Source organism: Triturus cristatus, chromosome 6 (genome assembly GCF_964204655.1).
Source record: "Triturus cristatus chromosome 6, aTriCri1.1, whole genome shotgun sequence".
In the NCBI taxonomy this organism is placed as follows: Eukaryota; Metazoa; Chordata; class Amphibia; order Caudata; family Salamandridae; genus Triturus; species Triturus cristatus.
Window position 1 is genome coordinate 775,932,381 of NC_140589.1, and position 487,587 is coordinate 776,419,967.

Below are 487,587 nucleotides of genomic sequence, written 5' to 3' on the forward strand. Positions count from 1 at the left end.
GGTGCTGTTTGCATTTGTATTAATTTGAATGTCATTTTTCATCCCTTACCTAGTCAAGGGTGGAGTGGAACAAGTGAATGCTGATGACGTTATTTGCCTATGACTCTTGGTGGAGAAAAACCAAAATTGTTGGCACAAGGTGCATGGCTATGTGAGGGATGTAAATAGAAGATGCTTTGCTGTCTGCTTTGTGGCCATTGTTAGGAACATGCAAATGGGGGAGTGGATCCTCAATATTAAACTGTTTACCACTGCTGTGTCATGAATGTATTTTGATCTTACATAGTTTCAAGTGCCACTCGCTGTACAATCTGTGTAAAGCATTTACTTGCTTTCATATCACTGATGTATGTAACTGCCTTACATATCTTGACTCCATTTTTAAGAGAATAAATAGCAATGTTGTGGTAGAACATACACCTGAGTGTCTGACTCCTCTTTCTTGTTATGGTATGGGAGAGAAGGGAAGGGTAAACTCCATGGTATTCCTGACTGCAGTGTGGAAATAGCGATTGCCACTGCACTATAGAAATGCATTTTATAGAATTGTGAAGATACTTTATTATATTTTATGTGTGGTTTATAGCATGATTTACATGGCAAGATCACTTTGTGTCAAAAATATCAATTTCCTATCATTATAATGTTAAGTACAAAAATATTGAAAATAAAATATTATTTCACACTAATATTATTAAAAAACAAAACTCATTTGGAGCGCCATACCAACTTACAACAGGTTCCCATATCACAATAAATTCTTAAACAATGCTAGACTGTGTTGCAATGAACATTCTTGGATACATTATCCATTAGAACAACCCCTTATAGCATACATTTGAAATAGACTTATGATATGATTTAGTATGTCCTACCAACAACAACCCTTGCTATAGACAGGTGCACAGATCTTTACTGGTGTTGAGGCCCCCTGGACCTTTGGTATCTAATTCTAATACATTGCAGGTTTCCAACTTCCTGAGTTTGGCTTCTCTATTGCCTGCTCTCCTGAGGTGTGGGACAGCTTCTAATAAAAAGTATTTTAAATGATTTAGGTTGTTTTCATGAAGCTCCTTAAAATGGCGTGCAACTGGAAAGGTGGGGTCTCAGTTGATGATGGCTCTAAGATGTTGTAGTATTCGTTTGTGGGCTTGTAATTTGGTACTCCCAATATATTGGAGTCCACCCATGCATTCTAATACTTAAATTGAATATTCTGTTTTGCACGGTAAATATTGACTTATTGATTTTTCTCTATTGCAAAATGGGGTTAAGTGGGACTCTTTGTTCTGTTCAAATTTGCATGTCCTGCACGTTGTACATTAAAAACAAAAACCTTTCTTGATGACAGCCACGTGCTTGCTTCGCCTATTTCTAGACTGCTTTTTCGTAAGTCATTGCTCATGGACCTCATCTTCCTGTAGGTCATACAGGGTGTTTTAGGAAAAGTGTGTCCTATAATGGGATCATCCAAAACAATAGGCCAAGTAGGCCTAATGATGTTTCTCAGTTGTTTTTCCTACTTACTGTATGTGAGGATCAATCTTGTTTGGTCAGTCCCCTGAGTGATTGTTGGTGGTAACTTTTTTATCTGGCCCGCCCTGTTACCAAACAATAAATCAGAGCTATTTCGCAGTTTTGATTTAACTATTGCTGCATCTCCTGTTTCTGGAGAGTACCACCTTGCTAGAAATCGTGTTCTACTCTCATTTTTGCCTCATTAGTAAATCTCCCTTGTCCCTACAGATATGCCTCAATCTCAACATTTGCCCATAGGGTATGCTTTGGATCAGGTGGGTGAGGTGATAGCTAGTGGCATGCTGTACGGAATTCCTTGCAGTTTCTTTGAGATGTAAGGAGGTCACTAGTTCGTTTTCTATGAAACTGGTATGTACATCTAGAAAGTTGCCTGAATATGGGCTAACTGTGGCTGAAAATCTCAAACTAAAATCATTCTCATTGATCATGGTAACAAAATCCAAAGCACTTTTCTTTGTGCTTGGCCACACTAAAAATAAATCATCTATAAATCTTCATCATGTTACTACATGTTCCTTTAGTATGTCACCATGGGTGGCACTGAGGACCAGCTCCTCTCACCAACCCATGTGTAAACATGCATAGCTGAGAGAAAAGCTGGCCCCCATGGTACACCCCTTAGTTGTTGGTAGATCTTGTTTTGAAACATAAATAAATTGCTTTCCAGCCAAAACAAAGTCATGCTACACAACATCCTGCTATGTCGTACAAGACAAGCTGGTCTACTGTTTAAATAGTGTTCCATTGCCCGAATCCCATCCTTGTGTCTAATGCTCATATAGAGCGATGTGACATCAGAACATATTCTTCCTTCCATTCTATGTCCTGTATTCTCCTCAGGAAGTCACTAGTGTCCTAAACATAGGATGGGGGACCTTTTACATGTTCCTTCAGAAAAAATCCACATAGCGGGATGTGTTCTCCAATAGACCATCACATGCAGATATTATTGATCTGCCTGGAGGCCGTTTTAAATTCTTGTGTACCTGCGAATAAAATATATTACCGGCATCACTGGATGCTCGTTTTTGAGATATTTGCATTCATCCAGACTGAGCAGGCAGGCACTTTTCCAGGCCAGTAGTTTTGTATAAAATTCATTATATGTCAATCTTGCTGCTTGTCCTTCCATTTATCTCTTTTTATCTCTTTATTTTTTTTTAAATATTTTTTTTTTTTCCCTCCACCTTCTATCCTCCGCTTATTTCTCCTAACTTTTCCATTCTAATGCTAGGTTATATTGTATTACGAATTACTTATTTACATTCACCACCTTACTTGTGGTTCCCTTTTACTCATATACTCGTGTACCTAGCCTATCCATATGCAAAGATATATATAAATAAAAATTACCAAATGGTGGAGAGTAATTTGAGAAGGAGATCAACTATAGGTAAGTGCTCAGGGAGGGCCACCCGTTGCGCCCCTGTCACTTTGGAGGGTAGATAACAAATCATCAGCAGCCTGCACAGTACGGATATTGTACATTTTGTTATTCAGCATGATCGTCAGTAATGCAGGAAAACTTAACTGGACGGTGGCACCAATTTTCCGAAATGCATCCATCCTTTTACCCAGCTCCCACTGCTTTTCAAGTGTTACTCTAGATAAGTCAGACCGTACCTGAAATGTGAAGCCTTTATAGACCAGGGACTTCAGCTTTAAAGCTGCATTAAGAATCTTCTCCTTTATGGTGTAAGTGTGAAAATTCACAAGGATCCTCCTCGGTTTTGATCTTTGGGAATTTCATCTAAAAGGGTCCCTGTGTACCCGTTGAATTTCGTTAGCTATTTCTTCTTCAGATAGCCCCAACGATAAAGAAGAAGCTAGCAAGGGAACGATGAATCCTTTGACGTCAGAACCCTCAATTCCCTCAGGAATATTCAAAACCCGGATGTTGTTACGCCTGGCATGGTTTTCCAAAGTCTCCATCCTCTCAGCGATTGAAACGTCTTCCTTCTTGAGATTCACTATCTCATCCCCCGCATTATCTAGATGCAAAGATAATCCGCCAACCGCTTCTTCTAACGCATTGGTTCTCGTGGCGAGCCCATCAACTTTACTAGCCAATGCCTCTCTGAATTACAGCTGATTCTTCAAAGCCACGTTTAATGTCGGCTGAGAGAGACCGAAACATTTGCTCCAGAGAGGGAGCAGGTGGAAGAGGTAGAGATGCTGCAAGGACAACTGGGGTCTCTTGCAGTAGCCCGGCTCCCAAAACATGCGAGGTCTGTTGGTGGCTGCCATTCAGTATCACTTCTAGCCCCCCCCCCCGAGACGGGCTCTGCACCTGAGCCTGTTGGACTGTATGTACTTGACGCAGGGGCTGACCATCGCCCACTTCCCCAGGAGGTACTTGAAGCTCGCCGTCTGGTCCTCCGTACTCTGACAGTGAGGGGGGGACGGGAACTAAGACGGATCCAATATTACCAGATGAGGTGACAGACAGTGATGAGGGAACTCACAAGCTCATTGAATCAACAGACGGAGTCTGCAATTCAGAGGCAAAGGTCCTCATAAGCTCAGGGTAAAGCGCAGGGGCGAGAACAGGGACAGAAGGCAAAGGACCAGGGCAAGAAGTATAGACCAAATCGCCCATTATAGCCTGGGGGGAGGAAGATTGCAAGAGATTTGAAGGAGAGACAGGAGTAGAATTTGTCTGGTGATTGGAGGGCGGAGGAGAGAGGTCGGAGACAGAAACGGAAATGGGCTCTGGTGACGGTGCTGAAGAGGGATCTTGGCTACCCTCATGGATGTCCTCACCATCAGATAGGAGGGTAGTGGCTAATAGTGCATTAGGGCTTTTCCCAATGTTAAGCAGTTGGGGGACAGCTTTGAAGTACGAGCACAAAGAGGGTGTTATCTTAGAATTCGAGTCTAAAACAGACTTTCCTGACCTTACAGCCCTATCAGCCTTGTAAGCTCTCTTACCCTTCACCTCGTTAGCTAAAAAAGATGAAGCTTTTATTGTGGATTGTGACCTTAGTGGCAAACTTTTTGTAGACTGATAAGACTTTGGGGTCTTTTGTATCTTCGCACCCCTATTAACCGCTTTACTATCATGGAGCGGGTGGCCCTTTACACACTTGTCCTCCCTGCCTTCCTTTTCTCGATACTTGAAGGTGCACGCTCTAAGATGAGACTGCAGGGCACTATTCCCAGCTATGCGACTACTCTCCGAAAACGAAACCTCCGAGGCTCCAGGCTGACTCCCCGGCACTCCACCCAGCTCCTCTCGCTCAGGCAAATTGCCCCCTTCACCTGGGATCTCTGCTTCTCTAACGCGGATTTTGATCTCGTTGCAACTCCTGAAGCTGCCGTTGAGCTGACTTCACCGTCAGCCGCCACCCCCACTGATGCTGTAAGGGCTACGGGAGCCGCCACCTCCGCGCCGGAGAGGATCGATCCAACACTGGAGCCAGCTGGAAAGGCTGGCGGCCACTGACTTCGCCTTCCCCGCCACTGACTTCGCTTTCCACGCCGCAGCTCCAGAGCCGCTTCACTCCAGCGCCGCACTCCAGGCACGATGCTCCGCTTCTGCCAACTTGAGAATGCCGGCTCAGATTCCTCGGCGCCCACAAGCAGAACACACATGGAGGGAGAAGAAAGAGCGCGACTAGGAAAGAAAGATCAGGTAAGACTATACTTTCCACGAAATATAGTCTCTACACTATTACCACGGAGGAACCATAAGGAAACGCCGCTGCTGCACTCCTTACTCCGGAGGTTAGGGGCGGAGTACCGCGGCAGCTAGCCTGCTGCCGCCATGTTCCTCTCTGAACCCGAGGTGAGGGACAAAAAGGGGAGCAAAAAAAAAAAACGGAAGGGAGGTGAGAGAAAAAAGGAAAAAAGGAAGGAAAAAAGAAAAAGCGGGAAAATAAAGGGTTTAAATTAAAATAAAAAAAGTTTCTTCTTTATAAAAGTTATATTACAAATCACACGTACGGAACCACGATTGTGCACTCACTCCGGGGGTGGGGTTGGGTAAGGGGTACCACAAACCGCTTACCGGTTAGTCTTTACAAGGGTTCCTCAGGGGGTGGGGGGGGGGTGAGGTTAGGTCACAGGGGTGTAGGGGCAAGGTTAGGGGCGCGGGTTGGTGTTATTGGAAAAATGTCCTCATTTTCAGTCTGGTCTCAGATTCAGTGGTGTAAATTTACATGTAGTCACGTTTTTTCTTTTTATGTCTGGCAGCATGGTTACTTTAGGAGCATGTTTAGGTTCCTTGTTTTTGAATTTAAATTTTACTTTACTCTCTCTAGTGTGTATTTGACCTATGAGTAATCTTAGGATTCTCTCTTGGAATGTCAATGGTCTGCGCACCAAACCAAGGGCTAATAGAATTTTACAGTATCTTCGTGATATTGATGCGCGGATCATTGTACTCCAGGAGACACATCTCATCGAGGAGGAGATGCTCGATTTGGTGAAAAGGAATAGGTGGATCGATCTCTCGGTATCCACCTCCCAGCCACTCAACACGAGGGGTGTTTCTATCTTGTTTAAAAAATCCATCAATACAAGAATTATAACTCAGCAGGTCGACCAGGGAGGTAGGTGGGCGATCACCTTGGTGGTTATTGGTGGGGTAAAACTAACATTGGCAGATTTTTATGGTCCTAACCTGGACGACTCATCTCCCTTAGAGTCTCTCTTCTCAAGTCTGTTGCACTTTCCAGACCCTATAATTCTTACAGGGGACTTTAATATAGTGCTGGATCCAATATTAGATAAGACCCCCCGCAGTAGACAGTTGACCCCGTCTAAAGCTAGAGCCTTTTTATTGAGTTCCATGAAGCAATATGGGTTCACTGACATTTGGCGGGCAAGAGCAGGTACAAAACCAGGTTTTTCATTTTACAATCATAAGTATCACCATCAATCCAGAATTGATTATTTCCTGATAAGTCACGCTTTGGTCGATTCTGTTAAAGATATTTCTTACTATCCTCCACACCTTTCAGACCACTCTGCTGTTCTTCTCGAGATAGTCGGGGTTACTAATCCTCTTACTACCCCCTGGTCATTTGATAGATCTTTACTCTCTTGTCCCCAAGATGTCCTGTCTATCAGAGCTGACACTCTTGAGTTTATGCATATCAATATTGGATCCTCAGACCCTCGGGTCGTTTGGGACGCATTCAAGTGTTGTCTTCGTGGATTAATTAAAAATAAGGTAGTATATCGAAGGAGGCAATACGCGCAGGAGATATCATCCATTGAAGTTGCGCTTCTTCAAGTGCAAGCGGAAATTAATCTTAGTAGTCAAGACCCTACGGATAGATATCTTGCTCTCCAAGAGAAACTTGCTTCCCTCAAAGCGGACCTGGCCTCCGTATTAAATCAACGAATTTTGCAAAAATGGGAAGCGAGTAAATTATCGCACTTTGAATATGGAGAAGGGGCAGGCAAGCTGTTGGCCTGGAAGGCTAAATCTGATAGGGCGCGTAATATAATTACTGCTGTATCATCTCCCCAGGGTACTGTCTTCTCGGATTTGGAGATTAGAACCACTTTTAAAAACTTCTTCCAGAACATCTATCAGGAGGACAACAACATTGACTCATCAGCTATTGAGAGTTGGTTAACGGGTATTTCTCTTCCAAGATTGTCGGATCTGCAATCTGAAATTTTGGAAAGGGAGGTAACTAGGGAAGAGGTAGAGGGGGCTGTGCGAGCCTCCAAGGCAGGGAAAGCTGCTGGTCCGGATGGTTTACCGGCAGAGCTATACAAGATCCTAGTTGAAGAAATTTCTCCTTTTCTTACATCGTTGTTTAATCAAATCTTAGTAGGAGGGGTCATACCACCAGCAACTTGGAATGACGCTTCCATTACTCTTATATTAAAACCTGGCAAACCCCCTACCGATTGTGGCTCCTACCGCCCTATATCTATATTAAATGCAGATTACAAAATCTTTGCCTCTCTGCTGGCAAGAAGTCTGGGTCGAGTCATCTCAACATTAGTACATCCTAACCAAAAGGGTTTTATTGGAGGCCGCCAGCTCTTCGAGCTAACATACGATCTAATAGGGGCCATCGATATGGCTACTTTGAACGCAGCTCCGTTGGCCATTTTAACACTCGATGCCACCAAGGCCTTCGACAGGGTCAATTGGTTGTTCCTGTCGGGGGCCTTGACCAAGTTTGGTGTGGGAGGAAATTTTCGAGGGGCTGTACGGCTGCTATATAATCGCCCCACAGCTCTGATACTTGTTAACGGTGGTCTTTCTGATGCATTTGTTATCTCCAGAGGGACCCGTCAGGGTTGTCCTCTTTCCCCCCTCCTATTTGATCTCTACATTGAGCCTTTGGCTCAAAAAATACGCGAAGAACACTCCATCATACCCTTCGTATGTAGGGGATGGGAGAAGAAGGTTGCGTTATATGCGGATGATCTCATGGTTATGACCTCTGACATCGACTCTGCCTTCCCGGCTGTCATTGGGCTGGCTGTGGAATTTGGAAATGTTTCTGGATATGAGGTAAACGCAGCTAAAACAGAAACATTGGTGTGGAACGATGTCGGCAGCAGCTTTAGTAATGGCTCAAATAAGAGTCTTCGTTATTTGGGCTTAAACATTACTAAAGATATCTCTCTGATCGCCCCTACTAATTTTGCTAGAATTGCAAATGAATGCCGCAAATTGATGAGAGCTTGGCTACACCTTCCCCTTACTGTAATTGGTAGAGTTAACCTGGTGAAAATGTCTATTCTCCCTAGGGTTTCTTTCTTGTTTAATACAATTCCTCTTTACTTTGAACCCGTTTTATTGGCTAAACTCCAGAGCGAGATAAGCTCTTTTATTTGGTGTAACAAAAACCCAAGGATAGCCTGGAAAAAGATAAGGTGTCGGAGAGAGAAGGGGGGCTTGGCAGGGCCCGCCCTACAGGCTTATCTCTGGGCATTCCAGCTTTCCCACTCACGTATGCTCTTAAAAACACCCTCTGGCGTCGGGATTGGCAATTTGTTTGCCACTCTGTTGAAGTGCGAAGGAGCTGGGCAGTCTGGTTTTCTGTTTAAATTCGGAGACCCCAAATTCTTCAAAAAGGTCAAGTTGAAGATCCTACAGGGCCTGGCAAGAACTTGGGCAAAAATAAAATCCTGCACTAAATTAGGGTATTACTCTAGCAGAGCTCCTTTATGGGACCTTCCAGAGGCGCCAACCTGGCTAAATGACGCACTGGCTTCACCACTCAGGGAATCTGGGTTGGCTGTTTGGGGGGATCTTTTTGTGGAAGGGACTTTGCTCCCCTGGGAGGACTTAGTTCGTAAAGTAGGGCCCAATCTATCAAGATTTAAATATGTACAAATAGTAAGTTGGGCCCAAGCAGTAACAATGCGACCCACACGATCTAATAAGTTCATTCTAGGGGGAGGAAGTCACTTGGAAACCCTCTTAGTTGATCAGCCTGTTGTAAAAAAGGAGGTCTCGCTATGGTATTCCCTAATAATGGATGAAATGGATGGCGATTTTCTTCTCCCGGAACAGCTGTGGAGTTCCTTGGTACCGACCCCCAATCTCGTAGATCTTTGGTTGTTTTCCTGTAAACTGCTGTGGGAATTAGTGAAACCAGCTAGGTTACGCAGGAATCACTTGTTTACACTACATAGGGCTTACTATTCCCCACAAAGACTTTCGAAATTTGCGGCTGGTGGTCCGGTGGCTTGTCCGAGATGTGGACTTATGGTGGCTACTGATGCACACATGTTTTTCGAATGTCCTCACTTAACTCCATTTTGGGACGCAATTAGTAGCAAACTCTCGGCCTGGCTGGGGCGTCTGATATTAATAGATCTGAAGCTAGTAATTTTTGGAACAGCAGACTGCACACGATCAATGGCTGGTAATCTTCTATTCTACGCAATGCTGGTGGCTCGTAGAGAAATCTGCAAACGCTGGAAAGAACCCACTGTACCATCTTTCTATGAGTGGCGTAGATCCCTGCTCCAGTTCTCTATATTAGACATAGCCAGGGCTGGTAATCGTGACAGGAGAAACTTTTGGAAGTTGCTGGATGGCCTGGTTTGAACTTGTTGAGCTAGCTGGGGTTTTTTTTCTTTTTTTTTTTTTTCCCAACTCCGATGATTATTCTGCCATAGTACTATCTTGCTGTTTTTTACTTTTCCGATGGTTCATTTTTCTATCGTCCAGGTTCGCAGGTTTTAACGGCAACGGCATATATAACCTTAAAGTTGGTTAACTTCTGTCGGTTGACTAGTAAGGGTTGAGCTGCTGAGGTGGCCGCGGCAGCTGTAGGGCTCCTGTATTTGACTTGTCATCTACTGCCCTTCCAGCATCGGCTGTGACAGCGCAACAGTACACTCGCAACTCTCACCACCCATACAGTTGGCTCTCAGTAGTCTGGAACCATGGCAGTAAATGAGGAACAAAAAAAAAACAAAAAAAAAAACAAATCTTGCTGCTTGTGTGGAACTTCGTTTGTAACACTCATTATTATTTAGTTGGGATAATGCCTCCGCCATATAGTCTTTTTTTATGCCAAAAGACAATGTTGCCCCCCTTGTCCGAATTCCTAATCACAATTTGCTTGTTCATTTGAAATTTTTAAATCAATTGGCGATATTGCCACTCTTGACTAAAGGAGTCGCAGGGCATAATCAGATTGAAGGTGTATTTGCACTTAAAAGGTTTAGATGGTCTTAAGAAAGTGTCTGCGGAGGATAATGCAGTTGCATTTGTCGACTCTATGCTTTCCTCATTGAGGTGGCCTTGACTTGAGTTCTCCTCCTGCAAGTCAGTCAGATCTCTAAATAACAGCATTATCAAATCCATTATTTTGGATGATGTATCTCCAACCTGCCTAATATTTATATTGCTACTAGCTTTCTTTGGCATGTGATATTTGTTCAGCTTTAGCAGCGTAAAAATTTAAAGATGTCCTTTCTCATCTGCGCATACTTAAAACTGAATTCCGGGCAAAATGACAAACCCAATGAGAGTAATTGTGCCTCAGCCTCTTTCAAGTCGACTTTTGCTAGATTGATTATTGTTTTAGTATCTGAATGGTTTACATTTATTTACGTTCCAACCTTCCCATTGTTGATTTCTTGCCTTTTGCATTTTCTGCTTGCTTTACCTCTTTCTCGTCGTCTTTTATTACACCTCTGCCGATTTTGCTGTTTCTGGGGCGTAGAGTTTGTCTCCTGTCCTGGCGCAAAAAAATCAAGTTCCTCTGCTAAGGATAATTTCTGTTTATATTGACTCGCTCCATCTCGATTGGTCTCTGGCTCCTATTCGCTCCCCAAGGCGGAGCTTAGATCCGAAGCTGATGTTGCAACCAAGGATCCTTAATGCTGGTTGATCCAGTAGGTTGCCACTTCTGCCGCTAGCTTTAGGGTTTCTTAGGGAGTCGTATTTTTTTGAAAAGGTAAAATGTGTCCATTTTCATAGTCGGCTTTATATCAATATCAATTTCCTATCATTATAATGTTTAGTACAAAAACATTGAAAATAAAATATTTTTTCACACTAATATTGTTCAAAAACATCCAAAAATAATATTTCTTTATATGTCTAGTTTAAAGTAGTAAATATTTTAATATACCATTAATATAATGCAAATTTAAAACATCTAGCTAATATTTAATAATATAAATAAATATATCCTCATTCAAACACACATATGTGTGAATGTTTATATATTTATATCTATCCACCAAAAATCCCTCCAGCCGGAAAGAAAACGGGATGCACTCTTTACAACCTTTTATGCGCTTTTATTTCTTTATAAATTCACTGCATGGGGTACAGGCAATGGCTGATCTACGCGTTTCGGTATTCCTGATACCTTGCTCACGATCAACTGTTTGTTTGATCCCGCCCTCTTTAAGTTCAATTTGAAATTACATCATTTCCTGGCGGTTTTCAAACACCCCTTTGCATTCTGGAGAATGTAGTTTTGAAAACCATTGTATTCTTTGTGTTGTGTCCGTCTTTCTTATTTATTTACACTCTAATGTTTTGTTATTAGTAAGAAAAGTTCAATCGACATTATCCTTCATGAACGCTTGTCTTTTCTCTTTATCTCCTCTGGTGGAGTTTCATCTTATGCACGATGGGTCTTTTTGAATCATTAGTTTCCATTTTTTCAATTTTCTCTTCGATGTTATCATCCCTTGACTGTATTTTCTTACATTTTACAGTTTTCATGTTTATTCCTTCTTTTTTATAGATGTATGTAGAGCTCTTCTGACTGATTAAGGCCGTGCGGATGTAATGTGCGTAATTTTAAAATATACCGTGACTCCTTCTGTCGCAATTGCCTTTCTCGATCTCCCCCACGTTCTTTCTTTGGAATGGTCTCAATTCCATAGTATTTCAATTTTTTCCAGTCTCCTTGATGGTCTTGTTCCATGTGTTTTGCCACCGCATTTGATTTGTCCTTATGTATTGTGGCTCTTATGTGTTCCAGTATTCTTTTTTTCAATTCAAAGATGGTACTCCCCACATACTTCAATGGGCATGGACATTCCAACACATAAATCACATATTGTGTTTTGCACGTTATTAATTGGCGAATCTCCCAGATCTTATTGTTTGCCATCTTAATATTTTTTGTCTGTTGGGCAATCTGACAGGATTTACACATGTGACATTTTATGAAACCCTTTGTCTTCAGCCATGTGGATTCCTTTTCTTTTCCTTTGAAATGGCTATGAATTAGATGGTCCTTCAAATTCTTCGCTCTCCTGTATGTTACCGTCGGATGCTTTCCCACTATTTCCTTAACAGTAGGATCCAAATGTAGTATCTTCCAGTTTTTTCTCAAGATACTCACTATTTGTTTACTTTCCAATGAGTAATCCATTATTAACCGGATGGTCTCAGATTCTGTATTCTTTGATTTCCTGGATAGACAATCCTCTCTCGTTTTGCTGTTTGCTGTTTCCCAACATTTTTTTACTGTATTGGTGTTATATTTTCTTTTTTTGAATCTTTCCATTGTATTTTGACCGTGTATCCGCCATTCCTCTTCTTCACTGCATATCCGCCGAATTCGCAAGAACTCCCCATAAGGGATACTTGAGATTAGGGTTTTTTGGTGGAAGCTTGTCGCCTCCAGGGTGGCATTGGTTGCTGTACTTTTTCTGTGTAAAGTTGTTTGTATATGGCCATTTTTGATGTATATTTCCGTATCAAGGAATACCACTCTTTCATTACTGATCTCATATGTGAATTTTATGTTTGTTTTGCTGTTGTTTAATAACTCGAAGTATTCCTTGAATTCCATTTCCGTGCCATCCCAGATGATGAATAGGTCATCAATGAACCGTTTCCAACTTACGACCTTATTCACCATTCTGTCATTACTTTCACACCATGCAACCTCTTTCTCCCAATATCCCATCGCTAAACAGGCATAACTGGGACTAAAAGAAAATCCCATTGCAGTCCCATTGCTCTGGCGATACACCTCATCTCCGAAAACAAAGATATTTTTGTTCAAGCATATTGATAACATCTCAAGGAGCATTTTGTTATGTTCACTGTATTTGATGTTCCGTTCCTTCAAAAAATAGTCACATGCCTCAAGGCCCATTTCATTTTCAATGTTTGTATATAAGGATATGACATCCATTGTGACTAGCTGGTATGTGTCCTGCCAGGGAGTGTTTTGCAGTAGTCTTAACAAGTCTGTTGTGTCCTGTATATAGGAGCTGAGTTGGGTTACGTAGGGGTTTAAGAAGAAGTCAATGTAGTTTGCCATTGGTTCTAACAATGAACCTTTCGCTGACAGGATAGGTCTGCCCGGTGGTTTTTTATGATCCTTATGGAGTTTTGGCAAGAAATAAATTGTGGCTGTGATTGGATGGGGTACTGTTAGATATTTGCATTCTTCTTCATTTATTAATTCTCGTCCCGCCCATTCTTGAAGCTTTTTATCAACTTTTTCTTTTATTTCTAAGGTAGGATTCTTTTTCAATTTTTCATAGTAATTTGTGTTTCTTAGTTGGCGGTGTGCTTCCGCTACATATGCTGTTTTGTCAGGACACATACCAGCTAGTCACAATGGATGTCATATCCTTATATACAAACATTGAAAATGAAATGGGCCTTGAGGCATGTGACTATTTTTTGAAGGAACGGAACATCAAATACAGTGAACATAACAAAATGCTCCTTGAGATGTTATCAATATGCTTGAACAAAAATATCTTTGTTTTCGGAGATGAGGTGTATCGCCAGAGCAATGGGACTGCAATGGGATTTTCTTTTAGTCCCAGTTATGCCTGTTTAGCGATGGGATATTGGGAGAAAGAGGTTGCATGGTGTGAAAGTAATGACAGAATGGTGAATAAGGTCGTAAGTTGGAAACGGTTCATTGATGACCTATTCATCATCTGGGATGGCACGGAAATGGAATTCAAGGAATACTTCGAGTTATTAAACAACAGCAAAACAAACATAAAATTCACATATGAGATCAGTAATGAAAGAGTGGTATTCCTTGATACGGAAATATACATCAAAAATGGCCATATACAAACAACTTTACACAGAAAAAGTACAGCAACCAATGCCACCCTGGAGGCGACAAGCTTCCACCAAAAAACCCTAATCTCAAGTATCCCTTATGGGGAGTTCTTGCGAATTCGGCGGATATGCAGTGAAGAAGAGGAATGGCGGATACACGGTCAAAATACAATGGAAAGATTCAAAAAAAGAAAATATAACACCAATACAGTAAAAAAATGTTGGGAAACAGCAAACAGCAAAACGAGAGAGGATTGTCTATCCAGGAAATCAAAGAATACAGAATCTGAGACCATCCGGTTAATAATGGATTACTCATTGGAAAGTAAACAAATAGTGAGTATCTTGAGAAAAAACTGGAAGATACTACAGTTGGATCCTACTGTTAAGGAAATAGTGGGAAAGCATCCGACGGTAACATACAGGAGAGCGAAGAATTTGAAGGACCATCTAATTCATAGCCATTTCAAAGGAAAAGAAAAGGAATCCACATGGCTGAAGACAAAGGGTTTCATAAAATGTCACATGTGTAAAGCCTGTCAGATTGCCCAACAGACAAAAAATATTAAGATGGCAAACAATAAGATCTGGGAGATTCGCCAATTAATAACGTGCAAAACACAATGGGCCTCATGTAGGTAGCATACCAGTTACCACTTCTAAAATACCGAACGATACCGAATCGGTATTTTAGAAGTGGTAACTCGTATGTAGGTAATGAGTCGGTATTTTTTACCGATTCGTTACAATTCGGTAATTACCGAATCGGTATTTACCGATTCGGTAATGAGGCATACCTTCCCATTGATGGGAAGGTATGCCTCATTACCGAATCGGTAAATACCGATTCGGTAATGGGGGGAACACATGAAAGGGTGGCAGGGTGTCACATTGACACCCTGTTGCACCCCTGATTCGGCCATGTGTACACATGTGGCACACATACATGCCCTAAGGGCATGTATGTATGCCACATTGCACACTGCTACGCGCGTAAAAATGCTTAAACACATACATTAATTATTTACCACCAACTATAAGTTGGTGGTAAATACCGACTCTTAAACACACACACACACTCCCCCTACATCTCGATTTTGGTTTCGGAATTTACCGAATCGGTAAAATTACCGATTCGGAAAAGTTACCGATTCGGTAACATTACCGATTCGGTATTATTACCGAATCGGTAATTTTACCGATTCGGTAAATTCCGAAGCCAAAACTTGTCCCCCTACATACCAATAGCCAAAATACCGGTCGGTAACGGTATAATTACCGAAAATCGGCCGTTACCGACCGGTATTTGGCTACCTACATGAGGCCCAATATGTGATTTATGTGTTGGAATGTCCATGCCCATTGAAGTATGTGGGGAGTACCATCTTTGAATTGAAAAAAAGAATACTGGAACACATAAGAGCCACAATACATAAGGACAAATCAAATGCGGTGGCAAAACACATGGAACAAGCCCATCAAGGAGACTGGAAAAAATTGAAATACTATGGAATTGAGACCATTCCAAAGAAAGAACGTGGGGGAGATCGAGAAAGGCAATTGCGACAGAAGGAGTCACGGTATATTTTAAAATTACGCACATTACATCCGCGCGGCCTTAATCAGTCAGAAGAGCTCTACATCCATCTATAAAAAAGAAGGAATAAACATGAAAACTGCAAAATGTAAGAAAATACAGTCAAGGGATGATAACATCGAAGAGAAAATTGAAAAAATGGAAACTAATGATTCAAAAAGACTCATCGTGCATAAGATGAAACTCCACCAGAGGAGATAAAGAGAAAAGACAAGCGTTCATGAAGGATAATGTCGATTGAACTTTTCTTACTAATAACAAAACATTAGAGTGTAAATAAATAAGAAAGACGGACACAACACAAAGAATACAATGGTTTTCAAAACTACATTCTCCAGAATGCAAAGGGGTGTTTGAAAACCGCCAGGAAATGATGTAATTTCAAATTGAACTTAAAGAGGGCGGGATCAAACAAACAGTTGATCGTGAGCAAGGTATCAGGAATACCGAAACGCGTAGATCAGCCATTGCCTGTACCCCATGCAGTGAATTTATAAAGAAATAAAAGCGCATAAAAGGTTGTAAAGAGTGCATCCCGTTTTCTTTCCGGCTGGAGGGATTTTTGGTGGATTTAAAGCGGTGTGGTTCAACCGCAGGGATTTGCACCCACGAGGAGCGCTGCAATTACCCGGTAACTGGGAACCAGTGGAGTGTATTTATGACACCGGGAGCAGTGACCGCTGAAAGAAGAAGCAGCAAGTGGAAAAAGGACACACCGCTCGGGAAGAAAGAACCGAGGTAAGAGAGTGTGTTGAAGAGAAAAGTTGCCACATTGTTTCACACCGGTGATACTTCAGCTTAGTGTCGGAACTGTAACTGCGCTATAAATCCGCATCACAGGTTTCAACAGGAAAACACGCGGTTAAGTGAGCGTTTTAACAGTTACAGCAAACTCCGATTTACAACTGCGCGAAGCCATTATTGCGAGCAATTGGGGAAAACAGACGGGCAGGCAGAAATGGAGAAACGTGAAGCCAAAAGGAATGAGATGTTGGGCTCGATGTTTGAAAAGGGCAGTGCAGACCAAGACCCGGGAACATCGGGCATGTCAGGAAAAACGGACATTAAAAGTAAAATACATGCATGGGAAAAATTAAGCCGCAAAGAGATAAATAAATCCTGGGAGTTAATCACTTTGAAAAAGTATTTGGAAGTACAACGAATCCCTAGAGGGCTGAGAATAATGTTGATGCCAAATCATCAAGACGCATCAAATGAATTATTGCAGGAATGGGGGGATTTCGTCTTGAAATCATCGTTAGGCCTAATTGAAATATTGGTAAAGCACATAGAAATTGGCCTTATCAAAATAAAGGAACAACTGTGTGAAACAGAGAAGGAATTATCTTTACTAAAGATGACCACTGAAATGGTAAAGTTTAAGGAAGAGTTGGAAGTGCAAATCGATCAACATGAGGACTCGGTAAGAGAACGAAAACATTCCAAATTCATCAGGGATGCAAATGATTACGCTGAGGGGCGTATCTTTACTTTTTCTCGAAAGTTTGATGCAATGAAGGAACAAGCAACCTGGAACATCGCAACAAGCTTCTCAAGTAGTGCCTCCTCCCTAATCTCCAATGAGCCCAGTGATGGGGAACAACAATCTGAATCAAACAGGAGCAAGTTATCTTTTTTAGGGGACATGCGCCTAATATTGCAACAGAGACAATGGGAACAAAATCGACCCACATTCCAGCAACAAAGGGGAAGAGGAAGAGGAAGAGGACGGAAATGGTCACAAAGAAACCCAAAAGAAGGGGCAACAGAAGCAAGTGTTACCGTGGAAAAAATGGGAACAGAAACGAGGAGCATGTGCAGGAAGAACAAGTAAAGAATGAATTACAAGTAGTGAACTTATCCAAAAGACCCATTTCAGATACAGAGACTCTGTTACTAAAAAGGGGGATAAATTTCTGCCCTACAAGTAAAATGGACTTAGCACAAGTAAGAATCGATTTGTACCTATACATTCGTAAGATCAAACTGGCCAAATTTTTTGGAGAAAAAAAACATTATGGAAAAATTAAAACATCGGAAGAAAAAACAACTAGTGTACAAGTAAAGGATACAGAAGGTTTCTTGACACTATTAAATTTGGATGTAATGGAGGGAGAAGAAATCCCATTAAGCATGGCAGTTACACAAGGAGGAGCAGGTCTAAGTGGGATGAAATCAAAGTCCAAATTTTATCCTCAATTAACACCAGGAAACAAAATAGATGTATTTCAAGAAGCGGTTATTCAAGACCTATACAAAATAAAGAGACCAGCATTTACCGATAATTTAACCAAGATGGAACGGGAAGCCCAACGGAATTTGACAATGGATGATCAGATTGAAATCAAAATGGCAGACAAGGGGGGAAACATAGTAATAATGGACAAAACAGCATATGTAGCGGAAGCACACCGCCAACTAAGAAACACAAATTACTATGAAAAATTGAAAAAGAATCCTACCTTAGAAATAAAAGAAAAAGTTGATAAAAAGCTTCAAGAATGGGCGGGACGAGAATTAATAAATGAAGAAGAATGCAAATATCTAACAGTACCCCATCCAATCACAGCCACAATTTATTTCTTGCCAAAACTCCATAAGGATCATAAAAAACCACCGGGCAGACCTATCCTGTCAGCGAAAGGTTCATTGTTAGAACCAATGGCAAACTACATTGACTTCTTCTTAAACCCCTACGTAACCCAACTCAGCTCCTATATACAGGACACAACAGACTTGTTAAGACTACTGCAAAACACTCCCTGGCAGGACACATACCAGCTAGTCACAATGGATGTCATATCCTTATATACAAACATTGAAAATGAAATGGGCCTTGAGGCATGTGACTATTTTTTGAAGGAACGGAACATCAAATACAGTGAACATAACAAAATGCTCCTTGAGATGTTATCAATATGCTTGAACAAAAATATCTTTGTTTTCGGAGATGAGGTGTATCGCCAGAGCAATGGGACTGCAATGGGATTTTCTTTTAGTCCCAGTTATGCCTATTTAGCGATGGGATATTGGGAGAAAGAGGTTGCAGGGTGTGAAAGTAATGACAGAATGGTGAATAAGGTCGTAAGTTGGAAACGGTTCATTGATGACCTATTCATCATCTGGGATGGCACGGAAATGGAATTCAAGGAATACTTCGAGTTATTAAACAACAGCAAAACAAACATAAAATTCACATATGAGATCAGTAATGAAAGAGTGGTATTCCTTGATACGGAAATATACATCAAAAATGGCCATATACAAACAACTTTACACAGAAAAAGTACAGCAACCAATGCCACCCTGGAGGCGACAAGCTTCCACCAAAAAACCCTAATCTCAAGTATCCCTTATGGGGAGTTCTTGCGAATTCGGCGGATATGCAGTGAAGAAGAGGAATGGCGGATACACGGTCAAAATACAATGGAAAGATTCAAAAAAAGAAAATATAACACCAATACAGTAAAAAAATGTTGGGAAACAGCAAACAGCAAAACGAGAGAGGATTGTCTATCCAGGAAATCAAAGAATACAGAATCTGAGACCATCTGGTTAATAATGGATTACTCATTGGAAAGTAAACAAATAGTGAGTATCTTGAGAAAAAACTGGAAGATACTACAGTTGGATCCTACTGTTAAGGAAATAGTGGGAAAGCATCCGACGGTAACATACAGGAGAGCGAAGAATTTGAAGGACCATCTAATTCATAGCCATTTCAAAGGAAAAGAAAAGGAATCCACATGGCTGAAGACAAAGGGTTTCATAAAATGTCACATGTGTAAAGCCTGTCAGATTGCCCAACAGACAAAAAATATTAAGATGGCAAACAATAAGATCTGGGAGATTCGCCAATTAATAACGTGCAAAACACAATATGTGATTTATGTGTTGGAATGTCCATGCCCATTGAAGTATGTGGGGAGTACCATCTTTGAATTGAAAAAAAGAATACTGGAACACATAAGAGCCACAATACATAAGGACAAATTAAATGCGGTGGCAAAACACATGGAACAAGCCCATCAAGGAGACTGGAAAAAATTGAAATACTATGGAATTGAGACCATTCCAAAGAAAGAACGTGGGGGAGATCGAGAAAGGCAATTGCGACAGAAGGAGTCACGGTATATTTTAAAATTACGCACATTACATCCGCACGGCCTTAATCAGTCAGAAGAGCTCTACATACATCTATAAAAAAAAAGGAATAAACATGAAAACTGTAAAATGTAAGAAAATACAGTCAAGGGATGATAACATCGAAGAGAAAATTGAAAAAATGGAAACTAATGATTCAAAAAGACTCATTGTGCATAAGATGAAACTCCACCAGAGGAGATAAAGAGAAAAGACAAGCGTTCATGAAGGATAATGTCGATTGAACTTTTCTTACTAATAACAAAACATTAGAGTGTAAATAAATAAGAAAGACGGACACAACACAAAGAATACAATGGTTTTCAAAACTACATTCTCCAGAATGCAAAGGGGTGTTTGAAAACCGCCCGGAAATGATGTAATTTCAAATTGAACTTAAAGAGGGCGGGATCAAACAAACAGTTGATCGTGAGCAAGGTATCAGGAATACCGAAACGCGTAGATCAGCCATTGCCTGTACCCCATGCAGTGAATTTATAAAGAAATAAAAGCGCATAAAAGGTTGTAAAGAGTGCATCCCGTTTTCTTTCCGGCTGGAGGGATTTTTGGTGGATTTAAAGCGGTGTGGTTCAACCGCAGGGATTTGCACCCACGAGGAGCGCTGCAATTACCCGGTAACTGGGAACCAGTGGAGTATATTTATATCTATATATATATAGGAACTGATCACCATTAAGTTGACTAATATACGTAACACAATAGTGACCCAGGCTGTCCTACGGCATTTAAGTCGGTAGTTGGGTACATTCAAGATGCATATTAGGCATTCTTTGTAAAGTCACGTTTGATTATGTGCACGTATTGAGCATCAAATAATGGATCATGTTATACTCAACAAGTATGTCGGACATGCAGTATTGTGTTGGAATTTAAACATATAACTGGCCCTTTTGTTCGCATGTTTTGCAAGCATTATGCTTATGTCATGATTTTGGTGGCAACATCATCGCATAGTCTGTCTTCATGCTCTATGGTTCACTAACACTGTATAAAAAAAGAAAAAAAGCCACAGGCATGTCATGTGATCAAGGGCTTACGGGCCCGAAACGCGTCATGGCGGCATCTACTGCGGGTAATAAAAGTAATTAAGCACAAGTTGGTGTCCGTTTCCTGCTTTCGGAAGGTCCAGCAGCACGATTCTTCCGAATTAGTTGGATTTCGAGGATCTATATATATATGTGTATATATTTACATCTATGTATAAATATATAATTTAGCCCAGGCATAAAACTCTGCTCCGTTCACGGAGTTTGCAGAATGCAGAATGTACGTATATGTAATGTAACACAATTATTAAAAATATATGTTTTTCATTATTTTCTTTTTTTGTTTAATTCTTTACATTTACTAATATAAAGAGCGAATTTTATATATACAGAAACAGAAAAAAATATTAACTATTCAATTCTAAAATACTGAAGGCCCAGTGACAATCTTGGGCGCAAAGCCTCCGACCAGCATTAAGAGGCTTTCTGCCCGACATTGTGGGCTTAAAGTCTGACCCCGTATGAGCATGACGGCAGTCGGAGTTTAGACTTTAAGGGGAATCCGGCGTGGTTCCGATGAGTGAGCCCATCAGTCAGTTAGAATGGCAGCATGATCCCTTAAGGACGGTGTTTCGGCCTTTAGGATTATGATGTCGGTTTGCGACAGCCATTCCTTGTCGGCATTTTTGACATGGAAAGGCTGTCGGAAAGCCACATTGTAGGCCCCTAGCAGGGCCGCCTTGCCCCCGGGCCTATGCATACTGCCTTGGGCGGCACAGTTGGTGCCCCCTCAACATCCCTGCTCTGTGTGTCAGGCACCGTAAAGCACACCCAGTGTGCAGTGATGTTTACAAACTTCCATTTTCCTAATTGGGACTGCGGAACCGCTGACCCATTGTTTGGGTGGATCCTTTCCCGCATTGGTGTCAGGCATCCACCCAGCATCATAATCAGGGCCAAAATAATTTACCAAACAAATAAAATAAAATCATTTACAATAATATAACTTTTAAAACATAGAAAAATATAAAGAAATACTGTAAAATGAAAATTATAAACCGATATGAAAAAAATCATATTTTACCAATACTAGGAAATGTGTTGGAGTCTGGGAGTAATAGATATGCTATTCCCCCTTCAGTTTATGCAGTAGTACAGAAATCGTATGACTTCAGAGGGGTTAAATGTATTATTACCACTCCAAACAGTGCAACACTAGGGAAAATGCTGGACTTCAGAGGGATTCAATTTACTATTCCCACACAAGGCTGTGCAACAGAAGGGAAAGTGTTGGACTTTGGAGGGGTTAAATATACTATTCTGACTCCTGTCTCTGCAACAGTAGGGAAAGCGTTGGACTTCAGAGGAGTAAAATTTACTATTTTGACACCACCTAGCCTAACTGTAGGGAAGGCTTTGGAGTTTGAAGGAAAAAGATGTACTATTCCCTCTCCAAGTCTGCGCAACAGTAGGGAGAACGTTGGACATCGGAGGGGTAACATTTACTATTTCCACTCCAGTTTGTGCAGTAATACGGAAAGATTTGGACTTCAGAGGGTGACATTTTATATTCCATCTCCAGGCTGTGCAACAGTAGGGAAAGCATTGGACTTTGGAGGAGCAATATTTACTTTTCCCACTCCAGTCTAAGCAACAGTGGGTAAATTGTTTCGCTTCAAAAGCATTACACACTTGAATAACCATATTAATTAAAACATACATATAAACTCTAAATATTAATATTATTGTTTACAATAAAATATATAAAAAATAAACAACAATTATCCAGTTCACAAAATTCATACACAATGTAATAATTAATTTTAATGAAAGAAGGATGCTTATTTATTAATTACTTAACTTCGTACCCTATACTCCTACAAACCTAGCAACCCACACCTAAAACCACATCTTAAATAAAAAATAATGAAAATAAATAAGCATAGCACAATTAAAATAACTAATAAATAATTACATAATTAATTTGATTAATTAGCAAGTAATCATTAATTAATTATTACTTGAATATCCTTTCCACCCTACAACCCTATAAACCCAGGAGAGCAAACCAAAAATATAACTAAAATATATAATTATTACACAATGTACATAATCATTAATCAATTAAATATTTAATTATACATTAATGATGATAATGTTTTATTTATTTTTTAATTAACTTTTTTTTAATTAACTTCCCACCTTATATTCTTATATTCAATATTACATAATGTATATAATTAATAATATAATACATAATTTGTATTAGATTAATAATTAATTGTACATTATTACTTAATTAACTTTCCACCCTATAGCTCTACAAACCTATTAGCCCGCACCTAAAATATAACAAAAATATATGATATTTACATTATTTACATAATTAATAACCAGTTAAATAATAAATGATACATTATAAATTAATTCTTAATTAATTATTACCTACATAACTTCCCACCCTATACCCCAACAAATGGCGGAAGCTTCTCTTAAAATATAAGTATATTAAATCAATATTACATAGCATACATAATGAATCTCAATCACATACTTAATTAAAATATATTAATTAGTCATTTGTTACAAAATTAACATCCTACCCTATCCCCTACAAACCCAACAACCTGCTATTATTATTACCAATTAAATTAAAACAATTAAAACCAAATAAAATTACAAGCTATGGGGCAGATTTATGTTGGACTTGTGCCACTTTTACGCCTCCGTTGCGTCACTTTTGCGACACAGCGGCGGTGTAAACCCTGCACCACGTTGCGCCCTATTTACATCGTGACGCATCTATGGAGATGTGTCACAGTGTAAAGCCCTGCGCCACATAAAACCTGCATCAGGTTTCATGTGGGCGTTTCTACGCGGGGGGGGGGGGGGCGTTCCGTCGCAGGAACGCCCCTGAAAAGTGACTCGGTGAAATCTACAAGATTTCACTGAGTCACTTTTCCAACGCTGATGCGTCAAAACCCTGCACCTGCTTGAAGCAGGCGTAAGGCTTCACGCACCACGTTACAGATAGGGCAAGTTGGAAGAGTGCTGGAGTTCCGTGTCGCACGCAACACTACTTCAGCACTGCGCCAACTTTACGCCCCAGATGCGACACACATCTGTTTATTCCTACGCCATGATGCGCCGCATTGTAAATGCAGCGCATCACGGGTGGCGCAAGGGTAATCTTGCATGCTCCATCTTTCCTGCTGATTTGCAGAGATGCGCCAGGCAACATAAATCTGCCCCTTAATTTAAAAAAATAATAACAATTACTATACAAACAATACTAACACATAAATACATATATAAACTAAAACACATTAAATTAGGTAAAAAAAAAGATGCTTTACAATTTTATCACAGGATATTTTTGCAGCACGATATTTATTTTCCGTTATTTCGTTCTCCTGATATTTACAACTAGATATTTTGTTCATACACCACATGGACATTTTCCAGGGCTCGGTTGTGCAGGGGCTCTTCGAGACAAGACACACACATCACTCTGCTCTATCTCGGCTCTCCTTGTTAATTTGTTGGCTAGCCCCACCTCTACCTGTTACCATTGCACATGGCCTGGTACGCTATCGACAACTACGCTGCGGCCGAAGGTGACTCACAGATGAGGGAATATTACACATAATGATATCGCAAGGGAGGCCTGGCCAAAGGTAGTTCAAAGATAGCAGTAGAAAGTCACGTGCGCACTTCTGGCTAACCTTTTCGTGAGGACAGTTTCTGTGATAAGAGAAGAGCGGCTCGCTTGCATACAAACCTTGTTGCTCAAGTAGCGCTGTGAATCGACATTCTGTGCTTTGGTCTCTGTTCGGTACGAAGTCACCAGCGCCTGCATGGGGAATCTGTACCTGCTGGACCAGGGTAAGGCAATATTATCTTTAAAACGACTGACTTAACAGTACACACGCGGCGCGAGGTCACAGGGTGATCTCACTGGAGGGAGCGAGGTGGAGCTAATTGGAAAGGCCCTATGGGCCGCTTTGTGAGGAAAACGCTTGTGGGGAGAAAGAACAGTGCTCAAGCCGAAAGGAGGTAACATAGCTGTCAGAGATTTATTACGGTTTATTAAGGGTAGGTTGCTCTGTCCGCTACCTTGAGGATGCCTTTGTGATCCTAACAATATCGAAAAATACAAAGTAAAGTTCGGTTGGTAAACAGATTGAATGACTTTTCGCAGAAGTTAAGATTATACTATAGTTAATCGTAATTTAAGGCGGGAAACAAACAAAATCGCGTGTCTGGGCAGGAGCGGCGCGCAGGATGCAGAGGAGGAACTGGGCGAGAGGGACGCCTAAGTAGGGGGGGGCTAGCCTCGCCCCCCTATGGGCCCGCCTCCTACCTGCACACTCATTGGGAGATCTCCTCCCTGGGCGCGGCCTCGCTCGCGAGGCAGAACAAGGGGGAGGGGGAAGGCTGCGACGGGCGGCCACTAGAAAGCTGCCCTGCTGATGTCCCACTGCGTGGAACGCGGGCAGCGGCAGTATTGTAAGCAAACACAACCGCAATTAGCCCGCGCTGAGGAAGAAAATTGCCCATTTGCTATAGCCATTGATATTTGTTTCTTGCAGACAAACGCCGTTTCGGGAGTGTGTCTCTCATGAATAAAAATAATAACGAACAGCAGGGGCATATCTACAAGGCGGCGATAAAAAATTATCGCCGCTTTTGCGGCTGTTTTCGGTCAAAAAGCGGTGATAATTTTATCTCTATTTTCAGGAAGGTCACGCTATCGCGTGAATCCTTGCTTTAGCGCCTGTTTTCTGAACGCCCAGCTTTGCATCTTTAATGAGATGCAAAGTGGGCGTTACTTCCTGAAATAACTGGAGAAATGTCGCTAACCGACATTTCTCCAATTATCAAGGGAATCGCTAACAAGCATAGCGATAAGAAAAGTAGCGCTAACCATGGTTATCGCTACTTTCCTTACGCCTGCTTTGAAACTGACTTAGCCATGATATCCTATGGAAGGTGGATATCATGGCTAAGTCTGCCTTGCCCTATCAGCAAGCTATCGCCAAACGTTGGGACATATTAACAAGGGCCGGCGATAAATATCGCAAAGCGTGCTTAGCGCTTGCATATTTATCGCCGGCTATCTCTGGAATTTATCACCTGGTTAGCACGTTATCAACAACGCGCATTGCCGAGGCGCTAAGAATTCCAGAGATATTGTGGATATCGCCGTTTTCCATGGTGGAAAACAGCGATATCCTAGATGATAGGGACTGTGGTTTTAGCCACATAATCCACCCCCCATGTTAAGTATGCCTTAGTCAGGAATTTAACAGACGTTAAATTCCTGCGTTAAGGTTCCCTGTTATTATCGCGAAGCTGCCTTCGCGATATTTTCCATGGTTGGTTTCACAGCCACGCCTACTTTGCATCTCATTAGCGATGCAAAGTTAGGCATGTTGGAAACTGGCGCTAAGTCAGCAAAACACGCAATAGCTTGTCTTTGCTGATATGGCGATAAATTTATTGCCGCTTTTCGGCCGAAAACAGCTGCAAAAGCGGCCTTCTTAATATACCCCGTTGTGAGATTATCGCTGGATTTCCAGCGATAATCGCACAGTTGGCAGCTTGCGCGTTGAATTTTATTGCTTTGGAGATAAACGTTGCTGATAGCAATCTATCTCCGCGATAAAATTCAGCGTTGGCCGACGATAATTATCCTCGCGCTAAGAGCACTGAGCGATAATTATCGCCTGGCCTTGTAGATATGCCCCAGCAGTGACATGGTGGCCCACCCAGCATTGCAGTTCTGCGGAAAGCACCCCCGCCACAACTTTTGCCAGAACAAACCCCTGGCAGCCAGAAGGGATCCCTAGATTTGGCAGGCAGTCAACTGCAGCTAGGGGGCAGCAAGGCCCTCTGTTTGGATGATGGGCAGTCCACCCTACCCCCAAAGTCCGTTATTACTTCAACACAAAATTGTAGTGGCAATACTTGCTCTAGTGCTGACCTTCATAGGTCCACCTTTGAGAAGTGGATACATTGTGTTCACCAACACCTATTATATAGACACAGCATAAATAACATTGCTTGCTGTGTGCCATGTTTGCCCAGGTGCAAGCATTGTATGCTTTACTCTCTATCACATGTACAGAAGTAAATATTGCAAATACAGTTGTCCGAATCTTAAGCCTGGCTTCACAGGTTAGTTGTCTGCCAGAGCTTGTGACCTTACTCCTCTATAAAATAGACACTCAGGGGGCTTCAGAAAAGTATTCATTTACACCACCATAGGTCCAGCTTAACAGCCCAGATGGCAGTCACGGCTTTGACACTACTCTTTCAATAATTATACAAATAGGTGGTTTCAGAGGAGTGTTAGACCTGGCACCTTGGCGTGAGTTTCCCTTCCACTTTTTGATGGTGTGCCTCGATTGTTTTGCTGGTGTTGTCCGCTCAGGGCACTGCGCCACGGCTAATCCGTGCCGCAGTGCAAGTGCTCCCTAGGTAAAGTGTACCTGTAATTGATGTTCCTGATTGGTTTATTGGATTCACTGTCAGTCCCCAGTAAAGTGCACCAGGGGTGCCAGGGCTTGTGAATGCCAATGCTGCTGGTGGGCTTGCAGTGCTGGTTGCGCCACCCACAGAAAGCGGCCGTGTAAAATGTGCCTAGGGTCTGCCACCGCAGACCCTGTGCGCGGTCTGGGACCGTCGCGCTGACTGCGCAAGTGCCCCCACTTGCCAGTCCCTAAACCTTCCCTTACCTACATATTAGCCACCCCTCTGGTAGGCCCAAGGGCAGGGTGCATTGTAGGCATAAGGTAGGACATGCCCGGATGTGTGTGGCATGTCTTAGTAGTGAATTACAGCCATTTTCGTTTTTCACTATTGAAGGCTACCTGCTCTCCATAGGCCAGAATGGGCTGCTGGAGTCACTACACGCTGTGACCCCAGTGGACTCAGAGAGCATGGTAGAATGTCAAGTTTAGTATGCCTGAACTCAGAATAATAAAATACTTCTTGTAGTCAAGTTTATTTTAATATCCTGGGTTTGTAAATACTACTTTTAGAAAGTTAGTATTTACTGACCTGGCCATTTCAGTCCGCCTCTGCTGCGTGTGTGTGTTCTGCCTAGCAACAGTAAGGAGCAGGGTTGGGGAATCCCCAGAGACAGGTTGGCTGCCAGGTGGTGGGTAGGGAGATGACACCAGGATGGGTGGGAGGAGTACACCTTGACTCTTGAATAGACCTGTGCTCTGCCACCACAAAGCCGGCGCCGCCCCCTGTGGAGCGGCTGATGTCTCTGCCCTGCTGCTGAAAGGAAAGAGCAGAGTCACCATAACAAAGTGCTCCAGAACTGGACTGAGCCAGGCCCAGGCCCCCTGGCGCTAAAGAACAAAAGAATCACGGTATAAAAGAAGGAGCCTGGCTCCTAAGAAATCAGAATCCTGTTTTACCACAAAGAACCTCTGCCCGACTAGAAGGAGAAGAAGACGCTGGAGGAGCTGGCCTGCTGCTTGCCTTGCTGAGAAAGGAGAGGAAGAGACTACTGAAAAGACTTTGCTACTTTGTGCTTGAACATTCTCCAAGGGCTTGATCTGAGCTTGCCCCCTGAACTGAACCCCAGGACCAGTGGGTTCTCTGTGCTTTTGCTCGTCCTCCGATTCGAGCCGTGTGTGCATCCCGCTGGAAAAAGACTGCGCCCCTCATCGCCCCTCCTAGGGCCGTGACACTCAGGAGCTTGCCTGCCTCAACCCCGTGAGAGCCTCGCTCCGTCCGGATCCGCTCTCTGTTCCCGGGCTAGGTTGCCTGCACCCCTGTCACCGCCTGCCACTGGAGCGCGCTGAACGCGCTATCACCCCTCCGGCCGGAAACCGTCCGACGACTGTGATCTACGCCGGGTCATCCAGCTGCACCGACCGTGCCCTGTGACCCCGCTTCGCTATCCCCGGACATCTCAGGCCGCGCCGCCCCCGTTGTGGAGACCCCCCCTGCACCGCCGTGCTGAGGGTCGCTGGCCGCGCCTGCCTACCTGCCCACACCCGCTGATCGAGGACCCAAGACCACTTCCCAAGCTGAGAGTCGCACCGACCTGTGCCGACTCTCCACATCACTAAAGAAGTTCCAGTATTGGGCTCGGGGCCCGCAACGCCTTATTTCCCCGTTCGCAGGAGCCGATCTCTGTGAGTACTGGAACCAAAAGTAACATTTGCAAGAGACTACAAAGTATCCATTTGAAGCTACGAACAGAGAACATTTGCCTGCTTTACAACCTGGTGGCATAGCGAAAACGTTATTGGTCTTGTGATAAGTCTGCTGAGATATATATACCTATTTTTACATAAAGAAGCGTATTTTTCTACATATCCAAGTCTGGTGTCCGTTTCTGGGGGGATTGATGTATTTACTGTGTGTATGATTGTAAGTGCTTAACCAACAACGCCTGAGGAATCGCCTTGGCTGCTCACGCCACGCACCTAGAGGGTGAGCAAGGGTCATTCACAAGGGGTTATCTTGCGCCCTGACGTAGAGGAGAGGGTTCCTGCTTGACCCAAGGGCAACCTTGCGCCAACCAGAGACCCCCAAGTCTAACATTGTTGGCAGCGGCTGGGATTTCGGATTTGCATTTATAATTTGCATACAGTGAATTATTAATCACCAGATAGTGAGAGCAGACCAAGTAACGCAGCCACAGGTTTTCATTTTTGAACTTTGTTGAGACATCTGCCATTTTTGCAACCATGCCTGGCTCACTCTCTGCTGGAAGAGCACACTCTGTGATTTCTGGAATGGATGAGGTGGATTGGGAGGGACTGGAAGGCTACACGGTAGAGCAATTGAGAGGCTACAGTGTAAAATTCAGAGTTCCCCATGCTGGATTCAAGAGGAGGGTCCAGTACACCAAGGCGTTGAGAGCCTGGAAGGAGTCAAAAGACCCACAGAATGCGGGGGACATCGTTCCACCCGACAACCTGGAGGCGCCCAGCAGAGTCCGGTCGCCAGAGGAGCTGGCAGACAGGGCAGCAGACAGGGCGCATGCAATGGAGATGGCAAAGTTGGCAGGACAAATGGAAATGGAAAAGCAGAAGTTGGCCCTGGAGGCACAACAACGCCAAATGGATCATGATATAAGATTGAAGGAGTTGGAGCTGAAGGCGAAAAGTTTGGACACCGCTCCTTCTGGTGGCAGCACTCCACCGGTGCAGGTAGAGTCCAAGGTGTACATCCCCAAAGATGTAGTAAAGGAGTATTTTAGAAAGGATGACATAGGGCAGTGGTTTAGAGCCTACGAGGTGGCCATGTCTTCACACCGGGTCCCTGAGAAAGACTGGGGAGCGGGGTTGTGGGGAAGGTTCCTTGCGGAAGGGCGTGACACACTGTTAGATTTACCCTTAGATCTCCAAGCCTCATACCCCCATATGAAGGAAGCTTTAATGACCAGGTATGGGTTAACTCCTGAGCAATATAGACAGAGGTTCAGGGAGACTAAGAAGATCCCTGAGAGTACGTATGTGGAGTATGTAACTTTTTTCTGCAGAGCACTGGATGGTTGGGTGAAGGGTAGCAAAGTGAATGATTATCAAGGGCTGCTTGATTTAATTGCATGGGAGCACTTGTCCAGTCAATGTTTTCCTGAGCTACGCCAGCACCTGATTGATAGCAAGCTGTCCAACCCGAGGAAGCTTGCTGAGGAGGCGGACCGCTGGCTCAGCACCAGGGTCCACAAGGGTCAAGTGGGAGACTCCGCCAAAGATGGGCAGGGTCCCCAGCAGAAGAGTGGGGGGGACAGGGGTAAACAGAAGGGGTTCCAAAAAGGCCCCCAAAGTAATCCCCAAGGGAACCAGCAGAAGGGTTCTCAGCCTCCCCCACCCCCGCAGCAGAACGGGGCCCCGACAGGTAGACCTGTTCCAAAGGGGCCCTTCAATTGTTACAGGTGTGGTGACCCGGGTCACATTGCCTCTGATCCTAAGTGTCACCTGTTTGGTAAGACCGCACCCACTGGTGCTCCACCCCGGCAAGTAGCTAATATTAACTTTGGGGAGGAGGTAGCAGTCCAGGGGGGTGGGGGTCCCGGGCAGATGACCCTAGTCTCGCTAGGAGACAGTGAGATGGTCCCTGAAACCTACTTACCCTCTAACACTAAGAAATATGGGCAAGTAGTGACCATCAATGGAAAGAAGGTTGAGGCTCTTAGAGATACAGGAGCCAGCGTGACCTCGGTGAGGCAACACCTGGTGTCTCAAGAGCAGATTGTACCCAATGCCTACTGTAGGGTTGTCAATGCTGACAACATAGAGAGTCGTTGTCCAATGGCTCAAGTTCCCTTTGAGTGGGGGGAGGTCTCTGGTACTCTACAAGTCGCTGTGAGAACTGACATGCCTGTAGACTGTCTGCTAGGGAACGACCTGGAGAGCTCCCCTTGGGAAAAGGTGGAGAAGACCACGCATCTGAGGATGGTGGGTCTGCCCGACTGGGCGTGCGTGACCACCCGGTCCATGGCAGCCAGTAGGGGTGTTGAGAGGGTCCTGGAGCCTGAGGGAGAGGTCCAGGAACCGGCCTTAGGGAGAAGGCGCAGGAGGCGCGGGAAACCGGCCCCCGAAGTTCCCACGGCCCAGGAGGAAGTAGACCCTGAGGGGGATGCTCTGGAGCCTACCGGGGAACAGATTGCCGAACTGGGAGACCTGCCTGAGCTGACCCATTGGCAGCAAGAAGGAGGTCTCTCCAGGGAGGAATTCTGCAGGGAGCAGAAAGAATGCCCTTCTCTCGTGGGTATGCGGCAGCAGGCTGCAGACCAGGCCAATGGTGTTCAGGCCAAAACACACTACGTGTACTGGGAGAGTGACCTCCTGTATTCCGAGCCTAAGGCTGTTGAACCTGGGTCAGCCCGTGTGCTGGTGGTACCCCAGAAGTTCAGAACCTTCCTACTGGGGCTGGCTCATGATGTGCCTTTAGCAGGACATTTGGGGATGGACAAGACCTATGACAGGCTTGTCACCCACTTTTACTGGCCCCAAATGCACAAGAATTCAGATTCCTACTGCAGAACCTGTCAGACTTGCCAGGCAAGTGGTAAGAGCGGAGGGAAGCACAAGGCTCCTCTGCAGCCCTTCCCCGTGGTCGGTACGCCATTCCAGCGAGTGGGTATTGATATTGTGGGGCCCCTGGACCCCAAGACAGCCCTGAGCAACAGGTTCATCCTGGTCTTGGTGGACCATGCCACCCGGTACCCTGAAGCCATCCCTCTGAGGACAGTGACGGCCCCCGTGGTGGGACGAGCACTGATGGGAATTTTCTCCCGAGTGGGATTCCCTCTAGAGGTGGTGAGCGACAGGGGGACCAATTTCATATCCACATATATGAAATCACTGTGGAAGGAGTGTGGGGTAACTTACAAGTTCACCACTCCTTACCACCCCCAAGGAAATGGGTTGGTTGAGAAATTCAACCGAACCCTCAAAGGCATGATCATGGGCCTGGGCGGTCCAATGAGGCGTAAGTGGGACGTCCTCTTGCCATGCCTGCTCTTCGCTTACCGAGAGGTGCCACAGAAGTCTCTAGGGTTCAGCCCCTTTGAGCTTCTGTATGGTCACCCGGTAAGAGGACCTCTGAGTTTGGTAAAGGAAGGCTGGGAGCAATCTCCCAGGAAACCTCCCCAGAATGTATACAGTTACATGCTGGCCTTCCGAAACCAGACACGGCGTTTCAGGCAACTTGCTGAGGCAAATCTGGAAGCCAGCCAGAGGAGATGAAGCGGTGGTACGACCAGAATGCCACTCTGGTAGAGCTTCAACCTGGACAAAAGGTGTGGGTCTTGGCCCCAGTGGAGCCTTGTGCACTTCAGGATAAGTGGACAGGTCCATTTGAGGTTGTGGAGCGCAAGAGTCCTATCACCTACTTGGTGGACATGCAGTCTCCCAGGAACCCTTTGAGGGTCCTACATGTTAACCGCCTTAAGCCCCACTTAGAGAGGACCGAAGTGGTCATGCTGCTGGCCACTGATGATGGAATGGAAGAGGAGACCGAGCCTCTTCCTGACCTCTTAGTAGCCGCTGAGAAAGATGGGTCAGTGGATGGAGTTAACCTCTCACCCACCCTGACGCCCGAACAACAGGAAGATTGCTGCCACTTGCTGGGGCAGTTTCCAGATAGGTTCTCCCTGGTTCCTGGTGTCACAGATTGGTGCGTCCATGATGTGGACACAGGAGACAGCTTACCTGTGAAGCACAAGGCTTACAGGGTAACTGACAGGGTCAGAGCTTGCATCAAGGAGGAGGTCTCCAAGATGCTTGCGCTAGGGGTGGTTGAGTCCTCCAGCAGTCCTTGGTCCAGCCCCGTGGTCTTGGTCCCCAAAGCTGCTGCGCCGGGAGCCACACCTGAACTCCGGTTCTGTGTGGACTACAGAGGACTCAATTCAGTAACGAAGACTGACGCGCACCCCATCCCCAGAGCTGATGAGCTCATTGATCGGCTGGGGGCTGCCCGGTTCCTCAGCACGTTTGATTTAACGTCTGGGTACTGGCAGATCGCCTTGACCGATGGGGCCAAAGAGAGGTCAGCATTCTCTACACCAGATGGGCACTTCCAGTTCCGAGTCATGCCATTTGGAATGAAGAATGCCCCTGCCACCTTTCAGAGGTTGGTCAACCAGGTACTGGTTGGGCTGGATGCGTTCAGTGCCGCCTACCTGGATGACATCGCAGTGTTCAGTGCCACCTGGCCCGAACACCTGCGCCACCTCTGGGAAGTGTTGATGGCTCTGCGCCGAGCAGGCCTCACGATCAAGGCAAGCAAGTGCCAGATCGGGCAGGGTTCCGTGGTGTACTTGGGACACTAAGTGGGGAGTGGCAAGGTGGCACCCTTGCAACCCAAAATTGAGACCATCCTGGCTTGGGAACCCCCCAAGACGCAGACCGCAGTGAGGGCCTTCCTGGGGCTCACTGGGTACTATAGCAGGTTTGTCAAGGGCTATGGAACGATTGTTGCCCCCTTGACAGAGCTGACTTCCAAGAAGCAGCCCAGGAACGTGATCTGGACTGACACCTGTCAGAAAGCTTTCGACACCCTGAAGACTGCCATGTGCACGGCGCCCGTGCTCTTGGCCCCTGACTTCTCCAAGGAATTCCTAGTGCAGACAGACGCTTCAGAGCATGGTGTAGGGGCTGTTCTCTCACAGATGACTGAGGAGGGCTGGGACCAACCCGTAGCCTTCATCAGTAGGAGGTTACTTCCACGGGAAAGTAGGTGGAGTGCAATTGAGCGAGAAGCATTTGCTGTGGTCTGGGCGCTGAAGAAGCTAAGACCCTACTTGTTTGGGTCTCACTTCCGGGTTCAGACGGACCACAGGCCCCTCAGATGGTTGATGCAAATGAGGGGTGAGAACCCGAAGCTGTTGAGGTGGTCCATCTCCCTACAGGGTATGGACTTTACGGTGGAACACCGTCCTGGTACAGATCACGCCAACGCTGACGGTCTGTCCAGGTATTTCCGCCTTAGTGACGAGGAACCCCCTGGGCAAGGGTAGTTCTCCCCACATTTCAGCTGGAGGGGACACGTGTTAGACCTGGCACCTTGGCGTGAGTTTCCCTTCCACTTTTTGATGGTGTGACTCGATTGTTTTGCTGGTGTTGTCCGCTCAGGGCACTGCGCCACGGCTAATCCGTGCCGCAGTGCAAGTGCTCCCTAGGTAAAGTGTACCTGTAATTGATGTTCCTGATTGGTTTATTGGATTCACTGTCAGTCCCCAGTAAAGTGCACCAGGGGTGCCAGGGCTTGTGAATGCCAATGCTGCTGGTGGGCTTGCAGTGCTGGTTGCGCCACCCACAGAAAGCGGCCGTGTAAAATGTGCCTAGGGTCTGCCACCGCAGACCCTGTGCGCGGTCTGGGACCGTCGCGCTGACTGCGCAAGTGCCCCCACTTGCCAGTCCCTAAACCTTCCCTTACCTACATATTAGCCACCCCTCTGGTAGGCCCAAGGGCAGGGTGCATTGTAGGCATAAGGTAGGACATGCCCGGATGTGTGTGGCATGTCTTAGTAGTGAATTACAGCCATTTTCGTTTTTCACTATTGAAGGCTACCTGCTCTCCATAGGCCAGAATGGGCTGCTGGAGTCACTACACGCTGTGACCCCAGTGGACTCAGAGAGCATGGTAGAATGTCAAGTTTAGTATGCCTGAACTCAGAATAATAAAATACTTCTTGTAGTCAAGTTTATTTTAATATCCTGGGTTTGTAAATACTACTTTTAGAAAGTTAGTATTTACTGACCTGGCCATTTCATTCCGCCTCTGCTGCGTGTGTGTGTTCTGCCTAGCAACAGTAAGGAGCAGGGTTGGGGAATCCCCAGAGACAGGTTGGCTGCCAGGTGGTGGGTAGGGAGAGGACACCAGGATGGGTGGGAGGAGTACACCTTGACTCTTGAATAGACCTGTGCTCTGCCACCACAAAGCCGGCGCCGCCCCCTGTGGAGCGGCTGATGTCTCTGCCCTGCTGCTGAAAGGAAAGAGCAGAGTCACCATAACAAAGTGCTCCAGAACTGGACTGAGCCAGGCCCAGGCCCCCTGGCGCTAAAGAACAAAAGAATCACGGTATAAAAGAAGGAGCCTGGCTCCTAAGAAATCAGAATCCTGTTTTACCACAAAGAACCTCTGCCCGACTAGAAGGAGAAGAAGACGCTGGAGGAGCTGGCCTGCTGCTTGCCTTGCTGAGAAAGGAGAGGAAGAGACTACTGAAAAGACTTTGCTACTTTGTGCTTGAACATTCTCGAAGGGCTTGATCTGAGCTTGCCCCCTGAACTGAACCCCAGGACCAGTGGGTTCTCTGTGCTTTTGCTCGTCCTCCGATTCGAGCCGTGTGTGCATCCCGCTGGAAAGAGACTGCGCCCCTCATCGCCCCTCCTAGGGCCGTGACACTCAGGAGCTTGCCTGCCTCAACTCCGTGAGAGCCTCGCTCCGTCCGGAGCCGCTCTCTGTTCCCGGGCTAGGTTGCCTGCACCCCTGTCACCGCCTGCCACTGGAGCGCGCTGAACGCGCTATCACCCCTCCGGCCGGAAACCGTCCGACGACTGTGATCTACGCCGGGTCATCCAGCTGCACCGACCGTGCCCTGTGACCCCGCTTCGCTATCCCCGGACATCTCAGGCCGCGCCGCCCCCGTTGTGGAGACCCCCCCTGCACCGCCGTGCTGAGGGTCGCTGGCCGCGCCTGCCTACCTGCCCACACCCGCTGATCGAGGACCCAAGACCACTTCCCAAGCTGAGAGTCGCACCGACCTGTGCCGACTCTCCACATCACTAAAGAAGTTCCAGTATCGGGCTCGGGCCCGCAACGCCTTATTTCCCCGTTCGCAGGAGCCGATCTCTGTGAGTACTGGAACCAAAAGTAACATTTGCAAGAGACTACAAAGTATCCATTTGAAGCTACGAACAGAGAACATTTGCCTGCTTTACAACCTGGTGGCATAGCGAAAACGTTATTGGTCTTGTGATAAGTCTGCTGAGATATATATACCTATTTTTACATAAAGAAGCGTATTTTTCTACATATCCAAGTCTGGTGTCCGTTTCTGGGGGGATTGATGTATTTACTGTGTGTATGATTGTAAGTGCTTAACCAACAACGCCTGAGGAATCGCCTTGGCTGCTCACGCCACGCACCTAGAGGGTGAGCAAGGGTCATTCACAAGGGGTTATCTTGCGCCCTGACGTAGAGGAGAGGGTTCCTGCTTGACCCAAGGGCAACCTTGCGCCAACCAGAGACCCCCAAGTCTAACAAGGAGTAAACATCTATCACTACATGCAATTGATTGTTTGATTTATCAATCTGTCCGCTAGTGAGTATTTTCGTTGAAATGTGTTATCTTCGGCTTATGATAGGATCTATTTGGGGAATTCAGAAGCCATCCTGGAAAGAAGCTTTGCCCACCACAAGCAAAATGTTAGTCATTAAAAACTGTTAAGCTACCGCTCAGTTTCCATGAACAGACTATTTAAAGTATTTTGTAAACAAGTGAAACAAAGAACATTAATAATGATGTTTAAAAAATGACATAATAGTGTTAAACAGTGGTGGCTGAACAACTTTGAAATTGGTCTGGTGCAAATACATTCCTTGAACCGGAGCAAACCCGCCTACCTTTAGCATCTTGCAGTTGGGCTTTCCTAAGAAAAGTTTGAAAAAATAGACCAAAACTGTATTTCCACAAATTTAGGTATAATTCATAGAGTCGCAAAGAATGGTCACGAACGAAATATTCCTGATACGTTTGTGGTCTGTTACACAGACCTTGCATTCCACAGGGGTACCGGTGCTCACTCCCCCACCCCTTCCCAAGTATACTTTGAAAAATGAATGTAGATTTTTTCTAACATACTCTCCTTAAATAATTACTACTCTCAGAGCTGTTTACAAAATCCGTTTATGCAAACTAACATGGGACATCAAAGGTTATAAAAAACACAGGTCGCAGACACGAGAGCTTGACAAATCTATAGGTTCAGACAGAAGTGCTACTACTAAATTATATAGAGATCAGGGGGTCAGATAGCAGATAGACTGCACCTGGACAGGACTCAGAGAGCAGCAGTATAAATAGCATGAAAACATGACCATTAGAGGTGACAGAGTACCTCCACATATGTTACGACATATAGCAGTTGTAGTGCCCTTTGGCACCAATGACCGAAATCAGATCCCTTAATTTGCCAAGGAGCTCACCCTTCTGGCTTAGTGGAGAAGGTGGGATAGCATCTATCTAACCAGGATCTACAATCATCAAACTCAAACACTACCATACATCCTAGAACTCAGGTATTTTGCTTAGGTGTGTTTGTGCAAGAGTTTAGGAAGGTCTGTATATACAATTCTGATATCTGTGTGCAGTAAGCATGGCACAAGTTTTACTCCAAGCTGAATTTTGCAGACTTTCAACGTCCCATGGGGGTGTTGCTCTTGTAGAGAAGTTAGGGATGAGAGGCTCTGCAGTTTCTATTAGGCCTTCTATGCCAGAAGCACACAGGGATGTCCTTTAACCTGTTCACAGACCAGTCAACAGTAGTTTGCCTCTTTACTGTCCACAAGCTTTAACACTGAAGGGAAGGACTGTACGGGAAAGAACAGAGGCCGGCGAACAAGTCCTAAGAATTCTTGAGTGCAGAGGGAGTACTAAACCATTACGTAAGGTGCTGATTGAATCTCAGTAGAGAGGCATGTAAAATAATCTCTAAAAACCTAATTTACATTACTGTGTCCTGTGGCGGACGGATAACTCAGTGGGTTGAAAACCTGATCTACATCTTTTAGTGACCATCAGATTATGTGTTCTAATTCTGGCATGACGGGCTCATCCTTTTGTTAATCCATAAAGTTGCTGCCATTGTGGGGAGACATTAAATGACAAGGGACAAATCACTTTGGGCCTCATTAAGTTGTCAGGTGGACTCAGGTCTGCCCGACACCATCGCTGTCATAAACCCACCATAGCACAGGCTCTCATGGAGAAACTGGAGATTCAGTTAATCGCTGCCTCGCGAGGCAGGCACCTCACGGTGCCTACCGTGTTGCCTGCCACATGGTGCAGGGATTATGGTACACCATAGGTACCCCCTAGGCCCCCTAACCAGAGGCCATGGAGGAATGGCCCCAAAGTCGCTTTCCGACAGGAATTCCATGTCAGAAAGGTCAACATGTAAAACCTGTTGGAAACCAACATCGTAATCCAGACGGTGGATAAAATGTCCTAAGGGATTAAGTTGGGGCCTCCGATAAGCCAGGGGGTTCAAGGAGCCTGTTGAAATCCACCTAGAATGACCGGCCGGTTTCATTTCCAAATGCCTACATTGTTATAAAGTGGTCAGAAATTAAACCAGAGTTGTCGGACAGAAAGCCTCCATCCGCAGGTCCCTTTGTTTATACTGCATAATCCAATGCAGAAAATCAGTGTGTTAGAGCTTAGTCTATGGCACATGATTTAAACATTCCATATTATCAATGTGAGCACTAAATTCAGACTTCCGGTCCAGGGAAGACCTGGCTTGGTAGTTCGGTCCTGACTGTTCCCATGAGGCACAGGGTCAAGACTGGTTTGCATATGGCTGGGTCTGAACTGGGGTGCGAAGTGAGCTAAAGAATGATGATGGATTCCACCCAGATCTGTGACTGGGGGTGAGAGTGAGTGTCTGAAAAGTTTCAATGCTCCATCCATCATCTCCTTGTGTTTGCTTTGTTCGCCCTAAGTTGGCAGGGTAGGCCCAGATGTGTGCCCTTTGCTCACTTTGCCACTGGATTCAAGCTAGCCTGGCTGATGAGCGGTGTTACGCTGAAACCGGTCCCAGTATGCTTGTTTCCAGTCAAGGGAAGACCTGTCTTGGCAGTTTGGTCTGGACTATTCCCATGAGGCACAGGGTCAAGACTGATTTGCATATGGCTGGGTCTGAACTGGGGTGGCAAAGTGAGCTAAAGAACGATGATCTGTGACTGAGGGTGAGTGTCTGAAAAGTTTCAGTACTCCATCCATCATCTCCTTGTGTTTGCTTTACCATCGGAATCCACCTGGAATAAATTGCCGGTTTCAATTCTGACCGCTTACATTATTATTAGGTGGTCAGAAATGAAACCGGAGATGCAGGTCAGAAAGCCTCCGACCGCAGGTTCCTTTGTGTATACTGCATAATCCATCGCAGAAAGTTAGTGTGTTAGAGCTTACTCTATGGCACATGATTTAAGCCTTCCATACTATCAATGTGAGCACTAAATTCAGATTTGAAGTAAAACTGTAAACAAGTGCAAGAGACACCAATATGTCATAGGGAATGTTGGGAAAATATGATTATATGAAACAATGGATCACCAAATCATGCTCTACATGCTGGTAGCATTACTATTTGCTATCAGTGCAGAGTATTTCAATATTTCCAACAACAATGTAATTACTGCAACAGCTAATGGAATAAAAAAAAATCATCTCTCCTTCATGACTTTAGTATTGTATTTAATCATTTCTAGAATTTATGATCATCATCCAAAAGAGCAAATGTGCTCCGTGTAATGAGATCAGACATAAAACAGATAACAACAATGATATTGCAAGGGCGTATGTGCGAAGATCAACAAACGACAAAGGTCCAATAAGGTCAGCTGGATTTGAGATTTATTATTCTCAGAATAGTCCTATTCTGTTAGTTGCAATGCTGATGATGTTCAAACCTTAATACTCACTTTCTGAGGTCATCATCTGGACATAAATCACTTTAATTATCTTTCTCTGGCTACAAAGCGAGAGGAGTCTGCAAACACCAATCCTCATGTTAAAAAAAGAAGCAGCAATTTGTCAGACGACATAGCTTGGTATTTGACCTCTGTCCTTGAACATCAGGAAGTGTGACAATATAAATACAGAATTTAAAGACATCTTTGTTAGTTGCTTGGACTTTCACATCTTATCAAAAATCGGATCACAGCCCACCAGTTTGGGACATCGGACTAAGGTCAACACTGACTCCACTGGGTAATCTAGATATGACCCTAAGCCTAATTCTAAACCTAAAACTATCCATAGCCACCTGACACTATGGCTAAGTAACCTCCAACCCTTAAACATAAGTCCACTTGTAGCCCTTGTGTTATATTTTGGATAAACCTGTTTGCTACACATTAAACAATAAACATTTTCAACTTTATATACTTTGTTCGGTATTCGTGCTATGGGTCCCTTTGTTTTATCTAGCTTGTCTGTGTAGTATGACAGGCAAAACCTTGCTAGCCTGCATCATGTGCTGCAAGAGCACACTCATACATGATTGGGAGATACCTGCTTGTTGGCCTGTTGTATTTTTGGAAGGAGCTCAGAGTTAATATATAAAGTAAAGCAGATTTCCATAAGAGTGGTGTGGTCTCTCGTGCTCTGCTCGCTTGATGTACTCTCATCTTTTATGGGATCCATAATTTCTATGGTGACTTCTATATGATGTAAGAAAGGGTGTAAATTTTTCTATCTACACATTGCAAACAAATTCCCCCCACTGCAAAATGGGTGATCTATTTTTTTAGACACTGTTTTATGACCATAACCAGGCCCAGCGTCAGGAAATATTCACTAGCAATCTTGGAGTATTTTGGGCTGGTAACATGATAATTGTTACACGTGGAAGAAGACAGGTATGTGATGGGCCCTTTTGAGAATAGTCTACAGCTGGTGTTAATTTCTGTTGTAGTTAGGATCAGTTTCATATGGTGCAGTTCTTCTATGGCACTCATGAATGTTAATATGTTTGCTCCAATGATGGTGCGTTTCAAACACCAGCCCTTATATAAGTATGTTTAAACCATCCCCACACTCCAGGATGCTACAAACTAGAAGGGGCTTCTAGGGACTCCCTTGGTTGAGACATGCCAACAATTCTGCTTTTGAAAGTAGTCAGCTATGCCACCGCACAGTGGGGAAAAGGAAGAACAGACAGAATGGCCTGTCCAGTCTTAAATAGGTGGTATTTTCTGCTTGCTGCCCAGAGTATCAATTTTGCCATTTCCATTTGGACCTATATGATTACGCATTATTGTGAACCAGATCTCATAGGCCCTCATCACAAGTATCCTAAAATGGTAAATGGGATGTGTGCAGTAATCCGGCTACAACACAGTCCTGCTATCGCAATTATGAGTTTTGTGATAAATATCAGGATGTCAAACCTGCTGCTATTTATTTGGGGAGAAATGGGCAGTATTTGCCGTAACAGGGAGATTTTGTTGCAGTAAATATCAACATCCACATTATTCCTCAAAAACATGTGAAAGGCAATAACTATTGCACTGTTTAAATAGTGTCAGTTCTATTTAAATGTGACAGTCATTACATCCAATAGGGAGCACCTCGTAATGAAGGTCTTAAAGTTTATAGAAGGGCAGTGGAAAAGGTGTCATACACAGAAAATATATTGGCCTGGGCAGAGTTTGCGGCGTTCTGCAGAACAACTCCTCCACGTCCACGGCGTTCCGCGAGTGGCAGAGTCTAGTAAGTATTGAGGGCCCATGGGGTTCCAGAGAAGTACTGGGGAGGGGGATTGTACAAGTACATGCCTCCAGCTGGTAGGGATGCTTTATTGGCCCTCGAGGAGGATGAGCAGACCCACTACCCCACCATGAAACTGGCGCTCATCAGAAAGTTTGGACTAACACCTGAAAAGTACAGACAGAAGTTCAGGGGTAGTCACAAACTGGGCACGCAGAATTGGGTGGACTTCCTGGACTATGCGAAGAAGGCAATGGAAGGTTGGATTCAGGGCAGTGAAGTGAGGAACTACGAGGGGTTGTTTGACCTGGTACTGAAGGAACACCTGCTCGAGAAATGTTTCCCTGAACTGCGGCAACACCTGGTGGATAGCAAGCTAACCAGTCCCCGGAAGCTTGCTGAGGAGGCGGACATTTGGGCTAGTACCCGGGTGTCCACAAGGGGGACTGGAGGGGATACTCAAAAGGCCGGACAGGGCGCCCCCCAGAAGAAAGAGGGAGGGGAAAAGAAAAAGGAGTTCTCCAAAGGCCCCCAAAATAACTTCCAAGGGAAGGGAACAGGATTCACCCCTAAGGCTAACCCGCCCAGAAACCCTAATCCTGGCCAGAGTCAGCAGCCAAGGGTTGTCCATTGCTATGAGTGCGGTGGCGTTGGACACTATAAAGGAGATCCGAAGTGCTTGAAACGACCACCCCCTCCCATTGGAGGAAAGACCCCCGGAGTAGCTAGTGTAGTGCTCGGGGAGGAGATGCCCTTAACTAAGGGAAGGGAGTGGGCGGGTGTCACTTTAGTGTCCCTGGGAGAACGGGAGATGGTTCCTAAGATCCAGGTGCCCGCAAATACCGCAAAGTATGGGCAGTGGGTCACCATCAACGGCCAAAGAGGGGAGGCTCTGAGAGACACAGGAGCCAGTATGACTATGGTGCGTAGCCAACTGGTGTCTCCAGAGCAGGTAATTCCCGATGTACTCCACCCAGCTGCGATGGCTGACGGCAGAACAGGCCACTATCCAGTGGCCGAGGTTCCCTTTGAATGGGGGGGGGTTGCAGGTTCACTTCGAGTTGCCGTAAGCCCTGCCGTGCCAGTCGATTGTCTGCTGGGGAATGACATGGAGCACAACGCTTGGAAGGAGGTGGAATACCGGACTCACACCGAGATGCTGGGTACACCTGACTGGGCCTGTGTTAGCACAAGGTCCACGACTACCCGAAGAGGGAGTTCATTTCGGCTGGAGCCTGGAACAAAGGCCCAGCCAGCTGCCAGTCAAGGGAAGAACCGAGGACAGGAGGAGCCTGCCTCGGCGTCCCCACCCCGTAGGACGGATAGGCCACCGGAGGTGGTGGACCAGGAGTCTGCGGTGGGGGACGTTACCAACCTGGAGGACCTACCCATCCCGGCCGAGTGGCACGTGGAGGGAGGCCCGTCCAGGGAGGAATTCTGCCAGGGCCAGAGGGAGTGCCCTACCCTTGAGGGGCTGAGGCGACAGGCCGAAGCCCAGGCAGCAGGGAACGTTGAAGGGAACTACAGTGTTTACTGGGAGGATGGCCTCCTCTACAGTGAACCCAAGGCACCCCTACACGGATCGTCACAAGCCTTGGTAGTTCCTCAACGTTATCGAGCCTTCCTTCTGGAGTTGGCTCACGAGATACCATTGGCAGGACACTTGGGGCAGGACAAGACCTTCGCCCGTCTTGTCCCACACTTTTATTGGCCTCAGATGAAAGTGTCGTCCGATACCTACTGCCGGACATGTGTGTCTTGCCAAGCCAGTGGGAAAACAGGGGTGAAGCTGAAAGCTCCCCTGGAACCACTTCCTGTCGTTAGCACCCCCTTTGAAAGGGTGGGCATCGACATTGTGGGTCCATTAGATCCGCCAACTACAGCTGGTCACAGGTTTATCCTGGTTCTGGTGGATCATGCCACACGGTACCCAGAGGCAATACCTCTGAGGACCATAACAGCACCTGTTGTGGTAAGGGCCCTGATGGGAATCTTTACCCGAGTGGGTTTTCCCAAGGAAGTTGTGTCCGACAGGGGGACCAACTTCATGTCAGCGTATATGCGGGCAATGTGGAAGGAGTGTGGAGTGACATACCGGTTCACCACTCCTTACCACCCCCAGACAAATGGTCTGGTGGAAAGGTTTAACAAAACCTTGAAGGGCATGATCAGAAGTCTGCCTGAAAGCCTGCGGAGGAAATGGGACGTCCTCCTACCCTGTTTACTTTTTTCCTACAGGGAAGTGCCACAGAAGGGAGTGGGCTTCAGCCCCTTCGAGCTTCTGTATGGGCACCCTGTACGTGGACCTCTCAACCTGGTGAGAGACGGATGGGAAAGAACTCCCAGAAAGCTTCCCCAGGATGTGGTGAGCTACATGCTGGCCTTCCGGAGCCAAATGGCTAAGTTGTGGAAGCAAGCTTCTGACAACTTGGAAGCCAGCCAAGCAGTGATGAAGGCGTGGTACGACCACAATGCTCACCCGGTGGAGTTGGAGCCTGGCCAGAAGGTGTGGGTGATCAAACCAGGAGAGCTTAGTGCCCTCCAGGATCGCTGGTCAGGACCCTTTGAGGTGTTGGAGAAGAAGGGTAAGGCTACCTACTTGGTGGACCTGAAGACCCCTCGTCAGCCCCTGCGGGTGCTGCATGCCAACCGCCTCAAACCCCACCACGAGAGGCCCGAAGTCATCTTGATGATGGTGACTGACGGAGGAGAGGACGTGGAAAGCGAGCCTCTCCCTGATCTGTTTGCGTCTCAAGAGAAGGATGGGTCGGTGGAGGGAGTGATTCTCTCCCCATCTCTAACTCCTGAACAGCAGGAGGACTGTCGCCAGGTCCTGGGGCAGTACTCTTCGTTGTTCTCCCTTGTCCCGGGTAGGACTCACCTGTGCGTCCATGACGTGGACACAGGAGACAGCCCACCTGTGAAGTCCAAGATCTACCGGATGTCAGACAAGGTGAAGGCCAGCATTCATAGTGAAGTCACTAAGATGCTGGAGCTAGGAGTGATCGAACCTTCTAGCAGCCCCTGGTCCAGTCCGGTGGTGTTAGTACCAAAAGCTGCACCACCGGGTGCCCAACCAGAACTGAGGTTCTGTGTGGACTATCGGGGACTGAATTCAGTGACCAAAACTGATGCTCATCCGATCCCTAGGGCGGATGAATTGATTGACCGGCTGGGAGCTGCCCAATATCTAAGTACCTTTGACCTTACTTCAGGGTACTGGCAGATCTCTTTGACTGATGGAGCAAGGGAAAGGTCAGCCTTCTCCACGCCCAATGGCCACTACCAGTTCTGTGTGATGCCCTTTGGGCTCAAGAACGCACCTGCCACGTTTCAGCGCCTGGTAAACCAGATCCTCACCGGAATGGAGAGTTTCTCTGCTGCTTATCTGGATGACATAGCCGTCTTCAGTAACAGCTGGGAGGATCACTTGCGTCACCTGCAAGCTGTTCTCCAGGCCCTGAGACAAGCTGGATTGACGATCAAGGCCAGCAAGTGCCAGATCGGGCAGGGGTCGGTAGTGTACCTTGGACACTTGGTGGGTAGGGGAGCGGTGCAACCCCTCCAGGCGAAGATCGAGGCCATCATGGCCTGGGAACCCCCCAAGACACAGACTGAGGTCCGAGCATTTTTGGGCCTCACGGGATACTACCGCCGCTTCGTGAAGGGGTACGGTACCATCGTAGCCCCCCTCACGGAGCTCACGTCCAAGAAACAACCTCGACGGGTAGTCTGGACGGGGGCTTGTCAGCAAGCCTTTGAGAGATTGAAGAAAGCCATGTGCGAGGCCCCGGTCTTAAGGGCCCCAGACTTTTCCAAGGAGTTCATTGTCCAGACAGATGCATCAGAACATGGCATTGGGGCAGTGTTATCGCAACTCAACGAAGAGGGTCTGGATCAACCCGTGGTCTTCCTATCCCGGAGACTACTTCCCAGGGAACAGAAGTGGAGTGCAATAGAGCGTGAAGCCTTTGCAGTGGTATGGGCTCTGAAGAAGTTGCGGCCATACCTGTTTGGCTCGCACTTCCTGGTTCAGACCGACCACAGACCCCTTCGTTGGCTGATGCAAATGAAGGGGGAGAATCCCAAGTTGTTGAGGTGGTCTATTTCCCTACAGGGAATGGACTTTCAGGTGGAACATCGGCCTGGAGTGGACCACGCCAATGCGGACGGTCTCTCAAGGTATTTCCGCCTTAGTGATGAGAACTCCCAAGGGGTTGGGTAGCTCTCCCCACTTTCAGCTGGGGGGGACGCGTGTTAGACCTGTCAGCCCTTTGGGTGGTCCCTCCTCATCATTATTTATTTTGTCCCACTTTTGCCTCAAACCCTGTTTGAATTTTTCCTTTTTGGGAACCACCAGACTTTTTCGTGTTGCTGCAGATTCAGGGAGCCATTTTAGCTACCCCTGAAACTTCTGTCTGAGGGCCTGGAGCACAAAATGGTGGCCACCTGTGACATCACCAGCATCCACTGGAACCTACCAGCACCTTCCAGAACATTCCAGAACCCTGTGACAGTTGGAGGCGGTTTAGAATGTTGGGAAGCTAAGAGAGAGAGTTGGCAGTTGGAGCTGGCAGTTGGCACCTGACTGGTGAGGAGTGAGCAGCAAAAACGTGAAGGAGGAAGGAGTGAAGCAGCAGGGGTGGAAACTTGTGCCTGGAGTGGGGTCCATAAACCCACCCTTGATACTAGTCCCTACTGACGGAGCCCAGCCTAGAGCCCTGTGTGGGAAGAAGTCAGAAAAACCATCCTGAGGACCTGGACAGCAGGAACAGGCCTTAGAGACAAGAGAACAGCAAGATCCTGACCTGGAAGCTGGTTTCCCTGAAGTCCGACGTCGAGTAGCCTAAGACCTGGAGCCCGAGGTGGAGAAGCGGCGCTGACTGGAAAAGCAGACGTCGTACCCGGAGCCGCCAGAGGTCGAGAGAGGGCGCCGTCAGAGGTCGTGAGGAATACCAGAGGTCGAGGAGGAAGTCACCCGAGGTCGAGTGAGCGGCGTCATCGGAGGAGTGAAGTCCGCCCTCCGGAGTCGTCGGAGACCGAGGTGAAGGGTAACGGAGGTCGGGAGTGAGGATCGCACTCCGGAGTCGCTGGAACCTGTGAGAATCGTGCCGGAGGTCGGGAGTGGAGGTCGCACTCCGGAGTCGCCGGAAACCTGTGAGGAGCACCGGAGGTCGGGAGTGAGGATCGCACTCCGGAGCCGCCGGAAGTCGACATCGAGGCAAGGCCGGCCGACGTCATCGAATCCGAGGTCGCCATCGGACCGGAGCCGCCCGAAGTCGACACCGAGTAAAGACTGCCCGACGCCATCGAATCGGAGGTCGAGATCGAGCCGAGGCCGCCGACATCGAGACCGGAGCCGCCTGCCGGCGTCGTCAAAGAACTGACATTGTGCCGAGGCCGCCGACATCGAGCTGGAACCGCCTCACGGCATCGACACCACTCCAGCGGCGTCGGAGCATCAGAAAAAGGGCAGTAAGTGGAGTAGAGGGCGCCTAAGGCCCTGTGGAGACCTGAGAGACTGCTCTAAGGGGCTAGGGAGGTGCTGGAACCAACCTGACTGTGCCAGGGGTGAACTGGGACTAATCTAGAGAAGTTGTGTGGAGAGAGAGAGCCAGGTCTCTGGTATTTTCCCCTTTTATCTACCTCAGTTTAGGCCTCAGCCTTGACCAAGCCAGGGAGTAGACACCCCCAAGCCTTCCACATCCCCACAAGCTGTGCCTGGGCCAAATCAGCCCTTAGGAATTCAAAAGTGATCTGATTCCATGAGTGTCACTGTCAGCTTTTAAGTATTTATTAGGGGCACTGTATTTATTGTATTTAACCTATTTATTGTTCCACTGTATTTATTGGTCCACAGTATTTATTGATGCACAATATTTATTGGTTACAGTATTTATTGCCTCAGAATATTTAATTGCCTGTCTGTATTGCACTTTTATTTATGCCTTCAGTATTTATGATCACCCCTATTTATTGAATCATTAAGCCAGTATTTATTAGTCCTGCACTTTCTAAAAAGTTTGTATATTGTGATTGTTATTTATTTTCTCCAATCAGCAACTAAGAGAAAAAGCATAATTTTTACGGTGTAGAGTCGTTTTTGGAACGGATGCACGCATGGTTATTGTTTGGGTATGTTGTATGCTTAGCACGGAGCCTGATTCCTGACCACTCGAGCCAAGCTACCACAGTGTGTTCGGAAGACCACCACCACCCCTTCTAGTGTGGGAGTGGGTTTTTCTAACATAATTGGTGTTCAGTGGTGGGATAGAGCTGTGCCTACGCATACTCAACAATAACTGTGGGTAGTCCATAGGCCTACACCGGGAGTTTTCTCAAGAGCGGCCTTCCTAATTGTGGGTTTTGTTTTTTCCAAATTTACTCTGGTGGTGGGAGGAGGTATTATTAAAGGTACCCCCCTGCATAGTTACTGCACAAAACCTGTCCTCTAACCTGAGTGGGCGAGATGGAGTTTGTACTAGAAAATCTAGAAACGTACACTGTGGCCCAACTCAGGGAGTTTTGCCAGCGGGAGGGGGTGTACTGTCCCCCAGGAGCAAAGAAGGGTGCACTCCAAACCAGCTTAAGGGCTTGGGGGGAGGCACGACGGGAAAGCAAGGCTGAGGAGGAAGACAGGGATGGAGAGCCTGACCCCGAGGGGGCTGAGATATACCAACCTGAGGTGGGGAACCTGTCAGCAGGGCCCAGAACCATTTCTAGGAAGGGCAGCAGTGCCTCTAGCGGTGGCTTGTCTGAAGTGGAGCTAACAGACCGGAGGGAGAAAAGACAGCTCACATGGGACTTAGCAAGGCTGGAAAAGGAGAAGGAGGAGCAGAGGATGGCCCATGAATTACGACTGAAAGAAATAGATCTTCAGATCTTGAGAATCGGGGCACAACCTGTTCCTAATGGTGGCAGCCAAACCCAAGAGATCACCAGGGAACCTAAACCATACCTGCCAAAGGACATAGTAGCTAGCTATGGAGTGGGCGACGATATCGCCAAGTGGCTAGCGGCCTATGAGGTCTCGTTGAGGGCCCATGGGGTTCCAGAGAAGTACTGGGGAGGGGGATTGTACAAGTACATGCCTCCAGCTGGTAGGGATGCTTTATTGGCCCTCGAGGAGGATGAGCAGACCCACTACCCCACCATGAAACTGGCGCTCATCAGAAAGTTTGGACTAACACCTGAAAAGTACAGACAGAAGTTCAGGGGTAGTCACAAACTGGGCACGCAGAATTGGGTGGACTTCCTGGACTATGCGAAGAAGGCAATGGAAGGTTGGATTCAGGGCAGTGAAGTGAGGAACTACGAGGGGTTGTTTGACCTGGTACTGAAGGAACACCTGCTCGAGAAATGTTTCCCTGAACTGCGGCAACACCTGGTGGATAGCAAGCTAACCAGTCCCCGGAAGCTTGCTGAGGAGGCGGACATTTGGGCTAGTACCCGGGTGTCCACAAGGGGGACTGGAGGGGATACTCAAAAGGCCGGACAGGGCGCCCCCCAGAAGAAAGAGGGAGGGGAAAAGAAAAAGGAGTTCTCCAAAGGCCCCCAAAATAACTTCCAAGGGAAGGGAACAGGATTCACCCCTAAGGCTAACCCGCCCAGAAACCCTAATCCTGGCCAGAGTCAGCAGCCAAGGGTTGTCCATTGCTATGAGTGCGGTGGCGTTGGACACTATAAAGGAGATCCGAAGTGCTTGAAACGACCACCCCCTCCCATTGGAGGAAAGACCCCCGGAGTAGCTAGTGTAGTGCTCGGGGAGGAGATGCCCTTAACTAAGGGAAGGGAGTGGGCGGGTGTCACTTTAGTGTCCCTGGGAGAACGGGAGATGGTTCCTAAGATCCAGGTGCCCGCAAATACCGCAAAGTATGGGCAGTGGGTCACCATCAACGGCCAAAGAGGGGAGGCTCTGAGAGACACAGGAGCCAGTATGACTATGGTGCGTAGCCAACTGGTGTCTCCAGAGCAGGTAATTCCCGATGTACTCCACCCAGCCGCGATGGCTGACGGCAGAACAGGCCACTATCCAGTGGCCGAGGTTCCCTTTGAATGGGGGGGGTTGCAGGTTCACTTCGAGTTGCCGTAAGCCCTGCCGTGCCAGTCGATTGTCTGCTGGGGAATGACATGGAGCACAACGCTTGGAAGGAGGTGGAATACCGGACTCACACCGAGATGATGGGTACACCTGACTGGGCCTGTGTTAGCACAAGGTCCACGACTACCCGAAGAGGGAGTTCATTTCGGCTGGAGCCTGGAACAAAGGCCCAGCCAGCTGCCAGTCAAGGGAAGAACCGAGGACAGGAGGAGCCTGCCTCGGCGTCCCCACCCCGTAGGACGGATAGGCCACCGGAGGTGGTGGACCGGGAGTCTGCGGTGGGGGACGTTACCAACCTGGAGGACCTACCCATCCCGGCCGAGTGGCACGTGGAGGGAGGCCCGTCCAGGGAGGAATTCTGCCAGGGCCAGAGGGAGTGCCCTACCCTTGAGGGGCTGAGGCGACAGGCCGAAGCCCAGGCAGCAGGGAACGTTGAAGGGAACTACAGTGTTTACTGGGAGGATGGCCTCCTCTACAGTGAACCCAAGGCACCCCTACACGGATCGTCACGAGCCTTGGTAGTTCCTCAACGTTATCGAGCCTTCCTTCTGGAGTTGGCTCACGAGATACCATTGGCAGGACACTTGGGGCAGGACAAGACCTTCGCCCGTCTTGTCCCACACTTTTATTGGCCTCAGATGAAAGTGTCGTCCGATACCTACTGCCGGACATGTGTGTCTTGCCAAGCCAGTGGGAAAACATGGGTGAAGCTGAAAGCTCCCCTGGAACCACTTCCTGTCGTTAGCACCCCCTTTGAAAGGGTGGGCATCGACATTGTGGGTCCATTAGATCCGCCAACTACAGCTGGTCACAGGTTTATCCTGGTTCTGGTGGATCATGCCACACGGTACCCAGAGGCAATACCTCTGAGGACCATAACAGCACCTGTTGTGGCAAGGGCCCTGATGGGAATCTTTACCCGAGTGGGTTTTCCCAAGGAAGTTGTGTCCGACAGGGGGACCAACTTCATGTCAGCGTATATGCGGGCAATGTGGAAGGAGTGTGGAGTGACATACCGGTTCACCACTCCTTACCACCCCCAGACAAATGGTCTGGTGGAAAGGTTTAACAAAACCTTGAAGGGCATGATCAGAAGTCTGCCTGAAAGCCTGCGGAGGAAATGGGACGTCCTCCTACCCTGTTTACTTTTTTCCTACAGGGAAGTGCCACAGAAGGGAGTGGGCTTCAGCCCCTTCGAGCTTCTGTATGGGCACCCTGTACGTGGACCTCTCAACCTGGTGAGAGACGGATGGGAAAGAACTCCCAGAAAGCTTCCCCAGGATGTGGTGAGCTACATGCTGGCCTTCCGGAGCCAAATGGCTAAGTTGTGGAAGCAAGCTTCTGACAACTTGGAAGCCAGCCAAGCAGTGATGAAGGCGTGGTACGACCACAATGCTCACCCGGTGGAGTTGGAGCCTGGCCAGAAGGTGTGGGTGATCGAACCAGGAGAGCTTAGTGCCCTCCAGGATCGCTGGTCAGGACCCTTTGAGGTGTTGGAGAAGAAGGGTAAGGCTACCTACTTGGTGGACCTGAAGACCCCTCGTCAGCCCCTGCGGGTGCTGCATGCCAACCGCCTCAAACCCCACCACGAGAGGCCCGAAGTCATCTTGATGATGGTGACTGACGGAGGAGAGGACGTGGAAAGCGAGCCTCTCCCTGATCTGTTTGCGTCTCAAGAGAAGGATGGGTCGGTGGAGGGAGTGATTCTCTCCCCATCTCTAACTCCTGAACAGCAGGAGGACTGTCGCCAGGTCCTGGGGCAGTACTCCTCGTTGTTCTCCCTTGTCCCGGGTAGGACTCACCTGTGCGTCCATGACGTGGACACAGGAGACAGCCCACCTGTGAAGTCCAAGATCTACCGGATGTCAGACAAGGTGAAGGCCAGCATTCATAGTGAAGTCACTAAGATGCTGGAGCTAGGAGTGATCAAACCTTCTAGCAGCCCCTGGTCCAGTCCGGTGGTGTTAGTACCAAAAGCTGCACCACCGGGTGCCCAACCAGAACTGAGGTTCTGTGTGGACTATCGGGGACTGAATTCAGTGACCAAAACTGATGCTCATCCGATCCCTAGGGCGGATGAATTGATTGACCGGCTGGGAGCTGCCCAATATCTAAGTACCTTTGACCTTACTTCAGGGTACTGGCAGTTCTCTTTGACTGATGGAGCAAGGGAAAGGTCAGCCTTCTCCACGCCTAATGGCCACTACCAGTTCTGTGTGATGCCCTTTGGGCTCAAGAACGCACCTGCCACGTTTCAGCGCCTGGTAAACCAGATCCTCACCGGAATGGAGAGTTTCTCTGCTGCTTATCTGGATGACATAGCCGTCTTCAGTAACAGCTGGGAGGATCACTTGCGTCACCTGCAAGCTGTTCTCCAGGCCCTGAGACAAGCTGGATTGACGATCAAGGCCAGCAAGTGCCAGATCGGGCAGGGGACGGTAGTGTACCTTGGACACTTGGTGGGTAGGGGAGCGGTGCAACCCCTCCAGGCGAAGATCGAGGCCATCATGGCCTGGGAACCCCCCAAGACACAGACTGAGGTCCGAGCATTTTTGGGCCTCACGGGATACTACCGCCGCTTCGTGAAGGGGTACGGTACCATCGTAGCCCCCCTCACGGAGCTCATGTCCAAGAAACAACCTCGACGGGTAGTCTGGACGGAGGCTTGTCAGCAAGCCTTTGAGAGATTGAAGAAAGCCATGTGCGAGGCCCCGGTCTTAAGGGCCCCAGACTTTTCCAAGGAGTTCATTGTCCAGACAGATGCATCAGAACATGGCATTGGGGCAGTGTTATCGCAACTCAACGAAGAGGGTCTGGATCAACCCGTGGTCTTCCTATCCCGGAGACTACTTCCCAGGGAACAGAAGTGGAGTGCAATAGAGCGTGAAGCCTTTGCAGTGGTATGGGCTCTGAAGAAGTTGCGGCCATACCTGTTTGGCTCGCACTTCCTAGTTCAGACCGACCACAGACCCCTTCGTTGGCTGATGCAAATGAAGGGGGAGAATCCCAAGTTGTTGAGGTGGTCTATTTCCCTACAGGGGATGGACTTTCAGGTGGAACATCGGCCTGGAGTGGACCACGCCAATGCGGACGGTCTCTCAAGGTATTTCCGCCTTAGTGATGAGAACTCCCAAGGGGTTGGGTAGCTCTCCCCACTTTCAGCTGGGGGGGACGCGTGTTAGACCTGTCAGCCCTTTGGGTGGTCCCTCCTCATCATTATTTATTTTGTCCCACTTTTGCCTCAAACCCTGTTTGAATTTTTCCTTTTTGGGAACCACCAGACTTTTTCGTGTTGCTGCAGATTCAGGGAGCCATTTTAGCTACCCCTGAAACTTCTGTCTGAGGGCCTGGAGCACAAAATGGTGGCCACCTGTGACATCACCAGCATCCACTGGAACCTACCAGCACCTTCCAGAACATTCCAGAACCCTGTGACAGTTGGAGGCGGTTTAGAATGTTGGGAAGCTAAGAGAGAGAGTTGGCAGTTGGAGCTGGCAGTTGGCACCTGACTGGTGAGGAGTGAGCAGCAAAAACGTGAAGGAGGAAGGAGTGAAGCAGCAGGGGTGGAAACTTGTGCCTGGAGTGGGGTCCATAAACCCACCCTTGATACTAGTCCCTACTGACGGAGCCCAGCCTAGAGCCCTGTGTGGGAAGAAGTCAGAAAAACCATCCTGAGGACCTGGACAGCAGGAACAGGCCTTAGAGACAAGAGAACAGCAAGATCCTGACCTGGAAGCTGGTTTCCCTGAAGTCCGACGTCGAGTAGCCTAAGACCTGGAGCCCGAGGTGGAGAAGCGGCGCTGACTGGAAAAGCAGACGTCGTACCCGGAGCCGCCAGAGGTCGAGAGAGGGCGCCGTCAGAGGTCGTGAGGAATACCAGAGGTCGAGGAGGAAGTCACCCGAGGTCGAGTGAGCGGCGTCATCGGAGGAGTGGAGTCCGCCCTCCGGAGTCGTCGGAGACCGAGGTGAAGGGTAACGGAGGTCGGGAGTGAGGATCGCACTCCGGAGTCGCCGGAACCTGTGAGAATCGTGCCGGAGGTCGGGAGTGGAGGTCGCACTCCGGAGTCGCCGGAAACCTGTGAGGAGCACCGGAGGTCGGGAGTGAGGATCGCACTCCGGAGCCGCCGGAAGTCGATATCGAGGCAAGGCCGGCCGACGTCATCGAAGCCGAGGTCGCCATCGGACCGGAGCCGCCCGAAGTCGACATCGAGTAAGACTGCCCGACGCCATCGAATCGGAGGTCGAGATCGAACCGAGGCCGCTGACATCGAGACCGGATCCGCCTGCCGGCGTCGTCAAAGAACTGGCATTGTGCCGAGGCCGCCGACATCGAACCGGAACCGCCTCACGGCATCGATACGACTCCAGCGGCGTCGAAGCATCAGAAAAAGGGCAGTAAGTGGAGTAGAGGGCGCCTAAGGCCCTGTGGAGACCTGAGAGACTGCTCTAAGGGGCTAGGGAGGTGCTGGAACCAACCTGACTGTGCCAGGGGTGAACTGGGACTAATCTAGAGAAGTTGTGTGGAGAGAGAGAGCCAGGTCTCTGGTATTTTCCCCTTTTATCTACCTCAGTTTAGGCCTCAGCCTTGACCAAGCCAGGGAGTAGACACCCCCAAGCCTTCCACATCCCCACAAGCTGTGCCTGGGCCAAATCAGCCCTTAGGAATTCAAAAGTGATCTGATTCCATGAGTGTCACTGTCAGCTTTTAAGTATTTATTAGGGGCACTGTATTTATTGTATTTAACCTATTTATTGTTCCACTGTATTTATTGGTCCACAGTATTTATTGATGCACAATATTTATTGGTTACAGTATTTATTGCCTCAGAATATTTAATTGCCTGTCTGTATTGCACTTTTATTTATGCCTTCAGTATTTATGATCACCCCTATTTATTGAATCATTAAGCCAGTATTTATTAGTCCTGCACTTTCTAAAAAGTTTCTATATTGTGATTGTTATTTATTTTCTCCAATCAGCAACTAAGAGAAAAAGCAGATAAAGAAAGTTATTTTCATAATTTTTACGGTGTAGAGTCGTTTTTGGAACGGATGCACGCATGGTTATTGTTTGGGTATGTTGTATGCTTAGCACGGAGCCTGATTCCTGACCACTCGAGCCAAGCTACCACAGTGTGTTCGGAAGACCACCACCACCCCTTCTAGTGTGGGAGTGGGTTTTTCTAACACTATTGCACTGTTTAAATAGTGTCAGTTCTATTTAAATGTGACAGTCATTACATCCAATAGGGAGCACCTCGTAATGAAGGTCTTAAAGTTTATAGAAGGGCAGTGGAAAAGGTGTCATACACAGAAAATATATTGGCCTGGGCAGAGTTTGCGGCGTTCTGCAGAACAACTCCTCCACGTCCACGGCGTTCCGCGAGTGGCAGAGTCTAGTAAGTATTGCTGCTCGCATTGATTTTTAGTGCCGGGAGTTTGTCCCATGCTGTAAAATCACTGCGAACAACACTAAGTGTCTGTCACTCAAGTAGATATTCTGCTCAAGTGGCAGCTTCATCAATGCAAATGGCAGATTTCCCAATGTGAGTGGTCGCAACTTGTCGCAACCACCCGCATTGAGAAATCTCACCGGGAGGAGGTCTAGTTCACAATTTTTCTCACTCATGCTTGCCAACTTAACATTTGCGAGCCACGTGAGAGAAAGAACTCTGCTCCAAGTCACTTTGTGAAGTTTTGCAGACCTCCACCGGGAGTGGGCAAAACTCTGCGACCTCCACCACAGAGTAGAATTCTTCGCACACCCCTATAATTTTACCATAATTTTATTGGCTTTGGCTGTTTTCAGGATGTACCAATTATTAAATAAAAATTTGATCTGGAAAATTAAATGCTTTTTGTGTGTCATATGGTAAACAGAAGTGCTTGTGCTTATCTATGCACAAAACTTAGCAGGTATTTTGCCAGCTCTCTATTGAAAATTATCCTCTTTAAGTGATACCCTCTTTGAATTTATCACAATAAAGTCTTCAGTATGTTAAAACTCAGTTAGATTTACTTTCTGTTTCTATTTCAGCTCCTTGAATTATGGATGAGGGCACAGCTAGGCCATCTTTGACCAAACTACTTCTACACAGAGGAATCTATTTTATGGAAGAGGCGATTACGCCAGAAGAAATAGATTCTCTAGAGCACTTTCCAATCAGGGACACTGATGTATTTCTAATCACATATCCAAAATCTGGTAAGATCAAATTCCCTCTGTTGTTGATTAATGCACTCATTTACAGTTGTCTCTAAAACTCTAAATTATCTTTCTTTTATTTTTAGGGAGATATACACTTGTCCTAGACTGCAACACAAGTTATTTGTTAAACAATCTAAAACTCACATGTTTTTAATGCAGTCACACAACCAAAATGTAATAAAAAATACTATTAGAAAAACATAAATCATAACATTTCCTAGCTATTGTCTAATAGTTTCTCCTCTCAGGCCCGCTTTATAAGAATCCCAGACGATTGTTCTAGAGGCACTATACCTATTGATATCAAAGTATTCACATGCCCAATTTCTTATATGCTTGATGTATCTAATATTGACTAAAAGCTTCTTATCAAATGACCAATTGCCACTTTCTTTTCGAAAGCCTGGAATGTCTACCCCTAAAATTAATGGGTTATGGTCAGAGATAACCTTAGGTAGAATTTTAATACTAACCTGACTTAGTAAGTCTGTTGTTTCAAAAAAATAGTCAATTCTAATGTATTTTTTATGTGGACACGAATAATACGCATAACCTACATTAATATTTTTTTTTTTAGGCTGTCCATAGATCAACCAAACCATAGCTCCTATTGAGTGACATTAATGTCCTATATACTCGAGATTTCCGCCCCTGAAATGTCCCTTGGTTCGCTTGGCCCTGTTGCGGATCCAAGGCAATATTAAAATCTCCGCATACAATTAATGGAAAAGGCCAAGTCGCAAGTTCTAGCTCCAGATCTTCAAAGATCTGGGGGTCGTCATAGTTCGATCCATAAACAGAGCAAATAGTAAGCCCCAACCCTGGCTCAGCTATTGTCCACCTCCCTAGGGCATCGGCTGCCTTTTGTTTAATTCTGATTAAGTCTGATCCGGAGAAGCGCACTCCCCCGCCATATCCGTGTCTGCTCCTGCCTCTGCGGCCCCAGCAGAGTTTTTCGACATAAGGCGCGCCCTCGCTCTGACCACAGCCGCCGCCGACTTCGGACCCATCCTTGCGTTCTCCACGGACAACGCAGTAACTGCCGCTGATGTCGACCGCAATGTCGCTCCACCGCCAATGCAGCTGACAGGTACGGTCGCAATAGTGTTTTTAAGGTATTTAAAATACCTTAGCACTGCTAGACCAATAAATGCTCCAACCAACTGTACATAGCGTCCTTGTAAATTTAGGGCGGTCTGTAGTGACTCTGCCTGAGCCTCCGGAACCATCGCTGGCCGTTATCGCTGGCTGTTCTCCTCCCTCTAACTCACAGCATAGTTTGAAAAAAGCCGGGCTCTCTGTTCCTGTGCGCAGCTACGGTCTCAGACGACCGCCATCTTGTCTCCCACAGACCAGAATCTCCTAGCTATTGTGAAGAAAAGTTTACATTTTATTAATGACAGGGAGGCAAGGGTTTGCCTAAATTACTTTGTTATTTCAGATCCAGCAGCCAAACAAAATACAAGGATATATATATGGACTACATATCACACGAGCCCCTAAGAAAAATACATCCAGCAGTATTGTCTCAATCCACATACAATAGACATCAAGGAAGTCACACTTTTTTTTCTTTGTGCAAGAGTAGCTAATAAGTTTTCCCATTTCTGCATTCAAAATCCTGTTTCTGGCCTGACCTGAGTTTGACCCAAGTGACTAAACAAATGCTTTAATAGTATTTTTAAACAATACAAAATTGCTATACAATACATAAAAATTGTAATAAATCCATAACTGTCATGGTAACCAGAGTATGAACATTTATATAAATAAACTATGGGCCCGATTCACAGATCTAACTTAAGACAAAATCCTAAACTTACTACCATTTACTCATTTTGGTATTCACAGAAGGCACTTACTCAGTTTGGTATTCACAAGAGGTACTTACTCATTGATGAGTAAGTGCCTTCTGTAAATACCAAAATGAGTAAGTGCACTTACTCATTTTGGTATTCACAGAAGGCACTTACTCATCAATGAGTAAGTGCCTTTTGTGAATACAAAAATGAGTAAGTGCCTTCTGTGAATACAAAAATGGCAGGAAGTTTAGGATTTTGTCTTAAGTTAGTTCTGTGAATTGGGCCCTATATACTTAGATTTAATGATAAATGTCCCTCCTCTTCTGGCCGGGGGCCTTCAACATAAGTAGATGTGTGTGATGATCCTAAAAGATTCAAACTGATAGTTTAAATGCTAGTTTAAAGCTTGCCGACTACCAGTGATGCCACTCCCACCACTGGTTTAAAATAAAACCATTTAAAACTTGAGTGCGAAGACCAATCCGATTCCTGTAAAATTTCTCCCAGGCAACAGCCGAGGGAGAAGGCCTTGGACACCATATCCTCTCAGTTAGAGGGAGCCCAAAATTGAGAAGTGTCAATGCTTGCCTCCACCATGAGCCATCTGATCCATCAAGCAATGGTGAAAGAGAATATAAGGCCAAACAGTTTCTAAAAGCATACTAGGAGCTATTTGGTGATGTATATTTCCCTTCCATTGCCTCATATAAACATTGTTTGTGGTTGTCAGGAAAACATATGTAGGATATCACTTTGATTTTTTTAGCTCTTTTAGAAACTGTAAAAGACACTCCTTCAGGAGTCAGAAACTATTTTACAAGAAATAAAACATAATCGCTTAGCTAATTTATCTGAACTTTCCTTCCTAGAAAGTTGCTTACTGTCTTGCTAGAACTCCAAAAGCTTTAAAACGATGTAAATGTCCCACAACTCAGAGTATCTTTGTTCTGGGGGACAAGTTGACCTGATACCCTAGAGTAATTTGCAAACCAAAGGTTGCTCCCCCAAAGGTACCCAATAAGAGCAGTGTAACCAGCCGAAATTGCAGACCAAATGCATTGATGATGGGATGGCCTATCAGTCACAAGTAATCTCTGGGAAGAAATGCAGGATATGGAAAACAACTGCCCCCACAGGATCAAAGCAGTGTCCCAGACACCAATGTTTCCATTGTCACCAAGCGAAGCTGTACTGTTGTACTGTTTGACAGTTGACTGTGATCATGATATCTACATGAATTATGGAGTTTGTTGAGAAAGATCTGAGAGTTCCTAGTGTGTCCTGTAATCCTCATTGCTACAAGCCTTTTATCTTAAATTGATGGAATCTGACATGAGAATCCTTCAGAATGTTCAGATGAAGAGAGAGAAGGATCAAAGAATTGCAAGAAAGGTACAGAAGAATTGGAAGCCAAACTTGCAGCCGCGGTCTATGCAAGTAACGGCGCTGGGGAAGTGGGACCGGGAAAGGAGGGATTTCGAGGGATGAAGCGGAGGGAAAAATCAATAAATTATTAATTTTCCCTCGGCATCATCCCTCGAAATCCCCCCTTACCAGGCCCCACCGCAGTTACCTGCACAGAACGCGGCTGCAAACTTGAACCCTCCAAAAAGGTGTCACAGTATGACATCTGATACCTGCCTCCTTACCAGAGCAGACACCTTTGTGATCATTGATATTGGTTGAAAGCCATAATGCTGAGTTAGGGACCAGTCCTGAGTAAAGGCAACCATGGCTTCCACCAGGGAGTTCGAATGCCAACGGTAGAATCTAGTGCGCTGGTTATCCAGCCACGATACAAATAGATCTATGTTGGAAGGTCCCCATCTCTACATCAACTGTTGGGAAATATGTGTATCTAGCTTCCATGGACTGAAGGCTTTGAAAAAGCTGAAGTTTCATTTTGCCACAAGATTTTGCTAGCTGGGCAGATATTCTGCTGCCACCGATATGTTCCTATTAAGACAGAAGTGCCAGAAGTCCATGGCCAACTCACCAACAGCTATGGACGTTTTACCTCTGAACCTGATGATATATCCGACTGCCGATACATTGTCAGTATTCAAAAGTACAGAGCAGGACACCTTGTTCTTTGTCAGACATTTGACTGTGAAGGATCCTGCCAGAAGTTCCAAACAGTTTATGTGCCTGGCCAATTCATTCTCAACCAGTGTCTACTGATAGTATCCTGCCCACAGTGCGCTCCCCATTCTGAACGGTTTACATCTGATTTCATTACAAAGTATGGAAAAATCTCGTAGATGGTTTTTCTGTTTCACGCCTCCATGTGGTTTAATCACCACTCTCTCTCCAAATCATCAGAAAGTTTTACTTCCTCTATGTGGTACAGTCCTAGATGAGAGATATTCAGGCATTTTAGAGCCCTGTGGTGCAAGGGGCATGGGAAAAGTGCCTGGATTGATGATGCCAGCAGGAATTTCGACCGGAAGACCCAACTGGATCCTAGGTGGAAGTCACCGAAGTTGGTTCTACTCACCACAAGGACAGCTGTGAAAATCGAGGGAAGGAAAGGGTGGTTGCACTCGAGTCATATCAAGAAATTTTATGGACTACCATCTAGCGTAGATACTCCACCCTGTATTCCCTCACAGACAGACTCAAAGCTTCCCTTGGCTGAATTAACACAACCAGAACTGTATAAACTAAAATTGAGGTCTAGTAAGTCAGACAATTTGATTGTTTAAGTCCTCTCCAAGGTGAATCGGTTGAATTTGTCTCTGACATGTATCCTCTAGACCGAAATAGAGAAAGAAATTATCAAATGCTGCTCAAAAAGCATGCGTATTGTAAATCATTTCGTAGTCACTGCACAGTAACATTATTAATTTAGTTTTTTCTAAGTCTTCTGATCATCAATGTCAGCATCCTATTGCACATGTATTACCCTATTCCTAAGCGTGCTTATAATATAACTGCAGAACATTCCTTTAGTGAATTACCTCCACATGAATTGTCTTATAGATTTGCGCTGCGCAATAACACTTTCATTAGTATGCTACATCATTCCCATCAAACCAGCAATGCCACAAATTGTTGGATATGTGGCCGACTCCCTCCCTATCAGAACTATAAGGGAGTTTTGCCCCTCTTTCCCTATCCGTTCACACACAATGGCTCCTGTGGAGCATGGTTTAGTTTGATTAATTCCCTAGATTCAAATTCCGCAGTTTATCAAGACAACTGGGTATGGGGAAACCTGAACTTAGTTTTGCTTAAAGTCTGCTACCCTAACAAGGAGGGACTTCCCAAAAGAACAGGAACTGATCTAGAAAATGAAGTATATGGATTAGGTAATTTTACACTTAACCTCATGATTTTGAATGTTGAATCTGAAGCTACACCAATCTTGCCCGCCATGTCAGTATTCCCAGTAAAAGGGGAATTATGTATAAGAAAGAATGGTTCCATACACATGGTCCATAGTAAATGCACCACTGTAATAATATTCAGTGATCAAGGCAAGTCTACATTTAGAGCTTCCCGTCATTCCTACTTTATATGTGGCCAGACCGCATATATACGTCTACCCTTAGATTGGGATGGTACCTGTTACATAGCATTCCTTCTACCACCTGTTTTCCTAGCCCCTCCTGATTATCACAGAAATACCCATTTAGTACACAATAGACAGCAGAGAGATCTCCCAATTGTCGATTACACTGAAACAGCATGGGAAAAATACACAGATTTCAATAAAGGTTTCTTTCCCTATATAGGTACAGTCACTAATAGTAAGCTGATACGTAGATTAACTAGAACCCTTGAAGCAGAAGTGAACGAAACTATTTCCGCCTTAGGCAATTTAACAGAAGAGCAGTCTGCTATGCGGATTGTTGTGCTTCAAAATCGTCTTGTCCTTGACGTCATCCTGGCCGATAGGGGCGGAGCTTGTAGGGTCATCGGATCAAGTTGTTGCATTTTCATACCAGAAAATTCGCCGTCAGTATATAAAGCCATAACTCGCCTTCATAAGATTGTAAGCCAGATACACCAGAATCCAGGCACCTGGACTTGGTCTGGTTGGTTCTGGGGGGTGTTGTCAGCCTGGGGATGGAGAATGCTCTCCTTCCTAGGTATTGGCTTTCTCATACTATTCAGTTGCTGCTTATGTCTACAATGTGGGCCAGCGATTTGTGGTCTGTGTGCCACCTCGTGTATCCCACATCCAAGTTTTCGTTCGAGATCCCGGAAGAAGAAAGAAGAACAAATGATGTTATATGAACAGATCGATGGATTGATGAAGATCGATATCTCCTAAGGGTCCGAAGGGGACAAGGAGGGAATGAGGAAATATGAATTTTGTGATCAGTTATGTCCCCTATCGTAGACCCCAACGGCTCCATGTACATGCTATAAGTACATGTATGTTCCCTCCTGCTCCAGTTTTGAAGACGCAAATATATGTGCGTCCACCGTCAATATGTCCTCTTTCAGATCCACCATGAATGGGTCAGATATTCCTTTTCTAAGTATGAAAGGCCACCGACTTTATGTGGTTTACTTTCCACATTTTACAGATTCAGGCGAGTAGGCCCGAATTCTGTCATCAAGCCTTTTCCTGCCTTCTGCCTCTGAAAGCTCCAGTCTGAGCCTGCATCTGTGACCATGAACTTTGTCTTACTCCCTGCGCGGCTAACGGTGCCTGATCCAGCCCGTCGCCTGCCAAAAACTGTATTTCACCTTCAAGATTATCTTCTCCGCCCCTCATCCGATGCATTCCTGTCTAGCAGTTTAGGTAAACATTCCTCCAGCTACCGTGCAAAGGGGCCAGGCCTCGCTGTCCTCATACAAGTAATTCATAGCCCTGTTACCATGGAATATTCCTACCCCCTCGCATCTAGGGTAGACACTTAGACGCTTGTACACGCACTAACAGTCAGTATAGTCAGTATAGAATAAGATTCTATCCTAAGAGACCTCTCTTTTTGGATAACACAGTTCTTCAAACATAGGATATTAGATATGATTTGGGATTAGGTTGACATAACCCCAGACTTCTGTCTCCACATGTAGAGCTAAATGTCAAGTCCCCTTCACCCTCTCGTTGCACGTCAATCACACGTCATGCGGCTGCGCGCGCATCTCTGCCAAATATTTCTGCTGACATTGCAGGATTCTCTTATGGATCCACCCATTTGTGACATCATGTATAATGACGTTTTCTAGTTACGCCTATTCTAGTTACGCATGCATATTTTATTTTGTCTTATCAGTTGTTACGCCTACTACATCTGTTTCACTGTAATGCCTTTTCTATAAAAATGATTGCCTGTCAATAATATATGCCCTTCCTTCCTGAACTTTCGTGGTGATGGAATAGAACGCCTACAATTCGAATTGTATTCCTTTGTATAGGAATAAAGCCTTTTTAAACCTCTAATACCACGGATTCTGCCTCTCATTTTACTGAGTTGTTCTTAATAGACTTTACCGCATAAAAAATAGTACCGGTACCGAAATATTTACCACATAAATTGGCGCCCGAACAGGGACACTTTCTCATCTCACTCGCCGGCGGTGCGTTGCAGGCCCGGTCTCCTGCCACAGCTGAACGGACAAAAACGCGTATCTGCAGGATTTCCTGTATCTCCCTCCGGCCAAGCGGGGACGACTGAGGCTGCGATCAACACCCAGACGAGGCGGTGAGAAGTGCGAAGTATCCCGACCAGAGCCTATCCGAGAGAGCAAGATCCGAGGTATACAGAGACCCGCCAGGTTCCGAAGTTCCGAGTCCAGTCGAGTCGAGTCCAGTCCAGTCCAGTTTCAGTCCCGTTCCGAGGCCTTCCGTTCCGAGCTACCCGGTGAGTACCATTACCGGGGAGGCATTTAACGTGCACATAGTCTGTGCCGGTCAAGACGGGTTTGGGTACACAAATCCGGTCTGCACTGTTTTAGCAGTGTATCTGTACTGTTTAGCAGTATATATAGTATGTTTTGCATATAAATAAATATAAATAAGTATTATCTAGTGTCAGTATTATGTCAGTAACTAGTTTTCTATTAGTTATCATTGTTCGTAAAACTGTTAAGTGTTAAATGTTTTTGAAATACGTTCTATATACTGTGGTGTGAATGACTGTTCATTATTGTGTTTTTATAAAGTGTGTTCTAGTAATAAGGTCTAAAAATGCCGCTCTTCTCGAAACTAAGACAGATCAAAACTAGAAAAGGGGTACTCGAAGAAGCTGTTCCCATCCCACCAAGGGACACTCCAGGGTACTTTATGTATCATAAGCATGGCCTAGATGCCGTATTATTTCTTGATTTATGGGTGGACTACACCAATGAATTACCAGAGAGTCAGAGGTGGCCCGCAGCGGGGACCTGGGATGCAGATTGCATCATGAGAGTAGAAGAAGAATTATGGAAAAAGAAAGCCAGACAGTCACAGAAAGATGCCATTGAATTATGGCGTAAAGAATCATATAGACGCACGGAAAAAGCACTCAGACAGGAAGAGAAAGGTAGAGAGAATTCCAATAAAAACCGAGAAAATCTATTACTTGAGGAAGGTACCCGAGTAAAATCAGAACAAGTAGACAGACAAAGAAACGCCCTTATGAATGGTATGTATCCACTTCTGGCCGAAGGGTTACCTAAGGCTACTCCGGAAATACCAAAAGACTTGCCACCTCCATTGTTTCCGATAAAAGCACATCCCAAGGGGCATCCCAGAACCGCAGAAGATGTTTTCCTTTCCTCTTATTTAGATGACGCAGCTCCCGAGTATGCAAATACCGCATCACATAGACCGCTTGCCGATGATGCTCATCGCCAAGACTCTCCGTCTGTACCTCCACAACAACAAGTTCCGACACACATTCCGACAAACACATCTGTTTCTACAGCTTTTCCCGCAACGACGGTTGCTGTCTCCCCTTCAACAAATCCTTTCACGTCCAGCACCCCAGATGGTGCTACAGGAGGTACGACAGACATTTTTTCTACGCCACCGAGAGGAAATAAATTTTCCCTTAGAGAATTAGCACACCAACGTACGCCCAAACTAGCAACTCCCGACATGCTCAAGGAACTTCTAGTAGATTGTAGATATGATCCTGTACCCGGTAAACGGGACGAAATGCTGCTGTCATCATTACGTATTCGACGAGCCGCAATATATTTAACGAAGCTACCAGGAATGGCTACACATTTAGAAAATATATATCATTTTGTCCAGTCAGGACGAGGTCCTGAAAGTATTAGCAGAGCCATGGAGTACCAGAAAGCGGAGGTACAGGGACAACTGTTACGTTTCCTCATAAACTGTGTAATCAGAAATCAAGACCGGCCTGGGGTAAATCCGGAAGAAATGCAAAAACTTGTCACCTGGGGCCAGAATATATCAGAAGGGAGACATGATAAACAGTTATGTATAGTAGCTATGTACCGAAAGATCCGCAAAGAAGTAGAACGAATACACGAAGAAAGATTAGAGGTAGACGCCGCTGACTTAAACAGAGAGGAGGAGGAGCAAGAATCAGAGCAATTAGATACAATAGCTTATGTAGGTAAAGGAAGACCCCATAATAATATCAGAGGTTTTAACGACCAAATACGTCCAATACGTCCAGAATATAATAGACATCTTCCAAACCCTATGCTAAATACAAAATCCCCTGAACACTTATTCCAAGCCGCTGACAAATTACTCCGAGATCGAAGGGGATACCACGTGCTTGATTCCATGGACGAACAAGAATTAGCCAGGTCAGCAGTACAATGGGCTGACAGTCCCGGCGAATACAATGACGATGTACTTGCACACACGTTTCTGAATCTAGACCCATATGAACAGCGTTTAGCTAGTATATACATGATTCAACACCTCCTTATATTATATAAAGGCCAACACTCCGATCCAGGACCCTTACCTGACATATTGACAGAACTGCTCACGAATATATGGAGAGGGTCAGGCACTGATTTGATTAAGGAAATTCTAGAATCCCGAAACCAATATTTAAATTTCGTATGCCCAGAACACGTTCCAGTTCCCATCATGGGAAGAAAAATGTATCACATAGATAGACAGAACCCGTTACGCGAAGTACACCCAATTAGAGGTGCCGGTGATAATTTCACACGCGTGTTTGTGTACACGCCTATAACTAAACTGGAATTATTAGAAATGAAGAAAGTAGTACCCAGCCATGACAAGGACCCAGCAGGTTTCCACCGTGAGATAAAAGACATGTTACTCATGGGAGAGTATACCTACCCCGACATTATGAAAATATTAAAAGTCCTATTACCCGCCGGTGTTTATGAGAAACTCAAAGAAAAAGAATGGGAGGTGGGAGACCAAAAGATAGATTGGACAGCGTTGGAAAACGAAGAAAAGGCCCGAGCTGCAGGAGCAGGGCTTGGGGAAAAGACTACAGCACTAGCAGGATTACTAATACAGGTACTGCCACGTTTATTAACTACGAAAAAGGAAGACTGGGGTGCAATCTCAGCCTGTAAACAAAAATCAGATGAAGACACTAGTGATTTCTATTCCCGATTTGAAAAATGTTTTAGTATAAATAGTGGCATAAAAGCCAGTAGTGAGTCATATCCACATCTGTTTGTGACAAAATTAGTTGAAAATTCTCTGCTACAAGTCAAGAATAGAGTATTGAAATTCGAAAGTACCTGGCAAGGTAATACCCCATCACAGATGCTACAGATGTTACAATATCACCACAATAGAATTAGAGAAGAACAAGAACACGAACAAAGACGTATGAAAGATACGAAAATGAAAATGCTTGTTGCACAATCAGTTCCAGCCGATAGTCATCAAAAGGGTGATTCCGCAAGTCCTGCGAAAGGGACATGCAACTATTGTAAACAACTAGGTCATTATATACACGATTGTCCAGTCCTGAAACATAATATTGCCACAGGTAGAACGCATGAGAGACCACGTCCACCTAGACAGGATCAGAATCAACAACAAATCCCTCAGAATACGCAACCTAGGTTAGCTCCGCAACAGTTAGCTCCGCAACAGGCAGCTCCACAACAGATCGTAGCACCACCACAAGCGCAGCCTATTGCTGCAACTCAAGCAACAACACAACAAATGTATCAGTATGCACAAACAGATTATCCCGATTATCAGCGATACTCATGAGATAGCCTAGAGAGGGAAGTTGGCTTACCCCTTATAGAGGTTCCTGTAGATCAAGAGGGACCTTATGTACATAGTGAACTATTAGGGGAAGACAGAAAGTTTTTACTTGATACAGGGGCAAGCAGAACAACTATAAGACGCAGTGAAGTTCCAGGGGCACCCCTCTCAGGCTCACAAAATATTTCCCTTGGATTCTCAGGAAAACCTATAATAAATGACGTAACACAACCTCTTCCACTTACAGTCGGTCCATTAACACGTACTACAGATTTATTGCTTACTAAATCATGTCCAGAAAACTTGTTAGGTATAAAAACATTGAAAGCTCTAGGAGCCATAATATGTTGCTCTCCGGAAGGAGTACGACTATTTTTACGTGACTTTAAAGGTCACTACGTATCCAGAGACATGGATCACCGACTGCAGAATTTACCTACACAGTTATGGGCACAAGGCCCCACTGATGTTGGTTGCATGAACATTACACCATATCGAGTCACACTAAAGACAGGAGTGGTACTACCACGAATGCGACAATACAAGTTACCTCCAGATGCTGTAGTGGCTTTACTGCAAATCATTGACGAGCTTATTGCCCAAGGAGTGGTTGTGGAAACTGACTCCAATGTATGTAATTCCCCGATAATTCCGATCCTTAAAAGAACGGATCCAAAAGCACCACCAGTATATCGATTGGTTATTGATCTGCGCGAATTAAATAAGTGTATTGTACCACAATACCCTGTGGTCCCAGATATCTCTTCATTACTCACAGCTATTGACTCAGAAGCAACGTTTTTCACTGTAATTGATCTCAAGAATGCTTTCTTTAGTGTCCCAATTGATCCGGAAAGTCAATATCTTTTCGGTTTTAGTTTAAATGGACGAAGTTTTAAATTCACACGCGCACCTCAAGGATTTACAGAAAGCCCCAGCATCTATAGCCAAGCACTGAAACGAGAACTTGACAGTATCCACATGCCAGTTAACACTGCCTTGCTTCAATATGTCGATGATCTGCTGATCACCGCCCGAAGCGAACCTGAATGTGAAAAAGCGTCACTGACGGTTTTAAAATTTCTGGCCGACAAGGGGCACAAGGTGTCCCCTTCTAAGCTGCAATTCTGTGTCCCGCGAGTTGTTTACCTTGGGCACTCGCTGTCCAAGGAGGGAAGGCAGCTTACACCCGATCGCATCCAGTTAATTGCTAACATGCCACCACCCAAGACACAAAAGGAGGTGCGGGCTTTTATAGGCCTCACTTCATACTGTAGGCAGTGGATCCCTCAATATGCATTTATAGCAAAACCACTCATCCAGTTGACAACACAGGAGGCAGCCACATCGACTGTCCTCCCTTGGACTCAAGAACATACACACGCCTTTGAAAGCTTAAAGAAAGCTTTATGCCAAGCACCTGTCCTAGCAACACCATGTTACAGTAAACAGTTTACACTCTTTGTTACAGAACGCGAAGGTACTGCTTTGTCAGTACTCACTCAGGAACAAGCAGGATCACACAAACCATGTGCTTATTTCTCTAGTACATTAGATCCAGTAGCTCAGGCTCTTCCAGCGTGCCTGAAATCAGTGGCAGCAACAGCTTTAGCAATCAGACAAAGCGATGCAATAGTGTTAGGACATCAATTGACAGTACAAGTACCACACGCAGTAGAGGTTCTCTTGAACCGCACACAAACACAACACTTGACTATAGCAAGACTCACCGGTTACGAATTAACATTGTTTCAGCCACACATAGAAATCAGACGTTGTAATACGTTAAATCCTGCCACACTGTTACCAGTAGGCGGAACAGATCCATTGGCACATGATTGTGTCGAAGTCATTACTATCACGACGAAACCCAGACAAGACTTGACAGACATCCCTTTGTCAGATCCAGACTTGACATTGTATGTAGATGGGTCATGTATGAGAACAAGTACAGGAGAGTTAGTGGCCGCTTACGCAGTCACAACAGACACTGAAGTCATTGAAACAAATTGTATTAACACTTTGTCAGCTCAAGCAGCAGAGCTCATCGCTCTGACACAAGCCTGTATTCAAGCCACAAATAAAAAAGTCAACATATACACAGATTCACGTTATGCATTCGGAGTCGTCCATGACTTCGGCGTACTGTGGCGAGAGAGAGGTTATTTAACGTCTCACGGTGCCCACATCCAACACGGACCCCTCATTCAAGCCCTATTAGACGCAATTCATCTACCTACTGCAATATCGATTATGAAATGCAAAGCCCACACAAAGGTTACCGATATCATTTCTCAGGGTAATGACCTAGCTGACAGAACAGCTAAACAGACTGTTCAGAATCAGACTCACACAACTGACATGACAAAGACAATAGTCCTGACACCAACACATTGCATGACAGTTAAGGATCCCGCCCTTGATGTAATTGACATACAGACACATGCTACACCAGAAGAAATAAAGAAATGGACTGAATTAGGAGGGATCCAAACAGATCAAGGATGGATGACGAAGGAAAAATCTATATGGTTTCTTCCCGACTCAATGGTCCAAGTCATCATTAACACTATACATAGTCCAGCGCACCTAGGAGAAAAAGCTATGCTAGACAGCATTCAACACATTTGGTTCAACAAACACTTGCGAGCCGCAGCGAAACAAAAAGTTCGTACCTGTATGATATGTTGTCAGTTTAACCCAGGTAAAAGCATCCCCGTAGAACAGGGTGGATTCCAAACTCCCGATCATGCTTTTGAAGTCCTCCAGATGGATTATATCCAGATGGAACGATGTCGAGGATTCAAATATGTTCTCGTAGTTGTCTGTGCTCTTTCCCGTTGGACAGAAGCATACCCGGTTTCAGATTACACTGCCCCGACTACTGCCAAACAGTTAGTTCGAGAATTCTTCCCACGGTACGGTTTACCACGTGTTGTCTACTCAGATAACGGCCAGCCGTTCTCATCCGAACTAATGAAACACGTTTCCCTTCTATTAGGCTACCAGTGGAAATTCCATTGTGTCCGACATCCCGAGGCGGCAGGTCTCGTGGAACGCCATAATCAAACTCTGAAAATTAGATTGTCCAAAATATGTAGAGAGAAAGGAGTCGATTGGATAGTAGCCTTACCAGTTGCGCTCTTTTACATGAGAATGGTAGCACATTCTCGAACAGGGCTATCCCCGTATGAGGTGATCTTCGGTAGACCACCAAATATGTGGGGGACGCCTATACCTCGTAAAATAACTGACGTTGACTGTAATATGCTGACAGATTACCTGGCTTCCTTGATGTCTGCACTACAATCTTGTCGTTCACAGGTATCCGCAGCTTTTCCCGACAATACTGAGGTGAAGCCCCATGACGTGGTTCCTGGTGACCTGGTTTTGGTCAGGAATTTCGACCGGAAGACCCAACTGGATCCTAGGTGGAAGTCACCGAAGTTGGTTCTACTCACCACAAGGACAGCTGTGAAAATCGAGGGAAGGAAAGGGTGGTTGCACTCGAGTCATATCAAGAAATTTTATGGACTACCATCTAGCGTAGATACTCCACCCTGTATTCCCTCACAGACAGACTCAAAGCTTCCCTTGGCTGAATTAACACAACCAGAACTGTATAAACTAAAATTGAGGTCTAGTAAGTCAGACAATTTGATTGTTTAAGTCCTCTCCAAGGTGAATCGGTTGAATTTGTCTCTGACATGTATCCTCTAGACCGAAATAGAGAAAGAAATTATCAAATGCTGCTCAAAAAGCATGCGTATTGTAAATCATTTCGTAGTCACTGCACAGTAACATTATTAATTTAGTTTTTTCTAAGTCTTCTGATCATCATTGTCAGCATCCTATTGCACATGTATTACCCTATTCCTAAGCGTGCTTATAATATAACTGCAGAACATTCCTTTAGTGAATTACCTCCACATGAATTGTCTTATAGATTTGCGCTGCGCAATAACACTTTCATTAGTATGCTACATCATTCCCATCAAACCAGCAATGCCACAAATTGTTGGATATGTGGCCGACTCCCTCCCTATCAGAACTATAAGGGAGTTTTGCCCCTCTTTCCCTATCCGTTCACACACAATGGCTCCTGTGGAGCATGGTTTAGTTTGATTAATTCCCTAGATTCAAATTCCGCAGTTTATCAAGACAACTGGGTATGGGGAAACCTGAACTTAGTTTTGCTTAAAGTCTGCTACCCTAACAAGGAGGGACTTCCCAAAAGAACAGGAACTGATCTAGAAAATGAAGTATATGGATTTGGTAATTTTACACTTAACCTCATGATTTTGAATGTTGAATCTGAAGCTACACCAATCTTGCCCGCCATGTCAGTATTCCCAGTAAAAGGGGAATTATGTATAAGAAAGAATGGTTCCATACACATGGGCCATAGTAAATGCACCACTGTAATAATATTCAGTGATCAAGGCAAGTCTACATTTAGAGCTTCCCGTCATTCCTACTTTATATGTGGCCAGACCGCATATATACGTCTACCCTTAGATTGGGATGGTACCTGTTACATAGCATTCCTTCTACCACCTGTTTTCCTAGCCCCTCCTGATTATCACAGAAATACCCATTTAGTACACAATAGACAGCAGAGAGATCTCCCAATTGTCGATTACACTGAAACAGCATGGGAAAAATACACAGATTTCAATAAAGGTTTCTTTCCCTATATAGGTACAGTCACTAATAGTAAGCTGATACGTAGATTAACTAGAACCCTTGAAGCAGTAGTGAACGAAACTATTTCCGCCTTAGGCAATTTAACAGAAGAGCAGTCTGCTATGCGGATTGTTGTGCTTCAAAATCGTCTTGTCCTTGACGTCATCCTGGCCGATAGGGGCGGAGCTTGTAGGGTCATCGGATCAAGTTGTTGCATTTTCATACCAGAAAATTCGCCGTCAGTATATAAAGCCATAACTCGCCTTCATAAGATTGTAAGCCAGATACACCAGAATCCAGGCACCTGGACTTGGTCCGGTTGGTTCTGGGGCGTGTTGTCAGCCTGGGGATGGAGAATGCTCTCCTTCCTAGGTATTGGCTTTCTCATACTATTCAGTTGCTGCTTATGTCTACAATGTGGGCCAGCGATTTGTGGTCTGTGTGCCACCTCGTGTATCCCACATCCAAGTTTTCGTTCGAGATCCCGGAAGAAGAAAGAAGAACAAATGATGTTATATGAACAGATCGATGGATTGATGAAGATCGATATCTCCTAAGGGTCCGAAGGGGACAAGGAGGGAATGAGGAAATATGAATTTTGTGATCAGTTATGTCCCCTATCGTAGACCCCAACGGCTCCATGTACATGCTATAAGTACATGTATGTTCCCTCCTGCTCCAGTTTTGAAGACGCAAATATATGTGCGTCCACCGTCAATATGTCCTCTTTCAGATCCACCATGAATGGGTCAGATATTCCTTTTCTAAGTATGAAAGGCCACCGACTTTATGTGGTTTACTTTCCACATTTTACAGATTCAGGCGAGTAGGCCCGAATTCTGTCATCAAGCCTTTTCCTGCCTTCTGCCTCTGAAAGCTCCAGTCTGAGCCTGCATCTGTGACCATGAACTTTGTCTTACTCCCTGCGCGGCTAACGGTGCCTGATCCAGCCCGTCGCCTGCCAAAAACTGTATTTCACCTTCAAGATTATCTTCTCCGCCCCTCATCCGATGCATTCCTGTCTAGCAGTTTAGGTAAACATTCCTCCAGCTACCGTGCAAAGGGGCCAGGCCTCGCTGTCCTCATACAAGTAATTCATAGCCCTGTTACCATGGAATATTCCTACCCCCTCGCATCTAGTGTAGACACTTAGACGCTTGTACACGCACTAACAGTCAGTATAGTCAGTATAGAATAAGATTCTATCCTAAGAGACCTCTCTTTTTGGATAACACAGTTCTTCAAACATAGGATATTAGATATGATTTGGGATTAGGTTGACATAACCCCAGACTTCTGTCTCCACATGTAGAGCTAAATGTCAAGTCCCCTTCACCCTCTCGTTGCACGTCAATCACACGTCATGCGGCTGCGCGCGCATCTCTGCTAAATATTTCTGCTGACATTGCAGGATTCTCTTATGGATCCACCCATTTGTGACATCATGTATAATGACGTTTTCTAGTTACGCCTATTCTAGTTACGCATGCATATTTTATTTTGTCTTATCAGTTGTTACGCCTACTACATCTGTTTCACTGTAATGCCTTTTCTATAAAAATGATTGCCTGTCAATAATATATGCCCTTCCTTCCTGAACTTTCGTGGTGATGGAATAGAACGCCTACAATTCGAATTGTATTCCTTTGTATAGGAATAACGCCTTTTTAAACCTCTAATACCACGGATTCTGCCTCTCATTTTACTGAGTTGTTCTTAATAGACTTTACCGCATAAAAAATAGTACCGGTAACGAAATATTTACCACAGTGATCATGATTTCTACATGAATTATGGAGTTTGTTGAGAAAGATCTGAGAGTTCCTAGTGTGTCCTGTAATCCTCATTGCTACAAGCCTTTTATCTTAAATTGATGGAATCTGACATGAGAATCCTTCAGAATGTTCAGATGAAGAGAGAGAAGGATCAAAGAATTGCAAGAAAGGTACAGAAGAATTGGAAGCCAAACTTGCAGCCGCGGTCTATGCAAGTAACGGCGCTGGGGAAGTGGGACCGGGAAAGGAGGGATTTCGAGGGATGAAGCGGAGGGAAAAATCAATAAATTATTAATTTTCCCTCGGCATCATCCCTCGAAATCCCCCCTTACCAGGCCCCACCGCAGTTACCTGCACAGAACGCGGCTGCAAACTTGAACCCTCCAAAAAGGTGTCACAGTATGACATCTGATACCTGCCTCCTTACCAGAGCAGACACCTTTGTGATCATTGATATTGGTTGAAAGCCATAATGCTGAGTTAGGGACCAGTCCTGAGTAAAGGCAACCATGGCTTCCACCAGGGAGTTCGAATGCCAACGGTAGAATCTAGTGCGCTGGTTATCCAGCCACGATACAAATAGATCTATGTTGGAAGGTCCCCATCTCTACATCAACTGTTGGGAAATATGTGTATCTAGCTTCCATGGACTGAAGGCTTTGAAAAAGCTGAAGTTTCATTTTGCCACAAGATTTTGCTAGCTGGGCAGATATTCTGCTGCCACCGATATGTTCCTATTAAGACAGAAGTGCCAGAAGTCCATGGCCAACTCACCAACAGCTATGGACGTTTTACCTCTGAACCTGATGATATATCCGACTGCCGATACATTGTCAGTATTCAAAAGTACAGAGCAGGACACCTTGTTCTTTGTCAGACATTTGACTGTGAAGGATCCTGCCAGAAGTTCCAAACAGTTTATGTGCCTGGCCAATTCATTCTCAACCAGTGTCTACTGATGGTATCCTGCCCACAGTGCGCTCCCCATTCTGAACGGTTTACATCTGATTTCATTACAAAGTATGGAAAAATCTCGTAGATGGTTTTTCTGTTTCACGCCTCCATGTGGTTTAATCACCACTCTCTCTCCAAATCATCAGAAAGTTTTACTTCCTCTATGTGGTACAGTCCTAGATGAGAGATCTTCAGGCATTTTAGAGCCCTGTGGTGCAAGGGGCATGGGAAAAGTGCCTGGATTGATGATGCCAGCGGTTCCACCATTCTGGTTGCAATCTCAGAGAGATTGTGTCCCTCTTCAGTGCAACTCTTCGGTGCCACCCTCTGTACCTTCTTGATGGATTTCATTTTCTTCTGGGGAAGCTTCAAAGGAAGCTTCAAAGTCTGTAGTGCTGAATCCACCACAAAGCCTAGAAATGAGATGTTCTAAGCTAGCACTGTCTCTGTTTTTTCTTCGTTGATGATGAATCCTTAAATCAACAGGAGTGAAGTTGCTACCTGTAGCTCTTTTAAGAGGTAATTTGCACTCTGATTAATAAGAAAGATATCATCCAAATATGCTATTAGGCAAACCTCTCTGTCTCTTACCCATCCAATGACTGTTCTCTGAACCTTTGTGAAGCACCAGACCGAAGTGTGGTGAACTCATACATCGAATTAAAAGCACCTCAACTACAGAAATCTCCTGTGTGGAGGGAAAATGGGTATCAAAAAATATGCATCCTTTAGGTCAAACCTCATCCAGTCATAGGATACCAAGCTATTCCTGAGAAGATGGATTCTTGCCATCTTGAAGTCGTGGTTGGTCAGCCACCACTGAATTCAGTGAGAAGACTGGGCAGTGGCACTAGGTGCGCCTAGCACTAACCAGGAAAATGAGCCACATTATGGCGCAAACTCGTGCTGCCACAGGGGCAGCTCATTCCTGGGAGAAAATAAGCAGCTGCTTTGAAGCCAGTCCATGTTTTCACAGTGCAAGCGGCAACCTGCCTGCACTGTCAAAGGGGATTAGAGACCCCCTTGCAGGTGGGTGCAGTGAATAACTGCATCAGCCTGCAAGGGGATGTCTGGATGGCATTGGGACCCCTTTTCCACCCTCCAGAGGGCTGCTTTCAAGGGGCGCACTGACAGTACACCACCTATTAGGTGGCGCACTGTCAGTGCACCTCCTGACAGCTTCTTTGGCTCTGCGCTCATGTCTGTAATACGGTGCAGGCGCTGAGGCAAATGGATTCCCTCATTTGCACGGGGCCATGCCACCATGCAAATGAAGAAACACCCTCTGAAGATAGCGCTGGCGCTTGATGTGTGCCAGCACTATCGGTATTACAGAAGAAGACACACAAGCATATGTGGTCCCCTTCTGTAATACCAAAGTGCCCCGAGGGTGCACAAAGCGGGTGCAAACACCTGTTGTGGCCCCAGGGCACTTCTATAACACAGCCCCTGAAAGAGATTGCTTTAAAAACTCCATTGTATAGGGAGGATAGAATGATCAACCCTTTGAAAAGGCGAGACTGGACCTCTTGCTCTATGAACGCACTTTCTGTCTGAGACAAAGACAGGGCAGTGAGCTTCCTCATCTGATTTGGGGAATCCTAAAACTCTATATGGAAACCTTGGACAGTTTGCAGAATCCAAGCATCTAAGAACCGTGTGATCTCCCATCACTTTAGGAGTACTGGGAGATCATCATTTAGGAATGATAACCTGACTCCCACCTTTGGTTGGGAAGAAAGGGTAACTTTTACCTGTTACACCTCCAGGAGCTTTGATGATATAGCTGAAGCCTCCCCTGTGTCCACTGTCCTGAAAGGAAAATAATCCACCAAATGTCTTTTGGTCCATCTACTCAAGGTTTCTTCTGCAGGGTTGGTCTTGTTGGGAGGCTGGAAAATATACATTGTCAGATGAGTGGCTCCTCCCTCTACTAGGCCCTCCAAAATTATTTTATCCACAGAGTTTCTTAATAGATTGTTGGGTGCTATCTAGTCAGAAGAAGATTGTTACATATTTACAGAGTTCCTTATTAGGAGGATCTCCAAAGGATAGCCAAGTTCCCAAGTGTAGGGATAATCTTAAGTAGGAGAGATCAACGTCTTTCTGTAGAAAGATCACAATTGGTGTTTCTGAGGATACAAATTGCCAGTTTCTTTGGCCTCCTCAGCCATATTCAGGATTTGTGGAAGAAGGCACGTGATATCCAACAGTTTGTCCTGTCATGATCTCCAAGATCTTGCAATCATTATCTTAGGATCCTTAACAAATTAAGTGATGAATATTAACATCTTCCTGTCGATCTCTGGTGTCACTGGCACCTTAACCTCTACAGAAGGTCTGGAACACTCCAGTTTGAGGGGACCCTGAGCCTCTTTCACAATAGGTTTCCACAACCTTTTACCTACATAGTGGGCAGCCTTGTCAGCCAGGGTCTAGCGAGCATAGCGGGGATAGTACATATCTTTCAAGTTTGTCCATCCAGGGGCTATTGTCATCCAGTCTGAACCATTAAGTAATAGCCTCCAGGCACCAGGGTCTGCTAAGATCTGATTTGTCTTCTGAATCTTCTTTATGGTCCTGATCTGGTGTAATTGTTTGTTAACCTGGCAACAGGACTGGGGAGATGTCAATCAATTGAACTAAGGCACACTAGCGTCCCTTCTTTTTAAAGTTAGTGAAAAAAGACACCTAGACTGCAGTCAAAACAGAAATCACCCTGAGATAAACAGGGCTAAGAGAGATGCAACACAGTCAGAAAATTCCAAACTTAGAACATAGACTATTTGTACTTAGGAAATACTAGCCAAATCGTGCCTGTGCGTTTGAAATACCTGCCTGATGCCTATATTTTCTCTTGGATACAGGAGCATAGAGAGGAGTCATCGGGCAGACTGAGACGTGAGATGGCATTGAAGGTTCCCTTTCTGGGGCCAAGATTGGTGCACCACACAATAAGTGCAAGTTGAGCTTTGTGCACTGATGAAAGGTTGTGACATGCAGGAGTCTATGTGTGGATTGTGCAAACTCAGTAATAGGCCAAAGCCCCTCCTCTGCAGCAACCTGACACCAAAGCAGGTGTTGGTTTATGTTGGAGAGGGGGACAGAAGAATCAGCAGCAAGATCATCACTGAAATAAAATAAAAGTAAATATCAAAACTCACATTATACTCCACAAAAACAACATCAAGGAAATAACACTTAACTGGCTGCTGAACAGTAGAGAAAGAGAAAGTGATATTTCCTTTATGTCCATTATATGTGGAGTTAGAGACTGCTATTGAATATTTTTTCCTCAGGGACCCATGGGATACAAAGATGCTATATATCCTATTAAGTTTGTTGCTGAGTCCGAAGTAAATATGAAGGTTAAGCTAATGCACAACCATCTGAAATGTTAAAGAACTGAGTCTTCTCATACTGGATGCTCTTGTGAATGGCATAGATGTGAAGCTTTCTCCATACGTATGTGTTTCACATCAATGATATATTTGTGACGCTTTGAGTGCCATCTTTTCATGTTGACCAAAGGAGTTTCATCAGGTGATTAAATGAAGTATAGTCATGTGGACTTGAGAAGGTAACTCTTATGGTAAATTAATGGTCTAGAGACAGTGTTAAAACAACTTCAACAGTCATGAAGTGCATATGCATGCTGTACGGAAAGGCCTCTTTTTGCATGATCATCCCAATTGTTTTTGAACTGATACTATTCCTTTTTGGACTCTGTATACTGAGAACCTGGTCACGAGGCTCCAAGTGCATGTGTGCTGACCCCCTAAAAACGCGATATATTGGCCTGCGACATGATTTTAAGTGCTACTTCAGTGGGTGGCATGGGGAGTGCTGCTACTCACCAGTAGAATTTAATTTAAAAGTCCCTCGATACATGCAGTACCATGAATGGTTTATATTCCAGATTGGCACATCTAGCTTACCAAATATTCCCTCTTATACCGTATCCCATGTGCCCAGGGCTGTAAATTAAACGCACTAGTGAACTGCAGCACTTATTTTTCACAAATAAAGTGACCATGTAAAACATGACTCTAGGCCTACCACAGCAGCTTAGTAGGCCACTTTTAAAACTGACATTTCAACCTGTGGAAATCATCCTTTTTCTAAACCTAAACCTTCCTTTTGAATAAGATTAAGTCACCCCTAAAGAGGGTCTTACCAGCCCTAAGACAGTGTGCATAGCAACTAAAAGTAGAACATATGTATTTCATGTTTTTACAGGCCCTCAGATTAGGGAAAGACTCCACACTGGTCTTTTTTACTGTAGCAATGAGGGCTGTACCACAGAAAACATTGTGTTACTTTATCACACTTAATAAAGCTAACTGAAAATTAACACTAGCCTGGAAAATACTTCAAAAACTCATTTTCATAGTTAAATAAAATCCAATTCAATGCTAAAGTTGGCGTTTGTCTGTTTCAGAAATAGTAACTTTAGAAAGACACTTTTTTCTGCCTAGCATTTTCAGAGCTAATCCTCAACAGGCCTGACAGCCCCCAGCAAGGAGGGGTGAATGGATCCAAGGAAAGGGAACAAAACGGCCATCTGTGGAAGTATGTGTGTCATCATACTGACAGGATAAGCTGGGGGACACCGATTGCATAAGCATCAAAGGGGGCATCTATACCCACAGGTACTGGTTTGCAGTAGGGGTGGGCGGAATTTGCGAAATTAACTTTCGCAAATTATCGCGAAAATGTTTAAAATTATCGCAAACAAGCGGAAATATCGCGAAGATGCGGAAGTTTTTTCCCGGCATGTTCGCGAGATTTTCTGCATGGTTGCGGGTCGCCAACTTACCCATGTGGTTGCTTGCGGGCGTGGCCATCTTGTTTCGAGTTGTCTCGCGGTGCATGATCGTGAGAAGAAAGACGTGATCGCGCGACGCATGACGTCACTGCGGGCGCGAACTGTCGCGAGACAGTGCAAATGGCTAAAAACAATACAACATCTCATGGAGAACGCGACCGGATCAAGAAAACTTGTCGGCGAACGCAGGGATTCAGGTAAGGCGATCGCGTGCGCGCGAGAATGTATTATTTTACAGCGCGAGCAAGAAACAAATTATCGCCAAGCTGCGGAAACCGGAATTTTTGACATTTTCGCGCTCTCCGCGGAACGTGAAAATGTCAAATTATCGCAATTTCCGCGAACGGAACAAAATTTTCGGCCAGGCCTAGTTTGCAGCAGAAGTTTATAATTTTCCTAGACACATCTCAGGGGTGTGCCTAGAGCTCTGCCCCTGGGAAGAAAGGTTCTGCCTTGTTGGATTTTGGCAGAACAGAGCATTCTGGGATTGTTTAGGGCCAAACCTGTAGGAAGTGATGTCAAAGTGGATGAGGTGGCCCCTGTGAAAGCTTTCCCTACTGATCAGGGAGTTTTTCCCCACCCACAATCTGATTGTAAGCCATATATTTGGCATTCTTGGATACCTTCTTCAGAATACATCTGGACCTGTACAACAAGCATTTTCAGTGCAATAGGTCTCGCATTTGCGAGCATATAAGCTATTCGTATTGTAAATGACAATGCCTTTTATTTATGTGTTTTAAAAACAACACATATATAAAAGGCATTGTTATTTTTAATGCCAATAGCTCAAACTCTCAAAAGTGAGAGCACTTTAATGGTGTCCACAGCCCTTTCTACAGTGAGCAGAGTCTAAAGAAAGGGGCGCCGCCAACATTAAAGTGAAAGCGTGTATGAAGCGCTTTCAGACAAAGTGAAAAAAATTAATTAATTTAGAAAGGTTGTGTAGCGCGGGGGCTAATGTGAAAGGGGCCTGTGCTGAAAAATAAATAATTAAATAAGTGTGGCCTCTAAAGTAAAAGCGGACCGCGCTGTAAATTAAATAATTAGATAAGCGCAGCTGCTATAGCTTAAGCAGACCGCACTGTAATTTAACTAAATACAGTACTAAAAGCGTGCAGCGTGCTGCAATGTCGTGGGTGGAATAGGGGAAGATCATTAAACAAAATAGTGTTCTCCGAATTATAAAGCGGACATGTAACAACAAAAGTAAAAAGGCCAGTCGTTATGGGAGATTACAAATGCAGACAAGGCGGTACCAAGAAGGGACTATTAAGCCTATTCACAAATGAAAAGCAACAATTTTGCAAGGACAGTAACATGAGCCAACTGAAAAGATGGGTGGGAAATGGGCGAAGCTTATGCCATACCTCAAAACAGCATGCCTCGCAGAGCAGCGCATGCGCTGCCCAGGCTCGATATAAAGGGCTGTACCTGCTGTTGAACCTCTGGAGAAAAACCCAAAAGGTGGGACCTGCTCCCACGTATTCCCAGGACAGGAAAGTGGACCCTAAGGGTCACTTGGATGATTTCCAGTTAATCTGCAGGCCACAAAAACTGCAAGAAAACTCGTTTTCCAAGAACACAGCTGTCCAGTTGCTACTGGATTTGCCCTGGACCCTGATGGTGGCTTCTGGGAGAGTGAGTTTTAACCGTCGAGTGGTGTCCACAAAATCCTGGATCTTTGGCTGTTGTTAGAGTTTACTCCTTTGACCCTAAAATCTGCAAAATGGGACACTTAGAAACGTTTTCAGAACTTTTTCTCCAGAGAACCAGTGGAGACCGAAGTCGAAGCTCTAGCTGCAAAATGTCAAATCACAGGTCAGATTCAACTTGCAATTTTGACTTCCAGAAAGATTTCTGAAATTCAAGTTTGGATGTGTAGACAACTATTAGATATTATTTATTATTTAGAAGGGTGGAGGCCACACTCAAATATTAAACACAATACTTGTCAGGGTGAACCACAAAAGTCACTTAATAAACGTTTGCTTAAAACTCTGGTACATTGGCACAAAAGCAGTAAGGTTTAAATTTGGAACAATGTGTAAAGTATTTATGCAGCACTCAAACAGCATTAATGTGAAAACACATCACAAGAAAAATCTAAGGGTGGGCGGACAACTCCGTTCCGCCCACAGAATGTGCAGAGATTTGCCCTTCCACCTTCCGCGATAATAGGCAGAGAAACAGGGCAGATCTCCCCACAGTCGGGGCATAACGGAAGTTGTCCGCCCGCCTCCCGCCTGTCTTAAACACATTAGAAAAACAATTGTTAAGTAACCTTACCTTATCGGTGGCGTCCCCGGGCTTCGATGCTTCTCCAGCGCATCTTCTTCTGGGAACTGCGCATGCGAGGGGAGACCGCGCATGCGCATTCCTCGGCAGGAATCTGCATGCGCGGGCTCCTGCGCATGTGCAGTTCCCAGAAGAAGACGCGCTGGAGAAGGATCGAAGCCCCTGGACGCCGCCGATAAGGTAAGGTTACTTAATAATTGTTTTTCTTTTTTTTTTTTTTTATTAATTAATTTTTATTGTTTGCAGTTTGAATACATCAATAGAAAAGGCATCAGCATATATACGTGAAAAAAATACATGAAGAAATCAGCACAGAGTACAAAAGGATAAAATACCAACCAGTAAGACTTATAAAAACAGATTTTTTTTTTTTTTTTTTTATGAGTCTAATTCGAAGAGCTACCCGTCACCTCCCTCCATGTTGTAATCGGGGCCCACAATTTCCTACCAAAATCTCTCTTTCTCTTGCCTTTCTGCTCATATAAACGACTCTCTATATTATGGATACTCAGCAGTCTAGCGAGCCACATTTGGAAGGAGGGGGCCAGAGTATCTTTCCAGCCTGACGAAATTAAAATCCGTAAGACCGCCACCGACATAAAAACCAGCGCTTCCTCACTTTGAACCAATTTCTGCTTGTGATCACAGCCCAATAACATCAAGGTAGGAGATAGATCGATCTTATGACCTAGCAGCCCCTCCCAAAACTTACAGATTTCTCTCTGTATTAGAGACAGTGAGCTGCAATAGAAAAACATATGCAGAAGGTCAGCTTGCCCAGCATTACATCTGGGGCATCTGTCGTCCCCCCTAACCCCCCATGCGAATAGTTTTGCAGGGGAATAATAAAGATTGAATACTGTTTTATAATGTTGGGCCCTCAAATTGGTGGATCTAAAAACTTCTTTATTCAGGGATAAGGCTAAGTCTAGATCAACATCCGGATCTCCCAATTTCCGAGCTAAGCTTACCTCCATTTTTTCTAGATCGTCTTGTAGTTCCAATACGAATTGCTTATAAACCCCTTTAATTTTTTTACACCCGACCAATAGCAGTTCTAATAATGGGGCCTCCTCCATTAACAAAGGCTTTGGTCTCAATGCCTTTAAGCACCGAGCAACTTGGCCATACAAAAACCAATGCGTGACCGGGATGCCAAACCTTTGTCGGATTTCTTCAAAACTCAATGGTTCTTGAACACCCCATATATCCCCGAGGGTCCTAATGCCATAATTCTTCCAGAGCAATAAATTCCTATCGGCTCCGACATACGGGAGTAAACTTGAGTTATACAGGTGGAGATAACGGTTGACTTTTGGAATTTTGCAAAATTTCGAGGCAGCCTTCCAGACCTCCCAGACCCCTTCCAGAATCTTCAAGCGGGGCCTTTTATAATACCTACGGTCCACTTCCCGCCACATCAACCCCCTTGCCTTTTCCCCAATTAACACCTCAAAAATGGACGGTAAATCCTGAGCTGGTGAAGTGATGACGCCAGAATCACTCTCTTGTTGAAACAAAATAGACATTTGTGTCATGAGACATGACCAATGATATAATCTCAAATTAGGGAGAGCCAAACCTCCCCTTTCCCTAGGCAGTGACATAAGGTTAGTAGATCGTCTAATCCTACCATATTGCCAGATAAATTTTATAAAGATAGATTCCAATCCTTTAATTGTAGATTCATCCAAGAATAATGGTATAGCTCTAAACAGGTAAAGGACTCGAGGAAAAAAAGACATTTTTAAAACGTTTACCCTCCCAATCAAGGAGAGGTGCAGGACATCTATCCTTTTTAACTCTTTCACTATAGATTTCATAAGGGGAGGGTAATTTTCGACTATTATTTCCTTAACTGATGCATTGATCTTGATCCCCAGATAAATTGCGGAATCAACGTATCTCGAGTCACTTTTAACTATATTCCTAGTACAAATTATTTGAGTTTTGGACTCATTTAAAAGATAGCCCGACCGCTTACCAAATTCTTCTGCTATTTCGATCAGGACCATGAGTGCTTGCTGGGGATTAACTGTAATAATTGCCAGATCATCGGCATAGGCCAAAATTTTACTGGTATGGCCATTACAAACCACTGGACTGATCCTGGAAGACCCCAAAATTTTTTGGATTAGAGGGTCGATGTATAAGGCAAAGAGAATCGGGGAGCAGGGGCAGCCTTGCCGAGTACCTCTCCTGATATCTATCCTCTCCGAGCTCTCACCCATAACTACCACCCTTGCAACCGGATTCACATACATTGCTTTGAGAGCTCTAATAACTATCTCCCCAAATCCTCTACCTTCCAAAAGACCCCAAAGGAAGTTCCATACAACCCTATCAAAGGCTTTTTCCGCATCTAGCAGGATCATGGCCATCTCCCCTCCCCCTGCAACCTGAGCGTCAAATAACGCTATAGCTCTTCTAATATGATCGGTAGTACTACGACCCGGAATAAATCCATGTTGCCAGGGGGAGACGAGACCGCCAATGATCCTGCCGAGCCTCTTAGCCCAAACCTTCGAATAGAGCTTGGCGTCCGCGTTGATAAGCGATATTGGGCGATAGGAGCCAAGTTTCTCCAGGGGTTTCCCCTTCTTATGAAAAACCACAATATTGGTTTCCTGCCATGAGGCTGGGACCACTCCAGTAAGCATTATTCCATTGAACAAATCGACTAATAATGGTATAACCACTGATTCCAGACATTTATAAGCCTCCAGGGGGATCCCATCAGGGCCAGCGGCTTTACCGGAGGCTAGCTCATGCAAAGCCTCTATAATCTCTCCCCCACTGATATCTCTGTCCAGTTCCTCCTTTTCTAGGGAATTAAGACGAGGGCCAATATCAACAACCTCACCCCTCTGATTACCATCCCGTGTTTCCTCATCATACAGGTGTTGGTAAAAATTTTTAAAAGCCTGTAGGATCTCCTCCGTCTGCGTGAGTTCCTGACCATTTACTTCAATCCTAGAGATGATATTCCTAGCCCTCCCCTGCCTTATTTGTAAGGCCAGAACTCTGCCAGCTAGCTCACCTGTCTCATAGCGCTTGGCCTTGGTAGTCAAGTACTCTCCTGAGGCTTTCTGGGAGATCAGCTTGTGTATTTCTGCTCTATTTTTTAACAGTTCACACTGGCTCTTCCTACTGTCCCCTCCCCCAGCTATCTCTCTCATATGCTGTTCTTCTGTGTCAAACAAAATACCCACTAATCTTTCTTCTTCCTTCTTATCCTCCTTCCTTATCCTTGCTCCAAAACTTATAGTTTCCCCCCTTAGGGCCGCTTTAAATGACTCCCAGACAATATTCCTGGATGCGCTAAATCTATTGGCAGCGAAAAACCCATCTGCCCAATTCAAAATGTGCTCTGTATATCTCAAGTCACCCAGTAATTGTCTCTCAAAGGTCCACCTGGTCCTGACCCGTTCAAAGCCGGGCATTTCATATGACAGTATCAGCGGGTTATGATCTGACAATATTTTCGGTAATTTTATTATTCCAACCCTACTAATTTCACTAGCTGAGATGAAGAAATAATCTAACTTGGTGTACTTCTGATAAGGATTTGAAAAGTAGGTGTAGCCCGGGTTTAGAGGTTCCTTTGTATCCCAGACATCTATCAAGCCATGGGAATTAATAAGGGCTTTTATTGACCTATAAACTTTTGGTTTTCGACCCTGGTACAACCCCGAATCACTCCAATCAGCTGATATATTAAAATCACCACACATGATTATGGGGGTAGGCCAGGAGGCTAGTTCTAATTCCATTGAGTCAAAGAGATCCGGATCATCTTCATTTGGCCCATAAACTACACAGAAGGTTGGACCACATACTAATTCGACCAAAACCCATCTACCACAGCCATCCGACTTGGCCCTTCTAACCCCTCCCAAATGTCTTTTGGTTAAGATCGCGACCCCCCTATTATTTGATGTTTGAGAAGAGCAGGCTGCTAACTCGAATCCACTGAGAAACAGCAAGTTCCTCTTTGACCATGGAAGGTGGGTCTCCTGGAGACAGAGGATATCAATTCTATTACTCTTTACAAAATGAGCCAGCCTTGTACGCTTCCTCCAGTCATTCAGCCCACCTATATTTAGAGAGCAAACTCTAACGCAAACCATCTTGACCCAATATTAGAACAACATAATTATCCTGCCTTTCATACTGCTTGTGCTTCCAAATCGTTGATGCCAGAATCTGTCCACAAAAATAAACATGATGAAACAAACTGCATTTTAAACCCTTATTCTCCCCCTCATTACCCACCGTACCCCCAACACCCTTCAACCCTCCCAAATCTCCCTCCCTTCCAAAGAAGATCCCACCCCTTCTGCCGACCCTCCCCAGAACCCTCCTAAGTGAAGCGCTCAGAATAAGTCTGAGCATGTGATGGTGCTGCAGTATGGGTATGTGAGGACGTTCACTTAAGAAACAAAATCAATAAGCCCCTTTTATGTCCCACCACTGACTCGCCTGACAGCTACCGTAGGATCTCTCCGGCCAAAAGCTGCACGCCGGCGTGATCCTGCTGCGTGCGTCCCGCCACTGACAGCTGCCGTGGAATCTCTCTGACCAGAAGCTGCGCGCTGTCTCTCCTCGGAGCCCCAGCAGCCTCGGCAGCCGACTCCGCCCCCTCACAACACCGCGGAGCCGGTGGATCCCGCAGGCGGAGGAGAAAGCAGCGAGCGCGGCCAGAGCAAAGCGAAGGACTCGCCCAGAGAGCCGACAACCGGTGAGTGCAGTCGGCATTTACAAAAATCGGTGAATACTGCACTGATGAAACCGGGCCGCCGCCACCACCACCGCAGGTTTAAACTCCTCGGGGCCAGAACATAGCCCTCACTACCCTGCTGCGTCGGCCTCCGTTACGGGGCCGCCATCTTGCTCCCACTGCGAGGGGAGACCGCGCATGCGCATTCCTCGGCAGGAATCTGCATGCGCGGGCTCCTGCGCATGTGCAGTTCCCAGAAGAAGACGCGCTGGAGAAGGATCGAAGCCCCTGGACGCCGCCGATAAGGTAAGGTTACTTAATAATTGTTTTTCTAATGTATTTAAGACTGCGGGCAGGAGGCGTGCGGGTGGCAGGCGGGAGGCGGGATGTGCGTAAGGGAACTATGCGGAGAGTGCGGAGATTGGTTTCATCTCTGTGCCTCTCCACGTAGGTCGCTTACGCACATTACGCCCCCCCTTAGAAAAATCCCAGACTAATTTAGAATACTATAGTAAAACATAATTAATAAAATGACACCAAAATGACAAAAATCTAATCAATAAAACTAGAGATATAAGCTTTTAAAATTTTGAATGCAAATAGCACCAAAAAGCACAAAGCGCCACTCGTAGTTATGTGGTCGCACCGGCCTGAGAGAATATCACAAGTTCAGGGTGATTGCGATCAAATACGTATCACATATAGAGACCTGCCTTCTCCCACTGAAGTGTTACCTTCTCAAATCTGTAGGAGAGTAGGATCTGCTTCACATGGGTACCCCCACTTTTTGCTGGTGTTTCACTGTTTTTCGACCTTAGTCTGGCTGTCACCCTGCTAATCAGGACCACAGCCTAGCTGCTTCCTCTCTAAAATGGTTTGCATGTACATTAGGTACATATCTAATTGGATTCTGGAGTGCCTTTTAAGCCCTTAGTATATGGTATACTATGTAACTAGGGCATAGGTACCTCAGAGGCCTACCAGGGGCTGCAGCATATATTATGCCACCCCTGGGAAGCACTCCAAAATGGCACCACAGGTCTGCTACTGCAGCCTGGGTAAGGGTGTGCTTGCACCCCTTACAGTGGTATAGGCTACCTATATCACTACCCATATACAGACACATATAAACCTATAAGTCACTCCTATGGCAGGTCTTGACAATCCTGAAGGCAGAGTGCTTGGTTTTATGTGAGAGGGTGCCCAAGCATGAGCTGAGACCCTCTGCAGCTTTCAGAAATCCTTCCTTATAGCTGTTCTGTGATACCAGATACTCTTAAGTGCATTATAACCTTGCGATAAATGCTAACTTTGGGATGGCTGCATCAAAACATGTTGTGTTTGTTGTCAAATGCTTTGGAATGCTACCCCCACCGCCAGTTCTGGTGGCGGGGGTAGCATTCCACCCTTCTTTAGGGAGAGACATGTTCACACTGGCTAAACTCGGTAGGACTTTCCTGAGCCCTGGCATCACAAAATGGATGCCTCTGCCACAAACACAGGTCTGGCCTCCTGCTGCTGACCGAAACTCTGGCAGGGGAGGCCTGGACAATAGGTTTCCTGTCGAAGGGAGGTGTGACCACCTCCCCAGATAGGCAGATGTGCATTGGGGCGGGGCGGGAGCACTCTCTGGTGCTTTGAAGTACTGCACTGGGGGCACGTTTGCTGTCCCTGTGCATAGCCCAGGTCAAACCGGTTGCAGGGGCTACCTGCCCCTACTCTGGCACGAAACTGGACAAAGGAAATGGGTGTAACCACCCCTCTTTCCGAGCCCACCCATAGGTGGGGCCTTAGAGTTAGTCCATCCCCTAAACTTACTATAAGTATAGGACTCAAGTTCCTAGGACTTTAGATTACCCTGGATGAAACTCTGCAACATTTATCCTGAACCTTCGATGTTCTATCCTGACTAGAAGACTGAAGAAATCTCCCTTGGGGTCAAGGAGTGACTTCCCTGCTTGGCAGGCACCAAAGAAGCAACTGACTGGTCTGCATCGCTGAAGCTCCCGCCGGACGCCGAAGTCTTTGTATCACCAGAGGTGGATTTCCAGACTTCTCCGAGGCTACCCTGAGTCCACAGCAAAGCTGAGGCCTGTGGCTATGGTGGGTGATGTGGAACCATGACCCCTGGACACTGTGAACTTTTGCAGCAACACTATCTTCCTGGTCCTCCTTGAAGTTGTGCTTTGGGCTCCAAGTAGCCCCAGCCTTGAGCACCTCCTGCACCAAGGATTGTTGGCCTCCACTCCACGAGTGACCCGTGGGCCAGCTTCAAGTGTGACCGCTTGAGGCTCCTTTGCGATCATTAGCCTGTTGGCTAGCAGGTCCCCACGAAGGCAACTCCTTTTCTGATTTGGCGTTCCTGGTTGCTCCAGACGTGCCCTGACTTACCCTCACTGGGTGAGTCCCTCAGACCTTGCTGGTCTGCACCGCAGTCCTTTCTCTGAATTCCAGTGACTTGCCGTTGTCAAGGCTTGGTGGCTCCATTCTGGTCGCCAACACTGCAGCTCTCGACAGACTTTGTGGGACAGCTTGAATCCGGCTCGTGGACTTCGTCGACGCCTCCTGGACCTCGTGGCTGAAGAGTCAAGACACCCATCAACTCACCTGAAGCACCCAACAAAGATGGGCATTGGTCTATCCTGCCCTTGGTCACTGGCTAGTGACCCAGACTCTGTCCCCTCTGCTTTCAGGTTCCATCCATCCTAGATCCAGGCTTGGATCTCTTCAGACACTTCTTCTCTTCACGGCAGCAGCAGTTCTTTGCAGGCTTCCATTGAAATCGACGACGCGACCCGACACCAAAAGACACCTATGCACCCGGCTTCCATGGGTGAGGTAACTCGAGTACTCCGGTGCCCCCGTGGGTGCTAGCCCTAGAACTTCTTAGGTCCGAAAGGGTTTGGTCCTGACTCGATTAGAAGTGTCCCTAATCTTTACATTGCCCATTGAAGATAACTGGAACCCGCGGTTGTGTTTACACACTGCATACAGTCCCCGTGGGTCCCCTGTGTCACTACCTTGGGTGGTTCCTTGGGGTCCCAGCGATTCTACAGGCTCTAGGCCTTGTGTCTATCCCAGTCGTGGCTCTTATACCACTTTTTTGGCATATGGTTTGGTATGCCCCTAGGGCCCAAATGTGTATTTGTGCTATACTGATAATTGCTAACTTGTAAACAAAGTACTTCGAACTCCAGTCTCATAAAGAGACTAGAGGAGTGTGTTTTATCCTAAATACATATATTGTGAATATATACCTGGTGTGGTTGTCTTTTCATTTGATCATTCAAGAGATTATAGACTGGTAAAACAAGCTGATTTACATTCCGTCAAGACTTAGCCTGAAGGCGGCTCTCCATAGCTACCACTAGGATAGCTTTCAATAAAGGTTGTCTTTAACCATTCACCATAAGGGGTTGTTTGGACTGATACAAGGTGCCCACTAGAACTAGTGGACAGCAGATATCAGGCCACCTTCTCACAAAGGCCACATGAGGAGCAAGGAGGCCGTTGTTGGTGCGAGGAGCAGGTTCGCTGTCGTAGATGGTCGTTGCTGTAGCAGAAAGAGCTGGTCGCTGCTGGAGCTTGATAACACACAAAAAGAGAAAAGGGGGGTCCAAGGGAATGAGTTTAGAGACCTGCAAGAAGTTTTTCCCCAATTAATAGTCACAAAACACACAAATAACCTCTCGGGTCTGAGCAACCTTGAACCATAGGCATGGACAGGAAAAATATTGTGATTAAACTGTGTCTTAAATGATAGTGCCCTAATAAGGAAAGGAATCCCTTTTAAGGATGAATGCCCTCACTCACCAAAAGGTGACATGCTTCATCATTTGGGCTTTCTCCTCTCAGAGGGAAAACCTAGTCCCACTGAGGGCTACAACCACCGCACTGAGAGGTGGGAGCTCAGGGATGTTTTACAATTGTATGGAGAATAAGGATACTAAAATCCCAAAGAAAAGCACTTTAGTGATGTGAGGGCGCAGCGCAAAAGAATTTAGAAGATAGGTGAAAGTGATCTAAAACTGGCTAGTGCTAGTGAAAAACTATTTTTATTAGCTCATTAGCCCTGCCAGAATTAAAAAACAGTGCAAAGCAGTAACTATTGAAAACTGCTTGATGACAAAAGGTCAACATGTTTCAGCCAATAATCATCTCAAAAGTATGTGTGGCTTTCGTCAGGACCAAAAACAAAGCTGCTGCTAAGTGTAAAAAACGTGCACAAAAGTTGGAAAAAAGGAACCAAACCAGTTTATGCTCTTGCGGATACAATCTCGCTGGAACTTGTCTAGAAACAAAACAGAAAGACACAGAGGGAAACAGGATAAGCTGCTGGAGCTTCTCATTGGCAGTCGTTGTGGACTGAAACTATCTACGGGAAGTGCAGCTCTTGATGGAGCCATGCATTGGCAGCTGTTGTGGACAGGTTCTGTTGGTGCGAAGACCAGGTCCAGCAAGAGCTTCACATTGGTGTTCATTTCAAACAGTGGATGTTCTCAGCACAAAGAGGTCACTTTGAAGTTGCAAGGTGCCCAAAACCTTTATATCTTCGCATCTCCTTTAGGAGAAGTACACTCTGATTCCAGCCAAGGGTCCAGGACCTGAGAGGCAACTCTTAGGAGTCAGGGCTTGCTCCAGGAGAGGCCAGCACCAGGGCTCAGGCAGGTATAGTTGGTGCTGGTCGATTGGGAAGTTGTAAGGAGGCGTCTGAAAGCTTGTTGTATCCCTGTAGTTCAAACAGGAGGTCAGTCAACTGACCCTTGGAGTCACTTCTAGGGAGCCTGGTTTCAAGGCAAGTAGGTCCAGTTCCTTCTTCAAACAGCAGGACAGTCCTTCTTCGGAATCTTCCACAGGTCCAGGAGTGTTCTGATGAGAGGTTCTGAAGTTGAAGTTTTTCTGCCCAGTGCCAGCCTGTGAGTGGGAGATGCCCCCTTTGTCTCATCTTCCTCCTTTCCTGGGTGTGTGTCCAAACTGTCTAGGGTAATAAAAGGCAGGCAGACCTAGGTGTGAGTTGCCTTTTTCAGTGGCATACTAGGCAGCCCTTAGAAGTCAGGAAGGGGTGGGTAAGCCCTAAGGCCACTATTTGAAGCTCAGGAAGGGCTACATAGATTCCCCCAGAACATTCTGCTCATGAAAGCAACACTCTGCCCAAAACTCAATGCCATTTTGTCCCAATGTCTTCAAAGAATACATAAAACACCATAGGAAAGTCATTAACAGTCGTGTGATCATGGATACTGGCAGAAAGGCACATTTGGTTTATGCAGAAAAATGCCAACTTTCAACAAAGTGGCATTTTCTGAATAGTAACTTAAAATCTGAATTTTACAAGTAAATGGGATTTTACGTTACAATTAATTTGATTGGAAGCATAATTTCTTTATCAGGCCCCAAACTGATGTTATCACATATTAAGTGTAATGAGGTAACCCAGTGTTAATCTATGGGACAGAGAGCCTTAGAGCAGTAAAAAAGGTTTTTCACTGCCAGGATATGGAAAACTGAAATACACAACTCCTACCTATTAAATACCATGCACCATACCCTACGAGGGATTAGGACCTACATTAGGATTAGTTTCCAAGAATGAAAAAAGGAATGTTCACGCCTGGCAAGAGGTTTAATTTGCCAGATTGAAATTGCAATTTAAAACGGCACTACAGGCTTCCGTGGCAGGCCTGATGTTTCTAAAGGCTACTTCACTGGGTGGCACAGGGAGTGCTGCTGCTCAGCAGTAGCATTTAATTTACATGCCCTGGATTCATGTAGTACCATATACTTGGGACCTACAATTAAATAAAATGTACCAATCACTGTGTTTAACTAATGCTACCATGTTTAAAAGGAAAGCACAAGCACTTCACCACTGATAAGCAGGAAACAATTGCGCAGAGTGCTAAAAGGCAAATAAAATAGGCCAAAAAAAGGAAAGCGAGAATCTGGGGTGACCCTGCAGAAAGGGCCAGGTCCAACAAGAATGAGGACTCCAGATTGCTTGTTCCTTAGTTGAGGTTTCTTTACTTAATTTAATTAGAACAATGCCTCAGCCACCTACAGCATTCATTGTAATCAGCATGTGCCACAGATCAGACACTACACATTCTATCACAATGCTCTGGCCAAGGGACAAGAGGTATAGAGCAACATGGCGGCAGTGCGCTAGACGGCTAAGGGCTCCCTGAGAGGGGAAGTTAGAATTTGCTCTGGGGGGGTCCCCTCCTGCCACCACACTATCACCATATGCTTTTGCACTCACCCTTATCGGCTTTGAGGGGTCAGCACAGGCAGGGGAGAGTAAAGCCTGCCTTGGTTGCAGTGTGTCCATGGCACTCTGCTGCCTCGTGATTTGACGGGGTGGAAACTTTTTGCCCTATGGTTTATTCAGGCTTTTACCTTTTCTCCCTGATGTTGGGGGTTTCTTTATCACCCCCGTGACTGTGATTCATGGTACAATATCCTGCTTGGAGCTTACTGCTTGGGGGCTCCAGCAAGGCAGAATGGCTCTTTCCCGGGTCCCCAGGGGAAGAGTCAGTACCAGTCCAAGGCTGGCCAGGAAGAGCACCACCACCAGCATAAACACCAGCAACTTCCTCCTGTTTCTATGGATAAGAGTACTAATTGACCAGGTGGAAAATCATGGATGCGCTGCATGCACATTCTGTCCATTTTGTCAATACTGAAGAGATAAGCCCTAGACCAGATCCTTTGTTAGTGACTCCCAATGTTACTCTTAAATCACAGCAGAATATTGTTGGGGTGCTTTGGGGGGCCAGAACCAAGGCCCCCCAAAGCACCCCAAGCAGCCTAATAAGTCGGCTTGAGAAAAAGGGAGGAAAATCTCCACAGCACAAAGAAAAGTAACTCTGTTCCTTAACTCCTTTTTCAGAATAATGGCTGCAACAGTAACAAAGTAAGGCACCCAAGGGGAATGTTTTAATAACCCAGATTCACTCAGTGTAGCAATTAGAGTCAGCACTAGCTTAAGCGTGAATAGTGATACCCAGCTTTTTGCACAGACCTCTACTCAAATTAGGTTTGAGGTGCTAGCCCCTCCAGAGGCTTCAGAGCAGGGGGGCAAGATGCCCATCGGGCCTTAGATCAATATTGCCATGCTCCGAGGAGCTACATGGTGAGATCGGTGGAGCAGCTGGTGCTGAGGCAATAGAAGTTCAGGAGGAAGCACATGAGGATAATTAAATAGTGGTCATATTACTGAGTCTCAGTATTGAGATTAAAAACAGATCTGAGGTTTCTAAGGACAAGCAATCAGGGATTCAATCTTCTTGTCTAGGTCTGAATAAGAAACTTGAAGAAGTGGCCACAGGGGCTAAAGTGTTGGAGGAGGAAGTTGTACTGGTCAAACCAGATGTACGAAAGAATGCTAGTGAAATTTCTCTGTTGATCAAACACAATAAAGGCCTGAGGGAGGATCTAGAGAGGATGGAGAACCATTCTAGGAGGAATAACCTCTGGATCCTGAATGATCCAGAGACGGAAGAAGGGACTGACATTGAGTCATTCATTGATGTTCTGCTCCGGGATACAGCACTCAAAGACAGACCCGACATCAATTTAGAGCTTAAGATTTAGAGGGTGCAAAGGGAGTTATTTAAAAGGATTCGGAACCATCAAAAACCTAGGAAAATCCTGGTAAATTTTCTTACCTACACAGTAAAGGAGGATATTTTGGGCACCGCTTTCAAAAGTGGGTCATGCACAGCTAGAAGTTATTCTTTCATTATTAGGTTGGACATTTGAAAGGCCACTGACCAGCGGCAGTGGGACCATGGCAGGAGGATGGAAGAGCTTCTTAAATTGGGAGCTGAAGCACAGTTAAAGTTTCCGGCCACCATGTGTATAATGTGGAATAATGAAATGTACAACTACTGTAACCTCCAAGATGTAGATGGTCTGATTGGTATCAATTAAGAAGCACTCAAATACATGAACCCCTGAGGCTCCTGTCAGGGAGGGGGTCACTTGAGGAATCAGAGCACTGGGTTTTTGTGAGTTGTATCCCCTCTCTGGAGAAAGTCCATTGGCATTCAAAATTCCATATAGTAGAGGGAGAGTTCCTCATGGGTGGGTCTGGGTAAGGGCACTGGGTGAGGAGCAGCGGTAGAAAAACAAAAACATAAGTCCTCAAGTTCACCAGGCAGCTGTTATAATTGTTCACGTATTTCATATTCACTGCATATTTTTAAAAAAAGGGGTCCAGTCTCAAAAACGAAAAAACAAAAATGGGGGAAGGTAGAGAGATTTGTGTCCTAGCTTGGAATGTAAATGGCCTCAGATGTAGAGGGAGGCAGAGATCGATATTTTGGTACCTTGAAAAGAGAAGGGCCTATGCAATGATTTTGCAGGAGACTCATCCCACAGTAATAGAGAAGAGATTAGAGCACTTTTTTCCAAATGCAGGTGTATCGAGAGCTTTGCGGTCACTGATCAGACAGAGCTTTGTAAGGGAGTAGCTATCCTTCTGAGGAATGGAGTGGGAATGATATGTTGTCATCGAAATTGGATAGTACAGGTAGATGGGTCTTGGCGGGTGTGTGACGTTCCAACTATGGGGCTTATTTATGAGCCCTTGCGTCACTTTTGCGCTGCCAGTGCGTCACTTTTTGTGATGCACCAGCAGGGCAAAAAATGCGGCATGTTGCGTCATATTTTCATAGTGATGCATCTAGGTAGATGTGTCACTTTGTAAACCCCTGCGCCAGGTATAATGTATGCAGGGTGGGCGTTCCGACACAAGTAAGCCTAGTAGAAGTGACGCAGTGAAATCTATAAGATTTCACTGGGTCACTTCTAGGACACAAATGCGTCAATATCTTATGCCTGCCTCACAGCAGGCATAAGACTGACGCAGGCACATTTGAAATGGTACTTGCCCATGTGAAAAGACCCATTGCTGGAGTAGCGTCACTTTTGTGACACACTCCAGCAATGCGTCATTTTTGCGCCTACAGATACGTTAGAAATACTGACGTATCTGTAACTCCTTGCGACATGATGCATCATACAGTAAATATAACGCATCGTTGGTGTCGCAAGGAGGGCGCAATGGAAAGTGACGCATCACTGTTTTCATGCAGCGATGTGTCACTTTTCATAAATGAGGCCCTATGAATTTACTTGTGGAGGCTTTTACGGCCTGAATGCTGATGCTCCCATCTCTCCACTTTGGAATGTAATTTGATGGGGGCTGTATCACTCAATGTCTTGAGGGGAGGGACTTTAATACTCTCCTGGATTCTATTCTCAATACATCCACTAGGAGGGATTGTAACTCTACATCTAAAACCAGACAGCCATTGAGGAGTATGCTTCAAGACCTGGGATTGGCAGATATGTGACGTCATCAGATGGGCCAGACAAAGAGATTCACATTGTATAGTAAGAAATAAAGCCATTTTTCTAGGCTTGATAATTTTTTTGTTGACAATACAATATTAGATAAGGTTAAAAGAATTAACCATCTGCCAGGACATATCTTTGACCATTCAGTGGTTGATATGGCATTGAAATGCCCCTCTCGTTGGCAGATCGCTAGGTGGGCGGGGAACCATGCTCTCCTCTCTGACGAAGATACGATCTTGGTCCTGGAAAAATCTAGTACTGATTTTTCTTTCTGGTAATATAAGGGTCTGCCCCCCTCTCACAATAGTGTGGGACACATTTGAAGATTATATTCGAAGGGTCTTACGAAACCTGGCGTATGTTAAAAGTAGAGCAGAGAAAGCGGAGTGCAATGTCCTAGAACAGGAAATAGGGGTACTGGAGGCCACCATTCAAGTGCAAAACTCATCTCAAGGTAAGGAACAAATGCAGAAGAAATTACAAGAAGCTCAGTTAAATTTCAAGCTTAACCGCATCGCTGCTCATGACGGAACCACTCCGTCATGAGCCACGGGCGCCGTGTGCTCATGACGGAGTGGTTCCGTCATGCTGCGGCCGTTGGCGGCCGCTCCGCCCACGCGGCGCTGATTCCCCTCCTGAGCGGGCGAGTAGCGCGAGTGGGCGGAGTTGTGACGGAACCACTCCGTCATGAGCACAGCTCGCCCGTGCCTCATGACGGCATGGTTCCGTCATGAGCATGGCGGCGCCGCTCTGCCCCCAAACCCCCCCAGCAGAATTCGAAGGGGTTAACCTCATTGCTGCTAGGCCTTTTCCACCCCCCTGTGCTAAGCCTTTTTAGGCTATTTCAGGGAGTTCGCGCTTAGGCCCCTGTAACTTTTTGACCACAAAAGGTATCCACGCCAAATTTGCGTCCTTTTCTTCCAACATCATGGGGATTCTAAAGGTATCCAGGGTTTGTGGATTCCCCTGGAGGCGACCCAGAAATTAGACAAATCCAGCAAAATGTTGTTTTTTGGGGGAAAATTGAAAAAAACTGCTGCAAATAAAAGCGTCTGTTTTTTTCCCTGCAAATGGTATCAAAAAAGGGTTTGTGGAGCTGAAATCACCATTTTCCCAGCTTTTAGGGAATTTAAAACTTTTGTCTGAAAACCAACATTTTGTACACAGTTTTGGCATTTTTCTGGTACATGGCCTATTTTTGCTAGTTTTTGTGCTTTAAACCTCCTTCCAGTTAATGGTAGAAATGGGTATGAAAGCAATAATGGATCCTGGAAAGCTATACATTTTTAAAAAGTAGACAACATTATGAATTCACCAAAGGGACATTTGTGTAGATCCTTCAAGTTTACTTTATAGAAACTAACAGTTGAATATAGGAAAAATTGAAAATTCGTTGAAAAAAACAGCGTTTTGTGTCAACGTTTTCACCTGTAACTCCTTATAATTATGACAGCTCTTTAAAAGCAATATCCCCTTACATCCACTGAACATTACTTGTTGTGGAGATATCTAGGACTTGTAGGTTCACCAAGAACCCGACGAACCGAGAGCCAAAAACTGAGCAGCGACTTGCAATGGTTTTTTATTATGGACCGGGTATATAGCAATTATTCTGGAAAAATGTATACATGGAAAAATCGGTATGAAAGACACCTTTGTATTTCTGAAATGGGAACAAAATATAGAGTTTCGAAACAGTAGATATTTGCACATTTCCGAAATTGGGAATACTCATACTAGCATGAGAATTATCGGTCATTTTTCAAAAGGACTTCTTTTTTACACATTGTCTTTTATTTGGAAGGCAGAAATGCATCAAAAGTCAAAGTCAAAGTCAAAGTTTGCTTTACAAATCTGAATTATCCTAAGTCTCCAGATAAAAATGGTACCTCACTTGTGTGGGTAGGCATAGTGCCCACGACAGGAAACGGCTCAAAACGCAACGTGAACACACCACAATTTCACAATGAAAATTTACCCTATTTTTGCAAAGTGCCTAGCTGTGGTTTTTGAACCCTAGCTCTGCCGGCACCTAAGGAAACCTAACAAACCTATACATTTTTTAATACTAGACACCCAGGGGAATCAAGGATGGGGTGAATTGACTGGCTCTCACCAGGTTCTGTTACCCAAAATCCCTTACAAACCGAAAAATTTGTCAAAAAAACACATTTTCCTCACATTTCTGTGGTGATAAGTTCTGGAATCTGCGTGGATCCACAAATGTGCTCCCACCCCGCGTTCCCCACAGTCTTCCTAGAAAAATGGTACCTCACTTGTGTGGGTAAGCCGAGTGCCAGCGACAGTAAACGGCGCAAAATGCAGCGTGGACACACCATAATTTCACAGTGAAAAATTACCCTTTTTTGGCAAAGTGCCTAGCTGTAGTTTTTGAACCCTAGCACTGCCGGCACCCAGGGAAACCTAGCAAATCTATACATTTTGTAAAACTAGACACCCAGGGGAATCCAGGATGGGGTGACTTGACTGCCTCTCGCCAGGTTCTGTTACCCAAAATCTCTTGCAAACATAAAAAATGGTAACAAAAAAACACATTTTCCTCATATTTCTATGGTGTAAAGTTCTGGAATATGCGTGGATCCACAAATTTCCACCCAACCCCGCGTTCCCCACAGTCTTCCAAGAAAAACGGTACCTCACTTGTGTGGTTAGGCCTAATGCCTGCGACAGGAAATGGCGCTAAATGCAATGTGGACACGCCACAATTTCACAGTGACAAATGACCCTTTTTTGGAAAAGTGCCTAGCTGTAGTTTTTTAACCCTAGGTCTGCCGGCACCTATAGAAACCTAGCAAACCTATACATTTTTAAAAACTAGTGGGCATATTATCAAGGACGGCATTAAAATTATCTCCAGTTTAGCGGCAGAAAACTGGTGGCAACTTCTGGAATCTGGGTGGATCCTCAAAATTCCACCCACCCCACGTTCCCCAAAGCTTTCTGAGAAAAATGGTACCTCACTTGTGTGGGTAGGCTTAGTGCCCGCAACAGGCAAGGGCCCAAAACCTATTGAGGCGACATCAAAATTACCTATCAAAAAACAACCTGGTTTTGCAAGGGGGGTCGCATGAGTTTTTGGCCCCGGGATCGGTGGCCATCTAGGGAAACCTACCAAACCCACACATTTCTTCAAACTAGACACCCAGGGGAGTCCAGTGAGGTATGGCTTGCGTGGGTCCCCCAATGTTTTCCTACCCAGGATCTCCTGCAAACCTCACATTTAGCTAAAAAAATCACTTTTTCCATACATTTTTGCACAGGATCTCCGTGCCGGCACAAATGTCCTACCGCCCAGCGTTCCCCTTGTTCTCCCGAGTAAAATGGCACCTCACTTGTGTGGGTGGGCCAAAGACCAGTGACTAGGAAGAGCCCAAAACATAGGGATTTAGAGTATAGCACTGAGAATACTAAGCTCTACATTTTTTCAAAAATATGTTTTTAGGCAATTCTGCTTTGGACACCCACACAAATGAGGTGTCATTTTACTCGGGAGAACAAGGAGAATGCTGGGTGGTAGGACACTTGTGCCAGTATGGTGATTCTATGCAAAAATATGTGGAAAATATGTTTTTTTCAGCTAAATTTGAGGTTTGCAGGTGATTCTGGGTAGGCAAACGTTGGGGGATCCATGCAAGCCATACCTCATTGGACTCCCCAGGGTGTCTAGTTTTCAGAAACGTGTGGATTTGGTAGGTTTCCCTAGATGGCGGTGAACCCGGGGCCAAAAAAACAGGTGCCAAAAACTCATGGGACCCCCCTTGCAAAACCAGGTTGTTTCATGATAGGTAATTTTGATGTCACCTCAATAGGTTTTAAGCCCTTGCCTGTTGCGGGTACTTGACCCACCCACGCGAGTAGGTATAATTGTTATCGGGAGACCTGGGGAAACGCTGGGTGAGTGGAAATTTGTGGATCTTGCTTTTGAGCCAATTTGCTTTGGTTTGTGGGCACAGGGAGCTGCCCCTTTGCCTTTCGTTCCGAGTGTGCCCCACCTTCCCCATTGGGCCACCGATGGGCTACTAAGTCACTAACTGACAGCAGAGGGTTCATGCAGATAGCTTAAAAAAGGAGATTAGATGGGTAAGAAAACGCCAGGCTTCTGTGCACCTGCACTACATGGCAGCGTTTGCTTTACCCTGCCCTCTGTATGTAAGGGGTGCCCACCGCACAAGCCTGTGTGTGCGCCACCCTTGGAGTGCAGGCTCAGCCCTTCATGTACATGCAACCTCAGCAATGCACCCATTTATTCCTGAGAGCTCATAGTGATTCTGATGCTTGAAGTTTTGATATTTTCTAGTATAGGTGGGGGGACTACAAGTCCCAGCATGCAGCGTGGTTAATTAAAGAATTACGATAGGCAGGCAGTGAAGCTTATCACATGCGGCCACTATACTGCTGTGCGCCTTACCTGTGTCCTCCGGGTCTCAAAGCCAGCGGCCGTGTGAAGCAGCGCGAGCAGAGTCCCTATGGCAGGAAGAAGGTGAGCTCTCCCAGCAGGTGAGTGACATCCTGCGGGCCGCGACCTCCTACACCCGGAGCGGGCAGCTCGTGCTTCCATTCCTTTCCCAGGAGGGGACAAAGTGCGCCGGTCCAGCTCCTTGAAGCGCATCCCCGACAGTCCTCGGCAGCTCCTGCAGACGAGCCTCTCAGCACACGCTGCTGTGTGTACTGGAGGGGCCCAGTATGAAGATGTCAGGGGTTTTTTATCGTGGCGGTGGCTTTGAACACTGCCAAGGGTCGCTCCCGATCTCTGACAGGTGGGTTTCATGTTACTTGGCTGGGAGCTTCGTGGGTTACAGCGCCTCAACCAAAGACAGCAACAACGCGCAGAGAGAGGGAGGGAATAGGAATACATCACCCGCGAGGTGTCTCAAGTCTGGAAGGTGTTATAACAGATACGTGGTGGGCACTCCCTCCCTCTGCAGGACCTACATGCAGGCTCAGGGTGGCTTGCTGGCCCCAGAGGGGTCTAGATGTCAGGTGTGGGTAAGTGACTCAGGGGTCCCTTTGCATTCTGGTACTTGTAGTTTTGTTTTTCCCATTATAGTTTCTGTAGTGGATAAACATACATCTCCTCCACTGGAAGCCTGCTCCGCACCATCTGATTAGAGCGTTCAGTGAGGTGCTATCACAGAGTGCTCGAATGTCTCACGCCTGCATCACCCCCAGTTTATTGTTTACCGACCCATTCACCAGTCCTCAACACACAGACGCGCATATATTTCTTGTCTTCATCAGAGAAGCCGTGGCACTCTGTGCAGTAAGGGCCAGATGTACCAAAAGCCGGGCAGCACAGATATGCGTCAAAATCTGCAGCCGTGTGTAGCATAAACGGCAAAAAATGGTGACGCACCATATTTACAAAGACTGGAGAGCCAATGATGTCATCGGCCACACTTGCCTGTTGTAGAATGATGCTAAACGTTGCGCAGAGCTGTTAAGGTGGACTAGTGGGGTCTTGCATGATAGACTTGTTTGGCCATCAATCCATGAGAAATATTCCACTTACCCATCATTTATCAAGACTTCGTTTGGCGCAAGGATTTCACGAAAAACCAAGTTGTGTCACTTTAGTAGCTCTGGCTTTGCATGAAATGCTAGAGTTGTTTATGTTATTTTAGCTACCTTTGCTTACATTAGTCTGTCTGGATTTTTTGTGCAAATTTTAATTAGGGTGGGGCCTGCCCAAAATGGGCATGCCAATGCCCCCATCCTCATTAAAATTTGCCCTAAAAATCCCTGGCGTCTAATGGGCTTTTTGCCCCATCGGGGGAAGATGTGGGCTAATGCCCCCATCTGCCCCCAAGGGGGGGCAGGAAGGCTGTAATTTTTGCGGGGGAGGGGTGGGGGCATGGGCATGCCTGTTTTAGGCAGCCCCCACCCTAATTCAAATTTGCCCAAAGAAAATCCCTGATGACTAGTGGGCTCCTTGACCCCCCGGGGGTGCATATTGGGGGCTAGTGCCCCCATCTGGCCCCAGGGGGGGGCAGAAAGCCTACTTGACACCAGGGATTTTTTTTAGCAAATTTTAATTAGGGTGGGGGTATTGGCATGCACGATTTTGGCAACCCCCACCCTAATAAAAACTTGCCCAAAAAAATCCCTGGCTTTTTGCCCCCCCGGGGGCAGATTGGAGGCTAATGCATCCATCTGCACCCCAGGGGGGGCAGGAAGGCTGTAATTTGTGTGGGGTAGGGGGTGCGGGCATGAGCATGCCTATTTTGGGTAGCCCCACCCTAATAAAACTTTGCCCCAAAAAATCCCTGGCGCCTTGTGGGCTTTTTGCACGCCCCGGGGGGCAGATTGGGGGCTACTGCCCCATCTGCCCCCGGGGGGGCAGAAAAGCTGTAATTTTTGTGGGGGAGGGGTGGGGCATCCACTGGGAAGGGGTACAATTGGAAAGGGGAGATTATCCCCTTTCCAATGATACCTCTCCCGTCTTTCTACGTGCCCAGGGGGCTGAGATAGCCCCCTGAACACATAGAAAGTGAAACTGAAATGAGCCTAAAGGCCCATTTCAGTTTCGGTTTCTGTGCAATGAGGACAGCGCGATGTGCGCGCTGATCCTCATGGCACAAAATCCAGGGACGGGGCCTCGGGAGCTAGGGAAGCTAGGGAACCATTCCATCATGAGCAACGAAGGGGTTAAGCTAGAAAAGAAGTGTCATGATAGGTGGCAGGCCAAAAGCATGAATCCTTTTGAGTACGGGGAGAGAAAAGGAGCATACTTGGCTTGGAAAGGAAGATCAGAGAGGTCAAGGAACAATATTAAGGAGTTAATAATTAACTCGCAGGGAGATACCTTTACTAATGCAGGGGAGATTCAGGGGCATTTGGTCTCCCTTTTTGCTGCACTATATACGGAGGAGATAACTCCAGACCTTGATGGTCTCAGGAGGTGGTTGAGGGACAGGGACCTTACAAGGCTTTCAGAAACAGGAAGAGTCCCTTGAAGCACAAATCATGGAGACTGAAGTCTGGAAGCATTTGAGTCAGGCCAAGAATGGGAAGGCTGTGGGCCCAATATTTCCACAGGGTTATATAAAATGCTAAAAAAGGTGATAGTACTATTTTGGGGAAAATTGTTTCATTCCATCTATCTTGAGAGCGCACATATCCTGCCGGCATGGTTGGAAGCTGCAATAGTGCTGATTTTGAAACTGGCTAAGAATCCTAATAGGGCAGATTTTGCTCTTAAATGCTGACTATAAGATTTTCGCCAGCATTTTGACAGAAGACTTGCTAAGCTGGCTCCCCAGGTAATTTACCATGATCAGAAACGATTTCTTCCTAAATGCCAGATACATGATCTCACCCAGCAATTAATTGGATGTATCAATTTGGCTATAACCCATAAGATCCTATTGGCTGTTGCCACAATAGACTCTACCAAGGCCTTCGACAGGGTCTGTTGGGCATATTTCTGAGAGGTCTTGGCAGTAATAGGGTTTAGTTCATATTTCATCTTGACTCTTCAGAGAATACATGCAAATGAATCCGCCCATATCTTGCTCAATGGAATCTTGATGAAGAGTTTTGGGAAGGACTGCCTGCTTTCTCCTCTTAGGTTTGATATTTATTACTGAACCATTTGCTCAGCTACTCAGAGGAGACCCCCTGCTGGTACCTTTCACTTTGCGACAATTCAGGAACAAGATAGCGCTATATACAGATGATATTATTATACATACTTTATATCCCTTTGAAACTATTCCGAAGGTAGAAAAGCTAGCAGAAGTGTTTGGGGCATTATCACCAGGTTACTCTGTGATAACATCCAAGTGGGAAATTATGTGTTGGAATATTACTAACTGGTGTCGGGTGGTGGCCAGGTTTACGTACCTGGTTATCTCAATAGTGCATTCGTTGAAGCTGGTTCCATTGCTTAATTTAAGGCAGGTGTACGGAGATAGATTTGCTCCTCATTAGATTGGAGACACCTGCCATTGTCAATTTATGGTCAAGTGAATTTGACTACGATTTCACCTAAGCTGACTTATCTTTTTAATTCTATTCCCCTTACGTTTCCTAAAAAGGAGCTGGGAAAGTTACAGGGGAAAAGCACTAGTTTCATCTGAGCTTCTAGAAGAGACTGGCTTTCATGGAAAGAATTGAGGAAGAGGTTAATGAAAGGGGGACTGGCATTACCCGATTTAAATCTTTAATGTATGGCTTTCCAGTTTAAGAACTGCAGGATTTGCTTGGGGCACCTGATGGCTCAACCTAGGGTCGTAATTGATCAGAAATGGCGGTAGGACTGGGACCCATGGTCTTCCTTTACAAATTCAGGGCCCCCAAGCTTTTGAAAAAGGTCCACCTGAAGGTTTTGAAAGCTGCACTCAGCCTTTGGTACAGAGTCAGGAAGACGTTGGGTATCCGGTATTATTCAGATTTTTCTCCAGTGGTGGATTCTCCAGGAATTCCAGAGTGTTTGATGGATGGGTTGAGTCACCCTCTGAGGGAGGCTGGGATCACATACTGTGGGGATCTTTTTGCAGTGCAAGGGCTTTTATCTGAAGAGGTACTTTAGGCAAAGACTAGGGGTTCCCTCTCTAGATTCAAATATGTACAGCTTTTATCCTGATATGGGAGTGCTAATTTGGAGGTTGATGGAGTTAGATTCTACTCACGTTTCTGCAGGAACGCCATGCAAAGGATGAAAAGGTCCCCAACTTCCCAGGATCACCAGTAGCACCTTACAGAGTCAAAGTACCAGCAGTAACCGAGGGAAGAAGGAAAAAAACAAAGGAAGGAAAAGGATCCTATGATGCACCCCACTCAAGGATTGAACCAGTCAGCCAGGAGAAAGACCTGTCAATAAAAGAACAGAACACGATAAGTACACAAGGAGCTGCTAGTCCCACGGTCTACAATATTTTTAGTACTTCAGTATAGGCTATCTGAATGATTCCCTTCTTCCGTTAACTCTGGAGTCTGGTGTGTGAGAAGGGGTGTTCAGGGCTGTGACAGGATAAAGGTATGGGGTAAATACAAGAGGTCAGAGGAATATTCAAGTGAAGGAACATATAGGATTAACTACAACTTAACTCACCTAAGAATAAATGGTGAACTGAATTAATATAAATGTTGTCCTCAGAAACATCTGGGAAAGTGCTATATGTAAAATATACAACTGTAGAAAATCTACCTTTCTTCAGGCAGACCTACTGGGAAACTCCTTACTCTCAGGAATTCCCAGAGCAAAACAAAACTAGAAAAAACGAGATCTCCACAGATGCAGAGTTTCCATAAGGTACGTTTTGACAGTAGGAAATCAAACCAGCGCAGAAGCGCTGGTACCATATGTCTTGTCACAGTAAGATGAACACAGGGAGACTTCCCGGAGTGCAGAGAAGGGAAACCAGAGACCAGGAGACGACGGCTCATCTAAGAAGGAAGCCAGACGAAGGACGACCAACTCTGGATAGACGGAGCTTGAACATGGAAGCTGTCAGGCAGGGACCCGGAAGAGGAATACCTAGCCCAGGGCTGGAATGCAAAACGTCTTCCCCTTCATGATCAGCAGGCTTATAAACCAGCTTGCTGCCACCCATGCATGCGTGTGCAGCAGAAACGTCGATTTTGTAGTACGCTGATCGCGCATATCCAGCAAGCGTGACAGATGGTGCTTGGGAGGTTGAAGCACTTCTGCAAGGTATGCAGCCCATAAGGAAGGAGGTCTTGTTATGGTATTGGAAGCTGAGGATGAAAGCTTGGAGGAACCCTATGAGGAATCGAATGACCCTGGATGCTGTGCTCCCTCAGGTTTGGCAACGCTCTTTTAATTTTTTCATATTCTTCAGTTAAGCCAGCCAATCTACCTTACTATTAATAGACTATACTGGACTCCTCAGAAAATAGCAAGATTTGTGCGAGCCCTGATACCAAGATGTAAAAGATGTGGTCTCCCATATGCAAATGATGAGCATTTTACACCTTTCTACAGGGATCCAATTGACAGGATACCTCACTGGACCTCACTCACTTCAGTACTCTCCTCTTCCACACAAGGCACACAGGTCTTGGAAAGCATGCAGGCACTGATGCTCCAGGGGCATGTAGTCTTGAAGTCCCTGCGTGATGTCTTCTCACCCAGTTAGAAGTATGGCAGGCTTTGACCCCCAGTTCTGGACAGAGGCAGATGTCGTGCAGAGCTTCTGCTCCTTGCACTGCCCGCCTCACTGCTTGACAGTTTGCATTTTTGGAGGCCTCAAGCTCTCCTTCTTATTGTTCATTTCCATCCACAAAATGTGATTGAGAGTATGTGTCATAAAAGTTTATGTTGAGAGTCTATTTATTTTTAAATGCCCTCTTCTCTGCCCTTCTCTTCCAGAAAATGGCTTGTCACAACAGGAGTAACTCCAGAACTGATAGCCCCACAAAACAAGCCATGGGAGTGACTGGAGGTTAACACCTGGATGTCAGCCACAGTTATATGTTTATCAAACAATTACCCCAGGACCTTTGCCCTATTCTTTATTATTCTATTGGTAGCACCATCTCCTTCCTCAGGCCCCTTCCCAGTGACCTTACTCTGAATCAAAGAGCATCCTTTGTGATATACTGAAGAGTCTGGCTCTCCTTTCCTCCAGTGTGTTCCACCCATCTCACAGGAATGCAGCAATCCTCAAATCTGCCTGTAGGATTCTTCTACCTCCTCATGTTCCTCCAGATAGTCCAGGGTCTCCAAAAATGAAACCTAGAATCTTTCACGTATTGTGCCACACACAGGAACATATACACCCAGCACATGCATATAACATGCATGCACTGCACAGCACTGCAATCTTCATGTACTGTACCATTCACAGGCACATCTACACCTAGCAAATACATATAACATATACTCATTGCACAGCAATACACTATCTCTGTATTGTACCATTCACAGGCACACATACAACCAGAACATGTATAGCACACATGCACTGTACAGTACTCCACACCAAACTGATGTAGGCAAACAATGAATTCATCACACTGCAGCAGAATTTTAAATGAGTGAGCCTGTAGACCTCACACCAGTGACGCAGGTAAAATGGCTTGTTTATTTCTACTGATCCCTAAATGGTATGCTGCCACCATGTACTCTTGCTGCTTAGCTGCTCGCAAAAGGAGTCACCCCAAGCCATAATGACTGCAATCCATGAGACAGGCCAGTGTCATGGCGCACATCCATGATCTGTGTTGGCCTACAACATCAAAAATCAGCATCAGGGATCAGACATCATTACATTTGGGGCACTCAGGGCAGGGGTGCATGTCTATCACCATACAAGGGTTTTTTCCATTCCAAAGATCCATAATATATATCAACCAAGTAAGTAGCCTATTATAAAACTGATTGTCAACATGGAATTGAGAACTCTTTACTTCAAGTCTTACCAAGGAGTTAGCTGTTCACTGGACAGCCCTCTGTTTGCTGATGGAAGTTGCAACAGGGATTAATAGAGGATGGGTAGCACAGGAAGTGTAAGAGTATACCATGGATAACACATAGATCCATTTTACTAAATATTGTTTGCAAAAGTCTGGCTGCAAATTTGTGACTAGTATTTTTGTGATCAACATAGAATTTTTAGAACCAAAGTATGTAATAAATGTTTGGTTCATAAAATTCCAGTTTTGAGGCGGTCGTAATCCAAGCTGCATCATGAATATTTATGTAGATTTCAAATAGTGATTCACTCTATTAGGTACAATAGAAACAAGCATTAGTAAATGCTTTAGGTTTCACCTATGTGATTAATAATAAGCTGTTTTTTATTGTACCATTTTCACTGTAGTATATAGAACAGTAGAATGATAATACACATTCTTCTACTTGTGTACACCATGGGTATTTACAAAGCACTGCAATCCTGTGGAAAGATGCCAACACTTGACCCAGAGAGGGTCACATATCAGGCATCACACTCACTGACCGAGTTGGACAGACATGTCTCTGCTCAGAGAAAATCTAAAGAAATGTGTATGTTATTCTACACTAAAAACAGCAGAAAATGACTGATATTTTTTTTGTTGTTGCTGATATTCAAAAATAAATTAGTGCAGTCTTCCCCATGTCTGGCTCCCTCTCTGTCTCACCCGCACTAGCAGTACGCCATCCAGCATTGCTTCTGCATAAGCAAAAACAAACACTACTAAACAGTACCTTCTCATACCTTAATGTTTTCTGAAAGTCCTCAGCAATGCCCATAATACAATGTGTCAAACAGGTCAATAAGTCCTACCGTAGTGCTTTAGGAAGTTTGGTACTTTATAATGGCTGCGCTAATCAGAAAGGAAAGCACTGTAAGCAATTAAGTTAAGTAGCGACAATGTGTCCCTTTTCAAAGCTACAGAACTTCACACACTCAAGGACAGTTCTTAAGACAGCACAGGGACAATAGGAGTCCTTTTGTTTTTTAGCCTCTCCCCATGAATACCCAGAAGGAAGGGAAACAAGCATTAGATATCATGTAGCTACACAAGCAGACTGCAATCTCAAAGCATTTAAGAATCTGGACAACTAAAGCAAACATTGCCGAAGGCAATTGGAATGGCCACAGTTGCCAACATTTTGCCTTTGCTTACTTTGTTTGTGAATGTTTTTTACACAAGGGGATCAGTAGAAGTATTGTGGGGGAGCTGTCACCCACTGCCTAAGTAAAGCAAGCATTGGGACAGACAGACAGACAGATGGATGCATGGGGCTAATTATTATGTGGATGTGCATGTTGTGCAAGAGCCGGATGCTGTCACTTACAGTCAGGTAAGCCAATGGCTGAAGTGAGATGCCAGCTGTGACCTATGCTGTGTGCTGTGGTGGGCAGAAGCAAAATATGAGTAACAATACTACATACCAGTGGATGAAGAGAGCTGACCCAAAGCCCTATAAATAAACCTGCCTAGTATATATTTTGTCTTAAAAATTAAAGGTCTTCTCAAAGGCCACATCTAAAAATCACCTTACTTGCAATTTCTGCTAATCACTGTGCAAAAGGAGTGCAAAAAGAACATATGATGGGCAAGTGCACGCCACGCCATTCAACTTTAGACTCAGCCATATGCAAATCAGGAGCGCAACTCCCACCTCGTGAGCGGGAAAAGGGGATTCCATCTGCCACCTTCCCCAGCTGTCTGCAGTGCAGACAATGCAGCGAATTGGTGCAACATGTGCATGTGTTATTGTTGTCTTGATGGCTAGCCGTACTGACCTGCAAGTGTGCCGCCATGTTGGTGTCAGGGTGAGAGCCTGAGTTGCAGTGAGGAGGAGGTCAGAGGTGAAACCTGTGAGGCAGGCACAAGGTGGCTGTCAGAACCTGCATCCCAAGAGCTCTCTCCACTTGTTTGGAGGTAAGATTACTAAAACAAGTAACACTGTAGCAGTGAGGTCAGCAAACTAGCGCAACATGTGCATGTGCTATTGTTGTCCTGATTGCTGGACGTACTAACCTGCAAGTGTGCTGCCATGTTTGTGTAAGGTGGTAACTGGATTCAAAGTGAGGAGGACGTCCAAAGTGAGGGAATGGAGCCTGCGAGGTGGTCACAAGGTGTATGTCAGGACCTGCGTTCTGATAACTCTTTCCACTTGTTTGAAGGTAGAATTACTAAAACAAGTAGCATGGCGGGAGGGATGAGGGACATGGGTAACAAGTAACCGGGGCAACAAGCAACGGAGCAGTAGATGCGGCCGCAAAACAGAGCCAACACGCATGCTTGAAATGCATGTAGCAAGGGGGAGAAGGATCTGGTAGACAAGCACAGTTCAAGTGCATTGGAGGGGAGATTGTGGAAACAAGCAGAGCGCGAGCGCTGTTCAGGTAAAACATTTTTAAAAGTGCCTCAAAAGCGGATGGAAACAGTACTTTGGTGATCGTATTTTGATAAACACTTGCAAGCATGGGTATAAACTATGTTGAAAGGTAACAAGCTGACAAGGGATTCAGTTGTGCAGAGACAATAATCTATGTATTCAAGTTCAGTTATCTGTCCCAACAGGTGATAGTATTGAATCAAACTTTAGTTAGTTTAATTCGTAATTCATAACAAAATAATGTTGTTAAAAAAAAATAGAGACAAGAAAATAAGTGCCTATTGGATTTGGGGAAAAAAAGGATTGTATTCAATAAAGAAAGTTTGTCAAGGGTACAAGTCTTAACCCCTTGAGTGCCCGCCCCTTTCCCCGCCCTGTGCCGGCCGTTGCATTAGCGGGCGGGGTTCATGACGAGCTGGTCTCGTCATGGGCACAGCGCAACCGCGGCCCATGACGAGACCAGCTCGTCATGGGCACTCAAGAGGTTAAGGCTCCAAACTGACAGTGAATAAATCAATGAATAAATCTCCATTCGATTATACAACATAATCAAAAAAAAAAAGGGTAAAAAACATATAAAATCACAATACATAAATTTAAAATACAAAAATCATCATATTGACAATATTACAATACTAAGGGGTCTATTAGGAGTCGGGCGGTGACACCACACCACCACCACCACACCACCACACGCGAGCAGCGGTCCTCACGTCTGCCTTATTAGTATGGCCAAACATAGCCCAGAGGGGGAAACGATCAGTGACAGAGTGTTATGCACCAACAAAACACAACACTGACCTGCCAGTCACACACTCTGCATACTCAAAAGTGACAAAAACAACAAGTAGGAGTCAGACAGAACTGCAAGGACACACCAACACACTGCACAGTGCACAACATACAACTCAAACATGTGCATACAACCACAATCACAGGGCTGAACAATCAAAACAACTGGCATACAACTCCTGGGTGACACATGTGTGTAGTTGACAAGGGGCATGCACACATCAACACTCCCGACAAACTCACCCCTTCACACTGCACACTCCCTGATCATCCAAGAGCACACATGGAAAGCAAGCCATGGGACTAGGATGACTGGCCATCACAAGACGACCACACACATACACCACTGGGCATACATAAAGGAAGAATACACATACATGATGACCCTGGCCAGCCTGCCTGCAATACTGTGGATAGAATCCCATTATGTGCAGCAGTGCCCCCCAACCTGACATGTGTACAATATAGCCAACATGAACAAATTAAGAAAATTACAACTGCTTTCCATTCAAAATTGACATCATTGCCCCCACAAGTATCTGGGTCATGAAGCACTGAAGTCCCTGTCACCCCTGTAAAAAATAGAGTAAGTGAGCTAAAACATTGACTATGTTGAAGTGGCACACAGACCATGTGGCACAGTAAACCATATACACACAGCAAAATAACTTTATTCAGTAAGGACACCGACAAAATAGACAACAGGGGCAACTGTCTTTATTTACATATTGCACAGATAGGCACCATGAGAATAGAAGAGCAAGGCACAAAATGCAGAGCATGTCCATGAAAAGCTGCACAGGCAAGGGCAAAACAGCAGTGAACAACAAGGCCAGTGGCCAGGGCTAAGTGCAGAGTAGGTCCATGAGAAGCTGCACAGGCAAGGGCAAAACAGAAGTGAATAACAAGGCTAGTGGGCAGGGCTAAGTGCAGAGTATGGCCATGAGAAGCTGCACAGGGGATACTTGACCACAGCAAAGAGCAACAAGGCCAGTGGCAACAACGAAGTGCAGGGTATGTCCATGAGAAGCTGCACAGGCAAGACCAAAACAGCAGTGAACAACGAGGCCAGTGGCCAGGGCTAAGTGAAGAGTAGGTCCATGAGAAGCTGCACAGGCAAGGGCAAAACAGAAGTGAACAACAAGGCCAGTGGGCAGGGCTAAGTGCAGAGTATGGCCATGAGAAGCTGCGCAGGGGATACTTGAACACAGCAAAGAGCAACAAGGCCAGTGGCAAAAACGAAGTGCAGAGTAGGTCCATAAGAAGCTGCACAGGCAAGGGCAAAACAGCAGTGAACAACAAGGCCAGTGGCCAGGGCTAAGTGCAGAGTATGTCCATGAGAAGCTGCACAGGGAATACTTGAACACAGCAAAGAACAACAAGGCCAGTGGCAAAAACGAAGTGCAGGGAATGTCCATGAGAAGCTGCACAGGGAATATGTGCAACTGTACATTTCCATGGTCAGCAACACAGTCAGGGGTAACAATGTTTAGTACAGGCCCACCTGTGTGAGACACAGGTGTGTGAGGGTGACTACCACTCAGACTTGGCTGTCAGGTGGACTGGGAGCTGGCCGTGTCTCGGGGACTGTCGGGGCAATTGACCGGGGAGAGAGTGGATCAGCTAAGGTAGAGCTATCAGTGTCTTGGCAAGTCAGAGGGCTCCTTGGACAAGGTAGTAGTGACACGTGGAGGCAGAGTCATGCAGACGGGAGACACGGTGTGGCTGGGAGATTGTGGAGGGGTGCCTTTACACTTCTTGGGGATCCTAAATGGCTTGCCTGACTTTGGATCAATGGGAAGTGGTGTGGACACAGCAGGAACACTCGCCACCAAAGCTGCATCAGGTGCAGACGCTGGCACCCCCTCTGGTGATGTGCTGGACCCAGCGGAATGCTTTGCCTGGCTTCGCCTCTAGCCCCCTTCCCCTGTTTACTAGGTGTCACCCCTACAGTGCCCTCCTTCCCCTGCTTCACTGGGCTTGGAATGGGAGTTGAGGTGGTGGGTGAATCTGCCTTGGAGCCTTTCCTAGGTGTACCCTTGGCATGCACCACCTCCTCGGTGGGCACAGAAATTGTATGCTTCTCTTTGCGAGATGCTGTAGGGACAGGAGAGTCCTTGGATGGGGATGCCTCTGAGGCATGTGTGTCTGAGGTCTGCTGCTTTGCTTTTTGTCCCCTGGTATCGCCTGACGGGCTTTTTTCTTTGCGCTCTGGGGTGGCTTTGGTCTTCTGTGGGGATGGTGTCAGCGCCCGGGACTGCTTGGGTTGCTGCTGCTGTGTGCTTCTTGTGCCGTATCGTGACTTTGATGTATGTGGACCGTGGTCACTATCGGCAGACACGGGCAGCACCAGAGGTAGTGGCTGGGAGGGTGGGCACTGGCCACTGTGTGGTTGAAGATGATGCAGAGTCCCTGTTTCCTGTGCCCGCCAACATGGATGCATCCCCACTGGCATCAGATGATGTGGTACTTTGCGTCTCAGGCTGGTATTCCCCCAGCAGACTCCTGTCCCCCTCGGAGGTGCTGGTGATATCTGTGTCACTGGGCTTCTGTGAAGCTGTTGTGCTAGTTTCACCCCCACTGGTGTCCGTCTCCTGTCCCTCCGTGACCCCAGGAGATGCTGCATGAGAGAGAGAGAGATGTAGGGTCAGGTCAGTGGCAGCAACAGAACAAACATATCAAAGCAATGCATAACAAAAGATGACCAAATCTACGTGTTGCACACCACCCTGTGCAAACACATCGTGCCAACACACTATATAGACTCAAACAGTGCGTGGAAACTGGAAAACCAGGCATGAGTGAGCCATATGATGACCACACAGCACACCACCCTGCTTGTGGCTCCGTTCAACCAGACACCCAACTAGCTCTGAGCACACCTAGGGACATGATGGGGGCACACTACTTGTTGCCACTGACAGATCTGGATGGAACAGAAGGGGACAACACAGACACAGACTACAACATGACATTCCACAATGGCCATGAGCCCATGCCACCCACCATGTTGTACTTAGGAGCCCAAAGACTGGTGCCCATTGTTGTCAGATGTCTAGGCCTCCCAAATCTGAGTGCATGCAATGGACGCATTGATGAAGGCACACTCAGATCGGGCACACTGCCGTTCCCTCCCATGGGATTCCCTAGACTGCCCCAATGTAGAAGAAACCTGAAGAGCACAACTCAGAATGCAATGGGAATGCACAGCATTCAAATTACCTTTGTAAGTACAGGTACGGCAAATGTGTAACACTGGCACCCAGCCCAGCAGACACTTACATGCCACAGCATCACACTACCAACATCACATAGGCCAGAGCTGGCACAGGCTCTGTACACATGCAGCCACTCCCAGCCAAAGTCACCCTCCCCAAATGCCCACCCCTGGCTTGCTGCTGATGCTACTTCAAACGTGCATCCAGCTCAGGCTGTGTCACTGCCAAGATGTGGCCCATTAGTGGTGTCATGCTGCGCCGTGCCAAACGCCCAGTGCGAGGAAGCAGCCCCAAGCTCATCTCCGCCACGTTCTTTGACCGGCCGTCTGATGTTGTCCCACCTCTTGTGGCAGTGGGTGCGCTGTCAGTTTGAGACCCCCAGAGCTCGCATCTTGGCCGCAATGGCCCTCCACACGGCCTTACGCTGGTGTACCTTGAGCTGGAGGCATGGGAGATAAGAGGGGGAAACGATCAGTGACACAGTGTTATGCATCAGCATCTATCCGTATGGCAGCAAGATACAAACTCATCACAAATCCAACGATATGTCTAACAGAGACTAGAGTACATCTCACATGGTACATCTGCATGGGAAAAGCTGATGTGAATGCATGCAGGTGTGAGGGGGAACACAGTCCCTGCACATCTCACACACATGCAGGATGCAAGCACTGAAACCCCTGTGTAGCCTGCCCACATCTGCAGTCCATTGTTGGGTTGAGCAACATATACATCACATATCAACCTGTGTCTAGTGGTGGACTCACTGTGTTCAAGACTGCGCAGGCCTCAATATCCCTGCCCTGTGAATAGATAACTGTGTCATGTATGTCACATTGAGGGACATGATCTCACAAATCCAAAATCCTCATCACGAGGCCGGTCGTGTGCAATCTACAGTTCTGAGATGGCCCATAGCTGGAGTAAAATGAGAAAAGACTGAAGTAATAATCTGTAAGTGAAGTGATGTGCCCATGTCTTTGTGGGTGGGGACTGTGCAGGCCAGCTGGGCTCACACTGAGATGGACAACAGGGGCTCGCGCAGCCATTCAGCCAAGCAATCACTGTCCTAACTCCTGCGTGAACAACCTTCTGCATCACTGTATGGCTGACAACACAACACAGGTCACTCAAACATACATGTGCAGGCAGGGAAACCTGTAGCATTGGGTACACACACCTTCCCCCTGGAGACAGCATGTTATGCAGTATCATTACACAACCCCACACTCTCAGGCACATACTGCATCAGTCCAATGACATGTTTGCCCCCCCCTGCCCTACCACCCCACTGTTGAGGACCTACCACTACATTTGGGGCACCATATAGCCTTGGGTACTGTGTGAGCAACTCGTCCACCGGGACCTCCAGCTCCTCGCTCGTGAAGGGACTGGCACGGATCTTCTCTGTCCTTGCCATCACTGTGGACATGAGACAACAGTGGCGGAATTCGGTGGTGAGGGGTCTCTGGCAGCAGTCCCTGGAGGCAGCAGCAGGCGAGGGGTCTCTGGCAGCAGTCCCTGGAGGCAGCAGCAAGTGGGGGGTCTCTGGCAGAAGTCCCTGGAGGCAGCAGCAGGCGAAGGGTCTCTGGCAGCAGTCCCTGGAGTCAACAGCAGGTGACGGGTCTCTGGCAGCAGTCCCTGGAGGCAGAAGCAGGTGGGTGGTCTCTGGCAGCAGTCCCTGGAGGCAGCAGCAGGTGAGGGGTCTCTGGCAGCAGTCCCTGGAGGCAGCAGCAGGTGAGGGGTCTCTGGCAGCAGGCTCTGGGAGCAGTGGAAATGTGAGGCTCCCTCCCACACATATATAGCCCCCTGGGGTCGTTTCGAAGGTGCCAAACTGCAGCAATTGGTGGTCCAGGTCTGCCTCTTTCAAATGCATCCAATGACCTCCTCCGCGGTGGCAGAGCACGCCTACTGCAATTTTAAAAATTGCATCATGCCACTGCAATCAAGGTTCCCAATGGCTGTAAGGGCATGCTCCATGGCACTGACACACCGCTGGAGCCCGGTGTGTGCTACCGCGATGGTGCATTTTTCAAAGGCATCCAATGACCGCCTCCACAGTGGCGGAGCACACATACCACGCTTTTCAAAATTGCATCATGCCACCGCAATCAAGGTTCCAATTGTCTGTAAGGGCATGCTCCATGGCGGTGACACACCGCAGGGGCCTGGTGTGCGCTACCACGATTTGACGGCAGAGAATGCCAACCGCCACTTGGGCATGTCTCCATGCCTATCACTACCACACTTGTGTGAAGGGGTTCTGGTGACACACCTCTGTGGCCAGGCGGTAGCTACCACAATATGGGTGCCATACATTGACACAAGGCACCGCGATTTTGGCGGCAGAGCATGCCCACCACCGTTTGGTCATGTGTCCATGTCTATCACTACCGCACTTGTGTGAAGGGAGGGTGCTGTGACAAACCACTGGGGCCAGGCGGTAACTACCGCAATTTAGGTGGCAGAGCATGCCCACCGCTATTTGGACATTTCTCCATGCCTATCACTACCGCACTTGTGTGAAGGGGGGTGCTGGTGACACACTGCTGGGGCCAGGCGGTAGCTACCGCGATTTGGGTGGCGGAGCATGCCCACCACCATTAGGGCATGTCTCCATGCCTATCACTACCGCACTTGGGTGAAGGGGGTGCTGGTGACACACCACTGGGGCCAGGCGGTAGCTACCACGATATGGGTGTCATACATTGACATGAGGCACTGAGATTTTGGCTGCAGAGCATGCCAACCAACATTTGGGCATGTCTCCATGCCTATCACTACCGCACTTGTGTGAAGGGGGGTGCTGGTGACACACCACTGGGACCAGGCGGTAGCTACCGCGATATGAGTGCCATACAAATGGCAATGGCCATCTGGCAAACATCAGAAGTGCACAGTGTCCACATGGTCAATGGCACATCATTGTGCACACGATGCCGATGTTCCATTTACTCCACTGGTGACTACACATGCCATGTTTGTGTATGTGATTTTGTTGATTGGCCTGTACTCCCTCACATGTCACTTATGAATTTGATGGTCACTGGATCATTCCAGCAGGCAGTGGCCAGCGCTGGTGGGATGTCACAACCGATGTTCAGCATGGTGCACGCTCATACCACCGACCAGCCAGGCAACACAGAGCCATGCCTGGGACTTCAGCGCGTGAGCCTCCTCCACATATCTTCGGTTCCCATTGCCGGTGATACATCAATAAAGTTTTTCTATGTTTTTTCAATTGGCCCCCATCGTTTTGACTTGGGCAGTCAGTACTCTCAACATGGCCGACCTCCAATGCGGTCTAGTCTCCCATCGTGCCTCTGACAAACACTTCCGTTAATTTAATCGCAAGGCAGCTCTGCTTCCACACGGGAGCCAGAGCAAGGGTAGGAGCACTGCTAGTTGCACGCCCCCCTTATGTGAGTTTACCTTTCGAGCGACCATCAAACCACCGGTAAGATTGCTCAGTACAAAGTACGCTGGTCTGGGGAGATGAAAAACAACCCCTCTCTCCTGTTCCTTCCCATTTTTACAGGGTGAGCAACAAACTGCTCATTCGGCAAACCCGTACAGCCACGACCCCACAACTGGGGGTGAGTTGACAACACGCACGTTGCTCCGTGCGTTCTGTTTCTCGTTTTCGTCTCTTACACATTGGTGTTTGTGTCCACAGTCTAAGCACGGCACCCTTTCACTTCGGTAATCAAATTTAACCACGGAAGCTTACCGCCACCCTATAACTGGGGGTGCCAGCTACCACACTGTTGGTACATGATCAGTTTAGCCATCTCGAAGGTCCTAGCACTGCACTCGCGATTTTTTAATAGTTTTACATCCACAGCGAGTTACATGTGCACCACTTGGGTCTCGCTATCCAGCTAGTCTCCCAGCCTTAGGACACCTTGTGTTGTTTGTATGTTGTTATGAACTTTTCACCTGCACGCTAAATAGAAGCGCCCGCCTACCGCGGAGCTCCTGATATCGATCCCTATGCATGCACACCATGGCACCTTCCTGGAATTGCTGTCTTGCATTATTATCGTGAATTATATTATAACGATACATTTGTGTGTGTTGTTGTCTTCTTTTTTTCTTTTTTCCCTTTTCAGGTCTTGCACTCGCAGGTTCCTTTACCCTCCTGGGACCGCATAGACCCTTGCTAGTGACGTACTAATTTTACTTTCACTGGCATTTGTAGTAGAGATATTTCTGAGCACTTTCTCACCACCACGGTCCTGAAGAATTGCCAAGCGACCCGTTAGGGGCAGAAGGCAAGAAACATGTCGACCAAACCTAAACATTTGTCCCTGTGGATCATTATTTTCCAGACAGGGCTCACATATTTTAATTAGGTTGGTACCCCACCTGAATAAATGCAATCCCTAGTGGTGGCACCAGACCTATTTTAGACCACAATCACACCCACTCACTACACTGTTCACTTACCCCCACGCACCCATACGGCTGTCTCTTTAAAGATCTCCGATAAAGAGCCCCTGTGTGGGAGCCCTTCGGGCATTGCAGTGCCGGCCCGACGAGGAGCACAGCCCAATGATGAAGCATGACACCTTGCTAGGTGTGTGAGGGCATTCAATGAGAGACTTGTTCCCTCCCTGTCCCTTCCTCCCCCTTGAGGAACTGCATACCCACTGCCTTTACATACCTTTGGAGCATTGTGCAGGACCTCGTAAAAATGCTCTTGGTTCCTCTTCTTTCATAAGAGATATGATCATCTCCCACATGTGTGCCAAATTCCAAGGCTCAGCCCATGACTCCTACATCCTGAAGAACAGCATTGTGCCCCAGCTGATGGCTAATCTGCTTCCCGAGCATGCATGGATTGTGGGTGAGTATGCCTAGTCGTATGGCGTGCTGTGTGTGTGACCTGCTGCCCTCTGCCTCAGCGACATTGCAATGTCTATTTGTGTTTGTCATACCTAGGTGACTCTGCATACTTTTGGTCTGCTCAAGTCACGTTTCCGCTGCCTGGACAAGACCGGAGGTGCACTGGCATACTCACCCGGGAAGGTGTGTCAGATTGCAGTGGCATGCTACATGCTCCACAGCCGAGCCATTCCCTCCTGGATGATGATGATGAGGACCCAAGGCCCCTGCCTGCAAACCAACCCTTGTCCAGTGATGAGGACAGTGGAGGGGAGGAAGTTGTTGACCTGCGTCAACAGCTCATCACCCGCTACTTCACTTGAAGGTGGGTGACAATGTACAACATACCCATTGTCTGATGATGTTGCTGTTGTCGTGAAGGGGTATGTGAGAATTGTAAAATCAGCCAGTTGTAGACTCAGTGGTGGTTGGCAATGTTTCTGAGACAGGTCATTTAGGAACATCTACAGGATGTGTATGTTGACACTTGTTGCCCATTGTGACGTGTGCATGTTGGGTTATCTTGATGGTAGGTGTTGTGTGATGTATGTGATGCCACACCCAGACCAGTGAATGTTGTTCTGTTGTGTTTCCCTAGGTGCATTCAACTTCTCCTTGCCGACATACAGTCCATACTCCTGGTACATTGTGATCATGTTGAAGACAGTACATCCTGCAATAAAGACGGAGCGCCAAAGGCAAGCCTGTCTGCACCCGTCCGCGCCGTTTCAGGACCAGGGGCCATGCCCCCTGGTCATTTTTCTTCTAAGAAGCCTGATCTTTTGGGGTATTCATTTGAACAATTATTAAAATACCGCCCTCTCTCAGACCTGAGCTCCAACGTTTGTCTTGATTTTAATAAGGACTTTTGTTGCCCTGGCTGTAGCTTTTCGTTCGACAAGCCACTCTTGGTTGGCATCTGTGATGGAAATCCATCCAATTCTTACTGTTTAGGTTCTAAAAGGTCTATGTTGTCATTGGGTAATGACACTGGCATAAAGGCTTTTACATTTTGTAATATGAATTGCCGGTCATTGCCTAACCACATACTGGACATCTTTGACTTTCTTACAAATGAGCGTCCTGACGCGATCTTCCTCACTGAAACCTGGTTGCACTCCAGCTCAGGCCCTGACGTAGCGGTGGCGCTACCAGCTAACTATGCTATAGCCAGAAGAGACAGGGTTAACGGAAGGGGAGGTGGAATCGCTATAATTTATGATAAGTCCTACCAATGTAAATTGGAGGACTTAGCTATTTCTAATTCGGAAGCAGCATCATTTAAAATGTTGCTGTCTCCCAAAATTACCTTTTCCGGTATTCTTGTTTATCGTCCACCAGGCCCCCCCAACTCCTGGGCTCAGCTTCTCCCTGAACTAATTGCACCTCATCTTCTCAAAGCATCGAATTTTACTATACTGGGTGATTTTAATTTACACCTTGAAAACCTGAATTGTATGACTAGTGGTACTCTAATTACGGATTTAGCCGCCTTAAATCTTTTACTTAGTAATAGTGGCCCCACGCATGTTGCAGGACATCTACTGGACCCCATTTTTTCTAATCTACCTAATATTCATTGTGACCCTGTCCTCCCCCTGTGCTGGTCTGATCATTTTGCTCTTAAATTTCAGTGTACTTTCTCAAAGTCCTCTTTTGCAGCCCCTATGAGTGAGCCTTATGGAACTCGGAACTGGAGTAAACTGGACCTTGAACTTTTTAATAGGACTCTTAACGAGAATGCTCCTGCCATTTCACATGTCTCAATTCAGTCTTCTAATCTGATACATGAATGGATTTCAGATACAGTCGAACATTGTCTTCCGCTAACTACAAAAAAGACATTTAATCACCGTTCTCCTGCCCCTTGGTTTACAGAGCAATTGAGAATAGAGAAAACTAAATGTAAGGCTCTGGAAAGGAATTGGAGGAGGAATTATTCGCAGGATTCCAAGTTAAACTATAAATTAGCCTTAAAACAATATCATGCCCATTGTAACTTGGCTAGAAAGGTCTATGTATCTCAGACCATTTCTAATACTGGAAATTGCTCTCGCACATTGTTTAGCACAGTAAAAAAACTTGCGGGCTCTGATACGCAGTCACTGCCACCTATCCTCAACGAACAACAGTGCGATAATCTTGCCAGCTATTTTGTGGACAAAGTCGAACAAATCTACTCTTCTCTACAAAATACCCTGACAGTAGCACCTAGTTCAATTCCTCACCGGATTGAACCTGATCATAAAGCTTGCAGTCCTATGAATTTGGAAGCCTGGTCACTTCTTGATACTACCTCTTTTAAAAAAATCTTAAATGGTATCAAATCAGGTTCTCCCCGTGATTTGATGCCGGTATCTGTGTTGCAGCATCTGGATTCCTCTTCTTTGTTTCTCATCATGCAACTGCTGAATGCTTCAATTCAGGAGGCTGTTGTGCCTTCTGATTGGAAGCATGCAATGGTGCTTCCTCTTTTGAAAAAGGCCGGTGCTGATCCTTCTCAGTTGTCTAATTTTAGGCCTATCTCCCTGCTTCCCATTTATTCCAAAGTCTTGGAAAAACACATTAATCAACAACTTACACACTTTGTAGACTCATTTAATCTTCACTCTTCTAAATCGGGCTTTCGAACAGGTTTCTCTACGGAATCTACTCTACTCGGAGTCTCAGAGTTGTTGTGGCAGCATTTGGATGTTGGGGACACCATAGCTCTCATCTTGCTCGATCTGAGCGCTGCATTTTGATACGGTGTCCCACACTGTGCTCCTAAAAATATTACAGGCCTATGGTATCACCGGCACAGCCCTTGATTGGCTCGCATCTTTTCTTACTAAGCGGACCTTTCAAGTTTTTTCTTCCAAAGCTATTTCAAAAACCTATCCTTCTCCTTATGGAGTGCCCCAGGGCTCTATTTTGAGTCCCATTCTTTTCAATCTTTATATCAAACCTTTGGCAATTATAGCAGAAGAAGCAGGACTTTGCCTGTTTTCCTACGCTGATGATACTCAGATCATCTTCTCCCTGTCCTCCGGACAGCGTTGTAGATCATCTGCGCTTCAGACAGGCTTGAGGAATATTGCATCGTGGATGCAGAGTAATCTCCTTAAGCTCAATGGCGATAAGACCGAGCTCCTCATCTTAGGGAACAACAAAGATCTTTGGGGCCCTCAACATTGGCCATGTGAGATGGGAGCCCCGCCTCAGCCCTCTGACTGTGTCCGTAATTTGGGAGTTTTGATCGATGTTGATTTATCTATGAAACAACAGGTGGTAAAAGTAGCCGCCACTTGTTTTACCATCCTAAAATGGTTAAAAAAAATCATTTGGATGCTCCCTGTGTCCACCCAAAAAACCGTAGTCCAGGCTCTCGTGACTTCGAGACTGGATTATTGTAATGTTCTGTATCTAGGTGTTTATAAGGAGGTCACCCGGAAATTACAAGTGGTGCAAAATTCAGCTGCCAGGCTGCTTTTCCTGCTTTCTAAACATTCCTCTACTTCAAGCGCTTTGCATAATCTGCACTGGTTTACGATTGGAAACAGAGTGAAGTTTAGAGCCTTGTGCTATATGCACAAAATTAAATCGGGTTCTACCCCTAAGTATCTTCAAACTTTGGTGTACCCCTATTTACCCTCTCGTATGCTTCGCTCAGCTACCCAAGGTAAATATATGGTGCCCATCATCAAACTTAGAACAATGGGCGGCCGCTCTTTTGCCTATCTTGGACCAGTGCTTTGGAATTCCCTCCCAATAGCACTCCGCATTGAGCCGTCTTTTCTAGTCTTCCGAAAATTCCTCAAGACCTGGTTATTTGACCAATAATCAGTTTCCGTAATTCCATTTATTGTCTGACTGCTCTAGTTCTCTGTTAGTCTCAGCACTGGGAAGCCCTTGTTGGGTAGCTGTGCGCTTTATAAAATTATTATAACATAACATAACATAACACAACAACATGTGTGTAAGGATTTTTTATTTACAATGGTGACATGTGAGGGGGGTGTACATTTACATTGAAGTGGTGGTGGAGCAGTGAGTTGTCAGTTATGGGAAATGAGATAATGGAGTAGTCACCACATTGATGTGGTGACCCATCCAACAGACAGATGCCATTCGCAAGGCAGTGTGGATAAGGACAGTCCAAAAAGTCAATGCAGTGGTGAAGATGGTTGCCATCAGGGCTGGCTCCGTGACTGGCGTTTGGCAGGTGCTTTGCCTCCAGATACTCCCAGGGTTTTCTTACGACGGCCCCTTTTTCGCTTGGCAGGGGGCGCCCTGCTGCAGGGCCAGTGGGGTCTGAGAACTCACCCCTCTCTGTGGCCGCAGGGGAGGATGGTGAGCTATCATCCTGCGGCCCACCAGAGGGAGGTGGAGGTGCTGTTTGTGGCGCAGGCCTGTCCCTCAGTACCGCCACTTTCGGGCACAAGAGGTCCACATTTTGTCCCATGAGTGTGTCAATGGACCTCATCAGCAGGATGAGCTCGCGTAACAGTTCGTCCGACTGGCCCGTTCGTCCCTGGGCCTGTTCACATGCCCCAAGGACTCTACTGATGTGTTCCAGGGATTGGGTCACAGCCTCTTGGTGTCTGTGGGTGACCCTGCCCCTCCCACCTACCCTGCTGCCACGAACCTGTTGCGTCACCACTGTGGGCACATGCATCCTCTCCCTGCCCCCCTCAGTCGGTGGTGTGGGGTGGTCATCCTCTGGGACAGGGAGGATGTTGCAGGCAGCACTGGTGGTGGTGGATGCACAGGCCGTAACAGCAGGGGTCTGCAGTGACGTTATTGCAGCAGATGTGGTGGGGGGACGATGGGGTCCTGCGACCTGTTGCTCCCTGGCACACCAGATGAGCCGGCTTTGAGCTCATCGTCCAGAGAATCCCAGGAGTCAACATCCGAGAGTCCATGTACCGGGGGGGGGGGAGACTGGCTCTGCAGGTTGCTGGTGTTGTCCTCTGCAGTGAGTGCTTGGTCACCTGTTAGTTAGATGGGAAATGGTCATTGTAATGCACCCCGCAAGCTTTGTGTTAGCTGTGTGTCATTCACTGTTTGTACACTACACAATTGACTGATCATCACATTGTTTCCTCTGAGCACTACTGTGCCTCCTGACATGATGCCGTGGTACATGCATTACTTGTCCATGCTATGAGGTGACAGTACATACCATGCGCCACGTGCAATTTTTATGATTACAGGGACCTGTTGACATCTAGGGACTGGCGCAAAATGTTATTTCATTGAGTACTCTTTGTTGATTTGTCTGAACTGGCAGACGTCACATCTTGCCATGGACTGGCCATTGTCATCTGCTGCATACCTTTGTCCTGTCATATGCATATCTTGATTGATACCACCACACATGCTTTCTTATTTTTCATATGGTCCTTGTTGCTCTGGCCCCATGGCACTGCACATGTCAATAGGTGCTGTGCATGATTGTGCCCAGACTTTCTTCTACATGTGCATTGGTGTGTCACCCTTTTGTAGCTGTGACAGTTTCCATTGCTTACCTGTGTGCACACTATACGTGGCAATGGGGTCGGTGTTCATATTTGTGCAATGAGACGGCTGGTGTTGTCATATGACACCATTTCTTTTGTGACGAATGGGTGGGTGCACGTACTGGCTACTTACCTGTTATGTGCTCACATTTGGCTTTGTTATGTGACACATCTGTGTGTGCATGGTGGAGGCTTACATCCTGCTCAGTGGGGTCACAAGACAGAATAATATGTCTACCTACCTGTTAGTTTGTTTGAGGAGGGCCATTAGATGCCACATGCATCTTGGTGTTATGGAGAGCTCCATCTTGCTGTAATGGGGGACAAGGGTGCATGGTGGGAGCAGTGGTACGTACAGGCCTCCCACCCCCACACACCCTCCCAGGGAAGATGACTATCTACCTGTAAGTTTGTTTGGTGTACTGCAATAGCTTCCAACTGCTTCTAGGTGGGGGAGTGCTCCATCCTGCTGAGGTGTGGGACAAGGGGCATGGTGGGAGTTGTAGTGCTGGCTTTCCACCCCCAAACACCCTCCCAGGGAAGATTGCTACCTACCTGTAAATTTGATGTGGGTTATGTAATGGCTGACACATGCTTCTGGGTGGGGTGGGGGGAGGGCTCCATCCAGTGCAGGTGTGGGCCAGGGGGCATGGTGGGAGTAGAGGTACAGGCCTACCACCCCCAAACACCCACCCAGGGAAAATGGCTACCTACCTGTAAGTTTGTTTGGTGTACTGCAATGGTGTCTAACTGTTTCTGGGTGGGGGAGTGCTTCATCCTGCTCAGGTGTGGTACAGAGGGCATGGTGGGAGTAGTGGTGCAGGCCTCCTATCCACAAAACCCCTCACATGGAAGATGGCTACCTACCTGTAAGTTTGTTTGGTGTACTGCAATGGCTTCCAACTGCTTCTGGGTGAGGGTGTGCTCCATCCTGCTCAGGTGTGGGACAGGGGGCATGGTGGGGGTAGTGGTAGAGGCCTCCCACCCACACACAACCTCCCAGGGAAGATGGCCACCTATCTGTAAGTTTGTTTGGTGTACTGCAATGACTTCCAACTGCTTCTGGGTGTGGGTGTGCTCCATCCTGCTCAGGTGTGGGACAGGGAGCATGGTGGGGGTGGTGGTTCAGGCCTCCCACCAACACACCCTCCCGGGATGATGGCTACCTACCTGTAAGTTTGTTTGGTATACTGCAATGGCTTCCAACTGCTTCTGGGTGGGGCAGTGCCCCATCCTGCTGAGGTGAGGGACAAGGGGCATGGTGGGGGAGGTGTATAGGTCTCCCACACACACACACAGGGCTCCGTCTTGCTGATGCAGTGGGACAAGGGGTCCTGGTGGGAGTTGTTGTGCTGGCTGCCTGTGCACATGCCCCCATTTTAATGGTGCTACCTATGTTTGGGGTGAATGGGAGTGAGTGAATGTTGGATCTGTGAGACATGCTTTTGTGGGTGTGCGGTGCAGATGAATGGAATTTGTCCTAGGTGGTGTAGCTTTGTAGTTGTGCAAGACAGTGTGTTGGTAGTCATTTGTTTGTACTTACCAGCCTCCACTCCCCCGGGTACTCTTGTGAGACTCTCTGGATGCAGTATGGCAAGCACCTTCTCCTCCCATGGTGTGAATGGTTTTGGTGGAATGAGAGGGCCACCGCCAGTCCTCTGAGCCAGCTCACGGTTCTTGCCTCTCCTCTCTTTGACAACCCTCTTCAGATCATGCCACAGCTTCATGGTCTCCTTTTTGAATCGCGGGGCAGTCCCTCCTGCATTGATCCTTTCAACTATCCTTGCCCACAATTGTGTCCTTGTGGCTAATGGTGTCTGTTGGACAAGGCTACCAAACAGTTGTGGTTCCACTCTGACTATCTTATTTACCATGACTGTCAACTCACTCTGGTTGTGAGTGCCGGGTGTTAGTGGTGTAGGTGTGGTAGTGAAGGTGATGGTGGTGGTGGTGGTGATATGTGTGTGCTGTATTCTTTTGCCTCTCCTCTCTTATCTGGTGAATGCCCTTCTCTTCTGGAGTGTTGCAAAGGATTGTGGTTATGGAAGGGGCTGGTTTTATACTCAGTTATGTGGGTGTGTCCAAATGGGATATTGCTGTCAGGTGTATTGTGTGTGTTGTCCTGGGAATTGTATTTTTGTATTTGCCATGTTGTTGTGTCAATGGGGTGTGTTTTGTGTTTTTGGGGGGCATGGCTAGTTTGCTGTGTGCACTTTTTGGCCTTATTGTGGATTTTTTGCTTCGTCCGCCATATATTTCATGGATTGTCCACAGCGGTGGCTATGCTGCAGCTCTTCCACTGGCTCTCCCATTCATCCCAGTGTGTGACCGCGGCAGTCGGAAACAGGGGAACGTACCGTGGGACCACCGGGGATATCCTAATTTCCTGTGCGGTGTCTCCGCTATACTTGCGGCGGGTTGGTGTTTTTCCGCTGCAGATCCGACCCCCGCGGATGGATTTTGGCCATCTCCACCCGCTACGGGTGGTTTTTCTTGGCCCCATTCCACCGCGGTCGGTATTTTTTGGCGGATGATCCTAATTTGGCTGCCGATTTTTCCACGGCACCGGCGGGCGTTTGTTTTCCGCTTCCATGGCGGTCGGGGTGGTTTTTTCCGTCCGCCATCCTAAGCAGCCCCTTAAACATTCTAAAACACTATAGCATTTTGCACTCCAGGGAGCAACCCACAAGTTTTCAGTAAAATATTATAAATTCATAATCTTGTTCCAGTGTTGTGAATCCTTAAGAAAAGAGGAAATAGCCATCATTAATGAATGATCAGATAGTAACTGTAAATATAAAAAAGCGGCCGAAAACTCACAAAAAATCCTAAACTTTAAAAATAATATTAAATAGTTTTGTCGTAAAAATTCATACATTTTGTAAACCAGTACCTGGTGTTTCAGTGTTCCAGACATCACAAGGGCATACCTCAATCCTTTCATGGTCGAACTGATCAGGTGGAAAGCAAATAAGTGAGCTTTAGACCCCAATTGGAATTTCGTCAAGAGAGATCCCAAGGCTCAGGACCTGCAACAGTTTGCTAAAATAAAAGCAATTTAGTGGTTCACCTCAGGAGCACCTCAGATTCCCTAGCTTCCTTTAGGTGCTTTAGAAATCACCTCCTTAACTGTTCTCCTATCCCCCTTGCTAGGAACATGCGGTTATGAAACAAGTCGAGGCAGTCTAAAGGCTGGGCAGCGGACTTGATGTTTCTTAGCACAACCAAGGCAGTCCTCGATCACATCCCTGTTGAATCCTGTATGTTTGCCACTGCACGCTGGGGCTGATTTTGCACAGTCCTCCACACAGTCAAGGCCCAGCGCCTCATGACTAAATAATGATGAGGTATTAGGGGCAAAGCCCAACTGTTGCCTACAAAAATGATCCTCCTCTTGCTGAATTACCTTAAGATTCTAATAACCCCAAATGGATGCACCATACAGAAGTACTGGAAGACATTTCATTGTGTATATCTGCAATAGAGGTAAGAAAGGTCTATTGCTTATTAATTATGAGAAACTAAAAAGGAACCTACAAGCTAGGGAAAAGTGGGGGCACCACTTTGATATACATGAGAACCAATTGTTCTGGATTTCCTCCCACACACCATATAATGTGTTTTGCTACTATTCACATACAGCTCCAGCTCATCCATGAAGTTGACAAAAAGGTCAACAACTATTTTGAGCCCATTGGCCATTCAGGCCATCAACATAACACCATCCGCATAGAGTAGGGAGGGCACAAGAACTGTCTTTACCGTGGGTAGATCTTTCCCATGTGCAGCCAAGAAAGTGTTCAACCATTTAATGTACAATAAAAAATATTGGTGCTAGCACACATCCCTATCTGACCCCTCGTGGGAAGCCAACAGAATATCGAGTACCAGAATATCGAGGTACACAAATATCGGGACATAAATATTGTTGTCAAAAATATCGACCTCCTAACTTTATAATGGTAACTACAAAAATATCGGAAAAAAATATCATTGTTAAAAATATTGAAGTACAAAATATCAGGTTTTTTATACGTATAAAAAATTATGAAAAATAAATTAAATAATACATTTAACTTAAAAACATATTTAGATTTATGTGTAAATTTTAACAAGTAATACATTTAATTTACAAATATCATATATATATATTTACTTAAAAATAATTAATAAATAATAATCTTAATTAATTATAAAATGTTAGAAATATATAAAAAATAATTTAAAAACTATATATATATATATATATATATATATATATATACAAACATACACTTGTAACATAAAAATTCAAATAAAAAAATATATGATAAAAATTAAAATATTAAAATATTTCTGGGTGTTGTGTGGGAGCACCTACAGCAACACTCATGGAACACCCCTTTCACGCAAAGTGCTGCGTGTAAAGGGGCCATATTTACAAGGACAGGAAAACCCACGCAGGGTGGCTTTTCCTGTCCTTGTAAATATGGAGCAGTTACATGCGCCACAAAAAGTGACGTACTGGTGGTGCAGAGGCTTATAAATCTGCCCCAAAATGTTTTCCAGAGTTCTTTCACTGGTTCACTGTGGCTAATTATTCATCTAACATATTGTTGTTCTTGTGTGTAGTTTTGTTCTAGCATCTCCATATAACAATAGCATAGAGGGAGCTGAATAATTATTAATTTAGAGGAAAAGAGCATGGGGTCTATTAGGATGGCGGGCGGATGGCGGCCACCGGTCCGGCGGTGCAACCGTGGGACCGCCGGCGGCCGTCCGTCCGCCATCGAAACCCAGAAAACCGCCTGTCCGGTTCGCTGCAGTGTGATTTTCCGCCCGCCAATTTTCCGCCGGTTGCAGTACACCTGCTTGCATGGTGGGCGGGGCTGGACCGCTACAATTGATGCAGATCAGGGCCAAGCACCACCGGCATGATTATGATGCCGGCGATAGCCAGCCTTTCCGCCGCGGTGGAAGTGCCATGGAAAGGCATGCAGAGACATGTTCCGGGAGCGCATTGCTTGCCCCCAATGTGTTGGGGGGTGTGGGTACACTGGGGGTACCACCACCTACATGTACCTGTACCAGGTGGCAGGAGGGCAGGGATATGCAGAACATGCTCTTTTTGACATTGCGGTGGTGCTGCTGTCAGCAGCAACCGCCGCAATGTTTATCACCAGAATCCGACCACGGCGGTCCTATTTTGACTGCGGAGCATCCTAATTGGACCAGCGGTTATGCCGCGGTCCTTGCGGGTGGTCTTTTCCCGCTACCATGGCGGTTTGGGAGGTTTTCTGACCGACATCCTAATGGGCCCCATAGGTACTAATATAATATGATTTTATTTTTATATGCTCTGATTTGTTGATGAAAAGTTACATATGCTCATCCAACAGTGGGTCTGCAGAATCTCTAATTTTTAATGTGAAAAAAATTATGTAAAAAAATCCTTGATTTTGGGGTGAGCCCCAGAAGACGTTCCTGTTCTACTACTGGGATCTGTTACACTCTCAATTTTTCTGCCCACTTTGGAGAAATGATCATTTCAGATTGTTTGCATTTTCTCTATAAATTTCCTTGAGAGCCTTCATGACATTGACTCTGTAACGCTTTATTTTTTTAATTCTGTAATAAAATCCTTAAACTTATTTTTTGCTCTATAATTCAGTGTTTGAGTGAGCCCATTTCACTGAAAATAGCATTTTCTAGTTTTTTATGCTTCTGGAGGTGCCTTAATGCGGGGTAACATTGCCTCATCAAATTGAGGCTTAACACTGTATCTAAAATGTGTGAACTCTGACTGTGGTATATTTGGTATTGTCAAAAATGTTGGGATAGCCATTGCTCCTGCAGACTCAATGCCAGAAAAATGGGAGAATTGTTTCTGTGTTGCAGTGAAATGTTTAAGACATTTAGAGGCTTTTGAGATAGTGCGAAACTTTGGCTGAAAGGAGTGTGCCAAATACCCAAAAAAACAGCCTCTAGTGGGTATTACTGACTTCTCTTTGAAAGAAACTCTAGTCCAAGGGAAGTTGCTACATTAACTCACAATACTGGCATCTTGTGGGATATATTGCAATTTACTTTTACATGTTGATTTGTGAATTATATTGATTCCAGAAAATGGGGTCTTGGTACAAATGTATGTGTCCGGCAGAGAGGAGGAGTGGTGATCTGTTCTTTCTTTATAGAGAGTACTCAGTCATATGCAAAATGTGCCATCCCCATCAATTTCCTTTTACTTCACTCCACCAGGGGAACCAAACATAAAGGGGCCGATTCCGATTCCGGCCGCAAAACGAACCAACCGACACGGACCCGGACCGAACACTGACCGACACAGACCAGCGCCGTACCACCTGTGCAGTACGATGCAACACGTGTGAAATACAAACGACACGTACGTAATACAAGCCATACGACCGAGCCATAGGGAAAATAGTGATCCGGCCAGAAAATATATCACCGACCGACACGAACCCGGAATGAAGCCGACCGACCCGTACTCGCGATGTTCGATTTGCGCAGTACGATGCAATGCGTGTAAAACCAGACCGACTCGCACGGCGAACAAGCCGCACGACCGACACGCACAGACAACCCGGCACACAAGCAATAGAGACCGCCGTGAACGACGCGTACCAAACACAGAAGATAGGCAGCGTGAACGAGGCGGAGAAGCCCGCACTAGACAACAGCAGCGTCTGTTTCCGTCACATGAACGTCTCCTTCATGCCTACAAAACCCAAAGGAAAAAAGACAAAAAAGGACCAAACAAGCAATGACAAAGTCAATAAATCCCCCCCAAAAAAACATGGGACAAAGACACACCCACCACTCCAACTATATAAAGGATTACAATCACTACCATCATCCCTTGCAAACAGGAAACACAGCCAGCAGCAAACCCCAGTACACAGCAACCACAGACACACTCACAGCTCACCCATCACTCAACTCACACACAATCAACACCTCATACAAAAGCACATACACCCAGCAAAACCAACACCAACCCACCTTCACTGGAACCCTCACACACACATCCCTCAACACCACCACCCATCGTCATGCCTCCAAAGAAGAATCCAAAGTTCACACAGATAGTGAATTAGAAGTGCTGGTAGACGAGATCATCAGAGTAGAGCCACATTTGTTTGGTACATTGGTCCAAAGGACCCCCATCTCAAAGAAAACCAAGATGTGGGCGAGGATTATGGAGAAGGTGAACGCCCAAGCACCAGCAAGGCGCACAAAGGACAATATCCAGAACAGGTGGTATGACGTGCGCAGGAGGGTCAAGAAACTCATTGAAAAAGATCACGCCCTGAGTCAGTGCACAGGCGGTGGCCCTCCTGCCAAACCACTCTACTTCAGGACCTGGGAGGAGAAGGTGCGGGACATCCTACCACCAGAGAGCGTCCATGGCCTAACAGACACCCCAGAGCCTGGTGAGTACACAAACAACATACCCAAGATTCTGTGGCAAGGGGACAGTGAAACCATGCACCGCAAGCAAAGCTACACTAACCAATAGATAATCAGCCCAAGATGTGTATGCCAGTCAGACAATCACAATACCTGCCATCTCAGAGTGACTGGGAACTGTGTCATGACATGCACCAACCTACAAACAAATAGAGCAAGCCAGTGGCAAAAAGCCAAATAGACCCTGACAGACACTTTGACACCACAAACACAGCACCTCACAGTGCAGCTGACTGTCAGGAAGGAATAGTGGGGATGCAGGTGAAGTGAGTGTAGCCAAATGCATTATGGGACATGTAGTCACAGGTAATGCTCCCCCTCCTGATTGGCCCATCAAGACCTCTCAGAAACATGCCCACACCACAGGGAGTGCAAAATGACTGACAAGATGGCTGACACTGGCTCCTGCTGTGGGGAGCACAAGGCCCTGCTAGGGCTTATGTGCAAACCAGAAGCAGGACACCACTGACTGACATCCTGAAAGACAACTTGCACGCCCTACAATGGAAGAACGTTTCATGATGGGAAGGAGGACTGACAGCCCTGACCATACTAAACAGCATAAGGAGACCCCCCCTCAACACAAACTCCACACAACTCACTGGGTACAATGCATTGACACACACCTCATTGAAATATCAGCAAAAGATACCTCGCACTGGGTGCTGCTGTGTGAAGCACAGGTGCTCACTTTGGACTTGTGGCCAAACAAACAACAGGATGTCACAGTCAGCCATCTTGCCATTGCTGTCACACCCCCTCACAGGGAAGCAGAGTCAAGAGGGAGGAAGTATGGGCATGCTGGGAAGGGGGGTGTAGCCAAGAGTATGATGGGACTCGCAGTCACAGACAACCTACACCCATCCACATGGCCCAGCAAGATCAAACTGAACCATACTCGCCTCACAGGGAGTGGGAAGGGACTGACAAGATGTCTGACAGTGGGCTCTGCTGTGGGGAGCACAAGGCCATGCTGGGAAATGGCCAACAACAAACATCAGGACTTCACAGTCAGCCATCTTGCCATTGCTGTCACACCCCCTCACAGGGAAGCAGAGTCAAGAGGGAGGAAGTATGGGCATACTGGGAAGGGGGGTGTAGCCAAGAGTATGATGGGACTCGCAGTCACAGACAACCTACACCCACCCACATGGCCCAGCAAGATCAAACTAAACCATACTCGCCTCACAGGGAGTGGGAAGGGACTGACAAGATGTCTGACACTGGGCTCTGCTGTGGGGAGCACAAGTCCATGCTGGGAAATGGCCAACAACAAACATCAGGACTTCACAGTCAGCCATCTTGCCATTGCTGTCACACCCCCTCACAGGGAAGCAGAGTCAGGAGGGAGGAAGTATGGGCATGCTGGGAATGGGTTGTAGCCAAGAGTATGATGGGACTCGCAGTCACAGACAACCTACACACACCCACATGGCCCAGCAAGATCAAACTGAACCATACTTGCCTCACAGGGAGTGGGAAAGGACCGACAAGATGTCTGACACTGGGCTCTGTTGTGGGGAGCACAAGGCCATGTTGGGAAGTGGCCAACAACAATATCAAACGCTGTCCGTGACAAGCTGAGAAAAAGCAGTGCACAGGAAGGCATCTGTTCGAAAAGTAGAAAATGTCATGTTTGTGAACCAACAATGCATGTAGAAACATAAATCACATTGTGTGTCTATTCCAAACACAGGTGGTGCTGGGCACCCAGCACCAAATGATGAGGATACCCAGTCCCAGACTCTGGTGGAAACTGAGCTCTCTGGTCTGACTCTCTCACTGCCCTCTTCGAATGACGATGATCAACCTGGCTCCTCCGGTGTGAGCCATCATGCAGCACCAGCAGCATCAACATCTGCCCCCCCTGTACCCACGCCTCCAGCATCTGGACACCAACAGGGCACTACCGCCAACACGGACAGACCAAGGCCAATCAACACCCACAGCACAGGGACACAGGACTCCCCGGAGGCTACAGCAAACACCACCAGCAACACCACCCAAGGGGTCTCAGTGTCCCGCTGCTGGTCCTGCCCGTGTGAAGAGGGGTGCTGGGAGGGGTGGGAGGCACAGGGCATGCCTTGCAGAGGGTCTGTACTGCATGATGACCCCCACCTGGCACGCATCTTAGATGCATACCAGGATAGCACCGGAGGATTTGGCTAGGTAGTGGGGATCCTCAAGGACATGCAACACGAGCAGGTCGCCCACCATGCCCGCATGGAGGCCAAGTGGGATGACATTACTGCGGTGCATCGTGACATACTACAGTACCTCTGCCAGATCAACACCAACCTCTCCACACCCCCCTGTGTGCCCACAACATCTGTCGCAACACCATCTGCCAGCGCCACAGGGAGGGAGGAGGACGCTGGCGGAGAGTCCCCTGCACCTCAGAGGCCTGCACAAGAGTATCCCCCCCCCCGGAAGAAGAGGGGTCGTCCGAAGAACGACATGTGAGAGGCAGATGTTCCAGCACATCCCACAGGGCCTCTAAACCTGTTCTGGACAATGTTCTTTGTGCGCAAAACGTTCACCTTGTCCAATCGCACACAAGTCGCCCACATGACATGGAGGGTTTATGTTGGGCCAATGTATCAGATGACTGTGAACTTTACTCTGGACATTACATCTACCAGCACTTCCAACTCCAATGTGAACTTTGGATTCCCAAACCACTGTACAGCACCCACCATCCTGTGCACTTCCCTCACACATGTTTGTAAACAAACTCACCAGTACACCATACTTGCCTCTGTTGTGATTCCAGCTGGTCATGTTCAGGGAGATGTCGATCTGCTACACAACACAGTGCATGCCAAATACTGCAACAATGTGACCAACGTAAGGTGAGTCATAGGGATGTGACACATATGAGGGAGATACACCACTATGGCAACACAAAACATACTCACCATGGCCATGTTACTCATCACACACAATGATGTTGACCTGAAATGCATTGGCATGCACAGACACAACACCAACCCCAGTCAGTGGTAACAAGTCCACAGGTGAGGTAAGCAGATGTCACTCAGATGTGGGAAGACAGACAACGCACAAAACAAAGCATATCACAGGTTCATTACACATCAGCAACACGTTTATTCCACACCAGTTGCACAGTAATTCTACGTAACAGTGGACACACGCTCTCGATGTGTTGTAGAATGGAAGTCCAGGGATGTGTGGTACATCAGTTGATGGGAATTGTCAACTTCCACACTGGTGTTGGCTTCTGGGTGTTGGGGGACAGGGACAGAAAAAATACAGTCAAAAGCACAGAAGAACAGGAGAGAAATGCAATACACATGCACAAAACATGTTGCAAGACACCCACACAAACACTAGTCAGCAGTACTACCCTATTGTGGAGTACACACCACCTGAATGGACACATCACAGCACGCATCCAGTCAAGTGGCACACAGCCACACTCAGACAGCAACAGAGCTGGCACAACACATTCCAGGCTACCTCCATACATTCACATAAAAACCATGGAAACTCACATTCAGGTGAAGAAGTTGTTGATGAGATGTGAGCGGACGTTACCATCATCTTCATCATCACTGGCATCTTGGCCCAGGCCGAGATCCTCCACAGGTGCCGGACGTTGGTCATCATCATCGTCATCCTGGATGAGAGGCACCTCCTTCTGCACCGCCATGTTGTGTAGCATGCAGCAGACAAGGAATATTTTGCACACCTTTGCAGGCTCATATGGGAGGGTCCCTCCGGTCTTGTCCAGGCATCGAAAGCGGCTTTTCAGGAGGCCAAATGTCCGCTCAATCACCCTCCTACTCCGACCATATGCCTCATTGTAGCGCAGCTAGCTGGTGTCACAGGGTTGGGGTATCCAGAGTCACCTACACACACAAAAATGAACAAGTAGCTGAGTTTTGTAGGAGTGCGGAATACAACATTGACAAACACACACAATGAGTAACAGTCAGTACACACCGACAAGCCAAGCATGCTGAGCTGGCATCTGTGACATCAGCGCTGCAATGCGACTACTCCTCATAATGTAGGCATCGTGCGCAGAACCAGGGAACCGTGCACACACATTTGTGTTTGACATGTTAGCAAGACAGACCACTAGAGCATTAATCGAATGGTAGTGCTTCCTGTTACGGTATGCCTGCTCATCTGCCTGTGGTGGTATCAGGGCAACATGTGTCCCATCAATAGATCCGATGAAGTTCGGCATCCTCCCCAGAGTATAAAAGGCATCCTTTATTTCAGGAAGTTCAGCTGGGCTCGGGAACTTGATACACAGGTCGAGGAATTGCAACATCCCCTCCAAGACATCACGTAGCACCCGACTAAACATCGTTTGCGACATCCCACCAGCCGTAGCCACAGTGTACTGGAAGGTACGAGTAGCAAAGAAGTACAGGGCTGCCATCACCTTCACCTCTGGGGTCAGTGCTGTAGGGTATGTCCGGCCAGGTAGCAGATGTGGCGCCAACTGCTTCGCCAACTCCGCAATCAGTGGCCTGGTGAATCGGTACCGTCTGATGCAGTCACGTTCCTGCATGGTTGCAAGGTCTGGGAACGGCCGATGGACAGCTGGTGCCCTGCAGTACAGAGATGCACAAAGGAAGATTGTCAGTTCATCCACCCATGTGGCCATGACCACGATCAATATCACATGCTAGTTCATGACATTGACATTACACAATGTACTGAGGTGTGTGCTGTTGTTCATGGACACATATGTCACCTACTAGACCACCACCTCACATCTCAATTCCACATGTCGACATGAGTCACATGTAGTGCAATGGCCAATCATCTGGCTGTGTCACCCAACCTATGTGCTGCTGCAACCTTCCAGACACACACCACAGTGACAATTGAGGCCTCATGTCTCCCAGGCATCACAGATCTTTGCCATGCAGAAACTCAGTCTCCCTGTATTGCCACATCAACACAGCAATGGACATGGCATAGCACGTATACACCACAAGGCAAGCGTAAGTCCCACAGGTAGAGGCCACTGTTGTTCCTGCCGACCCTACATGTACGTCTCTTAGACACACACCCCATCAAGGTTGATGCATATACCACATGGATGTGGAGACTCTCACCCATTGGGAACATGTGATCAGACAAATCTGAGACACAACATGCACACAGACTGTGGGTGTACATCAGTATTGTGGCTACAGGTATTACTGTGACGTACATGCCATCACCCCCAGGACTCAGGGTGTATGTGACCTGTCCTAAACATATCCAACCTGACACTGTGTCCGTGACTCATGCCCATTACTATCCAATTGGACATCACAGTGGTAATGTGTACAACACACAGAGGATTCTGCCCCCATGTACACGTGCACAGCCTGGGAGTGGCTGCTTAAAGTGCCAGCCAAAAAAACAGATGTGGCCCCCCCAACACCCAGGGAATGCAGCATTACATGCCATGGGACACTGTGTGGCCAATGCTGTAGTGTGGTAGGTGTGCACAGGTGTCCCTGGCCAGTATATGTGTGTTGCATCCGCATAATAGTCACACTAATGAGGTCCGACTCGGGTGACAATGCGTACGCATTGCACGGGCCATGTCTGAGCCGTGCGTACGCTTTGTCATTGAATGCAATGAGGTCCGACGCGGGTGACAATGCGTACGCATTGCACGGGTCATGTCCGAGCTGAGCGTACGCTTTGTCATTGAATGCAATGAGGTCCGACACGGGTGACAATGCGTACGCATTGCACGGGTCATGTCTGAGCCGTGCGTGCGCTTTGTCATTGAATGCAATGAGGTCCAACGCGGGTGACAATGCGTACGCATTGCACAGGTCATGTCCGAGCCGTGCATACTCTTTGTCATTGAGTGCAATGAGGTCTGACGCGGGTGACAATGCGAACGTTTTGCAAGGGTCATGTCCGAGCCGTGAGTACGCTTTGTCAGTGAATGCAATGAGGTCCGACGCGGGTGACTATCATGCATACGCATCGGACAGGCATGGTCTGAGACAGGCGTACGCCTTGGCCATTGAATCGTATGGAGACAGGTGCATGTGTATATTCAAAATACGCGTTGTACAGTCAGTTGAACGAGCCGGGAGCACCCATTGGCTCCGGACTGTCATGGAGACGGATGCGGATTCAAAACGTGTACGAGTTGTGCACTGGAAATTCAGTTGGATGCCTACAACAATGTTGCAATTTCAAGTGTTCCATGAAGGTTAAGATTTGAACGATGCGGAAGGTGTGTACGAGTCGTACTTTTAAATGGATTGGCCAGATTCATAGAATGCAACCGTGTTGGACCTATCACTTGGGACATATGACACAGATTCTGCCTCTGCAACCCAGATATAAGGCTGGCTGGTCCCCAGGGAGCTCACTTGCCTGCACTACATTCTACTGGACCACATCCCTGCTACCACTGCTGCTGTCTCTGCATCCCCTGGCTCCTGCTATGGCACGTAATCTGGAGAGGGCCCCAGCCTTCACTGAGGAGGAGAACCAGGCCCTGCTGGACGGGCTCCCTCCAGAGTACAGCAAGCTCTATGGGAAACCAGGGGAGCAGGTGAGTGTGCAGTCCCCTGCCTTCCTAATTATGCATGTTGTCTAACTAGCAGTACTAGCGGTGTGTACACCAGTGGCAAGCATTCTCACTGAGTACTTTCATCCCCCAAAGTGTGTAGGTACATGTAATGAACAGGTGTTCTGCTGCTAAAGTGCATTATTGCAAGCTTAAACTATCCAGGCATTGTTGACATGTCAGACATGCAGGTGATTTTTCCTTCCCCATGGTTGCACTACCTGTGTAATTCATTTCCCTTTGTGATGATGACATATATATCCAAATGTGTGCTGCACAAATCTGGGGCATTTGTGTTAATGTACTTTTCACTTTGTCATCCTCACAGGTTGATGCTCACCAGAAGCAGGAGATCTGGCTGACCATCGCCCGGGCTGTTCGTTCTGTGGGGGTCTACAAGCGCCGGATCCGCAACTGCCATAAGAGGTGGCAGGACCTTCGGGGCTGGACCTGGAGGATAGCTAGAGTCCAGCTGAAGCTGTCACCTCCACGCAGGAGGGGCGGACACCGGACCCTGACTCCCCACATGCTACATATCCTGGCGGTGGTCTTCCCGGACCTGAATAGGCAGCTGAAGGCCAGCCAGCAGCAGGAAGGGGGTAAGTCCATGCCTGATCTGTGTACTATGTCTGACATGCTAATAGCAGTCTTTTGGCCTTGTCACACTTCCACATTACGTAGGTCTTGTAGTCCAATACTCCGGTCCCTCAATTGTGTGATGCACCCTCCTCATCTGTTCCACAGGTGTGGCCCCTACAGTCTGTTGCTTGTGTCACTAGGGCACTGTGTCCCTGCAGTCAGCTATGCTTCAGCTACAGGTCAGCATCTGTTCCCGTGACTCTGTTGTGTGTTTCATGGGTGGGTCAATTGTTTGCACAATGCCTGAGATCTGATATGTGATCTGTGTGTGCCCTTGAGATGTGTACCAATAGCTGGTCTGACTCGCAACATGTGGCTGGGGTATTCCAAACAAACCCATGGAGCAGGGGACTCCACTTTTTGGGCCTCAGGAGTATGTATATCAAGTATGTTACACTTGCTTAGCCACCTGACAACTGTCCAGGGCCAAACACTGTTTCACGTAGACCTGGGCAGTCATGCATCCTCAAGGGCATTTAGAAACACTCTGTAATCCCACTCATGCGTGTGAAATTGGAGGTTGTGCTTAGGGACATGTGCCCTCAGGTGTCTGCCTCTGTGTTATTAGGGTGTGGCTTGTTGTCACGTACAACTGGGGTGTCCATGATTCAGAGGGTAGGCATGACATCTGCAATGCGACTGTGAGAGACAAGACCTGTGTGACATATAGGTGTGTGATCATCTGACAGCGCACAATGGTGTATGCAACTGTGTCCTTCATGCAACTGGGTTACATGCATGGCTGACTGTGATGTGTTAATGTACAGGGATTTGTGTTTGCACAGACTCATATGTATGATTTGCATGATGTGGGGTCTTCTGGGTCCTGGATATGTTGTTTGCATGGGATGGGCAAGTGCGCCGTTCATCTGCAGAGTTAGCTTTACACCTGAGCTAGGATTGTGAGTCAGTGCATATTGTTGTTGCCAGGATGCCCTGCCCCTGTGACAGGAGACAGTGTTGACTGACTTTCAGGGCATCCCAGTGCCATGGCATTTAACTTGCTATGGGTGATCCTGCATTGTGTTCAAGTGTGCACCATGCACCCCATTGTGGCATTGCCCACCAGGACATGAGTACATTATAGTGTGTGTTGCTGGCATGCATCCCAAGCATTTGAAATTAGTCTCTGCCCATCCCTTCATCCGGACACCTGTACTGACATACTCCTACATGTTCACTTGCATGTACAACTAATGTGTGGGTGGTGCATGTTGGCACATTGGAGTGTTAGCATCCAACATGCAACGGACATATGTGTGAAAGTCAAGGAGGGATATGTATGCCATGGTTGATGTTGAGAATGACAATTGTCTTATCCTAAACAGTGTTGGCACTTTGAGCTGTATTCAACTGATGATGCCAGTGCTTGCCCTGTGATGTGATGTACTCACTGTGGTGTGTGCAGTCGGTGCAGGGGACTGATGTTGTTCTCTTACTTCCTATTCCTATCCAGATACATCCACAGCCACAGGAGGGGACAGCTCCACGGACCAGGAGGAGCCACAGAGCCTTACAGGGACAGAAGGAGAGGAGTCGGGTGGACCCAGTGGCACGGAGTGCGAGTGGAGCCACACAGAGGAGTCATCAGCACCATCACCTCAGATGAGGGCCAGTGCAGCTCTGAGGATGACTCCCTTGTGGAGGCGAGTATCAGCAGCCACCAAACCCCAGCTAGTGAGGCTGTCCCCGCCACCGCCACCACCAGCACTGCACCCACTGCCCCTGTGTCCCCTGCTGCCCTGAGTGAGGAGTCTGTGGACTTACTTCGACAGATCCATGTAGGGCAGACGTCAATGCTGAAGGTCCTCCATGCACACACGGGTCTGTTGACACAACTGGTGTCATTCATGGAGGGCATTTCCTCTGGCATGTCTGCCCTACAGAGGACCAATCAGTCCGTGGCCTCCTCCCTAACGGCAGCAGTGTCCCTCCTCCAACAGTCCCGCACCCCTCCTACCCCTGCACCATCCACGATTCCTAGCACCCTACCTGTCCCAAGCACAGAAACCCTCAAACCAAGGTCTAGACATGCACACAAGCAAGCGCAGGGGACTGATTCCACACTCACAGGGGCTGGTTTGCAGACACACACAGTCATCTACAACCACTCTTCCGTGACCTCTCCCTCCCAGCCCCCTTCCCTTGCCTCACCTGCAACCCCATCCCCCCAGAAGCTCTTCCTCTGTGACCTTGGCCTCTTCCCCACCAACCATGCAGATCCTGATTACAAGGGGAAGAGGAAGTCCCCACACACAGAGGGGAGTGCCCCTCACACCCGGACACCCTCCCCCAGGCGCATTCAGACAGAGACCCCCACCTGCAAGTCCCCCCGGCGCCAGAAGAGCAAGACCCCCGCCACCACGCAGCTCCAAGGCGAAGTCTCCATCCTCCATCCCCCATGCCACCACTCCAGAGGTTCCCTCGCCACTCCCTGCCCTGGGTTCCCCTACCCACAGATACACCATCGCCAAAATCCTAAGGCTATCCCCCCTAGCACTTGCTCCTCCACACCTGGTCAGACAGTTAGTGCCACTGATGTGGGGACCGTGTCCCCCCCTGCCCTGCCGGCCTCACCTGTCCCCCATTCCTCTCCCATGGATGTAGGCACTGCTTTGGAGTCCACGACCACCCCGTCTGACTTAGGCACTGCAGCGGTGAGCCAATCCACTCCATCTGACCTGCCCACTGGAGTTGTGCCGGCACCCACCCCATCTGACTTGTGCCCCACAGTTGTGACAGCACCCACCAATTCAGTCAGCTCCACTGCAGTTGCAAGTGTCTCGCCTGCATCCCCCACCTCTTCACTGCCTCCTTCTGCTGCGCCCTGATCCTGTCCCTGCGGTGCCTGGCCTGCCCCCATGTATGCCCCTCCAAGGGCATGACCCCGGTACTTAGCAGTGCAGGCAAGCAAGGTGTGACAGTTGTCACTCTAATTCACTTTTTTTTCTTTCTCCCTGTGAACTAGATTTAGCTGTACATTATGTTGATGATGTTTAACATGCCCTTGCACCTGTGATGCTTTGTTTACAATGTTGAATACTGATGTGTTGCTGTGAGGTACTCCCTGTGGTCCATGAGATATGTATCCTATTCTGGTGGGTATCCTTGTCATCCTTTGCAGTTACCTGGGTGTGTCAGGATCAACTATTTGTGGACATCTCTCTGTGAGCTTTTCATTTGCATGGTCACATCTCTGGCTTGCACCCATGCACAAATCATGTGCTTCCCATTGTCCAATTTGTCACTTCCACATACTTTGTGCTCATCAACACTGGACTTACAGGTGTGGGCATCATTGAAATAGGAGCAACTGGGTCCTCTGTGCAACTTGCTAGACATATGTTTTGGGTATGTGCAGATGACATAGGGAAGACTCACGTACCCAGGCTGTTGTGACCAGAGCCTTCATTGTATGGTAACTGATGGCTGACTGACCAAGTGTTCTGCAGACATTAGTGAGACTTGCGGTGAATATGTTTGGCACATCTGGGCTTCCACAGGAGTTGGGTCCCCTCAAGTAAGTGTGTTGTCCAGTGACATGGTCTGGGCCCATGGTGTGTGTTGTATGAGCATGTGTGTGTGTCCACATCCATGTTCATACACAGACAGTGTTCCCTTGATATGTTCCTGTTGTTGATGCTTGCTGAGTGGTACTGGGTTCATCCCACTACTTTTCCAATGGGCTACCAGATGTGTGGGTGCATGACACACTACTGTTAATTGGTGTATCATCATTGGGATTTGTCAGTTCTGAGTGGTGATGATGTTGTCAGACACAGATGGGACACAGTCAGGGTTCCTCAAGGCACCTGTTTATTTGCTAAATCATGTAGTTGTCCCTAGGTGGTAGTTTTCAGTGATTGAGACATTTGTAAGTGTGTGTGACTGCTCTCACTTGTCGGGTTCATGGCTGCGATGCTGGCAGGTGTCAGCATGTGTGCCTTGTGGGTCTCCTCGGCTTCTGCATTGTCCTGGGACTGTGGCAGGGATTCTGGAGGTTACGTGAGCTTTGAGGCCATGGCCATGTACCACATACTGTGCAGTATGTCTGTCATTCCCCAGGGTTGTAAACTGTCCATGTGTGATGTGTCTGTGCACCTTAGTTCCTCACAACATTTCTGTGTTTGTCATGGGTGCATGTGCAATGTCACCTGTGCATGTGGGCTTCACAGATGCACATTGTTGCAGTTCAGGGTGTGTGGTGTTGGGGTGGACTGATGTGAATGTATGCATGGATGGTCCCCTAGCTCCTGTTTGTCCATGGATGAGGTGCCATGCTGAGTAATTTGTGTTTGTGTATGTGTCATGTACGTTTGTGGAACAGGACACATGTCTGGGTTTCCCAGTTTGTACGACATCTGCCGTTGTCATCACAGTGGAGGTGTCATGCATGCTTGTGTCACCCCAACGTCTGGTCCCTGGGGGTAGTGCTGTTGTGTATCAGTCTCTTGCTGTGTTAGTTGGTGTTCATTCCAGCTTGTGACACATGTGTCTGTTGTGCTCCCTCTCATCTCCCAATGCCTGATTGCCCACTGAGGGTGTCCCAATGATGGTTTACTTTTGTATGGCACTGTGTCCACATCTGCGTCACTGTGGTTCTGCCCCCCTCATGTGTTGTGTAGTTACCTGTGGATACTGTGACACACACACACACATGCTGTGTCAGATGTGCAGTGTGAGTTTGCCTGTTTGTGTTTGTGCATCTGCACCAGTGCATTGGTATTGCTGTTGTGGGCCTTTGTCTGGATGCTGTTTCTGTGATTTTGCCTGCTGTCCCTGTGAGTCATATCACATCATTGTGCACATTCATCCTGGTTGTTAGGTGCCATTGCATGTGAGTTTGTGAGCTGACACCTACAGTCTACACATGTTTTTTTGATTGGTGTGTCTATTTTCGAGATGTGTGCATGCTTGTTGATGGTCTCTTCTGCTCTTGTGTCATTGTACACTGTATGCATTGTCAGCCCGCATGTTTGTTGCTTGTCTGCACATGGCCGGGAGTGTGTTATGTTTTCACAGCACTGTTAGCCTCACCACATCTCTGTGTGTATGGGACACAACCACTAGTTTGCCCCAGAAGTGTTTAATGTGTGGGGAGCAGGGATCATACATGCTGTTTGTTATTTGCAGCTTTGACCATGATGACACCTTTTGGTCACTGTGATGAGGGGGGGTTTAGTCCCCATCACCACAATGCTCAACATCTGCTGCATTGTGGAAGCCCACACTTAACTTTTGTTCTACACAGTCAGGGGGTGTTCTTTTGACATTGCCACAGTGCTTTGGTGATGTTTGCCTTGTGTATGTCACTCTCATGTGTTGGTCACACATGTGCTGTTACTTACATTGTATGTTCGTAGCCATAATCGCTGTTGTGGGCATTTGTCACAGACTAGACACTGTTGACATGATGTTAGGGGGGATGTATTTTGCGAACATACCTGATGTTGGAGTATGCTGGATGTGTTGCACATCACCCATCCTATGGCTGGGGGTGGCAGGGGTGATGGGCAACAGGTCCCCTATGGGTGGGGGTGGCAGTAGTGATGGGCAACTGGTCCCCTATGGGCGGGGGTGGCAGTAGTGATGGGCAACATAGTCCCTATGGCTGGGGGTGGCAGTAGTGATGGGCAACAGGTCCCCTGTGAGTGGAGGTGGCAGGGGTGAGGCACAACATAGTCCCTATGGGTGGATGTGGCAGGGGTGATAGGCAACAGGTCCCCTGTGAGTGGGGGTGGCAGGGGTGATGGGCAACAGGTCCCCTGTGAGTGGGGGTGGCAGTAGTGATGGGCAACATAGTCCCTATGGCTGGGGGTGGCAGTAGTGATGGGCAACAGGTCCCCTGTGAGTGGAGGTGGCAGGGGTGAGGCACAACATAGTCCCTATGGGTGGATGTGGCAGGGGTGATAGGCAACAGGTCCCCTGTGAGTGGGGGTGGCAGGGGTGATGGGCAACAGGTCCCCTGTGAGTGGGGGTGGCAGTAGTGCAGGGCAACATGAGCCCTATGGCTGGGGGTGGCAGTAGTGATGGGCAACAAGTCCCCTGTGAGTGGGGGTGGCAGGGGAGAGGCGCAGCATAGTCCCTATGGGTGGGGGTGGCTGGGGTGATGGGTAACAGGTCCCCTATGGGTGGGGGTGGCAGGGGTGATGGGCAACATAAGCCCTATGGCTGGGGGTGGCAGTAGTGATGGGCAACATGAGCCCTATGGGTGGGGGTGGCAGTATTAATGGGAAACATAAGCCCTATGGCTGGGGGTGGCAGGGGTGATGGGCAACATAAGCCATATGGGTGGGGGTGGCAGGGGTGATGGGCAACAGGTTCCCTGTGAGTGGGGGTGGCAGTAGTGATGGGCAACATAAGCCCTATGGGTGGGGGTGGCAGGGGTGATGGGCAACAGGTCCCCTGTGAGTGTGGGTGGCAGGGGTGATGGGCAACATAGGTCCTATGGGTGGGGGTGGCAGGGGTGATGGGAAACAGATCCCCTGTGGGTGGGGGTGGCAGTAGTGCTGGGCAACATAAGCCCTATGGCTGGGGGTGGCAGTAGTGACGGGTAACATAAGCCCAATGGGTGGGGGTGGCAGTAGTAATGGGCAACATACGCCCTATGGCTTGGGGTGGCAGTAGTGATGGGTAACATAAGCCCTATGGGTGGGGGTGGCAGGGGTGATGGGCAACAGGTCCCCTATGGGTGGGGGTGGCAGTAGTGATGGGCAACATAAGCCCTATGGGTGGGGTGGCAGGGGTGATGGGCAATAGGTCCCCTATGGGTGGGGGTGGCAGGGGTGATGGGCAACATAAGCCCTATGGGTGGGGGTGGCAGTAGTAATGGGCAACATAAGCCCTATGGGTGGGGGTGTTAGTGGTGCTGGCCATGCAACCCCTATGGTGGGCTGTTGTTAGTGACCAGGATGTGGTTCCCCTGTGTGGGTGTGCTATTTTGCAGGTACGTGTCGTTTGTTTATGTGGTAGGTGTCTGAATTACCGCCTGCGCCGTCGGCGTCAGTTCCTGAGCAGGTCATAGATGTAGAGTACTGGTATGACCTGATGAGATGTGATGGGATTCATGATGTGTTTGTGTTGTACACGCTGCTTATTGCTGCGTCTCGTACCCGCTGCAAGCTGGTCCGTCTCGTAGCCGTGTATTGATTTGTGGCGCGAATCGTAGCTGATCTGCTTGTTTTCCAGATGCTGTGACATCCTGTACGTGGCGGCCCGTCCGGCGCGTAGGAAGTATGCATCGTACTTGTCATGCTGGAAACTGCTATGGATACTGCTTCCGGGCGACTCGGTTCAGCGTTTGGGGTTACGGCTCGGACGGAGAATGGAGCTTGAATCACAGCCTACGTGTCGGTCGTGTTTTTGGCAGTTATGCGCATCGTACTTACTCTACAGGACGGACCGGTTCCAGGTATGTGTCGGTCGCATGGTACGGCTATGGACAGCTGTCCGACCGGCTATCGGAATCGCCCCCAAAGTGGCAGAAATGGGAAAAGAAATTTGGGCACTAGACCAGAGTATGTTATTTTCATTGAGCGCTGAAAAAAGACTTGTTTATTTATTTATTATCTTGGCTCTGAAGATCAGAAAGTATTCAATCAGTTACTTGATCTAAGGGGCCGATTACAATTGCGGAAGGCCCATCACTGCCAGCCATTCGGCGGCGGTCCTTCCGCAATCGTACCACAATTTCCTCCATGATATTACGATGGCGGAGGGAAACACGCTTGGACCGTGGCGGACGCAAAGATCGTCCGCCACGGGTCCTCCAAAAGCAATTTTACAAATTGCATGGTGGACGGGTCCGATGGCCCGAAATGGTGGTGGTTCCTAGCAGGCACTGTCCACCAAATCATGATGCCTGGTATTGCAGGCCTTTCCATGGTGGCTATGCCCCCATTGAAAGGCTGGTGGGGATCAGTGATGATTTTAATGACAATAATAAAGACATGAGAAAGTTCTGAAGAAAGATGTGAAGGTCATATGAACTCTAGAATGTTATAAAGACTTTTCAGACACAAAAAACAAAAAATTTGCTACATGCTCCTGGTCTTCGTGGATCTGACCCTAAGACTTATCAATGATAATACTCGATGAAAGTATGAAAAGATTGGGTGCAAGTTCTGTTGAAAATTAAAAAGCTGTTGTGCTTATTTTGTGTTGCTTAAAGGAATCATATTGAAGGTACTCTGTCATAGAAAAAAATGAAAACATTCATTAGGCAAATAGCAAACCATGGCAGCTAGAGACATTATACTTCATATCAAGCTTCTTCACACAAAGAATATATCATAACCCCATAGAGCATTAATCATCAACTGTTGCCCCCCCCACTACAGTATTTAAACTGTGGCCCTCTGCCCCCACATTTCATTTAACTCTGTAAGGAATTCCTGTGCCTACTGTGGCCCTCTGCCCCCATATTTCATTTAACTCCATAAGGAATTCCTTGATATGAAGTATAATTTCTCTAGCCACCATGGTTTGCTATTTGCTGAAATCTCTGGGGTCGGGGTCCACTGGGTTTGATTAATATCAAGGATCAGTCTACTGAGGCTATTTATTAATTGGTATGGGGGGATCTCCGTGGGGGGGGGTGGTTGGCGCTGCCTGAGATGGAAGTTCAGCTGCCATACTTAGGTCATGACTGACCTAGTTGCCTATAAGGGGGGTAGGGGGGGTGAGGGGGTGGGTGTTGGCTCTATGGTGGGGTTTGGTTCATAGCACACTATGAACTAGCGCGATTTGTGAGGGTTAAGAAGGAGTTGAGACAAGACGATGGTCGAATGAGGGTGACGAGTATCATTGAGAGATTTAATGAGGGCAGGAGGATGTAGGTTCATTACAAGGAAAGGGGTAATTTCAAACCATGACTTTACGGATTGCGACAGTTAATATCTGTGGATTAAACGATTAAAATAAGTGGCATAAGGTGGCAATTTGGCTCAAATCTTTACGCGTAGACTTTCTTTGTGTTCAAGAGACACATATGGAAGGTAGCAGAGCTCGCATTTTGGAACAATTGGGATATAAACTCATGGTGCATACGACACAGGGCTCACCTACAAGGGGGGTGGCAATTCTTACCTGGAGGAACGATGTAAAGGTTGTAAGAAAGTCCGCTGACCAATGGGGTCGCTGGGTGTTGGTTGAATGCTCGTTAAATGGCAATATATTTACACTATGTACTCTTTGTGGATCAACATGTGATGACCCGGAAATGCTAGAATCTCTAGATTCTAATTTAGCAATGTGGCCCACCCCAATGATTATATGTGAGGACTTCAATATTAATGGTTTAGGGGTTCAGTGGGGCACTCTAGGAAGCAAATATTCTGGTAGGAAAAAAAGGGTTGGTGCTGCTTTATCTAACTTAGCCATTAACAATGGCTTAACAGACGTATGGGCATACATGAAACCTACAGATTTAGGTAGTACCTTTTTTTCTGCACCGCATAAGGCTATTTCCCGATTATACTATTTTTTTGTTTCTCACCAGTTTATCTCCAACTCTCGTATTGAGAGGCACCCTCGGATACTTTCGGACCACAATCCATTAGTTCTTACAGTTGGCTTTTCTGGGGGGGACAAGCTATTCCGGGGATGGACTTTCTAACGGAGGTTGTTGTATGATCCAGATTATGTTTTACACATGAAGGGGTGGATTAAAGAATTTGGGATGTTAATCGTGGGAGTACAAATGCGGGAATAGTCTGGGATGCTTTTAATGTGGGGGTCAGAGGAGAAACCACTAGTTATAGTATGCATCGCCAGAAGAAGGAGCTACAGTGGGAGGAGGCGATTAAAGATAAGTTAACTAAATTGGAAGAGGCATTGACTATTGCTATTAGTATGGGAGGGCCGACTGAAGAAATAATACTTCAGCTAGCTATAAACAAGGCTGAGGTTAGTGGATATATCGCTGAGAAAGCAGCAGAAATTTATTTGGCAAAAAGAGAGCATTGTTATGAATATAATGAGCGGGTGGGCATACTCTGGCCGTAAGAGTAACGCAAAAAACGCCGGCTGGCGAGATCTCTGAAATTTATGATGTTAATAAGAAGGTTATAACAGACTCTCTAGGGATCCGAGAGACGTTTAGGCTTTTTTATCAACACTTATACAGTAAAGAATCATTAGCAGCGTCGTTGGATATACGAAAGTATTTAGATAGAATATTTGTACATAAGGTTGATCCCGTGGATAGGGAAAAACTCGAGAGGGTGTTGACTCATGAAGAAATAATGGGGGCTCTGCAAGATTTGTCATCTGGCAAGGCGGCTGGCCCTGACCAGATTCCGTTCAGATATTATTGGACCGGACTTGACTGAGGTTATCCTGATGGCTCAAAGGGGGGGCCCGCACCTGAGTCCTGGGCCGGTGTGGATGTTATAGTTTTCTTTAAAAAAGATAACCCACCGAGGGAGCCAGGTTCATACCACCCCATAACATTATTGAATAGCGATATTAAAATCTTTTCGAAAGCCATGGCCACCAGGCTAAACAACATTTTAAGGAAAACTATTCACCCCTGTCAACATGGGTTTATAATGGGCCGTGGGACCACGCAGCATGAACGGCGAGTGACAACAGAGATCTCAGGAGACCCTATGGCGGCTTTGTTATTAGATGCTGAGAAAGCATTGAATAGGGTCTCCTGGTATTTTCTATGGGAATCTTTTTTTCAGCACCCACAGCTCGCCTAAGGCTAAACGGTGGCCATACTTTGCCTTTTATTATTCAGCGGGGGACCCGGCAGGAGTGTCTATCTTCACTCCTGCTATTTGCTATATATATATGGACCCTTTATTATGTCTATTTGAGGCTAACAATGGAATTCCCCCAATTGTTTGTCAGGGAATTGAATCTAAAGTTTTAGCTTATGCTGACGATGTGGCCAATCGTTACCGCCGATCCGTTTTCGGCGTTGATGGTGGTGGAGTCACTAGCACAAGATTTTGGCACATATTCAGGGTATGCTCTAAATAGAACAAACACTCAAGTTATAAAGAATCAGTTTGATAATATTGAAGATCCTCATGTTACAGATTTACCAGTATACTTGGGAATTATGATCATACCTGATTTAGAGAACTTGGTAGTCAAGAACATCGAGCCAGTAATCAGGAAGGCGAGAGCTGATTTTGATAGACTAAATAATCTTCATTTATCACTTGTTGGACGATGTAATGTGGTGAAGATGATGTTTTTGCCAAAGATTCTTTATTTGTTTAGGGCAATTCTGTTGGAATTTCAAAAACATTGGTTTGTTATTTTAGAAGGTATAATTAATCGATTTATTTGGGCACATGGGAACACCAGGACGGCTCTCTGGTTTATGTCCTTACCACGGGAGAAAGGGGAGTTCTCAGTTCCCGATTTTCGAAGTTATTTTTGGGCTGCTGCTCTCCAATACATGGGTATATTGTTGGGTTCATCTTCCGGGGATCCGGAAGGGGAAACAGAGCTCCCTGATGTTTATAAGCTGTTACTAGGGGAGCATGAGGAGAATTGTTTTTGGAAATTTACTGAGCAAAGTTACTATAAAAGGACGAAATTTAAGCCTCTTGTAGCCGCCTTTAAGATCTGGGGGGCATTAAAAAGAAAGATTGGTTTGGGGAGACTAAATCATTACACCTTGCTTTACAAAAATCCCACCCTCCCGCCCTCCCAGAAATCTTTTCAGATGATGTTATGGCAGTCTGGGCAATGAAGGGAGTTCGGATGGCTGGGGACCTAATATTGAATGAAGAGTTTCGTCAGTTTGACGATATTCAGCTGAAGTTCGGGCTGGAAAGTGGCAACTTTTTTTAAATACTTGCAGTTGCGTAGTTTTTTTGGTAAAAAGCTGGGGGGTGTAGTGGGTTTAGTAGAAATAAAATGATAGATATTATATGGGGTGGTACTAAGGGCACCATTAGGTTATTACATGTCTGCGGTGTGGTGTGTTGGCAGCAGAGCTCGTGCATATGCTTGCATCCTTCCCTCGCCTTCAGTGTTTGTTAGAATCCATTATGAGATTTTTAGATCTGTCACTGGGGCTAAAAATTACATTTACCCCCGCTTTGGTTTTGCTGGGAGTAAGCAGTAGGGAGCGGAACGATATGGCTTATCAATTTCTTTTTATGGCTATGGCTGTTTTACGGATGAGTATCGCTTCTGCCTGGCTCGACTCTTCACCTCCCACCTTTTATCAATGGCTGTCGTGCTTACTCTCAATATATACAATGGAAAGAGCTATCTATGAGAGGAAGGGGAAAAAATCAAAATTGTTAGGGCGGGGAATATGGGTCCCTTAGCAAGATGGAAAGATCCATGGAAATTGTAATAATCTAGGTTTATAAACTGAGTTGGTGGGTGGATCTATTTACGGTGGTCTTAGTTCAAATGGTCTCATTATGAACCCAGACTAATGTTTTTTGTTAGATATATTGTTTCTTTCCGCTTAAAATGTTTCTTTTTGATGCTTTGCAATCATTTTATGTAATATTTTGTATCCTTCTTCCTAAAACTTCATATTGGTGTATTGTGAATTAGGCTGTGATTTCGTGCTGATCTCTGGGGGTAAAAAACTGAATAAAAATGTATTAAAAAAATAAACATAAAACATTTATTAGGGGATTACAAATTTATATTGAAGACAGACCAAAAGATGCTCAAAGAGGTGTTCACAAAGGAAGGAATTGACTGTGTAAGAACTAGATATGTAAGTGGGTTGGCAATGCCTTGGAATTAGATTTTGACGTCATGTACGTTTCTGGGTCAAAGAATAGTGTGGCTGAGTGTCTCTCAACTCTGGTTATGTCACGTGGTGAGAAGAGCATTCATGATGATACAAGACGTCCAATGTATGTGTGATAATGGAAGCAACAATTAAAGAAAAAGAATGAAAGGGCTATGTATGTAAGAATTGTTAAGAAATATAAGGTGTGGATGGGGGAAAATGGACAGCATAAGTACTGAGTGCAAGAAACTTTGGGAGCCAAAGATCAATTATCTGAAGCTGATGGGCTACTTTTTTTGAGGACTAATACCACAGAGTGTTTTGAAGTAAACTATCTCCAAAGCCAAAGAGAGACTGGGGTACAGCTACTGGTAGCCAGGCATTGATATGCAGTTAGAAAGAGCTGCCATGGAGTGCAAGAATGTACAAGTAGCAATAAGATACACAAGCTCAGGGAAAAATCAGTGATGGCAAAGAGGCTACCAAGTCAACTGTGGGAGGATGTGGCATTAGACATTGTGGGGCCATTTTATGGAACAAACAGTTAACAGTAAATATTTGTTTGGTTGATATATGCTCCATATTCACGGTAGTATGCCTAACTGGCTATGAGCGTGAACACAAAGCCCATGATTGGATTTCTATGTGAGATGTTCAGCAGAGAAAGCACCCCTGGCACAATGTTAACTTAGCAAAACCAAAGGAAATGATGGACGGAGTGTTGAACATTGCAAGCACTCACCCCCAGTCAACTGATCTGGGTTTAATCCACCACCGTTCTTTAGCCACCCCAGTTCAGACATGGCCATATGCAAATCAGTCTGACCCGGTGCCTCATGGGAACAGTCCAGCCCGAACTGCCAAGCCATGTCTTGCTTGGACCGGAAACAAGCTTCCTAGGACCGGTTTCTGGCATTTCAGCCGTCTTCAACCAGGCTTGCTTGAATCCAGTGGCAAAGTGAGCAAGGGACTCACGTCTGAGCATACCCTGCCAACTTATGGCGAACAAAGCAAAACCAAAGGAAATGATGGACGGAGTGTTGAACATTGCAAGCACTCACCCCCAGTCAACAATGTTAACTTATCCAGAAGCGAAAAGTATGATTGAGCGACTTAATGGTGCCTCTGTACTAGCTATAATAATAGGGTGCTGAAACCATAGAATGTACCAATTCTAATGGGAAAGATTGGAGAGAAGAAGTAAAGTTTGGAGTGGAAATGTATAGGTTTACTCCACACTCTACCACATGAATATTTTCATTGGCATTTTCAGGCAAAGGAGGCCTAACATACAATTAAGCCCAGCATAGATAAACAAAAGGAGTGGTGATGTAAATACAGAACATTGTATATGGAGAGAAATGGAGGCGAACAAAGTAAGAGAAAGGAAAAGTTGTGTGCAACCAGGTATACGCATGTAAAGGTTGGTGATACAGTAAAGATTAGGAACACTTTGCACAAAGATGGTTGTTTGTAATATTCCAGACCAATGAGAGTAGTGATTTCCAGGATGTGAAATAAGAGCAAGGTGGTTGTGGTGATGAGAAGTGAGACTAGACTTTCCAAGGGGGACATGTTTAAAGGAAGGAACAGAGAGAGTAGTTGGACATATCCTCTTGGAAGAGAATAATATGTGAGAATCAAGGGACAAGGAACAATGAGAGAGATGTATTTTAACTTTCATTAGCCATTAAAATGAGATAGACTAAACCCAGGCTTTGCTTTAGTGGGGATAAGTGTTGTTAATGTATTAGAGAGGCTGTGTGCAGTATCTTAATATTGTGGAATTTGTTATATATTGGTGTTTTGTAACTCATGTGGTGCACTCAGTGTTTACCAACCTTGGAATATACAGTTATAAATCTTTCAAAGAATTTGGAGAGGTGAAGTGCTGAGGTAATGGTAGAAGAGGCATTTGCTGATGAAATAAACATATATTTGAATCTCCGGACCGCTGCAGATGGGTCTCTGTTTCATATGTCCTTTCTACACACACATGTATGGCCATTGCGTGCTAGAAGAAAAATAAACAAGCATTGGTAAATTCAATAGGTTTTACCTATTTTATTAATAATACGTTATTTTTGGTTGTCTTAGCTTGGTGAGCAGTTGTGCAATATAGGTTACTGAAACTTCATAAAAGTTTTATGATTTTTTTATTGAGAAAGGCAATATATTGTGCAGTAACTGGTGGTAATATAAAGCAGGGCTATTAGGCGAAGGGCAGAGGATTTCACTAAAATGAAATGCAGTTCACAGCATTCTCCAAATAAAAATGTGGGAAACATATTTTACTACAGTTGTGATGTAGAAGGTGGAAAGGGGCATCATAAAAACTATGAGAAGATGAGTTAAAAGGCGTTGGAGAAACAAAACATTCATACAGCTCACAAGCATGTGTAAAATGCATGCTGACACAAGGAGATTAAATTAAAAGCATCAGACAAACAAAAAAATGCAGCCGAAAAGCACGCAAATCATAGGCAGTCCTAATGAACCATCTACACCGTCTGTGAACGTCTTACCTAATATAGAGTGAAGGCATGCAAACAGAGGGAGATTAGGTGAAGTGCAGAGAACAAGTTAACAATTGTGTGCACGTATAATATAAGAAGCATTTTATATGTTTGTCTGAATGTGACTGCCCTGCAGATTCGCGTCAGGAGACCACAACAGTAGTGTGAGATGCTTTATCGGGTATCTCTCAATAAGTGTCTCCTGTCCATGCAATTTAGGTAGCACTGAGGCTAATCATATAAAGCAATGCAACACCTCCTTGCACTGGGGTGCTCACCAGTGCCCCAGCAACACCCACCACTGCTTCACCCTCAAGGAAACCTGAAACCTTGAAAGCTGCATTAACTGCAGCTCTTCTGTCATGGCCCAGTGAAGTCATTAGATGCAGTGTGCCTCAGGTATACCATTCTTCTGGAGCTGTGCTACTGAAGGAGTAACTTTGCCACACCTCCCACATTTGAGGATGAACCCACCAGGGCCCTAAAGCAGGGTAGAGCATTAAAGACTGTCAAGCCACAAGTGAGGCCCCTCTTTTGATGAAGCTGAGGTCCTCATCCCTGCAATCCCTTGCTGGCAGAACTCATGGCCACATCCCTGTCCTTCAAATAGAAGAAATGTTCTCCAGTTTCTCCACAAAGTGATCTGCAATTTAGGAGCGTAATTACAAAAGCATCTGAGGTTCTCTGCAGACTACTGCAAGTCTGTCTTAACATGGGATCATAATGCTGAGGAGTGGCCTGAATACTCCAAAGGCTGCCTGTTGGACCTGTCAGTCTTTGGATGGTCTTCCCAAGGGTACCCAGCAAGGTAATGGATGCACATTAATTTAAAAGCAAGCACCAATCTAAAGAAGAAGTGAACAATTATAGTGTCTTTAGGTTGGGGTAGACAACAGAGTCAGCAATTATCCCAGAAGACACACCTTAGAATTGTGGTTCCTGGTCAGTGAAAAATAAATTTCACTGTGTGCTGCAAGACAGTCTGCTGAGTGGAAATTCCTTAAAGTGTGTAGCAGAAGTCTGTATGGGGTTGAGCTCTGCACCTATGTTTTTGTAATTAAAACCAGGGGTGGAGCTCAGGGCTGAAAGCATGGCTTGGAGAACGATGTGTTCCAAGCCTCATGGAAGAAATGAAAGTTACAGACACACCTAATACCAGGACCTCTCAGGTCTGTGGTTCCTGGTTAGTAAAAATAAATTTCACTGTGAGCTAGAGACAGTCTACTGAGTAGAAACTCTTTAACATGGGTAGTAGAAGTCTGTTTGATGTAGAGCACTGCGGTTACGTTTTTGTAGTGAAAACTGGGGGTGGGGATACAGCGCTGAAAGAAAGACTTAGAAATTATGAATTCCAAGCCACATGGAAGAAATGAAAGTTACAGGAAGACATGCGGCCTATGGCGCTGAGTGAAACAGAAACAAGAGAACAAAGTCAAACAAATGAAAGACACCTGGTTGGATGGCAAACAAAAACTTCCACAAAGGTGTATTGTATTGTATATGAACTTATATAGCGCAATCTGTCACCCTACGGGTATCCTAGCGCTGCGACTTAACAGATGGCATCAGCAAGCATCAATCCTAATTGCAGGTGGAAAGCTCATTATACTCATTCCTTGGGAACAGCCAGGTTTTCAAGCTTTTTCTGAAGCATGTCAGGGAATTAGATTGTCTGATACTCTGGGGCAGATCATTCCAAAGGCGTGATGCTGCAATACCGAATGCTCTGCCTCCCATCCTAGATTTCTTAAATCTGGTGGTCGTTAGCAGGTTTGCACTGGTCAAGCGAAGATTTCTCCCAGGCTTGTACCAGGTGAATTTCTCCTGCAAGGTTTCTGGACCAGACCATGTACTGCTCTGAATACAATGCAGAGAGACTTAAAATAGATTCTTTCCTTGATGGGTAACCAATGGAGATCCTTTAAGGTCAACGTGACGAGGATCTGCGCTGCCTATTTAGCATCAGCTTTGCTGCTATAGACTGGACTCTCTGCAACCCCCGTAGGATGAATTGTGGTGCTCCCAAATACAGAGAGTTGTAGTAGTCCAGTCTACTCAGAATTGTACTCCTCACCACAAGGGGTCTAGTGTCACTAGACAGTAACGGGAGAATCTGTTGAAGCGCTCAGCAAGGAGAAACAGACGCTGACTGTTTTATTAGCCTGTGACTCCATTTGGAGGCTGTCACCTACCAGTATGAAACAGTACTTGGGCAATGGGACACTGATAAGAGAAACACACAAGAGAAACAACAGGAAATAGTATGGTACAGCAAATAGAAATGGAGGAAAAGTAAGTGGCAAGCACAACAACTAATGAAAAGTAAGGGCATGATGTAAGACCCTTTTAAAATTACATTAAATACAATAGATTTCAAAAGCCCAGTGCTTGCGCTGTGCAGGCGTAACCTAAAAAGTAGCTCCCTGAAAGCAAACAGTGGAAAGTCACAAACCATCCAATCAGAAAACAGTTGGGAAGATATACTCTAGAGTCAAGACAAAAACAAATTGGGAGGAACGTTATCAGATAAGGAGCAGAGATATGTGTTAAGCAAGACATTCATCCAATCAAGAACAAGGGACTTATCCCAATCCCACTATATTTAGATATGTTTATGTATTATTGGCAATAGAACAGCTAAAGATGTCTAGAAGTGATACCCAAAAAATAAATAAAGAACATAATGACATATTGAGGAAACCATTTTATTTTACTTTTGCAGGTACCGCATGGACACAACAGATTTTATGTTCGATTTATTATGAAGGGCATCTCAACAAAACCGAAAACATTGCAACAGTTGATCGAATGCCCTGGATTGAATATAATATCAGAAAAGTGGATATTGAGCAGATTCCGTCGCCTCGCTTTTTGACAACACACCTGCCACATTATTTGGTTCCGAATGGCCTCAAAAACAAAAAAGCAAAGGTATGAAATATTGCATTATTTACTGCGTGTTTCTTGTTACTGCCTTATAAAAATCATCATGCTTCCTTGAGCATCCACTACAACGTGTTTTCTTTCTAAGGTGGGCTTCTTTTTGCGGTTTCACTGTAACAGCATTGTATAGCTGCACAGTAACTGATAATAGTGGCACATGAACACAAAACATTATGTGTTATTCCCGAAAATGGACTGACTGTGACTTTCACGTAGAATCAAAATACCTGTTACTATGCAGAGGGAAGAAAAACATTCCAATAGCATTGTGTAGGAGAAACAAAGAGTCTAAGTCTGTAACTGACAAGAGAAAAAAAAGAAGCTCCTTGCCAGTGGCTACAATTAGCCAACCTGCCATCCAGGAGCTCACACAGATGGTAGATGGGAGTAATTCCCATCTGCCCCTATCCCTGAGGAACTTCTGCTTATCCCCTTTATCAGTGTATCCCCACTTGCTCAGCCCTCACTCGAAAGGTCTTCATGTCTACTCCTCACTTCTCCAGTAGGGTTTATCATCAGGAAGCAGCCACACAGTTGTATTAACAACTCAAACAAAAATTGGAAATACAATAGGCCTCGCATTTGTTGGAGTTGGATCTATTGGCATTGTAAACGACAATATTTTTTACCTATGGAACAGGTCTTGTATTTGGTGGAGCTATTGGCACTGTAAATGACAATGTTTTTTACCTCTGTGTTATGGAGTTCATGTGTGTGATGTCTTGTGGAATTAATTGGGTTGGTTTGGATTAGTTGGTTGAGTATTTGTGTGGCGTGGAAGTGTGTGATGTGGAGTGGATTTGTGCATTTGAATTTTGTGGCATGGTGTGCTGTGGAAATATGTGGACAGTAATTATGGTTGTGAGTGTACTGGAATTTTATGGAGTGGAATTGTGTGTTTGAGAGTGGAATTGTGTGTAACTGTATTTTGTGTTGTGGACTAGTCTGTAGTGGAGTTTAATGAGGTGGTGTGCTGTTAAGGGCTGCACAAAAGCACCTATAAATAATACTTTTAAAATGACATTATACATGATGTAAACGGCCAAAAATTAATGTACTTGGTAAGGATATGCCCTCTCTACCTTAATAAAAGAAAAAACTCCATCTTGTGTCGTTTTCTGTATAACTTTGTACAGCATGCTAATTACTTAGCGAGTCACGAAGCACCGCTGGAAAGGAAGCTCACTGTATCAGCTGCCACTGACAGGAAACTTGAAATAATGATTAAATGCTATAAGTGGCGCAGGCTGCCCCTTAGCACAGAAATATCCTATACATTGCAAAAGCTGGACCTTTGCATGATGATGTAACTGGGCCTGAGGAACAAGACCTGCTATTGCACGCACAGGGTGATTCTGACCATGATGATTTATTCATGTACAAGTTGTATAAAGCTCTTTGTGTCATCATTCGGGGATTGCAAAGTGGGGTGTTATATTAACCACAAGGGGGCAGCTTGGATAAACTGTGGGGAGCCTTGCACAGAATAGGGATTTACAAAGGCAAGCTTCTTTTTCGAGTGTTTTGTTGTCCTCAAAATAAAAATGTTTGACGTTTTTTGATCTTGCTATTTTTTGCAACTTTGGTGGCAAAATGCCATTTGTAAACATTTTAACTTGAACCTCCCTCCACAGGCTTTGTGGAATAGGCTGTGTTTCAAATTGATTACAACAGCACTCATAATAAAAGCAGTCCTGCGAACTACTGAGGGGCCGATTCCGATCTCGGTCGTACGGCCCTCCCAAAGCCATTCGTAGCCTCACCTTCCGACCAACTCTTTCCCGGAGCCATTCTGTCCAAACGAGAAAGTACGATGCGCAAAGGTGTGCATTTCCAGAGCGACATGCATGCTCCAAATCGAGCCACATTTCCTGTACGAACCGGCTCCATAAACTCTAAATGGACTCATCCGGAACCATTACCATCACTGTTTACGGCCAGGCAAGTACGATGCGTACTTCCTCTGCGCCGAACAGGTCGCCACCTCCAGCATGTCACAGCATCCGGAGGAGCAGTACATCAGGTTCGATTCGTGCCACAAAACAGACACCACATACGAGACGAAGCTGCCATGTATCCGATCGCGCATGTCATCCCTGTACTGTACGCCTCTGGCCGAATCAACAACCGGAACCGACGCTCACGTCGCAGATGGTAAGTCAGACACCCACCACCCACTAATACGTGTCGATCCTTCTAAAGCAAAAACACACATAGTGGGTGGATGCCAACCCCACCAGCACAGTCAACCCCAGAAGAGGTGGATGCCCACCCCACCAGCACAGTCCACCCCAGAAGGGGTAGATGTCCACCTCACCAGCATAGTCCACCCCAGAAGTTGTGGATGCCCACCCCACCGACACAGTCCACCCCAGAAAGGGTGGATGCCCACCCCACTAGCACAGTCCACCCCTGAAGGGGTTGAAGACCATCCCCCAGCACAGTCTACCCCAGAAGGGCTGGATTCCCAACCCACTAGCACAGTCCACCCCAGAAGGGGTTGATGCCCGCCCCCCAGCACAGTCCACCCCAGAAGGGGTGGAAGACCATCCCCCAGCACAGTCCACCCCAGAAGGGGTGGATACCCACTCCACCAGCACAGTTCAGCCTAGAAGGGGTGGATACCCACCCCACCAGCACAGTCCACCCCAGAAGGGATGGATGCCCACCTCACCAGTACAGTCCACCCCAGAAGGGGCAGATGCCCACCCCCCTGCACAGTCCACCCCAGAAGGGGCAGATTCCCACCCCACCAGCACAGTCCACCCCAGAAAGGGTGGAAACCGACCCCACCCCACCAGCACAGTCCACCCCAGAAGGGGCAGATGCCCACCCCACATCACAGTCCACCCCAGAAGGGGTGGATGCCCACCCCACCAGCACAGTCCACCCCAGAAGGGGGGTATGAGCATCCCACCAGCAGAGTCCACCCCAGAAGGGGCAAATGCCCACCCCACCAGCACAGTCCACCCCAGAAGGGGCAAATACCCACCCCAACAGCACAGTCCACCCCAGAAGGGGTGGATGCCCACCCCACCAGCACAGTCTACCCCAGAAGGGGTGGATGCCCACTCCACCAGCACAGTCCACCCCAGAAGGGGTGTATGAGTACCCCCCAAGAGCAGTCCACCCCAGAGGAGGTGGTGGGCAAACACTCCCCCCTACTCCCCTGCCAAGTCTCTGTATTGTGCCCAAACATATAGATTCAGTGACACATTCTGCAAAGAAATGCAGTTACATCCATCACTCTAGTGAACAAAGGAAGATTGTGGGGTACAACCACCCAGCATTGTAAAGGACATAGGGAAGATGAGGTATATCCCCCATCAGTCTGGTGCCCAAAAGATGAGCATGGGGTTCAAACCTGAGCTTTGACATGCACATAGGGGACATGGAGTATTGTCCCCCCCCTCAGTGTTGTCACCATAAGGTGATGGGGGATCAAAAACCCAGCATTGTGAATCACATAGGGAAGATGGGGTACATCCCCCATCAGTCTGGTGCCCAAAAGATGAGCATGGGGTTCAAATCCCAGCTTTGACAAACACATAGGGTATATGGGGTATTACCCCCCCCCCCCAGTGTTGTCACCATAAGGTGATAGGGGGATCAAACACCCAGAATTGTGAATCACATAGGGAAGATGGTGTATACCCCCCCCCCCCCCCCAGTGTGGTGCACAAAAGATCGGTGTGAGGTCTAAACCATCAGCAGAGGCAAGCACATAGGGTACAAGGGGTGCAACACACCCATCAGTGTAGTGACAAAAGGGTGAGTGTGGGTTTCAGACTCCCAGCATGTGCAGACAATCATGTATGACTCTCTGATGCCTAAAACCACCAGCAATGTAGTGACAAAGTTGTGGGTGGGTGCCAAACAAACACATATCAGTTGAGGCAGACATAGTTGGGCCTTACAAGGAAAAACCTGCCATGGGGAGAGAAGCATTGCCATTGTTGGCTAACACTGCCACCAATGTTCACTTTGACAATGGAAGAAGTGACCATCTAAATACATAAACACGCACTTGATCACATACAGACACGCATACAAAGGAAATCAGAAAGAAACTAAAGTGTAGACAAGATCCTGTTCCACACTGTGGCCGCAAAGGCAAATCAAGAGTATGATGAATGGCCAGAATGAAGATGTTGGAGTCCCAGAGACAGTAGATAAACCCAAAAAAACCAGACAGCGAAACACTGCTCACAAAGCCAGTAGAAATACGTGGATCAAGATGTGCTAATACAACCAGCCAACCACACACTGCAGAACAAACACGTGTGTGTGTGTGTAAGTGTCCCTAGGCTACCCCCCGGTGGTCTAAACTTCACTGACACACATGCGTCCTGAGTATAACCGAGATGCATCTCCATCATTGTGTCACAGACTGTTGGCAATTTGGCATTGTTTGATGTGCAGGTCAACAACAGTCACCTGTGGAACAATCTTGGTGGAACTCCAAACAACACTGTAGGAGACTGACCGACCATCCCTGGTAACCTCAATGCCACTACACTGTTGTGACAGTATCCTGTATGATGACCCATTGTGATGCCAAATCATGAAATGGACCATACTCAGGAGCACACTCACTCTTGTACACTGTGTCACGTGTCTTGCCAGAAAACCTTCCCCTGCACATACCCAAAGATTACTCACAGGGCATGGTCTGTAATGTGAGGCCACAATGGAGCTAGACACCATGCCAAAAGGCGAGTCACATTTGGCCAGTCAAAACACCATACACCTTGATCACACCCAATGCGCTGCAGCTAAGCCTCCATTGAATGGTGACATTGCACATGCTCAGATGTGAGTCCCGTGCTCTCCATGCCACTGGAATCAAGCTATCCTGGCTGAAGAGGGGTGAAACCCCGAAACCGGTCCTAGGATGCTTGTTTCCAGTCCAGGGAGGACCTGGCCTGGCAGTTTGGGCTGGACTGTTCCCACTGGGCACAGGGTCAAGACTGATTTGCATATGGCTGGGTCCAAACTGGAATGGCATGGTGAGGAAAAAAACAATGGATTTAGGCCCAGATGTCTGTACTGGGGTGAAAGTATGACATTGTTCTGCATTCTGTCCATCAATAGTTATTTTTGCATTTGTCAACCCGAGTGGGACGGGTATGCTCAGACGTGAGTCCTGTGCTCTCCATGCCACTGGAATCAAGCTATCCTGGCTGAAGAGGGGTGAAACCCCAAAACAGGTCCTAGGATGCTTGTTTCCAGTCCAGGGAGGACCTGGCCTGGCAGTTCAGGCTGGACTGTTCCCACTGGGCACAGGGTCAAGACTGATTTTCATATGGCTGGGTCCAAACTGGAATGGAATGGTGAGCAAAAAAACAATGGATTTAGGCCCAGATCTCTGTATTGGGGTGAATGTATGACATTGTTTTGCATTCTGTCCATCAATAGTTATTTTGGATTACACATGCACCCATGACAATCCCAGGGGTGGTGTTTGGAACAGTGTTAAACAAACACACACAGCTAGGCATAACACATGATGGAATTTGTCACGCCACTTAGGACAGATTACATGTGCATAATGTGCAATGTAACAGACACATAGGGAAATTCAACACTGTCCTTGAGCTATGATACGCTCAAGGAGACCTACGAATAAGACATGTAGACATCAGGTGACAGGGAAAGGAAGAATCTGCTGAGTGTGTGCAGTCATACACACTTACAAGTATCAAAGCAATGAAAACAGAAGAAAGATAATAAACACGCTAATGTGGCTAGCAAAGATGTGACTTGTGGAATCCTATTCATGTCTAATGTGAGTTTACACACAGAGCAGACACTTATAGCACCCAATCCAGGGCGGTCACCAGATTGACTTAATTTGTCCCATGCACCCACATTACGGACACCCACAGTCAAATAGGCAGACAAATCAGTGGACTATTTTGCAATACTCGCAGACAGGAGCATCTGCAGGGATTACTGTCTTGGTAGAAAAAGGGCTGTTGGCAGAAATTCATGATCACAGAACACATACCATGGGCTCAGGAAAGATCACAGAGTAACACATTGCCAAGAGGTGATTACACAATTATTGAAGTTCTGCTGTGTCAAGCTTGGTCTTGGCATGTGTCTGCCTGGTCAGAATGAGACTAGAACATTGACTAGACTATTACAACACACAGAATACTTTGGTGCCATCAGCCTGTGTACAGGTGTGTCTCACAAGTCGGCAGCAGAAAGTCAGAATCCATGTTTCCCAAGTGGCAGCAATGACACAGATGACTTGTTTATCATCAATGCGCTAATATCCATGTGCATTGGAGGGGTGCATACCATTAGGAACAGAAGAAAAGGAGTACAAAGGTCAAGAACGACCTATGTGCTAAAGTGTACGCCAAAGATGGGAGGTTGTGAAAAGAATGTCACACTCCTTGTCAAAAACAACGTTGCTCGTGACAACAAGCCATTTCAGCCTACAACGAGTCCACAACATACTGTAATAGGACACATATCCCATCGCCCTCAGGCAGTCATACCTCTACCATGATTTGGCCTAAAACAATGTTACAAAAGCATTTGCAGTACAATAATCAGCAAAATTATGTACACCCAAACAAATTAGCCAAGAAAACAGAACATTGCTTTATTCAGCATTGAAATGTGAAATGCCGATTCTCACAAACAATGGCCAGTCCATGTCAATGGGTCCTTCAGGGGCTATGTAGGATGACTTTCAATCCCATGCTTGCCTGCACTGACATCACTAGGGGACAGCTCCCCAAGGAGGGACATCTTCTGGAGCAGGCCAGGCACCGCAGGGACAGAATCAGGGTGTATCAGGATGGGTAGTGGGAGGAGTGGGGGCAACAGGAGTGTCTGTAGCAACTGCAGTGGACAAATCGGATTGAGGGGGATCTGGAGCTACTGCAGTGGATATGTTGGACTGAGGGGGTGGGGTCTCCACTGCAGTGCCCATGTCAGATTGTGGGGGTGGGGACTCCACTGCAGTGCCCATGTCATATTGTGGGGGTGGGGGCTCCACTGCAGTGTACAGGTCAGATGGGGGCCCGGGTCTCCACTGCAGTGTCTGGAAGTGACTGAGTGTGTGGTGTTGTGGGAGTGAACATGCCTGTGGTTGGGGGTGATGGCCTTAACATCTTGGGGATGGTGTAATGGTGTGTGAAAGAACCAGGGATGGCTTTGGTGTGTGAACTTTGGGAGGGGTGGTCTTGGCTTGGGTGGATGTAGCTTTTGGGGGTGAAGTATGAGATTGTGGTGGGGTTTTCCCTTTCTTCGTCCTGGGGGATGTACGGGTGGGGGCCTCTGTTCCTACTCTTAGGGGAGGGCTTGCGTATGGTGGGGGATCTCCTCTCTGTGCATGGTGACTTCCTCTTCCCCTTGTGATTCGGAACTGATGTATCAGTGGGGAAGAGGCCTAGGTCACAGAGGAAGACCCTCTGGGAAGGGGGGATTTCCGGAGAGTCAAGGGTAGGGCATTTGGAGGGAGAGGTAGCTGACATATGCGTACTGATTGTGGATGGGTGTGTGTGTTTTTTTGCCCTATCGCCTGTGTTTTTGATGTCAGTCCCCTGAGTGGGCATGCGTGTTTGTTTGGCCTTTGTTTTAGCTTGCTGTGGGCTGCTTTTGTCTGTTGGTTTGTGTGCATGGGCCTGTGTGACTGTGCTTTGGGCAGATAGGTCAGTGTGGGCTGTGGATGGGGCAGAGGTAGGAGGGTTGAGGGACTGTTATAGGAGGGACACTGCTGCCCTCAGTGAGGAGGCCATGGCCTGATTTTTCCGCTGTAGGGCAGACATGCTTGATGAAATGCCCTCCATGTATTACACCAATTGGGTCAATAGACTGGTGTGTGCATCGAGGACACTCAGCACGGATGTCTGCCCCACATGTAACTGTTTCAGCAAGTCCACAGACTCCACACTCAGGGCAGCAGGGGTGACAGATGCAGGGGGTGCAGTGCCTGGACCAAAGGAGACATGTACCCTCACACGGGAGTATCCACAGACCATTGGAGTGGGAGCAGCTGGGAGGGTGGAGGTGGTGGTAGTGGTAGGGACAGATTCTGTGTGTGTGGCCTCCGCTCTGGTAACACCCACCACCATATGGGAGTCATCACTGGAGCTGGATGGTTCGTCAGCTGATGTTGATGTGTTTGAGCGGGCATCAGTGTGGCTCCCCTCACCCTCTGTGCCACTGGGTCCCTCATCTTCTTCCACGGTGGACCCCGTCTGGCTAGCTGCTTTCTCCTGGTCCATGGAACTCTCTCCTCCAGTTGGTGTTGATGATGTTGTCAACAAGGAGGGGAAACTGATTAACATCAGTCATCTGCATGTACGTGACACTAGCTATCTATTCACAACACATCGCAGAGCAAGGCCTTGCATAATGTCAAAGCCACTATTCCTTTACATAACACATATGTAAATAGGTCACCTTTCAGTCTGCCAGTGAATCATGGTGACCAAACACATGATGGCAATGGAAATATCTGTTAGATGCATCTCAGAATCAACTATGTACATGGCCAACCAGGCACCGTCTTGCCTTTTGTCTGATCTGTAATGGTCATGAATGTCAGGGCTCATCACAAACATGTCCCATCTCATGCAAGGGAGTCTGGAAGTGGGCACGCAAATGGGATGGCCAAAAGCCTAAGTTTACATGTGGAACATGCTCCCATCCACAGTACCCAATATGGGCTCAAGTCGTGAACTCAAATGCAAAAATGGCCTGCATACAGGACAACTGACAAGGAAAAAACTGCATCCTAAACGTTTTCAACAGCAACCCTATGCCACAGTCCTGTCTGCCTAAACAGTCTGTACTGACTCTTGTTACCGGGGCAGTGAATCAAGATCCATCAGTCAGCACCAGGTCACACTCATGTATACACTGTGCAAGTAACATCTGTAGTGCACAAGTATACATGGCCCCTAAGTGTGACATAGAATTCAAACACATTGACAAGCTCACATTGTTCAACTGAGACATTGGAGTATATGATGTTCCAAAATCTCAATACAGGAACATTTTGCAAAAACCCCAAAAAAGAGGAAATGCAGCATGCACATATACGTTTAAGTTCCAAACATGCACAGTCAAGGGATGTCACACACAGGATTAGTCCTGTGTATCTGAGCCAATTGACATGCATGAGATTTCTGTCCACATCGATACATTGGCCACATGTGCCATCAAAGTAGCCAGGCCTGTACACACTGACACAGAGTCAGACACTGGAATCTTCATTAGCAATGGTTACAGTGCTGCCTGACACACAATAATGGTGTATGCCAGTGTCCCTGATGGCCTGAGTTGGCATACCTGTCCTTGGACTATAGGAAACATGAGATTAGTGGAAGTACGAGGCTGGTTACCATGCATTATTGCAGCAAATACAGTTTATTTGTCTGAGACACCAACATTGGTCTTACCTGCTGCACATGTGTGCAGTGTGCATGTCACAAACCTGTGTTTACCCAGATCATCTCAGCGTCAATTTAGGAATGTACCGCACAGAGTGCAGGTCATATTTCTGTCAAGTTGCTGACACATATCAGACAAACACATCACTCATGACGGTCAACTCAATGCGCCTGTCGTACATGGTGCTGGACATAGTGACCTTGGACTATAGCAAATACACACGAGTGTAGTGACACATGTCACAGACGGAAAGGGTTAGACCTGGGCATCCAATGACAATGGGGCATCTTTATATTTTGGCACACTAGTGTTGTCTCAGCAGACACACGACTTGTGAGAGTATTACCAGGCAGAGGTAGTGCAACATGCATGTCAGACATATTATAGCTAACGGGCTCAAACTCACCCCCTCCTTGCTACTGTCTGGCTGTCAACTGCCCATCCAGGTCAGGGAAGACCACCATGAGGATCCGGATCATGTGGAGGTCAGGGTCCGTCGTCCACCCCTTTTGTGAGGAGGTGACAGCTTCAGCTGGACTCAAGAAATCCTCTGGGTCAAGCCATAGAGGTCCTGCCACCTCTTCTGGCAGTGGCAGATGCGGAGTTTGAAGACCCCCACAGATCTCACAGCCCGGACGATGGTCAACCAAATTTCCTGCTTCTGATGGGTGTCGACCTGTACGGATGACATAGTGACACACCATTACTACACATGCGACATGTTTGTTCATCACACACGTGGACATATACGTCATTGGTAGTAGGGCAGGAGATGTATGAGGAAAGTTCAAGTATCAGCAGGGGTAGTTTTCCGGTGCGCTTGGCTGCCTTAACAACATGAGTACAGTGCATGAGATTAAATTGCACAGGATACACTTTAAATTCACTGGCCCTGTCCAGTACATGATTCTACACACAGTGAGAATTACAATGACTATGTCGTGACCGCAGCGGTGTGATTTCCCGCCCGCCACTTTTCCGCCGGTTGCAGTCCGCCTGCTTGCCTGGCGTGCAGAGCTGGATTGCTACAATTGTGGCGGATCAGGGCCAAGCACCTCCGGCACAATTATGATGCCGGCGGTAGCCAGCTTTCCGCGACGGTGGAACCGCCATGGAAAGGCATGCGGAGAATGTCTCTGGGGGTCCATTGCAGACTCCCAAAGTGTTGGGGGTGTGTGTGGGTGCACTGGGGGTACCCTACATGTCCTTGTACCAGGTGACAGGCACTGTGCAGTGCCTGCAACACAGTGCAGGGACATGCAGGACATGCTTGTTTGGACATCACAGCACTGCCCGCTACAATGTTAACCGCCACTATCCGACTGCCGCGGTCGGATTTCCACTGTGGAGCATAATAATTGGACCGGCGTTTTTCCCGTGGTCCTGGCGGGCAGTGTTTTCGCGCTACCATGGCGGTCGGGTGCTTTTCCAACCGTTATCCTAATGGACTTCTTTGTGTTTTAGGGGGCAATGACCCCTGTTCAAACCAGTTCTGGGTACCTCTCTGCCAGTGATACCTCTCTTCCTTTAATTAGTGGGGGTCTGGATTTTCAATCACTTAACAGGAGATGAGCCAATTGTGTTATAGCAGCAACCCAGGCCTCTTCACCTCTAGGGGCTTCTCCTCCCCTTACACTCCAGATGCTGGTCAGCCTGTTGTTGTCTCACCTCCTCCCCTGGGTCAAGACATTCCCCAGATCCTATTGCTTTCAAATTCAGACAGTCAACCCACAGCCGGGCAGAGACACACAGAAATGTTAGAGCACAAAAACTGGACTTTCAACAGTGAAAACGAAATGGAAATTATTTCACTGTCAGGACATGGCACACACCTCAGTACATGTCCTACCTTTCACATGTACTGCACCCTGTCCAGGGGGTACCTAGACCTACCATAGGGGTGTCTGATGTGTATAGAAAGGGAAGGGTAAGGTCTGGCAAGTAAGTGCACTTGACAGAACAACATTGCAGTTTTACAAACTGCGCACAGGCCCTGCCATGGCAGGCCTGAATTCCCTTTTTAAAGCTAGTTGTGTGGGTGGCACAAATAGTGCTGCAGGCCCACTTGTAGCATTTGCATTACCAACCCTGGCACACATAGTGCACTTTAATAGGAACTTTACTAGTAAGGCAAACATACCAATCATGGACAACCAATTACCATTATAATTTATACAGGGAGCACTTGCACGTCCACACAGATCAGCAATGGCAAAGTGTCCAAAGCATCTAAGCTGGCAACACCATGTCAGAAAAAAGGTCTAGGGGGAAAGCAAAAAGTTTAGGGACTTTAGCCAAAAAGGGCCAAGTCCTACAGGGACGGCTGTGACACTGTTTGTTGGTGGCCCCAATGACCACCTCCACCATGGATTCTTTCACTATCACCCTTTAACAGTGCCCCTCAAGTATCCACAACCACTCTCTCTCTTATGCATTTCTTTTGTGTTATAGCGCTACTCATACCAGTCTAGTGTGTCAGAGCACTTTACATCACACATATTACACAGAGACAAACAATCAAACGTCAGTAAATCAGTGTATAGGAAATGTTACATAAGCCAGAGGACTACCAGGTGTAGTAGTCACATGTCACTCATACTGCTAGGCAGTATAGTCTAAGAGTGCTTGGTCTGGAGAAGCACAAACTCAGAGTTTAAAAGGTAAATGGGTTTGTCTTTACTAATAATTGATTTCTACCCAAATGAACCCTTTAGGCCTTTAGGTAAAACTGGGGAAAACATGATAATGCTCTAATCTAACCTTGTAGTTTTCATGCAGCTCTCTGATGAAAGTTAATAGTTCACTGTTCTATATTTGTATTTTAACTTATAAACTGCAAGTAACAAAAGGATCTCTCTGACAAAGGCAGTAACCCACTGACCTATTTATGTTATATGCACTCTGTGATCTGAATGGTACACCTTCTTTGCAGCAGGCATATTAACCCTTTGAGCTACCTTACTTCCACTAGACAAATCTCCGATCCCTCCAGGAAGAACATTATTCACCGGAATTGTTTTGACATTTTTATTGTTCCCTGAAAATTGTTGGGAGGCCCGGAACGCGGCAGGATGTGCTTTTAAAATCATAATATGCTTGCAAAAATGGCGCCTCTACCCCAAGTCAGTGCCTGGTGCAGTGGCCCACTGCCCAGCAGCCCTGGCCCAGGTTGTTTCTTTGGAGCACCGTGACCCTGGCGCAATCCTCTTAGATGCCTAAGAGATGCTCTTCCTGGAATCAGATGGGCCTGGCCCTGGTAGAGCATAGAAGCTTTAGGAGCATCGCACATTAACTTCCAACTGCTGTTCGTTAGAATATTAAATCTTGTTCTTCACCATATGCAAAATAAGAAAAATAATTAAACAGCTTCTTCATTCGGAAGAATCAGGATATGTGATTCAGTGGGTAAGTCAATGGCAATTTGTTTATAAGACATACATTCGAATCCTAGCTTGCACACTTTATCAGTTTGTGTGATCCTAAAGATATCACGTTATTTCTGATCACTGACATAATATCGACCACAAAAATATCCCCATACACAAATATCGACATCCACAATATCGACATCCTATCTTCAAAATGTAAAATACAAAAATATCGAAACAAATATAGATGGAAAAAATATTGATGTACAAAATATTGATTTTTGTAATATATAAAAAATAATGTTTAATACATTAAATAATAAAATTAACTTAAAAAAACATTTAGATGTAATGTACATTTAAACAAATATAATAAATAAATGTAATGTAAAAAATGTAAATGTACATATATAAAAAGTAATATATAAATGTATATTTACTTTAAAACAATTAATAAACTAATAAATAATTTATTTTAAAATGTTATAAATATATATAAATTAACACATAAATATACATAAATATAAATATGCCTATAACACGAAGGGGCCGATTCTGATCCGGGTCGGAAGGGCACCGAACGCGATCCGGCCGGAAAAACTACGAGCCGTACACGTATTTTCCGCCCGACTCATGCAGCTGTACGAGTGAGCCATTGATGCGATTCACGACCGAGCCAGTACGATGCACGCATCGGACAGCCTGTGCGAGCTGGAGTGTCCGGCTCGCAAAAGCTCCCGGAGTCGGACTTCGGGGGTCCACGTCGGACCCCCAACACACGCAGCTGTACGAGTCGCACACAGGGTGAGACCCATGGGTCTCCCCCACACAGGCATGTAGAGCGTGGATGACACCGACGTGTACTCACTGTAGGGGGCGCACTTGTTCGAAACGTACCCATTCAGTCAATGGGAGCGCATGTACGCCTCGTACAACTGGCTCCCATTGACTTTCATGGGAGTCCGACTGAACCGAGTCCGACAGCATACGTGCGCATTGTACTCGCTCGGTCCGACTGTAGGGGTCCGGCTCGGTCGGAAAACACTCCGGATCCAACTCGGTCGGAGTACTTTCTGACCCGGATCGGAATCGGCCCCAAAGGGGCCGATTCCGATCCAGGTCGGAAGGGCACCGAACGCGATCCGGCCGAAAAAACTACAAGCCGTACGCATGTTTTCCGGCCGACTCGTACAGCTGTATGAGCGAGCAAGTACGATGTGAGCTACATGAGATTCACCAACCGAGTCGTTCCCGGGTCCGAACCGCTCTGTACGTCTCGGTCGGAAGCTAACCGTGGCGTGCAATGGATGCGATTTACAACCGAGCCAATACGATGCAGGCGTCGGACAGCCTGTGCGAGCCGGAGTGTCCGGCTCGCAAAAGCTCCTGGAGTTGGACTTCGGGGGTCCGCGTTGGACCCCCTGACACCCACAGCCCTATGACTCGGACACAGGGAGAGACCTATGGGTCTCCCCAACACAGGCATGTACGGTACGGCACTGACGCATACCCACTGTAGGGGGCGCACTTGTTCGAGACGTACCCATTCAGTCAATGGGAGCGCATGTATGTGTTGTACAACTGGCTCCCATTGACTTCTATGGGAGTCCGAGCGAACCAAGTACTCGCTCGGTCGGACTGTAGGGTTCCGGCTCGGTCGAAAAACACTCCAGATCCGACTCGGTCGGAGTGCTTTCCGACCCGGATCGGAATCGGCCCCAAAATCTTAAAATAATTAACAAATTTTAAACTTACATTTTGCACTCCTTAAGTGCAACAGTAAGAAAAGTGTTGGATAGCGTAGGGGTAAAAATTACTATTCCTACTTCAGTGAGTGCAACAGTAGGGAAAGTGTTGGATAGGGGAGGTGAAAGAATTACTATTCCCACTCCAGAGAATGCATCAGTAGGGAAAACGTTGGATAGCGAATCAGCAACAATTACTAATCCCACTCCAGTGAGTGCAACAGCAGGGAAAGTGTTGCATAGTGGAGGGGTAAAAATTACAATTCCCACTCCAGTGAGTACAACCATAGGGAAAGTGTTGGATAGCGTAGGGGTAAAAAATACTATACCCACTCCAGTGAGTGCAACAGTAGGGAAAGTGTTGGATAGCGCAGGTGAACAAATTACTATTCCCACTCCAGTGAGTGCAACAGTAGAGAAAGTGTTGAATAGCATAGGGGTAAAAATTACTATTCCCACTCCAGTGAGTGCAACAGTAGGGCAAGTGTTGGATAGCATAAGGGTAAAAATTACTATTCCCACTCCAGTGAGTGCAACAGTAGGGAAAGTGTTGGATAGCGGAGGGGTACAAATTACATTCTTACTTCAGTGAGTGCAACAGTAGGGAAAGTGTTGGATAGCAGAGGGTTAAAATTAATATTCACAATAAAGTCAATAAAAAATACAAATAAACAAAATATCAACTAAATACAAAAATTGTTAAGAACACAAAAATAATAAATATTTAAAATATGAAAAATAACAAAATATAGAAATGTTATAATGTTAAAAAAATCAAACAAACATTGTCTTTTATAAAAATAAAAAAATTAAAAAATAACTATATTTATTATAAATGTATTATAATCAAAAACATGAATTGTTACATAAAATAAATATTCTTTATTTCCTATCCTATAACACCACAAATTTCAAAACAAACATCTAAATTAAAAAATGTGTACCTCCAGAATTACCATACTTAATTATCAAATAAACATATATTATTAATTAAAAATCAAATTAAAACATATACAAATTAATTTGCTGATCAAACAGTACCCCTACAAAACCAAAATCCACACACAAAATAAAAGTAAACAATAACCTTGGAAATGTATCAATTAAAGAATGAATAATAATTAGAAAATATTTATTAATTAATAAAACATACAATACTTTCCACCCTCTACTTCAATAAACACCACAAGACACACATACAAGTCATTACACAATTTCCATAACTAATTTTAGATTTTTTAATTTTTCAATTAACAACAACTTATTATTCGAAAATAATTTACTTCACACCCTTTCCCACTATAAACCCCACAACTCTCATCTCAAATTATTTAAACTATTTCCATGACTTATGTTTTATTAATTAATTACCATTTATTATCAATTAATTATAAAAAAAATATATATATTATTTCACACCCAATTCCCCTATAAAACCCACCACCCATTCCTAAAAAATAACACAATTAACATAATGAATTACAAAATATTTAATAAATTAATATTAATTAACAAACAATTGATAAATAATTATCAATAAATGAATCCCCACAATTGACACTATACATTGAAAAATTAAATAAATATTAATATATACAAATATTATTACATTTATTAAAATGAAATTACTTCCCACCCTATTGCCCTATAAACCCACAACCCACTCCTACAAAAATAACACAATTAACATATTTACAGATTAATTAATAATAAACAACTAATTTATTAATAATAAATGAATCCTCACAATTAACACTATAAAAATTAAATCACAGGGAAGCAGAGTCAAGCGGGAGGAAGTATGGGCATGCTGAGAAGGGGGGTGTAGCCAAGAGTATGATGGGAGTTGCAGTCACAGACAATCCATACCCACCCACATGGCCCAGCAAGCTCACACTGAACCATGCTCGCCTCACAGGGAGTGGGAAGGGACTGACAAGATGTCTGACACTGGGCTCTGTTGTGGGGAGCACAAGGCCCTGCTGGGAACTGGGCAACAACCAATACCAGGACTTCACAGTCAGCCATCTTGTCATTGCTGTCACACCCCCTCACAGGGAAGCAGAGTCAAGAGGGAGGAAGTATGGGCATGCTGGGAAGGGGGTGTAGCCAAGAGCATAATGGGAGTTGCAGTCACAGACAATCCACACCCACCCACATGGCCCAGCAAGCTCACACTGAACCATGCTTGCCTCACAGGGAGTGGGAAGGGACTGACAAGATGTCTGACACTGGGCTTTGTTGTGGGGAGCACAAGGCCCTGCTGGGAACTGGGCAACAACAAACACCAGGACTTCACAGTCAGCCATCTTGCCATTGCTGTCACACCCCCTCACAGGGAAGCAGAGTCAAGAGGGAGGAAGTATGGGCATGCTGGGAAGGGGGTGTAGCCAAGAGTATGATGGGAGTTGCAGTCACAGACAATCCACACCCACCCACATGGCCCAGCAAGCTCACACTGAACCATGCTCGCCTCAGAGGGAGTGGGAAGGGACTATCAAGATGTCTGACACTGGGCCTGAGAAATGATGTGGCTGACAATCGCACATATGCACTCACCAAACAAAACCCGGTCGCACACACAGCCATTGCAACATTATGTTCAAAATCATTGTCTGGGGATGCAGTGTCCAGGGGTGCCCCCTGGCCGGGCAGGGGAGGTGTGTCTTGCGGATGACCAATGTGGAGAACCATATATATGGTACATTGTACAAAACACACAGGAATTCACATATACATCATGGGACATCTGACAGTGAATGGAATGGACACACCAATATAGCCGACACAATAGCATGGTCACATTCACACTTGGTGCTGTTGTGAGCTACATTCCACCCCTACATCGTGCTGAAACATAGGCATCCTTCACACAACACACCACTCACTGACATAGACACTGTAGACACAAGGTCAAACATGGACAGCATTGTAGGAGACATGCTACTCACAGCAGCCAAACTGCAACACACACACCAACGGTCCTCACTGTCATGAACATTGAAAAGCCAGAGTGCTACCTTGCCCAATCCATGTCAACATGTGAAACATTGACAAGTCAAATCACATATGCATGTACAAAACTCAGCACCAGAATCATTAACGATGGTGACATCATCACTTGTATGAAATGAGATGGGAACTAGGAATACTGGAAGAAAACACTTCCTCCAAAGAGATCACAGGCATACCGGACTGTGACCATGTCGTACCAATACACCAATGTGGCACACAAAGACTAGCAAACTGCTACCACACATGCCCCAATAGTACAACATGTCCCCAGTGGAATAGCACGTATGTCCTTGTTGAAGCTCACATGTGTACAGGGATGACACACCTGTGTCAGAAACGTGATGGCCCCAGAGTAGCAATGGTCACGTACAGACAAATCTATCCATGAGCTGGGCATGCACACACTTCGACATGCACATTGAAATGTTTCTTCATGGCTGGGCAATGTGCAACAACAATATCAAACTCTGTCTGTGACAAGCTGGAAAAAAGCAGTGTACAGGCAGGCATCCGTTCGTACAGTAGAAAATGTCATGTTTGTGAACCATTGATGCTTGTAGAAACATAACTTACATTGAGTGTCTCTTCCAAACACAGGTGGTGCTGGGGACCCAGCACCAAAAGAAGAGGATTCCCAGTCCCAGACTCTGGTGGACACTGAGCTCTCTGGTTTGACTCTGTCTCTGTCCTCTTCAGATGACGACGACCAACCTGGCCCCTACGGTGTGAGTCATCATGCAGCATCAGCAGCATCAACATCTGCACCCCCTGTACCCATGCCTCCAGCATCTGGAAACCGACAGGGCACCCCCGCCAATACGGACAGACCAAGGCCACTGAACACCCACAACACAGGGACACAGGACCCCCCGGACGCTACAGCAAACATCACCAGCAACACTACCCAAGGGGTCCCAGTGTCACCTGTGCATCCCGCCGCTGGTCCTGCCCGTGTGGATAGGGGTGCTGGAGGGGTGGGAGTCAGAGGGCACGCCTTTTAGAGGGGTCTGGACTGCATGATGACCCCCAACTGGCATGCATCATAGATGCGTACCAGGATAGCACCGGAGGATTTGGCCAGGTAGTGGGGATCCTCAAGGACATACAACAGAAGCAGGCTGCCCACCATGCCCGCATGGAGGCAAAGTGGGATGCCCTTACTGCGGTGCATCGGGACATACTCCAATGCCTCCGCCAGATCAACACAAACCTGTCCACACCTCCCTGTGTGACCACAACATCTGTTGCAACACCCTCTGCCAGCGCCACTGGGAGGGAGGAGGACTCTGGTGGAGAGTCCCCTGCACCGCAGAGGCCTGCACCTGAGGATCCCCCCCCCCAAGAAGAAGAAGGGTCATCCGAAGAAGGACATGTAAGAGGCAGTTGTCCCAGCACATCCCCCAGGGCCTCTAAACCTGTTCTGGACCATGTTCTTTGTGCGCAACCCGTTCACCTTGTTCAATCGCACACAACTCGCCCACATGACATGGAGGGTTCATGTTGGTCCAATGTAGCACATGACTGTGGACTTTACTCTGGACATTTCATCTACCAGCACTTCAAACTCTAATGTGAAATTTGGATTCCAAACCCAATGTACAGCACCTACCATCCTGTGCACTTTCCTCACACATGTTCGAAAATAAACTCACCAGTACACCATACTTTCCTCTGTTGTGATTCCAACTTGTCATGTGTTATGGAGATGTCGGTCTGCTACACAACACAGTGCATGCCAAATACTGCAACAATGTGACCAACGTTAGGTGAGTCATGGTGATGTGACACATGTGAGGGAGACACACCACTATGGCAACACAACACATAGTCACCATGGCCATGTTACTCAGCCCACACAATATTGTTGACCTGAAACACATAGGTATGCACAAACACAACACCTATCCACAGTCATTAGTAACAAGTCCACAGGTGAGGTAAGCAAATGTCACTCAAATGTGGGCAGACAGACAAGGCACCTAGCAAAGCATAGCTCAGGTTCATTACACATCAGCAACATGTTTATTCAAAAATAGTTGCAAGGCAATTGTACGTTACGGTGGACACACAGTCACAAAGTGTCTGAGAATTGTAGTCCAGGGGTGTGTGGCACATCACTTGATGTCAATTGACTAACTACTTCCACACTGTTGTCGGATTCTGGGTGTTGGGGGTCAGTGTTGACCAAACAGCAGGCAAATTACCCTGTGAAGGACAGACACAAGACACAGTCAAAAGCACAGCAGAACAGGAGAGAAATGCAATACACATGCACAAAACATGTCACAAGAAACCTACACAGAAACAAGTTAGCAGTACTACCCTATTGTGGAGTACACACCACCTGAATGGACCCATCACTGCACGCATCCAGTCAAGTGGCACACATACACACTCTGACAGCAACAGAGCAGCCACAACACATTCAAGGTTAACTCCATACATTGACATAACAACCCTGGAAACTCACATTCAGGTGAAGAAGTTGTTGATGAGCTGTGAGCGGATGTCACCCTCATCCTCATCATCACTGGCATCGTGGCCCAAGCCGGGATCCTCCACAGGTGGCGGAGGTTGGTCATCGTCATCCTGGATGAGAGGCACCTTCTTCCGCACTGCGATGTTGTGTAGCATGCAGCATACAAGGATAATTTTGCACACCTTAGCAGGCTCATATGAGAGGGCCCCTCCGGTCTTGTCCAGGCAGCGAAAGTGACCTATCAGGAGGCCGAATGTCCGCTCAATCACCCTCCTGCTCCGACCATGTGCCTCATTGTAGTGCATCTCGGCTGGTGTCACAGGGTTCCTGAGGGGTGTCAGCAACCATGGCATGTTGGGGTATCCGGAGTCACCTACACACAAAAAAATGAACAAGTAGCTGAGTTTTGTTGGAGTGCGGAATACAACATTGCCAAACACACACAATGATAAACAGTCACTACACACCCACAAGCCAGGCACGCTGATCTGGCATCTGTGACATCAGCGTTGCGTTGCGACTACTCCTCATTATGTAGGCATCGTGCGCAGAACCAGGGAACCGTGCACACACATGTGTGATACACATGTCTGCAACCTGAGCATTGATCGAGTGGAAATGTTTCCTGTTCCGGTATGCCTGCTCATGTGCCTGTGATGGTATCAGGGCAATATGTGTCCCATCAATAGTTCAGCTGGGCAAGGGATCTTGATGTACAGGTCAAGGAAATGCAACATCCCCTCCAAGACATCGCGTAGCACACGACTAAACATAGTTTGCAACATGCCACCTGCTGTAGCCACAGTGTACTGGAAGGTACCAGTAGCAAAGAAGTGCAGGGCTGCCATCACCTTCACCTCTGGGGTCAGTGCTGTAGGGTATGTCCGGCCAGGTAGCAGATGTGGCGCCAACTGCTCCACCAACTCCTCGATCAGTGGCCTGGTGAAACGGTACCATCGGATGCAGTTGGATGGTTTGAAGGTCTGGGAACGGTCGATGGACAGCTGGTGCCCTGCAGAACAGAGATGAACAAAGGAAGATTGTCGGTTCATCCACCCATGTGGCCATGACCAGGCTCAATATCACATGATACATCATGACATTACACAATGTACTGAGGTGTGTGCTGTTGGGCATGGACTCATATGTCACCTACATGACCATCACCTCACATCTCAATTCCACATGTCCACATAAGTCCCATGTAGTGCAATGGCCAATCATTGGGCTGTGTCACCCGACCTATCTACTGCTGTGACGTTACAAACACACACCACAGTGCAAAGTGAGGCCTGATGTCTCCCAGGCATCACAGATCTTTGCCATGCAGATACCCAGCGTCCCTGTATTGCCACATCGACACTGGCATATATATGGCGTATCACGTACACACCACAAGGCAAGCGTGAGTCCCACAGGTAGTGGCCACTGTTGTCCATGCAGGCCCTACATGGACATCTCTTAGACACATATACTATTTGCGAATAAACCTATAGGAAACTATACTAAACGTGGTAGACTAATAAAAGTGCATTTCATAGTCACAATGACCAACCAAGACCCAAAAAGGTGCAATTCTGTATTTTCATTTATTAATGCAAATCTATATTCTTATGCATCTATAAACAATTTATCTGTAATCTTTTCTCATCGCCCTATATGTGGATACATCTCCTTTTACTTTTTCCTTTTCATTAAATTATTTGTTGTCTTTGTCACATCAGTTGTGCATATATTTACACATTTGTGATTCTTTACATATCATGTATCTATACATTCATAATCGACATAGGGAGGAAAACAAGAAAACCAAAAATCAGTGACACATTATCTGTCCAATTTGGTCAATTAATCGCAGTATATTTGATCTCATTTTTAGAAAATGGCTAAACTTAATCCTACTACGCGCGTTTCGGCGTTTCTTAGACACACACACACACTATCAAGGTTGCTGCATATACCACATGGATGTGGAGACTGTCTCCCATTGGGAACATTTGATCATCCACATCTGAGACACAACATGCACACAGACTGTGGGTTCACATCTGAATTGTGGCTACAGGTCTCACTGTGATGTACATGCCATCACCCCCAGGACTCAGGGCGTATGTGACATGTCCTAAACATATCCAACCTGCAACTGTGTCCGTGACTCATGCCCATTACTGTACATTTGCACAACACAGTGGTAATGTGCACAACACACAAAGGATTCTGCCCCCATGAACACGTGCACAGCCTGGGAGTGGCTGAACAAAAGTGACACACAACAAACCAAATGTTGCCCCCCCAACACACAGGGAATGCAGCCTTACATGCCATGGGACACTGTGTGGCAAATGCTGTAGTGTGGTAGGTGTGCACATGTGTCCCTGGCAAGTAATTGTGTGTTGAATACGTGAAATAGTCACACCAATGAGGTCCGACGCAGATGACAATGCGTACGCATTGCACGGGTCATGACCGAGCCGTGCGTACAATTTGCCATTGACTGCAATGAGGTCCGACGCGGGTGACAATGCGTACGCATTGCTCGGTTCATGACCGAGCCGTGCGTACGCTTTGTCATTGACTGCAATGAGGTCCGACGCGGTGACAATGCATACGCATTGCACGGTTCATGACCGAGCCATGCGTATGCTTTGCCATTGACTGCAATGAGGTCCGACACGGGTGACTATCATGCATGCGCGTCGGGCAGGCATGGTCCGAGACAGGTATACGCCTTGGCCATTGAATCGTATGGAGACGGGTGCATGTGTATTTTCAAAATACTCATTGTACAGTCAGTTGACCGAGCCGGGCACACCCATAGGCTCTGGACTGTCATGGAGACAGATGCAGATTCAAAACTTGTAGGAGTTGTGTGCTGGAAATTCAGTTGGATGCCTACAGCAATGTTGCAATTCCTAGGGTTTCATGAAGGTGAAAATTTGAACGAGGCGGAAGACGTGTACGAGTCTTACATTTCCATGGATTAGCCAGATTCATAGAATGCAACTGTGTTGGACCTATCACTGGGGACACATGGCACAGAGTCTGCCTCTGCAGCACAGATATAAGGCTGGCTGGCCCCCAGGGAGCTCACTTGCCTGAACTACATGCTACTGGACCAGATCACTGCTACCACTGCTGCTGTCTCTGCATCCTCTGGCTCCTGCTATGGCACGTACTCTGGAGAGGCCCCCAGCCTTCACTGAGGAGGAGAACCAGGCCCTGCTGGACGGGCTCCTTCAAAAGTACAGCAAGCTGTATGGGAAACCAGGGGAGCAGGTGAGTGTGCAGTCCACCGCCTTCCCTATTGTGCATGTTGTCTGACTAGCAGTACTAGCAGTGTGTACACCAGTGGCAAGCATACTCACTGAGTACTTTCATCCCCCAAAGTGTGTAGGTACATGTAATGAACAGGTGTTCTGCTGCTAAAGTGCATTAGAGCAAGCTTAAACTTCCCAGGCATTGTTAACATGTCAGACATGCAGGTTATTTGTCCTTTCCCATGGTTGCACTACCTGTGTAACTCATTTTCCTTTGTGATGATGACATTTATATTCAAATGGGTGCAGCACAAATATGGGGCATGTGTGTTAATGGACTTTTAACTTTGTCATCCTCACAGGTTGATGCCCACCAGAAGCAGGAGATATGGCTGACAATAGCCCGGGCAGTTCGTTCGGTGGGGGTCTACACGTGCTGGATCCGCAACTGCCAGAAGAGGTGGCAGGACCTATGGGGCTGGACCCGGATGATCGCAAGAGTCCAGCTGAAGCTGTCAGCTCCTCGCAGGAGGGGCGGGCACCGGACCCTGACCCCCCATATGCTCCGGATCCTGGCGGTGGTCTTCCCGGACCTGGATAGGCAGCTGAAGGCCAGACAGCAGCAAGGAGGGGGTAAGTCCATGCCTAATCTGTGTACTATATCTGACATGCTAATTGCAGTCTTTTGGCCTGGTCACACTTCCACATTACGTAGGTCTTGTAGTCCAATACTCAGGTCCCTCAATTGTGTGATGCACCCTCCTCATCTGTTCCACAGGTGTGGCCCCTACAGTCTGTTGCTTGTGTCACTAGGGCACTGTGTCCCTGCAGTCAACTATGCTTCCGCTTCCGGACAGCATCTGTTCCCGTGACTCTGTTGTGTGTTTCATGTGTGGTTCAATTGTTTACCCAATGCCTGGGATCTGAGATGTGATCTGCGTGTGCCCTTGATATGTGTACCAATTGCTGGTCTGACTCACGACATGTGACTGGGGTATTTCAAACAAAAGCCATGCAGCAGGGGACTCCAATTTGTGGGCCTCAGGAGTATGTATATAAAGTATGTCACACTTGCTTAGCCACATGACTACTGTCCAGGGACAAACACTGTTTCACGTAGACCTGGGCAGTCATGCCTCCTCACAGGGCCGGCTTTAGGGCGGTGCGACCGGTGCCACCGCACCGGGGCTGGCTTCCTGGGGGCGCCGTGTTTGAAAGTTAATTATGCTTTTAAAGCACCTGCTGCAGCGTTTCTTTCCCCCGTAATTACCAGGCCTCACATAAATGTCAAGATAACTTGTGTGATTAATTATCTTCCTGGAGAGAGATCAGCATTTTGTATAGTTGAGGTTTTGACTTAGGTGAAGTTAGTGCAGAGGGTTAATATGCCTGCTGCAAAGAACGTGTACCAAGTAGATTACAGAGTGCGTATGAGGTAAACAGATCAGCAGGTTACTGCTTTCAAAAGAGGCATCCTTTTGTTACTTGCAATTTATAACTTAAAGTCCTAATATAGAATAGTGAGCTATTAACTTTCATCCTAGAACTGCATACACACTGCAAAGTATACATTATTAGAACATTGATTAATGTTGCAAAAATGGTTAATTTGGCTAGAAATCGATTATTATTAAAGAAAACTCCCAACTATGCTGTTTCTTTTTCGACTCTGAGTTTGTGCTTCTCCGCACCAAGCACTCTTAAACTATACTGCCTACCAGTATGGATGACATGTGACTCCTACACTTTTAGTCCTTTGGCTTATGTAACATTTCCTATACAGTGATTTACACACGTATGATTTATTGTCTCTGTGTAATGTGCGTGTGATGCAAAGTGCTCGGACACCCTACACTGGTATGAGTGGCGCTATATGACTAATTAAATGCATTGAGTGTGTGTGGTTATGGAGACTTGGTCACTGTTAAAGGGTGCTAGTGAGAGAATCCGTGGTGGAGGAGGTCATTGGGGGGGCACCAACAAACATTGTCGCACAGGGCGCCACCAGCACTAAAGCCGGCCCTGCCTCCTCAAGGGCATTTAGAAACACTCTGTAATCCCACTCCTGTGTACCAATTTACAGGTTGTGCTTATTGACATGTACCTTCAGGTGTCTGCCTCTGTGTCATTATGGTGTGGCTTCCTGTTACGTACAACTGGTGTGTCCATAATTTTGAGGGTCAGCAGGACATCTGAGATGTGACTGTGAGAGACAAGACCTGTGTGACATATAGGTGTGTGATCATCTGACAGCACACAATGGTGTATGCAACTGTGTACTTCAGGCAGCTGGGTTACATGCACAGCAGACTGTTATGTGCTAATGTACAGGGAGTTGTGTTTGCAGAGACTCATATGTCTGATTTGCATGATGTGGGGTCTTCTGGGTCCTGGATATGTTGTTTGCAGGGGATGGGCAAGTGCACTTGTCATCTGCAGAGTTAGCTTTACCCCTTAGCTATGATTGTGACACAGTGCATACTGTTGTTGTCTGGATGCCCTGCCCCTGTGACAGGAGACAGTGACTGACTTTCTAGGAATGCCAGTGCCATATCATTTAACTTGCTATGAGAGATCCTGCATTGTGTTCAAGTGTGCACCATGCACCCCATTGTGGCATTGACTATCAGGACATGATAACATCATAGTGTGTGTTGCTGACATGCATCACAAGCATGTGAAATGAGTCTCTGCCCATCCCTTCATCCGGACACTTGTACTGAGTCAGTGGCAAGAGATGTGCTGTGTGTATAGTGAGATACTCCTATATGTTCACTTGCATGTCCAACTAATGTGTGGGTGGTGCACGTCGGGACATTGGGGTATTAGCATCCAACATGCAACAGACATATGGGTGCAAGTCAAGGAGGGATATGTGTGCCATGGTTGAGGGTGAGAATGACAATTGGCTTATTCGAAACAGTGTTGGCACTTTGAGCAGTGTTCAGCTGATGATGCCAGGGCTTGCCCTGTGATGTGATGTACTCACTGTGGTGTGTGCAGTCAGTGCAGATGACTGATGTTGTTCTCTTTCTTCCTATTCCTATCCAGATACATCCACGGCCACTGGAGGGGACAGCTCCACGGACCAGGAGGAGCCACAGAGCCTGACAGGGACAGAAGGAGAGGAGTCGGGGGACCCAGTGGCACGGAGGGCGAGTGGAGCCACACCGAGGAGTCGTCAGCACCATCCACCCCAGCTGAGGGCCACAGCAGCTCTGAGGTTGACTCCCTTGTGGAGGCAGATGTCAGCAGCCACCAAACCCCAGCTAGTGAGGCTGTCCCTGCCACCGCCCCCACCACCACCATCACCACCCTCCCATCGGCTCCCATCCCAGAGCTCCGTGGAGGCTCCCGTGTTCGTGAGCATGTCTCCTTTGTGCCAGGCACCGCACCCCCTGCCCCTGTGTCCCCTGCTGCCCTGAGTGAGGAGTCTGTGGACTTACTTAGACAGATCCATGTAGGGCAGACATCGATGCTGAGTGTCCTCCATGCACACACCAGTCTGTTGATGCAACTGGTGTCGTTCATGGAGGGCATTTCATCGGGCATGTCTGCCCTACAGAGGACCAATCAGTCCGTGGCCTCCTCCCTGACGGCGGCAGTGTCCCTCTTCCAACAGTCCCGCACCCTTCCTACCCCTGCACCACCCACGATTCCTAGCAGCCTACCTGTCCCAAGCACACACACACCTGCACATTCTCACAAAGCCACAGACATAAGCAGCACACAAACACCCAAACCAAGGGCTAGACATGCACACAAGCAAGCGCAGGGGACTGATACCACACTCACAGGGGATGGTTTGCAGACACACACACAGTCATCCACAACCACTCCGCAGTCCTCCGAAACCTCTCCCTCCCAGCCCCCTTCCCTTACCTCACCTGCAACCCCATCTCCACAGAAACTCTTCCTCTGTGACCTTGGCCTCTTCCCCACCGACCCAGCAGATCCATATTACAAGGGGAAGAGGAAGTCCCCACACACAGAGGGGATAGCCCCTCACACCCAGACACCCTCCCCCAGGCGCAGTCAGACGGAGGCCCCCACCCGCAAGTTCCCCGGAGCTGGAAGAGCAAGACCCCACCGCCGCCATGCAGCTCCAAGGCGAAGTCTCCATACTCCATCCCCTAGGCCACCACTCCAGAGGTTCCCCCGCCACACCCTGCCCCGGGTTCCCCCACCCACAGATACACCATCACCAAAATGCTGAGGCCCTCCCCCCTACCACTTGCTCCTCCACACCCGGTCAGACGGTTAGTGCCACTGATGTGGGGACAGTGTCCCCCCCTCTGTCCTGCTGATTTCACCTGCACCCCATTCCGCTCACATGGATTTAGGCACTGCAGTGGAGTCCACGACCACCCCGTCTGACTTGGGCACTGCAGTGGGGACCCAATCCACTCCATCTGATCTGCCCACTGAAGTTGTGCCGGGACCCACCCCATCTGACTTGTGCCTCACAGTTGTGACTGCACCCACCACTTCAGTCAGGTCCACTGCAGTTGGTCAGGTCCACCACCCCTTCACTGCCTCCTTCTGCTGCGCCCTGATCCTGTCCCTGCGGTGCCTGGCCTGCCCCCATGTATGCCCCTCTGAGGGGATGTCCCCTGTCCTTACCAGTGCAGGCAAGCAACGTGTGACAGTTGTCACTCAAGTTCACTTCTTGTCATTTGATAATGGACTGGCCATTGGCTTTTTGTTTGAAAGGACGTTTACATTTTCAAATGCTGAATAAAGCTTTTTTTTTTATCCTTGTGAACTTGATTTAGCTGTACATTAGGATGATGATGTTTAGCATGCCCTTGCACCTGTAATGCTTGGTTTCCAATATTGAATACTGAGGTGTTGATGTGAGGTACTCCATGTGGTCCATGAGATATGTATCCTATTCTGGTCGGTATCCATGTCATCCTTTGCAGCTAACTGGGTGTGTCGTGATCAACAATTTGTGGACATCTCTGTGAACATTTCATTTGCATGGTCACATCTGTGGCTTTCACCCATGCACATATGATGTGCTTCCCATTGTCCAATTTGTCTATTTCCCTGACTTTGGGCGCATCACCACTGGACCTACAGGTGTGGGCATCATTGGTATAGGAGCAACTGGGTCCTTTGTGCAACTTGCTGTACATATGTGTTGAGTATGTGCAGATGACTTAGGGGAGACTCACGTACCCAAGCTGTTGTGACCAGAGCCTTCATTGTGTGGTAACTGATGGCTGACTGACCAAGTGTTCTGCTGACATGACTGAGACGTGCTGTGACTATGTTTGGCCCAGCTGGGCTTCCACAGGAGTTGGCTTCCCACAAGTAAGCGTGTTGTTCCGTGACATAGCCTGGGCCCATGGTGTGTGTTGTGTGAGCATGTGTGTCCACATCCCTTTTCATACACAGGCAGTGTTCCCTTGATATGTTCCTGTTGTTTATGCTAGCCAAGTGCTACTGTGTTCATCCCACAACTTTGCCATGGGCCTCCAGATGTGTAGCATGACACATTACTGTTAATTGGTGCTTCATTATTGGGATTTTTCAGTTCTGAGTTGTGGTGATGTTGTCAGACGCAGATGAGACACATTCAGGGGTCCCCAAGGCACTTGTTAGTTTGCAATATCATTTAGTTGTCCATAGGTGATACCTTTCAATGATTGAGACATGTGTATGTGTGTGTGACTGCTCCCACTTGTCCGGTTCAGGGCTGCAATGTTTGCAGTGTCAGCAGGTGTCAGCATGTGTGCCTTGTGGTTCTCCTTGGCTTCTGCATTGTCCTGGGACTGTGGGAGGTATTCTGAAGGTTACGTGAGCTTTGACATCATGGCCAGGTACCGCATACTGTGAAGTATGTCTGTCATTTACCAGGGTTGTAAACTGTCCTTGTGTGATGAGTCTGTGCACCTTAGTTCCTCCCAACATTCCTGTGTTTGTCATGGGTGCATGTGCAATGTCACCTGTCCATGTGGGCTTCACAGATGCACATTGTTTCAGTTTAGGGTGTGTGGTGTTGAGGGTGGACTGATGTAAATATTTGCATGGATGGGCCCCTAGCTCCCATTTGTCCATGGATGAAGGGCCATGCTGAGTGATTTGTATTTGTGTAGATGTGATGTACGTTTGTGGCACAGGACACATGTCTGATTTTCACAGTTTGTAAGACATCTACCTTTGTCATCACAGTGGAGGTGTCATGCATGCTTCTGTCACCCCTATGTCGGGTCCCTGGGGGTAGTGCTGTTGTGTGTCAGTCTCTTGCTGTGTTAGTTTGTGTTTATTCCAGCTTGTGTCACATGTGTCTTTTGTGCTCCCTCTCATCTCACAATGCCTGATTGCCCACTAAGGGGGTCCCAATGATGGTTTACTTTTGTATGGTACTGTGTCCACATCTGTGTCACTGTGGTTCAGCCCCCCTCATGTGTTGTGTAGTTGCCTGGGGATACTCAGACACACACACATGTTGTGTCAGATGTGCAGTGTGAGGTTGCCTGTTTGTGCATCTGCATCAGTGCATTGGTATTGCTGTTACTGTGATTTTCCCTGCTGTCCCTGTGAGTCATATCACATCATTCTGCACATTCACCCTGGTTGTTAGTTGCCATTGCTGGCATGGAATGGGAGTTTGTGACCTGACACCTACAGTCTACACAGGTTGTTTTGATTAGTGTGTCTATTTTCGAGATGTGTGTATGCTTTGTGATGGTCACTTCTGCTCTTGTGTCATTGTAAACTGTATGCATTGTCAGCCCCCATGTGTGGTGCTTGTCTGCACATGGCCGAGAGTATGTTTTGTTTTCACAGCACTGTTACCCTCACCACATCTCTGTGGGGATGGGACACAACCACTAGTTTGCCCCAAAAGTGTTTAATATGTTGGGACCGGGAATCATACATGCTGTTTGGCATTTGCAGCTTTGACCATGATGACACTTACCTTTTGGTCACTGTGATGAGGGGGGGTTTAGACCCCATCACCACAATGCTCTACATTTGCTGCAGTTTGGAACCCCACACTTAACTTTTGTTCTACACAGTGAGGGGGTGTTATTTTTACATTGACACAGTGCTATAGTGATGCTTGCCTTGTGTAGGCCACACTCATTTTTTGGTCACACATGTGCTGGTAGTTACATTGCATTTGTCACCGACTCCACACTGTTTTCATGATGTTAGGGGGGATGTATTTTGCTGACATACCTAATGTTGGAGTATGATGGATGTGTGGCGCATCACCCATCCTATGGGTGGGGGTGGAAGGGGTGATGGCCAACAGGTCCCCTATGAGTGGGGGTGGCAGGGGTGATGGTCAACATAAGCCCTATGAGTGGGGGTGGCAGTAGTGCTGGGCAACATGAGCCCTATGAGTGGGGATGGCAGGGGTGATGGGCAACAGGTCCCCTAAGAGTGGGGGTGGCAGGGGTGATGGGCAACAGGTCCCCTATGAGTGGGGGTGGAAGGGGTGATGGGCAACATAACCCCTATGAGTGGGGGTGGCAGTAGTGCTGGGCAACATGAGCTCTATGAGTGGGGGTGGCAGGGGTGATGGGCAATAGGTCCACTATGAGTGGGGCTGGCAGGGTTGATGGGCAACAGGTCCCCTATGAGTGGGAATGGCAGGGGTGATGGGCAACATAAGCCCTATGAGCGGGGGTGGCAGTAGTGCTGGGCAACATGAGCCCTATGAGGGGGGTGGCAGGGGTGATGGGCAACAGGTCCCCTATGAGTGGGGGTGGCAGGGGTGATGGGCAACAGGTCCCCTATGAGTGGGGGTGGCAGGGGTGATGGGCAACATAAGCCCTGTGAGTGGGGGTGGCAGTAGTGCTGGGCAACATGAGCCCTATGAGTGGGGGTGGCAGAGGTGATGGGCAACAGGTCCCCTATGAGTGGGGGTGGCAGGGGTGATGTGCAACATAAGCCCTATGAGTGGGGTGGCAGGGGTGATGGGCAACAGGTCCCCTATGAGTAGGGGTGGTAGGGGTGATGGGCAACATAAGCCGTATGAGTGGGGGTTGCAGTAGTGCTGGGAAACATGAGCCCTATGAGTGGGGGCGGTAGGGGTGATGGGCAACAGGTCCCCTATGAGTGGGGGTGGCAGGGGTGAGGGGCAACATAAGCCCTATGAGTGGGGGTTGCAGTAGTGCTGGGCAACATGAGCCCTATGAGTGGGGGTGGCAGGGGTGATGGGAAACAGGTCCCCTAAGAGTGGGGGTGGCAGGGGTGATGGGCAACAGGTCCCCTATGAGTGGGAGTGGAAGGGGTGATGGGCAACATAACCCCTATGAGTGGGGGTGGCAGTAGTGCTGGGCAACATGTCCACTATGAGTGGGGGTGGCAGGGGTGATGGGCAACAGGTCCCCTATGAGTAGGGGTGGTAGGGGTGATGGGCAACATAAGCCGTATGAGTGGGGGTTGCAGTAGTGCTGGGAAACATGAGCCCTATGAGTGGGGGTGGTAGGGGTGATGGGCAACAGGTCCCCTATGAGTGGGGGTGGCAGGGGTGATAGGCAACATAAGCCCTATGAGTGGGGGTGGCAGTAGTGCTCAGCAACATGAGCCCTATGAGTGGTGGTGGCAGGGGTGATGGGCAACAGGTCCCCTAAGAGTGGGGGTGGCAGGGGTGATGGGCAACAGGTCCCCTATGAGTGGGGGTGGAAGGGGTGATGGGCAACATAACCCCTCTGAGTGGGGGTGGCAGGGGTGATAGGCAACAGGTCCCCAATGAGTGGGGGTGGCAGGGGTGATGGGAAACATAAGCCCTATGAGTGGGGGTGGCAGGGGTGATGGGCAACAGGTCCCCTTATGAGTGGGGGTGGCAGGGGTGATGGGCAACATAAGCCCTATGATTGGGGGTGGCACGGGTGATGGGCAACAGGTCCCCTATGAGTGGGGGTGGCAGGGGTGATGGGCAACATAAGCCCTGTGAGTGGGGGTTGCAGTAGTGCTGGGCAACATGAGCCCTATGAGTGGGGGTGGCAGAGGTGATGGGCAACAGGTCCCCCATGAGTGGGGGTGGCAGGGGTGATAGACAACATAAGCCCTATGAGTGGGGGTGGCAGTAGTGCTGTCCAACATGACCCCTATGAGTGGGGGTGGCAGGGGTGATGGGCAACAGGTCCCCTATGAGTGGGGGTGGCAGGGGTGATGTGCAACATAAGTCCTATGAGTGGGGGTGGCAGGGGTGATGGGCAACAGGTCCCCTATGAGTGGGGGTGGCAGGGGTGATGGGTAACAGGTCCCCTATGAGTGGGGGTGGCAGGGGTGATGGGGGTGGCAGGGGTGATGGGCAGCAGATCCTCTATGAGTGGGGGTGGCAGGGGTGATGGGCAACATGTCCCCTATGAGTGGGGGTGGCAGGGGTGATGGGCAACAGGTCCCCAATGAGTGGGGGTGGCAGGGGTGATGGGCAACAGGTCCGCTATGAGTGGGGGTGGCAGGGGTGATGTGCAACATAAGCCCTATGAGTGGGGGTGGCAGGGGTGATGGGGGTGGCAGGGGTGATGGGCAGCAGGTCCCCTATGAGTGGGGGTGGCAGGGGTGATGGGCAACAGGTCCCCTATGAGTGGGGGTGGCAGGGGTGATGGGCAACAGTTCCCCTATGAGTGGGGGTTGCAGGGGTGATGGGCAACATAAGCCCTATGAGTGGGGGTGGCAGTAGTGCTGGGCAACATGAGCCCTATGAGTGGGGGTGGCAGGGGTGATGGGCAACAGGTCCCCTATGAGTGGGGGTGGCAGGGGTGATGGGTAACATAAGCCCTATGAGTGGGGGTGGCACGGGTGATGACCAACAGGTCCCCTATGAGTGGGGGTGGCAGGGGTGATGGGCAACAGGTCCCCTATGAGTGGGGGTGGCAGGGGTGATGGGCAACATAAGCCCTGTGAGTGGGGGTGGCAGTAGTGCTGGGCAACATGAGCCCTATGAGTGGGGGTGGCAGAGGTGATGGGCAACAGGTCCCCTATGAGTGGGGGTGGCAGGGGTGATGTGCAACATAAGCCCTATGAGTGGGGTGGCAGGGGTGATGGGCAACAGGTCCCCTATGAGTGGGGGTGGCAGGGGTGAGGGGCAACATAAGCCCTATGAGTGGGGGTTGCAGTAGTGCTGGGCAACATGAGCCCTATGAGTGGGGGTGGCAGGGGTGATGGGAAACAGGTCCCCTAAGAGTGGGGGTGGCAGGGGTGATGGGCAACAGGTCCCCTATGAGTGGGAGTGGAAGGGGTGATGGGCAACATAACCCCTATGAGTGGGGGTGGCAGTAGTGCTGGGCAACATGTCCACTATGAGTGGGGGTGGCAGGGGTGATGGGCAACAGGTCCCCTATGAGTAGGGGTGGTAGGGGTGATGGGCAACATAAGCCGTATGAGTGGGGGTTGCAGTAGTGCTGGGAAACATGAGCCCTATGAGTGGGGGTGGTAGGGGTGATGGGCAACAGGTCCCCTATGAGTGGGGGTGGCAGGGGTGATAGGCAACATAAGCCCTATGAGTGGGGGTGGCAGTAGTGCTCAGCAACATGAGCCCTATGAGTGGTGGTGGCAGGGGTGATGGGCAACAGGTCCCCTAAGAGTGGGGGTGGCAGGGGTGATGGGCAACAGGTCCCCTATGAGTGGGGGTGGAAGGGGTGATGGGCAACATAACCCCTCTGAGTGGGGGTGGCAGGGGTGATAGGCAACAGGTCCCCAATGAGTGGGGGTGGCAGGGGTGATGGGAAACATAAGCCCTATGAGTGGGGGTGGCAGGGGTGATGGGCAACAGGTCCCCTTATGAGTGGGGGTGGCAGGGGTGATGGGCAACATAAGCCCTATGATTGGGGGTGGCACGGGTGATGGGCAACAGGTCCCCTATGAGTGGGGGTGGCAGGGGTGATGGGCAACATAAGCCCTGTGAGTGGGGGTTGCAGTAGTGCTGGGCAACATGAGCCCTATGAGTGGGGGTGGCAGAGGTGATGGGCAACAGGTCCCCCATGAGTGGGGGTGGCAGGGGTGATAGACAACATAAGCCCTATGAGTGGGGGTGGCAGTAGTGCTGGCCAACATGACCCCTATGAGTGGGGGTGGCAGGGGTGATGGGCAACAGGTCCCCTATGAGTGGGGGTGGCAGGGGTGATGTGCAACATAAGTCCTATGAGTGGGGGTGGCAGGGGTGATGGGCAACAGGTCCCCTATGAGTGGGGGTGGCAGGGGTGATGGGTAACAGGTCCCCTATGAGTGGGGGTGGCAGGGGTGATGGGGGTGGCAGGGGTGATGGGCAGCAGATCCTCTATGAGTGGGGGTGGCAGGGGTGATGGGCAACATGTCCCCTATGAGTGGGGGTGGCAGGGGTGATGGGCAACAGGTCCCCAATGAGTGTGGGTGGCAGGGGTGATGGGCAACAGGTCCGCTATGAGTGGGGGTGGCAGGGGTGATGTGCAACATAAGCCCTATGAGTGGGGGTGGCAGGGGTGATGGGGGTGGCAGGGGTGATGGGCAGCAGGTCCCCTATGAGTGGGGGTGGCAGGGGTGATGGGCAACAGGTCCCCTATGAGTGGGGGTGGCAGGGGTGATGGGCAACAGTTCCCCTATGAGTGGGGGTTGCAGGGGTGATGGGCAACATAAGCCCTATGAGTGGGGGTGGCAGTAGTGCTGGGCAACATGAGCCCTATGAGTGGGGGTGGCAGGGGTGATGGGCAACAGGTCCCCTATGAGTGGGGGTGGCAGGGGTGATGGGTAACATAAGCCCTATGAGTGGGGGTGGCACGGGTGATGACCAACAGGTCCCCTATGAGTGGGGGTGGCAGGGGTGATGGGCAACAGGTCCCCTATGAGTGGGGGTGGCAGGGGTGATGGGCAACATAAGCCCTGTGAGTGGGGGTGGCAGTAGTGCTGGGCAACATGAGCCCTATGAGTGGGGGTGGCAGAGGTGATGGGCAACAGGTCCCCTATGAGTGGGGGTGGCAGGGGTGATGTGCAACATAAGCCCTATGAGTGGGGTGGCAGGGGTGATGGGCAACAGGTCCCCTATGAGTGGGGGTGGCAGGGGTGAGGGGCAACATAAGCCCTATGAGTGGGGGTTGCAGTAGTGCTGGGCAACATGAGCCCTATGAGTGGGGGTGGCAGGGGTGATGGGCAACAGGTCCCCTAAGAGTGGGGGTGGCAGGGGTGATGGGCAACAGGTCCCCTATGAGTGGGAGTGGAAGGGGTGATGGGCAACATAACCCCTATGAGTGGGGGTGGCAGTAGTGCTGGGCAACATGTCCACTATGAGTGGGGGTGGCAGGGGTGATGGGCAACAGGTCCCCTATGAGTAGGGGTGGTAGGGGTGATGGGCAACATAAGCCGTATGAGTGGGGGTTGCAGTAGTGCTGGGAAACATGAGCCCTATGAGTGGGGGTGGTAGGGGTGATGGGCAACAGGTCCCCTATGAGTGGGGGTGGCAGGGGTGATAGGCAACATGACCCCTATGAGTGGGGGTGGCAGGGGTGATGGGCAACAGGTCCCCTATGAGTGGGGGTGGCAGGGGTGATGTGCAACATAAGTCCTATGAGTGGGGGTGGCAGGGGTGATGGGCAACAGGTCCCCTATGAGTGGGGGTGGCAGGGGTGATGGGTAACAGGTCCCCTATGAGTGGGGGTGGCAGGAGTGATGGGGGTGGCAGGGGTGATGGGCAGCAGGTCCTCTATGAGTGGGGGTGGCAGGGGTGATGGGCAACATGTCCCCTATGAGTGGGGGTGGCAGGGGTGATGGGCAACAGGTCCCCAATGAGTGGGGGTGGCAGGGGTGATGGGCAACAGGTCCGCTATGAGTGGGGGTGGCAGGGGTGATGTGCAACATAAGCCCTATGAGTGGGGGTGGCAGGGGTGATGGGGGTGGCAGGGGTGATGGGCAGCAGGTCCCCTATGAGTGGGGGTGGCAGGGGTGATGGGCAAAAGGTCCCCTATGAGTGGGGGTGGCAGGGGTGATGGGCAACAGTTCCCCTATGAGTGGGGGTTGCAGGGGTGATGGGCAACATAAGCCCTATGAGTGGGGGTGGCAGTAGTGCTGGGCAACATGAGCCCTATGAGTGGGGGTGGCAGGGGTGATGGGCAACAGGTCCCCTATGAGTGGGGGTGGCAGGGGTGATGGGTAACATAAGCCCTATGAGTGGGGGTGGCACGGGTGATGACCAACAGGTCCCCTATGAGTGGGGGTGGCAGGGGTGATGGGCAACAGGTCCCCTATGAGTGGGGGTGGCAGGGGTGATGGGCAACATAAGCCCTGTGAGTGGGGGTGGCAGTAGTGCTGGGCAACATGAGCCCTATGAGTGGGGGTGGCAGAGGTGATGGGCAACATAACCCCTATGAGTGGGGGTGGCAGTAGTGCTGGGCAACATGTCCACTATGAGTGGGGGTGGCAGGGGTGATGGGCAACAGGTCCCCTATGAGTAGGGGTGGTAGGGGTGATGGGCAACATAAGCCGTATGAGTGGGGGTTGCAGTAGTGCTGGGAAACATGAGCCCTATGAGTGGGGGCGGTAGGGGTGATGGGCAACAGGTCCCCTATGAGTGGGGGTGGCAGGGGTGATAGGCAACATAAGCCCTATGAGTGGGGGTGGCAGTAGTGCTCAGCAACATGAGCCCTATGAGTGGGGGTGGCAGGGGTGATGGGCAACAGGTCCCCTAAGAGTGGGGGTGGCAGGGGTGATGGGCAACAGGTCCCCTATGAGTGGGGGTGGAAGGGGTGATGGGCAACATAACCCCTCTGAGTGGGGGTGGCAGGGGTGATAGGCAACAGGTCCCCAATGAGTGGGGGTGGCAGGGGTGATGGGAAACATAAGCCCTATGAGTGGGGGTGGCAGGGGTGATGGGCAACAGGTCCCCTTATGAGTGGGGGTGGCAGGGGTGATGGGCAACATAAGCCCTATGATTGGGGGTGGCACGGGTGATGGGCAGCAGGTCCCCTATGAGTGGGGGTGGCAGGGGTGATGGGCAACATAAGCCCTGTGAGTGGGGGTTGCAGTAGTGCTGGGCAACATGAGCCCTATGAGTGGGGGTGGCAGAGGTGATGGGCAACAGGTCCCCCATGAGTGGGGGTGGCAGGGGTGATAGGCAACATAAGCCCTATGAGTGGGGGTGGCAGTAGTGCTGGGCAACATGACCCCTATGAGTGGGGGTGGCAGGGGTGATGGGCAACAGGTCCCCTATGAGTGGGGGTGGCAGGGGTGATGTGCAACATAAGTCCTATGAGTGGGGGTGGCAGGGGTGATGGGCAACAGGTCCCCTATGAGTGGGGGTGGCAGGGGTGATGGGTAACAGGTCCCCTATGAGTGGGGGTGGCAGGGGTGATGGGGGTGGCAGGGGTGATGGGCAGCAGGTCCTCTATGAGTGGGGGTGGCAGGGGTGAAGGGCAACATGTCCCCTATGAGTGGGGGTGGCAGGGGTGATGGGCAACAGGTCCCCAATGAGTGGGGGTGGCAGGGGTGATGGGCAACAGGTCCGCTATGAGTGGGGGTGGCAGGGGTGATGTGCAACATAAGCCCTATGAGTGGGGGTGGCAGGGGTGATGGGCAACAGGTCCCCTATGAGTGGGGGTGGCAGGGGTGATGTGCAACATAAGTCCTATGAGTGGGGGTGGCAGGGGTGATGGGCAACAGGTCCCCTATGAGTGGGGGTGGCAGGGGTGATGGGTAACAGGTCCCCTATGAGTGGGGGTGGCAGGGGTGATGGGGGTGGCAGGGGTGATGGGCAGCAGATCCTCTATGAGTGGGGGTGGCAGGGGTGATGGGCAACATGTCCCCTATGAGTGGGGGTGGCAGGGGTGATGGGCAACAGGTCCCCAATGAGTGGGGGTGGCAGGGGTGATGGGCAACAGGTCCGCTATGAGTGGGGGTGGCAGGGGTGATGTGCAACATAAGCCCTATGAGTGGGGGTGGCAGGGGTGATGGGGGTGGCAGGGGTGATGGGCAGCAGGTCCCCTATGAGTGGGGGTGGCAGGGGTGATGGGCAACAGGTCCCCTATGAGTGGGGGTGGCAGGGGTGATGGGCAACAGTTCCCCTATGAGTGGGGGTTGCAGGGGTGATGGGCAACATAAGCCCTATGAGTGGGGGTGGCAGTAGTGCTGGGCAACATGAGCCCTATGAGTGGGGGTGGCAGGGGTGATGGGCAACAGGTCCCCTATGAGTGGGGGTGGCAGGGGTGATGGGTAACATAAGCCCTATGAGTGGGGGTGGCACGGGTGATGACCAACAGGTCCCCTATGAGTGGGGGTGGCAGGGGTGATAGGCAACATTAGCACTGTGAGTGGGGGTTGCAGTAGTGCTGGGCAACATGAGCCCTATGAGTGGGGGTGGCAGAGGTGATGGGCAACAGGTCCCCTATGAGTGGGGGTTGCAGGGGTGATGTGCAACATACGTCCTATGAGTGGGGGTGGAAGGGGTGATGGGCAACAGGTCCCCTATGAGTGGGGGTGGCAGGGGTGAAGGCAACATAAGCCCTATGAGTGGGGGTGGCAGGGGTGATGTGCAACATAAGCCCTATGAGTGGGGGTGGCAGGGGTGACGGGGGTGGCAGGGGTGATGGGCAGCAGGTCCCCTATGAGTGGGGGTGGCAGGGGTGATGGGCAACAGGTCCCCTATGAGTGGGGGGGGCAGGGGTGATGGGCAACAGGTCCCCTATGAGTGGGGGTGGCAGGGGTGATGGGCAACATAAGCCCTATGAGTGGGGGTGCCAGGGGTGATGGGCAACAGCTCCCCTATGAGTGAGGGTGATAGTGGTGCTGGCCATAAAACCCCTATGGTGGCCTGTTGTTAGTGGCCAGGATATGGATCCCCTGTGTGTGTGCCGTCTGCGTCTGTTCCTGATCCAGTCATAGATGTAGAGTGCTGGTATGACCTGCGCGATGGGATTCATGATGTGTTCGTCTCGTACATGCTGCTTGTTGCTCCGTCTCGTACCCATTGCAAGCTGGTCCATCTCGTAGCCGTGGATTGAGTTCTGGTGCGAATCATAGCTGATATGCTTCTTTTCCGGATGCTGTGACGTGCCGTACGTGGCGACCCGTCCGGCGCGCAGTAAGTACGCATCGTACTTATCAGGGCGGAAACTGCTATGGATACTGCTTCCGGGCGACTCGGTTCGGCGTTAGAAGTTACGGCTTGGACGGAGAATGGAGCTTGATTCACAGCCCACGAGTCGGTCGGGTTTTTGGCAGTTAGGCGCATCGTACTTCATCAACAGGACGGACCGGCTACGGGTATGTGTCGGTCGCAAGGTAAGGCTACGGACAGCTCTCGAAGAGCTGTCCGACCCGGATCGGAATCGACCCCTCAGTCTGGGCACCGCTATTTCACTGTCTGCAAACACTTGGAATGCACAGAAACAAGTGATCCACCAGGTCAGCCCTATACAAATACATGTACTTAGTAACACAGCTCCTTGTTGCTGTGGATCTTGTTCCTGACTAAAAGCTGTTTTACATTTTGGATAGCCCCCACAAGAAATCGGGAATAAAATGCCTCGATCACCAATACTATTCCAAAGTGAAACAATTTTCAGACCAATATTGACATACATGCAAAATCTTGAATTAGCTCGAAGATAAAAACAATTCTTAATAACAGTGGTGTACGTACGGTCTGTCTGCCAGCGTGTTTTTGTACCCTTGTGGTCCGATAATGGCATAAACAAAGGCTTGCAGTCACCAAGAGCTCTGCACTAGAGGATCGTTGCAATGAACACATTAGATCATCACATCTGCTGGTGCAGTGTTTGCAGGCCTGAGGCGGACTAGAAAGAGATATTCATTGAAATGCGAAAGTTTTTAAATAAGACTTGGCGCTGGATAAATTGAAATGCAAATAGACTTGAATTGCAATTAGCATCGATTCCTCCTAGTTTGCCCTGTGCAGGGAGTGCATCCTGCCATCAACTTGGGCAGATTTCCCTGGAAATCAAACTCGTTTGATTTCATTCTACTAGAGTAGACTTTAAATAACTTGTGTTCAGACACAAGGGTTGTTCCTGCAACTGTTTTCTCTGGCCTATATTTAGGTCTCGCGACCTGCGCTGCACTGCGTAGCAGTGCTCACGCAGGCGAGAGTCCTTTTGTCCGGGGTTCAGAAATGGACCCTGGAATCCCTCACGCTTGTGCGTGTTTTTTTTGTCTGCTCTTCTGTGATTGGGTTTGAATGCGTGTATTTTGTTAACAGAGCACGCAATAGGCCAAAGGCGGGCGCATTACTCCGCCCACTGCCTATTGGTGTCTGTTACGCGCACCAAAGCCCATAAGTTTTCAATTATCGTGCCCAGACACTTGCGCGATAATTGAAAACATATGCCTCGCAGTGGCGCGCACGCACCACTCGCAGGCGTTTTTTTAAAATGCATTCGGCCGCTGCTTTTACTGATTAAAATATACAGCACATTGTGTTTTTTGTCATTTAACAACACGACTAAACAAACCAGAGATCAAAAACATAAAAACCACAAGGACTGGACGAGCTGGTCAAATTCGTCATGGGAGAACTCGAGAGCTTTGGAGACGCTGTGAATATCTTTGTGTGTCTGGACATTTCACACGAGGGGCCGAAGGAAGTAACGTAGTAGAAGTGGGCAGTGTGTGGACTTAGAGCGAGTACCTTGGCTTGGAGCGCGCAATGCGACCAGAGCACGCCACTGGCTGTGTGTCGGCTCGGCGTACAGACAGCCCCGGTAATCCTTAAGGCTAATGAGTCCCTTGGCAAGTGCTTGAACGGAAATCTAGAAACGTAGTTATAACCGGTACCTTTCTCTGCTGAGCTCCGGGAGGCTTGCGAGATCTCGGAGATGGAGACAGGAACTGCAGAGTTGAGCAAACCCGGCGTTTTATATCACAGCGTCCGTTGTGGCACCAGCCCCCACAGTACTTAAGGCTTCCAGTTCCCTACACCTGAACCAAACCGCTCCCACACGCACAGCATCGGACCCTGCTCAGCTCAAATACTGCATTATGGCGCCTCTTCTAACTTTGAGGTTGTAGTAGATGTATTTGTTTGTAAGGCCTGCTCTAAGGCGGTGCGGCCAGTGTAGCCGCACCTGGTTTTGTATTTGCCAATGCCTGTTTTTTTTTCTGGCGCATAGGACTGATTCATGCCGCACAAAGGGCCACTCTCAGATGTGAAATTTATCAATACTCAAATGCTGAAAAATGGTGCCCTTCCACTGTCCATTAGCACTAAATGTGTCCGCGCCCTCTTTATTGTGCGAGGAAATGTCACGCCATAATAAAGCGGCAACCTCCCGGTCCAGGGCAGCGCTATATATCCCTGCTCCGGAAAGCCGACTCGGAGGGAGAGAAATAGGGGTCCAGTCTGAGGTGACAGGCAAACTGCACGAAGTAACAGGTCGAGGTCAAGTCAGTTTATTTGTTGAGATGAACAGCGGAGAGAAAGAAAAAAAAAACTTATGCTCTTGCCATAATAGGGTCTGGGATAAAACGGCTGACTGTGCTAAGTGTTTATTCCAGCTGACAGACCCTTTTTAGTGTTCATTACGTGATTTCACAGTTGAGACAGTTTTAAGAGGCACAGGTCTTGTTCTTTTAAATATAGCTGTAGCTCTTTCTTCAGCATGACATATACCCACCTTTTACACTTGCACACATGGATATGTTGAAAGCATGTATCCATTTTAGACTTCCAGTAAGACACGTTAACTATTTACCCTCCACCAGTGCCTAATTTGAGCCGGTGTTTTACGGTGCTGAGCACAACAATTTTTTAATTTGTTTTGTGGTATTTGACGTTCATATTTGTTAAAAATGTTGTATAACTGAGACCCAAGTTAGTATATTTAATGGTATGTACGAGCATTATATCCATTTGGTGCACACAGTTCAAGCCATCTGTGGCTGCATTTTACAGATTCTTAAAATGTATCAGTTCATGCATAGTGTGTCCTATTATTTAGTCCAAAAATGTGAAATTGCCACACCAGGGGCACTGGTGTGGCAGTTCAAAAGGGCTGTTCCTTTGGAAGCAGGATCAAGACTGCTTCGCTTCTGGCTGGTCTCTGTCTAGAGTAAATACGAGTTTCTTCAGAAAAATATTTAACTAAGAGCGCCACAGATACGGTCTTGAAAAAGATGGTGTAGTAATCTTTTCCGTCTAAATGCGTCGACGCTTCACGACACAATCGAAACAAGCATGAGTGAGTTTGAGCTATTGACATTGTAAATGACAATGCCTTTTATTTTTGTTTCCATTTTTAAAACATAAATAAAAGGCATTGTTATTTACAATGCCAATAGCTTAAACTCACGTAAATGCAAGACCTATTGCATTGCAAATGCTTGTTAACTTTGGAATCTCCATCCACGTGCTGCATCGGGCCACGCAGATCTTCGAAAGAAATACACAGATATTGTTTATTCGGCCATGTTGTTAGCCTAACTTCAGCAATGGAAGCAATGCACTAAGAAGTGGCAAGAAATATGCATGCCCGTTTATGACAATGTTTGACTTGCTGTAAAAAAAGAATGTCATGTCTAAATATTGCTATGTCCGTTACTTGCATTTTCCTGTCCTAAACCACTCTGTTAAAATCCACACTACATAGGCTTTCAATGCACTTCCTGCAACATGCACATCTATGGTGCGATTTAACCACCGTCTTACATCCTGGCGAGAAAGGTTGTGTTTGTAGAACAGGATGTGCTCGAGGCTTACTTCCCCTCCTTGGGCCAAAGCAAAACATGTGATGAGCAGCGGCAGGTTAGCAATGTGAGCTAGGGATTCAGACACTTACCAGGGTTATGAGCATTCTTTGCAGCTCTTTTAAATCACTCCCAGGCCTTGCTCGAGAAGAACCATGCCTCTCTGGAAAATTCCTGGATGCATGTGAGATTGGGACCCAAGGTGAAATGATAACCATTTTAGGACACAGATTTAAATTGGCGTAATACACTGAAATAAAAAATGAAACAGAAAGTTCGTATGGCGTGCTGAAAATAAAAACAACACAAGCAATGATAATGCGGGAAAATATGCTACAGCCAATAGAACTGTAGGAAAAGTAAGTCGCCCACGTAGGAACCAATGAAAAGCCAGGAAAGAGTGGGGGTGGGATGTAAACCCCATGCAGGCAATCCCTAAAAAAACAAGTCCAATCCCCCTTAAAAGAAAGCCCAAACCAGAAAAAGTCCAACTGACAGTGAACATCAAAAAGAGCAAAAAGCCTAAAAAAATACAAGCAACAGAGCAGGAGGGGGAGGCAGCAGTAAGACAACAGTGGCATTAAGAGGAGGTGGGAGGAATTGATAAGCGACAGTGGTCGATAGGCGTCGCATTTGTCTGCCTCTTTACCAGGCTTGAGAAGTGATATTATCTTAGCCTGGCGCATCGATGAAGGGAGGATGCCCTTCTCCAAAGCCTCCTCAAAACCTGCTTAGGAATTGGAACCAGCAGGTCGATGTAGATTTTGTAAAAATCAACAGGCAGTCCATCCGGTCCGGGCGACCTGCCTGACCGTAACCCCATTATGGCCTCACTGATTTCGTCTTCCTCGATGTCTGCTGACAGGAATTTTCACCGAGAGTCATTTATCTAGCCTAGCGCTGTGTCCTCAAAGTAAGAGGCCACATCTAATGTGTCATTTTAACAAGAGCGGTAGAGCGACGAATAGTGATTGGAGAATAATTCCCAAATCTTTGGTGTCGGTATGTCTGATACCTTCTTTGTAACTATCTCCATCACTTCTGCTAGTGCCTTTCTCGGCTGCTCTCCGACCCCGAACACGCTCGCCACATTGTACTTCGATCGGAATTTGAATTCGCGCTTCGCCTCTTCATTGTACTCTAGGAGAAGTTCCTTCAGTTTTGCAGTGAGGTGCGAATCAGTAATGTGTGCAATAGTCTCTTCCATCTGTTTGATATCTTTTTCCAGCTTGTTGAGGGTGCTTCTGATACATTTCAGAGTCCCCCAGATTTTTGCAATGCAAATTCCCTTTCAGCGTAACTTTGAAGCTTTCCCATACCATTGCCATCTCTGCTACACTATTGATGTTGCTTGGGAAATATTCCTCAATCTCTTGGCGTATTTCTTCGCAGAATGCTGTATCTAACAGTGTCATGGGTAGTAATCTCCATGACAAATATGGGGTTGGGTTGCCTGGTGGGGCTAGCTGCATCCGTACCGGGGAGTGGTCGGATAACATCCGAGCCAGGTGTGATACCCCTTTAAGCCATGTGTTAAGCCCAGATGAGAGAAGCCAAAAGTCTAGTCTCTACCAGCTATCATGTACGCTAGAGACAAACGGGCCCTCCCCTTTTTTCCTGGATTATGGAATCTCCAATCATCGAATAATTGATGCTCCGTCATTATATCTGAGAGTATCTTGGATGCTTGGGGGTGTGAGTGAATGTGTATGGGATGCCCATCTAATGTTGGTTCAAGCGGCAAGTTAAAATCACCTCCCCATATTATGAACCCAGAGCCTATTTCAAGAATGCGAGCCCATAGGGTGGCAAAGAACTCGTTATCGTCTGTGTTAGGGGCATAGCAGCATACCAAAGTGACCATATGACCTGCGAGTCTTCCCCACATCATGCTATATCTGCCGCCCATATCTCGGTGTTGCCCTATTGGACGGTTGTCCACTCATGTCTTTATCATTATGCTCTTGCCTTGAGAGTAGGTAGAATAAGATGAAAAGCAGCTATGTGCCGCCCATCTCCTCCCCAATGTAGTGAGTGTCCGCGGGTTGAGGTGCGTTTCCTGTATCATGGCCACTTGGACCTTGTGCTGATCTAGATATCCCAAGACTGACCTTCTCTTGTGTAGGTCACCAAGCCCCCATACATTCCATGGCATAGATTGAATAGTAGGGCTCGTAGCTTGATCTCTAGTACCCATCATCCCGCATGTGCTGTGCATGTCCTATATAGGTGCCTAGCGTTTGCATAGTATTTGTAGTCATGCATGTGAATTGGGAATTTGCTACATTGTACATTCAAAGCTATGCTGTGCAATTCCTTCCCATGAAACCTTACCCAACTAGTCCCTACTCCCACACCTGTAACCTTACCCCACAGGCGAATAAACTCCCACCCTTCCCACTACAAACCAGCCTAATTCAAGTCCTCATTTTGAAACAGTGTTTAGCAATAACAGTAGATCTATAAGTGTCATAGAGAAAAAAAAATCTTTTGGGGGTTTCCCGCTGGAGATGTGCGCAAGAGGAGCCGTCAGCGCACCTTGCGGTAGCGAGGGAGTCTGGGAGATAGTTATTAGATTGCAGAAGTTAGCAATTGGTTGGGGGATTGGGTAAGTAATAACAATTTAAGATGTAAATGAGTCAGTAGGTTTTGATCACCAGTTCACACCATCTTGTAGTTCCGCAGTAGTCACTGCCTTACCAGCCCCTGGATCTCTTATTGCGTTGTGACCTGTCAGCTTCATTCCTCAGCAGGGTCTGGCCCGCTCCGATCCCTGCCCCTCATCTCGGGCGTGGGTGAGTGTCGCGTAGTGGTTTTAAGGAAGTCTTGGACCTGCTGCGGATTAGTGAAGACATGAGCTTTGCCTCGATGTTGGACTCGCAGCCTGGTGGGATACATCACAGAGTATTGAAATCCTGCCTATTGCAGCTTCTTTTTGATGGGGAGGAACATTTTCCTTGCCTCCTGCACCAGTAGGGTAGGGGAAAGTCTGGATAGATTGAGATTCTGATGACGTCAAAGCTTAAATCTGTTTTTTTCCTGGCGAGTCTCAGTGCCGTGTCCCGGTCTTTGTAATTCAATAGCTGCGCCAGGATGGGACGAGGTGGTGCCCCCGGAGGTGGTCTCAGGGCTAGAGTTTGGTGAGCCCTCTGCACAATCAGGACTCAGGAGAATGCTTCAGCACCAAAGAGGCTAAGTAACATTTTCCCCACATAGCCCTCCATGTATCCTGTGGAGGTGGACTCTGCAATTCACACGATTCGCAAATTATTCCTCCGTGACCTCGCCTCTAGGTCTTCATTTTTGGCCGCTATGAGCTTCAACAGTTTCTCAATTCCTAGAATCTTTTCGCTGCTGTCTGCAGAGGAGTCCTCAATGGCAGAAATTTGTTGTTCCACTTCTACAATACAGCCATCAGGCTTGTCAAGTTTTTGGGTGATAAAGTCCATAGCATAGGTTCATAGCATCCATCTTAGTTTCAATTGACGGAAGGCTTTGACGCATAGTCAGCAGTAGTTCCTTGATGTCTGTGTCTTGGGAGGAGGTTGCGGCGGGTGCATCCGGTTCCTCTTAGGGTGTCATCTCATCTTGCTCCTCCGCAGCGTTTTTCTGGACAGAGAAGGGTAGCTTGGACTGCCTGCCCTCCGTGCGGTCCATGGTGTGCTCCGATGTCTAGGGCAGGTGTGCTGCGCTGTCTCATCATGGATTCAGGGGATATGGACCTTTACCTCTGTGCTTCTATGTAGTGCCCACCTTGATCCACTTAGGTCGCTCGTCACTCGGTAGCTAGCTCCTAGCCGGTCTGCGCAATTTGGTTAGGCCTCTTCTATCTTGATTGGCCCAGGCAGTTGTACTGGCTGTATGTTCAGAGGTCCAGCGTGTCAGCTCTTTCGCCTATTATCGCCGCAGATTCCTCAGGACAGAATCAGTCTTTGCTAGGCCTCAAGTCTTAGATGTCAGCTGTGATGTGGCACGCTGCTTTGTTCTTCACCTGTATTAAAAGGTGGGGACTCGGGATGGGCACATGTGTCACAGTTTAGTGCTGGTCTGCAGCTAAATCAGTGTTCCACCTCCAATTCCTCTTGTAAGGATGCTTCCTCTCTTCTGCAGCTTCCCTTCGCAGCTAGTGGCAGGCATAGGCCAATGAAAATATTCTGGTAAGGCAGGGGCCTATGGCACGCTACGGCACAGGCTTGTGGTAGAAATGGCGTTCCACTCCCAGACCCTAATAATGGCTGTCTGCTCACCTCCTAAGCATTTGCCTTCAGTATTTGCACTTTCTTAGAGAATAGTGTGTGTATGCCAGTGGGTGCAGCACAGTAACCGGTGCCGCTCACTGCGCCGGACAGGCTCAGGCCATCCGCCCTTGGAAGACTGTGGGGGCGGGATGCCAAAAGTCAGTCTGGGCCGCAGTCGGGCCTCACGCAGTGCCTCAGCAGCGTAGGGATGTGGGAGCCGGACTTTCGTTCCAGTCGCAGCTTCAGAAGTCTTAGCGCCTCTACAAAGAGGGGATCGGTGAGCTCACACAATACTCACCGCAGCCTCAGGCCTCTTGGAGTAGTGCAGTTCTGCTCACGCCTCCATGCCAGCTCCAGCACCCGGCCGTCAGGTGATTGCAGTGACGGGATAGTGGTAGCTGACCCGGGCCGCGGCCAGGCCCCGCTCAGTGCTTCTTTCGATGCAGAAGGCGAGAGCCATATCCCAGGGCCAGCCGCGCCCCCGGCACACGGCTATGCCTCACCTTGGTTTCGGAGACCACGGTTCACTCATTGGTAGGGGCCAGTGAGCTTGTTTGTTCCTCTCAGCAGTCGCAGGATCACTTGAGCGAGGAGGGGCCGCTCAAGCCGTCATGTTAGCCAGGCCACATCCTTGCAGCCTGGGCGCCGCATCCTTTGTGATGGCCACCGCTGATAATCATGAAAGGGGATTGTCGTCTGTCCACACATACTCTGTAGTTTTAGGATGGATTACTGCCTGTTAGCAGCGGATGCTTACGGATGTTGCTCCCATGCTAACGGAGCCTCCCTAGGGTGCGTCCATCTTGTTCGTCGACCCTCTAGCACCCCCCTAAAAAAGATATAATTTTAATAATTTGTAAAGTTTTTGTAGTGAGATGTGTTTATAGTGAATTAGGGTGGAGAGTAATTTGAAAATATTATTTGAAATTTTAAAAAAGTTTTAGAATTATTTCAGAGAATTTAGTAGTGTGATGTTGATTTTGTAGGGGATAAGGGTATGGGGTACTTTATTATTATTTTTTGAAAATATTTTTTTGTTAAAAGTATAATTTTTAAATTAAAAAAACAAAAAATAAATTACAATTTCTATTTCAATAATTTTTTTAAAAACTATTGAGGTTATATTTATGTTTGAGTACAGTATTCTATATTTTTTGTAATCTATTTACAAAAATATATTTTGTTGAAAAATATGATTACATTTTTAAATTAAAAGATTATTATAAAGATAAATTGGAAAAAATCATTTATTTTATTGATTATAAATTTGGAGTTGTAATAGTTATTTCTTATATTTTATCCTCCAGCGCTTTCCCTGACTTTAGTTAGTTTTGGAGTTGGAATAGTAATTTATTATGTTTTATTATCCAGCACATTCCCTGAGTTCAGTTGGTTTTGAAGTTGGAATAGTAAATCAGGGGCTGATTACGATGGCGGTCGTAGGCACCTCCGCAGTGCCAACGGTGGCGGAAAACATCCTTTTCCTCACTCTAGCGGCAGGCATTGCATCCGCCATATTACGATGGGCAAACATAGCCCATTTTCCGTCCGCCGACGAATTTCTGGAACCGCCAGTATTTTCGTTCCGCGATAATGAAGGAGGGAGCCAATAGTCAAAGACCGCCGTGCGGAATGATGTGAAGATCGCCGTACGAACGACGATGCCTCAAATAGCCCATCGTACCGCAGCGGAGAATCCACCTACTCGTAGATGACGGAAGCAATAGTGCGGAGAGTGAAACACAAATCCTGTACACCTCCACGCGTTCCTGACCGCTATGGATCCAGCTATTTAAGCCCTACCGCTGCTGTACCTGATCTGCTACCAGCAAAGAAGATGCCACCGCGCTCAACACCGCAGGTACGTAAATGACACACCTCCGCATACAACCACAACACACAACTCCTCAGCAGAAATCTGGTTCCTTTCCACATCAGACACTCTGGTGGAGACAGGAATATGTCCCGCAGTGTACTCACACATGTCCTGCTAGGTAGTGATCCATACCTCCACATCGGGGTCACCCATCAACAACGATATCCAGGCAATGTCCCAGTCACGTCACTGCAGCAGTGAAGGCGCTGGAAAACCTGCGTACAATGTAGTAAGCAGGGCCAGCGCCAGGCATGGGCAGTCTGGGCAGCTTCTCAGGGCTCCATTTACACCCTACCCACATGGTGTGCCGCATCAGTTGGCCACAGCCCACAGCACACTTCCTACATCCATTCATGCACATGATGTGTGGCTCTCGTGTGCCCACCCAATGTACTATTGAGCAGCCAGGTGTGGCTAGACCTCACACCTCACACATCACAGGGCAAGGTAGATTGACTGGGAAGGTGGGGGTGAAGATGAACACCCTGCACAGAAGGTCAGGGGCTGGACAACCCTCCTCCTCACACCTGTATTCCACTCATGTGAGGCACACTGAGTAAATTAAGAAGAAAAGACTCACTTTGCATATCAACAACCACTAAACTGTTGACACTGAATGTCAAGTACCACAGACAGGTCCCACACTGACACTCTGCCACATATACATACCATAGGTGAGCAGCAATGGATAACAATAAATGGACTAGCCCAAAGTGGAGTGCAAAGTGCTGGAAAACCATAGAGCAAGCATACCCCTCATCTAACCATCTCACACCTGCACTACTCAACACATGTGAGAAACACACCTAAAGGTGTAAATAAGGACCTGTGACTTTCCTGACTACCATTCACACACCCTGGTGTGTATCTACAAATGTCAGAATCACACTCAGGGATGTCTGAAACAATGCTGATCAAAAAACAACAGCCAAACACAAATCTCAAAAACAACATCCAAAGAAGTCCAACAAGCTCAGCCATGTGCAGGCATACAGTGGATAGGCAATGTGACCCTAAACAGAACAGGCAAACACAACATTTTCACTCTGGACAAATGCACAGACACCATACCCCAACCAAATCAAAAATTGCATCATCAAATTACAATCATGCACAATAACTGGGTTCAATGGGACAAATCAGCTTACACAGACACAGACACCACACCAGTTATCAAGTGAGCATGGGCACAATGTTTAACATAAGCCTGGAGATGCACAATCCTAACAAGTGACAGCTCAAACATGGGAGGACATAGCACTATTGTGCCCTCAAAACAAGGTCATGAACTCTACTCCACATTGCTACATGTGACATTCACACAAGAAATGCACACTACACACTCAACACACATCTGAATGTATAAGAATACACACACTACTCTCACACAATGGCATGCAAAGAGAACTTCACACACACAAGCACCTGTCAGTAGAAAGAGCCAACCCAACACAGGCCAAACACTGCATCCATCATCAACAAAAACACAACATGTGCAAAAACAAGTCATCACATTGTCAACTCAGCTGGACATCAGGGGGATGCACACGAAGCATGTACAAGGAAACTTACACTGACTGCACTGCATGTACAGTAAGCAGTGTGTCAACAACAACAAAACCGGTATCACACATATCTGAGGGCTCCACCATGAACTTACACACCACAAGTCACCAGTATCACACATATCTGAGTGCTCCACCATGAACTTGCACACCACAAGTCATCACAGCACACAGATCACACTGCACTCAGGAAGGGTAGCAGTACCTCAGCAAACACACATACAGCTCAGCCATCACATACAGCTGCACAACTCAGGAAAACGCAGATGCAAACAACATGACTAGAGGACTGGGCTGCTCAAACACATGCACTACACATGAGCAACCATGTCTGCAAACAAGTAGAAGAAAATAACACACAAATATTTGTGAAACGGTCCTTAGTGGCACATTGGTCCTCTACACAGATCAGCCTCCCACAGTATAATGTCACACTATGAAGTGGTGGGGAGGGTTACATACTGACAAGGCATGGGGTGGAAAACATGAGACTGAAGTGGTGTGTACATCAGTATTGGACAGGTGAGGAGTGTACAGTGCCCAAACACATAGGGGAGTAACTCACAATGTGTAGCCATCAGGAGCACCCATAGGGGATGGTTTGACTCCTCCTACCACATACTATACTTCTCCCCAAAATGTGCCAAGTGACAGCAATGCATGAGAAAACTCACAAATAATGTCAGTGTGGCTGAGCAGGTCATCACAGTGAGCACAAAATCAAACAAGACCTATCAACAAAACACAACACAGACTTTGCAGTCACACACTCTGCATACTCACAACTGACAGCAACAACAAGTAGGTGTCCCCCAGGAGTGCAAGGGCACACTGACACACTGCACACTGCTTAACCTCCAACTCCTCCATGTGCCCACAATCTGAAGCACATGTCTGACAATATAACAAACAGGTACTCATTACCTGGATCATACATATGTGTAGTTTACATGTGCAGGGGTACATACACCTCAACACCACTGACAAGGACAGGGCAATCACACTGTATGACAACTCAAGTGCACACATTCCAATATACCATGTGACTATGATGACAGGCCTACACAAGATGACTACATATCAACACTGCTGTTCACACATCAAGATACATCAGACAGATATGACTAGCCTGCCCACCCCGCAAGTTAACCTGTGAATAGAATTCACCTTGGTTGTGGTATTTCATCTTAACATGACATGTGTACAATTTAGAAAACCTCACCATAGAATGATTAGACTAAGAGTAGATCATCACAAACAACCATCATTGCACCCTCAAGCCTCAGAGTCAAGAAGAACAAAAGTGCCTGTTACTTCTGGCAACCTATGAAAAAGTTGATCAAGTAAATGCCGATGGGAAAGTGGGATACAGAGCATGTGTCACATGAACCTATACCAGACATAAAAATGTTTAATTTAACAAGGGCAGCGACAAAGCAGACAACAGGAGTAACAGTCTGTATTACATAATATACAGATAGGCATCAAAAGGGCAAAACAGCAAGGACATTGGCCAGTCCATATTCTAGTCCGCACCTGTGTGCATGAGAAACTGCATGGGAAATGCCATGGGAATCACCCAAGCTCAGGGCCACATATGGGCATTCCAGGCACCGCTGTTGGAGAAATGGTGTGGGGAGGAGGACTTGCCCCGAAGATTTGGTTTTAACTTGAACTAGGAAGGGGCTGATTGTCGGGTACAGTTGGAGGACTGGACCTGGGAGAGAGAGAACCGGCTGAGGTTGTGGCATCTGTGGCAGTGGGAGCCTGAGGGCTGCTTGGACTGGGTGAAGTGGTGGAACTGGGAGGTGGAGACATGCTGCGTGGAGTCACAGTGGCTGAGGGTGAATGTGCAGTGCAGGGCCTCAACTGTTTTGGTATTCGATAGCCCACAAGTGCCTTGGCCGGAGTGGGAAGTGAGGTGGGCACAACAGCCTCACTCTCCACCAAAGGAGTAGCAGGTGCAGGTGGCACTCCCCGTGGGGTTTTGCTGGACCTGGCGGTACGCTGGGGTGGCCTTGCCTTTTCCCATGCATCCGCTGTTTATGAGGTAAACCCCCCACTTTCCTCTCATGTCCCTGCTTCCCAGGGGTGTGGGTGGGAGTTGAACTCTTGTGTGAATCTGCTTTCCGAAGGTCTTTGGACTTAGTTGTGGCAGGCACCAGGTTCACAGCAAACAGGGCAAATGTTTGTGGGTCCTTGGGAGCAGGTGTGGGCATGGAAGTGCCCTTGGATGCAGGTGATGTTGAAGACTGGGATGTTGATGCCTGCTTCTTAGGCTGATGCCCCTGAGTGTCATGGGATGGGCTTTTGGTTCTGCACTCATATGTACCTGCTTTGTGTGGTGGTGAAGGTGTCTGTTTCTGAGACACTTTGAGTGCTGCTTGGTTGTGCTGCTTGTGGAGCACTTGGTGACTGAGGGCTCTGGTGTGTGGGCACTCTCGTCCGGTGGTGGCACTGGCAGCGTGGTTGCTGAAGGGCCAGGAGCTGAACTGGGAGCCTGTGGCAGCTGAATGGCTGCGTCACTGTGGGGGACAAAGACTGGATAGTTTGGTGTATGCTAACCACGTCTGAATGAATGCCCTCCATGAATGCAATAACCTGTGCCAACTTTTTGTCATGATCCTGGAAGGCATTCAGGAGACCAGTCTGACCCACATCCAGCTGGTGCAATAGGTCTACTGCCTCCATGCTGAGGGCAGCAGGGGAGGCAGGGGCAGAAGTGTCTGAGGTGAAGGTGACTCTACCCTTTCTAGGGCTGCGTGCACAGACAGCACTTGTGGGAGCATCCGGGAGGGTGGACACTGGACGAGATGTGGCGGAAGAAGAGGCAGATCTGGAACGTCCTGTGCCAGACAACATCGAGGAGTACCTGCTGGAGTCAGAATATGTTGAGGTTGGTGTTTCTGGGCGTGAGTCATCCAGGGCACTCCTATCCCCCTCTGAGGTGCTGGTCCCATCAGTGTCACTGGAGTCACGTGAAGCAGTTGTGCCAGAAGCTTCACCACTGGTGTCCGTCCCCTGTCCTTCCCTGCCCTTGGTAGATGTTGCAAGAGACAGAGACATCGGTTCAGTCTAGTGCTACACTCACAAACATCATATGCAAGCAAAGCACAAAACTTTTAAATGATACTCCCATGTTGGACTCCCCCATGTACATTCAGCATGTGCTACCTCTATGCAATCATCAGAAGAAGCATGGAAACATGCATAGTTAATAGTAATGCTCCATGTGGCATTAACACACAAATAGCTGGCCCTGTGCCTCCCTGTGACCACACATACCATTCTCTGTAAGCATACCTACGTGCCTGTAGTTGAGATAGCTATACATCCAAACATGTTGTCCCTGTCACATATGGAGTCACTTAAAGGGAACAACACAGATACAAACTGAAAAGTGTCCTTTAACAATGGCTACAAGCTCCTTATATCCACCATGTGCTTCGAAGCACAACTACAGCTCTACATATCAGCTGTGTAGATGTCAAAAATTATCTGTTGTGCACAGCACACATCTATGAATGAACACTAACATGATGCTCACTGCTGTTCAGTGCCAGGTGATGTCTATGACATTCATAATGAAGCATATGTCACAAGGCCACATCTCATCTGTCAATGACAAGGGTCGGGGTTTTAAACACATGAGAAACCACTTCTTGTACAAATGCAGAACAGCTGCACTTAACACTGGGGTCACTTAGAAGCCACTGCATCACACTAGAGACCTCACAGAGCTTCCCACTGGTTCACGGTTGGGATTCATGCAGTCACTCGCACCCAAATGCACACTTAGCTGAATACTCACGCCAACTTGCTGCTGATGGGCCCTCAAACGTCCATCCTGCTCTGGCTGTGTCACTGCCAAGATGCGGGCCATGAGTGGTGGCATGCTCCGGCGCGCCTACCTGCCACTCCGAGGGAGCACCCCAAGCGTCATCTCTACCATGTTTTTGCTCAGCCAGCAGATGTCATCCCACCTCTTGTGACAGTGTGTGTGCCATCAGTTGGAGACACCCAGAGCCCGAACCTTGCATGCAATGGCCCTCCATATGGCCAAACGCTGGTGGACCTTCACCTGCAGGCATGGGAGACAAAAAGAGGAAGTATCAGATACCCTGAGTTATATACCACTGTGTATCAGTACAGGAGCATGAACAGACATAGCACACTAATACATACATCTTGAGCAGAGGCCAGACAGCATGTACACTTGCTTCACATAATCTCATAGAAATGTATACATGTATGATGATTGACACAATACATGGCCATCTCATACACATGCAGAGTGCCAGCACAGCAACAACCAATGTGAAAATACTCCCATCTGTGATGCAGTATGTGAGTGAGCATGACATACAATACATTTGAAATGAGGTTTTGGGGCAGAGTCACTGTGTCCAACACTACACACCCCTCAATGTCATTGACCAGTGAATGGCCACATGTGTCATGGTGGTCATATTTAGGGCCATGATCTTATATTCTCACAGTCTTCTCACAAGGTGTAGTCCTGTATTGTGCAATCCTCAGGCCTAAGAGAGCTCATTGAGAAATAGGGTGGTGGACAACACATATGTTTGACTCCGCCCATTCAGTGATGGCTCCTTAAAACATTGGGCAGTGTCTGTGCAGGCCAGAGGGACTCATGCGGAGGATAAACGTGGGCCTTCAGAGAAATTACATGCATGCACAATATGAGAGAGCAAAAAGTGCCTACACATGCGAGACTGAACACATAATGTAATCAATAGTAGGATGACATCTCCAACTTACATTTATCTGATGTGTCATCGGTGCATTACCACCAAGTGTTACACTCAGGCATTGAACTTCTGTGCATAATGCACACATCACCATAGGGGCAAATTAAGAAATGTAGACACATCAATCTGTACCTACTAAACAAAATACATTTGTGAAGTCACAAATGGGCATGTGAAGACTGAATGGACTATGACTTCACAGCATAACCAATGTTTGTTCTGACTTAGACTGTCTCAAACCAGCAGTGTAACTGTGTGGCTGCAAAAACACTGCATGTCATGCCCATCCTTCAATGCAGTCATGGATCTGTGGAAATAAGGCTACACACCCCATTGGCATGGAGTCAGCATGCTAGGCAGTGTATCACACATTTACATTACCTCGTCTCAGAGCAACGTTTGTTTATTTTTGCGCAAGAAGGGCTGTAGAAGTGTCCATGTTGCCATCCTCCACATACTCAAATGCAATTCTTAACAGGCCATGTATGGAGCATGCAATAGGAACAATATGGATGCATGCACATTGATTTGCACTCCCAGGCACATACTACTCCAGAGCAACATCATGTGAGCATTCTGAGTGTAGGAAGGTGGAATCTGACTATATGGTTGCCCCAACTTTTTGCCTGGTGTTTTGCTGGTTTATGACTTAGTTGGACTGGGATTCTGCTATTCAGGGCCCCAGTCTATCTGCTTTCTCTGTTAAATGGTTTCCATGTACATTAGGTACATTTCTAATTGGATTCTGGAGTGCCTTATAAGCCCCTAGTATATGGTATACTACGTACCTAGGGCATAGGTACTTCAGAGGCCTACCAGGGGCTGAAGCATGTATTATGCCCCCCCTGGGAAGCACTCCAAAATGACACCACAGGTCTGCTACTGCAGCCTGGGTAAGGTGGTGCTTGCACCCCTTACAGTGGTATAGGCTACCTATATCACTACCATTGCACACACATATAAAACCTATAAGTCACTCCTATGGCAGGCCTTGACAATCCTGAAGGCAGAGTGCTTGGTTTTTATGTGAGAGGGTGCCCCTTCATGAGCAGAGCCTCTCTGCAGCGTTTGGAGTACCTTCTCTGATGCTGTTTGTGGTGCAGCCTGACCATATACTCTTTAGTGCATTATAACCTCGCGGTAAATGCCAACTTTGGAATGGCTGCACGGAAACATGTCGTGTTTGGTGTCAAACGCTTTGGAATACCACCCCCGCCAGTTCTGGAGGTGGGGGTAGCATTTCACCCTTCTAGAGGGATAGACATGTTCACACTGGTCTAACCCGGTAGGACTTTCTACAGCCCTGGCAACACAAAATGAATGCCTCTGCCACAGACACAGGTCTGGCCTCCTGCTGCTGACTGAAACTCCAGCAGGGGAGGCCTGGACAATAGGTTTCCTGTCCCAGGGAGGTGTAACCACCTCCCCAGACAGGCAGATGTGTATTGAGGCTGGGCGGGAGCACTCTCTGGTGCTTTGAAGTCCTGCACGAGGGGCACACTTGGTGTCCCTGTGCATAGTCCAGTTCAAACCGGTTGCAGGGGATACCTGCCCGTGCTCTGGCGTAAAACTGGACAAAAGAAATGGGTGTAACCACCCCTCTTTCCAAACCATCTCATAGGTGGGTCCCTAGAGTGTATAAGTATGGGAACCCAGTCCTTGCAACTTTAGATTACCCTGGATGAAACTCTGCAACATATATCCTGGACCTTCAATGTTCTACTTTAACTAGAAGACTGAAGAAATCTCCCTTGAGGTCAAGGAGTGACTCCCCTGTTTGGCAGGCACCAAAGAAGCAACTGACCAGTCTGCATCGCTGAAGCTCCCACCGGACACTGAAGTCTTTGCATCACCAGAGGTGGATTTCCAGACTTCCCCCAGGCTACACTGAGTCCACAGCAAAGCTAAGTCCCGTGGCTATCGTGGGTGATGTGGAGCTGTGACCCCTGGACACCATGATCTTTTGCAGCACCATCATCTTCCTGGTCTTCCTTGAAGTTGTGCTTTGGGTGCCGAGTAGTCCCGTCCGTGAGCATCTCCTATACCGAAGATTTCTGACCTCCACTCCACGAGTGAACTTTGGGCCAGTTTCCAGTGCGACCGCATGAGGCTCCTTCACGATCGCTAGCCCATTGACTAGTGGGTCCCCACAAAGGCAACTCCTCTTCAGATTGGGCTTTCCTGGTTGCTCCAGACATGCCCCAACTTACCCTCACTGGGTGAGTCCCCTAGACCTTGCTGGTCTGCACCACCATCCTTTCTCTGATTCCAAGAGATTTGCCGTTGCCAAGGCTTGTTGGGTCCAATCTGGTTGCCGACATGGCAGCACTCGACAAACTTTGTGGCACAGCTCGAATCCAGCTCCTGGTTATCGTCGGCATCTCCTGGACCTCGTGGCTGAAGAGTAAAGACACCCATCAACTCACCTGAAGCACCCAACATCGGTGGACATTGGTCAATTGTGCCCTTGGTCACTGGCAAGTGACTCAGACTCTGTCCCCTCTGCTTTCAGGTTCCTGCCATCCTAGATCCAGGCTTGGATCGCTTCTGACACTTCTCCTCTTCACGGCAGCAGCACTTCTTCACCAGCTTCCATTGAAATCGACTACGCGACCCGACACCAAAAGACACCTATGCACCTGGCTTCCCTGGGTAAGGTAACACGAGTACTCCAGTGCTCCCGTGGGTGCTAACCCTAGAACTTCCTAAGTCCAAAAGGGTTTGGTCCTGACTCGATTCTAAGTGTCCCTAACCTTTAAATTTCCATCCGCGACATTGCCCATAGAAGCTATTGGGAACCCGTGGTTGTGTTTACACACTGCACACAGCCCCCTTGGGTCCCCTGTGTCACTGCCTTGGGTGGTTCCTTGGGGTCCCATCAATTCTACAGGCTCTAGGCCTTGTGTCTAGTTCAGTCAAGGTTCTTATACCACTTTTTTGGTATATGGTTTGGTACGCCCCTAGGGCCCAAACGTGTATTTGTGCTAATACTGTTGATAACTAACTTATAAATTAAGTACTTCGAACTCCAGTCTGATAAAGAGACTAGAGGGGTGTGTTTTATCTTAAATACATATATTTTATATATATACCTGGTGTGGTTGTCCTTTCATTTGGTCATTCAAGAGATTATAGACTGGTAAAACAAGCTGCTTTACATTCCTTCAAGAATTGGCCTGAAGGCTGCACTCCATAGCTACCACTAGGATAGCTTTCAATAAAGGTTGTCTTTAAGCTATTCACCATAAGGGGTTGTTTAGACTGATAAAAGGTGCCCACTATAATTACTGGACAGCATATATCAGGCCAACTTCTCACACTGAGCACTCTCAAACTTTTACTCTGAAACACTTATCAGTACATCTGGTGCACCAAACAGCCTCCCATACTGCGCAAGGACCTCGTCCACCAGGACCTCCAGCTCCTCTGTTGTGAAGGGATGGGCCCTGATGTTCTCATTTCTCGCCATCACTGGGTCCAGAGTAGAGGTACAGCAGCAGTTGGTGGTGATGAATGGCAGGCAGCAGTGTCTGAATGCAAGTGAAATGTGTGGCTCTCCCACAGAGATTTATAGGGCCCTGGGGTTGTTTCAGTGGTACTCAGTTGCTGCAATTGGTCTCCCTGGTTAGCATCTTTCAATTGTGTCCAATGACCTTGACCGCAGTAGCGGTGCACGCCTACCGCGGGTTTCAAAATTGTATTGCACTACTGTGATCGTGGTTCCCTTTGGCTGCAATGGCATTGGCAGTGTCAAACAGCTGGGGCCAGGCGGTCGCTACCACTATGCTGCATCTTTCAATTGTGTCCAATACCCGGGATCGCGGTAGCGATGCACGGCTACCTTGGGTTTGAAAATTGTATTGCACTACCACGAACGTGGTTTCCATTGGCTGCAATGGCATTGGCAATGGCGGTGTCACACTGTGGGGGCCAGGCGGTCACTACCGTTATGCTGAATCTTTCAATTGTGTCCAATACCCGTGATCGCGGTAGTGGTGCACGCCTTCCTCGGGTTTCAAAATTGTATTGCACTACCGCGATCGCGGTTCCTATTGGCTGCAATCGCATTGGCATTGGCGGTGTCACACCACGGGGTCCAGGCGGTCGCTACCGCTATGCTGCATCTTTCAATTGTGTCCAATACCTGCGTTAGCAGTAGCGGTGCACGCCTACCGTGGGTTTCAAAATTGTATTGCTCTACCGCAATCGTGGTTCCCATTGGCTCCAATGGCATTGGCATTGGCGGTGTCACACCGCGGGGGCCAGGTGGTTGCTACTGCTATGCTGCATATTTCAATTGTGTCCAATACCTGTGATTGCGGTAGCGGTGCATGCCTACCGCAGGTTTCAAAATTGCATTGCACTACCGTAATGTGGTTCCCATTGGCTGCAATGGCATTGGCGGCATCACACCGTGGGGGCCAGGCAGTCGCCACCGCTATGCTGCATCTTTCAATTGTGTCCAATACCTGTGATCGCGGTAGCTGTGCACGCATACTGCACCTATGGACACAATATGCTCTAGCTATGGCAAAAGCCAATTTTAATCATTGAACTCTCTACCTTCACAATTTGTTACAGCACCTGTTTACTAAATTGAATGCTAAAGTAACATACAACTCACTGATGCCTACACATGCCATGTCACTGCACATGATGACATGCATTGGCATGTACCTTATCACATGTCACCTATGATATTTGTGTGCATGTACACAGATTTGGTGTGTAATGGAGATCTCATATTTGTGAACATCTCAACGTGTGAGATGGCTAACCAACCCACAGTAATGATGGACATACCACATAATGTGCCTATTTCACTGTGCCCATTGCTGTACTGATTTTGATGGTTGATCAGCTTTCACAAACTGTGCTCATTATGTAGTAAAGTTGTGCACTGTGCAACTTAAGCAAGAAGGGGTGGAAGGTACAGCAGCTTCACAGCAGTCAGCAGTGTTACTGTTTCCTACATGTGCTGTGTCAACTACTCCCAGGGCTGGGGACACAAGATGTAGGAGTGCACCATTTACCATTCACATAGTCAGATTCTGTTTTGGGGTAGTCAGTCAGTATGTACATACTGACCACATGTATGACTACATGAGATCAAGATGTCTCTGCATGCGACTTGTGCATTAAGCTGTTGTTAAAGTCAAGTCATTGTTGGTGCTGCATCAGTCAAGATGGTTGACACATCTCATTGGGGAATTGAAGTAACATGTGTCCTCTTTCATTTCATGTAGGCGACAACCAAATGTGCATCGTCCTTTCCCAGTGCTGGCGAACATGGAGGATGAGGAAATCATATGGAAATTCCGTCTTGATTGCGCTACCCTTCAGGAACTTAGGGACAGATCTACAAGAAACTGACGCAGCGCGGTGCCGCAAGTCATTTTGCTGTGCCACAATGCGTTAGTTTAGAAGCACAGGGATACGACATATTTACAAAAATATGTCGCATCTCTGGGCTTCCCCGTGCACTGACGCACAAAAATTGTTGTCATGCGCCGGTGCAGGCACCCTTGCACCATGGTGCAAGGATGCCTGCGTCGTGGGGAGATTGTGTTTGTGCAAGAAGGAGCACCTTCCTGCACAAAAGCAATCAATTGAGGTGATTTCCTCTTCCAATGTGTGCTGTAGAATGCAGCACGCATTAAAAGAGGAAATAAACGAGGAGAACTGAAAACATTCTGGCGCATTTCCAGATTTACGATTTCTTGTAAATCTGAAATGCATCAGTGGGCATGAGTGTTGCATGGGAACACCCACAGCAACACCCATGTCACACCGCTAACACGCAAAGTGTTGTGTGAGCAGGGGCGATATTTACAAGCACAGGTTAAGTCACGCAGGGTGACTTTACCTGTTCTTGTAAATATCACTTAGCAGGCTGCACCACCGGTGCATCACGCAACGTGATGCAGCGGTGGCACAAGGGGCATGTAAACCTGCCCCTATGTGCTCAGTTGGAGCCCCATCTGAGGCCTCACAGACCCTAACCAACTGCCCTGATGCCGACAGTTAAGGTGATGGCGGCCCTGCATTTCTTTGTAAATGGCTCTGTTGGACAGGCCTCACAAACGGCTGGCTCCCTCCCCGCTCGACGGGGCCCGAACCCCGGCCCACCTGGCATATCCCCGCAACAAGCACCTGTACTCCGTCTCCCGACGGACCCTCTGCCCTCGGACCCCTACTCATCACGGGGTCCAGCCCCACCGGCTTTCCCGGCCGGGTCAAGCCGCCATCTTGGGCCCTGCACCACGCGGCCGCATGGCCTCCCCTCGACCCTAACCCCGGGCCTGGCCGGCCCCGACATCCCGGCACCACCATCCACCCAGGAGGTGAGCGGACCACTTGGCAGGTCAATGGGAGAACAAAGTGTCAAGGGCTCTCCCCCGCCAGGTGCCGATCGCCCCCAGCTCCCCCAGGCACTGGCTTCACCCCCTGCTGGGTGTCTGGACACCTTCATCCCGGACCCTCCGACCTCCAAGTGCGAGGGTCCGGACATCAAAGGGCACCAGCCCTATAACTGGGGCAGCTCCGGAGCAGGAAGGCAGTTGTATCCTGGAGTCGAGAGACACCGAGTGAACTCAACCCTGACGGTCTACTGGCGCTGCCGTAGCCCGCTCTTGTGAACCATCGTCCTGCCTGCTGGCGCTGCCGCGGCTTTCTGCAACCTTCACCTTCCTGGGACCTGCTGGCGCTGCCGCGGCCCGTCGTAACGACCATCCTCACCGGGACCTGCTGGCGCTGCCGCGGCCTTCTGCAACAGTCATCTTCCTGGGACCTGCTGGCGCTGCCGCGGCCCGTTGTAACGACCATCCTCACCGGGACCTGCTGGCGCTGCCGCGGACCGTATATCTTCCGGGGACCTGCTGGCGCTGCCGCGGCCCGTTGTATCGCCCATCCACACCGGGACCTGCTGGCGCTGCCGCGGCCCATACCACCTAATCACCAAGCTCGAGGATTGTGAGCTCATCATCATCTCATCCGAACTACCTGATTGGTAAATAGACTGTCCCGCTACCCCCTTCCCTACCTTGCGAGACTCTAATCGAGGGGACCCCTGAGTCCAGACCTCCTTGTACCATTTAACCGTACCTTAAATAAGTGCTTATAAAGAACACTGAACCTTATCCGTGTGTGATATCTGTCTGTGGGGGGGAAGTTACTTGTCTGTACGATCGCTGGAGACGGCTCTCCCCGGAGACCTCTCCTCCTGACCCCGGCCGACCCTCCCGGTCCATCTACCTTTTCTAACATTGGTGGCCAGCGGCGCGATCCGAATCAACGCGTAATCGTACAGAGAGTAGCTCACCCCACGACAAAGCACGATGTCGACCAAAGATAGCAGCTCCACCGAGAAGTTCCAAATGGAGAAATTAGAAGAATACAACCACCGCGAACTGAGACAATTTTGCATAGAACTTGGCATTGCTACCACCGGCCTGAGTACCAAGGATGATCTAAAGCGCGCTCTTGAGTCATGGACAGAAACTGGGGTCACAGGACCCTCCGACCAAAACAGCGTCACACCAGACCAAACCAGCATCACACCAGAGGGGAACGCCACGGCTCCCGAGGAGCGGGGAACGGGCCTCTCACAGGAGGAGATACGAGAAAGAGACAGAGTCAGATTACACGAATTAGAGATGGCACGACTCAAGATGGATGGGGAACTTAAGTTGGCTGAACAGAAAATCAACCTCGAGCATATGCGGCTTCGAGAGGAACGAGAAGAAAAGCAGAGACAAAGAGAGCTGGAAGAGAAAAAAATAACGCTCGAGCACGAGCGCCGACTGGCGGAAATAGAACTGCGCAAACAGAATAAGGAACTGGGGGTGCCTGAGCGACCACACACCCCGGGGCCTATTGAGAAAAAAGTTCACATCCCCAAGGATGTGGTCCGCGAGTATGTCCGAGAAGACGACATACAACAGTGGTTTAAAGCCTATGAGATCGCAATGACCTCCCACCGGATCGACCGGAGTGATTGGGGAGCCGGACTTTGGGGGAGATTCATCAACGAGGGTCGCGATGCCCTGCTGCAGCTCCCCGATCACCAAATGTCGTCCTACGACCACATGAAGGCTGCCCTCCTCACCCGCTACGGCCTCACGCCCGAGATGTACCGCCAGAGGTTCAGAGATTGCACCCGGATCCCAGGTACAACTTGGGTGGAATACGTGAACTATTTCAGCCGGGCCTTCGAGGGTTGGATCAAGGGAAATCAGGTCACCACCTACGAACAACTCTTCAACCTTATGGTATGGGAGCACCTATCAAACAACTGTTTCGTCGAGCTCAGGCAGCACCTACTCGACAGTAAGCTGACTGACCCACGGCAGCTCGCCGCCGAAGCTGACCGGTGGGAAAGCACCCGAGTGGGCCGGAAAGGACCACACGACCAGAACAGAAGCAACCAAGGCCAGCACCGTCCTCGGGGAGGAGGAGGGGGCCAGGGGCGAGGGAGAGACGCCTTACCAGCAACCCCCGTGGCCAGCACCCCACCTCCGGCCGGCCGGGGCAACCCCCCATTGCGGCCTGGGTACCGAGCCCACGTCACGTGCCACCGGTGCCAGCGACTAGGCCACTACGCCAACGATCCGAACTGCCCGCTAAACCAACCACCCAAGCCCCGCCAGGTAGCTGCCGCTGCCCTGGGGGAAGAGCAATCATCGGAGGGACCCGAGGAGTATGAGCCGGACCAGCAAGGGTGGGAACCGGCCGCCATGGTCCTGGCATGCTTAGGGGGAAGGGACATGGTTCCGCGGGCTCCCCTACCCGCCAACACCAGAAAATATGGTCAGTGGGTGACCATTAATGGACAGAGAGCCGAGGCCTTGCGTGACACCGGCGCCAGCGTGACGGCCGTCCGCTGTCACCTGGTGAAGCCCGAGCAGATCCTGCCGAACATTCTCTGCCCCGTCCGCTCGGCAGATAACTCTGAGAGCATGTGTAAGATGGCCTGCGTCCCGTTTGAATGGGGAGGGGTCTCCGGCCTACTGAAGGTGACGGTCCGGGACGATGCCCCCGTGGACTGCCTCCTGGGGAATGACCTCGAGAGTTCCCCGTGGGCCACCGTCGAGAGAAGAGAGCACTTGGGGATGCTGGGCCTCCCGGACTGGGCCTGCATAACCACCCGATCCATGGCCGCCCGTGCCGCCCCCCGATCAGAAGAAACCGAATGGCCAGCACCTCCGCCCCCGGTTGCCCCCGTAGAGGACAACGGCGAGTCCGACCTCCCGGACCCGACCACCGAGGAAGACGCGCAACACCAGGACCTCCCGGATCTGGCTCAGTGGCGGCAAGAAGGGGGGCCCACCCAAGAACAGTTCCGCCAGGAACAAAAGACCTGTCCCTCCCTCGAGGGACTCCGCCAACAAGCCAGCACCCAAACCGCCGGGGACACCACAGGAACCCACTGGGTCTACTGGGATAACGACCTGCTCTACAGCGAGCAAAGAATCGCCGAACTGGGGGCCGGTCGAGTTCTGGTGGTACCGCTCCGCTTCCGAGACTTTCTGCTCAACCTAGCCCACGATGTCCCCCTGGCTGGACACCTGGGCCAGGACAAAACGTACAGTCGCCTGATGACCCACTTTTTTTGGCCGAAAATGAGGAATGACGTCCTGAACCACTGCCGATCGTGCCCCACATGCCAAGCCAGCGGGAAGAGTGGCCGGAAGCTGAAGGCCCCTCTACAACCCTTCCCGGTGGTCACCACCCCGTTCGAGAGGGTGGGGATAGACATTGTGGGACCTCTGGACCCCCGCACGGCACAAGGACACAGGTTCATCTTGGTGCTAGTGGACCATGCCACCCGCTACCCCGAGGCGGTGCCTCTACGGACAGTGACCGCTCCAGTGGTTGGCCGGGCCCTGATGGGGATCTTCTCCCGGGTAGGCTTCCCCCGAGAAGTCGTCAGCGACCGAGGCACGAATTTCATATCAAAGTACATGAAGTCCCTCTGGCAACAATGCGGGGTCACCTACAGATTCACGACCCCCTATCACCCCCAAGGGAACGGACTAGTGGAGCGTTTTAACCGCACTCTCAAAGGGATGATTGGGGGATTGGAAGAACCTCTCCGTCGCCAGTGGGATGTACTGCTCCCGTGCCTCCTCTTCGCCTACCGGGAAGTGCCCCAGAAGTCCCTCGGTTTTAGCCCCTTTGAACTCCTATACGGACACCCTGTGCGAGGGCCCCTCAGCCTAGTCAAGGAAGGTTGGGAGATGGCCCCCCTAACGACCCCTCCAGACGTCTTCAAATACATCCTGGCCTTACGAAACCAGACCCGGCGCTTCAGGGAGATGGCCAAGGCGAACCTCGAGGCCAGCCAGGAGGACATGAAGAGGTGGTATGATCACAATGCCTCCTCCGTTGAATTCGAGCCTGGGCAGCAAGTATGGGTGATGTCCCCCACCGAACCATGTGCCCTGCAAGATAAGTGGACGGGGCCCTTCAAAGTGGTCGAGCGCAAAAGCCCCGTCACTTACCTCATCGACATGGGGTCCTCCCGGAACCCCCTTCGGGTCCTCCACACCAACCGGCTCAAACCGCACTTTGTGCGCTCCGAACTAAGCCTCTTGATGGCTACAGACAGTGGCACAGAAGAAGACTCCGAGCCCCTCCCGGACCTCCTGAAGACTCAGGAGAAGGACGGCTCCGTGGACGGGGTCCGGCTCTCGGACGCCCTCACTTCAGAGCAACGCCAGGACTGCCGGAACCTCCTGCTGCAGTTCGCTGCCCTGTTCTCCCTCACCCCCGGGGTCACCCCCTGGTGTTTGCACGACGTAGACACCGGGGACAGTCCCCCTGTCCGGCACCGGGCCTACCGCGTACCAGATCGGGTACGGGCCTGCATCCAGGAGGAAGTGGCCAAGATGCTCACGATCGGGGTCATCGAGCCCTCGGACAGTCCCTGGGCCAGTCCGGTCGTATTAGTTCCCAAGGCCGCTGCCCCCGGCTCCGCCCCTGAACTGAGATTCTGCGTCGACTACCGGGGCTTGAACGCTGTCACCCGGACCGACGCTCATCCCATCCCCCGAGCAGACGAGCTGATCGACCGGCTGGGGGCCGCCCGCTACCTTAGTATCTTCGACCTAACGGCGGGCTACTGGCAGATCGGCCTCACACCCAGGGCTCAAGAACGGTCGGCCTTCTCTACCCCCGATGGCCACTATCAATTTAAGGTCATGCCCTTTGGCATGAAGAATGCCCCCGCCACGTTCCAACGCCTTGTGAACCAGGTCTTGGCAGGGCTTGAAGAATTCAGCGCTGCCTACCTGGACGATATCGCTGTATACAGCCGCCACTGGTCCGACCACCTCCGCCACCTCCAAGAGGTCCTGCAAGCCCTCCAGCGGGCCGGCCTCACCATTAAGGCCGGCAAGTGCCAGATTGGCCAAGGGTCTGTGACCTACCTTGGGCACCAAGTGGGGAGCGGGCTGGTGGCCCCACTACAACTTAAGATTGCTGCCATCCAGTCCTGGCAGCCCCCCGTCACCCAGACCGAGGTCCGAGCCTTCTTGGGGCTCACCGGCTACTACCGGCGGTTCGTGAAGGACTACGGCAGCATCGTGGGGCCCCTCACGGGTCTCACATCCAAGAACCAGCCGAAGCGGGTCAACTGGACTCCTGATTGTCAAGCGGCCTTCGAGGAGCTGAAGGCCGCCCTGTGCACCGCCCCGGTGCTCCAGGCCCCCGATTACAGTCGGGAATTTGTGGTGCAGACCGACGCCTCCGACCACGGCATCGGGGCCGTCCTCTCTCAGCTGAACACCGAAGGTCATGACCAGCCGGTGGCCTTCATCAGCCGACGTCTCCTGGCCCGAGAACAGCGTTGGAGCACCATCGAGAGGGAGGCCTTTGCAGTAGTGTGGGCCCTCAAAAAGCTCCGACCCTATCTCTTCGGTACCCACTTCCGGGTACAAACCGACCATCGACCCCTGCAATGGCTGATGCAGATGCGGGGGGAGAACCCAAAACTCTTGCGCTGGTCCATTTCCCTGCAGGGAATGGACTTCACCGTGGAGCACCGACCAGGCCAAGATCACGCCAACGCAGATGGCCTGTCCCGCTTTTTCCGCCTCGACGAAGAGAGTCCCCAAGGAGATGGGTGACTCTCCCCGCCTTCAGCTGGGGGGGACGCATGTTGGACAGGCCTCACAAACGGCTGGCTCCCTCCCCGCTCGACGGGGCCCGAACCCCGGCCCACCTGGCATATCCCCGCAACAAGCACCTGTACTCCGTCTCCCGACGGACCCTCTGCCCTCGGACCCCTACTCATCACGGGGTCCAGCCCCACCGGCTTTCCCGGCCGGGTCAAGCCGCCATCTTGGGCCCTGCACCACGCGGCCGCATGGCCTCCCCTCGACCCTAACCCCGGGCCTGGCCGGCCCCGACATCCCGGCACCACCATCCACCCAGGAGGTGAGCGGACCACTTGGCAGGTCAATGGGAGAACAAAGTGTCAAGGGCTCTCCCCCGCCAGGTGCCGATCGCCCCCAGCTCCCCCAGGCACTGGCTCCACCCCCTGCTGGGTGTCTGGACACCTTCATCCCGGACCCTCCGACCTCCAAGTGCGAGGGTCCGGACATCAAAGGGCACCAGCCCTATAACTGGGGCAGCTCCGGAGCAGGAAGGCAGTTGTATCCTGGAGTCGAGAGACACCGAGTGAACTCAACCCTGACGGTCTACTGGCGCTGCCGTAGCCCGCTCTTGTGAACCATCGTCCTGCCTGCTGGCGCTGCCGCGGCTTTCTGCAACCTTCACCTTCCTGGGACCTGCTGGCGCTGCCGCGGCCCGTCGTAACGACCATCCTCACCGGGACCTGCTGGCGCTGCCGCGGCCTTCTGCAACAGTCATCTTCCTGGGACCTGCTGGCGCTGCCGCGGCCCGTTGTAACGACCATCCTCACCGGGACCTGCTGGCGCTGCCGCGGACCGTATATCTTCCGGGGACCTGCTGGCGCTGCCGCGGCCCGTTGTATCGCCCATCCACACCGGGACCTGCTGGCGCTGCCGCGGCCCATACCACCTAATCACCAAGCTCGAGGATTGTGAGCTCATCATCATCTCATCCGAACTACCTGATTGGTAAATAGACTGTCCCGCTACCCCCTTCCCTACCTTGCGAGACTCTAATCGAGGGGACCCCTGAGTCCAGACCTCCTTGTACCATTTAACCGTACCTTAAATAAGTGCTTATAAAGAACACTGAACCTTATCCGTGTGTGATATCTGTCTGTGGGGGGGAAGTTACTTGTCTGTACGATCGCTGGAGACGGCTCTCCCCGGAGACCTCTCCTCCTGACCCCGGCCGACCCTCCCGGTCCATCTACCTTTTCTAACAGGCTCATTTCAATACACGGTGGCCAGCGCCGGTGGGATGTCTCAAGAGATGTTCAGCATGGTGCTATGGGATGTCCTGTCTGCAATGATGGCATACAAGGACCGCTACATCCATTTGCCAAAGAGACCTGAATTGGCACCTGTGTAGGCTGGTTTCTATGCCCTTGGCCACACACCTAATGGGGTAGATGCCATTGACTGCAAACACTTTGGCCTGGTTCCACCACAGGCACGTGAGCACATCTACAAGAACAGGAAGTATTTTCATTCCATGAATGTGCAGGTGGTATGCCAAGTGGATACGATCATCTCCCATGTCTGTGCCAGATTTCCCGGGTCAGCTCATGACTCCTACACCCTGTGTAACAGCATCGTACCACAAATGATGGCAAATCTGCATCCGCAGCGTGTGTGGCCTGTAGGTGAGTAAGCTGAGTCAAGTATTGTGCTGAATGTGTGACATGCTGTTCTCAGCTACTGTTTTTATTAGTAAATTTCTCTCTGTATCTCACACCTAGGTGACTCTGCGTATCCCAACCGGCCTTGGTTGTTGAGCCCACTGCGGAATCCAAGGACCCCGGGTGAAGTCAGCTACAATGAGGCACATGGGAAACACGCCGTGTGGTGGAGCGTACTTTTGGGCTTCTGATGTCTCGATTTCGATGCCTAGAAAGGACCGGAGGTGCACTGATGTACACTTCCCTAAAGGTGTGCTAGATAATTGTTGCATGCTGCATGCTACACAACCTGGCCTTGCACAAAGCTGCCCCCTGCTTCTGAATGACGATGATCAGCAGATGCCCCCCCTGCAAACCCACACGTGCCCAGTTAGGACAATAGTGGAGAAGAGGAAGGTGGTGACCTGTTTCAACAGTTCATTGACAACTACTTCCATTGAATGTAAGTGACATTGTACAACAGGGACATTGTCAGTTGGGTGTGATAGTAGTGGCAAAGCATAGATGATCTTTTTGACTGCTGGCTGTTGTTGGCTCTGGGCTAATGGCTGATGTGTGTGGCACAGGGTATTTTTATCCAGGTACCTCATGTCTATGTTGATGTTGTTGCTCATTGTTATGTGTGCTGCTTTTTGAACCTTGATGACAAGTGGTGTGTTTTAGCTGTAATGGCATCAGCTGGCAAGTAAATGTCATTCTCTTGTGTCTTTCTAGGTTCCTTCACCCTCTGGATGCCTTGTCACAATCAGAGCTTGTGGTGCATTTGAATCTGAGTTGCCTTTGTACATATTGTAATAAACATGGAGCTGACACAAAGACAGAGGTGTGTAAAGAGTGTTTTTTTGCAAGAAGTATTTTGATTATTTACAGATTTGTGCCTAGTGAATTTATGTGTTGCCAGTGATGGTAGATGAGACAAATGGAGTAGTCACCACATTTTTGTAGCCACACAGTCCAACAGACTCCTGCCATCAACATGGCAATGTGGGTAAGGACAGTCAACAAAGACAATGGAAAGGGGAACACCGGTGCCATCAAGGCTGGCTCTGCGACTGGCATTTGTATGGTGCCCTGCCACGTGATCCTCCTCTGTTGGCTATCAGATGCCCGACCCGCATTTGGCAGGGGGGGGGCCTCTAATGTGGGTTCAAGCGGTGTCTGAGAAGTAACTTTGTTGCAGCCCACCCCTCTCTGTGGCCGTACCTGAGGTTGTAGACTGATCCACATGCGGGCCACTGGATGGGGGTTGAGCTGTACTTGGGGCTGAATGTCTGTCCCTCTGAACACCCACTAGCTGGCCCAAGAGGTTCACAATTTGGCCCATCCGTGTATCCATGGACCTCTGCAGCAGGCGGAGCTCATGCGCTACTTCCACGAGCTGGCCCATCTGTCCCTGGGTCTGTTCGTATGCCCCAAGGACTCTTGCGATAGTGGCCAGGGCTTCAGTCTCAGTCTCCTCCTGTATCTGTCTCCCAGTTGCCCTCCCACCTGCCCTGCTGATACGGACCTGTGGCATTGGCACTCGACACACCCGCACACAGTCCGTGGCATCCTCTGGGTTTCGTGTGGTGTTGGTAACCACTGAGGCATGGAGAGCGTTGCCGGCAGCAGTGGTGATGGTGGTGGTTGAGGCTTCACAGGTCGTTGTGGCAGTAGTCAGTGCTGTTGTTGTTGCTGTTGTGATGGTGGTGGTGGAGACCACACAGGTTGATGTAGCAGGTGTCAGCCCTGTTGTTGTTGCTGTGGTGGTGACAATGAGGGCCTGAGAAGTGGTGCGCCCTGGCAGTCCGGAGGGGCCGGGGTGTTGCTCCTCATCCGAGAACCATAAGGAGTCTGTATCCAGGAGTTCATGTTCCGGGGGGGGGGAGACTGGCTCTGTGTTAGAAGGGGATCTCCGGGGGGTCAGATGGTGTCGGACTGACCACCCCGAGAGCCACCGTTCTGTAGGGAAGTAGCCGAGCTCCGCTGAGAAGACTCCTGGGCGAGGTCCTCCTCCTATGATCGTACCAGCCAAGCAATCCCACCACCACAAAGGGACACAACAAGGGTATCAATTCTCGCAAGTCTTTATCGGTATTAAAGGCAGATTTCCGTGGCAATATTTACAGGCGGATCGAGGGATCCAAAAGAGTCTCAGGGTCTTTTAGGGACGGGGTAGCGGGACAGTCTCAGTACCAGCCGGGTACGGGAACACCCTGCGCCCAGCTCTCAATCCTCGAGCTGGGGGAGGTTCCGGGAGCCGGGACATCGTCCTGCAGGGCTCAGGGGGGTTGCTTCGATGAGGCCGAGCCGCGACGAGGTCAGCAGGGCTCCGGGGGTTACTTCAGCGAGGTCGAGCCGCGACGAGGTCAGTAGGGCTCCGATGGTTACTTCAGCGAGGTCGAGCCGCGACGAGGTCAGCAGGGCTCCGATGGTTAGTTCAGCGAGGTCGGGCCGCGACGATATCAGCAGGGCTCCGATGTTCCGTGAGGGTCTTCTTCTCAGCAAGGGGGAGCCGCGTCGTAGTCAGCAGGCCTCGCGTTCCAAGTTCCAGGCAATGAGTCTCTCTCCGTAGGATCAGCCGCGATCCGATCAGCAGGGCTCTCGACTCCAGGATACAACTGCTGTCCTGGTTTTGGGCTGCCCCAGATATATGGCTGGAGCCCTTTGATGTCCGGACCCTCGCGCCTGGGGGGTCGGAGGGGCCGGGATGATAGAGTCCAGACACCCAGCGGGAGGGGGAGCCAGCACCCAGGGAGGCCGGAGGGCGATCGGAGCCAGGCGTCGGGGGACGGCTGGAGGCCCCATCGAAACTCTCCTCCTCCGGGATCTGTGGAGTGGCCACTCAACCCCCCCTTGGTCGGATCTTGGCGCATCGATGTCGGGCTTCACTGGGACCGAGGCCGGTGCGGGCCGCGTCGTGAAGGCTGGTGCGGGTAGCGGGGTACAATCCAGGGGGGCCCCGAAGGGTTGTGGCTGCCCCCGTTTGGTCAGGTATGAGGGTTCGGGACCACGCCACGAGGCCGGGTCCAACACTCTGCATGTGGCTGGTGTCATCTGCTGCAGTTGCTTAGGGATCTCCTGTTGAACAGAGGTTAAATGGTCATTGAAGTGCACTCCACAAGCTTGTTGTTAGACTTTTGGATGTTACATTTGATACACCAAACACTTTACATTGTAATCACTTGTTATGGGTGCAAGATACTGTGCATCATGACATGATGTTGATGTACATACATTACTTGTCCATGTTGTGACATGTAAATTGAGACCATGTCCCACGTACAGATTGTGTGATTACAAGGACATGTCTTCATCTACATCAAATTAATGTAATTCTTCTTTTTTGTTTGCTCTTCATGGAATCTAACTCAGCTTAACAAGAACCAGCCAATGGAATGTTGTACATAGCTTTTCCATAACATGTGCTTGACTTTGTTTATCTTTTTGACCATGCATGTTCTGTGTTCATATGGCCCTTCATGCTCTGAAACCATGGCACTTACACATTGCATTCAATGCTGTGCATGACTGTGCCATGAATTAGTTTCACATGTGACTTGGTGAGTCAAAGTTTAATTTCTGTGAAAGTTACGTGCGCTTATCTGTCTGCACACTGGATGTGGCATTTGGATCAATGCAAAATTGGCTGATATGTGAGTGCTGGTGTGATCATATGGCTCAATACATTTAGAGAAGGATGGCAGAGGGCATGCACTGACCAGCTCTGTGTTAGGTGACACAGTAGAGGGAAATGTCTGCCCCATAGTTGTGTGTGTGGGGAGTGCTCCATCCTGCTGAGCTGTGGGACAAGGAGGCCTGTCAGGAGTTGTAGTGCAGGCTTCCTACCCACAAACACCCCTCCCAGTTAAGATGGCTACCTACCTGTAAGTTTGATGAGATCAATGCAATGGCTGCCACATGGTTGTGGGTATGGGGTGTGCTCCATCATGCTGAGCTGTGGAACACGGGGGGCTGGTGGGAGTTGTAGTAAAGGCTTCCTACCCACAAACACCCCTCCTTGTTGAGATGGCTACCTACCTGGAAGTGTGGCTAAGGCAATGAAATGTCTGCCCCGTGGTTGTGGGTGAGGGGAGTGCTCCATCCTGCTGAGTTTTGGGACAAGGGGCCTGGTGGGAGTTGTACTGCAGGCTTACCACACACATACACCCCTCCCTGTTAAGAAGGCTACCTACCTGTAAGTTTGATGAGAGCAATGCAATGGATGCCACATGGTTGTGGGTGAGGAGTGTGTTCCATCGTGCTGAGCTCTGGGACAAGGGGGCATGGTGGGAGTTCTTGTGCAGGCTTCCCACCCACAAACACCCCTCCCTGTTAAAATGGCTTCCTACCTGTAAGTTTGGGTAAGGCAATGAAATGTCTGCCCCATGGATGTGGGTAGGGGGAGTGCTGGATCCTGCTGAGCTGTGGGACAAAGGGGCCTGGTGGGAGTTGTAGTGCAGGATTCGTCCCCCCTAAAAAACCCTCCCTGTTAAGATGGCTGTGAGTTTGATGAGAGCAATGCAATGGCTGCCACATAGTTATGGGTGGTGAGTATGCTCCATCCTGCTGAGCTGTGGGACAAGGTGGGCTGGTAGAGTTGTAGCGCAGGCTTCACACCCCAAAACACCCCTCCCTGTTAAGATGGCTACCTACCTGTAAGTGTGGCTAAGTCAATAAAATGTCTGCCCCGTGGTTGTGGGTATGGGGAGTGCCCCATCCTGCTGAGTTTGGGACAAGGGGGACTGGTGGAAGTTGTAGGGCAGGCTTCCCACCTTTTTTATTATTATTTTTATTTTTATTTTTCATTTTTTCAAATCTTACCTATTTGCAGGCCCCCTGTGATTATAGAAAACGCCCTGAAGAAGGTGGCACCCTGATGATTGGGTGAATGCACCGAAACGCGCGTCGGCGTGTCCTTTTGTTCGATCTGGCGTATCCCTCTATTCGATTTAGTGGTGTCTAACACTTTAGACACTTCAATACTGTGAGGAGATTGTTCCTCTGTATATCTACAAACATTTTAATGTAGAGCAAATGTATGTTTTATGTTTTGGCTGACTGTGTATGACTGTATGGGTTGTTTGATGAGAATGACTGTTATTTAATTGTATATATACTCCTCCAATCCCCCCATGGGGGCCCATCTTGATTTTTTGTATATATCCTTCCAAAAAACTGTCTTTATGCTTATTCTGAGCACATGTGCTTTTTGTAGATTTATTAACAAAATTATTGTACAAAAAGAATAAAGAGAAAAACATTATCTTTAATCACAAATTCAATTTGTTTGTGTGCTCTCTTCCCAATGGTGTGGCTGTTGACAACCAATTATGGGTGAATTACTAGTGAGATTTATTTGATCCACCTATATATGAAAAGGTAGAGCTTTATTATTGTTTTAGTTATTGACTTTTTTCCCCTACTGCTCTCCCTACATTTAAATTGGGGTACCCCTTCTCTTAGAGGATACAGGCTTCCCACCTACAAACACCCCTCCCTGACAAGATGGCTACCTACCTGTGAATTTGATGAGAGCAATTCAATGGCTGCCACATGGTTGAGGGTGGAGGGTGTGCTCCATCCTGCTGATATGTGGGACAAAGGGGCCAGGTGGGAGTTGTAGTGCAGGCTTCCCACTCAAAAACACCCCTCCCTGTTAAGATGGCTACTTACCTGTGAGAATGATAAGAGCAATGCAATGGCTGCCACATGGTTGTGGTTGGGGGGTGCTCCATCCTGCTGAGCGGTGGGACAAGGGGGGCTGGTGGGAGTTGTTGTAAAGGCTTCTCACCCACAGACACTCCTCCCTGGTAAGATGGCTACCTACCTGTACGTGTGGCTAAGGCAATGAAATGTCAGCCCCATAGTTGTGGGTGGGAGGAGTGCTCCATCCTGCTGAGCTGTGGGACAAGGGGGCCTGATGGGAGTTGTAGTGCTGGATTCCCACCCATATATAACCCTCCCTGTTAAGAAGGATACCTACCTGTAAGTGTGGGTAAGGTGATGAAATGTCTGCCCCACGGTTGTGGGTGTTGGGAGTGCTCCATCCTGCTGAGCTGTGCGACACAGGGGCATGGTAGGAGTTATAGTGCAAGCTTCCCACCCACAAACACCCCTTCCTGTTAAGATGGCTACTTACCTGTAAGTGTGATAAGAGCAATACAATGGCTGCCACATGGTTGTGGGTGTGGGGTGTGCTCCATCCTGCTGAGCTGTGGGAAAGGGTGCCTGGTGGGAGTTGTAGTGCAGGCTTCCCACCCAAATACACCCCTCCCTGTTAAGATGAATACCTACCTGTGAGTTTGATGAGAGTAATGCAATGGCTGCCACATGGTTGTGGGGGGGGGGCGTGCTCCATCCTGCTGAGCTGTGGGAAAAGGGGGCCTGGTGGGGAATGTAGTGCAGGCTTCCCACCCACAGACACCCCTCCCTGTTAAGAAGGCTACCTACCTGTAAGTGCGGCTAAGGCAATGAAATGTCAGCCCCAATGTTGTGGGTGGGAGGAGTGCTCTATCCTGCTGAGCTGTGGGACAAGGGGGGCTGGTGGGAGTTGTAGTGCTGGCCTCCCACTCACATATACCCCTCTCTGTTAAGAAGGATACCTACCTGTAAGTGTGATAAGAGCAATACAATGGCTGCCACATGGTTGTGGGTGTGGGGTGTACTGTATCCTTCTGAGCTGTGGGACAAGGGTGCCTGGTGGGAGTTGTAGTGCAGGTTTCCTACCGACATACACCCCTCCCTGTTAAGATGGCTACCTACCTGTGAGTTTTATGAGAGTAATGCAATGGCTGCCACATGGTTGTGGGGTGCGTGCTGCATCCTGCTGAGCTGTAGGACAAGGGGGCCTGTTGGAGGTTGTAGTGTGGGCTTCCCACCCACATACACACCTCCCTGTTAAGAAGGCTACCTACCTGTAAGTGTGGCTAAGGCAATGAAATGTCAGCCCCATTGTTGTGGGTGGGAGGAGTGCTCCATCCTGCTGAGCTGTGGGACAAGGTGGGCTGGTAGAGTTGTAGTGCAGGCTTCCCACCCACATACACACCTCCCTGTTAAGAAGGCTACCTACCTGTAAGTGTGGGTAAGGCAATGAAATGTCTACCCCATGGGTGTGGGTGTGGGGAGTGCTCCATCCTGCTGAGCTGGGGGACACGGGGGCCTGGTAGGAGTTATAGTGCAGGCTTCCCACCCACAAACACCCCTCCCTGTTAAGATGGCTACTTACCTGTAAGTGTGATAAGATCAATACAATGGCTGCCACATGGTTGTGGGTGTGGGGTGTGCTGTATCCTTCTGAGCTGTGGGACAAGGGTGCCTGGTGGGAGTTGTAGTGCAGGCTTCCTACCGACATACACCCCTTCCTGTTAAGATGGCTACCTACCTGTGAGTTTGATGAGAGTAATGCAATGGCTGCCACATGGTTGTGGGGGGCGTGCTTCATCCTGCTGAGTTGTGGGACAAGGGGGCCTGTTGGTAGGGTTGTAGTGCAGGCTTCCCACCCACATACACACCTCCCTGTTAAGAAGGCTACCTACCTATACGTGTGGATAAGGCAATGAATTGTCTGCCCCATGGTTGTAGGTGTGGGGAGTGCTCCATCCTCCTGAGCTGTGGGACAAGGGGGTCTGGTGGGAGTTATAGTGCAGGCTTCCCACCCACAAACACCCCTCCCTTTTAAGATGGCTACTCACCTGTGAGTATGATAAGAGCACTTCAATGGCTGCTACACGGATGTGGGTGGGGGTGTGTGCTCCATCCTGTTGTGCTGTGGGACAACGGGGCCTGGTGGGAGTTGTTGTGCAGGCTTCCCACCCACAAACACCCCTCTTTGTTAAGATGGCTACCTACCTGTACATGAGGGTAAGGCAATGAAATGTCTTCCCCATGGTTGTGGGTTGGGGGAATGCTCCATCCTGCTGAGCTGTAGGACACGGGGCCCTGGTGGGAGCTGTAGTACAGGCTTCCCACCCAACAGACACCCCTCCCTGTTAAGATGGCTACCTACCTGTGAGTTTGATGAGAGCAATGCAATGGCTGCCACATGGTTGTGGGTGTGGGGTGTGCTCATTCCTGCTGAGATGTGGGACAAGGGGGCCTGGTGGGAGTTGTAGTGCAGGCTTCCCACCCAAAAACACCCCTCCCTGTTAAGATGGCTCCTTACCTGTGAGAATGATAAGAGCAATGCAATGGCTGCCACATGGTTGTGATTAGGGGGGTGCTCCATCCTGCTGAGCGGTGGGACAAGGGGGGCTTGTGGGAGTTGCAGTAAAGGCTTCCCACCCACAGACACTCCTCCCTGGTAAGATGGCTACCTACCTGCAAGTGTGGCTAAGGCAATGAAATGTCAGCCCCATAGCTGTGGGTGGGAGGAGTGCTCCATCCTGCTGAGCTGTAGGACAAGGGGCCCTGGTGGGAGCTGTAGTACAGGCTTCCCACCCACAATCACCCCTCCCTGTTAAGATGGCTACTTACCTGTAAGTGTGATAAGAGCAATACAATGGCGGCCACATGGTTGTGGGTGTGGGGTGTGCTCCATCCTGCTGAGCTGTGGGACAAGGGGGCCTGGTGGGGGTTGTAGTGCAGGCTTCCCACCCACAGACACCCCTCCCTGTTAAGAAGGCTACCTACCTGTAGGTGCGGGTAAGGCAATGAAATGTCAGTCCCATTGTTGTGGGTGGGAGGAGTGCTCCATCCTGCTGAGCTGTGTTTGGCAAGGGGGCTTGGTGGGAGTTGTAATGCTGGCTTCCCACTCACATATACCCCTCCCTGTAAAGAAGTATACCTACCTGTAAGTGTGGGTAAGGCGATTAAATGTCTGCCCCATGGTTGTGGATGTGGGGAGTGCTCCATCCTGCTGAGCTGTGGGACACGGGGGCCTGGTAGGAGTTATAGTGCAGGCTTCCCACCCACAAACACCCCTCCCTGTTAAGATGGCTACGTACCTGTAAGTGTGATAAGAGCAATACAATGGCTGCCACATGGTTGTGGGTGTGGGGTGTGAGGTATCCTTCTGAGCTGTGGGACAACGGGAACTAATGGGTGATGTTAGGCAGGCTACCCACCCTCAAACACCCCTCCCTGTTAAGATGGCTACCTACCTGTGAGTTTGATGAGAGTAATGCAATGGCTGCCACATGGTTGTGGGGGGGCGTGCTCCATCCTGCTGAGCTGTGTGACAAGGGGGCCTGGTGGGGGTTGTAGTGCAGGCTTCCCACCCACAGACACCACTCCCTGTTAAGAAGGCTACCTACCTGTAAGTGTGGCTAAGGCAATGAAATGTCAGCCCCATTGTTGTGGGTGGGAGGAGTGCTCCATCCTGCTGAGCTGTGGGACAAGGGGGCCTGGTGGGAGTTGTAGTGCTGGCTTCCCACCCACATACACACCTCCCTGTTAAGAAGGCTACCTACCTATACGTGTGGATAAGGCAATGAATTGTCTGCCCCATGGTTGTAGCTGTGGGGAGTGCTCCATCCTCCTGAGCAGTGGGACAAGGGGGGCTGGTGGGAGTTATAGTGCAGGCTTCCCACCCACAAACACCCCTCTCTTTTAAGATGGCTACCTACCTGTACGTGAGGGTAAGGCAATGAAATGTCTTCCCCATGGTTGTGGGTATGGGGAGTGCTCCATCCTGCTGAGCTGTGGGACAAGGGGGTCTGGTGGGAGTTGTAGTGCAGGATTCCCATCCCAAAACACCCCTCCCTGTTAAGATGGCTACCTACCTGTGAGTTTGATGAGAGCAATGCAATGGCTGCCACGTGGTTGTGGGTGGGGGTGTGTGCTCCATCCTGTTGTGCTGTGGGACAACAGGGCCTGGTGGGAGTTGTTGTGCAGGCTACCCACCCACAAACACCCCTCTTTGTTAAGATGGCTACCTACCTGTAGGTGAGGGTAAGGCAATGATATGTCTTCCCCATGGTTTTGGGTTGAGGAATGCTCCATCTTGCTGAGCTGTAGGACAAGGGGCTCTGATGGGAGCTGTAGTACAGGCTTCCCATCCACAAACACCCCTCCCTGTTAAGATGGCTACCTACCTGTGAGTTTGATGAGAGCAATGCAATGGCTGCTACATGGTTGTGGGTGTGGGGTGTGCTCCATCCTGCTGAGCTGTGGGACAAGGGTGCCTGGTGGGAGTTGTAGTACAGTTTTCCCACCCACACACACCCCTCCCTGTTAAGATGGCTATCTACCTGTGAGTTTGATGAGAGTAATGCAATGGCTGCCACATGGTTGTGGGTGTGGGGTGTGATCCATCCTGCTGAGCTGCAGGACAAGGGGCCCTGGTGGGAGCTGTAGTACAGGCTTCCCACCCACAAACACCACTCCCTGCTACGATGGCTACCTACCCGTAAGTGTGGCTAAGGCAATGAAATGTCTGCCCCAAGGTTGTGGGTGGCGGATTGCTCCATCCTGCTGAGCTGTGGGACAAGGGGGCCTCATGGGAGTTGTAGTGCAGGCTTCCTACCGACATACACCCCTCTCAGTTAAGATGGCTACCTACCTGTGAGTTTGATGAGACCAATGCAATGGCTGCCACATGGTTGTGGGTGTGGGGTGTGCTCCATCCTGCTGAGCTGTGGGACGAGGGAGGCTGGTGGGAGTTGTAGTGAAGGCTTCCCACCCACAAACACCCCTCCCTGTTCAGATGTGTACCAATCTACCTGTAAGTGTGGCTAAGGCAATGAAAAGTCTGCCCCATGTTTGTGGGTGTGGGGAGTGCTCCATCCTGCTGAGCTGTGGGACAAGGGGGCCTGGTGGGAGTTGCAGTGCAGGCTTCCCACCCACATACACTCCTCCCTGTTGAGATGGCTACCTACCTGTAAGTGTGGGTAAGGTAATGAAATGTCTGCCCCATGGTTGTGGGTATGGGGAGTGCTGCATCCTGCTGAGCTGTGGGACAAGGGGTCTGGTGGGAGTTGTAGTGCAGGATTCCCACCCACAAACACCCCTCCCTATTAAGATGGGTACCTACCTGTAAGTGTGGCTAACACAATTAAATGTCTGCCCCAAGGTTGTGGGTGTGGGCAGTGCTTAATCCTGCTGAGCTTCGGGACAAGGGGGCCTGGTGGGGGTTGTAGTGCAGGCTTCCCACCAACAAACACCCCTCCCTGTTAAGATGGCTACCTACCTGTTAGAGTGGGTAAGGTAATGACTTATCTGCCCCATGGTTGTGGGTGGGGGGAGTGCTCCATCCTGCTGAGCTGTTGAACAAGTGGGCATGGTGGGAGTTGTAGTACAGGCCTCCCACCAACAAACACCCCTCCCTGTTAAGATGGCTACCTACCTGTGAGTTTGATGAGACCAATGCAATGGCTGCCACATGGTTGTGGGTGTGGGGTATGCTCCATCCTGCTGAGCTGTGGGACGAGGGGGGCTGGTGGGAGTTGTAGTGAATGCTTCCCACCCACAAACACCCCTCCCTATTAAGATGGGTACCTACCTGTAAGTGTGGCTAACGCAATGAAATGTCTGCCCCAAGGTTGTGGGTGTGGGCAGTGGTTAATCCTGCTGAGCTTCGGGACAAGGGGGCCTGGTGGGGGTTGTAGTGCAGGCTTCCCACCCACAGACACTCCTCCCTGTTGAGATGGCTATGTATCTGTAAGTGTGGGTAAGGTAATGAAATGTCTGCCCCATGGTTGTGGGTGGGGGAGTACTCCATCCTGCTGAGCTGTGGGACAAGGGGGCTTGATGGGAGTTGTAGTGCTGGCTTCCCACCCACATAAACCCCTCCCTGTTAACAAGGCTACCTACCTGTGAGTTTGATGAAAGCAATGCAATGGCTGCTACATGGTTGTGGGTGGGGAGTGTGCTCCATCCTGCTGAGCTGTGGGACAAGGGGGCTGGGTGCATGTTGTAGTGCAGGCTTCCCACCCACAAACACCCATCCATGTTAAGCTGGCTACCTACCTTTAAATATGGGTAATGATGAGTACAGGCCCCAGCTAGGCCCACAAGTACAAAGGGTTCGCCCTTCTGTGTACGAAGTACTAGAAGGAAATTGGCACGGAAACTGCAAATACAAAGACAAAGTTTATTAACCTTCAAAGGTGGTTCTACAACCTGCGCAACACTCTACAGTATTGCACAGAGTAGCACACAGAACTTGTGCACATGGTCCCCTTTTATACAGAATAGGGGGGCTCATAAGTAGGCGGATACAACATGAAGCAAGATTTATGGTCTTATATGGACATGTTCAGTGCATAATCAATACATGGGTGGAGTTAACGTTTCCTGAGACCCGCGAAAACACATTCGAGTAAAGCCTAATTAGTGACAGATGTGGTCAGTTCTGAACATGCACTGAACGCACAAAGGAGTTATTTATAGACTGTTGCTAGGCAAATCTCGGGAGTGGCTAATGAAGAGGTAAGACTCTTCTCATGCAGAGCACATGGTTTCGTGGCCATACAAGATGGCGGATGGCTAAGTAAAAATGGAGTCTGAACATTAGTCAATATAAAGCAGAAAACGTAATTCAGAAGATGAAGAGCACATGTCTTCAGTGAATGCTTAATCATATCGCTGTTTCATTTACAACAGTAAGGCAATGAAATGTCTGCCCATGTTGTGGGTAGGGGGGTGCTCCATCCTGCTGAGCTGTGGGACAAAGGGGCCTGGTGGGAGTTGTAGTGCAGGCATCGCCCCCCCTAAAAAAACCTCCCTGTTAAGATGGCTACATACCTGCGAGTTTGATGAGAGCAATGCAATGGCTGCCACATTGGTGTGGGTGGGGGGTATGCACCATCCTGCTGAGCTGTGGGACAAGGGGGACTGGTAGGAGTTGTAGTGCAGCCTTCCCATCCAAAAGCACCCCTCCCTGTTAAGATGGCTACCGACCTGTAAGTGTGGGCAAGTCAATGAAATGTCTGCCCCATGGTTGTGGGTGTGGGGAGTGCTCCATCCTGCTGAGCTGTGGGACAAGGGGGTCTGGTGGGAGTTGTAGTGCAGGATTCCCATCCAAAAACACCCCTCCCTGTTAAGATGGTTACCTACCTGTAAGTGTGGGTAAGGCAATGAAATGTCTGCCCCATGGTTGTGGGTGTATGGAGTGCTCCATCCTGCTGAGCTGTGGGACAAGGGGGCCTGGTGGGAGTTGTAGTGCAGGCTTCCCACCCAAAAACACCCCTCCTTGTTAAGATGGCTTCCTACCTGTAAGTGTGGCTAACGCAATGAAATGTCTGCCCCAAGGTTGTGGGTGTGGGCAGTGCTTAATCCTGCTGAGCTACGGGACAAGGGGGCCTGGTGGGGGTTGTAGTGCAGGCTTCCCACCCACAGACACTCATCCCTGTTGAGATGGCTGCCTATCTGTAAGTGTGGGTAAGGTAATGAAATGTCTGTCCCATGGTTGTGGGTGGGGGAGTACTCCATCCTGCTGAGCTGTGGGATAAGGGGGCTTGGTGGGAGTTGTAGTGCTGGCTTCCCACCCACATAAGCCCCTCCCTGTTAAGAAGGCTACCTACCTGTGAGTTTGATGAGAGCAATGCAATGGCTGCTACATGGTTGTGGGTGTGGGCAGTGCTCCATCCTGCAGAGCTGTGGGACAAGGGGGCCTGGTGGGAGTTGTAGTGCAGGCTTCCCACCCACAAACAGCCCTCCCTGTTAAGATGGCTACCTGCCTGTGAGTTTGATGAGAGTAATTCAATGGCTGCCACATGGTTATGCGTGGGGGAGTTCTGCATCCTGCTGAGCTGTGGGACAAGGGGGCCTGGTGGGAGTTGTAGTGCAGGCTTCCCACCCAAAACCACCCCTCCCTGTTAAGATGGCTACCTATCTGTAAGTGTGGGTAATGCAATGAAATGTCTGCCTCATGGTTTTGGGTGTGGGGAGTACTCCATCCTGCTGAGCTGTGGGAGAAGGGGTGCCTGGTGAGATTTGTAGTGCAGGCTTTCCACCTACAAATACCCCTCCCTGTTAAGATGACTACCTACCTGTGAGTTTGATGAGAGCTATGCAATGGCTGTCACATGGTTGTGGGAGGGGTGTGTGCTCCATCCTGCTGAGCTGTGGGACATGGGGGCCTGGTGGGAGTTGTAGTACTGGCTTCCCAACCACAAACACCCATCCCTGTTAAAATGGCTACCTACCTGTAAGTTTGGGTAAGGCAATGAAATGTCTGCCCCATGGTTGTGGGTAGGGGGAGTGCTGGATCCTGCTGAGCTGTGGGACAAAGGGGCCTGGTGGGAGTTGTTGTGCAGGTGACGTCCCCCCTAAAAAACCCTGCCTATTAAGATGGCTACTTACCTGTGAGTTGGATGAGAGGAATGCAATGGTTGTCACATAGTGGTGGGTGGTGGGTATGCTCCATCCTGCTGAGCTGTGGGACAAGGGGGGCAGGTAGAGTTGTAGTGCAGGCTTCACACCCAAAAACAACCCTCCCTGTTAAGATGGCTACCTACCTGTAAGTGTGGCTAAGGCAATGAAATGTCTGCCCCATGGTTGTGGGTGTGGGGAGTGCCCTATCCTGCTGAGTTTGGGACAAGGGGGCCTGGTGGGAGTTGTAGTGCAGGCTTCCTACCCACAAACACCCCTCCCTGTTAAGATGGCTACCTACCTGTTAGAGTGGGTAAGGTAATGACATATCTGCCACATGGTTGTGGGTGGGGGCAGTGCTCCATCCTGCTGAGCTGTTGAACAAGTGGGCATGGTGGGAGTTGTAGTACAGGCCTCCCACCAACAAACACCCCTCCCTGTTAAGATGGCTACCTACCTGTGAGTTTGATGAGAGCAATGCAATGGCTGCCACATGGTTGAGGGAGGAGGGTGTGCTCCATCCTGCTGAGATGTGGGACAAGGGGGCCTGGTGGGAGTTGTAGTGCAGGCTTCCCACCCACAAGCACCCCTCCTTGTTAAGATGGCTACCTACCTGAAAGTGTGGGTAAGGCGATGAAATGTCTGCCCCATGGTTGTGAGTGTGGGGAGTGCTCCATCCTGCTGAGCTGTGGGACAAGGGGGTCTGGCTGAAGCTATCATGCAGGCTTCCCACCCAGATCACCCCTCCCTGTTAAGATGGCTACTTACTTGTGAGAATGATGATAGCAATGCAATGGCTGCCACATGGTTGTGGGTGGGGGGTGCTCCATCCTGCTGAGCTGGGGGACAAGGGGGGCTGGTGGGATTTGTAGTGAAGGCTTCCCACTCACAAACACCCCTCCCTGGTAAGATGGCTACCCACCTGTAAGTGTGGCTAAGTGAAGTGACCACAAACCAGTTATGTAGAGGAAGAGGTCAAGTTTATTACCGCTCATCACAACAGCTTCCAGGGAATAACCCTCATATTCAAGTATAGACATTCCATCACCCAGGAGATGACAGAAGACACAGAGAGTGATTACATCACACCTTTAGATATTACAATATCTCCCTTCTTTACAATAACACAAAAAATAGAAAATGGAAGAAAGACAAAAAGTAGATTTTCCTTAAAAAGAAATAAAAACTAGATACAGTAAATAACATAAAAATAAAGAAAATAAACCTTCATTATGAATAGAAATAAGATAACAAATACATACTATAAGTCCATACGTTTGGGAACATATCTCATCCAGGTGCCCCTCCTCAACAATGAGGTAGACTTATCTTGTGAAGCATTATCACAAGGTGAACTTCTTCCACTCAATCCGTTCTTCCAAACCTCACATGAAAATTTATTAGAAGAAGCAACAGCATTATCATTCAGGCCCATTTGATGCACAACTTTGTCAGGAATTTTATAAATCCTGGCTACATTCCACCAATTCTTACCATCAACTCTCACAGCATAACGCGAAACCAGGTCAACACACATTGGTTTACTAAATTTAGATAAACCCTTGGGTACATTCTGAGGAATCTTTATCTTGACCCAATCACCCACCTTGATATTGTGAGACCACTCTTCTTTATGATAGCTCTGTCTTGAAAGACTGGTAGAGTTATCATTGGCATTGATTTTGTTGAGTAGTTGAGAATGCACCTTTCCCTCAGCTTTCTCTGGAGAAGAAAGAGAAACTGATCTTGACAATAGACCCCACTCCTTCATCCAGGCTGGACACATGTTAAACGTTGCAGCTCTCCCTCTCAGTAACTCAAAAGGACTCTTCCCAAATTCAATACCAGGAGTAGTGCGATGAGCCCACAACATACTTTGCACAGCTCCTCTAATATCTATGTTACCAGCAACAGCCCATTACACACAATCAACCAAAATGCGATTCATGCGCTCAATAAAACCATTTCCTTGTGGGTGATAAAGAGCTACACGCCGATGGAAGATGCCAGATTGGTTCAAAAATGAAGACATTTCTTTGGAAACGAACTGTACCCCATTGTCCGACACTAATTCCTTAGGGAAACCTTCCCTCGCAAACAAGCTCTCCAAAAATTTGATAACCTCATTTGTGTTAGGTTCCGTCAAAAAACAAACCTCCCACCATTTGCTGTAATAATCCGCAATTACCAAAGCAAATCTATATTTGTTTGGTAAAGCATTGAATGGTCCAATGAAATCTAAGGCTAGTTTCATCCAAGGACCCGAAGGTAGCTCAACCTTCACCTTGGGAGGAGTGACAGTCTTGATTACTTTATCACTGGAACAGCACGTAAAACAATTTTCAACCTTGTTCTCTATATGACGATCCATTGAAGGCCACCAATAAATAGCACGAATTCTGCGCTTGGTACATGTTTGCCCCAAATGACCTTCATGCCCTGCTGTAATTATACGATCTCTCAAACTAGCTGGGGGAACAAATGTATCACCCCGTAAGATCATCTCACCCTCTTCTAGAGAGAGTTCATCGGCCACTTTTGAAAAAGGTTGCAGTTCACTATCCAGGTGTTTTTGCTTTGGCCATCCCTGAATAATGCATTTTTTTACCTCCCTGAGGACAGTATCAGACTTTAACGCATCAAACCATTCTTCCTCCCTGAAACACCCCTCTTTGCATACATCAATGCTCGCAATTAAGCATTCTTCATCCTCCTCTGGTAAACACTCACCCTGCACCACCGGCAAAGGCAACCTGGAGAGAAAATCAGGTCTGATGTTTTTACCTCCAGGAATATGTTCCACTACAAAATTGTGTTGAAGAAGTTTAGAGCTCAATCTCGCAATCCTAGGAGTATGATCTTTCACTAAAACCCCATTGAGAATAGGAATCAGAGGTTTGTGATCAGTCAATAATTTAAAAGATCTTCCCCAAAGAAAACTCTTAAACCTCTCAACAGCCCAACAACAAGCTAAGAGTTCCCTTTCTATAACAGAATATTTTTTCTCACTAGGACGTAATGATCTAGAGATGAATCCAACAGTGAGTTCCTTTCCAGCTTTGATTTGGGTCAACATCCCACCTAGACCATCAAGACTAGCGTCGACAGATACAACTGAATCTAAAGAAGGGTCATAAGGAGTCAAAATATTACACTGCCCAAGATCATCCTTGATTTGATCAAAATCTGTTTGACATCTGTGGTCCCACATAAAAACAGTGCCTCTCTTCAACAGTTCACGTAAATGAACAGTCTTAGCCGCAAAATTGGATATAAATTTAGAATAAAAGTCACACATGCCATGAAAAGAAGAAACCTGCTCCTTGGTTTTGGGAGAGGGAACTTTAACTATCGCCTCAATCAACCCAACTCTGGGAAGAATGCCCTCACCGGATATGCGGTGTCCTAGATAATCGATAGACTTAACACCAAAAACACATTTGCTCAAATTGGCCACTATACCTTTCTCTTGTAGCCTATTTAACACTTCCATCAAACTCTTGTCATGTGACGACCTGCAAACTCCAGCAATTAAAATGTCATCTTGGAAAACAACTGTATTATGCACTCCCATCAGAGCTTGTTCCATCACACGTTGAAAGACTGAAGCCGCCGAAGCTAGACCAAACGGCATACGTTTAAATTGAAAAGTTCCAGACGGTGGCACAAAGGCTGTCAAATGTTTTGAGGAGATGTCTAATTCAACTTGATGATAAGCAGAAGACAAATCTATCTTAGAAAACCATTCAAAACCCTGAAACTACGAAACTATATCGTCGATGCGGGGTAACGGGTGAGAATCCACCCATATGTTCTTATTGAGACTGCGTAAGTCAATGCAGACTCTAAGATTTCCATTTTTTTTCCGTGCGACGACCAAAGGACTTAACCAGAGAGATGATTCGATAGGCTCAATCACACCAGATTCACGCATCTTTTCTAGCTCTTTTGTTAAATCATCCCTAACACTCAAAGGAACATTTCTCAGTTTGTGTTTGCTAGGGATTGCTCCTTCTTTCACCTTGATAAGATGTTTAAAACCTTTGATCAGACCTAAAGAGTCGCAGAAAACATTTGGAAATTTACTTCCCCAGATTGAAGGATTGTCACAAGATGTTGATTCATTGACAATAGACACTGGATCTTTTGTACCAGGTCTAAGGGTCATTCCGAATAGACCTTGGTGGTACCACCCCAGGATGTTTAACCCTTCAATAGCGACATCAATTTTCCCAGTGATAGTTTTCTCTTCAAACTCTAATGTGCTTTCGAAAAAACCCTTCAGCTGAATCTTCCTTCCCTCATAGGATACAGGACTCCTATCAGGAGGTTGAAGAAATTTGTCAACCCACACAGATTCAAACAATTCTTCAGTAATCATTGTCATGCGTGCTCCTGAATCAACTAGTAATTTCAAACTTTTCCCGTCCACTATGATGTCCACAATCGGGTATGGACATTCCTCACAGTCATCCTTAACTACTAACATTAAGTCGGTCATGGAACTTATGACTTATGTGTCATTCTCCAATGTATTACTCTCCTCCCACACAGCACTGATGTTCCTCCTGGCCATACACACTTTTGAAAAATGACCCTGTTTACCACAATTCCTACAGGAGGCATTACGAGCTGGACAAACTCGTGAATTGGGAAAATGGGAAGGATAACCACACTTTGAACAGACATTCCTCTTTTGAGAATACATTTGTTTTTTATCTTGTCTCGCTGCAGGCACTTTTCCTTTGTTATCAGTACTATTTTTCTCAGGGACACTACTCTTTTCTCCCACAACTTTCCCTTCATTAACGACTCCAATCGTAGATTTGTCTGACCTCAGTTCATTTGAAGAGGTTTGAGATAGCTCAATACTCTTAACAATGGACACAGTTTCTTCAAGTGAGGGATTTTTCAAAGTCAGTAATTTCTGTTGCACTTTTTTGTCTCTACATCGTACTACGATTTGATCTCTGATGAGTTGGGACGTAAAATTCTCAAACTCACATTCAGATGCCAAAATACGTAGAGAAGCAACATATGACACAATACTCTCCGATGTTTGTTGCTCTCTTGTAAAAAACTTGTGCCTGGCTACTACTAAACTCTTTTCTACATCAAATTGTTTTTCTAACATTTGAATGGCCTGATCAAAATCATTTAATGGTTCAACTCCCTCAACTTGTTCAGGTAAAGGTAAATGTTCCAAAACCGCCTGACCTTCAAAACCCAAGTTGTGTTCAAGAATAAATCTCTTACGTTCGGCACTAAATCTAAGGCCCCCTATGGCTCCTAGATACTTCGTAAATGCCCTGTACCATACTTTCCACTCTACTGGTGGGTCTCCCGGAAGCTGTAGGAAAGGGGAAGGTGCCTGTACATTCTGCATATTGAAGACAAAATACTGTAAATGACCACTATACAGAAAAACACTTGAATTACTCCCTTGCGCAGTGAGTATTCTTCTTTTGCTAGGAGAACAAAACTAATATAACACTGTACTGACTTTCAAAAAAAACTAGCACAGCGTTCTGTATATTGAAACCAAAATCTATGGGGGACACTATGCAGACAAACACCTAATGTACTCCCTCACACAGTGAATATTCTTCTTTCCTTAGAGAATATTACTGATAACTAGTGCAATGCTAAAAAAAACATTTTTTTTTTTTAAAACAGACTCTACATTTGGCATATATATCATAATTTTCACCCTCTTTTAAAATAATAATAAATAAGCACAGTGAAAAAAACGATATAAAGTTCCAACAATTGAAATAGATTTTCACTTTTCCGTTTCAAAAAAACCACAAGATGGCAGTGGTGCGCTGTCAGTGTAAAGTCATCCGTAGCAATGTAGAATAAACTGTAGCTCCAACGCTTGAATATTAGACAATAAACTCCGTGAAGAACGTGCAGTACCTTGTCCCCTGTGAAGCTGTCTTTCCGCGGGGAAAATGTTCGTCAAACAACTGCTCAAATATCCTCAAGTAGTCTTGTGAGGTAGTGCTCCGATGTAACTACTGCGTTCGAATGCGCGCCGATCTCGCAGGCAACGAACGTAGTAACGTGCCGATCTCGCAGGCAACGAACGTAGTAACGTGAGGAGCAAGCTATTTCTATGACGCTTGTAGAATTCAGCCAACAGGAGAATGCACGATGAACGTGGGCGCGTCACAGCAAACACGCACACCACGTCATCATTTCTTGGCTCGGCGCGAACAGGTGAAGATCAACGGTCTCCTCCAGAGCTGCGCACATCCAACGGTGAAACCAATGACCCAACAGTGAGCCGATCACATCCACGGCAGAGACAAAGGTAGGAATAAATCAATTTCCTTACGTCTTGCTCGCTTCCACAATCGTGTGACATCTGAGGGTTTGAACTTTGGTATTTCTTGCAGCTTTCCTCCTTTTATCTGTTCGGCAAAAGACTTTTAAAACTTCGTTTTTCCTTGTGAATTGGATGTTGATAAAATAGTAAACTGTCTTTACACCAGATAGCTGCTAACCGAGACCGACTGTCCCATCGGCAACACGGAGAAGTCTTTGATCGATAGAAAAAAAACAATCACAACGTTGGAAAAAAAAACAGCTGTCAGTTTAAACTCTGCACACGTGGGAATAAAGATGAGCATTGCGTCCCAATCTCGTCGCCAATTGAAGTGACCACAAACCAGTTATGTAGAGGAAGAGGTCAAGTTTATTACCGCTCATCACAACAGCTTCCAGGGAATAACCCTCATATTCAAGTATAGACATTCCATCACCCAGGAGATGACAGAACACACAGAGAGTGATTACATCACACCTTTAGATATTACACTAAGGTAATGAAATGTCAGCCCCATAGTTGTGGGTGGGAGGAGTGCTCCATCCTGCTGAGCTGTAGGACAAGGGGGCCTGGTGGGAGTTGTAGTGTTGGCTTCCCACCCAAATATACCCCTCCCTGTTAAGAAGGCTACCTACCTGTGAGTTTGATGAGAGCAATGCAATGGCTGCTACATGGTTGTGGGTGGGGTGTGTGCTCCATTCTGCTGAGCTGTGGGACAAGGGGGCTGAGTGCATGTTGTAGCGCAGGCTTTCCACCCACAAACACCCATCCCTGTTAAGATGGCTAACTACCTGTAAGTATGGGTAAGGCAATGAAATATCTGCCCCAAGTTGTGGGTAGGGGGAGTGCTCCATCCTGCTGAGCTGTGGGACAAAGGGGCCTGGTGGGAGTTGTAGTGCAGGCATTGCCCCCCTAAAAAAACCCCTCCCTGTTAAGATGGCTACCTACCTGTGAGTTTGATGAGAGCAATGCAATGGCTGCCACATGGTTGTGGGTGGGGGTGCACTCCATCCTGCTGAGCTGAGGGACAAGGGGCCCTGGTGGGAGTTGTAGTGCAGGCTTCCTATCCAAAAACACCCCTCCCTGTTAAGATGGCTACCTACCTGTAAGTGTGGGTAAGGCAATGAAATGTCTGCCCCATGGTTGTGGGTGTGGGGAGTGGTCCATCCTGCTGAGCTGTGGGAGAAGGGGGCCTGGTGGGAGTTGTAGTGCAGGCTTCCCACCTACAAACACCCATCCCTGTTAAGATGGCTTCCTACCTGTGAGTTTGATGAGAGCAATGCAATGGCTGCCACGTGGTTGTGTGTGGGGGGAGTGCTCCATCCTGCTGAGCTGTGGGACAAGGGGGCCTGGTGGGAGTTGTAATGCAGGCTTCCCGCCCACAAACATCTCTCTCTGTTAAGATGGTTACCTACCTGTAAGTTTGGGTAAGAAAATGAAATGTCTGCCCCATGGTTGTGAGTGGGGGGAGTGCTCCATCCTGCTGAGCTGTGGGACAAGGAGGCCTGGTGGGAATTGTAGTGCAGGCTTCTCACCCACAAACACCTCTCCCTGTTAAGATGGCTACCTACCTGTGATTTTGATGAGAGCAATGCAATGGCTGCCACATGGTTGTGGGTGGGGGGTGGTACTCCATCCTGCTGAGCTGAGGGACGAGGGGGCCTGGTGTGAGTTGTAGTGCAGGCTTCCCACCTACAAACTCCCCTCCCTTTTAAGATAGCTACCTACCTGTCAGTTTGGGTAAGGCAATACAATGTCTACCCCATGGTTGTGGGTGGGGGAGTGCTTCATCCTGCTGAGCTGTGGAACAAAGGGGCCTGGTGGGAGTTGTTGTGCAGGCTGCCTGTGCACATGACCCTTGGAAGTATTGCTACCTTGGGGGGGGATTCGGAGGTAGGAAATGTTAAATCTCTGCGACATGTGTTGGGAAGAGTGTGTTTTAGGTAACTGCATTTGTGTTTAGGAAGTGTAGCTTTGTAGTTGTGCAAGACAGTGCATAGCAGTGTAATGCGAGACATTTGTTTGTTCTTACCAGCCTCCACTCCTACGGGTATTCCTGTGAGAATCACTGGATGCAGTATGGCAAGCACCTTCTCCTCCTATTCGATTGATGTTCATGGTGGAATGGGAGGGCCACCGCCAGTCCTCTGAGCCAGCTCATGGTTCTTGTTGGGTCACTGTTTCACCTTGGTCTTGAGGTCATTCCACCTCTTCATGATTTCCTTCAGGGTGCGCCCCTCCTGCATTGACTCTGTTGACTATCCTTGCCCAAATTTATTTTTTCCTGGCTACTGGTGTCTGATGGACCATGCTTCCAAATAAATGTGGTTCTACTCTGAGTATCTCATCTACCATGACTGACAACTCATTGTCAGTGAATCTGGGCATCTTCTTCTGTGCCATGGTGTGTGATGTGCAAATGGGTGAAGAGTGCAGGTGGGAAGGTGGTAGTGATGTGTGTGGTGTGTGTGTGGTTCTGCTGGTGTGATGTCTGCGGATTTGCCTCTCCTTTGTGTTGTGGGGTTGGGCCCTTCAGTTCTGGAGTTGTGCAGAGGATTGTGGGCAGGAAAGGGGCTGGTTTTATGCTCAGTTATGTGGTTGGGTCAAAATGGAGTATTCTTGTCAGGTGTGTTGTCTGGGGTGACCTGGGATTTGTAGTTTAAAGATTTCATGGGAATGTGTCATTGGGGTGTGTTAGGTATTTTTAGTGGCTGAGCCAGATACACAGCCACACTTGGTAGCCTTGTTGTGTGGTTGCTTTCGTCCGCCATAACTGTTTCCACGCGACCACGGCCCATTTATCATTTAAGACGATCGCGGCGTTCGTACTGCAATGGTCCTTCCCCGGGCTCTCCCATTCACCATTTATGACAATTGCGGCAGTTGGACTGCAATGGTCCTTCCACCGGCTCTCCCATTCATCATTTGTGCTGATCGCGGCGGTCGTAAGCAAGTGATTGTTCCGCTGGCACTGCCGTTGCATCCTAATTTCACTCGCGGTCATTCCGTTGGTCTAGTGGCTGTTTGTGATTTTTCCACAGCAAATCCGACCGCCGCGGACGGATTTTCTGCTTTTCCGTACGTGCCCGGCGGAGTTTCGTGGGATCCGTCCACTGCGGTCAGATTTTTCTGGCAGTGCCTCCTGATCTGACCGGCGGTTTAACCATGGTACATGCGGGCCTTTTTTTCCGCTACCACGGAGTCGGAGTGCTTTTCCGACCGCCATCATGATCGGCAACTTAATTAGGTTTATTATCCAACACGTTTCCTGAGTTTTGTTGGTTTTGGAGGGGGAATAGTAATTTATTATGTTCTATTATCTAGCACTTGCCCAGAGTTTATTTTGTTTTGGAGATGGAATACTTATTTAATTAGGTTTATTATGAAGCACTTTCCTTGAGTTTTGTTAGTTTTGGAGTTGGAATAGTAATTTAATTAGGTTTATTATCCAGCACTTTCCCTGAGTTTAGTTTGTTTTGGAGTTGGAATAGTAATTTAATTAGGTGTATTATCTAACACTTTCCCTGAGTTTTGTTGGTTTTGAAGTGGGAATGGTAATTTATTATGTTTAATTACCCAGCACTTTCCAGAGTTTTTTTTCTTTTAAAGTTGGAATAGTAATTTGATTAGGTTTATTATCCAGCACTTTCCTTGAGTTTTGTTAGTTTTGGAGTTGGAATAGTTATTTAATTAGGTTTATTGTAAAGCACTTTCCCTGAGTTTAGTTAGTTTTGGAGTTGGAATAGTAATTTATTATGTTTTATTATCCAGCACGTTCTCTGAGTTTAGTTTGTTTTGGAGTTGGTATAGTAATTTAATTTGCTTTATTATCCTCACTTTCCCTGAGTTTTGTTGGTTTTGGAGTTAGGCATAGTACATTTTTATTGTTTCTTAGGGGTCTATTAGTATGGAGGGCGGAGGCACCACCGTGGTGCTGGCGGTGGTGGAAAATGCTTTTTTCCGCACGCCAGCAGGGGTCCTCATGCCCGCCATATTAGTATGGCCAAACATAGCCCATTTCCCGTCCGCCAAGGTGCGACGCGAACTGCCATCAAAGTGCGCTTGCCACCGTGGCTGTGGGAGCCAATGGAGACTCACCGCCGTGTGGAATGACTGCCCGTCCGCTGTACAAATCAGGATGCCCCAAACATCCAGTCGCACCACAGGGGAGAAAGCGCCCAACCAGAGACGACGGAAGCACCACAGCGGAGCATGAAACCAGAGTCCTGGTCCCTTCCACCTGGTCCAGACCGCAATGGATCCAGCTCTACACGTCTTCCCAGTGCTGTACCTGATACATTACCAGCAAATCATGGACCACCGTGGATGATGCCGCAGGTATGCAAACACACAATCCCGCACACAACCACAACACACAACTCATGGGCTGATATACGGTTCCTGTCCACACCAGACACGCTGATGGGGACAGGAACACATCCAGAAGTGTATCCACACATGTCCTACCTGTCACAAAATCACCCCTCTGCATCCAGGTCACCCATCTACAGCGATCATGAATTAATGTCCCGGTCACATCACCGCAGCGGTGAATACACGTGAAAACATGCGCACAATGCATAAGGTAGGGCCTGCATCAGGCATGGGCAGTGCACAAAGACCATAGGGTCACACCTCCTCCCTCCACACACTAGGCCCACCAACATAAAGGGACATGCCATGTGCCCCTCCTGTGCTCCCCCATGCACAATAACCAGCCAGGTGAACCCACACCCTGCACCACACACAAAACAACTAGGGAGACAGCCACAGCAGGTGTGGCTGCAGAGGAACACACAGTACAGAAGCACAGGACCAGTGCAACCCACAAACCACAACAACATCACACTCATGGCAAGAAAACTTAGTCCAAGCACAAAATGAACACACACAGATAATGAACAATCACTCTCCTGGACACACAACCTGCCAGGTCACACAGACATACCCCACACTGACACACAGTCACATACACAGACCACATGCCAGCAGCAATAGAACACAACATATAGGAAATGTAAAGTGAGGTGCACACAAATGGAAGGGCAAGAAGCTAACCACCAAGCATGTGTACATTAAGCCTGGGCAAAGCACTACGCTACGCTCGTGTAGTTTGCAAAGTTCGCGCTACTTCACACTAAGCGAACTGCACATAGCACAGTGCGAACATGTGTAGCGTAGTGTTGCGTAGTGCTGCGGTCATTTTTTGCTTGCTCGCGGTCCTCAACGCCAAGTTGGCTACCGCGAGCAAGCAAAATGACATCCCTGCGAGACTTTTTCCTTGTTCGCGATCAGCAACATCAAGTTGGCGATCGCGAGCATGTAAAATAAACCTCCCGGCGAGATTCCCAACGCGAGGAGGTCAGGTTTCTCATTGTGAGTGGTCGCGTATGCTCGCGACCGCTTGTGATGAGAAACTACCAGTTCGCGTTGAGAAAGCTGCCGCTCGAGTAAAAATCTACTCGAGCAGCAGAAAACTACAGCTCGCACTGTGCAAGATGCCATTTTCAATGATTGCACAGTGCCGGTTGCTTGTCCGCACTGTGCAATCATTGAAAACGACATCTGGCACAGTGCGAACAAGGTACTACGCAGTTCGCGAAGTGCTACGCGTAGCTCGCGTAGTGCGAACTGCACTTTGCGTAGCTTCGCGAAGTGCTACTTCGCGAACTACGCCCAGGGTTAGTGTACATCACATGCAAGACAAGGAACATGTAACAACACCATCAGCCCATCAAATAACACATGGCTGGCACAGTGAGTAAAGTCCAACCACAGTCACCTCAGTGCAACAACTCAGTGAGACAGCATGGCAACCCATGTAAAGGCACTGGGATGAAAGGAAGGGTATGAAGTCAAACAGTGAACAGCCACATATCTGCATCCAACTACTTGATAGGAGTATGTCAGCAGCACAACACACAGGGTCCATTGCAACACTCCATGACTGTCAAACACAAGTAGGAATCATCACACATACCCCCATCACACCTGCAGCACACAACACCAGTGTCAAACACACAAAAGGCTGCCAACAATGTCCAGTCAATACACTGACAAACAATGACACTCCCTGGGGGGTATTCACAAACATCACACACACACACAGGGATGCCTGAACCAATGATTGCACAAAAACAACAGCCAAACACATAACTCAACAAAAACACACACAGAACCACAATAAGACCAGACATGACCTGTGCAGCAAAACTGTTGAAAGGCAATGGGAGCACAGACAGAACAGGAGTGCACAACCTCATCAGTCAGGAACAATGCACAGACAATATACCACAACACAGACATGAAGTGCACCATCACAAAACAATCATGGACACAAACTCTGAGAAATGTGACTACAGGTGGGGAAGGAAGATGACAGTCTGATATCGCCACTGAGAGCTTGCTACCTCGGCTGCTCCCACTGATGCTACAAAGGAACTCTTGATTTCACTGGGTGCGAGAAATCTGGGGAGAGAAATAGATGCTAATAACTGCTTGCCGTCCTTTTTAATTGTGCAGGGCGGTGTAGTGGGTCTCGAGCACAGCATGCCGGAATCAGCACAGTGGATGCCCTCTAGCATGGAGACCAGAAGGATTACAACACCTGTGGACGAGTATGGCTCCACCACGGGGCCAAAACCAGTGCACTCCTGCAGCCTCGTCGGCACCCGCTTCCTCGGCTCAATCTGAAAATAAAGGAAACCAACCCGCTGAGATGACTGGCCGTCGCGCTGCCACTGACAAGAAAGGAACTTCTCAACTGGGAAAACCTGTTCTGAAGCTTTTCCAAACTGTTAAGGCGGCAGGCATTATTCAGACGTGTGCCGCTCCTCCATTGGAATAGACTATGGTGGCAGCTTTGTTGAAGGTGTGCAGCTGGATCAAGATCGAGACCGAGACAATGTTGCACCTTCCTCTCTCTCCAAAGATCATAACAGCGGTATGGCAGATTCCGCAACGATACAAGGTAACACTTCCATCTTGGAATTGAGCTTGGTTGATGAAGCCATACAAGATACTGACTTGTTTGATTTTCCTGCAGAATTAGATATAGCCGTGCCTCAATCAGAAAAAATAATTACGGCTTTTAGTACTGGCAGTGATACTTGTAATGGTCCAGGAACGATTACTAGTCAACAAGTTGATGAGGGATCTGCTAAAAAGACGATGGATGTTAATCAAACAGTGGCTATATCACTGCATGGGAGAAATGGTGCCAATGGTGCTGATAGTGTTAAAGGAGCTGAAGGAGCTGAAGGAGGCAATGATTTAAGGGAAGAGGATTTTGTGAGTATAGCGTATTGGGAAGATCATTGTACAGCAATGTTGATATCAGATTATCAGGCTTCTGATCAGGATACTGACTTGGCAGAATGTGATATTGCTAACAAGGTTTTGTCAACTGCTTCCCCCTCTGTCTCTGTCCCTGCTACAGCAGATACTATGGACACTATGAGCAGCAATTCGACTAGCAGTATTAGAATAGATGACGCCCAGAAGCATAAGCTAGCAGATGCAGATAAGGGGCTTAACAAGGGGGCGAAACCAAAAAAGAAACAGAAGGCAAATGAGCAGTCTACAACACATTCTAATACGCTGAAATTGCTAGAAATTGGTGAACATACCAGTAAAGGCAGCCCTCTTCGAAAATGGGTTTCTGCTAAAGGGGTAGTCAAAGCTATTATATCAAGACTTTCTGGTTCATCATTTAGCAGCGATACGCAAACCCCTGCTATTGTAAGCCCTGGCTCCGCTGGTCCAATTAATGAAGCTCCTGATGATTCTTACTTGGGCAGTAGCAAAGAAGGTATTGGGGCAGAATTACCTTTTCTTGGTTCACTTACCTCTATAAGGAATAGAGAGCATAGGACTGCTACTGCTAAAGAACCTTCATTATCCACTATCCTTCAAGCACTCCACGAACAAAGAACTGAGATGCAAAGTGGTTTTAATCAAGCCAGAGCAGATAGTGGTCTGATACAACAGGGTTTGTTAGAGGTCTCGGCTAAAGTAGTTGGTCTCAAACAAGAAATAGCAGAGCTACAGCAGCGTCTGTTGAATACGGAAGATATTGGCGCAGCAACAGCAAAATCAACTGAGATGCATGAAGGTCAGCTTCTATCTCTTAAAGACAAAATTGAAGATCTTGAAAATAGAGAATGTAGGAATAATCTAAGACTTTTTGGTATTCCGGAGGAATAGGAGGGTGCTGACCCTTGGGCCTATATAGTTCAATTATTCCAGAAATAATTTCCAGATCTCTCTGACTGGGACTGGGATTCCCAGATATAACAGGCCCACAGACTTCCTTTGTTTTTAAATTAAAATGCACGAGCTAACAGACAACATCCTGGACCAATAATTATCTATTTCGGCAACTTTCTGCTCAGACAAGCAGTTTTCTTCCGCGCTTGCCCAGGTATGGCCAATTCATATTAATTTTCTGGGAGGTCAGATCTCTGTAAGGAGAGAATGGAATGACGTTGGAATTTACGTCAACTGATTGACCCTATGAAGGTTGCTGGTGTGCAAGCATTTCTTCAAGAGCCTGCAAGACTTAAAGTTAAACGACATGGACATACTTGGATTTTTCATACAGCTAATGAGGCCCAGCATATTCTTAACTCTTGGAAGCCTTTGCAGAAGATGGCTCCTTAAGAGCTGCATATATATCTAGATAGACTTCTGTGCATTTGATTCCATATTGACTCTACCTGAATATGCCCCTTTTTTCTCCTGTTTTTTGTGTGGGATGCATGCAGATAAGGAATAAGCAGATAAAGGTACAACATTACCTATGATTATGTTTATGATAACCCTTATGAATATATGATGATGCACTTTGTATATGGCTTTTTCCTACATCTATGACTTAGGTTCTGATGGAGTTAGAGATTAGCGGGTAGCAACCGGGGGTGCATAAACTCTCTAATGACTGTGAGGTCCATCGAACAGCCTGTTTGGGGTGATTCCTTCTCTAGGAAATGGGGTGAGAGGGACCCTCTCAGGGAGGGGTGAGGAGGGTTTGGGTGTAGCTTTGGGTTGGTTTGGTGGAGGGGGTTAAGTTCAAAATATCGAAAAGTGTAAACAGAGGAATTATTTTTGATATGAGCTATGTTATCTATAATAGCACATGTAGATTAGGCTCTCATAGATTTTTTGATGTAATACTATTTTGCCTGATCATAACTGTTGAAAAGCGAAATAGACGGAGATATGGTCTGTGGTACCCAGGCCTTCATATGACCTGTACACAAAACAAATGGGGCTAATAAAGTGTTTATGCTGAAATGATGCTGGGCTAAACTCTGCGAGCAAACGTCAGATGGTACAGACAGAGCTCCAAAACTGTAAACCTCATGTTGTTGCTCTTGTTGAGACACATCTGGCATATAAAGAAAAACAGCTATTAAAACAATTGGATTATAAGATAATTGAAGGTACTTCCGAGACTGTCTCTAATAGAGGTGTTGCTATATTAATCGACAAGCGTCTTGACTACACATTGCTTAGAGCTTCTCATGATGAGCAAGGCAGATGGATAATTGTACAGCTACTTATTGCTGGACATAAATTCGTATCATGTACTCTTTATGGTCCAAACTTGGATGAGCCACTTATTTTTTAGACATTATCTTTAGATCTCTTTGACTGGCAGAGAGATTTGATTATTATGGGAGATTTCAACTGTACTATGAATTTACACTTAGACTCCACTAATCGAGGCGCTTCAGCTAGAATGAGGAAAGTCAGGACTGCTATTATATAAATGGCTCGACTACATGGTTTGAAAGATGTCTGGCAGTCACTGCACCCCCTCCAACCTGGTCATACTTATTATAGTGCACCACATCAGCAATACTCAAGAATTGATATGTTCTTAGTCAACAATGCTATTCTTAACATAGCTAAGTGTGAAGTGTGCCCCAAGATAGTATCAGGTCATTATCCCTTATTGTTGGTGTTTGCACCTAGATCTAATAAACTAGCAAGTCAATTTTCCTTCCCTCGTTATCTGCTGATGGATATAGAGTTTCAAGCTTTTGTGACAAATAGTGTTAGAAATTTTATTTCTGATAATGAAGGGTCTGCCTCCCTTTTTTTGATTTGGGACTCACTTAAAGCCTACATAAGAGGAACCACTCAGCAATATGTCCTCAGACAAAACCAGGCTAAGAATTTGGCAAGTAAGGCTATTAGGGATGCAATTCAACAATTAGAAATAGCACATGGTTATGAAATCAGACGAGGTGCTACGCAACAGATGGCAGCCTTAATAAATTTACAAATATATTTACTTCTAATCGAAAAACGCGCTGCAGCAGGACGGTCCCTAAAAGAAAAGATGGCAGCTAGTTATAATAAAAATCGATCTCTACAACGAGTATGGTGAACAAGTAGGTAAAGTGCTTGCTCATCAACTATCTCATAAAAGGGCGGAACGTGAAATAAAAGGCAAACGAGGTACTGGGGGCTTACTTTATAAGCAGCCTGAAGAGATAGTAGAACAATTCTTAGGTTTTTATCAGACATTCTACAGTAACCCTAATGTTTTTGATAAAAGAAAATTATTTGAATATATAGAAAAGTGTAACTTCTGTGAAACTATTCACATACTTGAAACAGAACAGGCACATTTCCTTAATTCAGATCTTATGGCTGATGAAATATCTGATGCTATTGACGCCCTCCCCTCTGGAAAAGCAGCAGGTGAGGATACAATACCGGTGGAATTTTATAAGATATTTAAGGCTAGTCTGATTTCTATAATGTCTAGAACTATGAATTATATCAGTGTGAGAGGAATGGTACTCAGTTCTTGAGATATGACAAATGTTGTCTTTTAAAAAAAACAAAAAAAAATGAAAGAAGAGTGTGGGTCATACCGCCCGATCTCATTAATAAATGCTGATGTAAAAATCTTTGCAAAGATACTGGCAACGCGCCTTGCGCCTTTTATGACACAATTAGTCTCTGATCAACAACATGGGTTCATACCCCGCAGGAATACTACTGCACATGTAAATTGTGCTTTAGTTGCTTTTTATGCTGCCTCTAAACTAGATTTGGACATACGGATAGTCATGCTTGACGCGGAAAAAGCTTATGACAGCGTAACGTGGGATTGTCTTTGGGCCATACTTATGAACTATAACATCCATGGTCGCTTCTATGATTGGATTAGGGCTCCATATAAATGCCCAAGAGCTGAGTAAATCTACCTAAATTATCAGTCTGTTCCTTTTGTGATACCGAGGGGTACTCGGCAAGGGTGTCCTCTATCACCAATACTTTTTACTTTATACATAGAGCCGTTTATTAGATCATTGCTTGTTAATCTATCTATTCCGCCAGTTGTAATAGGTTCTGAATAATTGAAAATAATCGCTAATGCTGATGATATAGCTGTTTTCTCTGTGGACCCAGTTAGAGCTATAGAGGCTCAACATTGAATGCAAAACATTGAATCAAGATGCAGTTCCACTAGTCGTTACTAGATGTCCCTCACAAGTCAAATGCAAAAGCATTGAAATTATTACATCAAGCTGCAGTTCCACTAGTCGTTACTAGATGTCCCTCACGAGTCAAATGCAAAAGCATTGAAACCCTGAGCTGAGAGCTAATACTATAAATTCTACAAAGAGCTAAACTGCAGCTTCATGAAAGGGTTTCAATGCTTTTGCATTTGACTCGTGAGGGACACCTAGTAATGAGGAGTTGAACTGCAGCTCTTTGTAGAATTATTTTGATATTGGATACTATAATATTCACTGCCCTCTGCTAATCTCATCTCATAATGCTTTGCAGGGCCTTTGGTTGGGATTGTATTTTTGCCCACAATAACTGTGCTTTGGGTGGTCCTAAGAGGATGGGACCACCACTGAATTGTTCAGCATGATATGCTCTTTGTGTTCAAGGCATCTGCTTGGTCCTCCCCTAGGTTAGGAGGGACCCCAAAATCATCACCTCTCTCATTGCCTGATATTTTTCAAAGTTCACTTTTGTGAATTGGTTATATGCTTTTTAACCTGTAAAATTGCTTCATCAATGCATTTGTGAGTGCAGTTTAGATGCCGACTCTGCTACAGTTATCCGGGAGAGAAGTTCCTTACCCAGGGTTAGAGCTGACTAGAACCTAGAGGGACTCTTGGCATACCAGACTATAGCATACCATACTGTAGCCTACCATACTATAGAATACATCACCTACTTCTTACCTTGTACTACACTTAGGTTAGGTACACTAGGGTAGAACTAGTTAGAGAAGCATCTTATGAGTACTCAAATTTTTAGCTTATGTTATTTATGTGAGCGCTAATTGTGATGTCGACATTGCCCTGTGCTGCACAAACTACTGGTTGTCTTCCCTGCCCGCGAGCTTGATTGCTTTGTCCCGTGCCTGAGCGCTGCCGGCCGCCTCGGCCCCTCGCGCCTTCCCGGCTCGGGGCTTCCTGTATGGTCACATAATTAGCAGGTCTGGCCGGCTGCTTGGGATGTGGAAACTCCTGCTGACACTTAACTAGCCCCCACTGCACGATGCTGGGTGCGCAGCAAGGGGTGCGGCCTGCGGTGCCAGTCCTGCCCTGCGCTGCTCGTCTCTACGTCCTTTCTTCCTCCTACCCCTTTACCCTATCCCCTTACCCTTCCTTGCTCCATCAACCTTGTCATCTATGTTCTTTAAATGCTTTTCTTGATACTTATGTAACTTGTCACTGTTGTAAAATTGTAACATTAGTGTTCCTCAAGTAAAACGCTCGCTCCTATCCCCTCTCCCCCGAATCTCTCCCCTTACCTGCTACACCGCCTAGCCCCCTGTCCTTTGTGCCCTTTGACTAAGCACTCCTTCTCCCCTTGTTGGGGAAAGATCCAATATTTATACTCTGGAGTCTCAGCGAACCCGCTGAGAGAGTCCACAGCGCCAAGGGAGCCACTCACAACTGAGGTATGGTATGGCCCCCCTTGCCAAAGCACTCCTTTTTGGGGAAGGATCCAGTATGTAGGCCTTGGAGTCTCAGAGACCCCTCTGAGAGAGTCCACTGCGTAAAGGGAGCCTCTCGCAACAGAGATGGGGAAATGATACCACTTCCCCTATGATCACAGCTTACTGGACTTTGGACGCAGCTTTGACTCGTCTACCGGTTTGTGTCCCCATTGCCCCCCCCTCTTTCCACGCTGTGTCTCTCCCCCTCCCCTCCTCTTTCCCTCCTTCATTCTCTGTCTACTTCCCCTGCTCCTTACCCCCTCCCCTGAATCTCTCCCCTTGCCTGCTTTTTCCCTTGCGTATATGTGCTTATTGTTTATCTCGACCTTACAAGTAACTATGTTGCCATGCTCTAATAACTGTGTAACCTTTGTAACGATGTAACCTGCAACTATGATCTTATACTCATGTAAAGCACTCTGATACCTCCGGGTCTAGCCAGCGCTATATAAAACCTTTAAAATAAAATATGTATATGAATATACGTGTCATAGCTAAAAGATAATGCTAGCGCAGTATTATTTCTTTCTACTGCTTACGCTGTACATAATATATCTCTCATACTTTTTTACGATTGTAACAGCTCATATCTCTTTCACGAGAAACAAGACAGTTCAATAAATCCTTTTATTGAAACGCCCGTCTATTCTTTCTGTGTAACTCTGAAGAAACTAAGCATGCACGTTTAGCGGAGTGAAACTGTTATCTGATGTTTCCACGATTCTGAGAGGGTTCTGATTGTAAAGGGAAAAAAAGTTGTCATGCCTTTGCGGTTGCCAGAAACTACTCCCTTCTTGTTTACAAGGAGTTTCTAGTGACCTCTGAGTTAGCTGGCACAAAGTAATTAAGTTTAATATACTCGATAGGAGCATACAGACCTCAGTCCTATGCCAAATCTATAGGGTATATTATTCCCATGCGCAGAGCCTATTAGGGAAATAGGAACTACACTACATGGCGCACAACGTTTGGTAAGGCACTAATTTAACGCTAGATACTGAGTAACTCAGTCGTGCTTTCCTCAGAGACCCCTACTCACATACTGCATAAGACGTCTGGAGTGGGTAGGGTTAAGTATCCGCCAAAGCTGAATAGGACAAAAATCCTATATATTAGCTGTTTGGTTGGTTAAACGTTGAAGGTTACAGTGTTCCGAGATATTGTGCACCTTATCTTTGTTTCCTTGAAACTTGTTCTACATTTTTCAAAAACAATGTCCCTTAACAGGGATACTAATACCGAGAACGGTGTAGCTGCGGCTGAGCCAGTTGTAACAGCTTTTAATTTTACAGGTTTAAATGAAACCGATGATGGTGTTATAAACATCCCTCCAAACTTAAGGAGAGCCATCACTCTAAAACATATAAAACATGGCCTAACACCAAGAAGTGGTAGACCAGGTTTCATTAAAGAGGCACACGAATCCTTTCAGACAGAGGTATTCTATTCATGGATTGTATTCCCAGAATCAAATCCAGTCACAAAAGTATTTCACTTCTTTAAAGAAGATGAATCACCTGAGGAATATATTCCTTTCGAGGATATTTAAATTCCACTCACATACCAGGAGCATAGTCTCTGGTTTAAAGGCACCCTTAACAAAGAACAAAGTGCTTTCTCTACCTATATATTTCTGAAGATGTACACCGTATCATCTATTTGAATACTTACACTTTAGCTGAATCAACAAACAGAACATTTAACACATTAGGCATGGCATATTCATTGCTGTATTTTATTTTTCATTTTTATCAAAATCTAACAGATGAATTCTATGTAGTAGATATTTAACAATTTATGAGCAATGCATCAGACATGACAGCAGAAATTAATTTTTAAACATAAATATATATATATACAAACACAAGTGTTGGTCAGACTTAACACAAGGCCCCAGACATAGTCATTCACAACATACTCTCAGACTAACACAAATATCATGCAGCACCATAAATACATACGTCACACATATACAGACAAAAGACAAAATCAAACTGAACTGAAGGCCCTACAAACCAAGGGATGAATATTTGAAAATCAAAATATAAATATTCAATACTGTGCATGAATGTACAAATTCAAGTTATTATTCTAGATTAAGTAACACGATTTGAGGTATTAGAGGTTAGAAGGGCCTCATTGAATGCGCCGACACGTGTTTTGGTGATCGCACCCCGATGTGGTTGCCACCTTCAAAGAGGCCAGAATCCTCTTTGCCGTTGCCTTCATATAATTGAATTTACACTGCCTCAGTTTGATTAGAACGCCATATATATATTTGCTATACAGATGAGCGTGATATTCATTTTTCGTGTGTTTTTCTACTGTTGCGAGGTCGCTCTCCTTTTTGTCACGGATTATACACGTGGCATCCTCTTCTGTCTTTCCATTGCTTGTTTATCTAGTGCAGTGAAATTCTTTTTAGAACGTGGACCGATTGTTTGAATTTGGGATCCTTCTTTCCTGCGCTCCCTCGCAACCGAATTTAGCCAGCCTCAGCTTGACCAGCACGCTATATTTTTCGTACAGGTGAGCGCGATATCAAGTTTCGTATGTAACTTTTTTGTCGAAATGTCACCCATTTTGGCAACCAATCATACATGAATCCTATTCTCCTTCTTTCCTTTTCTTTTCTTTTCTCTTTATCTTTTTCTTTCTTCTTTTTTCTTCTTCCTACCCTACATATTACACTTCTATGGTTTCATGCTGTCGTATATCTATCGGCATCAGCTAATATCAACACATCCTTTGATTCTTCTCCTTCAAGTTTTCTTTCCTTTTTTACATCCATTTTTATGTTTATGTTTATTTGTATTTCCATGTTTATTCTTGTCTATTTTTTCACTTACTAATCATTCTTTCTTTCTATCTTTGTTAATTTCTTATTTACAAACTATTCATCTGCATTTCCTTTTTTTCAGTTTTCTCTTTCATCAATCATTCCACTTTAATGGTGCCGTTTTTGTTAAGGTTTCTAGTATTTGCGTTTTTTAACATTGTCCCTATTTTGATAAAATGTGCCTTCTTTCTGACACTTGTGACTGATGACTATTGTACGATGCGCACTAATTAATTACATTATAGAGCTATTTATTCTTAATTGGACAAATTTATGTCTATAATCCATCTTGCTCTATCTTATATTTGTTAGGTCCCAGAACATCTCTAAACCTATGTCATATGGTTTTTGTACGCCCTGAAGACGGTGGCTCCCACATCGGGGTGCGATCACCGAAACGCCCGTCGGCGCAATCAATGAGGCCTTTCTAACCTCTAATACCTCAAATCTTGTTACTTAACATAGAATAATAACTTGAATTTGTACATTCATGCACAGTATTGAATATTTATATTTTGATTTTCAAATATTCATCCCTTGGTTTGTAGGGCCTTCAGTTCAGTTTGATTTTGTCTTTTGTCTGTATATGTGTGACGTATGTATTTATGGTGCTGCTTGATATTTGTGTTAGTCTGAGAGTATGTTGTGAATGACTATGTCTGGGGCCTTGTGTTAAGTCTGACCAACACTTGTGTTTGTATATATATATTTATGTTTAAAAATTAATCTCTGCTGTCATGTCTGATGCATTGCTCATAAATTGTTAAATATCTACTACATAGAATTCATCTGTTAGATTTTGATAAAAATGAAAAATAAAATACAGCAATGAATATGCCATGCCTAATGTGTTAAATGTTCTGTTTGTTGATTTAGCTAAAGTGTCAGTATTTAAATAGATGATACGGTGTACATCTTCAGAAATATATAGGTAGAGAAAGCACTTTGTTCTTTGTTAATTTCTAATTTTTCCCCTGGCTTCCTATCTACATTTACCTCGCAGGGGTCCCCCTTGTTATAATAAAGGCACCCTTAAACATCACAAAAATATTACCAGGCTCGGTTCACTAGGCAGACCAGGAGCAACATGGCTGATTCGAGCCGGCAACACACCTCATCCTGACATCGAAGAGATATCAGACGAGGAATTACTCAACTGCAAGAGTTAATAAAAATTTACAGACAATTAGTCCAATATGTCATGCGGACTTTCACAGTCCAACCACCAATGACCATTCCAAATCAAACAACTCAACAGGGGTATACACTAAAAATTACTCCGCAGACTTTACACGCAGTCATGCGTAAAATGCCCACAAAAGGTGAACAAATTCTATTCTGGATAGCTCAAAAAATCACTTAAATCGAAGCTGTATTTCCAAATACTAGCCCTTATGAGAAACACAGAATCCTAACAATCTGTTTGCCAATGGGGATCACACCACAACTGGAAGACTGCACCACTTGGGGCACAGTCTTTGCTGCCATCTTTACTAAAACACATGGGTGCCGATTACGATCCGGTAAAAAAATTCCCCGTGCGACTCGTATCCGGTCTTTTTACCGTACGAATCGTACAAGTGCCGTACGAACTGGCAATCATGATTCGCATGGTAAAAAGTCTATACGAACCGCATCGGGAATGATTTCCCACACGTCCTCGGGTCTAAAATGTGTCCGACACATCCTCGGACGATTTACCGTACAAATGTGAAAGGTGAAGTCCGACCGAGGAATCACGATCCATCCCGTGCGTCCGATGTCACAACCGTATGGAAAAAACACCGTCCGCACCGAACTCCCATAGCAACCATGGAGACATGTGCCCGCATACGCGCCCAACACTCCCCCCCGCCCCCGTACGTCCGAGACGTACCCCCGTGTATGTACACCCCCACCCGTGTATGTACACCCCAGTACGTTCGAGTCGAACCCCCACCCTTGTACGTGTCGTACCACCGTCTATGTACACCCCAGTACGTTCCAGTCGAACCCCCACCCCTGTACGTGTCGTACCACCGTCTATGTACACCCCAGTATGTTCGAGTCGAACCCCCACCCCTGTACGTGTCCGACCCCCATGTATGTACACCCCAGTACGTTCGAGTCGAACCCCCACCCCTGTACGTGTCGTACCACCGTCAATGTACACCCCAGTACGTTCGAGTCGAACCCCCACCCCTGTACGTGTCGTACCACCGTCTATGTACACCCCAGTACGTTCGACTCGTACCCCCACCCCTGTACGTGTCGTACCACCGTCAATGTACACCCCAGTATGTTCGAGTCGTACCCCCACCCCTGTACGTGTCGTACCACCGTCTATGTACACCCCAGTACGTTCGAGTCGAACCCCCACCCCTGTACGTGTCGTACCACCGTCTATGTACACCCCAGTACGTTCGAGTCGTACCCCCACCCCTGTACGTGTCCGACCCCCATGTATGTACACCCCAGTACGTTCGAGTCGAACCCCCACCCCTGTACGTGTCGTACCACCGTCTATGTACACCCCAGTACGTTCGAGTCGTACCCCCACCCCTGTACGTGTCGTACCACCGTCAATGTACACCCCAGTACGTTCGAGTCGTACCCCCACCCCTATACGTGTCGTACCACCGTCTATGTACACCCCAGTACGTTCGAGTCGTACCCCCACCCCTGTACGTGTCGTACCACCGTCTATGTACACCCCAGTACGTTCGAGTCGAACCCCCACCCCTGTACGTGTCGTACCACCGTCTATGTACACCCCAGTACGTTCGAGTCGTACCCCCACCCCTGTACGTGTCGTACCACCGTCAATGTACACCCCAGTACGTTCGAGTCGTACCCCCACCCCTGTACGTGTCGTACCACCGTCAATGTACACCCCAGTACGTTCGATTCGTACCCCCACCCCTGTATGTGTCGTACCACCGTCTATGTACACCCCAGTACATTCCCGTCGCATCCCCAACACAACCTCCTAAGTACGGAGCGCACCCCAGGCCCCAACATCACAACCGCATGTACGAGTCGTACCAAGCCACACACAAGGACAGCACCGTACAACCAAATGGCCCATGTACACACCGTACACACGCTCAAAACGCACGTACACAACCAGGACAAAACAAAACAACACAAGAATACACTATTCGAATGGCACAAAGCCACTAAACATGGCCAACAAACACTAAAAAAACACATTCACTGACCTGCAACTGCCAAAAACAAACAGAGGCCCAAAACACCACCACTCCTTATAACACACCCACCCAAACTTCAAACACAGCCACACCCACCCATGGACCAATAAAAAGGGCCCACACACACAAACCATGAGCCTTTGCAACAGACTCACTGCTGCCAGATACCACAGAACCATACTACAAGCCTCACCACACCTTACACTTGCACACCTTCACACAACCACCTCCACAAACACCCCCTCATCACATTCACACACACACACCTGCACAACCACACCCACACACCCACAACCATCCACACACACCCCCCACCATCCACACCCACACCCCTCACCATGCCCACTAACAAGAATCCAAAGTTCAGTAACCGAGAGTTGGAGGTCCTTGTTGATGAAATCCTCAGAGTCGAGCCACAGCTCTTTGGAACATTGGTCAGACAGACCAGCATTGCAGCAAAAACAGCTATGTGGCAGACCATCGTCGATGCTGTGAATGCTGTTGCGGACACCAGAAGGACCAGGCAGGAATGCCAAGCCAGGTGGTACGATCTGCGGAGGAGGGTCCGAGCCAAGATGCTGGAGGAACACAACCAGGCCAACGCCACTGGAGGAGGGCCCTCCCGCAGACCCGTACACTACCAGCCCTGGGAGGAGAGGGTGATGGCCATACAGCCGGTGGAGGCAGTCGAAGGATTAGGAGGACTCCGAGACCCGGGTGAGTACACGAACAACGCACCTCACATGGGGGGGACCTCATCCACAACCAAAATCACTAACAGGCACGCAACCACCCCAACCTATCGCATGACTCAACCACACTCCATGAACACGCACATGCCACTGCCGCCACCATGCCCCATGCACCCAGCTGGACAATGTTAAGTCACAGGCCACAGAAGACACCAACACATGACACGGTAACCCGGATGGCGGGAGGGTGGGCCCCAAAAATCACATAGTGCAACTCAGAAGCAGACAACAATGCCCTCTGCCCATATGGCCCAGGTCACAGCCAGACAAACAGTGTGTCCCCACACAGGAAAGACTCTCCAGCAAATGGCGGACGCCTTGCATCAACACATGGGGGTGAAGGCACTGTTTTGCACATGACAGAAGCTAATGAACAGCCAACACTGTGAAAGAGTGGCAGCACACACAACCACAGCAGCAGCGCACACACAGACTCTACACCCAATGGGTGCCTGGAGATCAGAAACAAACTCACAGCAACAAGCCAAGGGCCATTCAAAGGACTGGAAAAAGTGTGTGTCTAGGAAGCTGGGCTGAGGTGACAGAGGGTGACACACAGAGGGAGGGAGAGGGGGACAGAGAGGGAGGGGAGAGGGGGACAGAGAGGGAGGGAGAGGGGGACAGAGAGGGAGGGAGACACAGGGCACGGACAGAGGGAGGAGGCTGACACACGGAGGGAGGGAGAGGGGGACAGAGAGGGAAGGAGACACAGGGACACGGACAGAGGGAGGAGGCTGACACACAGAGGGAGGGAGAGGGGGACAGAGAGGGAGGGAGAGGAGGACAGAGAGGGAGGGAGAGGGGGACAGAGAGGGAGGGAGACACAGGGACACGGACAGAGGGAGGAGGCTGACACACGGAGGGAGGGAGAGGGGGACAGAGAGGGTGGGAGACACAGGAAGACGGACAGAGGGAGGAGGCTGACACACAGAGGGAGGGAGAGGGGGACAGAGAGGGAGGGAGAGGGGGACAGAGAGGGAGGGAGACACAGGGACACGGACAGAGGGAGGAGGCTGACACACGGAGGGAGGGAGAGGGGGACAGAGAGGGAGGGAGACACAGGAAGACGGACAGAGGGAGGAGGCTGACACACAGAGGGAGAGAGAGGGGGACAGAGAGGGAGGGAGAGGGGGACAGAGAGGGAGGGAGAGGGGGACAGAGAGGGAGGGAGACACAGGGAGAGCAAATCAGCCGTGTGGTGTGTGGGAATGTCTGCTCGTCAGCAGGTAGACTGCGTGCTTGTAGCCAAGGGTGGCCAGTGCCAGAACCCCCCCTCTTCACCATGGCAAAACACAGGGCCATGTCACAACCTGTTCACGAGCACAACGACAGCTACCTGCATTATATAAGTGTGTGGATCCACTCCATGTGCACATGTACAGTGCTACACGGAAGGCGCCAATGCATGGCTCGCCACACCTGCCCACTCCACTGCTGACTGCAGTCACACTTGACGCAGCAAGTAAGACTGTGCCACACATAGTTAAAGGGGCCAAAGTGGTGCCCAAGGGACACACCCATGCACAAGTGCACTGTGAGTGGAATGCAAGACAGATCCTAATTCCAAGAGGAAAAGTGCCAACTTTGAAACTGATGAAACATGGATGTTGCATGGACCAAAATTAACATTGTCTCTCTCACACACAGGTCAACATCGTGGTTCACCCCCCAACACTGGGGGGGAAGACTTACAGGACCCGGATCTGCGGGAGCCCGATCCCACCGGCAGCGACGACTCTCACCACTCTGTGGACGACCCCGACCGACCTGGCCCCTCTGGTGTCCAACCACCTGCAGCACCTGCGTCAGGTACAACTGTGCCAACCACCACCCCCACTCCTGCCACATCCCAGGAGACACCCAGGATCCCTGCCCCACCACCACAATGCAGCCAGGCTGGCCAGGAGGGACACGGTGTCCCGGGCACCCAGGAGGAGGCAGGCGACAACGCCAATGCCACCCCTCAGGGGTCCCGGAGACCCGATGTACCCACAAGGGCAGGCCAGGTGCAAGTGGGCAGGGGTGGTGGGAGTGGAGGACGGCGGAGGCGCGAGCCTGACCAGTTGGCTGGGGAACCGGTATATTCCCATGTCCGTAACATCCTGGACACATACCGGCAGGACACCACGGGCATGGCCCAGGTTGTGTCCACCCTCAATGAGATCAAGGGGAGCCTCGATGAGATAAAGACCCAGCAGGCCCAGCAACATGCCTGTCTACTGCAACACCAACGGAGGATGGAGGACAGATAGGCTGAGCAAGTGACGGTGTTCCAGGGGATTCACGATACACTCCGTCGGATGGCCGACAACATGGGCAACCCTCCCTGTGCCAGACGGCGTAGAACATCACCACCCACAGGGAGGGATCAGGAGGAGGAGGAGACATCCGACGGAGCATCCCAAACATCGTCACGGCCTGCTGCTGAGGGTCCCCGCAGGAGGCCGGGTCGTCCACGGAAAGGACCGTGAGGGTCGGCGCTACATCACCATCTCCCAGGACACCTGGCCTGGCACCTGGCCCACTGGAGCAACAGCATCACAGCATCAAGAGACATTCTCTGCCACATGGCCCTGCTGGTCACTGTCTGACCAATGTTGACAAAGACTGTGGCATGGACTATGAGGATTTCCAATGGCAAGGACACCAACTCCCCTACTGAACTTTGGATTCCAAACTCCCGGAAAGCCCCTCACTTTATCCCCCCCCCTCCCAAAATAAAAATTCACACCATGAAGAGAAGATGCCTGCTGGTTGCATTATTGCCTTACATGTGTGTAGTAAAGTCTAAACATGCCTGAGCTCTCTTTTGACTCCAACCATCCACACCCTGGGGCCTGAGTCTGGCACAGGACACACAGGTCACAGTGTATTAGGCAAGACAGACATGGAGCACCATACACACCCGTGATGGGCACAACCAGCTGAGGGGGTGGCCGCACAACCGTGCTGACAGACACATTGAGTACAGCAACAGTCATGCGCAGAGGTCAGGGATCATGTCCAGTGTCCTGGGGGGCACCCAGGTATGTGTAGACAGGTGGCAGAACCATGTCCTGCAAGCTTGAGTCCGGTGGATGCAGAGAATGGGGGCCTGGCCAACGTTGGATGCATGGGGATGGCACATGTCACAATACCCACACAGTCATGGACATCATGCCCAATACACAGTCTGAGCCCACACACACAGCTTGCATCTTGCTACTCGACACATCGACACATAGCCACTATCAGGGAAAACCATGCCAGACATGCTGGATGCACCGTGGCAACACACCAGCATTGACTGAGAAGAGGCACCTTGGAGGCATAGGGACACCTTTATTAGTCATGTTTTCGGGATTGCAGAGGCAACTTGAAGTACACATGAACACATCTTGTGGAGTAACATGTGGGTCCAACACTGGCACCCCCCTTCTGCAGCACAAATGCGTGTTAGCCATGGAACTGGCACACAATTGTCGGCTAACAGCTAAACACCCACAGCTGCTCACGGAGAGACTGCCATACACCATTGATCCGCTGATGTGGAAGTCCCACACCATGTCAAGCCAATGCTAACCGTATGTGTCCGAGGGCAGTGTCACACACATTGATGCCATCATCACAATCCACTATCCCATCACTGATGACTGTCAACCAGGCAGACCATCTATTCAGGTGTACACAGCTGCATGTCGTGTCCCATGGTGATGCTACATGGCTGCAGAGGAACCAAACATCGACAGGGGCAGTGTGCATACATCGTGAACAACTGCCACACCCAATACACCCCTGATGCATCCCTTACCCTATGGAGACTTCCAAACGTGTCCGTGCCTGTAACGCTGAGTCAGCCCACGATGACGTGTCCATGAGGAATAGCAGTGCCACAACAATGCAACCAGCAGACGGCATGCGCAAGTACCTGGGGAAGAGAGACACACAAGAAGTCAGCCACAAAAAGCACAGCCACTTGCATGTGCATTTACTCGACACATGTATGGATGACAACATGCTAGGTCACAATTATGACTGGGGAAATACAACCATCACTGCCACCATCACTCCAGTGACACACCCACACACACCTCTGACTCACGTGCCATACATGCAGGTGGAGACACACATCACAACACATGCCACACGGGGACCAATGCGTGCACACTCAGACACTGGTACTCACCACTAAGCAAAGAAGTCGCGTATGAGCCGAGTCCGGATGTCCTCTTGCAGCTCCACATCCTCCACATCACTAGCCCCATTGCCAAGCCCTTCGTCCTCCACGGGTGGATGGTCCTCGTCAGGATGAGTGGCACAGCTTTCTCAACTGCCATGTTGTGCAGCATGCAGCAGACCATGAAGATTTTGCAGACCTTCGCAGGGGCATATGGGAGCGCGCCGCCAGTCTTGTGGAGGCACCGAAATCGGCTCTTCAGCAGGCCAAACGTCCTCTCTATCACTCGCCTTGTCCGGCCATGGGCGGTGTTGTAGCGGAGCTGGGCCGGTGTGATGGGGTTGCGGAGAGGTGTGAGCAGCCATGGCATGTTGGGATAGCCAGCGTCCCCTACATGGGAAGCACATGGACATCGTTAGAAGTGGTGAAGCGGTCGTGCTGGTAGGCTATGCAAAATACAGGACAGACAGACTGTACCCACCAACAACACATGCTCTTTCGTTGCGCAGCTGCATCATCATTTCAGGCATACTGCTACGCCTCATGATGTAGACATCGTGTGCTGATCCTGGAAAACGAGCACAGACATGTGAAATCACCATGTTGGACTGACACACCACAAGGGCATTGATGGAGTGGTAGTGCTTCCGATTGAGGTACGCCACCTCCCGTGCGTGTGGTGGTACCAAAGCTACATGTGTCCCATCTATGGACCCAATGACATGGGGCATCCCTCCCAGGGCATAGAATCCACGCTTGACCGCAGTCAACTGTTCAGGGGTTGGGAACTTGATGAAGTCATCCAGGTGAATCAACATGGCCTCTAAGAAATCATGCAGCACACGGCAGAACATGCTCTGGGACATGCCACCAACATGAGCTATGGTATATTGAAAGGTACCCGTGGCAAGAAAATGTAGGGCAGCCATTACCTTCAGCTGGGGTGTCAGTGCCGTAGGATACCTGTGCTGCGGTTGCAGGTGTGGTGCCAGTCTCGCCGTCAACTTCAGAATCAATGGTTGGGGGAAGCGGTAGCACCGGATGCTGTCATTCTCCCGCATGGCAGCCAAGTCCGGAATTGGTCGGGCAAGAGGCGGCGCTCTGCAGTAATTTGGAAGTGACAAGGAAGAGTGAGTGCACTACGACAACAATTCATATGTACTGAGCACATGTTAATCTGTCAATACACATATGCTACATAGGGAGTCAGGTATGTGCTACATGCCCAGGACACGTATGGATGCAAGGTGACACTCCTACCAAGACCCAGCTACACACGGAGATTGAGAACCTCCCCATGCCATGCCATGGGAATAGCTGTGTCCCAGTGCAAGTGAACAGCCAGACGCAAGACAGGAGTGACATACGCCCACACATCAGCAGAAGTAGGATGCCGATTGCAGAGACTGGTAGCGGAACACTAGAGCCACAGGTCACATGACATTACACTAGGACAGCCCACACACCTTGCCATGAAGGTGCACATGTCATGACTCACCACACATTCATTGTGAGGATGCAGACATGTCCTTGTCACGCTACTCCGTGTCCCATGCATACATGTGCACCTCACATCCGATACCACATGTGGCATGGTGTGCGGAACAGTGTGCAATGTCAATCTACACACAGACACATGTTGGTTGCTGCAACAGCTGCAGCTTTTGAGGGTGCTCCAACATCAATCTGATGGGAAGCCCCCACACATACATGACATAGTCACATTGTGCACCGTGGGTAGTGACAAGTCAGGTGTGGTAACCCCTGTACCGGGCATCAGGGGACACTTCCGTGTGTTGGTGTCCGTGCCATGCCAGTGACGCTCACCCCAAGTGTGCAGTACGACATGCACACATGTCAAAGGAGTCAAGGGCATGCGTGGCACACATTGCACCGTCACACAGTACATCTGTACACATCTCATCATACATCTGGTGCCTTCTCGACTCAGGAGTAATGTTCCACATCACAGCCCGTCACACCTGTGCCCCACACATGTAGTAATGCACAGACGATGCCTTGATGTCCATTCATGGACAAGTATGTCCATCCATGGACAAGTATGTCCATCCATGGACAAGTATGTCCATCCATGGACAAGTTTGTCCGCCCTATCCCTACCTGTGTGCCGCCTGTCACCACTGTGATGTGTGAAAACCGCCATACTGCTGCTAAGAGGGCCTGTGTACGTTCCCATATCACTATGGGAGTGCTGCCATATGTGTACCCATCGTGATGGCGAGCGTACAGGCATGTGTACGGCCCGTACCACTACGAGTACACATACGCGAGGACACCCATAGTGATAGGGAGCGTACAGGCATGTGTACGGCCCGTACCACTACGAGTACGCATACGCAAGAACACCCATAGTGGTAGGGCCGTACGCACGCCTGTACGCTCCCTATCACTATGGGTGTCCTCGCGTATGCGTACTCGTAGTGGTACGGGCCGTACACACGCCTGTACGCTCCCTATCACTATGGGTGTCCTCGCGTATGCGTACTCGTAGTGGTAGGGGCCGTATACACGCCTGTACGCTCCCTATCACTATGGGTGTCCTCGCGTATGCGTACTCGTAGTGGTATGGGCCGTACACACGCCTGTACGCTCCCTATCACTATGGGTGTCCTCGCGTATGCGTACTCGTAGTGGTACGGGCCGTACACACGCCTGTACGCTCACTATCACTACGTGTACGCATACGCGAGGACACCCATAGTGATAGTGAACGTAGGCACGCGTGTACGGGCCGTTGCAATGCATTTGGGGAGCCCTAGGGCCCCGGAACGCACCGTACCTGTGTGTGAAGCTCCAAATTACATAGGGGACACATGAGGGACAAGTATTAAGGCCTACATGCATGCTGGTTGTCATGGAGACCAAGTTCAAATTTTGAATTTGTTCTGGAAGGTGCACAGCAGAAGTCAGTTGGAATTAATCTACTTTGTTGCAATGTGTTTGTGGGGCTGACATCATGCAGGAGAATAAAACCGATAGAGAACCCACAGACTGCTAGGTTTGAAGGGATTGGAGGAAACATAGGATGCAAATGTGAGTGACCAATCACTCTGTACTCCTGTACATTAACCCCGGGCGTAGCACTACGCTTCGCCCACGTAGTGTACGTAGCGCTGCCTGCTTCGCACTTTCCGAAGTAGGCGAAGCAGGGCAGCGCTACGCACACGCCGAGGGCGAAGCGTAGCTGCTTGCCACCCGCCACCCACCTCCCGCCTGCCCTCCTTTTAATAATATAAGCAATGAAAAATAAATTAAAGTAAGTCGACTTACCGTAAGCGCGGCGTCTCCGGGGCTCCCTCTTTCTGTTTCTAATTTCTTCTGGCAAATGCGCATGCGCGGACACCCGCACATGCGCATTTCTCGCGAGAAATGCGCATGCGCGGGCGTCCGCGCATGCGCATTTGTCAGAAGAAATTAGAAACGAAGAAGAGGGAGCCCCGGAGACGCCGCGCTTACGGTAAGTCGCTTTACTTTAATTTATTTTATATTGCTGATATTATTTAAAAGAAGGGTGGGCGGGAGGTGGGTGGCACGTAGTGGGGCTACGCGAAGCGCGTAGTGTGCGTAGATTTGGGCACACTACGTGCTGCTTCACGTAGCCCCACTACGCCCACTACGCCCACCCTTACTGTACATGAGATGGGCCAGCAAGGCAGATATAAGGCAGCCAGGTCCCATGAGGGAGCACTTGCCTGCACATCTTTGTATTCCACGACCCAGCTGCTGCTACTGATTCCCTGGAACCATGTCAAGGGCTGTGGAGAGGTCACAGCCATTCACCCTGGAGGAGAACATGGCTTTGGTGGATGTGATCCTCCCACGGTACCCCATGCTGTATGGGCGACCAGGTTATCAGGTGAGTGCAGTGTCCACTGGCACAGACTGTGTCCCTTTTTAGTGACTGTGACTTCTGCCATTGTGTCCAGGTGTGACACACATGCTATGTACTGTAGGGGGGGTCACAGGGGGGGAATGCCTGATGTCTCCCAGCAGTGCCCTGAGACAGGAGGGGTGGGGGCCTATCACTCTCAGCAGTGCCCTGAGACAGGAGGGGTGGGGGCCTATCACTCCCAGCAGTGCCCAGAGACAGGAGGGGTGTGTGCAGAGTCCCCTCAGCAGTGCCCTGAGACAGGAGGGGTGGGTGCCTATCACACCCAGCAGTGCCCTGAGACAGTAGGGGTGGGGGCCTATCACTCCCAGCAGTGCCCTGAGACAGGAGGGGTGGGGGCCTATCACTCCCAGCAGTGCCCTGAGACAGGAGGGGTGGGTGCAGAGTCCTCCCAGCAGTGCCCTGAGACAGGAGGGGTGGGTGTGATGCACAGTGTGAGCCTGGCTCATTGATTGTGTAGTTGCCCTCATTCCACCTGTGTCCTTTCAATGGCACGTACTGCTTTTGGCCTTCCCCCACAGGATCATGTCCCTATTACAAAGTTGCAGTGCGTTGGATGCACACTATGCCTTGTTGTAAACAGCAAATGTGTTCTAATCTGTGTCCCCGTGACATGTGCAAGGTGTGTTGATGTAGTGTCACTTGTTCATCCTGACAGGTAGACGCCTCTGCCAAGGAGCAGATATGGCTGGACGCCGTCAGCGCCGTGAGGAGTGCGGATGGTCGGAGGTGGCACCTGTCCCAGGTGAGGAAACGCTGGCAGGATATCCGGTGCTGGACGCGGAGGATCGCACGGGTCCTGCTGGGGGACTCACCTGAGAGCCACAAGAACCGCGGGCGCCGCCGTCTCTCCCACATCCATAAACGTGTGCTGGCGGTGGTCTTTCCTGACTTGGACAGGCGTCTACAGGACATGCAGCAGCCGGAAGGGGGTAGGTACATGTGTGTGTTTGTTGTGTTTCACTAGCATTTGTAAGTTCACTGTTCCATGGATACACTTCCAGGGTTTATGGTGCTGTGCAGATCCTGTTCCCCACAGTATTGCAGTGCTCTCCTGCCTCCCTTCCCCTCCTTGCAATGTGTTCCCTGGTCTGTGTGTAGTCACTCCATCACAAGGTTATGTAGCCTGACACCTTCTCCAAGTGTACAATGCCTGCAGCATCATGTGTGGGGGTGGTGTGTAACAGGTTTTGTGACCTTGCCTGTGCACTGTCCAGTTCTGGACTTGTGGGTTCCATGTCAGTTGGCACTAATGCTGAGTCCAGACATGGGAGTTAATCTCTCGAGTGCCAGGCCTTCCAGCAGGCATGTCCCATGTGGTGGCCTGTGACATGATGTGCATGAGTGTGCGTTAGGCATAGTGCAGGGATGTTAGCGTGTGTTGCAGTCATTCCCATTCAGGAGCATGGAGTTGTGTGGCCACTACTGTCCCCAGGGGCATCTTTTCCTAGGTATCATGTGTGTAATCCGAGAATGTCGACAATCTCTGTGTCTACAGCATAGGTTGTGCTCTGTGCCATTGTCCCCTGGCACCATGTTTCTTGACGTGAGATGTATTACAAGTGTCCACTGTCCAGCCTGACCTGATTTTCAAAGTACATACTCACGGTGGCCATTGCCTGTGTGTCTTGTTGCAATCATCTGATGATGCCCATTTGTAGATTATTATTAGGACAGGCGCACCTTGGGTATTTGGTGTGCAATCTTGAATTGTTGCATCCCATGTGTATTTCACCCAGACTAAGAGATGTAAGTGCTTCCTGTGTCTCCACAGATTTGTCTCATGTAGGGGGTGGGTGGGGCGGGCATGGCCTACATGTCAAGAACTGTCATCTCCTTGCTCGGACTGGCCAGTGTGTGATGTTTGTCTGGACATACACTCAAGGTGCAGCGTGCCAGGCAGGGTGGGCATGTTCTCAGTATTACCTATGCTGCATGTGCCTCTAGTTCCTGGCTTTGGTCCCTGCTCATCCCAATTTCCTGCCACGCTGTGTGGTGCAGATGCAGTGCTGTATTGTCCCCAGGGCCTTGCTCCTCAGTAAGAATACCATGTCATCTCATTTGCTATTGTGTCATGCTCTCCATAGTTTTTCCATGGCATGGTGGGTCACACAACTGTGTCTTGCAGGGCCTACGTATGTACCTTGTTTTGTAGTTGTAACTCATCCTTTGTTTCAGGCTATGCACTGTAACCTACGTAGATTTGACTCATGTGACATATGTATACAGGTGTATGATTAATTTCTGTCTCTTCACCCTGCCCACAGCATCGTCGTGGGACACGGAGGGAGACATGGAAACAGACGGCGCGGAGGGACCGAGCACCAGTGCCAGCGGTGACATCGGGGCTGGCACTTCGAGTGGGACTGAGGCGGAGGAGAGTGAACCCGGGGACCTGTCGACTGGCACAACAGAGTATGAATATGACGGGTCCGAGGATGATCTCTCCGAGTGGGCGGTGGCTGCACCACCATCTGACAGCAGCCCTACATCTGGCACCGCCCCCTCCATTGGCATCAGCCGCCTCCCACGTGCTCGTGTCCCTTCCCAACGTGCCCGGTCACCACATGTCTCCTTCCTGCCAGGCACCGCACCCCCTGCCCCTGTATCCACTGCTGCCGCCAATGCTGAGTCTGTGGACATCCAGCGGCAGTTGCAGATTGGTCAGACTGCGATCCTTAATGTCCTCCATGCCCACAGCCAGGTCCTCAACAACATGGAGGCATACTTGGAGGGCATTCATTCATCGCAGGCTGACCAACGCAACTTGCTGAGGTCCATAGACTCCACACTGACTGCAGCAGTGGGTCTCCTGCAGCGCTACGTCCCACCCCCTACCCCTGCTCCTTCCACAATTCCCACTCCCATGCCTGTCCCACATACACCCAGACGTAAGCATGCACCCACCACAACAGACACAGGCACCACACCAGCAGGGAAGGTCCGCCGCACACCTCCTGACACGCACACACAGGGTGCAGTAGGCACACCCACTGGGTCGGGGGGCAAACGTGTGACATGCAGCCAGAGTGGGAGTCCGCATTCCACCCAATCCACTCCCTCCAAATCCCCTCCCCTCAGCTCTCCTGGCCACATCTCCCCCAAAGACTCCTTCATGGCCGCTCTGTCCCTGAGCCCCACAGTGACGCCACCACGCAAGCGGTCAAGGAAGTCCTCGGTCAGGGTGGTTGAGTCCCCCCCCTGTCCACACCCTCCCCCAGTGGCGCTGCGACCCATCCCTCTGACCCCCCCCTCCTTGGGGCCTGTGGTTCCTTCGGGTGCAGGGGAGTCCCTGGAGGACCTTGCTAAGGTGTGCAGCGAGATCCTGGCCTCCGCCTTTGGCCCTGCCCCACCCCCTGTGGTGGAGTCCTCCATCCCTGCACCCACAACGCCTACCCTTCACCCTCCTGTCCCTGCGGTGCCTGTTTCTTCCCCCCCACATGATGCCCTCACCCCTGTGGAAGACAACGGATTGTAACTGTGCAGGCAAGCTAGGGGACACGCATCCCACTGTGTCCCCCATCCAGCTGGGACTCCTGGACTGCCCTATGGCCTTTGTTAATCTTGGACTTACGTCATACTAGTTTTTTGGTCATGCTGAATAAAGCTATTTATTTTTTTCCCTTGGAACACTCCTGCATTGCTGGCATTGCTGTTGGTGGGGCTGCTACATGGTTGTGGGTGTTGGTCATGTGTTGGGTGTGTGGGAAATGTAGTAGTGTGCTGCTCATAGGGGGGACCCTGGGATCTGTGTGCCATCACACGGTGTTAGCTAGCTTTCTCCATTCATGTAAGCAGTTGCTGCATGTTGCAATTGTCCCAAGGTGTATTCCTTCCTCTGTGTACCCTGACTTCTTCCCTGCAGGGTGTCCCCTGACTTTGGCACAGAGCTGTGTGTCCATTAGCTGGGTGTGTGACGTAGTCCTTCACCTTTGCACATGCATGCTGAGCGATGTCTCCACCTGCATCATTCGTGGCATCCTTGGTAGTCATTGTACTTGTGTATGTGGCCTATTGACATGACTTCATGTGTACATGTTTTCTTTTCTGCGCTATGCATGCGTATACTCCCAGCCTCGCACACATGTGGTACATGTACTGCAGGGTCTTTGTGCACCTGACTGACATTTGTGGGCATGGTATCTGTGACTAATCCACCCTTTGCGTTCCATGGGCACTGCTGGGAGTGATGGGCACCCACCCCTCCTGTGTCAGGGCACTGATGGGAGGACTCTGCACCCACCCCTCCTGTGTCAGGGCACTGCTGGGAGGACTCTGCACCCACCCCTCCTGTCTCAGGGCACTGCTGGGAGGACTCTGCACCCACCCCTCCTGTCTCAGGGCACTGCTGGGAGGACTCTGCACACACCCCTCCTGCCTCTGGGCACTGCTGGAGGACTCTGCACACACCCCTCCTGCCTCTGGGCACTGCTGGGAGGACTCTGCACACACCCCTCCTGTCTCTGGGCACTGCTGGGAGTGATAGGCCCCCACCCTTACTGTCTCAGGGCACTGCTGGGAGGACTCTGCACCCACCCCTCCTGTCTCTGGGCACTGCTGGGAGGACTCTGCACACACCCCTCCTGTGTCTGGGCACTGCTGGGAGTGATAGGCCCCCACCCCTACTGTCTCAGGGCACTGCTGGGAGTGATAGGCACCCACCCCTCCTGTCTCAGGGCACTGCTGGGAGTGATAGGCCCCCACCCCTACTGTCTCAGGGCACTGCTGGGAGTGATAGGCACCCACCCCTCCTGTCTCAGGGCACTGCTGGGAGTGATAGGCCCCCACCCCTCCTGTCTCAGGGCACTGCTGGGAGGACTCTGCACCCACCCCTCCTGCCTCTGGGCACTGCTGGGAGGACTCTGCACACATCCCTCCTGCCTCTGGGCACTGCTGGGAGGACTCTGCACACACCCCTCCTGTCTCTGGGCACTGCTGGGAGTGATAGGCCCCCACCCCTACTGTCTCAGGGCACTGCTGGGAGGACTCTGCACCCACCCCTCCTGTCTCTGGGCACTGCTTGGAGGACTCTGCACACACCCCTCCTGTGTCTGGGCACTGCTGGGAGGACTCTGCACACACCCCTCCTGCCTCTGGGCACTGCTGGGAGGACACTGCACACACCCCTCCTGTCTCTGGGCACTGCTGGGAGTGATAGGCCCCCACCCCTACTGTCTCAGGGCACTGCTGGGAGGACTCTGCACCCACCCCTCCTGTCTCTGGGCACTGCTGGGAGGACTCTGCACACACCCCTCCTGTGTCTGGGCACTGCTGGGAGGACTCTGCACACACCCCTCCTGTCTCTGGGCACTGCTGGGTGTGATAGGCACCCACCCCTCCTGTCTCAGGGCACTGCTGGGAGGACTCTGCACACACCCCTCCTGTCTCTGGGCACTGCTGGGAGTGATAGGCCCCCACCCCTCCTGTCTCTGGGCACTGCTGGGAGTGATAGGCCCCCACCCCTCCTGTCTCTGGGCACTGCTGGGAGTGATAGGCCCCCACCCCTACTGTCTCAGGGCACTGCTGGGAGGGCTCTGCACCCACCCCTCCTGTCTCTGGGCACTGCAGGGAGGACTCTGCACACACCCTCCTGTGTCTGGGCACTGCTGGGAGGACTCTGCACACACCCCTCCTGCCTCTGGGCACTGCTGGGAGGACTCTGCACACACCCCTCCTGCCTCTGGGCACTGCTGGGAGGACTCTGCACACACCTCTCCTGTCTCTGGGCACTGCTGGGAGTGATAGGCCCCCACCCCTACTGTCTCAGGGCACTGCTGGGAGGACTCTGCACCCACCCTTCCTGTCTCTGGGCACTGCTGGGAGGACTCTGCACACACCCCTCCTGTGTCTGGGCACTGCTGGGAGTGATAGGCCCCCACCCCTACTGTCTCAGGGCACTGCTGGGAGTGATAGGCACCCACCCCTCCTGTCTCAGGGCACTGCTGGGAGTGATAGGCCCCCACCCCTACTGTCTCAGGGCACTGCTGGGAGTGATAGGCACCCACCCCTCCTGTCTCAGGGCACTGCTGGGAGTGATAGGCCCCCACCCCTCCTGTCTCAGGGCACTGCTGGGAGGACTCTGCACCCACCCCTCCTGCCTCTGGGCACTGCTGGGAGAACTCTGCACACACCCCTCCTGCCTCTGGGCACTGCTGGGAGGACTCTGCACACACCCCTCCTGTCTCTGGGCACTGCTGGGAGTGATAGGCCCCCACCCCTACTGTCTCAGGGCACTGCTGGGAGGACTCTGCACCCACCCCTCCTGTCTCTGGGCACTGCTGGGAGGACTCTGCACACACCCCTCCTGTGTCCGGGCACTGCTGGGAGGACTCTGCACACACCCCTCCTGCCTCTGGGCACTGCTGGGAGGACTCTGCACACACCCCTCCTGTCTCTGGGCACTGCTGGGAGTGATAGGCCCCCACCCCTACTGTCTCAGGGCACTGCTGGGAGTGATTGGCACCCACCCCTCCTGTCTCTGGGCACTGCTGGGAGTGATAGGCCCCCACCCCTACTGTCTCAGGGCACTGCTGGGAGTGATAGGCACCCACCCCTCCTTTCTCAGGGCACTGCTGGGAGTGATAGGCCCCCACCCCTACTGTCTCAGGGCACTGCTGGGAGTGATAGGCACCCTCCCCTCCTGTCTCAGGGCACTGCTGGGAGTGATAGGCCCCCACCCCTCCTGTCTCAGGGCACTGCTGGGAGGACTCTGCACCCACCCCTCCTGCCTCTGGGCACTGCTGGGAGGACTCTGCACACATCCCTCCTGCCTCTGGGCACTGCTGGGAGGACTCTGCACACACCCCTCCTGTCTCTGGGCACTGCTGGGAGTGATAGGCCCCCACCCCTACTGTCTCAGGGCACTGCTGGGAGGACTTTGCACCCACCCCTCCTGTCTCTGGGCACTGCTGGGAGGACTCTGCACACACCCCTCCTGTGTCTGGGCACTGCTGGGAGGACTCTGCACACACCCCTCCTGCCTCTGGGCACTGCTGGGAGGACTCTGCACACACCCCTCCTGTCTCTGGGCACTGCTGGGAGTGATAAGCCCCCACCCCTACTGTCTCAGGGCACTGCTGGGAGTGATAGGCACCCACCCCTCCTGTCTCAGGGCACTGCTGTTAGTGATAGGCCCCCACCCCTCCTGTCTCAGGGCACTGCTGGGAGGACTCTGCACCCACCCCTCCTGCCTCTGGGCACTGCTGGGAGGACTCTGCACACACCCCTCCTGTCTCAGGGCACTGCTGGGAGGACTCTGCACCCACCTCTCCAATTTCACAATATGTACGCTCATGACATACACGGATGTGGGTACGCTCCATGCATTCGAGGTAGGGGTACGTGTCGTACTTACACTGTTGGGGTGGGGGTACGCTCCATACGTACGCGGGTGTGGGTACGGGTCGTACTTACACTGTTGGGGTGGGGGTACGCTCCATACGTACGCGGGTGTGGGTACGGGTCGTACTTACACTGTTGGGGTGGGGGTACGCTCCATACGTACACGGGTGGGGGTACGGGTCGTACTTACACTGTTGGGGTGGGGGTACGCTCCATACGTACGTGGGTGGGGGTACGGGTCGTACTTACACTGTTGGGGTGGGGGTACGCTCCATACGTACGCGGGTGGGGGTACGTGTCGTACTTACACTGTTGGGGTGGGGGTATGCTCCATACGTACGCGGGTGTGGGTACGGGTCGTACTTACACTGTTGGGGTGGGGGTACGCTCCATACGTACGCGGGTGTGGGTACGGGTCGTACTTACACTGTTGGGGTGGGGGTACGCTCCATACGTACGTGGGTGTGGGTACGGGTCGTACTTACACTGTTGGGGTGGGGGTACGCTCCATACGTACGCAGGTGGGGGTACGTGTCGTACTTACACTGTTGGGGTGGGGGTATGCTCCATGCATACGGGGTGGGGGTAGGGTCCGTACATATCCGTCCCCACGCTATGTGATGCTTGTGCGGGCTGTACCCAGGCCTTTGCCACGTGGGTACGAGCCGTCCCGCCATTGTTGGGGTGACGTGGGTGTGGGCGTGGTACGACTCATACCCACGCTCTTCAGGCGTGGGTTCGGGACGTACCTGTCTGGTTGTGTTGCCGGTTCGCGTCGTGACGGACTTCCGTTGTGGCGGTCGCTGGCTTAGCTGGACACGCCCCCACCCCCTCGTAGTGACCAGGGCATGGGAGTCAGGCATGTCCAGGGCATGTGTGCTGTGTGACTTTGGTGTGGGGTTTGTGGCCTGCCCTGGTCCTGCCACCCCCACCCCACCCCACTTTCCCCCCTCCCTTAGTTGTTCTGACCATCTGCGGCGTCTGCGTCCGAACCTGTAGAGGAGGTCGACTGCTATGAGGGCCGGGATGACACGTAGGTTCGGGTCCATGTCTGTCCATCGCGTACGGGTCCTCCTTGTTCGCGTCGTCCTGTCTGTCCGTCGCGTACTGGTCCTCCTTGTTCGCGTCGTCCTGTCTGTCCGTCGCGTACAGGTCCTCCTTGTTTGCGTCGTCCTGTCTGTCCGTCGCGTACTGGTAGTCCTTGTTCGCGTCGTCCTGCTTTCCCGGCAGTTTTTGGCAGCCGGAAAATATTCACCGTGCGGGATGAAGTCGGTGCGAATCGTAATTCCTGGTTCGTGAATGGCAGGCTGCGAGCGTCCCGACGTCAGGTCGGCGCTTTCCCGGATCGCATTTGTAGGTTTATTTTGTTCGGTCGGGGTTTTTTACGATTCGTACGGAAATGGTGTTCCCGTGCGAATCGTAATTCCATGTTTGTAAATTTTGACGACCGGGTACGCGTCGGACGGAGAATATGCTCCGTCCGACGGTTCGTACCCGGTTTTTACAGGATCGTAATTGGCACCATGGTGTTCCGTCAATTGTAGTAATACCAGATGTCCTGAAACAAATTCAAAACAAATATGGGGAAGAGCCTGCTCTGAATTTAGGTATGAAATTACTGAAAAACTTCGACCAGGTCTCATCAATAATATTATATAATAAATCAAAACCTCAATTCACCAAAAAAAAGGTAGCAGGCATGAAGGTCAGACATGCTGAGAATACTGAGAACTCAGCTCAAGAACCGAGAATGGGCTCAGACAATGCTGGATAGTGCAGCAGAAGTAACAATAGCTCGCCAGAACCTGGAGGAACGTCTGGAGATAGTGGACTTGAATGTGTACATCACAGTAGAGACTGTAGACACCAGGGTTAGTACTCCACAACAGTTATATGAAATAGCACTCCGGATGGAGGGGGACATACCAAGAAAAGTGAAAGCACTCTTTCGGGAAAAACTTTCAAGGGGTTATGATATACTTCTAGCAGAACAGGACTGCCCACCAAAATGTGTCAGGGAGTGCCTACGTGGCGAGGACATCATTATGCCAGCTTTCCCCAACCATATTCCAATTCACCTAAAATATACTTAAGCCAGGAAATGGGCAGTTGCCCAGGCCCCAGCATTATACAAAAATCATGTAGAATGGGATGAGGACTCACCTCACCACAAAATACAGCTTAAAAATCAACCTACTGCACAAAGGTAGTACCCAATAAAGCAAAAAGCTAAACAACAGATCAGGGAGATCATAGATCAACTTGAATACCAAGGGGTGATTGAAACATGCACCATTCAATGAACAATCCTTTGTTTCCTGTATCCAAACCAGACAATACATATCGTCTAGTTTTGGATTACAGACATTTGAACACTTGTTCCAAAACATTTGCTGTGCAAAATGCACATAGTACAGCATTAATGAATAACATTGTGCGTAAAAAATATAAAACCACATTGGACATTTCAAATGGTTTCCTTTGTCAAAATATAGCACCTGAAAGCAGGTACTTAACAGCTTTCTCAGTAATGGGGACCTAGCGTCAATTTTGTATACTCCCACAAGGGTTCAAAAACAGCCCAGGGTTATTCTCAACAAGGGTAACAGAGTTGCTACAAATTTATGATGACGAGGCATTGTCATATGTCGATGACATCTATCTGAAAGACGATGACCTAGATAGGCACTCAATGTCCTTTTCCTAGGATATGAGCTTTCAAGTGAAGGCAAAAGACTGGCAGCTGACCTTTTAGAAAAGTGTGCGCTGCTCCAGCCTCCAAAAATGCTGAAAAATGTACAATCCATCTTGGGTTTCCTAAATTTTGGAAGAACTTACATTCTAAAATACTCAGAAAGAGTTAAACCTCTCTACGAATTAATCAAACCTGATTTTTCAACAAAACATTGGACACAGGAACACGCAGACATGCTGCGTTCACTCCAAGCTAACATGATAGCAACAAATCACTTACAAACACGCGTAAATAAACACAATTTAGTGATCCGAATAATTTCGGGTCAATACGAATTCACCTATTTAACATATAATGAGGGTGAAAAAGTACCAATAGCATACAAATCACATTTGTATACACAAGCAGAAATGCGCTTCACTTCAACTGAAAAAATACTGACAGCAATTCAAACCACTGTAGCAAAAGAAAGAGCACTAGCTCAGGGGAAACGCATTATTGTCGTGATTCCAGTACCAGCCTTAGAGGTGGCTACAAAAGCGAGCATTCCAAATGCAAAAGCTTTACATACTAGATGGATACAATGGGTTAATTCTCTTGCTGCAACAGATGTTGAATATGTTTTTGATCCTGATTTGAAAAACACAAGCGTTCCTGCAATAGGAACATGAATGTCCTCTGCTCACTAAAATTCTGCCTCTCGATCAGTACGAGTTTATAATTTATACTGACGGATCAGCACAACCCGCTACAGGGAGTAAGCAAGCTTACAGTGCAGCGTGCGCAATTGTTAAAGGTTGCATGCGCCATGGTAACTTCCGACCAATGGTCACTAGAACTCAATCTCTAGGAGATTGTACAGCTCAGCGAACTGAACTACAAGCATTCAAACTGGCACTTCAAAGTACAGATCACAAATTCCCCACACTCATAGTGTGCGATTCCTTTTACTGTGTTCAGTCATATAATGAATATTTACAGAATTGGCTTCAAAACGGATTCAAAGATGCAAAAGGTGGCACAATAAAATATACAACGCTTTGGCAACAAGTAGTTCAATTGAGAAACGAACTACCAAATGCTCATGTGATACACAAGCTGAGTTATCAACGTGATGGCATTCACGTTGCACGGAATTAATTGGCTGATAAAGCCGCAAAGGGGGCTGTTCAGATGGCTTCCATAGCTGTGATCACTCGTTCAAAAACGAGAATAGACAGTGAGATATTGGTCGAAACTAAATAGTAAGCCTCGTGGACTCCGACCTAGTAGCAGATGCCCTCCTCTCGCTACTATCCAAGAGGTTCAGACTGGAAGACTCATAACCATCAATAATTCAGCAGTAAGAGATGAAGGACTAAGCAACAATGTTATAGAACTCATCCCTCTTGAAACTCAAGTAACAGTTCGTCCAGGTACACCTGTCTACAACAACGTAACATGTTATCAACTGGTTCCAGCGATTTTGATGAATCCTGATGCAATTCCAACAATTGACAGAACTGCTTCTGGCTACTTCATTAACTTTGATATGTTTTCTGAGGATCCAAGTGAGCCTAAAACAACGCCAGCCCTAAAAACTTTCAAACAACAAGTACAAGATTTTTTTCATTTTCTGAAAGACACTTATCTGGTTTGACCATGAATTGAACTATGGATTATTTCTGGAATATTTTTCTTTCTGCTTTGGCTAGCTGTGGAAATGACTCTTAGTGTGCTTATGCATGGCAGATACATTCGTTTGGACACTGAAAGTAAAAATGTGAACTTACTTTTAAAGCCACACAAATCTTCCCATCATGAAGCAAGATACTTGTCAACAGTGAACATCACAGCCGTTCCAATACAGGATGGTATAGTTTGGGACAAAACCGATTTCGACATATTTGGCCCGACTGAACTTTTGAAGATTCCAAATTTATTTAAAATTTCATTAAGTGACTTTATTACCTCCAGTACCTATTCTGATGATTGGAACTTTGAGACTGTTAATAACATGATGTCAGATCAAGAAAGGCCTGCTGTGTTCTCTAACAATGAAAACTTGAAAGGTTCATCAGACTACGAACAGCTTTATTGTTACCACCACTATGGTCATCATTTCTTGCATAAATCTGCAACACCTAGAAACGTGTTTATGTTTAACCAATGGGATCATTGTCCTACACCACCACTTCAAAAACATCTGCAAGAAAGTTTCCATATTTTTCAGGGTACAATATATCTGGTCCAGAAACATTTTTCTATAGAAATATAAACAAAACAGGACAGAAAAATATGTGAACTAATACAAAACAGATTTATTCTGCAGCCTTTATTGCCCAATTGTCTAGACAAGGGTTTGACTTTTGGAAAGACACAATCGACACAAAATCTGTCTGGGGTTCTAAAGATTGGCAAGTGCAGGGGATGGAAGCTTTGTTTTGAGCCTGTATCATCCCACAGCAAATAATGTTTTTGAATGACACTGTGCAACAAACGTCTTGCCTTGGATTAGCCAAGATCAAAGACATGAGCACACATTCTGTACCAACACCTGCAAGCAATAGCACTACACAGGGAGCGGTCACAGTAGACACAATACTACAAAACAACAGATCAGATCCTGATTGGAAAAAATGGTTGCTCTGGCCCACAGACACAAACCTGAATAGAATACAGAGCTTTACTATCCATAGGCCAGACCCACGTTATGTTCAACTACAGCACCCGGGGGTAGTAACAAAATACAGTGTAGGAAAATTGTGCCTCGACTGGTTACAAAAATCTACACTCGAGGATGTGAAATAACACTTATCTTTTCTTAAAGAAGACGCAGACCTTGGAAAACCAAGAAAACCGCTTAAAAAATGTTTCATATATGCCGGCATTTATGCTGCTTACAATGAAATATGGAAGGTTTCACAGGCAGAGGCCGCAGAAAGAATACGTGAGCTTGATCGTATTAACTTAGAGAAATCACTCACTGTGGTCTACAATGGGTTAACAACTTTGTCATCCGGAATAAATTCACTGGACAACATTGTATCCTCTGCTATTGACATACTGGAACAAGATTTAGCCATGTTACAACAAGGCCAATATCAGTTACGTTCTATTGTGTTATTAGGTTGGACGCTGCAATCCTTGCGTGCAGGCTATGTGCCTTGGCGTTTTATCAACACGTCGTCTCTGTTTTCAGAATACAATGTCACGGATAAACAGATTGAGTTGGCACAAAGGGGAGCAAAGTATACAGTGCTGAATATTGAAAACTGGAAAAATTACCATTTACGGTAGCAGAAAAACCAGCTAAAGAATAACTTTTCCATGGCACAATAACTCTGCCTGTCGCTACTTTTCATTTTCAGTATTGCCTCAAACAAAAGCAAGCAGACAAATATGAAAGGTTGGGTAACGAATACATTAAGACATCCTGGGATTTACCTTATGAATACAGATGTTGTAGTGGGGGTCGTGAAGTGTTTCTGAGCGGTACACACTGTGAAAATGCATTGAGAGGATCACTCATATGTCAGGACATATCTTTACACGGGGCTTGTAATGGTTCTGTGGCAAACTTGTCCTACCACCTGCAGGGTACACCAGCTGCTGTGATTAATCCAACATTTGGCCAACTTTCTAACGGGAGTTACCTCATGTTGAATGATCGAAGTTGCTGTGGCATGTTGCCAGGAATCCCATATCTGGTAATGGTTAGCTCCAGGGTTACTTGTTGAATGCAAGTATTGTTTCCCCAAGTAGACAGTCAGGGAGTCGCCTCTATGGCCTTCATTGAATGTTTATTTTATACGTTTTGATACTTTAAGCAGAATGAAAGCCATGCTTTTGCAACAGACCGTGCCTTTGACCTCGGCCAAAGAAACCTATGTTCTACGAATTGCAAGGATTTCGGCTGAGATACAGGCTCTAATATGTACAAACTGCCCTATACTTTTCGTAGAACTGATGGGACATATCTTGAACATGTCTGATACGAGCGGGATTGTACATGTATTTAAGACCATATGTACAGAACTGTTAACACCTTTTCAGGCAGTCCTCGGAATCATTCCAAACTTTGTGCATTCAGTGTTTGGTGGTCTGCCATTAATTCTAGCACTCATTGCAGGAATCCTGTTTGTATTCCTACTACTATGCTATGGCAAGCCTATCCACCGGCGTCACTCCCAGCAACTTGGAGAAAGCTCTCCTAGAATGGAAGTGCCGTGAGCGCATAGTGCAACTTTTGGGCATACCTCATATACGAGAACTTAATAGTATAATACAACATGGTTTCTGTCATTTAGGCCAATCTAGCATGATTGCATCTTACCTGTTCTTCGCTGCCTGCTTTGTGGTGAAGAATGCGTGCTAGACATCTGTCTAACACTCCCATCAGTCATGCCAACAGATATCGATACTCTGCTGGACCCGATAACGGCCCATGCTCTGAGTTGTCCCCAGAGGCTACCAATCCTGATGACGGCATTCGTTGAGATCTCACAGATGCTTCCTGCTGCTGCTGAGGTACGAGATGGATCAACAGGCACACAGGTAACAACGGACACGAACATTGCTGCGGCATCCCATACTGAAGGCGATGCTTCACATGTCTGTGCAGTTAACCTTCTAAACGAGGTGTTCCAACTGTCACCGACATCGGTAGACGATCTTTTGTCTGATTTCATGTTTACACCAGACCCATACACTGACTTTGATTCGGCTCACAGTGTACCGGGGGAAGCTATGGATTTGGCCTCCACATTTTCAAAACAGAGCAAAACTTGGAACTCTTCCTAAAATTGATTTTTTTTTTTTAAATTTGAAAATACATGGCAATTCAATCTTCTTACAGTAGAACTATTCATATAGAATGGAATTCTTTGAATACTTCCAGGGACACATTGTCACCTTATTTACCACTATTTCATTTAGTACCGTGTTATGAAATGGCTTTGGTTTTTGCATAAGTGTCAACCATTTCATCATATGTATATCTTTCTATTCAATCATATTGCATTTCTTTCCGATATATTCTTAGAACGAAAAACTGCTTTAAAATGTACAGTACCCTTTCATTACATGTTTAGCAAATGTTTTTTTAAAACACTTCTTTTAGTATGCTCTTACAAATGTTTTTTGCAACATGTTTAGCATTTAATGTTTCAAAAAGAACTATTGATGGACAGTTTCCAAACTGGAAAGGCATGGTGAGCAAAAAAACGATGGATTTAGGCCTAGATCTCTGTACTGGGGTGAATGTACGACATTTTTCTGCATTCTGTCCTTCAATAGTTCTTTTTGCATTTGTCGCCCCGAGTGGGACGGGTATGCTCAGACATGAGTCCCGTGCTCTCCATGCCACTGGAATCAAGCTATCCTGGCTGAAGAGGGGTGAAACCCCGAAACCGGTCTTAGGATGCTTGCTTCTGGTCCAGGAAGGACCTGGCTTGGCAGTTCGGGCTGGACTGTTCCCATGAGGCACAGGGTCAAGACTGATTTGCATATGGCCAGGTCTAAACTGGGGTGGCATGGTGAGCAAATGAATGATGGATTTACCCCAGATCTCTTGACTGGGAGTGAATGTTTTGATTTGTTCTGCATTCCATCCATCAATTGTGTGTCTTTTGCTTTCTCGCCCTAAGTGCGCCAGGTATGCCCAGACGTGGGTCCTGGGCTCCCTGTGCCACTGGAATCAAGCTATCCTGGCTGAAGAGGGGTGAAACCCTGAAACCGGTCCTAGGATGCTTGCTTCTGGTCCAGGGAGGACCTGGCCTGGCAGTTCAGGCTGGACTGTTCCCATGAGGCACAGAGTCAAGACTGATTTGCATATAGCCAGGTCTAAACCAGGGAGGCATGGTGAGCAAAAGAGTGATGGATTTACCCCAGATCTCTTGACTGGGGGTGAATGTTTTGATTTGTTCTGCATTCCGTCCATCAATTGTGTGTCTTTTTCTTTCTCGCCCTAAGTGCGCCAGGTATGCCCAGACGTGGGTACTGGGCTCACTGTGTCACTGGAATCAAGTTATCCTGGCTGAAGAGGGGTGAAATCCCAAAACCGGTCCTAGGATGCTTGCTTCCGGTCCAGGAAGGACCTGGCTTGGCAGTTCGGGCTGGACTTTTCCCATGAGGCACAGGGTCAAGACTGATTTGCATATGGCCAGGTCTAAACTGGGGTGGCATGGTGAGCAAAAGAATGATGGATTTACCCCAGATCTCTTGACTGGGGGTGAATGTTTTGATTTGTTCTGCATTCCATCCATCAATGATGTGTTTATTGCTAGCATTTAATGTATAGCATTTAGTATTATCATTCATTCGAAAGTGGAGTGGGTGTTGGATTCCCCTTTAGGTGTCAGTATATAGGTTTTCCTGAAACATATTATTAATTCTTATTGCCCTTATATAGGCATAAGATCCCAGTCCTTATTTAGGCATTAGCCATGCTATCCATATACAGGAATGGTCACCTACATTCGTCCACCCCAACGTCACAACGAGTTCTTAGAATCCAGACCCTTAAGCTCTTGGGAGTTCCTCTAGCACAGGATTATTGATTTCTCCAAGAACTCTTTTATTATGCATGAACTGCTATTCCTTAAGGGTTCATTCCTGACGTCTTCTTCTGCCCGACTTTACGTCAATGCTAACATTCCAAGGCACCTACCAGGTATAAATATACCTTCCCTTGCCCAAGCAAGTAGGAGGAGATCTCAACTTTAGAGGAGCCTGTGTCCCGGCCTGAAGCACTGACAAGAGATGCTGTCATGCATGCTCGCAGAGAATCCAGCTTCTAGTGTTCTAACTCCCTTCACAGGGTGTTAGAGTTCGAGACCCAGAAAGAGATTCCCACCTCTCTCATTCTCAAGGTATGGAGCTGACTAGAACATAGAGGGACTCTTGGCATACCACACTTGGCATACCAGACTTGGCATACCAGACTATAGCATACCATACTATAGCCTATCATACTATAGACTACATCACCTACTTCTTACCTTGCACTACACTTAGGTTAGGTACACTGGGGTAGAACTAATTAGAGAAGCATCTTATGAGTGCTCGCATTTTTAGCTTATGTTATTTATGTATATGAATATATGTGTCATAGCTAAAATATAATGCTAGCGCAGTATTATTTCTTTCTACTTCTTAAGCTGTGCATAATATATCTTGCATACTGTCTTACGATTGTAACAGCTCATATCTCTTACAAGAGAAACAAGACTGTTCAATAAATCCTTTTATTGATACGCCCATCTATTCTTTCTGTGTAACTCAGAAGAAACTAAGCATGCACGATTAGCTGAGTGAAACTGTTATCTGTTGTTTTCACGATTCTGAGAGTGTTCCGATTCTAAAGGGAAACAAAGTTGTCATGTTTATGCAGTTGCCAGAAACTACTCCCTTCTTGTTTACAAGGAGTGGCCTCTGAGTTAGCGGCACAAAGTAATTAAGTTTAATATACTCGGTAGGGGCATGCCGACCTCAGTCCTATGCCAAATCTATAGGGTATAATATTCCAATGCGCAGAGCCTATTAGGGAAATAGGAACTACACTACAAGTCCCCGCCATCACTGTGGCCAGGAGACAGCATCAGCAGCAGTTGGTGTTGGTGTTGAGGGGTGGCAGGCAGCAGTCCCTGGATACAGCAGCAGCAGCAGTTGGTGTTGAGGGGTGGCAGGCAGCAGTCCCTGGATACAGCAGCAGCAGCAGTGCTGGTGAGGGGTGGCAGGCAGCAGTCCCTGGATACAGCAGCAGCAGCAGTTGGTGGTGAGGGGTGGCAGGCAGCAGGCTCTGTGATCTGTGGAAATGTGAGGCTCTTCCCCACACATATATAGCCCTCTGGGTTACTTTCAGTGGTTCTAAGCTGCTGCAATTGGTGTTCCAGGTCAGCCTTTTTCAAATGCATCCAATGACCGGCTCCGCGGTGGCAGAGCACGCCTACCGCGAGTTTTAAAATTGTATTAGGCTACCGCAATTGCGGTTCCCATTGGCTGTAAGAGCATGATCCATGGCGGTGACACACCACAGGGGCCAGGCGTGCGCTACCGCAGTGGTGCATCTTTCAATTGCATCCAATGACCGGCCCCGCAGTGGCGGTGCACGCCTACCGTGATTTTCAAAATTGCATTAGGCTACTCCGATTGCCGTTCCCATTGGTTGTAAGGGCATGGTCCATGGCGGTGACACACCGCAGGGGCCAAGCGGTAGCTACCGCAATGTGGGTGCCATACATTGACATGAGTGACCGTGATTTAAGTGGCAGAGCATGCCAACCGCCCTTTGGTAATACTCCTATGCCTATCAGAACCGCGAGTGTGGCTTTGGCATTGGCTGTGACACACCGCTAGTGCCAGGCGGTAGCTACCGCGATTTGGGTGCCATACATTGACATGAGTGACTGTGATTTGGGTGGCGGAGCATGCCAACCACCATTTGAGCATGTGTATATGCCTATCCCTACCGCACTTGCGTTTTGAGGATTGGTGGTGACACACCGCTGGTGCCAGGCGGTAGCTACAGTGATTTGGGTGCCATACATTGACATGAGTGACTGTGATTTGGGTGGCGGAGCATGCCAACCGCCATTTGAGCATGTGTATATGCCTATCACTACCACACTTGTATTTTGGGGATTGGTGGTGACACACCGCTGGTGCCAGGTGGTAGCTACTGCGATTTGGGTGCCATACATTGACATGAGTGACCGTGATTTGGGTGGTGGAGCATGCCAGCCGCCATTTGGCAATACTCATATGCCTATCAGTACAGCGAGTGTGGCTTTGGCATTGACGGTGACACACCGCTGGTGCCAGGCGGTAGCTGACACAATTTCTATCACTATCACCTATTACTACCGCACTTGCGTTTTGGAGATTGGTGGTGAAACTCTGCTGGTGCCAGGCGGTAGCTACCGCGATTTGGGTGCCATACATTACTATGAATGACCATGAATTGGCTGGCAGAGCACTTTGACAGCACCTATGGGCACATCATGCTGTGTCAATGGCCCATTGGCAGTCATCAACAGTACAGTGGAGAAGTGTGGCTCAATGGTTAGAGCGGCAGACCCTGATGCAGAGGTCTGGCCCGGGACCAGGGTTCAATTCCCGCCTCGGCGGGTCATGGGCTCAATTTCCTCGGGCCTGTAAATTCTCGCCTCGGTTCCTATTCTAATCATGGGTCCCACTCTGCAACTCTGGGCAATAGCTTGCTTAATCTCCACAACGGCCCCAACAGCGCTGGGATGCCTGGCTTCACCTTGGGGGTGCCCAGGAGTGGACATTTCACAGGGAAAAAGCCAGGAAGGGTTCCACAGCGGTATGAGTTACAGCACCAGGAGACCCAAATTGGGTAGCAGTGCGCTATACAAGTACAAACACATGTACATTTACATTTACACATGATTAATGGCACATCATTGTGCACACAATGCCAATGTAACATTGAGCCCACTGCTGACTACACATGCCATGTTTGTGTATGTGATTTTGAACATTGGCATGTACTCCCTCACATGTCTCTTGTGATATTGATGGGCATGGACACAGAACAGTGTTTGGATGGACTCTCCAATGGGTACACTTGTCAATGTGTGGAAGGGCTGAGAAAATCACTGTGATGTATGTCCTAATGAACAATGACCATCTACTTTTCTTGGCTCAGGCACACACTTGTCGTTTACACACAGACTGTGCTCATTGTGTTGTTGATGTGTGCCCTGTTCAAATTACGCCTGAAGGTGTGGCAGGTACAGCAGCTAGGTATGAGACAGTAGTGTTGCAGTTTCACACATATGCAGTATGAAATACTCTCAGGGCTGCTCATGCTAGATGTGGCCATATCCTGTTGTGAATTCTCATAGTCAGATGTTGTTTTGGAGGTACTTGCTGTGTGAAAGGGGACAAGTGTACGAGTAGTGTAGCTGAGGGTGTCCCTATATGTAAGCTGCTCTGTCTCTCAAATGTGATGACAGTCATTGTTGGCGTTGTGTCAGTCAAAACGTAAGATGTTGTACACATCTCATGGTGTATTGCATTGATATGTGTCCTCTTTCATTTCAACCAGGAGGAGACCAAATCTGCATCGTCCCTTCACAGTGCTGGCAGACATGGAGAATGAGGAGGTCATCCAGAAATTACATCTGGATAGAGCCACCCTACAAAACCTATGTGCTATGTTGGAGTACCACCTGCAGCCTCGCAGAACATATCCAACAACTTTCATTCCAACGTCTAAGGTGAGGCCGGCCCTGCATTTTTTTGCCACTAGATCATTCCAGCACACAGAGTCCAGCACAGGTGGGATGTCGCAACCTATGTTCAGCATGGTGCGGCGTGATGTCCTGTCTGCTATGATGATCTACAAGGGCAGATATATCCATTTCCACAGGGGGCGTGAATTGGCGGCTGTGAAGGGAGATTTTTATGCCCTTTGACACATCCCCCATGTTGTTGGTGCCATTCATTGCACCCATGTTGGGCTTGCTCCACCACAGGCACGAGAGCAAATCTACAGGAATCGTAAACATTTCCATTCCATAAATGTGCAAGTGGTGTGCCAGGCAGATATGAACATGTTGCATGTATGTGCCATATTTCCAGGCTCAGCCCATGACTCATACATCATGCGTAACATCATTGTACCACAGCTGATGGCTAATCTGCTTCCTGAGCGTGCATGGATTGTGGGTGAGTATGCATTGTCAATTAGCGTGCTGTGTGTGTGACATGCTGTCCTCTGCCACAGCAACATTACAAGGTATCTCTGTATTTATCACACCTAGGTGACTCTGCATATCCCAACCATTCTTGGTTGCTGAGCCCACTGCGTAATCCCAGGACACCAGCTGATGTCCACTACAATGATGCCCATGGGAGGACACATTGTGTGGTGGAGCGTACTTTTGGTCTCCTGAAATCACGATTTCGCTGCCTGGACAAGAACGGAGGTGCATTGATGTACTCGCCCAGGAAGGTGTGTCAGATGGTAGTGGTATGCTGCATGCTCCACAACCTGGCCATTCGCAAAGAGATCCCCCTGATCCTGGATGATGATGAGCAGCCAAGGCCCCCACCTGCAAACCAATCCATGTCCAGTGCCGAGGATAATGGAGAGGAGGAAGGTGTTGACCTGCGTGAACAGCTCATCAACCGCTAATTCACTTGAAGGTAAGTGCCGATGTACAACGGACCCATTGTCGGATGATGCTGCTGTTGTTGTGAAGGTGTATGTGAGCTTTGTGACTGCAGCCGATTGTTGACTCAGTGGTGGCTGACAATATTTCTGGGGCAGGGTAGTTTGGAGCATCCACCGGATGTGTATGTTGGCACTGTTGCTCATTGTGATGTGTGCATAATGGATTTGCTTGATGGTAAGTGTTGTGTGATGTCTGTGATGCCACCCAGACTAGTGAATATTGTTCTGTTGTGTTTTCCTAGGTCCCTTCAGCCTTTTCTTGCCTACATACATTCCATACTCCTGGGACATTGTGATCATCCTGGATTAAACACAGAGCAGAAACAACGACATGTGTGTAAGGTGTATTTATTTACAATGGTGACATGTGAGGGGGTGAACATTTACATTGTGGTGAATAGTGAAGCAGTGAGTTGACAGTTATTGTAAATGAGAGAAACGAGTTGTCACCACATTGATGTGGTGACCCAGTCTAACAGACAGATGCCATTCACAAGGTAGTGTGGGGAAGGATAGTCCAAAACGTCAATGCAGTAGTGAAGTGGGTTACCATCATGGCTGGCTCTGTGACTGACGTTTGGCAGGTGCTTTGCCACACAATACTTCCAGAGATTTCTTGGGACGCCCCTTTGTCGCTTGGCAGGGGGGCCTCTGCTGTAGGGCCAGTGTGGTCTGAGGACTCATCCCTCTCTGTGGCCGCAGGGAAGGATGATGTACTGTCATCCTGCAGCCCACCAGGGGAGGTGGAGGTGTTGTTTGTGGCGCATGCCTGTCCCTCAGTACCGCCTCTAGCTGGCCCATTAGGTTCACAATTTGGCCCATGCGGGTGTCCATGGACCTCATCAGTAGGAGGAGCTCGCGGGAATCTTCTTCTGACCAGCCCGTTCATCCCTGGGCACGTTCATGGGCCCCTAGGAGTCTGTTATATTGTCCAGGGCTTCGGTCCCAGGCTCTGGTTGTCTGTGACTAACCCTGCCCCTCCCACCTGCCCTGCTGCCACAGACCTGTTGCCTCACCACAGTGGGCCCCCACATTCTCTCCCTGCCCTCCTCAGTTGGTGGTGTGGTGGGTCATCCTCTGGGACAGGGAGAGTGTTGCAGGCAGCAATGGTGGTGGTGGAGGAGGACGTGCAGGCCGTAACAGCAGGGGTCTGCAGAGAGGTTGGTGTTGCTGCAGATGTGGTGGGGGGACGATGTGGTCCTGGGACCTGTTGTGCCCTGGTGCACCAGATGGGCCGGCTCCGAGCTCCTGGTCCTCTGAATACCAGGAGTCAACATCCGAGAGTCCATGTTCCGGGAGGGAGACTGGCTCTGCAGGTTGCTGGTGTTGTCCTCTGCAGTCAGTTCTTGGTCACCTATGGGTCAGATGGGAAATGGTCATTGTAGTGCACCCCACAAGCTTTGTGTTATCTGTGTATTATTCACTGTTTGTACTCCACAAAGTTGACTAATCATCACATTGTTTGTATGCGCACTACTGTGCCTCCTGAGATGATGTTGAGGTACATGCATTACTTGTCCATGGTGTGAGGTGTCAAAACATACCATGCGCCACGTGCATATTTTGTGATTACAGGGACATGTTGCCATCTAGGAACTAGCGCAACAAACATTTTCCGTGGAGCCTCTTTGTTGATTACTCTGACCTGGCAGACGTTACAACTGAGCATGAACTGACCATTGTCATCTCATGCATACCTTTGTCATGTCATGTGCATATCTGAATTTGTACCGCAACCATGCTTTCTTTGTTTTCATATGGTCCTTGCTGCTGTGGGCCCATGGCACGTACACATGGCATTCAGTGCTGTGCATGATTGTGCACAGTCTTTCTTCGACATGTGAATTGGTGTGTCACACTTTGGTTGCTGTGACAGTTTCATTTGCTTAGCTGTCTGCACACTGTGAGTGGCAATAGGATCGGTGTGTATATTTGTGCAATGAGAGGGCTGGTGTTGTCATATGGCACCATGCTTTTTGAGAGAAATGGCTGGGTGCATGTACTGGCTACTTACCTGTTATGTTTTCAAATTTGGCTTGGATTTGTGACACATCTGTGTGTGTGTGTGTGGTGGAGGCTTCCATCCTGCTCAGGGGTGGGATGATATGTCTACCTACCTGTTAGTTTGAAGTGGACAGTGCAATGACTGACACATGCATCTGGGTGGGAGGGAGTTCTCCGTCTTGATGAGCTGGGGAACAAGGGGGCATGGTGGGAGAAGTAGTTCAGTCTTCCCACCCCCAAACCCCCCTCCCTCTGAAGATGGCTACCTACCTGTTAGTTTTTTTGTAATGATACAATGGCTTCCAACTGCTTCTGGGTGGGCTAGTGCTCTATCATGCTCAGGTGTGAGAGAGGGGGCCTGGTGAGAGTTGTTGTGCAGACCTCCTATCCCCAAACAGCCCTCCCTGTGGAGATGGCTACCTACCTGTAAGTTTGTTTGTGGTGATACAATGGCTTCCAACTGCTTCTGGGTGGGGGAGTGCTCCATCCTGCTCAGGGGTGGGACAGGGGGCCTGGTGGGAGTTGGAGTGCAGTCTTACCACCCCAAACACCTCAACCTGTGAAGATGGCTACCTACCTGTTATTTGTAAGTGTACAATGCAATGGCTGAAACATGTATCTGGGTGGGAGGGAGTGCTCCATCTTGATGAGCTGGGGAACAAGGGGGCATGGTGGGAGTTTTTGTGCCGGCCTCCCACCCACAGACAGAACAGCCTTGGTAAATGGCTGCCTACCTGTTAGTTTGTTTGTAGTGTTACAATGGCTTCCAACTGTTTCTGGGTGGGAGAGTGCTCCATCCTGCTCAGGGGCAGGACAGGGGTGCCTGGTGGGAGTTGTGGTGCAGGCCTCCCACCCCCAAACAACCCTCCCTGGGAAGATGGCTACCTACCTGGGAGTTTGGTTGATGAGATACAATGGCTGCCACATGCTTCTGGTTGGGGCGGGAGTGCTTCATCCTGCTCAGGGGTGGGACAGGGGTGCATGGTGGGAGTTGCATTGCGGGCCTTTCTGTTGTCTCCGGTTGCCCCCTTTGGCCTCCGTGTCCCTCTGCTCTGCCCCCTCTGCCTGAGTTGTGTTCACTCAATGCCCGTTGATTGCTGTTGTCTCCTGTTGCCCCCTTTGGCCTCTGTGTCCCGCTGCTCTGCCCCCTCTGCCTGAGTTGTGTTTCACTGTTTCTCCGTTGATTGCTGTTGTCTCCTGTTGCCCCCTTTTGGCCTCTATGTCCCTCTTGCCTTCTGTGCCCGCCACCTTGCCACCACTGGTGCCCTTGCTCTCTTGCCCTCGTTATTCTCGCCCGTTTCTCCTGGCGCTGCGTCCCCCTGCTTGCTAATTCGTCCTCCCACCTCCCAGCTGCTCCTCCCTCCCACCTCCCACCGAGAAAGGACACAACCACCTCAGATGCATCCTACTCAACACCCGTTCTGCCCATAAACACTCCATCGAACTCTGGGACCTATACGATTCCACCTCCCCAGACGTTGCCTTCCTGACGAAGACCTGGATGAACCCCTTATCGGCACCTGACATCGCCATAGCCATCCCTGACAGCTACAAGATCACCCGCAGGGACCCCACCAACGGAACAGAAGGAGGAATCTCCATCGTCCACAGAAACACCCTCAGAGTCTCGACCAGCACCAACGACACCCTCAGCACCGCCGAAAACCTACATTTCCAGATCCACACTGATCCCAACACCACCCTCAGAGGAACCCTCGTCTACAGACCCCCCGGCCCTGGCCACAGTTCAGCGACTCCATCGCCAACTTCATCAGCACGCACGCCCTTGCCTCCACAGACTACATCCGCCTCGGGGACCTCAAATTCCAACTCGAGAACAACAATGACACCAACTCCACCACCCTGATTGACAACCTCGCCAACCTCAAACTCAGACAGCTCATCACAACACCCACTCACTCTGCCGGCCACAAGCTTGACCCCATCTTCTCTGCAAGCTCCCACGTCACCTTCAGCCACACCACCAAACTCCACTGGACCGACCATCACTGCTTCCACTTCACCTTCTGGAAACCCACCACACACCACCGCACTCAACAGATCCCCCGCCGCAGCTGGAGCAAAGTCACCGAAGACCAACTAAACACCACCCTTGCCCGAAGCCCACCCATCGACCCCACCGACACCAACACTGCCGCCCGCAACCTTAGACAGTGGATCGACGACTGCACCAACACTCTTGCCCTGATCAAGAAACCCTCCAACAGTCGCACCAACAAGAAAGCCAGCTGGTTCACCGTGAACCTCCAGGCCTCCAAGCAAACCTGTCGAAAACTAGAGAAGAAATGGCACCGTGAACAGACGCCGAACAGCTACGCAGCCCGCAAGAATGCCATCCGCAGACACCATCACCTCATCAGATCCACCAAAAGACCCTCCTTCAAGGACCGACTAGACGACAATGCCCACAACAGCAAAGAGCTCTTCAACATCGTCAAGGAACTCTCCAACCCCAGCTCCAACACCAGCGACATCTCACCATCAAAAGACCTGTGCGACTCCCTTGCCACCTTCTTCCATCGCAAGATCGCAGACATCCACGACAGCTTCAACAACCTGACCGTACCAACAGCCACCGAGACCTCTGACCCCACGGCCACCACCCACATCAATCCCCTGCTCACCTGAACCAACATAAACGACAACAACACCATCAAAATCATGAACACCATCCACTCCGACTCTCCGTCAAACCTATGCCCACACCAAATCTTCAACAAACCCAGCGCCACCATTGCACCCAATCTCTGCAAGGCCATCAACATCTCCTCCACGACCGTGACCTTCCCGGAGAGCTGGAAGCGCACCAAGATCAACGCCTTACTCAAAAAACCCAAGGCGGATCCGAGGGACCTCAAGAACTTCCGGCCCATCTCCCTGCTTCCATTCCTGGAGAAGGTCATCGAGAAGGCCGTCAACAGACAACTGACCCGATAGCCTTCTCATGATCACTTGCATCACCCCTGAACAGGATGGAACACTCCCCCACCCAGAACCATATGGCAGCCATCTCCCTCCACTGTGCCACCTAACAGATAGGTAGTTAGCACATGTACCCTGTCATCCTTCTCAAAAGGCATGGAGCCATATGACCACCACATCCCTCACTTGTTAGCCAATTCTGAACAGATCCAAATGTCACATCCAGTGCGCACACAGCTAAACACATGTAAATGTCACATATATTACACTTTGATTCACAAAGTCACATGCTAAATAAATTCAGGGCCCAATCCTGCAAAGCACACAATACAATCTGTAAGTGTCATTGTTTCAAAGCATGAAGACTCATATGAACACAACACATGCATGGTCAATCTGTCAAACAAACAAAACCACAAGATTTAAAATAAATTTCATCTAATGAAATTAGGGGTACGCAGACATAATATTGATGTTTAAATATCGATATACCATTATATCGATATTTAAATATCGATATTACAGAATATCGACCATCAAGAATATCAACGACCAGAATATCGACATGCAGGTAAGAAATATCGTTTTAATTAATATTGATGTTAGTAATATTATTTTTTTTATTTCAAAGTATTTTATAAATTTTTCATAGACAAGACATTAGCATTTCTGTTACAATTTTAGCCAATCGCAGTTTGTACAACAGTGTTAAACAGTGTTTAACACTGTTGTACAAATAATTAATTTTATGTTAATTAATTTTTGCGTATTTTAGTTCCGTAGCGGGTGGTGGGTATATAGGGGAATAGGGTGGGAAGTAATTTAATTATAATTGTGTCAAAATGTTATCAACTAGTTATTAATTGAATATTCATTATTAATAAATAATTTGTAAATACGTTTATTGTGTAAATTGTTTATGAGTTTGGTGTGGGTTTATAGGGGAATAGGGTGGGAAGTAATTGAATTATAATTAATAATTATTACTTGTATCAATTAAGATTTATGTAATTTATATTTTATATTGTTAATTGTGTTACAAATGTTATTAATTAGTTCTTAATTGTATGTTAATTTTTAATAAATAATTGGTGAATATGTTAAATGTGTACATTATCTATGGGGTGGTTGTGAGTTGATAGGGAAGTAAGGTGGGAAGTAGTTTAATTTTAATAAATGTTTTATTATTTTTTAAAGACAATATTTACTTAAAGTTATATTATAGTGTTAATTGTGTGAAATAATTTTTTTTGATTGTTTTAAATTTGCTGGTTAATTGTTATTAGTTATTTAATCATTTGTTAAATAATTATGTTAATTGTGTAATATTTTACTATATTGGTGGTGACGTTTATAGGGAAAATAGTGGGAGGTAAATTATTTTTGAAAAATTAATTATTTGTTAATTAATGTTAATTATTTTAAAGGAGTGAGAATACTAAATTATTCCCCTCTGCTATCCAACACTTCCCTACTGTTGCACTTGCTGGAGTGGGAATAGTAATTTTCACCCACCCGCTATCCAACACTTTCCCTACTGTTGCACTCGCTGGAGTGGGAATAGTAAATTTTACCTACCCGCTATCCAACATTTTCCCTACTGTTGCACTCACTGGAATGGGAATAGTAATTTTTACCCACCCACTATCCAATACTTTTCCTACTGTTGCACTCACTGGAGTGGGAATAGTAATTTTTACATACCCGTTATCCAACACTTTCCCTACTGTTACACTCGTTGGAGTGGGAATAGTAATTTTTACCCACCCGCTGTCCAACACTTTCCCTACTGTTGCATTTGCTGTAGTGGGAATAGTAAATTATTCCCCTCCGCTATCCAATACTTTCCCTACTGTCGCACTTTCTGTAGTGGGAATAGTAATTATATCCCTACGCTCTCTAACATTTCCATACTTTTATAGTTAATGTAGTGTAAAATGTTTTTTTAAATAAATATTCATTTTAATATTTGTATTTAATATATATATATATATATATATATATATATATATATATATATATATATATATATATATATATATATATATATATATACATATATATATATTTATAACTTTTCTTATGTTTCTAAAATTTTATAATTATATAAAATATGTATTTAGTAATATTAAGTTACTGTATATAAAAATATGTATGTTTAATTTTTTTATATTATATTTATCATTTATCAGATTTAACATTTTTCAATAATACTAACTATGTTTTTATTAAATATATTTATTATATAATTATTTTTATATTATTTTTAATCCATTTAAAAAAAAAAACAATATTTTAAACAACGATATTTTAAACACCGATATTTTGGTTTTGATATTTTTGTACTTACCATTGTAGAGATAGGCTGTTGATATTCTGTCCATCGATATTGAAGACGCGATATTCCTGTAGCTTGATATTCTGTCTGTCGATATTCTGTCAGTGATCCAAAATTATGAGGTTTTGGCATAGCTGAAACCGATTCTCAGAAAAGTCAACAAAGGCAAGCATAAACAATAGTGGATGTGCACAAAGTTGGTAGATGATAACATGTCCTTGTAAACACACTATCTGTACATGTCATGATGCTGATAATCTTTTACCGATTACACGTGATTGCAATGTAAAATGTTTGACATATCAACTGAAACATCCAAAACTGGGTCACCAAGTTTGTGGAGTGTACTTAACTGACAATCTAACCTCTGTTCAACAGGAGATTCACAAGCAACAGTTGGCGAAAACACCACCAACCAGCAGAGCCAGTCTCCCCCTGGAACGTGAACTCTCTGATGCTGATTCTCTATGTTTCTCGGATGAGGAGCAACAACCTAGCCCCTCAGGACTGCCAGGGCACACTCTGTCTCAGGGCCTCGTTGCCCTCACCACCACCACCACCACAACTATCAACACAGCAGCGACAACAACTACGCTGATGCCTGCTACAACAACCAATGGTGCAGCCACCTTCACCATCACCACTGCTGCCTGCAACACTCTTCCTGGCTCAGTCGTTGCCATCACCACCACACAAGCCGAGGATGCCGGTGACAGTGTGTTGGTGCATAGACAGCCAACGCCACAGGTCCATGTCAGCAGGGCAGGTGGGAGGGCAACTGGGGGTCAATTACTTGAGGACACTGAGACAGAAGCCCTGGCCACCGTCGCAAGAGTCCTTGGTGAATAACAACAGAACCAGGGACAGATGGGCCAGGTTGTAGAAGAACTGCTTGAGCTCCACCTGCTGCAGAGGTCCATGGACACACGAATGGGACAACTTGTGGATCTCATGGGCCAGCTTGTGGGTGTTCTGAGGGACAAACATGCGGCTCAAATGACAGCTCCCCTCCGCCAGTGACTAGCCAGCTGATACTCCACCACCTCAGCTGCGGCCACAGAGAGGGGTGAGCTGCAAGACAATGACTCTTCAGACACCTCTGAGCCTGCAGCAGAGGCCCCCTGCCAAATGCACAAGGGGACATCTGAGAAAGACCACGGGAGGATCACCTGGCAAAGCACAAACCAAAGCCAAGTCACTGAGCCAGCCATGATGGTTTGTTGATAATCCAATCCCGCATTGCCATGTTGATGGCAGGAGTTTGTTGGACTGTGCAATTCCATTATTGTGGTGACTACTCTATTTGTCTCTGTTACCATCACAGACAACTCATACACTCACTATGCACAAATAACTTTTCAGTCACTTTAAATTTAACACAATCTAATAGAAAATAAACACTATTTACACATCTATGCCTGATGGGAAATTGATGGGGTGGAGGAACCTAGAAAGACACAAGAGGATGACATTGAGTTGTCATATGATGGCATTACAGCAACAACGCACTACTAGTCAACACCGTACTAGATTTATCCCACATAACGCTGACCAACACCATCAGCATAGACATGAGGAAACCAAAACACGGTGCCTCACACATTAGCCCTTAGCAGTATGCCAACAAGAGCCAGCATGCAAACACATCATTTATGCTTCATCACTAACAGCAAAGTCAACAGACACTGTCATAGTTGCTCAATGGTAACTTACACTCAAGGGAAGTAATTGCCGATGAGCAGTTGATGCAGGTCAAGCCCTTCCTCTTCTCCACTATCATCATCACTGGGCATGTGTGGATTTGCAGTGGGGGCATCTGCTTCTCTTAATCGTCCAGAATCAGGGGGATCTCTTTGTGCAACGCCAGGTTGTGGAGCATGCAGCATGTGACTATGATCTGACACCCCTTTTGGGGAGAGTAGAGTAGTGCACCACTCTTGTCCAGACACTGAAATCTAGCCTTCAGAAGTCCAAAAGCACACTCCACTACATGACGTATCCTAGCATGGCATCACTGAAGCGCACTTTCCCGATGTCCTTGGATTTCTCAGTGGGCTCAGCAACCAAGGCCGGTTGGGATACGCAGAGTCACCGAGTTGTGAGAAACACAGACCAAGTTTGTAATAGAAATAGTTGAGAAGAACAGCATGTCACACACACAGCACACTACTTGACACAGCTCATTCACCAACAAGTCACGCTCACTCCAGATACATATTTTCCATCAATTGAGGGATGATGCTGTTACGCAGTATTCAGGAGTCTTGTGCAGAACCAGGATATTTGGCACATACATGAGAGATAATCATATCCGCTTGGCATACCACTTGCACATTAATTGAATGATAATGCTTCACGTTACGGTAGATGTGCTCACATGCCTGTGGTGGAACTTGGCCAACATGTGTGCAGTCAATGGCTCCAACAACATCAGGTATGTGACCAATGTCATAAAATTCCCCCTTCACATCTGTCAATTCATTTCTACTTGGAAAGTGAATGTAGCTGTCCTTGTAGGTCAACAATGTGGACAGGGCATCACGCAACATCATGCTGAACATAGGTTGAGACAGCCCACCTGCGATGGCCACTGTGTACTGAAACAAACCAGTGGCAAAGAAATGCAAGGCGGCCATCACCTTTACTGTTGGTGTCAAAGCTGTTGGCTATGTTCTGTGAGTCCTCAAATGGGGCTCCAACTGAGCATGTAGCTCCTGAAGGGTAAGGCGGTTCAGGTGGAATTTCTTACTGATGTCGGTATCCTCCATTGTCTCAAGCTCTGGGAAAGGCTGATACACAGGTGGTCTTCTCCTACGTATTGTGTCAGGGGACAGATGTAAAAATGAGTCAGAGAGGAGACGTGGGTAAGATCTTACATGAAATACTTACTTAACCACAACATTGACAGGACTGTAAAAACAACTTAATGCACAAGTGACATGTATAGACACCTTTATCTCCTGAAGTCATTCATGTAGCCAGGATGTACATACTAACTACTGTCAAATCTAAATCAGACTATGTGTATGGTATATGGTACTCTGCTACATCATGTGTCTCCAGACCTGTGTGTAGCTGACACAGCACATGTGGATAACAGCATCAAGGCTGAATTGGATGTAGCTGCTGTCACTGCACAACCTCAAGCTTTAGTCACACTAAGCACAATATCATTACAAAGTGAGCCCAGTGAGTGTAAGCTGGACAACTATCAATAGAAATACAGCACTGTCTACAGAGATATATGCACATTACGTGGTCAGTTCATCATGACTGTGGGATGAGTTTGCATTTCACACATTTGCATGTTCACAAAAATGATAAGCAATTCTACAAGAAATCTGTATACATGCCCAAATGGATGAAATTTGACATGTGAGTGAGGACATACCAATGCATTTAATCATGTGTACTCACATGACATGTGTTGGCATAGCTAAGTCAAATGTCACACTCTCAACTAATTTTACAACGAGCTGAAATTAATTTAGGTAAATGTATTGTTATCAGTGATGCAATTCGCAAAGCGAGAATGCTAATGCACAATGTGTTTACAGGTGCGGTAGGTGTGCTCTGTCCCTGCGGTGACAGGCATTGGCCACAATTGAATGATGCAGGATTGCGGTAGAGGCCACATGGCCCCCACAGTGTGACACCGCATATGCAAATGTCGTTGCAGCCAATGGGAACCGCCATCCCGGTAGTGCCTTTCAGTTTTGAACATCGCGGTAGGCATGCTCCGCCACTGCAGTCACAGACATTGGCCACAATTAAATGATGCAGGATTGAGGTAGAGACCACCTGGCCCCCGCAGTGTGACACCGCATCTGCGAATGTCATTGCAGGAAATGGGAACCGCCATCGCGGTAGTGCCTTTCAGTTTTGAACATGGCGGTAGGCGTTCTCCACCACTGCAGTCACAGGCATTGGCCACAATTGAAGGATGCAAACCAGGTGGACCAACTGCATCAGCAGAGTAACACTGTAACAACCCTAGGGGCCCTAAATGTCTGTGAGAGAGCCACACCTGTCACTTATATTCAGACACTGCTGTCTGCCATTCATCACCACCAACTGTTGCTGTACCTCTACTCTGGATCCAGTCATGGCTCATACAGAGAACATCAGGGCTCGTCCCTTCACCGACGAGGAGCTGGAGTTCCTGGTGGACAAGGTCCTTGGCCAGTACGGGCAGCTATAGTTTGGTTCAAAGGCACTGGTAAGTGTATGAGTAAAAGTTTTAGAGTGCGCAGAATGCTCACATTATGTTACTGTACACTAGTATGTGCCTGTGAGTTCAAGCCAATGTTAATGCATTCAGATTTTGCAAACAGCATGAGCCATACATGACCTAGAACATTTTGCACTTGAGAATGTAGGGAGGATGGCAACATAGACACTGGTGCATCTCTATTGAAGCCAAACATCACACATGTTGTTCTGAAAATAGGTCATGTATATGTGTGAGACACTGCCTAGCCTAATAACTTCACCTCAATGTGGTTTATAGCCTTAATCCCCCAGATCCCTGACTGCATGCAAGGATGATATGGACATAACATGGTTTAGCATTTGTACAGTTACAATACTTATTTGAGGAATTCTCACTCCGAACACAAATTCCCTATGCCATGTCATGTCATAGTTCAATAAGAGTGCATATGATCATTAGTGAGATTTAAAATGTAGAATGGCCAGAGGGTACTGAATAATTTGTGTACTGCTTTGATATTGACCTTATTGAGATGTGGTCATTCTGCACAGGAGCACAAGGTCTGTATCTATCACTATTGGTGGCAAATCACCTCTCGCACATCTATTATAGTCTGAGGAGTACACAAGACAGGCCTACACCTTGTGACAAGAGTGTGAGAGTGTAAAATCAGGTACCTAATTGTGACCTCCATTGCATGTGTAGCTATGCAATAGTCAAGCACATTAAGGGGGGAGTAATGTAAAACACAGTAAATCTGGCCACTATACAGCATTTACAGCATTACAGCAGTATGTCATGCTCACTCACAGAGTGCATCACAGATGAAGCACAGTTTCACCTTGATTTTGGTGCTGGCATTCTGCATGTGTATGAGATGGGCAGGTAGTGTGTCCATCATCATATATGTTTACATTGCAATGAGACGGTTTGCTCCAAGTGTACTATGTGACATGGTCTATGGCCTCTACTGTCCATTGATGCATCTGTGTGCTATGTGTTTATATGCTCCTGGACTGGCACACAGTGGTACAAATATTCCTCTTGTCTCCCATGCCTACAGCTCAAGGTCCATCAGTGTAAGGCCATGTGGATGGTCAATGCCCGCAAGGTGCGGTCCCTGGGGGTCTCAAACCAACGCCATACACACTGCAACAAGAGGTGGGATGACATCTGCCACCTCAGCAAAAATGACGCAGAAATGATGCTGGGGTTGGTCCCTCGAAGTGGCCCGTCGGCATGCCGGACCATGACCCCACTTTTGGCATGCATCCTGGCAGTGACATGGCCAGAGCTGGTTGGACGCTTGAGGGCACAACAGCAGCAAGTTGGGGGTGAGCATTGTGCAAAGTGTGACTTTGGGTATGAGTGACTAAATGAATCCCGGGCCAGAGCAAGGCAGGACCTCTGAGATGTCTCTTGTGTGATGCCATTGATTCTAAGTTCTCTCAGCGGCGAGTGCAGAGGTTCAGCATGTGTACAATGTTTAAATTCTAAGGTGGCAAAATCATGAATGGTATCATAGCAAGTCATCTTGACATGTTTTCATCTACAATTTTGTGAATGTTGTCTGAACTGAGACCTTCCTCCACAGAAAAATATGTTGTGTGAACTGTGTACCAGTACACTTGTCAGACTTGTGTGTGCTGTGTGGCTACCACAATAGTGTGCACATGTGATGATGTGTAAGTGGCTAGAGACATGCACAAATGTGGACTCAGAGTGCAGTGAAAATTGGAAGAGGTTACACCTGTTCCATGGGTTGTGTTTTTCCAAATGATACAGATGACAGCATCACTGCAAAACATTTAGCCTAATATCACAGCATGGCATCACATGATGTAATGTCCTGCCACAGTGACAGCAAGTGCACACAGGTGCTGATGGGGTAGATGTTGATGACTGCAGTGATGCATTAGCTCATGTGCATTTGACAATTGTTCACATGCCAACATGACTGGGATGGTTAGACTATGGAATTTTAATGCCATGTAGCTAGATTTGGCTAATGTTAGATTGGTTTGGCACTAGGGCTTAACATGGTTGGATGTGATCAGTGGGAAAGGCAAATTGTGATGTGACTGAGGTGTTGGACTGTAATTTTATATTGTGTCACTCTTCAGTATGTTTGCATTGTGGGGGGGTGCCAATATGCATCAGCGCATGGTGACGTTGTGGCTACTGCTTACAATCAGTGATTGAATTATTAGCACAGTAATGTGTAATGGATGTCATCAGTCAGCAGAACATAGGGATGTCATATGTCAGACCTTAGGTATTGTCACACATTAGCTGTCCTAATGGAGGCCACTCACAACTTCATCTACAGGAGGCACTCTCATGCCTTGGATCAATGATAGCCTATCAGGCAATTGGAAAGATGTTGGTACAACACAATAAGGCCTTGCATTACATTGCCCTTATCATGCTATTGTGCATTGTCTATGTGACTACATTGGTACATCGGGCTTATTTGGACTTCATCACCAAAAAATATGTGTCCATGTGACATAGGCAGCAGTGTGAGTCTCAGAGACATCAACAGCAGTGGGCATCAGGTTAGTGTGCATTTAGAGATGTGTGCTGTGCACTGCCATATAATTGATACATCTACAAAGTTGACACCAATATACAACTGTATTTGTGCTTCAGTGCCCAGTGCCCAAAATAGTTGATTTAAGGAGGTAATATCACTTGACAAAGGATAGGTTTTACTTTGTATCTGTGGGGTTCAGTTAACTCATACTTCAAGTGTGAGAAACACAACATATTTGGATGTGTAGCACTCTTACTTGCAGGCATGTAGGTGTGCCTACAGATGATTGTATGTGATGTTGAAATGTAGATACATGCGCAGCAGTTTCGCTGTGTCAACGCAACATGGAGCATGACTATCAACCTAGCATGTTTCCATGCATCAGCTGATGATTGCGTGAATTTAGAATATGCAGACAGTACATGGAGTAGTTAAATGTGGGAGTTTGAGTCCAACTATTTCTGTTTGTATTGCTTATAATGTTTGTGAAAATGCCATTTTACTGAACCTATGTCTCTGTCTTTTGCAGCATCCACCGAGGGCAGGGAAGGAGGGGGGCCTGACACAGTTGGGGAAGATACTGGCACAACTGTCCATGAGAGTACAGCAACACTGAGGGAACTAGCGCCTCGGAGAGGGACAGGAGTGCCCTGGAGGATTCCTGTCAGGAAACACCAACCTCCACATCTTCCAACTCCAGCGGTGACTTCTCAGTGTTGGTGGGCACAGGAAGTTGAAGATCTGCATCTTTGTCCGCCACACCCCGTCCTGTTTCCACTCTCCCTGATACTCCCCAAAGTGCTATCCGTGCCCACAGCCATAAGAAGGGTAGAGTCTACTTCCCCACAGGCACTGCTGCCCCCTGTCTTCACTGCTGCCCACAGTGTGGAGGCCATAGACATTTTGCGGCAGCTGTGTGTGGGTCAGACAGCGCTCCAGAATGCCCTCCAGGATCATAGCAACAAGTTGTCCCAGGTTGTTGTGTTCATGGAGGGCATTCTTTAGCACATGGTTTGCCTACACAGAACTGTCCAGTCTTTGTCCTCCACAGTGACACAGCCATTCACACTATCCTAACAGAATCATGGCTCTCTGATTCATCCTCCCCATGCCTAGATATATTTGTCCCCCCGAACTATTGTATTGTAAGACTAGACAGACCAAACAAAAAGGGCGGAGGCATGGCCTGTATACAGAGATCTGACATAGCCATTACAAAAGTACAATCAGACCCTTTAGAGTCTTGTGAATATCTTTGTCTGTCATTAAGATCCTTAGATAATCAAACTTGCAAACGTTATGCATTTTACCACCCTCCCGGTAAAAACACCATGTTCATAGACCAGCTGATAGAAATCATCACAGCAAACACTACTCCTCATTCTAATGATATTTTCCTAGGAGACTTCAATCTTCATTGGGAGGATCATACTGACAATCAGATCAATCTACTCAAAACCTTCCTTGTAGATCAATGGCTGGTTCAAGAATGCCATCTACCAACCCATTCAAAAGGCTCTACCTTAGATTGGATCATCTCTAAAGAAAAAGCTGTAGATAAAAAGGCAGCGGATTGTCCTTCGATCAAAAAGACCACCCTAGCCAAGCCTCAATCTCAACCAGTGCTGGAATGGCCTATAAATAATGCTTTATGGTCAGAATTCAAGCCTGTCTCTGACACAGATAACGCAAAGATTATCTCGACCATAAAACCAAACAATCACTTTAACAATCCTCTGCCTGCAAATTGTAGGTCTACAAATAACCACCTGCTCATCCCTACATGGACAAAGATTATTAATGCATCGCTATTGCAAGGCTCACTACCGGACTGCCTAAAAACAGGGCAAGTCACTCCAATGTTAAAAAAGCCAAGAGAACCCAGCAGACCTGAACAACTTCTGACCAGTAACAAACATTCCCATGCTAGCCAAAGTCCTGGCAAAATGTGTACGACAACAACTGAGCCAACACATCTCTGAATTCAAACTGCTGAATGACTTCCAATCAGGATTTAGACCGAACCATAGCACTGAAACAGCAATTCTGCACTTCGTGGATGATGCTCTCCTTGCCCTTGACAGCAACAAAACCTGTCTCTTAATTCGGCTTGACCTTTCAGCGGCATTTGACACTGTAAACCACACAACAATACTAGATCTCCTGAAAGAAAGGATAGGCCTATAGGGTACAGTCCGAAAGTGATTTAGTTTGTTCTTAGAAAACAGATCACAAAAATTCATAGTGAACCAAACTTTATCTGCTTCATCCAGAAATTTTATTGGAGTACCACAGGGCTCAACACTATACCCTGCTCTATTCAATGTGTACGTAGAGCCACTCACAGAAATCTTACAGCAAGCAAACATCTCCTTCCACATGTACGCTGACGATATACAGCTTTAAATCAAGATCACATCGATAGAAGAGATCGGTATCATGAACCAGGCATTAAAGTAAACCGTCCATTGGCTAACTAGTAATCACTTCAAGCTGAACCCACAGAGAACTGAATTCATTTTGATTACCTCCCAGAAAAGCACTACGAATATCGTGGAGTGGACCAAACTGATTGTGGATTCAACTGAATCCCTGGGCATTATGCTAGATAAAAACCTGAACATGTGTGCACAGATCAACACGATGGCAAAAAAACACCCGCTTCCATTTAAGCTACCTCAGAAAACTGAAACCTTTCATAAATAAGTCAGACCTTAAAACTGCAGTCCAGGCACTAGTCATATCAAGGATCGAGTATGGTTGCACAACATTCGCCAGTCTTCCTAAGATTTCAACAGCACCACTAAAAGCCTGTCTTAAAGCGGCTACAAGACTTATAACTGGATCCAGAAACTTCGACTCTATCACCCCTCATCTGAAAGCGCTCAGCTGGCTGCCCTACGAAACAAGAATTCAACTAAAAATGGCATGTATCACTCACAAAGCGATACATTACAATACACCTATGTACCCAGCTCACTCTATCCGGAGGAAGCCAGGTTTCACGGAGTCATGGAGATCTATTACTGAAACCGACCCTCTTCCGAAACAAAAGAACTTATGACTGAGCTTTCTCTGGCACAGGACCAAGAATTTGGAACGCTCTCCCTATAACATTAAAAAAATCTTGTCCATTGCGGCTTTTAAAAAAACAGCCAAAACCTTTTTTATGAGCAAATTCCTGCCATAACTCCTGCAGTCTTGACGTTATCAGAGGTCCTTCTTGTTTAATACACACACTACCACTCATCGACCACTAATGTCATTTTGGTTTTGTAAATTTGAATGTCATGCACAAGTGTTTCTCTCACAATTCAATATACAACTAATTTATGACTTTGTAGCATAACCGTTGCTAGTAACTTACTGTATACTGATTAGGTTTACTGAAACTGCAAGGTGTTCGTGTTGCTATAAGTCGTAAGTTATGTACATGCTCTGATATCCTATTAGGGTCAAGTTCGGGCTATATAAAATACCAAATAAAATAAATAAAAATAAATTCAGCAGTCCCAAGCTCTCAGTCCAGCTCCTGTGCCTTTCGTAACCACCATCCCAGTGCCCCCTCCTGACCAGAGCACACACACACAAGAGCACTCAGGCACCTCTTCATCCACACACATCACACAACAGCACTCCAAGCGAACCAGACACCATCCACAATCACGACAGCACACAAAGAGCACACATGACAGCACCACAAGAAGCCCATCACAGGACACCCAGAGACATAAGGGCATAAAACATGGATCCACATTGCATTCCTCAGATTCCTTGCCCTCCAAGAGCCCTCCCATCCGCGCACCTGAGCCCAAAGCCACATAAACACTTAGCCTGTCTGCCGTGGACTTGGTGCCAGACACAACTGCCCCTAAACCCATTCAGAAGGCTTTTTCACCCAAAGCTTCCACTCCCACCCACATCTCTGTGAAGCATGGACAAGAGAGCAAAGTGGAGAGTGTACCTCCTTAACAGGGAAGGCAGGGAAAAAGGCAACCCCCACCCCAGCGTACCACCATGTCTGGCAAATTCCACCAGGAAGATACACCACCAGCACCTGCTACACTTTCAGGGCAGAGGGAGGCTGTTGAGGCCACCTCACTGCTCACTTGTGGCAAGACACTTGGGGGATATCGGATCCTCAAATAATTGAGACCCAGCCCTCCTCATTCACCATCAGCCACTGAGCCTCCACACAGCATGTCTCTGCCTCCCTGTGTCATTACTAAACCGGCTCCAACCAGCCCTCAAGCTCTCACATGCATGGGTCCCTGTACGTCAGCCAGTTCTCACCCTCCTAGGTCCAGTCCTCCTACGAGCCCAGGCAGTCAGCCCCCTCCCAGTTCAACTTCCACACAATTTTGAAGCCAAGTCCCCCTTCACACCCCATTCCTCCCTGAGCGGTGCCTGGACTGCCCATTTCACACCCCTAACCTGGGACTATTCCCATGGCAGTGGACTGTGTTACTTGTTTGTTGAGCAAGTTTTCATGCACACATGTGCGGACTTGAGATTTGGACTGGCCGTCAGGCTTAATGTTTTGCACTTTTAATACCGAAATAGAGTCCATGTAATAAAAATGTTATTTATGTTCTGAATTTTGTCACTGTCCTTGCTATTGATGCAGTGCAATAATTGTGTATATGTTCATCTGTTACATGCTCTGTATGCCACATTCACATTTGCATCAACTTGATTTACTTTTGCAGAGGTTGCCAGAGGTTACAGCAACTTTTGTGCTTATTGACTCAGAGGCATAAGGGTGAAATGATGCTTGTCTGTGATGGTCTACTCTTGTCCTAATCATTCTATTGTGTGGTCTCTAGTTTTGTACACATGTTATATTTGGATGCTGTACCACAACTGCAGAAACTTCTATAAACATGAGGACTTGAGGTGTGGACAGGGTTCGTCATATCTGTGGAATTTATCTTGATGTGTACACACCAGTGTAGATGCGTAGTCATCTTGTGTAGGTATGGCTTCATAGTCACATGGGTATATTTGAATGTGCACTTGAGTTCTCATACAGTGTGATTGTCCTGTCATTAGCTGAAGTATTGATGGTTATGTGCCCTTGAGCATGACCCTTACACACATGTATGATCCAGTTGATGAGTGCCTGTTTGTTTACATGATCAGACACATGTATGAATTGTTTCTGGAGCAATTTGCAGTGTGTTGGTGTGACCTTGCAGTCCTAGGGTACACCTACTTTTTGTCCACATCATTTTTGAGTATGCAGAGTGTGTCACTGCAATGTCTGTGTTGTGAGTTTTGGGATCAGCCATGGCTCATGCTTACCTTTGTTCTCACTGTGCTGAATGGCTCAGGCAAATAAACATTATAAGTGACTTTTCACTTACATTGATGTCAATTTACACTTTATTTACTCCACTATGTGGTATTCAGAGTCATACCAGCCCCAAAAAGACCATGTGTATTTGCTCTGTACACTGCTCACCTGTACAATACTAATGTATACACTACTTTAGTCTAATATGCTCCGCTCCACTCCATGCCTTGCTAGTGTTTGACCCTACCCACCACTCCATAGTGTGACACTATACTGTGGGAGGATGATCTGTGCCCCTCAGCACTGTTTCAAAATGTGTTATGTGCTATTTTATTCAACTTGATTTCATGGTTGCTCATGTACAGTACAGATGAGTTCCCAGCACAGTCCTCTAGTCAGGTTCCATGCATATGTGTTAGCCTGAGTTGTGCAGCATTAGGTGATAGCAGTGTGTATCTGTTTCCTGAGGTACTCCTACCCATCCTGAGTGTGAAGTGATGATGTGATGTGATGATTTGTGATGTTAAAGTTCATGGTGGCAAAATCAGATATGTGTGATACTGGTTGAGTGATGTTCACACACTGCTTACTGTGCATGCACTGCTGTCAGTGGATGTTGCATTGTCCTTACCAGGTGTGAGTCACCCTGATGTCCAGCTGAGATTGCTATTCGATGTGTTTGGATGTGCATATGTTATGAACTTGTTGTTGAGGGATGCAGTATTTTTCCTGTGTTGGCTCTTTCTACTGGCAGGTCCATGTGTGTAATGTCTTTTTTAGCATGACATTGTGTGTGAGGAGTTTGTGTATTTGAATGCATTGAGATGTGTGTTGCATTTGTACTGTGCATTTACTGTGCGCATGTCACTTGCAGCAATGCAGAGTCTTGTTTATTAGCTTGTTTTGTGTGCACAATTGTGCTATGACCTCCTATATTTTAACAGGCACTTGTCAGGATTGTGCATGTGAATGCTTGTGCAACACATTGACACCATGCTCACTTTGTAACCAGTGGAGTGTCTATATCTGTCTTGGCAGATTTGTCTGGTTGTACACAGTTTGTGGTTATATTTGACATATGTTCATGTATTTTTGGATTAGTTTTGATGATGCTGTCTGTGAAGTTGGCCAGAGGAGAAATGTTATCTATTCCAGGGTGGTCTAGGATCACACAGCCAATCCACTTTTTTGCTGCACATGGCTATGCTTGTTGGACTTCTTTTGGTTTGGTTTGTGATACATATATTTGGCATGGTATGAGTTCAGCATTGGATCAGACATCCCTGAGTGGAACTCAGACATTTGTAGATATACACTAGGGCAGTGATTCCCAAACTTTTGACTCCTGAGGACTCCTGAGGACCCCTATTGACTCACCACATCAATTTGTATGATTTAAATTTCAGACATTAAAAAAGTTATTCGAAAAAAATAAACACGCATGCGCACACAAAACAAATACTTAAATTACTAAGGATTTTAGTATTTTATATTGAAAGAGTTTGCAAAAAACTGAAACATTTATTGGGAAGGTTGATGCTGCATCTCCGTGATTAACTTATGAAAGGTTAGTTTTATTTTGCAGTACAAGGCTCCTGCTCCTGCCAGGGCCAGAGTGGAAACCCAAAGCAGCCCTGGCAAATGGTTTCAGACCAGTCCCCAAACAGTGTAAACCAAGTGCAGTGAGTGAGCTTGATCACCACAAAGGGGGCTTTGGGAGGCTCTCCCCTCAAGAAAATTTAGGATACAATGGTGCATTCCACAACACATTTATCATTATATATTGAATTGCATTAGCTTTTAAAGAATAGTAAATGATGATCTTACTATGCACCAGGATACAACAATCTTTGTTGGGGTTCTTCAATGATTCCCTTATTATCACCCTTCAACAGTGCCTCTCATTTCTCCATGGCACATCTGTCACATGCTTTCCATTTGTTTTATAGCATCTCTCATACCATTGTAGGATGTCAGAGCACTTTACATCACACACATATATATATAGACAATGAATAATATGTGTAAATCAGTGTAGAGAAAATGTTACATAAGGCAAAGGGGACTACAAGGTGTAGGATTCACATGTCATTCATACTGGTAGGCATTTTTAAAGAGGGCTTGGTCTGGAAAAGCACAAACTCATGATTCGGAACATAACACAGTGGTTAGCATTGACTTGCACAATAAAAATCTATTTCCACCCAAATAAACCCCTTTAGCAGCATCGGGATACGGAAAGACTGGGAAAAAACATAAGTTACTAACTTGTACCATGCAGTGTGTAAGCAGCTATTTGATGACAGTTTATAGCTCACTGTGCTAGATTATGATTGTCTGTTATGAGCTGCAGAGTAACACAAGAATATATGTGACAAAAGCAGTACCCAACTGACCTATGCACATAAAATAAAAAAAAATTAAATGCATGGTACGCTTCCTTTGCGGCAAGTATATTAACCCTCTGTGCTACATTAGATTAGTCAAACCTGCCACTGGACAAAACTCCCATCTCTCTCCAGCAGGTACATTGATCACTGGTGTTATCTTGACACTTTTATTGTTGCTCGAAAACTGCTAATTCTATAAGGAACTTTGCAGTGCTTTTAAAACTGCTGCCTGCGGACCCCCTGGGAATGTGTCACGGACCCCTGGGGGTCCACGGACCCCAGTTTGGGAAACACTGCACTGGGGTGTAGCATTGGGTATCAGGGAACTCATAGGACCTTATTTTCACCTTTATCAGAGCTTCTCCCAGGTGTAGAGCAGTGAAGATGGAAGATGGGTAGATATGGGGTATGTGTGAAAGTCATAGTTGAGTTTGACAGTCAGGGAATGTCACCGTGAGCCATGAGTGTTGTGCTGGGGGCATACACATGTCAAGATAGTTGATACAGATGAGGGGCTGGTCACTGTATGGCTTATAGCAGTTCATCTCATTCTGGTCCAATGCATTACTTGAATTGCTGTATCATACAATTTTAATCTCTGTGCCACCAATGTATTATTTGATGTCCTAAGTGTAGCGTCCTATGTGATACCTACATATGGTACCAGTCATTTCTCCATGCTTTTCCTGCACTGTGCACTCAACTTCAGGATAGTGTACTTGTGATCATACAGTACTGCTGACTTATGGTTTGTGTATGAGGCAGAGTTAAAGTGTGTGAGCTGTGTCAAGGACATAACATGCAGACTGAACATTTCCAAGGTTGTTAATCTGCACAGTGACGCTTCATTTCTTTAATTTCTCACTTTTATTCACACGAGTGGAAGGCAGGTGTGAGGAAGAGGAGGGTTATCATGAGTCTCAGGTCAGAGTTTACTGCTGTCAAGATGGACTCTTTCAATCCTTTTTTGAGGTAGAGTAATGGTGTGGAGGTGTTCTGTGAAGTGGCGGTGTAGTCAGTGTTGTTGATGTACAGGACATACTCACATGGTAGTATTTGGTGCAGCAGTACACAAGTGAGTCAAATGCACACTGGTGCTTACTTTGAGTTTGCTGTTTGATTCAGAAATGTTGTACCGTGTTGCATGGTATGGGCTATCATTATGTGGTATGGTCTGCCATTGTATGCGATGAGCCTGCCAATGTCTGCTTGGGGTGTGTGCTGATCTGTGATTATGTGGCAGTGGTGTTTCAAATCATATGTCATCTACCTTGGGTCACTGACTCATCCAACACCTTGTTGGACTACTGTGAAATTCACATACACACCCTGGTTGCTCTGCCCTCCTCTGTTTCACATTGTATGTGGACTTACCCTTATTTGGAGGCAATGATGACTATTGTCCTTTTGAAAGACTCTAGCCTCATCCCTCACTTATGTTACTATGCAATTGCTGATGATCCTTATGAGACGTCACTATAGACAGTGTCCCTGCACATGACTTCTTGCTGCAGATATAATGTGCAGAGTGGTGCCTGTCTTATTAATATGTGGTGTGGAGCTTGTAATGATACTATTGCTTGCCTGGGAAATGTGCTGGACTCCTGCAACATTGTGGGCAAGTTTTACCGCGGCTTCAATGCTGCGGCGACATGACTGCCACCACTGGGCTAGATGCAATAATTTCTGTGGAGTTGGGTGCCCCCGATGCTGAGGTGACAATTTTCCTATGTGCAAGACATGTGTACTCAGACTATGGTATATGTTCTTGTCTCCACCAGGGTGTCTGATGTAGACAGGATACGTATTTCAGCGTGACAGTTGCGTGTTCTTATTGTACAGGGGATGTATGCAGGGATATGTTTTTGACTTACCTGCGGTGTTGACTGTGACAGCGTCCTATCTGCTGGTAGTGGATAAGGTACAGCAGCGAAAGTGTTTGTAGAGCAGGATCCAGGAACATGAGGAGGTGTCTCGGACTCAAGTTTCTATCTCCGCAGATGTTCTTCCGCCATCTCAGAAGAGCTGTTTTCTCCGCCGCGTTCAGTTGGGCTGGTTGATGCATTGTAATCTGTCCGGGGGACAAAACGTCATTCTGCATGGCGGGCTTTCTTTATTAACTCCATTCGGCACCATTTGGAACGGCACTTCTGAGGGATCCGGAAACACTGCAGACAGAAAAAGGGCTATCTTCGCACATTGTAAATTGCCGATCGCGAGGATCGCCGCAGGAGTAACTAAAAGGATGTTTTCAACCACTGCCAGCACCGCGGAGGTGCCTACGACCGACATCGTAATCAGCCCCATGTTGTATTTTAGTTAATTTGATTATTTATATTATTAAGTGTTTCTTTTTTTTATTTGTAATTAAATAAATATACTATACTTTTTAGTTCATGGAGTGTACTTGGTAGATGTTGTGGTGTTGTTGATTTTTGTAGAAGCTGTAAAAAAAAAAGAACATTTGGGGGCCGATTCCGATCCGGATCGGAAAGCTCTCTGACCGAGTCAGATCCGGAGTGTTTTATGACCAAGCTGGACCCCTACAGTCCGACCGAGCGAGTACAATGTGCACGTATGCTGTCGGACTCGGTTCGGTCGGACTCCCATAGAAGTCAATGGGAGCCAGTTGTACGACACGTACATGTGCTCCCATTACATAAATGGGTACGTCTCGAACAAGTGCGCCCCCTACAGTGGCTACGCGTTGGTGCCATCCGTGCCATACATGCCTGTGTGGGGGAGACCCATGGGTCTCCCCCTGTGTGAGAGCCATATGGCGGCGGGTGTCGGGGGGTCTGACGTGGACCCCCGAAGTGCGACTTTGGGGGCTTTTGCGAGCCAGACACTCCGGCTCGCACAGGCTGTCCGACGCGTGCATCGTGCTGGCTCGGTCGTGAATCGCATCCATTGCACGCCACGGTTAGCTTATGACTGAGACGTACAGAGCGGTTCGGACCCGGAAACGACTCGGTCGTTGAATTTCATGTAGCTCGCATCATACTCGCTCGCTCGTACAGCTGTACGAGTCAGGCGAAAAACACGCATACGGCTCGTAGTTTTTACAGCCGGATCGCGTTCGGTGCCCTTCCGACCCGGATCGGAATCGGCCCCTTGGTAGTTAAGTTTTGCTATTTATTCAGTTTAGTCCTTTTGAATAATTTATGTTAGTTGTTGGTGAAGTCATATACTTACTTTGTGTTATATTTTATTGTTGCTGTTTATGTAATTCTTTGTGTTGAATTTTCTAGATGCAATTTTAGTCATGTTGAATCTGTTATATATAAAGGAAATTATGTTATAATAATTTACAAGTTATTTTAATTTATTTATTTACACAGTTTTGTGCTTACCTTTATTGCAGGATGTTTGGAATAGTATTGGTGTAGTTGCTCTTCCTCCTCGGTTCTCGGTTATACGGTATATTTTATGTTAATTATTTGATTGTTTTTATAGTGTTTGTTTAATTAATTAGAGTTTTCTATTGGTTTGTGTTTGTGTGTTTTAAATGTATTGGTTGAGATAGCTTTTTTAATTTTTTAGCTGTTACCTTGCAATTTATTTAATGTTTATTATGTTTATTTATTGTTTGTTTTTATTTTGTTCATTGTTGTTATTTAATTTTATAAGTAGATAAATGTGCTATATTTTATATATTATATATATTTATGTTTATTTTCGTTACTCTTGATATATTTTTCATATTATATTTTGTGTTTATTAATTTGCTTTTGTATATTTAATTTAGTTGTTTAAATTAATGTGGTTAATTTTTAATTCATGTTATTGTTTATTTAAAATATTTGGTGTATTTTATTTTGTTGTATTATTTTATTGTATTATCTCAAATTGTATTTTGTATGTTTAAATGTTATTTTTGATATAGTTTATATGTATTTTATCGATGTTTTTGTTGTCCATATTGTTTGTTTAGATATTTTGGAAGTGTTTAATTTTATTTAAATTTTATCGAAATTTTTGTGTTCTATATTTTTGTCATCAATATTTTTGTCATCGAGATTTATTTAAAGAATAGTTTTTTTATCAATATTATTGGTATTTCTATTTTGTGTCTTGTGTGTCTATATTTTTGTTTCCAATATTGTTGACTCGATAATTCTGTAATTCGATGTTATGAGAGTAGATGGTGTATCAGTGATCCCGCTCAGACAATGAAACTTTTTCAAAGCCTATATGGTATTTACTGCAAGATTTAGGCATGGTATGTTCTCTTCACAGGGTCAAGAGAGCACACAGCAACATAATTCCAGGCTAGTTCTTGGTGTCTCTCCTCGTGTTTTCTGAATGTAGTGTTGTAGTGCATTTCAAAGTAAAAGCGCTCAGCCTAAGGTACATTTGCAAACAACAAACAGCATGTCTCAGAGATGGCATGTCTCTGTGTTTTACTAGTTTTGAGTAATATTCGTATTTGTTTTGCAAATAAACATGTGTTTGTCATGGCATGTCTCCGTGCTTTAGTATTTTTGGGTATCTCCATGAGAGTACGACTAAACTTGAAGCCAGGTCTTCAGTTGACAACAATAGATGGAACTCGTTTTCGGTTTCCAACATGTCTACTATAAACAGAACTTGTATCCAGGTATCCAGTTGACAACACTGATTTTGAAGGGGAATGTTTTGCTCATGAATGTTGTGTTTGTGTGTATTTCAAAATATATGTGTTTGATGTCATTTGCGTTAATATTTGTAAACTATGAATGGCCTTTACTTTTTTTTAAACTTCATGTTTTAGTCACTGCATGTCTCAAATTTTATTTTGCTTTGGTGATTATGGGAAGAGCATGCTGAAATGCCAAAACGTCTATCATAGATGGTATGCGATATGTACTGATGTTTTGCTAACATGCGACTAATTTCCAATACTTAATGTAAATCCACCACTACCATCCCTTAAAAGGAGAAGCAGAATTGATAGTTTGGATTTCAGCACGCTATGTAAATTTAGTTTGTTTGGCTTGGCCCATGGAGATTCCCCATACATTTGAAACCTATTCCTCGGTTCTAAATGTTGTGCCTTTTCAAACAAAGGTGCTCTGTTGACATTATATACTGTAGGAAACGCACGCAGCTGACGGTACATTTGCAAATCACATACAGTATTTAAATTTTCATCAAACAGCATGTCTCAGTCTCAGCATGTATTTGTGTTTTCGTATTTTTAAGTCGAGCCTGGGCAGCGCATGCGCTGCTGCGAGGCATGCAGTATTGGAGTATGGCTTTGAAGCCCCACCTCCTCTCTGCCCATATTTTTAATTGGCTTGTGTCATTGACCTCCAAAAACACTGGCTTCCGAGTCATTATTAGGCTTGTTAGTCCCTCATTGGTATCGTCTTGTCCTCATTTGTTACCTCCCATAACAACTGGACCTTTTACTTGTCTTGTTACACGGTCTGCTTTATCTTGGATGTGAGCACTGCCTTGCACTGGTGTGCCTAAGGCTTTCATAATTGGTGGGCATTCTGTTTAATTTTGGTTTGAGTGTTGAGAACAAGCCCATCCTAGCTCTGTTGGCAATATATAGATGTAAAACATAGCTGTCAAGGTTTCAAATTGCTTATGTGTGACATTTTCTTAATTTCGGTGTAGTTATGAGTGACATTCAATGACTATGAGTGACACTTTCTCATGAGCAAAATCAAGCATTGAAGACGAGGGAAACATATACATTTCAGAAATTACACCCATTTGAGCAACGAGAAACTCTAAGAAGATCTTAAAACTGCTGCAAAGTACCACAAATAGAAGGGCACTGTGGGACCAATCAATCAATCATAGCATTTGTAAAGTGCACTACATACCCGTGAGGGTCTCAAGGCGCTAGGGGGGGTTGCTGCTACTGTTTACTGTTCGAAGAGCCAGGTCTTGAGGAGTCTCCTGAAGGCTAGGAGGTCTTCGGTCTGCCGTAGGCGGATGGGGAGGGTGTTCCACGTCTTGGTGGCGAGGTGGGAGAATGATCTGCCGCCAGCGGTCACTCTTCGGATGTGGGGGATGGTGGCGAGGGCATGGTCTGCGGAGCAGAGCTGGCGGGCGGGGGTGTAGAGGCTGAGTCGTCTGTTGAGGTACGCTGGTCCGGTGTCATGGAGTGCCTTGTGTGCATGGGTGAGGAGCTTGAAGGTTATCCTCTTGTTGATGGGGAGCCAGTGCAGGTCTTTCAGGTGGGGTGTGAAGTGGCTGCGGCAGGGGATGTCCAGTATTAGGCGAGCGGAAGCTTTCTGGATGCGTTGGAGTCGTTTCAAGAGTTTGGCCGGGGCTCCTCCTGTAGAGTGCATTGCCGTAGTCCAGTCTGCTGCTGACGAGGGCCTGGGTGACCGTCCTCCTAGTTTCGGTGGGGATCCACTTGAAGATCCTGCGAAGCATGCGGAGGGTGTTGAAGCAGGAGGAGGAGATGGCGTTGACCTGCTTTGTCATGGAGCGTGTGGAGTCGAGGATGACCCCTAGGTTCTGTGGGTGTAGGGGGTGCTCCTAGTGCCGTTGGCCACCAGGAGTCGTCCCAGGCTGAGGGGGTGGAGCCGAGGATGAGGACCTCCGTCTTGTCTGAGTTCAGCTTCAGTCGACTGTTCCTCATCCAGTCGGCGACAGCCTTCATTCCTTTGTGGAGTTTGGTTTTGGCAGTGTGGGGGTCCTTGGTGAGCGAGAGGATCAGCTGGGTGTCTTCGGCGTAGGAGATGGTGTTTAGGTCATGCTGTCGGGCGACGTGGGCGAGTGGTGCCATGTAGACGTTGAACAACGTTGGGCTGAGATATTAGCCTTGGGGTACGCCGCAGATGATCTCAGTGTCTTTTTTTAGCGGAAGGGGAGGAGGTGGACGCTCTGGGTTCTCCCAGAGCGGAAGGAGGTGGTCCAGTCCAGGGCCTTCTCTTAGGTTCCGGCATCGTGAAGGTGTGCTCTTAGTGTGCGGTGGCAGACTGTGTCGAAAGCAGCTGACAGGTCCAGGAGGATCAGGGCTGAGGTTTCTCTGTTGTCGAGGTCTTTTGGGGATCTGGAGTGGACGGTGTTCATGATCTTGATGGTGTCGTCGTCGTTGGTGTTGGTCCAGGCGAGCAGGCAGTTGGTGCGGGTGGTGGTCGTGGGAGTGGGGGTGTCGGCTGTTGCTGGGGTGGTGACGGTGTTGAAGCTGTCGTGGATGTCTGCGATCTTGTGATGGAAGAAAGTGGCCAGAGAGTCGCACAGGTCTTGTGATGGTGGGATGTCGTTGGTGTTGGAGCTGGGGTTGGAGAGTTCCTTCATGATGCTGAAGAGCTCTTTGCTGTTGTGTGCGTGGTTGTTTAGGCGGTCTCTGAAGGTGGTCCTTTTGGTGGATCTGATGAGTTGGTGGTGTCGGCGGGTGGCGTTCCTGTGGGCTGTGTAGCTTTCCGGTGTTCTTTCGTGGGTCCAGTTGTTTTCTAGTTTTTGGCAGGTTCGTTTGGAGGACTGGAGGTCTTCGGTGAACCAGCTGGCTCTCTTGCTGGTGTGGGTGTTGGGGGGTTTCTTGAGCGGGGCGAGGGTGTTGGCGCAGTCGTTGATCAATTGTTTGAAGTTGTGGGCTGCAGCGTTGGTGTCGGTTGGGTCTGCAGGTGGGCTCTGGGCGAGGGCAGCGGTTAGCTGGTCCTCGGTGATCTTGCCCCAGCTGCGGCGAGGAGGAGTTGTTGATGGTTTTCCGAAGGTGGGGTGGATGGTCCTACTGGCTTTGTTGAAAATGTGGTGTGGTCAGGGGTCTTTTGGGGATCTGGAGTGGACGGTGTTCATGATCTTGATGGTGTCGTCGTCGTTGGTGTTGGTCCAGGCGAGCAGGCAGTTGGTGCGGGTGGTGGTCGTGGGAGTGGGGGTGGTGGCTGTTGCTGGGGTGGTGACGGTGTCGAAGCTGTCGTGGATGTCTGCGATCTTGCAATGGAAGAAAGTGGCCAGAGAGTCGCACAGGTCTTGTGACGGTGGGATGTCGTTGGTGTTGGAGCTGGGGTTGGAGAGTTCCTTCATGATGCTGAAGAGCTATTTGCTGTTGTGTGCGTGGTTGTTTAGTCGGTCTCTGAAGGTGGTCCTTTTGGCGGATCTGATGAGTTGGTGGTGTCGGTGGGTGGCGTTCCTGTGGGCTGTGTAGCTTTCCGGTGTTCTTTCGTGGGTCCAGTTGTTTTCTAGTTTTTGGCAGGTTCGTTTGGAGGCCTGGAGGTCTTCGGTGAACCAGCTGGCTCTCTTGCTGGTGTGGGTGTTGGGGGGTTTCTTGAGCGGGGCGAGGGTTTTGGCGCAGTCGTTGATCAATTGTTTGAAGTTGTGGGCTGCAGCGTTGGTGTCGGTTGGGTCTGCAGGTGGGCTCTGGGCGAGGGCAGCGGTTAGCTGGTCCTCGGTGATCTTGCCCCAGCTGCGGCGAGGAGGAGTTGTCGATGGTTTTCCGAAGGTGGGGTGGATGGTCCTACTGGCTTTGTTGAAAATGTGGTGTGGTCAGGGGTCTTTTGGGGATCTGGAGTGGACGGTGTTCATGATCTTGATGGTGTCGTCGTCGTTGGTGTTGGTCCAGGCGAGCAGGCAGTTGGTGCGGGTGGTGGTCGTGGGAGTGGGGGTGTCGGCTGTTGCTGGGGTGGTGACGGTGTTGAAGCTGTCGTGGATGTCTGCGATCTTGTGATGGAAGAAAGTGGCCAGAGAGTCGCACAGGTCTTGTGACGGTGGGATGTCGTTGGTGTTGGAGCTGGGGTTGGAGAGTTCCTTCATGATGCTGAAGAGCTCTTTGCTGTTGTGTGCGTGGTTGTTTAGGCGGTCTCTGAAGGTGGTCCTTTTGGCGGATCTGATGAGTTGGTGGTGTCGGCGGGTGGCGTTCCTGTGGGCTGTGTAGCTTTCCGGTGTTCTTTCGTGGGTCCAGTTGTTTTCTAGTTTTTGGCAGGTTCGTTTGGAGGACTGGAGGTCTTCGGTGAACCAGCTGGCTCTCTTGCTGGTGTGGGTGTTGGGGGGTTTCTTGAGCGGGGCGAGGGTGTTGGCGCAGTCGTTGATCAATTGTTTGAAGTTGTGGGCTGCAGCGTTGGTGTCGGTTGGGTCTGCGGGTGGGCTCTGGGCGAGGGCAGCGGTTAGCTGGTCCTCGGTGATCTTGCCCCAGCTGCGGCGAGGCATCTGCTGAGTGCGGTGGTGTGTGGTGGGTTTCCGGAAGGTGAAGTGGATGCAGCGGTGGTCAGTCCAGTGGAGTTCAGTGGTGCGGTTGAAGAAGACGTGGGTGCTCGCTGAGAAGATGGGGTCAAGCGTGTGGCCGACAGAGTGTGTGGGTGCTGTGACGAGTTGTCTGAGTCCGAGGTTGTCGATCAGGGTGGAGGAGTTGGGGTCGTTGTTGTTATCGAGGTGGAAGTTTAGGTCCCCGAGGAGGATGTAGTCCGTGGAGGCGAGGGCGTGTGTTCTGACAAGGTCAGTGATGGAGTCGCTGAACTGCGGTCGGGGTCCGGGGGGTCTGTAGATGAGGGTGCCTCTGAGGGTGGTGTTGGGGTCGGTGTGGATCTGTAAGTGCAGGCGTTCGGTGGTGCTGAGGGTGTCGTCGGCGTGTGTCGAGATTTTGAGAATGTTTCTGTGGGACGATGGCAATTCCGTTGGTGCGGTCCTTGCGGGTGATCTTGTAGCCTTCCGGGATGGCTATGGCGATGTCAGGTGCCGAGGAGGGGGTTAGCCAGGTCTCCATCAGGAAGGCGACGTCTGGGGCGTTGGTGTCGAGTAGGTCCCAGAATTCAACGGCGTATTTGCGGGCGGAGCAGGTGTTGAGCAGGATACATCTGAGGAAGTTGGTTTCCATGTTGGGCGGGTTGGCGGGCTGGATGCTGGTGAAGCTGCAGTTCCGGCAGAAGGAGTGTCCTTGGGTGCGTTTTGTAGCGGCCAGGCAGCAGGAGCGAGAACGTCTGATGTTGAGTGCGTGGAGAGTGCTCGGGTCGTAGTGGAGGCGGGCGTCGTGGTGTGTGCAGGGCCAGGGTTCCTGATGCTGGGAGCGGTCCAGTCGCAGACGGGCTTGCCTTAGGTGCACCTTCGGTGCACCAGCGGCTCACCCGCCACGCAGCTTCTGGCATATATGTGGAGGTGGGAGGGAGGAGCATCTGGAGGCGGGAGGCGGGAGGTGGGAGCAGCGAATGGGCAGTGGGCAGACAGAGGGGAGGGCCATAGGGTGCACAGCGGCGGGGGAAACGAGTGGCACAGAATGCAAAATGGGGCACAAAAGAGGAGGAAAACAGTGGCACAGAAGGCAAAAAAACGGGGCACAAAAGAGGGGAAAATAGTGGCACAGAGGCAAAAACGGGGTACAAAAGAGGGGGAAACAGTGGGGCAAAAAACGGGGCACAAAAGAGAGGGACACAGTGGCACAGAGGCAAAAAAGGGGCACAAAAACGGACGATGAGCACACTTACGAGCGAGTCCTTAGCAGCGGCAGCTGGGGCAGGGGCACACAGGCGGAGCTGTGCAGAGGGGGAGCGACCTACCTGGAGGGTCAGGGGTCGCTCTCCTCACTGTGCAGCATCTGGCATATATGGGGAGGTGGGAGGGAGGAGCAGCTGGGAGGCGGGAGGTGGGAGCAGCAAATGGGCAGTGGGTCTGACAGGGGGGCGGGGCCGCAGGGTGCACAGCGGCGGGGGAAACGAGGGGCACAGAAAGCAAAATGGGGCACAAAAGAGGAGGAAAAAAGTGGCACAAAGGCAAAAAATGGGGCACAAAAGAGGGGGAAAACAGTGGCAGAGAGGCAAAAAATGGGGCACAAAAGAGGGGGAAACAGTGGCACAGAAGGCAAAAAACGGGCCACAAAAGAGGGGGAAACAGTGGCACAGAGGCAAAAAATGGGGCACAAAAGAGGGGGAAACAGTGGCACAGAAGGCAAAAAACGGGCCACAAAAGAGGGGGAAAACAGTGGCACAGAGGCAAAAAACGGGGCACAAAAGAGGGGGAAACAGTGGCACAGAAGCAAAAAACGGGGCACAAAAGAGGGGGAAACAGTGGCACAGAGGCAAAAAAACAGGGCACAAAAATGGAGGATGAGCACACTTATGAGTGAGTCCTCAGCAGCGGCAGCTGGGGCAGGGGCACACAGGCGGAGCCGTGCGGAGGGGGAGCGACCTACCTGGAGGGTCAGGGGTCGCAATGAAGTGCATAGAAAGAGATAAATCTCAGAAACCACCACCACCAACAACCTACTGCTTACTCCAGCACTATCCTAACACATTACTGCAGTTTTGCATGCATCTTGAAACAGCAATAAGCCCTTTAGGATTCCGGTGTCACCCATATTTACAGCACTTTTTCTATCAGTACTTGTTGGGTAGAATCTCTGTATTAGGTCCCCAAGATTAGATCTGAAATTCTCTTTCATGATCTATCAGGTTGCAATATGACTTCTGGGCATTAGGAGGAGCACCAATGATGCAGCCTTCTTTTTTTCTGGTTGTCCAAAATAAGATGCCGCTTTGGGCTGCTGATACCTGGCTTCAACTCCACAATAGACACCATATTGGGAATGGTTCCTGGAAACTCAGCCTAGGGCACCTAATCGCAACAGATGCCGGCATCAAGCAGATCAGAGAAGGGGACCATGAAATACTGGCTCGGACATGAGAACAACTGGAAGTAGCTGTAGCAAGTGCCAGACAATAGCAATGGTGTTGGTCCCCAATGGTGAAGCTTGATTGTAATATCCAGTGCTTTGCTAAACCAATAGAGTTTAACCACCTCTACAACTCTCACTCATCATTCCAAAATATAACTGTAGGGCAGCAAAAATGATCACCTCAGGCAACTGTATCAGTAGGCCACAAGTCTTTCCCATACTAATAGTGTTGTTAACCATTCCAAAACTTGGCATTCATTAGCAGACTGTATTGTTCTGAAATACTTTTGGGAGAGTACACTTCCCTTTGTCCTGCAGTCACAGTGCCTAGGTTTGGTTAAGCCTGCAGTGATTGGTTAAGGCTTACTTGCGTTGCATTACTTGCTTTTCCTTCAGGTTTCAGGGGTAAGAGTGAATATATTAGTTCTTTGAATAGGGTGTTAATAATATTTTATATAATTGTAAAATATATGCGTTTTGTGGCCCTTTATTAAATGCTGGAGATAATTTCTGAATGCTTCAAAATATCAAAAGTAACTTTTTTTGCATGGCACCTGATACCACGGTTTGTTCTACTGCATAACACTGTCATTTAATTCTTCTTTGATATTTGTTTTCAATTTGGGTTTTTTCACACAGATTATTTATGTAACCAGAAACCCCAAAGACAATATGGTTTCTTACTATCACTTTGGAAATATGATCCGAGAGTCTATTGAAGAACCTACTGTAATGTTGGAAGAGCACTTTGAGAAGTATTGCACAGGAAAAGGTACTGTTCTGCATGCTAATTTTCTGAGTGATTATAAAACAACAGCTGTTTTGTTAGATCTGACAGTCTTAGGGTGGTCTTCCCCCAACTGTTTTGCCTGTGTGAGGATCTGGGTCTATTATATGATATGACTCTGGGGCCTTATCGTGGAGGACACTAACAGATAACACCCTGGGTGTAATCAGTATTATTTATTTAATCTTAGCTCAACCCTGGGTAGCTGTGGCTGCGAGCAATAAGGCTTGGCAAAGGAGCTTAGTGTAAAAGATTTACAAGCACCAAACAACAGAATAAGAAAATCATACACCACTAAGAAGACACAACTAAAATTTATAAAAATAGGCCATTATTTTATGAATTTTTAAAGACCATAAATATTAAAATCCACCACAGGGTTCCGGGGATACAGATTTTAGAACTTTTTACACTTTTAAAGACAACCAAAAACAAGCATTGGTAAACATAAAGTTTGAAAACTTTTGAAAGTTTGAAAGAGTTAGTGTGCGTACTCTGGCTAGAAAGAATACTTTGGACAGTTACCTGGCCACCAGAGTGAAATAACAACTGCCAAAGAAGTCAATTGAGTAGTATTGATGCTGAAGGATGCAGGCAAAGATGTTTGAAAGGATGCTCCGGTTGTGGTGCGGTTGAAGGGGGTGTCTCAGTGGTGGTTCCTTGGACGATGGATGATGTTGGGCAACTTTGGCAACAGAGTTCGGGGGTCCCTTGAAGTCCTCTATGTTGCAATAGTTGGACAGCCAATTCTGCAATTCTGGCTGTTGGATGCAAACTCTTTCATGGGGCTTGAGTAAGATGAATCTGACTTTGGACAGCACACCTGGGTCCCCCAGACTCGGGTGCTGGTTTCGGCTATCTAAGATTTTGTCTTTCTCGTGCCCAGTGACTGGTAGCTGCAAAATTGCTGCGGGGCTATCAACCTGTCAGTATGGACTCTTTTGACTCTGATGGTCCTGGAGCAGGCACCAGGAGATCAGCTGACAGATCCTTGGAGTCATTGGTCTTGGTGAAGCTGGACAATCAACTTTTCCATGGGTGAGGAGCCGCAGGCACAGATCCAAACTCACTAGCCCAAAAGTACAACAAATGCAGGCCACTCGACGATGCAGCCTTTTTTTGCGTAGTTCAAGAGCAGCAGGGCAGTCCTTCTTTGGTCCTCAGTTCTTCTCCAACATGAACTAAAGGGTAGGGTGCCAGGGGTGCCATATTTATCCCATAAATGAGCCCAGAGGGAACCACGTGGTCACTAGTGTCAGAATGTGTCAGACTGTAAAAACGCCACTGACCTTTCGGAACTAACCAGCGGTGACGATGGCTTGATGATTGATCCCCCACTCCCCTCTGCGTAAACCCCCAAAGAGCGAAACTACCACTGCTTTGTTAGAAAACACATAGGGGAAAAGGGGAATGGGAAAAATAAGAAAAGGTGCAACTAGGACTGGGTGTCTTCTTCTAACTGTGTCTCTGCACAAGTAGAAAGGCACCACTTCGGGAAAAACACCACCCAGAAGGAATGCTCTGTATACAAGAAATGAGAGAAAGAAGCGAAGAAGTCAATTTCCTATTCATGCACAACAGGTAAGAGAAAACAACTTTTCACAGCATGCATACTCACAATCATGTAAGCAGCAGTAAGCATTAATCCTGAAGACATCAAAAATAGGACCGCCCAAAGATAGGTAGAATAAGGTAATTACAGAGCAATCCTTATGCGATACCAATGTCTGAAATCATCAAGTCAACAAACCTGCAAAATAAACAAAAAGAAAATAGATTGTCTCAGCACCAAGAGACTAGCAGAATGTTGAACACTCCAACACTCTGGTACCTGCCCTCTGTAGAATAATCACAGCAAAACAAATTTCCTCTCATACGTTACACAGGAGACGCACTCCTTTGCTCCCCCGTCTTCCATTAAAGCAAGATCCCTCTGCCACCAGGTGCTCATGGGGAGAATAGGAAAGCGTGCCAGGACCTGCATAAATGATCCCGCATCCTCCAGAAGATTAGCGGAAGCACCCATAAGATTAACGGAAGCGCCGTTCTCCATAATTGAGCAAACAAACACAATTCCGGGTCCTTCCAGTAGCAGGAACAAAATGATCCGTGAAAAGGCACAAAGCTACGGTGGCCAAATATACAGGAAGTAGATTGTCAAGCCCGGACCTCTTCAAGTGGAGGGGCTTATATACGTGGCAATAAAACATGTAATTGCAGGTTTTCTTGTACTCCATGCGTTCCAATGGCTTCTTGGACTTGTAGTTTCATTTTCTAGACCTGGTGATTTGGTTTTCAGGCATCAGTCTCTCCCCAGTCACACAATGATAGAAAAAGGGTAAAAACCCAGTGCATCAGTGCTTTTGCACTATCCACCTCTAGTCTACGCTGGATGACCATGACAACTAGTCAATGGGCTACCTGGGTACCCTCCTCTCTAGTGACATAGTTCCTGTGATATGTGGCACCTGGCTATCCCAGTGTACCCCATCTTCCAAGATGGCACAAATCTTTCTTGGTCGTGAGGAGCAGGGTAGTCCACCCTAGGGATGTGGCTGGCAGAGGGCTACATGCCCACTAGAAAACCAATTAGGGCACAGGTTTCCCTCCCTTGGCCATGTCTCCTAATTGTCTGAAGGAACAAAAGACATCATGCTCAGGAATATTGTTACCAGCAGCCCTTCCAAGGTGCTTTACCTCTGAAGCCTGCCTTATGGGCTAACACTCTGAGTGGCCATCCTGGGACAAGAGGTAGCACCTCGGTCTGTGGCAACAACCTTTGTTCTCGGTCCTGGGAGCCATTCACATGTCTCCTCAGGTGGTCAGAAATCTGTCTAAGTCTCATGGCCTTTGTTAGGCCACTGTATTAGCTGGAGTGCAGGGAAGCAACTTTCTAAAAGTTGCTTAATTTTTACTAGTGACTTTAAATCTGGCCTGGGCATCAGGTCGGATTTAATGTCCTCATTAATTTGCTACCTTCCTCGAGCCTGTTAGGTGGTCCCATTCAAGAGTTGGAAGAGTTGGGCTGCAAACCGTTTAACCCTCTTTTGGCCAATGGTATTCCTAACCTTTCCACAGCAAAACAAAAAATTAGAAGTGTTTCTGCTAAGAGATATACAAAATTATATGTCTTACGTAAACGTATACAAGTCTCTGCCTTAGGGCTCCATAGGCATTCCTTAGGGGACTCTAACATATTTGCTTAGGAAATTGGTGGACTTGCCATTAGATGTATTGGCAAATTCGAAACTTGCATTGTGAAACACTACCCTGTCAGTCTGCAGTGGCAGGCTGATGTCCATTTTCTCTCTGTCACATGCAGGATGGCACAAACATTGCTGCAGCCCTGGGTGACCACTCTGCATTACATGCCCTAGGTACCTGGGTTACCATATACTAGGGACTTATAAGTAAGTCAGTACTCACCAATTGGGTGTATCCAATTTGACATAATCTTGATATTGGTTTATAACACTGGCACTGAGGTCTGGTTAGCAAGCCTCAGTGCAATCAGTTAAAAAACCATCAGCATCAGTCCAAATATGCGGGTTGAACATGCAAAAAGAGGCGTTTCCTTACATGACCCCTTCCTCCAGGCGAAAGGTGATGGGCAACCTAACCCTTATCCTGGTGATTCTCATCATCTAAGTGAAAAAGCCTGGAAATACCTTCTGCATTGGCATGGTAATTCCCAGGTCTGTTTCCCACTGTAATGCCCTTACCCTGAATGGAAATAGGACCACCTTTTGGGTTCTTTCCTTTCATCTGCAACAACCATCTGAGAGGTCTATGGTAAGTTTGAACTGTGAAGTGAGTCCCAAACAAGTAGGGTCTTATCATCTTCAGGGACCAACCAGCAGCAAAGGCTTCCCACTCAAGGGCTTTTCAATGCTGCTCTGTGGGAAGGAGTCACCTGCTAATAAAAGCACCTGGTTTCTCTTGGCCCTAGTCATTCAGCTGTGCCAGTACTGCCCCAATCACATGTTGTGAAACATCAGTGTGGACAACAAACTATATACTAAAGGCAGGTGCTTTAAGGACAGGTGCTGAGTACATAGGTTCCTTAAGCGTGTCAAAGGCCGTTTGACATAAGTCAGTCCATATGACTATACTTGGATGTTTCTTGTAGTTTAGCTCAGTTAAAGGTGCCACTATAGTACCCCAACCTTTTACAAATCTCCTATAGTACCAAGTCATGCCTAAAAATTATCTGACTTGGATCGGAGTCTTTGGATCTTTCCAGGCCAGAACGAACTGAATTGTGGGTTGAAGAGGTTGCACTTGGCCTCCCCTTATTGGTGGCACAAGTACACTGCAGACCCTTTGCTCTATATGCCACTTGCTTACCTTAATAGTCAGCCATGTCTGTTGAAGTGCTTAAAGCTTTCCTTGAGGTGGACCAGGTGATTCCCCCAGGTGTAAATAAAGACACCTATATCATCAAGATATGCTGCACTATACTTTTCCCGGCCTGAAAGTACTTTATTCAGCAACCTCGGGTAGGTGGAGGTGCATTTTTCAATCCAAAGGTTATCCCTTTAAACTGATAGAGGTCCTTCTGATGATGAAAAAGCAGACCTCTCCTTTGCTGAAGGTGTGAGGGTTATCTGCCAGTAACCTGATGTCAGGTCAAAGATGCTCAGATACTTGGCAGCCCCCAACCTATCAATGAGCTCATCAGCTCGGGGGATGGGGTGAGCATCAGTCTTTGTGACTGTATTTAGGCATCTGTAGGCCACACAGAATCTTAACTTAGGTTTTCCTCCTTTTGGATTAGGTTTGGGCGCCAGTACTACAGGGCTGGCCCATACACTACTAAAGGGCTTAATCACCCCCAACTCTAGCATTTTTGCAACCTCTCCTTTAATGCTAGCCCTGACCTGGTATGACGATTAGTACATTTTACTTTTGACAGGTAAACTGTCACTTGTGTCCAAATTATGTGTGCATCATGTTGTCAGACCTGAGGTCAAGGAGAACAAGTCAGCAAACTGTCTCTCTGTTGCTGATCTACTCAAACAGGTATAGACAACTACTCCCTGCACTGAACCATCTTTTACATTGGTTAACATCAGGTCTGGGAGAGGATCATTTTCTTCCTCTTTTCCACCATCTGTCACCATGAGCATACTTATGTCAGCTCTGTCATAATGTAACTCGAGCCTATTCACATGGATCACCCAGTGGGGGTGGCTTGGAGTACCTAAGTCCACCAAGTATGTGACTTCTCCCTTCTTTTCCAAGACAGGGTAAGGCCCAGTCCATTTATCTTCGAGTGCTCTGGGAGCTACAGGCTCCAACACCCAAACTAATGACCCAGCGTGGTATTCCACCAGGTAAGTCATTTGGTTATACCAGTGCTTTACAAGCTCCTGGCTGGCCTCCAAGTTTTTTTGCCCTTTTCATATACTCTGCCGTTCTGTAGCGAAGGCCTAGTACACAATTTATGATGCCATGTTTGGGCTCCTTGAGTTGTCTCTCCCAACCTTCTCTGACCAAACTTAAAAGACCCCTGACAGGGTGTCCCAAAACCAGTTCAAAAGGACTGAATCCTACTCCCTTCTGTGAAACCAGGCATGGAAGCAGAATATTCCATATTCTCCTGAGTTTATCAGTGTTACCCCTGGCATCCATAGGGTGGTTTTAACCCCAGACGTTTTGCCTGCTTTTCTTCTCTTTTTGCTGATTCTTTTTGTTGTCCTGTCTACTAAACGCTTCGCCAGGAAGGTGGAGCTGCAAAAGGCACTGACAGACCCTGGTCAAAAGTTCATAATGCAGGGTCTCTGACCCCAGAGGAGGATGGGTGAGGAGCTGATCCTGCATTCAGAGGATAATCTGGGACTATCTGTGGAGAAGGGGGGCAACATCCATGCCAAGAGCAGTGGCTCTCCCCGGGGCAGGGAGCAGTGTATTATCCAGGCACCTGTCTCCAGAGGAGGTGAAGGACAGCGAGGAGGAGAGAAATTTAAAACTAGAGCTTGCAAAACTGGAGCATGAGCAAAACTTGCCAAATCGGAAAAAGATCAAGATCTAGCACAGAGGAGGTTAGCCATAGAGAAAGGAAGTTGGCCCATGAGCTAAGCCTCCGAGAGCTGAACATAAGAGTGCTACAAGTGGAATATATGTCTTTACTACGCATGCTTTACATCGCATGCCATTACAACGTGATCGTTACAACTACCGTGTTGTTACATCGCGAACCATTACATCACAAGTCGTTACAACGACTTGCTGTAGGGGGAACCCTGGACTTACGAATAGCATAATTTACTATTCCTACTCCAGTTTGTGCAACAGCAGGGAAGGTTTTTGATTGTAAATCCAACACCTTCTGCCCCCTTCAGCAAGTTGTTATAATGACTAGCGATGTAATGGTTCGCGATGTAACAACGCGGTCCTTGTAACAACTGCGTTGTAATGGCATGCGTAGTAGATGCTGTTTCCCCAACAGGTGGAGTCCAACTGTTATGGTGGCAGTGTACCCACAGTGTCCATTGATGGAGCAAGGATCCACATATGTTATGTGATGGAGGATGACATAGACAAATAGTTTGCAGCCCATGTAGTGGCTCTAAGAGTGCACAAGGTCCCTGAGGATTCCTGGAGGGTAGTCTATGGAGGTACCTGCCTACACTAGGGATGGACAATCTCTTAACACTGGAGGTAGAGGAACAAACATGCTGCACTGCTATGAAAGCCATTCTGGTAAATAAGTTTTGTCTGACCCCTAAGAGGTAAAGGCTCAGATTCAGGGTGCAGCCACAAGTTCTCATCACAGAGATGGATGGATCTTCTTTATTATGACAGTAAGGCTCTGAAGGGCTGTGTGAGGGGCAGTAAGGTTGATGATGATTCAGGGCTGTACAACTTGATTTTGAAGGAGCACATGCTTGATATTTTATTTTCCAGAGCCGTGCCAACTCCTGGTTGATAGCAAGTTGACTGACCCCAGGAAACTTGATGAGGTGACTGACATCTGGGTTAGCACCATAGTGTCCAAGAAGGTATCTGGGGGGGCTCCCAAAATGGTGGTCAGGGTCCCAAAAGAAGAAGGAGGGGGGGAGAAAAAGAAGGAGTTATCTTCAGGCCCCCAAAATGTTTCCCATGGGAAAGGGTCTCATTCCCAATCTGTCCACCAGAAAAACTTCCCTGACAAACGTCAGACAAAATCTCTCACCTGCTATGAGTGTTTTGAGTATATGCACTACAAGGGAGATCCCAATTGCCCAAAAACAGCACCACCTTCCACTAAAGAAAAACACCATGTGTGGCAAGTTTAGTGCTTGGGGGGGAGTTGGTTCCAGTAAGTATACCCTAGTGTCCCTGGGTGACGTGGAGATGGTTCCTAAAATCCTTGAGCAATCAAACACTGCAAAGTATAAGCAATTGGTTACCCTCAATGGGCAAGGTGTTGAGGTTCTGAGAGACACAGTACCCAATATGACTATGGTAAGGAGTCAGCTGCTAGTCCGAGTGCAAATTTTACCCCATGCATGTCACTAGGTTGTAGTGGCTGACAACAGGGAGGGTCACTATCAGGTGGCCCTTTTTCCATTTGAGTAGGGGGTTAGCAGGTCTTGTGAAAGTTGCTGTGAGCCCTGCCATGCATGTGGACTGTCTGTTAGGGAATGGCCTTGAGCAAACTACCTGGAAGGAATTGGAGGTTAAGGCACACGTGGAGATGTTAAAGTTGCATCAGTGGATATGTGGTACCACCAGTCTTGAATTTCTGGAGCCTGGATAAATGGCCTAGACTGCTGCCAAAAGAGGGAGGGGCAGAGTGTGTGGGAAACCAGCCCCCAAATATCTACCACATAGTGTGGACCAGGCATCTGAGGAGGATGCCCTGAAGCCCTCTGTGGAGGACATTGTCTCCCTTGAAGACCTGCCTGAACGTGCTGGATGGTAAGTAGAAGGAACACCCACCAGGGAGTAGTTCTGTAAGGCACAGAGAGAGTGCCCAGCCCTGGAGGGAATGAAGCAACCGGCCAAAGACAGGCAGCTGTGATGCCTCTGGCAATCACAACGTTTACTGGGAAAACAACCTAGTTTACAGTGAGCCTAAGACAGCCAGCTATGCTTGGGGCAACAAGGGTCTTGGTGGGTGGTCCCCCAGTACCACAGGGCTTTCCTACTGTAGTTGGCTCACAAAATACCCCTGGCAGGGCATCTGGGCCAAGACAAGACATTTGCAAGGCTCGTCCCCCCTGTTTATTTGCCTAGGATGAAGACTGTCCTTTCCACCTTCCAAAGGTTGGTGAACCATGTGTTATCTGTGATGGAGGCCTTCGATGCTGCTTATCTGAATGACATAGCTGTCTTCAGTAGCAGCTGGAAGAACCACCCCTTTCACCTTCAGGACATGCTTCAGGCTCTGCAAAAAGTAGGGCTGACTATCAAGGCCATTAAGTGCCAGATAAGGCAGGGGTCTTTGGTGCACTTGGGATGCCTGGTGGTAGGGGTAAGGTGCAGCCCCTCCAGGCCAAGAGAGAGACTTTCATGGCCTAGGTACCCCCCCAAACCGAGAGGTAAAAGCATCCTTAGGCCTCACTGGGTACTAAAGGAGGTTTGTTAAGGGACATGGCACCATTGTTACCCGCTCAACAGAGCTGACTTCAAAGAAGCAGCCCAGAAATGTGATTTGGACAGTGGCATACCAAAAACCATTTGACTAACATATCCTGGCCAGTGTATAGCCCCTGAGCTCAAGGCCACTGATTTCTTCAAGGAATTCATTGTTCAAACAGATGACTCAGAACAGGGCAAAGGGGCACTTTTATCACAGCTGAATGAAGAAGGCCTAGACCAACCTGTAGATCTCATCTCTAGGAGGTTACTTCCCAGGGAAAAAAGGTGGAGTGCTATTGAAAGGGAAGTCTTTCTGTGGTCTGGGCTCTAAAAAAGTTGCGACCATACTTGTTTGGGACTCTCATCCTGGTTCAGACAAACCACAGGCTCTCAGGTGGCTTATGCAAATGAGGGGTGAGAATCCAAAATTGTTGAGGTGGTCTAACCCCCTACAGGAAATGGACTTTACCTGGGGTTTACCACACCAATGCTAATTGACTTTCCAGGTTCTTCCGCCTTAGTGATAAGAATTCCGAACACGTTGGGTAGCTCTCCCCACTTTCAGCTGGGGACACACACTTGTTAGAATAGGCATTCTTAGGGTAGTCTTTCCCCAGACATTTTGGGCCTCATGTAGGTAAATAAATTTTACCGGTTCTTAAATACCGAGCCGTACCGAATCGGTAAATTAGAATCGGTAAGTTATATGTAGGTAAAAATTCGGTAACAGTTACCGATTTGGTAACATTCGGTAAATACGAATCGGAATTCACCGATTCGGTAAATACCGAGGTGATAATTACCGATTCGGAAAATACCGAGGTGGTATCTACCGAATCGGAAAATACCGAGGTGGTATCTACCGATTCGGAAAATACCGAATCGGTACGTACGGATTCGGTAAATAACATCACATGACTTGACGAAACAGCTAATCCTGTGCAACGACAGCCCACCCAACCAGGAACTGCCCACACCCAGGCAGGTGTACACAATTAGCCGAAGTGGCCACACCCAGGCAGGTGTACATAATTAGCCGACCCTGGAGAGGCCTGGAGTGCAGAGGAGAGGCAGGGAGCAGTTGCATGTGCGAGCGGGAAACGAACAGCATGTCCAGCCAGAGAACACAGAAAGACTGAGGGGAAAGGAGGAGGAAGCTCAAATTCAGCCCCAAGGAACTCCAGGTGCTGGTGGAGGAGGTGGTGAAGCAGCACCAGAAGCTGTTTGGGAGGCAATCCCTGCAAGTGCCTGAGGCCGAAAAGCGCAACATATGGCTGGCCATCCAGGCGCAGGTCAATGCTGTGGGAGTGACCCACAGGGACATTGAGGTCCTCAAAAAGCGCTGGTATGACCTGAGGATTGTGACCAAGAGGAAGATGGGCGACATCCAGAAGGAGGCAAGCCAGACCGGAGGTGGAACCAACAGGGCACCTGCCCTCACCGAACTGGAGGAGCTGGTGGCGGCCACACTCGAGCAAGAGAGCGTCGTGGGTCTTGGGGACGCCGACAGCTCTGCCAGAGCCGCAACACACCAAGGTAAGACGAAAGCACAGCAATGTAGCCTCCCCTACCCCTATCCCACATCCCCCATTGTGAAACGAGAATCACACTGCAGTCCACACGTGTCAGTGCAGACAGGCAATGCATTCCGGGAGATGTAGTCAGGGCAACACTAACCATGACGTAAATGTCACAGGGCAACAAGGCATGTCACGCACTCGAGGCACAAGGAGACAGAGGACAGATTGGAATGTGAAATGATTTATTGTGACGCTTGCAATGCAGCCCTTCGGGGACACTGAGCCAATGTTGTTTTTCTGTCCACAGATGTGACATCATGCAGTACAGGGCATGCTGCAGGGGAGACGGCACACCGCCCACAAAAATCACCTCTAGCCAGCACAAGTTCAGACCAGGGAGCAGGCCCACTTGCAGCCGCACCACCTACGCAGCCAGCCTCGCCGCACACAGAGCCAGCATCACCTCACCGAGAGCCAGCATCACCACCACCAGAGCCAGCATCGCCACTCATGTTCGATTCACCGGCCACATCTCCGCTTGCAGGTGTGAGAATGAGGAGGCGTCCAGCAGCCAGGCTACGAGCCTTAGACACCTCGTCAGACGACAGCATGGGCCCAGAAGACCGCACCGGGCCCCAGGAAGGGAGCCATCCCACTGTGCCCCACACCTCACAGGCAGCACAGACGGGAGCAAGAGGGCGCCGCAGGTCGCGTGTCCAGAGTCCACCAGCACCCACTGACGGCCATGGTGTCTTCTTGGGGCTCGAGGGCCAAATGTTGAAGCAACAGCGCCTGCAATCAAAGGCAGTTATGTCAGTCCAGAGGCACATGCGGGTGATGAAGACAAGCTTAGTCAACATGGACACAAACATTGGCGGCATGGCTGCGGGCATTCGGGACATGTCCCAGTCAATCCAGCAGTTGTGCAGCAAATTAGATGCTGACATCGAAGCACGGCGCCGGGAACGCCAGCGAAGGGACACTACCAGCAGGGCACTCAACCGTCTGGCAACTGCGACTTCCCTACTTTGCCGGCGCTCTGTGACGATGCAGGAGGGCCTAACACAGTGCTGCAGCGACCTGTCTCGGGGGATGGTGCAGGTGACAAGTGCACTAGGGGTGCTATTGAGTAGTCAGGCGTCGACAACTGCTGCAGGGGATGCTGCGGAGAGCATCGACACCAGCAGCAGCGTCACACCCCCCGTCCCCGAAGCACGCAGGAGCAGCAGGCGGCTTGGGGTTGGCTCTAGTGAGGATGCACAGGCCGTGCAATCCACCACTGCAGCGCGTATGCGCAAACATTGATGTGGCCCTGCTTATCCACTTGCCATTGGGTGACGTAACCCTGGACATACTCATTGTATAGATGGCATATTGCCAGATTGGCCTGTTCATGTGTTCATGGCGTGGTGCCACATTAAACTACGTCATGACTTCTCACAACTCGCTGTGTCCCCTCACTTACTCAGAAATAGTTGCATGTGATCTCTGCCCGTCTCTCTCTCCCATCGACTGCAGTTGGCACTCTAGCTGCGCTGCCCTCTGGCTGGCCTGACTCATCCTCGTTGTCCTCAAAATATGTTAGTTCCACATCTGTACCTTTTTTCGTGGCAAGGTTGTGCAGCATTGCACAAGTGGCAATTATCTTGCAGCAGGTGATGGGTTTGTACTGGCGTGCGCCTCCGCTCTTGTGGAGGCAGCGGAACCTGCTCTTCAGTAGTCCAAACGTGCGCTCCACCACATTGCGTGTAGATTTGTGGGCCACGTTGTATCGTCTCTCACTCTGGGTTGCTGGGTGTAGGTAGGGAGTGAGGATGAATGACCGGCATGCATATGCACTGTCGCCTGGATGAGTAAAAGGGAACCATCAGTTACATGCCTCTATACACTCTGATTTGCAGGTTTCAAGGGGCGTCACTGTTACTTACCTAGCAGGTATCCCTCTCCGAATTCTCCGGCACTCAGTCGTGTGTAGATCCCACTGTTCTGGAAGATGTAAGAGTCGTGGGTGCTCCCAGGAAACTTTGCAACAATATCTGTGATGATGTTCCCTGCATCACAGATCACCTGCACATTGATGGAGTGGGTGGACTTCCTGTTCCTGTAGATGTGCTCTGTAGCAGCTGGTGGACAGATTGGGATGTGTGTACCATCAATACAGCCGATGACATGGGGGAACTGTGCCATGTGATAAAAGTCTGTTTTTGTTTTCTGCAGTGCAGCCTGTGTGTTTGGGAAGCTTATGTAGTGGTGCATTCTCTGCATCATGGCATCCAGGAACTTCCTAAAGAAACGGGACAGGCAACTCTGGGATACACCACCCACCGCAGCTGTCACCACCTGATAACTGCCGGATGCCTGTAGATGTAGGCTGCAGAGCACCTGCACATGTGGTGGTATGGCGTGCGCCCTTCTTGTTGGCTGGTCCAGGAGTGGGTGCAGGTCCCTTATCAGGTCCATGATGGTTTCGGGGTGTAGCCTGTACCTCTCATGTATCTCTGCATCAGTCAGCTGGAATAGTGTGATGCGCTGTCTGTAGATTTGTTCCTCCCGTCGCCACACCCTCAGTCCTGCTGCCTGTAGACGTAGGCGCCTTGCAATGACGTACATGGCGGCCATGTTGTCCACGCTGTTGCATTTTGGGATTGCTTATGTGCATTGTTGATGGTTACCACCTGCTTTCCATCCGTGTTAATTACCGACTCTTATTTACCGATTTTCCTGGATTTCTTAATTACCGACTGCTCCTACATGTCATTTTAAATTTTTACCACTTCATATTTACCACTTCATATTTACCGATTCGTTAATTATGTATTCGGTAAATATGAATCGGTATTTTAGAATTCGGTAACTATGAATCGGTATTTACCGCCTCATATTTACCGAAAAGTGGTTTTTGGACTCCTACATCTCACTTGTCTGAATACCGGTCGGTAACGGCATATTTACCGAAAATCGGCCGTTACCGACCGGTATTTCGCTACCTACATGAGGCCCTTTGTCTTCTTACCTTCTCTTTTTGCTAATTCTTTTTGTTGGCCTTAGAACTGTGAGCACTTTACCACTGCCAATCAGTGGTAACGTGCATGTGCTTCTCCCCTAAAACAAGGTGTTATTGATGTATCCACAATTGGCTCATTTAATTCACATGTAAGTCCCTAGTAGAGTGAACTACATGTGCCCAGGGCCTGTAAATTAAATGCTACTAGTAGGTCTGTAGCACTGATTGTGCCACCCACACAAGTAGCACTTTCTACATGTCTCTGGCCTGCCACTGCAGAGCCTGTGTGTGCAGTTCACACTGCCACTTCGACCTGGTATTTAAAAACCCCTGCCAGGCCTTAAACGCCCATTTCATTACATATAAGTCACCCCTAAGGTAGGACCTGAGTAGCCCTAAGGACAGAGTACTATGTAACTAAAAGGAAGGACATGTACTTTTACGTTTTGCATATTCTAGTAATGAAAAACTGACAAACTCATTTTCCACTGCTGAGAGGCCAACCCCCTCATAGGTTAACACTTAATAAGCTGTAATTCCTAATTGAGAGAAGGTAGAAAAGTCATGTTTATTTTCTCTGGAAATGCAATGACAAATACTCTTTAACTGTAAAAGTAGATTTGTGGTTACCCTTCTGAAAATGCCACTTATAGAAAGCTAGACATTTTCCTGCTCTTATCTCTTTGGTGTCTCCTGCCGGTCTATGATCACTGGCTGGGCTGAGTGACAGTTCACTTTGTGCATTCACTCTAGGCAGCCACACATAAAGGGATTTTAGGTGTGACTTGATGGGGCGTCCTGGGAGGATGGGAGGGAGGGGCTGAGCACAGTCTCCCACTTACACCTGAATAGGCTGTGTCCTGTCCACACACAAAGGACTGAATACCCCCTTGTAGTGAATATGGAGCCCAGGCAGGAAAGGAAAGTTTTCTGTGATGTCTCCCCCACTCCAAAGACCCAACTGGGTATAAATATAGGACCCCTGAAACCACCAATGCAGTACTCTTCTGGACCTGTAACAACTCTGCCAGTTGGAAGAACGGCTGTGCTAAAGGACAGAAGGTGCCCTGGGCTCTTCTAACTAGACCCAGGGCCAGTGCTCTGTCCTTAAAGGTAATAGGTCATTGGTGTAATTATAATTGGCTAAGACAACCTACCTGTAAGTCCCTAGTATAAGGTAGTGCATGCACATTTAGAGACCGCAGTAGCCGTGATGCACTGTGGTGTCTGGTGTCATTTTAAAGCCATCCCTGTCTTGTAGGCTGGTTTTAAAACAAAAGTGTATCCAAATTCAACTTTGAAATAAAAATAACTTCCAAAGTCACAAACTACCTTTTTATTACATATAAGGCACCCATAAAGTCTGCCATAGGTACCTCAAAGTTAGGGTATATTTTTTTTAAAAAGCAGGGAGGTTATAAAATATGTTGTATATGCCCTGGTGGGGAAAAACAGCACAATCTGTTTTTCCCCTTTGTAGTGCTTCTAGCTCCATAGGCGACCATAAAAAGGCTTTATTAAACCTTACTGAAGTCTAACATTTGATTGGAGTAATCTCACAACATGATTCAAAGTATCAAAATGATAGTTACAATAAATCCAACAGCTTGCCAAAGTTAGATTTATTATAACTGCTTCAGGAAAGTAGTTTTAGAACGTACTATCCTGAAGTTACCTGAAACAGCCCCGGAGCAGCCTCTTCTGATTGGCCTTTGACAGTCTGAGCCACGCTGCTCACTAATTAGGTGTGAAGAGACCTGCAATGAAAAAAATAAAGCCATTTGGTGGGAGGAGATTTGCTTCCTAGAGAAGCCAGGGACAGAAAGGGGGTAGGAGAGATAAACTGGTCTTCAAATGTAAAAGCACAGATGTCACAGGAGCCAGGCCAGTCCCCCTATTTAGATTAGGAGAGGGACTGGAAGGGGAGTGTAGGGAAAAGTGGGTTGGGTTAGTCAGACCTGCACTCCATGGAGAGAATTTCTCCATTTTGTTTTTTGAGAAAATGTGCATTCTGGGACAAAAATATGCCACACTTCTCAGGAATTGGACATGGCAGAGGGTGGCAACATGAACCCCATTGAATGTGGTGCCCCTCCTCTTCCCAGCCCACAATTGGAAATAAATATTGGAGACCTGCAGGAGCCCCTCAGGTCTCTGCGTGAAATATCAGTTGAAGAAGGACTGTACTGCCGGGCCCTTGGACTGCATAACAAAGGACTGTACTCAGAAGGACTGCACTTGGTGCACTCTAAAAGCTCCACACAAGAAGGACGTTGCCTGTCTGTAATGATAAGGACTCTACTCCCTGAGCAGCCAGGTACAAAAGTGATGGAAGAAGCCACCTGCAACATCCACTATAAGGACAACTTCAGCTGACTTGCTTCATCTGGATTTTCCTGGACTGATCTGGTTGATTGTTACAGTTGGAGTCCCAGACTCTAAGAGGCAAACCAGAACTCCTGAACACTTGTCTGGTCCTGTGGAACCCTTTCCTGCTGCAAGGAGCTCCCAGAGAAGAACTTCTGAAAGTTTGGGATCTTTTTACCAAGTTTTGTTAAAAAGCTGCAGAGGTAGACTGGCATCAATGACAAGAGTCCAGCCGGTGACATCAAACCGCGACTTGGCCTGACCACAGAGGTTTGTCCCATTGAGAGCTTCGGAGATCCTCGCAAAGACCTCCAGGGCTCACTGAGGCATCGGGCAGTGTCAAGCCGTTGTCGCTGATTCGAAATCTGGATCCGAAGACCCTATCACTCTGCATTGAGAGAAAAAGCTAAAAAAAAGTGACTATGTCAGAAAATAAAAACTTGGCAGGGCCCACCCGCTCATCATATCCGACCCGTGCTCCATCACGTTTAACCTGAAACTTTGACTTTGTCCCGGTCCAGCACAACCAGATAGCCGCAGTTGGTCCTTTAGGTTTTTTGGCACTAGAAAGCACATTCTGTCTATTTACAATCTCAAAATTAATATCTCCGGTTCCCCACGTTGGATTTTGGTCATTTTGGTGACATTTTAAAGATAAACATATTCCCTATTTTTATAAATTGGTGCTGGATTTTTATTGTGCTGTGTATTTTACTTATTTACTGTTTTGGTGATATTAAAGGCTTTACACATACCTGTCTCTTAAGTTAAGACTGACTGTTCGTTGCCAAGCTACCAGGGATTGAGGAACGATTAATTTTTTGAGACTTGACTGGACCTTATTAGTGATTGTGGTAGTATTACTAGCTGTAGGTACCCACCTGCACCTACTAATAACCCACCTTTCTACTCACCCTTAGCCACTTATTGCAATATGTGTTTTCTAAAAATATTGGCAACTGTTTAGTTGTGCCATAGGGGAATAATGCTGTTCATGTGCATGTGGCATCATAGCCAGAGATGCCTATGTTGGAATTAGGTTTCCCAGCGTCTAATCAAAATCTTGTGATTTGGGGCAAATTACTTATTCTCCCTGTAGGCCAAAGAAATCAATCTGACCTAGTTTAATGTAATTTGGTGCTCATATCAAGCACTCTATACGTTTGGGCCAGGTTTGCTCTAGTTAAAACTCAAAAAACTATATGGAGACAGCCTAAATAGGTGAGATGATATACTGTTTGCCGTTAACTTAAATAAATCGCTGATTATGTGCTATTTGGCTAGCAGTGGCATAACTAGCAAGTAATGTAATTGTTTACCTGACTACCAGTTAAAAGGCAGATATTCTTCTATACTGTTTACTCTTTAGTCACTTGCCAGATAAATAGTGTAGTTTCTTTCCAGACCTCTAGTCAAATAATACAGAAGGTCCATTACTGAAATGTTGCCTGAGTAATTAGTGGTGTTTATCTGCTATTTATTGGGCAGTGGCCAATACATTTTGTCAAATCCTACAACTTTACATGTGGGTGAAGGTTCCTTCCAAACATACTTCTAGGAATATTATCAGGCACACAGTTGATTTTTGTGTAATACTTTCTTACACAAAGTGTAATTGTGTTGCTATTTCCACCAATTGTCTCTTTTAAAGCTTCGCACGCACTGTGAAGTTCACAAAATGTGCAAATCTTTGCAACACTGGACAGTTAATCAAATTGTGTGGGCAGGTGGTTAAGCGAACATGAACTAATGAATACTAATGGCCCAAGGAAATGAAGCAGATAGGCTTTCACAGACAGGTTAAAGACAGTACTATCAGGTGGCACGTTTTCAGGTAACATCCGAATGAGACAGATAGGAAGTAGCTGTTTCTGGAGAGGGCAGTAGTAGGTAGATCACACTGGGACCTGGCATGTGCAGGATAGAGTCTCATAATATGTAAAGCTTATTTGTCAGCTCTGGAGAAAAATGTGCTGAAGGTGTGGGGTACATTAGGGGGCATTTTACATCCTTCCTATTGTCTAATACTGTTGTACACGATAATCCTGAGTTCTTACCAGGATTGGTAAGGGACACCTTCGAAAAACGGAGGATGGAGGAAATTAGGCTGCTGTCTTATTTTTCACAAGAGTCCCAACCCAAGTCCTTTTAGCACAGCAGGGCAGCATTTAGAGTTTAAAAGAACAAGCTGCAGTTCTTACAATTGCAGCTTTTGTGACACAACCCACCTAACAGACAAGCAAACCCAATGCAAATAACCCCGTCTGACAATTTATTGGGAAGTATGATGGTCTAATATCTAATATATGTATCTAGAACTCTCCAGGGTAGTCAGCACTACATACATGGGTCTACCAGAAAAGGTAAGTGGGCAGAACTGGCTGACTAGCTAGGTGAGAAAGGATAGGCCAATCCATGGGACTCTATCCCACAGGCAATTGGAAGCTTACCTTACTGGGAAGCTTCTTATAAAACCAGGGGCCATATTTACAAGCCCCTATCACCACAGGAACATCACTTTTTATGACATTTCTGTTGCGATAAAACGTTTGCCTAATTTATAAGGAGGTGTTAAGCTACTTAATGTGGCTTAACAGTGCCTTGTAAATAAGGCCCGCTTCCACGCTACACTTAGTGTGAAAGCGACGTGCAATGGGTGTTGCGGTGGGCGTTCCGCCACAACACCCATTGATTTTGATGCTGGCCCCTATTTACAAGGGTGGCATAAATAGGAGGCAGTGCCATAATTAAGACCAGTGATAACCTGATCTTAACATGGCAAAAACAGTAGAAATGCTGAAATTCTCATTTTTGCTGTTTCTATGTGTGCTGAATTGTGCAGCACACAAAGAAACATCAAATGACCATGAATGACTGTTCATGTGCAGGAAGGTGTCCCTTTCTGCACATAAACAATTATTTAAAGAATGACGATTTGCAACTTCTATGTGTGCTGCACAATGCAGCACACATAGAAGTTACAATTCGCCATTCTGCATTGTTTATGTCCAGGAAGGCACACCTTCCTACACATAAACAATCATTCTTCCCTATGGTGCAAGGGTGCCTGCGTTGGGGCTAGGCAGCTAGATTTAGAGCCAGCGCTAAGGGACACTCTGGGGTGAGCCGCATTCTTGTGAATACGGTACATCCCTGCGTTTTCAGAATGGCAGAGCGTGGCTTTAGCAATGTTTGCTTAACAGCACGCTTCGCCATTCCTTTGTCAATATGCCCCCATGCATCAATGGTACCTTACCCTATATCACATCACATTTTCCCCTCTATCTTGGACAGGTGTTAGAGACGTGATACTTATGTGGGTTCTTTCCTACTCATCTTGAGGACATGTGCGCATACCCAAATTATCAGTGGGGCATCTGATCACCAGGCCCTTTGCTATTTAAGATTGCACCGCCTCAATAGAATTACATGTTTAGAGGCCAAAGGAACTGTTGAAGCAGATGTCGTGTGCTGTAAAAATGCTAATTGCAATCAACTGGAAGTCGAATACAGTTCCTGCGAAAGCCCTTTAGTTCCACAGACTCTGGCACAAGATTGCACTGGAGAAACTCAAACGAAAGTTCTCAGACTGGGTGTCAAAATTTGGACGCCACTAACATCCTACTTCTTGCAATTGGCACATGCTTGCTTTGGTCCAGCATGATTAAGAGCCGTCCATTTGTTTTATGGCATGTGATCTCGAATGGAGGGGGGGTAGTACAACTAGAACTTGATAGTTTCCTACTCAGGAGTTATTTGCACTATTGAGGATATATGCCTGTTTGATTGACTATGGATTCTGTTTTGCACTTGGTAAGGGATCAGGGAGAGAATTGGCATTTTCTCAATGGGAAGGAGACTTGGAATTACCAGTCAGCTTCCTTTTAGGTGGGATTGGGAAATCTTTGGACTCATTTTTGCTTCCAGGTTTCAGGTGTTTTTGTCAGAAAATGAAATATCTGAGTGTCAGGAATGGTTGAGCATGGTTTTCATTTACTTTGCATTTTAATGCTTCTCCATGAATTAAGGGTAAAAAAGCTATTTGCAGCGTTTCTAGACCTCAAGGTGGCATTAAGCAATGGGCAGCCCCTGAGGTTTGATTGAGACAATATTCATGTTTTATTCTAATAATTCGGCATCTATGTACTTACAAGGGCAATGTACAGCATGGCGAATAAACTGATGCCTAGCATTTTCTCCCTTCGTAAACTCACCATGTAGATTGCCAACTATTATATTTTTGCTTCTAAGATGCTGCTGCCTTGTGTATTATAGTCTAATAATCACATGCACTACCCTGATCGCTGCCGAGACCTTCTGTACTGCATCACTATACAAAATACCGGTAGCATCTTTGGTGCCATCCACTAACATATCCCATCATCACATGTACCATTGAGGAAGAGGGCAAAGGTGCAAAAGTGGATCATTGTTGCTGAGTAACAATCTGTGTTGATGTCATTAGTGGTCACTCTTCTGAACATAATAAGCCTACAGATGTTTCAGATTCAATATGCAGACTATGTAGTCACACCTTTTGATGGCTTGCAAGGTATGACACTTGTACAAGCCCTACATTTTATATGCACCCAGCAGCTATAATACATTTTACCCTTGCCCAAGAACCAAAAATATAAACCCACCCCAACATATTTTCTAGTCAACATTTTTTATCCATTACCATCAGATAGTTTGTAATGGTGAATGTGCAACAAAATATCAAAATATAGGCATTCCTTTTTAAGGCCAGAAATAGATCTAAACAGCATGTCAACACATTTCCTATCGAGTGTAACACAATGGAATAAAAGGTATGCATTTTTAAGAGCGAATACCTTTAAAAAACAATTGTTATCATATGGACAGTCATCCTTATCTATAATGGACATTCACATTATTGACTGAAGATTTCCTAGCAGAGGGTGTATGGTAGAACACCTGTAGCCATAAACAGCCAGATTTATAAATAAATAATACGTTTGTGAACAGTCTGCCACAAAGCAGTGCACCCACAAAACAAACCAGGCAGGGTAGTGCTTGCATTAAAGGATGAGCCTAATAAAGGTGATTAGCCAAAGGCTTGAAATATTTCTAAAAAACACTGGTAGCCGATCCAGTGGCGGCTCCTCGAGGAAGTGCTGTGGGGCAGTGAGGTGGGGCGGGGTAGGGGCAGTGTGGGGGGTAGTAAACTCTGGAATACGGCCAAACTGAGTTGAGTAAATAAATAAAGAAAAAAATAAAACGCATTACATTGTGTGCTGCATCGCCGATTTGGCGTTGCAGTGCGCACAATGTAATTCGTTTTAATCGTTTAAATTTAGAATTGAGTCAGTAGGCTCTTACTCTTATGACACATGTCATCATAAGGACTGGTCACACTAGGATCACTACAAAATACAGTAGGCTGCCACCAACATGCTACATGCAAGAACCTGTGACAGAAGCAGTTGTCCTCTATCACAATTGAGTCCAGGACCAGACTCTTCTCAAAGTTAGTCCTAGGCCTTTGCACACATGATAGATTACCTTGCGGCTGTGGCCAAAACTTCAAAACCCAGTAGACAAGATACTCACAGCTGGGCAAGCACGGGAAAAGATTTTCCCCATGCAGGCCACATTCCACTCCCAACATTTGCACCCTGGAGAAGGAAACCGATGCAAATGAGCTTGACTCATTGTATTTCTTTTTATATCCCCAGGAACAAATATAGTGAGGGTTGCAAAGCTTTGGCTGACTTCATGATGCCCACAATGTACCTGCTTCATCAAATAAGTATGTGGCCTAGTATGCATTTTGCACACCTCTAGGTTATATAAAGTATATGTATTAGTCCTGTCAACCTTAGGGTGGTCTTTCCTCAACCTTTTTGCCTTCATCACTCCCATTTTTAGCTGATCTTGTTTTGTTGGCCATAGTATTCAGCGATAAATTGCTTGTGCGTGTTCCACTAGAAATGGTAGAATTGGCATGTACACAATTGGCACAGTTAATGTACTTGTAAATCCCTAATAAAATGGTTTTGAACTGTTATTTTGACATGACATAATAAACCTTTTGCCAGGCCCAGACCTTCCTTATTAATTCATATAAGTCAGCACTATAGCAGGCCATGAAAAGCCCAGAGGGCAGGGGGAATTAAGTTGGACATGTACATTTAAGTTTTACATTGCCTGGTAGTGAAAAACTCCTAAATAAACCTTTCACTACTGCAAGGCCTACTTCTTCCATAGGATACCAGTGGGTTACCGTATTACATTTAATAAGTGAAGACATTCAATGGACAGCAGGTAAACAGGTCAAGTTTAGTGTCTAAAGAATTGCAATTTAAAGGCCTCTTTAATTGTAAAGATGGAGTGTAAATCATCAGTGCAAAGCATTTTCTTCTCCCAACTATTTGGCACCTGCAGCCTGTCCCTGGGTCACACGACTAGGTATAGCTGGCAGTTGGTCTTTGTGGATTGTTCCCAGATGGTAAAACAAAGGGAAGATAGGTGTTGGCAGGAGGTGTCACTCCAGCTTAATGAGGAGAAGGAGCTGTCACCTACCACACTTGCAAGTCTCAAAGGGTCTGCCACTGGTCTTTTGTGACCCTAAACAAACTAGGTTAAGGGCATGTAGGCAGGAAATACCAAACACTGCTGGAGGGTGGAAGCCTCCAGAACCTTCTGCTACTTTAAGATGGGCATCACGTATAAATATGGGACCTTCGACCCAACCCTTTAGTACACATCTGGACTTCTAGAAGACTCAGAAGAATGACTGCTGTGCTGCTTTGCTGAAAGAAGGACTGCCACTCCACTGCCTTGCTGCCTCCCTGCCTGAGTGAGAAGTACTGGATCTGCATCTTGAACCCAGAACCACCAGAGTGATTCAAGGGCTAGTTGTCTGGCCTCCTTGTCAGAAGCCTCAGGGATCGAACAGGCTTCTTTCATCTTTAACCAGACATCTGAACTCTGTCAACTGTGTGTCCTACCCTCCCAAGTGGTGCCACCTCAGTCCTGGACCCTTGGAAGGGGGCCTGAAGGTGCTTTACCAGCTCAACTGTGGTGCCAGTAGAACCAACACATTGTCTTCCAGAAACTCTTCATAGGAGCCACTACATGACGTATCACCTCACCAAACTCTACATCATAAACTCTGTGTTACACATCCTCAACACAGGACTTCGCCTCACGGCCCAAGTCCTCCTAGGAACCTCTGCTGCGCTAAGCATCCTCAATAGGGTCTTCGCATTGCAAGCTCCTAGTGAGCAACATCCTCAACAACCACTCAGGACTTTGCATCTCAAGCCCCACAGCTTCTTCAGGACTAGTCAGTTCACAATGCATCTTCGATGCAGGACTTCACATCACAAGCCCTGCTTCATGGGATCCTTGACAATGATGAAGGACTTCACATTCCAACCTTGCAGTTTCCCAGAACCAACGCTCCATGAAGCATGTCTACACCAGGACCTCACATCGACTCCTCTGTGTGGCGCGTCCTTGACACAGGATCTCACAATGCTATGCAATCAGTATTTAATGTACATTTGTTCAGCAGGCCTAACGTGCTCCTTGTTGCCAGCCTGCGCTCCACTGGGTGGCCTGAACTTGTGACATTGTCTCTGTCCAACACGACCAGATGACCACAGTTGGTGGTTTGTGCTTTTCTGGTGCAATTTACACTTAAAAATTAAATTGCTTATCTCCAGTTTTATGTATCATAAGTTTGGCAATTTTATCTTAAGTTGTCTGTTATAAAGGGTACTATATTTTCTAAATTGGTGAGGGATTATTCTTGTGTTGTGTTTTAATTTATTATTGTTTGAAGAGCTGCATAAATACTTTACGCATTTCCTCAAAGTTAAGCTACCAGAAGGTTGAACACAAGTTAATTTGGGGTTTGCTTGTGCCTCTCCCTGACAAAGAGTTGTGGTTTCTGCTTGAGTAGGGTCCCCCTCCAAACAGCAACCCAATTTCTTTCAATATTGTAGGTAGCACTTACATTTTCGTATTCAACATGCTACAATTTGGGTATAACAAGTACCTAGTTACATTTCTTCACAGTAATTACTTAGATTTTTTAAAAGGGTACAAAAGCACTAAACAAATTCCACAGTATAAAGCAATAGGAAACATTTTTAAAGCAAGAAAAAAATATTACAATTATTTATTTTTAACTATATTCATTAAACATTTATTAGGGAGAGGATATGGCCTACCGGCTAAAGCGATCAACCTCGAAGCTGGTGAACTGGGTTCGAGTCCCAGCAGGGACACTCCCCGTCCTGTTTTTCTAGGCAAATCACTTAATATCCCTGGGCCTACTAAAAATGAAGGTGTCCGTCTGCAACGTAACTTGGGCTCATGTAAAATGCTCTGAAACCTTTGGATAAAGTTTGCGCTATATAAAACATTAAAAAAACACTAATTATAAACAGAAATGTTATCTCACTACAAAACTCACACCTTGTCACTAAATCCAAACTATAAAACCCTTAGCACACTCACCATGCCGTAAATTCCAAATATCTCACAGAAAACCACACTCCTATCTTTCCTCTAAAGCCAAACAATTTGATCTACAATTAAACTCCCAGACCCTCTCTAAATGTCAAATATTCCTCCTGCAAAACTACCTGGCTCTTCCAAATCCTCCACTATGCCAACTACAACATGCATCTCCCCTCCATACACCTAAGAGACCCAACCACAACAAATAACTTCTGCTTACTCTCCATACCCTTAACATAAAGCAAACAAAAATTAGAATGGTGGTTCACTGTTGTTCCAGGGCTGTTGGTTTATTATATATGTAAGCCACTTTTGTGAGGAATTCTACTTGTATGGCTTTAAATTTAGACCATTTTATTGTAGATAAATGTAAACATGTTTACGCTAAGGCACAAAGGGGTCAATTACGATGTTGGTCGGAAAGGCTCCGAATTGAATTTGGATCTGCCGCATCCGATTTGGAACCCGTCTTTCCGAGCGATTTGGAAAGCTTTCCAACTGATTTGGAAAGCTTAACCAAAATGACCGATTACGATGCCCTGAAAGCATTCGTAATTTCCAAGTCAGGTCAAACGGCATTTAGAGGAACCGAGTCATTCGGAGCCGGCTTGGACCGGTCAGTTACTGACCGAACGAGTACGATGTCAGATAGGGATAGCCTTTCCGAATTGGCTGTTCCGACACAGATCAGCTGTCGTAATCTGACTTTGGGGGCCCGTAGCAGGCCCCCTGCACCCATAGCCTTCCGAATTGGGCCCAATGGGATACCAAAGGGACCCCTCTTTGCAATCATGCACAGTGTGTCAGGCACCATGGGGTGCCTGCCGCAGGGTGTACGATTTTTCCCACCCACCCCTTTCTTCAGTCAGAACACAGGATCCCATTGAAGTAAATGGGAGTCCAACCGAATCATATTCAGAACAATCGTATTCCGTCGATTGGACTCCCCGGATCTGATTCGGTAGGAAACCATTCAGAGGCTGATTCAGTCGGAATGCTTTACGAACTACATCGTAATCAACCCCAAAGTGTTTTCATGCTACCTCCTTGAAAAGCCTAACAATGGTGGTCTTTGGGTTTACGCTATGGCTTCAGTGGTTGGGATATCCAGCTACTGGCTGGTGGGTTGTGTCGATGGATGGCATAATAACCTCAAGGCCTATGCTTCCTCCACCTCCTTTACCTTCAGCAAATGGGAAGCTGCTGCAATTACTTTGCTTATCTGTTGAAGAAGATGTTTGATAATCTTTTGCTCTGTGCAGACCCCAGTGTTGTTGGTTGTGCCCCAACTTCCGCAGGCCAATATGTATGGCACACCACATCAAGATGGCAACTTTGAAAAACTAAAAGGTACAGTAGGAAGAATGTGCCTAATGATATCATATTAACAAAAAAAATGTCAGTCAAGGACTGCCCCATGGGGCAGTTGCCACCACCTACCACTTATATGTGATATTCTCACAGTGAAAAATCCTAGAACTATCACTATTGCACACAGCGGATGTGCTATAATGCCAATAAAACATCCTATCCACCTTGGATTTATAAGAGATAAATACCCCTGACACACATTATGAAGATATTTCGAGCCACTGAGGAGTTCCATAAACATCTACAAGAACAGGGCTGAAGGCTGAGTTCCTTTGAAAGGCTGTAGATCTCTGAGGTGACTTGCAATATCCTTATCATGTATATCAGGGGGTACTTTATCCCATACAATACAGTCATTCCAGTACCTTTGTCACAAACCACTTAAAACCCTGCTGTGCAGCTCTTTCATAAAAAATAGTGAGCATGTTTTCAAACATGAAGAATAAAAATAAAACCTATAGTGCTAAATGAAACACATCAAAAACCTGTTTGATATTTTGTACAAACAGATATTAGAAACAGTTCAATATAAGTAAGTTAAAAATAAAACTGCGATAGCTCGTAATGTGTAAAAACATGGAGAAAGATTCTAGCCTTTCTCTATCTAAGGAGTGCAAAAAATATACTTATTCTCTCTGCTTTTCGTTGCAGTAGATCAGAAGAAAGCAAAGCAACTTCTGATTGTTGCTTTAAACAGCTGCCTTAATTATGCTCCATGACCAAACCTGCCTGTCACCTTGGCTGCAGGCCCTGGCAGAAGGAATTGTGAAGTAAGAACTTGAAAGTAATAACCTTCTAATAGTTGAATCCGGACCTCTTTTATTTATATTCGGAGACTTGGTGCTTCACAAGCCACTGATCATAAAGAAATTTGTGAACGCCCTTTAAAAAAGGATTACAGAATCCCATATATTATAATATTCTAAATTATTCAGGGAGAAATAAAAATGCAAACATGTGAATGCTGTACAGAATTAACATTGTAGACATGATTGGTCATCTGCCAGTTCAGTGGAGCTCAAGCTGTCAAAACAACTACAAAACAAGCATTGGCATAGCCAATAGGTCTCGCCTTTGGGACCTTATAAGTGTTTAGCCATGCAACAGTTGCATAACTAAATACTTATAAGTTCCCAAAAGCGAGACCTGTTGGCTATGCCAAGAGGCCGTGCGGCCGCCAAAGTGATCGTGATCGCGATCGCGATCGCGATCAAACATCAAAGCGGCCGTGGGGCCGCGAAAGTGAAAGTAATCGCGGTAAAAGCGGCGCGCGCGCCCGCGCACATGAACTGTAGCTCTAGGCTGGCCTGGTAGCACTTTTTGGAGCCCTCTCAATAAGTCTCGCCAGACCAGCGCATGCGCTGGGTCAGGCGAGACCTAAAAATGCCTTAAGATTATTGGCTCTTAAATTTTCTACTGCCATATCTTCCTGCCGCTGCACGCCATGACTCTTTTTCATCTGACAATTCTTGCCCAGCGTAGTCGCGCATGATACTTGAAGTATGCCTGGCAGGTTAAATGGTGCATGTCCCTGTGAACACACTCCTGCAGACACGCTTCTTTGAGAGGGCCTGGTTCCAACATATGGCAAAGGTGTCTGCATGCTAAGATATTGTACAACCTGGTGTAGTGGTGCCAGGCCTATGAATCAGCGCCAACTTGCTCCGCTGTTGCTGTAAAACAAGTACAAATAACACAATCACCTAAATAACGGCCACAGGCAGATGAAGCAAATAAAATATATCAATAAAAATAAACCAACAAGGACTGAAGACAAAAGTAAATCAATGGTGATCAGAATTGTTTTTTGAAGTTGGGGGTTTTGATAGAAAGGGACGGTCAGTCATCAGTTGTGTTGTGGCTAAAGTTATTATGACTTCCAGTGCCTTTACTGAGGGTCTTCTGAAAAAGAATTAACAAGGATAATCTATAATCTAGTCCACTGCATTGTATAGGCCTGATTACAAGTAAAGGTGCTATTTATCACACCTTGTAAACAATGGTACAGTGGTGTTAGTTAATTATGGGGTGCAATAAATAACACCTATTACAAGTTATTGGGGAATTACATGCAGATTTTGGTGTGTTAAATACCATACACATTTCCTCTGTTAATTTCCGACAGGTTTGACTTACCAAAATTTACAAAATGTTGGGTTATTTAACAAATCTGATAGCTATTGGATGCAATAAATAAAACCAAACTCGTAATTCCGATCAGTGCTTAAAAAGAGATTTACGTACAGGATGGATTTAACCACCCATCTTGTAATCAGGTCCTACATGTTTTACTTGGATATAGGGAATGCTTCATATTAAAGTTGTGGTACTACCCAGGAATGCCTTGTCCTACTCTCTTTTGTTGGGTGATGTCTTTTGGATGCTGTTAGTGCATATACAGTGCAACACTCACCGAAATGATCTGTTGCTACAAGCCTACTCACCTAGTGGTTACCAAAGACGACATAAATGTTTCGTGCTCTATTGTTATTGATATTAGAGAATAAAGATCTACTTTTTTACAAAGGTGCAAGATATTGCCAATGGCTTGCAGTTACTGAGAAAGATATTTCCAGAGGTGTGCAGTTAGGGAGGAAAAATACCAGCACCTTATTCACCTACAATAGATATCTTCTGCTGTCTTGTGACGCCAGATTAGACGATGAGGTTGGGTGTGTAAACTTAGATTTCTTTTAACACAAAGTGAGTCCTCACGTTATGGACATTTAGATGGAGTCTGGACAAGTAATTCAGATTAGTATGTTTCTCCATAACAGGTCATGCAAGCTCAACGAGATAATGTGTATTTCTGTTGAATTCTTGTGATTACTCTACCTAACACTTTTCAGGCACAGCAATATTTCAGTAATATGGGTATTAATGCGATGATATATACCATTGCCGTAGTCCACTCTCAACAGTACGGGCAATTAATTATCTGAAGCCTTAATCATTCATAAAAGTTCGAAAATCATATTTTTACATAGACTTTATATGGGAAACTCATTTTTTATATTTTGGTCAATGGAAAGTAAGAATGAGAAATTTACGAGGGCCCCCAGCGTGATAGCCCTACAATGCTACCTCGTAGCTCATCATTCAGGTACTACCTACACAAGAATTAGCTGGGTCTGGTTCAGCCAACTCATACTCATTTTCTGTGCCTCAAACCAACTAAGGATGGCCCAGAGGAATTGAACCACTGGTTCCTTGGACTAAATCCAGTGAAAGACTATCTAGGCATTGTGACCTAAAGGGTCTTCGAGTGGGTTCTGCTTCACTTCAGATTTCCTTCAAATGGAGATATTTCTTCTTGCCAGTCATCCATGCCATAGCTTGGCATGGCCAAACCAACAAAGACAATGCCTCAGTCTGTTTTCTCTGTAGGCATGTGAGGACCAACTCTCTCTGGAAGCTTCAGAAACTGCATGCATTCTTGCATACATTCTAAAAATCAAACTGGATCACAGCAATCCCTTTCACTCATTCTGGAATCATCTTCCTGCACAAACACTTACCTCATCCATCCTTCCTGAGTAGAGATCCATTGTTGAGGCTGCCTTTAGTCACTAATTCATCAGGTGCTCTTCAGCTTTTTCATATCTCTAGCAGCCTGATTGTTTGCTCCTCTATTGGGCAATACAACATTGATGTTTGGAACAGGACAAGGGGTGTCTGTTTATGGGCTTTGGTCACAATATGAGTTGAGCTTTGGGGAAAACAAGAAGAAGCCAAGTCCTGCTGCAAGTCTGTGGACATCTCAGTAAAACAATCTTCAAGCTTCCTCTAGGACCAGTAGTCCACAGACTCTGTTCATGTTTGATAACACATACATACAGTACATTAGGCTGCATTCATAAATGATTCAACTGTTCCATACCCAGTGTTTGATGCATGATCCACAATGCTCGTGCCATCAGCGATGTTCCAAGTCCCACCAAGCAATAAGGTGCCAGAGGAGCACAGCAATGGCTACAATGCCGCAAAAGACCGCAGAGGAAGTTGGGGTGATCCTTCTGCACACGAGGCATGTCTGGTATACATGCTGACAGCAGCTTTTACCCCTCATCTGCCATGTTGCTATGTCACCGCTGATTCCTGGTGTCTGTTGATGACCTGTTCAGCAGAGGTAGTTACTTTTGAGTCCCGATGATGGAGGAGGCTGCTAACATGCGGGGAAGCAGCAAGCTGGGTTGGGGACCATGAGATAGCACACCCAAGGCTGGGGACAGATGGCTGGCAATCTCATGGTGTGGTAGAAAGCAGAGTATGGCACCTCACCTGGGAAGTCAATGAGTAATGAACAAGGGAAAAGAGGCAAAGGGATAAAGTGGCAAAGACCAGCTTGCACCCAACATCAGTGGCGGTTTCTCCATTAGGGCTCTAGGGGTGCACTCTTCTTAAATTCCTACACATTCATATCTCTAAACAAATCAATGTATTTAAGTCTGGGCTACATGTCCCAGGCTGCCTGCCCCACCTCGCTCTGAAGCAGGGCAGAGAAGCCAGGCAGTAAATCAACTTTCTGCAATGGGACGCATGACATAGGCCTTACCTTTCATTGCCATTGTTGACTGTGGTGGGCTCCACTGTAGCCAATGATGCTGTCAACATTACAGTTTAAGGCGTCAGAGTATTTGCCCTTGTGTGAGGCCAGACATCAAACATTCACAGGCATAGATCCCACACCCTTTCCCATTCATCACACTGTAGTACTGGATGCAACCACATGTGATTAGGTACCTTGTCCTCTGTAATAGTAAGTATTTTGTGTTATGTATATTGTGCTGAGACCCCTAGTCATGCTATCATCCCCCACTGTGACACCCCAGACTCTGGCTGTAAGTCAGTGGTCCCTATAGAAGTGGAGCTGATGTATGCGTTCCTCCATGAAATTGATCCAAAAATGAGCAGGGTTTTTGTTCCCTTGCTGTTGTTCCAAATATCAGAGTCGAGTGCAAAGGGAGAAATATGTGCTTATAGTAAAGACAGTTACATGCTGCATTGTGTTAAAACTGGGCCTATCGTCATGGCCCTAATATTAATGCCAAAAATATTGCTTGAATTACGAAAAATGAATGTTAAAAATGTTAAGGCAATGTATACCAGTGAGTAAGTTTCTATTTTATTTCATATGCTTTACCTAATCTTGTATTTCCCAAGAGTGTTAGTTATTTCAACATGTGTGTTTCTGTATTTTTCTGTGCATCCTATTACTCTTATATAATGCATACTTTTAGTAGTGCCAAGTGTTTATGAGGGGCTTTTATTGAGAGCTCTGGCTAGCACTGAGACTGAAGAGGGCGAAGCAAAGTACCTGTCAGTGGGTTTTCCTCTCCGTGGAGTACACAGGAAAATAGTCACGTATTCTAGCTGCCATTGAAATTCTGTGCAAATGTATGTTAATGGGATACATAGATGTCAAACCATTTACAAGGTAAAACAAAAAGAAAATAAAGTACTTAAATGGGAATGAGTGCAGTGTATGTTTGGGGGTGGTGAAGTGAGGGAGATGCAAGGAAGTGCATTTGGGAGAGAGTGAATAGAGGGTGGTGAAGAGGAAAGAGATGAGGTTGATGATGTGCAGATGGATGAGATGTGCAGAGAAGGGCATACATATGTTACATAAAGAGCACATAACTGAAGGCCAATACTCCTTCACAAGCCTCACAGGTGGCACACTATGGGAATCACAGACTTTCATTTTACATGTTCACTTTTAGTGAGCCCCCACTTTTTTTGTCCCACTTAAAGACCTATCTGCACATATTTCTATATGACTAGTTGCAGCCAGCAGCTGTGGGTGCGTCCTGATGCCTGGTTAGAGCATTTTATTCCAAAGTTGACAAGACACTGGGCAAGCACACACTTTTAAGTGCCTAAAGTTGTTGTGCTATACAATTTGGACATTACAGTAACTGTTGAACATAATGCAGTAAGGTATGAGGCAGTTTTTAATGGGTTTAATATTTCAAGACTCTTTGTTCCCATACTTTTATAAACCTTGCTTCCTCGCTAAATTCATTTGCTCTAAAATGCATCATTTTGTACTTTTTTTGGGGGGAGGAGGACCCCCCACCCGAACCCAAATGTGTCCATTAAGTTAGCTTGTTTCCCTCGCTACATAAAAGTTATACCTAACTTTTACGCCTCGCCACTTTCATATGTCACCAGCCACCACTGCCCAGCAGCTAAGTTGTATGCATGAGGTGCTTCGGAGCTTAATAGTATAAGAACACAATCACATAAACAAAATAAAAGCAAGAACCAAATAACGTTAAAGAAAACAGAAACAGCTTAAACAGAACAAAAGAGCACAAGTGAAGGTGACAAAGAGTTACAACTAGGCAATAGATTAAATTAAGCTTAAGTCAGACAAAAGCCTTATGGAGGCAACAAGCAGCTGAAAAGTGGCTGAAAAGTGATTACTATATTAACTTATTACAGATAGGGCTCAATTTTCATGTTTGTGCCGCAGCACTCTTTAAAGGAGGTGCGCTGGGTGCAAACATGGAAAGCCTTATGGAGGGAACAAGCAGCTGAAAGCGGTTACAATTTTAATTTATTACAGATGGGGGTACATTTTTATGCTTGTGCTGCAGTACAGCTTAAAAAAGATGCGCCAGTTGCAAACATGGAAAGTGCATCCTATTAGGAAGAATGCGCTGCCGTCAGGATAGATGCTAACTCGCGCTATGGATTAGCTGTTTAAAAGCTGCTCCATGTTTCCTTATGCAGTGGGCACCTGCCTGCAATTTCAAAAGGAATTAGAGACCCCCTTGCATGTGAGTGCAGTGAGTGACTGCACCCGCCTGCAGAGGGATGTCTAGGAGCCCTTTGGACCCCCTTTCAGCCCTTGAGAGGGCAGTCCTCAGGGGTGAGACTGACAGTGCGCCACCTTTTTGTGGCGCAGTTTCAGTGCACCTGCTAAAGCCGGGAATACGACGCCGGCACAGAGGCAAATTGATTCTCTCATTTGTAGGGGGCCACATCCTCATGCAAATGAGAGAACGCCCTCTCTCGAAAGTGCTGGTGCTGCATGTGCGCCAGCGCTATCTATATTACAGAAGGGACTGCAGAAGCATTTGTGGCCTCTTCTTTAAAACCAAAGTGCCCAGGGCGCACCCAAAACAGTCGCAAATGCCTGCTGCGTTGGGGCACTTCGGTAATACGGCCCCAGGACTACAACTAGGCCTTCTCAACCATAAAGCATGAAAGCCACAAAGGAGGAGCAATTAGGAAAAAATGTAAACGCCCGGTAATGGTAGTAGGCACTAGGGTGACCAACCGTCCGTAAATTTCACGGACAGTCCGTAATTTCGGCCGTCTGTCCGTTGTCCGTGAAGGATTCTTTAACGGACGCCATTTGTCAGTAATTTTAACCGGGCACCGGTCGCACCACCCTAAAAGCGGCACAGCTTCCACCCACCTCCCTTCTTGACTCCGATGCTGTACCAAAGCTCAGATACCCAGCAGCATTGGAGAGGCACAGCGGGATGGCAACCCTCACACCTTTAGCCCTTGATGAGCTGTTAAGAGGTGTTTGAAGGTGACTGAGAGGGAGGGGCTGCAGCTTCAGGAGCAGGGGCATCTATTCAGATGCAAACAGCCCTGAATGCGTCATGTCTCTGCAATTTAGAGGGGCCTCACACATTCCCTTTCTGCCCAGGGCCCCAAACATCCTAGAACCAGCCCTGATTACACGGAAGCAGCACCTGGTTCTCTTCACAGAGCTTAATTACTGTTACTAAATTGTAAGCAAACCTCGGTTCTTCAAACATGCAGTCTATAATGTAATAAAATAAAGAAATGGCACAATCGCACCCACACTGATTAACAAAGTATGGAGGACAATCAGTTAAATCAGTTCTCTTGGAGTATCTCCTTTAAGTACTGTGCATCACAGAGGGGGATGGCAAAACTAACATTTTAGAAAGAGAGCCTGTCGTCTTGTCCAGGAGGGGGTGAGGAGGCCTACCCCACCCTGGAAGAGACCAAGACGATACGAGAATACTGCATGCCCACCCCTGTGCCCACCCTGGTGGATTCTGTTCCCCCTCCTGTGATGGCTCCTGCCCCCCCGTGATGGCTCCTGTCCCCCCATGTGGTGGCTCCTGCCCGCCCCCCCCACCTGTGATGGCTCCTGTCCCCCCCCTGTGGTAGATCCTGTCTCCGCCCTGGTGGCTTCTGTCCCAGTCCTGGAATGGCTCCTGCAGCGAGGGTGAAGTTCTTGATGGTCCTCTTCTCAAAAAGGCTCAGCTCAAAATTAATATGAAAAGGTGAGCGAGTGAGTAAGTGAAGGGTTGGGTGGATCGCTGGATGAATTAGTGAAAGGGTGAATGGATGAATGAGAGATTGAATAGATGTATAATGAGAGAGGATGGATGGATGGATTGATGAGTGAGTGGAAGGATGGATGAGAGAAAAGGTAAATAGCTGGATGTATGGGTGGAAGGGTAGCTGGATGGGTAAAAGGGTGGATAGATGAGAGAAAGGATGGATGAGTGAAAAGGTGGATGATGAGTGAGTGGGTGGATGGATGAGTGAAATGATGGATGGATTGATAAATTGATAAGTGCAAGGGTGAATGGATGGACGGATGAGTGAAAGGGTGGATGTAAGGATGGATGAGTGAGTGAAAGGGAGGGTAGGTGGACAAAAGGATGAATAGATGAGTGAAGGAGTGAAAGGATAAATGGATGAGAGAAAGGAAGGATGAGGGATAGGGCCAATGGATGGATTCATGAGTGGATGAGTAGATGGGTGGGTGGATGGATGGAAGGAAGGATGGCTAAGTGAAATGGTCGATGGAGAGAGAAAGGGAGGATGGATGGATGACTGAAAGGGTGGATGGCTGGAAGGATGAGTGACTGGGTGGATGGATGAGTAAGTGAAAGGATGGCTGGATGGGTGAAAGGGTAAATGGCTGGATGGATGAGTGAATGGATGGATGGGTAGAAGAGTGGATGGATGAGTGTACAGATGGATAGGGTGAAAGGGTGGATGGATAATGGATTGATGAGTGAAAGGATGGCTGAAGGGATGGATGAGTGAAATGATAGATGGAAGGATACATGATGAATAGGTTTGCAAATGGTTGAATATGTTTGGGCTTACTTATATACTATTGTGCGACCTCCTCTGATGTGTCTGTAAAACTTACCTATTGTCCTGAAGCTTTGTCCTGAATTTTGACCTCCTGTCCTGAATTTGTGTCCTGAATTTTGACCTTTTGTCCTGAATTTTTACACTCACCATCCTGAATTTGCACCAATGCCAGTTGGTCACCCTAGTAGGCACAGGTATTCGTAAAAGGGCAAGGACTGCACGCATAAGCAAACAGTCATGTTATGTCTCCTTTCCCGAATCCGCTTACCAATTTTTAATTCAACCATGGAAAACAGAAAATAAAATAAAAAGAAAATGCTCTCACAAAATGTATAGCCACTCGTTCTGCTGCAACAATTGTGATGTGACGAACGGCGATGCACCAACCAGCCTTGTAGTAAATGACAGTGAAAAGGAATGCTGGCGGCAACTAACTTCAAAAAGCTTGGAAGGATTTCCCGCTTCACAGGAGGATATTGGGCGACTTTTGATTCACGCTGGAAAACACCGCTAAGACTCCCGAATTTCAGTTGATTAAACCTGACATACAAATTCCATTGTGGGAAATAGGACATTATACTGCAACAATAGACCCACACAGGGCACAAGTCAGGGATACACGTGGGTAGATGGCGTCCAACCACTATTTTCACATAGTGTACACAATCCACCCTGCCAAGAAGTTGGGCGTGAAATAATTTAAAGGTATCAAAATAGTGACATTTTAATATTCACTCTAACTCACTAATTTCTATAACGTTTTCCCATGTTATTATTCCGCTTCTTTTTTTATTTCTATGATTTGGGCGTGCTGAGCTGAGTAGCATTTTTAGTTTTTAAATAGAAGAAATGGCAGAGAAATTGTAATAGCTTATGTGGTGTTGCCATGGCACCATGAATGTTCTATGGGCTCCAGGGTGATGGAATGTATGTGCTATTTTCCCTTTTTTTTTAAATACTTGAAACCGTTGCTTGTATTTGACAAAATTGTTATGAAGAATAACACACTGCAAACAAAGAGCATCCACAAGATGGTGCTAGAGTATTAATGAGCTATCACTATTTGAATCCAAAACACATAAAAATAATGATAATAAACCTGTCTGTTGACTGTGCTAAAACTTGCACAACGTAGAGTAAAAGGCACCTTGACCTAATAGACTGTCATATGTCACTTTACTTTTGAAACGAAGCATCTGATTGCTTCCGTGGCAATTTGACGTGAAGAGAAAAAAAAACGGAGTCTTTGGTGAATTGCTTCGTAGATCCGAACGTAGACGTCAGCGCGCACTTAAGAGTGTGCCGTGTGGCTCAAGGCACGCTCTCGCTTTGCTGCGTGAAGGAACAAACAGCAGTGAACAAACACCATGGAACCTTGGAGGTGAATGGCGTGCGCGACTGAGCAACGGCGGTGAGTACGCGAGCACTTTCAAAATATAACAGATGTAACTGACGTTACTCACAAATGTTGCCGAAAGATCCAATTTTGATCACCATAAACAAATATATCACCAAGTTTCAGCTAATGCACTGTTAGACTTCAACCATGCCACTCACGCAGGAACATCGATCACCATACACCTCGTCCGTGCGCTCGACGACAATACTAGCGATAAGTCGAGTCGGCGCTTAGCTGATGCGCTTGTCAACATTGCAGTGATGCGGTGATGCGGTGATATGGTTGGCACGTCGCTGTATCTCCAAGCGTTTAGCCACAATAGTCTTTACTTGTCCAGCCAGACTGTAAGCACGATCAGAACCGAGACCGAGTGTCCCATCGGTTTGGATGACTGTGTAGATCCACACACCAACTTGGATTAAAAAAAAATAGGAATAATTTCTTGTAGAAGTTCAGAGGTCAAGAAAAAAAATAGTAGAAAATAGCGCAGTTCCAAATGTACATGCGCAAGATCCGTTATAATGAGCAGGGGCAAGAGAGGGCATACATTCAAAATAAAAAATAATATACATGATCAGGAATGCAATGTAACTTGACAATAGAGATATATATTCTTTGTTTACTTTTCAAACCTCCTCTGCTGATTGAGTGCCTGATGCTTAGCAATGCTTAAACTTTGCTTTGTTTTTCTAATAGCACATCTGTTTTTTCCAACAGTGGTCGGAGGCTCCTGGTTTGAACATGTTAAAGGCTGGTATACTCACAAGGATGACTATAATATACACTTTCTCCACTATGAAGATATGGTGAAGGTTAGTTATCTGAACCTCTTCAGAATTAATTCAGGAAATATACAGTCGTGTCAAAAAGTGATTAGTGCTAAAGTTCAGTGCTGCTGTTTAGCGTGATTTGGTCAATATTGTGGGCCTAATGCACAAAGATTTGCTTGTAATTAAATAGTGCTAACTCTTGAAGTACTTCTGGATTACTCTTGAATCCAAAGACTAAGACAGGTGACCCAGTCTCATTATCTAGCCAGTAGTACAACAAATGCCAAATTCTGCCTATGCCTTACGGATGTTACTGCACACAACATGTTACATAATAAAATACAGGAAAAGTATTCTGCATAGCAGGAAGTCTTGGGAGAATGGCAAGAGGACATGTGCACACTCTGGGCCTCATTTGCAAGCCCATTGCGCAGCCGGTGCATCACTTTTTTAGACACACTAGCAGCAAAGTATGCCTGTCCATATTTACAAGGCCACTTAAAGTCATTGACTTTTCGTGGCCCTATAAAGATGGCTCTCTTTCCCGCATTACTCTGCATGAAAGGGGTGTTCGATGTGTGTTGCTGTGGGTGTTCCCACACAACATTCATGAAACCTGATACAGTCACAGATGTACAAAGTGTGGTAAACCTGAGATAGCATCAGAATCCTACGCCTCCCCAGGGAAGGCAGAAGAGTGGAGCAACAAGGAGAAATAATTGTATTTCTCCTCGTTTTTTGCTCTGTCTATGTGCCTTTAATGATTGTTTATGCCAATGAATGTGTCCCTTCCTGCACATAAACTATCATCCCTGCAACATAGGCACCGTCTGCTTCGGCCCGCGGCTGCTGTTTGGGCAGCATAGCAGAAAGGCTTGCTGCTCTACCGTGCTTCAAAATATACTAAATGAGGCCCTTTAGCTCAGCATCACAATACCCTTCACAGAGGTAAGCCCCAGGTCTTCTCACACATAGCAGCAGTGATAACGTTTAGAGAGGTTTATAATGTATCATCAATTCGAAATGCTATACAGTTAAAATCTCAGATAATTAGATTCAAACCAGATGTGAAAAAAGAGTAAAAATATGTTAATTACTTATCACTTAAAGCTTGAAGAAAACAAAGTGGTGTAAAATGATATAAAGACAGCGTATCTGTTTTCAATACAAATACATATATTACATGCTTTACAGATGAGGACAATTACACATATTGAAGTCAAAGTTGTGCATATGTTAAACAGATCCCTTTAATACTATACTCTCAGCAGCAATAAAGAAAATACAAAAATATTTTCACATTACTGCATCATGTCACACATGCCACCATCAAATTGAGATAGCAAATGGCAATAAACAACACAAAATTGACATTCTTCTCAGAGCACGGCACAGTATGCAGTCCAAGAAGCCTATGAGGAATGCGCAGGGCACCTATCCAGAGGACATAGCCACCGGGCAGGAAACATCCGCCAAACAAAACAAGCATTGGCATAGCCAATAGGTCTCGCCTTTGGAACCTTATAAGCGTTTAAGTATGCAGCACATTATCCTATGTATTGTGTTGCTAGGTATTGAATAACTGTACAATTACTTTGCACTGAAAAACTGCCATTTAGTGACCAAGTAGAAGCATGTTTGCATGCAGGAGAGGAAGTCTCCAATCTTCCCAGCATTACCATATTTGTAACCGAGTCTCGGCATCGGAGCAACATCCTGTGATTCTGGGCAAACCGCTTGATCTCCCACTGTCTTTTTCACAATGATGCACCAGGCGGAGATGCTTTTGAATGAGTCAAAGGATACGAAAAGGGCAAGAAAGGGACTTGCTAACATAAGCAAGAGCCTGGCGCTATTTTAGTTTTAAAAAAAATGTATTTAAGGGAGGTATGCTGCCTACTGCTGCATAAATACACCCCACAAATGAAGAGGTGGGTGGAAGGGCACTCCAGGCTGGCAACCTTGGCAGAAACGACAACTGGAGCAGAGGCTTACACCGCAAGCCCCTTTCGTTGATATCGTGATATTTGCCTTCTTCGATGTGCCTAGAGACTCAAGCGACATGCCACTAATTAGGCCACTGAAATTACAAATTGTGCGGGGTCAAGGATTACATTTGGTGGTTCCAGAATCTCAGACCCAGTAATAATTAAAAACGGGTTCCTATCAGGTCCCACATCACAGGATCTCAGACCCAGTAATAATTAAAAACGGGTTCCCATCAGGTACCATATCACAGGATCTCAGACTCAGTAATAATTAAAAACGGGTTCCCATCAAGCCCCATATCATTTCCTGTTACCCTTACTGGTAAAAACACTGATCGATTTCAAATTAATGTAATATACGGTAAAGTAATTCAGTCAGCGATTTCAGCGATTTACTTCCTGCTTCTTTTATATATATATATATTTACGTAGTCTTGCATTTCCTAAAATTGTTAGCTATTTCCAGGATGTTTTTATTTTCATTTTTTTCCGTTTAGTAATTGCTTTTGTATGGCACTTGTTGGTGTGTTATATATCCGGATGCAATAATAGAAAGCTCAGACGCACCAAACTGCCGATTGAATGGCACAGTATGGGAATCACAGAAATGAACTTCACATGTTTAAATCATGCTATTAATTACATAGGCAACTCCCCTTTTAGAGACAAAGACCCCTTGCTCTCTGTATCCCTCTTAAAGACCGGTGCCGGTTTGCCTGCCGTCTAGGGTGCAGGTGACATGGCGACACCGATTCGCCGTTCAGGCCAGACTACTATTTTTGAGGTGGAGTGGACTGTTTGGAAAAGGTGTGTAGATGCACTCACTAAAACCATCCCAATACTGTGTGCCGCACTCTCAATGGCTTAGAACTCTTAGTGTAAATATTTCCACCACGTTTTTGTTGTGGCCTGTGAAAGCAGAACTGTGCGTGCGCTTGTAACCGATATTGCTAAACTACAGTAATCCCTTTACACCGCAGCATTCCGTGGAGTGTACAGATGCAATGCTCACCTTCATAGATGGCATACAAAGCGCACTTGTCCCCCCCCCCCCCCCTCAACATCACCAGTCTTCTCCACTCTCTCAAAGAGACACCTGAGTCAGCTTTGGTCTTCACAGTGTGTACGTTTTATTAAATTAACTTTCTGGCCAATTATTCCATTGGCCTTTCTTATTTATTTGTTGAATCTTTTAAAACACTTTTCTTAAAAACACCACAGCATTCAAATAAATCTCAAAATTCACGCATTGTCATTATATTTACATCCCGCCCTCAAAGGGGCCTTTGCTTTACCTTCGGGCTGTGCCAGCAGGCCACAACCAAGATAGCCTGCTCTCCTTAGGTTGACTGCATTCCGGTCAACAGAGCCGCAGGTAAATAATCTGCCACCACTTGTGACAGCCAACGGCTTCCAGGGTAGAGCTAGAGAATCCAGAGCCACCAGCAGGTCGTCCCAAATCTCTCGCCAGCCCGGAGCCCATGATGAATCTCAAAACCTGTTCTGGGGTCAAAAATGGCACCGACTAACGGAGTCCCTGTCATTCCTCTTGCCCAGGACCCCGCCGGTACCCCGAGACCCCGCTTAACTCGATACCTTAACTTCAGGGATGGGTGGGTGGGGAACTTGCAATGCGACCTCCGACTCCGGCAGGCGAGTGGACAAAGAGGGGGCGTCTTCAAGCTCGCTGGCTTTTCAAGCCTCGCGCCCAACGCAAATCACTTCCGGGGTCACCCTGCCTTCCTTCCTCCCTACGCTACGCACTTCCGCTTTTTGCCACCAAGCATCTTATCCACTTCCGGGTTATGCGACCCGAAAGGGATCCCTACTCTGACGTCACTTTGCTGCCACTAACGGCGCCACGCCCCCGAGGTGGGGTGGCGCCCTTCATAGATGGCATACAAAGCGCACTTGTCCCCCCCCCTCAACATCACCAGTCTTCTCCACTCTCTCAAAGAGACACCTGAGTCAGCTTTGGTCTTCACAGTGTGTACGTTTAATTAAATTAACTTTCTGGCCAATTATTCCATTGGCCTTTCTTATTTATTTGTTGAATCTTTTAAAACACTTTTCTTAAAAACACCACAGCATTCAAATAAATCTCAAAATTCACGCATTGTCATTATATTTATATCCCGCCCTCAAAGGGGCCTTTGCTTTACCTTCGGGCTGTGCCAGCAGGCCACAACCAAGATAGCCTGCTCTCCTTAGGTTGACTGCCCTCCGGTCAACAGAGCCGCAGGTAAATAATCTGCCACCACTTGTGACAGCCAACGGCTATCAGGGTAGAGCAAGAGAATCCAGAGCCACCAGCAGGTCAGCCCCAAATCTCTCGCCAGCCCGGAGCCCATGATGAATCTCAAAACCTGTTCTGGGGTCAAAAATGGCACCGACTAACGGAGTCCCTGTCATTCCTCTTGCCCAGGACCCCGCCACAGGGCGAGGTGCTTACTGGCGGACTCGACCTCCCCCTCCACGCTTGAATGCCTCTGCAATGGCTCCCAGCACTGTCTGTATGAACAAGTCATTACCTGCGTCGGACAAATGTACCCCGTCCGCCGCATAAAGTTCTAGCCTTGATGTTTGTATCAACTTATGTCTTATGGTCCGGATGCTTGATTTCTTTAAGATGTCCGCCACTGACTGATTTAGTCTCCTTACTGACTTATTCACTGCCCTCGGGGGAGCTCCCCGCGCCCAAACTTGCCTTGGTATAACTTCAGACCACAACAATAACGTATTGGGGAGCATGTTCCTGACCACAGCGAGGACTGAAAACAAGGACTCTTTCACGCCCCTCCTTCCCTCCGGGATCATATTGTTACCTCCTGAATGTAGCACTAATAGATCGGGGGTAGGCATGCCTCTGTTCAAGGCCCCCCGCAAGTCGTTCGGTGCTTCAGCCAAATGTTGTCCGCCTATCCCCACCCAATGGTGTTCGAATCCATTTACCTCCTGTCTTGTTTCCTCGCGTGAGTTCTTGAAGGCAAGCCCCGCCCTGGGAATAAAAGAGTGGCCGCACCAACATATTTGGTGCTTCTGAGACGTAGAACCTAGAGTAAGTAGAGATGGAACGCAGTCAAGCAGGACAGTGGGAGGCAAAAGGAGGCAACCAGAAAGACTCAAACCAATTGAGGGCGAACATAACGCTCATAGCATGCAGACTTCCAACGGCATACCCTCTTAATTGTTTCTTCAGGTAGCCCCAGCCCCGCCGCCGTTGTGGCCGCGCCAATGCGGAACGAATGAGATGTGAAATCAGTTGCGTCAACGCCCAATCTAATCAGAGCAAGCTTACATACCCTGGTGAACTGGAATCTAGTGAGGGGGATACCGTCAGCATGCAACAGAACCCTACTATCTCCCTCCTGTGGCCTAATTTGAAGAAATTCCCTCGTCAGACTTACTGGGCAGTACGCGGCCCCGTACACTGCCCACAGCTGGGACCATGTGCCTTTACCTAACGGGTCTGTCTTTGATTTCCGGACCCTGACTCTCAGGGTTTCCCCCGACAGAATTAGGTCCTCGCACCATATGCCCCCTACCCTGTCTGTCTTAGAGGCAGGGATCAGTTCAGAGATCCTGAATGCCCCAAAAAAGGCTAAAGCATAAGCTACTCTAAATAATTGCGTCACGTATGGCGAGAAGCAGATCTTGGGCAGTATCTCCAGGATATTTACCAACCTGCTTACATCTATGGGTCTCCTACTGTCCTTGACCCCCGGGGTTAGGCGTTCCCAGCCCTTCACAGCTCTCCTCACCCTAGGATCCTTTGTTGGGTCTGCGGCCCCCCCCTAGACCGGCAAAGAAAGCCATTGCCGATAATTGTCTTTTCATCATTGCTACTGACTTCCCACTGGATTTCTGATGTACTATGAAACTCAAAACGCTTGTAGGTGAGAACACCTCCTCTATCCCCACCCCTTTTAGGTAATCCTGATATACCTGCCACGAACTCTCATACATACACTTAGTCTTGGGTGCCAGAGACGCTGTTATCAATTCAGAGGCAGTGGGGCACCAAGCTTCCATAGCCCCGCCGGGAAGTTCGTCATCTCTCTGTCTGCTTGCGGCCATTGAGTGCGGAACACTGCCAACTTAAAACGGGACAAGGCGTCAGCGGCTAGGTTGTCTACTCCCGGTACATGTCTAGCAGTAAACAATACATTGCGCCGTAAACATTGCAACACTAGCTCCTTTAACAGGCGCAGCACCCAGGTACATTTCGCTCTCTGATTATTGATTGCCATCACCACAGACATGCTGTCAGACCAGAACACAATGCGCCTATTTGTCAGTATATCTCCCCACAAATGAAACGCTACAATGATTGGAAACAGTTCTAAAAAGGTGATATTCCGAGTCAGACCTTGCCTTACCCATTCCTCTGGCCAATGCTGCATGCACCATTTAGGACCTAACACTGCGCCGAAACCCACACTGCCTGCCGCATCGGTGAACAATTCTAACTCGACATTGGAACTACTCGGCATTTGCCATATCACTGACCCATTGAAGTTCTCCAAGAAGTCTTTCCAAATTGCCAAGTCATTCCTTACCTCTGCCGACAACCTAGTGTGATGGTGCTTGGCGCGAAGCCCAGACATAGCCCTTGCGATGTTCCTAGAAAAGGCCCTGCCCATCGGTATGACTCTCAAGGCGAAGTTCAGCTGACCCACCAGGACTTGCAATTGGTGTAGTGTCACCTTCCGGGCCCCCAGACAGGAGTCGATGGCCACCTTGAATGCAGTCACTTTCGACATTGGAAGCCTACACACCCCTTCTCTAGTATCTATTTCTATGCCCAGGAATGTTAAACAAGTAGTCGGCCCCTCCGTCTTCTCTGCGCACAGCGGCACGCCCAGTGCTTTAGTCAAATGCTGGAAGGCCAGCAGGGCCTTTCTGCAAGACTGCGACCCCTGGGGGCCCATAAACAAGAAGTCATCTAGATAATGTACAACTCCATAAGATGCAACTGAAGTTAGGAAATGCTGCACTGCCCACTCTAAGAACCTGGCGAAAGTCTCAAATACTGCACAGGCGATTGAGAACCCCATGGGCATGCAGAGGTCAATGAAAAACTCGCCCTTGAACGTGAAACCCAAGAACTTTGTATCTTCTGGATGTACAGGCAACAGTCGAAAAGCTGCTTCAATATCTGACTTAGCCATTAAGGCTCCCTGACCCAGCGCCTGCAGCTTCTGTATTGCAGTGTCGAATGTTGTATAGCGCACCGTACATAGATCTGGATTAAGCTTGTCATTAACAGATAGACCAGGGGGACTGGACAAATTGTGAATCAATCGATATTTCCCTGCCTCTTTTTTAGGTACTAAACCTAGAGGTGAGCATACGAGGTCTGGCTTCGGCAACTGTTTAAAGGGTCCCGCCACCCTCCCCAAGGCTACTTCTTTCCTGATTTTTTGCTCCGCAGCCTCCATGTTCTGCAGCAATGAGTTTTGGTTGCGAGGAGGAACATTGGCGGGGGTGGCCGAAGAAGGGATGCGGAAACCAGAGACAAAACCTTCATGTAAATACAGCGCATCTTTCAATTTGCCATACATGCTAAGGAGGTGTGTCAGTACATGAATCTTAATGGGAGTTGGCAGGTTTCTCGGATGCTTGAGGAGGCCGATTTTTGGCCGCATTCTGAGCCGGCTGCTCTCTCGGCCTACCTGACTTCTTGAAACATTTGATTTCTGGGTGAGACGGTCCCCCGCAAAAGGAGCAACAATGCTTGTATCTGCATGCTGCGCCCCTGGTGCACTCGTTCTTATTGTACTGCCAGCAGGCCTGTTTCTTATCCCCTGCTCCCCTGTCACCCCGAAAGGACTGATTCTGACTCGGGTAACTAGCCTTGTTCGTGAGAACCGTGGAATAGAATACCGTATGCCACACATTAATTTCGCGTTGGTCCCATGCGATCTCAGGGTGTACTGCCTTCATTTGACGGTAATTTGGTGTCATATTGTAACCAACCCGTCCCGGGGAACTCAGAAGCTGCCCCATGAATCAAGGAAATATAACTAATCAACTGGGGTGCTAACGCGGGGTACCTTTCTGCCATGATGGCCGCATAGATATCAAAACCTGTGATCCAATTTTTTATCGACCACTCCACCCATACCTTCTTTTGCTTGTATTCCCCTTCTTTACCTACCCTGGCTTTACCCGGGATTACCCCGGCATTAATGAGGTCAAACACATCGATATACTCTCCTTTCAGGATCTTCTCTTTGGTCTCCAGGGGCACATGCCATGTGATGCCCGCTGAGGGCGATAGAGCCATGGAGGCTTATCCATAGATCAAAGGACTGTAAGAGAGCGTAGGCTGCCCCATCACCATCGGCCCCACCGCCCCTTGAATCGTGTTACTTGTTGGCCCTGAGACTGTTGCGCCATTACTGGCCGTTTGCCCATGTGGCGCTGGCATCACCCCGCTTGGGAATTGTCCCGTAATCACGGACCCTAACACCCCTGGGTAAGCCGCTGCAGGCCCCATTGCGCCCGCTGGGCAATTGTGAAGGGCTTGGCCGTGCGATGTCGTTGCCAGTACACCTGGCGATTGTGCTACCCCCCCAGACTGAACCCAAACCTGCGCGATGCCGCTGCCAGGATGTGCGACCACTGGTGGCGCAGCTATCTGAGCCCCAGGCGCTCCCGCATTTGGGACGGGTGTCATACCCGCCGGTGAAACAGTATTCTGGGTGTTGGGTCCCCCGCTTGTACCTGTGAGAGGGGCCAAGGTATCTTGCACAGTGTTCGAAACCAAGTCTGTTGAATCTAGTGCTCCCTTCTCACCTGAGGATACCGCCTGAGAATCCCCGACTCTGGAACGCTTTCCCCCTGATGCCTCTTTAAATCTTTCGGGTGTGCGCCGGGCTCGCTTGCTTCGCCCTGTTTCCTCCTGGGCATCCGTACCTGCCCCTTCCTTTAATGTCTTAAGCGCCCAATCGACTCCTTTTTCCTTCGTGAACTCCAGCAGCTCCTTCAACGCCAGATAATCGTCTCTTTTAGCCTGGGCCCCTTTGCCCTTCGTTGGCCTTTTTGGCGGCATTCTGCACTTAATGAGAAATAGAAAAGTTAGTTCCGCCCTTTAAACCACACCCAATTTGCTATGGACCCAGCGCTCCTTAATGAGGTTCAAAACAACGATTGCAAGAACACGTGCCTTCATAGCTGCCGCGCGCACCCTTCCCTTCGTCTAGAATTTGGCGCGCCAAACTCGACATTAAGGCTCCCCCTAAGTAATTCCCACATAGCGACTGGCCTCGCTGAGCTGCCAATCCGGCGTGCCACTTCGACCGGGAGGTAATGGAGCCTGCGGCTGCCCTTGCAGAGCGAATGTAAGCCTAAACTCGCTTCAAAACAATTCCGACCCAAAACGAAACAGTTTGCCGATCACAAGACAACGGCGAGAACAATGCACCATTCGCATAGCACCGCATTCACGCCCAACATTCATGCCCAGGGAGATTAAGAGACCCGACTGTATTACCGGATGTGGAAGCACCCCCGAGGCCTGAGTCCTGGCTCCCTGCATCAGGGGCGGCAGCGGAGCCGCCGAACCGCATCTTTAATAAGTGTTTCCCCCCATATGTTGGCTAAAGGGATAGCGGAGGGAAATAGTGCTGGGATCCCTTCGCGGTAGTTATAAATGGCGCTAAGCCAAGTTAAAACGGGTAAGCGACTGATGCAGCCGAGTTTTATTTTTTAAACTTATGACATTTTTACAGCGTTTGCGGGACTCGAACCATTGTCCTGTGATGCCTTGATAACCAAAGGCACCCGACTTACCATTGAGCTATAGCTCCTGGTCTACGCCAACATTAACGCTTCACTCGCATACGGAACATGTCCCTTTCATTCTCGCGCGGATAGCATTAACGTAATACGGATGCTCCGCTTCTCCGATCATGCCCGTCCCTCGGCCTATGCACACCATACCTTCAGGCATTCCCCCGGCGCTAAGCTTCGGAGCTTGCGGCGTACGGCGCTAAATTTAAATTAAAGCATTAAATCCTAACAAGCGCACACTGTGAGGCCCGCTCACCTGCCCTTAAGCCGCTTGGACTCCTCGATTTCCGAAGATGACGCCCGTGGTCCTAGCGGGAACTTGCAATGCGACCTCCGACTCCGGCAGGCGAGTGGACAAAGAGGGGGTGTCTTCAAGCTCGCTGGCTTTTCAAGCCTCGCGCCCAACGCAAATCACTTCCGGGGTCACCCTGCCTTCCTTCCTCCCTACGCTACGCACTTCCGCTTTTTGCCACCAAGCGTCTTATCCACTTCAGGGTTATGCGACCCGGAAGGGATCCCTACTCTGATGTCACTTTGCTGCCACTAACGGCGCCACGCCCCCGAGGTGGGGTGGCACCCTTCAATGTGCGATTTTTCGGATAGAGGGCCAATCACTATTACTTTCAGCCTCTACTGCTTAGGCCTGACGTGTATTAAAAGAAAATCACGTTTTAACAAATAAGTATGGTGCATTCCTACCGAGCTGGAATCCGTCCCCGCGGCTTAAAACATTCCCCATGTATCACAGACACAGATGAACAAGTGCATCCCTGTCATTTAGTGACCAAGTAGAAGCATGCTTGCATGCAGGAGACAAGTCTCTAATCTTCCCAGCATTAGCATATTTGTAACCGAGTCTCGGCATCGGAGCAACATCCTGTGATTCTGGGCAAATCGCTTAATCTCCTACTGTCTTTGTCACAATGATCTGATGCACAGGCCGACTGTAACCTCCTCCCTCGCTTTAGCTCCAGATAACCAATTCATGTGCTTACATTGTTTCAGATAAAAGTTAGCAAAGCACCCTTTAACATTGATTTAAAAAACAAAAGCACCCCCAAAAATATGAAAAGCAATCTGGTGCGCGTGTAAAGTGCTGCAGTGTTCTCGGTAGAATTTGAAATTATTTAGAAAATGTATCGCATTTTCCTTAATAAATTGATCTGAACCCCGCCGTGAACGGTTCCAAAAGCCCCCGAAACATCTGGCAGAAAGCAAAGTCAACGTGACGTCACTTAAAAATAAGTTTTTCCTGGGAATGGTACATGCTAAGTAAAGGCTGCAGGCCTCTTACTTCTACTTACCGGAGGCAAACAGGAAATTATGGTGAAAGATTGCTGCGAGGCTAATCACCGGGAGAATATTTAGATCTGGAATATTATCAACTTGGGCAGTAATTTTGACCCCAAGATATATTGCATCTGGAACCACAGGAGCTTGGGAGGAACTCATAGTATGTGTTTGAATAACCTGTGTTTTTGTAACATTGAGCTTATAGCCTGATAGCTGGCCAAACTGCTCCGCTAAGGTTTTTAAGGCGGAAAAGGCAAGGTCAATATCCCTGGTTAGAACCACAATATCGTCCGCGTACGCCAGCGTCTTATACTCTGTATCATTGACCCTAATAGGCAAGATATCAAATGCACCTTCAATCTTACTAAGAAAGGGGTCAATGTACAGAGCAAATAGCAAGGGCGAACAAGGACACCCCTGCCTAGTGCCCCTACTAATATTAAGAGACGCTGAGACCAGACCAGTGATACCCAAATTTGCTACTGGAGCAATATATAATGATTGAATAGCCTGGATAAACTTGGCACTGAAAACCTTCCAGCGGAGAACTGTCCATAAAAACCCCCAGGCGACCCCATCGAACGCCTTTTCAGCATCCAACAGGATCACTCCGAGGGGAGAGCCTGTGATTTGAGCCAAATCCAACAATGCAATAACCCGCTGGACATGATCTGCCGTTTCCCTGCCCGGAATGAAACCGTGCTGACGTAATGAAACCAATGGAGTAATTACCCGCGCCAATCTGGTTGATAAGATTTTAGAATATATTTTACTGTCTGTGTTTATCAAGGAGATGGGTCGAAAGGATGAGGGATTTGAAAAGAACAATAGTAGTTTGACGCCAAGAGTCCGGCATGATACTCCCCTGTGCTGCCCTAAAAACTAATAGAATGTCCTGAAGAATCTCCTGACAAAACGTTCTATAAACTTCCAGCAGGATGGCATCAGGACCTGCAGCCTTACCATTAGCAAGTGATTTGATTGTCAGCTCAACCTCCTCCCACTCTATGGGGGCAGATAGATCTTCATTCTGCTGAATTGTAACTTGGAGGGTATCGATATCCTGAAAAAAATCCCCGGCATCAGACAGACTATCAGAGCTAGAGTTCTCCTCTGTATAAAATGTAGTATAGAACTCGTGGAAAACACCCATGACACCCTCCTGTGTATCATGAACACAGCCCTGATCATCTTGAATTCTGATGATCCGGTTAGCAAGGCTCTTCTGTGGAAGCAGTTTGGCTAAGATTTTGCCGAATTTTTCCCCAAATTCATAAGTCATAGTACGATATTGTAGATGCTTAACAGCTAAGTCCTGCCCAAAAAAATCCAGAAGTTTGGACTTGATTATGGCTACTGATTGCTGACTTTGACTAATATCAAGACTAGTCTTGATCATTCGTGTTAATTCCACCTCTGTGACCCTGAGCTCCTCGATGCGCCCCTTAATTTGTTCCTGGATAGTTTTCCGCCTAAAAGCAGCGAAACTCTTGGTCTCGCCACGTATTGCAGCCTTGAGTGTATCCCAGACTATACTATTAGAGGCAGTCCCCCTATTTAAATTTAAGAACTCAATTAACCACTTCCTCATATGATCCTGATAGGGCTGTTCCAATAATTATTTCCTTTCAAACGTCCAGATCCTAGGGACCCTAGCCGCACGGAAAAAGGGACATTGTACAATCAGAGGATTGTGGTCAGATAAAATTCTTGGGGGGGGGCAGAAATGGAAGCGACTTCTGCTAGCTGATCTGAGATAAAGAAATAGTCCAAACGGACCATTTTATTGTGCGGGGCAGAGAAATATGTATAGCCATCTTGATCTTTGTTATGCCGGTACCAGAGGTCAGTCCGAGAATGTTCTTGAATCAAAGCTTGGAGAGCCCTAAACACCCTGGGTTTCCTACCCGGATATTTTTGAACCCCAGCTAAATTGAAATCCCCAGACAAATTAATATTCATATCACCACAGAGACAAATAGGATGTGGCCACAGTGCTAATTCTACATTTAGATAATTTATCACCTCCGGATCATCCAGATATGAGCCATAAATAGGGCAGATAGTTAATGATCTATTGTTAATTACCAATTCAACTATTACCCATCTACCCGCACTATCCTGACTAGTTTTACTACAGATTCCGACCCCACGTTTCAGCAAAATGGCCATGCCTCTAATCATAAAGGTCTGGCGGGAGCATCCAATTATATCATAACCAGGGATTTTCAAATAATCCCGTGTATCCCAGGATGTGTGTGTCTCTTGTAGACAGAGTACCTCTATCTGCATGGTTTGAACAATTTTGAAAAACAGAGCCCTTTTTTTTGCGTCATTGAGACCACATATGTTCCATGAACATAAACATAGTTTACCCAGCCCCATTTAAATTTATAAGCAAGCCTAATCCGCAGCATAAAATAATGACCATTTTAATCCAACATTCTAAAAAAGTACAACGACTAATAATGAAAAAAGCACCGTAAGTGCCACGACTAAGACTTAAATTCAAGCATTTAAAGACTCCCCCACCCTGCCACCCCCCCCTTCCTGCCACCTTTGACACATCCCCCACCCTTCAACACCCCTACCCCCCGCCCGACACCTCCCTAGCCCCTCACCCCCCTTAATGGGCAACAGGACTGAAGTCCTTGTGATGGGAGAGGCTGGTTGACCCCGCTCTCCCCGGCCTTAACCTGGGACCCCCCCAATCCTAAAAGGATTACTTAAGGATGTGCCTTATGAGGAAAAAAAAAATCGCCAAAAAAGAACTCTCGAAGAAGAAGATATTCTCATATAAACGGCACAAACTCCTAGCTTTAAGAACCTAAGACTCCTAGAGCAGAACAACATTTTGAAAAAAGAGGCAGGAAGTGGCTATATTGCATTTAAGAACTCCTTAGCCTGAATTTCAGACACAAAAAATGTAGTCTGGCCCTGAGGAATAATTTTCAATTTAGAGGGAAAGAGTAAAAATGCTTGTGCCCCTTTCAACTGAAAAGGTGCTATTAACTGTCGGAGCTGCCACCTCCGCTCTACAGTTGCTGGACAAAAATCTGGCCTAACAAAAAATTTGCAACCTTTCCCTGCCCTCCTCCTGTCCGGTCTGGCCAGGTCATAGATCTTCTCCCTGGCTAGAAAGTTATTCAGACAAATTAGTATAGCACAAGGCTTTTCCACAGTCTGAGCAGACCACTGTCTTTGCTTAAATGGGAAACGATGTGCGCGCTGAATTTCAGATCGCCAATCCCACTGTGTAACATCAGGGAACGCCTCGGTAAATAGTTCCACAACAAACTGCCTAATGTCTGATCCTTCACACCCTTTTGGAACCCCCAACATCCTAAGATTGTTCCTCCTGGCTCTGTTTTCAAGATCTGTCAACTTCCAGAGCATATCTTCCCTCTGCGTTTTGATAAGATCTGTAATGCCCTTCTGAGTGGCTAGATCATCTTCTAGAGTAGAAATCCTCTCCTCAGCCTCAATGATCCTGGACGCTATGTCAGAGCATGTTTTGGCCACTCTACGAATTTAATTTTTCATCCTCCGACATGGACCCTGGGTTCGTGCACTCTCCTGACGGGTCTCTTCACGATGGGTCATAATTGTTTGATAGATAATTGAGAGTGTCACCTCACCAGGGGGTAGCTGGGAAGGACTAGCCCCCCTACCCCCCCCAGATCAGTAGGGTTGTCCAGTAAACCAGATTCTGTGGAGAAGGAGTAATCCCAGACTAGTGAGCCCGGACTAGTGCTTGACAAGAGGGCCGCCTGCTCTCTGACAGCTTTTCGGCCTGCATGGGGGCCACGGGGCAAAGCCTCTGCCCTTGATACTTCATTAATTTGACGATCACCGAACTCACTATCATCATCGTCATCAGTCCACTCCTTGTCAAAACATTCCTCCTCCAATGAGGCAGAGTGATCAGATAGGGAATAGAATTTATCTCCCCCTTCTAAGTCTCTTGTGCTTCCATTAAGATGAATTTGAGCACTTTGTTGAACCTCTTGAATTCCTGCATCTAGAATAACCTTATTTTGAGATGGTAGTTCGTCAATCTTTTGTACCCGGAAAGCCCTATCTTCAACATTCAATATATTTGGGACTATAAATCCCAGAGTTCCATTGGGTGGATTTGATACCACTGGCTGTGCTTCGTTGTTGGGGTCGGACTGGGCAATTTCAACACCATTAATGCCATTCTCTCTCCCCTCAGTCCTTGCTTCCAGGAGCCCTAAGTGAGACCGGTCACCTGCTCCTTGACCAGATGTCACCCCCATACTGGACAAAACTGGCCCTTCAAAGAATGGAGCAGCGCCTACCTTCTCACTGGTCAGTGGTTCCAGGGATTTCATGAGTACAGGTGCCGGCTGCCCGCGTTTGTTCTATGCCAGCAGCTGAGGAGTCTTTCCTTTGCTGGGTTGTAATTTGAACATTGCAGGAAGAGTCTGTCTTGTTTTGGGCGGTTGCAGCGGCGCTGCCTGAGTGTGAGCCGCATCTAAGTTAAAACTGATGTGCCCCCTTGAGAAATCGGAGACTCACCCCCAGCACCTGCCAGCTTCGCAGATCCAGCCGCCCGGGCTACTCGATTCACCGCCGCCGCCGAGGAATTCTTCAGCGCCTTCGGAGGCATTACGTTGCTAAGAGACCCAGGCAGCGAGAACCAAGAGTGATAGGAGCGGCATACAGAGGAACCGACCCGCAGACAGAGCAATCTGCTAGTCAAACGGTTCCGTAACAACGGTAATCCCCACAGCATAGCCAGCAGTGTCACAGGTTGCTGCCTTGAAGTAAGTGTCTTTTTTCCATGTTTTTCCGAGTCTCCCAGCCCCAGGAGTCGCAAGAAGTCAGCGATCGGGAGGGTCAGCACGGAGAGAGCGTCCACCCAGCTCAGTCAGCCAAATGACCGGCCGCCATCTTGCCCCGCGCCCAGGCATTTTAACGTATTTGGCTGTACAACGGCCTAGAAAAAATGCTTGGCTGCTGAGAGCCCTGTGTGCGCCTTTCCCACCCACACCAGACGACAGGAATATACAATGTATCTCCCGCCCATGCCTTGCTAAATAACGCAACCAAAAACACCGGCTTTCACAAATTCGCATTGATGCGATCACTGGCAAAAAAAAACATTGCTTTCGTACACGCGGACACGAAGGAACTATGAATATTTCATGCAAAATGAATATTTAAGCAGGGACTGTCAGTCGAGTGAAATGATGAAACATACGTATCACTGGGAAGGTGGCCGTTGACAGCAGCAATTCTAAGTCCTGTTGTTTCAAGGCGCGCGCTCTGACAAAGCCCCTGATTATGCCCAGACAGGCGCAAGGACAGATTTTCGACAGCTCAGTAAATGGTACATGTTAGACCTGACACATTGGCGTGGGTCTCCCTTCCATTTTTCGCTGTTGCCTCATATGTTTTGCTGGTGTTAGTTGCTCAGGGCATTGTGCCACTGCTGTCCAGTGCCCCAGTGCAATTGCTCCCTATTGAAAATTAATATATAATTTGTGATTCCCTGATTGGTTGGTTTGGTTTACTTGTCAGACCCTAGTACAGTGCACCAGGAGTGCCCAGGGCTTGTAAATCCAAATACTGCTGGTGGGCTTGCAGCACTGGTTGTGCCACCCACAGAAGCAGCCTGTAAACATGTGTCTAAGGTCTGCCATTGCAGAGCCTGCGTGCAGTCTGGTACTGTCATGCTGACTGTGCAAGTGCACCCACTTGCCAGTCCCTAAACCTTCCCTTTTCTTCATATCAGACACCCCCATGGTAGGCCCAAGGGCAGGGTGCATTGTAAGGATAAGGTAGGACATGCCCTGGTGCGTGTGGCATGTCCTAATAGAGAATTACAGCCATTTTCGTATTTCACTATTGCAAGGCTACCTGTTCTCCATAGGCCAGAATGGGCAGTTTGGTTATTACATTTTTATAATCCTAACTGATTCAGAGAACATGGTAGAAATTCGAATTTAGTACGCCTGAACTTGGGATGATAAAATGCCTCTTTTAGTGAAGTTGGTTTTAACATTCTGTGTTTGAAAATGCCACTTTTAGAAAGTAGGCATTTTCTTGTCTAACCATTCAAACCTGCCTCTGCTAGGCTGTGTATTCCTTTGTCTGGAGTTTGAGTGACAGGGCTGGGGAATTCCAGGAGACAGGGTGAGGTGTCCCAGTGGTGAATAGAGAGATCTGCATCCAGATGGGTGGGAGGAGTTGCACCTGGGACCTGAATAGGGCGGTGCCTGCCTTCCACAATGCTGGCTCCACCTCCTGGGGAGCGGCTGATGTCTCTGCCCTGCATAGTGAATGAAGAGAAGGAATTCTGTCAACAAAGTGCTCCAGGGCTGTACTTGCCTTCCACAATGCTTGCTCCACCTCCTGTGGGGCGTCTAATGTTTCTGCCCTCCAAGGTGAAAGGGAAGGAGAAGTCTGGTAAACAGAGTGCTCAGGAACTGGTTTGGACTGGGCAAAGGCCCCTCTGCCTTCAGAGGACAAACGATTTCTGGATATAAATATTGGGACCCTGATCCCAAGAATTTAGATCACTTTGGGAAAACAAGAAGAACCACTGCTGAGGGAGGAACCAGAAGAAGCTGAGGAGGAAACTATCCCTGAACCTGGGGGATTGGCCTGCAGTGGTTGCCTTACTGCCAAAGAGAGGAGAAAGGAACTTTGTGTGTACATTTGCTCAACTGGTGAAGGATCTCCAGGGGCTTGGAAAAGAGCTTGCCTCCTGCTGAAGTATCAGGAACAACAGACTTCACCCCCCAGCTCCCTAGAGTTCTTTGGAAGTATGTGCTTGTGTTGTTGGGCCTTCTGAGGGACTGCGTGTCGCAAGGAGCTGGAAGCGCGACTCAAGAAGGAGAAGCGTGCCGCCGTTGGAGCTGTTGCCATCTCATCTCATAAAGTGTGTCACCGCTGCAGCATTGCATCGAGCGGAAGCGTCTCGCATCATCCAGGAAGTGTCTCACAGCGCCGAAGAAGCATGTCACCATTACAGCCATTGTAGCTGACGCATTGCACCGCATCAAGAGAAGAGTCTCGCATCGAGGAAGAAGTGTGTCGCCATCGCAGCCATCGTAGTTGTCGCATTGCACTGCATCAAGAATAGCGCCTCGCATCCACGGAGAAGCGTGCCGCCATCGGAGCTGCTGTCGTCGCATCGCGTAAAGGGGTGTCGCCGCTGCAACATCGCATCGAGCGGAAGCGTCACGCAAACGTCGGAGAGGAGTGTCGCTGCCAAGGCCGCTGTCATCACATCGTGTAAAGTGTGTCGCCGCTGCAGCTGAAGCATCGAGTCGAGTCTTCTCGCAACATCGGAGAAGCGTGCCGCATCTGGAAGATCTTCATGTCTTTATTTTGTTGCACCAAAATCTTCATCGCATCAACATCGTTGCAACACTTTCGTTGCCCTGCGTGTCGCATCTAAAAGGTACATTGACTTAAAGTGTCGCATTTAAGAACTTAAGAGAACTAAGCAAAATCCTACCATCTAAAGTAACAATATTGTGTGTTTATGTCGTTTAATGGTCTTGTAGTAAATCTATATAAAGAATACTTATTTTTTATATAAAACCTGTGTGGTGTCCATTTGTAGTGTTGACACTTGGTTACTGTATGTGTTCACAAATGCTTTACACACTGCCTCTAAGATAAGCCTGTCTGCTCATGCCAAGCTACCAAGGGGGTGAGCATAGGTTATTTTAGGAGTGTACCCCCTTACCCTGACTAGAGGCGAGGGTCCCTATTTGTCACAAGTGCCTACCTGTGCCAACTAGAGACCCCCAAGTCTAACAGTATACAACGGCTTTATGGGGGAGAAAGACTGCAAGTAAACCAAGAGAGAGCTTAGCCGGAGAAAGCCAAAGCAGGAAGAAAATAAATGGGACCACAATGAAAGCCACGGCCGCGAAAGTGAAAAGTGACACAAAATAGATGGCCCCTGCGTGCACGCTCCCGGCTCCCGAGAGCAAAACGCTCTGGGAGTGAACATTTTACTAAAAGCTGGGATATCCACACGCCTTTGGCCAATTGCGTGTTAAAGCCAGACGCAAAGGCCAATGGCGTGTGAGCACCACATGCACGAGCTTCTCCTGAAGCTGAACTGATTCCAAGAGGTCAATTTCCTAGGCAGCGCATGCGCTGCCATAGGCTCGACCTAAACAGGCAACAGGCAAAAAGGAGATGCAAGAGCAGACAAAGAGAAAAGGTCACTGGCAGGCACAAAACAAGAGTCATTTGCCAAGATTACATAAAAGGCAGCTGCACTCAAGAGCTGCAACCGTGGACTAAATAAGCTTACTTAGATTTCTGCAAGAAGAAGGCCAAGGAGGAGCCCTGAAATTATAGGTATAAACGTGAAGGGCTGAAAGAGAAATGCAAAATTGTATTGAGGTTGTATAAAATAATGGTGAGGCCCGCGGAGAAAGTTTAAGAGGGTGATAAACTACATCCCACAACAACATGCTAGTCATCAAAGTAGCAAAATAAATGAATGTAATAGCATTGTATGAAAGGAATATTACTGTTTGGAGAGCAGGAAAGCTAAGCATTAGAGTATGACGAAGCACTAGACATTGGAGAATTGGCAGTAGTGTTGTAGGGTGGCCTATAAGTGAGCACAAAGTCATGAATTAGTGTGAGGCGTGCTCCACTGTAGAATACCTGTACAGCAATACTTGTAGTTTAGGATGGCCAGGGCTATCCATACCTCCCTGGAAATTTTGTGGAAGGCTAGGGAAGGTGTGGTATTCCAACGTAAATATTGAAGATCACGTGTGGAGGAAATTAAGGTAAGTTTATTGGAGAAACAAGAAGTGTGTCTCTGTGTAGGAAAAGCCTGGGCCAACTATCGTTGCATGGAATCTGGATCCCCATGGTTCTGCCACCAGATTCCATGCAACCTGATTGGCCAGGATACAACACATCCCCTATCGTTATTAACATGAAGAAAAGGTAAGTTAAACAAACATATGTACCTATAAGCTAGTTTGATTTCAGCACAATAAAAGTTGCACGGTTACATGTGTGCAACAAAATTGTATTGATATACAATAAATTAAACTTACACATAGAGATCTGTATATATGCAACATTGGGGCATATTATCAAGGATCTATCTCCGAGTTATCGGCACTTTAGCACAGCCAAAGTCGCGATAAACATATCGCTCCATTCACAAGCTGGTGCAAACATCCGATATCACCAGTTTTCCGGCGATAGCATCCTCAAAAACATCGCCACGGATGACCCCGGCAACTATCGCTAATGAAATGCAGAGTAGGTGTTCCCGAGCAAAATGCCGCGACAACACCATGCCGCAACATTCCCAACCACCAGCCAGATCTGCGATAAGAACACAAAACAAACGATAAGGCACGTTAGCAGTAGGAAATTAACACCTGCTCTGACATGGTGTAAAGTCGGACGACAACCTGCAGCAGCCAAGGGAGCACAGCCCAGAGCCACACCTGAAAAACAACAGATGCCATGGAGCCAACCATCATGCAGCTCGGACCCCCAACAGGGCCACAACACCCACCGCCACCCATCCTCGGACCATGCCCCCCCCCCGGGCCCCACCCCGGGCACCCTCCATCTCCCCCAGACCAAGAGACAGCACATCAACGGCACGAAACAGGAACAAAATCATCTGCCTGATGCAGCAGAATCACAACAACTAACAGTCATGTGAGTACAGAAAAAGCAGAATGAATCATTCACCAATGAAAGGCCAAACAAAATATCACAACCAAATTTCTCTCACAAAAACTATTTGGAAGAGTCATGGCTGGTCATCCCTGGACAATCTGTAAGTGACAGCCTATAAGGCAATATCCAAGATAAGAAGGTTTGTCAGGCACTCATCAAAGGACAGAGAGAGAAAGAGAGAGAGAGAGAGCGAGAGAGAGAGACAGAACAAGGAGCTCAAGGACAATCGGGCCTTTGGCTCATACATGCCAACTGATGCGTGTGTTTCGCAATTGGTGCACCCTAAATCGAAGGCCTGGCAACGATTTCAGCGCAAAGGCCACTTCACATTTCAGAAATGCAAGCATTAGTCAGACTAAAATTAGGCATGAAAGCTCCTTTGTCTCAATACACAAAGCGGAAGAACATTTGAACCTCTGACCTTGGTCTCCATTGCGCCCGGCACCCCCTGAGTGAGATACCATACCAGACTCCTACGACTCCCACTCCATGAACTGCGCTAATAAAAGAGCAACGTGTTCACACCCCACACACACTTGTCCCTGCTCGAGGTACATCTGCATGGCATGCCCCCAACACATTGCCAAAAAAACAACCAATACGTCTAAACTGTGAACACACATACAACTCATTTCTCCGAGCTGTGGCATATCGTCCACAGAACTGGCGCCGGTCTGAAGAGTGCCGGTGGTACGAGACCAACAAACGCAATGGCAGGCAATCCCAGGCACATGCACAACCCCTGTCACGTGGAACTGTGCTGTGCACAAATGCTGCATCTGTTGGGAGCTCTGCCCATGGCAGTTTTGCGAATCAGTTACCGTCTGAGTTTCCGGCTTGCTTACGTCACATGTGTCCAGCCCTGGTTCCACTGTCGATCATGCACATTCGAGTGGCCCATGGTGGTCTGCCTATCCAACACAACGCTAGCTGAACTGGATTATGACTTTTGTTCGCACACCCTGTTGTCCCACGGACAGGAGTGCAACCGGGATAGCCGTGCATGGGATGCCCTGATCTGTGGCGTCAGTGCTGGCAGTAGCGGATGGGAGATTGCACAAGTCATCGTGTGCAGTGACCACATCGAGGCACTTCCCCTATTGGGCTGTGTTGCTGATTGGTGAAACTGTGTGGTTAGAGCACATCTGTCCGGACCAGTTAATGGATTGGCTCTCCCTCATGTTCCTTGAATTCAAGAATGACGTACTTCTGGAACTTATTGCCTATGAAGCAGCACTCATGTTCATGAACGAGTAACTACCTTCCAGCAGCCACAACTGATTGACACCCAGAGCACAAGTCACAACACTATGTTGTATCGTGGAGTAATGTTGCCATAAGCCAGAACAACAGTGGACATGTCTGCATTCGCTCGGACTCAGAATGCATGTGAATGCACCTACGCGTGCTGTCACAGACCTGTGCAAGGTGAGGCAGTCCCATGGGCGGAGCTGCACAGCGTCATTTGGCAACGTTCCTAAATCTGACATACTGCTGTAGGGAGACTACACACATGGCAATGTAGCACAACATGTGACCTTGTTGGTCCCTGTCACCTGCTCACTGTAAGCATAGCACACAGTCGGCTCAGTCTGGTGGTACAGCTCCATGCAGATCCCATGAGCTGTGAGTCGTGCCCCCTGACACGGGGATATGAGCAGATGCCTTACATCACATGAGTCGACCAGCAAGGCAAGATGGGCTGAGACCATTGCCAAACGTATAGATATGTGTTCATTTTTCCCATTCTGCCTGTAAGTGTCTTAAGCATTTGTCGGCCTGTCGTGGCCCATTACTTGCCCGTACTGACACGCACATGCTAATAAAGTCTACGCAACTGCAACAGTGTAAAACTGTGATGAGTGTTGATTTGTATGACTAATCCTGTGCCTAAATTAGCAATGCCCGTACACAGGGAGGGACAGACTGCCCCTGGTACATAGATGGTGAATCCCTATTGGCAGCTCCACCTCTGTGAGCCAGACATTGTGTTTGGGTTAGTTGCTGGTAGACCTGTGCTCTTACGTGTCTTCAGCACTGTGAGTATGGTGTCCATGTGGATCAATATGATCCTTGGAAACAGACTGTGTCTACACTGATGTGTGTGAGTAGGTCATGCGAGGAGATGTTCTGTAGCTACATGCGATGGGGGACACTACTGCCGGCGGGCTACCGATTCTGACATTTACACACACAGCCCCATATAATACATGGACGTGGTGCTACGTTGTGGGTTGCAAGATTGTTGTTCATGTGCAATAAGGCCACAGCTACTTCATACCTTCACAATCATCTAAAGGTTCATGTGGGTCAGGGTCAGACATGCGCATTGATGACATTCACCAGGGTTTGCCTTTTTTGTGCAATCAATGTCCCTACATTCATCCATTCTTGTACACCTGAGTGAACATAGACAGGACACATCTGTGTGATTTGGAATGTTTTATTCATATTCTGGGGAGTGTTGGAGCTGGAGGGGTAAATGGCCATTTCATGCACACATTATGTGGTTGCCGAGTGGTGGGCCAACCAGAGTCCTTGGGGGTATGCAAAGTTAATTTGGAGCGGAAGAGTTCAGTCCTCAGCCAGATTGCTGTATCATTGGTACTCAAGCAGATATGGCAGTCCATGTCGGGGTCCAGGTGAATGTCGCTGAGTGTTCCGGTGGATAGTGGGAGGTGTTGTTCCATGGCATGATGCATAGGGCTGCAACAGGCAGTGAAAGGCCATATGGCGGCTACGGATGCTACTGCCTCCTTCCACACAAGGTCATTACCCGCCACATCTTACTCCTCTGAGACGTCTTCTGTGTCTGGTGTGCTGCATCACCATGTGCCACAGACACATCAGGGGTGGAGGTGGTAGGGCTGCATCACTGTGTGCCAATGACACATCAGGGGCGGAGGTGGTAGGGCTGCATCACTGTGTGCCAATGACACATCAGGGGGCAGAGATGTGTGTGTCAAAGTTCCAGCAGCAGTTATCTGTGACAGGCACTGTGGCAGCACTGGCAAGATGAGGATCTGCAACGAATGGAAAATCCCAGCACATTCTCGCTGGTGTTCAGCCGTGGCAGCCCTACTTCCAGGCTGCATCGGCTCCATGGTCTCCATTGTCCTCTGCATCTGTGCCAACTCTGTGCATCATCGCTGGAGCCTGTCTGACTGGACAGTTCTTGTATCAAGTAATGGCCCCAGTGAGGTCATCCAAGGATTGTTGGTGAGCATGGTGTGGACAGTGGGTGTCAGTTAGGGACTGGAAGTGGTCACTGATGGGACTCAGACACCCATGTATTGCATCGAGTTTGACTGCCATGAGGTCGAACCTCACCCGCAGATGATCAGCCATCTTCTCCTGGCACCCTAACACATGGCGTTGGAATTCCATGTGTTGCTCGTGGGGGTCCTGTGAGCCAGCCGTGGTGGTATGTGCTTCCTGCTGTGTGGTCTGTGTAGGGTGTGGGGTCACTGCGATGTAGCTGGGCTACCTTGCTCCTGAGGGTGGTGTGCAGATGCTGTCCACGAGCCACGTTGGGGTTTCGAATTTTTGCCGAGTCGAGTTGATTTTAGTGCGGATATTTGAGACTTTATCTTTAGAATACCACGATACCAAGGTGTTATTTTCCCGCGATAGACTGCGATGTGAAGAGTTGCGTTAAGCTACTTTTGCAGTGGTTATCACATGTTCTTGAGAATATCCCCCATTGTCTCAAACTAACCTGACATATGATAATCTTTGCACCAAGCAGGTTTTGTTTTAACTCTTGTTGTCAAATTCCGTTTAACCGTATTTCCATCTTGAAGACCCTCAGAATCACTACTGTGACCTGAAGAACTCTCGATGCAGCTACTTTCTTTTAGCCACAAAAATTATGTAATTTAACAACCTTGCTCATACTCCACACATTTCCATCAGTCAGTTCTACTACTTGATGTCCTACTCTGAATATTTTCATGGGAATAGAAAACTTAGATTCTCTAGTTTAACCAATCTTCCTTTTTTTACATGCACCCAATCACCATTGTTGAATTCATGTGTGTGAATCATGTGTCCCTGATAAGGCTCATGTTTATCATTTGACACCCATCTCTGATCTGATCTTTACACTATCGTACCATTAAACTTACTTTTCATTTCCATCATCCATATCTGGTTAAGATAACACACAGTCTTCCTTCCTCTCATCTTCTCAAATGGAGACAGTTCTCCCAACATTCTAGGTGTGACTCTATAATTCCATAATAATTATTTGAGAGCCTGAGAACAACTTTTCCAGTTGACCAAAGGCAAGTGTTTGTCCTTTCTTCAAAACTCTCATCCACCTTTCCACTATGCCGTTACTTTGAGGATCATATATTGAAGTTCATAAATGATTAATCCCATGTTTATCCAAATAATCTCTCATTTCTGATGATCTTTACTGCACTCCATTTTCCATGACTAAGCATTTAGGAAAACCTTATTTTTCAAAGACCTTATTAAAAACTGTGTTACTGCATGGGAATTCACTTGATGTACCAATTTGACCTCAGGCCATTGTGATAGTTTATCAATGAAGACAATGGCATAAACTGGGCTAATAGACAAACACATGGGACCAGCAATGTCAAGAGACATCCTTCTCAGATACCCTTCCAGGGCGAGAAATGGGAGCTTTTTCTGAGATTTATCACTGACGGCACACTCAATACATGATCTAACTTTTGCCTCAATACATCTATCAATGGCTGGCACCAAAATTCGCACCAAATTCTTTGTTTCATGCTAGACATGCCAGGATGGCCTTCAAGAGACATATCCAGCACAAGCTGTCTTAAATCCTGGGGTACCACCAGTTGCTCCCCTCGGAACAAAACATCATCTATCACAGAAAGTTAATTTGCAATGTTAAAGTATGGTAACAATTTGTTATTCAATAGCTTCTTATCTGGTCATTGTGACCTATTATATTTAATGACTTCCTGAATGTTCTCATCATTATTGAATGCATACTTCCATTCATCCTGTTTAATGCAGCCACTAGACAGCTAACATTTGGACACCACTCTCTCCATGTCCTCATCGATAACACATCAGTCACTTTCTTCTTTAATATGTAGGCAAGATAAACAATCTGCTAAGATGTTTCTGGCACCTAGAATATATTCAACACTGAAATTAAAGTCCTGACATTTATATTCCCATCTGGCAATTCTGGGTATAGCCTTGCCACATCCTTTTGTAGTGAATAGCTCCAGTGAGGGACGATGACCTGATCTTATTTTAAATTGTGTGCCATATACTTATTTGGGAAAATACTCAATTCCTAACCAACAAGCTAGTGTTTCCTTTTCCAGCGTAGATTACTTAAATTCTGCATCTCTTAATGGTCTTGATGCAAATGCAATGGTGACTAATTTGCCTTCATGGTCATGCATCAAGACTGCACCAATGTCCACATTACTTGCATCCGTATCAATGATCGAATTATCTCGGATGTCAAGAGTTGCCAATGCGGGAACAGAGGAAATCTCTTTTTTCAGATTGAATAATTCAGTATCACAGTTTTCCTTCCAAGTAAATTGTTGATTGAGATTTCTCACGTGGTTTGTCTTGTCAACAAACAGTGGAAAGAACTTAGCATAATTTTCAGCTAGGCCAAGAAATGGTCTAAGCTGGGCATCCAGAGCCTCCTCAATAGCCTTTAACACATTTTGCTTCGGTGAAACAACATGTTTGCTAATGGTATGCCCCAAAATGTCCATGGATTCCACTTCAAATTTGCATTTTTCTTTTGTTAAAGTCATACCATAGTTCTGTAAAATACTCAAAATCTGCATTATTTTGTATGTAAATGCTCCTTCAGGCGTATAAATGTAGTATTGTGTTTGCTATCCTTGTTTAAAAAAATCTGAGGATAGGCATTGGATAGATCTAACCTTGAAAATACAGTGGCACCCTTCAATGCGGAAAACATTTCCCCACTATTTGGCAACGAATGTCGATCCACCCACACACACTCATTTAAATCACTCAAATCAACACAGTCACTTTTTCCTTTTTGGTTTATGAACTACGACAACGGGTGACAACCATTCGGACGACTGAATCTCTTCAATATTGTCTTGACTGGATAGCCTATCCAGTTCTTCCCTTAATGCTTGCCTCACAGGAATGGTTCTAACCTTCTGTACCTTAGGTACAGTTTTATGTTTCAATATGATTTTATGTACACAATCTTTCAATATTCCCAGATTAGATGAGAATACCTTAGAAAATAAAGTTTCCCATTCAACAGATTTGTCTTCAATAACTTGAGAAATGAAGTTAGTGTAGCCTAAGACTTGTTCAGGATGATTTGGATCTAGCGTAATGAGCAAGTCCTTTGTTGCGGCCATCCCAACAAGAAGGATACTTCTTTGGCAACATACACATTTAATACAATGGTCTGGCCCTTATAGCTTACATTGGCAATAAAATAACCTAAAACTTCAGTGGGTTTATTCCCATTCCTCACGCATTTTATGTCTGCTGGTATCAATTGAACTTTAGGAAACTTCTTTAACCATTGATTACCATTAAAGTGTGACGAGCACCAGCCATGACCTTGACATCCTCTCTATTAATGGTGATGACACAAAATGGAGAATCTCTATTTTTCTCATTAACTTAATAAATACTGTGGACAAATTCATCATTTAAATCACAAATCCATACAAATAAGTTGTTACCCAAACTTGTATATAAGAAAAAACATTACCACCATGAGCCACCTGCTACTATGATGTGCAGGTGAGTGGTGTTACCTACATTAGTGATATATAGGTTGGGGCTAGGCACACACATATCCCTCTTGACCACCAGTGGGGGCTCATTTTTCAAACAACAATAGGGGCTACCAACAAGTAGTCCCAAAGCCACTTCATCAAATCTGCAAGGCCATCACGGCCCTCCTCAAGCTAAAGCTACTTTCACTTGATTAGGTTGTGGAGCACTTATGAGTTTGAAAAAAAACGTTAGTGAGGCTGTTTGCCATGATTTAGGGTGTGGATTTAGGGAGGTATGTGCATATTTATGAGCTCTCTGAGCTCTTAGGTATGGAGCACAGGAGAAATTCACACTATGGTTAGTATATGTGCTTTAGTTTGTTCTCTGGAAATGGCTAATAGGAAGGCAACTGGTCAAACTGAGTTCAGGTAAAACATTGTACGCTTTGAATGTTATCAGAATTACATTTAATATGTGATGAGAATTCTTCGATGGAAGAAATGTATGTTTGCAATCGCCACTGTCAGTAATATTTACATGTTGTATTTTCATGTTGTAAACGCGCAATATGCTATTATCATATTCTGTTACAGTGACCTGCTGTGGAGTGGGAGAAAAGAGAAAGTGAATGGTTATGCCTGTTGTGCCTCACATCATTGACTGGTTGCAGTTTAGGACTGATATCTTCCTGAGAACTGTATTGCTCACATCTTCTAGCCATTGCAAGTGATGTAGTGTAGTTGTTAAAGCATCATCTTGAGGAGAACAAAGTCTTTATTGTCTTCCTGAATTCTAAATGGTCTTCTATGTTTCTACTGTTTGCTGGAAGGAAGTGATTCCTAGAGTCTTTCTGTTTGTTTAAAGAAGGAGTTCTAATGGTGCATGTTGTTTATAAAAAGAGGGATGGTGAGTCAGGTTCAGCCAGCGCTAGCCTCCGCAATACTTGGATGAAGACTAGACATTTGTTTTGGATGGTCATTTGGATGTTGAACATCTGGCAATGAGAAGACAGTAATGTCCTTTGAGTGCTGATGAGATATGGGTGGATAAATGATTTTTCTGCAGTGTTTTGAATTCTATGTTGTAGAAGCAGAAAGAGTAGTACCTTGGCATAGAATGTTTGTGTACATAGTGAAAGGTGTGCCCCGACAAGGAAAATCGTAGCCTGCAATTTCTTCAGGAATTGTGGTTGTGGAAAAAATCACCCTAAAGTATACATTGTGTGTAGAAGATGCTTTTTTTACAGAATTGGTAAACAAAGAATAAGAGTGAGCTTCAAATCACTACATAGTTTCTCACCTCCGTCAATGTTCTTGACAGTGCAACTAGTTCCGGGGCACAGATTCCTATGGAATGGCAGTTTTTCCAGCCTCTGCATGTCAGGTTTTTAATATAGGATGCTTTAAGCTTAAGGCATTTACTGAGCATTCATTAGTTCACCACTCAGAGGCAGTGGTCTAGTCCTGAGCTGTCAAGGTATTTAGAATGTTCTCCTTTATAATGCTCTGAGTGCAGATGGTGTATTTGTGGCACTATAGGGTGTCATTAAATGTCCTTTGGTGGGCTGATGAAGGAGAAATTTAACAATAATTGAGTCTTTAGCTTTGCCTAGATTGATTCTGAAAGGAGGTGATGTGAACGGGGTTGCATTATGATGTTGGATCTGTTTGAGAGGTTGGATCTGATTTAGTCAAGCCTTCTTCCATTGATTCCGAGTTGCTGTATCCTCACTAGAAAAGAGTTGTGGTAGACTGCGTCAAATACAGCAGACAGAGCCAGAACGTTTGTGGCAACGCCATTCTTGTTCAAAGTGGTGTTTAGATGTTTCCATATAGAGAATAGAACATGCATTTCCCGAGGAAAAGCGTGGTTCTAGATCTGCAAATATATTGTTTTCATAAAGGAATTTCAGATTTGAGTGCTGTCTCTCTTTTGGTCAGGCTATTCGTGATGGTCAAAAGCTAGATAAGTCTTCTGGGTCTAGAATTCAATGTCACATGTAATTTCCACAGTTAAAAGTACAAATGTTTGTAAGCATACACCTTAGGCTGCATTTTCATTACAATTAAATGTTTTCTTGGGTGTGCCTTTTTATTGGAACATCTACAATTGTGTAAGAAGTTTGTCTAATATACAGTCTAAAAAAAAGTAATGATGTAAATATAAAATTGCTTCCTGTCCATTCTTTGCTACTCACAGGAACCTCCAGAACAAGCCAGTTTCAGAAAGAAGCATAGTACTCTTGAGAACACTGTGGCCCTCCAGACTATCGTAGAGAAAAAGGTCTTTTTACAGGGCATGCCAGTCTATACGGCATTTATTGATTTTTCCAAGCGTTTGATAAAGTGGACCACCAAACACTGTGGAGAAAGTTCCTTCATCTAGGTGTCCCATATCATCTTTTGGGTCTCATTATAGAATTACATTCAGACATCTGGTGTCAAGTCTTGATGGAAGGATCACAGGGATTATCTTGTAGGATTAGAACACATAATGGGCTCAAGCAGGGATGCCTGCTGGCCTCTCTTTTGTTCTCTTTATACATAGCTGATCTTCCAGCGCCCTAAATTTGGTGAGGGGGACATCCCCAGAATTGGTACAATGTCTGTTGGTTCCCTATTATATGCTGATGATGTGGCTATACTCGATTTAATGCCTATTGACTTGCAACGTCATTTGGAAGCCTTGACAAAATATGCAGAAGTCATTTCTTGAAAATCAACATTGCAAAAAGCAAGATCTTGGTCTTTCAGAAGAAAGGGCTTAGAATAAAGATGTGCTACTAGTGGAGGTTGGGGTCTGAAAAACTGGAACTTGTCAATTCCTATGTATATCTTGGAAAGGTCTTTTAAAAAACTGTGCGGGATATAGAACATATTAAACTCTGTGTAAGCAGGGCTTTTCCCCAGGCTAGTGCACTGCACAGATTCTATAGAATCTGTGGGAGAGGCCACTTTGGTCATGTTTTGTCAGTGTACAGAGTCAAAATTTCTCCTTCTTTGTCCTATACTGCAGAGAAGCTGGATATTAACCCTTGGCTCTCCTTCGATAAGGCTGAAGGTCAAATCTTGCGACAAATCTGTAACTTAAACTCTCTGGCCACCCCTGTGATTTACGTCTTGAATTTGACTTAGTCTCCTCATATATCTCTTCCCTGGCAGCAGTTTTGAGGTGGGGCAATTCCCTCCTTTGGGAGGAAGAGGGTACACTTAGGGCTGCCCTGAGAGTGAAAAGTTTTCTTAAGCTAAAAGAACAGTCGTCATTTTTTAGGTCTTTTGAGTGAGCAAGTGACTCATTTTGGCTTAGCTGGAATATTGACTCCTCCATGCCAAAGTCTGCATTGAAGCTGTTTATAAAGAAGTCTGTGTCCTTCATTAGCTTGGCCAGAGATATTGTTTTAAGCCAGCCCAAGTCACGTAACAAGGTGGTTTGTGGGAGTGCTTTGGGGAACAAACCACAGTCCTATCTAGTTGGAACCTACCTCACAGGATCAGAAGGTTGATGCTCTTGCTGAGTTGTTTTTTGTTTCCCTTAAAAGAAATTACTGGTATTTGGGACAAAATACTGAAAAAGAGAGAATCTGCGAAATGTGTTGTTTACAAATTCAAGATCCTAATCACGTGCCATTTGTGTGATGCAAAATGCTAAGCGCATCTTCCTACAACCATCATTCCTCAAATATAACATTCATTCCTCCCATGAGGCCCACTCATTTATTTTGTACCCACCTAATGAAATAGTTTGCAATAGGATTTATCAAAGTTTGCAAAACTTTTTTGGCTATCCATTAGGAATTTTAATGTTATTTGTTATGTTGTTATATTTTTACTTTTCTCACCCTGGTGTATATGCGTTGTAATATTTTTACTTTTGCTTTTTAGGAATGTTCTGTCCCTCCCTGTTCTTTGTATATTGCACTTTACACTTTGCTGTCCTACATGACTGTTTTATTCACCTCTGCATTTGTATAGTATATGATAATGTATTTTAAGGAGGCAGCCTCGTACTAAGGAAAACTATTTATTGAAGGAAATGCATTTTTTGTCTCACCTGAAGTGTATACTTATGTGGGCCTCTATAGGAGTTCCGCATCAAAATAAATTTGACTTGACTTGTATAAATCTGTTTATAAAAAGATAAGAATATAAGGTTTTTTTAAGACAGAAGGCTTTGGAACTCGCCCACATGACATGGAGGTTTAGCTGAAAAGGAATTATCATCTGTACTACTAAGAGTAACTAAAGTTAAGCAGGAGTATACAACGAAGTCTAAGATTTGCATACATTTTATTTCCTTGGGATGTTTACGAGTGAGAAATCTATGTGAACCTTAGTAGGAAAGTATAGACTTAAACCCTTAAAAGATTATTTGTGAAGCTGTCTGAGAGGAAAATACAATTTCTTTCATTTATAAAGCACAACATTTGTCTGGAGAGGTATCTTGGCGCTGTAGACGGAAAAAAAACCACTCCACCAGCCAGGGTCAGACCATCCCAATACACTTAAAAACATTTTATAAGTAAGTCGAAAAAATGCTGAGGAAATTGTCCAGCTGAGGAAAAGAACATGCGCAGGCACTAAATTCAAAAGCTGCAGCGCAGAAGATGTATAGACACTAAATACTTCCATTTCAGAACTGATAGAAAGAATTGATCAGCCGGTGATATCCTGTGACTAGCTAGACCTGTGGAGCTAATGTTGCCCTTTTGTTCACCTACTCTGTCAAAGCATGTAGTTTGGCCAAATAGACACCTGTACCATGTTTAAAAGTATTATTAAGTTTCTGCTAATGACTGGTTTTAGTTTCCCTGCTTGTAATATGAGTCGAATATCTGTCAAATTAATATAATTTCTTCTCTCTGTTTTGTTGAAATAGCTTAATGTCAGATAACCTGACATCAACTTCAGAAGTATTTTGTCTTTGAGGGCTTCTTGTGGGCAATACTCTATAAGTAAAGTGAATTATCTTTCACAGGATTAAACACCTGAAGACACACTAATGAGATTGTGTTAATTTTAGGATCTGAGAGGGGCCGTACTGAAGATAGCCAGATTCGTTGGAAAGGACCTGGATGACCAAACAGTGGATGCCATTGTGGAACGAGCAACTTTTAAGAACATGAAAAATGATCCACTGGCAAATTACGAGAATGTTGGTCCGCAGGCTACAAAACCGCCTAAAACAATTAATTTCCTTCGCAAAGGTAATTCTAAAAAAAGTAGGGTTTTGTAATTGCTTAAATACAGTGTATTCCTGCTCTTTCAGTTTGGCATAGGACAGCACAGTAAGGTGTCATGCTGTGCTGCCCTATGCCAAAATGCCATAAATGAGTCCCAAGGTTTTTGCAATTGGTGGTAATTCTAGTTTTCTAGAAGAATTGCTTGAAACATACCTGATTACAGGACGTGAAGAGAACTGATTCCCAGTACTAATCTTATTTTCGCCTTATTATCTTATTTGGTGGCATATTATCAAGAAAAGGAGTTAAAATTATCGCCGCTTTAGCGGCAGAAAACTGCCGCTAAAGAGGCGATAATGGGCTTGATAATATGCCCTTGAGAATTCCCATAGAAGCCCATGTTCTGGTGTCAACACGGGCTTCTATGGGAATTCTCGAGTGCATATTATCAAGCCCATTATAGCCACTTTAGCTGCAGTTTTCTGCCGCTAAAGCGGCGATAATTTTAGCGCCGAGCTCGATAATATGGCCCATAGTGCTTTGATTATCTCTAGCTGTTGTGGCTCTATCTAAGTGCCAGTATAAACATACATGCAATAATAGATTTTCCAACTACCTGTCCTATTTTGTGGATATATGCAAACAATATGAATTGTAGCTACAGTTGGCATGATTCAAAAAATGACACAACATATAAATATGTGTCCACCAATAAAACAGAATGTAATACAAACATGAAATAAATCATTTGGTGCCAGATGAATGTACCTTTTTTTAGCTCGCAAATGAATCCGCCCATTTGAGAACGGAAAAAAGGCTTTTCGAATGTATCAAAGCCAAATTGTGGTTTGATAACCTCTTACCGAATCGCACTTTGGGTTTGCGATTCGGTATTAAGAAGGGGCATGTTTAGGGCATCCCTTCCTAATACCGAATCAAATTGGTATGTATGAATGCTTTGTGACAGTGAATGCGGCTGCAAAACATACACATTTTACAACCTACTTCAAGTAGGTGGTAACCAAATCGCAAATCAGAAGGGGTCCCCAAGGAACCCCTTACCCTTTGTGAATGTTTGTAAAAGCATTTTTCAAGATCACACAGTGGTCCCACAGACCACTGCCTGCACTTAAAAAATGAAAGGAAAACTTTTCATTTTTCATTTTTGAATGCAACCCGTTTTCCTTTAATCGCAGAAAGTGTTCAACACACTTTCAAACATTCTATTTTGCGATTTCCTAATTGTGAATCCTTGTGATTCACAATTAGGAAATTACAAAATGGTATGCTCATACATCTGGCCCTTGCTGTAGTAGATGCCATCAGCAATTGATTTAAATTTCTTAAATGGAGATAGTAAGATTTGTTTGAGTGGAGTGAAACACTTCTCAAGCAACAACCACAATCCTTGTCAGAGTGATCCACAAAAGTTGCTAAATTAACCTGTGCTTAACCCTCTGGTAGTTCGGCACAAAAGTAGTCAGGCTTAACTTATAGGAATGTTGTAAAGTATTTATGCAAGCACATAAACAGTAATAAAGTGAAAGCAGAACAAAAGAAACTTCTCAAACCAATTTAGAAACATTGGATAAATGTTCATAAATAAAATTAAACCCAAAAAATGACATCCAATTAGTAGAAACAAAGCTAGGAATGTTAATTTGTTTTATTGGAATGTAGCACCCAAAAGATCAAAGCTCTAACCATGGGTATCTGGTTTTAAGAGACTGGAGCAAAATCAAAGCTTAAGGCTGAACACAATACGGTTTAGGTCGGATGCACGAGGTGGATTGGATCTGGTCTTGGCTTACCTTCAGACTTTCAGAAAAAAAGTTCAGAGAAGGTAAAGCTCGGTGGGGCAAGGCAGCCAGCGGTGTTCAAGCAGGAGGTGTTGTTGGTGGGGAGCCACTTAAAGGAGTCGGTGAAGATTTCTACCTTTGGACTTTGTCAATTTTTTGGAAGTTGAAATCTTCACTGGGACAAAGCAGCATGCTTGAGCTGATGAGGGATCCAAGAGGTTGGATATAGGTTCTCAGGCCAATTTTGGAGAACATTTTTCTAAGTTACAACTTTTAGGGTTAGGCAGGAGCAGCATCTTCAACACCACTTACGAGGGTCCAGGACTTGGTGAGCACCATATGGGGCATCGGGACTCACTACAACAGAGACCAGGTGCAGTGTTCAAGGTCTGTGGAGCTTGTTATATCTCTTTAGCTCACACAGGAGGCCAGGACACTAGGTGTTGGAGTTACTCTGGTAGTCCTGGGATCACGCAGTAAGCTAGGCCTCAAACAGCCGGGCAATCCTCTGGTAGTCCAGGCAGTTCTTTTAAAGGCTTCCACAGGTTCAACAGAGTACTGGAGAGTTGCTCTGAGAGTCCAATATTTATATCTGTTCCCAGCCTTTGAAGTTGGGGAATCATTTAGGCTACCTCCACATCTGGTTCTGGAAGGTTTCTTCTTTTCCTGATAAGACTCCAGGAAGTCCAGGGTGACAAAAGGCTAGTAAGAGGTTCCTTTGTGTGTGCTGGAAGCAGCCCTTTGATGTGTAAGTATGAAAGGGAAGAGTTCCACCTTCAGCCATCCTGGCAGTATGGCCCATCATGCCAACATCTACCCTAAGTGACACACTATCTGGAAGGAACACGCAAACTCCAATAGATAAGCCATTTACAGTGATGTGACTACGGACACTGTCAGTAGGCACCAAATTGTTAGGGAAGTGAAAAAATGCTAGCTTTCTAAAGTGGTATTTTCAGAAGTGTGGCTTAAAATGTGGCCTTTGCCATTTAAAGAAGATTTTAAATTATGACTTTGCCATTAAAGAGGATTTTAAATTAAACTTTTTTGAGTTCAAACGTGATATTCCTCCTGTTCCCAATCAAAGGTTAGCTGTTAATAAATGTAATAAGGTAACCCAATGTTATCCCATGGGAAAGCTTGGCATTATGTTATCCTTTGGGAAAGCTAGGCCTTACAGTGATAAGAGATAAATGTAGGGGTTTTCACTACCAGACCATGTAAATCTTAAAAACAGATGTCCAACCTTCTAAACACAATACACCCTGCCATCTGGGGTTTTAGAGTCTACCGTAGGGGTGACTTATATGCATTAAAAAGGAAGATTTTGGTCTAAAAAAAGCTTTATTTTGCTATGTTGAACTCCCATTTTAGAACTGCACTACAGGGTGCAATGCCAGGCCTGAGACACAATAAAGCGCTACTTTAGTGCATGGCACGACGAGTGGTGCAGGTCCACTAGTGGCATTTAATTTACAGGCCCTGGGTATATGTAGCAGCACTTTACTAAGGACTTACAAGTAAATTAAATGTGGCACTTGAGTGTAAGCCAGTTTTACCATGTTCGAGGGGTGAGCACAATCCCTTTATCACTGGTTAGCAGTAAAGTTCACAGAGTACTAAAGCCAATAAAATTAATTCAGAAAACAGGAGAGGTGAAGGCAAGTTATTTTTGGGATGAGCCTGCTGAGAAGTCCAATCAAACATGAGTCTTCTTACACTTCAATCAATCAATCAATAGATTTGTAGAGCACTACTGGTCACCCATGAGGGTATCCAGGCGCTGGCAAGATCCAGTTGATTATTTGAATAGCCAGGTCTTCAGGGACTTACAGAACTCTGAAAGAGATGGGGAGGTCCATAGATGAAACAGTGGCTAGTTCCAGGTCTTCGCTGCTAGGCAGGAGAAGGAGAGAAGGAATGACCTCTGCATCTCCTACGTTGGATGCAGGTGGTGAGGGTTAGAGAAAGAGATGTGGAGCGGTGGTGTCTGGTGGACTGATGGAAGTTCAGTCAGTGGTTCAAGTAGGCTGGTCCGCATTTGCATAGGGCCTTGTATGCATGCGTCAGGAGCTTGAACTTGCATCTTTTCTGCACAGGGAGCCAGTGGAGCTCCCCGAGGTCGGGGGTTATGTAAGGTCATCTAGGGAGGTCCAGGACGAGTCTATATGCAGCCTTCTGTATGGTCTGTAGTTGTCAGAGGAGGTGAGCTATGATCCCTGCATAGAGAGTGTTGCAGCAGTCAAGTCAACTGGAGATGAGGGCTTGGATGCTGGTGCGTCTTGAGCGTTGGGGTATCCATTTGAATATATTATAAAGCATACAGGAGATGATGAAGCAGGAGGAGAAGACAGAGTTGACCTGAGTCATCATGTTTAGTTTATTGACCAGAATGATGCCTAGGTTTCTAGCATGGTCAGTGGGGTCAGGAGTAGGTCCGAGTTCTGAGGGCCACCAGGATGTGTAACCATGGGGAGCTTTTGTTTCTGAAAATCGGTACCTCTGTCCTGTCCAGCAGTTATCCTTCATTCAGTTGGCGACATCTGTTATGCAGTTGTGAAAGTTGGTCTTGGTGGTGTCTTCAGAGAGGGAGAGGATGATCTGTGAGTCGTTGGCATAGGATATTATGTTGAGTCTGTGGGTTTGGGTGATTCTGTCCAAAGGTGTCATATAAGTGTTGAAAAGGGGGAGACTGAGCAAGGATCCTTGGGGTACTCCACAGATAATTTCCTTAAGTTTGGAGGTGAAGGCAGACTTTTTGCGTTCTCCTGGTGAGGAAAGAGGCAATCCATCTGAGAGCGTCTCTTTGGAAGCCTATGTTGTGCAGTCTTGTAATGAGTGTGTGGTGGGAGACCATATTGAAAGCTGCAGAGAGGTCTAGGAGGATCAGAGCTGCAGTCTCCCCACGGGAGAGTAGGGCTCGGATGTCATCTGTAGCCGTGATGAGGGCTGTCTTGGTGCTGTTGTTGCTGCGGAATTCGGATGGGGAGCAGCAGGTAGGAGGTTCACGATGTGCGAAGAGTTGCTGGTTGATGGTTTTTCTAATACTTTGGCAAGGAACAGGATCAAAGAGATCAGTTGGTTGTTGTTGAGTTTACCTGGGTCGGCCAATGGTTTCAGTAGTAGGGTGCTGACTTCTGCATGTTTCCAGTCCACGGGGAAGGTGGCCATGGCAATTGAGGTGTTAAACAAGGTGGTGACTAAGTGGCTGTTTCTGGCTGTGCCTAGGTTGAAAATATGATGAGGATATGGGTCGGTTGGGGCCCCTGAGTGGATCAAGTTCATGATGGAAGTGGTGTCCTGTGGGACAAGCTGGCTCCATTCAGTTAGTCGGATGTCTGTGGTGGTAGTGGTATTGTTGTGTTGCTTGAAGAAGTTGGTGGCCTTGGCCTGGGTTCTGAAGTGTTGTAGATGTTGGCGATTTTGCCATGGAGAAAGTTGTTGTACCTAGATTCCCTGCTGCTCAGCCAGTATGCATGAGTGTGTGTGGAATGTTGGAATGCCTATTGACTGAGTAGAGTGTTGGTGTGCCTGGAGGACTGATGTGAATGACAGTTGGAGAGAGTGGGCTGAGCAGCAAGGATGCTGCTCCTGGTGGGGCCTCTTAACAGCTGAACTGTTGAACAACCAATCTGTATCTTCCATCCTGTGACCAACCTGAAACTAAATTAATAAACCTCTACTTTGGTTTACCTCATGGCTACCTTTAGTCTTCCTTGGATTCAACACTTTATCGTTACATCATTGGCGATGATCTGGAAGAAAAGACCCTACGTGACTGGCTACAAATCTACATGAGATGAGGAAACTTCAAACAGGAAACAAACTATGTATACTGGAAACTTCTTCAAGTGAAACTACTTCAAAATCAAGGGAAAGAACGCCCATCCCAGCCCCACCAGTGTCCTCCCCCAACTGGACAGCCTGCCCTGGGCGCTTCACGTTACTTCCATGAATTTTAGTTAACCAGCTTGCTGTGAATATTCAAACACCTGCCTGGTGCCAACCCAGCATTGACAACGACAATAAAGACTGGAAAACTACCGATCTATCTGGAGCTGGAATTCGCCTCAACAGAGACTAACAGTGTTTATACTGCAGCGGGCACCAACTGTATCTGTATTTGAGGCAGTGCTTTAACGGAGCCAGTGACACCATCAAACGGCACTATTAACTTAATTTTGTGCACTGAAGGATGTTTGGACCCCTTATTCACATCGGTGAGTGCCCCTGAAGTGTGTGTCCACACCTGAACAGATCACTTTGACCTGCATATTTCCACTTGGGGGCACAATATGGAAAGTGCAACGTGGAAAGTGCATCTACTACAAGAGATGTGCAGAGACCTTCCCACGTTGGTCCTGCGCAAAAGAGGACTGCCTGCTGTGGAAGACGGAAAGCTCTAGACCCTTCACAGAGTCTACTTCCTATGGTGTGTTTCCCTGGCTGTGGCTAGCTGTGTTGTGCTTGGTTCCGGTACTAGGCGAAGTCAGGTGAGACATGTATTTTTTTTTTTTACTTCCACGCTTGGTCTACGCTGAGACCTGTTGTCTGCACCTGTTGCCAACCGCCGCTTTCAAATTTAAAATAAAAGACGTGGCACGAGCCCCCAGCTTGTACCTACCTTCATCCCGAGGACGCGTTGATAGCTCGTGGCTTTCTTAGTGACGTTGTGGGCACTGCTGAAAGGACGTCTCGCTGCACTGGCGTACAGTGAACCACCCAGCGCCGCTTCAAGAAGTGTGCCGCCATCTTGGGTTTGTTCTGAGCCATGTGATCCTCTTCCATTTCCGCTTGATTTTTGCCAACCACGTTTTTTTTTATGTTGTTGCCGCAGGTAGCACTTTCTGCCAGTACCATGTCTCTTGTAATGCTCCATCAGTGCTCTTCACTCTACATGTATCGGATCGTAGCAACACAGGTAATGTCTTCTTTTGGCATAACGTGTGCTTCACCAACTTTGGACCGTGTGTCAAGCCTTCTCTGCCAACCGCAACTCCATCCCACGCTGGTCAAGAAAACTCATTGAAAATGCTTTGTTTTTTCTAGGTCACATGCTGAGGCGTTTCTAGACCCACTTTCTCCGTTTCATATTGGGTGAGACACCGCTCACCAGGGTCACATTGCTTCTATTTGGAACGTTTAATTCAGTTTATTTTGACATCTGTTTAATGTCTTTACTGTACAAGTTTGCCATCTTTTAGTGGAATGTTACTGCCTGCTTGCTGTTATTTAGCCATGTGCCCCGTTTTCTGATCTTGCTGCCAGATAAGTTTATTTCCTGTTGAGTGCCAAGTCATTATTTCATTCAGTACTTTGTGCCTTGTGTTATCTGTACCGCTATCTTTTACTTGTACTAGAATTGAGTATTTACCCATTTTGTATTGACCTAACCCCTTCGCTGCTAGGCCTTTTCACCTACTGTGCTAAACCTTTTTTTGGCTATTTGGGGTAGTGCGCGCTTAGGCCCCTGTAAATTTTTTACCACATAAGGTATCCATGCCAAATTTGCGTCCTTTTCTTCCAACATCATGGGGATTCTAAAGATACCCAGGGTTTGTGGATTCCCCTGGAGGGGTCCCAGAAATTAGCCAAAATAAGCAAAACATGTTGTTTTGGGAAAAATTGGAAAAACGGGCTGCAAATGAAAGCGTCTGAGATTTTCCCTGCAAATGTTATCAAAAAAAGGTTTGTGGGGCTGAAATCATAATTTTCTCAGCTTTTAGTGAATGACAGACTTTTGTCAGAAAACCAAAATTTTTTAAGCAGTTTTGGCAGTTTTCTGGGACAAAGCCTATTTTTGCAATTGTTTGTGCTTTCAACCTCCTTCCAGTTAATGGTAGAAATGGGTGTGAAAGTAATAATGGATCCTGGAAAGCTATACATTTTGGAAAAGTAGACAAAATTCTGAATTCAGCAAGGTGTCATTTGTGTAGCTCCATCAAGGTTTCTTGATAGAAATTAACAGTTAAATATAGGAAAAATTGAAAATTAGTTGAAAAAGAAGAGCCTTTTGTGGCAACGTTTTCACCTGTAACTTCTTCTAATTATGAAGGCTCTTTGAAAGCAATATACTGTTACATCCGCTGGCCCTTCCTGGTTGTGGGATATATAGGACTTGTAGGTTCACCAAGAACCCGACGAACCCAGAGTCAAAAACTGAGCAGCAATTTGCAATGGTTTTTTATTATGTTCCGGATATATAGCAATTATTGTGGGAAAATGTATACATGGAAAAATCGGTATGAAAGACACCTATGTATTTCTGAAATGGGAACAAATCATAGAGTTTAGAAACAGTACATATTTGCACATTTTCGAAATTGGGTATACTCATACTAGCATGAGAATTATCGGTCATTTTTCAAAATGACTTCTTTTTTACACAATGTCTTTCATTTGGAAGGCAGAAATGCATCAAAAAGCAATAGGTAATAACAGTTGCTTTACAAATCTGAATTACCCTAAGTCTCCCGATAAAAATGGTACCTCACTTGTGTGGGTAGGCATAGTGTTCACAACAGGAAATGGCTCATAACCCAACGTGAACACACCACATTTTCACAATGAAAATTTACCCTTTTTTGGCAAAGTGTCTAGCTGTAGTTTTTTAACACTAGCTCTGCCGGCACCTAGGGAAACCTAGCAAACCTATACATGTTTGAAAACTAGATACCCAGGGGAATCCAGGATGGGGTGACTTGACTGCCTCCCACCAGATTCTGTTACCCAGAATCCCTTGCAAACCTAAAAAATTGTCCAAAAAAAACACATTTTCTCCACATTTCTGTGGTGGAAAGGTCTGGAATCTGCGTGGATCCACAAATTTCCACCCACCCCGCATTCCCCAAAGTCTTCCAAGAAAAATGGTACATCACTTGTGTGGGTCGGTCTAGTGCCCGTGACAGAAAACGGCGCAAAACGCAACATGGACACACCTCAATTTCGCAGTGAAAAATTACCCTTTTTTGGCAAAGTGCTTAGTTGTAGTTTTTGCACCCTAGCTCTGCCGGCACCTAGGGAAACCTAGCAAACCTATACATTTTTGAAAACTAGACACGCAGGGGAATCCAGGATGTGGAGGGTTGACTGCCTCCCACCAGGTTCTGTTACCCAGAATCCATTGCAAACCCAAAAAATTGTCCAAAAACCACATTTTCCCCACATTTCTGTGGTGGAAAGTTCTGGAATCTGCGTGCATCCACAAATTTCCACCCACCCCGCATTCCCCAAAGTCTTATGAGAGAAATGGTACCTCATTTGTGTGTGTCGGCCTAGTGCCCGCAACAGGAAAAGGCGGAAAACGCAAAGTGGTCACAGCTCAATTTCGCAGGGAAAAATGACCCTTTTTTGGCAAAGTGCCTAGCTGTTGTTTTCAAAACCTAGCTCTGCCGGTACCTAGGGAAACCTAGCAAACCTATGCATTTTGAAAACTAGACACCCAGGGGAATCCAGGATGGGGAGACTTGACTGCCTCCCACCAGGTTCTGTTACCCAGAATCCCTTGCAAACCTAAAAAATTGTCCAAAAAACCACATTTTCCACACACTTCTGTTGTGGAAAGTTCTGGAATCTGCGTGGATCCACAAATTTCCAACCACTCTGCGTTCCCCAAAGTGTTACGAGAAAAATGGTACCTCATTTGTGTGGGTCGGCCTAGTGCCCGCGACAGGGACCGGCGCAAAACGCAACGTGGTCACACCTCACTTTTGCTGTGAAAAATGACCCTTTTTTGGCAAAGTGCCTAGCTGTTGTTTCTCAAACCTAGCTCTGCCGGCACCTAGGGAAAACTAGCAAACCTATACATTTTTAAAAACTAGACACCCAGGGGAATCCAGGATGGGGTGACTTGACTGCCTCCCACCAGGTTATGTTACCCAGAATCCCTTGCAAACCTAAACAATTGTAAAAAAAACTCATTTTAACCACATTTCCGTTGTGGAAACATCTGGAATCTGCGTGGATCTACAAATTTCCACCCACCCCGCGTTCCCCAAAGTCTTCCAAAAAAAATGGTACCTCACTTGTGTGGGTCGGTCTAGTGCCTGCGACAGGAAACTGCGCAAAACGCAACGTGGACACACCTCAATTTCGCAGTGAAAAATTACCCTTTTTTGGCAAAGTGCTTAGCTGTAGTTTTTGCACCCTAGCTCTGCCGGCACCTAGGGAAACCTAGCAAACCTATACATTTTTGAAAACTAGACACCCAGGGGAATCCAGGATGTGGAGGGTTGACTGCCTCCCACCAGGTTCTGTTACCCAGAATCCATTGCAAACCTAAAAAATTGTCCAAATACCACATTTTCCCCATATTTCTGTGGTGGAAAGTTCTGGAATCTCCGTGCATCCACAAATTTCCACCCACCCCGCGTTCCCCAAAGTCTTACGAGAATAAAGGTACCTCACTTGTGTGTGTCGGCCTAGTGCCCACGACAGGAAAAGGCGGAAAACGCAAAGTGGTCACAGCTCAATTTCGCATGGAAAAATGACCCTTTTTTGGCAAAGTGCCTAGCTGTTGTTTTCATAACCTAGCTCTGCCGGCACCTAGGGAAACCTAGCAAACCTATACATTTTTGAAAACTAGACACCCATGGAAATCCAGGATGGGGAGACTTGACTGCCTCCCACCAGGTTCTGTTACCCAGAATCCATTGCAAACCTAAAAAATTGTCCAAATACCACATTTTCCCCACATTTCTGTGGTGGAAAGTTCTGGAATCTGCGTGCATCCACAAATTTTCACCCACCACGCGTTCCACAAAGTCTTACAAGAGAAATGGTACCTCATTTGTGTGTGTCGGCCTAGTGCCCGCAACAGGAAAAGGCGGAAAACGCAAAGTGGTCACAGCTCAATTTCGTAGGGAAAAAAGAGCCTTTTTTGGCAAAGTGCCTAGCTGTAGTTTTTTTACCTGAGCTCTGCCGGCACCTAGGTAATCCTAACAAACCTATATCTTTTTGAAAACTAGACGCCCAGGGGAATCCAGGATGGGGAGAATTGACTGCCCCCCACCAGGTTCTGTTACCCAGAATCCCTTGCAAACCTAAAAAATTGTCAAAAAAAACACATTTTCCCCACACTTCTGTGGTGAAAAGTTCTGGAATCTGCGTGGATCCATAAATTTCCAACCACTCTGCGTTCCCCGAAGTGCTATGAGAAAAATGGTACCTCATTTGTGTGGGTCGGCCTAGTGCCCGCGACAGGGATCGGCGCAAAACGCAACGTGGTCCCACCTCACTTTCGCAGTGAAAAATGACCCTTTTTTGGCAAAGTGCCTATCTGTTGTTTTCGAACACTAGCTCTGCCGGCACCTAGGGAAAACTAGCAAACCTATACATTTTTGAAAACTAGACACCCAGGGGAATCCAGGAATGGGGAGACTTGACTGCCTCCCACCAGTTTCTGTTACCCAGAATCCCTTGCAAATCAAAGAAATAGTCAAAAAAACACATTTTCACCACATTTATGTGGTGGAAAGTTCTAGAATCCACGTGGATCCACAATTTTCCACCGACCCCGCGTTACCCAAAGTCTCCCTAGAAAAATGGTACCTCACTTGTGTGGGTCGACCTAGTGCCCGCGACAGGAAACGGCGCAAAACGCAACATAGTCACACCTCAATTTTGCAGTGAAAAATGACCCTTTTTTGGCAAAGTGCCTAGCTGTAGTTTTTTAACCCTAGCTCTGCCGGCACCTAGGTAAATCTAGCAATCCTATACATTTTTAAAAACTAGACACCCAGGGGAATCCAGGATGGGGTGACTTGACTGCCTCCCACCAGGTTATGTTACCCAGAATCCCTTGCAAACCTAAAAGATTGTGCAAACAAAAACACATTTTACCCACATTTCCGAGGTGGAAAGGTCTGGAATCTGCGTGGATCCACAAATTTCCAAACACACTGCGTTCCCCAAAGTGCTACGAGACAAATGGTACCTCATTTGTGTGGGTCGGCCTAGTGCCCGCCACAGGGACCGGCGCAAAACGCAACGTGGTCACACCTCACTTTCGCAGTGAAAAATTACCCTTTTTTGGCAAAGTGCTTAGCTGTAGTTTTTGCACCCTAGCTCTGCCGGCACCTAGGGAAACCTAGCAAACCTATACATTTTTGAAAACTAGACACCTAGGGGAATCCAGGATGTGGTGGGTTGACTGCCTCCCACCAGGTTATGTTACCCAGAATCCATTGCAAACCTAAAAAATTATCCAAAAACCACATTTCCCCCCACATTTCTGTGGTGGAAAGTTCTGGAATCTGCGTGCATCCAAAAATTTCCACCCACCCCACGTTCCCCAAAGTCTTGCGAGAATAATGGTACCTCACTTGTGTGTGTCGGCCTAGTGCCCGCGACAGGAAAATGCAGAAAACGCAAAGTGGTCACAGCTCAATTTCGCAGCGAAAAATGACCCTTTTTTGGCAAAGTGCCTAGCTGTTGTTTTCATAACCTAGCTCTGCCGGCACCTAGGGAAACCTAGCAAACCTATACATTTTTGAAAACTAGACACCCATGGAAATCCAGGATGGGGAGACTTGACTGCCTCCCACCAGGTTCTGTTACCCAGAATCCATTGCAAACCTAAAAAATTGTCCAAATACCACATTTTCCCCATATTTCTGTGGTGGAAAGTTCTGGAATCTGCGTGCATCCACAAATTTCCACCCACCACGCGTTCCACAAAGTCTTACGAGAGAAATGATACCTCACTTGTGTGTGTCGGCCTAGTGCCCGCGACAGGAAAAGGCGGAAAAAGCAAAGTGGTCACAGCTCAATTTCGCAGGGAAAAAAGAGCCTTTTTTGGCAAAGTGCCTAGCTGTAGTTTTTTTACCTGAGCTCTGCCAGCACCTAGGTAATCCTAGCAAACCTATATCTTTTTGAAAACTAGACGCCCAGGGGAATCCAGGATGGGGAGAATTGACTGCCCCCCACCAGGTTCTGTTACCCAGAATCCCTTGCAAACCTAAAAAATTGTCCAAAAAAACACATTTTCCCCACACTTCTGTGGTGAAAAGTTCTGGAATCTGCATGGATCCATAAATTTCCAACCACTCTGCGTTCCCCGAAGTGCTACGAGAAAAATGGTACCTCATTTGTGTGGGTCGGCCTAGTGCCCGCGACAGGGATCGGTGCAAAACACAACGTGGTCCCACCTCACTTTCGCAGTGAACAATGACCCTTTTTTGGCAAAGTGCCTAGCTGTTGTTTTCGAACCCTAGCTCTGCCGGCACCTAGGGAAAACTAGCAAACCTATACATTTTTTAAAACTAGACACCCAGGGGAATCCAGGAATGGGGAGACTTGACTGCCTCCCACCAGTTTCTGTTACCCAGAATCCCTTGCAAATCAAAGAAATAGTCAAAAAAACACATTTTCACCACATTTATGTGGTGGAAAGTTCTAGAATCCACGTGGCTCCACAATTTTCCACCGACCCCGCGTTACCCAAAGTCTCCCTAGAAAAATGGTACCTCACTTGTGTGGGTCGACCTAGTGCCCGCGACAGGAAACGGCGCAAAACTCAACATAGTCACATCTCAATTTTGCAGTGAAAAATGACCCTTTTTTGGCAAAGTGCCTAGCTGTAGTTTTTTAACCCTAGCTCTGCCGGCACCTAGGTAAACCTAGCAATCCTATACATTTTTAAAAACTAGACACCCAGGGGAATCCAGGATGGGGTGACTTGACTGCCTCCCACCAGGTTATGTTACCCAGAATCCCTTGCAAACCTAAACAATTGTGCAAAAAAAAACACATTTTACCCACATTTCCGAGGTGGAAAGGTCTGGAATCTGCGTGGATCCACAAATTTCCACCCACCCCGCGTTCCACAAACTCTTCCAAGACAAAATGGTACCTCACTTGTGTGGGTCGGTTTAGTGCCCGCGACAGGAAACTGCGCAAAACGCAACGTGGACACACCTCAATTTCGCAGTGAAAGATTACCCTTTTTTGGCAAAGTGCTTAGCTGTAGTTTTTGCACCCTAGCTCTGCCAGCACCTAGGGAAACCTAGCAAACCTATACATTTTTGAAAACTAGACACTCAGGGGAATCAAGGATGTGGTGGGTTGACTGCCTCCCACCAGGTTCTGTTACCCAGAATCCATTGCAAACCTAAAAAAGTGTCCAAAAACCACATTTTCCCCACCTTTCTGTGGTGGAAAGTTCTGGAATCTGCGTGCATCCACAAATTTCCACCCACCCCGCGTTCCCCAAAGTCTTACGAGAGAAATGGTACCTCACTTGTGTGTGTCGGCCTAGTGCCCGCGACAGGAAAAGGCGGAAAACGCAAAGTGGTCACAGCTCAATTTCGCAGGGAAAAATGACCCTTTTTTGGCAAAGTGCCTAGCTGTTGTTTTCAAAACCTAGCTCTGCCAGCACCTAGGGAAACCTAGCAAACCTATACATTTTTGAAAGCTAGACACCCAGGGGAATCCAGGATGGGGAGACTCGACTGCTTCCCACCAGGTTCTGTTACCCAGAATCCCTTGGAAACCTAAAAAATTGTCCAAAAAACCACATTTTCCCCACACTTCTGTGGTGGAAAGTTCTGGAATCTGCGTGGATCTACAAATTTCCACCAACCCCCCTTTACCCAAAGTCTTCCGAGAAAAATGGTACCTCACTTGTGTGGGTCGACCTAGTGCCCATGACAGGAAACGGCGCAAAGTGCAACATAGTCACACCTCAATTTCGCATTGAAAAATGACCCTTTGTTGGCAAAGTGCTTAGCTGTAGTTTTTGCACCCTAGCTCTGCCGGCACATAGGTAAACCTAGCAATCCTATACATATTTAAAAACTAGACACCCAGGGGAATCCAGGAGGGGGTAACTTGACTGCCTCCCACCAGGTTATGCTACCCAGAATTCCTTGCAAACCTAAACAATTGTAAAAAAAACACATTTTACCCACATTTCCGTGGTGGAAATGTCTGGAATCTACGTAGATCCACAAATTTCCACCCACCCCGCGTTCCCCAAAGTCGTCCAAGAAAAATGGTACCTCACTTGTGTGGGTCGGTCTAGTGCCCGCGACAGGAAACGGCGCAAAACGCAACTTGGACACACCTCAATTTCGCAGGGTAAAATTACCCTTTTTAGCAAGGTGCTTAGCTGTAGTTTTTGCACCCTAGCTCTGCCGGCACCTAGGGAAACCTAGCAAACCTATACATTTTTGAAAACTAGACACCCAGGGGAATCCAGGATGTTGTGGGTTGACTGCCTCCCACCAGGTTCTGTTACCCAGAATCCATTGAAAACCTAAAAAATTGTCCAAAAACCACATTTTCCCCACATTTCTGTGGTGGAAAGTTCTGGAATCTGTGTGCATCCACAAATTTCCACCCACCACGCGTTCCACAAAGTCTTCAAGGGAAATGGTAACTCACTTGTGTGTGTCGGCCTAGTGCCCGCGACAGGAAAAAGCGGAAAACGCAAAGTGGTCACAGCTCAATTTCGCAGGGAAAAATGACCCTTTTTTGGCAAAGTGCCTAGCTGTAGTTTTTTTACCTTAGCTCTGCCGGCACCTAGTGAATCCTAGCAAACCTATATCTTTTTGAAAACTAGACGCCCAGGGGAATCCAGGATGGGGAGACTTGACTGCCTCCCAGCAGGTTCTGTTACCCAGAATCCCTTGCAAACCTAAAAAATTGTCCAAAAAAACAAATTTTCCCCACACTTCTGTGGTGGAAAGTTCTGGAATCTGCGTGGATCCACAAATTTCCAACCACTCTGCGTTCCTCAAAGTGTTGGGAGAAAAATGGTACCTCATTTGTGTGGGTCGGCATAGTGCCCGCGACAGGGACCGGCGCAAAACGCAACGTGGTCACACCTCACTTTCGCTGTGAAAAATGACCCTTTTTTGGCAAACTGCCTAGCTGTTGTTTTCAAACCTAGCTCTGCCGGCACCTAGGGAAAACTAGCAAACCTATACATTTTTGAAAACTAGAGACCCAGGGGAATCCAGGAATGGGGAGACTTGACTGCCTCCCACCAGTTTCTGTTACCCAGAATCCCTTGCAAATCAAAGAAATAGTCAAAAAAACACATTTTCTCCACATTTATGTTGTGGAAAGTTCTAGAATCCACGTGGATCCACAATTTTCCACCGACCCCGCGTTACCCAAAGTCTCCCTAGAAAAATGGTACCTCACTTGTGTGGGTCGGCCTAGTGCCCGCGACAGGGACCGGCGCAAAACGCAACGTGGTCACACCTCAATTTTGCAGTGACAAATGACCCTTTTTTGGCAAAGTGCCTAGCTGTAGTTTTTTAACCCTAGCTCTGCCGGCACCTAGGTAAACCTAGCAATCCTATACATTTTTCAAAACTAGACATGCAGGGGAATCCAGGATGGGGTGACTTGACTGCCTCCCACCAGGTTATGTTACCCAGAATCCCTTGCAAACCTAAACAATTGTAAAACAAAATCATTTTACCTACATTTCCGTGGTGGAAAGGTCTGGAAACCGCGTGGATCCACAAATTTCCACCCACCCCGCGTTCCCCAAAGTCTTCCAAGAAAAATGGTACCTCACTTGTGTGGGTCGGTCTAGTGCCCACGACAGGAAACTGCGCAAAACGCAACGTGGACACACCTCAATTTCGCAGTGAAATATTACCCTTTTTTGGCAAAGTGCTTAGCTGTAGTTTTTGCACCCTAGCTCTGCCGGCACCTAGGGAAACCTAGCAAACCTATACATTTTTTAAAACTAGACACCTAGGGGAATCCAGGATGTGGTGGGTTGACTGCCTCCCACCAGGTTCTGTTACCCAGAATCCATTGCAAACCTAAAGAATTGTCCAAAAAAACACATTTTCCCCACACTGCTGTGGTGGAAAGTTCTGGAATCTGCGTGGATCCACAAATTTCCAAACACTCTGCGTTCCCCAAAGTGCTACGAGAAAAATGGTACCTCATTTGTGTGGGTCGGCTTAGTGCCCGCGACAGGGACCGGCGCAAAACGCAACGTGGTCACACCTCACTTTCGCAGTGAAAAATTACCCTTTTTTGGCAAAGTGCTTAGCTGTAGTTTTTGCACCCTAGCTCTGCCGGCACCTAGGGAAACCTAGCAAACCTATACATTTTTGAAAACTAGACACCTAGGGAAATCCAGGATGTGGTGGGTTGACTGCCTCCCACCAGGTTCTGTTACCCAGAATCCATTGCAAACCTAAAAAATTATCCAAAAACCACATTTTCCCCCACATTTCTGTGGTGGAAAGTTCTGGAATCTGCGTGCATCCAAAAATTTCCACCCACCCCACGTTCCCCAAAGTCTTGCGAGAATAATGGTACCTCACTTGTGTGTGTCGGCCTAGTGCCCGCGACAGGAAAATGCAGAAAACGCAAAGTGGTCACGGCTCAATTTCGCAGCGAAAAATGACCCTTTTTTGGCAACGTGCCTAGCTGTTGTTTTCATAACCTAGCGCTGCCGGCACATGGGAAACCTAGCAAACCTATACATTTTTGAAAACTAGACACCCATGGAAATCCAGGATGGGGAGACTTGACTGCCTCCCACCAGGTTCTGTTACCCAGAATCCATTGCAAACCTAAAACATTGTCCAAATACCACATTTTCCCCATATTTCTGTGGTGGAAAGTTCTGGAATCTGCGTGCATCCACAAATTTCCACCCACCACGCGTTCCACAAAGTCTTACGAGAGAAATGGTACCTCACTTGTGTGTGTCGGCCTAGTGCCCGCGACAGGAAAAGGCGGAAAAAGCAAAGTGGTCACAGCTCAATTTCGCAGCGAAAAATGACCCTTTTTTGGCAACGTGCCTAGCTGTTGTTTTCATAACCTAGCGCTGCCGGCATATGGGAAACCTAGCAAACCTATACATTTTTGAAAACTAGACACCCATGGAAATCCAGGATGGGGAGACTTGACTGCCTCCCACCAGGTTCTGTTACCCAGAATTCCTTGCAAACCTAAAAAATTGTCCAAAAACCACATTTTCCCCACATTTCTGTGGTGGAAAGTTCTGGAATCTGCGTGCATCCACAAATTTCCACCCACCACGCGTTCCACAAAGTCTTACGAGAGAAATGGTACCTCACTTGTGTGTGTCGGCCTAGTGCCCGCGACAGGAAAAGGCGGAAAACGCAAAGTGGTCACAGCAAACCTATATCTTTTTGAAAACTAGACCCCCAGGGGAATCCAGGATGGGGAGAATTGACTGCCCCCCACCAGGTTCTGTTACCCAGAATCCCTTGCAAACCTAAAAAATTGTCCAAAAAACCACATTTTCCCCACACTTCTGTGGTGAAAAGTTCTGGAATCTGCGTGGATCCATAAATTTCCAACCACTTTGCGTTCCCCGAAGTGCTACGAGAAAAATGGTACCTCATTTGTGTGGGTCGGCCTGGTGCCCGCGACAATGATCGGCGCAAAACGCAACTTGGTCCCACCTCACTTTCGCAGTGAAAAATGACCCTTTTTTGGCAAAGTGCCTAGCTGTTGTTTTCGAACCCTAGCTCTGCCGGCACCTAGGGAAAACTAGCAAACCTATACATTTTTGAAAACTAGCCACCCAGGGGAATCCAGGAATGGGGAGACTTGACTGCCTCCCACCAGTTTCTGTTACCCAGAATCCCTTGCAAATCAAAGAAATAGTCAAAAAAACACATTTTCACCACATTTATGTGGTGGAAAGTTCTAGAATCCACGTGGATCCACAATTTTCCACCGACCCCGCGTTACCCAAAGTCTCCCTAGAAAAATGGTACCTCACTTGTGTGTGTCGGCCTAGTGCCCGCGACAGGAAAAGGCGGAAAACGCAAAGTGGTCACAGCTCAATTTCGCAGGGAAAAATGACCCTTTTTTGGCAAAGTGCCTAGCTGTAGTTTTTTTACCTTAGCTCTGCCGGCACCTAGTGAATCCTAGCAAACCTATATCTTTTTGAAAACTAGACGCCCAGGGGAATCCAGGATGGGGAGACTTGACTGCCTCCCAGCAGGTTCTGTTACCCAGAATCCCTTGCAAACCTAAAAAATTGTCCAAAAAAACACATTTTCCCCACACTTCTGTGGTGGAAAGTTCTGGAATCTGCGTGGATCCACAAATTTCCAACCACTCTGCGTTCCTCAAAGTGTTATGAGAAAAATGGTACCTCATTTGTGTGGGTCGGCATAGTGCCCGCGACAGGGACCGGCGCAAAACACAACGTGGTCACACCTCACTTTCGCAGTGATTTTTGGCAAACTGCCTAGCTGTTGTTTTCAAACCTAGCTCTGCCGGCACCTAGGGAAAACTAGCAAACCTATACATTTTTGAAAACTAGATACCCAGGGGAATCCAGGAATGGGGAGACTTGACTGCCTCCCACCAGTTTCTGTTATCCAGAATCCCTTGCAAATCAAAGAAATTGTCAAAAAAACACATTTTCTCCACATTTATGTGGTGGAAAGTTCTAGAATCCACGTGGATCCGCAATTTTCCAACGACTCCGCGTTACCCAAAGTCTCCCTAGAAAAATGGTACCTCACTTGTGTGGGTCGACCTAGTACCCGCGACAGGAAACGGCGCAAAACGCAACGTAGTCACACCTCAATTTTGCAGTGACAAATGACCCTTTTTTGGCAAAGTGCCTAGCTGTAGTTTTTTAACCCTAGCTCTGCCGGCACATGGTAAACCTAGCAATCCTATACATTTTTCAAAACTAGACACGCAGGGGAATCCAGGATGGGGTGACTTGACTGCCTCCCACCAGGTTATGTTACCCAGAATCCCTTGCAAACCTAAACAATTGTAAAAAAAAATCGTTTTACCTACATTTCCGTGGTGGAAAGGTCTGGAAACCGCGTGGATCCACAAATTTCCACCCACCCCGCGTTCCCCAAAGTCTTCCAAGAAAAATGGTACCTCACTTGTGTGGGTCGGTCTAGTGCCCACCACAGGAAACTGCGCAAAACGCAACGTGGACACACCTCAATTTCGCAGTGAAATATTACCCTTTTTTGGCAAAGTGCTTAGCTGTAGTTTTTGCACCCTAGCTCTGCCGGCACCTAGGGAAACCTAGCAAACCTATACATTTTTTAAATCTAGACACCTAGGGGAATCCAGGATGTGGTGGGTTGACTGCCTCCCACCAGGTTCTGTTACCCAGAATCCATTGCAAACCTAAAGAATTGTCCAAAAAAACACATTTTCCCCACACTGCTGTGGTGGAAAGTTCTGGAATCTGCGTGGATCCACAAATTTCCAACCACTCTGCGTTCCCCAAAGTGCTATGAGAAAAATGGTACCTCACTTGTGTGGGTCGGTCTAGTGCCCACCACAGGAAACTGCGCAAAACGCAACGTGGACACACCTCAATTTCGCAGTGAAATATTACCCTTTTTTGGCAAAGTGCTTAGCTGTAGTTTTTGCACCCTAGCTCTGCCGGCACCTAGGGAAACCTAGCAAACCTATACATTTTTTAAAACTAGACACCTAGGGGAATCCAGGATGTGGTGGGTTGGCTGCCTCCCACCAGGTTCTGTTACCCAGAATCCATTGCAAACCTAAAAAATTATCCAAAAACCACATTTTCCCCCACATTTCTGTGGTGGAAAGTTCTGGAATCTGCGTGCATCCAAAAATTTCCACCCACCCCACGTTCCCCAAAGTCTTGCGAGAATAATGGTACCTCACTTGTGTGTGTCGGCCTAGTGCCCGCGACAGGAAAATGCAGAAAACGCAAAGTGGTCACAGCTCAATTTCGCAGCGAAAAATGACCCTTTTTTGGCAAAGTGCCTAGCTGTTGTTTTCATAACCTAGCTCTGCCGGCACCTAGGAAAACCTAGCAAACCTATACATTTTTTAAAGCTAGACACCCATGGAAATCCAGGATGGGGAGACTTGACTGCCTCCCACCAGGTTCTGTTACCCAGAATCCATTGCAAACCTAAAAAATTGTCCAAATACCACATTTTCCCCATATTTCTGTGGTGGAAAGTTCTGGAATCTGCGTGCATCCACAAATTTCCACCCACCACGCGTTCCACAATGTCTTACGAGAGAAATGGTACCTCACTTGTGTGTGTCGGCCTAGTGCCCGCGACAGGAAAAGGCGGAAAAAGCAAAGTGGTCACAGCTCAATTTCGCAGGGAAAAAAGAGCCTTTTTTGGCAAAGTGCCTAGCTGTAGTTTTTTTACCTTAGCTCTGCCTGCACCTAGGTAATCCTAGCACACCTATATCTTTTTGAAAACTAGACGCCCAGGGGAATCCAGGATGGGGAGACTTGACTGCCTCCCACTAGGTTCTGTTACCCAGAATCCCTTGCAAACCTAAACAATTGTAAAAAAAACTCATTTTACCCACATTTCTGTGGTGGAAAGGTCTGGAATCTGCGTGGATCCACAAATTTCCACCCACCCCGCGTTCCCCAAAGTCTTCCATGAAAAATGGTACCTCATTTGTGTGGGTCGGTCTAGTGCCCGCGACAGGAAACTGCGCAAAGCGCAACATGGACACACCTCAATTTCGCAGTGAAAAATTACCGTTTTTGGCAAAGTGCTTAGCTGTAGTTTTTGCACCCTAGCTCTGCCGGTACCTAGGGAAACCTAGCAAACCTATGCATTTTGAAAACTAGACACCCAGGGGAATCCAGGATGGGGAGACTTGACTGCCTCCCACCAGGTTCTGTTACCCAGAATCCCTTGCAAACCTAAAAAATTGTCCAAAAAACCACATTTTCCCCACACTTCTGTGGTGGAAAGTTCTGGAATCTGCGTGGATCCACAAATTTCCAAACACACCGCGTTCCCCAAAGTGTTACGAGAAAAATGGTACCTCATTTGTGTGGGTCGGCCTAGTGCCCGCGACAGGGACCGGCGCAAAACGCAACGTGGTCACACCTCACTTTCGCAGTGAAAAATGACCCATTTTTGGCAAAGTGCTTAGCTGTAGTTTTCAAACCCTAGTTCTGCCGGCACCTAGGGAAACCTAGCAAACCTATACATTTTTTAAAACTAGACACCCAGGGGAATTCAGGATGGGGAGACTTAACTGCCTCCCACCAGGTTCTGTTAACCAGAATCCCTTGCAAATCAAAGAAATTGTCAAAAAAACACATTTTCCCCACATTTATGTGGTGGAAAGTTCTAGAATCCACGTGGATCCACAATTTTCCACCCACCCCGCATTACCCAAAGTCTTCCGAGAAAAATGGTACCTCACTTGTGTGGGTCGACCTAGTGCCCATGACAGGAAACGACGCAAAACACAACGTAGTCACACCTCAATTTCGCAGTGAAAAATGACCCTTTGTTGGCAAAGTGCTTAGCTGTAGTTTTTGCACCCTAGCTCTGCCGGCACCTATGTAAACCTAGCAATTCTATACATTTTTAAAAACTAGACACCCAGGGGAATCCAGGAGGGGGTGCCTTGACTGCCTCCCACCAGGTTATGTTACCCAGAATCCCTTGCAAACCTAAACAATTATAAAAAAAACACATTTTACCCACAGTTCCGTGGTGGAAATGTCTGGAATCTACGTGGATCCACAAATTTCCACCCACCCCGCATTCCCCAAAGTCTTCCAAGAAAAATGGTACCTCACTTGTGTGGGTCGGTCTAGTGCCCGCGACAGGAAAAGGCGCAAAACGCAACTTGGACACACCTCAATTTCGCAGTGAAAAATGACCCTTTTTTGGCAAAGTGCTTAGCTGTAGTTTTTGCACCCTAGCTCTGCTGGCACCTAGGGAAACCTAGCAAACCTATACATTTTTGAAAACTAGACACCCAGGGGAATCCAGGATGTGGTGGGTTGACTGCCTCCCACCAGGTTCTGTTACCCAGAATCCATTGCAAACCTAAAAAAATTTCCAAAAACCACATTTTCCCCACATTTCTGTGGTGGAAAGTTCTGGAATCTGCGTGCATCCACAAATTTCCACCCACCACGCGTTCCACAAAGTCTTACGAGAGAAATGGTACCTCACTTGTGTGTGTCGGCCTAGTGCCCGCGACAGGAAAAGGCGGAAAACGCAAAGTGGTCACAGCTCAATTTCGCAGGGAAAAATTACACTTTTTTGGCAAAGTGCCTAGCTGTAGTTTTTTTACCTTAGCTCTGCCGGCACCTGGTGAATCCTAGCAAACCTATATCTTTTTGAAAAATAGACACCCAGGGGAATCCAGGATGGGGAGACTTGACTGCCTCCCACCAGGTTCTGTTACCCAGAATCCCTTGCAAACCTAAAAAATTGTCCAAAAAACCACATTTTCCCCACACTTCTGTTGTGGAAAGTTCTGGAAACTGCGTGGATCCACAAATTTCCAACCACTCTGCGTTCCCCAAAGTGTTACGAGAAAAATGGTACCTCATTTGTGTAGGTCGGCCTAGTGCCCGCGACAGGGACCGGCGCAAAACGCAACGTGGTCACACCTCACTTTCGCTGTGAAAAATGACCCTTTTTTGGCAAAGTGCCTAGCTGTTGTTTCTCAAACCTAGCTCTGCCGGCACCTAGGGAAAACTAGCAAACCTATACATTTTTGAAAACTAGACACCCAGGGGAATACAGGAATGGGGAGACTTGACTGCCTACCACCAGTTTCTGTTACCCAGAATCCCTTGCAAATCAAAGAAATTGTCAAAAAAACACATTTTCTCCACAATTATGTGGTGGAAAGTTCTAGAATCCACGTGGATCCAAAATTTTCCACCGACTCCACGTTACCCAAAGTCTCCCTAGAAAAATGGTACCTCACTTGTGTGGGTCGACCTAGTGCCCGCGACAGGAAACGGCGCAAAACGCAACGTAGTCACACCTCAATTTTGCAGTGAAAAATGACCCTTTTTTGGCAAAGTGTCTAGCTGTAGTTTTTTAACCCTAGCTCTGCCGGCACCTAGGGAAAGCTAGCAATCCTATAAATTTTTAAAAACTAGACACCCAGGGGAATCCAGGATGGGGTGACTTGATTGCCTCCCACCAGGTTATGTTACCCAGAATCCCTTGCACACCTAAACAATTGTAAAAAAAACTCATTTTAACCACATTTCCGTTGTGGAAACGTCTGGAATCTGCGTGGATCCACAAATTTCCACCCACCCCGCGTTCCCCAAAGTCTTCCAAGAAAAATGGTACCTCACTTGTGTGGGTCGGTCTAGTGCCCGCGACAGGAAACTGCGCAAAACGCAACGTGGACACACCTCAATTTCGCAGTGCAAAATTACCCTTTTTTGGCAAAGTGCTTAGCTGTAGTTTTTGCACCCTAGCTCTGCTGGCACCTAGGGAAACCTAGCAAACCTATACATTTTTGAAGACTAGACACCCAGGGGAATCCAGGATGTGGAGGGTTGACTGCCTCCCACCAGGTTCTGTTACCCAGAATCCATTGCAAACCTAAAAAACTGTCCAAATGCCACATTTTCCCCATATTTCTGTGGTGGAAAGTTCTGGAATCTGCGTGCATCCACAAATTTCCACCCACCCCGCGTTCCCCAAAGTCTTACAAGAGAAATGGTACCTCACTTGTGTGTGTCGGCCTAGTGCCCGTGACAGGAAAAGGAGGAAAACGCAAAGTGGTCACAGCTCAATTTCGCAGGGAAAAATTACCCTTTTTTGGCAAAGTGCCTAGCTGTTGTTTTCAAAACCTAGCTCTGCCAGCACCTAGGGAAACCTAGCAAACCTATACATTTTTGAAAGCTAGACACCCAGGGGAATCCAGGATGGGGAGACTCGACTGCTTCCCACCAGGTTCTGTTACCCAGAATCCCTTGGAAACCTAAAAAATTGTCCAAAAAACCACATTTTCCCCACACTTCTGTGGTGGAAAGTTCTGGAATCTGCGTGGATCCACAAATTTCCACCGACCCCCCTTTACCCAAAGTCTTCCGAGAAAAATGGTACCTCACTTGTGTGGGTCACCCTACTGCCCACGACAGGAAACGGCGCAAAACGCAACATAGTCACACCTCAATTTCGCATTGAAAAAGGACCCTTTGTTGGCAAAGTGCTTAGCTGTAGTTTTTGCACCCTAGCTCTGCCGGCACATAGGTAAACCTAGCAATCCTATACATATTTAAAAACTAGACACCCAGGGGAATCCAGGAGGGGGTAACTTGACTGCCTCCCACCAGGTTATGTTACCCAGAATTCCTTGCAAACCTAAACAATTGTAAAAAAAACACATTTTACCCACATTTCCGTGGTGGAAATGTCTGGAATCTACGTGGATCCACAAATTTCCACCCACCCCGCGTTCCCCAAAGTCGTCCAAGAAAAATGGTACCTCACTTGTGTGGGTCGGTCTAGTGCCCGCGACAGGAAACGGCGCAAAACGCAACTTAGACACACCTCAATTTCGCAGTGTAAAATTACCCTTTTTGGCAAGGTGCTTAGCTGTAGTTTTTGCACCCTAGCTCTGCCGGCACCTAGGGAACCCTAGCAAACCTATGCATTTTTGAAAACTAGACACCCAGGGGAATCCAGGATGTGGTGGGTTGACTGCCTCCCACCAGGTTCTGTTACTCAGAATCCATTGAAAACCTAAAAAATTGTCCAAAAACCACATTTTCCCCACATTTCTGTGGTGGAAAGTTCTGGAATCTGTGTGCATCCACAAATTTCAACCCACCACACGTTCCACAAAGTCTTCAAGAGAAATGGTAACTCACTTGTGTGTGTCGGCCTAGTGCCCGTGACAGGAAAAGGCGGAAAACGCAAAGTGGTCACAGCTCAATTTCGCAGGGAAAAATGACCCTTTTTTGGCAAAGTGCCTAGCTGTAGTTTTTTAACCCTAGCTCTGCCGGCACCTAGGTAAACCTAGCAATCCTATACATTTTTAAAAACTAGACACCCAGTGGAATCCAGGATGGGGTGACTTGACTGCCTCCCACCAGGTTCTGTTACCCAGAATCCCTTGCAAACCTAAAAAATTGTCCAAAAAACCACATTTTCCCCACACTTCTGTTGTGGAAAGTTCTGGAATCTGCGTGGATCCACAAATTTCCAACCACTCTGCGTTCCCCAAAGTGTTACGAGAAAAATGGTACCTCATTTGTGTAGGTCGGCCTAGTGCCCGCGACAGGGACCGGCGCAAAACGCAACGTGGTCACACCTCACTTTCGCTGTGAAAAATGACCCTTTTTTGGCAAAGTGCCTAGCTGTTGTTTCTCAAACCTAGCTCTGCCGGCACCTAGGGAAAACTAGCAAACCTATACATTTTTGAAAACTAGACACCCAGGGGAATACAGGAATGGGGAGACTTGACTGCCTACCACCAGTTTCTGTTACCCAGAATCCCTTGCAAATCAAAGAAATTGTCAAAAAAACACATTTTCTCCACAATTATGTGGTGGAAAGTTCTAGAATCCACGTGGATCCAAAATTTTCCACCGACTCCACGTTACCCAAAGTCTCCCTAGAAAAATGGTACCTCACTTGTGTGGGTCGACCTAGTGCCCGCGACAGGAAATGGCACAAAACGCAACGTAGTCACACCTCAATTTTGCAGTGAAAAATGACCCTTTTTTGGCAAAGTGTCTAGCTGTAGTTTTTTAACCCTAGCTCTGCAGGCACCTAGGGAAAGCTAGCAATCCTATACATTTTTAAAAACTAGACACCCAGGGGAATCCAGGATGGGGTGACTTGATTGCCTCCCACCAGGTTATGTTACCCAGAATCCCTTGCAAACCTAAACAATTGTAAAAAAAACTCATTTTAACCACATTTCCGTTGTGGAAACGTCTGGAATCTGCATGGATCCACAAATTTCCACCCACCCCGCGTTCCCCAAAGTCTTCCAAGAAAAATGGTACCTCACTTGTGTGGGTCGGTCTAGTGCCCGCGCCAGGAAACTGCGCAAAACGCAACGTGGACACACCTCAATTTCGCAGTGCAAAATTACCCTTTTTTGGCAAAGTGCTTAGCTGTAGTTTTTGCACCCTAGCTCTGCTGGCACCTAGGGAAACCTAGCAAACCTATACATTTTTGAAGACTAGACACCCAGGGGAATCCAGGATGTGGAGGGTTGACTGCCTCCCACCAGGTTCTGTTACCCAGAATCCATTGCAAACCTAAAAAACTGTCCAAATGCCACATTTTCCCCATATTTCTGTGGTGGAAAGTTCTGGAATCTGCGTGCATCCACAAATTTCCACCCACCCCGCGTTCCCCAAAGTCTTACAAGAGAAATGGTACCTCACTTGTGTGTGTCGGCCTAGTGCCCGTGACAGGAAAAGGAGGAAAACGCAAAGTGGTCACAGCTCAATTTCGCAGGGAAAAATTACCCTTTTTTGGCAAAGTGCCTAGCTGTTGTTTTCAAAACCTAGCTCTGCCAGCACCTAGGGAAACCTAGCAAACCTATACATTTTTGAAAGCTAGACACCCAGGGGAATCCAGGATGGGGAGACTCGACTGCTTCCCACCAGGTTCTGTTACCCAGAATCCCTTGGAAACCTAAAAAATTGTCCAAAAAACCACATTTTCCCCACACTTCTGTGGTGGAAAGTTCTGGAATCTGCGTGGATCCACAAATTTCCACCGACCCCCCTTTACCCAAAGTCTTCCGAGAAAAATGGTACCTCACTTGTGTGGGTCACCCTACTGCCCATGACAGGAAACGGCGCAAAACGCAACATAGTCACACCTCAATTTCGCATTGAAAAATGACCCTTTGTTGGCAAAGTGCTTAGCTGTAGTTTTTGCACCCTAGCTCTGCCGGCACATAGGTAAACCTAGCAATCCTATACATATTTAAAAACTAGACACCCAGGGGAATCCAGGAGGGGGTAACTTGACTGCCTCCCACCAGGTTATGTTACCCAGAATTCCTTGCAAACCTAAACAATTGTAAAAAAAACACATTTTACCCACATTTCCGTGGTGGAAATGTCTGGAATCTACGTGGATCCACAAATTTCCACCCACCCCGCGTTCCCCAAAGTCGTCCAAGAAAAATGGTACCTCACTTGTGTGGGTCGGTCTAGTACCCGCGACAGGAAACGGCGCAAAACGCAACTTAGACACACCTCAATTTCGCAGTGTAAAATTACCCTTTTTGGCAAGGTGCTTAGCTGTAGTTTTTGCACCCTAGCTCTGCCGGCACCTAGGGAACCCTAGCAAACCTATGCATTTTTGAAAACTAGACACCCAGGGGAATCCAGGATGTGGTGGGTTGACTGCCTCCCACCAGGTTCTGTTACTCAGAATCCATTGAAAACCTAAAAAATTGTCCAAAAACCACATTTTCCCCACATTTCTGTGGTGGAAAGTTCTGGAATCTGTGTGCATCCACAAATTTCAACCCACCACACGTTCCACAAAGTCTTCAAGAGAAATGGTAACTCACTTGTGTGTGTCGGCCTAGTGCCCGTGACAGGAAAAGGCGGAAAACGCAAAGTGGTCACAGCTCAATTTCGCAGGGAAAAATGACCCTTTTTTGGCAAAGTGCCTAGCTGTAGTTTTTTAACCCTAGCTCTGCCGGCACCTAGGTAAACCTAGCAATCCTATACATTTTTAAAAACTAGACACCCAGTGGAATCCAGGATGGGGTGACTTGACTGCCTCCCACCAGGTTCTGTTACCCAGAATCCCTTGCAAACCTAAAAAATTGTCCAAAAAACCACATTTTCCCCACACTTCTGTTGTGGAAAGTTCTGGAATCTGCGTGGATCCACAAATTTCCAACCACTCTGCGTTCCCCAAAGTGTTACGAGAAAAATGGTACCTCATTTGTGTAGGTCGGCCTAGTGCCCGCGACAGGGACCGGCGCAAAACGCAACGTGGTCACACCTCACTTTCGCTGTGAAAAATGACCCTTTTTTGGCAAAGTGCCTAGCTGTTGTTTCTCAAACCTAGCTCTGCCGGCACCTAGGGAAAACTAGCAAACCTATACATTTTTGAAAACTAGACACCCAGGGGAATACAGGAATGGGGAGACTTGACTGCCTACCACCAGTTTCTGTTACCCAGAATCCCTTGCAAATCAAAGAAATTGTCAAAAAAACACATTTTCTCCACAATTATGTGGTGGAAAGTTCTAGAATCCACGTGGATCCACAATTTTCCACCGACTCCACGTTACCCAAAGTCTCCCTAGAAAAATGGTACCTCATTTGTGTGGGTCGACCTAGTGCCCGCGACAGGAAACGGCGCAAAACGAACGTAGTCACACCTCAATTTTGCAGTGAAAAATGACTTTTTTTTGGCAAAGTGTCTAGCTGTAGTTTTTTAACCCTAGCTCTGCCGGCACCTAGGGAAAGCTAGCAATCCTATACATTTTTTAAAACTAGACACCCAGGGAAATCCAGGATGGGGTGACTTGACTGCCTCCCACCAGGTTATGTTACCCAGAATCCCTTGCAAACCTAAACAATTGTAAAAAAAACTCATTTTAACCACATTTCTGTTGTGGAAACGTCTGGAATCTGCGTGGATCCACAAATTTCCACCCACCCCGCGTTCCCCAAAGTCGTCCAAGAAAAATGGTACCTCACTTGTGTGGGTCGGTCTAGTGCCCGCGACAGGAAACTGCGCAAAACGCAACGTGGACACACCTCAATTTCGCAGTGAAAAATTACCCTTTTTTGGCAAAGTGCTTAGCTGTAGTTTATGCACCCTAGCTCTGCCGGCACCTAGGGAAACCTAGCAAACCTATACATTTTTGAAAACTAGACACCCAGGGGAATCCAGGATGTGGAGGGTTGACTGCCTCCCACCAGGTTCTGTTACCCAGAATCCATTGCAAACTTAAAAAATTGTCCAAATACCACATTTTCCCCATATTTCTGTGGTGGAAAGTTCTGGAATCTGCGTGCATCCACAAATTTCCACCCACCCCGCGTTCCCCAAAGTCTTACGAGAATATTGGTACCTCACTTGTGTGTGTCGGCCTAGTGCCCGCGACAGGAAAAGGCGGAAAACGCAAAGTGGTCACAGCTCAATTTCGCATGGAAAAATGACCCTTTTTTGGCAAAGTGCCTAGCTGTTGTTTTCATAACCTAGCTCTGCCGGCACCTAGGGAAACCTAGCAAACCTATACATTTTTGAAAACTAGACACCCATGGAAATCCAGGATGGGGAGACTTGACTGCCTCCCACCAGGTTCTGTTACCCAGAATCCATTGCAAACCTAAAAAATTGTCCAAATACCACATTTTCCCCACATTTCTGTGGTGGAAAGTTCTGGAATCTGCGTGCATCCACAAATTTCCACCCACCACGCGTTCCACAAAGTCTTACAAGAGAAATGGTACCTCATTTGTGTGTGTCGGCATAGTGCCCGCAACAGGAAAAGGCGGAAAACGCAAAGTGGTCACAGCTCAATTTCGCAGGGAAAAAAGAGCCTTTTTTGGCAAAGTGCCTAGCTGTAGTTTTTTTACCTGATCTTTGCCGGCACCTAGGTAATCCTAGCAAACCTATATCTTTTTGAAAACTAGACGCCCAGGGGAATCCAGGATGGGGAGAATTGACTGCGTCCCACCAGGTTCTGTTACCCAGAATCCCTTGCAAACCTAAAAAATTGTCCAAAAAACCACATTTTCCCCACACTTCTGTGGTGAAAAGTTCTGGAATCTGCGTGGATCCATAAATTTCCAACCACTCTGCGTTCCCCGAAGTACTACGAGAAAAATGGTACCTCATTTGTGTGGGTCGGCCTAGTGCCCGCGACAGGGATCGGCGCAAAACGCAACGTGGTCCCACTTCACTTTCGCAGTGAAAAATGACCCTTTTTTGGCAAAGTGCCTAGCTGTTGTTTTCAAACCCTAGCTCTGCCGACACCTAGGGAAAACTAGCAAACCTATACATTTTTGAAAACTAGACACCCCAGGGGAATCCAGGAATGGGGAGACTTGACTGCCTCCCACCAGTTTCTGTTACCCAGAATCCCTTGCAAATCAAAGAAATAGTCAAAAAAACACATTTTCACCACATTTATGTGGTGGAAAGTTCTAGAATCCACGTGGATCCACAATTTTCCACCGACCCCGCGTTACCCAAAGTCTCCCTAGAAATATGGTACCTCACTTGTGTGGGTCAACCTAGTGCCCGCGACAGGAAACGGTGCAAAACGCAACATAGTCACACCTCAATTTTGCAGTGAAAAATGACCATTTTTTGGCAAAGTGCCTAGCTGTAGTTTTTTAACCCTAGCTCTGCCGGCACCTAGGTAAACCTAGCAATCCTATACATTTTTAAAAACTAGACACCCAGTGGAATCCAGGATGGGGTGACTTGACTGCCTCCCTCCAGGTTATGTTACCCAAAATCCCTTGCAAACCTAAACAATTGTAAAAAAAACTCATTTTACCCACATTTCCGTGGTGGAAAGGTCTGGAATCTGCGCGGATCCACAAACTTCCACCCACCCGCATTTCCCAAAGTCTTCCAAGAAAAATGGTACCTCACTTGTGTGGGTCGGTCTAGTGCAACGTGGACACACCTCAATTTCGCAGTGAAAAATTACCTTTTTTTGGCAAAGTGCTTAGCTGTAGTTTTTGCATCCTAGCTCTGCCGGCACCTAGGGAAACCTAGCAAACCTATACATTTTTGAAAACTAGACACCCAGGGGAATCCAGGATGTGGTGGGTTGACTGCCTCCCACCAGGTTCTGTTACCCAGAATCCATTGCAAACCTAAAGAATTGTCCAAAAAACACATTTTCCCCATATTTCTGTGGTGGAAAGTTCTGGAATCTGCGTGCATCCACAAATTTCCAACCACCCCGCGTTCCCCAAAGTCTTACGAGAGAAATGGTACCACACTTGTGTGTGTAGGCCTAGTGCCCGGGACAGGAAAAGGCGGAAAACGCAAAGTGGTCACAGCTCAATTTCGCAGGGAAAAATGACCCTTTTTTGGCAAAGTGCCTAGCTGTTGTTTTCAAAACCTAGCTCTGCCGGTACCTAGGGAAACCTAGCAAAGCTATACATTTTTGAAAACTAGACACCCAGGGGAATTCAGGATGGGGAGACTTGACTGCTTCCCACCAGGTTCTGTTACCCAGAATCCCTTGCAAACCTAAAAAATTGTCCAAAAAACCACATTTTCCCCACACTTCTGTGGTGGAAAGTTCTGGAATCTGCGTGGATCCACAAATTTCCAAACACTCCGCATTCCCCAAAGTGTTATGAGAAAAATGGTACCTAATTTGTGTGGGTCGGCCTAGTGCCCGCGACAGGGACCGGCGCAAAACGCAACGTGGTCACACCTCACTTTCGCAGTGAAAAATGACCCTTTTTTGGCAAAGTGCCTAGCTGTAGTTTTTTAACCCTAGCTCTGCCGGCACCTAGGTAAACCTAGCAATCCTATACATTTTTAAAAACTAGACACCCAGTGGAATCCAGGATGGGGTGACTTGACTGCCTCCCACCAGGTTATGTTACCCAAAATCCCTTGCAAACCTAAACAATTGTAAAAAAAACCTCATTTTACCCACATTTGTGTGTGCCGGCCTACTGCCCGCAACAGGAAAAGGCGGAAAACGCAAAGTGGTCACAGCTCAATTTCGCAGGGAAAAAAGAGCCTTTTTTGGCAAAGTGCCTAGCTGTAGTTTTTTTACCTGAGCTCTGCCGGCACCTAGGTAATCCTAGCAAACCTATATCTTTTTGAAAACTAGACGCCCAGGGGAATCCAGGATGGGGAGAATTGACTGCCTTCCACCAGGTTCTGTTACCCAGAATCCCTTGCAAACCTAAAAAATTGTTCAAAAAACCACATTTTCCCCACACTTCTGTGGTGAAAAGTTCTGGAATCTGCGTGGATCCATACATTTCCAACCACTCTGCGTTCCCCGAAGTACTACGAGAAAAATGGTACCTCATTTGTGTGGGTCGGCCTAGTGCCCGCGACAGGGATCGGCGCAAAACGCAACGTGGTCACACCTCACTTTCGCAGTGAAAAATGACCCTTTTTTGGCAAAGTGCCTAGCTGTTGTTTTCAAACCCTAGCTCTGCCGGCACCTAGGGAAAACTAGCAAACCTATACATTTTTGAAAACTAGACACCCAGGGGAATCCAGGAATGGGGAGACTTGACTGCCTCCCACCAGTTTCTGTTACCCAGAATCCCTTGCAAATCAAAGAAATAGTCAAAAAAACACGTTTTCACCACATTTATGTGGTGGACAGTTCTAGAATCCACGTGGATCCACAATTTTCCACCGACCCCGCATTACCCAAAGTCTCCCTAGAAAAATGGTACCTCACTTGTGTGGGTCGACCTAGTGCCCGCGACAGGAAACGCTGCAAAACGCAACGTAGTCACACCTCAATTTTGCAGTGAAAAATGACCCTTTTTTTGGCAAAGTGCCTAGCTGTAGTTTTTTAACCCTAGCTCTGCCGGCACCTGAGTAAACCTAGCAATCCTATACATTTTTAAAAACTAGACACCCAGGGGAATCCAGGATGGGGTGACCTGACTGCCTCCCACCACGTTATGTTACCCAGAATCCCTTGCAAACCTAAACAATTGTAAAAAAAACTCATTTTACCCACATTTCTGTGGTGGAAAGGTCTGGAATCTGCGTGGATCCACAAATTTCCACCCACCCCGCGTTCCCCAAAGTCTTACGAGAGAAATGGTACCTCATTTGTGTGTGTCGGCCTAGTGCCCGCGACAGGAAAAGGCGGAAAACGCAAAGTGCTCACAGCTCAATTTCGCAGGGAAAAATGACCCTTATTTGGCAAAGTGCCTAGCTGTTGTTTTCAAAACCTAGCTCTGCCGGTACCTAGGGAAACCTAGCAAACCTATGCATTTTTAAAACTAGACACCCAGGGGAATCCAGGATGGGGAGACTTGACTGCTTCCCACCAGGTTCTGTTACCCAGAATCCCTTGCAAACCTATAAAATTGTCCAAAAAACCCACATTTTCCCCACACTTCTGTGGTGGAAAGTTCTGGAATCTGCGTGGATCCACAAATTTCCAAACACTCCGCGTTCCCCAAAGTGTTACGAGAAAAATGGTACCTCATTTGTGTGGGTCGGCCTAGTGCCCGCGACAGGGACCGGCGCAAAACGCAACGTGGTTACACCTCACTTTCGCAGTGAAAAATGACCCTTTTTTGGCAAAGTGCTTAGCTGTAGTTTTCAAACCCTAGCTCTGCCGGCACCTAGGGAAACCTAGCAAACCTATACATTTTTGAAAACTAGACACCCAGGGGAATTCAGGATGGGGAGACTTAACTACCTCCCACCAGGTTCTGTTAACCAGAATCCCTTGCAAATCAAAGAAATTGTAAAAAAAAACACATTTTGCCCACATTTATGTGGTGGAAAGTTCTAGAATCCACGTGGATCCACAATTTTCCACCCACCCCGCGTTACCCAAAGTCTTCCGAGAAAAATGGTACCTCACTTGTGTGGGTCGACCTAGTGCCCACCACAGGAAACGGCTCAAAACGCAACGTAGTCACACCTCAATTTCGCAGTGAAAAATGACCCTTTTTTGGCAAAGTGCTTAGCTGTAGTTTTTGCACCCTAGCTCTGCCGGCACCTAGGTAAACCTAGCAATCCTATACATTTTTGAAAACTAGACACCCATGGAAATCCAGGATGGGGAGACTTTTGACTGCCTCCCACCAGGTTCTGTTACCCAGAATCCATTGCAAACCTAAAAAATTGTCCAAATACCACATTTTCCCCACATTTCTGTGGTGGAAAGTTCTGGAATCTGCGTGCATCCACAAATTTCCACCCACCACGCGTTCCACAAAGTCTTACAAGAGAAATGGTACCTCATTTGTGTGTGTTGGCCTAGTGCCCGCAACAGGAAAAGGCGGAAAACGCAAAGTGGTCACAGCTCAATTTCGCAGGGAAAAATGACCCTTTTTTGGCAAAGTGCCTAGCTGTTGTTGTCATAACCTAGCTCTGCCGGCACCTAGGAAAACCTAGCAAACCTATACATTTTTGAAAACTAGACACCCATGGAAATCCAGGATGCGGAGACTTGACTGCCTCCCACCAGGTTCTGTTACCCAGAATCCATTGCAAACCTAAAAAATTGTCCAAATACCACATTTTCCCCACATTTCTGTGGTGGAAAGTTCTGGAATCTGCGTGCATCCACAAATTTCCACCCACCACGCGTTCCACAAAGTCTTAAGAGAGAAATGGTACCTCATTTGTGTGTGTCGGCCTAGTGCCCGCAACAGGAAAAGGCGGAAAACGCAAAGTGGTCACAGCTCAATTTCGCAGGGAAGAATTACACTTTTTTGGCAAAGTGCCTAGCTGTAGTTTTTTTACCTTAGCTCTGCCGGCACCTGGTGAATCCTAGCAAACCTATATCTTTTTGAATACTAGACACCCATGGGAATCCAGGATGGGGAGACTTGACTGCCTCCCACCAGGTTCTGTTACCCAGAATCCCTTGCAAACCTAAAAAATTGTCCAAAAAAACACATTTTCCTCACACTTCTGTGGTGGAAAGTTCTGGAATCTGCGTGGATCCACAAATTTCCAAACACTCCGCATTCCCCAAAGTGTTATGAGAAAAATGGTACCTAATTTGTGTGGGTCGGCCTAGTGCCCGCGACAGGGACCGGCGCAAAATGCAACGTGGTCACACCTCACTTTCGCAGTGAAAAATGACCCTTTTTTGGCAAAGTGCCTAGCTGTAGTTTTCAAACGCTAGCTCTGCCGGCACCTAGGGAAACCTAGCAAACCTATACATTTTTGAAAACTAGACACCCAGGGGAATCCAGGATGGGGAGACTTGACTGCCTCCCACCAGGTTCTGTTACCCAGAATCCATTGCAAACCTAAAAAATTGTCCAAATACCACATTTTCCCCATATTTCTGTTGTGGAAAGTTCTGGAATCTGCGTGCATCCACAGATTTCCACCCACCATGCGTTCCACAAAGTCGTACGAGAGAAATGGTACCTCACTTGTGTGTGTCGGCCTAGTGCCCACGACAGGAAAAGGCGGAAAACGCAAAGTGGTCACAGCTCAATTTCGCAGGGAAAAAAGAGCCTTTTTTGGCAAAGTGCCTAGCTGTAGTTTTTTTACCTTAGCTCTGCCTGCACCTAGGTAATTGTTGGACTTGGCCCTTCTGGCAGGTTCACCCCTGAACTTTTTGCTTTTTATTGGTGATTTGTTTGGTTCCTGCGCACTTTCCCTGTGTCCCAGGGTAAAGTGCGTGCGTGCTCTGAGTGCATGTGGTGAGATAGGCCTGCCCTCCCATAGGAATGCATGGGGAATGTATGTGTCCCTAGTAGTTCCTGAGGTGTGGGGTGTGCAGGCCCGAGTTTGGTATGTGCGGACTCGTGGGAGTGAATGCTGCGCGATGATGTGTGCGGCGTGCATGTACCTAGTGTGGAAGTGCCACTTCTAGAAGTGGGCACTTCTGTGTGCAGTGCGTCTGGCGTGTGATTGGCTGGAGCTGGCTGGTGAGCCTGGCTCCAGGAGTCTGGTTGGGTCTGCCCCAGTGGTGAGTGTGAGATTAGCATGCTGATGGCTGGGGAGGAGTGCACCTTGGACCTGAATAGGGCAGGGTTTTCCCCACACACTGCTGGCTCCGCCCCCTGTGGTGCGACTGACGACCCTAGCCCTGCCAGTGAATAGAGTGAGGGGCTGAGCACATCAAGGGTGCTCCCCAACCAGCTGCGACTGGTTTTCCCCCTCACCCTGAACCCAGAACAAAGGGATTTGGGGTATAAAAAGGGGCTGTGTCCCCTTACAAAATGTTCTTGCTCTGTCTTGAATCTACCAGGGGCGTGCTGCTGGTGGGGCCCAGGAGGGACCGCCATGGGGGCTACCTCCCTGCTGGAGGGCCCTGTGCGCTGGCCCCTGGGCCCTACCTTGCCCCCTGGATGCCTTCAGGACCTTCTGGACCCTTGTGACTTTCCTTTTACCTTGCCAAGGCTTGATGCTGGCCTAGCGCCCTGGGAGCGCTTTATTTTTCTTACAGCAAGGTGCTTTTCTGGTCCTGAACATAGCGCCTGGAGAGCGCTTTTATTCCCCCAGGGAGAGGAGCTGGAGTTGTGCAGCGTTGCGCTGCTACGAGCAAGAGAGGGAATCCCCACCGTAGGGATTCCCCCATGATGCGTGCCTTGCGGGTGCCCACCCCGCTTATCTGGTGGCCTGGGGTGCGCAGGTGCCCACCCTGCGTCTTCGTTTCATATTCAGGAGTGATACGGGTGCCTACCCCGCTTATTTGAGTTATTTAAAATTCCGGGTGCCCACCCCGAACTTGCCCGCATTCAAAATCACCGCCGCGGCCCGAGCCGCATTCGAAATTGCCGCTGGGCCCGCGGCCCGCCTGGTTGTGGGCGGGGCCGCGGGACGGAAGCGGAAGTACCGCCATTTTGGAGGGGAGGAGGTCCCGGAGCCTCGCAGGCTCCACTAGAGAAGTCCCGGTCCCGAGATGGGGGACCGGGCGAATACCGGCGCATCGAGGGACGGGGCTCTCATGAGGTGAGAGAGCCCCGCCACGACCGCAAGTGCAGGAAGTCCCGGTCCCAGAAGGGGGACCGGGCGAAGAGAGAGAGCCGGTGAGTGGTGCTGCCCGTGGGGAGGGGGAGGGCACGAGGTGAAGGCACTAGTGCCAGTGCAGAGCGGCCCCGCTTGCCAGTGGGCCGCTCCAAGATGCCCTCTCCCGTTTGTGTGTGCCAGATGAGGCACCTAGTCCGAGCGGCCCCGTCTGCCAGAGGGCCGCTCCTGCGAGGGCTATGTTGGTTTCAGAGCCTCCGCCGCTCCAACGACGGGCACAATTGTTTATAGAGCCTAGAGGGCTCCAACGTCCCCCGCATTGTTTGTTTTAAGAGCGCGAGTGCGCTCCAAAGTGACTGAGGCAACTTAGTTGTTTCTAGAGCCAGGAGAGGCTCCAACTTGGTCGATGTGTATGTTTTCCGAGCCCCGAGGGCTCCAGCGTTTGGGGACACCTTCCATTTCGCCGCCAGTGCGCTCCACAGTACTTTGGGGCAAGGTCCTTTTCTATATTGGCGCACCATTATTTTAGGAGCCCGTGCGCTCCATGGGGACATGTCATTTTCGAGCCTAGGTGGCTCCGACATTCTGGATATCGTTTCAGGGGCTAGTGAGAGCCCCTGCCTACTATGTGCCTTCCCCAGCTGCGCAGCACTTAGTGCCAGCTGCAGCGTTTAGGCCCTGTGCTTGTCCCCAGCTGCCCAGCAAGTAGTGGGCAGCTGCTACGTTTAGGTTCTGGCGCAACCTGGACTCTGATGTGATTGTGGTGCTAGGAAATGTACGGTGTAGTATGTTTTGCGCACCCTGTGTTCATGCTTTTGGTGCTAGGAAATGTACTGTATATAGCATGTTTTGCGCACCCTGTGTTGTGTACCTCTAAGTGTGGTCTTTTCTGCCTAGGAGGTTGTTTTACCTGCTTAGGTTGATGGTAGGGAGAATGTACTTCCCTGTGCGATGTGCGCCCCTAGTATAGTTATACCTAGGTGGTTAGGTCTAATGAGTTAGACCAATGAGAATTGCATAATGTGATTTATGCCCCTGTGATAGATGCAGGATAGGTTTTATACCTGATGCTAGTGTGATGACGCTGAGGTCATTATTGCGCCAGTAGAGGCTGGTTGTGCTCTACAGTTACTTTGTGTTATGTTCTACATTTACTATTGGTGATTTGTGCTATGTTCTAAGTGCTAATTCCTGACAGTGGTCCATGTGGCCCTGTCCCCTGTATATATAATCCCTTGTAAATTCTGCCCGTGCCTGTTGGCACATTGTAGAGTGTGTGTTTTTATCTAATGTGTTGTGTATAATACAAAGGTTATTTTTATAGAATACCTTGTGTGGAGTTTCCTTTGTGGTGGGCCTTGGGTGTTGTTGCTGGGTGCGCGCGCAAACGCTTTACACATCGCCTCAGGGATAAGCCGGTCTGCTCGTGCCAAGCTACCAAGGGGGTGAGCAGGGGTTATCTTTGGCGTGTAACTTCCTTGCCCTGACTAGAGTGGTGGTTTCTGCCTGACTTTGGCGCAAGCCTTAGCCAACCAGAAATCCCATTTCTAACATTGGTGATCAGCGGTGGGATTTGGACTTGCGTTTGCGCTGTACCGCAGCGGCAACTGGCCGCACTACAAAACTCTGCATTTAGATAAGTCACATGGTATAGGGATTATTGTTTTAAAGTTTGTTTTTAAATATCATTTCTGTGGAAATGTGTTGCTGGTGCACTTTGAGTTGAGTGTCCTGCCAAGGACAGAAACCAGAAACAGTAGGAGGTAACAGCCATTGTGCAGACAGCGGGTTCTTGGGTTGGCCTGCAGTAGAAGCTGGAGGAGGTAACTGCCCCTGTGCTGTTTGCTATTTCTTGGGTTGGCCTACAGTGGGGACTTAATTGGTAGGTGTCCCTAGCTCGGGAGGGTAGATCATCCCCCTTAGTGCATTGTGTTTTCTGGATTCACCAGAGGGTGGGATCCAGTGGTGGCAGCAGATGTGTGTCCAGTGCATGTGTTCCCATTCCCAGTTCCAGGGGTAGTGGTACCTGTGTCACGTGGTGGTCAGGTTGAGAAATCAGGGGCGGTAGAAACTGTCTTACCAGTCTTGGGAGGGGTTTGGGGATGAATGTGTAATGCGCTGGATGAATGTGGATGTCCCATTCCCAGTTCCCAGAGTAATAGTACCTGTGTCACGTGGTGGTCAGGTTGAGAAATCAGGGGCGGTAGAAACTGTCTTACTAGTCTGGGGGGTGTGTGTATGTGGATGAATGATGTGAGTTCTCTGAAATAAGGAGCTTGCTGGTTGATTGGGTGTGAGTTCTCTGGGTTAGGGAACTTGCATTGGGGAGTGATTCCAAAAGTAGTGGCTGAGGTGTCTTCCAGCCCAGCGTGGCGGAAGAGGTTCAGAGTAGCCCAGCTAGGTCTCGGTGTAGGGGCTCACGGCCTGTCTCTGCGGAGAAGGAGTGGGTGGGACTGCGTGTCTCCAGGTGCCCGAAACCCAGTGTCAGGGCCTGGATGGTTTCTTTAGGGAACATCAGGTCGGGGGCCTAGGCTGTACCAATAGGTCATTTGAGGAGGATCTCCCAGTGTCTAGAGGGCGTGGAGCGTCTGTAATCAGAGCTCCAGTAGTCCTGGTGTCTGGCGGTACTGCTCCAGTTGGGAGGGTGCAGAAGTCCAGAGGGAGGGGTGAGAGGGGGAGGGATTCCCCAGTGGGAACCAGTAGGTCAGGGACCAGCCGGGAGGGCTGTGTCGCCACTGAGTGACCGTGGTGTCGCCACTTCTGTCCTGGGGGGTCTGCACGCACTGTCAGATGGACAGGAGGTCATGAGATCAGCGCCAGGCAGACTGTCACACGACCCACTAGTTATGGGTCACCCTCGTTAAGTCCTGGTTCGCCAGGCATCTGACCAAAGGGTACGTCCCTCGGTTGGGGAGCCAGTAGTCGGTGTTTCCGGATCTGGACGTAAGGGCGGCTGTAGTCCTGAGGGCAGGTGGGGCTCATCTTAAGTGAAGAGACCCTGCTCTACAGTGGAAGGGGGTGCAGAGGGAGGGAGTCCTCGCCTCTGACCCCTTGGATCCCAGGTGGTAGACCAGTTGGTGGAGAGAGGTCCTGAACTGGTGGGAGAGTTGTGTTCTGGTGGGTGCTTCCCTGGGAGGGTGCGGAACCCCAGAAGTAGAGGTAGGGTGGGGCATTCTTGCTCGTGACCTCTGGTCAGCCTGAGGGTGCGGACCCTAGGTTGAAGGATCAGTGGTAGTTGGGAACTACACTGAGAGGGAGAGTGGAGAATGGCTTGTATGCCAGGGGTTACTACCCCCCACTCTGGGTTTGGCAAGGACCAGTGGTATCTGGGTGGCCTAGGGCCTGGTCCTGGCCGTGGACAACTAGGTAGTACCAGTGGGGTAGCCTAGTTGGGCCTGAGTTCTTTTCGGTTGTTTTTTTTTTTTTTTCAGATGGAACCATGTTGATTGAGAATGGCGTAGAACCGGAGAGTGTCCCTGCAGTGCGGGCCTGCGTCCGTGTTCTATCGCCCCAAGCAGGGAAGACCATCACGGTGGTGATTGGTCTGCCCTGCGTTTTGGCTGGAAGGGGGTTGTGTTGGACTTGGCCCTTCTGGCAGGTTCACCCCTGAACTTTTTGCTTTTTATTGGTGATTTGTTTGGTTCCTGCGCACTTTCCCTGTGTCCCAGGGTAAAGTGCGTGCGTCCTCTGAGTGCATGTGGTGAGATAGGCCTGCCCTCCCATAGGAATGCATGGGGAATGTATGTGTCCCTAGTAGTTCCTGAGGTGTGGGGTGTGCAGGCCCGAGTTTGGTATGTGCGGACTCGTGGGAGTGAATGCTGCGCGATGATGTGTGCGGCGTGCATGTACCTAGTGTGGAAGTGCCACTTCTAGAAGTGGGCACTTCTGTGTGCAGTGCGTCTGGCGTGTGATTGGCTGGAGCTGGCTGGTGAGCCTGGCTCCAGGAGTCTGGTTGGGTCTGCCCCAGTGGTGAGTGTGAGATTAGCATGCTGATGGCTGGGGAGGAGTGCACCTTGGACCTGAATAGGGCAGGGTTTTCCCCACACACTGCTGGCTCCGCCCCCTGTGGTGCGACTGACGACCCTAGCCCTGCCAGTGAATAGAGTGAGGGGCTGAGCACATCAAGGGTGCTCCCCAACCAGCTGCGACTGGTTTTCCCCCTCACCCTGAACCCAGAACAAAGGGATTTGGGGTATAAAAAGGGGCTGTGTCCCCTTACAAAATGTTCTTGCTCTGTCTTGAATCTACCAGGGGCGTGCTGCTGGTGGGGCCCAGGAGGGACCGCCATGGGGGCTACCTCCCTGCTGGAGGGCCCTGTGCGCTGGCCCCTGGGCCCTACCTTGCCCCCTGGATGCCTTCAGGACCTTCTGGACCCTTGTGACTTTCCTTTTACCTTGCCAAGGCTTGATGCTGGCCTAGCGCCCTGGGAGCGCTTTATTTTTCTTGCAGCAAGGTGCTTTTCTGGTCCTGAACATAGCGCCTGGAGAGCGCTTTTATTCCCCCAGGGAGAGGAGCTGGAGTTGTGCAGTGTTGCGCTGCTACGAGCAAGAGAGGGAATCCCCACCGTAGGGATTCCCCCATGATGCGTGCCTTGCGGGTGCCCACCCCGCTTATCTGGTGGCCTGGGGTGCGCAGGTGCCCACCCTGCGTCTTCGTTTCATATTCAGGAGTGATACGGGTGCCTACCCCGCTTATTTGAGTTATTTAAAATTCCGGGTGCCCACCCCAAACTTGCCCGCATTCGAAATCACCGCCGCGGCCCGAGCCGCATTCGAAATTGCCGCTGGGCCCGCGGCCCGCCTGGTTGTGGGCGGGGCCGCGGGACGGAAGCGGAAGTACCGCCATTTTGGAGGGGAGGAGGTCCCGGAGCCTCGCAGGCTCCACCAGAGAAGTCCCGGTCCCGAGATGGGGGACCGGGCGAATACCGGCGCATCGAGGGACGGGGCTCTCATGAGGTGAGAGAGCCCCGCCACGACCGCAAGTGCAGGAAGTCCCGGTCCCAGAAGGGGGACCGGGCGAAGAGAGAGAGCCGGTGAGTGGTGCTGCCCGTGGGGAGGGGAAGGGCACGAGGTGAAGGCACTAGTGCCAGTGCAGAGCGGCCCCGCTTGCCAGTGGGCCGCTCCAAGATGCCCTCTCCCGTTTGTGTGTGCCAGATGAGGCACCTAGTCCGAGCGGCCCCGTCTGCCAGAGGGCCGCTCCTGCGAGGGCTATGTTGGTTTCAGAGCCTCCGCCGCTCCAACGACGGGCACAATTGTTTATAGAGCCTAGAGGGCTCCAACGTCCCCCGCATTGTTTGTTTTAAGAGCGCGAGTGCGCTCCAAAGTGACTGAGGCAACTTAGTTGTTTCTAGAGCCAGGAGAGGCTCCAACTTGGTCGATGTGTATGTTTTCCGAGCCCCGAGGGCTCCAGCGTTTGGGGACACCTTCCATTTCGCCGCCAGTGCGCTCCACAGTACTTTGGGGCAAGGTCCTTTTCTATATTGGCGCACCATTATTTTAGGAGCCCGTGCGCTCCATGGGGACATGTCATTTTCGAGCCTAGGTGGCTCCGACATTCTGGATATCGTTTCAGGGGCTAGTGAGAGCCCCTGCCTACTATGTGCCTTCCCCAGCTGCGCAGCACTTAGTGCCAGCTGCAGCGTTTAGGCCCTGTGCTTGTCCCCAGCTGCCCAGCAAGTAGTGGGCAGCTGCTACGTTTAGGTTCTGGCGCAACCTGGACTCTGATGTGATTGTGGTGCTAGGAAATGTACGGTGTAGTATGTTTTGCGCACCCTGTGTTCATGCTTTTGGTGCTAGGAAATGTACTGTATATAGCATGTTTTGCGCACCCTGTGTTGTGTACCTCTAAGTGTGGTCTTTTCTGCCTAGGAGGTTGTTTTACCTGCTTAGGTTGATGGTAGGGAGAATGTACTTCCCTGTGCGATGTGCGCCCCTAGTATAGTTATACCTAGGTGGTTAGGTCTAATGAGTTAGACCAATGAGAATTGCATAATGTGATTTATGCCCCTGTGATAGATGCAGGATAGGTTTTATACCTGATGCTAGTGTGATGACGCTGAGGTCATTATTGCGCCAGTAGAGGCTGGTTGTGCTCTACAGTTACTTTGTGTTATGTTCTACATTTACTATTGGTGATTTGTGCTATGTTCTAAGTGCTAATTCCTGACAGTGGTCCATGTGGCCCTGTCCCCTGTATATATAATCCCTTGTAAATTCTGCCCGTGCCTGTTGGCACATTGTAGAGTGTGTGTTTTTATCTAATGTGTTGTGTATAATACAAAGGTTATTTTTATAGAATACCTTGTGTGGAGTTTCCTTTGTGGTGGGCCTTGGGTGTTGTTGCTGGGTGCGCGCGCAAACGCTTTACACATCGCCTCAGGGATAAGCCGGTCTGCTCGTGCCAAGCTACCAAGGGGGTGAGCAGGGGTTATCTTTGGCGTGTAACTTCCTTGCCCTGACTAGAGTGGTGGTTTCTGCCTGACTTTGGCGCAAGCCTTAGCCAACCAGAAATCCCATTTCTAACATTGGTGATCAGCGGTGGGATTTGGACTTGCGTTTGCGCTGTACCGCAGCGGCAACTGGCCGCACTACAAAACTCTGCATTTAGATAAGTCACATGGTATAGGGATTATTGTTTTAAAGTTTGTTTTTAAATATCATTTCTGTGGAAATGTGTTGCTGGTGCACTTTGAGTTGAGTGTCCTGCCAAGGACAGAAACCAGAAACAGTAGGAGGTAACAGCCATTGTGCAGACAGCGGGTTCTTGGGTTGGCCTGCAGTAGAAGCTGGAGGAGGTAACTGCCCCTGTGCTGTTTGCTATTTCTTGGGTTGGCCTACAGTGGGGACTTAATTGGTAGGTGTCCCTAGCTCGGGAGGGTAGATCATCCCCCTTAGTGCATTGTGTTTTCTGGATTCACCAGAGGGTGGGATCCAGTGGTGGCAGCAGATGTGTGTCCAGTGCATGTGTTCCCATTCCCAGTTCCAGGGGTAGTGGTACCTGTGTCACGTGGTGGTCAGGTTGAGAAATCAGGGGCGGTAGAAACTGTCTTACCAGTCTTGGGAGGGGTTTGGGGATGAATGTGTAATGCGCTGGATGAATGTGGATGTCCCATTCCCAGTTCCCAGAGTAATAGTACCTGTGTCACGTGGTGGTCAGGTTGAGAAATCAGGGGCGGTAGAAACTGTCTTACTAGTCTGGGGGGTGTGTGTATGTGGATGAATGATGTGAGTTCTCTGAAATAAGGAGCTTGCTGGTTGATTGGGTGTGAGTTCTCTGGGTTAGGGAACTTGCATTGGGGAGTGATTCCAAAAGTAGTGGCTGAGGTGTCTTCCAGCCCAGCGTGGCGGAAGAGGTTCAGAGTAGCCCAGCTAGGTCTCGGTGTAGGGGCTCACGGCCTGTCTCTGCGGAGAAGGAGTGGGTGGGACTGCGTGTCTCCAGGTGCCCGAAACCCAGTGTCAGGGCCTGGATGGTTTCTTTAGGGAACATCAGGTCGGGGGCCTAGGCTGTACCAATAGGTCATTTGAGGAGGATCTCCCAGTGTCTAGAGGGCGTGGAGCGTCTGTAATCAGAGCTCCAGTAGTCCTGGTGTCTGGCGGTACTGCTCCAGTTGGGAGGGTGCAGAAGTCCAGAGGGAGGGGTGAGAGGGGGAGGGATTCCCCAGTGGGAACCAGTAGGTCAGGGACCAGCCGGGAGGGCTGTGTCGCCACTGAGTGACCGTGGTGTCGCCACTTCTGTCCTGGGGGGTCTGCACGCACTGTCAGATGGACAGGAGGTCATGAGATCAGCGCCAGGCAGACTGTCACACGACCCATTAGTTATGGGTCACCCTCGTTAAGTCCTGGTTCGCCAGGCATCTGACCAAAGGGTACGTCCCTCGGTTGGGGAGCCAGTAGTCGGTGTTTCCGGATCTGGACGTAAGGGCGGCTGTAGTCCTGAGGGCAGGTGGGGCTCATCTTAAGTGAAGAGACCCTGCTCTACAGTGGAAGGGGGTGCAGAGGGAGGGAGTCCTCGCCTCTGACCCCTTGGATCCCAGGTGGTAGACCAGTTGGTGGAGAGAGGTCCTGAACTGGTGGGAGAGTTGTGTTCTGGTGGGTGCTTCCCTGGGAGGGTGCGGAACCCCAGAAGTAGAGGTAGGGTGGGGCATTCTTGCTCGTGACCTCTGGTCAGCCTGAGGGTGCGGACCCTAGGTTGAAGGATCAGTGGTAGTTGGGAACTACACTGAGAGGGAGAGTGGAGAATGGCTTGTATGCCAGGGGTTACTATCCCCCACTCTGGGTTTGGCAAGGACCAGTGGTATCTGGGTGGCCTAGGGCCTGGTCCTGGCCGTGGACAACTAGGTAGTACCAGTGGGGTAGCCTAGTTGGGCCTGAGTTCTTTTCGGTTGTTGTTAGAATCCGGGGTCTCTGGTTGGCGCAGGTATGCACTTGCGACAAGCAGGGACCCTTTTCATCTAAGTCAGGGCAAAGGATCACCTCTTTAAAAATAACCCCTGCTCACCCTCTAGGTAACGTGGCGCGAGCAGTCAGGCTAAATTTCCAGAGGGCATATAGGTTAAGCGTTCAAGTTGTCCCACACAATAATCACCACCCCACCACACAAAGACACAAGGCTGTATTTATGTCCAAAATATAATTCTTTATATAAAAGGTTTTCTTTCAGGCAGGTTGCATAAATACAGTTCTCTTGGTAAAATAATCCAGTTACTCTCAAAATGCTTTACGGGCAGTCCACAGTTGTAAAAATGGCACAGTTCTCTAGCAAGCCCTTGGAGATAGTTCAGCACAAGTTGATGCAAAGTCTTTTCTTTAAGTCTTTTCCTCTCCTTCTTGCAGCAAGGCACCCACTGCAGGCCAGTCTCACAGGTCAGAGACAGTAGTCCTTCTTCAGCTTTCCCAGGTCCTTCTCTTCGGGCAGAGGTTCGTCGTTGTGTAAACAGGATCTGATTTCTTAGGAGCCAGGCTCCTACTTTTATACACCAATTCTTTTGTTCTTTAGCGCCAGGGGGCCTGGGCCTGGCTCAGTCCAGTTTTTGGAGCACTTTGTTGTGGTGACTCTGCGCTTTCTTTTCAGCAGCAGGGCAGAGACATCAGCCGCTCCACAGGGGGCGGTGCCGGCTTTGTGCTGGCAGAGCACAGGTCTATTCAGAGTCAAAGGTGTACTCCTCCCACCCATCCTGGTGTAATCTCTCTACCCACCACCTGGCAGCCAACCTGTCTCTGGGGTTTCCCCAACCCTGCTCCTTACTGTTGCTAGGCAGAACACACACACAGCGCAGAGGCGGACTGAATGGCCAGATCAGTAAATACTAACTTTCTAAAAGTAGTATTTACAAACACAGGATATTAAAATAAACTTTACTAAAAGAAGTATTTTATTATTCTGAGTCCAGGCATACTAAACATGACTTTCTACCATGCTCTATGAGTCCACTGGGGTCACAGCGTGTAGTGACTCCAGCAGCCCATTCTGGCCTATGGGGAGCAGGTAGCCTTCAATAGTGAAAAACGAAAATGGCTGTAATTCACTATTAAGACATGCCACACACATCAGGGCATGTCCTACCTTATGCCTACAATGCACCCTGCCCTTGGGCCTACCAGAGGGGTGACTAATATGTAGTTAAGGGAAGGTTTAGGGACTGGCAAGTGGGTGCACTTGCGCAGTCAGCGCGACGGTACCAGACCGCACGCAGGTTCTGCAGTGGCAGATCCTAGACACATTTTACTAGGCCGCTTCTGTGGGTGGCACAACCAGTGCTGCAAGCCCACTAGCGGCATTTGTATTTACAAGCCCTGGCACTCCTGGTGCACTCTACTAGGGGCTGACAGTAAACCAAATGAACCAATCATGGACACCAATCAATGTATACATTTTACCATAGGGAGAGCATATGCACCTTAGCACTGGTCAGCAGTGGTAAGGTGCCCAGAGTCATAAATCAGCCAACACCAGGTCAGAAAAAATACAGGAGGAAGGCAAAAAGTTTAGGGATGACCCTTCAAAAAGGGCCAGGTCCAACACAACCCCCTTCCAGCCAAAACGCAGGGTAGACCAATCACCACCGTGATGGTCTTCCCTGCTTGGGGCGATAGAACAAGGACCTGGCCCGCAACTGCAGGGGCAGACTCCATTTCTACGCCAATCTGAACCTATCGGACTCCCTCTGTCCATACTCTCAGGGCCCACCAAGCCAATCCATGGGGAACCCTTCTCCTTGCCTGTGGACACCACCTGTGCAGCACCTAACCTTAACTGGCCCACAGGTGTGTCCCACCAGAGAGACAGCAAAATGCTACAGTGGCCACTGACAGTAGTCAGGGATGAGACCCAGGCCGTATGCCTCTCAGGGCTCTCAATCCTCTGTGGTGCCAGGGAGCAGGGGCCAGTAGCCCCAGGTGCTTGGCACCCTTTGTCCATTCTCCCCCTTGTCAGGTCAGGTATGACATCCTGGCACTGACCCACCAGCCCCGGGACTGTACCCAGCGGCTGGACCAAAGACTGGGGTGGCCTCTCCCACACCCGGTCCTCCTCCTTGGGGCTCTGTACCCTCCCACCTGGAGTGGCACCCCCTTCCAGAATTGCCACGGCACCTGTGGCAGGTGTCCTGCGCAATTCGCCCACCAGTTCAGGGGTTCTATCCTGCAACTGGGTGCCCAGGTCAGGGGGGACACCCTGAACCTGGCCCTTCAACCTAGGGTCTAAACCCTTCAGTTGAGCCGGGGTCAGAGGCGAGGACTCCCTCCCTCTGCACCCCCTTCCAGAGTACTGCCCACTCCCAACTGGCGTGGTACCCCTAGAAGCAACATGGGTCAGGACACTGATTACAGTGGTCCCACCCTCCAGGTCAGACAACACCTGAACCTGGCTTCCCAACCCTGGGTCCAACCCATGCGGTTGAACGCTCGCCTGGCGCACCAGGACTTCCCGGGGAGCACGCATGCCCCCCCTGAGGGTGACACATAACTCATGTGTCGTGTGACAGTCTGCCTGGCGCTGATCTCCAGACCCCTGTCCATCTGACAGTGCCTGAAGATCCCCCAGGACAGAAGTGGTGTCACCATGGTCACTCACGGGGGACGCAGCCCTTCTGGCTGGCCCCTGACCCACTGGTTCTTCCACTGGGGACTCTTTCCCCCTCTCACCCCTCAATCTGGACCTCTGCACCCTCCCAACTGGAGCGGTACTGCCAGACACCAGAACTGATGGAGGCCTGCTTACAGACACTCCCAGCTCACCAGACACTAGGGGATCCCCCTCAACGGGTGGCCCATCAGGACAGCCTAGGCTCCCCGCCTGGTGTTCCCTTAAAGAACCATCCAGGCTCTGAGACTGGGTTTCGGGCACCTGGGGGCACGCAGCCCCACACTCACTCCTTCTCCACTGAGACAGGACGTGAGCCCCTACACCCCTCCCACTACCATGGGACCTAGCTGGGCTACTCTGCACCACTTCCACCACTCTGGGTTGGAAGATACCTGAGCCACTCCCCACAGGGTCATTCCCCAATGCCTCTCCAGACCCTCTGGAATCCACCAAAAGGTCTACCTCCAATGTGAGCTCTCTGCGGTCAGAGAACTCGGTCTCCAACAGGTGTTGACATAGCTCTGGAAAACAGGGACTTAAAATATGCTCTCCCACAATTGGATCACACAGCCCCCTAGCAGGGTTAACCAAACTAGCCTTCACCTTACCATCCAGTGCCTCACACACGTACTCCACACCACTCTCCTGAGACTGGCAAGACAGTATCTGACTGTCTCTGTCACACAACCCACACTCTTCTGGGCGGTCTTCACACTCACCTACCAGGACTTCAATGTTGGGGGAACCCCTCTCCCTGCGCCTCTCATCTAGAGCCAGTAGAGTGTCCCTCCCGCCACTAGGACTATGAACCCCTGCGCCAGTTACCCTATTCCCTTCAGGGATACTGCGCACTACTGGAGCTACCTCATGCCCTTGAACCTCCTGGTGTGTGTTAACCCCCTCCTTCAAGCCAGGCGCCACATCTCTGGGTGTGTGTACTACTCTTTCAGCACTAGAGAATTCAATATTGCTGCCACCATCTGAGCTGGATTCCTCCTCCCACTCAGAAAAGCTCAATCTCTGAGCTACGCACCTTTCTTGCTGCTGGGCTGAGACACTCATGGCCTCAAGCCTCTCGAGCTCCATATCATATTTCTTCATTAAAAAGTCATGCTCCATTTGCATTTTCTTTTCTTCAAGAGCCAGCTTCTTCTCTTCCAGAGCCAGTTCCAGTTTTGCCAAAGTGACCTCCTGTTCTCTTGCGGCCTGCCTGTCTGCCAGCTCCCCTGGCGACAGGTTTCTACCAAAGCTGTGGACGCTCTCTGCTGGTTCCACTAACACAATCTCATCAGTTGCATTCTGTGACTCCATCCAGGCTTTCAGCGCCTTGTAGAGATCTTTCTTGTTCCTGCATCCTGCATGCGGAACCTTGAACTTCTTGCAAAAGTACCTGAGTTGCTTTTTTGTGTAGTCGTCCAGTTTTGACGCATCCCACTCCCATTCCATCTCAGAGGCTTCAGATGCTGTGCTGTTTGAGCCCGGCATGGCTTCAACGCAAGGGATCTTTTCTTGGCAGGCGAAATTAAATGGCAAAGTTCTGTGGCTTAAGCTACTGGACCGCCTACTGTGCAATGGTTAGCAATCACTGCGCAGACAATTAGAACGCAAATCCGTAAATCCGCACCGCTGCCACCAATGTTAGAATCCGGGGTCTCTGGTTGGCGCAGGTATGCACTTGCGACAAGCAGGGACCCTTTTCATCTAAGTCAGGGCAAAGGATCACCTCTTTAAAAATAACCCCTGCTCACCCTCTAGGTAACGTGGCGCGAGCAGTCAGGCTAAATTTCCAGAGGGCATATAGGTTAAGCGTTCAAGTTGTCCCACACAATAATCACCACCCCACCACACAAAGACACAAGGCTGTATTTATGTCCAAAATATAATTCTTTATATAAAAGGTTTTCTTTCAGGCAGGTTGCATAAATACAGTTCTCTTGGTAAAATAATCCAGTTACTCTCAAAATGCTTTACGGGCAGTCCACAGTTGTAAAAATGGCACAGTTCTCTAGCAAGCCCTTGGAGATAGTTCAGCACAAGTTGATGCAAAGTCTTTTCTTTAAGTCTTTTCCTCTCCTTCTTGCAGCAAGGCACCCACTGCAGGCCAGTCTCACAGGTCAGAGACAGTAGTCCTCCTTCAGCTTTCCCAGGTCCTTCTCTTCGGGCAGAGGTTCGTCGTTGTGTAAACAGGATCTGATTTCTTAGGAGCCAGGCTCCTACTTTTATACACCAATTCTTTTGTTCTTTAGCGCCAGGGGGCCTGGGCCTGGCTCAGTCCAGTTTTTGGAGCACTTTGTTGTGGTGACTCTGCGCTTTCTTTTCAGCAGCAGGGCAGAGACATCAGCCGCTCCACAGGGGGCGGTGCCGGCTTTGTGCTGGCAGAGCACAGGTCTATTCAGAGTCAAAGGTGTACTCCTCCCACCCATCCTGGTGTAATCTCTCTACCCACCACCTGGCAGCCAACCTGTCTCTGGGGTTTCCCCAACCCTGCTCCTTACTGTTGCTAGGCAGAACACACACACAGCGCAGAGGCGGACTGAATGGCCAGATCAGTAAATACTAACTTTCTAAAAGTAGTATTTACAAACACAGGATATTAAAATAAACTTTACTAAAAGAAGTATTTTATTATTCTGAGTCCAGGCATACTAAACATGACTTTCTACCATGCTCTATGAGTCCACTGGGGTCACAGCGTGTAGTGACTCCAGCAGCCCATTCTGGCCTATGGGGAGCAGGTAGCCTTCAATAGTGAAAAACGAAAATGGCTGTAATTCACTATTAAGACATGCCACACACATCAGGGCATGTCCTACCTTATGCCTACAATGCACCCTGCCCTTGGGCCTACCAGAGGGGTGACTAATATGTAGTTAAGGGAAGGTTTAGGGACTGGCAAGTGGGTGCACTTGCGCAGTCAGCGCGACGGTACCAGACCGCACGCAGGTTCTGCAGTGGCAGATCCTAGACACATTTTACTAGGCCGCTTCTGTGGGTGGCACAACCAGTGCTGCAAGCCCACTAGCGGCATTTGTATTTACAAGCCCTGGCACTCCTGGTGCACTCTACTAGGGGCTGACAGTAAACCAAATGAACCAATCATGGACACCAATCAATGTATACATTTTACCATAGGGAGAGCATATGCACCTTAGCACTGGTCAGCAGTGGTAAGGTGCCCAGAGTCATAAATCAGCCAACACCAGGTCAGAAAAAATACAGGAGGAAGGCAAAAAGTTTAGGGATGACCCTTCAAAAAGGGCCAGGTCCAACAGTTGGTTTTTTTTTTTTTTCAGATGGAACCATGTTGATTGAGAATGGCGTAGAACCGGAGAGTGTCCCTGCAGTGCGGGCCTGCGTCCATGTTCTATCGCCCCAAGCAGGGAAGACCATCACGGTGGTGATTGGTCTGCCCTGCGTTTTGGCTGGAAGGGGGTTGTGTTGGACTTGGCCCTTCTGGCAGGTTCACCCCTGAACTTTTTGCTTTTTATTGGTGATTTGTTTGGTTCCTGCGCACTTTCCCTGTGTCCCAGGGTAAAGTGCGTGCGTCCTCTGAGTGCATGTGGTGAGATAGGCCTGCCCTCCCATAGGAATGCATGGGGAATGTATGTGTCCCTAGTAGTTCCTGAGGTGTGGGGTGTGCAGGCCCGAGTTTGGTATGTGCGGACTCGTGGGAGTGAATGCTGCGCGATGATGTGTGCGGCGTGCATGTACCTAGTGTGGAAGTGCCACTTCTAGAAGTGGGCACTTCTGTGTGCAGTGCGTCTGGCGTGTGATTGGCTGGAGCTGGCTGGTGAGCCTGGCTCCAGGAGTCTGGTTGGGTCTGCCCCAGTGGTGAGTGTGAGATTAGCATGCTGATGGCTGGGGAGGAGTGCACCTTGGACCTGAATAGGGCAGGGTTTTCCCCACACACTGCTGGCTCCGCCCCCTGTGGTGCGACTGACGACCCTAGCCCTGCCAGTGAATAGAGTGAGGGGCTGAGCACATCAAGGGTGCTCCCCAACCAGCTGCGACTGGTTTTCCCCCTCACCCTGAACCCAGAACAAAGGGATTTGGGGTATAAAAAGGGGCTGTGTCCCCTTACAAAATGTTCTTGCTCTGTCTTGAATCTACCAGGGGCGTGCTGCTGGTGGGGCCCAGGAGGGACCGCCATGGGGGCTACCTCCCTGCTGGAGGGCCCTGTGCGCTGGCCCCTGGGCCCTACCTTGCCCCCTGGATGCCTTCAGGACCTTCTGGACCCTTGTGACTTTCCTTTTACCTTGCCAAGGCTTGATGCTGGCCTAGCGCCCTGGGAGCGCTTTATTTTTCTTGCAGCAAGGTGCTTTTCTGGTCCTGAACATAGCGCCTGGAGAGCGCTTTTATTCCCCCAGGGAGAGGAGCTGGAGTTGTGCAGTGTTGCGCTGCTACGAGCAAGAGAGGGAATCCCCACCGTAGGGATTCCCCCATGATGCGTGCCTTGCGGGTGCCCACCCCGCTTATCTGGTGGCCTGGGGTGCGCAGGTGCCCACCCTGCGTCTTCGTTTCATATTCAGGAGTGATACGGGTGCCTACCCCGCTTATTTGAGTTATTTAAAATTCCGGGTGCCCACCCCGAACTTGCCCGCATTCGAAATCACCGCCGCGGCCCGAGCCGCATTCGAAATTGCCGCTGGGCCCGCGGCCCGCCTGGTTGTGGGCGGGGCCGCGGGACGGAAGCGGAAGTACCGCCATTTTGGAGGGGAGGAGGTCCCGGAGCCTCGCAGGCTCCACCAGAGAAGTCCCGGTCCCGAGATGGGGGACCGGGCGAATACCGGCGCATCGAGGGACGGGGCTCTTATGAGGTGAGAGAGCCCCGCCACGACCGCAAGTGCAGGAAGTCCCGGTCCCAGAAGGGGGACCGGGCGAAGAGAGAGAGCCGGTGAGTGGTGCTGCCCGTGGGGAGGGGGAGGGCACGAGGTGAAGGCACTAGTACCAGTGCAGAGCGGCCCCGCTTGCCAGTGGGCCGCTCCAAGATGCCCTCTCCCGTTTGTGTGTGCCAGATGAGGCACCTAGTCCGAGCGGCCCCGTCTGCCAGAGGGCCGCTCCTGCGAGGGCTATGTTGGTTTCAGAGCCTCCGCCGCTCCAACGACGGGCACAATTGTTTATAGAGCCTAGAGGGCTCCAACGTCCCCCGCATTGTTTGTTTTAAGAGCGCGAGTGCGCTCCAAAGTGACTGAGGCAACTTAGTTGTTTCTAGAGCCAGGAGAGGCTCCAACTTGGTCGATGTGTATGTTTTCCGAGCCCCGAGGGCTCCAGCGTTTGGGGACACCTTCCATTTCGCCGCCAGTGCGCTCCACAGTACTTTGGGGCAAGGTCCTTTTCTATATTGGCGCACCATTATTTTAGGAGCCCGTGCGCTCCATGGGGACATGTCATTTTCGAGCCTAGGTGGCTCCGACATTCTGGATATCGTTTCAGGGGCTAGTGAGAGCCCCTGCCTACTATGTGCCTTCCCCAGCTGCGCAGCACTTAGTGCCAGCTGCAGCGTTTAGGCCCTGTGCTTGTCCCCAGCTGCCCAGCAAGTAGTGGGCAGCTGCTACGTTTAGGTTCTGGCGCAACCTGGACTCTGATGTGATTGTGGTGCTAGGAAATGTACGGTGTAGTATGTTTTGCGCACCCTGTGTTCATGCTTTTGGTGCTAGGAAATGTACTGTATATAGCATGTTTTGCGCACCCTGTGTTGTGTACCTCTAAGTGTGGTCTTTTCTGCCTAGGAGGTTGTTTTACCTGCTTAGGTTGATGGTAGGGAGAATGTACTTCCCTGTGCGATGTGCGCCCCTAGTATAGTTATACCTAGGTGGTTAGGTCTAATGAGTTAGACCAATGAGAATTGCATAATGTGATTTATGCCCCTGTGATAGATGCAGGATAGGTTTTATACCTGATGCTAGTGTGATGACGCTGAGGTCATTATTGCGCCAGTAGAGGCTGGTTGTGCTCTACAGTTACTTTGTGTTATGTTCTACATTTACTATTGGTGATTTGTGCTATGTTCTAAGTGCTAATTCCTGACAGTGGTCCATGTGGCCCTGTCCCCTGTATATATAATCCCTTGTAAATTCTGCCCGTGCCTGTTGGCACATTGTAGAGTGTGTGTTTTTATCTAATGTGTTGTGTATAATACAAAGGTTATTTTTATAGAATACCTTGTGTGGAGTTTCCTTTGTGGTGGGCCTTGGGTGTTGTTGCTGGGTGCGCGCGCAAACGCTTTACACATCGCCTCAGGGATAAGCCTGTCTGCTCGTGCCAAGCTACCAAGGGGGTGAGCAGGGGTTATCTTTGGCGTGTAACTTCCTTGCCCTGACTAGAGTGGTGGTTTCTGCCTGACTTTGGCGCAAGCCTTAGCCAACCAGAAATCCCATTTCTAACAGTAATCCTAGCACACCTATATCTTTTTGAAAACTAGACGCCCAGGGGAATCCAGGATGGGGAGACTTGACTGCCTCCCACCAGGTTCTGTTACCCAGAATCCCTTGCAAACCTAAAAAATTGTCCAAAAAACCACATTTTCCCCACACTTCTGTGGTGGAAAGTTCTGGAATCTGCGTGGATCCACAAATTTCCAACCACTCTGCGTTCCCCAAAGTGTTACGAGAAAAATGGTACCTCATTTGTGTGGGCCGGCCTAGTGCCCGCGACAGGGACCGGCGCAAAACGCAACGTGGTCACACCTCACTTTCGCAGTGAAAAATGACCCTTTTTTGGCAAAGTGCCTAGCTGTTGTTTTCAAACCCTTGCTCTGCCGGCACCTAGGGAAAACTAGCAAACCTATACATTTTTGAAAAGTAGACACCCAGGGGAATCCAGGAATGGGGAGACTTGACTACCTCCCACCAGTTTCTGTTACCCAGAATCCCTTGCAAATCAAAGAAATAGTCAAAAAAACACATTTTCACCACATTTATGTGGTGGAAAGTTCTAGAATCCACGTGGATCCACAATTTTCCACCGACCCCGCATTACCCAAAGCCTCCCTAGAAAAATGGTACCTCACTTGTGTGCGTCGACCTAGTGCCCGCGACAGGAAACGCTGCAAAACGCAACGTAGTCACACCTCAATTTTGCAGTGAAAAATGACCCTTTTTTGGCAAAGTGCCTAGCTGTAGTTTTTTAACCCTAGCTCTACCGGCACCTGAGTAAACCTAGCAATCCTATACATTTTTAAAAACTAGACACCCAGGGGAATCCAGGATGGGGAGACTTGACTGCCTCCCACCAGGTTATGTTACCCAGAATCCCTTGCAAATCTAAACAATTGTAAAAAAAACTCATTTTACCCACATTTCTGTGGTGGAAAGGTCTGGAATCTGCGTGGATCCACTAATTTCTACCCACCCCGCGTTCCCCAAAGTCTTCCATTAAAAATGGTACCTCATTTGTGTGGGTCGGTCTAGTGCCCGCGACAGGAAACTGCGCAAAACGCAACGTGGACACACCTCAATTTCGCAGTGAAAAATTACCCTTTTTTGGCAAAGTGCTTAGCTGTAGTTTTTGCACCCTAGCTCTGCCGGCACCTAGGGAAACCTAGCAAACCTATACATTTTTGAAAACTAGACACCCAGGGGAATCCAGGATGTGGAGGGTTGACTGCCTCCCACCAGGTTCTGTTACCCAGAATCCATTGCAAACCTAAAAAATTGTCCAAAAACCACATTTTCCCCACATTTCTGTGGTGGAAAGTTCTGGAATCTACGTGCATCCACAAATTTCCACCCACCCCACGTTCCCCAAAGGCTTACGAGATAAATGGTACCTCATTTGTGTGTGTCGGCCTAGTGCCCGCGACAGGAAAAGGCGGAAAACGCAAAGTGGTCACAGCTCAATTTCGCAGGGAAAAATGACCCTTTTTTGGCAAAGTGCCTAGCTGTTGTTTTCAAAACCTAGCTCTGCCGGTACCTAGGTAAACCTAGCAAACCTATGCATTTTGAAAACTAGACACCCAGGGGAATCCAGGATGGGGAGACTTGACTGCTTCCCACCAGGTTCTGTTACCCAGAATCCCTTGCAAACCTAAAAAATTGTCCAAAAAACCACATTTTCCCCACACTTCTGTGGTGGAAAGTTCTGGAATCTGCGTGGATCCACAAATTTCCAAACACTCCGCGTTCCCCAAAGTGTTAGGAGAAAAATGGTACCTCACTTGTGTGGGTCGGCCTAGTGCCCGCGACAGGGACCGGCGCAAAACGCAACGTGGTCCCACCTCACTTTCGCAGTGAAAAATGACCCTTTTTTGGCAAAGTGCTTAGCTGTAGTTTTCAAACCCTAGCTCTGCCGGCACCTAGGGAAACCTAGCAAACCTATACATTTTTTAAAACTAGACACCCAGGGGAATTCAGGATGGGGAGACTTAACTGCCTCCCACCAGGTTCTGTTAACCAGAATCCCTTGCAAATCAAAGAAATTGTCAAAAAAAACACATTTTCCCCACATTTATGTGGTGTAAAGTTCTAGAATCCACGTGGATCCACAATTTTCCACCCACCCCGCGTTACCCAAAGTCTTCCGAGAAAAATGGTACCTCACTTGTGTGGGTCGACCTAGTGCCCACGACAGGAAACGGCGCAAAACACAACGTAGTCACACCTCAATTTCGCAGTGAAAAATGACCCTTTGTTGGCAAAGTGCTTAGCTGTAGTTTTTGCACCCTAGCTCTGCCGGCACCTAGGTAAACCTAGCAATCCTATACATTTTTAAAAACTAGACACCCAGGGGAATCCAGTAGGGGGTGACTTGACTGCCTCCCACCAGGTTATGTTACCCAGAATCCCTTGCAAACATAAACAATTGTAAAAAAAACACATTTTACCCACAGTTCCTTAGTGGAAATGTCTGGAATCTACGTGGATCCACAAATTTCCACCCACCCCGCATTCTCCAAAGTCTTCCAAGAAAAATGGTACCTCACTTGTGTGGGTCGTTCTAGTGCCCGCGACAGGAAAAGGCACAAAACGCAACTTGGACACACCTCAATTTCGCAGCGAAAATTTACCCTTTTTTAGCAAAGTGCTTAGCTGTAGTTTTTGCACCCTAGCTCTGCCGGCACCTAGGGAAACGTAGCAAACCTATACATTTTTGAAAACTAGACACCCAGGGGAATCCAGGATGTGGTGGGTTGACTGCCTCCCATCAGGTTCTGTTACCCAGAATCCATTGCAAACCTAAAAAATTGTCCAAAAACCACATTTTCCCCATATTTCTGTGGTGGAAAGTTCTGGAATCTGCGTGCATCCACAAATTTCCACCCACCACGCGTTCCACAAAGTCTTACGAGAGAAATGGTACCTCACTTGTGTGTGTCGGCCTAGTGCCCGCGACAGGAAAAGGCGGAAAACGCAAAGTGGTCACAGCTCAATTTCGCAGGGAAAAATTACACTTTTTTGGCAAAGTGCCTAGCTGTAGTGTTTTTACCTTAGCTCTGCGGGCACCTGGTGAATCCTAGCAAACCTATATCTTTTTGAAAACTAGACACCCAGGGGAATCCAGGATGGGGAGACTTGACTGCCTCCCACCAGGTTCTGTTACCCAGAATCCCTTGCAAACCTAAAAAATTGTCCAAAAAACCACATTTTCCCCACACTTCTGTGGTGGAAAGTTCTGGAATCTGCGTGGATCCACAAATTTCCACCCACTCTGCGTTCCCCAAAGTGTTACGAGAAAAATGGTACCTCATTTGTGTGGGTCGGCCTAGTGCCCGCGACAGGGACCGGCGCAAAACGCAACGTGGTCACACATCACTTTCGCTGTGAAAAATGACCCTTTTTTGGCAAAGTGCATAGCTGTTGTTTCTCAAACCTAGCTCTGCCGGCACCTAGGGAAAACTAGCAAACCTATACATTTTTGAAAACTAGACACCCAGGGGAATACAGGAATGGGGAGACTTGACTGCCTCCCACCAGTTTCTGTTACCCAGAATCCCTTGCAAATCAAAGAAATTGTCAAAAAAACACATTTTCTCCACATTTATGTGGTGGAAAGTTCTAGAATCCACGTGGATCCACAATTTTCCACCGACTCCACGTTACCCAAAGTCTCCCTAGAAAAATGGTACCTCATTTGTGTGGGTCGACCTAGTGCCCGCGACAGGAAACGGCGCAAAACGAACGTAGTCACACCTCAATTTTGCAGTGAAAAATGACCCTTTTTTGGCAAAGTGTCTAGCTGTAGTTTTTTAACCCCAGCTCTGCCGGCACCTAGGGAAAGCTAGCAATCCTATACATTTTTAAAAACTAGACACCCAGGGGAATCCAGGATGGGGTGACTTGACTGCCTCCCACCAGGTTATGTTACCCAGAATCCCTTGCAAACCTAAACAATTGTAAAAAAAACTCATTTTAACCACATTTCCATTGTGGAAACGTCTGGAATCTGCGTGGATCCACAAATTTCCACGCACCCCGCGTTCCCCAAAGTCGTCCAAGAAAAATGGTACCTCACTTGTGTGTGTTGGTCTAGTGCCCGCGACAGGAAACTGCGCAAAACGCAACGTGGACACACCTCAATTTCGCAGTGAAAAATTACCCTTTTTTGGCAAAGTGCTTAGCTGTAGTTTTTGCACCCTAGCTCTGCCGGCACCTAGGGAAACCTAGCAAACCTATACATTTTTGAAAACTAGACACCCAGGGTAATCCAGGATGTGGAGGGTTGACTGCCTCCCACCAGGTTCTGTTACCCAGAATCCATTGCAAACCTAAAAAATTGTCCAAATACCACATTTTCCCCATATTTCTGTGGTGGAAAGTTCTGGAATCTGCGTGCATCCACAAATTTCCACCCACCCCGCGTTCCCCAAAGTCTTACGAGAATAATGGTACCTCACTTGTGTGTGTCGGCCTAGTGCTCGCGACAGGAAAAGGCGGAAAACGCAAAGTGGTCACAGCTCAATTTCGCATGGAAAAATGACCCTTTTTTGGCAAAGTGCCTAGCTGTTGTTTTCATAACCTAGCTCTGCCGGCACCTAGGGAAACCTAGCAAACCTATACATTTTTTAAAACTAGACACCCATGGAAATCCAGGATGGGGAGACTTTTGACTGCCTCCCACCAGGTTCTGTTACCCAGAATCCATTGCAAACCTAAAAAATTGTCCAAATACCACATTTTCCCCACATGTCTGTGGTGGAAAGTTCTGGAATCTGCGTGCATCCACAAATTTCCACCCACCACGCGTTCCACAAAGTCTTACAAGAGAAATGGTACCTCATTTGTGTGTGTCGGCCTAGTGCCCGCAACAGGAAAAGGCGGAAAACGCAAAGTGGTCAAAGCTCAATTTCGCAGGTAAAAAAGAGCCTTTTTTGGCAAAGTGCCTAGCTGTAGTTTTTTTACCTGAGCTCTGCCGGCACCTAGGTAATCCTAGCAAACCTATATCTTTTTGAAAACTAGACGCCCAGGGGAATCCAGGATGGGGAGAATTGACTGCCTCCCACCAGGTTCTGTTACCCAGAATCCCTTGCAAACCTAAAAAATTGTCCAAAAAAACACATTTTCCCCACACTTCTGTGGTGAAAAGTTCTGGAATCTGCGTGGATCCATAAATTTCCAACCACTCTGCGTTCCCCGAAGTACTACGAGAAAAATGGTACCTCATTTGTGTGGGTCGGCCTAGTGCCCGCGACAGGGATCGGCGCAAAACGCAACGTGGTCCCACTTCACTTTCGCAGTGAAAAATGACCCTTTTTTGGCAAAGTGCCTAGCTGTTGTTTTCAAACCCTAGCTCTGCCGACACCTAGGGAAAACTAGCAAACCTATACATTTTTGAAAACTAGACACCCCAGGGGAATCCAGGAATGGGGAGACTTGACTGCCTCCCACCAGTTTCTGTTACCCAGAATCCCTTGCAAATCAAAGAAATAGTCAAAAAAACACATTTTCACCACATTTATGTGGTGGAAAGTTCTAGAATCCACGTGGATCCACAATTTTCCACCGACCCCGCGTTACCCAAAGTCTCCCTAGAAATATGGTACCTCACTTGTGTGGGTCGACCTAGTGCCCGCGACAGGAAACGGTGCAAAACGCAACATAGTCACACCTCAATTTTGCAGTGAAAAATGACCATTTTTTGGCAAAGTGCCTAGCTGTAGTTTTTTAACCCTAGCTCTGCCGGCACCTGGGTAAACCTAGCAATCCTATACATTTTTAAAAACTAGACACCCAGTGGAATCCAGGATGGGGTGACTTGACTGCCTCCCACCAGGTTATGTTACCCAAAATCCCTTGCAAACCTAAACAATTGTAAAAAAAACTCATTTTACCCACATTTCCGTGGTGGAAAGGTCTGGAATCTGCGCGGATCCACACATTTCCTCCCACCCCGCGTTTCCCAAAGTCTTCCAAGAAAAATGGTACCTCACTTGTGTGGGTCGGTCTAGTGCAACGTGGACTCACCTCAATTTCGCTGTGAAAAATTACCTTTTTTTGGCAAAGTGCTTAGCTGTAGTTTTTGCATCCTAGCTCTGCCGGCACCTAGGGAAACCTAGAAAACCTATACATTTTTTAAAACTAGACACCCAGGGGAATCCAGGATGTGGTGGGTTGACTGCCTCCCACCAGGTTCTGTTACCCAGAATCCATTGCAAACCTAAAGAATTGTCCAAAAAACACATTTTCCCCATATTTCTGTGGTGGAAAGTTCTGGAATCTGCGTGCATCCACAAATTTCCAACCACCCCGCGTTCCCCAAAGTCTTACGAGAGAAATGGTACCACACTTGTGTGTGTCGGCCTAGTGGCCGCGACACGGACCGGCGCAAAACGCAACGTGGTCACACCTCACTTTCGCAGTGAAAAATGACCCTTTTTTGGCAAAGTGCCTAGCTGTAGTTTTCAAACGCTAGCTCTGCCGGCACCTAGGGAAACCTAGCAAACCTATACATTTTTGAAAACTAGACACCCAGGGGAATCCAGGATGGGGAGACTTGACTGCCTCCCACCAGGTTCTGTTAACCAAAATCCCTTTCAAATCAAAGAAATTGTCAAAAAAACACATTTTCCCCACATTTATGTGGTGGAAAGTTCTAGAATCCACGTGGATCCACAATTTTCCACCCACCCCACGTTACCCAAAGTCTTCCGAGAAAAATGGTACCTCACTTGTGTGTGTCGAGCTAGTGCCCACGACAGGAAATGGCGCAAAACGCAACGTAGTCACACCTCAATTTCGGAGTGAAAAATGACCCTTTGTTGGCAAAGTGCCTAGCTGTAGTTTTTTAACCCTAGCTCTGCCGGCACCTAGGTAAACCTAGCAATCCTATACATTTTTAAAAACTAGACACCCAGTGGAATCCAGGATGGGGTGACTTGACTGCCTCCCACCAGGTTATGTTACCCAAAATCCCTTGCAAACCTAAACAATTGTAAAAAAAACTCATTTTACCCACATTTGTGTGTGTCGGCCTAGTGCCCGCAACAGGAAAAGGCGGAAAACGCAAAGTGGTCACAGCTCAATTTCGCAGGGAAAAAAGAGCCTTTTTTGGCAAAGTGCCTAGCTGTAGTTTTTTTACCTGAGCTCTGCCGGCACCTAGGTAATCCTAGCAAACGTATATCTTTTTGAAAACTAGACGCCCAGGGGAATCCAGGATGGGGAGAATTGACTGCCTCCCACCAGGTTCTGTTACCCAGAATCCCTTGCAAACCTAAAAAATTGTCCAAAAAACCACATTTTCCCCCCACTTCTGTGGTGAAAAGTTCTGGAATCTGTGTGGATGCATAAATTTCCAACCACTCTGCGTTCCCCGAAGTACTACAAGAAAAATGGTACCTCATTTGTGTGGGTCGGCCTAGTGCCCGCGACAGGGATCGGCGCAAAACGCAACGTGGTCACACCTCACTTTCGCAGTGAAAAATGACCCTTTTTTGGCAAAGTGCCTAGCTGTTGTTTTCAAACCCTAGCTCTGCCGGCACCTAGGGAAAACTAGCAAACCTATAAATTTTTGAAAACTAGACACCCAGGGGAATCCAGGAATGGGGAGACTTGACTGCCTCCCACCAGTTTCTGTTACCCAGAATCCCTTGCAAATCAAAGAAATAGTCAAAAAAACACATTTTCACCACATTTATGTGGTGGAAAGTTCTAGAATCCACGTGGATCCACAATTTTCCACCCACCCCGCATTACCCAAAGTCTCCCTAGAAAAATGGTACCTCACTTGTGTGGGTCGACCTAGTGCCCGCGACAGGAAACGCTGCAAAACGCAACGTAGTCACACCTCAATTTTGCAGTGAAAAATGACCCTTTTTTGGCAAAGTGCCTAGCTGTAGTTTTTTAACCCTAGCTCTGCCGGCACCTGAGTAAACCTAGCAATCCTATACATTTTAAAAACTAGACACCCAGGGGAATCCAGGATGGGGTGACTTGACTGCCTCCCACCAGGTTATGTTACCCAGAATCCCTTGCAAACCTAAACAATTGTAAAAAAAACTTATTTTACCCACATTTCTGTGGTGGAAAGGTCTGGAATCTGCGTGGATCCACAAATTTCCACCCACCCCGCGTTCCCCAAAGTCTTCCAAGAAAAATGGTACCTCACTTGTGTGGGTCGGTCTAGTGCCCGCGACAGGAAACTGCGCAAAACGCAACGTGGACACACCTCAATTTCGCAGTGAAAAATTACCCTTTTTTGGCAAAGTGCTTAGCTGTAGTTTTTACACCCTAGCTCTGCCGGCACCTAGGGAAACCTAGCAAACCTATACATTTTTGAAAACTAGACACCCAGGGGAATCCAGGATGTGGAGGGTTGACTGCCTCCCACCAGGTTCTGTTACCCAGAATCCATTGCAAACCTAAAAAATAGTCCAAAAACCACATTTTGCCCACATTTCTGTGGTGGAAAGTTCTGGAATCTGCGTGCATCCACAAATTTCCACCCACACCGCGTTCCCCAAAGTCTTACGAGAGAAATGGTACCTCATTTGTGTGTGTCGGCCTAGTGCCCGCAACAGGAAAAGGCGGAAAACGCAAAGTGCTCACAGCTCAATTTCGCAGGGAAAAATGACCCTTTTTTGGCAAAGTGCCTAGCTGTTGTTTTCAAAACCTAGCTCTGCCGGTACCTAGGGAAACCTAGCAAACCTATGCATTTTGAAAACTAGACACCCAGGGGAATCCAGGATGGGGAGACTTGACTGCTTTCCACCAGGTTCTGTTACCCAGAATCCCTTGCAAACCTAAGAAATTGTCCAAAAAAACACATTTTCCCCACACTTCTGTGGTGGAAAGTTCTGGAATCTGCGTGGATCCACAAATTTCCAAACACTCCGCGTTCCCCAAAGTGTTACGAGAAAAATGGTACCTCATTTGTGTAGGTCGGCCTAGTGCCCGCGACAGGGACCGGCGCAAAATGCAACGTGGTCACACCTCACTTTCGCAGTGAAAAATGACCCTTTTTTGGCAAAGTGCTTAGCTGTAGTTTTCAAACCCTAGCTCTGCCGGCACCTAGGGAAACCTAGCAAACCTATACATTTTTGAAAACTAGACACCCAGGGGAATTCAGGATGGGGAGACTTAACTACCTCCCACCAGGTTCTGTTAACCAGAATCCCTTGCAAATCAAAGAAATTGTCAAAAAAAACACATTTTCCCCACATTTATGTGGTGGAAAGTTCTAGAATCCACGTGGATCCACAATTTTCCACCCACCCCGCGTTACCCAAAGTCTTCCGAGAAAAATGGTACCTCACTTGTGTGGGTCGACCTAGTGCCCACGGCAGGAAACGGCGCAAAACGCAACGTAGTCACACCTCAATTTCGCAGTGAAAAATGACCCTTTGTTGGCAAAGTGCTTAGCTGTAGTTTTTGCACCCTAGCTCTGCCGGCACCTAGGTAAACCTAGCAATCCTATACATTTTTTAAAACTAGACAGCCAGGGGAATCCAGGAGGGGGTGACTTGACTGCCTCCCACCAGGTTATGTTACCCAGAATCCCTTGCAAACCTAAACAATTGTAAAAAAAACACATTTTACCCACAGTTCCGTGGTGGAAATGTCTGGAATCTACGTGGATCCACAAATTTCCACCCACCCCGCGTTCCCCAAAGTCTTCCAAGAAAAATGGTACCTCACTTGTGTGGGTCGGTCTAGTGCCCGGGACAGGAAAAGGCGCAAAACGCAACTTGGACACACCTCAATTTCGCAGTGAAAATTTACCCTTTTTTGGCAAAGTGCTTAGCTGTAGTTTTTGCACCCTAGCTCTGCCGGCACCTAGGGAAACCTAGCAAACCTATACATTTTTGAAAACTAGACACCCAGGGGAATCCAGGATGTGGTGGGTTGACTGCCTCCCACCAGGTTCTGTTACCCAGAATCCATTGCAAACCTAAAAAATTGTCCAAAAACCACATTTTCCCCACATTTCTGTGGTGGAAAGTTCTGGAATCTGCGTGCATCCACAAATTTCCACCCACCACGCGTTCCACAAAGTCTTACGAGAGAAATGGTACCTCACTTGTGTGTGTCAGCCTAGTGCCCGCGACAGGAAAAGGCGGAAAACGCAAAGTGGTCACAGCTCAATTTCGCAGGGAAAAATTACACTTTTTTGGCAAAGTGCCTAGCTGTAGTTTTTTTACCTTAGCTCTGCCGGCACCTGGTGAATCCGAGCAAACCTATATCTTTTTGAATACTAGACACCCAGGGGAATCCAGGATGGGGAGACTTGACTGCCTCCCACCCTGTTCTGTTACCCAGAATCCCTTGCAAACCTAAAAAATTGTCCAAAAAACCACATTTTCCTCACACTTCTGTGGTGGAAAGTTCTGGAATCTGCGTGGATCCACAAATTTCCAAACACTCCGCATTCCCCAAAGTGTTATGAGAAAAATGGTACCTAATTTGTGTGGGTCGGCCTAGTGCCCGCGACAGGGACCGGCGCAAAATGCAACGTGGTCACACCTCACTTTCGCAGTGAAAAATGAACCTTTTTTGGCAAAGTGCCTAGCTGTAGTTTTCAAACGCTAGCTCTGCCGGCACCTAGGGAAACCTAGCAAACCTATACATTTTTGAAAACTAGACACCCAGGGGAATCCAGGATGGGGAGACTTGACTGCCTCCCACCAGGTTCTGTTAACCAAAATCCCTTGCAAATCAAAGAAATTGTCAAAAAAACACATTTTCCCCACATTTATGTGGTGGAAAGTTCTAGAATCCACGTGGATCCACAATTTTCCACCCACCCCGCGTTACCCAAAGTCTTCCGAGAAAAATGGTACCTCACTTGTGTGTGTCGAGCTAGTGCCCACGACAGGAAATGGCGCAAAACGCAACGTAGTCACACCTCAATTTCGCAGTGAAAAATGACCCTTTGTTGGCAAAGTGCCTAGCTGTAGTTTTTTAACCCTAGCTCTGCCGGCACCTAGGTAAACCTAGCAATCCTATACATTTTTAAAAACTAGACACCCAGTGGAATCCAGGATGGGGTGACTTGACTGCCTCCCACCAGGTTATGTTACCCAAAATCCCTTGCAAACCTAAACAATTGTAAAAAAACCTCATTTTACCCACATTTGTGTGTGTCGGCCTAGTGCCCGCAACAGGAAAAGGCGGAAAACGCAAAGTGGTCACAGCTCAATTTCGCAGGGAAAAAAGAGCCTTTTTTGGCAAAGTGCCTAGCTGTAGTTTTTTTACCTGAGCTCTGCCGGCACCTAGGTAATCCTAGCAAACCTATATCTTTTTGAAAACTAGACGCCCAGGGGAATCCAGGATGGGGAGAATTGACTGCCTCCCACCAGGTTCTGTTACCCAGAATCCCTTGCAAACCTAAAAAATTGTCCAAAAAAACACATTTTCCCCACACTTCTGTGGTGAAAAGTTCTGGAATCTGCGTGGATCCATAAATTTCCAACCACTCTGCGTTCCCCGAAGTACTACGAGAAAAATGGTACCTCATTTGTGTGGGTCGGCCTAGTGCCCGCGACAGGGATCGGCGCAAAACGCAACGTGGTCACACCTCACTTTCGCAGTGAAAAATGACCCTTTTTTGGCAAAGTGCCTAGCTGTTGTTTTCAAACCCTAGCTCTGCCGGCACCTAGGGAAAACTAGCAAACCTATATATTTTTGAAAACTAGACACCCAGGGGAATCCAGGAATGGGGAGACTTGACTGCCTCCCACCAGTTTCTGTTACCCAGAATCCCTTGCAAATCAAAGAAATAGTCAAAAAAACACATTTTCACCACATTTATGTGGTGGAAAGTTCTAGAATCCACGTGGATCCACAATTTTCCACCCACCCCGCGTTACCCAAAGTCTTCCGAGAAAAATGGTACCTCACTTGTGTGGGTCGACCTAGTGCCCACGACAGGAAACGGCGCAAAACGCAACGTAGTCACACCTCATTTTCGCAGTGAAAAATGACCCTTTGTTGGCAAAGTGCTTAGCTGTAGTTTTTGCACCCTAGCTCTGCCGGCACCTAGGTAAACCTAGCAATCCTATACATTTTTTAAAACTAGACACCCAGGGGAATCCAGGAGGGGGTGACTTGACTGCCTCCCACCAGGTTATGTTACCCAGAATCCCTTGCAAACCTAAACAATTGTAAAAAAAAACACATTTTACCCACAGTTCCGTGGTGGAAATGTCTGGAATCTACGTGGATCCACAAATTTCCACCCACCCCGCGTTCCCCAAAGTCTTCCAAGAAAAATGGTACCTCACTTGTGTGGGTCGGTCTAGTGCCCGCGACAGGAAAAGGCGCAAAACGCAACTTGGACACACCTCAATTTCGCAGTGAAAATTTACCCTTTTTTGGCAAAGTGCTTAGCTGTAGTTTTTGCACCCTAGCTCTGCCGGCACCTAGGGAAACCTAGCAAACCTATACATTTTTGAAAACTAGACACCCAGGGGAATCCAGGATGTGGTGGGTTGACTGCCTCCCACCAGGTTCTGTTACCCAGAATCCATTGCAAACCTAAAAAATTGTCCAAAAACCACATTTTCCCCACATTTCTGTGGTGGAAAGTTCTGGAATCTGCGTGCATCCACAAATTTCAACCCACCACGCGTTCCACAAAGTCTTACGAGAGAAATGGTACCTCACTTGTGTGTGTCAGCCTAGTGCCCGCGACAGGAAAAGGCGGAAAACGCAAAGTGGTCACAGCTCAATTTCGCAGGGAAAAATTACACTTTTTTGGCAAAGTGCCTAGCTGTAGTTTTTTTACCTTAGCTCTGCCGGCACCTGGTGAATCCTAGCAAACCTATATCTTTTTGAAAACTAGATACCCAGGGGAATCCAGGATGGGGAGACTTGACTGTCTCCCACCAGGTTCTGTTACCCAGAATCCCTTGCAAACCTAAAAAATTGTCCAAAAAAACACATTTTCCCCACACTTCTGTGGTGGAAAGTTCTGGAATCTGCGTGGATCCACAAATTTCCAAACACTCCGCGTTCCCCAAAGTGTTACGATAAAAATGGTACCTCATTTGTGTGGGTCTGCCTAGTGCCCGCGACAGGGACCAGCGCAAAACGCAACGTGGTCACACCTCACTTTTGCAGTGAAAAATTACACTTTTTTGGCAAAGTGCCTAGCTGTAGTTTTCAAACGCTAGCTCTGCCGGCACCTAGGGAAACCTAGCAAACCTATACATTTTTGAAAACTAGACACCCAGGGGAATCCAGGATGGGGAGACTTGACTGCCTCCCACCAGGTTCTGTTAACCAAAATCCCTTGCAAATCAAAGAAATTGTCAAAAAAACACATTTTCCCCACATTTATGTGGTGGAAAGTTCTAGAATCCACGTGGATCCACAATTTTCCACTGACTCCACGTTACCCAAAGTCTCCCTAGAAAAATGGTACCTCACATGTGTGGGTCGACCTAGTGCCCGCGACAGGAAACGGCGCAAAACGCAACGTAGTCACACCTCAATTTTGCAGTGAAAAATGACCCTTTTTTGGCAAAGTGGATAGCTGTAGTTTTTTAACCCTAGCTCTGCCGGCACCTAGGGAAAGCTAGCAATCCTATACATTTTTAAAAACTAGACACCCAGGGGAATCCAAGATGGGGTGACTTGACTGCCTCCCACCAGGTTATGTTACCCAGAATCCCTTGCAAACATAAACAATTGTAAAAAAAACTCATTTTCACCACATTTCCGTTGTGGAAACGTCTGGAATCTGCGTGGATCCACAAATTTCCACCCACCCCGCGTTCCCCAAAGTCTTCCAAGAAAAATGGTACCTCACTTGTGTGGGTCGGTCTAGTGCCCGCGACAGGAAACTGCGCAAAACGCAACGTGGACACACCTCAATTTCGCAGTGAAAAATTACCCTTTTTTGGCAAAGTGCTTAGCTGTAGTTTTTGCACCCTAGCTCTGCCGGCACCTAGGGAAACCTAGCAAACCTATACATTTTTGAAAACTAGACACCTAGGGGAATCCAGGATGTGGTGGGTTGATTGCCTCCCACCAGGTTCTGTTACCCAGAATCCATTGCAAACCTAAAAAATTGTCCAAAAACCACATTTTCCCCACATTTCTGTGGTGGAAAGTTCTGGAATCTGCGTGCATCCACAAATTTCCACCCACCACGCGTTCCACAAAGTCTTACGAGAGAAATGGTACCTCATTTGTGTGTGTCGGCCTAGTGCCCGCAACAGGAAAAGGCGGAAAACGCAAAGTGGTCACAGCTCAATTTCGCAGGGAAAAAGGAGCCTTTTTTGGCAAAGTGCCTAGCTGTAGTTTTTTTACCTTAGCTCTGCCGGCACCTAGGTAATCCTAACAAACCTATATCTTTTTGAAAACTAGACGCCCAGGGGAATCCAGGATGGGGAGAATTGACTGCCTCCCACCAGGTTCTGTTACCCAGAATCCCTTGCAAACCTAAAAAATTGTCCAAAAAAACACATTTTCCCCACACTTCTGTGGTGAAAAGTTCTGGAATCTGCGTGGATCCATAAATTTCCAACCACTCTGCGTTCCCCGAAGTACTACGAGAAAAATGGTACCTCATTTGTGTGGGTCGGCCTAGTGCCCGCGACAGGGATCGGCGCAAAACGCAACGTGGTCACACCTCACTTTCGCAGTGAAAAATGACCCTTTTTTGGCAAAGTGCCTAGCTGTTGTTTTCAAACCCTAGCTCTGCCGGCACCTAGGGAAAACTAGCAAACCTATATATTTTTGAAAACTAGACACCCAGGGGAATCCAGGAATGGGGAGACTTGACTGCCTCCCACCAGTTTCTGTTACCCAGAATCCCTTGCAAATCAAAGAAATAGTCAAAAAAACACATTTTCACCACATTTATGTGGTGGAAAGTTCTAGAATCCACGTGGATCCACAATTTTCCACCCACCCCACGTTACCCAAAGTCTTCCGAGAAAAATGGTACCTCACTTGTGTGGGTCGACCTAGTGCCCACGACAGGAAACGGCGCAAAACGCAACGTAGTCACACCTCATTTTCGCAGTGAAAAATGACCCTTTGTTGGCAAAGTGCTTAGCTGTAGTTTTTGCACCCTAGCTCTGCCGGCACCTAGGTAAACCTAGCAATCCTATACATTTTTTAAAACTAGACACCCAGGGGAATCCAGGAGGGGGTGACTTGACTGCCTCCCACCAGGTTATGTTACCCAGAATCCCTTGCAAACCTAAACAATTGTAAAAAAAAACACATTTTACCCACAGTTCCGTGGTGGAAATGTCTGGAATCTACGTGGATCCACAAATTTCCACCCACCCCGCGTTCCCCAAAGTCTTCCAAGAAAAATGGTACCTCACTTGTGTGGGTCGGTCTAGTGCCCGCGACAGGAAAAGGCGCAAAACGCAACTTGGACACACCTCAATTTCGCAGTGAAAATTTACCCTTTTTTGGCAAAGTGCTTAGCTGTAGTTTTTGCACCCTAGCTCTGCCGGCACCTAGGGAAACCTAGCAAACCTATACATTTTTGAAAACTAGACACCCAGGGGAATCCAGGATGTGGTGGGTTGACTGCCTCCCACCAGGTTCTGTTACCCAGAATCCATTGCAAACCTAAAAAATTGTCCAAAAACCACATTTTCCCCACATTTCTGTGGTGGAAAGTTCTGGAATCTGCGTGCATCCACAAATTTCAACCCACCACGCGTTCCACAAAGTCTTACGAGAGAAATGGTACCTCACTTGTGTGTGTCAGCCTAGTGCCCGCGACAGGAAAAGGCGGAAAACGCAAAGTGGTCACAGCTCAATTTCGCAGGGAAAAATTACACTTTTTTGGCAAAGTGCCTAGCTGTAGTTTTTTTACCTTAGCTCTGCCGGCACCTGGTGAATCCTAGCAAACCTATATCTTTTTGAAAACTAGATACCCAGGGGAATCCAGGATGGGGAGACTTGACTGCCTCCCACCAGGTTCTGTTACCCAGAATCCCTTGCAAACCTAAAAATTTGTCCAAAAAAACACATTTTCCCCACACTTCTGTGGTGGAAAGTTCTGGAATCTGCGTGGATCCACAAATTTCCAAACACTCCGCGTTCCCCAAAGTGTTACGATAAAAATGGTACCTCATTTGTGTGGGTCTGCCTAGTGCCCGCGACAGGGACCAGCGCAAAACGCAACGTGGTCACACCTCACTTTTGCAGTGAAAAATTACACTTTTTTGGTAAAGTGCCTAGCTGTAGTTTTCAAACGCTAGCTCTGCCGGCACCTAGGGAAACCTAGCAAACCTATACATTTTTGAAAACTAGACACCCAGGGGAATCCGGGATGGGGAGACTTGACTGCCTCCCACCAGGTTCTGTTAACCAAAATCCCTTGCAAATCAAAGAAATTGTCAAAAAAACACATTTTCCCCACATTTATGTGGTGGAAAGTTCTAGAATCCACGTGGATCCACAATTTTCCACTGACTCCACGTTACCCAAAGTCTCCCTAGAAAAATGGTACCTCACATGTGTGGCTCGACCTAGTGCCCGCGACAGGAAACGGCGCAAAACGCAACGTAGTCACACCTCAATTTTGCAGTGAAAAATGACCCTTTTTTGGCAAAGTGGATAGCTGTAGTTTTTTAACCCTAGCTCTGCCGGCACCTAGGGAAAGCTAGCAATCCTATACATTTTTAAAAACTAGACACCCAGGGGAATCCAAGATGGGGTGACTTGACTGCCTCCCACCAGGTTATGTTACCCAGAATCCCTTGCAAACATAAACAATTGTAAAAAAAACTCATTTTCACCACATTTCCGTTGTGGAAACGTCTGGAATCTGCGTGGATCCACAAATTTCCACCCACCCCGCGTTCCCCAAAGTCTTCCAAGAAAAATGGTACCTCACTTGTGTGGGTCGGTCTAGTGCCCGCGACAGGAAACTGCGCAAAACGCAACGTGGACACACCTCAATTTCGCAGTGAAAAATTACCCTTTTTTGGCAAAGTGCTTAGCTGTAGTTTTTGCACCCTAGCTCTGCCGGCACCTAGGGAAACCTAGCAAACCTATACATTTTTGAAAACTAGACACCTAGGGGAATCCAGGATGTGGTGGGTTGATTGCCTCCCACCAGGTTCTGTTACCCAGAATCCATTGCAAACCTAAAAAATTGTCCAAAAACCACATTTTCCCCACATTTCTGTGGTGGAAAGTTCTGGAATCTGCGTGCATCCACAAATTTCCACCCACCACGCGTTCCACAAAGTCTTACGAGAGAAATGGTACCTCATTTGTGTGTGTCGGCCTAGTGCCCGCAACAGGAAAAGGCGGAAAACGCAAAGTGGTCACAGCTCAATTTCGCAGGGAAAAAGGAGCCTTTTTTGGCAAAGTGCCTAGCTGTAGTTTTTTTACCTTAGCTCTGCCGGCACCTAGGTAATCCTAGCAAACCTATATCTTTTTGAAAACTAGACGCCCAGGGGAATCCAGGATGGGGAGAATTGACTGCCTCCCACCAGGTTCTGTTACCCAGAATCCCTTGCAAACCTAAAAAATTGTGCAAAAAAACACATTTTCCCCACACTTCTGTGGTGAAAAGTTCTGGAATCTGCGTGGATCCATAAATTTCCAACCACTCTGCGTTCCCTGAAGTGCTACGAGAAAAATGGTACCTCATTTGTGTGGGTCGGCCTAGTGCCCGCGACAGGGATCGGCGCAAAATGCAACGTGGTCCCACCTCACTTTCGCAGTGAAAAATGACCCTTTTTTGGCAAAGTGCCTAGCTGTTGTTTTCAAACCCTAGCTCTGCCGGCACCTAGGGAAAACTAGCAAACCTACACATTTTTGAAAACTAGACACCTAGGGGAATACAGGAATGGGGAGACTTGACTGCCTCCCACCAGTTTCTGTTACCCAGAATCCCTTGCAAATCAAAGAAATTGTCAAAAAAACACATTTTCTCCACATTTATGTGGTGGAAAGTTCTAGAATCCACGTGGATCCACAATTTTCCACCGACTCCACGTTACCCAAAGTCTCCCTAGAAAAATGGTACCTCACTTGTGTGGGTCGACCTAGTGCCCGCGACAGGAAACGGCGCAAAACGCAACGTAGTCACACCTCAATTTTGCAGTGAAAAATGACCCTTTTTTGGCAAAGTGGATAGCTGTAGTTTTTTAACCCTAGCTCTGCTGGCACCTAGGGAAAGCTAGGAATCCTATACATTTTTAAAAACTAGACACCCAGGGGAATCTAGGATGGGGTGACTTGACTGCCTCCCACCAGGTTATGTTACCCAGAATCCCTTGCAAACCTAAACAATTGTAAAAAAAACTCATTTTAACCACATTTCCGTTGTGGAAACGTCTGGAATCTGCGTGGATCCACAAATTTCCACCTACCGCGCGTTCCCCAAAGTCTTCCAAGAAAAATGGTACCTCACTTGTGTGGGTCGGTCTAGTGCCCGCGACAGGAAACTGCGCAAAACGCAACGTGGACACACCTCAATTTCGCAGTGAAAAATTACCCTTTTTTGGCAAAGTGCTTAGCTGTAGTTTTTGCACCCTAGCTCTGCCGGCACCTAGGGAAACCTTGCAAACCTATACATTTTTGAAAACTAGACACCTAGGGGAATCCAGGATGTGGTGGGTTGATTGCCTCCCACCAGGTTCTGTTACCCAGAATCCATTGCAAACCTAAAAAATTGTCCAAAAACCACATTTTCCCCACATTTCTGTGGTGGAAAGTTCTGGAATCTGCGTGCATCCACAAATTTCCACCCACCCCGCGTTCCCCAAAGTCTTACGAGAATAATGGTACCTCACTTGTGTGTGTCGGCCTAGTGCCCGCGACAGGAAAAGGCAGAAAACGCAAAGTGGTCACAGCTCAATTTCGCATGGAAAAATGACCCTTTTTTGGCAAAGTGCCTAGCTGTTGTTTTCATAACCTAGCTCTGCCGGCACCTAGGGAAACCTAGCAAACCTATACATTTTTGAAAACTAGACACCCATGGAAATCCAGGATGGGGAGACTTGACTGCCTCCCACCAGGTTCTGTTACCCAGAATCCATTGCAAACCTAAACAATTGTCCAAATACCACATTTTCCCCACATTTCTGTGGTGGAAAGTTATGGAATCTGCGTGCATCCACAAATTTCCACCCACCACGTGTTCCACAAAGTCTTACGAGAGAAATGGTACCTCATTTGTGTGTGTCGGCCTAGTGCCCGCAACAGGAAAAGGCGGAAAACGCAAAGTGGTCACAGCTCAATTTCGCAGGGAAAAAAGAGCCTTTTTTGGCAAAGTGCCTAGCTGTAGTTTTTTTACCTTAGCTCTGCCGGCACCTAGGTAATCCTAGCAAACCTATATCTTTTTGAAAACTAGACGCCCCGAGGAATCCAGGATGGGGAGAATTGACTGCCTCCCACCAGGTTCTGTTACCCAGAATCCCTTGCAAACCTAAAAAATTGTTCAAAAAACCACATTTTCCCCACACTTCTGTGGTGAAAAGTTCTGGAATCTGCGTGGATCCATAAATTTCCAACCACTCTGCGTTCCCCGAAGTGCTACGAGAAAAATGGTACCTCATTTGTGTGGGTCGGCCTAGTGCCCGCGACAGGGATCGGCGCAAAATGCAACGTGGTCCCACCTCACTTTCGCAGAGAAAAATGACCCTTTTTTGGCAAAGTGCCTAGCTGTTGTTTTCAAACCCTAGCTCTGCCGGCACCTAGGGAAAACTAGCAAACCTATACATTTTTGAAAACTAGACACCCAGGGGAATCCAGGAATGGGGAGACTTGACTGCCTCCCACCAGTTTCTGTTACCCAGAATCCCTTGCAAATCAAAGAAATAGTCAAAAAAACACATTTTCACCACATTTATGTGGTGGAAAGTTCTAGAATCCACGTGGATCCACAATTTTCCACTGACCCCCCGTTACCCAAAGTCTCCCTAGAAAAATGGTACCTCACTTGTGTGGGTCGACCTAGTCCCCGCGACAGGAAACGGCGCAAAACGCAACATAGTCACACCTCAATTTTGCAGTGAAAAATGACCATTTTTTGGCAAAGTGCCTAGCTGTAGTTTTTTAACCCTAGCTCTGCCGGCACCTAGGTAAACCTAGCAATCCTATACATTTTTAAAAACTAGACACCCAGTGGAATCCAGGATGGGGTGACTTGACTGCCTCCCACCAGGTTATGTTACCCAAAATCCCTTGCAAACCTAAACATTTGTAAAAAAAACTAATTTTACCCACATTTCCGTGGTGGAAAGGTCTGGAATCTGCATGGATCCACAAATTTCCACCCACCCCGTGTTTCCCAAAGTCTTCCAAGAAAAATGGTACCTCACTTGTGTGGGTCGGTCTAGTGCCCGCGACAGGAAACTGCGCAAAACGCAACGTGGACACACCTCAATTTCGCAGTGAAAAATTACCCTTTTTTGGCAAAGTGCTTAGCTGTAGTTTTTGCACCCTAGCTCTGCCGGCACCTAGGGAAACCTAGCAAACCTATACATTTTTGAAAACTAGACACCCAGGGGAATCCAGGATGTGGTGGGTTGACTGCCTCCCACCAGGTTCTGTTACCAAGAATCCATTGCAAACCTAAAGAATTGTCCAAAAAACACATTTTCCCCATATTTCTGTGGTGGAAAGTTCTGGAATCTGCGTGCATCCACAAATTTCCACCCACCCCGCGTTCCCCAAAGTCTTACGAGAGAAATGGTACCTCACTTGTGTGTGTAGGCCTAGTGCCCGGGACAGGAAAAGGCGGAAAACGCAAAGTGGTCACAGCTCAATTTCGCAGGAAAAAATGACCCTTTTTTGGCAAAGTGCCTAGCTGTTGTTTTCAAAACCTAGCTCTGCCGGTACCTAGGGAAACCTAGCAAAGCTATACATTTTTGAAAACTAGACACCCAGGGGAATCCAGGATGGGGAGACTTGACTGCTTCCCACCAGGTTCTGTTACCCAGAATCCCTTGCAAACCTAAAAAATTGTCCAAAAAAACACATTTTCCCCACACTTCTGCGGTGGAAAGTTCTGGAATCTGCGTGGATCCACAAATTTCCAAACACTCCGCGTTCCCCAAAGTGTTATGAGAAAAATGGTACCTCATTTGTGTGGGTCGGCCTAGTGCCCGCGACAGGGACCGGCGCAAAACGCAACGTGGTCACACCTCACTTTCGCAGTGAAAAATGACCCTTTTTTGGCAAAGTGCCTAGCTGTAGTTTTCAAACGCTAGCTCTGCCGGCACCTAGGGAAACCTAGCAAACCTATACATTTTTGAAACCTAGACACCCAGGGGAATCCAGGATGGGGAGACTTGACTGCCTCCCACCAGGTTCTGTTAACCGAAATCCCTTGCAAATCAAAGAAATTGTCAAAAAAACCACATTTTCCCCACATTTATGTGGTGGAAAGTTCTAGAATCCACGTGGATCCACAATTTTCCACCCACCCCGCATTACCCAAAGTCTTCCGAGAAAAATAGCACCTCACTTGTGTGTGTCGAGCTAGTGCCCACGACAGGAAATGGCGCAAAACGCAACGTAGTCACACCTCAATTTCGCAGTGAAAAATGACCCTTTGTTGGCAAAGTGCCTAGCTGTAGTTTTTTAACCCTAGCTCTGCCGGTACGTAGGTAAACCTAGCAATCCTATACATTTTTAAAAACTAGACACCCAGGGGAATCCAGGATGGGGTGACTTGACTGCCTCCCACCAGGTTATGTTACCCAGAATCCCTTGCAAACCTAAACAATTGTAAAAAAAATCATTTCCACACATTTCCGTGGTGGAAAGGTCTGGAATCTGCGTGGATCCACAAATTTCCACCCACCCCGCGTTCCCCAAAGTCTTCCAAGAAAAATGGTACCTCACTTGTGTGGGTCGGTCTAGTGACCGCGACAGGAAACTGCGCAAAACGCAACGTGGACACACCTCAATTTCGCAGTGAAAAATTACCCCTTTTTGGCAAAGTGCTTAGCTGTAATTTTTGCACCCTAGCTCTGCCAGCACCTAGGAAAACCTAGCAAAACTATAAATTTTTGAAAAATAGACACCCAGGGGAATCCAGGATGTGGTGGGTTGACTGCCTCCCACCAGGTTCTGTTACCCAGAATCCATTGCAAACCTAAACAATAGTAAAAAAAACTCATTTTACCCACATTTCCGTGGTGGAAAGGTCTGGAATCTGTGTGGATCCACAAATTTCCACCCACCCCGCGTTCCCCAAAGTCTTCCAAGAAAAATGGTACCTCACTTGTGTGGGTCGGTCTAGTGCCCGCGACAGGAAACTGCGCAAAACTCAACGTGGACACACCTCAATTTCGCAGTGAAAAATTACCCTTTTTTGGCAAAGTTCTTAGCTGTAGTTTTTGCACCCTAGCTCTGCCGGCACCTAGGGAAACCTAGCAAACCTATACATTTTTGAAAACTAGACACCCAGGGGAATCCAGGATGTGGTGGGTTGACTGCCTCCCACCAGGTTCTGTTACCCAGAATCCATTGCAAACCTAATAAATTTTCCAAAAACCACATTTTCCCCACATTTCTGTGGTGGAAAGTTCTGGAATCTGCGTGCATCCACAAATTTCCACCCACCACGCGTTCCACAAAGTCTTACGAGAGAAATGGTACCTCACTTGTGTGTGTCGCCCTAGTGCCCGCGACAGGAAAAGGCGGAAAATGCAAAGTGGTCACAGCTCAATTTCGCAGGGAAAAATTACACTTTTTTGGCAAAGTGCCTAGCTGTAGTTTTTACACCTTAGCTCTGCCGGCACCTGGTGAATCCTAGCAAACCTATATCTTTTTGAAAACTAGACACCCAGGGGAATCCAGGATGTGGTGGGTTGACTGCCTCCCACCAGGTTCTGTTACCCAGAATCCATTGCAAACCTAAAAAATTTTCCAAAAACCACATTTTCCCCACATTTCTGTGGTGGAAAGTTCTGGAATCTGCGTGCATCCACAAATTTCCACCCACCACGCGTTCCACAAAGTCTTACGAGAGAAATGGTACCTCACTTGTGTGTGTCGCCCTAGTGCCCGCGACAGGAAAAGGCGGAAAATGCAAAGTGGTCACAGCTCAATTTCGCAGGGAAAAATTACGCTTTTTTGGCAAAGTGCCTAGCTGTAGTTTTTATACCTTAGCTCTGCCGGCACCTGGTGAATCCTAGCAAACCTATATCTTTTTGAAAACTAGACACCCAGGGGAATCCAGGATGGGGAGACTTGACTGCCTCCCACCAGGTTCTGTTACCCAGAATCCCTTGCAAACCTATAAAATTGTCCAAAAAACCACATTTTCCCCACACTTCTGTGGTGGAAAGTTCTGGAATCTGCGTGGGTCCACAAATTTCCAACCACTCTGCATACCCCAAAGTGTTACGAGAAAAATGGTACCTCATTTGTGTGGGTCGGCCTAGTGCCCGCGACAGGGACCGGCGCAAAACGCAACGTGGTCACACCTCACTTTCGCAGTGAAAAATGACCCTTTTTTGGCAAAGTGCCTAGCTGTTGTTTTCAAACCTAGCTCTGCCGGCACCTAGGGAAAACTAGCAAACCTATACATTTTTGAAAACTAGACACCCAGGGGAATACAGGAATGGGGAGACTTGACTGCCTCCCACCAGTTTCTGTTACCCAGAATCCCTTGCAAATCAAAGAAATTGTCAAAAAAACACATTTTCTCCACATTTATGTGGTGGAAAGTTCTAGAATCCACGTGGATCCACAATTTTCCACCGACTCCACGTTACCCAAAGTCTCCCTAGAAAAATGGTACCTCACTTGTGTGGGTCGACCTAGTGCCCGCGACAGGAAACTGCGCAAAACGCAACGTGGACACACCTCAATTTCGCAGTGAAAATTTACCCTTTTTTGGCAAAGTGCTTAGCTGTAGTTTTTGCACCCTAGCTCTGCCGGCACCTAGGGAAACCTAGCAAACCTATACATTTTTGAAAACTAGACACCCAGGGGAATCCAGGATGTGGTGGGTTGACTGCCTCCCACCAGGTTCTGTTACCCAGAATCCATTGCAAACCTAAACAATTGTAAAAAAAACTCATTTTACCCACATTTCTGTGGTGGAAAGGTCTGGAATCTGGATCGTGTTTTTTTCCTCCAATGCACGGTCCACTCTATTATAAACATTAAAAATTCCGACCCTCCAACCACCAAACAGGATCAGCTCAAGGGCTAAAATGTCCTGTGAATCTACATAAAGGAGCTTAGCTTTGAACCCCAGTGCATTTTTTATCCATACCGCAAGGCCCCCTGAGGGTCCACCCTGATCTTTCCTGTTAGCTTCAATGCTATAAGCAAAAAAAAACATTTCTGAAAGGCGTGAACAAACTCCAAGTTTCCTGAAACAGGATAACTTCAAAGTTGTCCACAAAACTACACCAGTCTGGGTCTGATTTCAATTTAAAGATCCCAGCCACATTCCATAAAATGATCCTTAGAACAGAAGAGGCAGAAGTCCCACCTTCTGTTGTGGTGTTAGGGGCAATACCACCGATTTCATGGGCAATCAGGGGCTAGTCAACAAAAGAAACTGATGCCCTGCCAATAGCTGTGCCACCGTTGGGGACTAAACTACTAGTTCCATTGTCTGTCAGAGGCCCGGAATAATACTCAATGTTGTGCACTAAGCTTCTAGATGTGAACATTTCTGATGGGGGCAATTTCAACTAGGACCCTGGGTTCCCTAAGGTTCTTTCACCTGATTTTAGTCACCTTAGGCCATTCCTTGGTCCGCAAGAACATGTGGAGGCTCCTTACCCATTAAATCTATGAGGCACTCGCTCCAACATTGATGGGCGCCTGTACCTGATAGAAATGGAGGTGTTAACTGGGTGAATTGTACGGGAATCTATTGCCAACAGACCAATGACCATATCCTTGTCAAAAAACCTAAATTTGATCATGTCCCTATTAACCCCAGGTAAGGTGAGTCTTCCTGCATATTTAATGTCATCTCTGATTATCGAATAGCAATGGCAAGTGGATCTCAGCCAATGGATGACTTTATTTCTCAATGATTCTTGATCTTCGGACCCAACACGGGTGAGTTTAGGCACTTCAGTGAGGTAAATCACGTTTTGGGCCTCCTGATCACTCTGCTTCATATAAATACCATCCCTTACTGACCCTATCTCCTGCTTTTCCCAACCCATCGGCCTAGGGGTGGGGCCTTCATCTACAGTCACCTCATCTCTGTCTGTATTCTTAGGGCGAGCCCTAGCACGAACAACTCCTGGCTGTGTGTTTTTAGATACCTGTGCACCTGTGAAATTTAGATGATGATTCCTAGAGCTGTCTCTGTGGTGGTATAGAGTGCAGTGGGGGGTACTATGAGTGGTGGCTTTATTAGGTGACTCAGCAATCCCCTGGGAATGAGGCTCTGTGCCCCTATCCTCTACTGTGGATTGTGATGTTGATGGAGGTACTAAGGCCAACCGGAGGTACACCTCCTGCCTGTATGGTACCCCCTCAGTGAGTGTGGCGACCTCTCTTCTAAGGGCAGCCACCCCATCCCTCAGTAACTCAATCAATGACTTCAATGCGAGTATCTCAGCGGCATTGCAGGGCACTTCGGGGTTCGTAGGACCCACTCCCGGGCATCCTACCTCCTCATGAACAAGGGCATTGACTCTGTTGTGGCATTCGATTTGGATAGCTTGGGCTATGCTAGATGACCCGTTTGACTCTGCACATTGCACAGATATATCCAGGTCTGGTTCCAGTTCTGGAGACCGATTTGTCAAACCCCTTTGATTCTGTTTAGTGCATTTTTGAAACATATGTGGAATTAACTTGGGGGGGGTTTCCCCCTTGTGGTATGTTAGCCAAAGCTACCAAGGGGGCTGTAAAATCATCATCCATACTTGTAACTGGCTTAGCAGTGTTGCTGGCCTGAGTAGGAGAGTTCAAAGGGTCCGTATCTGCTATTTTCTGGCACTCAGTTAATATTGACTCAATTCGGTCCATAGTCTCATGACAGATAGCTCCGAGAGACTTCTTTTTCCTTATAGAGTTGTCCGTGCCCTGAACCTTATCATGACTTTTCCTCTTTCCCATCTTCCTCGAATACCCTTGGTAACTTAATATGTTGATGGTAACCCTCCACTCCACCTCTACACCACTATTGTAGCACTATCTCAACCCTTGCTCCCATCTGAGCAAGGAAGAGCGACGTAACTGGACACCAAGCTGTGGTGGGGTTAGCTAAGCAGCTTCAGTTCCATTAAAAGGGATTGCACATAAAATAAGGTGGACAGTACTAGTATCTGATTTGGTCAGTTGAGCCAGGAAGGGTCACCCTGTCACAAAGCCAGGGGGGTTGCCCATCTCTGCCTCTTCCTGCTGCTGACGGGCGCAAGATGGGCCCGCCCTAGGCCTGGGCACGGCCCGGGCACACCTGCGTGCGTCCTGTGCCGCGGGAGCCGCAAGCTGGCTAAATGCATCTCTGGGAGCAGGAAAACGGCTAGCAGCCCCTCCTGGAGCTGTGAATGCTGGGGCTTGCAGTCCCTCCTCCTCTGCTGTGGCGGTGTTGGCGACTACCATGCTGCAAGAGCTGAGAGCTGGCTAAATGCACCTCCAGGCACGGGAAAACTGCTAGCAGCACCTCCTGGCGCTGTGGAACCTGGGGCTTGCATTCCCCCCTCCTCTACTGCGGCAGTGTTGGTGTTGGCAGCACCCACGCTACGGGAGCCGTGAGCTGGCTAAATGCACCTCCAGGCGCAGGAAAACTGCTAGCAGCGCCTCCCGGCGCTGTGGATGCTGGGGCTTGCAGTCCTCCCTCCTCTGCTGCGGCGGTGTTGGCGTTGGCGGCTCCCCATTCCATTTTAAAGTGTGATTTCTTGACTTTCAAATAGCTGGCAAGTAATTTAGCTACTCCTTTTTACCCCATAATGTGCTGCTCTTGTTCATCATAAGCATTTCTGAGTGTAATTTAATTAAAATAAATTCAATTTCCACCAAGTGCTCCAATACACTTTTAGAATTTGTGATGCAGCACATATGTTCTAATTTCTTAATGTTAACCAGAACAGTGCTAGCTTTTATCACAACTAATGTTTTCCTTTCTTAGACAAAATTCATTGCACAATCTCTACCTAATTCCTTGATGAATCCCAGTTCATTTGGAAAAAATATCTCTGGCGGTATTAAATGCAATAGTTATGCAACAAAAGGATATCTTTCCTTACCAATCCACGTGACCTGAACAACAAACAAACAGCAACTCTCTCAATAATAAGTGAAAGAACTTCATAACTTAGTAGATCATGAAGTAGACAACTGGGACCTGCCTCTTGGGTTAGATTCCTTGCCCTAAGGCAGCAGCAGTCAGGACTAGATTTGCAGATATAGCATTACTCCTACCTAAATGCCTATTAACAATGGCCTGGAAGTCCCCGGATGGACCCAGGATTTGGAGGTGGCTCACGTAGCTTCAAAAATGGGCTGCTGCAAGAGTAGACTACTGAAAAGAGAAGCAGATAGAGGGCTGAGACCGGAGGGCTGGGCGGAACCCTGGGCAAAATTCGATATGATTTGCCACAAATAGGGAGTAAAGGCTAGGCTGTGGCATGCAAACCAGATCAGAAGATACCCACCTGAGGCCCCTCTCCCAAAGAACAAAACCTTGCAACAACCTCACATGCCACACTGAACTAATCCCACATATGGGGGGTATGGCTTTAGAGAAACTAGCATGAGAGACCTGATGGACTCCCCACTCAGCATTTTCCACTCGCTCTAACAATGACTCTATCCCTAGCATTACTTACTCTTTCACAGGGCTTGTTAATAGTTCACAATGTTGTCGTTTGTTGGTAGTTAAATATATCATGAGACTACTTGTTTTTACATTATTGTGTCAACCACCTCCAGTTCGTGTCGTAGGCCATGTATGATCAGAATTTGTAATTGCATGCAACCCTACAGTACTTGCTCGACTTTATAACTATAATTCAATAATGTGGGTTTAAATACACAGTAGATCATGATGCTTTCATATTTTCCCCAGTGTAACTTTAAAATAAAGGTATGTGAGTTTAACTGGGCCATCTTTAGTAGTAGTTATTATTTTATGAGGAACTATAGAGAAACAAGGAATCAGAAACCCATATTTACCCTTCATCATTTGCAGTGTAGGTCTCATGGAACACTTTCCTTTTTGATGCTGTATTTTTAGCAACATGTTGTGAAAACTAATGTTTTCTGCCAAACTAGGATATTGGCAGCTTACGTTTATCTGACATTACCACTTTCATACGCTCAGTATATTTCAGGAATAAAATATTAACGCATTTTAGTGTTGGGGTATATCCCAAAAACAGCCTCTAGACAAGATGATTTAATATTTGAAGTTAGAGAGAGTTAAATCTGATTAGACCATAACATTTGGTATGGTTAATAAAAAAAAAGTCTACAAAGTCATTCTCTTCTAAATCCTAATGCAAACCATGAATTTGTAGATTATTCCTGTGGTTATGATTCTCCACATATTCCACGTTTTAAGTGTTGCCACATCTGTATCTGTTGTGTCCACTTCCCCTTTCACATGGTGTACATCACATATTCTTTACTCCAAATCAGATATCTTATTCTCTATCACAGATACATTTTTTTAATTCTTTATTATCCTAATTCCAACATCAAGGCTATTCTGATTGTGCATACTGTGCCTTCCCAGGTTCGGATTGACTGACTGAATTATATTACAAATGAAGCTCATGGGTGCAACGCAAGGAAAGGCTGTGCTCCAAGTGCTGCAACATTAAGGTGTAATCATTGGGCATTTTACCATAAGTTGCCACATCCTAAAGTCATTCTGTATTTTGTTCAAACTTTTAGGGTCACATACAATATCCATTAGACTTCCATGATCAACTGATTTAACCCAGTCAACGACTAGCGAGGGATTTATAGAGGTCCATTTTTTATAAAGTTTCTCTGCTTGCCAACAAAATCAGGTAGAACACCAGCCTTTGCTGGCACTTATTAAGTAATATGCCGATAAATGGATACATCCCCATTCAAATCAGAGCATGGCTTACCTTAATTTTTTGTCCCATGATTTCACTTCGGGTATTGCTTACAGCCTCCCAGTAAGCAAGAAGACCCAGGTAGCCCACGAATATGCGCATGTCATCTACCTTGGACTGATTGCATTTCTTATATCTCTGTATCTCTTGTGCCAACCTGGCAAATCTTTGGAACATCCAGTACAGTCTGAGGAGAGTGAAAAAATGATTCTTCTTTAGGGAAGCTCCCTTTACTGTGGAATAACTTAAGCTTAGAGATACTTGCCACCAGTCTTCTGTCGCTAGCTCCAGTAAGTCCCACACTCAATATGGCTCTATCAGATGTTGTCCTTCTATGCTGATGATCTCCCAGTACCAGAAGGCAACTTCTTTCTGTGGTCTAACTTTATTTTCAATATATCATGGTGCACCCAGCAGCCATTATCGCACCACTTTTGAGATGACCACCATTAACTCAGCTGAAGAGAAAGACCATGTGATTTCAATTTTCTTAATTGTTTCTTTAATAAATTATTTCGAAGCTCGGATATCCTCTTGCAGCACTTACATTATCAACACAGAAAAGTATTTAACAGGAAATTACAGATCTTATTTTGGTCTTTTTGTATAGATGTGAGAGATAAATCAGGTACCGTTAAAGATGTCGATGATTTGGTCGAACAAACAAATACCTCCATTTCCAGTTGAGGCAAATTGTTGCCGTCAAATTAACTGAGGTCATAGCCCCAAGTACATATAAGTATTTGCAAATAAGTCCTAGCCTTTAGCAATGCCCCTGTATGAAAATGTAGTAAATTAACCTTTTTTATTACGATAATGACTAAGTTCTGACCATCAGTGTCTAGAGGTCCTTGTGATATAGTCTGGATTTACTTACATCTGGAAGGTATGGTATTGGACATGAAGCCATGCAGTGGTGGAAAGTATCCAAAAAAAGCTCAACAATATAACATTCTGAATGAACTAGTTCAGTCTTTGAGGCCACAAAAGTGGCATATGGCAGGGAAAGTGGAGCAACACTTTGCAACTATTCAAATAACAAACTAAGTTGAGTTTATTTGAAGGCTATAATGCCATGATCATGCAGTAGTGGATCTTAAAAATTTGCATATCTGGTGTATAACTTCAAAAAGAATGCACACACATTGATTGTGACGACCACTATCGTAGTGTATAGTGTAACAAGCATCTACATATTCATTTATTTTTTATCCTTGGCAAATCAAATAATTTGTATTCATATTTAGTGGCCAGGCAACACCCAATGGAGTGCACTTTTTTGAACTGCTAGCAAACTGGTGAAAGTAACCAGTTACTAATCACAAGTGTATAGTTTTCAGTATACGATTACACATAAATCTCCATGCTAAAGTTGCCATCGTACATTTTAACCCTCCTCAGCAAAGACACGTTTTCCAGGGAAACCATGGAGTCTTCATAAGACTCAGACTGTATCTTAATGCCCTACCTGCTACAGAATCACAGGGGATATCTTGCATGTTTACTGCATGTGTGTGCCTTAGGCCAAATGTTTTTTGCTGTTTAGCTGGGTCAATATTTATTTTAGTTTCGACGATAATAACACTGCCATTAAAAAGCTGGAAGAATGATATGACTGAAATAAGGGTGGAAGCATTTTACTAATTTGCCAATGAAATACAAGATCACAACACAATACTGCTAACAGCACAAAATATGTTTTGCATTCTCCCAGCACATACCATTCAAGCAAGTGCAGGCTATTGTGCCTCAAAATGTGGAAAACAAGCATATTGAGTTTATTGGTACTGACAACCAAGGGGTGATATTTCAAAATCCATTCTGATTATTGCCTGGTCTAATATAGTAAGAGCACAATTAGATGTTGACCATAGTATACCCTTAACCAATTGGTGGAACTGAAACGATTGATGACCTGTATTTTGATGAATCAAGTATTGATATAGTGGCCGAACTCTAGTCGATTTATATAACATCAACAACCGTGAAAAGCAAGTATTTCTTAGGAATTATTTCACAATAGAAGCTGTATAATTTCATACTACAAAGCCATACAAGGAATCCTTGCTATGTAATAAATTGTATCTCATTGACAGAGCATCTACCAAAGGTCTGAATATCGCAGATATCTACCATAGTGTGCACGCCTAGCGTGTCATCTTTCTGAGGTCGATATAATTACTAACATTGAGTTGGCTGGGGATAATTTTTATGTCATCTGTGCTGTACATGTAGTCGGATTTTCCTACATAGTCATGCAAAATAATACCTAGCAAACAATGAACATATGAATAGCAAACGCAGAGCTGATGATGGTGTAAATGTGAGGTATTACCCAGCAACAAAACAGTTAAATAATCCCTAGCAAACAATGAACATATGAATAGCAATCACAGAGCTGACGATGGTGTAAATGTGAGGTATTACCCAGCAACAAAATAATCCCTAGCAAACAATGAACATATGAATAGCAATCGCAGAGCTGATGATGGTGTAAATGTGAGGTATTACCCAGCAACAAAATAATCCCTAGCAAACAATGAACATATGAATAGCAATCGCAGAGCTGACGATGGTGTAAATGTTAGGTATTACCCAGCAACAAAATAATCCCTAGCAAACAATGAACATATGAATAGCAATCGCAGAGCTGACGATGGTGTAAATGTGAGGTATTACCCAGCAACAAAATAATCCCTAGCAAACAATGAACATATGAATAGCAATCGCAGAGCTGACGATGGTGTAAATGTGAGGTATTACTCAGCAACAAAATAATCCCTAGCAAACAATGAACATATGAATAGCAATCGCAGAGCTGATGATGGTGTAAATGTGAGGTATTACCCAGCAACAAAATAATCCCTAGCAAACAATGAACATATGAATAGCAATCGCAGAGCTGATGATGGTGTAAATGTGAGGTATTACCCAGCAACAAAATAATCCCTAGCAAACAATGAACATATGAATAGCAATCGCAGAGCTGATGATGGTGTAAATGTGAGGTATTACCCAGCAACAAAATAATCCCTAGCAAACAATGAACATATGAATAGCAATCGCAGAGCTGATGATGGTGTAAATGTGAGGTATTACCCAGCAACAAAATAATCCCTAGCAAACAATGAACATATGAATAGCAATCGCAGAGCTGATAATGGTGTAAATGTGAGCTATTACCCAGCAACAAAATAATCCCTAGCAAACAATGAACATATCCCCTAGCAACAATGAACATATGAATAGCAATCGCAGAGCTGATGATGGTGTAAATGTGAGGTATTACCCAGCAACAAAATAATCCCTAGCAAACAATGAACATATGAATAGCAATCGCAGAGCTGATGATGGTGTAAATGTGAGGTATTACCCAGCAACAAAATAATCCCTAGCAAACAATGAACATATGAATAGCAATCGCAGAGCTGACGATGGTGTAAATGTGAGGTATTACTAAGCAACAAAACAGTTATTTGCCAATGGACATGTCTGTCATATCAAGTATTATTCATCAAGTGCCCCAAATATCTATTAACGAACAGGTCACAATGCATGTTATGATAAATACCATTCATAAGAAAGATGGGATGTGGTAGGCTGCTACTGGCATGTTTGCCAGCTGGTTTGAATGTGTTTAGAATATTTGTATAGGCGCTACTACCAAATCAGTGGCTCGCCTACAGCGTTACTCTGGATTTATCACAGTCAATCGGCGAGCTCAGGGGCATATTATCAAGACAGGCGATACAATTATCGCTGCTTTAGTGGCAGAAAACTGCCGCTAAAACGGCGATAATTGGCTTGATAATATGCTCTATGGAATTCCAATTGAAGTCCATGTTAGATGTGAAGGACATCTAACATGGGCTTCAATTGGAATTCCATAGAGCATATTATCAAGCCCATTATCGCCGTTTTAATTTTATCGCCTGTCTTGATAATATGCCCCTCAATGTTTTGCTTCATATCGTTCTACAGATCAAAAGGTGTATGTAAAGGCCACTGTTGACTGCAGTGCAGTCAATGACAATGAGGCACAGTGGTAGCCTTCAAAAAATGTTCCTCATTCCAGAGCAGTCATCTATGTCTCTCATCAGAGTTCTTGCAAACCCTGAAAATCCCACTCTGCTCTTTGTCTCAACAGGCACCGTTGGAGACTGGAAAAACGTCATGACTGTGGCTCAAAACGAAAAGTTTGACAAAATATTTCAAGAAAAGATGAAAGATGTGCCAATCAAATTTATCTGGGAAATTAAAGACAACTAAGGAGACCACTGACAGTATAAGTAAAATACATTGTCCAAACTGGATGTTTGAATCGCAATCTGCACCCCTGAAATCGTTGTGTGATTTGATTGATGTATCCAAGAAATATAGATAATGTGGCCTTGATGGCAAAATGTGTGGTGAAATGTGAACAATCGGTTTAAACTGAAAATAAAGTGTGGCTTAGACAATAAATGGTTTGATATTTCTTTTGTGTGATCTGCTTAAAAACGGGGTGCCCTTTTACCACTCAACCTGCTCAGAACAACATCTCCGAAAAAGCTGTTCCACAATTACCGCTGAGATGGTCAATGCGTGTCTAAGAAAGATTCGAAGGCTAATTGAAAATGCGTTTAATTCTTGTTGGCGCTGTGGTGGTGTGCCGTGGTTGCAGGGCCTCGACACTCATTTTGGGGACCAGGACTTATTTTTTTCACTAGGCATAAAAGAGAGAAAGAGGTAGGAAGAGAAAGATAGGATAAAAATAACAAAGAGAGAGTGCAGTGACTAAAAAGAACACGATGAAGTGAAATTGTGGGATAGGAAGTATAAGGTGTTGAAAGAAAGAGACAAGACGAGAAAGAGGTAGGACGAACCGTCGAGACAGTAATTGTGTGCCGAAACTGCTGCCTTCTTCAACTGTGACGGTGGTCTCTTCGAAAAACGTCAGTCCCCTGCATTTCCTTTCATAAAAGGCACTGCTTGTGGGCATCCACTAGACGTTGCTTCACGTTTTGGTCTAACTGAGCAAGGTGAAAGTAGAAAAAGCAAATGACAAGCTGGCAATGAGGAACCATGCACAACGTCCATC

The 487,587-nt window shown here is 47.4% G+C and overlaps 1 protein-coding gene across 1 annotated transcript; it reads left to right on the forward strand.

Annotated features, from left to right (window-relative positions):
* The first annotated feature begins 24,493 nt into the window (after positions 1–24,493).
* On the forward strand, positions 24,494–486,971 carry LOC146817856 (amine sulfotransferase-like). The gene is made up of 7 exons (XM_085611339.1): positions 24,494–24,670; positions 55,901–56,068; positions 156,493–156,701; positions 329,421–329,553; positions 366,119–366,213; positions 398,730–398,913; positions 486,655–486,971. Exons 2-7 carry the CDS (start codon positions 55,912–55,914, stop codon positions 486,774–486,776), a joined length of 900 nt encoding a protein of 299 aa, XP_085467465.1. The 5' UTR covers positions 24,494–24,670; positions 55,901–55,911; the 3' UTR covers positions 486,777–486,971.
* Positions 486,972–487,587: the final 616 nt, after the last annotated feature.

Bases quoted from the DNA above. Each gene is read 5' to 3' on its own strand.
- LOC146817856 (XM_085611339.1), top strand. From the start codon at position 55,912: ATGGATGAGGGCACAGCTAGGCCATCTTTGACCAAACTACTTCTACAC. The intron at 56,069-156,492 runs GTAAGATCAAAT...TTACTTTTGCAG, and splicing joins AATCACATATCCAAAATCTG to GTACCGCATGGACACAACAG. The intron at 156,702-329,420 runs GTATGAAATATT...TTTTTCACACAG, and splicing joins TCAAAAACAAAAAAGCAAAG to ATTATTTATGTAACCAGAAA.